This window comes from Mesoplodon densirostris, chromosome 12 (assembly GCF_025265405.1).
Source record: "Mesoplodon densirostris isolate mMesDen1 chromosome 12, mMesDen1 primary haplotype, whole genome shotgun sequence".
NCBI classification, from domain to species: Eukaryota; Metazoa; Chordata; class Mammalia; order Artiodactyla; family Ziphiidae; genus Mesoplodon; species Mesoplodon densirostris.
In genome coordinates this window covers 89,396,439-89,844,189 of record NC_082672.1, presented here as the reverse complement: position 1 = coordinate 89,844,189, position 447,751 = coordinate 89,396,439, and the positions used below count along the sequence as shown (strand labels likewise).

Genomic DNA, 447,751 nt, shown 5'->3' with positions numbered 1-447,751 from the left:
AGGTTCAGAGGCTTACATTCTCAGCTCAAGGCACCGTATAAACACTAGAAAAAATGCCTCTATTTTTGCTAAAAGAGTCTCTTCTCCCTTACTCTCTATAAGGCTGAAATAACAGAAACCCAAGGTCATACTTCATCCTGCTGGTTGCCAGATTTTAACAGGAGTTGTATTCACAGCCTCACCAGGACTCTCATGTGAAAGTGAAGAGTATTGACCAGGAAACAGGAGGATGTTGATTTGGAATGGGGATCTATGGGTAGGGGGTTTTGGAGGACTTGTGGTACCCTAAAGTAGTCTTGAGCTCTGACAGTCCTGTGTCCCAGGAAACCCCACATCCCCAGGCAAACCAGCACAGTTGGCAAGTCCTTCCTTGCTCTTCCTGCCTAAAGAGGCTGTTACTGCCTTAGGTGAAGATCCGGTAATGACCTCACTCCATCTCCTCCCAGATGACATCTCATGATCTCTGTAGGCATCATATCAGAGACCAGCATGGGGAGGAGCTGTGGTGGATACAATTAAGAGGGCAAACCCAGGAGGAGAGGACTCCCACCAAAAGAAGTCTAGACTTTGCTCATTTACATTGGCAACATCTGAGGAAAACATATGGAATTCTGAAAATGTACTGAGGATGGAAAGTGTAATTTGGGATTGGGCAGACTTGACTGTTGGGGGTGCACTTGCCACAGATCCTGCATCTAATGTGCTGCCTTGAGCAGCTGAAAATGACTCTGCTTGTTGGTTCAGTTAGTTGACTGAAATGTAGACTTGATAATGACACACATTAAATGAAATTGAGAATGCAAACGTTCCTTGAGATAATATAAAGGTATTCAAAAATTTACAAAGTTGGGAATATGGGAGTAATATTGTCATGTGCAATCTGACCATCCTAATCCTAATGATCTCCTAAGTCTCCCAAGAGGACCTATAGCTGAACCTCCTTTCACTAAGACCTTGAGAAATAGATTGGTGAAGGGATTAGTAGCATCAGTGAAAAGCATTTTTTAAATTGAGGTGTAATTAACATATAACATTATATTAGTTTCAGGTGTACAAGGTAATAATGTTTGTATATACTGTAAAATGATCACCACAGTAAATCACCATACCTAGTTACAAGTTTTTTTTCTTGTGATAAGAACTATTAAGATTTACTCTCTTAGCATCTTTCAAATATGCAATACAGTGTTATTAACTATAGTCACTATGCTGTACATTATATTCCCATGACTTATTTTATAACTGAAAATTCATACCTTTTGACCCCCTTCATCCATTTTGTCCACCCCTCCATCCCCCGCCTCTGGCAACGACCAGTATATTCTCTGTATCTATGAGCTTGTTTGTGTTTTGTTTTGTTTTGTTTTAGATTCCATATATAAGTGAAATCATATGGTATTTATCTTTCTCTATCTGACTTATTTCACTTAGCATAATGCCCCTGAGGTCCATCCATGTTGTTGGAAATGGTAAGATTTTATTCTCTTTTATAGCTTGTGTGTGTGTGTGTGTGTGTGTGTTTTCTTTATCCACTCATCTGCCAGTGGACGCTTAACGTTGTTTACATGTCTTGGGTATAGTACATATTGCTGCAGTAGGGCTGTATATATCTTTTCAAATTGGTTTTTATTTTCTTCAAATACCCAGAAGTGGGATTGCCGGATCATTTGGTGGTTCTATTTTTAATATTTTAGGAACCTCTATATTGTTTCCATAGTGGTTGCACCAGTTTGCATTCCCACTAGCAGTGCACAAAGTTCCCTTTTCTCCACATCCTCACCAACATTCGTTATTTCTTGTATTTTTGATTATAGACATTCTAACATGTGTTATCTCATGGTTTTGGTTTGCATCTCCCTGGTGATTAGTGATGTTGAGCATCTTTTCATGTACGTATTAGCCATCTGTATGTCTTCTTTGGAAAAATGTGTAATCAGATTTTTTTTTGCTAATGAATTGATGAGTTCTTTATATATTTTGGATATTAATTAGCCCCTTATCAGATATGTGATTTGAATATATTTTCTTCCATTCAATAGGTTGCCTTTTCATTTGTTGACGGTTTTCTTTGCTGTGCAGGAGCTTTTTAGTTTGATGTAGTCCCACTTTTTAATTTTTACTTTTGTTGCCTCTACTTTTGGTGTCAAACCCAAAAAATCATCACCAGAATTGATGTCAAAGAGCGTACCACCTGTTTTCTTCTAGTTTCATGGTTTCAGGTCTTTCATTCAAATCTTTAATCCATTTTAAGTTCATTTTTGTGTATGGTGTAAGATAGTGGTCTAGTTTCTTCTTGTGCATGTGACTGTCCAGTTTTCCTAACACCATTTATTGAGGAAACTGTCCTTTTGCCACTGTATATTCTTGTCTCCTTTGTCATAAATTAAACGATATATATGTGTGGATTTATTTCTGGGCTCACTTGTTCTGTTCCATTGATTTATGTGTCTGGTTTTATTCCAATACCATACTGTTTTGATTACTGTAGCTTTGTAGTATAGTTTGAAATCTGGACGTGTGATGGCTTCAGCTTTGTTCTTAAGATTGCTTTGGTTATTCAGCATCTTTTGTTGTGCTGTACAAATTTTAGGGTTGTTTGTTCTATATCTATGAAAAATGCCCTTGTAATTTTGATAGGGATTGCACTGAATCTGTAGATTGCTTTGAGTGGTATGGACATTTTAACAATGTTAATTTTTCTAATACATGAGCATATAATGTCTTTCCATTTATTTGTGTCTTCTGTTTCTTTCATCAGTGTCTTATATTGATAGTTTTCAGTGTACAGTTCTTTCACCTCTTTGGTTAAATTTATTCTTAGGTATTTTGTTCTTTTTGATACAATTGCAAATGGGATTATTTTTCTTGATTTCTCTTTCTGATAGTTCATTATTAATTAGTGTATAGAAATACAACAGAATTTGTATATTGATTTTGTACCCTGCAACTTTACTGAATTTGTTCTAACAGATTTTTTTGTGGAGTCTTTAGGGTTTTCTGTATATAATATCATGTCATCTGTAAATAGAGACAGTTTTACTTCTTACTTTCCAGTTTGGATCCTTTTTATTTCTTTTTCTTGCCTAATTGCTCTGGCTAGGACTTCCAATACTTTGTTAACAAAAATAACAAGAGTGGGCATCCTTGTTGCTGATCTTAGAGGAAAAGGTTTCAGGTTTTCCCCATTAAGTATAATGTTAGCTGTGGGCTTGTCATATATGCCTTTATTAAGTTGAGGTATGTTTCCTTGATACTCTCTTTGTTGAGAGTTTTTATTATAAATGGATATTGAATTTTGTCAAATGATTTTTCTACATCTATTGAAGTGATATGATTTTTATCCTTCATTTGGTAATATGGGTGTATCACATTGATTGATTTTCTGATGTTGAACCATCCTTGCATCCCTGGAATAAATCCCACTTGATCATGGTGTATGATCCTTTTAATGTATTATTGAATTTGGTTTGCTAATATTTTGTGGAGGACATGAAAAGCATTTTAATGACTCTTCTCTATGAGCTGGGAAATGCTGTAGTTAAAATGGGCTTCTTAATTCAATAGAGACATCAGAATCTTGGGGCTACTAGAGGCTTAAAAAGCAGCACTTTGCAGTAATTAACAACTGGAGTCAAGGTGGAAACAGTTATCATAATAGGGATCAGGTCCGGTGTAATCAGAATAGTTTGGCCTACAGAAATCTTTGGTGGGGGCCAGTAAATCACAGGGTCCCAGAGCTTGAAATGATGCTGAAAAATTGAACTAGGAACTCACAGGTCTTGATCAAGAAAAATAGATGCTGGTGTATACAACGGATACAGCTACAGCAGTGCATATCAGCTGAATGTCAGTTTGGCTTAGGACCAAAATGCAGACAACCCATGTAAGTCCTACTTGATATGTATAACAGTAACAGTGGAAAAGCCTGACCAGAGCCACCAAGACAGAGTATCAAGGCCCTCACCAAACTGCCATGCACAGATATAAATGAAAGATCCCTAAGGTGAAGAACTCTGTAATATGTTTCCCAAATCTTCCTTTGAGGCTCCACTTACTAGGGTAACAATGCATTACAGAAAGGAAACCACTAGGCATTTGGGAAATCATCTGGCAACAGTCTGAAACAAATACAAATTTCTGAAACCATTGTGATCTACTGGACAAAGTGTATGCTATAGGAATGAATCCATCCTCTAGTTATCTTCCCAGTGAAGAGTTAGAATTAATTTCTTCATTGTCTATGGCAACATCCCCACATTGGATACATGATACATAGAAAAAGAGTTATTCTGGCAAGAGGTACCAAATGATTTGCCAAGGTAAGTCCCGCCATCAAAAGCTTTAAAAGAAGCAAGGGTATGATTTTTATCACATCTGGACTTAAATGATCTTTGGCATGTGCAAGAGAAAGATAGGGCTCGAAGAGTGACAGCATTAGGTTCATTAATTTAATCAGATGCTGATTCTAACTGTAGCTGTTGTCAGACAAGTTCTCTTTCTTGGAGCAAATCAGTAGGTAGCTATTAATTTGGCCAGTGCTTTTTTTGTTTTTTCTTTATTCAAGTAAGGAGAGGGCACCTGTAGTGTCAGTTTATCAATAAGCAACATTAAAGATTGTCTTCTCAGTCTTCCCTAGTGGCGCAGTGGTTGAGAGTCCGCCTGCCGATGCAGGGGACACGGGTTCGTGCCCCGGTCCGGGAAGATCCCACATGCCGCGGAGCGGCTGGGCCCGTGAGCCATGGCTGCTGAGCCTGCGCGTCCGGAGCCTGTGCTCCGCAACGGGAGAGGCCACGACAGTGAGAGGCCCGCGTAATGCAAAAACAACAAAACAAAAACAAAAATGAAGATTGTCTTCTCTTAATGTTCCATTAACTCTGTGTGCCAGAATATAATTCTTGATACCAGACTTCGATCATCTCACCATTGTACAGGGCATCATGCTGGTCTAACACATTGATGATGATATAGGCTCATAAGACCTGGAGCTCAGGTGTCATGAGCTTCTCTGGATACCTGGTAAGATACATCGTGCTGAGGGGTAGAAGATAAATCCTGGGAAAGCACAAGATCCTGCCACCTCAGCCAACTTTGTGGTGGTCTAGTCTTTGGTGTATGTTGGAATATCCTGTCCATAGTGAAGAAAAAATTGTGTGCTCTATTCCACCTACAACTAAGGAGGAGCCTCAGTGTTTGGCGGGTCTCTTTGAATTTTATGTGCGATGCTCAAGCCTGTTTATGGGTTGATCCAAATGCTTGTAGATTTAACTGTGCTCAGAAGAAAAGTTTCTCTGGCCAATCCAGGTTGCAGTTAAAGTGGGTCTACCATGTGGACCCTGTGAGGGAGATCCAATGGGCTTAGAGTTTTGAGGCAAATCAGGATTCTGTATAAAACCAGGATTTTTGAGCAAATCATACCCTCTCCGGAAAATACCTATTCTTTCAACTTACTACTGGGCTGCTTGAGGTAAAAGCAAGTGAAAGAAAATTGTCCTGTTCAAGAGGGTTCTGTGAAGACCTCAGTAGGCTCCTTCCAAGCCTTCTCAAGTTCTCAGAAGGATGGCATGTAAGCAGACATACATAGAAACTCACAGGCAACATATTTCTGATTTCATATAGGGATGTTTTTGAAGTCCTTATGTTACGGTGCCTCAGCTCATCCAGCCCACTCTTCAATCCATTATGCGAGTATCCTCAGCCCTTAGCCTAACATAATAGACCAACAAGGAATGAAAAGCAGAGAACATATTTGAAGAAATACTGATTTAATTAAGTTAAAAAAAAAAGACATGGGGGCTTCCCTGGTGGCTCAGTGGATGAGAGTCCACCTGCCGATGCAGGGGACGCAGGTTCGTGCCCCGGTCCAGGAGGCTCCCACATGCCGCGGAGCGGCTGGGCCCCTGAGCCATGGCCGCTGAGCCTGCGCGTCCGGAGCCTGTGCTCCGCAACGGGAGAGGCCGCAACAGTGAGAGGCCCGCGTACCGCAAAAAAAAAAAAAAAAAAAAGAAAAAAAAGACACAAGCATTTATAATGAGCATCGTTTCCAAATAACCATTTAAAAATAGAATGTATACATCATCAGGGTTCTTGAATTAGAAGCAATAGAGACTGATTCTGACTTTGAAGAAAAAGAGGGGGCGGATGTTAGGTAGCTCAAAGGGGGTTTTGGCCAACCGAGCATTCCGTAGGCCAGAAAGGAGGGTGGCATTAGGGACTGAAGCAGCAAGACCTCAAAGCCATTTCTCCGGGAGGCTGCTAGAGGACAGCTCGATTCCAGTCACTTCTCCTCCCAGAGAAGGGGCATTTCACCAGAGTAAGTGCGTGCGTGCGTGCGTGCGTGCGTGTGTGTGTGTGTGTGTGTGTGTGTGTGTGTGTGTTTGGGGAAGGTAGGGGAGGTGCCTGCTCCTATCAGGCTTGGCAAACAACACCAGAAGTGTATCTACTATACATACAAGCTGAGCTTTGAATTATCATTACGTGTATATATTTTTTTCTATGAAACCTACATTTCTATTATTAGTGCTTCTGATAGGAAAAAAGCATTGGCGCATATGCTCCTATTAGACCTGTCAAAGTAGGTTCTCAGAAAGAGCTCCAGAAGCAGTAAAGCATTCATAAACCAGAATTTATTCCCTTCATTTGAGTTATGTAACTAATTTTTGTTCCATATTCTTTAAACTTCTCTTTCTGTGGCTACTTTTGCTCATTTAATCATAGAAAACCCTCTCTGAGTGGCTTAGGCACATACTAGGTGGATGGCATCTATTCCTGTGTCGGTTCAAAGGGAAAAAAGTTAACGGGGTTACATCTGTTTAGGGCCTGAAAACTTGTGAATGCTAATTACACTTCTTATGGCCTTGGGGAGATTATATGGGAAATGGAACTCCTATACTGTGTTGTTTTCAGTCCTGGTAAAGATTGAGAAATGAGGCTTTAGCACTGTCAGTCCTATTTCTTCCCTCTGTATATAGGGAAAGTGAGGCCCCAGCTTGAGTCCCAGCCACATGCAAAGCCAGGATTAAAACATGAACAGGCAAGGCAGGCCCACGACAAGAGCCTTGGTTTGAAGGTCTGATGTGCGCCGTGAAAGGAGACTCATTCTGATGAGCTAAGAAGAGCGCAGGGAAGGAGAGAGTGGACCCCGTTCCCAGGCCTCATGGTTAGGAGAGTCAGCTTAGTGCAGGGTCTGCTGTTTGTCACGTCCTGGCCCTGCCCGGACATGTGTCTGCATCCTAGGCACAGACTAAAACCAGACACCGGAAAGGACTGTTTCATCCAAGATTCTGAAGTGCCACCAGCACACGCAGGAATTCTGGCATCTAACCTCCTCATGAGATGGGGAGTGAGGCATCCCCTCCATGTCACTACATTTCAGCACCCAGCTTTGGTGTTCTGAGGGGACCAGGACATCAGTGGGGTGCTCCCCGGGAGAGGGCAGTAGAAGCTAAAGAGAGAGTGGGAAACCGGAGAAAGCTGCAGAGAGGCAACTCACGACCTTATGTCATCCCTGACTGCAGGTGACATGCCCAGAAATTCATGGAGAGGGGTAGATGCTTTTTAATAAAAAGGTTTGGCAAGGGCTACTTAAATAGGAGCTGTTATCATTAAACTCTCATTTTGAAGGAGGCAGGTGAAGCTTGTGGAGCTTGAAAGTTTCAGAAGAGATGGCAGTGACATGACCAAAATGTAGAGCCTGACTTTTGTCCTCTAGGAAGGTGATGGTACAGGGCCATCCACAGTGGTCCTCTCCCAAACTCCTTGCCCCACAGGGCGAAGCAAACTGGCACAGGGACGGAGACCCACGCGCACTACTGGTGGGGCTGCGTGGACAAGAAACCACATCTTGTTCTTTGGAGAAGAAGCCAACTGAGAACATTGGTACATGATCCTCAGTATTGTCAATCAGCCGATGTAACAACACGGCGTGGCGTCACCGCCATTGCAGTTAGGATTTGGCTTTATGAAAAGAAAAACCCCCAAACAGGGAGTTAAAGTGAGAAACGTGGTAAACACGTGCTCTCTCTTTGTTCTGATTTTAAACTTGACTTAGAAAAATGTGGGGTGTCACCTGCATGCTAGCAACACGAAAAGGAGAGATGTTATTCATATTTATGAGTTCGGAGCTGCAATGTGACTACTGCCATTAAACTGGGCTTTGGACTCCTTTTGAATCAAACTAGGTTCACTGGTTTAACTGACAGGTTTTTATTAATTTACCATTAAATAGCTTTCAGTGAACACAAGAACATAGAGGTAACATCACAATTGCACTGTTACAAAGTTAAAAGCCTTCCGTGTTTCATTTCCAGGGAAAAATGCTGGAGCTAGCTTCCCCACAGATGACGCTTAACAGCCACTGGTCCTTTTATTTTGGTCTTACTAACAGAGATACTAACTTAGCGAGATTACAAGCTTAGGTCTCTTAATAGCTTCCTAGGAGCCAGAACTTTTGCTTTCGATACCAAATAATATCTGGAAAACATGCTCACTTTTGTGTTTTTTGAGAAATTCTAAGAACTGGCCCAGATTCATGTGATAGTCATTCCTTAAGCCATAGTCACCATGGGCCTCAAGAAGTAATTCTTCAAAAGAATGGAAAAGGCGCAGGTCCTCCCCATTTCCTTCTGTTTCGATACTCTCGGCGTGCTTACAGGAAATGTGTTTCCAGTTGGGATACCTAATTGTGTGCCAGAATTCCTCACAGTGCTCTTTGAAGCCTTCCACACAGATTATCCCCGGCTTTCCCGTCATGCAAAATCCTGTCACATCTAACCTTTTCCCGACATCCAAAATCTTTTTTCGTAGGTCCTGCTGATATATATGGTGACTGTAGATCCACATTCGGAGGAATGTGTTCTTGACTGGCTTTGCTTGTGTAGATGGTTCGTACACGAGCTTCCTGTTCAGGAAGTAGGAGGCACTGTTGTCCTGCAACCACTGGATGGCTGCACACACACACAGCTCACCTGGATCAAAAGTCCCTAGGTAAGAAGTGAGACCTTTGTTGAGAAGGAGCTGCTGTTGTCTGTCAAGTTCGGATGACCGTCCGAATAGCTGCAGTGCTGCATAGGGGTAGCTGTGAGGCATGGTTACTTGCAAGTCAATTTTCACCTTAAAATGAAAATCAAATAGATTTAAGTACCGTAAAATCACATAAGCTAGTTTATCCATGGCCACTGCATGATGCTGATAAATGTCATAGCTACTGCTACTATTACGTGTCAGCTATGTGCCAGACACTGCACACTTTTATAAACACAATTTTACATACATAAATTCCTTCCATGTATGCATTCATTCATTCCCATATTCATCCAACACCTACCATGTGTCAGGTACCCTATGCTGAAATAAAGAAGTGAAGAAGCTAGACACTAGTTTTGCCCTTCATGGAAAGAAGCCGAGAGCCTAGTGAAGGAGACAGACGTTAAACAAATAATTATACACAGCAAGTATTTCATTGCAAAGGTGAGCAGCATTGCCATAGAAAAGTACAGGGATCCACTGAAAGGTGGAACCAGAGGGACTGCATCCAGTCTGGGGAGCCAGGGAATTCCTCTGAGGGAATGACGCCCAGAGGCTGACTAGGAAGTGGCTAGCACAGCGGTTCTCAAATGCCTGGTCCACTTGTTACTTGGGCTATGCTAACGTTGCTGGAGATAATGGATCAGAAGGTGAATTCATTTTCAGAATTTAGATTTTCTATCTGTATTTGCTTTCAGTGCCATGGTGTCATCAAAGAAAGAGTCATTCACTCCTTAAAAGCCAGTTTTGCTAAAGACAATATTTAGATTTGTGAAAATCGTAACATATGTACAAGATAGTCCATACTACAATAGCAAGACTGGTAAAAATGGATGAGTGAATAGAATAATAATGGCAGTAGAAGACTGCAAGATGTGTTTAATAAAAACACTAGGCATATTTATATATAAAAAAACAAACACTCGGCATATTTGTATAAAAGGTGTGCATATGTATGTAAAATTCAAGATCTTTATCGAAAACAACTTACAGGTCATCCCATATTTTGCTGGAATATTCCATATATGCATCTGGAATAGTCTCTATTTGTTTCCTGGACAGGAAGCTCAGGTTCCAAGTGTTTCCATTATAAACTGGGCACCTGGCAACAATTAAAACCACTCAGGGCACCTACCTTGGGCTCCTCCATCTGGAGTGTAATCACAAATTCGATGTTTGGTGGCAGTGCGTCTCTTGTGCCTTCCAAATATCTCTTTATATTCGTCAGGGCATTGACATCTTCAAGTTTTACTTCTCCTTGGTTAGGAAACATAGAAAACAGCATTTCCATCTCCAGCAGCTGAAGTTGAAGGCATTCGTTCATTGAAGCGGACATGCTGACTTGGAATCAACCTGTCAGGAAAACCGGGAGGGCCCAGGGACACTGGATTTGTCTACGTCGGCGGTGTCCAGAGGAATTTCCCGCAGCGCCCTTTCCGTGCAAGCAGCTTTGCAGGAGCGCTATTACGCGTCGAGAGCTAGGGGCACAAACCGGGACACTTACACTCTTCTGCTTTATCTCCTGGCCCCCAAATCTAGTATACACGACATCCTCCAAGATACGTCGTTAAAATTCAGATTCCCAGTCCCTTTATCCCCAGCCCCCGCTTCCGATCTGGATCAGGGAATCCGGCCTCTCAACAAGTGTTCCGAATTATTCCGTTGCAGGTGATTGGGCAACCACCACCAGCGACGCTCTGCAAGCCTGAATTCTGGGAAAGGCGAGGGGCCCAGCCTCCTAATCCCACCCAGGTGTCGGGCTTGGGCGGAGCTGGCTGCTGCGGCGAGGGAAGCCCGCCGGGCCGGCGGGGCGGAGCTCCGCCTCCTCCGGCTCCCGGGTCTCCGGGGCCCCGCCGAGCTCCACGCCAGTTGCCTTCCCTCAGCCCCAGCGCCACGAACCCCTCCTGGGTGGGCCTTTCCGCCTTTCTCGGGAGCCACCCTGGCCCCGGGCGGCATCCTGTGAGTCCGGGCGGTTTGGATCCACCTGGCCTCTGCCCCGAGGGGCCCAGGCTTAGTGAGGGGGTCTTACAGGTAAATAAATAAAATGACGTTTCGTGCGAGCTGGGGCGGGCGGATGGGGAAGGGGGTGGGGCACGAGAAGACTCCACAGAATCAGACGTTTGGGAGATGAACCTCGAGAATCGAGAGGGGGATGCGGGAAGCCGGGTGGCGCTCACTGGGGCCGGGACCACCTGGTTAGAGGCCTCATATCGGGGCTGGTACCCCCCATCCAGGACCACTTGGAAGCCCGGCTTCCCAGGAACGCGGGACCTGCCACCCTCTGAGACCCGAATCTGGGGTCAGGGGCTGCGTATCTGCCGGTCGCGGTGCTCTGAGGGCCCGCGACCCTCGGCCCCAACCCCTGGGCCACCGCGGGGGCCTCACCCTTCCCGGTCATTCAAAGGAAACAGCCCCAAGCACTCTCGCAACGCGGATCCGCAGTTCCGCAGGCGCGAGCCGCGCGTGACCGGCAAGGAAGCGGGGCCTGGCCCGCGGACTCTTCCCGCGCTGTGATTGGCTGAGGGGCGGGACGACGGGCCGGAAGCCACGCAGGGCCACGTTTGCGGACGCCGACCTCTCTAGTCTGGCTCCTGCCTAGTCTGGTTCCCCCCCGCCGCCGCGAGGGAGGTGGTCCGCGCTGTGGAGGTGAGGCGGGGGTTGTCGCCCGGCAGAGGTGAGCGGGGCCCCGAGGCTTGGCAGCGAGAAGGGGACCTTCCGGTCCTCAGGGGTTCGGCCGACTGCCAGGCTAGCGGGCCGGCTGGCGGACTGACTCGCGGGCTGCGCGGGACACACCTACTCGCCACTGCGGCTCGGGAGCGGGCTGGAGGCGCGGGCCCGAGGGTCTCGAGCTGGGAAAGGGGTCTCGTCCATTACCTAGGTGGGGACCTCAGGGCTGGGTGCCAGGAAACGTGGGGCGATTCGGGGGCTGGGAGGAGAGGGGAACTAACGAGGTGCTGAAGACTGAATGGAGGGAAGGGGGCCGTTCTTAGCTTTTTTAGAGTGGACGGTTTGGACTTGAAAATACTTTCAATAAAACCCCCGCACATACTCGTTGAAATTAGTTTTAGGACCTAAAACGCATGAAAGGGTGGAAACATTTTATCTTGACTCTTGCTTTTTTTAAAGACTTTTGGACGTAACAGCTGGTTTACGCCCTTAGAAATAATCACGGTACATTGACGACTGGTCACTTTTTAATAAAACGTCTTCATGCATGTGAACTAGATTTGATCGCTCTAGGCCAAGCTAAATTAGCGTCCTGAATGCCAGCTTTTTCCAACTGGACAAAAGCAAACATTTAACTCTTGTTCATTGACGCAGTGAAGGACAATAAAGAAAACAAGAGTTGGAAGCCCCAAGTTCCACTTTAAGTTGGAGTATCCCAGAGAAGGAAGTACTAGCGGGCTAAGGGCTGATGTTTGATTTTTTAAATGAAAGGTAAAAGGAAGATGTTGCTAGTTTCCGAGCTTAATTTAGAAGTGTGTCCTGGTCCTCCCGTATGAAAATACAAAAATCCACTGCAAGGTGTATCGGGAGGTCTGGGCAGACTTGGAGAGGAGGCTTTTGCCCTTTGCTTTTCCTTCGGGAATAGGTCTCTGTAGCCTGGGAGGAATCGCAGAAGAACTACACATATTTCCCAGATACTTTGTATATGCGGCCCCAGTCCACTGGAGAATGTGACCTTCGGCATCAGTCTGTCAGCAGCTTCCCATGTAAAATTTAGGTTGTTTAACTGATACCCAGAGTTAAGTTTTCCCATTTGTAAAATGATACGGTCCCTTGTAGGATTCTCTGAATCTAGGTGTAGAGTCTTCATTTTAGTTGGGAATGGACCATTTTAAGTTTGCCTTGGGTCCAGGAATGGTTGGGGACAGTCTCATTTCTGTCCTGAAGTGAACAGTACAGGTAATGCTAACCTCCGGGACTTATTCTACCATTTTTTTCCCTCTCTCAAACATAGGATTTTGGGGGGAGGTTCAGAATGAGGCAGATCTATTAGTTTGGGATGGCAGGGTTTGTTTTTTTTTGTTTGTTTGTTTGTTTTGTGGTACGCGGGCCTCTCACTGCTGTGGCCTCTCCCCTTGCGGAGCACAGGCTCCGGACGCGCAGGCTCAGTGGCCATGGCTCACGGGCCCAGCCGCTCCGCGGCATGTGGGATCCTCCCGGACCGGGGCATGAACCCATGTCCCCTGCATCGGCAGGCGGACTCTCAGCCACTGCGCCACCAGGGAAGCCCTGGGATGGCAGTTTTTGAACCAGATGGTCCTTGAAAGATTTCTTATGCCTGAAAAACATTCCTTAATTTTGTAGACATGGATTTAGATGCTGTTACAAAGCAGTCAGCATTACATGCCAAGCCTGATGGACTCACTCTTCAATATGGGACTGCTGGATTTCGAACGAAAGCAGAACATCTTGATCATGTCATGTTTCGAATGGGATTATTAGCTGTCCTGAGGTCAAAACAGACCAAATCTACTATAGGAGTCATGGTAACAGCATCACACAATCCTGAGGTAATGCATTTAGTGCTCCGATAAAGCAAATGTTTATTTGCAAGACCAAACCTTAGTTTCTGAGCACTTTGACCCAAAGTACAAATTCTAATTCTAGGAATGTGCCTTCTCATTGCTATCTGCCTTTACTTTTGAAACAACTCTTTTCTTAACAAGTGTTCATTTAGCTCATGACTCTTTAAAGGGTGTGGAGAGAGTGAAATGAGATGGTCATTGTTTGGAGTGTGTCCATATTGAGAAGTAACAGAATGTCCTGCCAAGTTAGTTGTATTGAGACGGCATCAGTAATAAAAAGTGTTGCCTCTGGTAATTTAGCAGAGATTAAAGAGATTGGAGGCAAGCTGGGGGAGGGGAGAGGGCAAACATTTGAAAAGACTTAGCACAGTTTGAAAATTTTCACACAGCTTCTCTATAGCTAGGGAATAGTTTCCCGTTCCGAGTGAACAGCCAAACGCGTGGCTCCAGGGATCCAAAGGCGAGCACTGGGCAGAATACTGATGAGGCCTGATGGGTCTAGTGTTTATGACAATTAAGTTTCTAAAGTATTCCTTTTGACACAATTTAACCGTTATATTCTGTGCTGGCCTATAACTAATACGTGGCTTAAATAATATGCTTCTGTTTGGTTGTTAGGACACGAGACTCTTGCCTTTGTAGCTAAATCAGCAGCAAGTTAAAACTCTGTGGGTTAGTGAGGGATTGTAACCTCCTCCCTTCCCACCCCAAAACAAGAGGATGTTGCTTATTCAGCTTCTAGATGTGGATCACTGTGAAGGTGTAAGTGTCTAAATGGCTAAATCACCTTAATAGCTTAATGATTTGTAGACAGAACCCCACATTTATTGTTAATTTCAGAGGCACTGCTTAAAACAATTCTGAGCTATTTCCTTCCTTTGACATTCACTCTGAACTACACTTTATTTCTTTCCAGAGGTTTGAGCAGACCAGAATTGGGCATCAGTTTTCAGCTTCTGTACCACCCACTGGTTGACACGCTGGCCAGTATGTTCTTTGAGTCCAGCCATAGCAAGAAGGATCTCCAGGGGTCCTGGGTCTGCTATAGTTGTGCCTCATCAGTTAATTGATGGTGAATGCTCAGATGACAGCCTTTTAAAACAGCTAGTGTAGTACAGTGGCTGTTGGATTTAAGAGTCAGATGGACTTGATGTTTTAATATCAGAACTGACACTAGCTGTATGAACATAAGCAGAGTACTTGCTCTGAATCTCAGTTTTCTCAAAGTAAGATTGGAGTAACCATTGGATTATTAGTTAGATAGATACCGTGTGTTGTGAGGATTTACTGAGGTGATGTATGTACAACACCTGGTCCAGTGCCTGGCCCTCAGTAGTGGTCACCGGTGAAACTGCCTGGCCAACACTGTCTTTTGTTGGGGGAAAAGCAGCTTGGGTTCACTTCCTCACCTCACCCTCGCGACTCTGCACAGATGGCTTATTATTTGTTTTTCTTTCAAGGAGGACAATGGTGTAAAATTGGTTGATCCTTTGGGTGAAATGTTGGCACCGTCCTGGGAGGGGCATGCCACCTGTTTGGCAAACGCCGAGGAACAAGATTTGCTGAGAGTGTTGGTGGACATCAGCGAGAAAGCAGCTGTGAATCTGCACCAAGATGCCTTCGTGGTGATCGGTAGAGATACCAGGTGACCCTCAGAGCTGCTGGTGAAAGCTGCTTGGGAACACCACATAGATGGTTGCATCTGTTTCAGTACCCAGGACAAATCAAAGGAGTCGAGTAAAGTGGAACTGCCCTGAGAGGCTTCTCCACGTCCTGGTCTTTTCAGTAGGATGTAGGAGCTCAGTCACTACTGCAGCTTGGGCTTTGGAGTCTGAGCCCCAACTCTCACACTTCCTGTACAGGTTGAGTAGGTCACTTAACCTTTTGGAGCTTACCTTTACTCACCTGTACCATGTTGATGATGAGCCTCCATCACGCAATCCTTCCTGAGGATTACATGAAGTAATACATGCAACACACCTGTTTCCTGGCACAAGAGAAGCCCTTAGCAAATGTCTCCCATCCCTTTACTTCTGTGGGTTTACGTTTTTCCCCCATAGAGTAAGAACATGTGATTGTAATTCATTATTTTTAGAGATTTACTTTATAACCTGTGTTATTGTTGGTTCATAGATGATTTTTCCCTTGCTGGAGTTCATTGGAAAGCATTAACCATCTATGTTATTCCTACGCATTTGTCACGTTTGGCAGCTCTTACCTTCCTTTACAAAAAGGTGTTATTGTAAAATGTTAGATTAAAAGTGTACTTTGAAACAGAAGCATTCTCTTTTGCATAAGATCTGGTTTTAGCCAGAGACTCTTTCTAAAGGAAATTTCTACTCGGTCTCCAAATGGCTTAGTCTGGTGTTTTACCCTTAGTGTGTTACCAGAGGGACTTCCAAATACCATTGTTTGTGGATTTATAGGTAACAGAATAGCCAAGTGACTTATGTTCTGAAGCAAATTATTATCTCACAGTAAAGTCTTGCACACGTGTTGGGTTGGCCAAAAGGTTCATTCGTTTTTCTCCGTAAGACGGCTGTAGTAGCTCTTAGTTGTCTTTAACTTCATTCGAAACAGTTTTTTCAGATTGTATGTGACAGCTGTCATATCAGCGTGCATTTAAAAACAGACTTATCAAAATTGGTGAATTTTTGTATAGCCATTTTAATATTGAAGATGGAAGAAAAAAAAGCAACATTTTAGGCATATTATGCTTTATTATTTCAAGAAAGGTAAAAATGCAACCGAAACGCAAAAAAGATTTGCGCAGTATGTGGAGAAGGTGCTGTGGCTGATCGAACATGTCAGAAGTGGCTTGCAAAGTTTCGTGTTGGAGATTTCTCGCCGGATGATGCTCCACAGTCGGGTAGACCAGTTGAAGCTGATAGTTATCAAATTGAGACATTAATTGAGAACAGTCCGTGTTATACCATGCGGGAGATAGCTGACATACTCAAAATATCCAAATCAAGTGTTGAAAATCATTTGCACCAGCTTGGTTATGTAAATTGCTTGGAGGTTTGGGTTCCACGTAAGTAAGCTAAGCGAAAAAAACCTTGACAGTATTTCCGCATGTGATTCTCTACATAAACGTAACGAAAACTATCAGTTTTTAAAACAAATTGTGATGGGCGATGAAAAGTGGATACTGTACAACAATGTGGAACAGAAGAGATCGTGGGCAAACGAAATGAACCACCACCAACCACACCAAAGGCCTGTCTTCATCCAAAGAAGGTGACGTTGTGTATAGGGTGGGATTGGAAGGGAGTCCTCTATTATGAGCTCCTACCAGAAAACCAAATGATTAATTCCCACAAGTACTGCTACTATTTAGGCCAACTGAAAGCGGCACTCGACGAAAAGCGTCCGGAATTAGTCAAGAGAAAATGCATAATCTTCCATCAGGATACCACAAGGCCGCGTGTTTCTTTTGATGACCAGGCAAAACCTGTTACAGTTTGGCTGGGAAGTTCTAATTCATCCGCCATATTCACCAGACATTGCACCTTGGAATTTCCATTTATTTTGGTCTTTACAAGATTCTCTTAATGGAAAAAATTTCAGTTCCTTGGAAGACCGTAAAAGGTACCTAGAACAGTTCTTTGCTCAAAAGGATAAAAAGTTTTGGAAAAGTGGAATTATGAAGTTGCCTGAAAAATAGCAGAAGGTAGTGGAACAAAAGGGTGTTTACGTTCAATAAAGTTCTTGGTGAAAATGAAAAATGTGTCTTTTATCTTTACTTAAAAACCGAAGGCACTTTTTGGCCAGCCCAATATTTGCCTCTTACCTATTACCTAGTTTAAGTGATATAGAACATCTTTTTCTACAAGGCAGTTATATATCTTATTTTCAGACAGATAGAAAAATAATTTATTCTGACTTTTTAAAATGAAAACTAGATTCTATACGCTTGGTGGTTTAATACCCAGCCCTGGGTTAAGCACGCTCTGTGGTTTCAGTATTTATTGTTACTGTTCTCAGGTAGTGTATGTGTTGTTACAGTCAAACTTGAAAAGGTATTTGGGTAGGTTAATTAGTGTATCCTTTATATCTATTTCCTCAATGCATTTAAAAGCCCAACTCTTTCCAATAAATATATTGTGAACAGCGAATGGAAAATGCTTACACTTTACCCGTATTATCTTTTCAGAGTTTTCAGGCTTGGCGGGTTTCATTTACTTCGAATACAATGGACTTGTTATTCTGAAACGGGTAGCACAGAATTTCTGCATTTGCTTTGAGAAGTAGCAGCTCAGCTGGTCTCGGGATGGGATGTAATACTTTCTTCCTTTTCTTTCCTAGGCCCAGCAGTGAGAAACTTTCACAGTCTGTAATAGACGGTGTGACTGTTTTAGGAGGTCAATTCCATGGTATGTATTTATCCTGACTTGTAAATTAATCTTTAAAAAAGTTTTTTAAAAAAACCACAAAATAAATATGTATTTAATTTAGAAAAGTTTGAAACTACAGATAAACAAAGTTAAAAAAAATGGACTCCTAGATATAAACTACTAGCTTTTTTTTTTTCACAACTTTATTGGAATATAATTGCTTCACAATGGTGTATTAGTTTCTGCTTTATAACAAACTGAATCAGTTATATATATACGTCTGTTCCCATATCCCTTCCCTCTTGCGTCTCCCTCCCTCCCACCCTCCGTATCCCACCCCTCCAGGCGGTCACAAAGCACCGAGCTAATCTCCCTGTGCTGTGCGGCTGTTTCCCACTAGCTATCTACCTTACGTTTGGTAGTGTCTATATGTCCATGCCTCTCTGTCGCTTTGTCACAGCTTACCCTTCCCCCTCCCCATATCCTCAAGTCCATTCTCAAGTAGGTCTGTGTCTCTATTCCTGTTTTACCCCTAGGTTATTCATGACATTTTTTTCTTTTTCTTAAATTCCATATATATGTGTTAGCATACGGTATTTGTCTTTCTTTTTCTGACTTACTTCACTCTGTATGACACACTCTAGGTCTATCCACCTCATTACAAATAGCTCAATTTCGTTTCTTTTTATGGCTGAGTAATATTCCATTGTATATATGTGCCACATCTTCTTTACCCATTCATCCGATGATGGACACTTAGGTTGTTTCCATCTCCGGGCTATTGTAAATAGAGCTGCAATGAACATTTTGGTACATGACTCTTTGAATTATGGTTCTCTCAGGGTATATGCCCAATAGTGGGATTGCTGGGTCATATGGTAGTTCTATTTGTAGTTTTTTAAGGAACCTCCATACCGTTCTCCATAGTGGCTGTACCAATTCACATTCCCACCAGCAGTGCAAGAGTGTTCCATTTTCTCCACACCCTCTCCAGCATTTATTGTTTCTAGATTTTTTGATGATGGCCATTCTGGCTGGTGTGAGATGATATCTCATTGTAGTTTTGATTTGCATTTCTCTAATGATTAATGACGTTGAGCATCCTTTCATGTGTTTGTTGGCAGTCTGTATATCTTCTGTGAAGAAATGTCTATTTAGGTCTTCTGCCCATTTTTGGATTGGGTTGTTTGTTTTTTTGTTATTGAGCTGCATGAGCTGCTTATAAATTTTGGAGATTAATCCTTTGTCAGTTGCTTCATTTGCAAATATTTTCTCCCATTCTGAGGGTTGTCTTTTGGTCTTGTTTATGGTTTCCTTTGCTGTGCAAAAGCTTTTAAGTTTCATTAGGTCCCATTTGTTTATTTTTGTTTTTATTTCCATTTCTCTAGGAGGTGGGTCAAAAAGGATCTTGCTGTGATTTATGTCACAGAGTGTTCTGCCTATGTTTTCCTCTAAGAGTTTGATAGTTTTTGGCCTTACATTTAGGCCTTTAATCCATTTTGAGCTTATTTTTGTGTATGGTGTTAGGGAGTGATCTAATCTCATACTTTTACATGTACCTGTCCAGTTTTCCCAACACCACTTATTGAAGAGGCTGTCCTTTCTCCACTGTACATTCCTGCCTCCTTTATCAAAGATAAGGTGACCATATGTGCGTGGGTTTATCTCTGGGCTTTCTATCCTGTTCCATTGATCTGTCTTTCTGTTTTTGTGCCAGTACCATACTGTCTTGATTACTGTAGCTTTGTAGTATAGTCTGAAGTCAGGGAGCCTGATTCCTCCAACTCCATTTTTTGTTCTCAAGATTGCTTTGGCTATTCGGGGTCTTTTGTGTTTCCATACAAATTGTGAAATTTTTTGTTCTAGTTCTGTGAAAAATGCCAGTGGTAGTTTGATAGGCATTGCATTGAATCTGTAGATTGCTTTGGGTAGAGTCATTTTCACAATATTGATTTTCCAATCCAGGAGCATGGTATATCTCTCCATCTATTTGTATCATCTTTAATTTCTTTCATCAGTGTCTTACAATTTTCTGCATACAGGTCTTTTGTCTCCTTAGGTAGGTTTATTCCTAGATATTTTATTCTTTTTGTTGCAGAGGTAAATGGGAGTGTTTTCTTGATTTCACTTTCAGAGTTTTCATCATTAGTGTACAGGAATGCCAGATATTTCTGTGCATTAATTTTGTATCCTGCTACTTTACCAAATTCATTGATTAACTCTAGTAGTTTTCTGGTAGCATCTTTAGGATTCTCTATGTATAGTATCATGTTATCTGCAAACAGTGACAGCCTTACTTCTTCTTTTCCGATTTGGATTCCTTTTATTTCCTTTTCTTCTCTGATTGCTGTGGCTAAAACTTCCAAAACTATGTTGAATAAGAGTGGTGAGAGTGGACAGCCTTGTCTTGTTCCTGATCTTAGTGGAAATGGTTTCAGTTTTTCACCATTGAGGACGATGTTGACTGTGGGTTTGTCATATATGGCCTTTATTATGTTGAGGAAAGTTCCCTCTGTGCCTACTTTCTGCAGGGTTTTTATCATAAATGGGTGTTGAATTTTGTCGAAGACTTTCTCTGCATCTATTGAGATGACCATATGGTTTTTCTCCTTCAGTTTGTTAATATGGTGTATCACGTTGATTGATTTGCGTATATTGAAGAATCCTTGCATTCCTGGAATAAACCCCACTTGATCATGGTGTATGATCCTTTTAATGTGCTGTTGGATTCTGTTTGCTAGTATTTTGCTGAGGATTTTTGCATCTATGTTCATCAGTGATATTGGCCTGTAGTTTTCTTTCTTTGTGACATCCTTGTCTGGTTTTGGTATCAAGGTGATGGTGGCCTCGTAGAATGAGTTTGGAAGTGTTCCTCCCTCTGCTATATTTTGGAAGAGTTTGAGAAGGATAGGTGTTAGCACTTCTCTAAATGTTTGGTAGAATTCACCTGTGAAGCCATCTGGTCCTGGGCTTTTGTTTGTTGGAAGATTTTTAATCACAGTTTCAATTTCAGTGCTTGTGATTGGTCTGTTGATATTTTCTATTTCTTCCTGATTCAGTCTTGGCAGGTTGTGCATTTCTAAGAATTTGTCCATTTCTTCCAGGTTGTCCATTTTATTGGCATAGAGTTGCTTTTAGTAATCTCTCATGATCTTTTGTATTTCTGCAGTGTCAGTTGTTACTTCTCCTTTTTCATTTCTAATTCTATTGATTTGAGTCTTCTGCCTTGTTTTCTTGATGAGTCTAGCTAATGGTTTATCAATTTTGTTTATCTTCTCAAAGAACCAACTTTTAGTTGTATTGATCTTTGCTATCGTTTCCATCATTTCTTTCTCATTTATTTCTGATCTGATCTTTATGATTTCTTTCCTTCTGCTCACTTTGGGTTTTTTTTTGTTCTTCTTTCTCTAATTGCTTTAGGTGCAAGGTCAGGTTGTTTACTCGAGATGTTTCCTGTTTGTTAAGGTGGGATTGTGTTGCTATAACCTTCCCTCTTAGAACTGCTTTTGCTGCATCCCATAGGTTTTGAGTCATCGTGTCTCCATTGTCATTTGTTTCTAGGTATTTTTTTATTTCCTCTTTGATTTCTTCAGTGATCACTTCGTTATTAAGTAGTGTATTGTTTAGCCTCCATGTGTTTGTATTTTTTACAGCTCTTTTCCTGTACTTGATATCTAGTCTCATAGCATTGTGGTTGGAAAAGATACTTGATACAATTTCAATTTTCTTAAATTTACCAAGGCTTGATTTGTGACCCAAGATATGATCCATCCTGGAGAATGTTCCATGAGCACTTGAGAAAAATGTGTATTCTGTTGTTTTTGGATGGAATGTCCTATAAATATCAATTAAGTCCATCTTGTTTAATGTATCATTTAAAGCTTGTGTTTCCTTATTTATTTTCATTTTGGATGATCTGTCCATTGGTGAAAGTGGGGTGTTAAAGTCCCCTACTATGATTGTGTTACTGTCGATTTCTCCTTTTATGGCTGTTAGTATTTGCCTTATGTATTGAGGTGCTCCTATGTTTGGTGCATAAATATTTACAATTGTTATATCTTCTTCTTGGATCGATCCCTTGATCATTATGTAGTGTCCTTCTTTGTCTCTTCTAGTAGTCTTTATTTTAAAGTCTATTTGTCTGATATGAGAATTGCTACTCCAGCTTTCTTTTGATTTCCAATCATTATGTAGTGTCCTTCTTTCCCTCTTCTAATAGTCTTTATTTTAAAGTCTATTTGTCTGATATGAGAATTGCTACTCCAGCTTTCTTTTGATTTCCATTTGCATGGAATATCTTTTTCCATCCCCTTACTTTCAGTCTGTATGTGTCTCTAGGTCTGAGGTGGGTCTCTTGTAGACAACATATATATGGGTCTTGTTTTTGTATCCATTCAGCCAATCTGTGTCTTTTGGTGGGAGCATTTAGTCCATTTACATTTAAGGTAATTATTGATATGTATGTTCCTATTCCCATTTTCTTAATTGTTTTGGGTTTGTTATTGTAGGTCTTTTCCTTCTGTTGTGTTTCTTGCCTAGAGAAGTTCCTTTAGCATTTGTTGTAAAGCTGGTTTGGTGGTGCTGAACTCTCTCAGCTTTTGCTTGTCTGTAAACGTTTTACTTTCTCCATCAAATCTGAATGAGATCCTTGCTGGGTAGAGTAATCTTGGTTGCAGGTTTTTCTCCTTCATCACTTTAAATATGTCCTGCCAGTCCCTTCTGGCTTGTAGAGTTTCTGCTGAAAGATCAGCTGTTAACCTTATGGCGATTCCCTTGTGTGTTATTTGTTGTTTTTCCCTTGCTGCTTTTAGTATGTTTTCTTTGTGTTTAATTTTTGACAGTTTGATTAATATGTGTCTTGGCATATTTCTCCTTGGATTTATTCTCTATGGCACTTTCTGCGCCTCCTGGACTTGATTAACTATTTCCTTTCCCATTTTAGGGAAGTTTTCAACTATAATCTCTTCAAATATTGTCTCAGTCCCTTTCTTGTTCTCTTCTTCTACTGGAACCCCTATAATTCGAATGTTGGTGCGTTTAATGTTGTCCCAGAGGTCTCTGAGACTGTCCTCTGTTCTTTTCATTCTTTTTTCTTTATTCTGCTCTGCAGCAGTTATTTCCACTATTTTATCTTCCACCTCACTTATCCGTTCTTCTGCCTCAGGTATTCTGCTGTTGATCATATCTAGAGTACTTTTAATTTCATTTATTGTGTTTCTCATCGTTGCTTGATTCATCTTTAGTTCTTCTAGGTCCTTGTTAACTGTTTCTTGCATTTTGTCTATTCTATTTCCAAGATTTTAGATCATCTTTACTATCATTCTGAATTCTTTTTCTGGCAGACTGCCTATTTCCTCTTCATTTGTTAGGTCTGGTGGGTTTTTATCTTGCTCCTTCACCTGCTGTGTGTTTTTCTGTCTTCTCATTTTGCTTATCTTACTGTATTTGGGGTCTCCTTTTTGCAGTCTGCAGGTTCGTAGTTCCCATTGTTTTTGGTGTCTGTCCCCATTGGCTAAGGTTGGTTCAGTGGGTTGTGTAGGCTTCCTGGTGGAGGGGACTGGTGCCTGTGTTCTGGTGGATGAGGCTGGATCATGTCTCTCTGGTGGAGAGGCCCATGTCTGGTGGTGTGTTTTGGAGTGTCTGTGGCCTTATTATGATTTTAGGCAGCCTCTCTGCTAATGGGTGGAGTTATGTTCCTGTCTTGCTAGTTGTTTGGCATAGGGTGTCCAGCACTGTAGTTTGCTGGTCGTTGAGTGAAGCTGGGTGCTGGTGTTGAGATGTAGATCTCTGGGAGATTTTCGCTGCTTGATATTATGTGGAGCTGGGAGGTCTCTTTTGGACCAGTGTCCTGAAGTTGGCTCTCCCACTTCAGAGGCACAGCACTGGCTCCTGGCTGCAGCACCAAGAGCCTTTCATCCACCCGGCTCAGAATAAAAGGGAGAAAAAGTAGGAAGAAAGAATTAGTAGAAGTAGAAAGAAAGAAAGAAAGAAAAAGAAAGGAAGAAAGAATGAAAGAAAGAAGAAGGGAGGGAGGGAGGAAGGAGGGAAGGTAGGGAAAAAAGAGAGAAGATAAAGTGAAATAGAAGAAAGCATGATAAAATGTAATAAAGTTATTAAAATAAAAAATAATTATTAAAAAAATTAAAGAAAAAAAAAAACAACGGACAGATAGATCCCTGGGACAAATGGTGGAAGCAAAGCTATACAGACAAAATCTCACACAGAAGCATACACATACACATTCACAAAAAGAGGAAAAGGGAAAAAAATCATAAATCTTGCTCTCAAAGTCCACCTCCTCAATTTGGAATGATTCGTTGTCTAAAGGAGGGAAGGAAGGAAAGAAAGAAAGAAATAAAGAAAGAAGATAAAGTAAAATAAAATAAAGGTAAAAGTTATTAAAAAATAATTATTAAGAAAAAAAGTTAAAAAAAAAAGGATGGATAGAACCCTGGGACAAATGGTGGAAGCAAAGCTGTACAGACAAAATCTCACACAGAAGCATACACATATACACTCACAAGAAGAGGAAAAGGGGAAAAAAATCATAAATCTTGTTCTCAAAGTCCACCTCCTCAATTTGGGATGATTTGTTGTCTATTCATGTATTCCACAGATGCAGGGTACCTCAAGTTGATTGTGGAGCTTTAATCCGCTGCTTCTGAGGCTGCTGGAAGAGATTTCCCTTTCTCTTCTTCTTACAGCTCCGGGGTCTCAGCTTTGGATTTGGCCCCGCCTCTGCATGTAGATGGGGAGGGCGTCTGTTCTTCTCTCAGACATGACGGGGTTAAAGAAGCAGCCGCTTCCGGGACTCTGGCTCACTCAGGCCGGGGGGAGGGAGGGGTACGGAGTGCGGGGCGACCCTGCGGCGGCAGAGGCCGGCCTGACGTTGCAGCAGCCCGAGGCGCGCCATGCGCTCTCCCGGTGAAGCCATCCCTGGATCCCGGGACCCTGGCAGTGGCGGGCTGCACAGGCTCCCGGAAAGGGGGCGTGGACAGTGACCTGCATTCGCACACAGGCCTCTTGGCGGCGGCAGCAGCAGCAGCCCCAGCGTCCCACGCCCGTCTCTGGGGTCCGCGCTTTTAGTCGCGGCTCGTGCCCCTCTCCAGAGCTCATTTAGGCGGTGCTCTGAATCCCCTCTCCTCGCGCACCAGGGAACAAAGAGGGAAGAAAAAGTCTCTTGCCTCTTCGGCAGCTCCAGACTTTTTCCCGGACTCCCTCCCGGCCAGCCATGGCGCACTAACCCCTTCAGGCTGTGTTCACGCTGCCAGCCCCAGTCCTCTCCCTGCGCTCCGACCGAAGCGCGAGCCTCAGCTCCCAGCCCCGCCCGCCCCGGCGGGTGAGCAGACGAGCCTCTCGGGCTGGTGAGTGCCGGTCGGCCCCGATCCTCTGTGCGGGAATCTCTCCGCTTTGCCCTCCGCACCCCTGTTGCTGCGCTCTCCTCCGCGGCCCCGAAGCTTCCCCCCTCCGCCACCCGCAGTCTCCGCCCACGAAGGGGCTCCTAGTGTGTGGAAACCTTTCCTCTTTCACGGCTCCCTCCCACTGGTGCAGGTCCCGTCCATATGCCTTTGTCTCTGTTTATTCTTTTTTCCTTTGCCCTACCCAGGTACGTGGGGAGTTTCTTGCCTTTTGGGGGGTCTGAGGTCTTCTGCCAGCGTTCAGTGGGTGTTCTGTAGGAGTTGTTCCACGTGTAGATGTATTTCTGGTGTATCTGTGGGGAGGAAGGTGATCTCCGTGTCTTACTCTTCCGCCATCTTCCTACCAGAATCCACTACAAGCTTTTTAAGTCAAAAATAGTTAAAAAATTTTTTCTGGGCTTGCGTATTACATTGTACCTGTAGGAGATAATATGTAGGCAAGGCTGATCTTAGACAACTTCCTTTATAATCCTGAATTTCCTGATATAAAAACCCCTGAGGGGACTTCCCTCGTGGTGCAGTGGTTAAGAATCTGCCTGCCAGTGCAGGGAACATGGGTTCGAGCCCTGGTCCGGAAAGAACCCACATGCCGCGGAGCCACTAAGCCCGTGTGCCACAACTACTGAGCCTGAGCTCTAGAGCCCGTGAGGCACAACTGCTGAGCCTGTGTGCCACAGCTACTGAAGCCAACGTGCCTAGAGCCCATGCTTCGCAATGAGAGAAGCCACTGCAATGAAAAGCCTGCACACTGCAACGAAGAGTAGCCTCAATGAGAGAAAGACCCCATGCAGCAATGAAGACCCAACACAGCCAAAAATAAATACATAAATAAATAAAAATTTAAAAATGTTTACCAAAAAAAAAAAAAAGCCCTGAGGTAACTTGAAGATGTTCATTCTGGGGAGTTTTTGTCAATATCGGGTACTCCCGAATAGCTGAGCACGTGTGGAGTCAGCTGTTAGCAGGTCAAATAACGATGGAAAATATCTTTGACCTGCTCGTAATCATGACTTGAAGTTCTGACAGGTGGTTTTTCCTATTGTATCAACTGAAGAAGAATTAAATGCAACAAGACAGGCTGGAATCCTCTTCTCACGTTGGTTGTGTGCCATGTGAATGCAGTGACTGCACTGTGCTTGGAGGTGAATTTTCCCGGTGTCAGATCTCTCTCGTTTGAAATACCTTCTCTTGATCCCCTCAACCTCCTGTGTGTTCCCTCATTCCCAGTTAACCTGGCCTCTTCCAGGACTCGCCTGGTTTGCTTCTCTGTTTGCTCTCCTGGTCATTACTAAGCCTACTGCCGGTGAGTCTCCGTCGTTGCCTCTGCAGGGAAATGTCTCCCCCAACACTCATCTGTTATAAAGCGGGAATTCACCTGGGGCCTGGGCTTCCCGGGGAGTGTTTGGTTAAGCTGCAGGGATCCTGTGGGCCTCTGGATACAGCGTGCTTTGTTACCTGCACATGGGCTTTTCTGGGGAGAGGAGTCATAGCTTTTGTCAGATACTCGAAGGGATCTGTGATCTAAGAATAACTCTCAGAATTTATATTGTAAAGTTTTTATTTCAGTTGATGTCTGTGAAGAGACATCACCTGAAATAACATCAACAGTCCACACTGTGACCTCTCCCTTTCTTTAACTCCTACTTCCTTGGCCACTGTTGCGTATTGGTCTTGTCCGCGGGCTCCTCCTCTGTCTCTCCTAATGTGGCATTCCTCACTTCTCACTTTCATTCTGCCTGATTTCTGAATGAGGGTCTTTACTGCCGTAGCTCCAGCTGCATATATTCTTTTATTCATTCGCTCATCAGTTCATCAGCCATTTTTGACTACCTGCTACATACAGCCCTCCAGGAGTCTGTTTCACTGCGTATCACAACCTACAGTAAGAAACCGATTTTGTATCATGATATGTGTCTAGAGTGCTTGTGTGTGTGACTGAAATGAAAGTTTCAGTGAACCGTACTTACCCATACTCAATGAGTGTGTTCATCTGTTTTGTTAAAAAAAAATGCAGAAACGATGGCTGGGTCTACTAAGTAGATCCATGACCTGTTGACAGGCTTGGCCCGAGGTTTGAAAGCGTTGGTCTGAGTGATGTCTCACCCTGTCCCAAACTGTGTTCTTCCTGTCATCCCCAGAATGGCTGAACTTTCCAGTACTGTCATTGTATCTCTAGAACCATCACTTTTCTAGGGTTTTAATCTAGAAAAATTTGAGAGTGATTTTTTTTTTCTTTTCTTTAAAACTTTTGCTCATTCCTCTCTTCAACTTAGTGTATTTCAGGAAATGAAAGATGTCAATGTGGCTGCAGCATAGAGAGGCTGGGGGAAGCTGGTAGAAGATAGGGTTAGGGAGGTAAGCAGGGGCCAAGTCATTCCAAGCCTTACAGGTCATGATGAGAATTAGGGCTTTACTCCAAATGCAGTGGGACTCTGTTGAAGGGCTTTATGCCAGAGAATAGGATCACATTTTCACTTTAAGTCCCTTTGGCTGTTGTGGGGGGACGGGGGGAGAGAGAAAGGCAGCGGGGAGAGAGAGGGAGGGGGGAAGAGAGAAGGAGGAGGGAGGGGGCAGGGGGAGCGAGGGGGGAAGAGCCAGAAGGAGGAGGGAGGGGGCAGGGGGGAGAGGGAGGGGGGAAGAGAGAGGAGGAGGAAGGGGGCACGGGGGAGAGAGGGGGGACTGTGCAGTAGTTCATGCAAGACTGATGCTAGTGAGAGAAATGGAAAAAGGTGGAATTAGTAATGAATTCAAAGGATTTTGTGATACGTGGTGAGGCTAGAGCTGTGAAGAATGGCTTCTAGGTTTCTGGGTTGTTCCGTGGAATAGATGGTGATGTTTTTTAGTGAGTAACTGTCTATAATAGTCATTTAGTAAATGTTTATTTGGTAATTTTGATATCGGTCACAAAATCCTTTTGTTTCATCCTTCAGTATGTGTCTTTGGAATATGGTTTTTCTCTCCTTACACGCTTCCATTAAGCTAGTCTAAGCTCTTCCTCACTTGTTTTGAGCTTTTCCACCTCCTCTCACCTAATCCTTATACCAGAGACAAAGCTGCCTTCACAAAATACCATTTCTGTTACATAACTGCAGGGCTCAAGAACTTAAAGTGACTTTTTGCTTCCAGTCCAAACTCTTGTGCTTGACTTTGAAGGCCATTGAGGGATTTCACCACAGAATATTTATCAGATCCTGGTCCACTTTTGCTGTTTCTCTTGCTTCTTGCTTATGGTGCCTTTCTTGTGTGTTTAGCTATTTGTGACTGTAAGCTGTTTTCTGGGAAAATTATTTGTGGGACATTTTTGAGGTTTATGATAAAGGTGTGTTTCCCTGGCTGAGTTTACTGTTCGCTTCTGCTGGGGCCTGGCCGGTGGGTGACAAGGTTCTTTGATGCCAGGGCTCTCCTGGATCCCGTGTTTACGTGAATTTGAACTGGGTGTCCGTGGGAGGCCTGTGCTTGTGGTGACAGCTCTTCGGGGTGGGCTTCCCACTCTGCTCTGCTCGGCGCCAAGACAGCCTTCTGGGGAGTAACCCACCCTTGCACTGAAGAGTAGTCTTTTTTTTTTTTAATTTAATTTTTATTTTATATTGGAGTATAGTTGATTTACAATGTTGTGTTAGTTTCAGGTACACAGCAAAGTGATTCAGTTACACGTATACATATATCCATTCTTTTTTAGATTCTTTTCCCACGTAGGTTATTACAGAATATTGAGTAGAGTTCCCTGTGCTATACAGTAGGTCCTTTTTGATTATCTGCTTTATATATAGTAGTGAATAGTATGTGTATGTTAATCCCAAACTCCTAATTTATCCCTCCCCGTCACGTTTCCCCTTTGGTAACCATAAGTTTGTTTTCTAAGTCTGTGAGTCTATTCTGTTTTGTAAATAAGTTCATTTGTTTTTTTTGTTTTAGATTCCACATGTAAGTGATATCATATGATATTTGTTTTTCTCTGTCTGACTTAATCATTTAGTATGATAATCTCCAGGTCCATCCACTTTGCTGCAAATGGCATTGTTTCATTCTTTTTTATGACCGAGTAGTATCCCTCTGTCTTTATGTACCACATCTTCTTTATTCATTCATCTGTCGATGGACATTTAGGTTGCTTCCATGTTTTGGCTATTGTAAATAGTACTGCGGTGAACATTGGGGTGCTTGTATCTTTTTGAATTATGGTTTGAAGAATAGTCCTTTGGGGCTTCAGCCTTATGAGAGCCTGTCCCCCCAGTTGCACATCTTAGACCAGCATGGACTGTTTGCGCTGAGAACCATTGCTCAACTTATTTAGAGGAATGTCCTCAGAGCAAAACTGGCTTCCCTTAGCTCACATCCTGGAGTTGTCTCTTTATGTAAATTTTGGCCTAATTCCTTTGTAATGTTGGTACTATAATTCTTTTTAAAAAGAGGTCTTTCTGTTATTCAGCATTTTTGGTTGTTTTCGGGAGGAGGGTTCATCTGAATTACATAGTTTGTTACTGGAAAATAGAACTCAGTTATTACTTTTCTACTTTGCTCTATTTTTACACTGCTACCCGTCTATACTAAATGATTGGTTTTTCCTATCAGTAGCAATTCATATCTTTTTTAGAACCAAGTATGTGTCCAATGTGTGCCTTTTCCACCACCAATTAATTCTGACACTATCTACCTGGAATTAGGGTCACATCCCACAGGTTAAAGGCTCAGTGCCACAAGCCTTGCCCCTTCCCCCTTCAGATGCCAGTCACCTGGGCTTCTTTTTAAATTAATTTATTTATTTATCACCTGGGCTTCTGACAGCCCTCTCCTTGGGGTCGATTAATTTGCTTAGATAGGCTCGTAGAACTCGGAGGAAATATTTTACTTACTAGATTACAAGTTTATTATAAAGGGTATAACCCAGGAACAGCCAGATGGTAGAGATTTATATGGGAAGGGGTATGGAGTGTCCGTGCTCTCTGGGCAGGCCACTCTCCCCAATCTCCACTTGCTCACCAAACCTGGAACCCCATCCTTCAGGGTTTTTGTGGAGGCCTCCTTACATAGGCATCATTGATGAGATCGTGGGCCATTGGTGTTTGAACTCGGTCTCTTGCTGCTCCATCCTCCCCTCCCTGGAGTTAGGGAGGAGACGGGGAGGACTGAAGGTTTCAGCTCTCTAATCCTGTGCTTGGTTCCCTGGCAGCTGGCCCTATCCTAAAGTGTCTAAGGGCTGTCCAAAAGTCACCTCATTAACATAACAAAAGAGGGTTTAGAGGCTGTGCCAGAAATGGGGACATAGACCCAATGTATATTTCTTTCTTTTTTTTTTTTTTTGCAGTACGCGGGCCTCTCACTGTTGTGGCCTCTCCCGTTGCGGAGCACAGGCTCCGGATACACAGGCTCAGCGGCCATGGCTCACGGGCCCAGCCGCTCCGCGGCATGTGGGATCTTCCCGGACCGGGGCACGAACCCGTGTCCCCTTCATCGGCAGGCAGACTGCCAACCACTGCGCCACCAGGGAAGCCCAAAATGTATATTTCTTATTATAACTCATGATATCACAGTGTGACATGTAGTTATAATGATTTCAGTGGATGTTTATGCATATTTCCGGATAGTTTTCAAAGTTAGTGTTTCTTGTATTTTCTGAGATGACTTTTTTTGAAGAGGATTTGTCACCCTGAAATTCACACAGTATGAGTCCTAAACTTTTCTTCTTTCTTAAGGAATGTGGTAAATTGCTTTTTGTATTTCTGTGACAGATTATGGCTTGTTGACGACACCCCAGCTGCACTACATGGTGTACTGTCGAAATACCAGTGGCCGGTATGGAAAGGCAACCATAGAAGGTTACTACCAGAAACTCTCTACAGCCTTCGTGGAACTTACCAAACAGGTGAAAATCTCTTGAATGGGGTTAGAGTTTAAGCAGATGACCAAAATAACATCAGTTGAACAATTTATTTTAATTAGATATTTGTTACCCCTCCTCCTCTTCCAAAAATGTGGCGTGTCTCCTTTTTCTTTTTAGGGCTCTGCAAGGTCTGGGCCTTGTATCCTGCTAACTCTTTGTTGGCATTTACTCGGCAAGGCATGTAATATGTTCTGAGCTCACTGGGGAAGAAGAGTGGTGTACTTGTGGTTATCATCGTGTTCATTCAGAGGAATTTGGTCTTAGAGTTACCGTAGGTGCTGTTGGCATCATACTTGAGGCACCTACTGTTGAGAAAGCCTTTCTTCGAGGTGAATTAGCTTCCTAAACCAGAACGAGATTTGAGGGGTGTAATTCATTTGGTTGGCAAATACCGAGTGTATGTCATTGTCAGGCATAGTTAACCAAAACCAAGCCTTTGCTCCCATAGAACTTACATTCTGGGGTGAGGATGGGTAGGAGAGGAGACTGACAGGAAAAACGCCAGACATGCCCGCTGGTGTAATATGCTCTGAAGAGAATGACGCATGTTACGACTGCTCACTCATCTGTGTACTCATGCCCATATTTGAATGCCTGCCGTGTAATACAGACTATAATATTGTAAGAGACCTTGCTTAATGGAGGCTAAATTCTAATAAATTTCATTTCCATCATTTATTCAGTCAGTGAAACAGTTCCAGTGTCTGTGTCCAAAAAAAGGTGTTTTAACATTTTACTTTGGTGTTTTATAATTTTCATCTGAATGTGTGTACCCTTTTGTTTCCTGGGTTAAAACAGACGAGTTAACTGAAATAATGGAAGATGTTTATATATACGTATATATGCCATGCTTCACTTTTACAACTTGAAATCTTTCTTGCGTATGTCTTTTCCTTTTCAGGCCTTCTGCAGTGGAGATGACCAAAGAACACTTAAGGTTGACTGTGCAAATGGCATAGGGGCCCTGAAGCTGAGAGAAATGAAACACTACTTCTCCCAGGGGCTGTCGGTTCAGCTGTTTAACGATGGGACCAAAGGGAAGCTCAATCATTTATGTGGGGCTGACTTTGTGAAAAGTCATCAGAAACCTCCTCAGGGTATGTGAAAGATGTGTTTTTAGCGCTCTCCCTGAAACCAGTCTCACAAACAGCGCTGGCCAGGTGAGCAAGAGTCATGCAGCTGGTCCTGGCCCTGCCGCTGTTACACATCCGGGCCTCTTCCCGCACTTCGGTACCACATGGAGCACAGGCTGCTCTCTGCCTGGGAGTCACAGGACTCCTCCCGGGGCGCAGGACATCTGGTGGAGAAAGCAAAATCAAGGTGGGATTCTAGAGCAGTGCTCTCAAGCTTTAGCAGGCATCAGAGTCCCCTGGAGGGCGGGTCCGCACACAGGTTCCTGGGCTCTATCCCAGGGTTTCAGTCTCCGTAGGTCTGGGGTGGGTTTGTCCATCCGCTGCTGTCATGGCAAAGGAACAGCCACATTGTCCACAATGTGACGTGACACAAATGTTGAGGTTTCAGTACCTTTACACAAGTTACACAAGTCATTGGTCTCTCACAGGTTATAATCCTGTGCTCTTGATGACCAGCGTTTCTCGTTATTGATGGTGTTAACAAATAAAAATCACTCTTTTCAGGATTCACACACATACCTCATCTACTGCCGGTTATTTTTTATATGAGAAAGGACATTGTGGTACTAGGGAAATTGCATTCAATTCAATACCTGTAGCTCTCAGAACACGATGTGGGAATCTGTATTGCCAAGCCTCTGGCTTGTAAAATGGAATTTTATTTTAGTATCATATCGGGTTTCAGCTTAGATAGATTTTGAATGTTCTTTTTTCACTCAGCTGTGAAAGAATTTGCCCTGTTTACAGTAAACCTGTATACTATTTAAAGCTTAAGACATTGGTTTTTGTTTGGAAGGGTAATTATTTTTATGTTGTTTTCTTTCCATTTAAATGAATCCTCTTCCCTTGATTTTGAAGCTATTATCTCCATTCAGGTACAAAAACAATTACATATGTTTATGTAGCGCTTCAGACAGGAGAAATGATCAGGATTCTCAATGACAAAACACTCCAATTATTTATATTTGATTGTACCCTCTGAGTGATCATGTAAGGATAGTAACGGTTCTTTATCTGCAGTTATAAAGACATTTATTCCTTTCAGCTGGGCTTCAGTTTACAAATTGGGAGAAACTTTGTTCAACTGACATTTGATTTTTGTAAATCTTGAGGACAGGCTCTATTTGCCTAGCACATGTTTAATTTTGCTTAAGCCCTGGAAGCATAATTTTAAGCACCTCTTGAAAAGTCATAGTGGACATGCTTCCATGTAACACAGAAGGTCACTTATGATCAATACTTAACCGAAAGAATTTTCCCTTGTAACTGGTGTGAGAGAAAAACCGAAAACTTTTTACACTGAGTTTTATCCCCCTTTCTTAGACTGAAGAAATTTGAATTATTCAGTTAATTTGAATTATTCATTTGGAATTATTCTGTGTGGCAGGAATCGAAATGAAGTCCAATGAAAGGTGCTGTTCCTTCGACGGAGACGCGGACAGAATAATATACTACTACCGTGACGCAGATGGTCAGTTCCATCTCGTGGACGGAGACAAGATAGCAGCGCTCATTAGCAGTTTCCTTAAGGAACCCCTGTTGGAGGTACGGTGCGGGGACCGACTGCCCTTTCAAGCAAGACTCACTGGGGAGATTGTTCCGTATCAGGCAGTCATTCAAATGTCTGAGGCATGATCGTGGGAAGTGGCCAGAAAACACACAGAGAAGTGGTCATTCCAGTCATTTCAGCACTGGGGCTCTGGTTTGGAGCCTGAAGAGAGTAGTCTTTTCTTTTTTTAAAAAAAATGATTTTATTTATTTATTTTTGACTGCATTGGGTCTTTGTTGCTGCGCGCAGGCTTTCTCTAGTTGCGGCGAGCAGGGGCTCCTCTTTGTTGCGGTGTGCGGGCTTCTCATGGTGGTGGCTTCTCGTTGCGTGCAGAGCACAGGCTCTAGGCGTGTGGGCTTCAGTAGTTGTGGCACACGGGCTCAGTAGTTGTGGCTCCTGGGCTCTAGAGCGCAGGTTCAGTAGTTGTGGTGCATGGGTTTAGTTGCTCCGAGGCATGTGGGATCTTCCCGGACCAGGGCTCGAACCCGTGTCCCCTGCACTGGCAGGCGGATTCTTAACCACTGCGCCACCAGGGAAGCCCAGTCTTTTCCTTTTTATACTGGCAAAAAGTTTCATGATTTGCAGCTTTACGAAGTTTTGGTTTCTTCATAACTGATACTTTAATGAGGGTTCCACGAACATCATTCCCCAGAGCCTCAAGTTTAAATAGAAAATCTCCTCCTCTGAGGGATTTATTTACTATGATTGTGATAAGCTTAGTAACGTGAGATTTATTTTGTTATGCTCTTTTGGAAATCTCAGGTTAGCTGTAAGTATAAAATGTAATGATAATTATCACAATCGGGAAAATGTGTACTTTAGGAATTCAGTGTATACTTTTTTAAAAACGAAAGAGAAAGAGATCAAGAAACCACAGGTTTCTTTGAAAAGGATTCCTTAGCAAACAAGATGTCCTTCATAGGCGAATAAACTGTAGTCCATCCAGACAATGGAATATTATTCAGCAGTGAAGGAATAAAGAAAAAAAAAAAAGATGTATCAAGCCATGAAAAGACGTGGAGGAAATTTGAACGCATGTTACTAAGTGAAGGAAGCCAATCTGAGAAGGCTGTGGTTTTTTTTTTGTTTTTTTTTGTGGTACGCGGGCCCCTCACTGTTGTGGCCTCTCCCGTTGCGGAGCACAGGCTCCAGACACGCAGGCTCAGCGGCCATGGCTCACGGGCCCAGCCGCTCCGCGGCATGAGGGATCTTCCTGGACCAGGGCACAAACCCGTGTCCCCTGCATCGGCAGGTGGACGCTCAACCACTGCGCCACCAGGGAAGCCCTGAGAAGGCTGTGTATTTTAGTATGAGTCTAACTATATGATATTCTGCAAAAAAATCCCACAAAGACCGTGGAGACAGTTAAAAGATCAGTGGTTGCAAGGGGCTGGGGGGAAGTGGGTGCTGAGGGATGAACAGGTGGAGCACAAGGCTTTTTAGGGCTGAAAACACTCTATGTGGTACTGTAAAGAGGGAGACGTGTCTTTATACATTTGTCCAAGCCCGCAGAATATACAACACTAAGGGCGAATCCTGATACAAACTGTGGAGTAATAGAAACGAAATCAGGTGATTTAAAAAAAAAAAAAGGACTCCTTGTACAGTTGCTTTAAATAATGCTCAAAAGTATTTTATCTTTTTTTCTGGCATACATGTAAATTTTTGGTGAGTTGTTTATTGCATAAAACTAAGGCACAGCTGAACTGGCTGATAATTTTGTCATCCTTTAGAACTCTGATTAGAGGTTTGCTTTTGTAGGGTCTTTACTTTTTTTTTTTTTTTTTTTTTTTTTTTTTTTTTTTTTTGTGGTACGCAGGCTTCTCACTGTTGTGGCCTCTCCCGTTGCGGAGCACAGGCTCCGGATGCGCAGGCTCAGCAGCCATGGCTCACAGGCCGGAGCGGCATGTGGGATCTTCCCGGACCGGGACACGAACCCGTGTCCCCTGCATCGGCAGGCGGACTCTCAACCACTGCGCCACCAGGGAAGCCCAGGGTCTTTACTTTTGACGGCAAGGTAATTGTCCTTGTTTTTGTCTAGATTGGAGACAGTTTGAGTCTTGGTGTCGTACAAACTGCATATGCCAATGGAAGTTCAACACGGTACCTGGAAGAAGTTATGAAGGTATTGAAACATTTCCATTTTCTGGTAGCTTCTTCCTCATTATCTTCTATTGTAAGATGCTTCTGTGAGGAAAATAATGCCCTCACAAAAATAAATAGGTTGAAGTGCACAAAGCTGAGCTGTTGTCTACTTAAGGATAAATAGAAATCAAAAATAAGAAAAAGTTAAATTGTCCCTAATGCAAAAAAGGAAAGAGACTTTCCTCCCTCCTTTTTCTGAGAGTATTTCTTGTAGAAAACTTACAATTTTTTTCTGTGTCCTTTTGAAATTAACATCAACCTTTTTAGGTGAAATAGGCCAGTTTTACAGTTCAGAAGTGTTTTCCGTAAGGGCCTGCAGTCACCTCTTTGAAATATAAACGTCAAGGAAGATAGCACCCATGCCTCAGCCTCCTGAGAGTTTCACCTAGTTACCACTTAGAGCCAGACACCTGTCTCCTTGACAGAGAGATATGAGGAGTTGTATTATTCCTTTGCAGAAGGGCAGTTAGCTAACACCAGTGGCCACTCCACCTATCGGGTGGATTTAGGACAAACTCCGTGTGACAAAAGGTACTGTGACGTCTTCCTAAGCAGTAGGCTTATTCAATAGATATATCGCTGTGGGGTTTTGTAGCGGAGAACAGAGACTGGGCTCAACTCCTAACACGGCAAGGAAAAGTGGGGATTTTGTAGCCAAGGAATAAGGTGTGAGGGAGGGGGTGGTGGATGGGAAAGCACGAAGAGGAACGGGGGCAGCTGGGGGGGTATTCTGGCCAAACCAACCTAACAGGAGTTCTGCTGAAGGCAGGCTTGGGTGATCAGATGGTACCGGGTAGGGACTTTGGTCAGATACTGAGGGTAGGGGATTCTGGCTAAAGTGATTTAGCAAAAGATCCTTGATAAAATTGGGCTCTTGCAGACGTGGCCAAGGACAAGACCCATTCAGGCTCAAAGGAGCCTCCCTCACGTTTGGTTGAGGAGAGATCTTGGTCACTAGTTACCTTTAGCTCTGCAAAAGGGTGGAATTTCTTTCTGTCTCGCCGTGTCTTAGCAGATTGCCTGAGATGTGCATCAGTCTGGCTTAATGCTTACTCAGTAATAAAGCCTGTCTTTTCTTCTTCTGTGGAGATGTTTTCTGGGTTGGTGGGAGGTTTTGTTTCTGATTTTTTCCCCCAGCATCCACCAGGTAGGTGGCTATCCTCTGTACCATGATACCCGCTTTAAGAGTTAGAGGCTTCAGGGCCCAAGTTGGGTCTTTTTGCCTTTATTCTTTTTTCCCCGGCTAGTGTAATATTTTCTGACATTTGTGTATCCATTTTCAAATGTCTGCATTTTAGTAGTTTTTGTGGCCATTCTATTCTTGTTAAAGCAGGAGTGACAAAGTCAGATTCCTTTAGGATCCGGATAGGGGAAGTGAACGGGGCCAGCAGGCGGGCGAGGACTAGGAAGGTGAGCCCAGGCCAGCTGCTGCCCGCTCTGGGCAAAGTCTTCAAGGAGAAGCTGAAAATGTGAATTGTGTGAATTTCCTGCCTTTTAAGTCTTGGCAGCTGATTCAGAATTTAAAAGAAATAGTGGGTAGTCCAAATAAAACACATCTGGAGGCGGCTAGTTTGTGCGCTGATTTAAATATATGGTCACAGTCAACTTACTCAAGGGACTCCATCTGGGGCCCAGTTGCCTGCCTTTCATAGGGATTCTCAGTGTTTGGGTTATTTTAGTATTTTCTTCATTTCTGTCTCAAAAATTCCTTATAGTAAAATGCCCTGCTGAAGAAACAACATCAGTAGCTATTCCTTCTCAACACATTCTCTTACGGATTGAATATCTTCAGCACTAGCCATTCCTGAGGTCCCCTAAATCCCGTGAAACGCCAGGCTCACTTGAGCGTCTCTCTTTTGCAGTTTTGCTGCCGTCTCTCCTTAGCCACGCGTGTCTCGCAGATCCATCCAAGGCTTTCGCCACCCACTGTTGCTGTCCCGACCACCATGACTTCTTACTGGGCTCAGCCCTAGAAACCACCTAACCTGAGCCAGGGCTTAGCAGACAGTGGCCTGTGGGCGACGTCCAGCTGGCCAGCTGTCTCTAGTGTTATTGAAATACAGCCGTGCTCGTTTGTTTTTGTATGGTCTGTGGCTGCTTTGCAGTACAGTGGCAGAATCGAGCAATTGTGACAGAGACCACATGGCCTGCAAAGCCTGAAATGTTAGTTATCTGGCTCTTGATAGTAAAAGCTTGCAGACCCCACTCTAAGCCATTCTCCACACTGTAGCTACACGGAGCTTTCCGAAACAATTATATCATGTCACTCCCCAACTTGGGGTCTTTCATTATCTTATAAGGGACCTCTCACTCTCTCACCCTGCTTTTCTCTCGGCTGTGTGCTTCTACAGTGCAGCCACTCCCCCCCAGTGACACTTAACCCTTAGTATTTCAATTGCTTAGCTGTCTTCCTCACTAGACTAAGCTCCAGAAGCTTTGTTCCCTGGGATGAGAGGTACACAGTGAATATTTGCTGATTGAATAACTGCTGTTGTTTCTTTAAACATGTGTGTTACAGGTACCTGTCTATTGTACTAAAACTGGTGTAAAACATCTGCATCACAAGGCTCAGGAGTTTGACATTGGAGTTTATTTTGAAGCAAACGGGCATGGCACAGTAAGTTCTCCTAAGCAGTGACATCTGGCTTTAGCTGGCACCTCTCTTCAGTGATGGAATTCTGTATCTGGGTAGTAATAGGTAATATTCCACTTTGTTGAAATGATTGGGATGGTGATAGAGTAAGATTTAGTTAATATATTATTATGTTCTGTGAAACTGTGGCTCTTTTAGGTTGTAATGATCTTCCTTTGAGTGTGAAGAGATAATACTAATTTGTTCCTATAATATAGTTTCTTCAGAAACATGCAGTTCTTAATTTTCCTACAACCAGGTGGTCTATACATCCCATGTGAAATATTTTCCTTCAACTGGTCATATGTGGCAAAAGGAAAGTTCAGTAGCTGTGGTGAATTGAAAAGTGTTGGAAAGGTTGAGAGTTAAGTTACTAGCAACTAAAAATGAGTTTAAAGTAATTAGAATTGGCATATAAAGTTTTTTATGGCTCTTAGCAAAGAAAATGTTTAAAGGTCTGAGATATAATTTGCGTATCGTAACATTCACTATTTTAATGTATATTAATAGGTCTTTAGCATATTCATAACGTTCAGAATTTTTCTTTAGTAAATCTTTTTTTATACCTAGCCTCATTTCATAAATGGATTTGAAGTGGCTAACAGAAAATGTTATCTAGGTCAAATAATTTTCATTAATTCAAAATTGGCTTCTAGAGGCCATGAATATGAGAAGAAAAATGATTTCCTAGAAAATGCCATTAAAATATAACTTCAGTGATCTAATGCAGGGGTTGGTAAATGATTTTGAAGGGCAGATAGATATAGTAAATATTTTAGTCTTCACAGGCCATAAGGGCTGTCGCATCTGCTCAGATCTCCTGGTGGAGGGTAAATGAATGGAAATGGCCGTGGTTCCACAAAACAAGTGACCAGTGTGCATCTTACTTTACCAGCACACTTCTTTGTATATCATCAAGTGGCTGAATGTAGTGTAGCTATTCCTCTTTAGTATTGGGCCTCCGAAGGCACTAAAATCATGCGTGGGCAAGGCAATTCAAAATGGCAGGAATCCTGAGCAACATGATGTTTATTATAGTAAATATCCATGGCACTGTTTGCCATAATGTAAGATGAACCTCTTTTCTACTTTTGCTTAGTTTATGTCCTTAAACATTTAGGACAAGAAACCTGTTCTAATTGCAGTGAGTTATATTCTTCAAAGTAAAATGGATACAGATAAGGCTTAAAGAGCCCTGGTCACCCAGAACTGGTTTAGCTGGCTGAGGGCAACATCATAAACTCGCCATGTACATTCTCCTTTGCCAATGTGATATTTTATTAGTAATCTTTATATTTTGATAACCCAGTTTTATAATCCATAAAGGAACTCCCCCACACCCCCCCTTGTAATATCTTCTGAGTTCTGATTTGGTCTTTTATACTAATTTCATACATTCTAAGGCTGCCATTTTTCCCTCAGTGTCTCCAGATTCATTGAGAGTTTCAAAAGCAGTTTAGTTGGGATGATCGTACATAAGACTGGGGCATAGATAGTGTTTTCTGATTTTTGTTATGCTTTGATTGTAGGTACTGTTTAGTAAAGCTGCTGAAATGAAGATAAAACAACTAGCAAAAGAATTAGAAGAAGATAAGAAAAGGAAAGCTGCTAAGATGCTTGAAAATGTGATTGACTTGTTTAACCAGGTCAGAACTGAGGGGGGGGGGTGGACTCTTGGTTATTTTTACATTATTCAGAAGGTGGACAGAATAATGTGCTGTATAAAACATCAAAGTGGAGAAGTTGTGGCAGCTTCCTTGCAACGATTTAGATTTATACTGAAATGCAGTGACAATGTTTATGTGCTTCATATTTTCAAGTAATGAGTAGCTTATAGCTGGAGTCAACAGATTCAGCTACTAAATGTATCTAAGCATATGTTTTGAAACCAGCCTTCTCAAGGGAATTCAGGAAAAGGCACATATGTGGGTCAGATTATTGGGATTGGAGTGGAGAATATGGCAATGGAAGAGCAAAGTGTAGGTCAGCGGAAAGCAACAGAACTAATATTTGAGGGTCCTGTGCATATTGGGCACTTTCCATACCTCACTGTGTAATCCTTGCAGTAACAGGGAGAGGGGTCACTATAATTCCTGTTTTATAAATGAAGAAACAAAGACTTACTTAGAGCGACTCAGTGGCAGAGTATGGCTCCAACTTTAGGTGTGTCTTACCACCAAAGCTCCTGTTTCTCCACTTTACCATGCATGAGGCCTTCCATCATCATGGCATAGTATCTCAAAAGGGATCTAGTTGTAAGTAAAATTTGGAGTCATACAGTGTTAATGCTGGAACCTTAAGAGTTAGTTACACTTTACAGATGAGCAGGAAGATTAAAGGCAGGCTTGTTTCAGTATTCTTGGTAGACCTGTTACTGCTGTTTTCCATGGATACCTTTTTCCCTCGTTGTAGTTCGTATTTACCCCCGTCAGTAATCTGCGTTGGGGGCGGGGTGGGGAGGGCTGCCAGGACATGGTGATTGGTTTTCTGAGGCAGAAGCATTCATGTTCACGCTCTGCTTCTGCATCTTGCAGGCAACTGGTGATGCTATTTCTGACATGCTGGTGATTGAGGCGATCTTGGCTCTGAAGGGCTTGACGGTACAGCAGTGGGACGCCCTCTATACAGATCTTCCAAACAGACAGCTCAAAGTTAAGGTGGGAGCGAGATTTTAAAATTACTACTTTTCTGAAAATTAACTAAAACAATTGCATTCTATAAATAGATATTGCCTAGAAAAGACTTTTCTCACATCTTTAAAAATCACAGAATTGCTCTTAACCATTCTATTGTTATTTTAGAAGTATCTATCCGGTTTCCAACTTTACTATAAATGATATTATGTATCACTTAAAAAGATTTTATTATAAAAAATTTACAGGATACATGTGTAGAGAGAACAGATTTCAACAAGTGCCCTCCATGTCCTTAATATTATTTTGAAGCGAGTCCTGGATAGCCTGTTGAGTCAACTGTAAATATCTCCTCTGCATTATTCTTGGTTTACAGAGTACTTCCAGAGGCTAGATGCTGACAGGTAGAATCTGTGGGCTGAAAGAGAATTTTTAAAGGCATTTCAGATAAATTGCTGGTTGATTTCTATACAGATTTATACCAGATAATACATTCACCAACAGAATTTTTGAAAGACAGAGATATGGAAGCCAGAGCTCACAGAAATGGCTGCTGGTTGTTCAGATCAGTTTTTTCCGGAGAGTCTTATGACCCTCTTTTTTTAAATACCTAAGATTATTTGATCAATGACTAAGTCATACGGTACTTACTGGCCATTATTTTAGTAATAACTATAATACAGTCTGTGGGAATCTCAGTGCTGTACACTTTGTGGTACAGTAAGCTGAAATGTGGGTCTGTTCCTGTTGACATGAAATGGCCATAATCTTTTGGTGGGAATTATGTTGAATGGGTTAAGCTTGTGAAAGGGAGTGTGATATGGTAACAAATGAGAAATGCTTGTGCTTAGGTTGCAGACAGGCAAGTTATTAGCACCACAGATGCTGAAAGACAAGCAGTTAAACCTCCAGGACTCCAGGAGGCCATCGACGAGCTGGTGAAGAAGTACAGGCTTTCTCGCGCTTTCGTCCGGCCCTCTGGTACAGAAGACATAGTCCGAGTCTATGCAGAAGCGGACTCGCAGGTAAGCTGGGACAATTCTAGTGAAGGAATGTGCAGGGAGAGTCTAACATAGGTGGAGGAGGGCAGGCAGCAGGACAGAAAACTATTTTAATGGTGTTGGAATCTCTAATGTGTGAGATTTATGGAGACTTTTAGGTTCTTATTTTCATCAGTAGTACACAGTTGAACAGAATTCCCCCAAATATTTTTCTTTTAATTTATTCTAGATTTCCTGAAAGTGTCATATTTCTAACTAACTGCTGCATGAATAACTAATAAATACTTAGTGTACTAAACCATACTTAGTTTGACACATATTAAGCATATGCATCCTGAAGTGGATTATACCTTTTTCCTTCATTTAAAAAACATCCTGTTGCTTTATGAAAATAGCTGGTTATTTCAAGTCCATTTCTAAATCAACTGGTACCGTCATCCGTACTGCTTGAAATTCATCTTTGTCTCTGGACTTTCAATTTGTTTTTCAAAATATTTCCTTTAAATGACAGCCTTGCTCTGTGCCTCTGTTTTCTTGATAGGGTCAAAGACTTAAAGGTGTTTGCTCAGCTGAGGCAGTTAGAGTGGGGCGACTAGGTAAATAGCTCTCAGAAGGAGATATTTACCATTAACTTATACAGTAGCTTTTTTGCAGAAGCTTAGGCCATCCCAGAATATACTGAATAAATATCCCCAGTGGATGAGGATGGGGACTGAAGAGTTACTTACTCTTTAGGCTGATTGTGGCCTTCTTGCCTTTAAGGACTAGGTTCTATTGAATTTATTCAGAACTTTAGCATGATAATCAAATCAGCTTATAAAATCGGTTAACTAGGAACTTACCTGATTTAGAAGAATGTGACTTGTTTTCCATTTATCTGAGGGTCTTGTAATTCGTTACTGAAAGATGAAAAAAAGTTCTCATTTGAATATTTGTTAGTGAAACAAAATCAGAAAGCTCCCTCCCCTAAAGTTGCAAGTAACCTGGTAGATGCTGTGACTTTCTCATCTAATATCCTTTCATGTAATTTGCAGGAAAATGCGGACAGCCTTGCATATGAAGTGAGCTTGGCGGTGTTTCAGCTGGCTGGAGGGGTTGGAGAAAGACCTCAACCAGGTTTCTGAGGACAATTTTTATATGTTTTAGAAACTAGAGTTTTAAAAACGTTTTACAGGATAATAGTACTGCCATTATTGTGACAGGTTCAAACACATTTATAATCACAAATGTTTAGTCTGCATCTTACTGGATTATTTCTAGATCTGATTATTTTTCTTAAACAAACACTACCAGAATCATTCTTTAGAAATAGGTAAGCTCTTATACTTGTTAGTTTTTTTTAAAAACTGAAATTTACCTCTAATATCAATCACACTAATGTAAAACATTGGAGCTTAAGTATATGATTCAGTCATTAACTTTATAATATACGCAAGGAAAAATTCATGAAGGCTGCTGGAAAATTAAACTTTATTTATTACCAATTCCTTGTGATGCCTTTTCCGTCGTGGTCACCTCAGTCATTTTGCCGTACTAATATTCACCGTTGTTAACACAAACCAGGGGGTTGGAGAAGACTTAATATAACCAATGTTTTCACAGCAGAGTCTCCAGAACGATTCCTAGGTGACTTACCTCTCTTCAGTTAACATCACCAGGAATTCAGAGCTGTGGCTGTGGAGGCTGTACACACCTCTACTCCGTACCGAGGTTGAGATGCTCGTGCTACACTTACAAGGATGTGTGGCCCAGGCTTCAGTTATTCATTACTCCTCTTAGTGAAGGTATGTGGGAGAAACGAGTTGTAATACATTACCAAGCCTCTGACAGAGAAGTGACGGCTTTCTGATACTAGAATGTGGGTTAATAAGGGAAAGAAAAAAAATCCCCAACCAATATAAATTAAACAAAGCCTGAAACCAATAGAAAAAAATGTGCAGTGTGTATTTGGCAGGTTTAAGACAACTCAGGACAGTAAAACAATGGACCATAATGGACTATTTATGTATATATAGATCTCTCTTAGGCACCATAATCAATATGCGCCCATAATATTTAAGCTTGATTCAGGCCACAGTCAGACATTCGTTCTTATTTACAAATATTTAAATTAAATACAACCTGAAATGTGTTTTGTTACATACAAAAAAAAAAAAAAAGAAAGAAAAGAGAAAGAAACTTTACAATTCAGAGCAATGTTTGTTTTAAATAATTACATTTAAACTAAATGGAACCACTATGTTGCTCAAGTTTTTATCACCCCTTCCAGAAAATCTTTTTCTACCATCTCTTCTATTTTTTGCCTGGCTTTGCTGGAGAATGGTTTGTGGTTTTCCAGCTTCATGTCCTTGCTCGGGAAGGTGTTTGAGTAGAGGACGGGGCTCCCTGAGTGTCCTGCACATCGGCTGGTGACTTTGCTGTTGAAGACTTGGCTGAGCACGTTGAAGAATGGCAGGAGCTGCTCAAGGCTGCGCACCGTGCAGATGGTGAGCAGCAAGTGCCCCGGCTCCCAGCCCAGCGCTCTCCCTGAGTTGTCCTCCTCCGGGTTTTTCTGCAGAAAACAAAAAGGCGATTGTTCCCAACAGACGATGCAGTATGTGAGAAAACTTAGAAGAATATAAACATCAGCAAACAGAGTTAAGAAATGAATACAAATGATGACATTAAGTCTCCATTCCAGACTTGCTAAAACGTCTGCTTCTAACTGAGGCCTTCTGGTGCCAATTATTAATTGTACATTGAGGGTCTAACACTGTAGTAATATTTTCCAACTTGAATGCACAAGTAAGCTTAGTTATTAGCTGAATTAGTTTTGCATAGGGACTGTCCAATCCAGAAGTTCATGCTGTGCTTTGCATATACTCAAAAAGCTCCCAGAGTCCTGGATCCCCACCAGTGTATCTGAGGACAAGGTCAGAATGACTGAAGAAGGGAAAGAGAGTCTTACACATGTCACTACAAGTCAGTCAGTCAGTCAGTTACCTTGTGGCCAGATGGCTTAAACTTGCCACAAGACAGCAGCAGAGTCCACAGTGAATCATTACTATCAGCACAGAGAAGGGAAAGGAACTCCCAGGAGAGACCCTGCCACGCGCTTCTGTGTTGTGCTAAACCACGTGGGAGCAAAGCTGGACATGGAGTCAGAATAACGCCAGGGTCAAGGCCCTGGCTCTGCTGCTTGCTTACTGTGGGTGTCCTGGGCAAGTACAGAACAGTTCCTCACTTGTAAGATGGGGCGATGAAGAGAATGTATGTGAAAACTCTTGTCAACTGTATAAACACAACAATTTACGTACTTCAAGTAGCTAGTCTGAGAAGACAGCTAAACTGTACACACACAGTTGTAGACATCAGTCTATCTAGAGAAAGTTCTGAGAGAACTGAAGATGTTTGAACTGGGGCAGAATCATAGATACGAAAACACACTGAGTAAAGATAATGAAAACAAACAATGAACTAGATAGAAAAAAACTATCATGTGGGACTTAGGGAGCATAATTATAGTCTGTGATATTTGTTAACAAATGGAGTTTGCCTTCTAAGATGAGATGTTGCTGAGAAACTTGCATTGTTCGCTTAATATTTTAATATCACTTGTTTCCTAGTGGAGAAAACAGATGGAAAATCCGGCTTATTTTCTTGTGTGTGGTTACAGTGTTTGCTTATTTTAAAATAAAATCCTGTTTTAAATCTGTCTTCCTTTCTCAGAAGTCTACAGGAGCAAACAAGAAAAAAAGATCACCTAGTTCTTTATCTATGGCCAAATTTAAAAAAAAAAAAAAAGGAAAAAGAAAAAACAGCTATTAGTTTATTTCTTAGTACGAAACCGCTTTCCCTTCTCTCACCTAATAACGCTGGCTTTAATGACGGTCCGGGACTGATGGCCACGCCACCTTCAGTCCCGAGTCAAAGTGCAATTCAACAGTCATGAAAGAGTCTACAGAGATGCACTTACTCTGAAGGGAAACGAGTAATACGCTTGAACCCTCTACACGGCTGATTTTCAAATGTAAGGAAACTATGATGTAACCTTTTGTTTATATTCTTACCCAGATGTACCTTTCAGAGGACTTTTACTAAGCTCTTGACCAAGAACAGTGCCCTTGTTTCAGTGTTCCTGCTTTTCTTAATCAGAACTACACCACCTCCTCAATGATAAAATTAACAAGTCAAACATGTTTCCGTATGAACTACTTCTCCTTTGACTGCAACAGTCTACACTTGAAGAAAGACTTCCTTCCTGTTTACCTCTCTTGTCCTGTTGAAATCCAGACCTGGGTTTGTGTCTCAAGATTTGGTCCAGAGGTGGCAACTTTTGCTGCCACACCACAAGCATCAGAAAGCCACCCTCACCTGATGCTTGGCCATCTCCAGGCCCTCCAAAACCACTGTCTTAAAGTCCTCCTCCTTGTCCTGTGGAAGGAAAGAGGAGAACTCACAGCCTTTGCTCCAGTGAAAAGCGGGCTTGGCCATGAAGACCTCGTTTAAGGTGTTTTAGATGGGAAAACGCTTTCCATCAAAACATTTTTTATTCTGTGGGACAAGTGTTGTGCAAAAGACTGTCATGTTTATCCCTTAGATAAGGGAGGAGTTTTATGAAAACTCCCGTTACTAATGAAATGCAGGGATGACAAAGTACACGTGCCTATAATCACATTGCTTCCGGATCTGTTGTCATGATTATTTTTTCCGACCCTGCAATATCAACATGAAAGTACCCAAGTGCTCCCCTAAACTCCGGACTCAACTTTCACCTTTCATCTCTTCTTTTACTTATTAGTCCCTAAAGAAACAACTTGATTTGAAATCAAGTTCCGCCTGTCCTTCAAGGACAGCCTCCTTTTAAATCACTGTGCTCCATTCCATCTCTGTAGTGTGTGGAATGTGGTTTAGGAGCTGCTGCCTGAAGAGGGAACCCCAGAAGAGTGGAAAATTTCTGAGCACTCAAAGCACATATTACAAACTAGGGCTCGCAAAACAACCCAGATGGTCCCCAAATTGTACAATTTATTTTTGAAATTTTCTGAATGCAAGGAAAAGATGACAAAAGGTTTGTAACAGAGGCCTACTGATGAACATAAGAAACTCACTACTGTTTTCTTGGGTAAAGATCTGTAATTAATTAGCCTGATGCACAGTGGAAGATGCACATAAAATACAATATAAGTATATTTTACAAATTTTATCTTCTTACACTTAACAAAAACAAATTTGAAAAAGAACGCAATACCTTTGCCCTTTTCCGAAGAAGCTTTGCAAGTCGTACTACATAAGGTTTAAATTCTCGTTGATGTATGCCCTGCCTTCTCACTTCCAAACCGGAATCATCTGAGGCTTCTGGAATAAAGGCCCATCGGTACCTATGTATAGAAGAATGATACCAACATCGGTAAGATGCACGCTGTGCCATCTAAGACACCCACGTAAATGCAGTAGACACATCATGACCCCACCACGTACACAGATTCACATACCAGCTGTGCCACTTGTAGCCCGGTCACCTTGGGCATGTTTCTTAACCTGAGCCTTTACCAGTGAATAAAGACAATATTAACTACTTCATAGAGTTGAAAGGAGTACATGAACATTTGTAACGAACAAATGAAATTTGGAAAGTACTCAACACCATTTTTTCCATGAGCACAACACAAGTAACTTGACAAATGTTTCCACGCTCATTCATTACTATATAGATAAAAATCTCCCAGATTTATTTTAAATTTTGTCTTTAATAAGTAAAATTAATATCTGTCTATGGAAAAAATTCAAACAGTATAAAAGGGCATACCAAAGAAAGGTAGTCTCCTTCCCACCACAGGCTCCACCAATATTGCCAGTTTCATATATATCCATTCAGAGTTTTATTATGCATAAAAGAGCACATAGTCACACAAGCAACCCCCTCCTCTTTTAATAAATAAAATGATTGCTGCTTATTTTAATTACACATCTTGGAGATAAGATCATATAAAACAGCATCCTTTTTAACAGTTACATAGTACTCCAGTGTTGAAAGGTACTGATTCAACCAGTCTCCTAGATTGTCCGATTTCTTGCTATTACAAATAGTGCCATAATGGATATGCTTATATAACTGCTGACTTTTATGCATGTCTGAGAGGACGGTGAGTGGAGAAATCCTTGGATATAGCAGAATTACTGGCCTAAAGAGAATCTGTATTTTGAATTTTGGTGAATATAAACCTCTTTGGAGAAAAATTAGACAATATCAATGTACTCTTCCAACAAGAGTAAGAATGTCTCTATTGTTAAGGGTAAAAGGAAGTACACTTTTAAATCTTTACCATTCTGATAGTTATTAGTAACTTTAAGTGGAATTTCTCATATGAGTATCACTGAGCACCGTTTCGTATGTTTTGCAAGCCATTCCTTTTCTCTGAACTATTTGTTAAATAACCCTGTCACTGGCCCATTTTTCTATTGTGTTATCCATTTTTACATATTAAGCAAGTTAGACTTGGTCATATACATTGTAAATATCTTTTCCCAATTCACTGCTGCCTTTCAATCTTTATGGTATTTCTTAGTTACACAGAGACTAAAAATTGATATGTAACTAAATTATGAAATATTTTAAACTTTTGAAAAAAAATCATGCTTAGATATTACCCTTTCAAGATTATTAAATTCTCCATGTTATCTTTTATTACCTTATAGATTTTTTGAAAAAAGACAGTAGTTAAAAGAAAGAAAACTGTAGTTGCTATTACAGCACTTGTATCTCTTTTCTGTATCTTGACAAGTAAAGAGGATAAACTCATTTGGGTTCTCATCACAGAAGCTGAAAGGTCACTACTGTGAGCATAATATTCTTCCTACAGCATGAAGACTATAGTTTCTGTCACCTCTGTGAACATAAGCATCCTAGTTAATTTTGGCCACTTTCCTACAATTCTGCTTAGTGTCCTTTTCTGAACTTCTTCAGGAGTAACATCAGTTTAACAGACACCCAACCACTGAAATTCATTAAGAAGTGGATATATACGGTTTTCAAGTGGAAAAAAAATTAAAGGAACTGGAATTAATGTAAAAAAATTTCTAGTTCTTACCATTAAATTTAATGAAAAGTAAGCTTGTGCAACAGAAATTTTTAGAGATTTAAGTATATCCAAATATAGAAAAAAGATTCTGGTATCCTACTCTTTATCCTATTAATATTCCATTCCAGAAGAATAATATAACACAATTTTATATATTATATAAATACATATTTGATCATGTGGATACATTCTCAAATTAGCTACATAGTGATAAAGCAATCTTATATAGTTTGCCTATTATTTTAAAAATTTAAATATGAAAAATCATAATTAAATATTTTTGAGCACTTATGAACAAGGCATTTAACTGACATTAATTTTCTCCCTATTCCCCTCTGCCATTTCTAGTTCAATTCACTATCATCTGAAAGAAGAGCCTCTTTGTTCCAGTCTTGCCCACCTCCCATCCTTTCTCCAAACTACACAGCCAAAGTAAAATTTCTAAAATACAAGACCGGTAACATCACTTCACTCCTTAAAATTCATGCTTCAGCGGCTTCCCACTGTCCTTAAAGTCCAAGTGCTCGAATATAGCTTGTAAGTCCTTATGTAACTCGGGCCCTTTCCAGCCTCATATCTCAACCTGCTGCTCCAGCAATACTGACCTTTCAACACTGCAGACACACCAGGGCCATTCCAACCTCTAAGTCTTCACCCCCACCTCCTCAGTGTAAAACTCCCCTCAGACCTGCTCTGACCCCTAGAGCTCGGAGGGGTCTCCGCTGTGTGGCCTCACAGCATCCTGCACAGCTGCTCTCAGAACACCCGTGGTGTGTTAACGGCGTGTCTCCTACACTGGACTTGAAGCTCTTAGGTAATGTATCCGCCTGCCTCACGTGTGCTGCCTACTCAACTTGTTGACTGAATGGTCTGTCAGTCTTAATATACCCACAACGACCATTTCCGATACCTTCCAACAACTGTTGCCCTACCATCCTCCTGCCAAAACAATTACGTTTTAATAAAAATTATGAATACTTCAAGTTACACAAAAGAACTTTATCTTAGATGTCACCAACCAAAGCAAATGCATTTCAAAAATATCCATTTAATATCCTTACTTTTACTTACATCTGAAACTGAGGAAGATTTTCGGAGGGCAATGCCAGAGCCAAATCCAAAAATTTGCAAGCAGAAAGATAGAGGTTTAACCACCGCTGGCTGTTATATGAAGTAGAAAAGCCATTACCTCCTGTGTAGGTTGTCTCCAGACCAGCCACAGAGGGGCCTGAAGTCCTATAAGCAGGAGACAGTGCTGTCAGCAGTCGGACCCACTTACTAACAGGTAATTCCTGGAACATCTCAAAGCGCCAGCTAATATTTTTCATAATCATTCTGATAAATGTACCAGTAATCGCTAAGCAAGTTCATGACTAAATTAATATTACTGCTCTCAAATCAAAAATTAATTTTTCTTCTTTAAATTTTAAGAATGTAAAAATAGTAGAGAATAACTTGTTATACTCGAGAAGTATAAAAATACAAGCTGTAAAACCAAGAGGCCTCCCTGCTACTCAGTGTCCTGGCAAGGATGGTGGGAGGGAAGCTTTCTATGATAATCAACACAGTTATTAGTATAGGGGACTCTCTTTTATAAACCTAGGATTAAAGAAGAGCAAAATATATTCAAGACACACAGTGTTAAAGGAACTTTTAAATTTATAAACTGATTTGTACAAAAATTCCTAAATAAAAATAAATTATATTTAGTCACATATTAATAAACTGCTCCCGCTAAAAAAAAAAAACCCCAAATTTTAGTACATTAAATTGAGATCATCCTGGAAGATATGGACATTTGTATACCTTAGTTACAGGTTACCTGCCATAATAGGTTTTGCTGAATGTTTCAGGAAAAAGATCTGACCTACTAAAACCAATACTGCTCACATAGCTGAAACACTATTGCTTTAAACTAAATTTGTGTCTAGAGGCCAAAGGCCACACATGTTGATAGTTTAATTCAGTCTAAAATACCTAAGGAATACATGGAACTGTATTATATCCAAATATGATCAACTGGATAATAACAGACTAAATACATAAAGTGTTCAGACAAAATAGTGTCTATACCCTCCTAGTTGTAAAGTAACGTTCGGGATGATTTTAGGATACTACACACTGACAAGGCTAAATCAAAATGAATTACATATTACCGTGAAATGTCTTCATCGGCAGTAAGTTCCTGCTCCATCAGTAAAAACACCTGTACCTGAAGACCATGGAAAAAGTGTCAAATGTTTATTTAAACCTTCTTTCAAGTTATCTTTAGGCTATATTTTCATTAATCCAAATACAGATTTTAGGCTACAACTTTAGGATCTTTAAATTATACTTAGTTTCCAAAAGTAAAACTGAAAATTCAGCACAGAGCCTTGCTACTAATTGGGCAGAGGTGAGACGAAAGCATGGTCTTATTTGGTGATTATGGAACAGAGATACAGTTATCAAAAAAGAAAAAATATTAAAGCCAGTTTCTTTGTGGGGAAGTTACAATGCTGGGTTTTTGGAGTTACAGATTCCTGTCCCTTTCCTTTCTCATCTCTTTCCCCAGCTCCCCACGTTGTTCAGATGAGGGCGACAGGGCATGGTTTGGGAGGGGAACGGACTGGTGTAGTGGGACTTAGGAAGGTTTTACTGTTTGGGGGTTTACAAACTCTTGTCAAAGGCTCTCTGAAGCAGCTTACCTGGGTAAGTGCTGCACTTCAAGAGTGATACATGCCCTACGTCAGGCCATCTAAATCTGGCTGAACCATCTCTCATCACTCTCAAGGTGCTGCAAAAGGTAGGAACCAGGCCTGGCAGCCGCGACCAAGTTAAAACTCCGGTGTGGTTGAGAATGAACTAAACCAGGTCGGACGAGGTCATGGTTTGCAAGGAGCTAATAATTGCTAATGTCGCCTACTTCAGACTTTAAGCTGTATGGAGACAGAATCTGACTTGCTTTACTGTTTTCATCGGTACAAATTTTCAGTAACAGGCTTAACTAGAGTTCGGTTCTCTTCTAAGATTAGTTTTTATCCGGTAAGCATGTTGATGCTTGTCACATTGTTTTATAATTTAAATTTATTATTTCCGAATTGAATTAAAATTAACTCACAAGTTCTGTGATCATGGTAGGCCAGAGTGAGGTAAGATGTTGTGGAGACATTCTTAAAAGTAACACTCTGAAGAACAGGAACACTTGAGAGTGAAGAGTTGGTACCTGGGGCAAACGGAGACTCTCAACCAATCTCTCTGAAAGAAATACAGTATATTTTCAATATCAAAATAGAATCCTTTTCATATAAACTTTTCTATATAAACTAGTTCAGTACTTCTCAAACTATCTATGATGATCAACTTTTAAAATAATTTCCAGTCTGTGCAGATCGATACTTTCATAAAATATAATAAAAATGAATTACCAGAAAAAATCAAATTAGAAAAAGATAAATAAAATACAATGCCATGTTCTTATTACTAGGTTCAACAGATTCTATCACATTGCTATAAAGGCTTAAAATGCTTACTCTACATTTCTGAACTTACCGTGGATGGAATAACAGACTGATACTGGTCCACGGACCACAGTTTGAGTAGCACCAATCTAGTCGACTTAAAAAAAAAAAATCCCAGGGCAAATAGTGTGCATGTTGCACACTGGACATTAGGTATAAAGCGTTAGAAAAGGAGGAGTCACTTATCTTCTGAGAGAGAGAAATAATCTCAGTAAAGAGATGACAACTGTCATCCCCAACCCCGTCCCCGCACAGCCTGCTGAGGCTGGCTGCTGCACAAGCACACTGACTCAGCGGCCAACAATACTGCCTGGGGCAAGTTCACTCCCATCACGGAGCCATTTGGTGGCACAGGGTGATGACTGCCCTGATACCCTTCAGGACACAGAGAGCCACCAAACCCATTTGATGAAGGTTATCAAAAACCTTATACAACCCCCTACTCTGGCCCCAAACTCTAGATCTCCACCTACTTTTAGCTAAAATAGAGGCTGCGCCTGTATTTCAGACCCTCCTTTAAAGGTGTATAACCTCTCATCCACAACAAAAAAACCCACTAATATGCCTGTCTGCAGTAAAACCGTCTTACACCTCACTCTCAAACATGAATTCCTAGGAAATTTGACCCAAACAATAAAATGGAGACCATGTTTAGGTAAGTCCTATAAACTCAGTGTTTGATTTCTTTTACATACTGGTGATGATAATTTTTGTCACTTCAACAGAACAAATTTCTAATTCAACAACATTCTCCATCTACCAACGCTTGGTATATTTCACCCCAACTTATAACTTATGGAAGGTAATTTCTAAGGAACCGAAAAAATAGTTTTCCACTATTTACCTTGTATATCTGGAAGATATTTCTGATACTGGTCAATTTCACTGCTAAAAATAGCAAATGCTAATCTTTTCAGAAGCATGGCTCTCTGCTCTAGCTCCACATCACGGTTTGCAAAGAGATTAAGTGAACTGCTCTGAGCCACAGCTACACGAGCTGGAAGAAAAAAAAAAAAAAAAAAAAGCAAGTGAGAGAGGCTGTGATATAGTCATCAGGTGATTTGAAAAAAGATTCTGTTTTTTGTTTTTAAGAATGTCTAGACCCTATGACTTCTGGGAGAGAGGACCTCAGGGTAGAGGACTTGGGGCTCCCCTCCGAGGCAGGACTGGGAAACAGATCTAGCATATACAAGCCGGAAGACCAAGGGGTGGGAACTGCAATGTGGAGAGAGAAGAAAACTTAGAACTGTAGGTTTCAGAAGGTAAAATCACTAACAATGCCATTTTATAAAACCCTTTATTATTTTAGGCCATCTGCCGAAATCCTTCTCATTGCTTTAAAACTTTCTGGCCTGGCCAGGCCTAGCCTACCCAGCTCTCCTTCCTCATGTCTTGTACTCACCCCCACCCGCTCCTCTGCAGGCACACTGTCTTGCTTGCTCTTCCCTGCATTCACCGAGCTTGTTCCTACCCTGAGACCTTTATTATTTTTGTCCCTTATTCCCGGAATACTCTGTCCCTAGCCCTTCTCATGGTTGGTTTCTTTAGTTTCACATCAAATATGAGCTCTTGAGCTGTTACTTAAAATCTATCGTATCACCCTATTTCCTTCACAACTTCTTACCTACTGTCTGAAATAATCTGATCTATTGTATTAAGGTGAGCATAATACCTGGCCCATTTTGGTCTTTTAATAAATAACTGTTAAATAGATGAATCTGAACCTTAAAACAAACCTGTGAAGATTAGAGAGAATACGCTGTCCCTTTTCCAGAGGGGGAAACTGCAGCTTGGGTTAAGAACTGACAAGAAATTCTACAGATTCATCCAACTTCACTGCTATTAGTTTAAAAACTTGCAAACTTTTAGAAAACCAAGAAAACCTTTTTTTTCCAGATTAGATACTAATGAGGAAGCCTAATATATAAGCCAGTAAGATAGAGAAGAAGTGGGGTGAGGAGCGATTCTGGCCTTCCTGGCCCCTCTCTTTCTTCCTTCCGAGAAGATAAACACAGCCCCAGGACTCTTTTTTGGCCAAGCCATGCAGCGTGTGGGATCTTGGTTCCCCGACCAGGGATTGAACTCGTGCTCCCTGCAGCGGAAGCTCGGAATCTTAACCACTGGACCGCCAGGGAAGTCCCCAGAGCCCCAGGATTTAGAGGGAGCTGTTTGCTAGGTTTGCTCCTATTGCCTGCCTTTCTCGGCCTCCCTACCTGTCAGCCTTTCATTCGTTCAGTGATTACTTACTGAGTGCCATGTTCTATGTTATGTGCTGAGGAAACAGTTTGGAGACAAATTTGACATGGCCAAATAGTTTTACTTATTATTTATCAACTATGTTGTCCTTTTTAAGTTTTAACATTATGTTCCTATCGGGTACTAAATATAACTTGACAAAGAGCTAATTCAACAGTTTCTAGAAAAGAGCAAAGTAAATACGAATGGATCCTGTATAGGAAAGACACTGCTTAGGTTGTCACCCCACAATACTCACTCATCAAATCTCTAAATGTCGTCTTATCATGTGTCATCAGATTGTCCATAATTGCTCTCCAACTGAAAGAGACAAGGATTATGATATGTAAATAAGATTTTGTTGTTGTTTATTATTATTAAAAAAGTGTTCTACTTTGCAGATGGTAGTTGATTTCAACAGACTTTGTGAGGTGCATTATCATGTTGAGTAGAAGTAAGATGACTTACTGATTAACACAAGAGGCATCCATCTGAAAGAAGCTGGGATCCATAAAGAGGTCAAAGGCTTCTTTTTTCCAAGCTCTCCGTGTGTACTGATACCCACTAAGGCTGCTAAGCAGCTGGACACAGGCTCGATAACTAGGGGCATTATGTGCACTAGAAGGAAGGAAAACCACTGTAATCTGTATGTTATACTTTAATCACCATATTACGTTACACCTAAGTGTTCACATTTACCTAAAGCACTGATGGGAAATAGAAGGCACTATAAGAGAAATAATTTTTTTTTTTTTTTTTTTTTTTTTTTTGCGATACACGGGCCCCTCACTGCTGTGGCCTCTCCCGCTAGGGAGCACAGGCTCCGGACGCGCAGGCTCAGCAGCCACGGCTCACGGGCCCAGCCGCTCTGCGGCATGTGGGATCTTCCCGGACCAGGGCACGAACCCGTGTCCCCTGCATTGGCAGGCGGACTCTCAATCACTGTGCCACCAGGGAAGCCCAGAAATAATTTTTTTATCACTATAATTCAAGGTAAAAATAAAGTCATTTTGTGGTAATTCCAAAAATGGCAATAAAGGAACACAATTTATTTTTAACAGAGTATGAGTTAACTAACACAGCTAGTTAAATAATAATAGTACCTGTGATTTCGGAGGTAGGGCACAACATAATGCATAATATTTACAAGTAAAGGAATAACCCGTTCTTTTTCATCACTGTAGAAAACCATATCCAAAAGATGAGCCAAAACCTAAAAAAAGGTTAAGAAATGAAATGGAACGTATAATCTGAGAGCTGAAACTGACAGCACTTAGAGGTGGTTTTCAGTCTGTAAGAAAATCTAGAATACCTTAAAATTAGAAAAACCTAAAATCAGATCTCCCTAAGCCATTTTTACATGAATGGTTTCTGCCACAATTTGCGGGTTTTTCCATTATAACTACAGGATATAAATATGGGCAAATTTTACTCTTTCTAACCAAGACAGGGAAGAAGAGAAAAAGAGAGGTTAAGAACCTCCCAATGTGACAGTGAGTAAACAGCAAATTTAAGACTAGAAACTCAGTATTCCCTTCCCCTGGCTGGGTTACGAGGTGGCCTGGGAAAAACCCAACCACATGCATTGAGCTGCAACTCTTGTCAGTTTGGTCTTAGTCACACTGTGCTCATCTCTCTGTAACCACATCTGTGGAGGGGAAACAAAAGTGCCCGGATAACAGGGTATAAAAGACAGCATGTCAGAGGATGTATATAAAAATGTTTGGTAAACTGTAAATGCTTTGTAGTGGCAAGCATCATTATACCACTTCCACCCTTCCCTACCACACTGTGATACAAAAGCACTTATCATTTTAAAAAAGTACACTTTTAAAAAACAGTGCATGGGGGGGAGCAATATCTAAAGTTATTATCACTAATATTTAACAAACTACTAACCTGAATACAAAGTCAAAACTTTATTTTATATAGTGATTTCTTAAAGTACAAAACAGTTTTTCAAATTAAAATCTTCTCTGTAAGAATTACTTGCTAATATTTAATTGTGAAACTGTTTACTTGAAAGTTCATGTGAAAAAACCCGATACTGTTCATTTACCTCAGAGAGTAATGTCAATGCATGGACACTATATACAGAAGGTGTTATGTTTGAGGTTTCCATTGTAGGTGATAACATATCTAAGTAAGAGAAAAGACAGGTAAAGATATGGTTAGGTTTTTTTCCCACTGAAAAAAGCTACCTGCTAAACACAAGAAAAGAGATGATTTTACTGTACTTACAGTGCTGACTGCAATAAATTCTTAGTGAATAGATGCCTACAAATATAAACTTAAATGTCTGAGATCAATACCTTCAACATCAGATTCCAAATTGGTTCCATCTACCATTATTTTGGGAGAAGGTTTAACTTCAAGATTTCGCCGCAGCCATGTTGTCTGTTCCAAAGAAGAACCAGCGATTGCACCGATCGCATCCACTATTTTATGAGTCACATCCTGAAGAAACAAGGATAACCCATTATATCTAAGTATGTCCACAGGCGCACACACAAAACTTCACAGGTGACCTTATCTGACTTCCCCATTTTAGACTTGAGGTACTGAGAAACACAGAGTTTGGGCAACAGCTCTCAATTCAGAATGACTTACCTGGAGGTCTCTTTGGTCTTTTTTATTTTCCAAACTAGGGTTTTTCATAATAAACTCATTCAAAACCCTAAAAGGACCAAAGAAAAAAACAAACAGGAAATATTAGTGTAAAGAAAATGATGCAATCTAATTTTTCACCGTGAGCGAGTGGTTTTGTGGCCTGAATTTCTATTTTAAATGTTTAATGAATGTATGTATATATGGATATCCTATGACTCAGGTGAAACGCATAAACATATGCATGAAAGACCTGTACAAGGATGTCTATAACAGCATTATTTGTAAAATCCAAAACAGGAAAGAACCCAAATGTCCAGCAACAGAAGAGATAAATTGTGGCATATTCATACAATGAAACACCAAACAGCAATGAAAAGGAATAAATTATAGCTACATGAAATTACGTGGATAAATTTGATAAACATATGTTGTATGAATGAAGTAGACACAAAAGAAAATATTTATATATAATTATTATTCAAAACAAGACAAAATTTATCTGTGTTGTTAGAAGTCAGAACAGCGGTTTATCTTGGGGTGAAGGGAAAGGACAGTAATTGGGAGGGGATCTGAGGGGACATGTGATGTCTTATTTCTTAATTTAGGTTTGTGGTTGAACAGTTGGTATGTTCACTTCATAATAACTTGTGGAGTTGTATGCTTATAATTTGTATGTTTTCTGTATGTGTTTTATACATCAACAAAAAAATTTTAAAAATAGCCCAAATCCCACCAATCTTAAATTGTAATATAAAAATGGTTTCTTGTGTGTGTGTATGTGTGTGTATAGATAGACAGGTATAAAAGATTAAAAATACTTCATGAATGGAAAAAAATCCATTTCCAATGTTTGCTAAAATTCCATTCAATATTTACCTTGACTTGCTTTTATTAAGATAAATTATATGTATAATTCTTTCCAGACTAATATGAAAAGTGATATTGAAGAGCAATCATATCAATTTCTATTTTATAATTAGGAATTTTTAAAGGATCAGTGGAATGGTTGGGGGAAAAAATAAGCCATCAGAAATTTAAAAAGGGAATTTTCTAGTATAACTGAAAATGACCAACTTTTAATTTAAACACTCAGAAGATAACACACATTGAGAAGGAGGTAGGATCCTTCATTATCTGAGAAACAAGAAAGAAAGAAAAAAACAGGTGAGGAAACAGTAAATCTTGTGGAGGAGAAGCTACAAGTCATAATAGATGGCCTTAATTTTTAATGAAATCAGCCAGCAGGATATTTGGTGATGATTCAAAGAACTGTCCATATATTCCCTCTTTGAGCCTTAGAACATTTCATTGGTAGGTAAGGCAGGTACTGTTATTCCTGACAGGCGGGAAAATAGTGTTGGAGAAGTTTACTGATGTACCCAGGGTGCCAGAGATGAGGGTCAGAACTAGAGATCAGAAGATAAGAACCAGAAATCTTCACGAGAACGTTGAGTTCCAGTGTTTACCGTTATCTGTCATCACTAAAAATTATCACACACACTAGTTATCTTAATATTTGATCCAGGAATTGCAGACATTGAGTCCACTGCTCTTTTCATTACACCTTCAATGTCTAAACCTCCTTCAGCTTTTTGGTTTAGAAGACAGACAGCACGAGGGTCTAGGGGTCATGGTGACCCCGATGTTCCTGACAGGATTCCTAGCTCACTGTGGCTGGGCTGGGCTCCCGGTGTTACTCTGCTTCCGCAGGCTGATCTACTCTCCTCCAGCTCTCACCACTGTCTCTCCACCCCTTCTCTGCTTCCTGGTGGAAGACTACACTCCTACATTTACCAGGACACTTGAGGCCATTTTACTAAAGAGCCCTTACATTCCCTCCCCTCCACTTCAAAATTTTCTACACCACTGCTTGCCAAACCAGAATCACCAGTTTTCTCAAGGACAACAGAGAAGCTAAGTCTGTGTATATAGATCCTGACAACTACCCATTTAAAATCACCATCAGAGGGCTTCCCTAGTGGTGCAGTGGTTAAGAATCCACCTGCCAATGCAGGGGACACGGGTTCGAGCCCTGGTCCGGGAAGATCCCACATGCCGTGGAGCAACTAAGCCCATGAGCCACAGCTACTGAGCCTGCGCTCTAGAGCCCATGCTCCACAACAAGAGAAGCCACTGCAATGAGAAGCCCACGCACCGTGAAAAAGAGTAGCCCCCGCTCACCTCAACTAGAGAAAGCCCGCGCAGCAACAAAGACCCAACGCAGCCAAAAATAAAATTACCATCAGAGCTACAGGGGTTGAACAGAAGGTCAAAGTTCTTTGCACTTGGTTGAATTTACATCCATCCAGCGTGATAACATGTGGACTGTGTGAGGTAATGTAACCCAGGTTGGGGAAGAGTGTATTCCCTTTCCTTCCCCTCTTCTGTCTTAAGCAGTCCTTTTCAAACTTTAGGGTGTACTCAAATCACTTGAGACTTGTTAAAATGCAGATTCTGATTCGGTGGTCTGGGGCGGAGACTGAGACTCTACATTTCTAACAAGCTCCCAGGTGACTCCAGTGCTGCTGGTTGAAGGATCAACCTTTGAGTAGCAAAGTCTTAGAGAAAATGCAGCAGGACTTCCCTGGTGGTGCAGTGGTTAAGACTCCGTGCTCCCAACGCAGGGGGCCCAGGTTTGATCCCTGGTCAGGGAACTAGATCCCACGTGCATGCTGCAACTAAGGAGCCCGCCTGCCGCTACTAAGACCTGGCACAGCCAAATAAATAAATTAATTAATTTAAAAAATGCAGCCTTCTTTCTCACTCTTACACCTGCCATTCCCTGGTCTCCATCCCCTCCCAGCTGCCTTTGGAATCTGGTGCTATCAAGGAGCCCCCCTCTCTACAATCTCCTGTCTAGCACTCTCCTCTTACATAACACTAATCATCGGCTAGGCACTATTCTAGGAATTTAACAAATATTAATTCATTTAATCCTAGTAACAACTTTATGAGGGCGGCACTGTTATCGTGTCCATTTTACAGATGGAGAGGTTAATAACCTGCCCAAGGCCATACAGCAAAGAAGTAAAGGAGCTGGGATTTGAATCCAGGAAGAGTCTTTGCTGTTCACTACTCAACATCCTCAGGTCATCCTTACCATCAATGATGACTTTCAAATCACATTTCCTCCTGCTACCTTGTCAGTTCTCTTTCTTCTCATGATCACACATTCAAAGAAGAATCCACACTTACTTTCTCACTCTACCCTTGCTGTGTTATCGTCTCACCAAACTCCTCTCTCCTAAATCACCAATCCTCTCCAAATCATCAGCAAATACAGCCTCTTATTATATATATCATCTTCCTTAATCTTTCTGAAGGGGTTAGCCATGCCCTCTTAAATTCTCTGCTTCTAGAACATTGAATATGCCTGTTTTCTTCTAACTTTCTGATGTTTCAATGTTTGCTTTTCTATCTCCTTTGTTGGCCCCCTTTCCTTCTTTTTTTGTCCTGTTATTTCAATCCCACCATCCACAGCCCACAAACTTGCTACCTCCCACGAGAAACCATTCCTAGTCCATCTTCTTTTCCCTCTGGTCCGTTCTACTCTTAATTTGCCAGTCACGACCCTCCTCAAGACCTGCCACCACTCCCACTCGCCCCTGCCCAAGACCAAACTTCTTAATGAAAATGCAAAATCCTTCCCCCTTCTAGCTCCCATCTCCCTTTTCATCCACCCACCATTCCACTGCTGTGCCCTACTTCATAGCCAAACGAGACAAGGTACCTTGCCCAGCGTACCCCTCCCCTTCCTGCTCCACAAAGGCTTTCTGCTCCTACCACCTCCATTCACTGAGCAAATGCTTCTTAGGGACATATTATGAACCAAGAATAATGGAGAGCCAAAGACAGACACTGCCTAGGACATCATGGTGCATGCAGTTAAGGGTGACTGGAATTTATCAAATAATCACACACATTATTAACATAGATCAGGAAACAACATGACAGAGAGAAAATGACTCTTCCAAATCTTTTTATGTTTAGGGCCCTGAACTCAAATGACCCTCCTCTAGGAAGTTCCCCTTCAGCCATCTTACTCACCCTTTTACCCCACACTTTCTCCTAAGTGACTACGGTTGCAACAGCTTTATGTTAGCACATTTACATTTTCCACGTGTATAAACACCCAATGTTCCCTCTGAATCCTCCCCCACCCCCTTTTTTTTTACTGGCCTCATATTATACATCTAGTTCTGTACCTTTGAGAATCCTATGAGAAGGTAGACGTCACACAGTCACCCAAAACATGTTATTCAGCAATCAGACAATGAACATTATTCTTTTGTTTGAAATCATATTTTTAAATGAAATTGCTTACCCAAGTATAAGAAACTGCCCTGGGGCTGGAAGGCTCAATTGTATGGAGTCTTTCAGAAGTATCAACAATGATGCCCAGCTATCCACTAAATTGGGCACTGGAATTCTGCAAGATAAACATAACTTCTATATATAGAGAAAGCCAACATCAACTTGAATTTTCCCTATATTTCCCCAGTCTTTACCATATTTTCCTATTACTTTCTCTGAAACATTTCCTGAATTTTTAGACTGTGATAGAACATTTCTAAAAGCTTTATATTTTCTAGTAATATTATATATAAAAAGAAAACCAAGCACACTGAAAATATCCAGTGTAAATTATTAGTCTAGAAATTCTGCTGTATAGAAATACCAATTTTTAATCACATGGACTCTCAAAAGTAAAATACAACTGCAATAAATCTCAGTTTAATTACTGCCATCATAGTTACCTACTCAATCCTATTCTCTCCACATCTCTCTTATATTGGCTCTTTTTCCTTCACCTATGAGTCTCTATCTCATCTAAGGGAGAGCCGTCAATCTATCCTGAATATCAATCACCTCTAGAGAAATTAAGATTATTACCTCTGTTTCCGGCTGACCTTAACCCTCTGTTTCCGGCTGACCTTAACCGTAACTCCTCTCTATGTATCTAAATTCAGCTTTTAGGCAGTCCTTGCTCTAAATCACAACCAGTTTAACCTAACTTTATAAATGTTAATCATAGATCACAAACTGTTGCCAAGCTTGATGATTAAAATGGAAACTACCCTATAAGGGAGGATTAAGATTCAGGTTCTTAAGTAAGAAGTTTATCAAAACTCAAATCAACTAACTTCTGTTCAGTTGTCAGTTAAATGCAAAACTGGAATACCACAAAAAGAAGATATTTTCATATCATCATTCCTAACATTAAAAACAGATTAGATTACCATGTGTTCGCCTATATCAAAATAATGGATTTAGTGGCAGTAGGCATGGTTTCAAGAGTAGGATGTAGCTTTTCATTCATATTTAAATGATTTTCTTACAATTCACTGTTTTAATGTCCAGTGTATCTTTAATACACTTAGGTGTTTATGTTCGTAGGATTTGCATGACTGGGTCATTAAGAGACCAATGACCTGTATTAGTATATCTGTAAACAATGTTTTTCTGTTTCTACTATTAGTTCTTTTAGTTTTAGAAGGAAAAAAATAAGCAACTTCTTGAAAGAATTCAGGTGCTTTTCTCCTATATTTCCTAACTTTTATACATTGCTAAATGAAATGAGGAGAGATCCACATCAGTCATCTTACCTTTGAATATAAGCATAGAAAAACTGAAGCATGCAGACTTCCAGAGAAAGATGTTTCTATAAACAAAAGAAATCAGTTTTATAGTGAAGAAAAATGCTGCCTTTCCTTTTCATAGTTGCAACTACTCTGTATTTTACTGCCAATTTTAAATTAAAAAATGAAAAGCAAACAAAATCAAACACTAGGTTGTCATAAAAACCACGCAGCTCTCTTCCATGTAGTAGGGAAAACACAAAACAAAAGCTATTTAAAAAGTTGAAAATGGACAGAAGAAATCAAACTACTCTCAGTCCCCCGTCCCGACCCCATATCCGAAGTTGATACCCCAGTCATTACTTTTAATGATCCATTCACTCTGTAAGCATCAACACTATTTTTATTTTAATCAGCCTATGCTTGGCTGGGGCTATCAGAATTAGGTTGAAATTTTTTATGAAATGGGAATTTAAATCTATTTTACCACACGTTTCTGTTAAATTAGTGTAGTTGTCCCAAATTTGAACTAACTCCTAACAGCCTAAAATGTAATCTTTAACTAAAGGTAGTGCTGAGTGTAACATATAATAAAAAGAACACAACTGTCCTTAAAAATCAGTAACTGGCAAGAAAATAATATTGATGTCCACTGAAATTTACCAATTCATTACTTTTTAGTATGAACTATTCCCTTGAAAACTTCCCCTTTACCATATAAAGAAAAATTCAGAATTTAGTATATTGAGAGCAGGGGGCGCAGCAGTTGAGAGGTGTAGAATTTGCTCTTATTTGTTTTTATATCCTTCACACTTAGCCCAATATCTCGGGCACAAGTAGATGCTCAAAATATTATGCTGAATTGAGCTTTCACATGCAAATTTAAAATTCTGTCACAAATGCCCCAGAGGTGATTTCAGAAGAGTAAGGAGATTGTTAAAAAGTTAATAAGAGGATTAATCACCAAAACATACAAGCAACTCATGCAGCTCAGTATCAAAAAAACAAACAACCCAATCCAAAAATGGGCAGAAGACCTAAGGAGACATTTCTCCAAAGAAGATATACAGATTGCCAACAAACACATGAAAGAATGCTCAACATCATTAATCATTAGAGAAATGCAAATCAAAACTACAATGAGATATCATCTCATACCGGTCAGAATGGCCATCATCAAAAAATCTACAAACAATAAATGCTGGAGAGGGTGTGGAGAAAAGGGAACCCTGTTGCACTGGTGGTGGGAATGTAAATTGATACAGCCACTATGGAGAACAGTATGGAGGTTCCTTAAAAAACTAAAAATAGAACTACCATACGACCCAGCAATCCCACTACTGGGCATATACCCTGAGAAAACCATAATTCAAAAAGAGTCATGTACCAAAATGTTCACTGCAGCTCTATTTACAATAGCCAGGACATGGAAGCAACCTAAGTGTCCATCAACAGATGAATGGATAAAGAAGATGTGGCACATATATACAATGGAATATTACTCAGCCATAAAAAGGAACGAAACAGAGTTATTTGTAGTGAGGTGGATGGACCTAGAGACTGTCATACAGAGTGAACTAAGTCAGAAAGAGAAAAACAAATACCATATGCTAACACACATATATGGAATCTAAAAAAAAAGAAAGAAAAAAGAAAAAAAATGATCAGAAGAACCTAGGGGCAAGACGGGAATAAAGATGCAGACCTACTAGAAAATGGACTTGAGGATATGGGGAGGGGGAAGGGTAAGCTAAGACAAAGTGAGAGTGGCATGGACATATATACACTACCAAATGTAAAATAGATAGCTAGTGGGAAGCAGCCGCATAGCACAGGGAGATCAGCTCGGTGTTTTGTGACCACCTAGAGGGGTGGGATAGGGAGGGTGGGAGGGAGGGAGATGCAAGAGGGAAGAGATATGGGGATATATGTATATGTATAACTGATTCACTTTGTTGTAAAGCAGAAATTAACACACCATTGTAAAGCAATTATACTCCAATAAAGATGTTAAAAATAAATAAAATAAAATAAAATAAAAATAAACTCACAGAAGGAAAAAAAAGTTAATAAGGACACTGGCTATTCACACACGCAAGTAGTACACTCTTCAGGCAATAGAAAAAATAATTTAATATTTTCAGATATGTGTAATAATTCTTTTAAGGAAGTGATTAGGTCTATTTTGCCTTGGCTTAAAATCTAATGTTTTCAGTTGGTAAATATTTTTTAAGAAAATAGGACCTCTTAGTGTTGCTGGAACAAAGAGCAAAAAAAGTAGAGAAGTCCATAACTTTATTAATTTGTAGACTTTTATGTCTGCCTAACTAGAGACAATGCATTGTGAATGGAGAGACTCCGTCATTCATTTTTTGGAAGCCCTTGCAAAGCACAGTTTGTACAGGGTCAAGAAATGACACTGACTAGAACTAAGGTTATGGCAAAATGTGGGGAGTTTACAGACTTGAGACATTCATTCTGAAGAGGATGCAGTAAGAAGCTGTGAAAAAGGCAACAACTGAGGTAAACAGACCTTGGGCTCTGGCTTCTGTGCTCTTCCTTTACACGACCAGAAAAATGTCACCTAAGAGTTTGGTCACACAGCCCCTAACTGCCTTAGATGTACACATGGAGAGCTACGAGCAGTGACCTGCCCTTCACTGGCCACAGGGATGGTCACAAGAGCAAGTCACTGCAGATACTGAGAATTGTTTATTAGGGCGATTCGAGGAACACATGCAGTCAGTTCTGCAATCCTTTTAAATAAGAGGATGTATTGTACAAAAAATATCTTGCCTACCAGGGTCATTTCTGAAATACAACTGTAAACAAATCAAAGTTCTTCTTACCTTGTCCTTGGCTATGGCTGGGGGCTGCTTTAAAACTTCTTTTACAGTCTGTATGACAGTTTCTGCTCTCATGACACTGATTGAACGAACCAGTTCTACTAGTAAAAGCTGTTCTTCACTGGCTGCAGGAATAACCTGGAGGACACATCATTGTATTCACTTATGTACGTGTATATTTAAGTCTTTTAAGACAAATCACAGAATCAAGAGAATATTTTATGGCCTCTTCTTTAGGTAAAATTTCTTTTTTTAATCAATATAATACCTGTACATCATTTCAAAAAATCAAATAGGACAAGAAGCCTTTTAAGACAAAATAGCAGTGCCCTCGCACTTCTCATGCCCCAAAGCAACAATGTTCAACTCTTAGCTCTTTTCTATCATTTCTGAGTAATATACACTGTTATTACTTTTCCCACTTCATAATATTTTCTTTAATTTTACACATCATCTACTGACTTCCTGCTTTAGAAGACAAAGGTTTAGCTCTCTCACACTTTTCTCCCTATGCTCCCAACATAGTTACATTATAACTTCATTTAAATCAACATCTAGGGTTCACATGACTACTTAGGGTTATGCTGTGTATTATCACTGCCTGTCTTTTCTTGTACGACGTTTTGTTTTCCCTAGAGTTAAACTGTTTTCTTTTGCCGATCTTTAAAACAGTTTTCATTATTCATTCCAATGATAAGGTTCAACGAGTCTAGATTAATAAAATAATTTGCCTCAAAGAAATATAATTGTTTTTAATTTAATTTAGTTTTTTTAAGGACTTCCACAAAGAAACACTGGATATGATGAACTATGTATGTGCTTTCATTCATTTCAGAGTTGTTTATGATATGAAGAATTATTTATGTATATTTTGTATATAAATTTCCTCTTTTCACTAAAATCATGATGAAAAAAATAAAAGATGTATGAATAATTGTATATCAACCAGCAGATGGATGAAATAAATGAATATACATCAATGGAAAGGAATACAATGCCCGTATTCATAATATTTTATATGTAAATGTGTTTAAAAATCTGATAGTATATACAAGAAAACATGGTTATCATTAAGCAGTATGACTTCAGTTGGATTTGTCTACCTTTATAAAAAAAAACTTCCTTAATTGTCACAATGTGTTTAATAGAAGTGTGTGTGCACATACACGTGCATTTGTGTCTTTGCACTATTTTTGTTTGCTTGGTTTTCTCTATCACATGTTCATCCACAAACATGCCAAAGACGGTAAATGTCCTGTAATTGTGTATTCAAAAACATCAGATAATTAATCTCTCTACCTTCTACTTGGGTTGGTACTCTCTAGGCTTGCTATACAGTATCATCTTGATATCTCTCCTGTGACCATTGGTCTTAAAGATTCCCTTTCCTTTTCTTCTGTGTCGGAACTCCTATTTCTTGGATCCCACGTTGCCTTCTTTCTTGTTTTTTTCCTCCTCTGGTGGAGATACATCTTACAATAGCTGAGAAAGGGTGAATTGATCAAATTTTTTTTGTTTTTTTGAGACATTTCATGGTCAAAACTCACTTGAGTGACAGTTTGGCTCAGTTGAATTATAGACTGAAACTAATTTTCCCATCATAATTTCTAGTGCTGCTGTTGACAAGTCTTATCATTATCCCATTGAATATGACCAGTATTTTCTCTTTAGAAGACTGTCAGATCTCCTTTTTATCTTCAGTGTTTTGAAATTACTTGCTGATCTTTGTGTAGACATATCTCTTTTTACAGTGCCTGCAGAAACTCATTTCCTTCATTTCTGCGGAATTTCCTTGTACCATTTCTTAGATACTTTTCTTCCCTCATTTTTTCTATTCCTTCTTTCTTCAAAAAGATATTGAGACTCCGGTATCATTTCCCTAATTTTTAAATCTCCTTTCTTCTATTTTCCATATCTCTAAATTTACATTCTATATTTGGTATTTATCTACTTTCACTTTCCAACCCTTATAAGTGATTTTGTTTTGCTTCTGCTATAAAAATTTTTAACATTCAAGATAATTTAAAAATTTTGCAATAGTCTTTCTTATAATCTCTTCTTATTTCATGGATGCAATATGGTTTTTACCTCTTGAAGGACATTACTATTATTTACATTTTCTTCTGTTACCTGCATTGTTTCTTTTAACTTTCTCTATTTAGTTGTTTTGGTCTTTGTCTAATTTTTTGAGACTTTCTTCATATGACTTGGCTCTCTATCAATTTTAAATGTGAGTAATAATAATATAACTATATATATATATATTTACAGAGTGCTTATTAAGTGCTGTGCATTAGTAAGTGCCATATATATTTTTTTCCTTCTTCCCTTCCTCCCTCTCTCTCACTTTCTGATTCTCACAACCCCATGAAGTAGTATTGCTACCCTGAAGAAGTCATATAGTGAGTGGAGAAGTCAATATTTGAACCCCAGAGATCTGGTTTCAAAGTCTGCAGTCTTAACAACTATGCTACTATTGCCTTTCAAAAAGAAAGTAAAACATGATGGGAACTCAAGCATTTGTGTGCAGGACTACTGGATAGGTGGGCCTTCCTGTGTGGTGATAGTAGCCTAGTTTGTTTTTGCTAGGAGACTCAAAAACTTCAGTAGCTATAGATCTTTTTTCTTGGTCAGGTCATTTTCCTAGAGAGGAATCCTCCAGACTCCTACCTGAGGGACATAATAGCTTCCTGCCATCTCACTGGGGTGAGGGTGATTCCCATTTTTCAAAATGTAGACTTTTGAATGCTGGTTTCAGCATGAAGTCTAATTTCTACTTGTGTCAACCTTATGCCCTTGGGTCAAGAGCCCCTCTTTTTAAAAAATAATTAATTAATTAATTTTTGGTTGTGTTGGGTCTTTGTTCCTACGATCAGGCTTTCTCTAGTTGTGGTGAGCGGGGGCTTCTCTTTGTTGTGGTGCATGGGCTTCTTATTGCAGTGACTTCTCTTGTTGTGGAGCACGGGCTCTAGGCGTGTGGGCATCAGCAGTTGTGGTGTGTGGGCTCAGTAGTTGTGGCTTGAGGGCTCTAGAGTACAGGCTCAATAGTTGTAGCACATGGGTTTAATTGCTCTGCAGCATGTGGGATCTTTCTGGACCAGGGCTTGAACCCATGTCCCCTGCATTGGCAGGTGGATTCTTAACCACTGCACCACCGGGTAAGCCCAAGAGCCTCTCCTGATAAACTCTTCACAAAGTAAACTTGACTCCAGTCTCCTGATGGGACAGGGTAAGAGAAGTGGGTGGTTGGTTGTTTGGGTTGGGAAAAAGGGATCTATAAACTCTCAATCAGTCTTCCAGATTTCAGCCCCATCCTAACTCTCTGCCTTTAAGAAGTACCTGATACTTCTGCTTCCAGAAACTGTCTATAGTTTTACAGTGGGAATTGATCCCCTTCTTGCAGCAACTTAGTAGAGCAGAGAAGCTGATACTGATATCTAAGTCAATTACAACTCAGACATGTGTTTTTCATCTCGCAAAATTTTGTTGACTTATTTTTTTGTGGTGACCTCTCCCAATTTTTTTGTCATTGTGGGTTTTGCCATTTAAAATTTTTTTACTCTCATTTTTGGGACGAAAACAGAGAAAAATGCATGTGTTCAATATGCCATATTAAACCATGTGTCCTTGACTGATTTTAAATAGTCTAGGATCTCAGTTCTGTCCAATGTAATAACTACTACTGAATCCTCACATGCAAAATGTCATATAAGTGGGAATGTTAATTTCTATTACTTTAGATATGTCAGCCTATATGTAATGTGAAATCAGCACAAAAATAACAGATTAGAAACCTTCAGCTGGACAAATCATATATCTTATGGGAACATAAATTATTTAATAGCCTTAGTATTCTAATGAGTTAGTATTTATATCCAATATAGAACACTTTTTTGAGCTTTTTTTCTTTTCAGATTAAAAAAAATTATCTATTAATTTCATTTATTTTTGGCTGCATCAGGTCTTAGTGGCGGCACGTGGGATCTTGTTGTTGCAGCACGCAGGCTTCTCTCTAGTTGTGGCGTGTGGGTTTCTCTCTAGTCGTGGCGCGTGGGTTTCTCTCTAGTCGTGGTGCATGGGCTCCAGAGCATGTGGACTGTGTAGTTGCGGCATATGGGCTCTCTGGTTGTGGTGTGTGGGCTTAGTTGCCCCGTGGCATGTGGGATCTTAGTTCCCCAACCAGGGATCGAACCCGCATCCCGTGCATTGGAATGTGGATTCTTAAGCACTGGACCACCAGTGAAGTCCAAGAACACTTTTTTGAGCTTTCAAACCCACAAAGCAACAAAATTTTCACATACATAATCCAAAGACAACATATGAATTACATTTAGAAATGATTTAAGTGGTCACATTGTAATGAAAAACTAGTCAAGATGAAAATTTCTCTCCATATTCTTGCTCTGTACCTTGAATGACTATCATTTAAAAAACACATTGTATTATATTACAATTTCTATGTAAAATACAGCTACAGTTTTAATATCACATTAATTACTTGTCTTCACATAAAATATCTTTTATATTTATTTAAGAAATTTAAGCAATATATCATTATCTAAACCTGTACACAAACTTGTTGCCTTTCCACCACCCACCCTATCCCAGCCCCACTGCAACTAATGGAGAATTGAAAATCAGCATTTGCTCACCATATGCTTACCAAATGAAAAGACAAATACATACCTTGGTCCTAGTGGTGGTTTTGCTCTGTCTTCTTTCATTCCATACAAAGGCGATGGCAGCCATAAAGTGAACACCATGATTCATTGAAATGGGCCCCAATAATTCTAGGATCTGCTGTCTCAAGTTCTAAAAAAATTTAAGCAAAACAGAGTGAATTAAAAATTATGAAGCATTAATAACTGGATTGCACTTTTAGTTTTTCTTCAAATAATATACAGAACTTGTATGTTTTACTAACTAAATAATGGTAGAGGAAACTTTAATAGTGTTAAGAGATGCAACCATGGTCATTTTAATTCAAAAGGAAAAAAAACCCTATAATAGTTTAATCCAAACATCAGGACTTAAACAAAATTTTCTAATGATTTCCACCCTTCCCCCGCAGTGCCCAGTGTGCTCCCATGACTCCCAGATCTAGGAAGTCAGGTCTAGGAGCAAGATTAGGCAATTGAGGGATATCCATTTGACAACCTGCCATAGCATAACATGCTTTTAAACATTCACATAATTTCCCTCTAAATATAAAGTAGAAAATTTGGAAAATACCTAAGAGTATAAGAAGAAAAACACTTTTTTAAAAAATCAACCATTAACCTCATCATATTAAGATAATCACTATTAACACGTGAATTTTCATTATTCCTTTTTCTGCAGATAAATTTTTTTTACATAATTAGAAATACAATATTTGTTTAATTATGTAACATCCCTGTTTCACTAAACTTTTAAGCACTTTCCATCCACTAAGAATTCTTCAAAACCATGACATTAGTGGCTACATAATGTAACACTGAACAGATAATTTATTTAATCATTCCCTTATTGTTTAGGATCTCTCTTTTTTCTGCCATTAAATAAGGCTATAATAAATATTTTATGTATGTATTTACATAATTTTGATTACCTTAGAATTCATTACTAAAGTAGATTACTAGGTCAAAGACTATGAAACTTATTTAAAGATCTCTGTACATATTGCTAAACTGTTTTCCAGGAGAGATTTGCATATTAAAATGTCAGCTTGAAATGCCCTAAAAAAAGGAACAAAGTTATAACATGTATGAATGAACCTCAAAAATATTATGTCACATGAAAGAAACTAGATACAAAAGACCAAATAATGTATAATTCCATTTACAGGAAATGGCCAGAAAAAGCAAATCAATGTAGAGAAAACAGATTAGTGGTTGATTGTGGTTAGGGATGGGAACCGAGGGGCTGCAGGTGGGCATGAGGCATCTTTCTGTGGTGAGGGGTATGCTCAAACATTAGGTTGTGGTGACAGTACTACAGCTCTGTAAATTTACTAAAAAACCAAACAAAAACAAACACAAACATTGAATTATATATGCTTAAAAAGGGTGAATTTTGTGTTATGTCATCTCAATAAAACAGTTAAAAAAATTACTTGATAACTAATTACACAATCCATGCAGAGTATCATAAATACTACTCAAATTATTCACAAATTCAGAACATAATCTTTGGGAGAATCCTCAAATAGCCTCTTGAGCACCAAAGATGAAGTGTGAATTATCTAACCTTTGTGGCTCCAAGATTAATAGTGGTAACAGAGGCGGATGCAGCAATGGTTATCTTTTCCGAAGAATCGGCCTGATGCAGTACGCTCCAAAGCAGTGTCACAGAGGACATGATCATGTGAAGGATCGAGAGGATTCCACTGCGGGCTTCGAACAGGTGTTTCTGGTCTACATTGACCAAAAGCTATTAAAGTTGGGGGAAGAAAATGTATCACTTCCTGAGGTTTACAAATGGGACTTATTAGGCCTCATGATCTTTCAAAAGCAGTCAAATATTTGTGCAGTCTTACTTGGTGATACTGTGTAGTAGGGTCCAACAAACAGTAGTGGATAATGGCTGTGATCCCTTCCAAAAGGGTAAGAATCATATCTGGTGGAATAATTGATGCCATCCACAGAGGCCTGAAATAAAATGTATCCATTTGAACACAAGTTCTGTGAAAGAGAAGTTTGTGTTTTATCAGTAGTAAATGTCCAGCATGTGACAGGCACACAGTAAGTGCTCAATAAATATTATATAAATAAATAAGTGAATAAATTAGGAGCTTTTATACCCTCATCTAATAAAATAAGTGAGTCACATTAAATGTCCTAAAGTTCTTTTTGGATAATAAATTCTACACAAAACAAATACAGCCAGTAAATCTCTAGCAACCATGTAATGGCAGGTATATCAATATTAAAGGATACAGGCAGTTTTCTTATATTTTATATCTAGTACCTGAGATTATACAGGAGATAAACCAGACACTAGTCTATTAAACATCTCGATAATTTTGACAGATTAATTTTGAACATGGCCTGGGGATACAGATAAAATTCGCCACCAAACTATGAAAATCCTAAACAAGAAGTAAAATCAGATGGGAAAAGAATTATTTGTAGTTTTAAATTAATTTTAGTGTGAAATTAATTTGCACTTAGAAAACATATCAGATAAAACCAGGGAAACCCTTTGCTGAGCTTTCTATTACTTTTGTCAGCTCTGTTAAGAGCATCAAAATTAATTTCAGCTCTTAGGAGAAAAAAGTCCTGTTTATATATTCCTTCTGTTTTCCACTCCTGATTCTTTTGTTGATACTCTTCCTCAATGTTCTTCTTTATGAAACTAAGATACTGTTTGTAACCTAATATTAACCACTAATTTACTTCCCCAAATGGTTAGTGGTTATTTATTTATTTATTTATTTATTTATTTATTTATTTATTTTTGCAGTACGCGGGCCTCTCACTGTTGTGGCCTCTCCCATCGCGAAGCACAGGCTCTGGATGCGCAGGCTCAGCGGCCACGGCTCACGGGCCCAGCTGCTCCGCGGCATGTGGGATCTTCCCGGACCGGGGCACGAACCCGTGTCCCCTGCAACGGCAGGCGGACTCTCAACCACTGCGTCACCAGGGAAGCCCTGGTTAGTGGTTATTTAATAATAGTGGTTATTATTTAATAATAACCACTAATTTACTTCCCCAAGTTGCAACTGACTTACTAGATGATTAAGCAGTAATATATGTAAAAAAATGTTAATAATGTCAAAATTAAAAATCAACCCTTACCTACTATCAGATAATCCTGTTTCATATTTGTACTGTTGAATTAGGTTATCTAGATTTCTGCAAAGCTGTAGCGTCACAGAAACAACCACTCTCTGTAGAACTTTTCCCATGTAAGGCAGAGTAGATGTGATTAAACCAATCCATTGTGGGTGCATCTTACAAGCACAGTGTTGATGTAAAGCTCGTATCACCGCACAGAGGAACATGCCTTGAGATGTGATTGGCTGGGCATGCAGATACTGAAGAGAGGTCATGGGCTGATGGGGATTGATGTGTTCCAGATCAGATACCACAAAATCAAAACCTGTTTCATTCTCTTCAGGGATAGTCATTACCCTGTGTTCTAGAACAATGAGTCTCTGAAGCACTTTAAGAAGCTGTGACTGGAGTGTGCTGCCACTGTCAAATTCATCTTCTGAGAAATTGATCAGGCTGTCCTCTGAGAAACCTTCTTCCACAGCAACCATGTTCTTACCTGCCATCTTTTCACTGTGCCATTTCTGTGCACTAAAGATAGATGACAGCAAACAGTGAAGAATCACTTTCTGAACTTTGCACTTAGATAACATGTCAGAGATAAAACTAGGCAAACCTTTTGCAGAGCTTTCTATGACTTTTGCCAGCTCAGTAAAGAGGAGTGTCAAAATTTCAATGCTCATCATCTGCATGTTTCGATTGCCTATTAAATCTTGTGACGTGACCTTGACATGAGTTGGGTAATGGCTACGCATATAATATAAGCAGAGGGAAATAAGGATTTCTATATACATAGAACTCCGGAAGTTATGATTCGAGTCCACAGGAATGTGACTATAAAAATCTTTGCCCATAACAGAAATCCGGTGTCTGGCCAATAGATTCTGAAGCAGAGACAACTGAGGAGTATATGCATTATTTACACTAGTGGTTGAAATGGCATTTACAAAAGCAATGGGGTTAGTTTTCAAGATGGCCTTGATGGCAGAAAAAGCGTACAGAGTCCTTGATGAATCATACAGCTGGAGATACAAAAGCACATGTTGATAGAGTGGATGGATGTTGAAATTGGGAGATCTCCGTGATCCTGGAGAACCCATGTCACTCTCGATTTCAGAAATTTCCCCCTCTCCACAGCTGTACCAGTTCTCTAAATCCAGACCATCACTAAAGAAGACACTGGTTTGTTTGAGTTTTTCATTTGAAGTTTTTTTCTTGTCATCATCCTTTTTTCGGGCAAGTTTTACTTTAGGTTTTGCTCCTGGTTGTTTACCTGACTCCTTAACAATTGTTTCTTTCTCTGAGACTTTTTCTGATAATTTTTCTTTGAAGCTGAACTGAATACTACTGTGACTTCTCTGTCTAGATCTGGTTTCTGCAGAAGCAACAGAAGAGTCATGGAACATCTGCGTGGCTCCTGAAATACAAGGTGAGGAGCTATTTCTGGAGATTCCGTTTGGCACACGCTCACAGCCTTCCTCTGCAGACACAGACAAAAACTGAGAATGTTCATTACTCGGCAAAGCAATCTGACTCTGCTGAGCGGACTGATCTTCACTTTTAATCATCTCCTCACCTGGATCTACATCATTGTCCTCTGGGGGCATACCTTCAACTTCTAACTGGGATGGCACTGATGTAGATTCTGCTTCGAGGCCACTTACGACTTTACGTATCAGGTCAAAGACTACCTGCTGAACTTCGTCATCTGGGGAGCCTGCGTTTGGCACCTGGGAAGCCTCCTGCACATTCACGTTTTCAGGGTCAACTTCGTAACTCAAGTTGTCCCCAGCAGAGGACTGAGAACATCCAGAGTCAGAACTCTGAAGTGTTTCTATCTGTTGGTCTGGAAGATCAAAATCAGATACCACCATTGGAATTGTCTCACTGCTGGTACTTAGAAGGGACAGTCTGTCACTTAATGGGTTAACAGTAAGACTGAAGTTCTCTATTTCATCCATGGTAAGCGTCTTTTCACCATTTCCTGTCGATGCAATGAGTTGTACTTGGCTTACTGGCATATGAGAAAAAGAGTAAAGGAAAAATATAAAATATATTAAAATAACTGAAATGTAGACTGAACAAAATTTTCAATTACTTTCATTACCTCCTTATATTTTCCTATTAAAATATTTATTAATATGCTAGACTTTTTAAGTTAGAAAATTATGTAGATGACCATTAACTAGAATTTAATAGACAATTCAATACTAGAAGGCCTATTATTCAACTGAATTAAACAAAACAGCACATTTAACAGATAAAATATAAAACTTTGCCCTTATCCCCAAATACATCCTTTTCAAATCATTTAGTATATAGTTAGTATATAAATACATAATCTTCTTGATTTTAATAAAATTCAACAAGCATTTATGAATTATCTAGTTTGAGTAAGGCCCTAAACCAGGACAGGAGGGTGAGGTAAGGAAAAGACATCACTGTTCTAAGAAGTTTAAAACTAGCAGGGCATCACAAACAACCATTTCGGTACTTTTGGGGGGACATTCTTTTAGAGAGGCTTAGTTCCATGCAAGCAGTGCAAAATCAGATGCTTCAAATTTAGGAAAAGCATCATGACACCACAGGTGAGGTCTGAGAATGATCTCAGAGGACAGATGAGAATTCAGCTGACAGGCAGGAACTATGGCAGGCAAAGCGCTAACACAAGAGTTCTGGCAATAAGCAGGGTAGAGCATGTTCTTAGAAGAGTCAGGGGAAGCAGTGGAAAGGTAGTTAGAGAAAGGAACCAAGGTTCTGTAGAAACACACTAAAGATGAAGTAGGAGCACGACAGTTTAGTTTTAGCTTCACCGCTTACCAGCTGTGGGACTTTGAGAAAGCCACAGCCTTCTAAGCATCAGCTTCTTGCTCGGTCAAATGACCTTTTATTACTGACCTCACAGGATTATTTGACAAGAGATACAAATGAAATATTGAGTCTTTTGTCCCTAAGGTATAATCATCTAAGGGGGCCATTATCAGTGTATTACAGAGGGTATCATTTGACAATTTGTGAAGTGTGGACTTTATTCTAGCAATAGAGAATATTTATCAAACACTTACACTAGTCTCTGCACTAAACATGTCACAAACATTACTATATCTAACATTCACAATGAAGCCTTGAGAGGTGGGTATTATCATTCCTATTTTACAGATGAGGAAAATGACACATGAAATATAAAGTGCATTATAAGCTTACTAAAGATTCCCAGTGAAGCATCTACAGAGCTTTGCAGGGCCAGGATTATAAACTCTAAAGGTTATTTGTTAATACTGAAGAATGTTTCTGACCAGAGCTGGGCCGAGTCCTCCCCTGAAAGAAGCAACTGATAACAGAGATCCAAGTGCCCTATGATGGTCACTGATAAGGTACATACTGACACAGCCCACGTGAGCACTGCTAGTGCATGCGGAGGGGAGAAAATCAGCCCATGGAGAAGTTCTCACGTTTGGTTCTCCTGACAATCACTGTTGTGTTCGGCTTTCATTTTATTTTAGTAATTTAATTCTAAATAAAGTTGTTCTACTTCCGTGTGATATTCACCATTATTGCAGGAAAAGTTTTGCATGAAATGCTTGTCACTCTCTTCTCCGGGGTAACAGGGGGCCTTATTCCAATAACGTTCTGCTTGTACCCGCTGCACTGAAACCCTCTGAGTTTTGGGATGAAGCAAGAGCAATAGCAGTGGTTCCAAAACTCGTGCAATATCATGTCTTTGCAGGACTTGGTTCAGCCAGGCTTGTCCCACAGAGCTGGTGGAACCATCGAGACTGTTAAGGCTATCTAACATGATGAACAGTGACCTACAATAAACACCAATAATTAAAACAAAGAGCAAAATACCTATTTTAATGTTAACACTCTAATTTTTCTAAAATTAACACGACTATAAGTTGTGTTTCTTGCTTTGAATTAACTATTTTAAAGTAATCATACTTCAGAATAACTTTTGACCACAGTATTTTAATAATCTTAATTCCCAGTCTCAGTAGATACAATAAGAAAGGAGAAATAGTTTTTTCTCTTTTCTTGTGTTTCTTGAAATTTCACAAGCATACATTACTTTTAAAAGATAAACACTAGAAAACAGAAAAAAAAACCCTTAGACAATTAGTCTTGTTTTAGCAACATATTACTGTTCACATCACCAAAGACTGACCCGTCTGCAAGTCAACACTGCTTTCGTGTTGGTCTGTGTCCCTCTGCTCCCATTCTCTTTACCAGTTGAAGCGATGTGCTTAGTTCAAGGAAAGACCTTCTGTGAAAGGTGTGGAGGTATAGTTTGGAATCAGACAACCCAAGATTCAGATCTGGGCCATCCACTTCACCTCGTGTGTAACGATCTCGGGCAAGTGACTTAACTTCACTGGGGCCTTCACTGCCTCACACGATGAGGACAGGCGGTCATTCAATTACAGATGATATCTGTAAAGTACCTAGGCCCAGGGCCCAGTTCATTACAGGGGTTCAACAGCAGACCGTTTTAAAATGGTGATGCTGCGTGAAAAACCACCAGCTGAAATAACATATAGTAGAGTCCACCTCTGATCCTGAGTGGGGCTTGAGCGTAGTTAGATTTGGGGCCACCTCTAAGAGACTTGCTGGTGAGACTGCTATCTATGCCAATGTATGCAAATTTACCTATAAATGGCATCTCCTTGGAAGTTACTGCAAATCTCATATTTGGGGTATGGGTCATCTACGTAGTCTAGACAAACTCTCAGGCAGTTAACTACAGATTTTTTTAATCCATGGAAGTGGATTGTCAGTATTTTTGCTGTAGATTTTAATAAGTCTGGTTCAGGCAGAAGACTGAGAATGATTACTAGAGAAACACTTATACAATCTACTGTTTATAGGAAATTTCACTGAATATGAATATATATATATAAACTCAAGAAGGCTGTATCTGTTGCTGTAACCCTGACACCTAGAATGGCTCCTGGCACATAGAAGTAACTTGATGAAGTCATCCAATGAAAGGAAGGGGCACTGGGTGCTCCAGAGCATGAAAGGTGAAAATCTGTTAGATAAATGAAAATGCCGTGCCTTTTATTACAGCTTAGATTTAAAAAAATAATTTATAAATTCTCTTTATAAAATCACAAGTTGCTCTCTCCTATCTCTGCTCTCTCTCCCCTACCAAATAGGCCAGGGGATTCAAGAAAAGAAACATTAAGATATCAGAATATAAAATGTAACCAACCTGTCAAAAGACCGTGCAAAAGATGAAGACTTATTTATATGGAGGTCCCTTGTTAGATGCCAAAGAACTGCAAATTTTGCATGTGCTTCCATCCTTATTTTCTGAGGATGAATGTGAGAGATTATTTTATTATCCTTTGAAGGCATTAAGTGATTTTAATATAAACAAAGTAGTTATTTAAGACAGTATTATGTTGTATTATGTTCAATGTTCACTCCAACACTCCAACACATGATGAAATAAGCTGTGTTTTTTATGGAAGTAGAAAAGTGGAAAATACTTAAATATATAAAGAAATATTAAACCTAAAGGATCAGCTCATGCTGCCACGTAAGTTATTATTTAGTTTAGGTAATCAGTTAACTAGATTATTTTATAACAGGGGATGGAAAAACCTAATAATGTGTATGTTATGATATTCTGAGTATAGGAAGCACTTTCCCCCTCATTTTAATATATAAATACACAGTAGTCAAAACCAATTTTATGGCACTATATACTTTGCTTTTGCTCCCAGAAATTACATGTTAATCCCAAATGAATTTATCATCACTTACAAAGTTGGTTTATTAGATTAAAAATTTTAAGGACCTAAAAAAATTATTTCTACAAGAAAAATATTACATCATTTTTGGGATTATTTGAAAAAGATTAACTGTTAAGATAACAATGGGTAGAATAATGTAAAAATAAATTATTTAGAAAGACCAGTATTTGGTATTAGATAATGAAAATGTGTTAATGGAAATCACATAGAAATTGTTCTTGGATTGAAAGAATCAATATTGTGAAAATGACTATACTACCCAAAGCAATCTACAGATTCAATGTAATCCTTACCAAATTACCAATGGCATTTTTTACAGAACTAGAACAAAAAATCTTAAATTTGCATGGAGACACAAAAGACCCCAAATAGCCAAAGCAATCTTGAGGGAAAAAAATGGAGCTGGAGGAATCAGACTCCCTGACTTCAGACTATACTACAAAGCTACAGTCATCAAGACAATATGGTACTGGCACAAAAACAGAAATATAGATCAATGGAACAGGATAGAAAGCCCAGAGATAAACTCACGCACCTATGGTCAACTAATCTATGAGAAAGGAGGCAAGGATATACAATGGAGAAAAGACAGCCTCTTCAATAAGTGGTGCTGGGAAAAATGGACAGCTACATGTAAAAGAATGAAATTAGAACACTCCCTAACACTACACACAAAAATAAACTCAAAATGGATTAAAGACCTAAATGTAAGACCAGACACTTTAAAACTCTTAGAGGAAAACACAGGAAGAACCCTCTATGACATAATTCACAGCAAGATCTTTTTTGACCCACCTCCTAGAGGAATGGAAATTAAAAAAAATAAACAAATGGGACCTAATGAAACTTAAAAGCTTTTGCACAGCAAAGAAAACTCTAAACAAGATGAAAAGACAACACTCAGAATGGGAAATAATATTTTCAAACGAACCAACAGACAAAGGATTAATCTCCAAAATATATAAACAGCTCATGCAGCTCAATATCAAAAAAACAAACAACCCCATCCAAAAATGGGCAGAAGACCTAAATGGACATCTCTCCAAAGAAGACATACAGACTTCCAAGAGGTATGTGAAAAGCTGCTCAACATCACTAATCATTAGAGAAATGCAAATCAAAACTACAATGAGGTATCACCTCACACCAGTTAGAATGGGCATCATCAGAAAATCTACAAACAACAAATGCTGGAGAGGGTGTGGAGAAAATGGAAACCTCTTGCACTGTTGGTGGGAATGTAAACTGATACAGCCACTATGGAGGACAGTATGGTGGTTCCTTAAAAAACTAAAAATAGAATTACCATATGACCCAGCAATCCCACTACTGGGCATATACCCTGAGAAAACCATAATTCAAAAAGACACATGCACCCCAGTGTTCGCTGCAGCACTATTTACAATAGCCAGGTCATGGAAGCAACCTAAATGCCCATTGACAGACTAATGGATAAAGAAGATGTGGTACATATATACAATGGAATATTACTCAGCCATGAAAAGGAACGAAATTGGGTCATTTGTAGAGATGTGGATGGACTTAGAGACTGTCATACAGAGTGAAGTCAGTCAGAAAGAGAAAAACAAATAACGTATATGAACGCATATATGTGGAATCTAGAAAAATGGTACAGATGAACCGGTTTGCAGGGCAGAAAGACAGACACAGATGTAGAGAACAAATGTATGGACACCAAGGGGGAAAGTGGCGGGGGGTGGTGGTGGTGGTGGGATGAATTGGGAGATTGGGATTGACATGTATACACTGATGTGTATAAAATGGATAACTCATAAGAACGTGCTGTATAAAAATAAATAAATAAAATTTTAAAAAAAACAGAGAAAGAGAAATTGTAATATTACTAAAAATTTTATAGTCTTCCTCCAGCATTTGTGGAATCCTTCAAGTAAAAGACCCCTGAAATCGGGATTGCAACTGTCTAAACTGTTTGTGATAGGTTAGAGGAGTGCCTGCTTTTTCTGTGGGCCTAATAAATGTTTTTCCAGTGAAGCCTGTGTTTGTACATCAACCAATCGAAACATGTAAAAAAAAGTAAGTAATAACAGATAGTTTTTTTTCATGGATATATAATATCTTTATTCAGAGCTTAGTATTTCTTTAAAATGAAATGTTATACAAGTAAACAGGTATATAATTTGTCCTAGATTTATACTTAATATAAAGCAAATTACCACACTGAAACACAAGGCGCTCTATTTAAAATTTTCTGAACAATTCTGAAAGAATGTGTTGAAGTAAAATTAGAATTTTAACAGTTTTCTTGGAATAAACTTTTCAGTCCTCTCATTTACTCCTTCATTTGCCAGGACCCCCTGCCAAATGCTGCATTTACCCTACACAATGCCTTTTTGAACAAAACCCATTCAATCTCACTAGCATTGAGAACTTTTCAAAATGAGGGCAATCCACTTCTAAAAGCTGTTCAAAAAATCTTCTTAAAATTAATATTAGAGAGCAGATACAGGAAGACCACAGACTTCATTAAGTTACCCTGAACAGGTCAATCAGAATGATCGTTCTAGCTTGTTCTCAGGCCCAGTCATGACTCAGCCATCTTTACTCTAACTGACGTATGTATCACACTTCATATACATTAGGATACAAAATCCTTATTTTGGATATTTATTATAAGGCAAATCATATAATCTCACATACTAACACTCTATAGCTTATAAATGTCATTTCACATATATCAGTTAATGTATCTACCAGTTTCATAACTGAGGCCACCGAATACATCTTTAAACGACCCAAGAACTTGGACCACCAACAACTTTAATCATCACTCCCCACAGGTGGTATCCTGAACCAAGAAATAAACCCAGCATTTGATTTTGGGTTCCTTGATTTTTCATATTACTGATGCTTATGTAAAGAACTTTCCTCTAAAAAGAACAGAACACATGTATTTTAAAGATTTGATGATCACTGAATGAATTCATATTATCTCTTATTCAGATACTAGATGAAATAATTTTCCTAGAGTTTCCTTAATTTACCTTTTAGTATAATGCAAGCAGGAGGTAGGGTGGGCACAGGATAAGAAGAGAAGAATTTACCTTATCTTTATGGGTTAACTGCTGACTTATAACATCCTCACAGATGCTAGAAGAGGGAACCAAGTTATGTAATTGATAAAACAGTTCCACACTCTTCTGGTGGTGCTGAGGTGTCCCATCTCCCATCTGGTTCCACAATGTTAAAGCTACATGCTATAAAAAAAAGATGTAAAAGTCACAGTTACAAAATTGCAAATGGAAACTTATTTAACAGACATTTCCTATTAGGTACAAACAAGCCTCTGACTGCCAGACCTAGAAGGTCTTAATACTCATTATGCCACTGGAATGAGATTTAAAAGTGTAGCTTTCCGTCTGCTCACTTTCTGGTCCAGGCTTTTAGAACCTTTTATGATGGTCCTTTAATTATATTTATCTTAAACAGCAGATATGTAATCACTTTTTAAAGGGTCCAGACGAGACCCCATTTCACTATTTTAGAGATGTTTAGTAAAGTGATGCTAGAATATGTTATCTTTAAGAGGACATAAATCCCACATTGAAGGCAATTTAACGTTTACAGTTATATGCTGCAAAGTGAAATATAATTAATTCATAGTTCAAATATGCAAACTACTTAAAACATACAAAATAGGTTGTATGTATTTCAGTGCCACATGTGTTAACACAGCACTTGATGATCTATGACAGCATTAATAAAAATGCAACAATCATCAGGGTTCACCACAACAGTGTAGAAGCCAGCTCTGACCTAGCAGGAGGAGCTATCTGGAGGGGCACAATAACTTGAAATTACATTAAAATTTAAAAAAAAATTTATATATAAATAATCTACCTGCTTAAGTCAAATATACTTGATGTTCTTTCTATGTAGAGGATATCATATGTACTGTTGTGACAGAGATCAAAGACTGCATTTTTTTTTGAATGACATCATGCATCACAAATGATCATCAGACAATTCAGAGTCAGAAAACTTTTTCTGGGTGTTTTGGAGAGCAGAGGTTGCACTCTACAGAAAGCAAGTGTCACAACCACTTTATCTGGAAATACATTTTACTGTATAAATGAACTTTTCTCTTTACTCTAATACTCCCCATATCCTTATCTTTTCTCTCCTCACAAAACTGGGGAGAAGACTGGCCAAGCAGCACTGATCAAGTGTGGTGTCTTTTCCTATATGGTATGATATTCAGAGGTGTTTAATTAAGCCTGATTATCTTCTTTAAAATCTCTGCTATGCAAATTAGCTCAAGTATCATCTTAGTCATGAATGTATTTCTTAGAGCTCACCTTGAAAAATTCAGTCTTCTCAGCTATGTATCTCAGATTGCCCGGAGTGAGAGGAGGTCTAATAACCACAGCTACTCTTCCCTGGTTTGGACTTAAGGGTTGTGCAGGCTCCACACTGCTGATGTTTTCCCCAGTGACCATGGCCACCGACTGAGTCAATCCTACCAGATCCATTACTAGTGAAATCGCAGCGCTCTGCACACTGCAATCACTTGCTTGGCTGCAAGCGGTCATCAGTGTCTGGAGCCACAGTGGAGGCTGAACGTGCTCCCAGTCTGAAACAAAAGCCGGAAGCCAACACAGTCCATCACACTGAACCTTGCATGCACACTCTATCTTCCGAGTTAATTTCAAAACACAAAGCACTTCTACCAAATAACTTTAGGCCTTGCTTCGTGAACAAAACCATGGATTCTCACTTAGAATAGAGCTTCAAGAAAATAAAGCAGCAAGAGGAATTCCATAAAATTTTTTTAGTATGTATTTTTCTTATATCAAGTCATACAACCTATTTTCTGTCCTAAAAAAAGTTTATTAATCAATTAACATTATGTAGTACTCACTGCACTATGTGTGTGTACTATATATGTGTGTGTGTGTGTGTGTGTATATATAAATAAAAATTTAAATGAAGGTAAACACATATGATGCTAGTCATAATAAAGGAAATCAGGAAATTTTCCAACATATCAATCTCCCCATAATGACAGTGTTTCATTGAAAAAAAATCTACATATTAAAAGTTTTAAAAATTAAGAGGCTAAAAAAAACCCCAGTTTTAATATCTTAGTGTTCCTTAAAATAAAGGGTGAGGGGAGGGCTTCCCAGGTGGCGCAGTGGTTGAGAGTCCGCCTGCCAATGCAGGGGACATGGGTTCGTGCCCCGGTCCGGGAAGATCCCACATGCCGTGGAGCAGCTGGGCCCGTGAGCCATGGCTGCTGAGACTGCATGTCCGGAGCCTGTGCTCCGCAACGGGAGAGGCCACAACAGTGAGAGGCCCACATACCAAAAAAAAAAAAAAAAAAAAAAGGGTGAGGGGAAAGCATGCCATAAAAAATATTTTTAAATAAATAAAACCAAGATGACCTTACCAGTCTCTGATTTTTCAGAACGTAACTCTGAGGTATGGTTCCCCTCAGCAATGTAAACTGGGAAGCTGGAGCACTCCAGGAAGAGCTGACAAGCAGCAAGGAAGGCAGAAAGGTATTCTTTCGAAGTTTTTTGTTTACTTATGTTTCTCTCTTTTACACCACCATGGGAATCCCTGTCCCAGTCTGAAGTCTCTCCTAGCTCTCGACTAAGATCCCCTTGATGTTCTGTAGCCAAAGCCTGAGAGAAAGAGTTACTCTGAATGATGTAGAGGTTGATAAGTCTGGTGAGAAACTGCTGGACATACTCCAAGCAGCACTGCATTGCAGTTTTTTGGGCTGTCTTCCCACTTTGGGGTGCTGTCCCCTGAGTGACTATGGAAGGGGGCTGGATGATAGTTTCTTCAGATCCCACAGTGGAGGCGGTTTCTGTTTCAGAGGATGTGCTACCAATTGGGATGGCAGCTGCCTCCGGTCCCTCACTCAGTTCTCTGTCGATGTCATCAGTTCGGTCTGCTTGATACTGTATGAACTCAGTGAATCCACTCTCTGAGGAGCGACTACTTGGTGGATTTTCTCCATCTTCAAACACTTCAGTAGGATTTTCAAGAGAAACTGATAATACCTGGTAGAGTGTAAAAAGAGCAGAGGCTGAGTAACTAAATGTATTATGTTAGAAATTAAAATTAAAAAGTCACATTTTGAAAGAAGTCAGCTTTAGATTTGACTTATTCACAACCTAATTCACATTTCACAACTTAATCTATATATTTGGTTGAATCTTAAAAGAGTTTCTACAATTGATTCACATATCTATGCTAATAGGAAATACTGATACGGTTCTAATTAATATATTAATATAAAGCTATTCAATAAATATTTATTATTTGCTATATGCATAACTTAAGCTTAGGTTCTTGAGGACAAAATACATATATGTAAAACTCTAGGATCTATATACTTGTTTTCAAACTAATAATAATTTATTCAATCTATTTCACGAAATCACTTTCCTAATGTCTAAACAATGCATGGAATGAGACATGTAAGGTTAAAAAAAATAACATTTTAAAAACTAGAAATAGGGGGACCTTCAAAATGGCAGAGAAGTCATGGAGATCACCTTCCTCCCCACAAATACATCAGAAATACATCTACATGTGGAACAACTCCTACAGAACACCTACTGAACGCTGGCAGAAGACCTCAGACCTCCCAAAAGGCAAGAAACTCCCCACGTACCTGGGTAGGGCAAAGGAAAAAAGAATAAACAGAGACAAAGGGATAGGGACGGGACCTGCACCAGTGGGAGGGAGCCGTGAAGGAGGAAAGGTTTCCACACACTAGGAGCCCCTTCGTGGGCAGAGACTGCGGGTGGCGGAGGGGGGAAGCTTCGGAGCCGCGGAGGAGAGCACAGCAACAGGGGTGTGGAGGGCAAAGCGGAGAGATTCCCGCACAGAGGATCGGGGCCGACCGGCACACACCAGCCCGAGAGGCTCGTCTGCTCACCCGCCGGGGTGGGCGGGGCTGGGAGCTGAGGCTCGGGCTTCGGTCGGAGCGCAGGGAGAGGACTGGGGTTGGCGGCGTGAACACAGCCTGAAGGGGTTAGTGCGCCACGACTGGCCGGGAGGGAGTCCGGGAAAAAGTCTGGACCTGCCTAAGAGGCAAGAGACTTTTTCTTCCCTCTTTGTTCCCTGGTGCACGAGGAGAGGGGATTCAGAGCAGCACCTAAACGAGCTCCAGAGATGGGTGGGAGCCGTGGCTATTAGCGTGGACCCCAGAGATGGGCATGAGACGCTAAGGCTGCTCCTGCAGCCACTAAAAGCCTGTGTGCAAGCACAGGTCACAATCCATACCTCTCCTCCCGGGAGCCTCTGCAGCCCGCCACTGCCAGGGTCCCATGATCCAGGGACAACTTCCCCGGGGGAACACACGGCGCACCTCACGCTGGTGCAACGTCTCGCCGGCCTCTGCCACCACAGGCTCACCCTGCATTCTGTACCCCTCCCTCACCCCAGCCTGAGTGAGCCAGAGCCCCCTAATCAGCTGCTCCTTTAACCCCATCCTGTCTAAGTGAAGAACAGACGCCTTCAGGCGACCTACACGCAGAGGCGGGGACAAATCCAAAGCTGAACCCCGGGAGCTGTGTGAACAAAGAAGAGAAAGGGAAATCTCTCCCAGCAGCCTCAGGAGCAGCAAATTAAACCTCCACAATCAACTTAATGTACCTGCATCTCTGGAATACCTGAATAGACAACAAATCATCCCAAATTGAGGCGGTGGACTTTGGGAGCAACTATAGACTTGGGGTTTGCTGTATACGACTGACTGGTTTCTGGTTTTATGTTTATTTAAGTGTTTAGAGCTTATTATCATTGGTAGATTTGTTTATTGATTTGGTTGCTCTCTTCCTTTTCTTTAAATATATATATATTTTTCTCTTTTTGTTAGTGTGTATGTGTATGCTTCTTTATGTGATTTTGTTTGTACAGATTTGCTTTTACCATTTGTCCTAGGGTTCTGTCTGTCCGTATTTTGTTTGTTTGTTTGTTTGTTTTAGTATAGTTCTTAGCACTTGTTATCATTGGTGGATTTGTTTTTTGGTTTGGTTGCTCTCTTCTCTTTTCCTTTTTTTCATTACTTTTGAATATTTTTATTAAAATTTTTTTATTTTAATAACTTTATTTTATTATTATTTTTTCTTTCTTTCTTTTCTTTCTCCCTTTTCTTCTGAGCAGAGTGGCTGACAGGGTCTTAGCACTCCGGCCAAGTGTCAGGCCTGAGCCTCTAAGGTGGGAGAGCTGAGTTCAGGATGCTGGTCCACCAGAGACCTCCCAGCCCCACATAATATTAAACAGCGAAAGCTCTCCCAGAGATCTCCACCTCAACACTAAGACCCAGTTCCACACAATGACCAGCAAGCTCCAGTGCTGGACACCCCATGCCAAACAACTAGCAAGACAGGAACACAACCCCACCCATTAGCAGAGAGGCTGCCTAAGATCATAATAAGGTCACAGACACCCCAAAACACACAACTGGATGTGGTCCTGCCAACCAGAAAGACAAGATCCAGCCTCATCCACCAGAACACAGGCACCAGTCCCCTCCACCAGGAAGCCTACACAACCCACAAAACCAACCCTACCCACTGGGGGTAGATACCAAAAAAAACCGGAACTATGAACCTGCAGCCTGAGAAAAGGAGACCCCAAACACAGTAAGTGAAGCAAAATAAGAAGACAGAGAAATACACAGCAGATGAAGGAGCAAGGTAAAAACCCACCAGACCGAACAAATGAAGAGGAAATAGGCAGTCTACCTGAAAAAGAATTCAGAGTAATGATAGTAAAGATGATCCTAAATCTTGGAAACAGAATGGAGAAAATACAAGAAGCATTTAACAAGGACCTAGAAGAACTAAAGAACAAACAAACAATGATGAACAACACAAAAAATGAAATTAAAAATTCTCCAGAAGGAATCAATAGCAGAATAACTGAGGCAGAACGGATAAGTGACCTGGAAGATAAAATAGTGGAAATAACTACTGCAGAGCAGAATAAAGAAAAAACAATGAAAAGAATTGAGGACAGTCTCAGAGACCCCTGGCACAACATTAAACACACCAACATTCGAATTACAGGGGTCCTTGAAGAAGAAGAGAAAAAGAAAGGGACTAAGAAAATATTTGAAGAGATTATAGGTGAAAACTTCCCTGATATGGGAAAGGAAATAGTCAACCAAGTCCAGGAAGCACAGAGTCCCATACAGGATAAATCCAAGGAGAAACACGCCAAGACACATATTAATCAAACTATCAAAAATTAAATACAAAGAAAACATATTAAAAGCAGCAAGGGAAAAGCAACAAATAACACAGAAGGGAATCTCCATAAGGTTAACAGCTGATCTTTCAGTAGAAACTCTGCAAGCCAGAAGGTTGGGACATGACATATTTAAAGTGATGGAAGGAAAAAACGTACAACCAAGATTACTCTACCCAGCAAGGATCTCATTCAGATTTGATGGAGAAATTAAAACCTTCACAGACAAGCAAAAGCGAAGAGAATTCAGCACCACCACACCAGCTTTACAACAAATGCTAAAGGAACTTCTCTAGGCAGGAAACCAAAGAATAGGAAAAGACCTACAATAACAAACCCAAAACAATTAAGAAAATGGTAATAGGAACATACATATCAATAATTACCTTAAATGTAAATGGATTAAATGCTCCAACTAAAAGAAACAGACTGGCTGAATTGATACAAAAACAAGACCCATATATATGCTGTCTACAAGAGACCCACTTCAGACCTAGGGACACATACAGACTGAAAGTGAGGGGATGGAAAAAGATATTCCATGCAAATGGAAATCAAAAGAAAGCTGGAGTAGCAATTCTCATATCAGACAAAATAGACTTTAAAACAAAGACTATTACAAGAGACAAAGAAGGACACTACATAATGATCAAGGGATCAATCCAAGAAGAAGATACAACAATTGTAAATATTTATGCAGCAACACAGGAGCACCTCAGTACATAAGGCAAATGCTAACAGCCGTTAAACGGGAAATCAACAGTAACACATTCATTGTAGGGGACTTTAACACCCCACTTTCACTAATGTACAGATCATCCAAAATGAAAATAAATAAGGAAACACAAGCTTTAAATGATGCATTAAACAAGATGGATTTAATTGATATTTATAGGACATTCCATTCAAAAACAACAGAATACAATTTCTTCTCAAGTGCTCATGGAACATTCTCCAGGACAGATCATATCTTCGGTCACGAATCAAGCCTTGGTAAATATAAGAAAGTTGAAATCATATCAAGTATCTTTTCTGATCACAACGATATGAGACTACATATCAATTACAGAAAAAAATCTGTAAAAAAAACAAACACATGGAGGCTAAACAATATGCTACTAAATAACCAAGAGATCACTGAAGAAATCAAAGAGGAAATCAAAAAATACCTAGAAACAAATGACAATGAAAACACTATGACCCAAAACTTATGGGATGCAGCAAAAGCAGTTATAAGAGGGAAGTTTACAGCAATACAATCCTACCTTAAGAAACAAGAAACATCTCAAATAAATAACCTAACCTTACACCTAAAGCAATTAGAGAAAGAAGAACAAAAAACTCCCAAAGTTAGCAGAAGGAAAGAAATCATAAAGATCATATCAAAAATAAATGAAAAAGAAATGAAGGAAACAATAGCAAAGATCAATAAAACTAAAAGTTGGTTCTTTGAGAAGATAAACAAAATTGATAAACCATTAACCAGACTCATCAAAAAAAAAAAGGGAGAAGACTCAAATCAACAGAATTAGAAATGAAAAAGGAGAAGAAGTAACAACTGACACTGCAAAAATATAAAGGATCATGAGAGATTACCACAGGCAACTATATGCCAATAAAATGGACAACTGGAAGAAATGGACAAATTCTTAGAAAAGCACAACCTTCCGAGACTGAACCAGGAAGAAATAAAAAATATAAACAGACCAATCACAAGCACTGAAATTGAGACTGTGATTAAAAAATCTTCCAGCAAACAGAAGCCCAGGACCAGATGGCTTCACAGGCAAATTCTATCAAACATTTAGAGAAGAGCTAACACCTATCCTTCTCAAACTCTTCCAAAATATAGCAGAGAGCAGAACACTCCCAAACTCATTCTACGAGGCCACCATCACCCTGATACCAAAACCAGACAAAGATGTCACAAAGAAAGAAAACTATAGGCCACTATCACTGATGAACATAGATGCAAAAATCCAACAAAATACGAGCAACCAGAATGCAACAGCATATTAAAAGGATCATACACCATGATCAAGTGGGGTTTATCCCAGGAATGCAAGGATTCTTCAATATACGCAAATCAATCAATGTGATATATCATATTAACAAAATGAAGGATAAAAACCATATGATAATCTCAATAGATGCAGAAAAAGCTTTTGAGAAAATTCAACACCCATTTATGATAAAAACCCTGCAGAAAATAGGCATAGAGGGAATTTATCTCAACACAATAAAGGCCATATATGACAAACCCACAGCCAACAGTGTTCTCAATGGTGAAAAACTGAAACCATTTCTACTAAGATTAGGAGCAAGACAAGGTTGCCCACTCTCACCACTCTTATTCAACATAGTTTTGGAAGTTTTAGCCACAGCAATCAGAGAAGAAAAAGAAATAAAAGGAATCCAAATCAGAAAAGAAGAAGTAAAACTGTCACTATTTGCAGATGACATGATAGTATACATAGAGAATCCTAAAGATGCTACCAGAAAACTACTAAAGCTAACCAATGAATTTGGTAAGGTAGCAGGATACAAAATTAATGCACAGAAATCTCTTGCATTCCTATACACTAATGATGAAAAATCTGCAAGAGAAATTACAGAAACACTCCCATTTACCACTGCAACAAAAATAATAAAATACCTAGGAACAAACCTACCTAAGGAGACAAAAGACCCATAAATAGAAAACTATAAGACACTGATGAAAGAAATTAAAGATACAAACAGATGGAGAGATATACCATGGTCTTGGATTAGAAGAATCAACATTGTGAAAATGACTATACTACCCAAAGCAATCTACAGGTTCAGTGTAATCCCTATCAAACTACCAATGGCATTTTTCACAGAAGTGGAACAAAAAATTTCACAATTTGTATGGGAACACAAAAGACCCTGAATAGCCAAAGCAATCTTGAGAAAGAAAAACGGAGCTGGAGGAATCAGGCTCCTGCACTTCAGACTATACTACGAAGCTACAGTAATCAAGACAGTATACTACTGGCACAAAATAGATCAATGGAACGGGATAGAAAGTGCAGAGGTAAACCCGTGCACATATGGTCACCTTATCTTTGATAAAGGAGGCAAGAATATACAATAGAGAAAAGATAGCCTCTTCAATAAGTGGTGCTGGGAAAAGTGGACAGCTATATGTAAAAGAATGAAATTAGAACAATCCCTAAACCATACACAAAAATAAACTCAAAATGGATTAAAGACCTTAATGTAAGGCCAGACACTATCAAACTCTTAGAGGAAAACATAGGCAGAACACTCTATGACATAAATCACAGCAAGATCCTTTTTGACCCACCTCCTAGAGAAATGGAAATAAAAACAAAAATAAACAAATGGGACCTAATGAAACTTAAAAGCTTTTGCACAGCAAAGGAAACCATAAACAAGACAAAAGACAACCCTCAGAGTGGTAGAAAATATTTGCAAAATGAATAAAAGGACAAAGGATTAATCTCTAAAATTTACAAGCAGCTCATGCAGTTCAATATCAAAAAAACAAACAGCCCAATCCAAAAATGGGCAGAAGACCTAAAGAGACATTTCTCCAAAGATGATATACAGATTGCCAACAAACACATGAAAAGATGCTCAACATCACTAATCATTAGAGAAATGCAAATCAAAACCACAATGAGGTATCACCTCACACCAGTCAGAATGGCCATCACCAAAAATTGTACAAACAATACTTGCCGGAGAGGGTGTGGAGAAAAGGGAACCCTCTTGCACTGTTGGTGGGAATGTAAATGGATACAGCCACCATGGAGAACAGTATGGAAGTTCCTTAAAAAACTACAAATAGAACTACCATATGACTCAGCAGTCCCATTACTGGGCATATACCCTGAGAAAACCATAATTCAAAAACAGTCATGTACCACAATGTTCATTGCAGCACTATTTACAATAGCTAGGACATGGATGCAACCTAAGTGTCCACTGACAGATGAATAGTTAAAGAAGATGTGGCACATATATACAATGGAATATTACTCAGCCATAAGAAGAAATGAAATTGAGTTATTTGTAGTGAGGTGGATGGACCTAGAGTCTGTCATACAGAGTGAAGTAAGTCAGAAAGAGAAAAACAAATACCGTATGCTCACACATATATATGGAATCTAAAAAAAAGGTTCTGAAGAACCTAAGGGCAGGACGGGAATAAAGACACAGATGTAGAGAATGGACTTGAGGACACGGGGAGGGGGAAGGGTAAGCTGGGATGAAGTGAGAGAGTGGCATGGACATCTATACACTACCAAATGTAAAATAGCTAGCTAGTGGGAAGCAGCCACATAGCACAGGGAGATCAGCTCCGTGCTTTGTGACCACCTAGAGGGTGGGATAGGGAGGGTGGGGGGCAGACGCAAGTGGGAGGAGAAATGGGGATACATGTATATGTATAGCTGATTCACTCTGTTATACAGCAGAAAGTAACACACCACTGTAAAACAATGATACTCCAATAAAGATGCTAAAACAAAAACAAAAATAAAAACTAGAAATAAAATCTAATAAGTCTTCTATTTGGGACCGTATGAAGTGAAATTTCTTTCTGAAATATGTAAAGTACTATTTAAGTGTTTGCTATTAAGCTTACATTCTTCCAACAAGCAGTTACTGAACCGACATTATTTCCCACATTAGGTATTTGGAACAAAAGGAACTGTTTATAATCTAGAGGAGAAGAGACAATTACAGTATAAAGAAAAAATGAAGTAGCTACTGAAGTAGAATAACTTCGTCATTAGTAATAATGATGATTAACTGTTCCCTCTCTATAAAGATAGGATGAGTACAATCATCAAGCATATTTTATGGCTTAGTTTAAGTAAACAAAAGCTATACATATCACAAACTCCTTGGATGATTGTGCCAGAGCAGAATTTGAACTTGAATAAGATCACTAAAAAGTGATCTTATGGAAGATCACTGAAGATATACACACTAAATGCTCTGATGCTACAAAGCTGGGCCTCACCTGGTGTTCTCTGCCTCAGTGAATGACACCACCCTTCATCAAAACAGGAAGGCAGGAATCTAGGGGCGATTCTTGGTACCTTCTCCACCTCTCTTCCACACTTTCCTCACATCCATTCCAGTACAGCGGTCAAGGATGCTGGCCATGAGTCAGCTAAGAGTCTGCCACTTTCCCGCTTGGCAAGTCACTGAACCTCTCCGAACCTTGGCAAGTTACTGAACCTCTTCAAACCTCCTGATCTATGTAATTGAGATGGCAAATTCCCACATTTTACAGCTGCAATGAGGATTAAGTAAGACAGTGTAGAACCTGCCACTTGGTAAACCTTCAATAAATGTTAGTGACCACTCATTACCCTACCAATCCATTACTACAGCTTATTGATTTTTCCTCAATACGTGGCTGATCCATCCATTTCTGTCTTTACTCCCCCATCTTGTAAGTACATGTTACCACCGCCTCTCATCTGCACTACTGCAGGTCTCCCCACATCCATTTCTGTTTCTCAGACCCATACTCCACACTGCAACCAGAGTAATTTTTCTTTTTTTTTTTTAACATCTTTATTGGAGTATAATTGCTTTACATTGTTGTGTTAGTTTCTGCTGTATAACAAAGTGAATCCGCTATACGTATACTTATATCCCCTCCCTTGGACTAATTTTTCAAATACACAAATGTGATTATGTCACTTGCTTTTCTCCCTTCGGTGTCTTCCCATTGCTCTGAAGATAAAGACTAAAAGCCTTAGTACAGTGAAAAGGCTCTGTAAGACTTGGCCCCTGACTGCCTCAGCAGCAGCATCTCCCCTCCTTGTCTGCACGGCGCTCCTTTTTGCCTACGAGTCTGTGCAAATGCTCCTTCCTCTGTCAAGGGCTCTCTTCTTCCTACCTTACCTGCCCGGATTCCTCTAGAGCTTCACTCAAACAATCCGTCCTCAAGAAAGCCTTTCGTGGCCCCCAATCTAGGTCTGATCACCCCTTTCCCACATTCCTACCACTCCATTCTTTCCTTCATACATTTATCACAACTATAATTAAATATGCAATTATTTGTTTAATATATGTCTCTCAAGCAGAAAGAAAGGGTCAGGAAGGGCAAAGTTCACCTAGGTGTGCCTAGTTCACTGCTGGATACATAGAGTGGGTGCTGAACAAAGAGAGGTTGTTTTCTCTATTTCAAAGGTAAGAAAACTGAGGCTCAGGGAAATTCAAAACAAAACTCGCCCAAGGTCATAGCAAATAAACTTAGTAGGTCGAAGAGCTCAGATTAGATGATTCTAAACTTCAGACTCCTTTCACCACAGCAGATGACTGTCTCTATAACAGCATGAGAACTTTTCACATTACAATGCCAAAGTTTAGAGGCAACAGAACTGAACTTGTCGATTTTTCTCCTTTGAAATTTATACATTTAAAAAAAATAAGTCTTATTTAAATGGTAAAATTGTCATTAGCTTATTATTATTTCTGTATTAATCTTTCTCATATAAGGATTATAAAACAATGGATGATATTACATTAATAGAATTCATGCTATAAATTCAGTTACACCTGCATACATTTATAACACTTAGTTGTATGGTCTATATTACGTAACTATAGTTCAAATTATTTTATAGTAAAATATCTTTCTGAAAATAGAAAGGAATTACATTTGGGTATAGATATCCAATACACTGATTTTACAAAAATGTACTAAGTACATGGAGAAAAAATTAGATTTATAATTTTTAAAAGAATCATTCCTTCAATTACAATTTCAAAAAAAGGAATACTGAAAATACTCTCAGCTTTCAAATATGATCAATATTAGACGTCTCAGTGAAGATAATACCACTGTGCTTCAGTAAAAAATAGGAAAGAACATAGCAACCCCGGGAACAGGCAGGAAGACCAAAGGCTGGGAAGCATATCTAAGGTTAATCAACCATTATATTAAAAAAGTATATTATTTAATTGTCTTTCATTTAATATGAATGGGTGTTCCCATTTACTTTACCTGTAACCACCAATAAAGTGCCTCCAGATGTTTTCTTCATAGTAAATGTTCACGTATTTGAATATGCTATTGAGAGACTGCTAAGGTCCCTCCCCTACTTTCACTAATCTCACTCAAATAAAAACCAAACCAATAATAGCTAATATCTATTTTAGTTTTATTCCTAAGAAGATCCTAGAGGCATAAATTAAGGAAAAACAGCACAACAAAATGAACTGTCCAACAACAGAATCAATATCTCTCACATATAAATAGTAAGCAGGTAGGAAGGAAAATAAGACAGACTAGTTTTAGTTTATGTGGGATAATCCTGGGATATATTTAAATTGTTTGAGGGTAATGTTCATTTCATACATGAAAAGCAATATATTTAGAAGGTCCAAGAAAAAAGTTCTAGGGTTAAGACTTGATGGAAAAGGCTGTATGAGATCATCCTGATAATGCATTTTGCCTGGCTGACAAAATTAAAAAGCAACTGAAAAAAAAGTAAGGGCAACTACACAACCACAGGATTTAGGTAATGAACTTATATGCTAGAAATTTTTAAATCTTTTTTTTGACATAGTGCCCCTGTGCCTAAATTCAACGGAATTACATGATTCCATGAATGTTTTTCATTACTATTTACTAAAAAGTACATGTAATATTATAAACCTGAAAGCTTTTAAACTGCTGATTTTTCCACACCCATTTCATAGGTGTTTAAATATGTTACTAGTGCCAGACATTAAAATTATAGTTGACCCTGAGCAATGCAGGGGTTAGAGGTACCGAACCCCTATACAGTCAAAAATCCACATGTAACCTTTGATACCACCAAAACTTAACTTCTAAAAGCTTACTGTTGTCTGGAAGCCTTACTGATAACATAAATAATATATTAAAACATATTCTGTATGTTATATGTATATCTATGTATATTTTATGCATTCATGACATACCTAACTTTTTCTTAATTTTTGTGATTTTTCTAGGCTATGTGGTTTGTCTGAGAGTTTTTTCAAATTGTCACAAATCTCCAAAAAATTTTCCAATATATTTATTGAAAAAAAATCCACATATAAGTGGACCCACTCAGTTCAGACCTGTGTTGCTCAAGGGTCAACTGTGTTACAATTCTATTCAACATCATAAAGTAAGCATTAAGAATCTGGGGGCTTCCCTGGTGGTGCAGTGGTTGAGAGTCCGCCTGCCGATGCAGGGGGTATGGGTTCGTGCCCCGGTCCGGGAGGATCCCACGTGCCACGGAGCGGCTGGGACCATAAGCCATGGCCGCTGAGCCTGCGCGTCTGGAGCCTGTGCTCCGCAACGGGAGACGCCACAACAGTGAGAGGCCCCCGTACCGCAAAGGAGAAAAAAAAAAAAAAAAAAAAGAATCTGGAAGACCGAGGAGAGCAAAAAGATTCTGGATTTCAAGAAGAACATGTCAAAAATTTAGTGTATATATATGAAAAGGACCAATAAAGTTTGTATTATAAACCTGCTGTTTAATAGGATAGTAACTAGCAACATGTGGCTATTAGGCTCTTGAAATGTGGCTGATCTGACAAAGAAACTACGTTTTTTAATGCAATTAATTTTAATTAAAATTTTAAAAGTGATCCTTAATTTAGTTCCGAGAAAACTTTTAAGTATGTTTCGAACAAGCTGGGTATGTGAATTTAAGTTTTCAAATGTAAATTTTACCAAATTAAGTATAGATCATGTACTTCTAATAAAAATTTAGTATTTGAATGTGCTGTAAGTATAAAATACACAGTGGAATTTTAAAGACAGTACAAAAAGAAAGTAAAATATCTGACTAGTATTTTTTATGTTACATCATTTTCTATTGATTACATGTTGAAATGGTAATATATTAGCTTTAATGGGCCAAGTAAAATACAATTAAAATTATTTTCACCTGTTCTATATATATATTTTTTTACTGTAGCTACCAGAAAATTTTAAATTATATATGTTGCTTGTGTTATATTTCTTTTGGCAAGTGTGGATACAGACAGTTAAATTGCACTAGAGCCAAAAAAAAAGCCTACAAGACGGTCTACTGCCACAACACTGGGAACTAGGAAAGACTGACGAATATTTAAATGAGTATGTGTTAAGTGATTTTAGTTAGCAACTGTTCTGCCTTGAAGAAATATAACTGGTCTAGTACCAAAAATAACAGCAAAATGTTACCTTTTTGTCTTCCCACTCCTTGACTGAGTTGTTCTGCCCACTTGGAAACTGCAGCACACCTCCAGTGCTGGCAGATAACAGAGGAGGTTGAACCTTGCTAAGGATCTTTGAGCAGAGCCTGAGAGAATCTGTGAGTTCAGTCAAGTGCAATGTCTGGAGGTGGCTTGTCAGGGCAGATATCATCCTGAGCAGCAACTGGGGCAAGTGTTCTGTCTGGATTTCAATGTAAGTCTCCTGAAAATAAAAGCGAAGTGACAGAAGTTTATACAGTGTATAACTCCAAAGTTACGTTATTTAATTTTTAACTTATTCATATATAAGAAAAAGAAATAATTTTACTCATTTTATATGTACCATGCTCTTAATTAACATTGTATGGTCATTTATTATTAATGACGTAAAATTTCTATTCCCAAATACTCAATTATAAGTACTTCGAAGCATGTACTATAAAAGAACCCCAGTTTTATCTGTTACATTACTGAAATTATAACATAACAAAAGTGAATACAATCAGTTAAAAACAAAACAGGCTGAATGTCATACCTGACACAGCACCCTCATACTTCTAGTAGGCTTCAAAATGAGAAAGCAAAGAATTGAGGAGAGAAAAGGGGAAAAGATTTCCAACAGTCTTCATTTAATAGAATCATTAATGAATACAAATGCAGCATTAGACTATTATATACTAAACATGTAAGAATTCAATAACATGCAATTATGAAGTATATTCCATGTATTATATAAGAATTTTATATGTATTATATATAACGTATGTCAGAGGACAAAACGCTTCAAAAATTTTATTTAAAATGCTATGCCAAAAGGGGGAAAAATCAAGTTAATTTAAAAAATGATATTTATTTGAAGATGCGGTCCATTTCCAAAATGAAATATTTGAACTATGTGATTACATTTCCTCAATATTTTTTCACCAAGGTGATCTTACCAAAGAAACTATATCCAACAAAAAATCCACCAGTAAGCAGAAATTGGTCAGCTGTAACTCAGATGAGTTGTTAATATCTCCAGGCCCAATCTGAAGTCTGGCATGCAGTGTCCTCCTAAAAGGACAAAATTCACTTTATCAAGTATCCTATCAAGTGATGACATCATTGTTTTTTAAATGAGTCATGTCAACATTGGGATGCACACGGTTAACTTCTTGTGATGAAGTATGTTCCCTTCCCCTAGGACACTACTGCATCTCTACACGGAAAATTCCCAAAGCAAGATTCCTAGGCTGAACCTCTCCCTATGACACCCATCCTGAACTTCCAAGTGTTCTGGGTGGTTCTATTTTGGACTTATTTCCTATTTCTCCCACTACAGATCTCATCTCCTAGTTAAAATGGACTATTTGCTGCTTGATTTCTAACCTCAGGGCCTTTGTTCATACCAACCTGCCCCCCTGGATAGGCACCCTCTCCCAGCCTCATTCGCTCATATCCAAATGCAGCCATCCTTCAAACGGTACCTCCTCTAAGAAGCCTCTTCTGATACAAGTAGTAGAGATTATTCCTCCAACAAATATGCGCATTAAATCACATTAATCCTATCTGCCCATACACTGCCCTACACTCTGAAGACAACAAAGTAAGAATATGCTACAGTCCCTAGCCAGCAAGAAATATAAGCCTATAGACAAATAACGTAACAATGTGATAGGGTAGGAGAAGTTGATTCTGATGGGAGATTTGAGGGAGTCATAGAAGGCTTCTGAAAGGGGGGTGACCTCTTTATAGGACCTGACCAGATGGGCTAGGGAGAAGAATATTTTAGAAAAAATAACATGAGTGAAAGCTCAGCAGCATCACTGAAGGCTCAGTTAATGTTGTTCAAGGAATAGTCCAGGTTAGCTAAAGAAGGGTATATGTGTATGTTTGTGAATGTGAAAACGAAGTGGAAACCTGGGCCAGGGCCAGGTGGTGAAAAGACACCCACAATTCCTCTACATTCCTACCACATCTTAGTCTCTCTCTTAAGGCACCCGTAACCTTTAATTTAATACAGTACTAGGAATATGCATGAGCATGTCTTACTTGTTCCTGCTGTGAGCTCTTTGAAGACAGGCACTGTCTATATGTCTAGCATAGTGCCTTTCCACTGGGTGCGCAGTAGCTGCTCAATGAGTAAGCAAGCAACTTTCTAAATCATTAAAGGGATTAATTTTATATTTTTAAGAGACTTCTAATCTCGAGATCATAAATGCTTACTTGTTGACTCTATGCTCCCAAGGCTTGAGAGGTTAATCTGCTGCTGAGAGAATTTGGTCTAGAATCCAGACAGAAATTCTACCCAGGTTCACTAGTATTACTGGGTTTTCAGAGCATTTTTTAAGCTTTATGACCTAAGGAGTGGATGATAATATGGGCTGGTTCTATGTTTTTAAAAACATAAAAGTGACCGAGGACTTCTTTGTTATTCAAAGTGAGAAGCATTTTGGGAAAGTGTGCTGAGGCACCAGCCACAAATTTGCTATTTTCTCTGCAACAAAGAAAAACTGGATTACTATAGATTGGAGAGGGAAAATCTTTCATCTATGCTGGTGACTGAATGACTCATCTCTAAACTCCTTTTCAAATCTAAGATTATACGATCAATGATTCTGTATTCTAGAGTGACATGTAGAGACAGATTATGGCCATTAAATGATAGTTGTCAGGAGTAGTAGTAAAATGTATAAAAGAACATTCTTTTCATTAAACTCAAGAACTTAAAAAAAAATAAAGACTGGCTTTGAATGCTATTAAATGAAAATGAATAAAACAGTTTAACGTACCTACAACATTCTTCAAACCAACGTGCAACATAATCCCACATATAATAAGGCTCAAAGGAATTAAAGAGAAGGTTGGCAGTTTTAATCAGTTCTGCTGTTTTCTTATTTTCCCTTAATTTACTAAAAAAAAAAGAAAAAACAAAAACTGATAAATATAACATCTACTTTTTCAAATTTAAATGTGAGTGGAATATTGTTAGGGGAGTACATATTCCTAAGTATTGGCTAGATAACTTGCTAGTGAGAATATTGCAACAAATGATTTTTTTTTTTTTTTTTTTGCTGTACGCGGGCCTCTCACTATTGTAGCCTCTCCCGTTGTGGAGCACAGGCTCCGGACGCGCAGGCTCAGCGGCCATGGCTCACGGGCCCAGCTGCTCCGTGGCATGTGGGATCTTCGCGGACCGGGGCACGAACCCGTGTCCCCTGCATTGGCAGGCGGACTCTCAACCACTGCACCACCAGGGAAGCCCAAATGATTTTTATCTACTATCACTTTATCACTTTATGTGTAGTTATTTTTCCAGATTTGAGTTTTCATAACTCAAATGTATGATCAAGATCAGAAATTAACCTTGCATAAGAAAAACAGCTGTGCTTCTAGCAGAACAGGAAGTTCTTTTTTTTTTTTTTTGCGGTATGCGGGCCTCTCACTGTTGTGGCCTCTCCCGTTGCGGAGCACAGGCTCCGGACATGCAGGCTCAGCGGCCATGGCTCACGGGCCCAGCTGCTCCGTGGCATGTGGGATCTTCCCAGACCGGGGCACGAACCCGGGTCCCCTGCATCAGCAGGCGGACTCTCAACCACTGTGCCACCAGGGAAGCCCAGGAAGTTCTTTTTGAACTATTTTGAGAGCCTGATGGTGAATTTGGCATTAAATTCCTTTGTTTCCCTTGGCACATATAAACTGAGTGGTGATTTTTTTTTAAATTAATTAATTAATTAATCTTTGGTTATGTTGGGTCTTCGCTGCTGTGTGCGGGCTTTCTCTAGTTGTGGCGAGCGGGGGCTACTCTCTGTTGTGGTGCACAGGCTTCTCATTGCGGTGGCTTCTCTTGTTGTGGAGCATGGGCTCTAGGTGCACAGGCTTCAGTAGTTGTGGCATGCAGGCTCAGTAGTTGTGGCTTGCGGGCTCTAGAGTGTAGGCTCAGTAGTTGTAGCACATGGGCTTAGTTGCTCCGTGGCATGTGGGGTCTTCCTGGACCAGGGCTCCAACTCGTGTCCCCTGCACTGGCAGGCGGATTCTTAACCACTGCGCCACCAGGGAAGGCCCGGTGATTTGATTTTGACAGCCTTGATTCTGAAAGAGTTTTGTCTGCTTTCCTGTACTATTCAGGATTTGTTTGAGAAAGGTTAAGTTTATCTTGGTGAGTTTCAATCAAATTATTATTTTTAGCTTGAAAAACAATAACAACAAAAAGAAGTAATACTGTCAATAGCCACTCTTACTGTAATTCCATCAGGGAAAAATAACTTCGTTATTTCAAGTGGGAGCCCTCTAGCCTATTAAATACCCACTTAAGTACCATCTCCTGTCACCCTTCCTAACAATTAAAACAATTATTTTTCTATATAGTGATGTACTGTCAATACAACTAGCATGTTATAGCATGAAAAGCTAATTAAATATTCTATGGACAAAATAAATTATCAGGCAGTGTACAGAATGCAACAGAGTACAAGGTTAGTCAACATTAACTGCTCAAACAAAAATCAGGGGGGATTATATTTATCAGAGATCAAAAACTGTCTTAAAAAGTCTTAATATATAAAAGTATGCTTTAGGAAAGCCCAGGTTATCTCCAAAGTGTCACCAAGGTGACACTAATAAAATGCAAAGTGAGAATTCCCTGGCAGTCCAGTAGTTAGGACTCTGCACTTTCACTGCTGAGGGCCCAGGTTCTATCCCTGGTCAGGGAACTAAGATCCCACAAGCCATGCAGTGCAGCCAAAAAAATTTAATTAATTAATTAATTAAATAAAATGCAAAGTATGTAAAAGAAATTGTTGTCTTGGATCCTTTGTCATAATGATAGATGAGACTGGAAAACAGGTAGGCTCCTTAAAGTAGAGAAGAAATGAAAAAGTAAGACTTTGTCAGCATGTATCTACCACTGACTTAGAGAAGAGGATATGCTAATGTTATATGACTTCTCCCAGGGATTAAAAAAAAATGTGTATATATATACACACACATATATATGTAGAAATAATTTGAAAGAAGAAAGAACCATCACTTGAAAAAAAGTCTTTAAAGAACACCTAGTGCCCTCTGATTCATTTAAATCTGTGTTCACGTCTTTTTCTGACCTATGCTTTGGTCTCCTGAGTGTGTCAAGGCACCAAGAGGGCACTACCCCAGGCAAACTACCAGGCCTGGTTACCAAGCAAGGTATGGCTTTCATTATTAACTGACATGCGAAAGCTAATCTCTTGTGAGTTTGATAAGTGTGAATGAATCCCTGGAATCTGTATCTTCACAGTAACTGCTAAAATTTAGTTTTCTAACCTGGTGAGGTTGAGAACCAACCCTGGAAGGTGGTGGCATTGTACACAGCACTCATGCTACACATGCCTGTTTGAAAGGTCAGTGCAGTTAATTACGAGAGTTCACATTACTAAAATATAGTGATACTTTAAATCAAACTGACTCATTCGTAACACAAATTTCATATAGCAATGTCTACTTTACAAATATTAATAAAAGAGGACCTTTGTGTCATGCTTAATTTTTTGGTAATCCACCTGCTTAACTGAGCGTGATCCTTGCTGAAGGGTGGTTCCATCTGAAGATCCAATTCTGCTTTACACTGAGAATATAATGTTCTAAATACTTCAATGAGGACATCTTCTAGAATTACAGGTCCTAAAATTAATATACATATTAAAGACAATAATTAATATTACAAATCATGATTATCTACAAATTGGCACAATTAAAGTATGCTTTAAAACAGGTATTTTGAAAAAATAATGTTTTTTCCAGAAATGAAACTAAACTTCACATCCTGAGAGGCTAACAGTAAAACAGTAAATAACTGAACAAATGTTTATTTAACTATATAGGTTGACTTAATAAATTATAAAACCAAGGAAACTGGTTTTGCCAGTTAATAGCTCTATTAGCTTGGACAAGTTATTTAACTTCTTTGAGCTTTGGTTTCTTCATGCAGAATGAGGATAATAGCAAACTTATGGGACTATCAGTGTAAGGGTCAGGAAAAATTCTGTAAGATGGGTAGCATGGTTCCCAGAATATAATGAGTACTCAATGAATGTAACTTATATTACTATTATTAATTAAAATAATACAAAAGTGCACAAGGCTAAACTTTACTGCTATAAGAGACGCCAATCTCCTCAGAAAACTTCCTGAACTTCCATCTATTACCACGTAATAGAGCCACTCGTACAACTCAAGTTATTTTTATATTTAAATTTTTTCATTTTTCTTTTAAGAGTTGGTGAGAGAACTTATGCATATTTGCTAAAACTTCTGCACATAATTTAATAAAACTACATACTTTATTATTTCACTTTATCGTTGCTAATATAGTTTCAGTTTTTCTTAATTTCTGTCCCAGGTGCTGTAACTATCTTCCCAAGAGATCTAGTATATAAGAAGTACACAGTGAAGAAAGGGAAAACACATAAAACAAAGGGGATGTGGGGAAGAAGATTGAGGGGTATGACGAAAATATTTTTGCTCAAATCCTTGAATTCTGTCAACTGTAAGATAGTCATGACAGATGATCAGTGTTTCGATTTCAGTACCTTAATCAGGATTAAGAGGGGCTTAGATAGCACCTTTAAGGTGACTCTTCTGCTACCTACATAGTACAGGGTACACATATGATAACATACCAGCTGAATGTACATCTGTATCTTCTTAATGTTCTAGAGTGAATTTTAGGTAAGGAATTGTTGAGAACCTGTATTTAAAGGCCACCTCAAAATACAGAAATTTTTCTAAGTAATGACTTTGTCTTATTTTTATCATGAAGCAATACAAAACAACCGCATATGATCTTATGCCCTAGGATAGTATATATTACCTAGCTCAGGTTTGTCCAGTAAACTGATTAAAATACGAAAAGGTTTTAGATCCTGCATTAAAGTGCTCTCTTCTCCAAATCCATTCACTTGTAAGATCCCCACCATTGCCTTCAAAGAAGAAAAAGTACATTAGTCATTTAAGTAAACAAATTCAAAGATTTTTTCTTAAGAAAAATATTTTTATATACAACCATATGTAAACAGAGATTTACATCTCCTATTGCTTTTCTGAAGTTCTTTTGCTGAAGTTGGCTTTTTTCCTCTGCTAGGGGGAAAAGAAAAGTTATATTCATTTCTCTTGACAGAAGAAGAAAGGGCTTAACTTTTCCACCTTTTTTTCTAGATAAAATGTAAAGAAAATCTAGAAAAATAAATTCATGAATTATTTGATTTCCTAAAAGATAAAAATGTTCCTCTTGACTGTCAACATGCCCCAAACTATCACTCGTTATCATGGCAGCATCTACTATTATGCAATTATTTTCTCATTAGTAACTCAAAACTGTATTCTTATAACCTCACTTATTTCAAACTGTTTCAGATACCGTGTACTCTCTCAGTTTAAGATAGCTTGAATAAATTTAATTGAAGTAAAAATAATATGAAATAAGCCTATAGATCATTTTAATATTTCCATTACAAAAGTAGTTTTAACATTTAAATTCTTGTTGTAACACAAATTTCCCTGGAATTTCAGAGTAAATAACACAGGTCCTGGCTCATTTTTAGAAGAGCTCCAACTTCCATAGGGCAGACAGGTGAGAAGCTGCAACTACGTTGTGATGAACTCATGAAAACAAAGTAAATGAAGAAAAAGATCTCAGGACTTACACAGAAGTGAGTCTAGCTTACCATTACTTACTTATGTTATTGCAGCCATTTGCTTGTTTTCAGTCATTCTTAGGAAGTTTGTGAGTCTTGTCTCCACCCCTTCAACTGTAAATTAATCCATTTAAGGCAGGACTTTGTCTTATTTGTTATTTGTTGAGTAACTACAGTGGTCACGGAGTAACCAAAAAATAAAATGAAAGCATCCATTACCTGAACCAACAATTCTTTTGAAAAGGTAGTGAAATAGTAAGTAGCGTGTTCTTCGGGATTGCTGTGTCTTGTGCTTCTGGGTCCTGTGATAGCACCGTTGTTATCAAAACCTCCATGGAAACAAATTGTAAAATAAATTAAAATGGAATTCTTAAAACTGTTGTTCACTAAATACCAAAACAGCAAATATCTCAAAAACAGCACTAAACACTTACCAATTAGTAGCCCAATCAATGCCAGCAAGAGAGATCATTTTAGATAGTTTAATAAAGGGAAACCAATTCAATACATAAGTGAGTATCATAGTAAACTTCCAGAATTATCTTGGTTTTTTTCAAACAGTGAAAGGACTGAAGATTCAGAAAATCCAAAATAAGTTATATTGTGTCTTCTCACTCTAGGCAGTGAAGAGTTGTGAAGACAGGCCAAACACTCACAAAAAGTATGGAAGAACAAAGTGTACACAATATTTTACTGCCTGAGTGGGAGACAGGTACCATTTGTGGGACAGGAGTACTAGTCCTGATTCCTTTCAAGTTCTGGATATTATGTCATTATTTTAATTATGAATTTATCCTTCTTTGTCCACATACATAGAGTATAACAGCCTCAATTTATAAGGGGAAAAAAATCTTGTCAAAGGGAACATGACCTACAGATTAAAACAGCTTCTTCAACTAAGAAGCTTTTGAGATTTCTTCATACCATACACAACTCATACTGTCTTTATTTTTATTGTCTATTTAAGTAAACTTTTAGTTTCTTAATTTAGGACATACATAAACTTGATAATACTTATGTATGGAACATTTCCCTTCATCCTTTCCTGGCTAAGACCACACATATCAAACACTTACCGAGAAGCCAGGCATAAAGTCTTCGGTTCAGGGACATATCCCTCCTTAATACTACGTGCAGGGCTGCTGACAAGATCCTTATCATGTCTGGTCGAGTGGCCTGCAACAGTTGGGAATGTGGTTGTACTTAATCACATACAAAAATATATTACTTTCTTTCCTCTTTAAAAAAACAATACCTCACAATACATTCAGAACCTGAGGGTTTATGAGGTACTTTCATACAACATCATCTCATTTGATCTTTCAAACACAGGAATTATTACTGCCATGTTACAGATTAGGAAACGGAAAAGCTGGATAACACAGCTATTTAACTGCATAGCTAAAACTATAACTGAAATAGTTTAACCTCCATTTTACATTCTTTATCCTATCCAGTATTAGCAAAATCTGTCAGAAACAAAGAAATTGGAGCCAGAAGGGGCAGACACAAGAAAATAATATGCCTTTAGCCTTTCACATTCATAGTGGTGTCAACTGACTAGAAAGAAACTCTTCAGAAGTTCACTATCTTCATCAATTCCAAGTCTTTCATTTCTTGTTCTTTTTAAAATTTTTATCCTGTAGTACTTCAAACACGGAGAAATACAGAAAACAATATAATGAACCCTTTTTGGAACCATCACCCAGCTTTAACCAATCTTAATTTCTTTTTTTCATTTTACTCCAGGTCTTTTAAAGAGAAATAATTCACTTTTTTCTTTGCCTCTTTCCTAATAGCCTTAATTAGATGTTTAAAATATGATTTACTAAAGGAGATCTGGTTTTAGCTAAAAGGGTTCAAGTTAAAAGGAAAGCAGTTAATTAAATGGCTGTCGATTTTAAGAATATTACTAGATAATCACTTTAGAATAGAATTTTGGAATTTGAGCATTAGAAGGTATGGTAGAAATCACCTAGTCTCACCACTACTTTAGAATAAAGGACCAGAGCCTCACAGGGCCTAAGTACTTAAATGCCTTGTTGGTGTCCAGCTGATAGAGAAGGCACCTCTCCTTAATCAGACTACCCAACTTTTTACTACACCATGCTTTTTGACAGACAGTATTAGAAAGGAATTCACCCAACCTGCTTATTTTAAAGGAATCTTAGAGAAATAATTGACATGTTACAGAACACAGATCATCAACAGCTGCCAAAATATGGTCACTCATCTGAACACAGATGTCTTCTATTCATCTAAGCAATTCTCAAACGGTGGTTCCCAAACTCCTGGGGATCTCTAGGAGCCTTTCAGGAGGACCACAAGGTAAAAAAAAAAAAAAAAAAAAAAAAAAAAAAAAAAAAAAAATTATAAAACAATACTAAGATGTTATTTGCCTTTTTTGATGTGTTAACATTCGCTCTGATCATGCAATACCGGGTAAAACTGCTGGCATCTTAACACAAAAAGAAGCAGTACCAGCAGTGGCATCCACTGTGCTTGTAGTCATTGTATTTTTTTTTACTGTTATGTATTTACAGTAAAAGTCAAAAACAAGAAAAAAAGTCAGTTTCACTTAAGAATGTTGATTAAACAGCAAACATTTAATTAAATACTGACTCTTGAGTACCTGTCTTTTAATATTCTGTGTAATGAAAGGAGTATACATAAAGCACTCCTACTGTAAACTGAAGCATGATGGATGTCTCGAGGAAAAGCACTTGTGTGACTATTTGAATTGTGAGGTGAACTACTAGCTTTTTGTCACAGAATACCACTTTTACCTGAAAGAATGACTGATATGATCTATGACTATTCAGGCTTGGACACCTGGCAGACATTTTCTCAAAAATAAACAAAGTGAGCCTGTCACTTCAAGGGAAAACAATTAATATTCATTGTTACAAATAATAAAATTTGAGCTTCCAAGAGAAAATTAGAATTTTGGAAAATTTGTATTTGGCTTGAAATTATATTGAACTGAACTGAACTGGCTTGAAAGCTTCCCAATACCTAACAAACTTTACTGATGAGATCAGTGGTGATACTAGTAAATGTGATTGTTGTTGTGTTAAAACTTGGGAGATATGCATAATTCAGTAAAACAACACTTTCCAAACAACCAATCATGATGTTACAAAAGCATGTATGGGTAAAAGATCTATTCAAAGTGCAAGACAGACCAGTGGATTTTTTTTTTTTTTTTTTTTTTTTTTTTTTGCGGTATGCAGGCCTCTCACTGTTGTGGTCTCTCCCGTTGCGGAGCACAGGCTCCGGACGCGCAGGCTCAGGGGCCATGGCTCACGGGCCCAGCCGCTCCACGGCATGTGGGACCTTCCCGGAACTGGGCACGAACCTGTGTCTCCTGCATCAGCAGGCGGACTCTCAACCACTGTGCCACCAGGGAAGCCCCAGACCAGTGGATTTTAATGAAACACACTATGAAAAGTTCATTGATATGGTTTTAGACTTCATATTACAACTAATTTTTAAAAAAACTATAAATGTTGAGTTTTGGTGTAGTAGCAAAGAAAAATATACTATATTAGCAAAAAAGACTATTGAAATACTCCTTCCTTTTCCAACTAGTATCTGTGTGAGATCAAATTTTATCCATATACTTCAATCAAAAGAAAAAAATCACAACAGAGTGAATGCTGAAGTAGATACGAGCATTCTGCTTTCTACTATTAGACCAGACATTAAAGAGATTTTCAAAAAATATAAAACAATGCTAATCTACTAATTTTTTTAATGTGTGGGAAAATACTCTCATAAAATATTATTTGTACTCATGTGATAACTTTGTTATTGTTATTTTAAATGATTAGTAAATATTTTAAAATTTGTAAGTTTTAATTTATAATATGATAAACATAGATAGATCTAACCTACATAAGCAAAAGAATTTTTAGGATCCTCAATATTTTTAAAGAGTGTAATGGGGTCCTGAAACCAAAGAACTGCTGATCTACCTATTTAACCTCAGATATGTAGGTCACAGATATTGTCACAAGATATGAAAAGTACTAATGTCTTCCAATCTTATTTTGAGAGAAAAACTTACTTTCCTAAGAAAGTAAGGAGTCACTTCTTGATTACTACTGACATCACTACGTATTGCTAATATGGAAAAAAATTCTATTATAATCTCAATTAAAGGTCTAACTTCTAGAGATTAGGGTCAACTTTCCATACAATTAATAAAGAGAGTCTAATAAACTTGTAAAGTGCTAACACCCCTAACAGCAATCACTCTTTTTGGGATAAGGTAATGAAGGCTCTCTTAAATTACCATTACAATCAATACTTGTTATGAGTTTATTACATGCAAGACATGGAAAGGAGGAAAGTGGGGAACAAAGATTACTCTGTCATGATCCTTTGATCCTTTTTCTCAGGTAATCTAACAATATGGTATAGTAATGGGGGGGAAGAGTATTAGAATTTGTCTGGGTGGAGTATGCACTTTAAAAAAAACATATTCAACACAGCTATTGTTTTCATAATACAAATTATAGAAGGAAGGCAGAGAAAATCTTGGTTGGTAGGGATAAAGAGGTGGTAGAGTAAGAAAGTACTGAAAGAAGTTCAGGCTGAAAAAAGGTTGAGAAGTACTGGTCTAGTGAGATTACATTGTTCTTCTCAATTTAAGTCTACCATGACTTAATTTTTTAGATCTTGCTGAATCATCTATCAGTATACTGAAGGAATAATAGCGTTGAAAGTTTGAAAGGGAAGAGAGCAATGGGAATGTTTAAGAGTAAAGGTTAATACGTTTTTTTAAATAAACATTTTAGGCTTTTGAGCCACATATATTTCTTTGCCATAATCTCCTTTGTTTTCCCTTTCTTTCTTTCTCTCTCTCTCTCTCTCTCTTTCACATCTTTATTGGAGTATAATTGCTTTAAAATGGTGTGTTAGTTTCTGCTTTATAACAAAGTGAATCAGTTATACATATACACATGTTCCCATATCTCTTCCCTCTTGCGTCTCCCTCTCTCCCACCCTCCCTATCCCACCCCTCTGGTGGTCACAAAGCACCAAGCTGATCTCCCCGTGCTATGCGGCTGCTTCCCACTAGCTATCTATCTTATGTTTGGTAGTGTATATATGTCCATGCCACTCTCTCATTTTGTCACAGCTTACCCTTCCCCCTCCCCATATCCTCAAGTCCATTCTCTAGTAGGTCTGTGTCTTTATTCCTGTCTTGCCCCTAGGTTCTTCATGACATTTTTTTTTCTTAGATTCCATATATATGTGTTAGCATACGATATTTGTTTTTCTCTTCCTGACTTAACTTCACTCTGTATGACAGACTCCAGGTCCATCCACTTCACTACAAATAACTCAATTTTGATTCTTTTTATGGCTGAGTAATATTCCATTGTATATATGTGCCACATCTTCTTTATCCATTCATCTGTTGATGGTCACTTAGGTTGCTTCCATGTCCTGGCTGTTGTAAATAGAGCTGCAATGAACATTTTGGTACATGACTCTTTTTGAATTATGGTTTTCTCAGGGATATGCCCAGTAGTGGGATTGCTGAGTCATATGGTAGTTCTATTTGTAGTTTTTTAAGGAACTTCCATACTGTTCTCCATAGTGGATGTATCCATTTACATTCCCACCAACAGTGCAAGAGGGTTCCCTTTTCTCCACACCCTCTCCAGCATTTACTGTCTGTAGATTTTTTGATGATCGCCGATTCTGACTGGTGTGAGGTGATATCTCATTGTAGTTTTGATTTGCATTTCTCTAATGATTAACGATATTAAGCATTCTTTCATGTGTTTGTTGGCAATCTGTATATCTTCTATGGAGAAATGTCTATTTAGGTCTTCTGTCCATTTTTGGATTGGGTTGTTTTTTTGATATTGAGCTGCATGAGCTGCTTGTAAATTTTGGAGATTAATCCTTTGTCAGTTGCTTCATTTGCAAATATTTTCTCCCATTCTGAGGGTTGTCTTTTGGTCTTGTTTAGGGTTTCCTTTGCTGTGCAAAAGCCCTGAAGTTTCATTAGGTCCCATTTGCTTATTTTTGTTTTTATTTTCATTTCTCTAGGAGGTGGGTCACGAAGGATCTTGCTGTGATTTATATCACAGAGTGTTCTGTCTATGTTTTCCTCTAAGAGTTTGATAGTGTCTGGCCTTACATTTAGGTCTTTAATTCATTTTGAGTTTATTTTTGTGTATAGTGTTAGGGAGTGTTCTAATTTCATACTTTTATATGTACCTGTCCAGTTTTCCCAGCATCACTTATTGAAGAGGCTGTCTTTTCTCCATTGTATATTCTTGCCTCCTTTACCAAAGATAAGGTGACCATATGTGCATGGGTTTATCTCTGGGCTTTCTATCCTGTTCCATTGATCTATATTTCTGTTTTTGTGCCAGTACCATACTGTCTTGATGACTGTAGCTTTGTAGTATAGTCTGAAGTCAGGGAGCCTGATTCCTCCAGCTCCATTTTTCGTTCTCAAGGTTGCTTTGGCTATTCGGGGTCTTTTGTGTTTCTATACAAATTGTGAAATTTTTTGTTCCAGTTCTGTGAAAAATACCAGTGGTAGTTTGATAGGGATTGCATTGAATCTGTAGATTGCTTTGGGTAGTAGAGTCATTTTCACAATGTTGATTCTTCCAATCCAAGAACATGGTATATATCTCCATCTATTTGTATCATCTTTAATTTCTTTCATCAGTGTCTTATAATTTTCCTCATACAGGTTTTTTGTCTCCTTAGGTAGGTTTATTCCTAGATATTTTATTCTTTTTGTTGCAATGGTAAATGGGAGTATTTTCACTTTCAGATTTTTCATCATTAGTGTATAGGAATCCCAGAGATTTCTGTGCATTAATTTTGTATCCTGCTACTTTACCAAATTCATTGATTTGCTCTAGTACTTTTCTGGTAGCATCTTTAGGATTCTCTATGTACAGTATCATGTCATCTGCAAACAGTGACAGCTTTACTTCTTCCTTTCCAATTTGGATTCCTTTTATTTCTTTTTCTTCTCTGATTGCTGTGGCTAAAACTTCCAAAACTGTGTTGAATAATAGTGGTGAGTGTGGGCAACCTTGTCTTATTCCTGATCTTAGTGGAAATGGTTTCAGTTTTTCACCATGGAGGATGACATTGGTTGTGGGTTTGTCATATATGGCCTTTATTATGTTGAGGAAAGTTCCCTCTATGCCTACTTTCTGGAGGGTTTTTATCACAAATGGTTGTTGAATTTTGTCAAAAGCTTTCCATCAATTGAGATGATATGGTTTTTCTCCTTCAATTTGTTAATATGGTGTATCACATTGATTGATTTGCGTATACTGAAGAATCCTTGCATTCCTGGGATAAACCCCACTTGATCATGGTGTATGATCCTTTTAATGTGCTGTTGGATTCTGTTTGCTAGTATTTTGTTGAGGATTTTGCATCTATGTTCATCAGTGATATTGGCCTGTAGTTTTCTTTCTTTGTGACATCTTTGTCTGGTTTTGGTATCAGGGTGATGGTGGCCTCGTAAAATGAGTTTGGGAGTGTTCCTCTCTCTGTTATATTTTGGAAGAGTTTGAGAAGGATAGATGTTAGCTCTTCTCTAAACGTTTGATAGAATTCGCCTGTGAAGCCATCGTAAAAAATCATTCTTACCTTGCGGGCTGCTTGCCACCTCTCTACTGGTAAGTTCAGACTACACTAATATGCCCCAGCAGCCGTTTCTGTGAAAAGCCAGAGGCAGAATAAAGGCCCTTGGCTTAAGGATGGCAAGTCTTAAAATAGAAACTGGGGGTGGTTTATGTCCCACCCCTATAAATATACTGTTCCTATTACTAGGGAACAGTATAGGCAATGAAGTGTAAGGTTCTTCAATTATTAATAACTCAATTTCAACCTCAATAAAGTAATAAAGAAAAATTTGAGCATGGCCAACCATAATGAAAATTCACTGGTTATCTACTAACCACAGCTCTTACAAAATCCCAAATAATAGTCTTTTCTGCTAATGACATTTTAGAAACAAACTTACTTTTCCGAGGTAAAAGTTTTCCATTTCTTATTACATTTGTTAGGTATGTAGTTCCACCATTCTGAATACTTACACATTGGTGCTCTAAATTGCTCATCAGAATTTAGAACTCAGAAGAATTTAGATCACTTCCTTAAAAAATGAGGATAGTGATTAAATTAAGTTCCAGCTTCATTTACGATTTAAGTGAGCTATTCTCATCTGTCATGAAGTACTGTTGACCCATGAACAAAGAGGGGGTTAAGAGTGTCGACAGTTAATGCAAAATCCAAGCATAATTTCAGTTGGCCCTCCATATCTGCAGTTCCATATCCTAGGATTCAAAAACCATGGATTCTGTAGTACTGTAGTATTTACTACTGAAAAAAAATCTGCATATAAGTGGACCTGTGCAGTTCAAACCCTTGTTCAAATTTCAACTGTACTAGAGAATGTCAGAGTAACTAAATATTTGGCTTTCAAATTACAGCCAACTCTGCTAAGACATACATCCCCCAAATCACCAAACCAAGAAAAGATGACATTAGGACAGAGATAACAGCTAGGTAGAAGGCCTGGGTCTCAGAGTCTTGGCTTACTCACAGCTAGCAATGAATAACAGTACCTCTTGCTTTTTAAAGGTTAAAACTTTTTTTTTAAAGGTATGAAATAATCTATTTCATTCTTCATATTCTTATCGAAATCAATAAATCTTATTTTCCCCAAAATTTCACAAATTCCACTCCTTAAAAAGGGAACTTGTTTTCTATGTACTTACTGGTTTATAAAATAAAAGAATCCAACTTAAATCCAATTTTAAAGATAACTACACATTAGGAATCTATGAATTGCAAAAGAATGCCTTATGTTGATATTGGTATTACTGTTTTACCTGACTCATGTGGAATGGAAAACAGAAGAGTATGAGGTCCAGTGTGCTTCTCTGTACCAGTACACTTGAATCCTGCACTGAAGTGCTTACTGCTTCTACCTAAAATAAGAGAGTTTTTAGTATCTATTGTGTATTACCCTGGGAAATAGTTACCATGAAAATGTAACAATGCTTCATTTTCCTCAAAAAATAGAAGAATGCTTCCAAGTTTCTTTTATCACTAATTACACATTTTTACATTGTTTTGAATAGGTAAATATAATAGTTTAAAATTAAGGAGCACAAAAGAGTACACAGCCAAAAGGTTCTCCCCCATCTGTTTCCAGCCACCCAGTTTTATTTGTGTAAACAATCAAGACTACCAGCGAATACTTTCTGCAAATATAAGTAAATAAAAACATGCATGCATAATCCCAAACTCTGCCTTTTTCATTTAACAACATACTCTGAAGAGCTTTCCTTCACAATACATAAAGAGCTTAATTTTTTATATCCAAAGAAATACTTCCTGTCATAGATGAATCCTAATTTATTTAACTAGGCTCCTAATGATGGACATTTATACTGCTTACAACCATTTACTATTGTAAATAATGTTGCAATATACTTACATAATATACAAGCACACCTATAGGATAAATCTTTCAAAGCAGAATTGCCAGATATTGTGATATACGCAGTTGCAATTTAAATAGTGTAATGCTTTGTCTTAAGGTTATGTATATTTATATTCTCACCAGCTCTGTGTGACCATTTGTTTTTCCGTGTTAACCTACACGTTTTTTTTTGCCAATCTGATATATGAAAATGGGTATCTTCATACAGTTTAAATTTTTATTTCTCTTCTTATAAATAACACTGAGAATTTTTTCATACCTTTGAATTATTTTTATTTCCTTACGTTAAGTTTCTGTTCAAATCAATTTTTCTACTTGACTGTTAATATTTACTTATTTATTTACGTAGCTCTTTGAATAATAAGGAGGTTAGTCCTTTGACTGTGATGTATTATAAACAGTTTTCCAATTATGGCACTTGTTTTTTAAAGAAATTTAAAAAAATGACTTCTTTAAAACTTCCATTAAGTCATTAAAAGGAAATGTAACAATACATTTGGAAAATAGTTTGGTAGTTTCTTATAACCTTAAAACATATATTAGGAGAAAATATAAAAGTAGATCTGTTTGAGCTTAGATTAGACACAATTTCTTAGATAATATCTAACACCAAAAGCACAAATGACAAAAAAGAAAACAGATAAATTGGATTTGATCAAAATTAAAATTTTTGTGCTTCAAAGGACACAATCAAGAAAGTGAGAAGACAACGGAATGGGAGAAAATATTTTTAAATCATATATATGATAAGAATTTAATATCCAAAATGTATAGAGAACTCCTACAACATAACAACAAAAAGAGAAATAAACCAATTTAAATAATGGGCAAAGAATTTGAACAGACATTTCTCCAAAGATTTAAAGATGGCCAATAACCACAAATATGTTCAACATCATTAGTCATTAGGGAAATGCAAATCAAAACCACAATGAGATAACACTTCACACCCATTAGGATGGCTATAATAAAAAAGACAGACAATAACGAGTATTGAAATGGATGAAGAGAAAAGGGAACCCTCGTATATTGCTAATTGGAATGTAAATCAGTACAGTAACTTTGGAAAACAGTTTGCCAGTTCCTCAAAAAGTTAAACACAGTTACCATATGACCCAGTAATCCCACTGTTAGGTATATACCTAGAAGATACAAAAACTTATGTCTACACAAAAACTTATACATGAACGTTCATAAAGAATTATCCCTTAATAGCTAAAAAGGAGAAGTAACCCAAACTGTAATCAACTGAATGATGGATAAATAAAATGTGTTATATCCATACAATAGAATATTAATCAGCCATTAAAAGGAATGAAGTACATGCTTCAATATGAACAAATCTTGAAAATATTATGGTAAGTGAAAGAAGCTATTCATAAAAGACTACATATTATATATTTCATTCATATGAAATGTCCAGAATAGGCAAATCTACAGAAACAGAAAATAGACAGTGGTTGCTAGGGACAGGAGTGAGGGAAAATGTGATGTGATTAATGGGTACAGATGGGGTTTCTTTCTGGGGTGACAAAATGTTCTCAAATTAGTGGTGATCATTGTACAACTTTGTGAATATACTAAAAACCACTGAACTGTTCAATTCAAAAGCATAAATTTCATGGTATGTGAATTATATCTCAATAAAGCTGTTATAAAAAAAAGTTAAACATATATTTACCTTATAAAGCAGGAATCCCATACCTAGGTATTTTCCCAAGAAATAAGAATATATGTCTGGATAAAGAAGATGTGGTACATATATACAATAGAATATTACTCAGCCATTAAAGAGAATGAAATAATGCCATTTGCAGCAACATGGATGGACCTAGAGATTATCATACTAAGTGAAGTAAGTCAGACAGACAAAGACAAGTATCATATGATATTGCTTATATAAGGAATATTTAAAAAAAGATACAAATGAACTTATTTACAAAACAGAAACAGACTCACAGACTTAAAAAACAAACTTATGGTTATCAAAGGGGGAAGATGGGGGAAGGGATAAATTAGGAGGTTGGGATTAATACATACACACTACTGTATTTAAAACAGATAACCAACAAAGACCTACTGTATAGCACAGGGAACTCTACTCAATATTCTGTAATAATCTAAATGGGAAAAGAATTTGAAAAAGAATAGATATATGTATATATATAACTGAATCATGTTGCTGTGCACTTGAGACTAACATTATAAATCAACTATATTCTAATATAAAATAAAAATTTTAAAAAAAGAGGGACTTCCCTGGTGGTCCAGTGGTTAAGAATCTGCCTTCCAACGCAGGGGACGCAGGTTCGATCCCTGGTCGGGGAACTAAGATCCCACATGCTGTGGGGTAACTAAGCCTGCAGCCTCTAGAGTCTGTGCGCCACACCTAGAGAGGCTGCGTGCCTCAACTACTGAGCCCACGTGCTCTGGAGCCCGTGCATCACAACTAGAGAGAACACACCCTGCAACTATTGAGCCCATGCGCTCTAGAGCCTGAGTGCCACAGCTGGAGAGAAGCCCGTGCGCCGCAACAAAAGACTGCGTGTGCCACAACCAAGACCCAATGCAGCCAAATAAATAAATAAATAAATATGAAAAAAAGAGAAATAGTTGTAAATGGAAAAGAAAAGAACATATGTCTATATAAATAACTGTATGAAAACGTTTATATTAGTTTTATTCATAACTGCCCCAAACTGGAAAGAACTCAAATGTTCATTAATCAGTGAATGAATAAACAAACTATGGTATATTCATACAATACTACATAGCAATATAAAAGAACAGACTATTGATACATGCAAAAACATGGATGATTCTCAAACACATTGTACAAAGTGAAAGAAACCAGACAACAGCTAACACTGCAGGATTCTATTATGTAACGTTCTGCAAAAAGCACAATCTATAGGAATAGAAAATAGATCAGTGTTTACAAGGACTTGGGAGTGTAGGGGAATGAGAGTGACTACGAAGGGACAGAAAAGAACTTTTTGGGGTGATGTAAATGTTCTCTATCTTGATTTTATAGTATGTATATGTGTATATAGTATGTATAGTATACTATAGTATGTATAGTATGTATGAATTTGACAAATGACTGTATGTATTTGTCAAATTCATACAACTGTACACATGAGTTAATTTCAGTGCATGTTAATTACACTTTAATACATATAACCAAAAATCTGTATAAAAATCTGTCATTTCATAATCATATGGGGAAAAAGTAAAGGATGATTAATCACAACCTTTTTTTTTAAACATTTCAAAATGACCCTTAAGGGATTCTGTGTTTGTCACTCCTTGCTCATGTTAAGATAGAGCACTCTACAGAGATAAAAGGTTTCCTTCTGCTCTTAATCTTGAAATTAAAAAGTATAAGCAAACAATCAATGTGAATGTTTTCAACTATCTTTCACTATCTGCTTTAGTAATACATCATTTTGCATAAAGCCCATACAGAATCTGGCTATCACTTTGTCTAAAATCTGTCTTTCCTATAAAGAAATCTATGATCCAACAGAAGGTACACTTCGGGATAATATAATGTGGCTATGTTAACAATGGTCTAATCAGTTAGCAAGATGGTAATAAAGACCATTTATTTGCTTGAATAACAGATAATAAAGATAACATATAAATAACAATTCCTTTTCCATGAAAAAAAATTTGTAGGTTTTCAAAAAAAATAATTAGCGACTATTTTGGTCTTTAAGTTTCCTTGATGAAAAAATGTAAGCTCCATGAAAACAGGAACTTCATTCGTGGCACGATTCTCAATATCTGGAATTTTGTGTCTGGCTATAAAGAAGTATGAGTTAAATGAGCAACCACATGTATACCTACCATTAGCTCAATATCACTGCCAATTATATAAAGCTGATCTTCCATGGAAAGCTTCCTGTTCAAATGGGCGAGAACATACGTGATTCCAGGTAAACGCACAGCAGGACTGGTTAGAAGACTACCCCAGAGGGCACTGTAGAATGCCGACTGGTCCACTGCAGTAGCAACCTTCTCCAATAATGTGTTTGTTCTGAGGTACAAAATAAAGTGGTCGAAAAAGGGAAATATTTAGTTTCACGATGTTAAACACAAATCTTTATCCTGTCCCAGAATGTATGAAAGCATCCCTGCCGTAGTCATATGTTCCATAGATGGGAAGAAGCATACACGTCAGAGTCAGAGAACTGAGTGTAAGTCCTGGCTCTCCCAATTACTAGCTGTGTAATCTGGGGAAATCACTTAGTCTTTCTTCAGTTCAGTTTCCTCATCCGTAAAATGAAGATAACAACAAAAACACCACCACAAGTCCCATCTGCCTCAGTGGGTTGTTAAACTCACATACATTATAGTTAATAATAATCCTATAGCAGAACATATCTTCTGTTGATTTTCTACAAAATTTTAAAGGCTATTTCTAAATATTTCCTTCTCTTTGAAATCACATTATGTAATTCACTATTTCAATGAATTATCCTATGAAAAAATCAGAGATGCATTATTGCTTTATTAAGAACTGCATTTAAAGAATAATTACCTTTCATTTGTTTTAAACATAAGATAAACAATGCAATACACAAAAATTATTACATTGCTGTTTAGCAGATTCAGAATCAAGAGAATCTGATGACGAGTTCTACTGTTAACTTACTATGTGATTTAATACTAACACTGTTATCCCTTCTAGCCTCAATTTACCTATGCATTAAAAGAACATGTTTTCATATCATTTTATAGAACTTGTGTGAAATAACTGGCAAAACGTATTGCTATGGTCTGAATGTTTATGTCTCCTGAAAATTTATACATTAAAACCCTGATCCCCCAAAGTGATGGTATTAGAATGTGGAACCTTTGGGAGGTGCTTAAGTCATGAGGGTGGAGCTCTCATGCATGAGATTAGTGTTCTTATGAAAGAAATACCACCAGAGCTCCAAAGTCCCTTCCAGTAGATGAGGATATAGGGAAAAGGCTCCAGCTATGAACCAGGCAGAAGGCTCTCATCAGAGCATGGTCATGTTGGCACCTTGATTTTGGACTCCCAGCCTCAAGAACTGTGAGAAATAAATTTCTGAACTTTTGCATTTCTGAATATTTCTAAATTTCTGAAAATAAATTTCTACCTAGTCTGTGGTATTTTGTTACAACAGCCCAAAAGACTACGGCACATAACAAGATTAAATCATAGAGATACCACAGTCATGAAGATCATTATTCAATTTCTACATTAAATTTTTAATTATAACTAGCAGATTTATAAAATGGTATTCATTGTATGCTTCCCTTAGGAGAATTAATAAAACAGTTTAAAACAAGACTGATTTATAAACTTAATAAAATAATCTCACATTGTGTTTCTAAAATTTTAAGCAAGTAAGTGAAAAAGTTAATAAAAGTAAATGATAAGTTTTGAGGACTAAAGTATTTTTTCTCAAAGTAGTTTATAAGAGTAATCCAATATTTTCAGGATTAGATTCTTACAGCATTATGGGAGCAGATGAAATACAATAAAAGAGTAGCTGGTCAATGCACTGGAATAAATTATTTAAATTTAAATCATTACGTGTACTCGTAAAGAAAGTTTGGCATTTTCTTTTCATGCCACCTTAATTCATAATTTCCTTTTTGGTAAGAATATCAGTAACAGAGATACTAAAGATACTTAACGTTACCCTGCATTGTCTACCACTATTAACTTCCAAAGAAATAATAGGCTCCAAAACTGATCAAATCATTTTCTTTGAAGAGTTAAAATATCAAGAGTATCATGTCAATATGTTGGTGCTAGGCTATTTTCCACCATTAACAATTTAAAAATTGATGGTACATGGCCCAATTTCCCATTCTTTTTATTAATTTAAATGTCCTATCTATTGTACAATTATTTTAAATTATGGGTCACAAATTTTTGAGTGATTTTTATGTGCTAGGCACTAGACTAAGTGATATTGAAATATTATAGTAACACAATGAAATAGGTTATGCTTTTTTATACATGAGAAAACTCAATAAAGTTCAGAAATGTTGAAAAAGCTTTCCTAAGCTCACACAGTATCTGTCAAACTAGGATTTGAACCCAGTCCATCTACCTTCCAAGTCTGTGCTCTTATTACTCAGCTAAATTTTCAGTGTGATACACAAACTAGACACACTACAATAATTTTTTTGCTATAAAAATCTTCAGGTGATAGACTGAGGTGTCAAGAATAATTAGCTTTTGTGATGTTAATATTACTGATTTAAGGATGCTTGCTGACAAATCCATGACTTTGATTACTTAGCTGCAGCAATAACAGTACTATCATACCTCTCATAGTACTCTGATCCTTCTTCTAAGCCAGGAAGAATACCAGTTAGCAATCCTTGTAGACCAGGCTTCAGTGTTTTACCCAAAGGCAGATAATATATCTCATACAAACTTAGCAATGTTGGTTTCACCGACATGGCAGCATTTGCAAGAAGAGGAAATAGTCCAGAACTGTTTTAAAAAATAAAAATAAAAGTGGGGGATAAAATAACTATAAAATATTAATTCATATGTACCAACATGTGTGTATAAATCTTTTAAAAATGAAATAATGTTATACTGCTCAGCTTAAAATGGTATCCTGTATAGTGGTGCCTTCTATATCCATTAAACCAACCCAGGTCTCTCACCTGAGCTTCATACTCATAAACCCAGTGTCCACCTAGCTGTTTCACAAAGCCTTCAAATTTCACGATTCGTAAACAGAGTTCCCTCTCTCCCCCTGCCCCAAATCCTGATCCTTCCCCTGTAATTTCCATTTCAAAATATGGCATCAGCATCCATCTGGTTGGAGTGATCCTTGACCCTTTTAAAAAAATCTACTTCAAATCGGAATCAATTACCAAGTTTTCTCTCCAAGCCATTCTCCTAGATATTTTTTGAATATAATAAATTCTCTCCATCTCCATCAGATAGCTCCTTAGAACAGACCACCAAGATATCTCAATCATCATCTCTCAATCATCATGTCTTACCAAGTACTGCTTCAGGACAGCCCTGAAGCAGCTGTTCTTAATAAAACCTTTCACTGGTTGCCTGCTGCCTTTAAGATATAGTCTAAATGCTTAATGTGGCTTTTAACATCTTGCTACTACATACCTCTATACAGACCATGTATGCTCACCAATATCACTCCTGCACCCTCTGCTCCAGCTACACTGAAGAATTCCTCTCAAGTTCATTTTAGAACTTTCCACACCCTTGTTAGTGAGCAGGCCTTCGCACATGCTGCTCTGAAAGATACAATTCCTGCTCCCTTACTTAAAACCTCCTTGTTGTCTGGATGATTCCTAGGACTCAGGAACTCAGCCTAAGCTGTTTCCTTGAGGAGACTGTCTCCTAATTAGACTGGGTTAGGCTCCCTATTTGATGTTCCCATAGAACCTAACACTTATTCTAATAAGTAATTCTGTTCTTACTAACAGTAAGTAATTTTATTGCTATGATAATAATAAGTAATGCTAGGGACTTTCCTGGCAGTCCAGTGGTTAAGACTCTGCACTTCCACTGCAGGGGGCAAGGGTCTGATCCCTGGTTGGGGAACTAAGATTGCACATGTCACACAGTGCAGCCAAAAAAAAAAAAAAAAAAAAAAAAGTAATGCTGTTCCTTGAAGCAGCAAAAGGAAACATCTACAAAGTAAAAAGACAACCTGCAGAATGGGAAAAAATTTGCAAACCATATATCTGATAAAGGGTTAATATCTAAAACACATAAAGAACTTGTACAAGTCAATAGCAAACAAACAAATAACCTAATTACAAAATGGGCAAAGGACCTGAATAGACTTTTCTCCAAAGAAGATACATGAATGGTCAACAGGTACTTGAAAAGATGCTCAACATCACTAGTCAACAGGGAAATGCATATTAAAACCACAGTGAGATAACATCTCATGCCTGGCAGAAGGGCCATCATCAAAAAGACGAGATATAACAAGTGCTGGTGTGGAGACAAGGGAACCCCTGTGCACTGCTGGAGGGGTTGCAAATTGGTACAGTCACTATAGAAAACAGTATGGAGATTCCTCAAAAGATTAAAAATTCCACTTCTGGGAATATATTCAAAGGTAAAAAAAAACCACTAACTCAAAAAGAATCCCCATGTTCATAGCAGCATTATTTACAATAGCCAAGACATGGAAACAACCTAGGTGTCCACTGATGGATGAATAAAGAAGTTGTGTGTATGTGTATACACACACACACAGACACACACAGACACACATACACAATGGAATATTATTCAGCCATAAAATGAGGAAATCCTACCATTTGCAACCACATGGATGGGTCTTTAAGGTATTATACTGAGATAAGTCAGACAGAAAAAGACATACCGTATGATCTCACTTAGGTGGAATCTTAAAACAAACCAAACCAAAACAAAAAAACACCCAAACTCATAGAAAAAGAGATCAAATTTGTGGTTACAAGAGGCAATGGTAGAGGGAGGGGGAATTAGAAGAAGGTGGTCAAAAGGTACCAATTTCCAGTTATAAGATAATTGAGTACTAAGAATGTAATGTAAAACATGATGACTACAGTTAACACTGCTATATGATATACAGGAAAGTTGTAACAGAGTAAATCCCAAGAGTGCTCATCATAAGGAGAAAATTTTTTTTCCTTTATTCATTTCTTCTTTCTTTTCTTTTTATTGTATCTATATGAAAAGATGATGTTAGCTGAACCTATTGCGGTAATCATTTCACAGTATATGTAAATCAAACCATCATGCTGTACACCTTAAACTTATACAGTGAGGAATGTCAATTATTTATCAATAAAACTGGGGGGGAAAAGAGTAATTCTAATAGATAATTCTGTAATATCAGAAAGCAAGAGACCATCTCTTTTTATTTCTGTATCCTAAATCCTTAACACCAAGTCCTGCACTTGCAAAGTGCTTAACAAATGAATTAAGAATCTGTCTTGTTCCTACTTTATACAGAAAACAGAGGTCATCTAGTGGGAATTCCCTCAACTCGCCACTTTCCTGACTTCAATTTTAGGTACAGTGTGACTTAAAGCTACAGTAGTAACCTCTTCAAAGCTACCTTGCCCCAGGGCCCAAGGTCTCCCTTTGCCAGGGCCCTGCTTTATCTACCATCCCTTTTCTTTCCTGTAATTTCTTTCTTCCTCCACTGACAATTGTGCTTAAATCTTTCCTATGACTCTAAAAAGAGAACAAATTACAACAACAAAATCCCCAAACTTTATCTTAACTACCTCCTGGCTTGAAGCTGCCTTCCTACTTCAACTTTTGGGGGGGAAAAAAAAGCACTTCTCCCAATTTACCACCTCCCAGCTGATCTTCAATCATGATACTTCTACCTGCTCTACTGAAGCTGTTCTCCATACTGTCACCAATGTCTACTAATTGCCAGATTTGATGGTCTATTTTCAGTCCCTACTCTTTCATTTGCCAATAGTATTTGATACTATTCACCACAACTTTCTCTTGAAATTCTTTCCCCTTTTGGCTTCAGGTGAGCTCTGTCTCCTGGTACATTTTCTATCTCTGATTCTTCTTGTTCCTTTTCAATGACTACTTTCCTCCACCTGCTCTTTAAATAATGTGACTCCTAAGTATTCACAGAATGGTCTCATTCCTTTTCCCTCCTTATTATTCACAATGTACTGGGTGATATCAATCATTCTCTGGCTTCAACTGCCACCTGAACACTAACTGCTCTAAAATCTCTCTAGCCTGAAGTCTGGGTTTGTATTATCAAAAGTTTACTTTACATATCCAGTTAATATTTTATGCTGCTCAAACTACATGTCTAGCCTTCTTAGTAACACCTCTGTGTACTGTATCATATCAAAAAAATAAGTTTGAAGACACAATATATTTTATCATATAATAGGTTATAGAACTTTAAAAGTACTTGTATTTGTGTTAAAGCATAAACCTTGAGATTAACTTACTTAATAAAAAACAAAAAGTCCAACATTAATATAAACTTTAGTTTTTAAATTAGCTATACTTCTAAAAGATACAGAATAACAATTTTACTCCATAATGTATGTATATGTAAGAATGTCTGCCATATTTAGACACGGTATTCTAGAATTAATTTATTATTCTTATATAGCATATTCCTAATAAAATTAGATATACTGCAACTTTGTAAAATAGCTGCTTCTTAAAGTAAACTTTCTGTTATTTAAGAGTTTAAAAAATAGCAGGCATGAGTTATATAAGAAAAGTCTTGCCTTAAGGAAGGAATCTATCAGTTATTACATGTAACTGAGCAATTTTCAGCTTTTTATTAAAAAGTGCTGTTCCTTGGAATATAGTGTTTATTATTAGTATTAAAAATACCTATTACTGACTTTAGGTTCTATTTTTAAAACATCCATGCAGAATTTAAAGAAAGAGAAAACACATACACAGTAAAGTAGATCAATTAAGTTAAAAGTTTGTTTTTAAAAAGCCTAACAAAATTCATAAACTCATGACAAGACTAACCAGAGTAAAAAAGGATGTCTGCACCAATGTCACGAATGATAGAGGAAAATTGGATATGCACATGCAAAAGAATGAAATTAGACTCCTATCTTACACCACTTACAAAAGTTAACTCCAAATGGATTAAAGACATATATAAGGCCTGAAACCATAAAATATACAGGAAACATAGAGGAAAACATAGAGAAAATCTCCCTGACACTGGCCTTGGCAATGATTTTTTTGGATAAGAAAACTAAAGCAAAGGCAACAAAAGCAAAAATAAACAAGTGTGACTACATCAAACTAAAATGGAAGAGAGGATAAGATATGGGGAAGCCAGAATGAAAAGTTCTAACATATGTTTAATCATAGTTCCAAAAAAGGAAGAGAGAATACATGGAGTAAAGTCAATTTAAAGAGACTCCAGAATTGATGAAAGGTATTGATTTACAGATTTTAAAATCCCAATGAATCCCGACCAGGATAAAGAAAAAGATAGCTACCTCTAAATACATCACAGTAAAACTGCAAAGTACTAATGACAAAGATGTAGAAGTAAATACGCAAGACTTCTCTGCGCTGATATTTGATCAGAGACCTGGATTAAAGCATTACAGGGTGAGGAAAACAAAGAAAATGAGGAAGAATAATCAGAGACCTATGTTGTCAGAATGGAGTAAACTGGGTAGAAAGCGGTAGGAGTTAAGAGGTCACTGACACAGACTGGGCCAAAGTATATAAAGCCTTAAAAACCATAGTAAGGGCTTTGAATTCTATTTTTAAGTGACAGGAGGAAGTCAATGGAGGTTTTTAACAGAGGAATGATACTATCTATTCAATGTATTAAAAAGTTTACTCTGATACTATGTGGAGAAAAGGGTGTAAGAGAATAAGAACAGATGTTATATGAATATTCAGAGGCCGGTAACAAAGACCAGGCTAGAGATAATGATTACTTAGTGTGGATGCTGCCAACAAGGGTAGAGAGAGGTAGATGTATTTGGAACATGGAACAATAGTTAACATGTACTGAGTACTTATTACATGCTGTATATTGTTCTAAGCACTTTACATATATTAACTCTCTTAATTCTGTTAACAATACCATGAAATTGATCATCTTATTCCCATTTATGCAGATGAGAATACATACAGAGAGAAGTGAAGAAAATGGCTGAAGATCACAGAGCCAGTTAGCTGTAAATATGAATTGTCTGACTCCACTGCCTCTGCTCTTAACTACTATGAGATAGAACTCTTAGCGACAGAATGTTCATGAGAGGAAGGAGAATATGGGCAAAGAAAACAAGACATCAAGTGTAAGTCTGAGATTTCAGGTGTAAATGGATGGACGGTGGTGCCATTTACTGAGCTTTAGCGCACTGCAGATGGCCAGGTTTATGGGAGAAGGTGAGGTTAGTTTGGAGCAGGTTGCATTTCAGTTGCCTTTAAAGATCCACACTGAGGTGGAGAGTAAGCGAGGAGTTTAAAGCAGAAGTCAGCACTAGTGATACCAAGTTGGGAGTCTGCACATAAAAGATAAATCATGGCTTGGATAAGCATGCCCAAGGAGAGAATATAAAGTGAAAACATTAGGTACAGGACTAAGCAAGCCTTAAGGAACTCCATATGTAGAGTTTAGGGAAAGGAGAAAAGGCTGGTAAAGGAGATTGAGAAAGTAACAAAACTGGAGAATGCAGTATAACAGAAGGCAAGAGAAAAAGACTATTTTAAGTAGAGAATGGTCAACTATGTTGAAAGGTGCTAAGAGATCAGGTATCTATTTTTTCTCAGGGTAGTTCTCTAGCTTAAAAACATAGAATGTACTGTAGTCTCAACAATTTTGAAAAAAAAATAAACTTTTCAAAAATGACATCTGAGAAGGAAAAATTTCTTATATTAAGAAATATTGGGGACTTCACTGGTAGCCCAGTGGGTAAGATTCCACGTTCCCAATGCAGGGGGCCCGGGTTCGATCCCTGGTCAGGGAACTAGATCCTACATGCATGCTGCAACTAGAGTCCGCCTGCCACAACTAAGAGTACGCATGCTGCAACTAAAAGATCCTGAATACCGCAGTGAAGATCCCGCATGCTGCTATTAAGGCCTGGCACAGCCAAAATAAATAAATAAATAAATCTTTAAAAAAAAGAAAGAAAGAAAGAAAGAAACACTGTAAATTTTTCTGAAGTACTTATTTATCAAAATATTTAAGACTGGCATCTGAAAACTTTCATCATTAAGGACTTTTCAATTTTTTACCTTTTACTGCAAAAAGCATAAAATAGCTAAAAATACTTTTTACTTACATGCAAATAGATAATAAAATTATTCTCACCTATATAAAAAAAGATCTTTGGCAAGTCGCTTAGGTCCAATGATTTTGAAGATAATTTCATATGTTTCAAGTGCCTTCCGATGAACTCCACCTGGTAATGCTGGATGTAGACATTGAGCTAGGCGTTTGCCTATGGTCAGCTTTTTGGGTACTACTTGGTACTTTGCATTATTTTGTAAAACCTTGAAGAAAACATTTTAATTCAGTTGAGAAAAAATATTACATTTCATTTTATTTCCATTTTCTAGCATAGTATTACCAAAAATCCTTATAGGACTTCTTTACACTCTGAAAAAATTACAGAGGATGTCAAAAAACTTTTGTTTTTGTCAGTTACATCTGTCAATACTGGATTTAAAATTAAAACTGAGGATTTAAAAATATTTATTAATTTGTTAAAAAAAAACCTCACTACGTGTTAACAGAAATAACATTTTTATGAAAAATAACAATACTTTCCAAAACAAATTTGTTCAGAAGAAAGGCACTGTTTTAGATGTCTGCAAATCTTTAATGTCAGTCAGCCTTCAACCTATTTTTGATACACTGTTTGAAATACATGAAGAAAATCGAACCTCAACGTAGATACTGTGTTGGAAGAGGAACAACCACTGCTGTACTATATCATATTATAGCAAGTAATTCTAGTGCTAACAAGAACATACATGAGATTATAATTGCCCATTTGCTTTTACTAATCTCCCAATTGGGCCAAATGCATGTTGCTGTATTTATTCAGCTACTACATTTCTTTAGAGATGATGGTCAAGGCAGAATTTATAGAAGAAGATGCTATCTCACAAATCACTCAAAGGAGATTAATTATTTAAGTGATAAAAGACTTACAAATGCAGTTCTTCACAGTATTATGGCAAAATGCTGATAGAATACTAGAAAATGAACACTCAGAATGAATACATTATAATAGCCTAGAACTGGAATTTAGATGAAACACAAAAGAAGTCCTTTATTTTAAAAAATAAAGAACTGAGGTTAAAATATATAAAATGAATGATCTGCCAAAGGCAGTACAGAAGAGAAGCACTAGATTTTCCATTTCATAAAAAAAGCGGAGGGTCTGAGGTCCACTTAGATATAACATTTTCAGTGTTCTTCCCACTACAAGCCTTCAATCCAGTTTTAAATAGGATGTAACGAATGTAAATAAAATTAGACCTACGAACGCAAAGCAAATCAAGGGCACAACACTAATAAGACGTCAACTACAAAACATTTTTATTTTTTGAAACTAGCTGCCTTCCATTTCTAGAATATTACTTTCAATTTTGGATGAAGGAGCAAAGAATCAATATTTACATATATTTTAAAGAAAAGTATAATTATTACCAGAAGTACTTCTGTAGAAGGAAACTTAATGATGTGTAACACGAAATGCCTCAATAAAGAAATTCTATTGATACCAAATATAATTGTTTTAAAAAAGCAAAACATAGCACTATTTTCTAAAAGCATTTGAGTTAGAAAACTTTTATAAATGAGGTATAATAATTTAGTATATTAATAAATAATAAAATTTTATACTAAAACATATTTAGACCATCTTCAACATATTTATATATATATATAACCCTTGCCTTGTTTCACCATGATTTTAGGTAAGTTTCACCAATGCCTTGTATATCTTATGTTATATTATCTGGATACAGTGAAATCTGTTTTCATGAATACTGATTAAGTATAAAAAACTAATTATGTACTTAATTAGGCAAATTAATTTCCACAATTTAATGAATTGCTTTTACACGTAGTTCCTAATAAATCTTCAGAAAGAGACCCTTCAGGACAAGAAAGAACCTAACTACCTTTAAACAAACTCATATTTTTGGATGCAATTTCTTGGGGATATTGTAAAAGTTTTGAGAATTTATCAAACCTCAAATGATAAATGTTAGAAGTTAACATGTCAAACAGAAGTTTGTGCATTTAATTTTTTATATTATTATTTTATTTTATTTTATTTTTTTGCGGTACGCGGGCCTCTCACTGTTGTGGCCTCTGTCGTTGTGGAGCACAGGCTCTGGACGTGCAGGCTCAGCGGCCATGGCTCACGGGCCAAGCCGCTCCGCGGCATGTGGGATCTTCCCAGACCGGGGCACGAACCCGTGTCCCCTGCATCGTCAGGCGGACTCTCAACCACTGCGCCACCAGGGAAGCCCTGTGCATCTAATTTTAAGATAAATCCTTGGCATTGGAAATGAAGGCTTTTCTTTTTAAGATATCAGGGCAATTATCTATAGTATGAGGTTGAAAACTAGTGTTCTTGGTATGTATTTTAAGACAAATTTCTTTCCTAATAATTGTATGCTAAACTGTTTGATGTTAAAATAGTTACCGGAAGAGCTCGCCCTTCCTATCTGCTCCTCTAGTCCACTTAATATTTAGTAGCATTTGTATTCAATAACAGCTATTAAAAACAAACCCCAAAAGCCCCCAAAATAAAAACTATGTGTGTGAAGTCAGAAAATTTTGATCTAAGTTAAAAAAAAAAAGGGGGTCAAAATTTAAAGCTACAAGTTGATCAGTGATGCCACCACAATAACAGTGGATAACAACCAGACACGTGAAGAAGGATCATTCAAGGCCAAGCTCCAAGGCCTAAGCAACAGCTTGTCACTTTTGTAAAAAGTACTGACTATAACTAAGAAACACCCGGACATAAAATGTTTTCTTAATGCTACATACCATTTGGAAAGGACACAGCAGTTACTGCTTTCCACATGCAATTTTTCATTTTGCTGTTAGGAACTCCAGAACTATATCTGATGCTCATTTACAGAAACTTATTAACCTTCATGGTTAGCATATTTGCTTCCTAGTCTTGTGTTTATAGGTAAGAAAGGAATAACTATATTTTTCAAGTACTGTTGTGGTTTTGGCCTCAAAAAAAAAAAGTCTGACTATATAGGCATGCAACTCATGAAGTAAAATAGTAGAGTCAAAAGTAATTCTGAGGTTTAGCTATGTTTTTAAATTCTTTACTTCGAGGTTGAGAGAAATTCAGTAAATACAGATGCAGATTTCTGATTTTTACTCCATTTTATGAAATGAGTAAGACAGACATACCTTATTAAGTTTTCCAAGTGCCGATATCAAATCTGCCCATTCACTGGAGTATTCAAAATTCTTTAGTGCTTTATCAATTGCAGCTACATAGTTTCTGTATTTGGAGTCACTCAATAACTCCAGCTCTTCTGTGTTCATCCTCCCACAGCGTCCCACTAGAGGCAAATTCCAAAGTCATGTAAAATCATCACCTACAAAAAAAGTCTGCAGGAGGAACCAAAGTTACAAAGTAAAGTATTAAAATGGGTTCAGAGTTAATGGCTAACTTTAAAATGTTTCTTGAGTTAGAAGTGATCAAAACTTCAGTCAGCTAGTATGCAGGTTCATGGAAGTATTCAAAGACAGCTTCAAAGATAACTACTCATGTGTTCCTTTCTAGGAACTGGAAAAATGGCTGTGAGGACTTAGGGATTTATAAAGGAGGAAATATTCCTGTACTTATTTCAATTTAGAAATCATGTTATTTCTTTGTCATATTTGCTGATATAACATTCTGCTACACATACTCCTCTACTTTGTTTTGATCCTAAAATGCACTGACTGGTTATATTAGAAACATCAAGGACATTAAAATAATAACAACAACAACAATAGGAAAAAGAAAAAGAAATGAATGACTTGGAGATCATCTTATTTTATTAAGCAATAATGGGCATATAGTATGAAAGAACATAAGCTGTTTGGAATTAAGAAAACTTTTAATAAAACTGACGAGTATATGAGGTAGTTTAAAATATGTCCGCAAATTCTTTGATATTACTTAAAAAAACACACTGCCTAATTCTCCAGCCCTGTGAGCTGGATTCTGGGACTCAATTCTAATGAAAATAGTAAGGCAGAAGTGACAATTTGTAATGGCCAAGAATACGTCATAAAAGCACTTCAGCTTCCTCCCTGCTCTCTCCCTTAGATCACTAGATCTGGGGGAAGTCAGCTGCCACATCACGAGGACACTTCAAGGAACCTTATGGAGAGGTTTCTGTGGTAAGGAACTGAGGCTTTCTGCCAACAGCCACGTGAATGAGCCACCTTAGAAGCAGATCCTTCATCCCTAAGAAAGCCTTGATTTGACTGCAGTACCAATTGACATCTTGACTGATTTCACGAGAGATCCTGAGCCAGAACTACATAGCTAAGTCTCTCAAATTCATGACCTAGAGAAATTTGGTTGTTTTAGGCCACTGAGTTGGGGAGTAATTTGTTACACAGCAATAGAATAGATAACTAATATGCAGTAGTAACAAGGAATTGAGGCTCAACTTAAAAATCAATGTGGGGACTGCACTGGTGGCACAGCGGTTAAGAATCTGCCTGCCAATGCAGGGGACACCGGTTTGATCCCTGGTCTGGGAAGATCCCACATGCCGCAGAGCAACTAAGCCCATGTGCCACAACTATTGAGCCTGCGTTCTAGAGCCTGAAAGCCACAACTACTGAGCCCATGTGCCACAACTACTGAAGCCTGTGTGCCTAGAGCCCGTGTTCCACAAGAGAAACCACTGCAATGAGAAGCCCGCACACCACAATGAAGAGTAGCCCCCATCGCCTCAACTAGAGAAAGCCCGTGTGCAGTGATGAAGACCTAACGCAGCCATAAATAAATAAATTAAATAAATAAATAAATAAAAATTAATGTGGCCTCTCCACCTTTTGGTGTCCTATCTGACTTTTAACTTTGCACCCTTCCCTAGAGCTGGGTTTGTGGATCTGCAGAAGGATCTAAGAACTAGCCAATACAATTAAATGAGGGTTAAAAAGTCTTTCACCAAATGGCTTTGGGATAACTGGATATTCATATGTAGAAGAATGAAGTGGACTCCTTCCTCACAACTATACAAAAATCAACTCAAAATGAATCATAGATCTAAATGTAACAGCTAGAACTCTAAAACTCTTAGAAGAAAGTACAGGAATAAATCCTCAAGGCCTAGAGCTAGGTTTTCTTAGGATTTCTCAGAAATAACACTAAAAGCAGCATAAGCAATATAAACACAAGCAAGGAGAAAATAAACCGGACTTCATCAAAATTAAAAACCTTTCTCTGCTTCAAAAGATACCATCAACAAAGTGAAAAGACAACTGACAGAATGGAAGAAAATATATCTCCCATATTTCTGATAAGGGATCTGAACTAGATATATAAAGAACTCTTACAAGTCAATAATAAAAGGACAAATAACTTTGAAATGGGCAAAGAATATGAATAGACATTTCTCTGAAGAATATACACAAATGTCCAAAAAGTCCATGAAGTGATACTCAACATCATTAAGTATCAGGGAAATGCAAATCAGAACCACAAGATACTTCATACACACTAGGATGGCTATAATAAAAAAGACAATAATAAGTATTGGTAAAGATATGGAGAAACTGGAACACTTGTACACTGCTGGTGGGAATGTAAATTGGTGCAGCTGCTTTGGAAAACAGTCAGGCAGTTCTCAAAATGTTAAACATAGAATTACCATACAACTCAGCAATTCTACTCCTGGGTATGGTACACATACTCCAGAGAAATGAAAACATGTCCACACAAAAACCTGTACACGAATGTTCAAAGAAGCATTATTCATAATGGCCAAGAAGGGGAAACAACTCAAATGTCTATCAACTGATGTGTGGATAAATAAAAAACAATGAAATATTATTCAAGCATAAAAAGGAATGAAGTACTGTTACATACTATGATATGGATGAACCTTGAAAACATTCTAAGTGAAAGAAACCATGTATTTTATAATTCCATTTATATAAAATGTCCAGAATAGACAAGTCTTCAGGGATGGAAAGTAATTAGCTTTTGGTTAGGGTGGAAAGGGGAGTGAATTGGGGAGAAACAGAAAGCAACTCCTAATGAGAACAGGGTTTCTTTTGGAAATGACAAAAATGTTAAAATTAATTATAAGACCCACACACCTACAGTCAATTCATCTGCTACAAAGGAGGCAAATATACACAATGGGGAAAAAGTCTCTTCAGCAAGTGGTGTTGGGAAAGTTGGACAGCCGCATGTAAATCAATGAAGTTAGAACACACCCTCTCAACATACACAAAAATAAATTCAAAATGGCTTAAAGACTTAAACATAAGACATGACACCATAAAACTCCTAGAAGAGATCATAGGCAAAACATTCTCTGACATAAATCGTACCAATGTTTTCTTAGGTCAGTCTCCAAGGCAATAGAAATAAAAGCAAAAATAAACAAATAGGACCTAATTAAACTAATAAGCTTTTGCAGAGCACAAAAACCATAAAAAAACCCCAAAAAGACAACCTATAGAATGGGAGAAAATATTTGCAAATGATGCGACTGACAGGGCTTTATTTCCAAAACATACAAACAGCTCATAGAACTTGACAACAAAAAAACAAACAACCCAATCAAAATATGTACAGAAGACCTAAATAGACATTTCTCCAAAGAAGGAATACAAATGGCCAATAGGCACATGAAAAGATGCTCAACATCACTAGTTATTAGAGAAATGCAAATCAAAACTACAATGAGATATCACTTCACACCGGTCAGAATGGCCATCATTAAAAACTCCACAAGTAACAAATGCTGAAGAGGATGTGGAGAAAAGGGAACCCTCTTGCACTGTTGGTGGGAATGTAAGTTGGTGCAGCCACTATGGAAAACAGTATGGAGGTTCCTCTGAAAACTAAAAACAGAATTACCATATGATCCAGCAATCACACTCTTGGGCATGTATCCAGACAAAACTCTAATCCAAAAAGTTCATATGTTCATAGCAGCACTATTCACAACAGCCAAGACATGGAAACAACCTAAATGTCCATCGACAGGAGGAATGGATAAAGAAGATGTGGTATATATACAATGGAATTCTACTCAGCCATAAAAAAGAACAAAATAATGCCATTTGCAGCAACATGGATGCAACTAGAGATTATGTGAAGTCAGAAAGAGAAAGACAAATACCATATAATATCACTTATATGTGGAATCTAAAAGATGAGACAAATGAACCTATCTATGAAACAGAAACAGACTCATAGACATAGAGAACAGACTTGTGGTTGCCAAGGGGGAGGGGATTGGGGGAGAGTTGGAGTGGGAGGCTGGGGTTAGCAGATGTAAGCTATTATATATGGAATGGATAAACAACAAGCTCTACTGTATAGAACAGAGAACTATATTCAGTAGCCTATGATAAACCATAATGGAAAAGAATATAAATAATGTATATATAACTGAATCACTTTGCTGTACAGAAGAAATTAACACAACATTGTAAATCAACTATACTTCAGTAAAACAATTGTTTATAAGGATGGTTACACAGCTCTGTGAATGTACTGAAAACCACTAAATTAAACACTTTAAATAGGTGACTTGTATAGTATGTGAATTATATCTCAGTAAAGGTATAGAGCTACATATATGTGTATATATATAAGATATATATCTATATATGTAAGATATACACACATATATAGATATATGTATACATATAAAAATGGGCTTTAGGGATTTGTGCATTACCTCAAATTACATGCAAAATTTACATCTTAGATTTTATTGGGGAATAGCCTACTTTTATAATTTTCTCAAAAATAGTTTTTAAAGTAATCCTCAAAAAGGCTAAGAATCACTACCCTAGAGAATGTACTCTATATTGATAAAAACCTGTTTGCCTGAAAAAAGCTAAAAATCTCTTAATTTATTAAATCAAAACTTCCCTGGTTAAAGTTATGCCAAAAAGAAGCAATACGCACTTCCCAATTCTCTATCTCAACTCTTTAATCCATAAAAACAAAATCAGACAAATCCTAAATCCCGTCTTTGGAGAGAATATCACCTTAAATACAGAGTCACTTGACATACGAAATTATTCACTTCACTATACCATGTGCCAAGCAGTATGTTTGGATGCTGACTAGAGAGAATATACCTGATTTACTGATGCTTTTCCCATTGGGAATGGTGGGAGTGGAGAATAAAGTAAAGTGAATCCTTTAAGACAGTTAATCCACTTTTCTCTTTAAAACTGTGATTTTTTTTTTTTTTTTTTTTTTTTTTTTTGCTGTACGTGGGCCTCTCACTGCTGTGGCCTCTCCCATTGCGGAGCACAGGCTCCAGACACGCAGGCTCAGCAGCCATGGGTCACAGGCCCAGCCTCTCCACGGCATGTGGGATCTTCCCGGACCGGGGCACGAACCCATGTCCCCTGCATCGGCAGGGGGACTCCCAACCACTGTGTCACCAGGGAAGCCCAAAACCACTGCGCCACCAGGGAAGCCCAAATATTTGACCCTTGGGGCTTAATAAGGTTTATGAGGAAAAAAACCCACTTTATAGTTATATCTTCATGGTCTGGACTCTCAAAGCAGCAAACTAAACATAAAGCGGTATTTTGAAGAACTACTCTGTGAAATCCAAGATGACTGTGAAATTTAAATAAGTGAATCAAAAATTATCTCAACTACCTTCCATTTCAAAATTGATTTTGTTTTATAGAAGAGTTGGATTTGTAATTCTTCTACTAGGGTAGAAGTCTTTGAGAGCAGGAACTATGTTTTATATATATTCGTATGCTGCACAGCACATAACTTACAATAGTGAAGCTCAAGCTGGATTCATACAAAGTGGTTTAAGTGTAAGACTGGGAATAAATTAAAAATTCTGCAAGCTGTTTTATCATTAATCTATGGTTTCTAAAAATATTTAAAACTAGATTTAACCACAACTATAAACAAACACACTGCAATATGTGCTTCAGATACAAAAGACTGACATACGAAAACATTTAAAGCTATAAAATTTGATAACTAATAAATATTAATACATAGTGAAATATGGAATGAAGGTTAGAATGAACACAGACTAAAACATTTATAAAGCATTTATAATTTTTCTTCTGAAAAACCAGAGAAGAAAGAACTGCAAAACCAATTAAACTTGGGGGAAAAAATCAACTCGATTGGATTTTCTGAAGGTGTATAAAAACAGTATAAAATAGCTATAAATTCTAATCGATAAACCTAAGAATGTACTAGTGGTAGACAGAGTAAAGCACATGTATAAATTTTACTGACAGGGACATTTTTTTCCTTAGCAGTATTTCCAGTATAAGAGTTAACACATGTATTTTGAAGATATACAATATTTGTGCATGGGGAAGATTAATCTGAAAATCAATTTACTAGTAATTTCTAACAATGAAAATATGAGTTATCTGTAATTGGGGTACTAATATAATTGTGAAGCTAAGTTACCTCAGTTTTCAGACATACTTTTTTTTATTTGGTATATATATATATATTAAAAAAAAAATCCCAACCAATAATGACCAGCTAAGTTTCTGGGGTTTACAACTCTTGTACATGTTTACAGCTAAAAAAGTTGAGTCAGGTAAGAAATTTGGATTTTCTTATTTATTTAGCTAAAAAAATTCTAAATTCTTAAATATGATTAAAAAGAGTACATACAGGGCTTCCCCGGTGGCGCAGTGGTTGAGAGTCCGCTTGCCGATGCAGGGGGACACGGGTTCGTGCCCCGGGCCGGGAAGATCCCACATGCCGCAGAGCGGCTGGGCCCGTGAGCCATGGCCGCTGAGCCTGCGCGTCCGGAGCCTGTGCTCCGCAACGGGAGAGGCCACGGCAGTGAGAGGCCCGCGTACCGCAAAAAAAAAAAAAAAAAAAAAAAAAAGTACATACAGCATGGGACACATATAATACTAGGTAGAACATCAAAAGCAAAATCTTATGCTTCCTGCAGGAACTACTCAGTATTAACCAGTTCTAAAGATATACCTGGGGACTGTCCAAGTGTTCTACCACATCCCAAGGATGTATATGAATAAATTATTTAAAGCATCATGCAATGCAGGGGAAAAACCCTACTTGTTGATTATGAAAGAAAAAGCACCTAAAAATGCTATAAAGATGGTTTTTCCAAAATTTTTTGACGAAACGAAAAATTATTAACCAGTAATAGTTACCATTTAACAAAGGAATGTGGCAATCATTGACAAATCTATTTCATTTTGATCAAAAGTTCTGAATTTCAATGTTGACACTTTAACTAAATAATCTTTAGCAAATCATTTATATAACCAATTTATGAAGCTAGTTACTCCAGAAAATTAGTAACTTCCCTGGAGGGCTAACAATACAGATAGAAGAAAACACCTACCAGGTATTTCACAAATAGGTTAAGATCACCCACTAGAACCCTGATGTTCTGTACTTCCCCCAATCTGACCCAATCTCAAACCTTCAAATGGTATATATGCTAGGAAACTCCAAACACAGATCTTCAGCTTTTCTCTGCTTAAGTATATTCTAAGGATAAGACCTTCAAAGCAGCATCTTAGCTAACCTTATATTGTGCTTAACTAAATGCCAGGCACTGTTCAAATGCTTTGCATATTTAAATTCATTTAATCCTATTCGATCTTTTGAGGTATAGGTACTTACCATTATTATTGTCAACATTAACAGATAAAGAAACTGAGGCATAGAAATATACGTGACACAGTTAAATGGCAGAGGCAGGGATTTACACTTAAGCAACCTGGCTTTAGAGTTCTAACTGAACCACTGCTCTTCACTCTCATGGAGACTTTTTTCCTTCTTATACCCAATCCTACCTCAGGGCCAGGGAGTGAAGTGTCTTTCTTACTCCCATAACACTTACCTGGAAGTTCCAATTCTGTTGAGCTCAGTTATGCCTGAACCCAAGCACCTGAACATCGCCGGAGAAAAATTATACAACTAGGCTGACCAACTGCCCTTTAAATTGAGAAACACAAACCTCAAACACTCAACACTGTTCTAATCCACCACGTTTCCTTTATAACCTTACCTGCCTGACACAACTATTTCATACCTTCTCTTCTCAAAGCTCTAATACCACCTTTTCTCCATCACTGCTAAAGACCAAGCTTCAAATTATGTAGGAAAACAGAAGAAAAAGGAACGCTCTTACATTCCCTCCAACAAATCTACAAAGCTATCTCCACCTGTACCCACATTCTCCACTTTCCCTCCTGCTCTGAGGAACAAAGGAGCCTCCTCCTTCTGCTGTGTTCTGGATTCCATCTCCTCTTGCCTTCTCAAGACTTTTCCCCAAGTGCTTTATTGGCTTTCTCTCCTCCCTCGGTACCAGTTTCTCCTCCTCTACAGGATCATGCTACATATAAGCGCCGGAATCTCTCCTGGCGAAAAACTAAAATTAACAGCCTCCCCTTCACCCCCACAGGCTCTCTGGCTACCAACCTATTTCTCTGTTCTCTATTACTACAAAACTTTTTGAAAGATTTCTCTATACTCACTACTCCACTCCCTTATCTCCTATTCACTCTTCAGCCCACTCAAAAATGCCTGACGCCGTCCCTCCAAGAAAACCACCCATGTAAAGGTCACCAGGAAAGTGACCAAAGGTCACTTCTCTAGCCCATCATCTTAATCAACTTCTCAGCAGCATTCAGTACTTTGTTCTTGGCTCTCAAGGTATGTTCTGACTTCTCTAATCAGCCTTTTTCAGTCTATGATGGCTTCTTTTCTCTATTCGAATTTTATTTTATTTTATTATTTTTTAAATGTTGAAGTACTTCAAGGCCCAATCAGGAGCTCTGCTCTCTTCTCTTCCTTGAGTTATCTCCTCTAGTTCTACAGTTTCAAATAGCATTTAACTGATATAGCCTAAATATATTACCACCTCTTCTATTATTTCCCCTTCTATTCTTCTAACTGGCTGGCGTCAACTCTAGCACGCCAATGAATCCTGCTTCTATTCTTGAGCGCTATTGTCCACAGAGAAGCCAGAGATCTTTTAAAATCACATTGTATCATTATGAGAACATCCAAACTCAAATACAGCAACATGTTTTGCATGGCAGGGCATCTTGCATTTGCTATTCTCCAAACGCGGAAACTCTTAGGTCAACTCTTTGTGAGGCAAATTCCTTCCCATCTCCAAGTAATATCAAACCCTCAGAGAAGCCTTTCTCAAGTAGCCCACACTCGGCCCACAAGCTTAACATCTACTCTAGAATATCACATGATTACCCTCCTAGCACTTATTATAGTCTGAAATTATCCTATTTATTTGCTTGTTTCCTATCCACCCTCCCTCACTGGAATGCAAATGTCATGAGATCAGGAGCCCTACAGGACTTGTTCATTCCTGTATCAGCAGTCCCATAAAAGTGACTAACACATAGTAGGCCCTCAAATGCTTTGAATAAATGAATTAGTCAATGTGAACACAGTTCACATACCATTTTCCTTTGTTTCTCTGAGAAAAGCTTCGTAGAAAACAGAATTAGTTCTATTTTTCTAACCAGCGTAGCCAACATGCACTCTTCAAACAGACTGTATTCATAATTGCTATTAAGTGCTTTAAAAAATTAAAAGATTCTCCTAAAACACCTATAAAAACTGTGCTGTATCCAATTATATTTTATATTTATAATTTACCAAATTATAAATTAGTTCAGTTTAAGCTTCAGTATTAGGCATAATTTCTTAATGTGGAAGATGTCATTCTAGCCCTTGTGAAAGGAAATCTGTTAAGTATGATACTCCCAGAGGTCTAATCTTTTAAAATTAATTAGGTGACAATCTCATGTTGAAGAAAATTCTGACAAAGAGTTTTACTATATTTAGCTATATTTTCACTTTTGCTTTCAGTAAAAACTATAAAACTTAATACCTAAGATATGAAAAATCAAGAATCTCAGCATTCCCTCAGAGTGAAAAACAACAAACTTGATTTAATTTTGCTTTTTCTTTCAATAAACATATACAAAATTATACATCTGTTAAAAATAGTCTTTGAATTCTATAAAAGTGGTAACTTAAGGTTCCTTGTAGCTTTAAATTCTGTGATTTTTGTGACACATAAGCAATATGACGAAAAGTAATTTAGAAAATAGAAAAGCGTGGGCACATATTACAACTTACAATGATCCATCAATGGGTAGCTGGGAGTCTACTGTAAGCATCAGGTAGTAAATAGCTATAATAGTGAACACGAAACATATGCTCTGAGTTAAAGATAACCATCCTGCCCCAAAGCACACCAGGCAAATAAACATTGCCCATACATTATTCAAGATGATGATAATTATAGCAACTGACTTAGGAATTAATTACTCCTTGGCAGGCACTACACTAAGCTCTTTTACACGAATTATCTCATGTAATCTTCACAACAAATCCATGAGGCAGGTATGCTCATGGGTCCACGTACATACGAATGTTTTAGTGTCTGAGGTTCCACAGAGAGAGTAAAGGGAGGAAGCTGGCAGAACTCTGGCAGGCTGACTCCTGCATCTGGTCCTAATCACTTATCTTTCTGAACTACTTTTAAATTACAGCTCTTAATTCTTCTGCCTGGCACATCCTACCTCTCCTCTGTTTTTCATTTTTCAAAAACCTGTTCAGGCTATCTAGCCTTTCTTGACTCTTTACCTCCCCAGTTTTTAGACACTGTATTTTCTTTTCCTGTTGCACTTATTTCTTAAAAAAAAAAAACTGTAATAATGTAAGTACATAATATCTCTGTTGTTCCTTCCAGACCTTGAGTTAAGCACAGGGATAAAAGCTCAACTCTGAATACCCCTACCTAGCTCACTGCTTGATATTGCAAGTGTTTAGGTTAAAGTGTGAGGCTAAATGACTATAAATTCTGATGTAAAAGGTTTTGTTTTGGTTGTTACATGTAAAACAGTGATTCTAATTTAATAAATGACTAGAGTGGAAGAGGAACCATACATAGTATTGCTACATATAATATATATAGTATATACAAGAACTATATATAGTATGTACAATCTACTTGCCTGAGAAAACAATTCTACACAAGTAAAAATATGCTCTCAAGTGGGATTAAATCCTAGAGAGGTGCTACAGGTTTGGGTTGTGTGCCCAAAAACAATTACAGGTGTGGCTTCCCCAAATTAATGATGCCCAGGGCTGATGAATCCTGTAGGATCTAGTTTATAAATTCTATTATTAAGCACCCAAGGGATGCTTTACAAGACCCAGTAAAGACAGGTTTTATTTTGTTTCTCTTTTGGGAAAGGGAGATATAATTCATGAGGGCTGTTAAGTACGAGGGGACAAAATAATAGTTCAGAAAATAAGTGTTTCAAAGAAGTTTCCCACATTTTCATGAAACCTATGGGCATCACTGATAATTCAATTACATATTCTAGTTTAGTCATATTTGTATTAAACATATATATAGAAAGAAATGGTTGTGTTGATAATTTAAAACTGAGACTCTAAAACAACTAAATTTTTGCCTTTGGGACTTATCATATGCCTTTTTTAAACATACCTTTTTAAAGTCTGGCATTTGTTAACATTAAAATCTGCTTGATTTCCCTATCGATGGGGATGGGAGGAGGGATGAAGCAGAAATGTCTTAGGCGGCAAGGGTAAGTCAGCCTAAGAGTAAATATCAGAATAATACACTTAAAGAAAATCTAAATTATCTAGATTCACCATGTTCTGGTTTGTTTTCAATTAGGAAGAAGCAAGAAAACAGTGCTTGTTTTTTTATACATAAGAACAATAATGATAAAACTGAGTAGCTAGACAGAGTGATTAAAAAGAAAAATGTGAAACAAGATAAAGGACAAATCTAACTTTTAGCTATCCTATCAAGTACTTTTCCAAGTTTATTTAAAACATCACTTTTCAGAAAGTATCTTTCTCAAAATAAATATGTTCATTTGTAGCTATTTTCTTCATTTAACAATGAAGAATAATGATTTTGCTTAAACTTTGAAAGAAATATTTTCTCAACTAAAATAAACTACTAGAAATAAAGTAAAAGAAGCAAAAATAATCTTTACAGTACAATTAAACCCACCATATTAAGTTAATCAATTGTTTCAAATAAAATTTCATTTTTTTAAAATTAGTACTTTAACAATAATGGTCTCAGCATTAAAAGATTAATGAACAATATACTATTAATTTTACTATTCAACTTTAAAATAAACACTGGTTGCTATACAAATTAACATAAACATACTATACTGTATATACTAAACAAATTTTTCTGTAATGTATTTAAGTTCAAGTATCTGTAAACAAATTTTATTACCTGTGAAAAAATATATAATTTTTTTCCCAACTGAAAAAAATCCTACACAATAAGGTTTATTTTCCTTTGTGAATTTTATTGAAACTGCTCCAAAAGTATAATCATGAGGAGTAAAACATACACACATACATGCTCATTAAGACGCAGATTCAATCAATGCCTATGCATATAAAGGATAGAAGCAAAATATTACACAAGCAGGGAGGCATCAACATTTTAGTTGAGTAATTTTACATACAGGGATTTACAAAAAAGCATTCACACTGTACACACACCATGCGTGTGGTTTGTGCACATTGGTTTGCTCAAAGCTATGAAACAATGGTGCTACATAGTAAGTAGCCTTGCAAGTGTTAAAACCCTTGATGGGTAAAGGAAAGAGACTAGAGTTAATCTGAAGGACATCAGGAAACTTCACAGAGAACAATGAGGTACTACCTACAGCAGACCTGCCTTGCTGCTTCTACGTCTCTTCCAATGTTCATTCCCTCTCACGTTTTATGGTTAAGGTAAAAATAGAACAAAAGTATTAATAACACACATATGAAAGAACAAAACCTTGCTGAGGTATTATTACTCTGCAAGAGAATTAACTCTAGATACTTTGGTAAATTCTGAAGCACCTAATAGAATCAGAACCAAAATAAGGTATTGCTTGATCTTTATTCAGAGGCCCTTTACGAAAACTAGGTACCCTCCAAAGCACTGATAAAACCATCAACTGGGGCTTCCCTGGTGGCGCAGTGGTTGAGAGTCCGCCTGCCGATGCAGTGGACACGGGTTCGTGCCCCGGTCCGGGAAGATCCCACATGCCGCGGAGCGGCTGGGCCCGTGAGCCATGGCCGCTGAGCCTGCGTGTCCGGAGCCTGTGCTCCGCAACGGGAGAGGCCACGGCAGTGAGAGGCCCGCGTACCGCAAAAAACCAAACCAAACCAAAAAAACCCATCAACTGTTATCATTATTATTAGGCTCTCCTTACTTTCTGTTTCATAGTCACTCTACTCTGTTAAATTTCTTTAGGCTATCACTCCAATACAAGAAACCTGTCAAGCACTGCTATTATTATTCTCTGAACGTCGTTGTCTTTTTTTTGTTTTTACTTCACTACTGAAGTAAAACAGCACCATCATCTTCCCAATCACACAAGCATGAGCTTTGGCTTTATTCCCTATTCTCATATTCAAATCTATCAACAAATTCAGCTTTTTTTTTTTCTTCAGCTGAAGTTGACTGTGGTAAACAGTATCATTCAGAATGGCCTTTTAACTATGGCTCCTAAATAGTTTCCACCTGGACTATTACAATAGCCATCTATCTTTCACTACCTTCAGCTTTCTAAGAGCCAATTAATTTTACACAGCAAAAAAGAGTTTGAGCATATAACTCCCTGCTGGAAGCTCAGGAAAATAAGTTCATACACCATGTAAAGCACTTCAGCCCAGTGCTTACTTAGCATGTAGGAAGTACTCTCATCATTGCTACAGCTGTGACATTCAATCACTTAGAAAGTATATACATGCAAGCTTTTAATCATATGATTAAAGTGTTTTCATAAACTAGACCCATTCTTTCAATCTTATAATGCATATTTCTGTTCTAGCTAAGCAAAACCTAGTGACAAAGATTCTTTGCTAGACCAAACTTTGGCCAGGGTTCTGAACCTTCTCCTGGGCCCATCTGTGCACTTTCTTATAAAATGTAGTTTTTTCAAGAACACTGCTATGTCAGTTTAACCAGAATCCTCCACCCTCAATATTTGATTACCCTCAATATCTGATCAGGATCCTCACCCTCCAACTACTGATCATCCTGGTCTGTCTGCAGCAAGAATCCTGTTAGGTTGGTTTTAACCAGAATCCCCTCTTACTCCTGATATTTCCTCTTAAGAGTAGTTTTCCATCCACTGACCCTCAACTACTCCTTGGCTATAAAGTCCCACGTGCCCACGCTGAGAGTTGAGGCAAATCTCTCTCTTCCACTGTAAAATCCCACTACAGTGGTCCCTACACCTATGATGATGATACTGAATAAGGCTGGCCTTACCATCTTAAGAAGTGTCACTGAATATTTTTTCTTTAACACTAGTCAACTGTTCAAAGACTTGCTCCCTTCCACCTCAGTGCTTTTACATATGCTATTTCTTCTCTGGATAGGCCCCATACTCCTTTTCACCACCTAAAATTTTTCTATCAAACTATATTTGAAATGCTATGCCTCTGCACAATACCTTCTGATTCAACCCCTCTGACCTGGCTCATTCTTTAAACAGTACCATTTGTCAATATTTGGAAACATGGCTTGCATTACAGGATAGTATTTAAAAATGCATATATGCCACATTTTGAAAAGTCTGTCATTTTTTCAATTGTGGTAAAAATGTATAAAATTTACCACACTGACAACTGTTAAGTGTATAGTTTAGTGTTATTAAGTATATTCAAATTGTGTAATTAATCTCCAGAACTTTTTCATCTTGTAAAACTGAAACTCTATACCAATTAAACAACTCCTTTTCTATCAAAGATCATTTGACCATGTATACACCAGGGTTTATTTCAGGGCTTTCTATTCTATTCTGTCTTTATGCCAGTACCACACTGTTTTGATTACTACAGCTTTGTAATATGTTATAAAGTCTTTTAAAAAAAACTCCTTCTGCCTGAAACACTGAATCACAACTTAACCTGGCTAGTACCTACTCATCCTTCAGGCCTCAGATTTTACCATCTTTGGGAAGTCTCCCCTGACCTTTACATCTCCCCAACATTCACATACATACATCTTTCTGTGGACTCCAACTATACACTCTACTTCCCCTATCATAGAACTTACTTTGCTTCACTGTAATCGAACTGTGACTCCCAGGGGTGTTAATCCCTGTGACACAGTCTTTATCTATCATTTTAGCTTTCACATCCCCAGCTCCTAGCAGTGCTTGACCTACAGTAAATAACCAATAAATATTAAAAACTGAATGACAATAGAATATACTCCAGTGGTAAAAAGAATCAAGTCTAATTGATTTAGAAAATGTTCCTAAGACATATGAGGTAAAAAATCAAGGTGCAGAATACTGTTTACAGAATGCTACCATTAATATAAAAAGGGGGGACTATATATTCATATAATCAGCATACATATGATATAGCTCTGAAAGAACACACAAGACAATAGTAAAGCTGATTACTTCCTGGAGGCCAGGTGGGAACTTGGGTGGATGGGGGCCAGGGAGACGGAGCCTTTTCACTGCATACTTTTTTTTTATACTTTTAAAATCACATGATTTATTTCTGGTATTAAATAAGTTTAAGTTTTTAAAGGTATATGAATGAATAGTATCCCTAAAGAAAATCAAATAGCAGCTGTGTAATATGTGGCATTTTTTCCCCCTCCCTCGTCTCATAAGAAGAAAATCAAAATGAATAAAACCTGTATCTTCAGTGTTACATCTGAACCCAGTCATCCCATCATTCCCAAAGAACCATGGAGACTAAGAATTTTGTTGATAAAGTACTTGCTTTGTTCAGTAATCTTCAAGTGGCATGGTAAGTTAATCTTTGAATATCCTTTCTAAAAGCATAAGCTGTGTATAAACTGCATTTTGAGTAAATATGTACTGCTTATTACTTAGTGACATGTTCAAATACTAGCTTTACAAGATGTGGTAGCTAGCTTCCAAGATGGCCTCCGATGATCCTCAAGCTCTTGTGTAGTCTCCTTCTGAAATTACTGCTGGCCTATGTGAACAATAAACAGAATACTGCCGAAGTGAAAACCAGGCCATAAAAGACATTGTGGTTTCCACCCTGATGTCTCTTGGATCTCTTATTCTGGGGCAAGCTAGCCTTTATGCCAAAAGGACATTCAAGCAGCCCTGTGGGGAGGCCCCTGTGGGAGGAACTGAGACCTCCCTTCAACAAACAGAAAGAACTTCCCAGTAGGTGAGTGAGCCACTTGGGAAGGGGGTTCTCCAATCCCAATTAAATCTCGAGATGACTGCAACCTCACAAAATCTCAAGCCAGAAGCTCAGAGACAAACGGCTCCCCAATCCCTCCTGAGATTTATATTGTTGTTTCAAGTCATTACATTTTGAGATAATGTTACGTAGCAAAAGAAAACTAAAAAGTTTATTCTCAAATAATATATTCCTTTTTAAACCACACCTTTATTATAACTTAAAAGCTGTAATTTAAAAAGTAGTTAACAGATCAAGTAAAATTGGCAGCTTCAAATTATAGAATCAGGTAGGCTTGGAGCAAAGAGTTTTGAAGACAGCCTTCCAGTAAAATGCCAGTTGCCATTAAAAAAAAAAGATAAGTAATTCTGCTGGAACCCCTCATTCAGGCTCAAGGGTGAAATCCTGATTAACTGGTGTAACACCTATGAAACTGGTGGTATACAGTATGGAAGTCATTTAAATATTTATTCTTCTTTGAACATGACAGACAACTTTAAAGCAAGTACCATATTTTCATTTTTTCCTCAGGAGAAAAACCTCTGTCAAGGAAACTTTACAATTGTTTAACCTCAACATTGTTAATGTTGTTAAATTGATCATACTACCCAAGGCAGTCTACAGATTCAATGCAATCCCTATCAAAATACCAATGGCATTTTTTTAAAGAACTAGGACAATTTTAAAATTTTTATGGAAACACAAAAGACCCCAAATAGCCAAAACAATCTTGAGAAAGAAAAACGGTGCTGGAGGAATCAGACTCCCTGACTTCAGACTATACTACAAAGCTACAGTCATCAAAACAGTATGCTATGGTAGAAAAAACAAATAGATCAATGGAACAGAATAGAGCACCCAGAAATAAACCTATGCATCTATGGTCAGTTATTTGATGAAAAAGGAGGCAAGAATGTACACTGGAGAAAAGATGGTCTCTTCAATAAGTGGTGCTGGGAAAACTGGACCGCTACATGTAAAAGAATGAAATTAGAACATTCTCTAACACCATATACAAAATAAACTCAAAATGGATTAAAGACCTAAATGTAAGGCCAGACACTATAAAACTCCTAGAGGAAAACATAGGCAGAACACTCTTTGACATAAATCGTACCAATATTTTTTTTGGATCTGTCTCTAAAGCAAAGGAAATAAAAGTAAAAATAAAAAAATGGGACCTAATCAAACTTAAAAGCTTTTGCACAGCAAAGGAAATCATCCACAAAACAAAAAGACAATCTACTGAATGGGAGAAAATATTTGCAAATGTTATGACTGATAAGAGGTTAATATCCAACGTATATAAACAGCTCATACAACTCAACATCAAAAAAAACAACAACCTGATTTAAAAATGGGCAGAAGAACTAAACACACATTTTTCCAAAGAAGAAATGCAGATGGCCAACAGGAACATGAAAAGATGCTCACCATTGCTAATCATCAGGGAAATGCAAATCAAAACCACAATGAGATATCACCTCGCACCTGTCAGAATGGCTATCACCAAAAAGAACACAAATAGGGGCTTCCCTGGTGGCGCAGTGGTTAAGAATCCACCTGCCAATGCAGGGGACACGGGTTCGAGCACTGGTCCAGGAAGATCCCACATGCTGTGGAGCAACTAAGCCCGTGTGCCACAACTACTGAGTCTTCACTCTAGAGCCCATGAGCCAAAACTACTGAAGCCCACGTGCCTAGAGCCCGTGCTCAGCAACAAGAGAAGCTACTGCAGTGAGAAGCCCGCGCACCGCAACGAAGAGCAGCCCACACTCACCAAAACTAGAGAAAGCCCACATGCAGCAACGAAGACCCAATGCAGCCAAAAAAAAAAAAAAGAACACAAATAACAAATATTGGTGAGGATGTGGAGAAAAGAGAACACTTTTACACTGGGAGTGTAAATTGGTGCAGCCACTATGAAAAACAGTATGGAGGTTTCTCAAAAAACTAAAAATAGAACCAGCAATATTATAAAAATATGATCCAGCAATTCCACTCCTGGGTATATATCTGAGGAAAAACCCCACTAACTGGAAAAGATACATGTACCCCAATGTTCAGAACAGCATTATTTATAATTGCCAAGATATGAAAGCAACCTAAGTGTTCATCAACAGATGAATGGTTAAAGAAGATGTGGTACATGTATGGAACACAATGGAATACTCAGTCATAAAAAGAGAATGAAATTTTGCAATTTGCAGCAACATGAATGGACCTGGAGGGCATTATGCTAAGTGAAATAAGTCAGAGAAAGACAAATACTGTATGATATCACTTATATGTGGCATCTAAAAAGTACAACAAACTAGTGAATATGACAAAAAAGAAGCAGACTCACAGATACAGAGAACAAACTAGAGGTTACCAGTGGGGACAGGGCAGGGGGAGGGACAACAGGGGTAGGGGATTAAGAGGTACAAACTATTATGTATGGAATAATATACAAGGATATATTGTACAACACGGGGACTACAGCCAATATCTTATAATGACTATAAGTGGAGTATAACTTAAAATTGTGAATCACTATATTGTACACCTGTAACTTATAGAATATTGTACATCAATATTCAATAAAAAAACAATTAGAAATGCAAAAAAAAATTGAGACACACTGTAAGACAGGTAAGTGCATATGAGAAGCCACTGAGCCAAGTGATGACTCTTCATCATGTTAACAACTACAGAATGGGACGGCATTTATGGTATGTAATCTAAAAAATTCCAGCTATCTGGAAAATTTGATTGATCACAATAACGCATATACTAAGGGTTTCGGGTGGCTGATACTTTACTGTATTTTGTCATAAAATAACAGCACAAGCAAAAGCAACTGGAAACGTAGGGCTATTTATATGTATAATGCAAAGGACTAAGCCTGCTATGCTTTTATAGTTTTTCGGATTACAGTCAGCTGTCACTTTTAAATGATATGAATTTATTTGCACTGCTTCTATAATGCTGCTTTATTTTATAGTACAGACACAGGAAAGAAACTACTTGCTTGGGTGAAGGTTTTTTTTTGAAATAAAAACTATTCATCCAAAGGGCTCTTGTCTTATTTCCAAACTGAGGGTGCATCCCAGAACTTTAGATTACCTAGTATTACCACTCAGGTAAAGTAGTTTTTGGAAAATGGTAGCACGGAACTAAATGGTCTATTTACCTAAACTCTTTGTTCATAAACACGAAACAATGGCAATTTAAACACTAAGTGCATAATATAGATATATACCAGTAAATAACGTCAGCAAGTTGAGATACAGAGTATATTTTATAGAACAAGAGTAGGGAATTTATTTTCTTTCCTGTTCATATAAAACTCCATTAAGAGAGGAGAATTTTTCATTACCTCAGAAGAAAAAAGCCTAGAAATGTCTTCTGCAAGATGGAAATAAAAATATGCAGCTCAAACTTGAGAATTGATGAGAGGAAGAAGTTGAGGAGATTATCAGACTCTTTTTTTTTTTTTTGCTGTACGCGGGCCTCTCACCGTTGTGGCCTCCCCCATTGCGGAGCACAGGCTCCGGACGCTCAGGCCCAGCGGCCATGGCTCACGGGCCCAGCCGCTCCGCGGCATGTGGGATCCCCCCAGACCGGGGCACGAACCCGTATCCCCTGCATCGGCAGGCGGACTCTCAACCACTGCGCCACCAGGGAAGCCCTATCAGACTCTTTTAAGTTTACTACCTCATCTACTCTTATAGGAGCTTTGCCAGATAAACATATTATTAACATTTCATCACTCCTGAATCAACAGTCATCACTTTGTCATATCAAAGGTTTTAACTGGTTTTAAATTTAGGTTTATTTCTCTACAGTCAAACGTTTATCTTAAAGCTAATGTACCATAATAACAAAAAGATGTTTTATTTGTAAAAGTAATGACTAATATTAAAAACATTTTTGAAGAAAATAGACATTTACGATTCAATAATGATCCTATTTAACTTTAAAAATGCAATACAAAGATGAAACTTAGTACACCTTTTAATTTGCAACTGAGGCTTTATTTCCAAGTTCTTTCACAGATAAAATTCTAAGGAATTCTCAGGCCCTGATTAAGCCAGTATCTCCCAAATTTTGACCACCAATCAGATGGGAGAAGATTGTATGGGGCCCAAGGACAGGGCTAAGTGTCACTGAATCAAGCGAGGAAGTTCTTCTCCCTTCATTCTCTTTCAATTCCTCTGACTACATCAGGAAATCTCGGATACCTGCTTTTTATTTATGGTGGTTACTTCAAGTTTCCTTTAAAATTATGTTAATAATTACATTGATAAATATGAAGAAAGTAAGTATACAGGAAGTATGCAGATATGGCCAAAATTCTGAAGATGATACAAGAATGACTTAGTCAAGTTTGAGAAATACTACACTTTCTATTTGGTCAACAAATATAACTGCCTACTACGAGCATGCCGTTGGTTTTGCCATCATGAAGGACAAAAAGGTGTTCAAAGAAATGTAAACAGGAAAGTCAGAAAAGAAGGTAATAACTTCAAAATGAGGTAATTAAAGGATTCACAGACAAGGTGGCATTTAAGCTAGAACTTAACAGGTATGATTTAGACATGCAGAGACAGGGAGAACATTCAAAGAGAACAAAAGCATAACAATACAGGCCTGAGTGGTGTGTGACATGTTCTAAATCTTGACTGTGGTGGTGGGTACATGGGTGTGTATATAATGTACACATAGGGGCTTCCCTGGTGGTGCAGTGGTTGAGAGTCCACCTGCCAACACAGGGTACGCGGGTTCATGCCCTGGTCCAGGAGGATCCCACATGCCGTGGAGCGGCTGGGCCCGTGAGCCATGGCTGCTGGGCCTGCGCATCTGGAGCCCGTGCTCTGCAACGGGAGAGGCCACGGCAGTGAGAGGCCCGCGTACCGCAAAAAATAAATAAATAACGTACACATAAAACGAGTGTACATTATTACATGTACATTTTTCCTTGATAAGTGTGATACCGTATCTTTGACCTATGCAAAGAAAATCATTGAGGTTTCAGGCTTGGATAGTTTGGGAAGGGGAGGTAAACACAATAAGGAGAAGGGAAATCCCAATTCAGACAGGGGGATCAAAAGTACTTATTTTCGGGGCTTCCCTGGTGGTGCAGTGGTTGTGAGTCCGCCTGCCGATGCAGGGGACACGGGTTCGTGCCCCGGTCTGGGAGGATCCCACATGCCGCGGAGCGGCTGGGCCCGTGAGCCATGGCCGCTGAGCCTGCGCGTCCGGAGCCTGTGCTCCGCAACGGGAGAGGCCACAACAGTGAGAGGCCCGCGTACCGCAAAAAAAAAAAAAAAAAAAAAAGTATTTATTTTCATATAATAAATTTTCAACAAAAGCTGTTAGCTATTACACAAAAATCGCAGCTCCATACTTCTACTTAATAGTTTCATTTCAGGGACAGAACTTACCTGAATTAAGGCTTACCTATTATAATTAAATGTACTGTTCCCCACCCCTTCAAAGGAGCACATTAACAGTACTCACCCCTAACAAAGTAACAAAGAATAAACAGAAGTAGCCACACAGGTTGTGTGCTACTGACACCTGACGGAATTTAGCAAAATGATTTGAGATTGTATTCAACACAGACCTTGTTTGTAAGCAGTTTACAAATAACTGCCTTAATATTTACATTTTAACCTATAACTCTTTTTTTTTTTTTTTTCCCGGTATGCGGGGCTCTCACTGTTGTGGCCTCTCCCGTTGCGGAGCACAGGCTCAGTGGCCATGGCTCACGGGCCCAGCCACTCCGCGGCATGTGGGATCTTCCCGGACCGGGGCACGAACCCATGTCCCCTGCATCGGCAGGTAGACTCTCAACCACTGCGCCACCAGGAAAGCCCCTAACCTTTAACTCTTTTCAATGATCTAAGCTCTTAAAATTATTTAGTTATTAAGTACATTTCAAGTGGCTTTTATCACATTCCATAGGTTAAGAATTCATGACTAGAAAGTGGAATCACTGTAAAACAACAATGCAATTATCAACAAGTCTTTACTTTTGGAACTTTATAATGGCATTCTTAATAAAATCAATAACTTGACCATAAAATCAAATTCCAAACTTGAATTAATTATAGTTATAGAAAAGCATCAAGAGACCAGAAAAAAGATGATACTCTTCCACCATAAATTAAAGCATTAAGGCTCACAGAAACCTATGTGAATCCTCAATATCCTACTAAGGCACATATAAGCCTTTTGGTCTAGTGAGTTGCCACTAGATCTTCATGGTCCACCAAGCTTAAGCTGAACACCATAGAAACATATAATGTAGGGAATTTTAGAGCTGAAAGGGGACTCAGCTCAACTACAGTAATTTTCAAATTGGTATTCTATGTAATTATACCCTAGGAGACGTTAATAGCTTGGCCATGAGAAAATGTGCTCTCTGGACAGGTAAGTTTAGGAAATGCTTGGATAACCTTCCCCGGGAAGCTTACACCCTGGAGGCGTATGTGCGTATTAGTACAGTAGTAAAGGTTTTGAGAAGTCTTGCGGTTAAAAGTAAATCAGAAGTTAAGCCTGATGTAAACCAATGTGCTCCCAAATTATTTGCCATGGAACACTGTTTTGGGGCAGTAAGAGTATTAATGGATTCAGAACAGTGTTCAGGGGAAACAGTTTGGAAAAATGTGAACCTATGAAATTCCCTTAAACCGATGACAAATCTGAGGCCTAGAGAGATCACACCTGGTCATCAGGAGAACAGAGGACTTGAATGAAATCTCTCCTTCCCAGGCAAGAGTTCTTTCCACTAGTTTCACTATTAAATAGGACTCCTTTGACTGCATATAGTCAAACATTTAATTAACAACATTTACTTTACATTTAACATTTTGGTTATGGTGTTACATTTCCAGGCTTGTGTATTAACTTAGATGTTTTTAATTCTTTGAGTCTCGGGTTCCTGATAATCAGGGTCACCTGGAGATCTATTGTTTAGTAATTCTGGGTAATAATTTAGTTCAGGGTGGCTGAAAGTAATCACTTTAAAATAAAGCATTTGTCCTACAACTGGTTTTAATTTACTCTTGTTATAACTTCTGTCAACTCAACAAAATCACTGTTGTTTATCAGGTGGAGAGTTACTTACAACATAAAGCTAACATATGTTATCCACAGTAAAATGCGAGACCTTAGCTTATGTCTACATCAAGACAGCCAACAACATCGAAATTGAAGGATTTTGTCTTTCTATAGTTCGGGGTTTATTTCTCAGGCAAAAACTTAGTTTCCTATCTTTTTTGTAATCACAAAAAAAGTTTTGATTGCTTTAACTGCAATCTCCAAATCAGATTTTTCCAATCTTTATATTTCTCAAACTCCACAGAACTCTAAGAAAGTGTAAGAATAATCAAAACACAAATTACTTAGCTTTAAAAAAAGTAGTTGTGTGCCACTCCCCTTCCCCCTCCGAGAATGGAAAGCGACTATTGTTATGTTGCAACTTTAAAAGTCTCGGGAATCAAAGGTGATGATTGTTAACAACTTCCTTATAACTGATCTGACTTCCTCTAATAAACTTCTACACTCCTTTCCAACCCCCCGCATGTAATATGAACCAGGGCGGGCATTTGTGTCTCCTCAATCCTAAACCAACCCCCCAGATGCATGAGGCCGCACGAAGCCTCGATTCCGCCAACACAGAAGTGCATCCGCGCGCTCTCATCGCACAGGTGCGACTTCCACCCCAACCTCGCGCACCGTGCGGCCCCTGCGCAGGAGGCTCGGCCCGGTCACCCGACGCCCCATCCCCGCCTCCGGCCCCGCCGGCCCCGGCCTTCCTCGCGGCGCCGCCGCCCGGCCCCTGCCCGCCGGTCCCCGCGCAGCTCCCGCCTCCACGGAAACCAGAGGGCGGCCGGCCGGCTTCGCGAGTTCAGGCGGGGCCGGGGCAGCAACATCCCCCAACCCATTAGCCGACCCGCGGGGCGTCCCGGCGGCTCGGGAACGAGCCGGGCCAAGCAGGCCGCTCGGGGTCGGCTGCCGGCCTCGCGACCGCGCTGGGGGCGGAGACGCTGTTACCTGCCGGGCTCGGCCGCTCCCTGCCGGCGCCGCTCTCCTGGCAACCGCGGCAGCGACACGGAGGCCAGGAGCCGGAGGGCCTAGTGACAGCTCCCGGCGTGCACCGCGCTCGCGCCCACGCCGGCGTCGACGTCCTCGGCCCTCGATCCCCGCCCCCGGTCCGCTCCTTGCCTCCCGGCGCTAGCTGTAGCCACAGCGCCCTCAAGCGGACTGTCGGGGAAGCGGCCCATCACCATCAATTGAGGGAGTGGACCTGGAAAGGGGTGTAGCAGGGAGTGGACGCGCCAGCCCCATCATGATGGGTGGAGAGATGGAAGGGATGCTAGGAGTTGAAAATAGCTTTTAAATATTATTTAAGTATTTGTTTAAATTGTTTAACTAATTGTTTAATTCCTCAATATTAAGGAACCCCAAGCACAGAGAGGTTAAAAGATTTGTGAAGTTAGGAGACAAATAGTTGTTACCACATTAGGAGATATTTTCATTCTAGAACCCTAGAATCATGTTGTTACAAGAATTGCACCCTTTTGCCTAAAATGTAGGGTGAAAAAAATGGTTGATTTCTTTTGCGAATGTGAAATACATGAATACATGAAATATAACAATTCTTAAAAATAATGAAACATCAATTATGAAGAGCATGCTGTGTTAAGAATGGTATGTAGGGAGTTCCCTGGTGGTCCAGTGGTTAGGACTGCACGCTTCCACTGCCGTGGCCCACAATCAATCCCTGGTCGGGGAACTAAGATCTCGCAAGACGAGTGGCCCACAAAGAAAAAAAAAAAAAGTTATATTTCAATATAATGTGTCAGTATTTAGGCACTTAATAACTTTGAGAATTAAAGGTGGAAGGCATAAGGAGTCGAAATTGTGGAGGGAAATAATCAATAAACAAATATATCATATACATTAGGAAGAAGAAAGAGTTTTATTTAAGCCAAATTGAGGACTATAGCCTGGGAGACACAGGTTGAAGAAGCACTTGAATTGTGTTCCACTGGACTACAAAATGGGGGCAGCTTATAAAGGCAAAAGGCCCCAAATTACATAAATTATTTGTCAAGAATTAGGATTGGAGCCGGCAAGAAGTACGGGTGCCTGTTACGTAAGGATTGGTTGGGGTCTGAAACGGTTGCGTAGTTACAAGGGGAGACCTTGAGACTATAAGTTTGCAGCTGGCAGCTGCTAGCAGATATTGTTCTGAGAATGGCTGGTGGCGTCCTTGAGTCGGATGCAGTTAAGAAAATTTAAGTTCTCAGTAATACAAGAATGTGTCTGAAACTATGTCCACAATGACCACCTTGGCTCCATTTGGAATGCCTGAACCACAGTTACTCCATTTTTTTTAATGCATGTCTTCTTTAATGGTTAAAGTAGATGCACGATGCTTTTTTTTTTTTTTTTTTTTTTTTGGCCATGCCAGGTGGCATATAGGATCTTAGTTCTGAGACCAGGGATTGAACCCACGTCCCCTGCAGTGGAAGCACAGAGTCTTAACCACTGGACCGCCAGGGAAGTCCTCAATGCATATTTAATAGGCCACAAATAGGCTGTTTGGGTTAGCCTAAAGTTCAAGTTAAACCTTGTATAAGCCAGAATGACTTCCCTACATCTTAATATGTGAAAATGTCTTCCATCAAAACCATCACGCTTCATCACCATTGAGATGAAACAGCAGTCAACTTAATTCTTTTAATTGTGTTACCTCCATCCATGATTTTTAATTATTCTGATGGATACAGGAATTTGTGAGGCCAAACAATAAACTTTAAAAACACCAAATATAGATTTTAGAAAAACTGTCTTAAACTAGTATCTCTAGGGACATGGCTTTATTATTTATTTGGAAAATCTTCAAATTAATACGTTTGGTGTGTGATAATTGTGACGTTGAAATGATAAAGTAGAAAATCAATAAACATACGATTTTCTACATACAAGCAGTCATTGTTTCTATTTTTTAAAGCCTCTTGTTTGAAAAGAATTTTCATTATAATAATACCATGGCCTTATATTTTAATATTTTCCCACGATAAGTACTTACATTGTATTAGATCCTTTTCTTTACTGGGTCAAACTTTCCAAAAACATCTTCTAGTAGCAATGATAGTACAACTTCCCTGAGTCAGTTTTTACTTTTGCAAAAGTGAAGAGCAGAAATGTACATATGGAGTCATTCTCATCTTCCTCTTTTCAAAAGTTATGGGAATGATTGATCCTGTGCTTCATGATACTGGATTTAACCACACTCTCTTCTGCATAGATAACAGAAAACCTCTCACATTTTTGCAACCGTTTCCATCCTGGAGCGACTGGGTCTAAATTGAGAAGCAATGCCACGTCAGTCCCGGACATTTGTTTCCTCAGACAGAGCTACCAAACGGCCGACTAGCGTTCACTAAAAAACAGAAAAAACAAAAAAACCGACCGTAGTTCATTAAAACAAAAACAAAAAAATCCAAGATACAGTGTGTTTGGGGTGGGGAATTCAGCTCTCTGGCCTCCTGGGGACAGTGCCCGGCTATACCGACCCCGCTCCAGCATCTCCTTCTCGTCCAGTCTCCTCCCTACCCACGCTACCCAAAGCACTGCACTGGGGGTCTGACTTTGAAGGTCATTTCCAGGGAGCCAGATGCATCAGGTGGCACCGAAGGAGGACACTTCGGCGCCCCCCGCCCCCCCGCCCATCTTTCTCCGCGCTCAGACCCAAAGCCGGGATTTGAAACTGCCACGCCCCCCAGATGGAGTCCTCGTGGCGGCACGCTCTTCTCCCGGCAGATGGCGCTGTGGGCTGGCGGGCAGCCGACCTCCGGGTCCCGGAGGCCCGCGCCGCCCACACCGACGCCGCTGGCTGCTCCTGCTCCGGCTTGGGCCGCACGTGCAGCCCCTTTCCGGCCCTGGTGCCCAGGGTCGCCGGAGCCCCTGGCTGGGTGCCCGCCATGGCGGCGGCTGCGGCGGAGGCGCGCGTGTTCCTGGAGGTGCGGAGACGGCTGCAGAGCGCCCTGCTGATCCTGGGGTAAGGCGGGCGGTGGAGTGCGGGCTCCCAGGCGCAGCCTAGCTCGCTTTTCGGCTGCCCGGGCAGGCTCCCGCCTCCCTCGGAAGGACGGGTTTTTGAATTTCTTTTTTCCAGTTGCTTAGAGCTTCTGGATTACTCAAAGTGGAGTTACTCGCCCCCGCGCGCGCCCCCAGTCGCCCCTCGGCTGGCAATCTCAGCATCACCTGGGAACTTTTTAGAAATGCGTTGTCTTAGCTCCACATCAGCGCTACTGAATCAGAACTTAGATTTTAACACGTTTCCCGGGATTCAGGTGCACATTAAAGTTTGAGGATACCTAATGTACCACACCGTTGACAGTGCCCTGCGTTTCCAACAAAACAGTGCAAAAAATGTTTTGATTGCCTCTTTGGAATCCTCGTTGTAAGAAATCTGTTCCAATGTGAGAGCTTCCTGTTTTGTAAATAAACTCCGGTGTTATTTTTTCCTCCCCAAACTGTTCTCTATGCAAAGGAACGGACGCACGGGTTCAGTAAACGTGTGTTCAGTAAACGACTAACCAAGGTTGCAGACTTATTGGAGCTCATTCTTTTATTCATATTGGGAGTTCCAGTGAGAAGTCTGCACGCGTTTAACTTGCTATTCATTACACAAACAAGAAACTTAGGAAAAGTGTTCTCTTTTTTTTTTGGTTTGGTAGTATATGGGACCTCGACGATTCCCTTGTGACCACTGTTTCAAACAGAGTAAATTAGACGTTAAAATCCCGAACGTTTTATTACACAGCACCACTCTGAGATAGACTGATGCGCTAAGGCCTTCTCTTTTCCTGAAACCAGCCGGATGTCTGGTGTGGCAGTTTTGGATTTGGCCTGAGAACTGGATTCAATCCTAGCTTCTTCACCAGAGTAGAATCCTTTTTTTTTTTTTTTTTTTTTACCGGTACGCGGGCCTCTCACTGCTGTGGCCTCTCCCGTTGCGGAGCACAGGCTCCGGACGCGCAGGCTCAGCGGCCATGGCTCACGGGCCCAGCCGCTCCGCGGCATGTGGGATCTTCCCGGACCGGGGCACGAACCCGTGTCCCCCTGCATCGGCAGGCGGACTCTCAACCACTGCGCCACCAGGGAAGCCCCCAGAGTAGAATCCTTTAATTTGAATGTTTTCAATTGTAAAATGGGGACGATGTTTATTACTCTTCTTTCTCTCTTTCTCCCCTGCGTCCTCCCCCGCCCTTTCTCAAATCATGAGTTCAAATAAGTGCTGCACGTCCAACTCAAATTCACCTTGTAAGGTTATTCGGAGCCCACACCTTACACAAAGCGAAACAAGACAACCTCCCTCCTTTCTCTCGTCAAAGGGGCCCTTCATGGTTCCCCTGGATAACTCTCCCTTCTTTCAGCATGTTAAGAAACCTAACTTTGCTGGACTCCTGTTTTGTCCCTGGTGGTCTTTGGCTGTTGAGCTTCATCACCAGTCAATTTCCCCAACCCTAAAAGCAGCCACTGTTCTGATTTCATTCAACAACGATTAGCTTGCCAGTTCTTGAACTATGTATAAATGGAGTCATACAATATGTACTTGTTTGTTTCTGGCTGCTTTCCTTCAACAGTGTTTGCGAGATTCATGTTTCATCTATGTCATTGCATATATCAATAGACCATTCTTCTTTTCCTGCTGAGTGGTTTTCCACTGTATGAATATACGACAATCCATTTATCCATTCATCTATTGCTGGATATTTTGTGTGTTTCTAGAGCTTGCTTGTTATGAATAAAGCTTCCATACATTTTTGTGGTTTTTGGCCACACTGTGTGGCTTGCTGGATCTTAGTTCCCCCACCGGGGATTGAGCCCGGAGCCCTCGGCAGTGAGAGCGTGGAGTCCTAACCACTGGACTGCCAGGGAATTCCCAAAGCTGCCATACATTTTTGTGTAAGTATTTTTGCTGGGTCATAGGGTAGACGGGGGCTTTACTTTATGAGAAACCATTGAACAGTTCTCCAAAGTGATTGTACCAGTTTACAGTCTAACCAGAAAAAAATGAATTCTAATGGCTTCACATTCTCGTTTGCATTTAGTGTTGTCAGTCTTCGATTTAGCTATTCTGATGGTATAAAGTAGTATCTCATTGTCATTTTAATTTGCATTTCCCTGATTAATAATGTTGAGTACCTTTTCATTTGCTTTTTGGTCATTCCTATATGTTCCTTTGTCAAGTGTCTTCTAATATCAAGTTGTTTGTCTTATCGTTGAATTTAAATAGTTTTTTATATAGTCTGGAAACAAGACCTTTTTCATTTATGCCTGTGAGTATGTGAATATTTTCTCCCAATCTGTAACTTTTCATTTTCTTAGTTGTGTCTTTTGATGAACAGAACATCTTAATTATTATGAAATCCAGTTTACTGCATTTTTTTCTTTAATGATTAGTGTTTTTTGTGTCCTTAAGAAATCTTTGCCTACCTCCAGCTTGTGAGATTTTTTTCCTATGCTTATTTTCTAGGAGTTACGTAGTTTTAGCTTTTACATTTAGGTCTGTGATTATGTCAAATTAGTTTTTGTATTTGGCATGAGGTAGGGGTCAAAGTTCATTGCTTTTCTATAAGGATGCCCAGTTGTTCCATCACCATTAGTTAAAAGGCTGTCATTTCTTCCACTGATAAAACTCAAATGTCTTTGTCGGAAATCAGCTGACTATATTGTTTGCATGGTGTGCCTTTTTCTACCCTTTTACTCTCAACTTGTGTCTTTATATGTAAAATTTTAAAAGCATGTACTGGGCGGAGTTTTTAAAAATCCATTCTGACAATCTCTGCATTTTAATTAGAATTTTTAGTCTATTTGCAGTTAATGTAAATGATATGATTTTTATTCTTTCCCTAATCTTAAAAGAACTGCTTCTAGCATTTCATCATTGGGTGTGATGATGTTGACTTTTGGCGAATCTGTTTGGTAGACTGCATAGTTCCTTTCTTTTTGTTTTAATAAATTTATTTCTTTATTTTTGGCTGCGTTGGGTCTTTGTTGCTGCGCTCAGCTTTCTCTGGTTGCAGCAAGTGGGGACTACTCTTCCCTGTGGTGTGCGGGCTTCTCACTGTGGTGGCTTCTCTTGTTGCGGAGCTCGGGCTCTAGGCGCGCGGGCTTCAGCAGTTGTGGCACGCGGGCTCAGCAGTTGTGGCTCGCGGGCTCTAGAGTGCAGGCTCAGTAGTTGTGGCGCACGGGGCCAGTTGCTCCACAGCATGTGGGATCCTCCTGGACCAGGGCTTGAACCCACGTCCCCTGCATTGGCAGGCAGACTCCTAACCACTGCGCCACCAGGGAAGTCCCATAGTTCCTTTCTATTCCTAGTTTACTAAGGGTTTTCATCATGAATAGATACTGTGTTTTCCTTAATGATTTCTACGTGTATTGTGATGGTCATATTTTTTCCTTTAGTCTTTACTTCTGTGAATTGCATTAGAAACAGTCTATTTATATTAAGCCATCTTAGCATTCCTGGGATAAACCTTGGCCATTCATTTATTAAATTCACAGACGTTTACTGAGTTCCTATTCTAGGGCCCAAAACTCAGATTCTAGTGCTGGTTATATGGCTGTGAACACTAACAACAAAGCAAAGACAAAAATGCTTGCTCTCATTGAGCTTACAGTCTAATGGTGGCAAGAGGTAGGCAGAAAATACACAAATATTTATATATGTTATAGTGAATAGAGATATGTACCTAGCAGAAAATAAAATAGAAAAGGGGGTAGGGAAAAAAAATTCCAACCCCTTATTCTGAATGAGAAAGCAACAGTGGAGCAATAAACTGAAAGGGGTGAGGTCTGGGACTGTATTATTCCCAGTGGAAGACTGTTGCCCTGTGAGAGAACAGAAAGTATGAGGTGGTGCCTAGTTCAGAGAGATGTAGGTGGGCTGGTGGAGCACCTAGTAAAGGGTCTTGCAGTGGTGTGCTGGAAAATGTTCAATGACCTGCTCTCCAGGAAAACCAGACAGACAAAAACATTCTTCCTGATTTGCAGCACTTACTGATTCCTGTGGTGGGGATACTTTCACCATAGATGACATCAAACTACCAAAGTGAGGTCAACTGGCTTGCAAAATGCCTGGAATGTTAACAATTGCCTCTAGTATATTACTGGGTCTTAGGGACCATTGAAAGGACCTTAGCTTGGACTCAGAGTTGAGATGTGAGGTTATTAGATGGTTTTGAGCAGGGTGTGCCACCTGAAAGAATACAAGAGAATAGTGACAAAAGCCTCACATATAAAAAGTGTGGGCAATGAGGGTCTCAAACACTTTGTTTTGGAATAATTTCAAACTTGAGAGTAAGTTTCTGTCACTCCTGAATACGTTACTGTGGATTTCCTACAAATAAAGACGTTCTCCTACAAAACCAGCATGCAACCCTCAAAATTGGGAAATGTGTTACGGCCATCTTATACTCAGACCTTATTCCAGTGTTTCCAGTTGTCTACTTAATATCTGTAATACAAAGGAATCCAGCTCAGAATCATGCATTGCATCCTCATGTTTCCTTCGTTTTTCAATCTGGAAGAGGTCCTCAGTTTCCTTGACTTTAATGATCCCGACACTTTCGAAGATTACAGCCCAGTTATTTTGTAGACTATTCCTCCATTTGGTTTTGTCTTATGTTTCCTCAAGATTACATTCAGGTTATACATCTTTGGCAGGAATATCACAAAATTGATTCTGTGTTCTCATTGCATCCTCTCAGGTGGCACATGGTTTTGATTTGTTCCATTACAGTTCACGTTAACTTTGAGAACTTAAATAAGGTGGTATCTGCCAGGCTTCTCCACCATAAATTGCCCTTTTTTTCTTTGTTTGTTTGTTTTTTGCGGTACACGGGCCTCTCACTGTTGTGGCCTCTCCCGTTGCGGAGCACAGGCTCCGGACGTGCAGGCCCAGCGGCCAGCTCTGCGGCATGTGGGATCTTCCCGGACTGGGGCAGGAACCCGTGTCCCCTGCATCGGCTGGCAGACTCTCAACCACTGAGCCACCAGGGAATCCTGCATTTTTTCTTCATTATAAATAAGTGTTAATTGAGACTAAGTAAATGCCCTGTTCCTCATCATACCTTCCTTTTATTCATTTATTTATTATTATTTTAAATTGAAGTATAGTCATTCATTTATTCATATCAGTATGGACCCATAGCTCTGTTTCATTCAGTGGGTTACTTTTTTCTCAAATAACAACCAGATGGGGCCAGGGGGAGTCCCTTCAAGATGCTTTCCGTGTTTTTGGTTTTTTGTTTGTTTGTTTTGACATTCTTTGATTTCTTCTTAGTTGCACAGCAAGATATGCCAGGCTCAGACTCATCTCATTCTTTTCCTGTCCCAGCCCTGGATGTAGTTATTTTTCCAAGGAACCGTGTTTTGTTCCATTTCTGTTCATTTTGTTTTTAAGTTGAAAATGACCTTTAGAAACGAAGATCTGGGCACAGAGTGTGCTCATTACTATTGGCGTGTCACTTCTCCCAGACCCACTAGTAGACAGAACTAGAGTGTGTGTGTATGACATATGTATTGCGTTTATGTATGCATGTATATGTGTGTGTTTGTAAATATATCATAATACACATACATATATATCTATATATCTATATTACTGTCTCTATTTATATGCATTGGAAACCATGACTTCACCCAGGTATTTTAGATTCTAGTCTACCACCATAGGATCCATTCTGGTTTTCTCCCTTTCCCTCTTTGTAGCTGTTCTCGCACAGTGAGAATCCTGGATTCCATTATCCTCATGACATGTATTTACTTGGTCTGTTCCACTCTATGCAGTTAATCTTCCGCTGGCATCCTTTGCCGCTCCCCTTCCCCCCACTCGGTGTCGACACTCTCCTCCCTTGCTTGGGCTCTGTTACGGACTGAATGTTTCTTTTCCCTCAAAATTCATATGTTAAAGCTCTACCCCGTGATGGTATTAGGAGATAGGGCTTTGGGAGATAATTAAGTTTCAATGAGGTCATGAGTGTGGAACCACTATGATGGGATTAGTGTCCTTATGGGAAGAGACGCTAGGGCTTCCTCTCTCTACCATGTGAGGATACAGTGAGAAGGCAGCCATCTGCAAGCCAGGAAGGGGGTCCTCCCCAAGAACTGCTAGCATCTTGATCTTGGACTTCCCAGCCTCCAGAACTAGGAGAAATAAATGTCTGTTGTTCAAGCCACCCATTGTGTGGTGTTTTGTTATAGGCACCTGAGCAGACTAAGACAGGCTCTGAAACTCCATGCTGAGCTGCCCCCCACCTGCTGCTCACATTTCCTCCTTTCTTCTCTTGGAACCTGACATCCTTGCTGGGTGGCCCTCCTCACCCTGCTGGGTTTCTCATATCTACCCCAGGCTTCAGTGGTTCTCCCACCCTTTCGAAGATACCTATCTTTCTTTGCCCTATGTAATTGGCTGCATTTTTCAGGAAGAGGAAGGGAGGAAAGGGTGGTATGGCAGAGGTGGGCAGGCAGGGGACTTAGGAACCCGGTGGTTTCCCTTGAGACACTTCCAAGTGCCAAATGCACAGTCTAGTTTGAAAATCACTGAAGTACCAAACTGAACAAATTGTGTATCTTTAGAGCAGTGGCTGGCAAACTACAGCCTAGGGGCCAGATCTAACCTACGGCCTATTTTGTTACAGTCTATGAGCTAAGAATGGATTTTATATTTTTTAAAGGGTCATTAGGAAGAAAAAAAGTAGGCTATGCCTCAGAGACCATATGTGGTCTATAAAACCTGAAATGTTTACAATCTGACCTTTTATATAAAAAGTTTTCTGACATCTACTTTAGAGGATTATTATTTCTTAAACATCATTTCTGAAGACTAGACTTTTGACTCAAGAGTTTGAGTCTGTCTTCCCTGGAAAAGACTCAGGTTTGTTTTGTTTTTTTAATAATTTCTTTTTTAAAATTTAATTTTTAATTTTGGGGGACTTCCCTGGCAGTCTGGTGGTCAGGACTTCACCTTCCAATGCAGGGGGTGTGGGTTTGATCCCTGGTCATTGGGAAACTAAGATCCCACATGCCTTGCTGCCAAAAAACCAAAACATAAAACAGAAGCAATATTATAACAAATTCAATAAAGACTTTAAAAATGGTCCATGTCAAAAAATTTTTTTAAAAAACAAAACTTTTGACCACGTTGCACACTTAGTTCCCTGACCAGGGATTGAACCCACGCCCTCAGCAGTGAAAGCGTGGAGTCCTAACCACTGGACTGCCAGGGAAGTCCCAAGACTCAGGTTCTTGATATTCTGTATTGCCAATTAAGTGCAGATCTATGCACTTCTAAAAGGAACTAGCCAGAAAGTAGTTTTAAAATTTTCTAAGGCAAAATAGGAGGCCTGACCAAGATTCACACCTGAACACACAGTATGACCTCTCTACTTGGATGACATGGAAGTGGATGGCCCACCTTCTGTACTTCAGTGACACTGAGTGGATGGCCTGCTCTTGCTGTCAGCACTTAAGAGGGGATCCAGGTGCTTTGCTCCTCTGGTGCAATGCTGAGCATATTTCAACTTCATAGGAGTATCATCTCTATATGTCTTCGTACCCTTCTGTACGTTTGGTGCCTGGTAGACAGCAACTGTGTTTTACTCTATTGCCTGCACCAAGTGATTTGTGTTTGTCGTGGACTGGATTAGTAAGTCCTTTCATGCCAGGTATTCATACATCACTAGATTGTTTTCTTCATTATTTGTTTATTCTTAAAATCGACAAAGTTTTTTCTCCTGTACCTTTTGTTTTACGTAATCCTGGCTTATCAAAATCCTGTATATCAAATACCAATGCTTTACTCTAATTTACTGTAAGTAAAGTAAAACATTGAAATGCTGGTCTCAGAAGCAAGGATATGTCACTAACTCATCCATTCGTTATTCACATAACATTTACTTAGTGCTTGGCCTAGGATAGTCGCTGCCCCCCTCCACGTGCTTCCATAGTCCCCTGTATTATGAATAAGTGCACCGTAGTGTTAATGCTCTCTTGATCATTCCTGTTTACTAGCCTGTCCCTTGCTTGGGGGTGTGGGGTGCCGAGGAAATATCTGGTTAATCATTGTATTCCCAGTACCTGGCACATGGTAGAACTCAAAAACGGTGTGTTGAGTGAGTGAATGAATGTCGAAATCATGCTAGGATCAAGGGATGCAAAGGTGAATAAGCCACCGTCTTATGCTGCCTTGTTGAATTCTCTGGCCAAAAATACTTTGATGGGGCTTCCCTGGTGGCGCAGTGGTTGAGAGTCCGCCTGCCGATGCAGGGGACACGGGTTCGTGCCCTGGTCCGTGAAGATCCCACATGCCGGCGGAGCGGCTGGGCCCGTGAGCCATGGCAGCTGAGTCTGCGTGTCCGGAGCCTGTGCTCCGCAGCGGGAGAGGCCACAGCAGTGAGAGGCCCGTGTACCGGAAAAAAAAAAAAAAAAAAAAAATATATATATATATATATATATATATATATATATATATATATATATATATATATATATATATATGCATCGTTACCATAAAAAAAAGAAGAAGAAGCAAGAATGAAGAATATGTCTCTGAACTTTCATGTTACGGGGGCAGCGAAGAGTACTCTCTGACCACATCTAAACCTAGTACAGATTTAGTTTCCTTCACGATCAGTTCACTGCTGTTTTTCCACGACAGTGTCTAAATTCAGGGCCCTTATTGAAGAGGAACAGAGAGCTCCTTGGCCATCTTTGTTTCTTTCATAATGTGGCTTTCATCAATGAGAAATAATTTCTTTTATTTTTAATTCCCAGCGATCCGAAAGAAGGAGGTCTGCCCATGGATGTTTGCATAACGCCGACCTCGCTCCAGATGAAAAGCCCCGGCGGCTGCACAGAGCTCTGGCTGCCAGCAGGGGTCAGGCTTGTCCCGTCCTCCTGCCGTGGGCTGCAGCACGTGGCCGGGGACGGGCTGCACCTGCGGCTGCAGGCGCGGGCGGAATTCTGCACAAGTGAGTAGTGCTGGCGGTCCTGTTTCTGCATTTGCTTTTCCATTATAAATCAAAGGTGATTTCTTTTTTTTCCTTTGAAAGGTTGAACTTTTCCCAGGTGAAAATCACTGCTCATCAGCTGCATAGAATGAGCTGGGGGTCCAGAAGATGTCTGTTTTTTATTTGCCAGCTCTGCCCATTATTAGCTGCATGCAATTGAACATGTTACTTAACGTTTCTGAGGCTTTGTTTCTTTGGGGTTTTTTTAAGTGTTTTGTTTTGTTTTCCTAATAGCCTGCACTTTTTTTTTTTTAGAGCAGTTTTAGGTTCACAGCAAAATTGAGCAGAAGGTACAGAGATTTCCCACATAGTCCCTGCTTTGTTTCTTTAATTGTAAAAAACCTGGCTCACAGAGTTGATAGGCAGATGAAATCAGATGGCAATCGTGCAAGACCTGGTTGATATTAAAGCATTATGTAGAAATTCATTCATTCAACAGATTTTAGCTCATTGATCTAGGTGCTGGGGTACAGAAGTGGGCAAGCTAGGAAGGTCTCTGCCCTCATGGGGCTTAAGATTCTAATCAGTGGGAACAGGTAATGAACACACAAGTTATTTGGATACAGAGGTAAGTGCTGTGGGCAAAGTAAAGCAGAATAATGGGATAGGGCGTGACTAGGGGCAGATGAGGGTCAGGGAAGGCCACTCTGAGAAAGCAGTGTTTGACCAGAGAACTGAATGATGGAAATGATCGCATCCATGTAGGACATTTTATTTATTTATTTATTTTATTTATTTACTTTTGGCTGCGTTGGGTCTTCATTGCTGCGTGCGGGCTTTCTCTAGTTGCGGCTAGTGGGGGCTACTCTTCGTTGTGGTACATGGGCTTCTCATTGTCGTGACTTCTCTTGTTGCGGAGCACGGGCTCTAGGCGTGCGGGCTCAGTAGTTGTGGCTCCCGGGCTCTAGAGCACAGGCTCAGTAGTTGTGGCTCTTGGGCTTAATTGCTCCATGGGATGTGGGATCTTCCCGGACCAGGGCTCGAACCCATGTCCCTGCATTGGCAGGCGGATAGATTCTTAACCACTGCACCACCAGGGAAGTCCGGGACGTTTCTAACTAGAGGGAACAGTACATATAAAGTTTCTGAAATTGAGTTTGATGCATCATTTGACTTTGATTGTTGCTATGCCTGTGATACTTCCAATATTTTGTTGTTGGCACATTGATTCAGAAAGGCAGTAGAAATGTTTCTCGCAATAATTTGTCGAATGACCTCGCTGATTCATTGCCTCTTTGCCGTGTGAGTGATATGCTTCGGAGGATTAAAAATGATGTAGGGCTTCCCTGGTGGTGCAGTGGTTAAGAATCCGCCTGCCAATGCAGGGACATGGGTTCGAGCCCTGGTCCGGGAAGATCCCACATGCCGCGGAGCAGCTGGGCCTGTGAGCCACAACTGCTGAGCCTGCACATCTGGAGCCTGTGCTCCGCAACAAGAGAGGCCGCGATAGTGAGAGGCCCGCGCACCGCGATGAAGAGTGGCCCCCGCCTGCCACAACTAGAGAAAGCCCTCGCGCGGAAACAAAGACCCAACACAGCAAAAGTAAATAAATTAATTGATAAGGGACATTGCAAGTTTAGTTAAAAAGAAAAATGATGTAAAAAAGGGAAACGGAGGCTGTGACAGCTGGATGTGATACTCGTTCTCAGGGAAGGATTATAGTTCTTATAGATGCACTTGAGGTTTCCCTGTTGCCTCATGGATGCGAAGCCTTTCATCTGCATTTCTCCATGCAGCCCCAAGGGCGGTCGACGGGATTGTACTGAAGAGCTGTTTAGGAGTTGTCAGGTGTTCCCTGGCATTTCTATCCCGGCTTTTGAAAGGAAAGAGAAGTAGAGGGGGCTCCGTTCCTTTTTTGTTGGAGAATGATTTTGCTCAAGTGCTGGATTAGTGAATAACTAGTCTGGGTTGAGCAGGGTTGGTATGAGGAAAGAAATGTCCTGGGGCTGAAGTGGCATAGGATAAAGCTAAGAATGACTGTTGGAATAACCGTGGAAAGAAGAATGGGGCCGTCAAGATGGGAGATAGATGCTCTGAGGGTACCTCATGATGGGCAGGGGAGGTGTTGTTTCAGGGAAGAAGCTTTGGGAGTCTGGCTCCTGTGATGTCATCACCTGTCTTTAGCGATGATGAACAGTAGCCACAGCAGGAATCCTGGGTCACATCAGTAAACTGGAGAAAGGCAGGCGTGAAAGCCACACTGGAGTGTTTTCAGATCTTCTGCTAGTTTTCTGGGACCATGGTTTTAGGTCCTATAATGAGGAGGTACGGAGACCTTCCAGAGACAGAATTGGTATGTGGCCTACCCATGTTCTATAACAGTTAAATAGCAAAACTTGAACCATTTTTAAAAATTTAAATCAGCAAACATTACCGTCTAGTTTTAACTGTTGGACAAAATAAATTGACTGCTGTGTGTTGGTTTGCATCTGTTGTTGGCATTCATGGGTCTCCGATTTCTTTACATTTTTAACACATATTTTACTCAACAGTCTGAAAAGGAGAAACATTCAAAGCCCTGTTCTGCAGTGCATGAAGGGGTTTGCAAAATAGATCCCTCAGCGTTTAATTGCTTTCGTGCTTTCCGCATAATAGGTGGTGAATAAATATTTGCCGAATGAATAAATATCAAATAGGTGCATACTGATGTAAACTTGAATCAAAATCTGTGGTAGGAAGCGAGTCTTAACATTTATAGCATTCAATCTATGTTTCAGGGTTTTTACACAGTTGACTTTTCAACTATAAGAACGCTCTTTTAAGGACTACAGTAGACATATTGTTACACTGTTCTGAATGCATAGGTCAGACGTGACCTTTGACCCAGAACTGGCTGCAGTGAAGTCTGTGTAGCACCAGCATTAGATTCATCCCCAGGTGGCGGTGCTTCCCAGGATGCCCCTGTGTCAGAAGGTTCTGACTTGAACCTGAGCCTGCATCATGCTGGGTGAGCAGCAGAGGGCAGTGTGTCACTGAAAATTTGTTTATTGGTTCTGAAAAGAAAATCTTGGATGTCTTACCCAGGTCTACTTATTACCTGCTCAGAGCTAAAGGATACTGTTTGTTTCACTTTAGTGCTACAGGGCAGTCCTAAAAATTAAACAGAAGGATTTTTAACTCTTAAGGCTTAAACTTTCTCACATCAATTTTTTTAATCTTAAAATATAAAGTAACATAAACCAAATTCAAATTACTTGATTCTAATGGATATAACCTCACTTCTTCAGACTTTTTTTAATAGACAAATATTTTTGTGGGTTTTTTTTGTTTAGTTTTTTGGGCTTTTTTGGAAATGAAAGTTTCCTTCGTGAATGAAATAACGGAAACTAAGGAAACATACTGTCTTATACTATGGGAAATATATGTTTTCCCACAGCTTTAATCAGAAATTGAGTCTCACTCTTGGAAGATGGAACTCTTCTTAGGAGCCGTTTCATTCCCCGGGACCTGCCCAATAAAGACCAATTTCAAGATTGATTTTGTTTGTACGTACTGGTAAGATGCCAGAGCGGACATCAACCTTGTTTAAATCGAATTAAATTTTAGAAGTCTGTTTACCAGCAGTCACAGTGATGAAAAACTGTCCCTAGGCATAGCAGAGGAAAGCTGAGGATGGGGAAGCTCTGTGTAGTTAGCTCGATGTGAAAGAAATAGCTCCTTTTTTCTCGTCCTTAACGTTGGTGCTTCCAGAATGAGAGAAATAACGAGTCATCTATGTTACACAGATAATTTAGGGCAATACCTAACTCTGAACCATGTAGCAAAATCTGTTTTTGAAAACACTTCCCAATATTTGCTTCTGCTTGAGTCATCAGATAATACTAACTAAATGGGTACTTCTGGGTAGATCATAAGCAGTGCTTATTGGTGGTAATTTATTGCGGCTCTTAAACTCTAAGTATGTTAATGGATTTGTCCCAGACCTCTAAGATTTGCTGTTTCCTTGATTTCCTCTAGAACTGATCTCAGTGTTTAATCAAAGCTCCCAAGCCCAAGAATGTTGCACGTTTTATTGCCAGTCCTGCGGTGAAATCATCATGAGGAACAGGTAAGGAACACAGTCAACACTGGTTCATCCTGTGCCTGGCAATGGTTTTTCTCTTCTTCTGTCAGAATTTTTGAAGGAACTGCCAAGGGAGCAGTCTGTGGCCTTCAAATGAGAGCCACAGACTCCGTGTCACTTTGAACCAGACCAGCCCCCAAACTCTCCGGCAATCACGGAGCAGCTAGATTTGCAGCTAGATTTTCTCCAGCTGACAAAGGGGAACAATAGGACGCTGGCTTTGAGGGAGGACGGCTTATCTTGGTGGAATAGCCGATAGAGATAGGCCCCTCTCCTCTGAAAACAGACACGGCATCTGTCACATGTTTTAGCCATCATCCTGGTGAATGAACTTTTTCCACATTAAGTGAATTTTCTAAATAACAGAAGCTTTTGCGGCCCAATTTTGTACTTGAACTATTTCTATTAGTACCTTTCTAAAATCCATTTCCTGTTTCCCTGCTTATTAAAACACCATATAAAGCACAAATCAACCTTTTCTTGATGCTTAGGTTAACGCTGTAACCTGCCTTCGAGGTGTGCTGTGATTACCCCATTGAGATGGGAAGGGCCCTTTGCTGTATTCTTTGTATTCTCATGTTGTCTCTTTTAATTATTTTTCCATCCTCTCCTCCCGTCAGCCTCTTTGTTTCCTGGGCACAAACTCTGCTCTCTGAATTTTCTAATCACTCACAGGCTGGAAAGACAGAGCAAACCCTTATTATCGTTAACAATATTTTTGGGGTTACTCTTTGTTGCAGTGCGTGGGCTTCTCATTGCGGTGGCTTCTCTTGTTGCGGACCACGGGCTCTAGGCATGCGGGCTTCAGTAGTTGTGGCTCACAGGCTCTAGAGCACAGGCTCAGTAGTTGTGGTGCGTGGGCTCAGTAGTTGTGGCATGGCATATGGGCTTAGTTGCTCCGTGGTATGTGGGGTCTTCCCAGACCAGGGCTTGAAGCCGTGTCCTCTGCATTGGCAGGAGGATTCTTAACCAGTGCGCCACCAGGGAAGTCCCAGTGGACAATATTTAAAGGAAGAATTTCGAGCTCTTTGTTGGATGGGTTTCCTTGGAGACTTACATGAGACCCCTCCTCCTCCAGGTCTCCATGCAGGGATTCAGCAGATCTCTGCTGGGAGCCTTTCCTGAATGCCGGGCTGGTTTATGTGTTCCCCGGAGGTTTATTCGCCTGTCTTCCCACTTCAGCTGTAGGCTTTGGGTGCGGGATGGTCCTACGCATGTTACTTCTCACTCATATTTAGAGCACGGTGTTGGGTAGCGGCTGGTAGTACAGACCCGGAAGCCGGACTGTCTGTGCTTGTGTCCACCAGTTACTAGCTGTGACCCTGGGGAAGTTACTTAACCACTCTGTGCCTTCATTTTTTTAAATTATTATTACAAAAATATAAATAACAATAAGAACTACCCCCATAGGGTTTGGGGGAGGAGCGAATGCGTGTAACTGGTAAGCATTCAGTATGTGATAGCTCCTGCTGTAATTCTTGCTCTTATCACCATCTTCATCATCACCGCCCCCAGCATCAGGCTCGCTGCCCGAGGAGGAGTGCATTCTCTATAAATTCTTGCCAGGTTGACTTGAGTAAACGTTAGGGTGCTTCTTCTGGTCCTCCATCCGCCTCTCTCTTTTTTTTTTTTTTTTTTTGCTGTACGCGGGCCTCTCACTGTTGTGGCCTCTCCCCTTGCGGAGCACAGGCTCTGGACGCGCAGGCTCAGCGGCCATGGCTCACGGGCCCAGCCGCTCCGCGGCATGTGGGATCTTCCCGGACCGGGGCACGAACCCGTGTCCCCTGAATCGGCAGGCGGACTCTCAACCACTGCACCATCAGGGAAGCCCCATCAGCCTCTCTTGCTTGCTCTCTGGTTCCTGGCAGCATCCCGGGTAGATGAGATCGTGGAAAGTTATGCTGGTGTAATTGGGGGGCTTGTGAGCAGTGCACCCTCTCAGTGACTATCTTGGGGAAGCCACGGGGTGACTCTGAATCTGCAGGGGAGGGAGAACGTCCTCACTCAGGTTCCCTAAGGCTGAGGTGGCCGCACTGTCAGGGATAGGCCCGCTTGAGCCTGGAAGGTCCAGAGCATCCCGGGTTACCCTGGAGTTTAACCAGGACAGTTTTCCTTCTCTCAGTCTATTTCTGGCTTTGGTTTAACTCTCAGACGCAGTTTCTGAAACATGTGTGCCTCTACAACAGCGAGAGGCCTGCAAGTCACAGAGGAGCGAGTTTACTAGAGTAACGGACTTCCCTGGTGTGCTTGGCCTGAAGGATGTGCTCGTTCATCACTGGCTGATACTGCATCTTCTGTTTGGTGTCATTCCTCTTTACGACCCTGGACTTGAGAGCTCGGAGGGCTTAGAGGCTGACACTGGAAGGCTGTATGTGCTCTCCCGAACCCTGACCTTCAGGAGGCCGTGGGGTGAGACCAGAGCGGGAGAACGGGACCTGGGTTTGAACTCCAGCTTTACCATCACAGGCTGGGGAACCTGTCCACATCACCTCAGCTGCTTCTTATGTAGTTGTTAAGACGGCCTAGTTTCCTAACTTGTGAAGAGAATAAACGCTTTTACGTTTAAGGCTGTAACATATATAATAGTAAATACTCGACAAGCTCTTTTTAGTTGGCTTTACAGCCTCCTTCCACCCCCTTTTCCATAATTGGCCTTATTGGCAAGCTAGCAGATTATCTAGTACGGTGTTTCAGGCCTTTTTGATTCAGGACTCCGTATTTTTTAGGTGTGCCAGGGAAATGACCCCCTCTCTCCCTTTTTCTTTGCGAGAAGGTCCACAGTGGACGTGACTTAGGCCTTGCTCACTTCACAAGGCTTCCCTGGACGCCTTTGCCTATCACACATGTGTGCCTGGCACCTGGGGGCCTCTTGAGCAATGCGGAGACATCCTTAGTAGGCGACGGAAGGCTTTGCTTCCATTTCACTCTTAGGCAGCAGGCCCCGTGGCTCTCTGGTTGATGGAAAGCCACGCTTCCTCCTGTGTCTGCACAAGGATGTCATGTTGACTGTTTGCATCAAGCCCAGCGGTCTTCTCATTTCTCCCTCAGTTACCTGTGCCACGCAGGTGGTAAGGACATCTGTGTTTGTTGAGTAGAAAGTAAAACCAAAGGTATTTCAAAGGAGGCTTGTATGTGCTGTAATCAACTCACTGTCGGCATCCTTTTCAGGAAGGCATCTTGGAATATGGTGGTCTGTCTTAGCAGGAGCTCTTGTATTGGGAGCAATCGAGCTGAGTTAAGATCTGCTTACCGGCCAGCCTTTCTATCTGGGAACAAGTCACTTTGATTCTCAGTTTCCTCATCTGCAAAATTCGGAGGTTCAATTAGATAGACCTATAAGAGTCCTGCCAGCATGAAAATTCTGTGCTTAGTCAACCTCAAAAAGTTGCACCTTGAGTTCTGTGAATCATGATTATTTGGATAGTGCAAGAATAATGCTTGTTACTTTTTTTTTTTTTGTGGTACGCGCGCCTCTCACTGCTGTGGCCTCTCCCATTGCGGAGCACAGGCTCCGGATGTGCAGGCTCAGCGGCCATGGCTCACGGGCCCAGCCACTCCACGGCATGTGGGATCTTCCCGGACTGGGGCACGAACCCATGTTCCCTGCATCGGCAGGCGGACTCTCAACCACTGCGCCACCAGGGAACCCCACTTTTTTTTTTTTTAAATGAAAAAGATTCTTGTCAAGCAAATTATAGGTGCAGAAGACTGTTTAACCTATTAAGACTCATTAATGGCTTTTAATACTTACTAGCACCGGCGTGCATGAAATCTGCTAATTACAGCAGTCTTTTTTCTGCATTCAAAATCACACGTTCCTAGCCATTTGTTTGGTTGTTTGAAAATAACACCTTATTTCTTTACAATAAAATTCTCCAATTTGCATTCTTACCAGTTCAGCAGAGTTTTTCTGTAAAAATTGTCCAAACATATACAATTTTTGATCATTCTCTTGTTAACAGTCCCTAATATCAAGCAACAATAATAATAAAATTTAGTTCGTCGTGATCAGTCTCAGAAACAGCTAAATGGTCATTGTGTTTGGAATTTGTTACGTCTTTTAGAAATAAATTCATGTCAGACTTGAATTATATCGGTTGGCCAAACAGACTTTGAAACATCAGCCTGATTTTCAGTCATTTGAGAGGTCTCCCAAGGTCTCTGGAAAGGCCCTCTCGGTTCCACCTGCACCAGCAGAGCTGGGTGTCAGCCCAGCAACTATGAGGGCATTGAAACTCTAGCAGGTAACAAGCAGAGTGGACTTAACAGAAACATAAGAGATGTCAGAATATCCAACTAGTTGATTGGTCCATTTGACAGACCAGCTATTATTGTAGTCTGAAAACAACTACTCCTATGAATAGTCACTTTTCTGTGAAAGAGAACAAAGAGGTGAAAAGAGAGGACAGGCACACACTGAATTATTGGTAACATTGTACAAACTTTTGGAAAAAATAATAATGCCAGCTTATCTATACTCTAGTGGCTATATTTTGAGCTTTAGATATTTGACATTTTTCTTAAAATTCTTATTGCCCACTTGGTTCTAATCCAATGTGAAATCTCTGTATTACCGTTGTTAATATCACTGATGAATGGTTGATTTTAAAGTTAAGGCATTTCATTTTCTTGTCTATGTTTAAGTTTTAAATAAACACCATCAATCAATAACATTTATTAAACTTGTGCATTTTAAAATGTAGTAAAATGGATACTCTTCAATGTTAGTGGTGGATCTTTAAATTGATCATTTTTTTTCTGAAGGCAATTTGGCAATATGAACTAAAAGACTAAAAATTGTTTATACTCATTGACCAAGTTTAAAAAAAATAAATAAAATAAAATTGTGCATTTTAAATTTTTTCCCCCAAAGCTTATGCTTAAGATACGTTAAAAATAACTAAAACATTTTAATTAATTAAAAGCATGTGTTGCTGTTCATCATAGAATCTTAAGCTGAGAGAATGTTCAAGAAATCATTTCACTCTTTTTCTGAGCTTCAGCAGGTTTTTACGTAAAAACTACCTTGAAAAAAATGTGGTATCTATTTTCTTTTGAAAGTTCTCTTGGGAAGTAGATCATATCAAAGTTTTAGGGTTTTCGATAGATACACTTTCAGGAGAGCTGTGATTAAAATACATCTTTTGTTCTTAAAGGTTTTATGTTTTTTCCAAACATCAGAAAATTTCTTTCGGCTGTAAAAACACTTTTATCTTTGCAATGACTTGTGAATTAGGCTCTTTCTTGCTCGATGTCTTACCTAGATAGCTATGGGGTATAGTATAGCTTTTATTCACCGTGATAGAGGGTCAAGTTAAGTCTGAAATATCCCATTGTGTGCGAATGTGCATCAACGCTTCCAGATCTCTCTAAGTCTCAGTGCAGTTTCATTTCTGATCATGTATGAGGTTTTGACATTGCTGCCTTTGACACTGTATTGAGCATCTGTTTATTGGCACCATGTGCAAAATGTCAAGGAACAGAGAATCTTAGTGATGGAGAAGATCTAGGAGCCTGTTTAGGCCCAACTCTTACTGTAAACAGGCACCTTTGTTTGTCTTCCTCCTCATCTTTGTAAAAATTCAAATCCGACCTATCACTCCCGCACCTTAAATTCTGTGATGCTCCCCAACTATCTGTAGAACCAGGTTCCAGCCCCTTAGGTTGACGTGTCAAACCCCATGTAGTCTGTACCCTCCCACCTTCCCTGTCCCCTTTACTGATGTTCTGTGTTACCAGGAGAGAGAATATATTCCAAGGGAGAGAGTTAGTTTGGATTCTGGAAGACCTGGGTTATGATCCTGCCTTCCTTCATCAGTTCTGACTCTGTGAACTTGTAGAGATTATTTAACATTTCTGAGCCTCCCTTTCCTTCTCTGTAACAGGGGAATGGAAATTCTCATCTCACAAAGTTGTCGTAAGCATTACATGGAGTAAGGTGTGGGTGGTGCCCATCTGAGGTTTACTTAAGTTCAACTAAATGTGTGGACTCACGACACTACCACAGGCCACATTTCTCGCCTTCGGGGCAGTGGCAGGAGTTCCCCTCAGCAGAGGACCTGCAGCAGTTCAAGCAAATGGCAGGTCACATACCCCTCTGGGGACTCTTGTCTCCTCATGTGACACGGTTCCAGGTACAAAGTGCAAGATTCATATCTGGCAGGTGCAGGAGCTCCCCTGAGAAGAAGCCTCATGCCCTAAACAGCCAATAGCTCTTGTGATAATTCTTTGGCATAGTTTCTAGGGTTCCCCACAAAGACCTACATTCAGGGAAGTTTAAAGCATGGCATCCTCATCTAATATTTACAGCTCATTCAAACTTCTTCCTAGGGCTTCCCTGGTGGCGCAGTGGTTGAGAGTCCGCCTGCCGATGCAGGGGACACGGGTTCGTGCCCCGGTCCGGGAAGATCCCAAATGTCGCGGAGCGGCTGGGCCCGTGAGCCATGGCCGCTGAGCCTGCGCGTCCGGAGCCTGTGCTCCGCAACGGGAGAGGCCACAGCAGTGAGAGGCCCGCGTACCGCAAAACAAACAAACAAACAAACAAAAACGTCTTCCTAGTCCAGATGCAACATACCAATCAAGGATCATTTTTACCATAGTCAGTGTTGCCTAGCAATATAATCAATGCCTACCATCTACCTGGCTTCCAGGGTAACAGGTCTAGGTGGTTAAACCAAAGGTCAGATTCTCAAGCAAAGGAAAATATTTGTTAACCCTTTCATCCGAGTATGCTGCAGACCCAACCAGGGGCCTCACATGTTATAGTTATCAACGCTCCTTGATTTAAGAGCTTACACTATGAGTCAGGCACTGGGCCTGACACGGTGGCTCCAGTGGCAAGTTAAACATATATGGTGCCTGTCTTCGTATTGTTTCCTACACCTGTGATGCCCTTAGTTCCTTTCAATGCCTGGAGAACTCCTGTTCATCCTTCAGTGGTCAGCTCAGACGTTACCTCTTCTCTGAAGTCCAGCGGCACTCTACTTCCCTAGCACTTTGTACATATTGCCCCGAATTCATGGATTGGTTTTGCGAGTCCATGAATCCCCTAAAGTAATGTGCAGATTTTGTGTGCAGGTGGGAATGTATGTTTGAAGACAGGGGCTAACACTTTCATCGGATTTTCAAAGGGGTCTGAGCCATCCCCTCCCTTTCCCCGCTCAACTCCCAAGCATTTAGAACTGCTGCTCCGTTATGAGCATTTATTATGTTCTGGTTTTGTTATTTGTTCATAGATGTATGTTTCCCCCTAGAATGTGAATACCTTGACAAAGGGACTGTATGTACTAATATTTTGTGTCAGCAGAACGCCTGACTCCTAGTAGTAGACTTTTAGAAAGTATATGTCGAAAGAATCGATTCTTAAGCTCTTAGTAGACGCAGCAATTTGAATGATGCTACTGGTGCAGCATTTCCTAATTTAAAAGGGAATGTTCTTGCTTCTATTAAACTAAAATCAGCCTTTCTTGTTCCTACTTCTGTCCTCTGGAGTTAAAACTAAATGTCTACCCTCTTCCATGTTGTAATTGCCCTTTTATGAGACTCAGAGTTGATTGGGGAAATCAAAGAAAAAGGGTTCATGTGAGGGAATCATTTAAAAATGATACATTTGCATCTTAAACATTTTCATTTAAAACATGCAAATGTACATTAACTTACGAGTATTTTAGTATGGAACTAGTATCTTTTTGTTGAATATGAGTCTGCTGCTGTGGACTCTTTTAGCTTTTTTCACTTGTGCCATCCTAAATTCGTTATCCAGAGTTTCCAGTTTAGGTTTCTTTAAAGTGGAATGAGAAGTTAGACACTGAAGCAGTCTGATTGCAGAATTCTTCTAGATTTTTATTCTTTTTCCCTCGCCTCAGTTTTTTTATAGTTGTATCTCCCACATTCCACCAGTGATTTTGTTTTTTAATAACTCACTTTCCTCTACTCTGAAATGTTTAGTTTTCAGAGGAATAGCAACTCATTTCCTTGGTTTACATGTTTGATTAAATTATGTAACTAAAATAACATGTAACAAAATAGCATGTTTGATTAAATTATGTAACTAAAAAAAACATGCATAAGTGGCATAAACAGGTCTGTGATCAAATACAGTTGATCCTTAGCAGGCAAATGGTCCAGTCGATTGGAGCAGAAGTGAGCAAGTACTCAGGGTGCTTTAAGCTTTCACGATATTCAAAGGCACTAGGAAGACCAGAAGCATGTTTGTATTCTGGGTTGTTTTTTTTGGGGAGGGATAAATTATTTTGAAATATCCTCATCATCCTGCCCACATTTCTTCTCCCCTTAGACCAATTTAGATTAAAATAGAGGTAAATTTAGATTAAATCTTCCCAATTTAGATTAAAATAGAGGTAAACCATGGAAAAGTCTCAGGTGTCTCTATTTCTACAGGAAAAAAAAATGAAACCATTAAAACAAACACTGGGAGCAAATATAAGGGGCTACTTAATTGTAAGGATGTTCTAAGCATAAATAATAATGACAGAGTGGAGCTTAATTTCTCTTCCCTTGAGTGTGGCCTGGATTTAATGACTCACTTCCAAACAATAGAGTGTGCAAAGGCAGAAATAGGAGCTCTGCTAGTGGAGAAACCTTGCAGATGCCACCTTAACCGAGTGATCAAGGTTGACATCCCCAGGGATAAGTCATATTGATACAGTGTCTTCTCTGGGTTTGGTGTGATGAGAAGTCACCTCAGTGGTAGACATCCCCCAAACCCATAGTCTCAGTCTAATCTTGAGAAAATACCAGACAAACTCAAGTGAGGGATATTCTGTAAAATACCTGACCAGTGCTCTTCAAAAATCTCAAGGTCCTGAAAAACAAGGAAAGACTGCCACAGAGCAGAGCAGATGAGGGAAACATGATGACTAAATGCAGTGTGTTGTGAATTGGATCCTGGAACAGAAAAAGAGGACTTTAGTGGAAAAACTAGGGGAATCCAGATAAAGCCAGTAGTTCTGACAAATCCTCCCTGGTTATGTAAGATGTTAACATTAGGGGAAGCTGAGTGAAGTATATATGAGAACTATTTGTACTATCTCTGTAACTTTTCTGTAAACGTAAAATTACGCCAAAATAAAAAGTTTATAGAAAATAGTAATGAGAGAAATCACAGAAGAAAGCGTTGGATGATTTGAAATTTAAGACATGTTAATCAAATTAGAGGCAATAACACTGGAAAAATATTTGTCACAGATTTTAGACAAAGGACTGATATTCTTAATATAGAATATACTTGTACAGTTTAATAAGAACATACTAACATCTCACTGGAAAATGGCCATTGATCATAATTCACAGAAGAAACACAGTGGCGAATAAATATGAAAGCCAGTTCAATCTTAGCAGTAATTAAGGAATTGCCAGTTACAGCAGTATTGAGAACATTTTCACCAATTACACGGAAAAATGATAGTATTCAATTCTGAAAAAAGTAAGTGGAAGAATTATGGATTGGTATAGCCTTTCTGGAAAGCAGTTTGTCAATATAGGAATAGAGTTTTAAAAAGATGCACGTTGGGACTTCCCTGGTGGTGCAGTGGTTAAGAATCTGCCTGCCAATGTAGGGGACACGGGTTTGAGCCCTGGTCCGGGAGGATCCCACATGCCGTGGAGCAGCTAAGCCCATGTGCCACAACTACTGAGCCTGCGCTCTAGAGCCCGCGTGCCACAACTACTGAGCCCGCGTGCCACAGCTACTGAAGCCCGCACGCCTAGAGCCCGTCCTCTGCAACAAGAGAAGCCACCGCAGTGAGAAGTCCACACACCACAACGAAGAGTAGCCCCTGCTCAGCGCAACTAGAGAAAGCCCGCGCATAGCAACAAAGAACCAATGAAGAACCAACGCAGCCAAAAATAAACAAATAAATTAATTTTTAAAAATGCGCATCATTTGTGCTTGTAATGTCACACTTACAAGATTTCTTTCCCAAGGAAATAATCAGATCTGTATACACATTTTCTAGGACTGTTCATCACAGGGTTGTTCATAATGAAATACTCAAAACCCAAATATCTAACAGTGAGGGAATGACCTAAAAAGTTTTGGCATACCTATGGAATAGAATGGAGTCATTAAGTATCATGATATAGCTACATAAAACAATGAAAGCAAGATACAGTTTGTGTATTTCCTCTCATCCCAGACTGTGTGCCTGTGTACAGCTGTCTCTCTTGAAAGGCTGGCAAAGAAATACGGTCATGTAAAAAAATAGCTACCTGTCCTTGGGTGGTAAAGAAAGGATTTAAAAAAAAATTTTATTGGAGTATAGTTGATTTTCAATGTTGTGTTAGTTTCAGGTGTACAGCAAGGCGAATCAGTCATACATAGACATATATCCACTCTTTTTTTAGAATCTTTTCCCATATAGGCCATTACAGAGTATTGAGTGGAGTTCCCTGTGCTATACAGTAGGTCCTTATTCGTTATCTGTTTTATGTATAGTAGTGTGTGTATGTCAATCCCAGTCTCCCAATTTATCCCTCCCCCCCTTATGATAACCATAAGCTTGTTTTCTACATCTACTTCTGTTTTGTAAATAAGTTCATTTGTGCCCTTGTTTTTAGATTCCACATTTAAGTGATATCATACGATATTTGTCTTAGGAATAAGTGAAGTAAGTCTGACTTACTTCACTCAGTACGACAATCTCTAGGTCCATCCAAGGATGGTTTTTATTTGCTTTATACCTCCCTGCGTTTTCAAAATTGTCTATAGTGAGTATATGTTACTGGTGCCATCAGGGGAAAAAGTAACACTGCAAGTAATGTGGTTAATGAGTTTCTTTCATCCTTGATGCTGATTTAATTAAGAGCACGTCACAGTTCCATTTTGTCCTGTAAAACATTGTTTTCCTTTTTCCACTAGGAAGCTCCTGAGGGTGCTCCCCCTGCCACAGGAAAACTGGGGTGCTCTGGTTGACGAGTGGTGTTGCCATCCCAACCCCTTTGCTAATAAGCCACTTCATCCACAAGAGAATGACTGTTTCACTGGAGACTGTTTCTTCTTGGTGAATCTAAGACATGATTTACAGCAGCCGAGACCTGAAGTAGCCCCAGTTGAGACGTGCTGTCTTTCTTCTGAGAACCATTTAAAAATGGTAATATATCTTTCAAACTAAATGCTCATTTAGAGGTTGGTTTAGAAACTGCTTTCTCCAATCTTTTCTTCATTCAGGGCATGTGACAGACAGTTCTAAAGACCAAAATCCATGATTTTCAGTTGCCTTAATCATCCAGCTCTGCTCTTTGGTTATGGAAAAAGCATGTGGCGGCCTTAAACCAAAACAGCCACGGGGGCCGGGAGGAGGAAGCGGAAGAGGACTTCTTCCCTGTAGACTTGGGAGTGTTACCGTTTGACAAACCAAAATGCCCTCCTTCCTTGCTTTTAGGACAATATTCCATAATCCATGTACATTTTATCCCCACAGTCTGATTTAAATTAAATGTGTGCTTTGCCTTCAGGATACGTACTGTCCTGATAGGTCCAGGTATTTTCCTGTGTCTGCCCATAGTCTAGACTTCTGCTGGTGTCATACAATCAGCTGCCATCAAGGCAAAAGGGGGAGTGGAAATAAAGCCCGGGCTGCAGGCTCCAAGTTGATGCTTAAGGAGCGAGGTCAGGCAGCTCCTGCGCTCAGAGTTGCTGGAGGAGGAAGGCCCTTTCCGCTCACTGCGGAGAACAGGTGGTTTACCTTATCTTAAAAGAAAATCAGTGCCATTGACTCGGCCCTTGTGAGAAATCATTCCCTGGATGGCAAGTCAATACTGATGTGATTTAAAAAGTTAAGAAAATCATTGCCAGAGGACCTTCATGTTAACATCTGATTATTGGTAGGAACAAAAGCATTGTGTGTTAAATTTCATTTAGAACTCATTTAATTGTTGTAATGAGAACTGAGCCACTCTAGGACACACGCAGCAGTCCGCAGCTCTTAGGTTGTCAGCTAGTTTATAGAACTATTTTCTAATTTGCGGGAGATTAAGGAGGTTTGTCAAATATCGAGGTTAAGCTGTTCAAATTATGTAAGTATCTCATCTTTCACCATAAACACAAATCCCTTTACCTTTAGGTTTATTTAAGATCATAGTACTTTACTGTCTCTCGCTGTCCTCCTCTCCCCCAGCTCTTTCTCTGTATGTATCTTTACCTGTAGTAAAATCATAACCATTCATATTTCCTTTGATCTCCACTGCTTTTCAGTGTGTATATGTGTGTGTATTAGATAATATATATTAGATAAAATGTATGTATATATTCTAATGTGTATATATGAATATGTATAAGAATACCTCCCCCCAAATTCTAGTGCTATAGCCTTCTATATTTTTAAAAGATAAATGGTAAGCACATAATATAAATCTATGGTATAAGTATATTTAATATGGTTAAAGTAAAATTATATTTTAATCTAAATTTCTATACTAGTACTTTATGTTTTATGTATTTTGACTTTCAATTTTATGATTAAGCTATAAATTTTTTAAATGTTTGGAAGATACGAGAAGAGGAGTGGGAAAGATAAAATAAGAAAAACCATGAGTTTCCTTCTTTCAGATGAACTCTGCATTCTGTATTGAAGTAGATTCCTCACATTTATGCCACTTATAAGAATTCCTCTTAATTGTGGACGGCCATCCCACGTGTTAAAGGAAGACCCTTCATATTGAGACATTACAGTTTTTTAAGTATCAGGGAGACTGTGGGAAATTACCATCATGACAAGCTGCTGTTAACAAGATTGTTTTCAAGGTAGCCTAGATGAAAGTTTCACTTTAATTACATATCGCTGCAGTTGAAAGAATATGCCTGTGACCAAAATAGTAACATAAATTTGGAAGGACTCCTTAAGCAGTACTCTCAAGGGTCTTGTGGGAACAAGGCTTCTCTGTGCTATTGAAAACCTGTTTCTCATATCACCCGGTCTAGCCATCTAGCAGGGTTTTGAAATGTCACATGGTGACACAGCATCCTAATGGTATCTCTTGGGAAACATTTTTTTGGCGAGACAATATCAAGGGTCCTTAGAAATGGAAGCAACACAAAGGAAAATAAAAACGAGGACAGGAGGCTGATTCACCTCTCCGAGCAGCGGTGCCATGTCGCAGATATATTGATTTAATTAGTCCACAACAATGTCTGTCTTTCATGTTTGCTCTGTAGAGTTCCTACACTGCTAGGCTGCTGCTCTGCACAACTCACCTTATTATTTCCTTTAAGCATGGGTCAGGAAAAATGCACTGCAAAGCAGAGTTTCTCTTTAACAGAATTAAAAGCACTGTAATATGTTAATTTAAAAGATCAAGACTGTTTAGCTCATCAGACATTAATGGTGCACTCTGTGTGTATTCTGAGTGTTTGGTAGGAGTAATTTCTGCCTCTGCTTGTGAGAGATTATAAAAATCTATTTTAATTGTGGAAAAGAATTTTAAGAGATAACTCACCTCACCATGAGAAATGTATATTTAATTCTGCTTAAGGAGTATTTGACAATGAATTACTCCAAAGCATATATCTTGAACTAAAATATTCATAAATGACAAAAAAATAGCATGGACAAAGTCCAACACTTATTCCTTTCCCTGAATAACCCCGTATGTGTACAGTGTGTTACTTGTGCCTCTGTGAACGTGACGATATATATCTTTGCTTTTCAAAAGACATCTATTGAATATTTGTTATTTCACAATATTTTTCACTTCACCATAATAAAAATTTTGCGTCTTACAACAGGTTGATAAAGGTGGCACCTCAGTCTTTTATAAGATTCATATTATTATTCTAGACGAAAGTATAGCCACACTGATGACTTCAACCTGTATTTTAAAGAACAAATGAAATTGAACATTGGTGTTTTAGCTGGCGAGTATGACTAACAGTTTTACCTTTTTTTTGGTTATTTGTTTGTCTTGTTAAATCCATGAGGGTCTCTCTCTTTTTTTTTTTTCCTTAGAATAACGTGTTGAACTTTGTAAACATTCCCAAACGTAAAAAATAAAATTATGAACTTCCATATACCAGTCATCTTGATTCATAAAGTTTGCTTCATCTGCCCATTTTATTTTTAGTTTTTTGCTGAAGTGCTTTAAAGCAAATCCCAGACATTATGTCATTTCACCCCATATGGATTGTTCTTTTTCACATGAACACAGTGTCATTTTCACACCAGACAAAATGAACACTCGATGGTACAATACCAGGCCATATACACATTTTACAAATTTTATTAGAAGTATCTTCTGATGTCAGTAAAATGTGTTTGAATCAAAATTCACACATTTGGTTGTTTGAGGTAATTTGTTTTTTTATTGATCAGATTTTAAAATCCTGATTACCCATGTGTTGAAAAGGTAGAATTTTATTTTAAAAACCAACGAACAAAACCCACTTTTTCTGCTTCATTGAAAGACAAAGCAAAATGTGCTATAAGAGCAATGATAAATGAAATACATAACAGCACCTGTCAAAAAATTTTTTTGCTTCGAATAGAAAAATCCCTTCTTCTTAAGCATTACTACTCCAATAATCTGTATTAGTTTTTAGTAAAGCCCTTAGTATTTGGTAAGATTTAATGAGGATGGTCTGATTTAACTTGTACGAAATAGGATCCTTTAAAAAGTGTCTTTAATACCAATTTGGAACCATACAGATAGATTTTATTGTAAGAAAGCATGAAACTGCCAAAATGTGAAACTTTACAGTTTAGCATGCTTGGTTTCTAAGCTGTTGTCTTCCTGTAACCTTGCCTGGACCTAAACAAATTGGCACCTGCCTTGGTTTCTATGTCTGTGGCTTTTGACTTTTTTTTTTGACCTCTAACTAAAGTAAGAACTGTATAATAATTTTTTTACATTAAGATCTGATAATGCACACACACAGACACAGATCACCTCAGGTAGATGTTTCTTAAAGAACTACTTACACTATGTTTGAAGCACGGTGATATTTTCTGTTCCATTCTATTTCATATTTCTTTAAAAATTCAGGGTGTCACCCACTGAATTGATTCTATGAATTAGTTTGGAAAACACTTGGCATAGTGCTTAGGAAGCATAAGCTCTAGCATCAAAGGGACCTGGATTTAAATATCAGCTCTATTAGTTACTAGCAGCACATCCAGACAAAAAAGTCTATACCTTTGTGGGTATAGAAAAATCTATACCTGCCCATGTTTTGAATGATGTGTGCCAAAAGTGTATTTTATTTTCGTAACATCTGCCTAGCAGTTACCCATGTGCCAGGGACAGTGTTTTACAGCACTCGGTTTTAGATCCTAATAAACAGCTCTGTGAGTTAACACTACTGTCGATTTCATCTTACAGATGAAGAAACCAAAACAGGTTAATTAACTTGCCCATGGTCACATGTCTAGTAAGTGACGGAGCTGGGATTTGAATTTAGGACATCTGGCCCCAGACTCCAGGCTCTTAACCACCATGATATTAATTATAATATCATCTCTTATAACAAACTATAAGTCAGTAAGATTTTTTTTATTAAGGTATAATTGACATTTTACTACTTTTAGGTATACAACATAGCAATTCAGTATTTGTATGTACTTCAAAATGATCATGGGGGCTTCCCTGGTGGCGCAGTGGTTGAGAGTCTGCCTGCCGATGCAGGGGACACGGGTTTGTGCCCCGGTCCGGGAAGATCCCACGTGCTGTGGAGCGGCTGGGCCCATGAGCCATGGCCGCTGAGCCTGCACGTCCAGAGCCTGTGCTCCGCAACAGGAGAGACCACAACAGTGAGAGGCCGGCGAACCGCAAAAAAAAAAAAAAAGAAAAATGATCATGACAATAAGTGTAGTTAACATCCATCACCATACTTAGTTACAGAACTTTTTTTTCTTGTGATGAGAACTTGTAAGATTTACTAAGGCAACTTTCAAGTATGCAATAGAGTATTGTTAACTATAGTTGCCATACTGTATGTTACATCCCCATGACTTATTTTATAATTAGTTTGTACCTTTCGACCACCTTCACTCATTTTTGCACACCCCTGCCAACCTCTGTTCTGTATGTCTAAAAGATTAGTCTTTTGTTTTCTTAATAATTAGGTGACTGCTGTCTGTTTTAAAGTTGGATTTTCAAAGTTTAACAGTGTTTCAGGAATTTGTTCCAGAATGCTATCTTTCCAGGTACAATGCATATCGTAAATGGAAAAATAGAATTATATGAATGGGTTAGGTATTTTTAACTTCCAGTTGTGATTATGAATCATAGATTACTTTTACATAAGTTGCACTGGACTAGGGGTCAAAATAATATAGGTTCAAGTTCTAATTCTTCTGTTTTCTAGACACATGAGTTGGGGCAAGTCACCTACCCTCTCTACCTTTGTTGCCCACCATCTGCCTCTTCTAAATGATGTTTGGAGGTGCTTTTTAGAAATGTAAGATGCTTCTTGTTCAAATTACTTGGCAACGTGTAGATTATCAGGAGCTGACTAGTTTGGAAAAATCATTCTGTTTATTTTGTCTTTAGACTTGAAAAAAGTGATCTCTGTGCATGTGAATTATGCATACAAGCTAAATGTATTCCCAGTATTTAGTAGATGGCAAAATAAAATGTAAAGTTCAATGTATACTCTAGAGACCATGTTAAAATTATATATTCCTTTTAAGAAAAGCTGAATGACATTTAAATGACATTTTTCTGTTCTACAGAAACCAAAGGCAAATACCAAAGTAATTTGTAAGCGTTGCAAGGTAATGTTGGGAGAGACTGTGTCATCAGGTAAGAATTTCATAATAAAAAAGACAAAATGATTGCCTTCTTGTTAAAAAAAAAAAAACAGTAGAAGGAGATTTTATAGGAAATATATATGAAAGACAACTAATACATGTTGTAGAATTGATGCTTTTAAAAATAGAAATCAACTAATGTATCATCCAATATGCCAAGAAGTTTGTGTATTTTGACCTTTGTAAATACATAGTACTGAGTTTTAAGCATTAAGAAGTTGGGTCATTTTCAATATTTCATATCTTCTTTGTACTTACAAAGCAATAGTATAAAGCTTGTACTTGGGTCTATCTTAAAGAAGATTGGAGCTTTTTCCTTAATACAGCTCCTCAGAAGAATTGGTTGCCAGAGATGATGGAGGAGATGCTTTTCCTGGCTGTTGTGTGCCTCAGGGCTGTGTTTTGATGCTTGGAGGTTGGGGGTGCAGAGAACCTGTTGAAACATTCTGAGTTTTATACTCTCTTCCTTGTTCTTTTTTCCAATAGTGTTAATTATATTTTACATAAAGCCTATGTTATACGACTTTCCAATATAATAATGAAATCCTGATAATTAAAATGCATCACTCTTTAAAGATATGGTTTAAAAATGTCTAGAGAGCTACAGCATGCTGTGTTAGCTTTGTGGGTGAAGAATAATTGTTTTTAATAGAATTAATTAGAAGATGTGAGTTAAGTGAAACTCTTGTACTCAAGGGAAGGCAGATGGTGGCATTTTTTTGTTTGTTTTTTAAGATCATCAGAGTCTCATAACTTCCTCTGAGAGAACAGAAAAGGAAGAATGAGTAGTAGTAAAGGATGCCACCCTCAATGTCATTTTTGGAGAATGAAAACAAGTCCCTTAAGCAATGACTTAGAAAATCTTAAGGCTTCCAGTTTAAATAAGGTAAACTGATTTTTTCCATGATTTTTTTCATATCATTTTTTTCTTTTTTTTCTCTCCTCCCTGAAGCCCAGTTAAAATGTCAGTTAAAGAATAAAAAAAAAAAAGGACATCCACAGAGACAAAGAGAAATGGGGAGGAGGCAACAGTGATGTGAACTAGACGTGTAAGCAAACTTCTTTTGGAAGCTGTAGAGCTGAGACGGGTAGGAACACATTTGGCAGTGTGGAGGAAGCTGCAACCTTGGTGTCTGCAGAAGACCATTTAGATGAGGAGTGAGCCAGGTCTCACTGTAGATCCCCAGAACTGGCCAGAGTTTAGAGGTAGCAGGTAAGAGGGACAAGGGACTGAAAGCAGGATGATTAATGCAAAGTTTGTATGTGGAGCCATAAGATTCCTAAGACTCTTTCCCCGCTTGCAACTTGCTTATGCTCTCAAGGTAGGAGATTGGAGCAGCCTTTCTTGCAATAAGGGAATGGAAGTGTACTAACCAGAGAAAAGATCTGCAGACACTGTTTCTCAGGGGTCACGTAACAACAAAAAAATGAGCTTATATTCAGCCATCCTACTCTCAACAAGCCTTATATCTACACACAAGAGCTCCCTCTCAGCATTTTACTACCTTACACTTAAATCTGAATAGATTGCTGAGAATCAGTAAATATTAAAAAGAGTCCAAAGCAAATAAATAATCAAGTAAACAGAGTAGACGCATTGAGAAGAAACAAATTATGTATAAAACAGAAGAAAATCTTTTAAAAAACTATAATAAATGTCCTTGGAGAAATGAAATAATATTATCTCTATAATTCGGAGAATGTCGAATTAAAGATGTAATAGCTTGAAAAAACTAACCAAAGGACTGGAAAATGAAATTAAGGAACTATTTCAGAAATCAGGGCCCAAAGACAGAGGTTGAAAATTGGAAAGGAAATTTCATAAAATTTCATAAAAAAGATCATGTAAGTTTCCTGAGGATAGGAATATTGTCTATCTCATTTATCATGACAACCACAGCACTTAGATCAATATCTGGCACATAGTGGGTACCCAGTAAATATTTGTTGAATGACTGAATGAATTGAGCCTTTTAGGGCATCCAGCGTCTATCTAGGAGAAATTCTAGAAAGAGGATAGAGACAACAGGGTGGGGGAGATTATCAAAGAACAAAAATACCAAAAACACATTAAAAAGGTATTTCCCAGCGCTAGGGCTTAAGTTTCTCAACTGAAAGAGCCCACTAAGTGTCTCATATAATTAATGAAGGGGTGACAGGGAAGCTACTTAAAGCCACGTAATTGAGTGATTTCCACACGCCAAGGGTGAAGTTTCTAGAGAGAAAAAAGCAGGTAATGTACAAAGGATTAGGAATTAGAATGGCACTGAACTTCTTAATAGCAGTGTTGAAAGCTAGAAGACAATGAAGAATGCCCTCATAATTTAGAAGGAAAAAGATTTTCAACCCAGAATAGTTCAATAGACAGTCAAACGGTCAGTCAAGTATGAAGATTATAAATATGTATTTGGAAATACAGGGTCTCAAAACATGGACCTCAAAGTTACATTTTCCTTAGGAATCTACCATAGGGTATGTATCACCAAAACTAGGAATTTAACCTCAAAAGAGAAAGTGTGGGATTTGGGGAACAGATTGTCCAACACAGGAGAATGAGATAAGGAAGTCCCAGGGTGAGGGATGTACAGCAGGCATTACAGCCTGGATTGAAGCAAGGGGAGAGAAATTGTAATAAAGACTTTTTCAGTTATACACTGAAACTGGTAACTTTGTTGAATTGTTTGACTACATGTAACAAATAACCTTGAGACAAGCCATTTCATCATATGGGAAGAATTAACTAAAGGTGTTTGGAAAAACTAAACACATGGAAAAGAAAGCAGTTATGCGCTGCAGGAAAACAGAAGATTGAACAAAAAAGGAAGCACTCCCATGGTATCATTATGGTCACAATAATGTGAACACTGAATATCAATTTAACCAAAACTCTTTATGATGTAATATATATTAGGAGGTCATTGTATGAGAATATGTGTGTGGGGTGATGTAAGAGAGCTATATCCACATCTACTCTAAAAGTAAATTAGTAGGACTGTAATTCCAAACATGGTGGCATAAAGAGAATGGATAGTTCTACTCTGTAGGAAACAAGTACTGAACTGTACAAGTTCAGAAGAACAGCTACTAGAAAATAGCCAAAATGAAGCAATGATTTGAGAGGTGTAGTTATCAAAAACTGCTACTGCCTTGGGTTAGAATGGCAAATTTGTGACCTTTTTTTGCTTGGGATCATTGACATACTTCACACGCCCCCGAAACTTGAGCAGGAAAAAACCCACAGCTTTATTATCTATAGGTGGTAGGTTTGGTTCAGGGTAGGCAAAGGAGAAAGTGGAAATTTAAGAGGGATATTTTGGAAGCAAGAGGGCCGTGGAGGGGCTGAGCTGATAACTTCTTAACCCGGCTCTGGCTGATTGCAAAACTATACATGCATACAGTAGATGCCAGGGAGTCCAATAAGAATTGAAAGCTTGGGGAGACCGGAAAATTTGCTGTGCCTTTGATTGCATTCCTCAATTCACACACAACTTGGGCAGCAGAAGATGGAAGCCTTAATGGCTTGAGGCATTTGAGCAGAACCTCTCCCCAAATCTGTGGACAACCAAACTGTGCAGAGATAGTGAATACTCTCTAGGGAGTCAGGCTAAACAAAATAGAACTGAGCAGAGACATTAGTGACTACACACTGCGGGAAGTCATATTTCCCGGTTTAAGTCCAAGCTTGGTAATTGACCTATAAACCAATTACCCCTAAAAGGACAAAGCAAGGGACTTCCCTGGTGGCCCAGTGGTTAAGAATCTGCCTGCCAGTGAAGGGGATATGGGTTCGGACACAGTTTCGAGCCCTGGTCCAGGATGATCCCACTTGCCACGGAGCAACTAAGCCCATGCACCATAACTACTGAGCCTGCACTCTAGAGCCCACAAGCCACAGCTACTGAGCCCGTGTGCCACAGCTTTTGAAGCCCACGCACCGTAGAGCCTGTGCTCTGCAACAAGAGAAGCCACCACAATGAGAAGCCCGCGCGCCGCAACGAACAGTAGCCCCCACTTGCCACAGCTAGAGAAAGCCTGTGCGCAGCAACAAAGACCCAACACAGCCAAAAATAAATAAATAAAAATAAATTTTAAAAAGGACAAAACAAAATCCAGAATTGGTACAATGTATTACATGCAATGTCCTACTTTCTTACAGAAATTATTAGCCATGCAGAGAAAGAGAAAGGAGTGACTCATACTCAAGGAAAAAGCACGACTCAATAAATAGGTGCTGAGTAAGCACAAATATTAAATTAGGAGACAAAGATGTTGAAGTAGCTAATTATAAATATGGCAAAGAATTAAAAAAAACAAAAAACCTCTTGAGTGAACTAATAGCAAATCTCAATAGATTGGAAACTTCAGAGAAAGAACCAGTTGGTAATTACAGAGCTGAAAAGTACAGTAACGAAAGAAAAATTCACTTGATTACTAAAACCTCATATTTGAGGTGACAGAAGAAAAAAAAATGTTGAAGATAGATGAATAGAAATTAACCAATCCAAGGAACAGAGGAAAAAACTCTCAAAATGAAGAGAATGTCAGAGGTTTGTGGAAAAATATTAACTGTTTCAATAAATGTGTAAGTGAAGCTTTAAAAGGTGAGGAGAAAAAGAACGGGTCAGGGAAAAAGTGTAGGAAAAAAATGGCTGAAATCTTGTCAAATTTGGTGAAACATTTTAACTTTTGGGTCCAAGATCTGCAGTGAATCTCAAGTAGGATAAACACAAAGAGCACCTCACCCAGGCACGTTGTGGTCAAACTGATAAAAGCCAGAGGTAAAGAGAGAATCTTGAAAGTAGCAAGAGAAAACAAAGCATCACATATAGGGATTTCATTAAGCATTAAGGCCGACTTCTTATAGAAGTAATGAAGGCCAAAATACACTAAAATGAGATATTCAAAATGCTGGGGGAGGGGCTTCCCTGGTAGCGCAGTGGTTAAGAATCCGCCTGCCAATGCAGGGACATGGGTTCGAGCCCTGGTCCGGGAAGATCCCACATGCCGTGGAGCAATGAAGCCCATGTGCCACAACTACTGAGCTTGCGCTCTAGAGCCCATGAGCCACAACTACTGAGCCCACGTGCTACAACTACTGAAGCCTGCATGCCTGGAGCCCGTGCTCCACGACAAAAGAAGCCACGACAATGAGAGGCCCACCCACCTCAACAAAGAGAAGCCCCCGCTTGCTGCAACTAGAGAAAGCCCATGCGCAGCAACGAAGACCCCACACTGCCAAAAATAAATAAATAAAATAAATAAATTTATTTTAAAAAATGCTGGGGGGGAAACAAACAAAAACACCTTTCATCTAATCTATATCCAGCAAAGCTCTCCTTCAAAAATGAAGGCAAAATAAAGACATTTTTCTATAAACAGATGGAAATAATGAATTACTAGCAGACAATGCTAAGGAAAGTTCTTCAGGCTGACAACGCTAAGGAAAGATATGGTAATTGGAATCCATAGGAAGGAATGAAGAGCAAGATAAATGGAAAATATGTGGGTTAATTAGCACAAAAGCAAACTCAAAAGAGGTTAGCATAAAATTGAAAAACACCTTTTCCCTGCCATTTTCCAGTTCTTTAAAAGTAGAACTTTTGATTGCTTTGAGAAGTAAGGACAGAAGTCAAAGACTACACAAAGTAAGAACCTAGTAAGTGACTGTACAAAAATGTGAGACCCTGAATGGCTATACCATTCACCTTCACACAGTAAAGGTGAGTCAGAAGTGAAACAAGTCTGTGGAATTACAGACAGGTATCAGTTCTTTGGGACATTAGGAATTTCAAATCTTTAACTTAGTCTGCGTCGGACTAGACATAATGCCATGGGCCTGGGAAAATCAAATGCAAATCACCTCTGAAGGAAAATACCTTCATTATAAAACTCATATTATTCCCACAAATAATTTGTCAAGTACAGTGTTTACCATACAACCAAACATAAATAAACACACAAGTAACCAACATCCATCCACAAGAACTAACAAAAATAGCAAACAATAGAAACAGACTTATGTTATTGGAATTAACAGATGTCAACTGTAAAACAACCATGCTTACTATTTTTAACAATACAAAAGACAGGTTTGAAGATATCAAAAGGAAAAGGAAACTATAACAGTAAGCATATTTAGAAAAGAATTTCTAAAAAATTCTAAAAATTTTCTGAAAAATATAATTGAAATTTAAAACACAGTGGGTAGTTCAACAGCAGGTTAGGTACAACATGGAGAACGAGTTAATGAACAGAAGATAGATGAGAAGAAAAATCTGTAATCCAGCACAGAGACACAAGAAGGTAAAAAATGTAGAAGAGAGGGTAAGAGATGTAAAACACAGAGGAGATCTAATGTATGTTTAATCAGACTTCTAGAAGGAAAAGAGAAATAGAATAGAGCATAGGCAATATTTGAAGAGATAATTGCTGAGAATTTTGAAAAAATGATGAAGAACAACAGTTTGAAGTCCAATGAATTCTACTTAGATGAGGCCCAAGTAAGAGAAATAAAAAGAAGTCTATAGCTAGACACATCAGTGATACGGCAGAAAAATAAAAAAAAAGAAAAGAAAATCTTAAAAGTAACCAAGGAAAAATGACATCACCTTCAAAGGAATAGCAGAAATGGAGGTTTGAAGACAGTGGAATGAAGTGGAATGATAGTGTGCCCAAAGGTTAAAAACTGCTAACCTAGGATTTTATATCAGGAGAAAATGTTCTGATATGAAAGAATCAAGACAAAGATAAATATATTCTCTGTCAAACAAAAGCTAGGATAATTCAATTCTAATGGTTTGGTTTCTTATGAAAAGAAATTTTACCTGTATATTAAATAAAAGAAAATGATCCCAGATAGAAAGTCTAAGTTCAAGAAGGATTGGTAAAGAAAGTGGTAAATATGTGGGTGACACTACATGAATGTTAACTGTGTAAATCAATAATACCTTGTGGGATTAAAATTATGGAATTAAATTATAGTTTAACAACAGCTGGGACAAAAGGGATCACTTTATAATGTTAAAAGTTTCAATTCTGCATCTAATAACATGACTTCAAAATAGTAAAGTGAAAAATTGGAATTCAAGGGGAAATGTATAAATTCATCATCATGACTCTAGATATATAATAATCTGTTAAACTTTTAAATTTGTTTTTTTGCCTTTTTCTGTGTGTTATACTGAGCAGTTGTAAACATTTATAGAAAATCTACAAGGAGCAACTTGCCATCTTATTAAAACAATTAAAAAATTGTTAGCACACCATTTTTTTTTCTTTTTTTTTTTTTTTTGTGGTACACGGGCCTCTCACTGTTGGGGCCTCTCCCGTTGCGGAGCACAGGCTCCGGACGCGCAGGGTCATCGGCCATGGCTCACGGGTCTAGCCACTCCGCGGCATGTGGGATCCTCCCGGACCGGGGCACGAACCCGTGTCCCCTGCATCGGCAGGCGGACTCTTAACCACTGTGCCACCAGGGAATCCCATTAGCACACCATTTTTAATGACTGTATATAATTCTCTTGCCTAAATGTATAGTTGTTTATTTAATCCAACCATCCTCAATTTTTAGAAATTTCAGTATTTTTCTATTAATATTATAAGCCCCTTAATAGATAAATGTTACAGATATCTGTGAGTATTTCTTTGAGATTAATTTTTAGGCATTTAATTATGGTGTCAAAATATATAAACATTTTTAAGGCCTTCACCAAATGGCTTTCCAGAAATTTATTATTTGCACTCCTGACAGCAGAATGTAAGTGTATCCAATTCTCCATATCTTCATTGCTGCTGCACTTTATCATTCAGAAATATTTTATTTATTTGATGCTGAAAAGTATTTTAATTTCCATTTCATTACTAGTGAGTGAACATTTTTCATGGATTTTTTTAAAAATCCAAAATGGTTATGTTTATATTCAGTTCTATTAAATATTTAGTTTACTGTTTAAATTTTTCTGTAGATGAAGAACTCAGGTAACCAGATTTGGTAACAATTGTACATTAATCGACTCAGTGAGATTCTGGGTAAATATCAATGTGAGGTTCACAGCTTCTGTTCATGGGCTTTAGAATACTGTGATTAAAAAGCCTTTTTCAGTGACTCCTACTTTTGTGGCTACTCTGTAGAAATGAGGAAACCAAATGACTAATTTTTAGGTGAGTGGGCTATGGCTGTGATGTGACTAGTTATTATAACCTTGCATACGTGTGAGCAGAGTCTTGCTGCACCAGGCTCACCTGGCCACGTGCTCTTCTAAAACAACACCGAGTTACCTGAAGTCTCCGACTGTCTCCTTGTAGCCATCATTGCTTTGTCTTCTGACACTAAGTCATTTTTGGAAAAGTTTTACTAAATGGTAATTGTACCAGTATAACGAATATTTGGTTTGGAATGTCTTAATTTGAAACCAGCATGTCCACAATAGAAATATTAATGTATTGGGGAGATCTTTTAATATTCTTATTTTTTGTTTCTAGAAACCACTAAGTTTTATATGACAGAGATAATTATTCAGCCATCTGAAAGAAATTTTCCCATCATACCAAGGTACAAATAGCTAATTAAGTGTGTTCTGTAATTTCACATGTAAGGAAAGATAGGTATTTGGGAATTATTAATTATAATTATTTATTGTAAGTGATTATTTGGGAATTCATTTTTATTTATACCCCTCTTTGTTTGGAAAGGAAAAATAAAAGTCTTTGGAAAGGTTTTTAGGTAGTGGAACCAAACCACAGATATGAAAGATTTGAGGATTTATTTATGGTTTGCTTCCATAATGGTATAGACAAATGTGCTCTTATAAATCTTCTAGTTCTGAAAGTTTTTTGTGTTTCTTTTTATGTGCTAGATACCCAAGGTTTTATAATATAAACATCAATAGGTTTTTGAGTAATTATTTCTGGTTTTAATTTAACTTACTTGAAACATGGGTTAGTTTTCAAATGACTTGTGTGTTTTTAAAAAGAATGTTACTTAGCCACTCAATCCATTAGTGTTTCTTTTCTTACAATCTTTTTAGTCTTGTAAATGAAAGTTAACCGTAGTATGTCTTTATTTCAGCTAATTTATTGATGTCTAAAAATTATGGCTCTCTGAACATAACCTTGAACTTTATCCTCCTATAAATACTTTGATTCTACCTCAGATCTGACACTCTGAGGGGATACAAATGGAAAACATTGGAGATAAATACTGTCTAATGTTTGGGAGGAAATTTCTTACCTTCTTTTTTAACTTAGTTATTCACTGTTGAATGTGCCGCAGCCCAAATGGATTATTGACTTGTCTAACAGTATTTTTTTATTTAGTGGGGGAAATAGTTAGGTTTGGGGTGGAAAATGTATTAAGGATCAAAGAATGGGTTATAGAAAGACTGGTGCAAGCACAAATACATTACAGTAGATTAAAATGAGAACAGGTTGTGAGGGGATGGGCAGCATATAGAAAAGTCCAGCGTGCACCCACCTCTGCCTTCTAGGTGCCCTGTGGGTATTTTTGGCTCATCCCTGCCAGTTAGACTTATTACAAGAGGCACATTGTGAAAACTGGTTTGTGTTCAAACAGGTCTCAGTTTGTACAGAGCGTTATTGCCCAGTGCCTGGTGGAACTCTCCTCTGCTAGAAGTACTTTTAGATTCACTCTTCAAGGACATGACGGCAAAGCGTACATCTTGGTAAGAAATGATTTCACCCAGCTTTCTGTAGCCTAGTAATCCAGGGTCTCAGAAATTCTTTGGTTTTTGTCATTCTTTTTTCTTAATTCTCGGGTCTAGAAAATAAATGATGAAATATTGAGTTTTTAATCTCAGTTTAATTCACAAATCAAATCCCCTTAATTGAAACAAGTGATTTAAGTGCCTCTGCGTGCTAGGTACTAGGGATTTAGAGACAACTGCAACCTGATTCCTCGGTAGAATCTCATGCCACAAGGTGAAGTTTTTCTATTCTTAGTTTTTAATGGCTTTCTTGGTCAGTGTAACACAATTCTGTCTTTCTCACTTTTTTTCCCCATTTGATACTCTTATGGTTAAAATACGTTCTGTTGCTCCTGTTTTTGTTTTTATTGTTTTGTGTGTGTGTGGTAAGAACACCTAACGTGATCTACCCTCTTTACAGATTTTTCAGTCCACGATACAGCATTGTTAGTTATAGGCACAGTGTTGTAGAACCGGTCTCTAGAACTTACTCAGCTTGCCCAACTAAAACTTTATACCCTTTGATTAACAAGTCCCCATTCTTCCCTCCCCCCCAGCGCCTGGCAACCAGCATTCTACTTTCTGCTTCTATGAGTTAGACTATTTTAGATTCCTCATGTAAGTGGAATCATGTAGTATTATCCTGTCTAACTTGTCTTATTTATCATAATGTCCTTGAGGTTCATCTGTACTGTTGCATATTACAAGATTTCTTTCTGTTTAGAGGCTAAATAATATTCCATAGGGTGTATGTACCACATTTTCTTCATCCATTCATCACTGGTGGACAGTTAGATTGTTTCTGCATCTTGGCTATTGTAAACAGTGCTGCAGCGAACATGGGAGTGCAGAGATCTCTTTGAGATCCTGATTTCAGCACTTGGATGTTTGAGAAGTAGTAGCAAGTTTTGGAGAAAAGGCTCTGCAGTTAGCAGAATCATCCCCTACACGTACCACAAGCATTTAATATTAAACTGCTCCTGTCAAAAATAACGTTCTGCAGAAAACAATTGGGGACATAATGTGAAAATCCAAGATCGAGGGCCCCCGTCTCTTCTCTGCCTCCACGCCTGCTTTATTCAACCAGTAAACATATATTGAGTACTTCTTATTTGAAAGACACTGTCCTGGGTGCTCAAGATAGAACCAAAATGCCTTTGAGGACCTCGCAAGCTAATAAGGGAGCATGGTAGCTAAAAGGAGAGAGGCTTTGAGGTGATTATTAGGTGTTGCTTTATGGCTGTCCATCCATCACAGGGACCCCATGCTTCTCTAATTCCAGATAATTTCTATTCAAAGCTAAAATATTTTCTAACTCAGGTTGATACTAAGTATACCTCATAGTCCTAGTCTGAAATCAGTCTTTTTTTTTTTTTTTTCACCTTTTTTTTCGGCCGTACCGCACACCTTGCGGGGTCTTAGTTCCCTGACCAGGGATCAAACCCCTGCCCTCTGCACACGGAAGGGCGGAGTCCTAGCCACTGGGCCACCAGGGAATTCCCTTAATTTCCTTTTATTGCAAAGTTTTCAAGTTGAAAATCAGGAGGAGGAACTTTTTAAACTTACTACTAATGTATATTTAAATTTAAAAAAAAATTTTAAATAAAAGTAATACAGTCTTGAAACACATTCTGACAACGTGAAGAACATAAAAGAAGTGGTAGTTCCCCTGTCCTCTCCCCCCTTCCGCCCCGCTGTGTCGTTCCATCCGGAGGTAATCATTAGCAGTCTGACACGCGTACTTCATCATTCTTTTCCCTGTTTACAGTTCTATGCACATATGCCCACAGGTATTTGTAAAAATAACATAATGATGTGATTAGCATTGTTCTTCAACATGCATTCTTCACACAACCAGGTATCATGAGGCTTGTTTCTTGTTAGTGTAAATATGGATTGGACTCTTCCTAATGAGTAGAATTCCCCTGTATGGCCGGTAAAGACAGTACTGCAGGGAAAATCCTCTTTGCACATGTATTTTAGTACTTCAGAAACAGATCTTTCTCATCTTATGCAGTATTGGAATTTGTGTATTTTAAACTCTGATAATTATCACCTCTAAAAAGTTGGACTAATTTATCCCTTGTGAATATCCTTTATCCCTTATAGACATTCTTGGTGCCCCCCCCCAGGTCCCCTCTCCTCGGCTGGTCCCCGCCTTTCCCATTGCTGAGAGTGTTGCCTGCTCACGGCTCACGGCCGCCCTCTTCTCCAGAGGCTTGTCCCATCCTGACGGATGCTGCCTGGCCCGGGAGTTTCCTGTCCTCCACCGTCCCCCACCGCTGCCCTACTCAGCCCACTCACTGCCCGTGACCCGACCCTGGGCTACAAAACCTGCCATCTCCTGTCTCAAGATGGGACAGACTCTGTAGGTGGAATTCAGGCTTCAGAGCTCTGTGTGAGATCAGGCTGAGTCCACATTGTTGGCTACCCTGCCTTATCTTCTTGCCCTCCCTCCCTTTCTCCTGAGAGCATTTCCTCAGTGAATCACCTGTGTCCAAATCCCAAAACAGTCTTCCATGAGCAACGTGTGGGAATACCTGCTCCAAACCCCTCTTCTGAGCTGACTGTTATCAGTCTTTTTGTATTTGCCAGTCTGATAAGTGAAAAGTGGTGGCACAAAATTTTGCATTTCCTTATTACTAGTTATGTTAGCATTTTTATATATTTATCATTTATTTCTTCTGTTTATATTCTGTTCATATTATTCACCTGTATTTCTCTTGGGCTGTTTTTTTTTCCCCCTTATTGATTGCTAGGAGCTCTATATATTATGGATCATAACTTTGTATGTATTCAATATTTTCTCCTAATCAGTTGTCTTTTCTTTAAAAACTTTATGTTGTCAGGGGCTCTACCAAAGGTTATACTTTGAAAGTCTTAAAAGTTATATATGTGATATTTTTTCTGGTGTTTTATAGTTTTGTCTTTTCTTTATGGTTTTGTTTTTGTTTTTTTGAGTGGTGGTATGAGGTATGAATAGGGTTGTGATATTATTGTACTTGGACTTTTCTCTCTGTGTCTTTAGCTATGGCTTTTAAACTCAGACAGTTTGGTGATTGAAGCTTTGGAAAGTCCCACAAGTATCAAAAAATTCCCTCTGTTGGAAGATGTATTGAAGGCCGATTCCAGTTCTGCCTGGAATGCTGTCAAGGTCCTCTACCAGCCATGCATCAAAAGCAGGAATGCAGAGTAAGTCATGCTTTTGTTTTCTCCCTCCACATTTGTTTTCATTTCTGTTGCCACATTGGTGTTAAGAAATTAAGGAATTAAATGGGACTGTACCACTTCCCTACTTGATGCTTCTGGCAATCATACTGCTACTCATTGTGCTTTAAAAATGGGTTGAATCATTACAGGTTGTTCATGCTAATGTGCAGAAAGCTTGCTTTTACTGAAAATAATTGGTCTTTTTTTTTTTTTGTAATCTCAGCTGTCTGTACATATGGCTGCAGGACTAAATCAGGCTTCAACAGCTATGATTATTTACTGATAAACACTTTCCAGGCATTTGGGATACAGTTGTGAACAAAACTCAGCCCCTGCCTCCTGGGGTTGTCATCCTCATAGGGAGAAAGAAGGCAGGCCATAAACAAAACAGACAAAACATCAAAGACTGATGTGGCTCTTCCTGTAAGTCAGGTGCTCATCTGAGGGCTTCTTGCTCCTTTAAGCCCAACAACAACCCTGTGGGGTAGGTACACTTATCACCCCATTTTAAAGACAAGGACACTGAGACACAGGTGTGAAATGTAAAGCAAGTTAGTAGGGTGTAGGAGGTTGGCATTTTGTACTGAAAAGTCAAAGAAGGTTCCTCAGATAAAATGATATTTAAGTGGAAAACTTGAAGGCAGTGAGGGAGTGAGCCATATCTGAGGAAGAGCATTCTTGGCAGAGGGAACAGAAAATGTTCTTATTTAAACAGATTGGAAGTTTATACTTGTCCTGTACTCTCTGATGGGTTTGATCAAATTTGTACTAAGAACAGAAAGATCCCAGTCTTCTTCTGGGAAGTAAATAAGAAATTTTTAAAAATTATTGCTTGTCTTTTCTTTTCTTTGAATTATGCAAGCAGTTCAAGTCATAAAATATTCAAACAGTAGAGACTTACGTAAAGTAAACTGTGAAAGTTCTCCATCATGTCTCTCTCCAGAAGAAAAAAGTATGTTGTGAATTTTTCCACTTTTTTTCTATTTTGCATCTTAACATAATTTGCCTGATGCATGTGTATTTTTTTACACTTAAAAAAACAAAAAAACAAAACAACAACACACTGTGTCTTGGAGATTCTTTCCATGTCAGTGCTTGACATTTTATGAAATGGATGTACTGTAAGTAATTTAACCATTTTTCTGTTGATGGATATTTGGGTTATTACTTTTTTGCTGCTATAATTAGTATTCCACTGTATGTTGTATATTTGTTTTGCAATTATGTGTACTTTTTTATGAGGTATTTCTAAAAGTAGAATTACTAAGTCAAAGGGTGTAACATTTAAAATTTAATAGGTAATATCAAATTATTTTGCAAAAAGGCATTGCAAATTTATACTCCCACATAAAGTTTCTATAAATGCCCATTTCCCTACACCCTCACCCAAGCTGCTACGTAGATTTTTGCCCATCTGATGCCAGTCTAAATGAAACAGATTCAGTTGACTCTCCTTGTGTTTTATTGAAGCATGGTCGAAGAATATGGCTTATGTATTTGATGCTTTGGGGACTTTGTTGAAGGGTGTGTGCGTGTGGTGTGTACCTTTATGTATTTAGATTTATATAGTCAAATTTATTAAAACTTTTTATTCCTCTTTTTTATTTATTTGAAACGTGGATATTTTGAGAAGGATATGGTAAATCTCATGCTGTGGTAATGGAAAAGTCATTTTCTTCTGGTTTTGATGCCTGTTTTAGCAGTATATATTTTGAAGCTATGTAATTAGGTACATGAAAGGTTTGTGCCATAACGACTTGACTAATTGTGTATTTCATCAATAAGATTTTTCTCTCCTTTCATTTTATGTTATTTTTCTTTAATTCTAATTTGTCTGATGTTATTATTGCTATATTTACTTTCCTTTTTAAAAAATTATTGATCTTTTTCCAATTGTGTTTTTTCAGTTGTGTGTTATTTTATCTTGGGTGTATATCTTATTAACATTAACCTTGTAAACAACGTGTAGCTGGATATTTTAAAACTCCAATGTGACAGTCTGTTTATTTTAATAGTAAACTTAATTAATTTACATTTATTGTGATTACTGATGTAGTTGAACTTAGTCTGCTAACTTTTACATTGGTTGGCTTCTCTGTGTCATTTCTTTCCTGTAATGATTTGAAAGTAAAAAAAAAAATCTATCTCAAAATGATTTTTAATGGTTAACCTTAAATTTTTAATACATATCCTTATACTTTTTTTCCAAAGCTGTCAATATCTAGATTTATATAGTATCCATTGTCTTCACCAAAACAAGAAACGACTCTTAACAGGGTTTCGCATTCACTCTCTTGCTCCCTCCCGAATGCACTCTCTCCCTTTCTGATTCTGATGATCGTGGTTGTTTCTTCTTAGAGAAGTATCAAGCCAAAGCTCTACTCCTTTTGCTTACTTCTTACTTATACTCGTGCATTATGACCATAAATGTTTTTATGTTTTTATTATGTAGGTCTGTTTCCATAAAAACATACAGGATTGCTTGATGGTTTTAAAAATATTTACAAATAGTATTATATTGTATGTATATTTTTACAATTTTTTAAACTCATGATTCTTTGTTCCAATTGTTTGATTTGATAAAGTCCAATAGCTCTTTTAAACTTGGACTGTAGTCAATCCTTGAATATCTGAAAATGTCTTGTACCTATTTTGTCTCTCTGAAAACCTTTAGGATTTTCTCTTTATCCTTGATTTCTAAGATTTCTTTCAGAGGTGTCTAAATGTAAGTGTTTACTCAAGATTTTCTCTAATGTCATAATCTGTCCTCAGTCTCTGTGAGAATCATAATTATACTTAAAAGTCTTCTGTTTTTTCTATTAACTCTTGTTCCTTGGATATTAACTCTTCTCTTTTGGAAAAAAAGAAAAAAAAACATTGTGTTTGGTACTGCCTTTCATGGTGTTGCTTTTCCCAAATGTTTGATGATTTTATTGGAATTCCTGCACTGGGCTGTAAACTCCAGGTGAGCCAGGACCTTGATGGTCTTGCTCATTACTCCATCTAGATGAGTGCTCGTAGGAGTGCTCAAAACATGCAATTTATGTTTACGTCTATGAAACATTTGTGAAGTGAATCACACATAGTTTTCTGCTTGTCCTTGTATTTGATAATTAATGTTCATCTATTGGTGACTGTTTGTTCTTGTTACCATAGCTTGCCTTTACAGACTGGTGAATGAGAACTCAAAGGAGATACTAGTCTGGATGTGCCCGTTTTTTGACAACTTTTGGGTGTCATGAAAAAGGAAGTGATTGTAGCTTTAGTTATGGTGGTGAACCTTGTATTCATTATTGTGAAGGATCTTTGCACTGCCTTTCTTCAGGAGTGTTAACAAGGACGCAGTGCACCTGTCCCATCATTTCATGTATTTTTAACAAATCCCTGTGACACTGGGATGTAATGGACTATAAATATATAGTCCATTGTATTCTGCTGTGTTTATTAGTGGACTTTTTTTAACTCCATGTGTCTTGGGGATGAGTTGACATCCAGTAAATGAATTTATTACTTCAGTTTGCCTGTTCTATAAATCTACTTCTGTTGTGCTTTTCCTCCTCCTACTGTTTGCCTCTGGGTCCTCCAAAGGTGGGGAGGAAATTTTGCAGGTTGAGTAAGCATTGTGTGAGTTATTTACTTTTGTCTTTTAAGGACATTAGTTTCTTTCTTTTGGGGCATGACAGAGCAAACCGTAGACTCCCTGGCATATTTTTGGCACATGGGGTGGTATATTAACTATTTTAGTCCAATCGGCTAGAATTTTTTTCCTAGTGGAAGTGTGGATTGCCAGATGGCAGTCTAAAAGAGGAAAATAGCAAATGTAACTATGGTTTTATTTCCTTGAGCACATACAAAAACGTGGCATGTAATATTCTTAGAATGTTCTTTCTAGCAATAGACACATGTCTCAACATTTTGAAGTCTATTGTCTTTTATTTAATCCCCCTCACCCTACCCACCCCCAGCCAGAGTTATCTTACAGCTCACATTCTTTAGTTTGCATATCAAAGTTTAGATCCTAAATATTAACTTTTTAGCTTTGGACTCTTTTAAGTTCACTTGTGCAGTTTAATTCTGCTAATTCAGTAATTCACCTGTTGCCTCATAGTCTCTAGATTGGGGGTAATTTTGCCCCTCAAGGGACATTTGGTAATGTCTGGAGATATTTTTGGTTGTCACAACTTGAGGGACCACTGGCATCTAATAGGAGGTGGAGCTGGGGATACTCTTAAACATCCTGCAATGCACTGGAGCACTTACAACAAAGAATCATCCAGCCCCAATTGCCAGTAGTGCCAAAGTTGAGATACCCTGTTCTAGATTATCTCCTGAAATCAAGCTGTGTCTACCTTTTCCCTTTGGGGGTCACAACCCACACTTTTCTTGAAATGGTATTTAGGCCAGCAAATAAGGGAAATTTTACTGTGGCATGAGTTAAAATATCTATAATCCCACATCTTAACTTTGGTTAGAATAAAACAGGATAAGTGGTAAAATATAGTGTAACTATTGCTACACTTCTTTCTTTTTTGGGGGGGCAAACATGAAGAATAGATGTATTTTTGTTAAACAATGACAAAGGATTTCATAGATATCAAGTCCTTTGTTCTCATATTTTTAAGAGAAGAGATCTTAGGGGAATGCATTCATTAAGTGCAAATAAGTGGGTGTTTTTTTTTTTTTAAGCCAAACTGAATTCTCTTGTATAAGTTATGTAAGTCCTAATATTGGTAGTGGTTCTTTCCACCTTTTTCAAAAGATACAATATCTGATTTAGGAATCTGGAAAATTTGAACTGATAAGAACTGTTCCATATTCTACTGTTAACAGCAACATTTTCTTGCAAAAGGTATTGAGGGAAATGCTGATGATGTGTTATATTCACCCCTAATTTTAGTAGAATTTAGCAATTAAATTTTATAAACTAAGTAGGTTTCTCTGTGTTGGCTAAATATTGGTTCTAAAACAGAAGTAATGTTTTTGCCTTAAGGTGGTCACCATTATTGCTTTTCCTAATGAAATAAAAACACGTATAAACTGCACACGTATACATTTTCTATGCATAAAATAGTATTACTAGTTGTTTCTATTTGTGAAGTAGTATTTTTTAATCTCTTTTTCCTCTTTATTTCAGAAGGGAATTTGAAATTCTGCTTAATTTTTCTTTATTGTGGTAAAAATCACATAACATAAAATTTAGCATCTCAGTCATTTTTCAGTGTACAATTCAGAAATGTTAAATGCAGTTGCCCTTTGAACAAAACCAACTGTGCAGTCAAAAATCCACTTGGAATTTATAATCAGCCCTCTGTGTTTGAGATTCCTCTGTATCCACATTCACGGATTCAACCAACCACGGATCGCATAGTACTGTAGTACTTACTACTGAAAAAAATCTGCATGTAAGTGGACCCACACAGTTCAAACTCATGTTGTTCAGGGGTCAACTTTATATTCACACTGTTGTGAAACAGATCTCCAGAACTTTTTCGTCTTGCAAATCTGAAACTGTACCCGTTTTCCCCTTCCCCCAGCCTGTGGTAAGCACCATTCTGTTTTCTGTTTTTATGGGTTTGACTGCATTCATCTGCTAGGGCTGCCATAACAAAATGCCACAGACTGTGTGGTTTAAACAACAGAAATGTATTTTCTTATAGTTCTGGAGGCTAGAAGTCCAAGGTCAAAGTGCCGTCAGGATTGGTGTCTCTTCCTGGCTTGTAAATGGTTACCATCTTGCTGTGTCCTCACGTGACCTGTTCCCTTTGCACATGCACAGAGAGAGAGAAAAATCTCCCTGTCTCTTCTTCTGATAAGGACTGATAAGGCCCCATTCTTACGACCTCATTTAACTTAAGGACTTCCTTAAAGGCCCTATCTCCAAATACAGTCATATTGGTGGTTAGAGCCCTAACTGTATTCATATTCAGCACATGAATTTTGGGGGAGCCACAATTCAGTTCATCACATTGACTACGTTAGATACTTCATGTAAGTGGAATCATATAGTATTTGTCTTTCTGTAACTGACTTATTTCACTTAGCATAATGTCCTCAAGGTTCACCCATGTTGTAGCATGTAACAAGATTGCCTTCCTTTTTAAGGCTGAATACTATTCCATTGTATGTATATACCACTTTTTGTTTATCCATTCATTCCTCTACGGGCGTTTGGGTTGCTTCCACCTCTTGGGTATTATGAGTAGTTCTGCTGTGAACTTGGATGTGCAAATAGCTGAGATCCTGCTTTCAATTCTTTTGGATGTTTTGTTATTTTCTGGTTTTTTTTTATAGTAGCCATTCTAATGGATATGAGGTGGTATCTTATTGTGGTTTTGATTTGCATTTCTCTGATGATTAGTGATATTGAGCATCTTTTTTGGCCATTTGTATATCTTCTTTGGAGAAATGTCTGTTCAAGTTCTTTGCCCATTTTTTAATGTAGTTATTTGATTTTTTTGTTGTTGAATTGTAGGATTTCTTTATGTATTTTGATATTAACCCCTCATCAGATATGATCTGCAAATATTTTTTCTTATGCCATAGGTTGCCTTTTTATTCCACTGACTCTGTTTTTTTGTGTTTTTTTTTTTGTTTTTTTTTTTTTGTGGTACACGGGCCTCTCACTGTTGTGGCCTCTCCCGTTGCGGAGCACAGGCTCCGGACGCACAGGCCCAGTGGCCATGACTCACGGGTCCAGCTGCTCCGCGGCACGTGGGATCCTCCCGGACCGGGGCACAAACCCATGTCCCCCTTATCGGCAGGCGGACTGTCAGCCACTGCGCCACCAGGGAAGCCCTGACTGTGTTTTTTGATACACAAAAGTTTTAAGTTTAATACAGTTCCATCTGTCTATTTTCACTTCCGTTGCCTGTGGTTTTGGTGTCATAGCTAAGAAATCATTGCCAAACTCTGCTTAGTTTTGAAGCTCTATACCTGATGCGCCAGAGACTATCATTGCCTGCAATACTTTGGAGATAAAAATAAGCGATTTTGAGATTTAGAGGAATTTGTCCTTTTGATTGATAAAAACATAAATCAAATGTTAATTTATGCTAATTTTATATCCAACAAAACATCCAAGACCTGTTATTTACTAATTGCATAACCTGCTGAAACACTTCTTATGAGCTTATGTGGATAGTGTGTGAATATGATGCTAGAATGAATATATGAATGAACAAGTGAATGAATGAATTGATATGTGTCACCAGACCCTCAAGAGTACTTTATTAAACCATCTCAAGTGAGCGTCTTCTGCTTCCCCACATAGGAGTCACATGGTGACATTGTCCATCCCTGCAATTAGGGACACTGACTTTACAGAGTAGGAGAAACTTACACTTCAGAAATGAATGTACATGTGTTATATTTTATAAGAGAGGAAACTGAGGAGCAGTAAGAGAAGTGACTACAGTTAGTCAGTTTGTTAGTCGGATATAAAGCCACAATTAGAGCCACGTTGTTATGATTCCAAATTCAGTGCTTTGTCATTATATCCTGTAGTCCCTTTTAGGGGACCTGAAAATGTTGCTATAAATGTGTACTCTTTCTCAAGAACTGTCGCTGTGGTAGTTTAGAATGTGTCAGCATTTTGATTATGCCTCAAAATATACTGCTTACTCTGTTATACTCAGTGAATATTTATACATATTAATACGTAACTTTGGTAGCAGAAACTTCTGATTTATATTGTGTTCATATCTGATCTTACAGGTCAGAATTTAAGGATACAAATGTGATTTTTTTCAGAATTCCCTCACCTTAGCTTCTTAGAACAGGAATCCATTGAAAGAAAGTTAATCTAAAAATACAGGAAAATAATCAGGTACCTCTAGGAAAATATAAATGCTTCTTTGGAAAGGACTTTTCACACATTTTATCAGCTAATACCATATTATCACCAAGACTTACCCATCGAGAGACCAGTCTCCATGATGAAGCAAGTTGAGCACACACTTCTTTGATCTGTAATTGGAAAAATTCCTCTTCTGAGTGGACTGTGTTAAGTACAGTGGCCTAAATTCAACCCTATTTTATTTGGAATTCCTGTATTATCCATGAATTCATTTATAATCATTAAAGAAGATACAGGAAATAAGACCATGACTTATAATAAGAGTGAGCGTTTTTCCCTAGAGATTCCAATCAAGCAGGTTTCCTATGAGAAGTAGTTCATCTCTTGGGATTGCTTTCTTGGGGGACAATCCGGTTTCTTTCTTCTGAAAGAACGTGAGATAAGTATTGTCCTGACCTGTGGTAGTAAAGGGGGAGGTGGGGTGACAGAGATTGGATAAAGGAAAGGAGGGGAATGTGTATGTGAAATTGTTTCTTCGCTTTTCTATGTTTTCTAATCATGTGTTGGGTATCTTTATAAGTCAGATCTGAGGTAGTTATCTTAAACTTTCATGTCTGAACAGTTTGGGGTTTTTCTTTTTCCTTTTATTACCTCCTACTGTGCTTGGTATTTAATGTGATTCCACAGTAAGAACACAAAGATTTCTGCCATAAAGGAACTTGCAGTAAAGTTAAGGCAACGTGGTAAATGTACCCCCCCAAAAAAAATTCTTTCAAAAAACCAAAATCTACATATATACTGAGGAACAGCTGTTCATAGAAAACAGTATCACTAGCTGAATTGAGGAAAAAGGGGGAAAAGTTAGGAAGTGCTCTCCGCCAGTCCACCCCACCCCAGTAAGATCTGAAAAGGGCTGAGCTGCGAATGTGGTGGGTTCTTGGGAGCTCAGTGGCTGCTGTTGATGCGGTGTTGCTCACAGAGGTGCTGCGGTGGGACAGGCAGTCATCTGCCCACAGAGACGCTCCCATTTACTTGCTTAGCCTATCAGGGTCACCTCAAAAGCTTCTGTCTGAAGAAAAGCTTCCAGAGCTGGTACGAAAATGTTTGAGAACAACTGTTCCCTGTGCTGTGCGTTTCCCCAGACTGGGCTTCTTTGGCTGCTGGCAAAGGCACTCCTTAGAAAGATCGCACCGAAATGGTTCTGAGAGTTAGAATGGTCTTTCTTTTATTGGGCTGAAATCTGCTTCCCAGAAACTCTCATCCAGAACTACCAGAAATTAATCTGTTGACTCTTGAACATGGCAGCTCTTCAAATATTTCAGATAATCTAACACTCATTCCTAGATTTTGTCATCTCCAAGCTAGACATCCTCAGATGGAATGGTTTCAAGCTTTCCTTTTCTTGTGCAGTCTCTTTTTTAACTTAGTCCCCTTTCCTGTGACGATCCTTTTTTTTTTTTCTTATAACATCTTTATTGGAGTATCATTGCTTTACAATGGTGTGTTAGTTGCTGCTGTATAACGAAGTGAATCAGCTATACGTATACATATATCCCCATATCTCCTCCCTCTTGCGTCTCCCTCCCACCCTCCCTATCCCACCCTTCTAGGTGGTCACAAAGCACCAAGCTGATCTCCCTATGCTATGCGGCTACTTCCCACTAGCTATCGGTTTTTACATTTGGTACTGTATATATGTCCATGCCACTCTCTCACTTCATCCCAGCTTACCCTTCCCACTCCCTGCGTCCTCAAGTCCATTACCTACGTCTGCGTTTTTATTCCTGTCCTGCCCCTAGGTTCTTCAGAACCATTTTTTTTTTTTTAGATTCCATATATATGTGTTAGCATACGGTATTTGTTTTTCTCTTTCTGACTTACTTCACTGTGTGCGACAGACTCTAGGTCCATCCACCTCACTACAAATAACTCAATTACATTTCTTTTTATGGCTGAGTAATATTCCATTGTATATATGTGCCACATCTTCTTTATCCATTCATCTGTTGATGGACACTTAGGTTGCTTCTATATACTGGCTATTGTAAATAGAGCTGCAGTGAACATTGTGATACATGAGTCTGTCTGAACTATGGTTTCTCAGGGGATATGCCCAGTAGCGGGATTGCTGGGTCCTATGGTAGTTTCATTTTTAGTTTTTTAAGGAACCTCCATACTGTTCTCCATAGTGGCTGTATCCATTTACAATCCCACCAACAGTGCAAGAGGGTTCCCTTTTCTCCACACCATCTCCAGCATTTATTGTTTGTAGATTTTTTGATGATGGCCATTCTGACTGGTGTGAGGTGATACCTCATTGTAGTTTTGATTTGCATTTCTCTAATGATTAGTGATGTTCAGCATCCTTTCATGTGTTTGTTGGCAATCTGTATATCATCTCTGGAGAACTGTCTATTTAGGTCTTCTGCCCATTTTTGGATTGGGTTGTTTGTTTTTCTGATATTGAGCTGCATGAGCTGCTTGTAAATTTTGGAGATTAGTCCTTTGTCGGTTGCTTCATTTGCAAATATTTTCTCCCATTCTGAGGGTTGTCTTTTCATCTTGTTTATGGTTTCCTTTGCTGTGCAAAAGCTTTGAAGCTTCATTAGGTCCCATTTGTTTATTTTTGTTTTAATTTCCAATCCTCTAGGAGATGGGTCAGAAAGGATCTTGCTGTGATTTATATCATAGAGTGTTCTGCCTATGTTTTCCTCTAAGACTTTTATAGTGTCTAGCCTTACATTTAGGTCTTTAATGCATTTTGAGTTTATTTTTGTGTATGGTGTTAGGGAGTGTTCTAATATCATTCTTTTACATGTAACTGTCCAGTTTTCCCAGCACCACTTATTGAAGAGGCTGTCTTCTCTCCATTGTATATTCTTGCCTCCTTTATCAAAGGTAAGGTGACCATATGTGCGTGAGTTTATCTCTGGACTTTATATCCTGTTCCATTGATCTATATTTCTGTTTTTGTGCCAATACCATACTGTCTTGATTACTGTAGCTTTGTAGTATAGTCTGAAATCCAGGAGCCTGATTCCTCCAGCTCCATTTTTCTTTCTCAAGATTGCTTTGGCTATTCGGGGTCTTTTGTGTTTCCGTACAAATTGTGGGATTTTTTTCTAGTTCTGTGAAAAATGCCATTGGTAGTTTGATAGGGATTGCATTGAATCTGTAGATTGCTTTGGGTAGTAGAGTCATTTTCACAGTGTTGATTCGTCTAAACCAAGAACATGGTATATCTCTCCATTTGTTTGTATTGTCTTTAATTTCTTTCATCAGTGTCTTATAGTTTTCTGCATACAGGTCTTTTGTCTCCTTAGGTAGGTTTATCCCTAGATATTTTATTCTTTTTGTTGCAATGGTAAATGGGAGTGTTTCCGTAATTTCTCTTTCAGATTTTTCATCATTAATGTATAGGAATGCAAGAGATTTCTGTGCATTGATTTTGTATCCTGCTACTTTACCAAATTCATTGATTAGCTCTAGTAGTTTTCTGGTACCATCTTTAGGATTCTCTATGTGTAGTATCATGTCATCTGCAAACAGTGACAGCTTTACTTCTTCGTTTCCAATTTGTATTCCTTTTATTTCTTTTTCTTCTCTGATTTCTGTGGCTAAGACTTCCAAAACTATGTTGAATAATAGTGGTGAGAGTGGGCAACCTTGTCTTTTTCCTGATCTAAGAGGAAATGGTTTCAGTTTTTCCCCATTGAGAAAGATGTTAGGGTTTGTCATATATGGTCTTTATTATGTTGAGGTAAGTTCCCTCTATGCCTGTTTTCTGGAGGGTTTTTTTCATAAATCAGTGTTGAATTTTATCAAAAGCTTTCTCTGCATTGATTGAGATGATCATATGGGTTTTCTCCTTCAATTTGTTAATATGGTGTATCACATTGATTGATTTGCATATATTGAAGAATCCTTGCATTCCTGGGATAAACCCCACTTGATCATGGTGTATGATTCTCTTAATGTACTGTTGGATTCTTTTTGCTAGTATTTTGTTGAGGATTTTTGCATCTATGTTCATTAGTGATATTGCCCCGTAGTTTTCTTTCTTTGTGACATCTTTGTCTGGTTTTGGTATCAGGGTGATGGTGGCCTCATAGAATGAGTTTTTAAGTGTTGCTTCCTCTGCTATATTTTGGAAGAGCTTGAGAAGGATAGGCATTGTCCCTTCTGTGAACGTTTGATAGAATTCATCTGTGAAGCCAACTGGTCCTGGACTTTTGTTTGTTGGAAGATGTTTAATAACAGTCTCAATTTCAGCGCTTGTGATTGGTCTGTTTATATTTTTTATTTCTTCCTGGCTCAGTCTCAGAAGGTTGTGCTTTTCTAAACATTTGTCCGTTTCTTCCAGGTTGTCCATTTTATTGGCATATAGTTGCTTGTAGTAATCTCTCATGATCCTTTGTATTTCTTCAGTTTCAGTTGTTACTTCTCCTTTTTCGTTTCTAATTCTATTGATTTGAGTCTTCTCCCTTTTTTTCTTGATGAGTCTGGCTAATGGTTTATCAATTTTGTTTATCTTCTCAAAGAACCAGCTTTTAGTTTTATTGATCTTTGCTCTTGTTTCCTTCATTTCTTTTTCATTTATTTCTGATCTGATCTTTATGATTTCTTTCCTTCTGCTAACTTTGGGGTTTTCTTGTTCTTTCTCTAATTGCTTTAGGTGTAAGGTTAGGTTGTTTATTTGAGATGTTTCTTGTTTCTTGAGGTAGGATTGTATTGCTATAAACTTCCCTCTTAGAACTTCTTTTGCTGCATCCCATAGGTTTTGGGTCATTGTGTTTTCATTGTCATTTGTTTCTAGGTATTTTTTGATTTCCTCTTCGATTTCTTCAGTGATCTCTTGGTTATTAAGTAGTGTATTGTTTAGCCTCCATGTGTTTGTATTTTTTACAGATTTCTTTCCTGTAATTGATATCTAGTCTCATAGCGTTGTGGTCAGAAAAGATACTTGATATGATTTCAGTTTTCTTAAATATACCAAGGTTAGATATGTGACCCAAGATATGATCTATCCTGGAGAATGTTCCATGAGGACTTGAGAAGAAAGTGTATTCTGTTGATTTTGGAAGGAATATCCTATAAATATCAATTAAGTCCATCTTGTTTAATGTATCATTTAAAGCTTGTGTTTCCTTATTTATTTTCATTTTGGATGATCTGTCCATTGGTGAAAGTGGGGTGTTAAAGTCCCCTACTATGATTGTGTTACTGTCAATGTCCCCTTTTATGGCTGTTAGCATTTGCCTTATGTTTTGAGGTGCTCCTATGATAGGTGCATAAATATTTACAATTGTTATATCTTCTTCTTGGATTGATCCCTTGATCATTATGTAGTGTCCTTCTTTGTCTCTTGTAATAGTCTTTAGTTTAAAGTCTATTTTGTCTGATATGAGAATTGCTACTCCAGCTTTCTTTTGATTTCCATTTGCATGGAATATCTTTTTCCATCCCCTTACTTCCAGTCTGTATGTGTCCCTAGGTCTGAAGTGGGCCTCTTGTAGACAGCATATATATGGGTCTTGTTTTTGTATCCATTCAGCCAGTCTATGTCTTTTGGTTGGAGCATTTAATCCATTTACATTTAAGGTAATTATCGATATGTATGTTCCTATTACCATTTTCTTAATTGTTTTGGGTTTGTTATTGTAGGTCATTTCCTATTCTTTGGTTTCCTGCCTAGAGAAGTTCCTTTAGCATTTGTTGTAAAGCTGGTTTGGTGGAGCTGAATTCTCTTCGCTTTTGCTTGTCTGTAAAGGTTTTAATTTCTCCTTAGAATATGAATGAGATCCTTGCTGGGTAGAGTAATCTTGGTTGTAGGTTTTTCCCTTTCATCACTTTAAATATGTCCTGCCACTCCCTTCTGGCTTGCAGTGTTTCTGCTGAAAGATCTGCTGTTAACCTTATGGGGATTCCATTGTATGTTATTTGTTGTTTTTCCCTTGCTGCTTTTAATATTTTTTCTTTGCATTTAATTTTTGATAGTTTGATTAATGTGTCTTGGCATGTTTCTCCTTGGATTTATCCTGTGTGGGACTCTCTGCGCTTCCTGGACTTGCAACTATTTCCTTTCCCATAGTAGGGAAGTTTTCAATTATAATCTCTTCAAATATTTTCTCAGTTCCTTTCTTTTTCTCTTCTTCTTCACGGACCCCTATAATTCAAATGTTGGTGTGTTTAATGTTGTGCCAGGGGTCTCTGAGACTGTCCTCAATTCTTTTCATTCTTTTTTCTTTATTCTGCTCTGTGGTAGTTATTTCCACTATTTTATCTTCCAGGTCACTTATCCATTCTTCTGCTTAAGTTTTTCTGCTATTGATTCCTTCTAGAGAATTTTTATTTCCTGTATTATGTTGTTCATAATTGTTTGTTTGCTCTTTAGTTCTTCTAGGTCCTTGTTAAATGTTTCTTGTATTTTCTCCATTCTATTTCCGAGATTTTGGATCATCTTTACTATCATTACTCTGAATTCTTTTTCAGGTAGACTGCCTATTTCCTCTTCATTTGTTTGGTCTGTTGTGGTTTTGCCTTGCTCCTTCATCCGCTGTGTGTTTTTCTGTCTTCTCATTTTGCTTATCTTACTGTGTTTGGGGTCTCCTTTTGTCACGCTGCAGGTTCGTAGTTCCCGTTGTTTTTGGTGTCTGCCCACAGTGGCTAAGGTTGGTTCAGTGGGTTGTGTAGGCTTCCTGGTGGAGGGGACTAGTGCCTGTGTTCTGGTGGATGAGGCTGGATCTTGTCTTTTTGCTGGGCAGGACCACGTCCAGTGGTGTGTTTTGGGGTGTCTGTGACCTTGTTATGATTTTAGGCAGCCTCTCTGCTAATGGGTGGGGTTCGGTTCCTGTCTTGCTAGTTGTTTGGCATAGGGTGTCCAGCACTGTAGCTTGCTGGTCGTTGAGTGGAGCTGGGTCTTAGCATTGAGATGGAGATCTCTGGGAGAGCTTTTGCTGTTTGATATTACATCGAGCTGGAGGTCTCTGGTGGACCAATGTCCTGAACTCGGCTCTCCCACCTCAGAGGCACAGGCCTGACACCTTGTCAGCCACACAGTCAGAAGAAAAGGTAGAAAAAAAGAAAGAAAGAAAAAAATAAAATAAAATAAAGTTATTAAAATAAAAAATAATTATTAAAAATAAAAAAAATTAAGAAGTAATTAAAAAAAGAAGGGAAAGAAAGAAGAGAGCAACCAAACCAGAAAACAAATCCACCAATGATAATAAGCACTAAAACCTATACTAAAAAAAACAAAAAGAAAAATGAACAGACAGAATCCTAGGAAAAATGGTGAAAGGAAAGCTATACAGACAAAATCTCACACAGAAGCATACACATACACACTCACAAAAAGAGAAAAAGGGAAAAAAATACATATATCTTTGCTCCCAAAGGCCACCTCCTCAATTTTGGGATGTTTTCTTTTCAGTTATTCCACAGATGCAGGGTATATCAAGTTGACTGTGGAGATTTAACCTACTGCTCCTGAGGCTGCTGGGAGAGATTTCCCTTTCTCTTCTTTGTTCGCACAGTTCCCGGGGTTCAGCTTTGGATTTGGCCCCGCCTCTGTGTGTAGGTTGCCGGAGGGCGTCTGTTCTTCGCTCAGACAGGACGGCGTTAAAGGAGCAGCTGATTCGGTGGCTCTGGCTCACTCAGGCCAGAGAAGGAATTGACTAGACAGGAGAAAGAAGTGATGCCTGATTAGCTAAGATTCTGACAATATAGCACTGGTACCTCCGGCTCAGATGTAGCAGCCTGCCTTAGGAACACAGATGGTTCCCTTTCTGTGACAGGACAGAAGGAGATTAGAATTGAAGAGGATGGGACAGGTTTGCATAATAGGTTTTGGAAAGATGAGAGACTCATCTTCCGATGGCCTCTCTTTTATCTGTAACATAGATGTGATTAGGGAAGGGGCACAAGGGAAAGAGGTGGAGGTCACGGACAGTTGGAGGTTGGAAGAGAATAAAGAAGATTAAAAATGATCATTTGGAGAGCAGATGGGGGATCAGTAGGCATTGTTCGTTGCCCGTTTGAGGTTTGCCATCCTGAATTTATGGTGATATGGATCTTTCCCTCGGTGTGACTTTCTCCAGCTTATCATCTACTTGAGTGTAAACTCAGAAAGCAGAGTTGGGTTCATCAGGGTTAAAACTGTGTTGTCTGAATGCAAAGAGTGTTGAGTTCTTCTTGTGTCATTAAGACGATGGACCACAGAATCTATGTGGCCTGTTTTAATGAAGATCAAGGATTGGAAAGTGGCCATAGCTTCTAATCATTTACTGAGAGTTAGTTGTGATAGAGAAGAAATTGACTTTTAATTGCAGATTTAAAGCTTCTAAAGTGTTATTTTAAAGCACACCAGATTGATGGGAACTGAGCTCTTTAAAATATGTTAAGGAAAACTGTATACTTTAAAATGGAGCTTTGGGGCTTCTCTGGTGGTGCATTGGTTGAGGGTCCGCCTGCCGATGCAGGGGATGTGGGTTCGTGCCCCAGTCTGGGAAGATCCCACATGCCACGGAGCGGCTGGGCCCGTGAGCCATGGCCACTGAGCCTGCGCGTCCAGAGCCTGTGCTCCGCAACAGGAGAGGCCACAACACTGAGAGGCCTGCGTACCGCAAAAAAATAAAATAAAATAAAAATAATGGAGCTTTGGCACTTATTTAAATGTATGCTCTGAGGAGTTAAATTTTCCATAGGATTTTTGTAATCCCACTTTGTAAGGAAATCTATTGGCCTAACATGGGAGGACAAGTATAAAGGAAAAGATGCATAGTTTCTCAAGTCTGCCAGAATTTTAGTTTGACATTTGTCATGTAAAGCTACTGCAATGGTCTTGGTTGGTTCTGCTTTTGTTCTAGGCATGGCGAGTGAAAAATGAATCTTCGATTTTAAGGTCATCTGGAGTAGAGGGAAGAAGTCAGTTTCTTTCAGTATCACTTGGGGGCCTTTTTTTTTTTTTTAATCCATATGGCTATAGGAGCCCTCCGGGTGCTTGCACCTCTGTTGAAAACCAAGATAAATTGAACATTCCATTGTTGGCCTCTCCACTGTTAAGGCTGGCTGCTTCTGTGACATCCACCTGACAGCAGGTGCTTGTCTCGGGAACCCAGGCAGGGCTTCAGGCCAAGGGCCTCCATGGGATGCCTTCACGCCACTGCACCAGGTCAACTGCCAGAACCCTCCTCTAGCCATTTTCTATCCTGTGTTAGAGGAAAATGGTCTTCCCACCTTATAAATCATTACTAATTCCCCAGGTAAGTGATGAAGCTATCATCCTTGTGAAATAATTTCAGCATCATAGGGTAAAGCTCACATCTCCTTGGCCACCATCTCCAAGTCCAGCACCTCCCCCCGCATAAGTCACCACTGTAACCAAGTTGCTGTGTATCTTGCCAGACTTCATCTAAACATAGACATATATGTCTGTATTCCCCAGAAATATACGTAGAAATACTTCGTGTTCTCTTTTCCTTTTTCTTGTCATATCGTATCCTTCTGCAGCTTATTTTTTCTCTCGACATTATATGTTCTCAGTGCATGTGGATATATCTCATTTTTTAAACTGCAGTCTAATATTCCATCATGTAGGTATTTTATGATTTCTTAAGCCATTCTATTATGATTATTTAAAATCTTTCCCTGATACTAACAATTCTTCAGTGAAGACCATGTTATTTATGCACCTCTGCAAGGACTTCTTTCAAGTGAATAGAAAGAAGTGGAGTTGTTGCTCCTGGAATATATTTATTTTACATTTTTTTAAATAAACTTTTTTATTGGAGTAGTTTTAGATTTATATAAAAGTTGCAAAGATAGTACAGATCATTCTTGTGTACATACCTTTCATCCATTTTCAGTTTCCCCTGATGTTATCTTACGTTTCCATGGCACCTCTGTCAAAACTAAGAAACCAACATTGGTACATTGCTGTTAACTAAACTCTAGGCTTTATTTGGATTTCACTAGGTCTCCCAAACGTCCTCTTTCTATTCTAGGATCCAATCCATGATACCACATTGCATTGATTTGGTTCATCTCCTTTGTCTCTTCTGGTCTATAGCAGTTCCGCATACTTTCCCTATTTTTCATGACCTTGCCTGTTTTGAGGAGTACTGGTTAAGCATTTTGTAGAATGTCCCTTAGTTTGGGTTTGTCTGATTTTTTTCTCTTGATTAGATTGAGGTTATAGGTTTTGAAAAGAATACTATCACATCACATCATATCAGGGGGTACATGGAATCCACAGCCATCACTGGCAATGTTCAACTTGGTCACCTGGCTAAAGTAATGCTGGCCAGGCTTCCTCACTGTGAAGTGACTGTTTTTCCCTTTCCATATTCTTTTCTTTGGAATCGAGTCACCAATTCCAGCCCACAGTCAAAGAAGAGGGGGGAAGATAAGCTCCACCTCCTAGAAGGGCTTAGTATCTACATATATTGTTTGAAATTTTACTGAAGGAAGATTTGTTTCTTTTCCTCTGTTTATTTATTTATTCAGTTATTTTTCTCTGATGTACTCATGTATTTTTATTTCATACCTTGTTTATTTATTTTTTTAATATTCATAGCAGATTTATTTTTAATAACCCCAAACTGGAAATAACTCACATGTCCATCAGCAGATGAATGGACAAACATATTGTAATAGCCATGTAGTGGAATACCACTGAGCAATGAAAAAAGAATGAATTACTGATCTGTGCAACAACGTGAATGATTTCATTTTCTTTGTGAATTTCTTTTTTGGCTGTGTGTGCCATGTGGCATGTGGGATCTTAGTTCCCCGGTCAAGGATCGAACCTGTGCCCCCTGCAGTAGAAGTGCAGAGTCTTTACCACTGGACTGCCAGGGAAGCCCCTGTGAGTCATTTGTTTTTAATTGAATTAAAGTTGATTTACAATATTCTGTTAGTTTCAGGTGTACAACATAGTGATTCAGTGTTTTTATATATTATACTCCATTTAAAGTTATTATAAAATTGGCCATATTCCCTGTGCTATACAATATGTTATTTATTTTATTTACTTATTTGCTACTTATTCTGTTGCTCAAATTGTTTCATCTTTGGACATTGGGAGCCCTTTTTGGCTGGCTCCCTGTGTCCTTTGACATGCCCTCATACTTTTAATTTTTGATCATCTTCCTACTTTCTGATCCTACAGAATGCTCCAGAGTCATCTTATACTTTCCCTACCCCAGCCCTGGAATCAGCCATAAAAGAAGCCCTGGTTCTTTTTGTTGGAGAATGGAAGTGATCCTTACTGCTAGTATTTTAAATATTAATACTTAGATAATGCCCAGTTTTTCTCCTAGGGGCTATTCTAACTGGCACTTTTACTTCTCATACCTGTTCTAGTACTTGATTATATTAGGTTTATTAATTTTGGCCAATCTGACAGAATTATATCTTTTTTAAGTGAGTGTTTCACTGATTGTGTGGTTGAACCTCTTTGTTTATGTTTACTAGCCATTCGAGCTTCTTCCATGAATAGCCTGTTTGTATTCATTTGCCTGCTTAAGCTGGTGTCTGTGAGTCTGTGTGTTTGTGTGTGTGTCTTTGGTGTTTGGAATTCTTATAGATTGTGTGTGATATATATATATATTTATCATGCCTTGTGATACACAGAAGTTTACATTTTCATCCTATCAAAATTAAAATTAGAATTGGAAGGCTTTTGCTTCTGTATTACACTTAAGGAGATCTTCTTTCTAACATGGCCATTCATGCTTTTACTCCAGTCATCTACTGAAACTGCTGATCCAAAGATCTCAGGTGGTCACCTGCCAAGCAAAATCATTTGCTTTTTCTCAATTTTTAGCAGTCAGCATTATTCACCATTTCTTCTTGGAAGTGTTTGCCTTGGCATTCTCCTGGTTTTGTTCTGACCTCTTTGACCTCTTCCCTTTCCTCTTTCTTTCGACCTCTGCTCACCCTCTCCTGCCACATCTCCTGTGTCTTACACCTGCTAACACTGCTCTCCCCGACTCCTTCTTCCCCTTTGCGAAGCTCATCTGCTCTCATGGTAGAAACTCTAATTTCTGTTGAGTAAAACCTTTCAAGTCTTCGTTCCCGGTCCTCCCTTTCACTTATATTCTGTGCTTATGTCTCCATCTTGTCTAGGTTGTCTCTGCCATAGATCTCATTGATCCCATAGCCCACATTCAGTACGGCCAAGGTAGAAGAAACTCATGAACATTCCTGGTGAACATACGCTTCCTTTTGTTTGTGTCTCTATCAATGGCATTATGATCCTGCTAGCCAGCCAGGCTCAAACCCTAAAGCTGGCCTTCGATTGTTTCCTGCTCCCCGCACACCCGTCCAGTTGTAAAGTCATGTCCATTCTACCTTCAGAGTCTCCTTCAGGGCTTCCCTGGTGGCGCAGTGGTTGAGAGGCCGCCTGCCAATGCAGGGGACACGGGTTCGGGCCCCAGTCCGGGAAGATCCCACATGCCGCGGAGCGGCCGGGCCCGTGAGCCATGGCCACTGAGCTTGCGCGTCCGGAGCCTGTGCTCCACAACAGGAGAGGCCACAACAGTGAGAGGCCCATGTACCGCAAAAAAAACAAAAAACCACAAAAAAGTCTCCTTCATATCTATTCTTTCTTTTGTCTTTATAATTACTGTTAACCTACTTCAAGACTTTGTCACTCTTCATGTGATGTTTATAAGTGTTTCTTCAACCTGTTTGAACTCTGTAGTTCAGCCTGTATTCTGCAGCCAGCCCGGTCATCCCAATCATATCACTCCCCCGCTTTCTTTTATGTACCCAAAGTCTTTATCTCCTTGGATTAGTATATGGGGTCTTCCACAGCCTGCTCCAATTTCACCACCCTGGCCCTGCCTTCTGTGCCTGTCACATGTTCTATCATGTCCAATCAGAATGGAATTCTGCAACTTCTCAAATATTTATTCACCTGTGCAGGTCATATATAGTTAAGTGGGTTTGTTCAGAGTATATAATTACCCATAGGACTCTAAGCTTTCCATTTCAACCAATATACGTGTGATTTTTGTAATATTTCCATAAGAAAGGGATTGATACGGAAAATGATGTCTTTGTTTGTAAGTAGTCCTGCATGGGTAAGGTCTTCAGTAAGAAACCTATAAAAAATTTTTTCTTCTGTTATCCATGGCTCATAAACTCTCCTTTACATCTTAGGGAATTACATAAAAATAAATATATAGAAGCTTATTCTAGGTCCTGTGGATTCTTGGATTTTTAAGAAAGTCCTTAACATCTCTTATTTCCATCATTTTTCTCCTTTTAGCAACATAAAATGATAATACCTTTACCAGTGAAGTGGCTTAACCTTACTAATTTTATCACAGAGTTTGTCTCTAAATCAATAAGGTCAAAACGGAGAGATTGGGAGGCCTATCTGACATTTTATATGCTAGGTTGTTCCAGTTCACGCTGAAAAGTTTTTCAGGCATAGTTGAGTTTTCTGAATAGAATTGTCTCTAAGTTCAAGTAAGATTTATATAGACACTGTGGACTACCATTCCCACTTTTCCTTGGGGTTAATATTTTTGTGTTTTCTGTGCATTATGTACTCTTTTTTTTTTGTAAGCTTGATATAAATTCCCTCCTCTTTAAAGTGTTTAAGGATAGATATTATGGTTTTAGTGATCTAACAGTAATAATTATAAGTCACTGAGCTTTTATTATGCATCAGGCTTGTGCTAAGCTTTTTAATACATTATATCATTGAATCTTCATATCATCTCTGTGTGGAAATGCTGTGCTTACCACTGTTTATAGAAACTAAGGTTACTTGCCCAGTGAGGCACAGCTAAGATGTATTAGACTTAGGAATTAGACTTAGGATTCAAAAACACGTCTGTCTTCAAAACCCTGGGCTATGTCTGCCACGTGTCCTTGTATTAGTATTAAAGGACTAGCATCTAAAGCCACTGCCAGTGAAGCAAAAATAGTGGTAGAAGTGGATTTATTTACTTAGCACTCTAGATTTATACCATCAAACCTCATTTAAACCCCCAAGTAAGAGTAACTAATCCATTCTTTTTATCTACCTAATAAAGCCTAAACTTGTCTACTTACTGCCTTTAAACCTAATTTCCATACCTACTCTTTTTTTCCCGCCTGGCTGCAAATAGCAGCCTTAATTGGCTGCCCCCTGAGCCCCTCTTACTTTATTTCCCCATTACCATGCACTCACTAATGGCTTCAAACCATCTTGGTGCTTTTGGGGCTGACCCCCTTCCCTTTCTTTTCCATATTTGACGCACAGGCAGGGCTCCTTTGCAAATACTTAATTTTTCCAATATTCTCCATAGTGAGCTCTCATTTAGGTCTCCTGCTTCATTTCTTTTCCCTGGTCTTTGGACCTAATTCCAATAGCTATTTGTATATTATTCACCTCACCCTTTCCCCATTGGGGTAACTGACTTAGTCACTGTAAAACCTCCAGATCCACCTTGGCTCACCAGCTACTTTTTACCTCTTTGAGGAAACCATTTGGTCTGTGTTTATAAACACCTGCAACAAAAGCAGAACTTTAGGATAGGAGATTGTTTAGAAATGCTTTGTTCTTCGCAAAATTCTTACCTAAATAGTTCTTTAGATGCTTATAGATATATGCAAATTATTAATTAAATTTACATATAACTAAGCAAATGTGTTCTAGAAGAGTAGTATGAACCTAGAACGAGATTAAGGTAACGATACTATGTTCTAATTGGAAAAGTTGCATGGGCTTTGTGATGCAGTTGTAGGCATGCATTTCTTAAATTTAATAATCTTATCTACTGTGGGACTTCAGCACTCTGAAGTGGGACAGCCACAGGAGTGATTCCCCCATCTATAGCTGGGGTGATTGTTAGGATGTTTGATATTGAGATGACCTGAAGCATTTGGGGCGCTTAGAAGTTGTAGGAGGGCATTTGACATTTTACAATGGGAAGAGTATGAAATTGGAGTCAGATGTGGAATCTAGTCCCAGATTTTCCATTGACTAGCTACATTGGCAGGACAAGTGACATGTCCTCTCTGGGCCTTAATTTTCTCATCTTTTGGGATGGGTATACTTTAACATTCTGCAATACCACGACTTTGGGACACACATAAGCATTTTAAAGAGTGTGACCTCAAGCTCTTTATTGTGTTTAGTTTTTCTTATAAACTGAAGGCTTAATTTTCCCTTGCTACAAGTATTTAGTGAATGTAGTGCCTAGTCTCAGATTCATTTCAACAGGCATTCACTTAGGCTTCCTGTGTGTAAAACTTTCTGCTTAGAGATATAAAAAATAAAAATATAAAGAAGACAGAATTTTAGCTTCCAGAGTCTCAGTGTTTAATCTTGGAAACTGGCAAATTACATAAAAGCTTTAGAAGGTACACAGCTATGTCCTATGATAGACAAACAAGGGGCTTTCTGATCATTTCTAATTAAGGAAAATTTCATGGAGAAGGTAGCATTTGATCTGAGAATGAAGAAATGGAAAGATAATGGGGGCAAATGGTTGAAGAGGAGAGAGTCTGAGCAAAGGTGGAAAATTACAGGATGTATTTCCCAAAATATATTTCAGAAGATATTAATAGATATTTGGGGGGGGCGGAGAAAATGATGCCAAAATAATACTGTGTGAGATTTTTACTGTGCAATTATTGTTGCCTATTATTACACCCATTTCGTTATTAAACAAATTTGTGAATCAGTGGCTCAGTGAAACTGTATATGTAGATATTTTTAACTGCTATACTGCTCAGCACCTTAATATTCTAAAGGTAAATATGACTTGCTAAGAGGAACAGATAGCACTTACCATTTATGAGTCTTACATGATCATGGAACCCTTTTTCATGGGAACACTAGGTCCAAAGAATATATTTTTGAGAAATTGCAGAAGAAGATCCTACGTATCAGGAACAGAGTGAATACAGAAAGAGAGATTTCCTGATATTAATTGAACCAAAGTTGGCAAGGAAGAGTTTAAGGAGGAAAGAGATTGAAGAATGTGTATGTTCACACAGAAGCCATTTTTTTATCAGCCGGTAGGTGTCAGTGTGTGCCATGTATGGCTTGGTTACATCCAGCAAGGGGAATAGATTAAAGGAGGGCAGTTACATGGCGGTCATTTCCAACAATGCCTGTTTACCGAAGGAAAACAGTTCATAAAAGAATTTATATCTGTTTACACTTTTAAAGTTAATATGTTTTAAACCACTTAAATAATGAATTTTATTTTGCTCACACACACTCCCAAGAACCCTGCCTTACTGTACACACAGATAAGATGGAAGGTTTATTTATTTATTTGTTTGTTCATTAATTCATCTAATAGATGGTGTGTCAGGTGATAGGTATACATTAGTAAGTAAAAGCTACAAGACTCTTGGTCTTGTAGAACATACAGTCTAAGAACGGGACTCATCTATATCTAGTATTATGTATTTTGAAGAGTATCACCACTTACCTGGTGACTGCATGGAAGAAACCCAAAAGGCAAAGCCAGTTCTTAGTAAAGGACTCAAGTAGAAGTTATAATACAAAATACGTCCAACAGTACCTCTGTGCCCACTAGCCTATCTTATTGGACCCTGTCCAGTGTGCTGGGTTCGCAGGATTGTAGCTACAGGTAAACTACCCTGTGAGGAGTTAAAACTACTGGGTCTGTTATGCAAGTATACACACAGGGCCGGTGTACTCACCCTACTGCCCATGGCCTGTAGGGTGGACAGGTAACTAGCAGTCCCAAAGCTGTCATCCTGCCTCCAACTCACACTTCTGTTGGAAAACCCAGTTTCTCCTACTTTATCCTCCTTTCCCTAAAGAATGCAAGATGTTTTTACAGAGACAAACTACAGATACCATTTCTTTACTGTGGAGACATGACCTATACATTTTGGAGGGCTTATTTGACATATTAGCATATTTATATAAACTCTGTGTGTGTTTGCACTGAAATCTATGGAAACAAAAGAAAATTTAATTAAAAAACTTTAACTTACAACTGTTTTTTTTCACATGAAGATCTTAATTTTTTTATTGATACACTTGGAACTTTTTGTTTTTTTTTTTTTTTTGCAGTACACGGGCCTCTCACTGTTGTGGCCTCTCTCGTTGCAGAGCACAGGCTCTGGACGTGCAGGCTCCGCGGCCATGGCTCACGGGCCTAGCTGCTCTGCGGCATGTGGGATCTTCCCAGACCGGGGCACGAACCCATGTCCCCTGCCTCGGCAGGTGGACTCTCAATCACTGCGCCACCGGGGAAGCCCTGAAACTTTTGCAGGTGATGCTAATTAATGCTAATGTGACTTATACATCTAATTCTCTGAAACCATATTGATTCTGCCAGGCAGTTCTACCTCCTAAGGCTGTGTCCTTGGCAGAATTATGGATAATCAGACGCTTGGTGAAAAACCTTAAGGGAAAATTCCAAAAGTTGGGAATTCAGTAAATACTCAGGGGAAGATAATTTTGTTCAGCCAGTTTAGACGGTAAATGTTAATTGGTTAGGGATTGCTATGCTTGTGTTCTCTTTTTTAAATCTTCAAAATGATAAATCTTTTTTATCAATAGAAGTTATCCATTTAACCTTCTTACATAAGATCTTCCTTAGCAAAAATTGGCGGGGGTGGTGGGGAGGCAGATTTAACTTGTAAGCCCTGGGAGCATCTCAGGAGTCATTATTCATTCTTCACTGTATAGTTTAATTCATTTGTGAAAGCCAAACAACTAAAGGTTCTATTTAGATACTTGTAAAAATGGTTTGCTACCCAATTCACAAGATTGTTAATGAAAAACTACCTGATCCCTACCTAACTCAGTATATTAATGTATTCATTTAGTAAGCATGGTGCTAGGAAAAATGAGTTATTCCTGGCAGATTAAATATAATCCCACCTTCTTGGTATCATTTGGGTTACCTGATGGTGTGTGATGATTTTAAAGTATGTCCACCAATTCTTTATTCCTCCTTTTAAGAGGTGGAGCTTAATTCTCTTGTCCCTTTGTGTGAGCTGAACTTACTGACTGACTTCTCAGGAGTAGAACCAAGTGGATGTGCCCGAGTGTGGATTCTGAGAGTAGGTTATAAAAGGCACAGCGGATTCCTCCTTGCTTTGGGTCTCCAATCATTCGCTCTGGGGGAATCCACCTGCCAGCCTGAGGACACTGGGGCCCTAGCCCAACCTTCAGATGATGCCCTGCTGGCATCTTGGCTACCAGCTTGTGAGAGATCCTGAACCAGAGCCAGCCAGCTCAGTCGTTCCCAGATTCCTGTCCCACAGAAACCGTGAGATGTTTGTTGTTTTAGCTGCCAAGTTTTGGAGTGGTCATTACGCAGTAGCAGATGACTAACCGCAGGGATAAGACAGAAACCTGGAGGCCTGGGACCTACTACCTGCACCTCCAGCAAATTTCAGGGTGTCAGTGAGCCCCATGAAATTGGATAGAAAAGTATGTGTGTATTATGCATGTGCATTTCTCTTGGCAAGTATTCAAAGCTTTCATCAGTTTCTAAAAGGAGTCCTTAATCTCTGAAAGACTCTAAATCTGTTTTTATTCAGAGGAAATAGAGCAGCAGGGCCCAGAGAAATAGAGAGAAAGGTTTCATTGTGGGAAACATCTCTTATATATAAGTAATTGATGTGTATTTGCTGATGAAACCTGGAATGAATTGGGCTTTAAACAGTGAAAAGAACTTACACAGTCACATGGGAAGGTTCTCTTTCAAAATGTGTTTGGTTGTTTTAGATCAGGGCTGGGCAGACTATAGCCAGCAGGACAAGTTCAAGATCCCCCCACTCCCTTGCTTTTGTAAATAAAATTTTATTGAAGCATAGCTACATGCATTTGTATAAACAATGTCTAAGGCTGCTTTTGCCGTATAAGAGCAGAGTCAAGTTGTTGTGACAGATGTCCCACAAGACTAAAACATTTATTATCTCACCATTTATGAAAAAGTTTTCTGATCTTTACTTTTGAATGCTGAGATGAGGCTGACATTCTTGTGGGGTAAGAGTAGTAGCTAAGACGCATCTTTCCAACTGATGAGTGATCACACCACATGCCATGTAGCAGACTCTGTTACAGGTAGGTAATCCATTAACAGCTACTCTCCGGGCCCCATAGCAGTGATTATCATCCTGGTCTAAGGAAGAAGTGGCTATCTGTACAGGCTCCTGGAGAAATGAGGTTTGTAGAACAGAGGGCACGGGTTAATGATGCAGGATCAGAGGTGAACACCCCAGGGTGTTGGATTGCTCAAAGTGGCTCTTTAGCTATAAGGGGTATAAGTAGGAGAGCTTGCTGTAATTTGTTACTGTAAAGCTTTTGCTTCCCCTGTATTTATCTTGATGACTTGACATCTTTCTTTTTTCCCCAAAAAATTTCATAAATGATCTATAAATGATGCATACTTTATTTTGAAATAAGAGGCTTGAGGGCTAGATTCTAGTCTATTTCCATTCTGTTTTGTATAGTATCGTGAACTCTCTTGTCCCTAAGAGTTGCTGATTGATTCTTCCAGATAAAAGTGATATTCCCTTTAGTACTGGGCTTCATTCTGGAACTTCCGGTTAGATTCTGTTTCCTTGAAGTTAACTTCCTGGAAACAGCCGGTTTTGCTTTGTACTTTTGGTTTCCATTGTGCCAAATGTTTATTCTTTAATGTCTAAGACATTTCTCAAGCTTTAATAATATCCAGTTTAGAAAAAATCTCAAAAGGAAATGGCACATAGTAGTTTGTGTCAGTGTTTTGTACAGTCTTTTTGTCTTATTTCTGCTGACTGTGACTGCCCAGGTGCTCTCCCTCCAGCTTGATACCTGCCATACCATTGTATGTACTAACATTGACCTCATGCGAACACTGGCTAATGTCCTTAGCAGGGAAGGGCGGTTACCAGCTTCATGCATCTGTATTCAGAGCCAGTTGTTGAAGAGTTCTGTCTATATGGCTGGTTATGCCGGTGAAATTTTCTTACATCTTAAACTTTGGTGAGGGAGCCAGTCTCTCAGAGTACTTTAGCTAATTTCCTAGGAGTTCTTACCAAACTTATAATCTAATAAATTACCTTTTGTTACGAACTGTTTTGAATTTATAGAAAAGTTAAAGATGGGACTTCCCTGGTGGTCCAGTGGTTAATACTCTGTGCTCCCGATGCAGGGGGCACAGATTGGATCCCTGGTTGGGGAACTAAGATCCCGCAAGCTGCACAGCATGGCTGAAAAAAAAAAAAAAGAAAAGTTAGAGAATAATGTAATGAACTTCCTTTTTCTTATTCCCAGTTTTTAATAAACTTTACCATTGCCATATTTGTTATAGATAGATAGATAGATAGGTAATTTTTGAAAATAAGATATTAATACAGTTGAAGCTTCCTCTGAATCCACCTTCTTTCATTTTCCCCAGAGAAAATGTGAGTTCTGAAATTTGGTATTTACCATTATCATGCATACTTTTATAAATAAGAAGCTTATATGCTGTTGATCACCATTTATATTTTTACAAAATATGTGTACTTTTTTACTTTTACTAAATATAAATATTAAGACTAATACTATTCATTTGTGTGTTTTTAAATGCCATGTAAATGGTATCAGGGTGTATGTATTCTTTTGCAACTTGCTTCTTTCACTTAACATTGTGTTTTTAAGGCTTTTCCATGTTGAAACTTATATTCATTTATTTTAACTATGGTAAAATATTCCTTTGTTAGAATATAGCACAACTTATTTATCTGTTATCCTTTCAGTGGACATTTAAGTTGTTTTCAGTTTTTTTTCATTACAAATAATGCAGCTTTGAGCATTCTCTTTTTTTTTGATTTTTTTGAGCATTCTTATTCATATGTCTTATTAATATACATGAGCTTTTCTCTTCTTTACACTAAGAAATGGAATGATTGGGTCTTAGAGTACGTTTTCAGTACTATTAGCTAATTTCAGGTAGCTATCCAAAGTAGCTACTCAAATTTACACTCACAACAGCATCATAAGCATTCCTGTTGTTTCACATCATGGTCAACACTTTTGAATTTTGTCCATTTTGATATTTCATTATTATAGCTAGTACTTTCCTAATTACTAGTGTGATTGAGCACTGACTTTATTTTAAAACTTTTACTCTTTAACATTGTGTTGGTGATATTAGCTAATGCAATTAAACAAGAGAAAGCAATTACAGTCATAAGAATTAGAAAGGAAGAAATAAAACTCTTAGAGGGTGATATGATTCTATATCAAGGAAATCCAAAAGTATCCAGAAAAAAAACAACTGCAGACAATAAAACAATTTATTAAGTTAGCAAGTTATGTAGAGGTTATTGTTTTTTAGTATACAATCAAAAATCACTTAGAATGTATTATGAAAGGGAATACCCCACTTATAATAAATAGCAAGAGAGAGAGGGGATACATAAACTTAACAAGAAATGTCCAAAACTTGTATGAGGAAAATTGTAAAAGAAAGAGACCACAAAAGTTGCCATAAACAAAAAGTTTTCTTATCTTTTGGATAAGAAAGCTAAAAATCATAAAACTTCCAGTTATCCCTAAATTAATGTATAAACCCAATAAAATAAAATAATAAAAATACCATCAGACTTTGTTTTGTTTTCAGCCAGACAAGTTGATTTACAAAATTCACTTGGAAACAAATGAAATTAGTCAGGGGAACCCTGAAAAATAAAAGAAATCAGGGGAGAGACTAGAACTATTAGCTATTAAAGTGTATTAAGCTACTGTAATTAAAATAGTATGGGATTACATGCTGCGGAGTGGCTAGGCCTGTGAGCCACGGCCACTGAGCCTGCGCATCCGGAGCCTGTGCTCTGCAACGGGAGAGGCCACAACAGTGAGAGGCCTGTGTACCGCAAAAAAAAAAAAAAAAAAAAAAAAAAAAAAAAAAAAAAAAAAAAATAGTATGGGACTGACCCATGAATGGACAGACCATTGGAATTCAGTAGAAATAGACCTGATCTCATATGGAAATAGAATATATAATAAAAGCCTCTCAAATCAGGAAATACAGAATTTATAATAATTTGTGTTGGGATAATGGGAGAGATACAAGGGAAAAGATAAAATTTTAATCTTCACATCCTGCACTATATACATTCCAACCAGATCAGAGGTTTTAAAAAAAATATGGATGAATTCTTCCATCACCTTGGAGTGTGGCAAATTTTTCTATGACTCAAAATCTAGAAGCAATAAGGAGAAAGAATGATGAATTTGATTACATTAACAAAAATAACTTTTGAACAACAAAAGAGCATCATAAGGTAAAGAATAACTATGAAAACTCTTTGTAAATTAAACCACAAAGGCTAACAACCTTAATGTATGAAAATCTACAGAGAAGAAGGCTAACAACCCTATAGAAAAATGGACTAAAGATATTCACACATATTTCATAGGGACAGAAATGCAAAGAACTCTTAAACATATAAAAAGATGTTCAGTCTCCTGATAAAATAAATGCAAAATAAAACTCTGAGTTTTATTAGATTGGCAAAAATCCAAAAGTTTGGCAACGTATTTTCCTGATGAAACTGGGGAAATGAGAAATCTCATACAATGCTGGAATGCAAAATGGTACAATCCTGATGCAGGAGAATGTGAGAAAATTACAAGTGCATTTCCTTTTTGTTGGAGCAATCCCACTTCTAGAAATTTATTCCAGTGACACATTGGCCAAAAATGAAAGGACATATATACACAAGACTATTCAATGTAGTACTATTTGTACTGTTAGTAACATGAATGAATGAATGAAAGAAATAAAGAAACAACCTAAATGCCCATCCATATGTGATGCATTCTTTTTAAAAATTTTTATTTATTTAATTAATTTATTTTTGGTTGCGTTGGGTCTTCGTTGCTGCACATGGGCTTTCTCTAGTTGTGGTGAGCGGGGGCTACTCTTCGGTGCACGGGCTTCTCACTGCAGTGGCTTCTCTTGCTGCGGAGCATGGGCTCTAGGCACACAGGCTTCCGTAGTTGTGCACAGGCTCAGTAGTTGTGGCCTGCAGGCTCTAGAGAGCAGGCTCAGTAGTCGTGGTGCACGGGCTTAGTTGCTCCACGGCATGTGGGATCTTCCCAGACCAGGGCTCAAACCTGTGTCCCCTGCATTGGCAGGTGGACTCCTAACCACTGTGCCACCAGGAAAGTCCCTGCATTCTTGCAATTAATAACCATACGGCTGTAAAGTGTGAGGAAACTTTTTGGTGAAGAAAAGTATGTACAGTATGCTCTGGTGAAGAAAATTGTATATAGTGTTCTATCATTTATTGAAGAATGGTTAGAATATGAATATATTTGCTTATATTTTAAAAAGTCAAAGGATAAAACATAAAAACCTTAAATAACGTATAAAAGGAGGAAGAGAAGAGGGTGAGTAGAGTAAGGGTAGAAGTTAGACTTTTAAAAATCTTCCAGATTTTATAGATTTTGTGCACATATTTTACATAATTATAAGTAATTTTAAAAAGCCATCCCTAAAAATCCATGGGCTGGGGGGCACCTAAGTGCACATATACTGTTGGTAGCATAAACACATGAAGAGGAAACGCTCCAGTGACTTTAAAATACAGTAAGTGGACTGTACGTCTCTCTTGGGATATATCCTCATGACAAAAGAAACTACAAAAACATCTTAAAGGCTTTTCACTGGTCACATTGTTGGTGATCATGTGGCTGATATACTGAGGCTGTTGTTATATGCATTTTAGGATAAGTCAAATCAGTAATTATGTTGGTATCATGAGAACTGGGATTTTTGGCAAGGGAGAAAGAAGATATACATGCAGGACTGAAGAGGTTAAAAACCTCTGTAGTCCTGCATTTGAAATAGTATATTAAAATGAATACATGATTTATTTATTTATTTATTTAAAAATTTATTTTATTGAAGTATAGTTGATTTACAATGTTGTGTTAATTTCTGCTGTACAGCAAAGTGATTCAGTTATATATATTTTTTCATATTTTTTTTCCATTGTGGTTTGTTATAGGATATTGAGTATAGTTCCCTGTGCTCTACAGTAGGACCTTGGTGTTTATCCATTCTATAGATAATAGTTTGCATCTGCTAATCCCAAACTCCCAATCCATCCCTCCCCCACCTCCCCCTTCCCTTGGCAACTACAAGTCTGTTCTCTATGTCTGTGAGTCTGTTTCTATTTCATGGATAAGTTTATTTGTGTCATATTTTAGATTGCACATGTAAGTGGTATCCATGATTTAATTTAATCTCAAAAAAAATAACACTTTTAACTTTTTTCACTGAAAAGTCTTAAAAATATTGACTAACCTGTGGCAATGCATCCATCAAACCCAGAGTATTTGATCTCTAAGTACTATTTTGCAATAAAAGCAACCAGGACTCCAGCCAGAAGTGATTATTCCAGGTATGTACAGGCAGTGAATGAGAAGAACTTGTAATATCTTGTTCTAACAGAAAAGAAGTTATCAAGTATTATCAGGGCCATGTCAAAAGGACTCAGGAGACAACTTAATTAGGCTTCACTAGCTAAATATTGGTCAATCTGAGTCAATAAAGATAATAGCTTAATAATAATAAAACAATAAATATGTTTAGGTCCATGAGTTCATAATGATACTAAAAAGAAATCAAAAAGAAATTTCATTGGTCATTGCCTTTGGAAGATGCTAGTGAACCACCTCATTGCTTTGAAAAGCGGGGAAAAAATCTAGCATTCATCCTGCCTTTTCTCTCTGAACTGCACCTCAATGGAACCAAATAGATCATGAGGCAAAGTTTCTTTTTATAGAAGGATTCCAGCCAATAAATGAAAAAGAAATCATAGAATTGGGATATCACCATTTCCTGACCCATCATGAAATAATGGGACTTGGAAATGGTCATCTATGGATACTAACATCACCAGAAGAAAGGTAGAAAAGGGGAGTTGATTATATGCCTCCTGATAGAAGTATATAACCCTACCTATGAAGTGATCTTCCCCAAAGCATCAAACCTGGTCAGTCAAGTCTCTAGATCCAACACTCAGCTTACAGGAAAGTCAGGAGACAGAAACATGTTAAATTATACCATCAGGCTGTAATCAGAAGAATCCCAACTGGGAAACTCTACAAGGCAAACAACCTGGTTTCTTTAACAAAAAACTAGCAAAGGAAAAAAAAAATAGAGAGGAGAACCTGTTGATTAAAAGGAACATATGACTTATCAAACAGTTGTAATATATGGACAGTATGTGGATCTCAATTTAAACAAACTGAAAAAAGAATCTTAAAATAGTTGAGGAGGGTCTTCCCTGGAGGTCCAGTGGTTAAGACTTCACCTTCCAGCGCAGGTTCAATCCCTGGTTGGGGAGCTAAGATCCCACATGCCTTGGGGCCAAAAAACCAAAAACATAAAACAGAAGCAAATTCAATAAAGACTTTAAAAATGGTCCACATCAAAAAACCTTTAAAAAAATAGTTGAGGAGATGTGAACATTTGATGAGATGGAAAAATTATTGTTAGGTTTTTTCAGGTATGATAATATTATGGTTATGCTAGTGTAAAATGAGTTCCTAACTTTTAACGTACATATTGAAGTATTTACAGATGATGTGATAGCATTTGTAAAATTTGCTTTAAAAAAAATCCAGGGGTTGAAGGTATTTGGTGGGGAATATAGCTGAAATAAAATTAGCCATGAATTGGTAATGTTAAAGCTGGCTGATGGGGATATGGGTGTTTATTACACTCTTCTCTCTACTTTTGTATATCTTTTGAATTTTTGGCAAAAAAAATCTTTTTTTAAATTTAGGTGAAATGATTTTCATTGAGAAACAGAGGTAGTTTACCATAGGTTTCTGCCTATTCATTTATCAATCCATCCTTCTAGAAAACAATCATTAATGAAGGAGGTCTTGTTCTTAATGTGGTGTTTCCACAGCAGCACTGGGTAACCTGTACTTGAATTGAGAATCAGCTTGCCATTCTGCAACTAGATCTAGAGTATACACTACTACTTTATTCCCCTTGAAAAATGAGAATAAAATAATGTTTTAAAATATTCTATCATGCCTTAGAAAACCATTAATGGGCCTTACAAAAGAAAGTTAAAAAAGTCTCTTCTCACTTATAAATAGGTATATTCCAAAAGCTTCTTTCTAAGGCAGTTCCTTAGAACTAGAATTATGTTTCTCATAGAATTAATGCCATAAAAATCAAATAGGTTTCCAGTCCAGTCCACAAAAATCTATTAATCCATAATATAGTATAATCTGCAAAACTGACAGAATACTAAGTGTTCAGTACAGGGAAAAATTACATCATTTTTCTAGGAAAACACTTTTTTTTTGTATGAAGTATGTTCATTTACAATATATGTTACTTTCAGGTGTACAGCACAGTGATTCAGTATTTTTGTAGACTGTATTCTGTTATAAGTTATTACAAGATAATGGCTATAATTCCCTGTGCTATACAGTATATCCTTGTTGCTTATCTATTTTATACATAGGAGTTTGCACCTGTTAATCCCATCCCCTAATTTGCCCCTCCCTCTTCCTTTTCCCCTTTGGTAACCACAAGTTTGTTTTCTATATCTGTGAGTCTGTTTCTATTTTGCATATACATTCACCTGTATTATTTTTTACATTGCATATATAAATGATATCATACAGTATTTGTGTTTCTCTGTCTCACTTACTTCACTAAGCATAATATTTTCTGGGTCCATCCACATTGCTGCAAATGGCAGAATTTCATTCTTTTTTATGGTTGAATAATATTCCATTACACACACACACACACACACACACACACACACACACACACTCCCCACATCATCTTTATGCATTTAGCTGTAGATGGGCACTTGGGTTGCTTCCATGTCCTGGCTATTGTGAATAGTGCTGCTATGAACATTGGGGTGCATGTGTCTTTTCGAATTAGTGTTTTTGTTTTTTTCTGGATACATACCCAGGAGCAGAATTGCTGGATCATACGGTAATTCTATTTTTAGTTTTTTTTGAAACCTCCGTACTGTTCTCCATAGTGGCTGCACCAAGTTACATTCTCACCAGCAGTGTAGGAGGGCTCCCTTTTCTCCACATCACCTCCCAACATTTGTTATTTGTAGAGTTTTTGCTGATGGCCATTCTGACAGGTGTGAGGTGATATCTCATTTTTCTTTTAACATCTTTACTGGAGTACAGTTGCTTTACAATGGTGTGTTAGTTTCTGCTTTATAACAAAGTGAATCAGTTAATACATATACATATGTTCCCATATCTCTTCCCTCTTGCGTCTCCCTTCATTGTTGTATTGATTTGCATTTCTCTAATAATTAGCGATCTTGAGATATTTTCATCTGTATGTCTTTTTTGGAGAAATGTCTATTCAAGTCTTCTGCCCATTTTTTGATTGGGTAGTTTGTATTCTTGATATTTAATTGTTAGGAAAATACTTTCTTAATTGAATTCAGAACTCCAAAAGATGAGTGACTTTCCTACATCTTTATAGGACTGGGTCTCATAATACTCCTGGATCATTTAGTTGCCATATGCTTTGAATTTTGGAAACAAGGAACAATAACACTCACATCACTTGTGACTTGGACTTCTCCCATTCTTAAATTAAATACTTGAAACAGCAGAATTTATCTACATATGAATGACCTTAGTGATAAAAACCTGCCATTTATGCTTTTTTTCATATATTATCTCATTTGATATTCACAAGAAACCTTTGAGGTTAAAAGGGCAAATATTATTATCCCCATTTTATAGCTGAAAAGACTGAGGCTCAAAAGAGTAATGGAAAACACTTGGGAGTTGGAGGAACTGGAGTTGAGTCCTGCTTCTTCTGTGAGATCATGTGCATGTCATTTAAACTCTTGAACTTCAGCCTGCTTGTCCGTAAAATGAGTGTAATGAAACCCCATTTTCAATGTTATTATGGAGATTAAATGAACTAATATATTGAAAGTGTCTGATAACATAAGAGTTACTATGCAAACTTTCATTCTGCACTGAAGATGAAGATCGTGGTAGGGCTGTTTTAATAAATGGTCACCAAGTTGAAAAACTAGAATGGTAATGAGATTCATCTGTATGATACGAGGAAATGGAGAATGTTTAGCTTAGAGAAAAGTTAGGAGAAAGAGTTAGATGTCAGATGTTTTCTGAAGGGCTCCAGTTGTGAATAGATTTCACTTAAAGCACTTCTTTGCAGTGAGTCTCCCTGTTACTGGAGATATTCAAGCCAAGACCGTACAGTCACATGTTAGGAATATTGCAGGGAGGTTTAATTCCTCTCAGGTTTCTACTCTTGGGTATCTATTGTTGAAATGTAACAAACTTTTAGAATCGGGTTAAGATTCCTGATCACTGATTCCAAGGTCTGAGAAGTACTGAGGATGATAGTCCTGTAATGGAATAAAAATGGCAGAAAATGATTTTTAAAAATTCATTTAGCAAATATTTATTGAACACTTACATGTTGCAAGGTGATGTGCTAGGTACGGAGGCTTTTTTTTTTTTTTTTTTTTTTTTTTTTTTTGTGGTACGCGGGCTTCTCACTTTTGTGGCCTCTCCCGTTGTGGAGCACAGGCAGGCCCAGCCGCTCCGCGGCATGTGGGATCTTCCCGGACCGGGGCACGAACCCGTGTCCCCTGCATCGGCAGGGAGACTCTCAACCACTGCGCCATCAGGGAAGCCCAACGGAGGCATTTTTAAGGAGCCATTTCTGGTGTTTCATTGTTTGAACCTATGAGATTCTGTTCTGTTTCCAACCACTCTCTCACCTTTTAAATGTATCCCGTGTCAGTCTGGATCATTCCAGGTCTGGTAAGAGAGATGATAAAATGTTAACATTGCCCACTACTTATGTTCTTCTTATTCCAACTGATTTAGTTTCCAATTTTGTTGGAAGTTTCCTGCCTAGACTTTAATTCTCCAGGGTAGAGTCAGAATGTGTTGAAATGACCTCCTAAAGAAAAGAAAGGGAAAACAGATCACCTCATACAAAATATGTTTTTGCATCGTAGGCTCTGAGGATAAAGTATGTGGCTAGATGAGTACCGTACCAGAACCTTAATGCTATTTAAACATACGGATGAGTGCGTTGTGTGTATTTTGTGTATTTTAAAATTGAGATTTTTGTTTGAACAGTGTCTTTCATTTGGTGTATTTCATGGTGACTTATCATAATAGACTGCTTTAAATCGTCTGAAATAGCAAGACATGAATTTCAACAATGACTTCCCCAAGGCTAGAGAAGTCAGCGGGAGCGCAAACTGCTAGGTAGACAGTTTTTTGGGTTTTTTTTTTTTTAACTCATATGCAAGTGTAAAACTTTTATGAGGCTGCTTTAATGAGGCCCTTCGGGATTTAGGGTTATTTATCTAAGCTCTTATTAAAAATGAAAACTTTTCTATGTTTAGCCCTGGAAAGCAAAACTGATCCTAATAATACCGTAAGCTGGGAGAATGAATCCTGTTCTGCAGAGTGACTCAGAAATAAAGTGCAGGAACTTTGGGGCTAGTGTCTTCAGCACTGATGTGATGGGAATGGGATAGTGAACAGCGGAGCCAGTATTTCAAAGTCTCCTTTAACTGAAAAAGTTCAGCTCTACTATGCTGGTAATTTAGGGTGTGGCATGACTTATTGAAATGGCTTCCAGCCCAAGAGTCCTGTTTCCCAGAGCACTCCAGTGTCTCCATCGGAGTCGAGTTGCCCCAGGACAGTGTCACCTGGTACAAGGTCTGTGAGCCCTTTTCATTTATGGCGTCTGCACTTGTTGAAGGCTTTGACTTCTGCCCTCCCATGCTGAGAAGTGGGACACAGGAGAGAGGTTGTTTCCAAGGCTAATGTGCCCAAATCACTCGTACGTAATCCAGCAGAAGAGCCGAAGCTGCCGCAGGAAAAATTTTGCAATTTTGAAACTTGCTCAGCTTCTTCGTAGGTATCTTCTGGTTTGATGAGTCTGGGTACTGCAGTGAATCTGTTCTCAGACAGACCCTGGGAGTTAAGATTTTAAAATATCTGTGATGCAGTACAATTATGGGGAATGAGGACATTGTGAGGGGAGAAAGCAAATGTTACAAAATCAGGGGCAAGATCTTTTGCAGACTTTAAGAGCTTATCAGCGTCGATTTAGCTTGGGTGTGTCCAGTCCAGTTGGCAGAAATTTTAAGATGAGAAAGTAGATGGATAAATGGCTGAATCCATGGATAGAAAGGTAGGGTAGGGAGATGAATAGACAGATAAAACTTATTGTTGATAATATGATTGTTGGTGGATAGGTTTCTATGCTAAAGAATGAGTCAAAAGAATTGGACAAACAGACACATCTGAGGGAGAGCATGGTGACCAATGCAGAATTTTGAAGACATGTATGAAGTGACCACAAATGAAAACCTGTAGCCACTGAGCAATTTTGGATTATCTTTAAGGATCTTTCTTCAACAATGAACCTTGATAGTACTAATGTAAGTCACTGGAAGTCGTATATCACTTAGTGGAATCTGAGCACTTCTGAGTTTCCACCTCTGATTCTGAGACAATAGAGAGAAGATGATATTTCTAAGGAGGGAAGCACAGAACCACCAGCTGGCAATTATGGTGCAGAGTACGGAGGTGACAGAAGGCAAACACCAAGAGAGAGGCTGATGGCAGAAATGTTGGCTGAAGCCCAGAGGTAGAAGCAGCACAAGCATGGCACTTTAAACAGGTCGGGGAGATGTCAAGATGCACTTCAGTTTGGGAACTTCTATTCTGGAAGAATCTCAAAGCAGTTGCAGATGGGAGGAAGACTGTATGTACACTTGGTTTTAACTCTTCAACTTGAGCAGCTGTGTTAACCGTTGAGTCGCTAGGCACGGTCAGGAATAGAATATTTTAAGTTTGGAGAAACCCAACTGTGAAAACAGCTGTTTGGTCTGATTAGACTTAAGCTGGCTCTGCTTAGGTGACACAGCCTAATGGGATCATAGCATCAGGCAGATTGGCTGTTATTATGATTTTATTGGACATAACAAAAAGGTGAACGGATGCTAGGTTGATTGCGAGGTCGGACACTGATTTTCCGAAGAAACCACACTCTCTTGTTTATTTTGGCAAAGTGCAAAAGCAACTATCATGGGCTTTTACCTTGTTCCAAGTTCATGGAAATTACCTGAAATAATTTTGCCTATGTTCCTTGGATGCAAGCTTTTTGTTCCTGGCACTTTAAAAAAAAAAGTCTCCCTAGTTTTTTCTTTTCTTTCTTTTTTTTTTTTTTTTTTTTTTTTGGCGGTACGCGGGCCTCTCACCGCTGTGGCCTCTCCCGTTGCAGAGCACAGGCTCCAGACGCACAGGCTCAGCAGCCATGGCTCACAGGCCCAGCCGCTCCGCGGCATGTGGGATCCTCCTGGACCGGGGCACGAACCCGTGTCCCCTGCATCGGCAGACGGACTCTCAACCACTGCACCACCAGGGAAGCCCTGTCTCCCCAGTTTTATTCACATCTCCTAATAATACGTAATATACCTGCTCAAGTCACCTCGAGCAGTCAGTCATTTGTATATTTATTTTGTATTCTTTGTTTTCTAAGCAAAAAATGCTGTTAATAGCAACCACCGAGTTTGTCAATTTGCAGGCAACAGATTTTTAATGTCTAGAGCAACTTGAGTGACATCGCGGACAGTGATGAAAATCTTGGATTCCAAATTTACCATCTCAAGTACTTTTTTTCATGGAAAAAACGGCTGATTAAGTTAGTTTCAGTAAATTTTTAAGTTAAAGGTTTAAAGTACTTATAAGATGATTTGGTTGATTTCTTGCATAAAAACTAATTTTACTTTATGTAATGTTAATATATATTTTAAACATTCAAAGATAGGTTTCATTTCATATATTTTCAAAATGAAAATAGCTTGACTTTTTATATGATCACCAAAATAGTCATATTCATTGTAAACATTTGAAACAATACCGGAAAATATAGTATAAGAGAGCAAGCAGAATTCTTATAATTTCAGTCCCCGTAGGAAACTGCTGTTAACATTTTGGCACTCTTCCTTGTATATACCTCTTTATGTACATTACACAAAAAGATATGGCTAGAAGATTTAGTTTTATATTAATTAATTTTAGCTTTATGTATTGTTCTTTATTCTTCTTTTGCTTTGTTTTTAACTTGTCAAAATAGCGTGACTGTCTTTCCATGTCAGTGTAGATCTGCAGTCATCATTTAGGTCTTCATTTTGGGGGGTTTCATATTTTGAAGTAGTGACTTATTTTTGCTAGTTTCTAAAACTCAATGTTGTAAGTAATTAGAAAGCAGAATCGAAGATGATGCTTGGGATGTTAATAAGAGATGAACTTAGGTATCAAAAGTATACTTTCACTGAAAATGTATGTTTCTTTCACTAACTGAAGCAAGTTTACAGGTTTTGAAAGTTTGTATCAATAAGTTAACAAAAAACCCTAAAATAAACAAATGGGACCTAATTAAACTTAAAGGCTTTTGCACAGCAAAGGAAACCATAAACAAAACAAAAACACAACCCACAGAATGGGAGAAAATATTTGCAAACAAAGTGACCGACAAGGGATTAATCTCCAAAATACACAAACAGCTCATGCAGCTCAATATCAAACAAACAACTCAATCAAACAATGGGCAGAAGATCTAAATAGACATTTCTCCAGAGAAGACATATAGGTGGCCAAGAGGCATATGAAAAGATGCTCAACATCACTAATTATTAGAGAAATGCAAATCAAAACTACAGTGAGGTATCACTTCACACCGGTCAGAATGGCCATCATCAAAAAATCTACAAACAATAAATGCCAGAGACTGTGTGGAGAAAAGGGAACCCTCCTGCACTGTTGGTGGGAATATAAATTGGTGCAGCCACTATGGAGAACAGTATGGAGGTTCCTTAAAAAACTAAAAATAGAGTTACCATATGACCCAGCAATCCCACTCCTGGGCATATATCTGGAGAAAACCATAATTCGAAAAGATACATGCACCCCAATGTTCATTGCAGCACTATTTACAATAGCCAGGACATGGAAGCAACCTAAATGTCCATTGACAGAGGAGTGGATAAAGAAAATGTGGTGCATATATACAATAGAATATTACTCAGCCATTAAAAAGAATGAAATAATGCCATTTGCAGCAACATGGATGGACTTAGAGATTATTATACTAAGTGAAGTAAGTCAGAGAAGAGACAAATGTCATATGATATCACTTATATGTGGAATCTAAAAAGATGATACAAATGAACTTATTTACAAAACAGAAACAGACTCACAGAAAACATGTAGACAACAAACTTATGGTAACCAAAGCAGAAAGGTTGGGGGGAGGGATAAATAGGAGTTCGGCTTTAACATATACACACTACTATATACAAAATAGACAATCAACAACTGTAGAGCACAGGGAACCCTACTCAGTATTCTGTAATAACCTAAATGGGAAAAGAATCTTAAAAAGAATGAATATATGTATATGCATAACTGAGCCACTTTGTTGTACGCCTGAAACTAATACAACATTGTAAATCAGCTTTACCCCAATATAAAATAAAAAGTAATAATAATTTAACAAAAAAACTTTGGTTATAAATGAAATATTTTTGTTATTTTAAAGTAAGGTATTAAAAGCTTTTCTGGTTGGACCATCAAGAAGCATTGTGTTGCTATCTTCCTATTTCTTAGGCTAAAAAATGCAAGCTTTCCTCATTTTAACATTCACAAATAATTTCTAATTATATTATAAATTTGTTCGGAGGATGGCAACATTTTTCTATTCACATTGTGTTGTATTGCTGTTAAAAAACAAAAAAAAAGACAAGTTAGCTTTTGTAGCTCCCCTAATGTCAGTAAATTCAGGTGCTTAACTGCCTTTCATTAGTTCCTGAGAATAACTTGAAAACCTTTCTAGAATACTGATTTCTTGAGTATCCCACATTTAATACCCCATTCCCACCCCCACTTACACACACATTTATACAGGGATGATTACCCACATTTTCAGTGTCTTTTTCATACTTTGGTCCCAAATATTGAGAATAGCCTCTCCAAAATGAACAGAATGTAGAATAGTGAAAGCCAGTTATCAGAGATAGCTCATTTCAAGGGTATGGTGGCAAAGAAAGGGAAACTATATATTTAATAATTTAAAAAAAATTGTGGCCTTTGGGGGTTTCAGTGAAATTGCTCTCAGGTTCCAAAAGCTTTCATTTAACAAGATCTCTTTCTGCCTTGGAAAAATTTTGCCTTGGAAAAATTTAGTCAAACATTTCCCTCTTTGACTCAAGGTGCTCACCTGGGGGCTACTTCTTAATCCATAAAACCTTTGAATAGAACTTTGGAGTATACTTGCCAGTCTCCATGATCACATCTCTTTAGGGTCTGCTAATGGGTAAATGATAGATATAAAATTTAGGAGACTCTATGGCCTGACCTGGTAGACCTTATGGTTTATATTCATTTTATTAAGGTACAGAAGAGTCAAATTGTTACAGGGGAATTGAATTTAAGTTGGTAGAAGTGAATTTTCTCTATGCAAGATAACTTGGAAATTGATTCTCTGACCTTACCTGAAATGGGTGTGGCCATCTGGGCTTTCACGTTACCAGAGTTACTTTGACATGTGTAAGTTAGTGATCTTGACATTTGGATTCTCATCTCTCCTCATAGAGGGACAGAAGTTTTAGTCATCAGGATGTATCTTCTGATGAAGCAGAGAGAGCCACTTGTGATGTAGGGTCATGCAGTCCAGTTGCTAATAGCTGGGATACCAAGATTGGCCAGGCCTGATTCATCTAAATGAATTACACCATTGCCAACTGCCCTCTCGTGAAGGAAGAGTGTCTGGATTTTCAAGAGAAGGCCATCTGAGAGTGGACTTAGGAAGAGTTATAAAGAGTAGCCAGGGATGCTGAAGATGATGGTATTCAGTAAAGGCAGGAGAGAGGAGGGGTGGATGGTGCAAGCCACCAGGAAACACCCCTTCTGAAGCCACGGGCTGATACAGCCCCAATATATCATCTCTCTCTTCTCTGCTGAGACCAAATGTGTTTTCACTGGACATCTCAACACAGTCACTGCCAACCGATTTGAACTGAGAAATGAAGATAACCTGTTTGTTATACCAGGCCTAGGAAATAATAAAAGAAGAAGTCTTAATCCATTGCTTTGTACTTCATGCATCATAAGCACTTTTCCATCCACATTAGCAAAGGACTTAAACTGTGGGACAGAGTAGGTAGTGTTGATCAATGGACGTGTTGGCTGCGGTGGCACCTGATGGGACAGGGAAGCTAGGGAGCCCCAGTGTGATGTTTATTTATGAGAATGTCATCAGAGTGGACCTAATTCATTACATCCCAACCTCATACATGGACTTCAGTTACTCAGGAAAGTGTTTAAAGGATTGGAAATGCATTTCTCGTCTACTTTTCAACTAACTTCCTCTGGTAATGGGATTGAGATAAAAATGTGAGCCAGGAGACTTTCTCTTTAAAATGCTTCAAAAATTTTTTCTAACTGGTTATACTTACTAAAATATGCTAACACAAATACTACGATGTATAATTAGTTGGAACTTTTAAAATATGTTATCAAATATGGTAAATTAGAAATCAGATTTTGACCTAAAAATAAGTGGTTCTTATGCTGAGGTCCATGAATCTTAAAAACATTATGCTAAGTGAGCGAAGCCAGGAAAAATAAGTTCATATATTGTATGATTCCATGTATATATGAAAGGAGGGCATGAATGGCCTTGAGGAATTGGGTGGTCTAAGAAACAATATAAATTCTGTGCAAAATTTTCTTTGTATAAATAAACACTATTGAGGGCTTCCTTGGTGGCGCGGTGGTTGAGAGTCTGCCTGCCGATGCAGGGGACACGGGTTCGTGCCCCGGTCTGGGAAGATCCCACATGCCGCGGAGCGGCTGGGCCTGTGAGCCATGGCTGCTGAACCTGCGCATCCGGAGCCTGTGCTCCGCAACGGGAGAGGCCACAACAGTGAGAGGCCCACGTACCGCAAAAAATAAAAATAAAAAAATAAATAAATAAATAAACAAACAAACATCGTTGTAGGGAGAGACTTCATAGTTTTAATCATATTATCACAGAAACCCGTGACGTTCAAATGGTTTGGAAATCACTACTTGAAAACCTTTTAAAAAATGAATTTTTATCCTTTGTCCTTCTTTTATAAATATGTAGTAGTTCTTTCCATCACAATGGTTTCTGCCCTCTGCCTGTGATTTTTAAAGATTTTTTGTTTATTAACAATACCATTTAAAAAATAAATAAAGCCCTTATGGCTTATGAGTTTGTTGTAGTTTCTTAGATTTTTCTGGTAAGATTCTTTTTTATAGATTTGTTTTTTACATTTAGGCCATTAACACATCTTGACTTTAATTTTGAATATGGTATAAGTTTTTTAATTTATTTTCTTCCAAATATCCTTTTGTATACTTGACATTTTCTACACCAAAACGTTTTAAAAACTCTGAAGGACTAACTGGCCTCTTTAGATGTACTTCTTTAAATTATGATATCTCTAATGATAATACTTCTAATTATGAAGTTTCTGGCAGGCATGTTCATAGGGTCAGTTCTCTTCTTTAGTGATAAAGATTATGCCAGTCTGATGTTCTCAACAAGTGGTATCTTGCAATATTACAGTCATTTACAAAAAGCAAAATCTCTTATTATTTTTTGGCATGAATTAATACACTTAATTTTGAGATTGCCTTGTTGGTGTCTTATTTAAGCAGAACCATTTTCCCCGTGCTTTCTGATACATGGGAGAGAGAAAGAAGTTTATATCTCTCTCTTGATAAGCTTATAGGTCTTAGGAGCAAAGTTTGAAAGCCATAGCTTTCAGGAATTGTGTACCAAAATCTCTTCTCTCAAGAGCCCTTTAATTCAAAGAGAGTGGAAGAACTGTTTTGACATTTATGATTTAAAAAGCTCATTTTTTTCCTGTGATTTTCAAAGAAAACACTGTAATTTCAAAGAAATACTGTTCATCACTTATTTTGGACCTTATTTTGAAATTTATAAGCAGTAGTTGGTATGTGCAGTTTTCACGTTCTATTTTTATGAATTAGTACTTTTTAAATATTTAAAATGATGGAGTTAATACAGCTTATCATAACAGATATGCCAGTACATTTAGTTGTTGCAGAATTTTGTGTTCTTGACAATATAAGAATTTAAAAATTTTTGACTCTTTGTCCAAATTATGTGTTAAATAGTTGTATGTTTTTAATGATTCTAGCACTAAGTTTTGGTCATTTGCCTGATTTGGTATTTTGACAGCTTAAATTAATGAGATTATCATTGTTAAAGCTTTGAAATTGAATTTTAAGAATCTACAGGTAGAAACAATATTATATTTCAACATCATTAATAAAGGCTGTTTGCTTTTTTAGGTCTTTCTAGGACTGAAGTGTCCAAATCAACTACTAATATATGAGAAACATGAGATTTAAGTTAAATATTTTCAAGTTGAGCCCTTTTGTACCGTATTACAGTGTGTTGGACTCTTTTGATATAATTGTAATTTTTGGCAGAGGTGTTATATGATCTCTATTTGTCATTTTTGCCTTTGTTACATTAAATGACCTCTATGTTTCCTAGAAGACTGTATCACCTTTGTATTTTCTCAGGTTCTTTTCTTAGTATTGATTGGTGTTTGATTCATTCTCAGTTTCACTATTTTTGTTAGAAGTGATGGAAAATGACTTTTTTTCTCCTTCTCATTGCCTCTTTAAAAATAGATAGGCCATAGCTGCTTCTCTAGGGAATTTTGTCAAGGCAGAAGTTTAGAAATAAAGATGGTGTGTCCTCTGCTCACATTTGGTCTCTTAGACTAAGGTCACCTGGCTGACAGCTCTGGTCTCCTAGGAAGGCTTTTCCTCTCCCAGTGCTTTAAAAATCACGGAAATAGGTTTCAATTGAAACCTATTCATTATTCTGTTTGAAGTATCTTGTTGACTTTATAGGTCTAATGTGATTTAGGTCTATGATGTCTTTGTAGGAAATACCAGAAATAATCCAGATTCTGGATTATTAGACTCCTGTTTATTAAAATGTTATATCATTAACAGAAATTTGTATTGATATTTGAGCCATGGGTGGATCGTCTCAAGTATCAGCTCTGGCTTAAACAACACATGCCCTAAATAATACATAATGAGTTTGGTACTTATATTAAGATAAACTGAATTTTCTCCCTCTTTCCTTCCTGTTCTCATTTCTTTCTTCCTAAATTAAAAAAATAAAATAAAAACATTAACTGAAGTTTGGGGGAAAACCTAACCATAGCTCTAACTTTCCAAAACAGCTATTTTCATTTTTCATGTATTACTTTCTCTCTTTCTCCACAGATGTGGATGTTTCATGTGATTAAAGTAATGTTTTATGCAATTAAAATTGTAAAGAAAATTTATAAATCTTAACACTAAAAAAATAAGTCCTCGGCAAATGAAATGTGTACTGAGGGGAAAAAAAAAAGGATAGGATGAATATTAGGATTTGAGAGCCATATTAGGTCCAGCTGGATTATCTGATGTCAAAAATAAGGCTGTTCAAAGTATTAAAAAATGACATGTTCTGAGATATCTAAAATTTATCCCAAAGAGGACTCAGGAAATAGGATTTAGATCAGAGTAAGTAAAATTTTCTTCTCTCATTGCAAAACTTGATAAATATCAGATATATCTGCTTTCAAACTCTAATAATAAAATTTATATAAAGCAAAATAAATAAAAAATAAATAAAATTTATCCCATTATTTGCCCTTGGACCTCTCTATTTATTTTGGATAAAATTTATTAAAAAATATCTACTATGCTTTTGCTCTGTTTATGATATAGCAAAAAAAGAATGAGATTTAGATGGAGAGGAACATACTTGAGTTTCTTCTCCATCACTTACTGACTATGTGATCAGGACAACATTCTTCACCTTTCTGAGCTTCAATAGAGATAAAAATTGTTAAATCACAGAATACTTTAAGATTGGATTAAAAATGCTAGTTTTGGGACTTCCCTGGTGGCGCAGTGGTTAAGAATCTGCCTGCCAATGCAGGGGACACGGGTTCAAACCCTGGTCCGGTAAGATCCCACATGCTGTGGAGCAACTAAGCCCGTGTGCCACAACTACTGAGCCTGTGTGCTGCAACTACTGAAGCCCCCGCGCTGCAACTACTGAAGCCCACACGCCTAGAGCCTGTACTCTGCAATAAGAGAAGCCACCGCAGTGAGAAGCCCGCGCACCGCAATGAAGAGTAGCCCCCGCTCGCCGCAACTAGAGAAAGCCCGCACGCAGCAACGAAGACCCAATGCAGCCAAAAAAATAAATCGATAAAATAAATAAATTAAAAAAATAAATAATAAAGAAATAAATTTATTTTTAAAAATGCTAGTTTTGGATTTACATGCCATACACATACTTATAATTACAGAGAAACATGACTAATTAACATGTATAGCTGTATTTTTTCTTTGTGACTATGGTTATCATTTGTGGAATGAATGTCCTTTTTATGTAAATTTTGGTGGTTTGGTACATTGGTTAGGTTATGTATAAACTCCAAGATCTTATGAGGAAACTTGGCTTATCCAAGATCACTTGCTGGTGAGTGACAAGGCAGTGCTAATGTATTTTATTTTCTATTTGAGTGTCCTTTTTGATAGGTCACACCCTAGCCACTTAGCAGCATGTTGATACCTTTAAACAGCATTTAAACATTCCTTTGTCTGCACCACAGATCACATCAACATCATAGCATTAACTTGTTTCTGATTATAAAAAAATAACACTTGGAAAATAAGAAAGAATAAAGAAGAAAGTGTAAGAAACAGGTTATTATATTCCTCTCATGGAAATAACCACTTATATTTGTGTTGCCTCCTAATTTTTTTTCTCACTGTAGAACTATTTTCGCTTACTGTGACATAGGTGTATTTTCCCATGTCCATCTTACCACCTTTCTTATTCAAGTTTTAGAATATATATGTAATAAAGTAGCAGCTTATAAAGGATAAAATATTTTCCTACAGAAAAATGAAGATACTCTTAACTCTATCTTTTACTAGCTAAAGAGTTAAAATGCAGAAGAAACAGGCGTTGGCAGATTCCTTTACTAAGGTCCTCCTTGTGCTTTGTTTGGAGAGGATAATGCTACTTACGATGTCTTCAGAGATCAGTGTGGTACGATGGGGAGAGAGCAAGGCTTTGAATTCGGGCTTGCTTGAGCGAATCCTGGCCCCATCACCCACCAGCTGCATGATGCTGGACCATCACTTAAACTCTCTGACCTCTGGTTTCCTCAACTTCAAAATGGGATGAACATGCCTGCCTTTCAGGGCTGCTGTAGGATTAGACACAACAACCATCAATAGAGTGCCTGGCCCGCCCGTCTGGATGGGTAGGCACAGGTGAGATGATAATCAGAAGCAACCTAAGGCCTGAGACTTGTCACATTTAAGCATTCAATATGGAGAGCATGTTATAGCCATAAGCCAAGATAACTCTGTTCTGAAACGATTTATTTGTATAATTCACCATTTCCTCTTTCTCTTGCACATATGATTACTGCCAAAAGAGGAGAAGAAAATGATGAAAAGTGAAAGTGGCTTCAGTTGATCTCTGACTGGCAGGACCCTTCACTATGAGCTGCAGCAGCCCCGGGCCAGGTTGCGGTGTTCCCTTCGTCTTGGGGGACACCCTTGCTGACGGTCTGTGGCATGATGAGCCAGGGTTAGGTTTGGGGGTTTCACAGATGAGTCCCCAAGGGACATTCACGCTCCAGGCCTCCTCTTGTTGAGGCAAGAGATCCAATTCAGAACAAGCAAATACCTTTTCAAGACACTGAAAAAAATTTCAGAATGAAAAGAGCTTTAGTCAGCCCTATTGTGGGTGACAGGGCAGGCGGTATCAATTCTGAAAACTTAAGTTGTTGATTGCACATACAATAAAAGTGAAAAATCACTATCGCTTTTAGCCACTAAAAAAGTCAACACCTGGGTGTATCTGAGGAACAACAACACTAATCTTATCTTTATTTCCACACTAGCTGTAGAGTTAGAGGAATCCACAGGCCATGGTTGCTCATGTCTGATCTAGGATGAGTCAGAGATGTAGACACAGCCCAGATAAGAATGCAAGGAAGGGGCCTCCCTGGTGGCGCAAGTTGTTGAGAGTCCGCCTGCCGATGCAGGGGATGCGGGTTCGTGCCCCGGTCTGGGAGGATCCCATGTGCCGCGGAGCGGCTGGGCTCGTGAGCCATGGCCGCTGAGCCTGCGCGTCCGGAGCCTGTGCTCCGCAACGGGGGAGGCCACAACAGTGAGAGGCCCGCATACCGCAAAAAAAAAAAAAAAAAAAAAAAAAGAATGCAAGGAGGGTGGTGGTTAAGGATTGTAATAGCTACAAGTTACCGTATTAAGCAAGTAGTTAATTCCCATAAGGGAAACAGGAGGATGTTTCTAAGAAGTGTTACCTACGTGGTTCTTGCAGGATGAACATAAGTTCACCAGTAAGGATAACAGCCTTCTAGGCTCAGAAGACTGTATGAGCAAGACACAGCATGTGTAGTATATTGCAGTTCAGGGAATAGAAAGTAACCATGTGGTTGTGGGTCCTAAGGAAGGGGGAGGGGAGGATGAGCTTGAAGCCACCGCACTAGTACGACACTTGACTTTTACCAAAGACAGCAAGATTTTTACTTCCATGCCAGTGAAATGTGGGGAATGTTATATACTTGGTAAAAGCAGAAAGAATAACTTAGCCAATCAATAGAAAAGAGTAATTTTTAAAACATAGAAAAAGCACTCAACTGTGCACTTGCTGAAATAGACCATTTTTTAGGAAAGTGGACAGTGTCCTATCGCAGTCCAGATAGTAGGCAAATGCTGCAGAGTTAACTCCCCACCACGCATCAGAGATGTATCAGCCTAAGTAACCTGGTGGACCACACAGCTAAAGCATCTGCTATGGCTCGTCATAGACAGTGTTAAATCCCTTATGCCCTCAACCACTGATGCTCTCAACTTCCAGAAGTCACCACTGATTCGGTTAAAGGTACCTTTACAGAGAGAGGTTTAAGGAAAGGCAAAGATGTATTTTTAAGAGAAAAAATATATTTAAAGTACACACATATTACTCTTTCAAAATTAGGACAGTGATAAGAGGCACTTTGGTAGGGGCACAGGCAGGAAATACTCAAGTAAATAGAAGAGTTGATAGCATAAGACTCATGCTTTTCTTAGTACGTTGTATTCTCTTAATGCTTTCCTGATTTTCCCTTTACTTTAAGCACTAGATGGGAAGTCAGGAAACCAGGATTCAGAGCCAGACACAGCGTTTTCTAAACATCTGCCTCATCTCAGACAGGTCTCTTTACTTTTCTAGCCCTCTGTTCCCTCATGTCCCTGGTGAGAGGATTTTCGAGTAAGTCGCACAGGAAGTAACAGAGCTGCTTCACGGGCCTCTCTGGAAGATGACGGGATCTTCCGCCAGCCCTTCCCTTCCAAGAGAGCAGCTTCACTCTTGTCTGTATTATGAACAGGGGCTTTTATAAGAATTATTGATAAAAGGATTCTATCACTTTTTAAAAGTCTGGAAAAAAAAAAAACAGAACCAGATATTTCATGGGGCATATCCAGGTCAGAAAGAATTTCCACATCTGGAGAATGGGATAACAGTAGTTCCATTTCATAGCTATCTGGGGTTGAACAAGCTTACTACATGCGGAACAGGGCGTAGAACAAAGGAAGCGTTTGATGTGTTAGCTATTGACCCCCCACCCCAATAGGTCCCTCACAAATGAGACTGAATTTCATACAACTCTTAAACTTTGAGTATGAGCTGTTGACCTGAAAAAAAAATTGCCTAATCCCTCTGTTTTCTATCAAAAACACTATAAAAATGTCTTGTACATGTCCTCTGTGAATTTTTAGTATAACCATTTTATTTCTATTTCTTGTATATCGCTCTTTCTCTCCCACAACCAAAAGTTTTCTCCTTACATCAGATTTTTGAAATACGTCTGACCGGATGCAATGATGAAGTTGCACATATTGGTGTGTTTCAGGCTCGCCAGCTCGTGGGAAAGTGACATCAGTGTCCACTGCCTAACCCTGCCCACTGCAACCTGCTTGGAGCTGCTGTTGATATTGTCAAGGAGTAATGCCACGTTGCCTCCCTCCCTCCGCTGCATGAATTCTTTCCAGGTAAGGCATGGCTCCTTTACCACGGTGTGATTTCTCAGTTTGACTTGTTATCGTTTTTTAAGGATCCTGTCTTTAACAGGCGCTAGCCTATGGAAACCCACATTTTCACAGGATAGTAAGAACAAGCACAACGCATGTATTGCCTTGTTCTGTCTCTTTCTAAATGGAGCCTCAGGACTGATTTAGATAATTGTCTGTTAGTGGCCGAACCCACGTCTCTCTAACCCGGGGTTTGTTCTCGTCATCTCCATCTTTCCTGCCTCTGAGAGAAGAGGCGAGAACATTCTGCAAAGACACTTGTGAATGCCACTTCCCTTTTCCCAGCTTTGCCCTAGAACAAGGATTTTTGGCCGTCATTAGTATCTTTGCTGCTTTTAGCTTGCAGTCAGATTGCCGAATGGAGGTTGAACGGTGGCTGCATCCTCCCCGCCCCGCTCTCGGCACCTTTCCCCTCTCTCCCCACTCCCTCCCTTCTCTGGGTATTTATCTGTGCTCCTGGTCAGAGCAGTACAGAACAACAACACATGTGGACTGACCAGCAGGAAGACGCCTTCCCTGGTAGTTGTCACCAAGGTGGCATATGAGAATTCATATGTTGGCTGGTCACTTCACTTGTGACCATATAGCTACTGAATGTTATTGAATTCATCTGTGACTCTCAGCATTGGAAACATATTCCCAAGCCCTCTGAGCCTGTTGAGCAGGCCACGTGCATTGCTGAGAAAGGACTGAATGTGGGTGGCTTGTTTCTACTTCTGAAGGGTTGATGATGTGTCCTAAGATAACTTCAGAATTGGTGGATATTGCTTGGTGCATCTCTGTGGTAAAACAAGACGTGGATTTTCCTATGAAATATAGCTCAGGAATTTGGTAAAAAGAATAATAATAGTAACTGCTCCATAATCATTTGCATCGTATTCTCCTGGTACTCTGTTACATTGATTGTCTCTGTGATTTTCTTCCTGATACACACATTTTGGACTTTGGCTGTGTCATACCTGTTTGAATTTATCATTACTCGATGATCAGCTTGAAGCTCCTAGATTCAAGGACCAGAGAGAACACCTTCCCGTTTTGTAGGAGAGGAAACTGAGACCCAGAGAGATGGAGTCAGTTGGCCAGGGAGTAGCCAGCATGTTAGAGACAGAGCTGGACTCACCAGGCTTATGCTGGGTCACAGCTTCTGCTACCCAAATTCAGTGCTCGCCGAAGCCCCAGGAGGTGGACGGGGTGTGAGTGGTCATATCTGCCTTGGAATGTCCACAACACCCCCTTATTATGTGATTATTGTAATTATTTGTCTACTGCCCTGAACTGGAACTGATTTAAAATTCTGTGTATCAATCCATATTTCTTCTAAGTTTTGCTGTTTGGATTGAACATTGAATAACACAAAAGTTCACCCACAAACTTTTATGGGAGATGCGAGAAACTTAACAGTGGTTGTCTTTGGGGAGCGAGGCTGGAAGACAATTATTTTTTATTTCACTCCCTTCTACACTGTTGGAAGTTTTTATATGACGGGTGAGTGAAGAGCAAAAGAGATGACTTGGACTTGGAGGATTTTACAGCCTATGGGGGGAGATAGAACTGTCATCCATGGGTGATATAAATCTAGAATCATTTTATTACAAGGTAGCCTCCGCGCAAGTCTTAAAGAGATTAAAGGTAAAAGAGTAATCTAGGTCGGGCGTGGGGGATTTGAGAGGAGGCCCAATCTGTATTTCTTCTCCAGGAGAAGAGGAAACCCAGCTCCTTCAAGGCGCGCACCTGGAGCACACGTACACACACAGGCACGAAAGCCTGGCCTGCCCTGCGTGCCATCCGTGTTCGCTCCCGGCGCCTCTCGTCACAGGAGCTCTCACCGTCAGGATGTTAATTGCCGACTGTCCTTCTCTATTACTGACTGTGCTTCTGCTTTCAGTGCATTTGCTGAATATGATTGTCAGGGGCACACACACTTTTCCCAGTTTCCAAGGTACAGAGAAGCTGGGCGCGGTTTCACAAACAGCGTCTGCTAAAGAGATCTTGTGCTTGCCCTTACCCCTGGAAAGGTTCATTCTTATCAAGGACACACCAGGAACTGACTTCCCCACGCAGGTCTTCACTCTAAGATAAAGGATCAGTGAACAGGGGAGGATGTCTGTCAGGATTAGAAAGAGATGCTCTGCTTTTTCATCTTTGGAACACCTACCTCATCAGTTATTACAGTGGCAAGGAACCGGGCTGCTGATGTTGCCCGTGTTGGGGATTGATTTCTTCAAGTGGAAACTCACTTTAGTGCGGGGTTTTTTTTTTTTTTTTTTTTTTTTTTTAAAGAGCCGTGTTGGCAAGAGCTGTAAAATAGTAGAAGGACTATTGTTATTGTTATTGTTAAAGATACATCTTTACATTTCCAGTTCTCTAACTTTGCAGGGCGAGTCAGTTACTCTGAGCAATGCTGCTTTTTCTGTAAAAATGTTATTTTAGGTTTCTGAGGATTCAGACAGCACTACTGCCTGAGCTCTTATCACTGCCAAATCCCAGAAGGAAGGGTTTATCTTATTAGTTAGAGCCATTAATGTATATGAAATTCTAACTTCTTAAATTATAGTGCAACATTTCCCCCAGGCTAACAGGGCTATCGTCGGGTGGTTTTGTTATACTTTTCACTTCCGCTCTGGTCCAGTACCTTCATATCCCTGGTATGATTCTGAGCAAAGAGAATGTAGAATTTGGTTGAGAATCACTGGTGTATTGCTACTCACATACCAGAGTTGTTGCAGCCCCAAGAAGGATGGACTTAACCACGTCACTCCCCGCTTACGGTTCTTCTGTGACTTCCTATTGCAGTGAGAACAAAATCCAGACTCCTTATCCGGACCTACAAAGCCCAGCAGTATCTGTCCCTACCTCCCTCTCTGGCCTCATCTCCTGCTCGCTCCGTCTCACTCACTCTGTTCCAGTCACACTGGCCTTATTTCCTGCTCCCTCTCACGAGCTGGTCCTGGCCGCAGGGTCTGTGCGCTGCCTGTTCTCTGTGCTTCCAGGAGAATACTCTGGACCAGAGCTTTGCATGGCTGGGTCCTCTTGTCTTTCAGGTCTCGGCTCAGGTGTCCCTTCCCCTAAGAAACCTAACCTCACCCCCACCCCCTGTCCCTTACTAAATTCCCCACTCCCTGTCACCATTATTCTATAATCTCACCTTGTTTTATTTTCTTCATGGCTCTTTTCACTATTTAGAGTGCTTTTTCATTTTTTTTTTGTTTGTCTTTTTTCCTGTACAAAAATGGGTGTTGAATGAGAACAGGGAGAATGTCTATTTTTGCTCAGTGTTGCATCAACAGAACTTAGGACAGTGCTCGGCTGTAGGAAGCATTTAATAAATATTGGCTGGCTGGCTGGCTGGCTGGAGATGGGTGGATGGATGCACAAGTAAAATGCAAACTGGCATGGCCACTTGACATTCTAGAGAATTCCAAAGGACTGAGCTAGGGAGAAGCAGTACCCCCTCAGGGGCAGAAGCAGCAGCCGTTTCCCTGCCGGGACAGGGTGGACTCCAAGGGTAAGGTCCAGATTTGAGATATGTCAACAAGACTGAGCATAGATGGGTGTCTGAAATGACAGCCTGGAGCTCTGTTCAAATGAGAAAGACTCGAAGAAGGGGTCGACCTTGGAAGGAGCTGGCAAGATCCAAGATAAGCAGAATGACCGGTAGACAGGTCCAGGCTCCCTCCGAGCCCTGGAGACCTCAGGAGGGGAAACCAGAGTGATGCTTTGGTGCCAGAAACTGGGGACTGGGGGTGTCGACGGCTCCTTTGGAGGGGGCAGGTGGAAGCTGCCGCCGCTGTAACTGCTGCCAGTTTGATTCCCCTCTGAGAGCTTCAGAGCTCTGAGGGTAGTGGCAGAAGGCAGTTTCCACATCCGTCTTGGTGAGCAGCATCCGGCTTTTTAACCCGAAGTCCTGCAATAGCAACTTTAAATCTGAACAAGGTCTCTGGAAGGTAGGACCTTAGAGCATCCAGGTTGGATCCAGGACTGGGTCAGGGCCGCTGGGTTTAATGGTTCTATGCCTCTTTCTTAGAATCTTGGACTATTGTAGCTGGAAGGATTAACTAGTCTAGTGACCTTACTTTTATCAATAAGAAGCAGACTCAGGAAGGGTAAGTTGTTATTGGAGCCTGAAACTCTGATTCCTACGTTAGGCTTTTTGTGCTACACCTGATTTTCCCTGTTCCGTGGGACACAAGTTGCTTAGCATGTAAGTAGGTGTCACTCATAAAAAACCATGAGATATTTAATCATCAGATAATAATAATGCAAATGAAAATAGCTAATATTTATTCAGTCCTTTCTGTATTCCAGGCCCTGTTCTCAACGATTTGTACTTATTCATTCATTTCATTTTTATGAGAAGCACCATGAGGAAGGTATATATTATCAATATTATTCCCATTCCACAGGTACAGAAACTGAGCCAGGGAGATTAGCTTGCCCACGCTCACACAGCTAGTGAGTGGAGGAACGGAAGGTTCGAAGCCTGGCTCTAGACCGCACCTCCACCCCCCATTCTTAACCACCAGATATTGTTGCCTATTAAAAGAAGTTCGGTTAAACAAAGTTAGATCTTTTTTTTTAGCTGCAAGACTTTTCAGGGCCTTTCAAGTATATACAGGGGCAGTGTGACCCTCCTAGTTGAAGAATGTAGTAAATGCTTTTAAAACTTGCTATCAGGAAGACTTTTTCTCGGGGCGTTTTATGGGATTCATGCTCTCAGAGCACAGATGGGGAGACAGTGTCCTGTCCGATCTTGAAAGATTTGGATGACCGTGACCGAGGCAGAGAGCTCACATTCTCAGTCTTTGTGTCAGCCTTGTTTATCTCCCAGAGAAGTAGTGCTGCGGGCTTAGTGGATTGTCAGAAGGATAGCATCTCGCCCTTTGGTGACTAGGTGGTTCTCCTCCTCGTCTGGGCCACCTTGGTCCGAAGGTACAGCAGGAACAAGATGCGCCTGCGGCCCCTTGTGGTACACACTGACCCTGCCCGGAGGCCCGGCAGGCCCTTGGCTGAGCGTGGCTTTCCCGGTCTGCATGTGCTGCCCTTTCTGTTTCGCTCGGGCCTCATCCAGTCTAAACACAGCGTCGCTAGGTAGTCATGTGGCAAGGGCTCCCATTAATAGATGGGGCCGTCTGGCTCAACTCCGCCTCTCTCCTAACCGATGGCTGGACTCCCACCGAGAGCTCCCGAGGGGAGCTCACACTCAACTGAGAGATTAGGAATGTTCTACGGCCTTGAGCTCCGAGTTCAGGAAGCCCCTTTTGTTCATTCGCATCCTTACCTCTCACTCCAAGCTCTGCCCACTGCGCCCAGCCATCCAAACTGTGTGGATGGGATTTTCCAGGCCATAGAGCCCCAGAACTGAGGCTTCTTTTTCTTACCCAGGTAAGTTGCTACAACCTACAGTCCTTTAAATGTTTTCACAGACATTATCCTTTTTAAAATCCTCACAACAACCCTCATTTTAAAGGGGCATGGAATTCCGTTGTGGTCCAGTTGTTAAGACTCCATGCTTCCAATGCAGGGGCACAGGTTCAATCCCTGGTTGGGGAACTAAGATCCCGCATGCTGCGTAGCGTGGCCAAAAAAAAAAAAAAAAAAGATTGTTTTATGAAAATAATAATAAAGGGGTAGAACGTAAGTAATGTAGGCAAGATCACGTCACTACCAAAACGCAAGGCTGTGTTTCAAACCTGGGTCTTCTGGTTCTGAGTCTATTACGTATTCCATCTCCTGGCAGTTACATCAAAGAAAGTACCAAATAGTCCTCTCTAATTGCCCTGGGTCTTGCACATCTTAGTTTTACCATATGGCAGCAACGGTATCTCTTTTATTTATTTACTTATTTACTTATTTATTTATCTGTTTATCTATTTATTTATTTTTGCGGTACGCGGGCCTCTCACTGCCGTGGCCTCTCCCGTTGCGGAGCACAGGCTCCGGACGCGCAGGCTCAGTGGCCGTGGCTCACGGGCCCAGCTGCTCCGCGGCACGTGGGATCCTCCCGGACCGGGGCACGAACCCGTGTCCCCTGCATTGGCAGGCGGACTCTCAAGCACTGAGCCACCAGGGAAGCCCAGTATCTCTTTTATTAATATCATCCTTTAGAGAACCACAGCCTTCAGCCAAGGGAGCAATATGAGCAGTATGGATCCTGGCAAGTAAGTTGAACTTCATCAGACTATAGTTTTATATATATGCTGTGTGGTTGCATAATGCAGTGAAAATATGCAGAAGAGAAGAAACAAAAGAGCTTTATAGAGCTTATCTATTACCACCTGACAGGCTTAGTCAGGGAAGCTTCCTCAGCTCTTGATGGATTTGAAGTCATAGACTGTTCCACAGGGGAAGGTGAAGCTGATGAAGCGCCTTGACTAAGGGTCGCGTATACTTTTCCAGAGCAGGAAATTCTCAGTTATGTTACTTGTGTGTACTTTGATTTTTTTAAATAGATCTTTATTGGAGTATAATTGCTTCACAATACTGTTGCACAACAGAGCGAATCAGCCATATGCACACACATGTCCCCATATCCCCTCCCTCTTGAGCCTCCCTCCCACCCTCCCTGTCCCACCCCTCTAGGTGGTCACAAAGCCCAGAGCTGATCTCCCTGTGCTATGCGGCTGCTTCCCACCAGCCAACTATTTTACATTCGGTCGTGTATAGATGTCGATGCTACTCTCACTCCGCCCCAGCTTCACCCTCCCACCCCATGTCCTCAAGTCCATTTTCTATGTCTGTCTCTTTCTTCCTGCCCTGCAACTAGGTTCATCAGTACCATTTTTTTTTTTTTTTAGATTCCATATATATGTGTTAGCATACGGTATTTGTTTTTCTTTCTGACTTACTTCACTCTGTATGACAGACTCTAGGTCCTATTGTAAATAGTGCTGCAGTGAACATTGTGGTACATGTCTTTTTTTTGAATTATGGTTTTCTCAGGGTATATGCCCAGTAGTGGGATTGCTGGGTCATATGGTAGTTCTATTTGTAGTTTTTTAAGGAACCTCCATACTGTTCTCCATAGTGTCTATATCAATTTACATTCCCACCAACAGTGCAGGAGGGCTCCCTTTTCTCCACACCCTCCCCAGCATTTATTGTTTGTAGATTTTTTGATGAAGGCCATTCTGACTGGTGTGAGGTGATATCCAATTGTAGTTTTGATTTGCATTTCTCTAATAATTAGTGATGTTGAGCATCTTTTCATGTGCCTCTTGGCCATCTGTATGTCTTCCTTGGTGAAATGTCGAGTTAGGTCTTCCGCCCATTTATTTTTTTATTTTTTTATTTTTTGCGGTACGCGGGCCTCTCACTGCTGTGGCCTCTCCCGTTGCGGAGCACAGGCTCCGGACGCGCAGGCTCAGCAGCCATGGCTCACGGGCCCAGCCGCTCTGCGGCATGTGGGATCTTCCCGGACCAGGGCACGAACCCGTGTCACCTGCATCGGCAGGCGGACTCTCAACCACTGTGCCACCAGGGAAGCCCTTCCGCCCATTTTTTAACTGGATTGTTCGTCTTTTTGATATTGAGCTCCATGAGCTGTTTGTATATTTTGGAGATTAATCCTTTGTCTGTTGTTTCATTTGCAAATATTTTCTCCCATCCTGAGGGCTGTCTTTTTGTCTTGTTTATGGTTTCCTTTGCTGTGCAAAAACTTTTAAGTTTAATTAAGTCCCATTTGTTTATTTTTGTTTTTATTTCTGTTACTCTAGGAGGTGGATCAAAAAAGGGCTTACTGTAGTTTATGTCAGAGTGTTTTTCCTGTGTTTTCCTCTAAGAGTTTTAAGGTGTCTGATCTTACATTTAAGTCTTTAATCCATTTTGAGTTTATTTTTGTGTATGGTGTTAAGGAGTGTTCTAATTTCATTCTTTTACAGGTAACTGTCCAGTTTTTCCAGCACCACTTATTGAAGAGGCTGTCTTTTCTCCATTGTATGTTCTTGCCTCCTTTGTTGTAAATTAGGTGCCCATATGTGCATGAGTTTATCTCTGGGCTTTCTATCCTGTGCCATTGGTCTATATTTCTGTTTTTGTGCAAAATACTCGCAAACAGAATCCAAAAGCACATTAAAAGGATCATACACCATGATCAAGTGGGATTTATCCCAGGGATGCAAGGATTCTTCAATATACGCAAATCAATGTGATACACCATATTAACAAATTGAAGAATAAAAACATATGATCATCTCAATAGATGCAGAAAAAGCTGTTGACAAAATTCAACACCAATTTATGATAAAAACTCTCCAGAAAATGGGCATAGAGGGAACTTACCTCAACATAATTAAGGCCATATATGACAAACCCACAGCAAACATCATTCTCAATGGTGAAAAACTGAAAGCATTTCCACTAAGATCAGGAACAAGACAAGGATGTCCACTCTGGCCACTCTTATTCAACATAGTTTTGGAAGTCCTAACTACAGCAATCAGAGAAGAAAAAGCAATAAAAGGAATACAAATTGGAAAAGAATAGGTAAAAATGTCATTGCCGATGACATGATACTATACATAGAAAATCCTAAAGATGCCACCAGAAAACTACTAGAACTAATCAGTGAATTTGGTAAGGTTGCAGGATACAAAATTAATGCACAGAAATCTCTGGCATTCCTATACACTGACAGCGAAAATTCAGAAAGAGAAATTAAGGAAATACTCCCATTTACCATTGCAACAAAAAGAATAAAATACCTAGGAGTAAACCTACCTAAGAAGGTGAAAGACTTGTACTCAGAGAACTATAAAACACTGATGAAAGAAATCAAAGATGATATAAACAGATGGAGAAATATACCATGTTCTTGGATTGGAAGAATCAATGCTGTGAAAGTGACAATACTACCCAAAGCAATCTACAGATTCAACGCAACCCCTGTCAAACTACCAATGGCGTTCTTCACAGAATTAGAACAAAAAATTTTACAATTCGTATGCAGTTTGATTTTAACTATAAGAAACGCACTGATATCCAGTGTCCACATTTGCATGACGTGAAAACCATATACGGTGACCCTTGAATAATATGGGTTCGAATTGCACAATTCCACTTATACATGGTATTTTTCGATGGTGAATATCACTGTACTGCATGGTCTGTGGTGGTTTGAATGTGCCAATGGAAAGGAACCGCGGATGCAGAGGGCCAGCTATGAGTTACACACAGATTAATCTCCACGTTGTTCAAGGGTCAGCTGTATTCAACTTCTCAATTGTTCAGAAACTAATAATTTTACGGATAATTCTCCCATCCAGCTACTTTTTCACTACCTGTTTTAATATCTGTATCCAAAGAGAAGAAGAAAACAACACATACAAATTTGGCCATTAGTTGGCATATCAGGTGAAAGGCTTTGATTGTATGGAAGTTTGATGTTGTGGTTCCAACTTAAGAAGTTTTTTATATGTATATGCAGTCTATATAGGGGCTCCAAGAAATGGGTAGGCAGGGGCCCAGGAACTTTGCAGATGAGGAGCAACAAAGGGGCTACAGAAAGGGAAAGTGAGGATTCTATCTGTACACCATTTTTTTACTGTCTACTTTCAGACGTTACACTACGTAAACAGTCTTGTTTATCATATGCCATGCTCATGTCTAGGTAAATTATAGCCTTTATTATCTTCTAAGGTAACGTTTTATTAAATGATTATAAAAAGATAATCACCTTGATGATAAAAAATTGGGAAACACAGAAAAATGTAAAGGGAGTGAAAATCACTGGGAGTCACCAGGATTGACATTTTAGAGTATTTCTTATTAGTGTCTCTCGTTCTATATATGTATATATATACACACTCACAGAAATATATTTTGGTATAAAGTTGGCCTCGTTGGAGATGCTGGGACTCAATTACTGGCTGTATTCTGCCTTTTCCTCTGTTTCGTCACTGGCATGAAGACTGTCAAAGGAGGGCTTTATAAACCGGGGTCCTGTTATGAGGTGGGAATAGAGGAGAGGGAGGCTGCGAGCCACTCCAGATGTCCAAGGGTTGCTGCAGGTGGAATTAGGAGGCAGGCAGACCCACATCAAGATGGGCAGGCGCTTGCTAGATAGAAATTGTCCTGATCCGCACGCACCATCCAGAGATTCGAGAGCGTGCAGCGTTGGTGCCCTCAGGTCCCAAGGCACGTAGGCCTTCTTTCTTCCCTTCTATAACGCCTTCGACCTCAGTGGGCAGAGATAATCCGGGCTTGAGTGCCACTCGTTATATTTAGGGAATCCAGTCTCGAAGGTAGTGATTACTGCTCTGGCTATTTCCAGTCTCTCTCCTTAAAACAGATTTCTGAGAAATGCCTCAACAATTTGGGTGTGAAAAGGATGTTGCCCTAAGCTTCCTTTCTGCCCCGTGGGGCGTTCTGCGGTTTGGGGAAATAAGCAGGTATCCTTGGATTCATACAGGTCTCTAGCCTGAATTCTCCATCCTCTGTCTCCTCTCGTGTTGGACTCTGCTGTTTGGCCACATTCTAGAGAATACACGGAGAGGCCAGGAAAGAGCCTGGAGGTTTCCCAGAGGGTCAGCGAGCCCAGGAGTCTTCTCGCTGCTACACTGCTTCTTTCAGGAGGCTGCTCCCCTGTCCCAGATTCCCCGCCACATGCGCTGCTCCTCAGAAATGTCTATCCCTTCCAAGGAGTTGGGCTTGTAGGCAAAGCGGGACAGTTCCCAGGCCTTCCATGGCCTTTACTCTGAGGGGCTACCACTTGGTGGGGAGCCTGGTAGGGCTGGGGCACCCTGGCTTCGGCCTTATTAAGAGAAGTAGGAACGAGGCATAGCCCAGAAAGTCAATCATTCTGGCTCTTGTTTTGTTTGCTTGTTTTTAATAAGGTAACTTTTTTCCCCTGACCTTGAAGGGAAAATACATCCTCATGACAGAAAAATCTGGTATGTTTTTCATTAGCAAAGCAATACTTATTTGCACTTTGAGCCTAAAAGTATAGAGTCTTCAAATCAAACAGGTTCAGTCCTTCACAGCCTGGCAGCGAGAGCAGGCCTGGCAGGGCCTGGGGAGCCTCTGTGTTTGGAGGGCACTCACTGTCTCTGTGCCTCAGACGCAGTAACTCTGAAGTGGGTGAGGGGAGGCCTGGAGGACAGATGGGTTTGGCTGATTCTGCAATGCCAGGATTATGGATGGTTCTGGTTCTTGCATGTCAGCGTCCATAAGAAACTTGTTCAAAATTCAGATTTCTGAGTGAGAGCCCGAGAGATTCTGCTTCAGTAACTCCGGAGGAGAGGCCAGGGATCTGCATTATAACAAACACCCCTAAAAAAGTAAATTAATTTTTGGAAAGCAAAAAAAACACACACACAAAGCATTTCTGAAAAAGGTTTTTGAGAACCAAGGTAAGAAACACTTCAATGAAAATGGAATAAATTCCCACCGAAGTGAGAAATGTAAAGGAAGAAAATCTTTCAGTTATGATGAACACCTAGTCATTAGCTCAAGTAGCTTATTTTCCTCTTTTCTTCACATTTTCTTATTCATCTGCACATTACACTGTCCCTAATAAATGAAGTAAACTGAATTGTTGTCATGCAGTTTGTTTTTTGGGGTTTTTTTTCTGTTTTTTTTTTTTTTGCCGTACGCAGGCCTCTCGCTGTTGTGGCCTCTCCCGTTGCGGAGCACAGGCTCCAGACGCGTAGGCTCAGCGGCCATGGCTCACAGGCCCAGCCGCTCCGCGGCATGCGGGATCTTCCCGGACCAGGGCACGAACCCGCGTCCCCTGCATCGGCAGGCGGACTCCCAACCACTGCGCCACCAGGGAAGCCCGCAGTTTGTATTTTTTCTTTTGCTGTTTTTTTGTTTTTTTCTTTTCTTCTACCACGATTTTTCCCTTTCGCACTCAGATGCTTGGTAGAATCCGGGGGTCATTTATCTCTGTAACTCACCTTTGTGCCATTCAGCATGAACTTAGCATCCTCTCTCCCTCAGGGCCGTGCAGCCCTTGTAACCTCTCCTTCTCTTAGCAAGGCTGGTGTCCTAGGACAGTCACTCACCCTGATGTAGGACACTCAAGCTCTAGTCTCAGATCTGCCACCACCTGGGTTTTGTGACCCCGCCTAGCCAGATAACCTCTGTGGGTCCCAGTTTCTTTGTGCAATGAGGGGGTTGGGTTAAAATCTAAAGTTCCTTTGAAAGTAGATGCACACAGAGTCATTTTGTTTGTTCCCTGCTGTTCCGAATGTATTCACCCAGACTGAATAATAGAACACTATTCCTTAAGGGGACTATTTCTTTTGAACACCTTGAAAGTGTTGAACTGAAGGGAAGCATAGATAAAGCCACATAATGTAGGGTTTTCGTTTTTGTTTTTGTTTTGCTCTCCAAGAGAATGGGGTCTCTGTCACAGGATCTTCCTACCAGCCACAAAGAAATGTCAGGAATGATGGGGTTAGGGTGCTGTCTGGCCCTCGGCACTTCCCGCCTGAGAGACCTGGCTCACTGTTTCCTGTGGAGGCAGGTGAGGGGAAAACACTGTCAGGTAGGCTGTGTGCCAGAGAAAAGCAAGAGGAGAAACCTGGAATGTTCTCTGCACAGCCTTTGATTTCTCTGCCTCTCTCTTCTCTACCCTCCCTCAGGCTTCTTCTGCTTTTGGTTTCAACTTCTGTTTCTGACTCTGATCCTGGTCCACATTGAAACATTTGTGGCTTAGGAATTTTCCAGTGGTTTTGCATTTGCATGTATTTTACTTGGAAGTATGGTTACTCCAAGAATGGTTTCTAAAATGTGAGACTCTCCCCTTGCCCAGAGCTATTAACAAAGGGACTTGATTCTTTCCCACACTGAGCATGGCTGTGTTTAGCCAAGTGGCTTCCTGGTCTTGCTTCCTTGAAGAGGCAACTAAAGCTACATGTCTGCTTTTAGAAACAAAGTTGCATCAAGATTGAAATGACTGCACTGGCTTCTTCCGGTGTGTTTGAAGGAGATTTTCTGGCTCGAAGGGGAAAGGGCAGCCTGGGAGGGATGCCAGCCTTCAAGGGAATGGCGGATTGGAAGGGACACCGTCCTGAGCCTCTGCTGAGAACATCTCGTGAGCCCACCCAGGAACCACGGATTGCTCAGAAGAGAGAAGATTTAGAACAGAGGTGTGGAGGACCAGGCCAGGGCATCTGTGAGGAACAAGAATGGAGTTACTTTATTATCCTTTCGGTCCTCGCTCTCGTAGACCTGACATACGACGTAGTGTGGAAAAGCCCTGGCGTGGAGGTGGGAGACGGATCTGGGTTCTGGTCTTGGCTGCTGTACCTGCAGCAGGTACATCTGGGCGCAAGTCACTTGCCTGCCTAGACCCCAGGTTTCTCATCCCTCCGGCTCAGGAATCCACTGATGCTAGTGTCAGGAGTTGAAGGATTCACAGAAGTGTGAGAGCTTGTGGATTAAGTTAGTCTAAAGAGGAAAGGCTAGCATGCAGCCTAAGGCTGGCATTCCCCTTAGAGATCAGCACGTTGCTTCCTTCTAGGTTACACGTTGGGAATGAAGGTCCCAGAGTAGCGATGGCGTTGAGACAGCAGGGAGAGTGTTCCTGTAGCTCAGCCTAGGCCTCAGGCAGCGAGCATCAGCAGTTAGCTTGCAGTAACTGAAGGTGGTTTGATAAATCTGTAGCATACAAGAGGATGTCTGGTATGTTTTCGAAGCTGAAATAACAGAACAGACTAAAATGAAGTCAACAGTTAGCCAAGTAATGTTTAAGGACTGGTGCCTTTTCTTGTCTCTTTAGAGCTGATTGATGTTCTTTATAAACAACTACATTTTGTCCCTAATCCCAATGTTTCTGAGTCTGTTTCTGTTGGTCTTATTGTTTCCTTCTCATTTACCTTCAGCTTGAAACCCATTTGTAAAGGCCATAAACATTTCATATATTGTCCATTTGAACCATCAGCTGCTTTTCAGCACTAAGTCCCCCAAATACACTAATAATTTTAACAGAAATCAGAGCACTGCAAACAGAAGACGTGGCTCTTGGTAGTTTTATTTTAAATAGGGGAGTTAAATCTACTTACTTTATTGTGATTAATAATACAGTTGGGTGTACGCGTGTGTTTTTTTCATTGTCACACTTGATCTTTTATTCTTTTTTCCTTATTTCTTATTCCTTGTTGTCTTGATAGGTTTTTCATCCCTTTCTAAAAAATTTCCTCTGCTGGCTTGGAATAGCTTGCAAGTTTCTTGCAATAGCTTGCAGGTTTCTTCTTTCAGTGGTTGCTCTTAGAATGTTTAAATATGTAAAGAGTTGTAGTAAAAACAAAATTGTTCAATATCTTTACCTTTTTCAAACAGGCAAGTACCTTACCGTATTTTAACTACCTGTTAAGCACATTCCTTCCCTGTACCCCACATCGGCCACATTGTTATGGTCTACTGTCTTTGTTTCACTTAAAAACAAATAAATTAGTGATTGATTTTAAATATTTTAATATTCATTGCATATATACATATCAGCGTCACACTTTTTGTTTTCTTTCCCGACATTCCGTATCCTTTAGTATTCCTTTCACAGACTTTCTGTCTGAAGTGTCTTCATTTTGTTCTTGAATGATGGCTCAGCTAGGTATAGGATTCTGTACCCCTCTTCAGTTTGAAGATCTATCACTCATTGCCTTCTGCCCTCTCGTTCTGTTGATAAGACAGCTATTATAACATTATTTGCTGCTGCTCTGCAGATGGAATCCATCTCTTTTCTCCTACTGGTCTGTAAGATTCTCTCTTTATGCTTGATGTACTCTAGCTTTACAGTGATGTCTAAGTGTGGATTTTTAAAAATGTGTTCTACTTAGTATTCTGAGACTGCTCCACCTGAGGACTCCTGTCTTTAATTTAGTTCTGGAAAATCACTAGCTATTATATATGAAATCCCCCTTATCTCCCCTGCCCCTATTTCCTCTGTTGACCTCCTATTAGACTTATATTGGAGTCTTTCAGTCTATTCTGCTTATCTCTTAAATGTTCTTTTGTGTGTGTGTATGCGTGCGTGTGCACATTCAGGATAAATTCCTCACTACTAGATTGTCCAGTTCACTCATTCTGGTGTTTATCCCAACTGTTGAGTTTTAGTTCAGTGGATATTTTTTTCATTTCCAAGGCATCAAGTTTTTTAAATTGAGCTATAATTGAATATAATGTTATGTTAGTTTCAGATGTACAGTGTAGTGATTCAATATTTGTATACATTGAGAAATGATCACCACAATAAGTCTAGTTAACATCTATCACCAGACACAGTTACAAATTTTTTTTCTCGTGACAAAGACTTTTAAGATCCACTCTCTTAGCAATTTTCAAGTATATAATACAGTATTATGAACTGTAGTGACCATGCTGTCCCTTACATCCTCAGGACATTTTTTTTTTTTTTTTTTTGCGGTACGCGGGCCTCTCACTGTTGTGGCCTCTCCCGTTGTGGAGCACAGGCTCCAGACGCGCAGGCCCACCAGCCATGGCTCACGGGCCCAGCCGCTCCACAGCATGTGGGATCCTCCCAGACTGGGGCACGAACCCGTGTCCCCTGCATCGGCAGGCAGACTCTCAACCACTGCGCCACCAGGGAAGCCCATTAACTGGCCACTTTTTAAATTGAATATCTTGTCACCCTCTCCTTCTCCATTCTCTGATCACCTGAGGTTAAAAATGCTCCCTGCACGTTTCTACATAGCAGAAAACAATGGCAGCCACGTAGTAATCAGTCGCCCAAAGTGAAAACAACATTAAACAACTTCCCAACTGTGAAAATCCTACACAGAACCACACCTTTAGCGTTATTCTGGAGACAGAGAGTGTCAGAACTGCAAAGTGACTGTGAGTAAATAGAAAAAAAAATCAACAGGTTCCAGAACTCAATTCCGTATACTTCTACCCCATCTCCCCTCTGCCACAAGGCTTTTGGTGAGCAAAAGCAGACTTTAAAAAAACTGCAGGGAAGGCAGGAGAGGCTAGCAAAGGTACCTAAGAGCTATTTGAAATGGGCACTAGAAAGATTAAATCCAGCCTAAAGTTTAAAATGCTAGAAAAATGTCCAAGCAGATCAGAGCACGGAGATTAGGGAAAGGATTTTTTAAGTGCATGTGATTTAAAGGGCCAGATGCAATACAGGACCAGGTGCACCATTTAAAGACATACGCGCTTTAAAGGGGCAAGCATGGTTTTAAAAGGTAGGCATCACTTAATAGAGCAGTCTTCCAGAAGTATAACTTCTGGAAGAGAAAAAAAGAAAAAAAAAAGTACTTTTTAGAAATTAGAGGATGAAGGAGAAAAGGGAAATTTAGGGTTCTCTAAGATAAAAGGGAATCACACAGAGGATTGATACCTCTTTCCCACCACTGAAACACTGACAGAAAATCCCACTAAAGCTTTGGGACTTTGCTAGGCTGACAGAAAAGGGCACCTGTTAGAATGGGAATTTATAAAGCTTTTCAGTATCATAAAAATGAACAAAAGGAAAGTAAAGTCAGTAGAGAAGCTTTACAGAAAATCAGAAAATGGGGACCTCCCTGGTAGTGCAGTGGTTAAGAATCCACCTGCCAATTCAGGGGACACAAGTTCGAGCCCTGGTCCGGGAAGATCCCACGTGCTGCGGAGCAACTAAGCACTTGCACCACAACTACTGAGCCTGCACTCTAGAGCCCACGAGCCACAACTACTGAGCCTGTGCTCTATGCCACAGCTGCCGAAGCCTGCGCACCTAGAGCCTGTGCTCTGCAACAAGAGAAGCCACTGCAATGAGAAGCCTGCTCACAGCAATGAAGAGTAGCCCTTGCTCGCCGCAACTAGAGAAAGCCCACGCACAGCAACAAAGACCCAACACAGCCCAAAATTAATTAATTAATTAATTAATTAAAAAGGAAAAAGAAAATCAGAAAATGAAAAATCACAAACATCAATTCAGGAAAATTCTCCCCATAATGCAAAAGAAAATTGTAAGTTCACACTCCAAATAGAATTAAGAATTCTCAAACAAGCATCTGAGGATATGAAAAGTCACCCTAAGTCAGAAATGCAAAGTGGACAAAATCCAGGATAAATAAAGGATTTAATTGAACTCAGAAAAGAAATGGAAGAAAAAGAAAATTATTTCAGAAATGAAGAATTAATTAAAAAGTGCCCCAATGAAAATACTCTAATGAAAATTTAATAAGGGGTTTGAAGAAAGATAGGAAAATAACCAAGAAAATGAAAAATGACATAAAGAAGGAAGTTAAAAAGTATCTGAAGGGAGGCAGGTTTTTACCTCTACCCTCTTAGGGTTTTTCGGCCGTCCCTGAGGTTTAAAGTAGCATAAAACAGATTATCAGGAGAAAAGCATACAAATTTATATGAATTTTACATGGCACAAGAGCCATCATAAGGAATGAAGACCCAAAGAAATGGCAAACCTACGTGTTTTGATAGTAGGTTGAGCAGAGAGAAGCAATTGTGGAAAAGTAACTGAACTATGTAGAAAAGCTAAAGAAAGATAATTATTTTAACAAGGTCTGACGGTATAGAATTCTTTCAGTCTCGATGATAAGAACATTCCTTGATGATAAAAATGTTACTTTTCTTCTGGTTCAGTGAAGACATCTTTCACATGGGAATTTCATCTCCTGCTTTTAAGAAAAAGAAGGAAAGTCAGAGTGTTTTTTCTTGCATTTGCTCTTTTTCAAATGCCTTCACCTCAAAATAATCTTTGTGCCAAAGTGGTACATTCTGCCATCCTTCAGGTCCAAGAGAAAGTGTTGGGAATGAAAGAGGCAGACAGAGTCATTAAAAAATTTTATGGGGGCTTCTCTGGTGGCGCAGTGGTTGAGAATCTGCCTGCCAACACAGGAGAAACGGGTTCGAGCCCTGGTCTGGGAAGATCCCACATGCTGCAGAGCAACTAGGCCTGTGAGCCACAACTACTGAGCCTGCACGTCTGGAGCCTGTGCTCCACAACAAGAGAGGCCGCGATAGTGAGAGGCCCGTGTACTGCGGTGAAGAGTGGCCCCCGCTTGCCGCAACTAGAGAAAGCCCTCACACAGAAACAAAGACCCAACACGGCCAAAAATAAATAAATAAATTAATTAATTTTAAAAAATTATGGTAAAGAGCTAATATATAAAACTATAATTAAAAATTTTTTTCCAGAAATAGAAAAACCTGAATCCACACACCTGTGGAAACTTCCCACAAATAGAAAAAGACCTGAATCTACACACTGAGAGCGTTCACTGGGCACCTGGGCAAGTTAACCTAGAGCGATCAACTTTGGTACACATCACACTAAAACAGATTTTAGAAAGATTTTCTAAAACCTTGACCCAAATGTCAAATAACTTACAAAGGCAAAAGAATTAGACTAGCATCAGACTTAAAAATCTACAAATCAAAAAAAAAAAAAAAAAAAACCCACCACCACCACCAAAAACTACAGGGACTTCCTCAGCGGTCCAGTGGTTAAGACTCAGTACTCCCAATGCAGGGGGTGTGGGTTTGATCTCTGTTCAGGAAACTAGGATCCTACAAGTTGCAGCCAAAAAAAATGAAAACAAAACAAAACAACAACAACAAAACCACTACAAATCAAAGGAACAGTGGAGCAGCATTTAAAAACTAAAACCAAAGAAACACCTCAGTAAAGTGTGAATAAAGCATTTTATATACAACCAAGCTGTCCTTCAGATGTTAAGGCAATGCTCAAACAGTTTTGACTATACAAAGTTAATCCTGCACTTAACCCCTCTTGAAGAATGTACTAGAGAAAGGTTAGCAAACCATGGACTGCCACCTGTTTTTGTAAATAAAGTTCTGTTGGAACACAGCCACGGATATTTGTTTACATATTATCTGTGGCTGCTTTTGTGCTATATTGGCAGTGTTGGAGTACACTGGGGACCATATGGCCTACAAAGCCTCAAGTCTCTACTATTTGGTCTTTTACGGAAAAAGTATGTTGACCCCTATTCTAGAGGATTCCTTGGTAATGGCTGAGAAAAATTCAGCATAGGACTGGCCCTGATCATGACCTTTAAAAATATAAAGATGCAGGTATTAGACTAGAACAATGACAGGAATGATGGTAGAAGACTAATGCACAAATGTTACATACTGTGCAAAGTAGAAATAATGTAACTAAAAGGCGGGAGGAGAGGGAGAGGGAAAAATGAAAACAGAAAAAGCTCGTTGTATAGGCAGTAAGTGGGTGATAAAGAATACTCCTACCAAAAGCAAAACCTGATAATCCAGATGGTGACTAGTTAGATAAAGGATGTTTAAAAAGAATAATTACAGGGCTTCCCTGGTGATGCAGTGGTTAAGAATCCGCCTGCCAATGCAGGGGACACAGGTTTGAGCCCTGGTCCGGGAAGATCCCACATGCTGTGGAGCAACTAAGCCCTTGTGCCACAAATACTGAGCCTGTGCTCTAGAGCCTGCAAGCTGCAACTACTGAGCCTGCAAGCCACAACTACTGAAGCCCGTGCACCTGGAGCCTGTGCTCCACAACAAAAGAAGCCACTGCAATGAGAAGCCTGCACACCGTAACAAAGAGTAGCCCCTGCTCGCCGCAACTAGAGAAAGCCTGTGCACAGCAACAAAGACCCAATGCAGCCAAAAATAAATAAATTAAATACATAAAAATTTAAAAAATGAATAATTACAAAGGTAGACACTAGAACAAAAATAAGAAGCTTTCCTAAATGTCAGTATACACTTCTTGTGGGGAAAGAAACACAGGGAAATTTTTTTAAATTTATGGTTATAAAATATTATGATAGATTTATGACTAAACACACCAGGTATAACAATAAATGTGAATAGGCTTAATTTACCTATTAGAAGAAAAAGATTTACAATTTGGTTCACAATATAAAACCCAAATATATGTTCTATATCAGAGACCTAGCTAAAATAGATATTCTAAAAATGAAGGATGGACAAAAGTGTACTGTATAAATGGAAAGAAAAAGAAGTGGTAGTGATCCTGATATCAGACAACATAGAATGTAAGCCCCAGAGCATTAACTATGAAAAAGGACACTCTTGAATGCTAAAAGTCACAGTTTTCTAACAAAAACAAAAAAGAGGAAGGCCCTTATACCTGGATAGTCATAAATTCTTTTATTAAACAACTCCTGAAAGAGACATATATATTGAAATTACAGAATTTTTTTAATGATGGCATCATGGTCTTTGTGACTGGCCTCTTTCACTTAACATAATGTTTTGAAGCTTCATTCATGTTGTAGCATGTATCAGTGCTTCCTTCCTTTTTATTGCTGAGTAATACTCCATTGTATGGATATATCACATTTTAATTCATCCATTCATCAGTTCATGGATGTTTTGGTTGCTTCTATTTTTTGGCTATTATGAATAATGCTGTTGTGAACAACGGGGTTGCTATTTGGAAAAAGGTAAATTTGATCCATATCTCACACCACACTTAAGAATAAACTCCAAATGGATTAGGGATCTAAATGCAACAAATGAAAACTGATGAAGTTGAATAAGGTCTGTAGTTTACTTAGTAAATATTGTACACATATTAATTTCCTGGTTTGGGTAGTTGTCCTGTGGTTATGGAAGATGTTAATATTAGGGGAAGCTGGTTAGGGGCATATGGGAACACCCTGTACTTTTTTTTGCAACTTTTCTCTGAGTCTAAAATTATTTGAAGATAAAAAAAGTTTGAAAATAATGAGTGGCATACCAAAAAATGAAAAAAAGGTATTCTATGCAAAGTGGAAGGCTAGTCTAAGGCTTATCTTTTGAGCCCTAAGAAAGGGAACATCCTGGTACCATGTAGGGAAGAGAGGTGTTAGAGGGAAGCCAGACTGCATCTGAGGGTTTGGGCCAGGAGGTAGCAGGGATAAAATTTAAGAAGTCCTCACATACCTACAAGGGCTTAGTTTGCAAAATACACAAACAGCTCATACAACTCAATAACAAAAAAACAAGCAACCCAGTCAAAAAATGGGCAGAAGATCTAAATAGACATGTCTCCAAAGAAGACATACGGCCAATAAGCATATGAAAAGATGCTCAACGTCGCTAATGATTAGAGAAATGCAAACCAAAACTACTATGAGGTATCACCTCATACCGGTCAGAATGACCATCATTAAGTAGTCTACAAATAACAAATGCTGGAGAGGGTGTGGAGAAAAGCAAACCCTCATACACTGTTGGTGGGAATGTAAATTGGTGTAGCCACTATGGAGAACAATATGGAGATTCCTTAAAAGACTAAAAGTGGAACCACTGTATGATCCAGCAACCCCACTCCAGGTGATATATCTGGACAAAACCATAATTCGAAAATATACATGCACCCCAATGTTCATAGCAGCACTATTTACAATAGCCAAGATATGGAAGCAACCTAAATGTCCATCGACAGATGAATGGATAATGAATATGTGGTACATATATACAATGGAATATCACTGAGCCATTAAAAAGAATGAAATAATGCCATTTGCAGCAACATGAATGGACCTAGAGATTATCATACTAAGTGAAGTAAGGCAGAGAAAGACAAATATCATATGATATCACTTATATGTGGAATCTAAAATATGATACAAATGAACTTATTTACAAAACAGAAACAGACTCACAGACATAGAAAACAAATTTATGGTTACCAAAGGGGAAAGGGGAGAAGGAGGGATAAATTAGGAGTTTGGAATTAGCAGATACAAACTATTATATATAAAATAGATAAACAACAAGGTCCTACTGTATAGCACAGGGAACTATATTCAATATCATGTAATAAACTATAATGGAAAAGAATATGAAAAAATATATATATATACATATATGTATGTAAAGCTGAATCACTTTGCTGTGCACCAGAAACTAACTCAACATTGTGAATTAACTGTACTTCCATAAAAAATAAAATATAAAAGAAATTATCACACTGATTATCGGTTACTTTATTACTATAATATGTAACATAACATATAAGACTTCAGGTTGAGGTGGAAAGTTTTGATATATACACAATAATTAATTGGTTTTTGAGTGTGGGCATCATTTATTTAAAAGCTTTTAAGCTTGTTGATGGTATAAATGCACACTTTGAGGGTTGGAAGGATGGATAGAAAATACTGAAGAAGTAAATGTTGGTTATCTTCATCTTAAAGACATCCATGACTTAACATTAAGGTTCAAAGTATAGATGGTGGTGTTGAGGAACTGGACTCTTAAGAAAACCAGCAATCTTCTGTTTTTTATTTATAGAAAGCCCTTATCTAGTCCTTTAATTATAAAAGAAGCTTAGCAAAAATGACATTTTCTCTAAAAGCATTGAAGTGACCCTTTCCCCCTAAAAATCTTAGTTTCATGATGCAACAGACAATTCTAGTAGGTCAGTGTTTATTACATTGGATAGAATTAGGGCCCAGGGTATGCAGGACAAACATGGCTATTGAAAAGCCATGCCTAAGAAGTAAGAAGGTTGTTAAGAAAGCGTTGATTGGCTTGTGGGCTAAATGGATATCTTACCTTTACCCAAAGAAAGATTTATTTCTTTAACCTCTGATTTTTATCATGAACTCAATCAGGAATCATACTTGGCATGGTCTTATTATTTTGGTTGCCATATTGGTTTTTTAGAATCATGTTTGAAATATTACAGAAGAGTTGATTAAATACAGTGTTTGTAGTCATATATTTAAAGTTGGAATAGATTTAGTTACTCAAGCCTTTGTTATAATAGTGTTTCCACAAGAAAATCAAATTCATATTACATCACCTAACTTACAGCTTTTTCCCCCCAAGAAGATAATTTACCATATGTACAAAGACTGCTGCTATTTGGATTCCTTTGGATATCTTTATCCAGTATTCTGTCAGAGGGGAAATTGCTTTATGCATGATCTGAAATAATTGAAATAATTGGAAGTATAATGAGAGCCAACATTTAGAAGCTCCCTTGTGCTTCTTTCTGCTCTGCAAAATAAAATTATCACTGAATACGTTCATGTTTTAAAATTCAAGCAGACTTGGTCAATGAATCTTGTTTTCTAAATGTGCGGAGATGATTGTATAAGGTGGTTGGTGTCCCTAAAACAGGTGTTAAAAGATCTTTTTAAGCTTCCCCATACATTTGCAAATTTACTGTGGTGAAGTGGTAATTTGCAGTATAGAGCTGATTACAGAAATCAGGATGTAGTTGAACTGTATTTTTTAAAATTCAGATTATTTCCTGTTCCTCTGCTTTTTATGATCCATGTAACCTCATTAATAATGTTTTCAGACGTTCATGAGAGATTTGAAGACTTGTTTTGGTTTTTTGTGGTCGATAGCAATTGTGTGGCTCCCAGGATCCAGTTTAGCATCTGACCAAATGTTGCATTCTTTTTCACTTCTTACATGATCCCACTCCATTTCTACATTTAGGTTTACAAGTCACAGTGAAATGGACTGAAAATTCTGAGAAAGGGCTTGGATAAAGCAAGCTGGGATTTCCTCCTTTAAGCTTCTTAGGAGTCTGGAGGAACAAGTTTTCTGGCTTCTGACCTAGGGAAATAGGGCCAATAAGGAAAGAAATTCCTCAGACATTTCAAGGGTGTTCGAAAGATGCTGGGCAGGCAGAAAATATGATAGCACTCCAGGGACATTTTTGTTACAGTAGATTGATTCATAAAGACAAAAATATATTCAAATTTAAAGAAAGGTGACTTCGGTGTATTATTCCTTCTTCAAATCATATATTTTATTTTCTAAAGAAGTAGGCTTTGTTTTCAGACATATCTGTGTCACTTAACCTTATTCAAATTTTTGTCCCTATATAATATATGGGACATCTTGACTTTGGTAGGCTGTGAGCACAAAACGTAAGCAAATCAACCTAGATGGGGGAAAAACTCATTTTCCTTATCCCCAGCCTTGTGCTGACTTTTATCATGAGTGTCATCACTAGCTGACCCATTTCTCTACATGGAAATATGGAAATTACTTTTCTCCTCCATGACGTGGGCGCCTGCCAATTTTTCCTTTCTGATATATTCTCCTCTAGACATCATTCTGGTATTTTTGATATGTTTTCCTCCAGTCATCCTTCTCTTATCTTACCTACTAACCTGAAAGTTATGTCCCTAAATTGGATCTCTGTGGGGAAAAAAAAAAAATCAGCACGCTAGCACTGAGGCAGAGTACCGTGGCCCAGCGAGAAGAAACGGGAGTCCTTTAAAAAAAAAAAAAAAAATTTCTCTCTAATTTTAAAAGAAATATATAGTGCTTGTTGGAAATTTTTAAATGAAATAGTCTAAAAAGGAAAAAAAAAGTTTCTGAATCATATCCTTCAGCGTTAGCATTTAAGTGTCTCGCCTTCCGGAGTTTTCTCTGCATACATGCAGGGGAGAACTGCGGTTGGGGGGGGGGCGGTGATGAAAAGAGAAGGCAGTTGGTTTTACAAAACTAGAATCATACTGTACATAATGTTAAATCCTGCTTTCTTCATTTATGTCATTAATAGTTTCTTATATCATTTAATAAGAATAGCTTATATTTATTGAGTATTTACAATGTGGTATCACTCTTGTAAGCACTTTATACATATTAACTCACTGAATCTTTTCAAGAGTCTCTAATATGAGTACTGTCATTGTCTACCTTTGTCACATGAGCAAACTGAATCACAGAGAGATTTTAAAAGTTCACAAAGCTCGTAAGTGATAGAGACGGGATTCAAACTCAGATCTCACTCCAGAGTCTGTGACTTTTAACAATTATATGCTGTTGTCTTCCATCACTTTGAAACATGATTTGTGATGCCTGTATGATATTCAAGCATGAATAGTGTTGATTTTGCTTTTTTCCCTTAATGTTTTATTTTTGGGAACAGTTTCCCTGGCCATTAATGTGATTTGCAAACATAATATTTAATGACTGCATAATATTCATTTGTATGACTATCTGTATGAAGTCTGAGGCTGTTTCCAGTTTTTAAGATGATAAACAGAGTCCCTATCTGGGCCTGGGCATAAAGCATCTTTGGGACTAGGGTCTCCCTACCACAGCCATAGCAAAGGGCCTTGTTTTAGGAATCTGTGCCAAAGGAAAAGAAGTTGCTTCACAGTTTACATGGACAGGAGATAATCGTGATAAACTGATTTCTGAAATATCGAGAGAAATTTGATCATTCTGAACCACCTCTGAAGGCAGGCAAAACACAAACCTTTTATGGCCTGCGTCCTGACTTCTCCACCATCCTGTTATCCTGGGTAAAAAGGCAGACAGAACAAATGACCAGGAAAGCCAGAATGAAGGCAAAAAAATCCAGCGTTGCTACTCCAGCAGAGTGCAGGCAGCTTCACAACAGAGAGATCTCATCTGTGGAGGACTATCCATGGGGTTGCCCAGCAGTGGGAAGGGCATATCTTGGTCTATACGAATGTGCGGAGCTGAAGCAGAAAGACAAAACTCTTGTCTTTGCTTAGCTACGTGGAAGTGGGGAATCGCAGGCCTGGTAGAGAGGAGTCCTATTTGCTTCTGGGCAGAACTTGGCCTCCTATTTGTTGGAGACACCAGCCTATGAGATGATACCTACCATATTTGCAGAAATAATGGAGAAGAATCTTAAAGTTCTAAGAGTAAAAGCTCAGGTCTAGATCACATCTACGTCTTGGACTGAAGACCCAGAAATTGGATCTTTTTAAAGTGTGGCCAAATGATGTAATGAACATCTGGTCTTCTTGCAGATTCACTACAGGGGCAGCCTCAATGCAAGTAAAGTGCCACTCGTATTTTTGGGAAGGGGATGTCCTTTGGCCCTGGTGGTAATCTTATCAAGGTGTCTGCAAACATCAACGTCCTGAGGGCTGACATGGGAGGAGCTGCCCTGTGTTCAGCCATTGTGACTGCCACAAGCTCAGCTTGCCACTTAATGTAATAGGTCTGGCCCTCTTTGTGAATGTAACCTCAAGCCTAAGCCTTCAAGCCAGGAGATGTCATCAGAGCCAAGAATGGGGAGACCATACAAGTCAATAACATTAATGCTAAGCCAAGGATATTAGCTGACTTTCTCTGTTATGTGTACATCTTCAATCCAAAGTTCATCAGAAATGTTTCGACTGACCTTAACAGGTGCCACAGACATAGCTTGGGGGTCGGGGGGAGGGACAGGTATCACTAGAATTTTTACCAGTTCATACTGGTGGCAGACCAGACTACTTGAGGCCAGCATTGAAATGGAGGACCGTGTCTGGGGGCTGTCTCTATTTGAACGTTGTAGGAGGCAGATTACAGATTGTCAGCTCATTAATAACAGTGGGCAATATAGGTCTGCAGGGTCATGTCCAGCCACAGCATACCTGAATGGGACACATTCTCCATGGGCTCATTTAGACATAGCAGGTGATGACCAGTAAAGACGAGATTCCACGTCTTAGGAAAAGCATGACCAAGAGGCCAACAAGGACTCCAGCAGAGTTCTTAGGTTCAGTCAAGACAAGGGTAAGGTTTAATATAAATACGAGGAAATTTCTACATTCTACCTTAAATTGAACAGCTGAACTTCAAAACATTTTTAAATGGATGAAAAATTTTTAAAGGAAACAAGTGATGGCATTTTTTAAAACACAGAATAAAATGAAATATGTGTGCCTTTTTAAAAGTTTATGCAAAGATTCAGCAATTTTAAAAATAAAGCTAGTATCCTGCTGGGCAAGGATTTTTTTTAACATATTCTATAAATGGTAATAAATTGTTTACAAGTTGCCTGATCACTTTTTAGATCATATAATTGTATTGAGAGGCAAAATACATGTTCAAAATATGTTTTGAATCTGTGATACTAGAGACTGTAAACAAACTAAAGTTACTCGGCAGTTTTCAGAAACAATAAATTCAGCTTTTTGTACAAAAAATTAATTATACTATAGAAACAGTTCTTGCCCATACGCCTTGGCCGAATCTCTAATCATTTCTGAAGTCAAAGGGTTATGAATATTTTTAATATTTTTTGTTTTGAGACGTTTTGCCAAATCACTCTCCAGAAAGTTCAAATCAATTTACTTTTCCACCAAAATGTACTGTTTTATCAATTAGTAGTCATAAGCTATGCAAGAAAAAGGCTGTACCTTTTTTTGCTTTTATTACTGTACATCTTGTCAAGTACAGTGTCTCACTGTACAGTTAGAGGCTCAGTAACTGTTTTGAATAAAGAGAGAAATGTGTTTAATGATGGCTGTTTGGGGACTTTTTTTTTTTTTTTTACGTCTTTATTGGAGTATAACTGCCTTACAATGGTGTGTTAGTTTCTTTTAAGTATGTTTTTTCCCCCCTTCTGGCTTTTCTTTATATGCTGTTTTTGCATATGCATGTTTCTACTTAAGAAAGAAATTAGCCTCTTTTCACTGCTTTACCTACTGTGAATTACCAGGTATGCAGGGAAGGTGTAATTAGCCTACAAAGAACATTACAAAGCTTAATTTCTGTTTTTACATTTGAGTCCAGGCTTTGGCTGCCCACAATTTTTTTCTGCATCTCCTCTGTTAATATGGTGAATTACCTGAAATTTTCAAACGTTAAACTTACTCTTGAGTTACTCTCAGTTTGGTCATGATCTGTAGTTTCCTCATCTTTTGTTTAGGATCTGCATTTATATTCAGAGTTGAGACAAGCTTGTACTTTTCTTCGTTTATACTGTCTTTGCCGGGGTTTTTGTGTCAAGGTTTTGATAGGCCCTTAAAACGACTTGGAGAGAGAGTTTCTTCTTTTTCTGTTTCTGGAAGACTTTATAATAAGATTGAAATTACCTGTTTGGTAAAACTCATTTGTAAAACTGGACCTGGTGTTTTCCAAGTCAGAAAAAATGTTTAACTGCTGACTCAGCAGAAGTAAAGGTTTAGGATGATTCAGGCTTTCTATTTCTTCTTTAATCACTTTCAGTAATTTACATTCTCGAGATTTGTCTGTTTCATCTACATTTTCAGAATTTTGGTGAAAGTTGTTCAGAATATACCTTTTATGCCTGCTACAACTATTATTTAGTTGTTTTTTAAAATTAATTAATTTATTTTGGCTGCATTGGTCTTCGTTGCTGCACGTGGGCTTTCTCTAGTTGCGGTGAGCGGGGGCCACTCTTCGTTGCGGTGCATGGGCTTCTCATTGCGGTGGCTTCTCTTGTTGTGGAGCACGGGCTCTAGGCACGTGGACTCAGTAGTTGTGGCTCACGGGCTCTAGAGCACAGGCTCAGTAGTTGTGGTGCACAGGCTTAGTTGCCTCGCAGCATGTGTGATCTTCCCAGACCAGGGCTCGAACCCATGTGCCCGTATTGGCAGGTGGATTCTTAACCACTGTGCCACCAGGGAGGCCCTATTATTTAGTCTTAATCACTAATCTTTCTTCAGCGATGTCCCATCTCATGTTTTGCCTTATCTGTTAAATTTCTGGTGTCAATTTTTATCTTTTGCATTTCCAGAAATGCTGTTTGTTTCTTTTTCAGATCTTCCCGAAGTTTTGAAAGTCTCATGTTCCCTAGGCACACTTTTGGTACTTCTTTTATTTCTTTAAACATACTTATTATTTGTTCTTCCGTACTTAAAATCCCTACAGCCTTGTGGGTCTGGCTCTGTACCTTGTTTCTGCTCAGCTGCTCGCGTACTGGGTAACTGTACGGGCAAGCTCGCGCTCTCCTTGGAACTTTATCTGTGGGAGTTCTTTGAGGCCTGGGTGGAAAGTATGCTCCTGCAGAGAGGATTATTTGGGAGGCCCCGTAAACAGGGTGAATTCTAATCCCAAACAGGGCGAATTCTAACGCTCTAGCGTGGACCTGTGACCAGGATTTCTCAGGGCTGCCTTTCCCCCACCCCCCATGCCAGACTCTGAGTCAAGGCCGAGGCAGGCAAGTAGCCTCACCCACAGTCTGCCTCTAGAACGTGGATATTTTTCCCCAGTTTGTTCACTGTGGGGTGGGGCAGGAATCTCCGGGGTCTCTGATCCAACCTTCTATTTTTCAGGGCCCCAGGCTTGTCCTCGGACCCCCAAAATTCCAAGGTTAAAGCTCACACTCTCGTCGAGACCTTCAAGGATAGGCAGAGGCCTCTGGGAAACTCTTTCTTCCACCCTGGCTTACCAAGAGGTGCAGGATTCTTTTCCCACCGGAGGGTTCAATTATCCTCCTGACAATTTAGCTGTGGGCTTTAAAGATTTTAAAAATATTTATTCAGCATTTTTAGTCTTTTGTATTGAGAGGGCTTCTTCTGACATCAAGTCTACCATATTGGAAGAAATGGGAGTTAGATCTTTTGTTTTCCTAAAAGACAAATAAATCTTTTAAAGTTTTAAATCCTATGTAGTAACTTCTTGAGAAGTTACACTCATAGGTCAACCTAATTTTCTAGATCACAGCCAAAAGCAGGGAAATATGTTAAAAGTAGCAGTAGCTACCATTTTGAGTCTTTTAAGAATGCAAAGGACTCCGTGCTAAGTGCTTTACAGGGTTGACCTCATTTAATCCACCATCACCGTTCTGTGAGGGAAGTACTGTCATTCACATGGTAAAGAGGACACCTATGCTTAGAGGTTCCCGTGACTTGCCTGAGACCACAGAACTAATAGGTAATTCATAATATTGACTTTGGATCATCAGGAAAAGGTTAAATTGTGCCTGATGAAATCTTTTTAGGCTTGGTGCATTGCTGTTTTTAAGGGCAGCAAAATGTGTAATATATCTTAAATTTTCATTTAAATTGTGTTGTTGCAGATCAGCATGCTGTTACCATACTAAAAAGAGCATATCAAAGGATTACTGAAGGCAATTTACCTTGCCTTCTTTTTTTTTTTTTTAAGAAGATGTTGGGGGTAGGAGTTTATTAATTTATTTATTTATTTTTGCTGTGTTGGGTCTTCGTTTCTGTGCGAGGGCTTTCTCTAGTTGTGGCAAGCGGGGGCCACTCTTCATCGCGGTGCGCGGGCCTCTCACTCTCGCGGCCTCTCTTGTTGCGGAGCACAGGCTCCAGACGCGCAGGCTCAGTAGTTGTGGCTCACGGGCCTAGTTGCTCCGGGGCACGTAGGATCCTCCCGGACCAGGGCTCGAACCCATGTCCCCTGCATTAGCAGGCAGATTCTCAGCCACTGCACCACCAGGGAAGCCCCTACCTTGCCTTCTTTACTACTTTGCCTCCTCTGAGAAAAATTACTTTTAGAATTCCTCCTAAGGATTTTCTGGATATCAAATCCCAAAATGCATCTGTCAGCCTGGATGAGAAGGGAAACTTTGGCGAAAGACTTCAGAGATTAATTGCTAGACTCGGACCCCCTTTGTTCCATAATTCATCCCAAAACACTTCTCTCCCATGACTCCAGCCAACTGTGTGGTATTTGGTTCTAGTGTTAATGTATAGTAGTTCTTTCTGTGAATATGTCTTTTCAAAATTTATATACTTTTTTTTAGCAGTTGAGCCCTAATGTTAGGAATCAGACTTGGAAAATGAGACTTTTCTTAGTAATTTCATATGGTGATGTTTGAAGTACTGTTTTCTCAGATAGTGAATGTTTATAGTGAACTTTTGTGTGTGAGACGTTGCTTCCTGTTTGCCATTTTGGGGATAGACGTTGAAACTACAATGTCCGCTTGTTTTTCTCAGGCAAGTTTTCTCTCTCCTAAAGTCATCAGTCGATTGATTCTCTTACAAGTAACCAGTCTTTATCAGTCCAAGAAAATCAAGGAAAAAGATTCCTGGCAAGACACTCTGCCCAAATCCAGAAGAATGGTTTCCCTGGGGTTTTGACTCCCCCTGTGCCAGGCTAGTCACTGAGACCCATTCTGCTGCCTCTGGGACCTCCGCTAAGGACCTTGACCTTAGAATCATCTGCCCTCCTGGATCCTGACACTTGTACAGCCAGGAACTATATGAAGAGCAGGAGTCGCCACCACTTTGGAACTTAACCCACCCCTCCCCTGACTTGCATCTTAAGAATTCTACTTTCTGCTTGTGGGGCTGCCCACTCCCCTGGCCTCTGGAAGCGCTAGCCTCAAGGGGGAGTAAGGAAGGTCCAGAGTCATGCTCACTAGGGTCTTTCTGCTCTTGCTATGCATGAGGGAAGTCGAGGAGAGTGAAAACTCTCTTATAATTCTTTCATGAATGAATCTATAGCAGCAAAGAAGACAGTGCACTGGTTTATATCTCGTTATACCCAACCTTGTGCTTACGTGGAACTTCAGCTGAGCTAAACTAGGAACCTGTTCTGGAAAATGCTTTGGTCTTCTTTTGAACTTTTTCATCAAATAAACTCAGGTGCGTTTCTTAATACCTGATACCATCATTTTCTCATTTGTAAAGTGACTTTTAAAAACCTTGTAACCATAGCAGTTCAGTCATGCATATAAACAGCAGAAAAAGTTTGGATTTGTGAAGGGTTTGTTGTTACCTTAAGGATGCTACAGTAAAAGCCTTTAAGGTATATTAATGTGAGGACTAGAAAATCATTACATACTTAGTTATCAGTAAAATTTCTGCAGAAATGTCTGAATATGAGCTTTGCTATATTTCATAATTAAAGAAGATATCAAATACTATGTATTTAAGACACAGAATCTCGGAAATGATAGGACTTAGGGAGTCGAGATGCATTTTTAAGCATGGGCTTAGAAATCAGACAGGCGTGGTGTGAAAGTTCAACCCCTCCACATGCTGACTATAGGACCCCTCTTAGCCTCTGTCTCTTCATCTATATATTAATAGTATTACTTGATAGATATTGTAACTATAAAGTCAATGAGTATATGAGAAGTACTTGGAAACAAATAAATGGTTGTTACTTTTATCCCTGTGACTATTCCCTCTGTTTCTAATTCTACACATCGACTTCTGTTACTCTTGGAGACGCGGCCCCTTATCTCCCAGCCCAGTGTTCTGTTGTCTGTACCCCTCTGGTTCAACAAGCCGTGTTATAAACCTGATATGAGGTACTGTAAAAGATCCCAAAGAAGACAATAAGATTCACTCCTGCGTTTTCATCACTTCCTGCTCTGGCTGCTATCACTTAGTATGACAGCTGCTTAAAGGTACTTCCAAGGTTTCCAGTGAGATGATAAATTCCTTGAAAACAGGAACATCATCTTATACTTGTATAATATAATTCACAATGCCCGGAACAGTGCTGGGTGTCTGCGCAGCTATTCAATGAGAGAATAGCTTTAAAAATTCTAATTCTAAGGGAGGGGCCACATGGAGTAGTAGACATGGTTAGACTTGGGGAGAATGGGAGAGAGAGAGTGAACCAGCTGATTGCTAACTACCCTTCCAACCCCAGGCTCCGCCAACCTTCATCAACACATGACGTCAGGGGGTAAAACCAGAAGAAGAGAAACATCAAACCTCAAATATAAAAACGTCTTCTGAGTGGTCAATTTTCAGTATGATACTTATTTTTGAAGTCATATGTTTGTACTCGAATATCGTAGAAACTCACACAGGCCCAGACCGTGATCCTGATGTTTATAACTGAATCTTTAAGAGTGATTGCTTGCCAAAATATTCCTGCTAGCTGCTGCTAATGTTATAACTATTTCTTTGTGATCTCCTGTAATCTGCTTTTGCCGTATTATAGCTTAAGATTAATGCAACACAAACAACATTATTTAGACTTGTGTCTTAGGGGCATGAAGTTCTAATTTGGGGTGAAAATGACCAAATATATTGCTTTCTAAACATTATTGCTTTTTACTAGTTCTCATTTTTCCCCATCCATAATTCAAGTTAATGAACATTCTATAAAACTTAAAACTTCTTGTTTGTAAATATATGCCCTCAACTCTTTATTGTCTGAGAAAAATGGAGGGGAGAGCATTTCTCTGGTGATAAAAAAAGAAAAAGGTGGACAGTCCCTCAGGGATTCTGATACATCTAAAGCAGCACCTAGGCCTTTGGGACGAAGATCAGCCTGTGAGATGCCAGGGAAACAGAAAAAGTAATTTCCATTATCCTCTCAGAATGAGAAAGGGTGGACTCAGGCTCTTTTTTTCTAGCCACTTCCAATGCCTGGCCCTTATTTTCTTGCCACCAGCAGGAACTCATGAAGATGTTGAGAAGGCAAGAGGTAGCTATCATCTTGATGGTTAAACACGAGAGTAAAAGAACAGCAACAGAGACAGTCAGGAGAAGGGGCGCTCTTGGCAGAATGCTGTAAATTATTATGGACAGGAACTCACACCTTCGCTGAGATTTTATAGGCGTGCTGTAACAGTGGTTTTCAGTCTCCCTACTCCCAGCAGCAGAAGACTTTCTTTCAGCAAACTGAGCAGAACATAAATTTCAAAAGAAGGTAGGAGGTAAAGCCACACTGCTTGACGCCAAGGTGGACGGCGGAGTCTGCTCTGACAGCCAGCTTCTCCCTACCCCGCCCGCAGCCCCCAGGTCTGCCCTGGAAGCACCCTACCTGCAGAGCGTGGAAACACTGGGCTCACCACTCTCTTCTGTGCCCAGTCCACTCGCTTAACTTTGTTTTGCTCGCTGGCGCCTTTGAGAGCGTGTTAAAGCTTCTTACCCTATTCCTAGAAAAATGTCCATCCACTTCTAATTCTGCCTGCAATTTCAGAGCATTCACGGGCCACTCCACCACCATCACTGGGCACTTAAAGTAAATCCCAGCAGTCCAGACTTATCAAGTCAGACTGCATCTTTTTCATGCTAAATGGAGACAATAGCAACAAACAAACAAGAGACAAAATATGATAACCTCAGCCGCCTAAACATACTATACCCAGGGCTTCCCTGGTGGCGCAGTGGTTGGGAGTCCGCCTGCCAATGCAGGGGACACGGGTTCGTGCCCCGGTTCGGGAGGATCCCACATGCCGCGGAGCGGCTGGGCCCGTGAGCCATGGCCGCTGAGCCTGTGCATCCGGAGCCTGTGCTCCGCAACGGGAGAGGCCACAACGGTGAGAGGCCCGCATGCCGCAAAAAAAAAAAAAAAAATACTACACCCAAATCATTTGACATTCTTCTGTTTGGAATGAAACTGTAAGAAACCTAGTCTAGTTGTAGGTCTGCAGCAATGAGCTGGGTTGCCTTCAGCACATCATATAAGACTTCTTTGGGCCTCAGTTTCTTTAGATCTAAAAGGATGGGGTTTGACTGAATGATTTTTGAGATCTCTTCCAGCTCTAGTGTTCTATAATTCTGTGACCCAAATTGAGGCGAACACATGAAATCGATAGGCCTCTCCGCAAGCAAGCATCAGTTTCTGTTGTTAAGTTAGGATCATTAAGTCCCCCCCCTTTTTTTTTTAGTCCAGTTATCTCTGTGTCCTTCTTTTCCTCTTCCGTCATCTCCATCCGCAAACAAAAAGAAAATTGATTTATTTTCTTCCCTTTCTTTCTTTCTTTTTTTTTTTTTTTTTTTTTTTTTTTTGCGGTACACGGGCCTCTCACTGCTGTGGCCTCTCCCGTTGCGGAGCACAGGCTCCGGACGCGCAGGCTCAGCGGCCATGGCTCACGGGCCCAGCCGCTCCGCGGCATGTGGGATCCTCCCGGACCGGGGCACGAACCCGTGTGCCCTGCATCGGCAGGCGGACTCTCAACCACTGCGCCACCAGGGAAGTCCCCTCTTCCCTTTCTTTGACTCATTTAAAGTGGTCAGCTACTTCCCTGAGTTAAGCTATCTCTCCATAAGTTTGGGCGAGATAGAGGAAAAGATCATGGTGAAAGGGAGGGGTCAGTGACTGGGGTGCTGATGCAGAAGGGCATTCGTGGAGATAAGGAGTAATTGGGGTATGTAGGTGCCCAACTCAGAGAAGTGGGGCGGGGCTCGGACGAGGGAGACCCTAATTTTCAACCTGTCTCCTCTGCCTCCTTGAACTTAGCCCTGTCATTCTCCTTCTGAGAAAAAAATAATGCCTTGATTTAGGGCTGTCGTGTCTACCAGGCTGTAAACTCCAGTCGTGATAATGATGCTGCTAAAACTGTAATGTATGGAGCATCGACTTTGCGACAGGCACAGTAATAGAAGCCTTGTGGATTTTATCTCAGTCAATCCTAAGAACCACTCTTTGGAAACTGGTGCAGCTGGTCCTGTTTTTCACAGGAGGAAACTGAGGCTCAGAGAGGCTAAGTCAAAGCTAGACGAGCAACAAACCACAGAGCAAGAATCCAAGGCCTGGTTGTTTTTCTCCCACTGTGGTCCAAGCCCACTGGGCTGCCAGTTATTAACTAGTGAAACAGTCATGGCTTTTACAGAGTGCTGTAAAACCACATCTGCCTTAGTGAACCTGCCTGCAGGCAGGTTTATTATTACTATACCACCTCATTTTCTGCAAGAAAATACAATTTATGAGATAATTTTTGAAGTGAGCAGCTTGCCTAGAATAGGGGATAACCATCGACATGCTTTTCAGGATAAAAAAGATTTCTCTGGGTTTTTTTTGCTTTTTTTTAATTCATCACTCTGCCTGGCACATTGGAGGAGCCCAGTGAACGTGGGGAGCAGAGACGACATGGATGTGTGCATGAATGAAAAGCAGGTCATTCTCCAAAGTTTAAATGAACTGATGTTGCATTGGTGAATCCAGAAAGCAAAACTTTGGCATTCCACAGTGGCATGGCTTTATTGTCTATATTGCAGGAACAAAATATCATATAACTTTGCACATAACCCTCTAAAGCTCTTGATAGTTTTTTTTTTTTATATATATATTCCATTTCCTAAATCCCTTTGTGCAGTTACAAGTAAAGTATTGCCTCACTTTCACTGGAAAAAGGACTAATTTCACATTGTAATGATTGCACCTGCTCTGTGACAAAACCTTGATTTTTTTAAAAAAGCCATTTTCTAACTTAATAGCGCAAGGAAGGAGACTGTCCCTAGGGGAACTGTGACACAACTTTACAATTTACTCATTGTACAGTTGTCCTTCAGCTCTGAAATGGGGGCAAAATAAGGATGAAGGTGGAAGGAAAAAACGTAGAATAACTGAAGGTTATTAATAGCTCGAAGGTCATTAATGACACTGAGGGGGTAAAAATGATAAAGTGAACACAGAAAATCATATTCTGTGAAAAATGAAATAGGATTGCTCTGAGCAAGAAGAAAGTAAGGGGGAGAAAAAGGACAGAGGAAAGCTTTTTAGTGCGTTTTGTGGGGAAGGGAGGAAGGACTGTACGAAATGAGTAACTCTGAATTGGAGCCAAAGAATGGGTTCTAGCCCTTACCAGAACTTCAGAGAACATCCCTTTAAAAACAGGTAAAAAATACAACAAAATGGTGAATATAACAAAAATGAGGCAGACTCACAGTTATAGAGAACAAACTAGTGGTTACCAGTGGGGGCAGGGGTGACATAGGGGGAGGGGATTAACAGGTACAAACTATTCTGTATAAAATAAGGTACAAGGATATATTTACAACACAGGGAATATAGCCAATATTTTATAATAACTATAAATGGGATATAGCGTTTAAAAATTGTGAGTCACTCTATTGTACACCTGCAACTTACATAATATTGTACATCATCTATACTTCGATTAAAAAAAAAAAAAAAGGTAGGTCGATAAGACCACAGAGTTGGCAGAGAAGCCTGGTGTCCTAGAGACAATGTGTCCGTGCCCCAGGAAGAAAGTCCACCATCAGTAGTCTGAACACAAGTGCCTGATGGTCAGGAGACACAGCATTAGCCAGGGAGAAGCTGCTGGTACAGGAAGCAGGTTGAGCCTTTCTGAGGGATGACAGGACAAAGCTTTAGGTGAGGTGCGTTTCAGCCCCTCTGATGAGGCCTCCTGAGATCACACAGTACTCGCGAATGTCATGGTTCCCCTTCCTGCTACTGTCTACCTCTTTTTTCTACCTTCTTCATCCTCATTGGGAAAGGCATTCATTATTTAGAAGGCAGTAGCACTAGTGAAACGCACATAACTCACGTTGTGTTTGGAAAGTCTGAATGGTTGAGTTTAAATAAAAGTCTCCACAGAAATAAAATGTCCCACATGGGGGCCGTATGCAGAATTTAAAAGGTTTCTGTGTGAAATGCTATAACCTTTAACCTCTGTGCTTCTGTACTGCCTAGCTCAGACTCCAGATCGGTGTGCTGGTTTATGATGATCGGTTTTATTTTCATATCATTGGAAACAGAACCACAAAACCCAGTGGCTGCCTGAAATGCTTGAGCTCTGGTTATTCAACGTAGCAGCAGTATTCTGGTAGTGGGGCTTTTTGCTGTGTCCCCAAATACTGCACTTCCAAGCCTCATTCTGGTCCTGTTACCATGAAGGGAGATGATTAGCGAGTACAGTGAACCAACGATTAAGTCTTGCCTTGAGATGAAAAATGAAAAGATTGTGTCACAGAACCCATTCAGTGTCCACTCTGGTTCCTTTGCCAAAGGCTCTTGCTATGACCTGCTTCTGCAGGTAAGAAAAATGATGTCACCATCCTTCTGTGACATGGCTATGGTGAACTGTTCCCAAGTGCCTTGGTGTAGGTGGCCTCGTGAGGATAAGCATTCATTATTTTAAGACCGCTGATGCATCACCTCTGGGGTCTATATTTGTCTTCTAAGAGTGCATCATCACTAATGATAGGTGATCTTGTGGGATGAGATCTTTTGAGTTAGACGAGGGTGACACAAAATGTGCGTGGAAAGCAAACCCATGTAAACCTGGTGAGCCACGATCATTGTTTTTTTGTTTGTCTTAATTTTATTGGAGGATAGTTGATTTACAAGGTTGTATTAGTTTCTTCTGTACAGCAAAGCGAGTCAGTTATACATATACATATATCCACTCTTTTTTAGATTCTTTTCCCATATAGGTCATTACAGAGTACGGAGAAGGGTTCCCTGTGCTCTACAGTAGGTCCTCATGGTCATTGTTAAGACCCAGACGATGCGTCAGTGTTCAGAATCGCACTTGGAACACCTTCACCTTGTCGCTGTCACTGCCCGCCTAAATTTCTACATTTTAAATCACTTGATGATTGAGGTTGTCTTTAAGTTTGTGTTTTCATCATGAAAATGGTTATCACCCCATTCTAATTCTTGGATTCTTACAACGTTACCCCAAAAAGCAACTTTTGTAGGAAACAAAATCACCACGGAATCCCCAGGCCCCTACCTTCTGATAGTTACCTCTTCACAGAGCTGGGAAGGGCAATGAAGGTCTCTGCCCCTCGGTCTCAACCTTGAGGCCTGTGAAGCAGTGCTGGGCAAAGCTGTAAGCAATGCTTTCTAAGCCAAGTCCCATTTTGGCCAGGGTGAGGCTTTGCCCAGTAGCATGGAAGTGTTAGAGTTGAAAATATCGAAATTCCCAGTCTGTTTTTAGCTCCATCCTATTAAACTTTTTTTTTTTGACACCTCCATAGAAAAGAACTTAGCCTGGATTCTAGTTACGTAACTCATTAATTCAATCATTTATTCATTTCAGCCAACAAATATTTATTGAAAGCCTCCTGCGTGCAAGACCCCATGGAGGTATAGACAGAAATTTAGATAAGACATTACTATCCCACATTGCAGGTTTGCCTTTTGTGCGGTGGAGGGTGGGTGGATAAAAATGGTTTTTACTGGGAAAACGAAAACACCAAGTGTCAGCAAGAAGAGGCATGTGGTCCCCCCGTCTCCCTCCCCGCCCCCCCACCAGTGTCCATGTGCATGGGCAAGGGCTGTTGAACATTCCATGGAGCTGTTGCATGCAAGGTTTGGGAATTAAAAATCACTGGGGCTTTGTCTCTTTTGTGAATCCCACCCTACGAAGTAGCTCCCTGGAATCAACAGTTCAAGTATTGAATGGATGATGGTAAAGCTGGAGTATTTGAATATGTCAGAGATGGTGGCCAAAGTGTAAAGGTGCCTTTCTTGTCCACCGTCTACCACATCTAAAACTCTCTTTAGATGTGCGTCTAAAACACATCCAATTTCACTCCCCTTCTGGGCAGCAGATGTGCCCACAGGAACCAGGGCGCAGTGTGAGGTTGTCAGGTTTCCAAAAGAATTTAGCTAATGGGCTTCATTGCTCAGAGAGCTCGCCTCCTGGAGAATCAACGCGAAGGTTAGAGACAAGCACAGAACTTCAGGCTTCTGAGAGTGAGTGAGGGATACAGTTTTTGAGGGCAGTTTTTCCAACTTGGGAGTTCTCGTTCGCCCGGCCAGAAGTTGAAGCAGCTACTTCCTCCTGCATAAAGGGAGGGGAAGCCGACGTGCATGCTTGTGTTGAAAGTCAGTTAATTCAAACTTGAGGCAAAAGTTCTTGGTCTGGGAGAAGGCCAGAATGTTGAAGGAGCTCTGCAGCATCTCCACCAGAGGCATTTCTGAGTAATCTGTCTCTTGACTGGCTTAGGCGTACAGGTAACGGCACAGCCGACTCAGGGCTGCCTCCAGGCTTTAGTGTAAAATGTATTCCGGGTGCCCCTGTAAGCAGTAGGGAATGAAACTCACTGGCACGAAGGCTAATTGTATACAGTTCAGACTCCCCCCGCGGGAAAAAATGTTTTGGAAACTCAACTTTAGTAACCTGAGTCATGAGCTACTTGTTTTCTGCAAACATCAGAGGTAAACAGCACCTGTACCATAAACTAGTTTACGGCGTAGCATTTCCGGATCCATTTCTTTTTCCACTTAAGAACAACTTTTTACTTTGTACCGGAACTTTCCTGAGATTCAGGGAGAACCGTGGAAACCAGCTGCCAGCCTGTTACTGTGACCTGTGCGAGAGCGGGAAGCCCTCACCCAGCTCCACGCCCGCCTCGCCCTGCGGCTGCCTCCCGTGATGTTCCTGAGCTCAGAGCCATGGGCGGGAGGAGCGTGGAGGCTGAGTTGGGTGATTAGATGCTGAGGCTGAAGGGCCAGGCGGGCTCCCTGCCCCCCACTGTTTTTTATCACCCAGGGCTGTCTGTGCACAACCATATCAACTTCCCTGAGGCCCAAATGTAACTCCTTCAGGCAGTTTTAAGTGGAGTAGCCCACGGTGTGAGTTTTACCAGTGGGAGAGGGGAGATAGGAAGGGTGTGTTTGAAGGAAGAGTTGTGCAGAGGACTGCCCATACCCCGTCCATCTTTCCCCCAGTATAATTTTTTTGGACATTTTTATATCAAGTTTTAATTTTTTTTCTCCCCCCTTCGGTGGTATGGGATGGCCACATTGGGCTGGAGTTGGTCATTTCCCTTTCCCCAGGTCAGTTAGGCTCTAATAACACCCAGCAGGGTTAGATTCTGGTTAACTAGTCGTCCCCCCCGCCCCCCGAGGGCAGACCTTGTTAAGAACAGAGGGCTCTGGCATATTTCAAAATGGTTCCTTTTCCCCTCCCCTCTCTGGAAGCTCAAGGGCATTTTTCTCCCATATTTATTGTGAGAACCTGGGTCGAGCCTCTGGAGGTAAATCTCACACAACTGTGGGACCCATTATGACTGGATCCCCTTGCAGTTTTTCACTCTCAGACGGGTGCACACTGAGCCTCCTGCGGTTTGTCAATTACAGCCCAGGTTTCCTACCTTGGCTCTGGCTCCCTCTAGTAAACCTCTCCTCCAGTAAGCCTTGAATCCCCGCCTTGTCCTGTCTCTCCAGTCTCGGTTTGCCCTGTGGCCTCCTCTCCCTTATGGATCCAAGAGCTGTTGATTTTTCAGTCTGTTCAGCTTTTTTTTTTTTTTTTTTTTTTGCGGTACGCGGGCCTCTCACTGTTGTGGCCTCTCCCGTTGCGGAGCACAGGCTCCGGACGCGCAGGCTCAGCAGCCACGGCTCACGGGCCCAGCCGCTCCGCGGCATGTGGGATCCTCCCGGACCGGGGCACAAACCTGTGTCTCCTGCATCGGCAGGCGGACTCCCAACCACTGCGCCACCAGGAAGTCCCAGCTTTTTACTTGTTAGGATGGAATGGCAACTTCCAAGCTCCTTACATGCAGAACTGGAAGTTTGCCCAAGATTTTAAAATTTCAATCAACATTAACTGAGCATGATTTGGATATTGAAATTGTTTTTTGAGCAGTTGAACTCACAGAATTGAAACGTGAATTTTTTTTTCCCCCAATCTTGTCCTTCACCTATATTTTGGGGTGAGGAGAGAGGTTACTGAGTTCTTTTTTCTTTCTTTCTTTTGGTAATAATTATCATTCAATAGGATGTTCAGATTTTAGTTGTCCAGTTTGGTGAGTTTTGACAACTGTATGTACACTAGGTTTCTCAGCCTTGGCACAGTTGATATTTTGGAATAGGGAATTCTTTCTTGTAGGAAGCTGTCTGTTAATCCGTGACCTCTAGTCACTAAATGCCAGTAGCATCCCCTCCTGGGGGGTGACAATCAAAAGTGTCTCCAGGCATTGCCACATGTTCCCTGGGTAGCAAAACCACCCATGGTGGAGAACTACTGCTGTACATACACCCATGTAACTACCATCCAGAAAGAAGGTATGGATCATATCCATTTCTCCAGAAAGTTCCCTTCAGGCCTTTTTATTAATCCTCCCTCCCCTGAAACCACTGTCTCTCATTTCTATCAACATAGATTCATTTTGCCTATATTTGGACTTCGTATAAATTAAATCGTATAGTGTATACTCTTTTTTCTTGGGTCTAGTCTCTTTTACTTAACATGATGTGTTTGCAGTTTATCCACATTATTGCATTTATCAGTGGTTCACTCTCTTTTTATTGCACAATAGTCATCCATTGTATGAAAAAACCACAATTTGTTAATACATTCTCCTCTTGATGGATACCTGGGTTGTTTCTGATTGAGGGCTGTTTTGATAAGGTTGCTGTGAACAGTCTGATAAAGGCTCTTTGTGGACATGTTTTCATTTCTCTCAGTCAATATCTAGGAATGGAATTGCTGGGTGGTAGGGTAAACGTGTGTTTAACTTTTAATAAACTGCCAGACGCTTCTGCAAAGTGGTTCTGCCATCTTACCCTCCCAGCAACTGGGTATGAGCATTGCTGTTGTTCCGTATCATCATTTGGTGTTGTGAGTAGTTTTTATTTTAGCTATTCTGGTGGGCATCTCATTATGATTTTTTTTTTCTTTGTGGTACGCGGGTCTCTCACTGTTGTGGCTTCTCCCGTTGTGGAGCACAGGCTCCGGACACGCAGACTCAGCGGCCATGGCTCACGGGCCCAGCTGCTCCGCGGCATGTGGGATCTTCCCGGACCAGGGCACGAACCCATGTCCCCTGCATCGGCAGGCGGACTCTCAACCACTGTGCCACCAGGGAAGCCTGGGCCCACTCTCCTTTTCCATTCATTTCTCATACTTTAGAAAGATGACCTCAAAGAAAATTAGGGAGAATTTTTTAAAATATATTTTTTCTTTTCAAAGAAAAATTTTTTTACCCCTAAACCAGTAGAAAATAGAGAACATTGTTCAAGTGTTTATAGGCCTTGTCTTTAAAAATACCAAATGGAATAGTTCTGAGAACACAGCAGACTGTGGAATACTTGTTTATGCTCACCACCTGTTAGCAATTTAGGTGAGTTAAAGACACCTGAAACAACATAGGAGTTTCAAAATTTTCTCCACTTCCCGTCAAAATGTAGTACATTATTTTCTCATGGCTTTCCAGTCCTTCCTCTCCTCAGATCAAAATTGTTTCTGTGTCTCATCTCAGAACTTCTCTAATCCTGAAAAAATTATTTCACACTTTGTTGTAAAAGACCCGTAGATATTTGATGTTAATTTTGCAGCTCAGTGAGTCATGATGTTCAGACCCCATTTAGGTAGGTGGAGGGAGGCTTTTGGCTGAATAAGCTTTCTTCATCATCCGTGTGGGGAAGAGAGGACCTCCTTGGGGCCAGTCACAGACATCACAGTATCTCATACAATCCTTGACCCACCAGAGGAAGAGGGAAGCCCCGTCTTACAGATGAAGAAACTCAGGCATGGAGGTTGGGTAACCTGACTGTGTTGCCTCTGGAAATTACATGCAGTCTTTCAGCTATAAATTGTGCCAGCTGTTACTTGATTGAAATATGCTGAAGTATGCAAGTTCTTCAGTCAATCTGTGATGCCATCTCATAGAACGTGCATTTCTGTGGAAAGCTGGCATGGTGAACTCATAGTGAACTCTGAAGGCCAGCATTTGAAGGCAGTTAGCTGATTTTAAAGGTTACTGGTATTTCCCAACAAAATATAGTTGAGCATTCGTCATCTCCAAGTATTCAATGCCCCAGAAGCCAGAAAAGTCCAGTCCACACTGTAATACTAATGATGAGTGGTTATAAGTCGTGTTTAGGTCCATCCATTCATTCCCACTGCTGTACAGAGTGCCTTGATGAATAATCAGTCAGACTCTTCTCTCTAGTTAATAAGTTGGATATACTGGGGAGAAGCCTAATTATTGGTAAATTCAGCCAGATGGTTTCATGTATTAAAGACCCATGGCTTAGTCAATAATCCTGGGTTCAGAACTGAAATTCTATGGAATGAATTATGTCTCTAACCAAGGATGTGCTGGTTTGAACCCCTTGGAGTGCTTTCCGTTACACACACCCTCTCTACACAATACTATCGGTGGCCTCTGGGCTCGGAGTTATTTTTCTAGTAGCTGGTGATATTTGACAGTAAGCCATCTACATTCTTCCGTGTGCAAACATTATAGGTTTGCAGTTTTTTCTTCAGACGTAATGCGTGCAGTGTCAGTCCCTGTCCCTGGTAGATACTATGGTTATAAGATAGTATAAGCGAGAGAAAGCCTTATGTAAGCCTTGGAGGTTTTTTATACACAATCAGCCAATTGTGCTTCTTCCTTTAAAAATAATTAAAGAAGCATGAATTTATTCATGAACAGCAGAGAATTTATTCATGAACAGCATCTGTAGCAATATTTTAAATACATAAAACATTAATGTATAGTTATAATAATAATAATCGTCTCTTTCAGTTTTTGAGGGTCTTGTCCATTCCAGGGCCTGCCAGGCCATTGATGTCCTTTGTCACTAGTCCCCACGGCCACCGGTGGGCAGAACTGGAGGGAGAGGAGGTTCTCAGCTTGGAGGAGTCAGGGAAGGGATTCAGTCTCATCTTTCCCTTGGTCTGAATCTTTGCTCTCTGTACAGAGTACCACCTTCTCACACCAATCTGTCTTTACTTCTCGGCTTCATATACTCTGTCTCCAGCTTTCCAGTCTTTCCACATCAGTTAGACTTCACCAGTCTGCACTTTCCTCATGTCCACCTGATTTCCTCTGGCTTCTCGTGGAGCTTAGAATGGCAGGTATAAAACTTACCACTGTGAACCCTGGGAGCCCTTGATGAACATGTGCCCTTTTCTGTTCCCATACACTGAGCTGTTCTTGACTTGGAGACGCTCCAACAGTTCTATATACAAGAGCCCCTCTTTACTTTCCACGTGGCTTAAAGCAAAAAGAAAAAAAAAAAAATCACAAAGCATTGTCCTCTTCAGTGTGCTCCCTTCCGCACACATTTACTATTGTTTCATTTTGTAGTTATAACATCCTCATGCTCCTCCTTTAAAATAAATAAATTACAGTTTTATGAGCCCTGTTTATTTCCAGCAACTCCAAATAACAGGCTTAAGAAATAAATGGTATTTATTTAAAAATGGATATATTAGCATGCTTTCCTTTTTAAAGATTCATGTATCTTTAATATTATATTTTCAAAGTAATATCTAAGGAGTAAGTGGCTAAAGAAAATAAACATCTGGTTCCAAGTTGATCCATTTCTCATTAGGCCTTAACTGTTGTTTGATTATTCCAAGTCATAATCTTTACTACTGAACTGACTAAACTATGCCAATGTAACTTATCCTGCTTGCTAAACTTACAGACAAAAATTCCTTTCTGAGGTTTCAGGCTGATTTCTCATTTATCCTCACAGGCTCTCCTCACTTGCCGGAAGCTTTCTCTTCTAATCAAGGAATTATTTTCCCTTTACAAGAAGGGCTTTAATTTGCTCTTCTTTTTCTTTCTCCTCCTTACATCTAACGGTAAAGAAGTAATCTGCTTTCTGCTTAACAAATAAGAGCGACTGCATCATTTCAAGTGCTACTAAATCTGTTTTAAAATTGGAATATTATGGATTCTTTCTTCAACTAAAGTTACTTGCAATTATCTCTCACCATAATTAGACGGAAGGGAGCTTTGATGATGGAATGAATACTAGGCTCAGAAACAAAGACCCGATTGCACACCCAGCCTTGTTACTAGCTTATAGCAGTGAGCAGAAGTTACTCGCTTCTCTGAACCTCAGTTCCTCAGTCCAGAGACAATTAAATTAGATATTTAATTCAAGTGGATTTTATAAAGATTTAATGAGATGCTGCCTGGCACTTAATTTCTTCACTGCATAGAAAACATATTAACTTTACTAAAGGGCTTATACAAACTATTAAAAAAATTAAGCCCCCTATTGGTAGGTTAAAAAAAAGGATGTGAATTCACGATTAACCAAATTACAAGAAACAGACATTTGGGAGAATGTTTATTAAACAAACGTTTGGGAGAATGTTATTAAACAAACGTTTGGGAGAATGTTTAAACTCATAGCAATTAAATAAATTCAAAAAGCATGAGATGTCATTTCCTTTTATTAAATTAGTACTAATTTTTTTTAAAAAGATAGGATGCTGGTGGCATTACCAGTTGGTACAGCTCATTGGAAAAAATATGTATCAAATTAGGTTAATACTCATACATTTCAATCTAATAATTCCATCTCTGGGACTCTATCCTAAGGGAATATTCTAAAAATTGAAAAAAATTATAAACACGATAGTAACTACTTCATTATTACTTTTGATATTAACAAACCTGGGAACAACTTAACTTTGTAATAGATTGTTATGATGGACTGTTTTGCAGCTATTAAAATAAGAATAAAGACTTACTGAGCAGCACCTAAAAATGTTTATGCTATGAAAAATATGCACATGTGATAATCAATATAAGAAAAATGCATCTTAAAACCATATGGAAATAGACCCACATAATAATAATATTAGAGTCTTTGGGGAAACAGGAAAAAATAATGCACTTAACTTCTTCACTGCATAAAAAACATATTAACATTTACTAAAGGGCTTAAACAAACTATTAAAAAAATTAAGTCCCCATTGGTAGGTTAAAAAAAAAGGATGTGAATTCACAGTTAACCAAATTACATGAAACAAACAAATGCTCTAACTCTGTTTTCCTCTTTCTCCAAATCTTTTGTAAGATACTGTTAATTTTAAGATTAAAATTAAAGTTTTAATCTAATGTATTCAGTCTGAAAAAATATTTGTCCAGTGCCTCTTATATGTCTGGGAAATTTGTTATAACAATTCTGGGTTTTAAAAATGCCAGAATTTTTTCTCATTATTTACTCCAGGGCAATAAAAAAACAAAAAATTGTGCTAAGTGGACTATTTAGAATAAGTACTTCATATACAACCTAAGATATCAGGTGCTGTTATGTGTAACCTAAGCATTTAATGCCAGGCTGTCAGCCCAACCTGTGTTAAATATAACGGTGTTGTGTCTCACTGTAGCCGTCTGCTTCGGGACTCATTCCAAAATTAGCTTACCAGCTTACTCAGGTCATTCCACTGAGGAAAATGGGATCACAGTGATATATTAACCATAACATCAGTGTGAACAAGACTTTGAATAATGCATCTCAGAGCGACACTCTAGGTAACTGGATTGGAGTAAGCTAGACAAGGTCATTTGCAAAGTATTGTGGCATTATTTTAGTCGAAATTTTTAGTGAAAGAATTATAGAGTCACTCGTAGCTGTAAGAAAGAGTTTGAAAGATCACTTGCACACGTTGCCCAGTTTCCCCCAGTGGTAACATTTTACAGAACTATGGTACTGGGGTGTTGACACGGTACAGTCCTCCCATCTTACTCAGATTTCCCTGGTTGTATTTGTACTCCTTTGCATATGTGTGTGCAAGTGTATGACGTTCTGTGTAATTGTATACCTGGGTCTGTTGGTGCATCCACCACAGTCAAGACACTGAACAGTTCCGTTGGCACCAGGATCCCTCCTATTGCCCTTTTATAATCACACCCTCCCTCCTCTCACCATCCCCAACCCCTGGTAACCACTACCTTGTCCTCTGTTTGTGAAATTTTGCCATTTCAAAAATGTATAAATGGAACTTTACAGTATGTAACCTTTTGAGCCTAGCGTAAATCCCTGGTGAATCTTCCAAGTTGTGGCATGTATCAACAATTTGCTGCTTGTTAGTGTTGAGTAGGTATCCACAGTGTGGATGTACCACCCTTAAGCATTCATCTGGGCTGATTCCAGGTTTTGGCTCTTAAAATGATGCTGCCAGGAACATTCATGTACAGCTGTTTGTGTGAACATAAAGTTTTCATTTCTCTGGGATAAAGGTCCAAGACTGCAGTTGCTGGATCATACAGTAATTATGTACATGTTTAGTTTTTAAAGACTGCCACACTGTTTTCTAGAATGTCTATCCTGTTTTATAGGCATACTCCAAGCAATGGATGGCAGATTTCTTCTTTACCAGCTTATTCTGAAGTCAAATTTGTGACAATTTTCTTTACCTGAACCAAATAAGTTTGCTAAAGATGCCCATGTTAAGTAGATTTAGAAAAGAAAACTATATCAGGGCATATCAGAAGCTCTTCTCTCCCACCTCCACCCCCTCAAAAAAAAAATCATTCTCTCAACTCTTACTAGACTAGCTTTACACAGTGGGTCAGTTTGAGAGATTTGACCCCTTCAGTCTCTACATAGCTAACAAAAAGGACTCAGCCCTCCTTTTGTAGATGTTGGGCCCGACAAGATACTGGTCTAGACATAATTTGTTTCTTTCTCCCTTGTTTTGACAATCTTGTTGTCTTCTAGAAAAAAAAAAAATGTTTTTTTAAAGGACTTTTGGATACCCTAGACCAGCCTCTTCATTTTGCAGTGGCCAGAAATGAAGGCACTGGATTAGGAGTTAGAAGAACTGTGTTTGAATGGTTCCTCTAATTAGCTGTGCCACTGTAAATAAATCAGTTACCTTCTCTAAGTTTGCTCAGCTGGGTGAAATGCTCTCCAACTCTAGCGCTTATCAGAATCACCTTGAGGACCTACAAGATACCAGTTGCTGGGCCCCGCCCCTGGAGTTTCTGGTTGAGCAGGTCTAGAATGGAGCGTGAGGATTTGAGTGACTTAGGAGCTCCCAGGGGATGCCATTAAGTCTGGTCCAATGGAATAGAGCTTACTTTATTTTGTATTTGCCCTAGTGTCTGGCTCTCAACGTATGTTTGAACTAACAAAGGAATTATAATGCATGGCATATTTGCCCATTTACAAGATGATTTATGTCAGGTAATAATAAATGCTGTTTAAATGAATGAATGGAAGTGAAAAAAGAGAGAATCTTCATTCTTAACAGCCTTTGACAAAGACCTCGGGGACAATATTATTAGTAAACACTGGGTAGTAGTTCAATTGTTTGCATGTGTACCTGGTTGTCTCTATAATATCTTCATCATTAGGTTAAAAATTTAAGTTTCTTGAAAGAAACAAATGACTCTGGTTATTTGGTTACATTTATTGCTTTTTATAGTTTCTCAGAATTCCTAGTATTAAGGACTGTTGAATACATATTATTGACTGCCTGAATTGACTAAATTAATGTTAGATTTGCCTGTATTAAAAAAAAAAAAAAAAAAAAAGTCTGGTCCAGAGATGACACCTTGAGGACCCAGGCCAGATTATGCTAAAGTCCTCTAGGCCCAGCAGTTAGTAACGTCCCCTCACCTATCCACCCCCCACATCCCCCAAGAACCCCTCAAGTTTGCTTTCTGATTGAATAAGTTATGCATTTATCCTTTTTATTAAAGTGACCTAGATATATAGCAGAATATAATACAGTCATTAAAAATGTCAGAGAAGGATATTCACTGTCATGGGAAGATTACCACAATAGATCATTAAGTTAAAAAGAAGCTACATATTACAAAACAGCATATGCAGAAATGTCCAGTTATACATAGAAAGTAAATCTAAAAAGATACATCCAAAACGCTTAATAGTAGTTACTCCGAATCATGAAGTTGCAAAAATTTTATTGTCCTCTTTCTGTGTGTTTCTGTGTTTTCTAATTTCGTCTGTACCTGATATATTTATAGATCAGTTATGAAAACAAAAAATTACAATGAGCAATACAAGTCTTGATATCTCTAAGTTTTAATCATTACAGTTAAGAACTTGTTAAATACCAACCAACACAAATAAGACTCTTCAGGTATGAGATAAAATTGTCCAGGAGGGTTTACACAGGCAGCCACGACCTTCCTTAGCCCTTTCCCTAGAAAGTGTGGGAGCTCACTTTGTGCCGTTCTCCTTACTTGACAGAATTCTGCACTCATGGGCCTGAATAGTCCCGGCCCCAGGGACACTCGTTACAGCATCTCATCGCTGCCTGCGTAGTGTTTCCACAGAGCTTTTCCACTGTTAAATAGTGGGATCCACAGCCACAGCCTCCCAAGCTAGTCCCCCTCCCTCCTTGACAGCGGGTTGGAAAGTGTTTTACATGGATGAGGCTAGTCTCTCCTTTGGTTGCGTCTCTGTTAGAAAAATTAATATTTACAGCTAAAATAGGAATTTTAAAATATCACTGAGATAAGCCTATTTAGATGCCAGAAACCAGCTATCTGCTATGGAAAGCTCTTTTGACCCCCACGTGGGTTCGTGTCCCCTCCTGGAATTTCTAACTGTACTGCTGTCCCAAGTACAGCGTCTTCTTCAACACGCATGCTTCTCAACATGACGATAGATCAGAATGAGCATGGCTGCCTTGAAATATTATTTGTTGAAATGGTTTTGCTACTACAAATGTCAATGAATTGATACTATAGGAAAACACCCCATGTCTGGGCTCTAGTGACTCCGTTTCTGAATAAACTTGTTTGATCAGAGGCATGTTGCCGATAGGGCAGTGCAGTGGTGATTTTCATAACACCACTCCTGTCCAGAGCTGCAGCGGTACCACTGCCTTTCTGCCAAGTTCCCTCGTGTACGTTCCCATAGGAATGAGAAATTAAAAGGACTTTCTGATTTATGAGGGACAGTGTATTTATTGTGGTGGTACTGTTTAACGTTATACATTTTAACACCCACCCATATTGGCATCATAGAATTTCCTCTAACAAATATGTTTTGTGCTTGAGAAAATATATTTTTATGTAACACCTAAAGACTGTTGCCATATAACGTTTGCCCCATGGGCTTGCTATCATTAGCGAGGTTGCTGGGTTTGCCTTCTATAACCAGGAGCTTCGGCAACTGCATCAGAAGGGCTTGTTCACCACAGTGCTGTTGTAATAGCACTATCCAACACCAGCAATGCTTCCACAACCCCCTTACTCCGAAAGAGGTGCTGAGAAGCTTACATCCAGAACTTTCTTGCTTTGTTGAAGAACAGGCTCAGGACCCAGGAATTGCTGCTTTTGTCCATGTGTCCAGCCCCATCTGGAGAGGAAGAGGCATGAGTCATCTTTACCCCACTCCCATCTATGTCTTATGGTACTTCACACGCTGCCCTCTGCTACAAAACACAGCTGTGCTTTGCTTCACTGGTTCCCGGTAGATGAAAATCACAAGCTTTTGACTGACCTGTAAATTATCCTAGTGCATCCATGGCCTAAATAAAATACAAGGTAAGGGTTTAAATCCCTTTAAAGACACTGATCCTATTTGCTTTTTTCCCACTTTCTAAAGGCTTTTACAGAATTTGAGCTGGAAGGCCACGCTGATGTTTCCTTGGTCTAGTATTTCTGTCCACATATAAGTGTGTGGAGAGGGTCCACACACTCGTTGTCATTTTAGTGGGATAAGATCTTCTTCCTCACTGTATTGCTTCTCACCTCTTTGGTCCTTTGTTCCATCCTTCCTGTCTGCTAGTAGTTCATTTAGCAAAGCCAGCATCTTTTAGTGGGAACAAAGTATATCCCACTCAGTGCCATGCCAGGTTTTATCGTCTCTCCTTGCCAACACACTATTCGTAATTAGAGTAATAACTGCCTTGTTCAGGCTACTGCTTCAGAAATCGCACTTCCTTTCATAACGCAAGAATGATCCTTGGGCTTCCCTGGTGGCGCAGTGGTTGAGAGTCCGCCTGCCGATGCAGGGGACACGGGTTCGTGCCCCGGTCCGGGAAGATCCCACATGCCGCGGAGCGGCTGGGCCCGTGAGCCATGGCCGCTGAGCCTGTGCGTCCGGAGCCTGTGCTCCGCAACGGGAGAGGCCACAGCAGTGAGAGGCCCGCGTATCGCAAAAAAAAAAAAAAAAAAAAAAAAAAGAATGAGCCTTTTTCTGCCAGCAGGCATTAGGCGTCCGTCTTAGACTTATTCCAACCTATTAGAATCATCTCATGACTTGACTTTCTCCCCCACTCGCATGTTAGTGCCACGAGGGAATGTGTTCTCACTGTGGTCTGTGACTGGACAGTCACAGACACATAGATGGTACTTAATCATCGAATGAATCGGATGAATGAAGACAGCCTGCCAGCCCAGAGAGAGGACAATCTTATACTATTCATTCAGCACAAAGAGTGGAGTCCAGGTGTCATGAGCACGGGCCTGATTGATGCTGAATTAGTGAGTTAGTAAATGGTTTGTACCCCGTTGTGATTCAAGACTCGAAATAAATAATATGCCTGAAAAGGTCATTTTCTTTTATTATTTTTATATTTACATTTATATTGTATATTTTATTTTGTAAATGAAGTTTGAGCCTAGAAACTGGACTTTGTAATATAAAGTATAAACTTTTTTTCCATGCCATAACATTTATTCCAGACATAACTTTGAACAGGAGCCGTACCTAGACAAAAATATATTTTTAAGGAACAGTTTTAAATATTTATTTTTTTAAGTCTACAGCACCCTTTAAAAGGAACATTTGTGTATGGCTTTGCTACTTATTCTAAAGAGACTTTTCTAAAGCTCACAATTATTATGAAACTCACAGTTTCCAGTATTTTATAGTTTTATCTGTCTTGTTTAGTGCACCTCAAAGCATTTATGTAGGATTTTTTTTAATGTTAATTTTATCTTGTGCAGTCTGCCTTGACAGCATGTCTTTTTATTGATTGAAATTCCAGCTCTATGTTGAGAAATAGAATTTCATAGTATAATTTTGTTAACTAAGATAACAAGAACATTCAAAAGTGTTTAACATATTTACGCAATTGTACAGAAGCATTATAAACTGAACATTTGGTCAGCTATTACAGCAGCCTGGCCCTGTTTATGGTAGTTTAAGAAGATTGTTTTTAGATGGTGACTCAAAGCAGTGACATTATTTTTAGACATTTTCACTCTCTCTCCCCTTTTCCCTTCCCAAGTGTCCAAATTCAGGAGGAGAGAGAGAACAGGGAGAGTTAAATGTTACAGCCAACTCCAAAGAGTCCTGTCTTCCCTAGTTTCTAATAATTATTTATACTTTTGTAACTATATATTCCAGGAATGTAACAACAGAGCCTGAAGCTGTAGCTGTACTCATAGACTCTGCAAAGCTTTAAAACTTTTTACTTTGGGGAATAAAACTAAAAAGATGAAATACAGAGATTTTTCTCAGTGTAGTAGAACAAAATAAATTTATCCTGTCTTAAAATAAATGGCAGTTAGGGAAAGCAATTTTTCCTGTCATGGATAATAGCTAGGGAACACAAAATCAACATTTGAAATATATTAACTCACAGTGTTTTAAATAAAAAGAAACTAAAATGCATTGTACAGTACCTGTTCCCAAGGATGATTGCAGTTTCTTGTTATTAAGTCCTGCAAAACACATAGTGTCCTTGGCAGGCGGCACTATAAAAAAGAACAATGAAAAGAAAAAAGACATATTAGGTCAAATTAAATTTTTTTTCTTTTTTGATGGGGACTCCATTTTGCATTATTTGTTTTAATGAGCTCGGCCTCGTGTAGTTTTCTCCATCTTGTGTCCATATTCACAGGCATGCAAAAGAAAATAAATCTTTCATATTTGAGACAATAATGAGGGTTAAAAGTCCCCCAACCTGTGCAGTTTTATCTCGAACATCTATCTGTAAACATACCAGGGGAAAAAGCATGGATTAGAAATCAAAATTTCTTCCTAAACCCATCATTGCCACTTACTAGCTTTGTATCCTGAGCCAAGTCACTTAGTTTGTCTGAGCTTCTGTTTCTTCATTTGTAAAACAAAGTTTCAAATGCCTGCTTTACCTAAATCACCAGACTGTGCTGAGGATGAAAAGAGTTAAAATAGGAAAGTGTTTTACAGGATTCAGGTAGGTCCTGTTATAATTCCCATTTTGCAGACAAGGAAAGGCTGGGAGACGTTAACAAGCTTGTCGAAGGTCACAGAGAGATCTAATTCTAAATGTCAGCATTTTTCAGCACTGGCAGTGTTAACACTTTGAGGCCGATAGTTCTTTCTTATGGGGAGCTGTCCTGCACATAATTGGATGTTTAGCAGCATCCCTACCTCTCTACCCACTAGATGCCATTAGCATCCCCCCAAGCTGTGCCAACCAAAAATATCTCCAGGGACTCCCCTGGCGGTCCAGTGGTTGGGACTCCGTGCTTCCACTTCAGGGGGCTTGGGTTCGATCCCTGGTCTGGGAACTAAGATCCCACATGCTGTGACAAAAAAAAAAAAAAAAAAAAAAAAAAAAATCTCCAGACACGACCAAATGACCCCTGGTGGGCGAAACTGTCCCAAGTAGAGACCCACTGGTCTGGATGGTTCCAGAGCCAAAGTTCTTAACCATGTTTATGAGGACATTTATCATCATCAGTTATTCTAGGTAGTTCCTGGTTGGAATACTCCATGACACAGCAGTTTTCAGAATTAAAAAAGAGATAACTGGGTTTTATCCATCGTCTCTGTGTCTCTGAGTATCAGCCGTGGTATTGGCATCTTGGGAATCTCCCTGTAAACTGTTCGTGAAGAAGCAGAATGTCCCCACAGGGATACTAACCGCCGTGAACCAGAAGTCAGACTCAGTGACCCCCTAAGTCCCTTCCCTGGGATTCTATGATCATTCCCTAAAGGGCCCAGCTGGCCTGTCTTCAACAGCCCCTTCTCATCAGAATATTCATGGGCTCCTAACGTCTATCATCTGAGAGGCCAGGGAGGGAAACCCAAGTATTTTCCTAAGCATTATCTCATTGACTCTTCACAGTAAGCCCTTGAGGTTTGCATCAATTGTCCATAGGAAGCGGTGAGCTCACATCCTTCTGCTCTCCCATCTTGTCCCCTCCGCATTCCATGTTTATATTTGTTTAGGAATCTTAACCTCTCTTCCTTGCCTGCTCCTTCAACTCTGTTCTCACTGCAGAACTTGATGTAAAAACTCAGCGGGAAGTTGATACGGAAACTCAGCAGGGGCCTTTCTCACCAGCACCGTATGAAGGGTAACATCCTTCTGAATTACTCAACATAAAGCAGATGGCTTTTGCCCTGCACGACTCTTCACTTTTCCTATCCCCTTAACAGGGATCATTAAATACGTACCTCCTTCAACTGCGTTTGGGGACTTAAGTACCAAATGTCCAAGAGTAGAATGTTTTGCTTCTGTTGCTCCCTCTTTCCCCCCAAAAAAGGCCTGGGACGAGCCTTCTAACTGCCCCGTGTTTCTCCATCTTTATCTCTAACCTCCATTCCACTCTCTTCCTGATGCTGGTACCTTCCCAATTTATTATCACCCCTGATCCCTGAGCTCGAATTTTCTAAGTGTTTATGATTGACTTTATTATGTTTGTTTCTCCTTTAGCTAAAACCCTTGAGAAATTCGATGCATTTGATCTGGACCTTATTAAATAGTCTGAAAATATTTTGTACCTAAGCCTGTATGAATTAAAATGTTTTAAAACAACCGAGTTTTAAGATAAATTGCTGCTGGCAAGCCCAATAAATATGATACAATTAAAAGCATTGGCATGACCCGAAGAGAGACTGGTATAATTACCAATGGTAATGAGAAACTGGAATTGCCCAGGAGTCTTCGGGATTTGGAATAATGCTCATGGAAGATCCAAAGCAGCCGTTTGAACCAATGGGAAAGAGAACTGGATTACTTCACGGCAATACAATTTTAGTGTCAATTTAAACTTTTTTTTTCCTTTAAAATGCATGTGAATTATTTTCACTACTGTATGGTTCATTAAAAAAGGACTAATTTGCTCCTGCTGTGAAATGGCAATGTCTGGCCCGACTAAGAGTCATTTTTCTTTGCAGACCTGTGAGCATCCTTACCAAGCAGACTTACCTGATTCAGGTTTGATGTGTACTCAGCCATTTCATCACATAATATAAGGAAAGCACTGTGGGTTTTTCTTCCTTTTCCAGGTGGCCTTTTTGAAGATGTAACTGCGGGAGCCGACACATTCCTCTCCACAGCACGGGGTGCACCGGCAGCCAGCCGTCAGCCCAGTGGGCAACAATTACAGAGACAGGAACCCAGCTACAGAATGAGAACAGGGCATTGCAGTTTTGAGTTTACTTGCCTGCATATAGTCTCTAAGAGAAGAGTTAACTTGAAATCATTGAAAAACCAAGGCTGTGAAGAAAGTCATAGTAGCAGGTTGAGAGATAAGTATAGAACTTATGTCTCTATTTCCCACCGAGAAGAGTATTCAAATATGTGCTGTGTCAGCACCACCTGGAGAGAGAGAGCTGGTGGAGACCCATCTGTGCTGTGCGGAATGCAGCAAGGGGCTTCATTGGTGGAAGTGAATGTTAGCTGCTGCAAATCTTAGGACATAAACTTTCAGAGAACTTCGCAGGCTCGTATAAAAACACTTTTTTAAAAGAAAATATGGAATTTTGTATACCTTATTCAGAGGAGATGCTCAGTAAATAAATGTTTGTTGAATGCATGATTATCAAATTAAAGGGTTTCCCATTTATGCAAACGTGTATGTGCTCCTTTTGTTCTTTATTTCCTTTACCAAATACTGCTTCAGATCAATAGATATACCTCACTGGCATCCTGTTACAGAGTAGTCTGAGCCCTTGGGTGCCAGAGCAGGTGGCGTGGAAACCGCTGAATGAGAATGACAGAGCCGGAGGGGGTCCTTCAAGGCATAGGCCCCGCTCCTCATTTTACAGAGAAGGTTTCAGACTTGTTGGTAATCACACAGTAGGAGCAGCTCTGGGGCTGGAGCCAAACAGATCCTCCCTGCCCACTCCTCAAGGGAGGACAGTCTCTGGATTTGCAGCTATATCTGCTTCTCATCAAGCCTGTTTGTTACCAAACTCAGGTTCGGCTGCTCGCCGCTTGAAAGCCAGTACTCCAGAGACGAGTGTTGGTTGGAACGGAAAGGCTGCTTTATTCAGGAGGCCAGCAACCTGGGGAGATGGCGGACTTGTGGCCAAAAACAAACTCCAAAGATTCTGCTCAACCACGAAAGTTTTTAAAGGGAGAATCATTTGGGGAGGGGGTCAGAGTCTTCATTTTCTTCTAGAGTGTGCAGACTTTCTTCCGATTGGCTGTTGGTGCGGTAACAGGGCGGTGCTCCAAGAATCTTGTGCTCAACCTGAAGTTACCATCCTCCACTTGGAAGGGGGGGGTCTTAGTTCCTGCAGAAGATATTGTTATGTATATCCCTTGAGAAGGAACCAGGACCCTGATTTAATCACTGCACTATTTTTTTTATTTTTTATTTATTTATTTATTTATTTTTGTGGTACGTGGGCCTCTCACTGCTGTGGCCTCTCCCGTTGCGGAGCACAGGCTCCGGACGCACAGGCTCAGCGGCCATGGCTCACGGGCCCAGCCGCTCCGCGGCATGTGGGATCTTCCCGGACCGGGGCACGAACCCGTGTCCCCTGCATCGGCAGGCGGACTCTCAACCACTGCGCCACCAGGGAAGCCCCTGCACTATTGTTTCTTGACTCATCCTTAGTTTCTGCATTCCATCTCTTCTTGGATTAGCAACTGTTTGAATCTGCCCTTTGGAACTCAGGGAAGGTCTAGGAGGCTGAATGAAGCCTATTTCCTACAAACAAGAAATGGGGGACATGGAAAGGAATTGTACCCAGGAGAGTGCTCCTTTGTTTCATATTGGCATTAATCCTACCCTACAGACCACCCAATACCTCTTTACTCAAAAAGTTTTCTGTCCCCTAATTTCCTAACACCCTTAACATAGGGGTCACTGGCGTTGTGATTTAGTGAACCTTTCATGATTTCTTCTTCCGTGTAGTTTTAACTGAAACACAGGTCCTCCCAGCAGAGCAGTGGTGTAATTCTGTGAAGCTCCTAATTCTGTGGCTGGTGAACGGACATAGGAAGAAAACCCCTCTGTCTGATCCTACAGGGTCATTTTATTAAGCACAGTTTGAAACATTATAGTTCTGAGTAGTATGTCCAAGACTCACAGCCATAAAGGAGAGTTGGTTTGACATCACTGAAGCTACTAAATTCCCAAACACCTTGCTGACTTTTGGTGCTTTAGATTTCTGTCTGTCAGTATAGAACAGGGTTTTCAACCTCGGCACTATTTACATTTGGGGCTGACAAGGCTTTGTTTTGGAGACTGTCCTGTGCTGTGGGGAGGAAAAACCTTTCTTCCTAAACCCTCCTAGGTTCAGTGGCTGGGGCTTGCAAATCAAGCTGACAAAAGACAGATTAATGACAGAAAAATAAAACCAGCTTAATTACATACATCTGCAGAGAAGTTTCACAAAGACATGAGACTTTAGGAAGTGGCCAGATGATCGAAATTTATATACCATCTTAGAATAAACAAAGAAAATGGAGTTTGCAGCTTCTGGGCAGGGGGAGGCAGGTTCTAGGAAGGTGAGGGGAGGAAATATGTGGTAAATAAGGGTTGTCTTGTTTTGTTGGTAATAGTTTCTCCGATAATAAGAGTTGTCTCCAGGTGTAGATCTTTTCCTGATACAGAGACATTTTTACAGATGGGCATTTCCTTTACAAATGTAAATTTCCTTTACAAATGGGGAAATTTAGACTTCATTTTTAGGCAGTTAAGGGGAGGTTAAAAAGCTTTTCTTGCCTCTGCTCGTTCTCAGTGGTCTTCAGCTCAAAATAATCCTTATGCCAAAGTGGCATATTTTGGGGTGACATATTCTGGTACCCTTCAGTATGTTGAAGAATGTTGAGCAGCATCCCTGGCCTCTATCCACCAGATGCCAGTTGCTCGCTCCCCAAGTTGTGACAACCAAAAATGTCTGCAGACATTACCCTGGTGGCTGAAACGGACCGCAGTTGAGAACCACTGCTATTAAGGACGTGTCCTGAGAACAACAGTTGGTGGTTGCCTAGAGTGGTGTATCGACAATGACACAGTCATTAACAAAATCTGAGTCTTTTTCTGGCACGTGGCCTGGCTTTAGTATAATCTTGTTTTCGCAAATGGACACTGCTGATGAATACCATTGTGTGACTATTTCTTAAGGGTTCAGTTTGTTTTGATCTAATTGTTGGAGATGGGAATAAATTAGATGAAGCAGAGTTCAACCTGTACCTAAAAGAGAATTTCCTTCTGAGATAGTTTTTCTCCCTCTGGAAGAGAAACCCGTACCATACTAATGTTTGTTTAGTTTAGGTGGTAAAGGCGCTCATGATTCAAAAGATAACTCTACCACTCAACAAAACCCAGCTAGAGAGGTATTCTGATTTATTAACCTTGTCTAAGTAAAATCAGGTCAAGTCAACTATAGTGACACCCCTTCACCTCTGTCTGGGGTCTGAATGGGAACCAAGCCAATGAGAGGTGAGCCCACCCCCCTCCTTTCTGTTGGCAGAGGGGGGCAGTGCAAGGTGAAGTAGTTGTGAGGGACTCTGAAGGAGGGGTGGGAGCCAAAGGAGGGGACACACACACACACACACACACACACACACACAAACGCACGGCAGATTTCTGTCCACACACTTTAGTTACCATGGGTGAAGCTGCATCCGTCATGCCACCTGAAATCTTGTCATGGTGAAGTTCTCAAGCTCAGTCGGTCTCCACTGGTTCTCCCAGGGCTAGGAGGGGAGGGCCAGAACAGCTCAGCTAGTGCCCAGAGTGAGCTGAATGTGAACATCAAGTCACTGGGTAGGTCTGAGAATAACATGTCTAAACCTGGGAGAGTTTATTTCTTTGGGGCCACAGGGGGTGGGAAAAGAAGGGAAATGGGAGGCTTTCTATGCGACTTCCTCTTTGGACAGAGAACATTGCTTCTGTATGTGTGTGTGTGTGTGTGTGTGTGTGAATTTAGTAAACCACGTTAGGAGGGCTAGAGAGAATGGAAACAGGCTGTACAACCTTAATGTTGTCCTTGAAAATCATTCCATGCTAGCCTCCTGTGTCTTGTCAATACAATTCCAGAATCTATTCCATAGCATTCCTAGATAACAGTACTGAGAATTTTGAACAGTAAGAGGTTCCCAAGGGCCAGAAGCATAGTAAAATATCAATTTCCAGTCCATTTTTTTTATATCTAAAAACTTAAATCACTTAAGGAAGTTGTGAACAAATAAGATCAATAAGCATTTCTCACCCCTCATCCTGCTAGGTTTACGTGATAACACACTGCAGTGACTGACCAGCAGTGCGCCCTGAGAGGAATTCGGGATGGAAAACCAGAGGAGGCACTCTGTGCTCAAACAAGCAGGCTCCTTAGATAGTTAGATGCATATCTTAGGAGGAATTTTATGAACCCAGAGTGTTGCATCTTTCCATACATAAGAAGGCACTAAAATCATGAACTTGACCCATCTGTTCTTTGCAATTAACAGTAATCTTTTACCGAGGTGTGTGCTAGACTGCATGTATGACCTCACCAAAAGTCATATGTAAATGGACCACTCCCCTACTCCCTTGGAGCAGTTTTCTCAGAGCTAATTGATTGGCTGTCTCCTGGGCTATAGTCCTCAATAAGACCCTGAGTAAAACTTAAACTCACAACCCTTATGTTGTGTGCTTTTTCTTTAAGTTGACAAAGCAGTTATCTGTTAAATCACAATCACTTAACTAAGTGGTTTTGTGAACCTATTATCACCTAGTATAATTACAGTACGTGGATCCTGTCAAACATTTCTACTGGCCACGCATTTTGGCAAACCAATCTCTGAGGCTTCTTCATTTAACATGTATTTATCGAATGCCTTCTACATGCCAGGCACAGTTATGGGTACAACAGGTAGAATCAATAAAACAAAGTCCCTACCCTCACAGAGCTTGCATTTTCATGGGGGAGCTGACCAAAAAAGTACTATATGTTATTGTAAATGCTGTATTATACAATAGTATAATTTCTAAAAATAATAAATACAATAAGAAAAAACTGGGTAAAGGGAGAGTGAAGGGAGGTCCAACTTGAGCCTGAAGTGTACAAAATATTTCAACTCCATGAAAAGTGACTGTAGAGACACATTATGAAATGCCAACAGATGGAGTAGAAACCACAAACTTACATCATTTTGCCGAAAGTACCTTGACTAAACAAGATACACCAGTGTTAGCAAAGCTTGTTTGATTTCATTGATTACAGGAAAGCTGACCAGAACTCAGATGTAATTGGCTTTGTAGTAACCACTTTGGTAATTAAACCCATAATTAGCCCGTGTAGTAAAAAGTGCTGACAAGGTTAAATGGTTTTGCATAGAAAAAGCCAGCCTAGTTGTTGACCTGTAACATTTGTTTTTGTTCTTAGCATATAACAAAGATTAATTGGGACTCATGTTTCATTGTAATTCAGGATGTGGGGATGACAGGTACATCTTATTCTGTAGTTAGAAAAGCATTAACATTTATCTTACACATCAGAGGGGTGCTTCCCACTAACTGCTTAGCTAAGCGTTCTACACATTCTTAAATAATCTTTATATTCAGTGGCATTCAGTGTGACTTAATAATAAAGATTTCTCTTTGTTTGCCTCTTGAGATGTTTCCAGCTTTTATCTATTGAATCGAGCTCATCATTCCTTAATCTGGGAGAAAAAGTTGGGGGGACTTACATGGAAATAAATTCTTTTAAGAGGTAAATTCTCTAGTTTTAAGAAAAATGACAAGGGAAACATTTGGTCAAAACATTTTAAAACCCAACATAGGAGCACCTCAATACATAAGGCAAATACTAACAGCCATAAAAGGGGAAATTGACAGTAACACACTCATAGTAGGGGACTTTAACACCCCACTTTCACCAATGGACAGATCATCCAAAATGAAAATAAATAAGGAAACACAAGCTTTAAATGATACATTAAACAAGATGGATTTAATTGATATTTATAGGACATTCCATCCAAAAACAACAGAATACACATTTTTCTCAAGTGCCCATGGAACATTCTCCAGGATAGATCATATCTTGGGTCACAAATCAAGCCTTGGTAAATTTAAGAAAATGGAAATTGTATCAAGTATCTTTTCCGACCACAATGCTATGAGACTAGACATCAATTACAGGAAAAGATCTGTAAAAAATACAAACACATGGAGGCTAAACAATACACTACTCAATAACGAAGTGATCACTGGAGAAATCAAAGAGGAAATAAAAAAATACCTAGAAACAAATGACAATGGAGACACGACGACCCAAAACCTATGTGATGCAGCAAAAGCAGTTCTAAGGGGGAAGTTTATAGCAATACAATCCCACCTTAAGAAACAGGAAACCTCTCGAGTAAACAACCTGACCCTGCACCTAAAGCAATTAGAGAAAGAAGAACAAAAAACCCCCAAAGTTAGCAGAAGGAAAGAAATCATAAAGATCAGATCAGAAATAAATGAAAAAGAAATGAAGGAAACGATAGCAAAGATCAATAAAAGTAAAAGCTGGTTCTTTGAGAAGATAAACAAAATTGACAAACCATTAGCCAGACTCATCCAGAAAAAAAGGGAGAAGACTCAAATCAATAGAATTAGAAATGAAAAAGGAGAAGTAACAACTGACACTGCAGAAATATGAAAGATCATGAGAGATTACTACAAGCAACTCTATGCCAATAAAATGGACAACCTGGAAGAAATGAACAAATTCTTAGAAATGCACAACCTGCCAAGACTGAATCAGGAAGAAATAGAAAATATGAATAGACCAATCACAAGCACTGAAATTGAAACTGTGGTTAAAAATCTTCCAACAAACAAAAGCCCAGGACCAGATGGCTTCACAGGTGAATTCTATCAAACATTTAGAGAAGAGCTAACACCTATCCTTCTCAAACTCTTCCAAACAATTTCAGAGGGAGGAACACTCCCAAACTCATTCTACGAGGCCACCATCACCTTGATACCAAAACCAGGCAAGGATGTCACAAAGAAAGAAAACTACAGGCCAATATCACTGATGAACATAGATGCAAAAATCCTCAACAAAATACTAGCAAACAGAATCCAACAGCACATTAAAAGGATCATACACCATGATCAAGTGGAGTTTATTCCAGGAATGCAAGGATTCTTCAATATATGCAAATCAATCAATGTGATACACCATATTAACAAATTGAAGGAGAAAAACCATATGATCATCTCAATAGATGCAGAGAAAGCTTTCAACAAAATTCAACACCCATTTATGATAAAAACCCTGCAGAAAGTAGGCATAGAGGGAACTTTCCTCAACATAATAAAGGCCATATATGACAAACCCACAGCCAACATTGTCCTCAATGGTGAAAAACTGAAACCATTTCCACTAAGATCAGGAACAAGACAAGGCTGCCCACTCTCACCACTCTTATTCAACCTAGTTTTGGAAGTTTTAGCCACAGAAATCAGAGAAGAAAAGGAAATAAAAGGAATCCAAATTGGAAAAGAAGAAGTAAGGATGTCACTGTTTGCAGATGACATGATACTATACATAGAGAATCCTAAAGATGCTACCAGCAAACTACAGAGCTAATCAATGAATTTGGTAAAGTAGCAGGATACAAAATTAATGCACAGAAATCTCTGGCATTCCTGTACACTAATGATGAAAAATCTGAAAATGAAATCAAGAAAACACTCCCATTTACCATTGCAACAAAAGGAATAAAATATCTAGGAATAAACCTACCTAAGGAGACAAAAGACCTGTATGCAGAAAATTATAAGACACTGATGAAAGAAATTAAAGATGATACAAACAGATGGAGAGATATACCATGCTCCTGGATTGGAAGAATCAATATTGTCAAAATGACTCTACTACCCAACGCAATCTACAGATTCAATGCAATCCCTATCAAACTACCAATGGCATTTTTCACAGAACTAGAACAAAAAATTTCAAAATTTGTTTGGAAAAACAAAAGACCCCGAATAGCCAAAGCAATCTTGAGAACGAAAAACGGAGCTGGAGGAATCAGGCTCCCTGACTTCAGACTATACTACAAAGCTACAGTAATCAAGACAGTGTGGTACTGGCACAAAAACAGAAAGATAGATCAATGGAATAGGATAGAAAGCCCAGAGATAAACCCACGCACATATGGTCAACTTATCTTTGATAAAGGAGGCAGGAATGTACAGTGGAGAAAGGACAGCCTCTTCAATAAGTGGTGCTGGGAAAACTGGACAGGGACATGTAAAAGTATGAGATTAGATCATTCCCTAACACCATACACAAAAATAAGCTCAAAATGGATTTAAGACCTAAATGTAAGGCTAGAAACTATCAAACTCTTAGAGGAAAACATAGGCAGAACACTCTATGACATAAATCACAGCAAGATCCTTTTGGACCCACCTCCTAGAGAAATGGAAATAAAAACAAAGATAAACAAATGGGACCTAATGAAACTTCAAAGCTTTTGCACAGCAAAGGAAACCATAAACAAGACCAAAAGACAACCCTCAGAATGGGAGAAAGTATTTGCAAATGAAGCAACTGACAAAGGATTAATCTCCAAAATTTATAAACAGCTCATGCAGCTCAATAGCAAAAAAACAAACAACCCAATCCAAAAATGGGCAGAAGACTTAAATAGGCATTTCTCCAAAGAAGATATACAGACTGCCAACAAACACATGAAAGAATGCTCAACATCATTAATCATTAGAGAAATGCAAATCAAAACTACAATGAGATATCATCTCACACCAGTCAGAATGACCATCATCAAGAAATCTAGAAACAATAAATGCTGGAGAGGGTGTGGAGAAAAGGGAACACTCTTGCACTGCTGGTGGGAATGTGAATTGGTACAGCCACTATGGAGAACAGTATGGCGGTTCCTTAAAAAACTACAAATAGAACTACCATATGACCCAGCAATCCCACTACTAGGCATATACCCTGAGAAAACCATAATTCAAAAAGAGACATGTACCAAAATGTTCATTGCAGCTCTATTCACAATAGCCCGGAGCTGGAAACAACCTAAGTGTCCATCATCGGATGAATGGATAAAGAAGATGTGGCACATATATATAATGGAATATTACTCAGCCATAAAAAGAAACGAAACTGAGCTATTTGTAATGAGGTGGATAGACCTAGAGTCTGTCATACAGAGTGAAGTAAGTCAGAAAGAGAAAGACAAATACCGTATGCTAACACATATATATGGAATATAAGAAAAAAAATGTCATGAAGAACCTAGGGGTAAAACGGGAATAAAGACACAGACCTACTTGAGAATGGACTTGAGGATATGGGGAGGGGGAAGGGTAGCTGTGACAAAGCGAAAGAGAGGCATGGACATATATACACTACCAAACGTAAGGTAGATAGATAGTGGGAAGCAGCCGCAGAGCACAGGGAGATCAGCTCGGTGCTTTGTGACTGCCTGGAGGGGTGGGATGGGGAGGGTGGGAGGGAGGGAGATGCATGAGGGAAGGGATGTGGGAACAGATGTATATGTATGACTGATTCACTTTGTTATAAAGCAGAAACTAATAAAAAAATGCTTCAAAAATAAAAAAAAAAACATTTTAAAAAGCATCCAACCTATCCTAATATTCTTTTAAAAACATGAGTCCATTTTCATTGAGGAATAGACAAAACTAATTCATTCTCAATCCTGTTATAGATAAATTAAGAAACCCATTTTCAGGGGCCCACAATTATTCTAGGGTCCTTGGGCTACAAGGTACAATTAGCAGAGTGCAGGATTTGTGTCCCCTTTCTGCCTTGTAGTAGACCTATCTGTGACCTTCCACAGCCTTTCTTTAATATTTTTATTTGATCTCTTAACATTTCATGGATTAAAACTTTTTCCTCCTATTTTATTATTTGTTTTGAGGTAAAAAAAATGAGAAGAATCTTTATGGCCAAAATTTGTTTATACACACTCCATCAGTATGTTGGTTGCAAATTTCGGTACATCTACCAAAAGACCTAAATCGGGAACAAGTAGGTAACCTAATTCAAAACGATTGCAGCAGTAAATTGCCTGTTTGGAGTTTCTGGCTGAACCTTTCCTAAACTCAAGAAAAATGGGACTTGTTACCCTTTGCCCAGAACCCTTCCAGGCTTGAGGAGGCCATTGGCAGGCTTTCTGCAGACTTAAGCTGGGAAAGGAGTTATAGAAGCAAAGCATTTTGTAAGTGCCCATAAAATAATGGAATCTCTGTTTCTTTATTGAGTCTTAGGAAACCAGTGCTTGGAAACAGGAAACAGATCTCTGACCTGTATCTCCCTTTACATTTCCCACCCCCTTCCCCATCCGTCTTTAAGCAACACCATTTCTAGGAAAATGAACCAGAAGCACCTGCCTTGGTTACTCCTATACTCCCTTCCAGAATCAAGACTTAAGGGTCAGCTTGGTGCTCTGTGATGACCTAGATGGGCGGGATGGGGGGGGGGGGGATGGGAGGAAGGGAGGTCCAAGAGGGAGGGGATATATGTGTACATATGGCTGCTTCACTTTGTTGTACAGCAGACGCTAACATCACATTGTAAAGCAATGATACTCCAGTTTAAGAAAAAAAAGGCTTAAGGATTGGAAACTGGTGTGGCCTCTTCTCTTGAAACTTTGTCTTCATAGAATGGTGACAGTGTCAAAATTAGTCATCGTTCCCTAATAGTACATATTGGACTCAGAGAGTATACCACCCCCCACAAATATTCTGAATAATAAACTCGACAAAGGGCACTATAGATTCTCTCAATTGTTCATATGATTACAAAGTTTAGTGCAAATGTCAAGAAAGAATTCTTGAAATAAGGTACCTAAAGTAACAAAGGGATTGAACTAAAATTCTGCATTTTAATTCAATTAAACCTGAGAAGGGATGTCAAGAAGAAAAGAAAAAGTGGCCAAGGTTCTTTCTCATCTAGCACAGCAGAAGATGCTGTTTTATGGTTGAAATTAAGAGAAAAATTAGTTGAAATATATTTTTAAATTTTTTTAAAGAAATCATGAGCAAATTGGAAATATATGTGTTAGAAACCACTAGAGGAAACAAAGAGACTCGATCAATAAAACACATTTCCTATGTTTCTATCCAACCCTTTGATAATTGTTCAAGGCAATTTTAGAAAAGCCTGTTTCGATACTTGTATTTATTTGTGCCTCTGCTTTATTTCATCACAAATGAGTGATGAGAGCAAACCACTAGTGTGGACCGCAACGACTGTAGGAGTTCAGAGAGGTCCCTCCCAAAGAATATGGCTGAAGAAGATGTCCTTGTTTGGATGAGGCAGGACTTGATCTGGGCCTTAAATGATCATTAAATTTGTAAAGACAGGAAGATGGAGACACTGAGGAAGAAGAGCATTTCAGGATATTAAGAACATTTAGCTAGTTTGGAGGAGTTGAGATGGAAGAGTGAATAAGATAGAAAAAGTGTTCGGGCTTCCCTGGTGGCGCAGTGGTTGAGAGTCCGCCTGCCGATGCAGGGGACACGGGTTCGTGCCCCGGTCTGGGAAGATCCCACATGCCGCGGAGTGGCTGGGCCCGTGAGCCATGGCTGCTGAGCCTGCGTGTCCAGAGCCTGTGCTCTGCAACGGGAGAGGCCACAACAGTGAGAGGCCTGCATACCGCAAAAAAAAAAAAAAAAAAAAAGATAGAAAAAGAGTTCTTTTTAGATGGTGGAAGTCACTGAATGCCATCATGAAACCATAGACTCTTCCTTCTGACTTCTCTGAATTGAGCACAACATGAATAAGAGACACATTTTTCTTTTGTGCCCCTGGGGGCCTTTTGAGCTCTGGGATTTAGCTGCAGTGGTTAAGAATGAAAGGCGCTAGAGTCATACTGCTTGGGTTGAAATGTCACCTCTATAATCTTGAGCAAGTTACTAACCTCATCTTTATTTTTTATTTTGTTTTGTTTTAAATTTTTATTAGACTATAGTTGATTTACAATGTTGTGTTACTTTTCTGCTGTACAGCAAAGTGAATCAGTTATACATATACATATATCCACTCTTTTTTAGATTCTTTTCCCATATAGGTCATTACAGAGTATTGAGTGGAGTTCCCTGTGCTATACAGTAGGTCCTTATTAGTTATCTGTTTTAGGTATAGTAGTGTGTGTATGTCAATCCCAATCTCCCAATTTATCCCTCCCTTCCCTTTCCCCCCTGGTAACCATGAGATTGTTTTCTGCATCTGTGTCTCTATTTCTGTTTTGTAAATAAGTTCATTTGTACTATTTTTTTAGATTCCACATATAAGCAGTATCACATGATATTTATCCTTCTCTGTCTGACTTACTTCACTCAGTATGACAATCTCTAGGTCCATCTATATTGCTGCAGATAGCATTATTTTGTTCTTTTTTATGGCTGAGTAATATTCCGTTGTATATATGTACCACACCTTCTTCTTTTTTTTTTTTATAAATTTATTTATTTTTGGCTGCATTGGGTCTTCATTGCTGCTCTCAGGGCTTTCTCTAGTTGCGGCGAGTGGGGGCTACTCTTCCTTGTGGTGCACGGGCTTCTCATTGTACCACATCTTCTTTATCCATTCCTCTGTCAATGGACACTTAGGTTGTTTCCATGTCTTGGCTATTGTAAATAGTGCTGCAATGAACATTGGGATGCATGTATCTTTTCAAATTATGGTTTTCTCTGGGTATATGCCCAGGAGTGGGATTGCTGGATCATATGGTAGCTCTACTTTTAGGTTTTTAAGGAACCTCCATACTGTTCTCCATAGTGGCTCTACCAATTTACGTTCCCCCCAACAGTGTAGGAGGGGTCCCTTTTCTTCACACCCTCTCCAAAATTTATTGTTTGTAGACTTTTTGTTGATGGCCATTCTGACTGGTGTGAGGTGATACCTCATTGTAGTTTTGATTTGCATTTCTCTAATAATTAGTGATGTTGAGCATCTTTTCATGTGCCTTTTGGCCATCTGTAACCTCATCTTTAAATTGGGGTTAAAAAAATTAGCATCTATGTCATAGGGATTTTTGAGTGTTACATGGGTGGTTAACATACTCATAGTGTTTAGAAGAGTGCCTGGCACACCGTGCACCATACATTTTAGCTATAGCTATTATTCTGTTAGCTATCTTTGCCACTCCTCCTTCCCATTGCCTATGAAGTTTAGTTTCTGAGAGTTTACGCAGGAGAAGGACATGATGAAGGTGGTACATTAGGAAACTTAATCTGGTAACAGAGCACCTAGTAGATTGAGAAGAAAAGGAAGCTCTATTTTTACAAACCAAGAAGAGGCTTTCCAATGCCAAAAAAACTGTCACAGAGAGTCTGGACGGAAGAACGTCCTCAGTGCTTTTCCTGTTCAGTGCTGACTTATGTTTGAAGGCCATTAAAAGTACAGTAGGACACATACTTTTCCATCTGCAGTCAGCTCTGACCTACCACGGTGCAGGATAACCCATTCTCAGCACTTTCACATAGACCTTTTACAATGAGTTCTTTTTCAGTATTCTTTTGTGAGCAGAAAAGCTTTTGCAAAACTCTTTAAGAGAGGAAAGGAAGCCAGCCCAGAAGTTTCTGACCAGTTCAATTAACCTTTTATATAATTTCCAAAAGTAACAAGAGTTCTTTTTCGTTGTTCAGTACCACTGGTTCTCAGGAGAACAAGGTGGAGTCTTCATGGTGAACAAGCCTTATTCCCTTATATTCTTAATTTTCTTGTGTATTTTTCTCCCTCCCTTATGTTCAAGCATCAGGCTCTGGGGTCACAGCAGTGTAAAATATGAGTACTCAACCAGAAATACCACAGATGGGAAAGAAGTTGTTGAATATGTTACTAAATTTCAGATAAGTGATCACTTTTCTTCTTAGAGAATAATTCAGCATATTCTTGAAATGAATTAGGACCTAATATTTGAGTAACGTATGTTTATGTAGACTACTGTAGTCAACTTCAGCATAGGGAAGTAGACAGATGGGGTCAGACGAGCAAGAATAAACTGTAGTTCTCTGGTTCTTATCTTCACCTGCTATTGAAAGTCCTGCAGCTCCCTGCAAAATTTTCTATATCTAGGTGGTGATGATATAAATCATCTATCAGCCATCACCTACCCCATGGCATCTGCCATTTTCTTCTTCTTTTATCCAGCATCATTTGGTGCTGGTGATCTCCACTGCTAAGGTGTCCATGGTGGGGCTGTTGTCTGTGAGCATGGTGTCTCTTATTCCTGGATGGCCCCATTGGAGCAAAAGTGTGCAGTTGTCTCTGAAGGTTGGTTAAGCCAATGGCCCTCTGTGTAGGGTGCAGAAGTAGGAGAATGTTGAGTGACTTCATCTTGTGTTACACTTTGTGACAGAAATCCCAAAACAGTGTTTCCCTGCACCCCAGTGTCTATAGTTTTTTTTAGTAAAAATTGCTTATCAATTTTTAAAATTCGAAGTCCCCATCCCATAGCTGGACTTAAAGACAAATTTTGAGTACGACACACTAAAATGCCACTTTTGAACCTAGCCCATGTGCAGAATTCTCTCTTCTTTTGAAATGATTTTCTCCCAGGAAGTTTCTTGGACCCAGATATCATCACTGTTTGGATGAAGATGGGACTCCAATACATTTATATATTTTTGACTATTCTACCTTTACAGAAGTGTTATAACTTAAGCATTAACCAATTTTTTTCTTGTGTTTTAATTTTCAAGCAGTTGTGTAGAATTACTAAATTTGTGGCTATGGTTATGGTGAAAATTTATGGAATCCAGCTGATTTTTGCAATTACATTCTGTCCTAGAAAAGCTGTCTTCAAGAAAGACAAGCACTGTAAGATATCACTTATATGTGGAATATAAAAAAGTTAAACCTGTAAAAAACAGAGTAAAATGATGGTCACTAGGGGCTGAGAACTGGGATAATAAGATTGATGGTGTTTTAGAGTACAAACTTACAATGAGTAATAAATAAGCCATAGAGATCTAATGCACAGTATAATGAATATAGACAATAATATTGTACTATAATTGTGTAAGGTGATAAATATCACTACATTGGCAATATGAGAATATAAATGTATCGAAGTAACACATTGCACACCCTAACCATATATAATGTTACACGCATTTATTCATTAAAAATTTTTTAAAATTAAAAGAGTATGAAAAGAAAAAGAAAAGCTATCTTCTTTGTACCTTAGGTCATTCAATTTTATTTTCAGAGAAAATTGCTATGACGCAAAACTTTCATGTAGAGCTTCCAACTGAACTTCAGAATCAATTTATAATGATTCTTGTGTTTTATTTTGTGTAATAAAGCTAAACAAATGTTAGAACTTTTTGAAGGCTAAAAGCTCCTTGAGGGCAGGCCCAGTGTTTATTGGTCTCCCTAACCCTGTGTTCAGCATGCTACCCGGTACAGAGAAGGCATTCAATAAGTTGTTGCCTTCATTAATTACTCTACTGGGGACAATAATATTGGAAAACTAGAAAAGTTAGATCAATAGGGCAGGACCCTATGATTTGAGTCTATCCATTCTTACAAAATGTTTGTGCATCTCTGTTAAAAACTTCTATATCCTTCAAGGTTTATTTTCAATATCACTTTCTCTTAGAAACATTTGCCTTATCAGCTCAAAAATATTTCTATTTTGGAAATATATTTTTCGAAAGTAAAATGATTAAGTCTTTGATTCTATTGAAAATGCATTGAAGACATTAACCCATGGCTATGAAATGCAGATGAAAATTCAATCTTGATTGAATTATATCTTCTTACATGAATATAAGGACCAGGTTTGCAAATCCACTCTATGTCCTGACTCTTTCCTGACCTGGTTTGGAAACTTTGTGTAAAGTGGCACTTTATCTCTTATTAATTCCAAAGATGACAGACACAGGATTTCATTGTCTAGTTAGTGGAAGCTGTGTTCTCTGAGTAGCTGCCTTGCCCTTTTGAAGCTTTGATTTATTGGGGCAGAGCAAGCTCTGGCTTTGGTATGTGCTGAAAGGAATCTAGGGTAGGGAATAATTTATAGTTCTCTCTTTGCAGCTGGAAAAAAATAAAGGTTATTTTCATTATATTGCTATAGGAACTGTTTGAAAACAAAAGAAAGATACTGTGATAAGTAGAAACCCAAAGAATGACATTGAGCTACTGTTTCAGTTAACTTAAAAAAATTGTTAAAATCATATTTTGAAGCAGATTGGCCCTTCTAAACTCTTATCTTAATTTTACAGAAAACAATGTCTCTTCCAATTTGGCATGAGAGCTGTGCAGAGCAGCATTTCTGCAGCTCCCAGGCAGGTTACATTTGCCAAAACAAAGCGTGGGTGGAAGGTAACAGGAAAGAACTGACTGGTAGCACTTTCTATCTGGGAAAATGCTGCCAAAGAGGAATCCAAAACAGAAGTGCCAAGGAAAAAGTACTCAGCTATTCACAAAGATAAAAGGATAGCAAACATTAGACAGCACCAAATTTGTTTGGGCTTCCCAAGATTTCATTTTTCTCCTTTTTATACTCGATAAAGGCTGGGTTTGGCGAGATGCTTGCTATATGATCCTTCTATTAAAACATATTAGGGGACTTCCCTGGTGGTCCAGTGGTAAAGCATCCACCTTCCAATGCAGGGAACGTGGGTTTGATCCCTGATCGGGAAACTAAGATCCCACATGCCGCGGGGCAATTAAGCCAAAGCACCACAACCACTGAGCTCACGCGCCTCAACTAGAGAGCCCACGTGCTGCAAACTACAGAGTTCACGAGCTCTGGAGCCCACACACCACTAGAGAGAGAAAACCCACATGCCACAACTAGAGAGGAGCCCATGCACCACAACGAAAGATCCCTCACGCCTCAACGAAGATCCCTCGTGCCACAACTAAAATAAATAAATATTTTTTTTTTCTAAATAAAACGTATTAGGAAAATCTCACAGAATAAGAGTATTTTCTGTCATAGAATAAAGTCTGCATTTCCCCTTCTGAGCCAGCCAAGACTTTGTTTAATCATCACAGTGAGTGTGCAAACTCTTCCAATCTTGTTAATTCCAAATTCCAACCCCAGCTCTTAGAGTCAAGGATGAATAAAATTTCAAGATCTTGAGTAGGGAGCAAGGTGAACAGGAGGAATGATATCTCTTAGTGGATGGGTTGGGCTCAGGTAGGAGGACATTGTAAGCAGAGAACAGCAGCAGGGGCAGATGATCAGAGGTAGGAAAGTTGGGGTGTGTTTGTGGAATGGTGAGTCATCTGGCTTAATAACAGGTGACATTTTTAGACATTTACAATATGCCAGGTACTAATTCATTGGTTTGTCAAAACCACATTATGGAGTTCTCTGATGGCGCAGTGGTTAGGAATCCGCTTGCCAGTGCAGGGGATGGGGGTTCGAGCCCTGGTCCAGGAGGATCCCACATGCCATGGAGCAACTGGGCCCATGTGCTGCAGCTACTGAGCCTGCGCTCTGGAGCCTGCGAGCCACAACTACTGAAGCCCGTGTGCCTAGAGCCCATGCTCTGCAACAAAGAGAGGCCACTGCAATGAGAGGCCCGTGCACTGCGACGAAGAGTGGCCCCCGCTCGCTGCAACTAGAGAAAGCCCGCGCACAGCAACGGAGACCCAATGCAACCAAAAAATAAAATAAATGAATAAATTAAAAAACCCCACATTATACAGAATATACTTTTGTGAGCGCCATTTTATAGATGAAGAAACCAAGGCTTAGAGAAATCAGATGACACACCCAAGGTCATACAGCTAGAGAGTGGCAGAGTCAGTATTGGACTCTCACTCGGTCAGATCCAGAGCATGAGTTCTTATCCACAGTGCTGTGTAACCTTTCAGTCACGACAGAGGAGAGGTCCTTTCTTGGAGGAAGAGAGAGGGTAGAGAAGTGACAGATAATCTGGAAACTGTAGAGCACGCAGCCTTTCTTTCTAATTGCTTGCTGGACATCTCCACAGGAATATAGTGTCTGCCCTTCAAGTCCAACTAGTCTGAAAGCCAAGCTCATTATCTCCTCCATCTTCCTGGGCAGCCCTCCCCTGGCTGTCGGTATCCAGGCTGCAGCATCATCACCTACACTTGGGTACCCAGGCTGGAGCCCTCCCTCACCATCCTTCTCTGTAAGTCTCCCTTTGCCCTCTTCTTCCAACCCAGCTGCTGCTGCTCTGCGTCCCACCCTCACCTGGGAGTCTCACCTGGGAGTCTCACCTGGACTGCTGCAACCACCTACCGACAGACGTGTCTTTCTCTGTACCTCCTCCAAGCCCCCAGTGCATCCTGCAGAGGTCAGCCAGAATATTTTCAGAAACCAGGGCTCTGATCATATCACTCTCCTCAAAGCTTTGTGGCTTGCCGCAGAATTGCCTCAGAATCCTGTCGGGTCTCCTCAGTCTGGCTTTCAAGGTCTTCCACGATCGGGTCCCAACCTACCTTTCCAGCCTTACCTTGTCCTTATGTCCTCACTGATGTGAAATTTCTGAGATCACAGACCAGACTTTCCCATGGCCTGCCTTACACTTTCTAACTTCCACTTGGTCCCTTGTTAATGGAGTGCTTCCTACCTGAAACACCTCCTCCCACTTCTCAAAACCTTTCATCTTCTCCCCATATGAGCTCTCCCATAGCATTTTGCTTATCCCTCACCCTTCAGATTCTTCCGTCTGCTGCATGATGTCATAGCCTTTTGGGTTTAAAATTTCTCACCAGTTAGATGACAAACCCTTTGTGATGAAGGACACTGGTCATCAGTCATCCATGTGATTCTACTATTTAGTAGTAAGTTCACTAAAATGAATTATGCTGAAATGAAGACACACTCACTTGATCCTCAGCAGAGGCTACCTTTAAGAATGGACTTGATGCATTTCTTTCTTCTTCTCTGAACCAGAGGATCATCCTTAGTTACAGGAGCAGGTTGTTGTAGTGCTACATGAGGCAGGGTGGCTTAGAAACATTCCCAAAGTGTTTCGTCACGTACAGTCCAAACCAGGCGAATTAATGGAACGAAGGAGGGAAGATTTCAGAGAACTCTTTAACTTGGCATATTCTCTTTTTTTTAAATTTTCTTTTATTTATTTTTTATACAGCAGGTTCTTATTAGTTATCCATTTTATACATATCAGTGTATACATGTCAATCCCAATCTCCCAATTCATCCCACCACCACCCCCCCACACACACTTTCCCCCCCTTGGTGTCCATATGTTTGTTCTCTACATCTGTGTCTCAACTTCTGCCCTGCAAACCGGTTCATCTGTACCATTTTTCTAGGTTCCACATATATGCATTAATATATGATATTTGTTTTTCTCTTTCTGACTTACTTCACTCTGTATGACAGTCTGTAGATCTGTCCATGTCTCAACAAATGACCCAATTTCATTCCTTTTTATGGCTGAGTAATATTCCATTGTATATATGTACCACATCTTCTTTATCCATTCGTCTACCTATACATTTACATTGATTCCATGTCCTGGCTATTGTAAATAGTGCTGCAATGAACATTGGGGTGCATGTGTCTTTTTGAATTATGGTTTTCTGTGGGTATATGCCCAGTAGTGGGATTGCTGGGTCATATATACTTCTATTTTTAGTTCTTTAAGGAACCTCCATACTGTTCTCCATAGTGACTGTATCAATTTACATTCCCACCAACAGTGCAAGAGGGCTCCCTTTTCTCCACACCCTCAACAGCACTTGTTGTTTGTAGATTTTCTAATGATATGCCCATTCTAACTGGTGTGAGGTGATGCCTCGTTGTAGTTTTGATTTGCATTTCTCTAATAATTAGTGATTGAGCAGCTTTTCATGTGCTTCTTGGCCATCTGTATGTCTTCTTTGGAGAAATGTCTATTTAGGTCTTCTGCCCATTTTTGGATTGGGTTGTTTGGTTTTTTTAATATTGAGCTGCATGAGCTGTTTATATATTTTGGAGATTAATCCTTTGTCCATTGATTTGTTTGCAAATATTTTCTCCCATTCTGAGGGTTGTCTTTTCGTCTTCTTTGTAGTTTCCTTTGCTTTGCCAAAGCTTTTAAGTTTCATTAGGACCCATTTGCTTATTTTTGTTTTTATTTCTGTTACTCTAGGAGGTGGATCAAAAAAATCTTGCTGTGATTTATGTCAAAGGGTGTTCTTCCTATGTTTTCCTCTAAGAGTGTTATAGTGTCTGGTCTTACATTTAGGTCTCTAATCCATTTTGAGTTTATTTTTCTTTATGGTGTTAGGGAGTGTTGTAATTTCATTCTTTTACATGTAGCTGTCCAGTTTTCTCAGCACCACTTATTGAAGAGACTGTCTTTTCTCCATTGTATATCCTTGCCTCCTTTTTTATAGATTAGTTGACCATAGGTATGTGGGTTTATCTCTGGGCTTTCTATCCTGTTCCATTGATCTGTATTTCTGTTTTCTGCCAGTACCATATTGTCTTGCTTATTGTAGCATTTTAGTATAGTCTGAAGTCAGGGAGTCTGATTCCTCCAGCTCCGTTTTTTTTCCCTCAATACTTCTTTGGATAGTTGTGGTCTCTGGTGTCTCCATACAAATTTTAAGATTTTTTGTTCTAGTTCTGTAAAACATTCCATTGGTGATTTGATAGGGATTGCATTGAATCTGTAGATTGCTTTGGGTTGTAGAGTCATTTTCACAATGTTGATTCTTCCAATCCAAGAACATGGTATATCTCTCCATCTGTTGGTATCATCTTTAATTTCTTTCATCAGTGTCTTATAGTTTTCTGCATACAGGTCTTTTGTCTCCCTAGGTAGGTTTATTCCTAGGTATTTTATTCTTTTTGTTGCAGTGGTAAATGGGAGTGTTTCCTTAATTTCTATTTCAGATATTTCATCATTAGTGTATAGGAATGCCAGAGATTTCTGTGCATTAATTTTGTATCCTGCAACTTTACCAAATTCATTGATTAGCTCTGGTAGTTTTCTGGTGGCATCTTTAGGATTCTCTATGTATAGTATCATGTCATCTGCAAACAGTGACAGTTTTACTTCTTCTTTTCCACTTTGTATTCCTTTTATTTCTTTTTCTTCTCTAATTGCCATGGCTAGGACTTCCAAAACTATGTTGAATAATAGTGGTGAGAGTGGACATCCTTGTCTTGTTTCTGATCTTAGAGGAAATGCTTTCAGTTTTTCACCATTGAGGATGATGTTTGCTGTGGGTCTGTTGTATATGGCCTTTATTATGCTGAGGTAGGTTCCCTCTATGCCCATTTTCTGGAGAGTTTTTATCATAAATGGGTGCTGAATTTTGTCAAAAGCTTTTTCTGCATCTATTGAGATGATCATATGGTTTTTCTTCAATTTGGTAATATGGTGTATCACATTGATTGATTTGCATATATTGAGGAATCTTTGCATCTCTGGGGTAAATCTCGCTTGATCATGGTGCATGATCCTTTTAATGTGTTGTTGGATTCTGTTTGCTAGTATTTTGTTGAGGATTTTTACATCTATATTCATCAGTGATATTGGTCTGTAATTTTCTTTTTTTGTAGTATCTTTGTCTGCTTTTGGTATCAGGGTGACGGTGGCCTCACAGAATGAGTTTGGGAGTGTTCCTTCCTCTGCAATTCTTTGGAAGAGTTTGAGAAGGATGGGTGTTAGCTCTTTTTTAAATGTTTGATAGAATTCACCTGTGAAGCCTTCTGGTCCTGGACTTTTGTTTGTTGGAAGATTTTTAATCACAGTTTCAATTTCATTACTTGTGATTGGTCTGTTCATATTTTCTCTTTCTTCCTGGTTCAGTCTTGGAAGGTTATACCTTTCTAAGAATTTGTCCATTTCTTCCAGGTTGTCCATTTTATTGGCGTAGAGTTGCTTGTAGTAGTCTTTTTAGGATGCTTTGTATTTCTGCAGTGTCTGTTGTAGCTTCTCCGTTTTCATTTCTAATTTTATTAATTTGAGTTCTCTCCCTCTTTTTCTTGATGAGTCTGGCTAATGGTTTATCAATTTTGTTTATCTTCTCAAAGAACCAGCTTTTAGTTTTATTGATCTTTGCTATTGTCTTCTTTGTTTCTATTTCATTTATTTCTGCTCTGATTGTTATGGTTTCTTTCCTTCTGCTAACTTTGGGTTTTGTTTGTTCTTCTTTCTCTAGTTCCTTTAGGTGTAAGGTTAGGTTGTTTATTTGAGATGTTTGTTGTTTCTTGAGATAGGATTGTATTGCTATAAACTTCCCTCTTAGAACTGCTTTTGCTGCATCCCATAGGTTTTGGATCGTCGTGTTATCATTGTCATTTGTCTCTAGGTATTTTTTGATTTCCTCTTTGATTTCTTCAGTGCTCTCTTGATTATTTAGTAATGTATTGTTTAGCCTCCATGTGTTTGTGTTTTTTATGTTTTTTTCCCCTGTAATTGATGTCTAATCTCATAGTGTTGTGGTCAGAAAAGATGCTTGATATGATTTCAATTTTCTTAAGCTTACTGAGGCTTGATTTCTGACCCAAGATGTGATCTATCCTGGAGAATGTTCTGTTTGCAGTTAGAAGAAAGTGTAATCTGCTGTTTTGGGATTGAATGTCCTATAAATATCAATTAAATCTACCTGATCTATTATGTGACTTAAAGCTTGTGTTTCCTTATTAATTTTCTGTTTGGATGGTCTGTCCATTGGTGTAAGTGAGGTGTTAAAATCCCCCACTATTATTTTGTTACTGTCGATTTCCTCTTTTACAGCTGTTAGCAGTTGCCTTATGTATTGAGGTGCTTCTATGTTGGGCGCATATATATTTATAATTGTTATATCTTCTTCTTGGATTGATCCCTTGATCATTATGTAGTTTCCTTCCTTGTCTCTTGTAACATTCTTTATTTTAAAGTCTATTTTATCTGATATGAGTATTGCTACTCCAGCTTTCTTTTGATTTCCATTTGCATGGAATACCTTTTTGCATCCCCTCACTTTCAGACTGTATGTGTCCCTAGGTCTGAAGTGCGTCTCTTGTAGACAGCATATATGTGGGTCTTGTTTTTGTATCCATTCAGCAAGCCTGTGTCTTTTGGTTGGAACATTAATCCATTCACGTTTAAGGTAATTATCGATATGTATGTTCCTATGACCATTTTCTTAATTGTTTTGGGTTTGTTTTTGTAGGTCCTTTTCTTCTCTTGTGTTTCCCACTTAGAGAAGTTCCTTTAGCATTTGTTGTAGAGTTGGTTTGGTGGTGCTGAATTCTCTTAGCTTTTGCTTGTCTGTAAAGCTTTTGATTTCTCCACTGAGTGTGAATGAGATCCTTGCTGGGTAGAGTAATCTTGGTTATAGGTTCTTCCCTTTCATCACTTTAAGTATATCATGCCACTCCCTTCTGGCTTGTAGAGTTTCTGCTGAGAAATCAGCTGTTAACCTTATGGGAGTTCCCTTGTATGTTATTTGTCATTTTTCCCTTGCTGCTTTCAATAATTTTTCTTTGTCTTTAATTTTTATCCATTTGATTACTATGTGTCTCAGTGTGTTTCTCCTTGGGTTTATCCTGTATGGGACTCTCTGCACTTCCTGGACTTTGGTGACTATTTCCTTTCCCATGTTAGGGATGTTTTCAACTGTAATCTCTTCAAGTATTTTCTCAGGTCCTCTCTCTCTCTTTCTCCTCCTTCTGGGACCCCTATAATGTGAATGTTGTTGCATTTAATGTTGTCTCAGAAGTCTCTTAGGGTGTTTTCATTTCTTTTCATTCTTTTTTCTTTATTCTGTTCTGCAGCAGTGAATTCCACCATTCTGTCTTCCAGGTCACTTATCCGTTCTTCTGCCTCAGTTATTCTGCTATTGATTCCTTCTAGTGTTGTTTTTATTTCAGTTATTGTATTGTTCATCTCTCTTTGTTTGTTCTTTAATTCTTCTAGGTCTTTGTTAAACACTTCTTGCATCTTCTCACCTCCATTCTTTTTCTGAGGTTGTGGATCATATTCACTAACATTATTCTGAATTATTTTTCTGCAAGGTCGCCTATCTCCACTTCATTTAGTTGTTTTTCTGGGGTTTTATCTTGTTCCTTCATCTGGTACATAGCCCTCTGCCTTTTCATCTTGGCTATCTTTCTGTGAATGTGGTTTTTGTTCCACAGGCTGCAGGATTGTAGTTCTTCTTGCTTCTGCTGTCTGCCCTCTGGTGGATGAGGCTATCTTGGAGGCTTGTTCAAGTTTCCTGGTGGGAGGGACTGGTGGTGGGTAGAGCTGGCTGTTGCTCTGGTGGGCACAGCTCAGTAAAACGTTAATCTGCTTGTCGGCTGATGAGTGGGGCTAGGCTCCCTCCCTGTTGGTTGTTTGGCCTGAGGCAACCCAACACTGGAGCCTACCCGGGCTCTTTGGTGGGGCTAATGGCTGACTCTGGGAGGGCTCTCTCCAAGGAGTACTTCCCAGAACTTCTGCTGTCAGTGTCCTTGTCCTCATGGTGAGACACAGCGATGCCTCGCCTCTGCAGTAGACCCTCCAGCACTAGCAGGTAGTTCTGGTTCAGTCTCCCCTGGGGTCACTGCTCCTTCCGCTGGGTCCCGATGTGCACACTACTTTGTGTGTGCCCTCCAAGAGTGGAGTCTCTGTTTCTCCAAGTCCTGTTGAAGTCCTGCAATCCAATCCTGCTAGCCTTCAAAGTCTGATTCTCTAGGAAATCCTCCTCCTGTTGCTGGACCCCCAGGTTGGGAAGCCTGATGTGGGGCTCAGAACCTTCACTCCAGTGGGTGGACTTCTGTGGTATAAGTGTTCTCCAGTTTGTGAGCCACCCACCCAGCAGTTATGGGATTTGATGTTATTGTGATTGCCCCCCTCCTACTCTCTCACTGTGGCTTCTCCTGTGTCTTTGGATGTGGGGTATCTTTTTTGGTGAGTTCCAGTGTCTTCCTGTCAATGATTGTTCAGCAGTTAGTTGTGATTCCAGTGCTCTCACAAGAGGGAGTGAGCGCACGTCCTTCTACTTCACCATCTTGAACCAATCCCCACCTTGGCATATTCTTAATGTGTAATATCTTTTAATAAAAAGGGAGATCCCAATCATTCCCCATTTGTGTGTGTGTGTGTGTTTACAAATGGCCTAGGGAAAATTTGACAGGCAGACCAGGGTACCACACAGAAATGAAATCCATAGATGTGATAACCTACATACATACCTAATTTTAAGTAATTATAGTGCACTAACTTCAGTACAGAGAAGACATGAAAGAAGTGATTTATAATTATAATAACCTACATTTCAGTAGGCAAATGCTCAGTGTAGGACCACACTGAGGACCTGATGAAGCCATCTGTGCTTGCACCATGGGTGTGAGGGGCACACATGCAGACTCATGCAGGTGGGTGGGTGGTCTGAAAGACTCAAACCCATGAGTGGAATTGCTGGGAAAGTGCCAGATAAGACAATGTGCAGTCTTCTCTCAATTACATAGCAGTTGTAAATCTGGAAAATTCCACAGGCATTAAAATCATGCAAAACATATGTTGTGTTTATGTATAAAATAGATTCTAGGCTCCGATAGTTATAAACAAATGTTTCACCTAAATGAATGTCTGATAAAACATCCAAAAATTGTGTAGGATGTGGAACAGTTCTTTGCTGGGCAGCTCTGTGCCGTGCCTTGTGGAACATTTAAAATCCCTGACTCCTCCTGAATGCCAGTCGTTCTCCCAAATGTTATGACAACCAAAAGTCGCCCCCTCCATTTTCAAAATGGCCTCTCATAGGCAAAATCACCCCCAATGAGAACCCCTGACCTATGTCACTAGGTTTACAAGGAAGTAGGCTCAAGAAAATACATGAATCACTAAAGTTGGCTTTTCCAGAAAGTAGTAAAATCAGTTATGCAAGTATCACCCACATGTCTTGAGTCCTAATCTAGTGCTTTATTGTTAATCAGGTATAGTCATACAGACATAACTATATATACCTATGTTACATTTATATATATTTATATATTCACGCACATATGATGATATTTGTTTTGTTGAAAACCCAAGTGGTCAGTATTTGACTAAGTCTGATTCATAAAAGCCTGTTCCAACATTTTGATTAAAATTAATTCAGTCATATTGCTTAACTCAAGTAAACAGTTTTGTATGAAAACATGGACTAAAGGCAGGAAAATACATTTCCTCATTATTATAGACTCTTTCATTTCCAATCATTATGGGTAGGTAATGAGACTACCCTTCCACTGAAAGCAACAACTTTCTGCTGAATACAACTGCAGAATTCGGGAAGTCCCCAAGACCACCCTTACTTCAGACACCAGTTGAAAATTTGGGGCTCCTAAGACACCCACAGGTTTGATAATTTGCCAGAGGAGCTCACAGAACTCACTGAAAGCTGTTTTATTCATGGTTATGGTTTATTACAGCAAAAATATACAGATTAAAATCCACCAAGAACAGAGATATAGGGGCAGAGTTCAGGGAAGTTCCACGTGTGAAGCTTCCCTTGCACTCCCAGTTGAGTCATGTGTAGGGCTAACTTTTCCCGCGACAATGTGTGCCAATATGCATAGGGTATTGCCAACCAGGGAAGCTCACCCGAGCCTTGGTGTCCAGAGTTTTTCCAAGGACTTAGTCACTTAGACATGGCTGAAGCCTGTGTAGCTGATACCCAGTGACTCACATCCTCCACAGTGGGCTCTTGGTGTGCCCCAAGGCCCTTAGGTAACAAAGACACACTCGTATCTGGCAGGAGGTTCCAAGAGCTTAGAGATCACCTCCCAGGGGCCAAGAGCAAAGGCCAGACCCCTCGTTGAGTGAGGTTAATTCTTTCCTATAAAACAACCTTAAATACTACAAAATATTTAACACCACTCTTTTAAGAGCATCAAAGACCTGATAAGATAACAGAATTATTAGGCCAAGATTAAGTGAGGGTGGGACCCACAGAGGTAGGCAAATCCCTGAAGCCATCCCTGCTTGAAGGACAATTGCTAGTCCTGATGGGCTTGTCCAGCTGGCCTCAGAGGTGTGGGGAATCAGACCAAGCCCGAGATGGGAAATATAATAGTAGACTCTTCTGTCATCATTCTGGGGCCTCAAAGGGAAAGGGGAAACAACCAATATTCACTTAACATCCTCCTCCAAGAGAACACCAGGATATTTACCTTGGCACCAAGCAATGATAGAAAGAGGGAAACGTGAGATGTAATGACAAGTTGATCCTGACACGGATTTGCAGCCCAAACTTCCCAGATTTGCGGTCCAATAAAACGCAGCCTGTGAATTTTGTTTAAATTGGCTTTAAACCGGTGGTCCCTCCAAGCACTTGGCAGAAGTAAATTCCAATCCTCTTCGGAGGAATGCACCTTCATCCTAGGCCTCAAAGAATTCTCACAAAGAATTTTCTGAAGGAAATGAGCATCATATAGTAAAAGATACCTAAGCACATAAGGACATCAGACATGAGAGGAAGAACCAACAATAAGAAACAGACCCACAAATACTTCAGATATTGGAAGTGTGAGAGAGGTGGCAAAACAACTATGTTTCCTATGGTTAAAGAAATTAAAACCCTAATTACTACCAAAGATATTAGGAGAGCTTAGAAAAGTGAATCAACATCTTAGACTATTCCAAGATTTGAGCCTCTTCACATAATACATACCCATAGACAATAAATAAAAATCGTCGATCTTCTGGAAATGTTTTCAGAGTTGTGGATGAGCTAAGTTGGCTCTAGTCAAAAGTACATTCTCTTTAACCTTTGATCCTCCAAACAAAAACGTGGAAACTTTATGATTTATATCGCTCAGTGCTATTTACGAAAGAAATGTAAATACAGCTATTCCTTAATCTGCCTCACCTTAAAAGTAAAACAAATTGGGTCTACCATGTACTAGTTCTTGGGCCTTGGGCAAGTTATTTACTATCTTTAAGTCTAAGTTTTCTCTGAAATGAGGACAATAATAGCAAGGACTCAGTTTTTAGTAAAATGAGGATGAGAATAAAATGGATTCTTAGGAGTATCGTGCGGGTGAATGAGAAAATGCATGTAAGGTGCTCGGCACACCTGGCATAGAATAATGGATCAAGACATGTGAGCTTCTTTTGAAAAAGGAAGATGCAGTGTTTAAAAGAAGATAGATTATGAGGCAACTATTCACTTGACAAGTGTACATATAGCATCCTTTTTTTTTATTGAAGTATAGTTAACATACAATGTCGTGTTAGTTTCAAGTGTACAGCACAGTGATTCAGTTATACATATGCATGTATATCTATTATCTTTGACTCTTTTCCCTTCTAGGTTGTTACAAAATATTGAGTATAGTTCCCTGTGGTGGCGTTCCTTTAAACAGTGGTATACATGAGACACATTGATGGAAATATTCCTTTAGTCCTGAATAGACATGTCTGCCACAGAAACAGGGAGGAGAGTGCTGGGACCATGTTTACAAGTTTTTACCTTGTCGGGCCATTCTGTTCCTCTAGTTCCATTTCCTTCCCACGCCTCACTTTCCCCTTCCCTTTGTTTCCTGTGTCTCTCTACTCAGTGAACATGGAAAACAGTTGGACACATCCTCAGCAAAACTAACACTTCAAACATGTGTCATAAAATAGTTTTCACATGTTTGAAGTGTTATTTTTGCTGAGGATGTGTCCGACTGTTTTCCATGTTCACTGAGTAGAGAGACACAGGAAACAAAGGGAAGGGGAAAGTGAGGCGTGGGAAGGAAACGGAACAGTGATATTTGCTTGGCCTGGAACAGTCCTCTGTCTGGAACAGTCTCCTCCCTACAGCTGACTGCTTCTTCTCATTTATATTCCAGCTCGTGTCACCTCCTCAGAGAAGCTTCCGTAACCACTCCACCTAAATAATCCCTCTTCTGTCACACCAACCTATTCTTTTTCATATCCCTCTGCTCTTTTCCTTCAAAGCACATATCATAACTAGAAAATTAAAGTTTTATTTGTTTGCTTCCTTGTTTAAGGGCTCTTTCCCTCTTGTCTCTGAGCTGCATGAGTGAGGAACAATGTCTGTTTTGCCCACTGCTGTATCCCCAGACCCTGGCAGATAGTAGGTGCTCAATAATTAATTGCTGAATAAATGTATAAATAAATGGCAAACTTGCTTATATACTGACCTTTATTTTGCAATTTGGATTTTCTCTTTCAATGTATATCTTGCTCAGATAATGTTTGCTGTATTTTCTCTCCTTTGCTCCAAATTACCAAGGTCATGCTGTATTTAATTTTTTTTTTTTTCTCCTTTGGGATAATTTCCCTCTTAGCTTGATGCCACCTGCAAACTTAATGATTGCTATCTGGTTATTCATGTGCTTTGGAGCTGAATGAAGAAGACAAGTTGTACTAATGACTCTGGGTCATTTCAGGAATAGGAACACTGAGTCTTCACAGAGAAAGTATCAACTCATTCCTGAGTGAGATGCTGGAAATAGTATATTCAAATATTAATGAATACCTTGTCAATTGCATAATGTTTGTTTCTGGAATATGTGTATTTTGATGCCAATATGCATTTTGATTTCTAGAAAAGCCTTCCCATTAAGCCAAAATTGATTATACTTATAAAGCATTCTCTAATTATAAAAATTTTCCTTTAAAAACTGTCGGCAGTAAATGCCTCTTCAGAGTAAAATGAGGTGTAGCAGAATGAAAATCCTTGTGCAGTGTACCAATTATGGCTCTGGTTAAACTGTGTTTCCGTTTTGCAGTGATGGCTTTACTAAAATGAAAGCTTTGCTATTGCCAGTTCCACTGCATACCTCTCCTTACCAGCCACTGCATAGGCCAGCCTCAGGGTAAAATCCAACAGCTCCTTAACAATCCAAGAACATGAACCAGGCTGGGGAGAGAACTTAGAGCCACGGGGTACAGCCAGTAGTTCTCAGAGTGTGGCCTGTGGTTCTCAGACTAGCGGCCTCAGCATCACTGAGAACTTGTTACAGATGCAAATGTATGGGCCCCACCTAACGAATCAGGAACTGGGTGGGGACAGAGGTCAGCAATATGTGTTTTAACAAGCCCTCCAGGAGACTCTGAAGCAGGTCAACTACTGAGGAAGGCGGGAAAAAATTACCCCCAGGTAAACCCAGGGTACACCAAGGTGGTGTTTAGGTAGGAAGCTTATGGGGTTTTTTGTTTGTTAGTTTTTAATATTTATTTATTTGGCTGTGCTGGGTCTTAGTTGCAGCATGCAGGATCTTCATTGCCGCGTGTGGGATCTTTAGTTGCGGCATGCGTGTGGGATCTGGTTCCCTGTCCAGGGATTGAAGCCGGGCCCCCTGCATTGGGAGCACAGAGTTTTAACCGCTGAACCACCAGGGAAGTCCCGAAGCTTGTGTTTTAACTCACTTGGGTAAAGTGCAGAGCTTCCCAAGCTGTACACTAAGGAGTGAGGCTTTCCAGTTGGATCCATCCCAGTGCTTCTGGGATGAGTCTCAAAAAGTCAATGAGCTGCTGCTTTGTTCTGGAGAGGCCGTCTGCAGACAGGTTTGACAGTCACTTCTCCTGACCCAGACGTGAGTGATAACCTGGTAAATGGTAAATGAGTGAGACCTTTCTGCTCTGCAGTCGGCATTACACACTTACTTACCAGATCTGTGACCACCCCTGGCTCTTTTTTCCATTAAAATTGACCTCGGGTTCCTCTCATTAGCTTCCTCTACCTTGATTTCTTTAGTTACACAGGGCTGAAATGGAAGAGAGATTTTGAAATTAGGAACAGAATCACCTGGAGGCTCATAAAAATAATGATTGCTGACCTCCCCTGCCCACCAACCCCCATCACCATCCTCTTTCTGATTCAGTAAGCCTGGGGTGGGGCGCATCATTTGCATTTGTAACAAGTTCCCAGGTGATGCGGATACTGCTGGCCTGGGGACCACTGTTTTAGAACCACTGGTCTGGAAGAACAAAAAATCAGTTTAATTCATCAAACAGTACGTGAGTATTTAAAATAGATGTGTTTCCTAGTTAGTCATCCAAACAGGGAGGATTTTTTTTAATGTTTTTTTTTTTCAACTTACACTAGTCAATATGGGTGGTGTGCTGAAGCACTCCTGCACCAGATACAGAAAGTGAGCTGTACGCATCTCTTTCCGACTCTGTGTTCAGTGACATCATCTCAGTGGCTTGAAATTATCCATGGTGGCAGGATTTATGCCATGGAAATCAGACAAACACTACAAATCAGGGCTTCTCTCCCAACTTCCATTCTCAGAGTTGACTGTCAGATATTTACCAGTACACCCCTGAGAAGAATCATAAATAACGAGCATACGTAATAAGATCTGACATTTTTTTTTGCAGGGGCATAGATTTGAATTGGAGGGGAGTTGGGGACTGAAATTAGTAAATATTTGTATCTTGCAAGGAAATGTGAAAGAAAATGGTGAGGTTAAAAAGTTATTCAGCAGCTTTTGGGACTTCCCTGCCGGTCCAATGGTTAAGACTCCACACTTGCACTTCCGGGGGTACAGGTTTGATCCCTGGTTGGGGCGCTAAGAGCCTGCATGCTGCGCAGTGTAGCCCCCCCCGCCAAAAAAAAACCAAAATTATTCAGGAGCTTTTTAGGAAAGTCGAAAAGGTAGGGAGATTATAGTATTGTAAACTATTTGCATGGGGGGCTTTGGAAACAGATACACCTGGGACGGAATCTGGCTCTCTCACTTATGGGATGTGTGATCTTGGGAAGGGCACATTTAACCTCCCCAAATTTTAATTTCCCCATTGGTTAAGTAGAAATAATGTGTTGCTATGAAGTTCACATGAGAGAAGTAATTTAAAACCTAGCACAATGCCAAACACAGAGTAAATTGTTACTTTCCCTCTGGAAATGTTCATTATTATTTCTATTAAGCCCAGAGGTAGCCAAAATTCTGTAAATAAATATTTACTAAAAGTAGCGCCTTTTAGTGCACGCAGCACTTTGCCAGACACCACTGATAAGTTGTTGTAAACTCAACATCGTTATGGTGCCGTCACATTTTCTAATCAGACTGCAAGAAGGGAGGACTGAAAGGTATTTATTTAGGTACGTATACTAATACTTGGAGTATAAATATTTACAAAAAAGAAAGTAGACCAAAAAGAATAGAATTACAAACTAAAAAAGAACTTAAGTTATAAAATATAATGTGAAATAATTGCTCTTTCTGATCCTGCTTTGGAATAGCTGAAATAATTTCTCGGGCCTAGAATACTTTGCAAAGAATACATAGAGAATAAAAAATCTCTTGTTTAAACAAGAGATAATGTTAGCATATTATTTTAAATGATTAAAGGCAAGAACCTCTTGTCCCTTTTCGGGATAGTAGAAGAAAGGTGTTATGTAACACGGTATGAAATAGAGTATTAATTGGCACGCCAAATTAAAACACTCTTTAAGATATAATTCTGGGGCTTCCCTGGTGGCGCAGTGATTGAGAGTCCGCCTGCCGATGCAGGGGACACGGGTTTGTGCCCCGGTCTGGGAAGATCCCACATGCTGCGGAGCGGCTGGGCCCGTGAGCCATGGCCGCTGAGCCTGCGCGTCCGGAGCCTGTGCTCCGCAATGGGAGAAGCCACAACAGTGAGAGGCCTGCGTACCGCAAAAAAAAAAAAAAAAAAAAAAAAAAAATATATATATATATATATATATATATATATATACATATAATTCTGTAAGAAGTGAACTATTCACCTGCTTTTCCATTTTTGCTACCTGAGTATTGACTGAAATACTTATGTATCTATTGTTGATGACAGTTAGAGGGGTTCTTGAACATATAATGTTATGAAGATGTAAAAATAATTCATTTAAATGTCTTGAGTCCACGCTTTGTAAAGAGTGACATATATTTATATAATTTTTAATTGAAGTATAATTAACTTATGATATTAGTTTTAGGTGTACAACATAGTGATTCAATATTTCTATACATTACAAAGTGATCACTATGATATCTAGTTATCATCTATCACCATATAATATTACTGACTGTATTCCCTATTCTGTACATTACATCCCTGTGACTTATTTATTTTTAAACTTGAAGTTTGTACACCTTAATCCTCTTCACCAATTTTGCCTATTCCCCATCTCCTTCCCCTTTGCCAACCACCTGTCTATTCTCTGTATCTTAGTCTGTTTCTGTTTTATTATGTTTGTTAATTCATTGTTTTACTTTTTAGACTCCACTTGAGTGAAATCATACAGTATTTATCTTTATCCATCTGACTTATTTCACTTTGCATAACACCCTCTAGGTCCATCCATGTTGTCACAAATGGCAAGATTTTGTTCTTTTTTATAGCTGAGTAATATTCCACTAATTATATATACCATGTCTTCTTTATCTGTTCATCTGTCAATAAGCACTTAGGTTGCTTCCATATCTTGGCTCTTGTAAATAATGCTGCAGTGAACATAGAGGTGCATCTGTCTTTTCAAATTAGTGTTTTTGTTTTCTTTGGATAAATACCCGGAAGTAGAATTGCTGGTTCCTATAGTAGTTCTGTTTTAAATTTTATGAGGACCCTCCATACTGTTCTCCATATTGGCTGCACCAATTTACATTCCCACCAACAGTTCATGAGAGTTCCCTTTTCTCCACCTCATTGCCAACATTTGTTACTTGTGGTCATTTTGATGATAGCCATTCCACCAGATGTGGGTTGATATCTCATTGTGATTTTGGTTTGCATTTCCCTAACAATTGTGATGTTGAACATCTTTTCACATGTGTGTTGGCCATCAGTATGTCATCTTTAGAAAATGTCTATTCAGATCCCCTGCCTACTTTTTGATCGGTTTGTTTTTTAATGTTGAGTTGTATGAGTTCCTTGTATATTTTGGACGTTAACTCCTCACCATATGTATCATTTGCAAATATTTTCTCCCATTCTGTAGGTTGCCTTTTCATTTCGTTGATGGTTTCCTTTGCTGTGCAAAAGCTTTTAATTAGGTCCCATTTCTTTTTGCTTTTATTTCTTTAACCTTAGGAGACAGAGCCAAAAAAAATATTGCTATGATTTATGTCAAAGAGTGTTCTATCTATGTTCTCTTCTTAGAGTTTTATTGTTTCAGGTCTTATTTTTATCATAAATGGACATTGGATTTTGTTGAAAGCTTTTTTTGCATCTATGAAGAACATATGATTTTTATTCTTCAATTTGTTAAGCAGTGTATATTATTGATTTGCAGCTATTAAACCATCCTTATATCCCTGGGATAAATCCCACTGGAACATAGTGTTTGATCCCTTTAATGTATTGTTGAATTTGAGTTTGCTAATATTTTGTTGAGAATTTTTGCATTTACGTTCATCAGTGATATTGGCCTATAATTTTGTGTGTGTGTGATATCTTTGTCTGGTTTTAGTGTCAGGGTGATGCTGGCCTTGTAGATTGAGTTTGGAAGCATTCCTTCCTCTTCAATGTTTTGAAATAGTTTGAGAAGGACAGGTGTTAACTATTCTTTAAATGTTTGGTCAGATTCACCTGTGAAGCCATCTGGTCCTGGACTTTTGTTTGTTGGGAGATTTTAAAATTATTGATGCAATTTCATTACTGGTAGTAGGTCTGTTCATATTTTCTATTTCTTCCTGATTTATTCTTGGGAGATTGTATGTTTCTGGGAATTTATTCATTTATGCTAGGTTGTCCATTTTATTGGCATATAATTATTCATCGTAATCTCTTATGATCCTTTGTATTTCTGTGGTGTTGGTTGAAACTTCTTTTTCATTTCTGTTTTATTTATTTGGGCCCTCTCTCTCTTGCTCTTTTTTTTGTTTGTTTGTTTTTGTTTTTTTGGATGAGTCTAGCTAAAGGTTTATCAATTTTATTTATCTTTTCAATGAACCAGCTCTTAGTTTCATTGATCTTTTCTATTGTTTTTATTAGTTTCCATGTTATTTATTTCTGCTCTGATCTTTATTATTTCCTTCCTTCTACTAACTTTGAGTTTTGTTTGTTCTTCCTTTTCTAGTTCCTTTAGGTGTAAGACTAGGTTGTTTATTTGAGATTTTTCTTATTTCCTTAGGTAGGCTTGTATCACTATAAACTTACCTCTTAGAACTACTTTTGCTGTGTCCCATAGATTTTGGATCATTGAGTTTTCATTTCATTTGTCTCCAGGTATTTTTTGATTTTCTCTTTGATTCCTTCAGTGACCCATTGCTTGGTTAGTATCATATTATTTAATCTCCATATGTTTGTGGGTTTTTTGCAGTTTTTTTCTTAGTGTTGATTTCTAGTCTCATGCCTTTGTGGTCAAAAAGTTGCTTGATATTATTTCAGTCTTCTTAAATTTATTGAGACTTGTTTTGTGGCTTGACATGTGATCTATACTGGGGAATGTTCCATGTGCATTTGAAAAAAAATGTTTATTCTGCTGCTTTTGGATGGATGTCCTTTATATATCTATTAACTTAATCTGGTCTAATGTATCACTTAAGGCCAGTGTTTCCTTACTGATTTTCAGTCTGGATGATCTGTGCATTAATGTAAGTGGTGTGTTAGAGTCCCCTACTATTATGTGTTATTATCAATTTCTCCCTTTATGTTTGTTAATATTTGCTTTATGTATTTAAATTCTCCTATGTTCGGTGTATACATATTCACAATTGTTATATAATCTTGTTAGATTTATCCCTTAATCATTATGTAATGTCTTTCTTTATCTCATTACAGTCTTTGTTCTAAAGTCTATTTGTCTGATATGTGTTGCTACCCCAGCTTTCTTTTCATTTCCATTTACATGGAATACCTTTTTCCATCTGCTCACTTTCTATGTGTGTCTTTAGATTTGAATTGTGTCTCTTATAGGTGGCATATATATGGGTCTTGCTTTGTACCCATTCAGCCACTCTATGCCTTTTGATTGGAGCTTTTAGTCCATTTACATTTAAAGTAATTATTGATAGGTATGTACATAGTGCCATTTTGTTCATCATTTTGGAGTTGTTTTTGAGGTTCTCTTTCATTCCTTTCTTCTTCTTTTGCTCTCTTCCTTTGTGATGACTATTTCTAGTGTTATGTTTGTATCCCTTTCTATTTTTTTGTTTGTATCTAGCATAGATTTTTGGTTTGTGATTACCATGAGGTTCTTAATATAACAAGTTACATATATGTAATCATATGCATGTGATTATTATAAGTTGATGATCTCTTAAGTTTGAATGCATTCTAACAACCCTGCATTACCCCCCCCCACATACAATATTTTCCCATTATATTTTACATCTTTTTGTTTTGTGTATCCCTTAACTATTTATTGTGGATATAGATAATTTTACTATTGTTGTCTTTTAACCTTTCTATTATTTTATAAGTGGTTTATCTGCTTCCTTTACCAATGAGATTTTTCCTTTCATAATTTTTATATTTCTAGTTGTGGTCTTTTCTTTTCCACTTAGAGAAATCCCTTTAACATTTCTTTAAAGCTGGTTCAGTGTTGCTGAACTCTTTTGGCTTTTGCTTATCTGTAAAACTCTTGATCTCTCATCCAAATCTGAATAATAGCCTTGCTGGATAGAATATTCTTGGTTTTAGATTTTTTCCTTTCATCCCTTTAAATATATCATGCCTTTCCCTTCTGGCCTGCAAAGTTATTGCTGAAAAGTAGCTAACAGTGTTATGAGAGTTCTCTTGTATGTAACTAGTTGTTTTTCTCTCATTTTAGGATTCTCTCTGTATCTTTAATTTTTGCCATTTTAGTTATAATGTTTCTTGAACTTTTGGGGTTCATCTTATTTGGGACTCCACCTCCTGGACCTGGATGTCTGTTTTCTTTCCCTAAAAACTTAGGAAAGTTTTTAGCTATTATGTTTTCAACTATATTCTCTGCCCCTTTCTCTCTCTCTCTTCTCCTCTGGGACCCCTATAATGAAAATTGTAGTACATTTGATATTGTCTCAGAGTTCTCTTAACCTATCCTCATTTTTTAAAATTCTCTTTCTTTTTTCTGTTCAGCTTGGGTTATTTCCACTACTTTGTCTTCCAGTTTGCTGATCTGTATTTCTGTGTTATCTAATCCGCTGTTGACTCCTTCTAGTGTATTTTTTATGTCAGTTATTGTATTCTTCAGCTGTTTGGTTATTCATTATATTTTCTCCTTGTTAAATTCCTCACTGTGTTAGTCCATTCCTCTCTTGAGTTCATTGAGCATCTTTATGATTACACCTTGAACTCTTTATTGGGTAGTTACTTATCTCTACTTTGTTTAGCTCTTCTTCTGAGGTTTTGTCTTGTTCCTTTGTTTGGAACATATTCCTCTCTCTCCTCATTTTGCCTAGTTCTCTGTGTTTATTTCTATGTATTAGGTAGGTTTGCTACATTTTCTTGTCTTAGAGAAGTGGCCTTGTGTCACAGACATCCTATGGGGCTCAGCAGCACACTCTCCTCTGATCACAAGATCTATAAACTCTAGGGGTGCCCACTACGTGGGCTGTGTGGGCCCTTCTATTGAGGCACGCTGGTAGGTGAGGCTGGTCCCCTGCTCAGTTGGCTGCTAGCCCTGCCTTCTTTGTCCAGGGCCAGGTCCTGGTGTGTTTAGCTGTGTGGCCCAGAGCTTCATGGGACTGGTGCCAGTCCATGGTGGGCAGGGCCAAGTTCTGGTGTTGCTGGCTCACAGCCCAGCAGACCCAGGATTCATTCTGCCCAGTGGTGGGTACATCTGGGTCCCCATTGGCTGCTTGGCTGGGGGGTTTCCTGGACTAGTGACTGCCCACCATTGATGGGTTGATGGGTTAGCCCCTGGTGCTAATAGGCTAGAGGTAGGAATCCAAAATGGCATTGACAGTACCAGTGTCCTTGTGGTAGAATGAGCTCCCTCAAATGGCTGCCACTAGTATCTAAATCCCGAGGGGGAGTCCCAGTTGTCTCCTACCTCTCTGGGAGGCTTTCCAAGATCAGTAACTGGGACTGATCAGACTTCTTTCAAATTACTACCTTTCTCTGGGACTCGGAGTTTGTGAAATTTTGTGTGTGCCCTTTAAGAGTGGAGTCTCTGTCTCCTACAGCCCTCCAGCTCTTCCATATGCAAGCTCTTCTGGCCTTCAATGTCAGATGTTCTGAGGGCTCATCTTTCCAGTGCAGGACACCAAGGGTGGGGACCCTGATGTGGGGCTTGGGACCCTCACTCCTTGGGGAGAACCTCTGCACTGGTGATTATCCTCCGATTTGTGGGTCATCTTCCCAGTGGTCTTGACTAGCCCATATCTCTGTCCCTTCTCCCCATTTTGCTGTCTTTCCTTCTTTATATCTTTAGTTGTGAAAAAATATTTTCTGCTAGTTTTCTTTTTTTTTTTAACATTATTTTCTGTTGAATTCATTTTGCCAAACACTTTTCTGCTAGTCTTCTGGTTGTTCTCATTAATAGTTGCTCTGTAAATAGTGGTAATTTTGGTATGCCCATGGGAGGAGGTGAGCCCATGGTTTTCCTACTCTGCTGTCTGGACCCTACTATACATTTTTAAATCTTAAATATATACATTAGCTTTACATACTATTGAGTGGGGTTCTGATGTCAATATCATGTTTTTTTAAAATTAAATATTAGATAATCATCCTTATCCAAATGTCCAAGAAGGATTTCTGTTTTGGATTGCTCCTCTCCTTGTGTTATCCAAATCACCTTATGTCTTCTGACTACTTTGTGTTAAAACCACCTGGATTCTGTCTCATATATACTGTGTGATTTTTGACAATTCACTTAACCTCTCTGATCCTTAGTTTCCTCTTCTGTGAGATTGTCAAAGTAATAGTTCAATCTCATATGGTTGGTGTCAAAATTAATTAAGGTAACGCATGTAAAATACTTTGCATTCTGCCCAACACATTAGGTAAACACTCAAAAACTAGCAGTGGGGTTTGGTTTTTCTCTCTCCTTTCAGGGTTCTTATTATTAGTTGCAAATTGCCTCCAGTCAATGAATATGAACTGTTCACTTTAAGTGCTGTCTTTATAGAGGTTTTTCCTTCACTGTGCTCTGCAAAATGCTGGCCTTACTGGAAAACTGTCACTTGAAAAATTGCCTCTTGCTGTTATTAGACCCTGTTGTAGCTCTTTCTCACCTGAGTATTTTTCAGCTGGGTACTGTGGCCAGTGCTGTGTCCTCCATTTTGATAGTAGGGGCCTTTTCTTGCTAAGGGATTTTTCCTTTGTGGGGCTTTAGATAAAAATGTATGTCCACTACATAGGTTCTAAGACTTCCTGGATCACAGCATTAAATATCTCCGCTGTGTTCCAGAAGCACTTGAGGGAAGAAATAAAGCTGAAGCCTTTGAAAAATTAAAATGTATATTCCCAGCTATAGAAACACTTATGAAGATGGTGGGTGGGGTGGATGGAGGTGATGAAATTTAAGTCAAAATAGTAAAAATTAAAATAGAAGTGAGAAGTTTGGTTAGAGTCCAGGGGAGGAGAAGAAAGAGAAGTTCAGGCAACAATAAAGACTCCATCCCCAGAGTGTATAAGGGGCAGAGAAAAGAAGGCAGAGATTTAACAAGAGAAAGAGGGAAAATGAAGATGGTGCCAGGAATGATTTCAGGAGAAAGAAGTACGGAGGATATTGCTCAAGCCATTAGGAGGGTCTGAGAGAAATAAAGCAATGAGCTGTAGTTGTCAGGCAGCTTAACTGAGTTGCAGATAGGATGGGTGCTTGTGAAGGGGATAATTTTAAAGACTATATATATATGTGTAAGTTCTCTTTCACATCTCCACCCTCCCCCCGACCTCATACTATTCTGGAGAGCATTCTTTGTCTTGGGGAGGTTGAAGATTGTTATAGCAGGCATACAAAAGAGGGTGGGGGTGTGTTGAGGTAGGGGTGAAGGGGGAGGGCCGTGGAAGGGTGGGGCTAGATGGGGGAGAGCAAGATAAAAAGAAAAGCAAGAAAGTTTTAAATTAGCTCCAGAAATCTGAAATCGTGTTTTGCAAGAAGACACACCTTTAAAAGCCAGACGCTTTAAGACAAAGGAATTGTCTGATTCTTAATATATCAACGTTTAGTGGACTTGACCACAGAGGTGCTTCTGATAGAAGTCCCTGTAGACAGGAAGAAGGGTCTGAGTTGAGCTCCTTTGAGAAATCCTGGGTCCTTGTGTGACCTGTCAGGGATAGAAAAATTCCTGCCTGCTCCCGAGAAGAGGGAGAGGGGTACGGGATATAGCCACTGGGGTGGAAAGAACGAACCCTGTGCCGGACGCTTTTGGGGGAATGGTCTGGGCCAGGGATTGGATGGGCACTATAAATAGAACCCTGAGGTTATACGGGCTGGCGAGGGCCAGGCTGGAGCTGGCTTGGCAGCAGAGCCCCTGCCCTTGGTGGCTTTCTAAGTGGCATGTAGAATAACAGTGAAATGGCCAAGACAGCAGAGCAAAATTCTTTGCTGTGATATTTTTTTATTTATTTTTTATTTTTATTTTTTTGCGGTACGCGGGCTTCTCACTGCCGTGGCCTCTCCCGTTGCAGAGCACAGGCTCCGGACGCGCAGGCTCAGCGGCCATGGCTCACGGGCCCAGCCGCTCCGCGGCATGTGGGATCTTCCCAGACCGGGGCACGAACCCATGTCCCCTGCATCAGCAGGTGGACTCTCAACCACTGCGCCACCAGGGAAGCCCAACTGTGATATTTTTTTAAAGACCAGAGGTGATGTTGGAACTGATAGGTATTGGTTTTACTAAGTCAGTTTTCCAGATTTTTATGGAAATTGTGCTTCAAAGATAAATATCTGAAAATACAGAGGACAGGATACGTGGGATTCAGCCAGTGCAGTGGGAAAAAGGAGTTAACTTAAGAGGAGGTTCAGGATACATCCTAAGAGGGAGGCACACAGTTTATTTATAACATGCAGATCAAGAAAAGGCATTGACTATTCAAAAGGATATAGATCTTTCTCTTTATAACCAGGCAGATTTGTGATCTGCCAGATCAGGTGTATGAGTGCCATTAATCCCTGTCCTGCCCTCACCTCCACCAAACAGTATCCCTGGGATGAGGTCGTTGCTGGGGAAAAAGGTAAGTGATGCGGAGAGAGCTGCTGAGCAAGGCCACTCATGAAACATTTACTATGGACTCTCCTGTAAAATCGTTAACACTGAATCTGGAGGTGGCTAGAGGGAGAAAAGGGGAAAGCGATTTGAAGATGGAATAAGTCATAGCTTATGCAGACGTCCTCCCTGGTAAAAGCCAGGGAAGTGTTGACTTCACAACCATCCCACTCAATCAACAGAGTTTTATTTGCCAGTGAAAAATGAGCATCGGTGAAGGAGAGATTTATTCACACATTGGGTCTAATAGGACTCTCCTTTCAGGGGCACAAGGCGTCTGGGGCTTGGATGAATCCATCTGCTAGAACTGCCGAAAAAGGGAAAAAAGGAGAAAAAGCACAAAAACTGCAGGACTACAGCAGCCTCATCCGTGAATCACTTGACCCCCCTGGGCAGGGATGGGCACCTTGCTGCTTCCGGTCACTGCAGGGCTGTCTGCGTTCAATAATCATTAGCTGTTTCCTGTTCACTGGACTGGATACAAAATAGATTCAGGAAAGGGTTAGCTGCCCACCCAGTCTAAGACTCTTGGGAGTTAACAGTCATCTGGGCAGTAACTTTCCATGAGGGCAGCTGGAGGGTTTTTTTTTTTTTTTTGGTGGGGGGGCTGAATAAATTATGTGGCTCATGTTTGTGGGGGGGATGGGATTTGGTTGGATACCCAAGTGTGACAGGTGTTTATTTTGTGTTAAGCTAGGATAATTTGTTATATGAAGTGGCTCTGGAATATAAAAATGGCCTCGATTCAACTTTTAAACCAAATATTTGCAATTTGAAGTAATTAGCAGTTAGGACAATAACATCTGGCACATTAGCAGGCATATTTCAAGGAAATTTATAGTCATGGGCTCAACGACATTTATTGAACTCTGTTAGCCCAGTCGCAAATAGTAGCCTAATATCACTCTGCTGATAGAAAAACAAAGGCAGAAAGAGGGTAAATTACCTGCTCTGGATGAGTGGCTTACTGGCAGCGAGGATTAGAACACAGAGAAGCTGATCTTGTCCCAGGGAGCTGACCTTTGAGGCATAGCAGAGGCTACATTGCAAATGCCAGCCCCTGTTGGCCATGACTGATACCTGGAGAAATCTGTGACTTTAAAGACATGATGCTGCTTCCATAAATAATATTTACCAGGTTATTTATTCATGGGTTGTGGATTATTCACAGGTCATAATTGTGAATGAAGCCATTGCAGCTGATCCTACTGTGGTGATTAATATTACATTAATGCATGGGATGATAGAATAAATACACACACATTTTGTCAGCTGAAGATGCCCAAACTGAACGGATGGCGCGTGCAGCTTCTAGAAAGCAGAAGATTTTCCAGTCTTCTACTCTAGGCCTTGTGGTAAGTATGTTAGGGAAGCCTAAGGACACAGATAGGGAAAGGCATAAAATAGAGCTGCCTGTCAAGAGAACTGAGCTCTCATTTGCAACAGGAACAAGTGAATCTATTATGAGCTGGAGGACTTGAGAAAGAAGCTTACATGTAGATACTCTTCATACTCCAGTGCTTCGCTGTGCACATATCCCATGGAGGGCCTTTTTACTTTTTTTCTCTTATCCACCTATAGAGAAAACCTGCATGCATTAGCAACTCACTGGTAGTTTCATCTTACTGCAACACATAAAGATATTTATTGGTAAAACACCTCACAGGGGTGTTTTGTTAGAAAAATGAAGGCCATCTGTGCTGGCATCTCTGGGTAGTACTTCTTTCTTCTCTTTTATTCTGCAGAATTGCACTGCTTTGTACTCTCTCACTTTCAGCAGCAAAGCAATTTTGTAAATGGTGCACTCAGATGCTCTGATGAAGTTATAACTGATACAGGCACTGAGATGAAGATGCTGCAGTGAAAAATGGGACATGTCAAAGAAAACTGATTCATAATCATAAAATGCAGACAAGGTGGTAGGAAGCGGTGAGTGTACTGCACGCTGTCAGTTGCCCACTTCCAGGTTTGTCCACAGCCCGAGGGAACCATATCTTGTCAGAAATGCTTGTGGATGCTAATCTATCAACACTTGTTCAATCTCAAATTGTATTAGAGGGTTCAATCTCCTTTTGGACTTCAGCAGTCACCTCCTAGCTCTATTAGATCTCCTTTGGTCAAATGAACTTCCATTTAAAAGCTGCAAGGCTTTTCTCTTCTGTCTCTTTCCCCATGGAACTGGAAATGTGGGCATGTACTGTTTACTTCTTTTAACAGTGACCTGATAGCTCTTTGATATAAAATTCCAGTCACCTCCCAGAAAAACACACAATCCCCCACACACCATCCCTTCTGTGCCCCTTTGTCTAACAGTCTTTCCTGCCTGGGTCAATGATTTTCCTTTCAGTCATGGAATCCAGCTGCTTTATCTTTTCCTGTTGTGGATTTTTCTTATATGTGCTGCTCTCCTGCCTGGGGTCTTTTTACTCCTTGCCTCCATGCATGTCTCACTCTCTCTCTTTCTCAGCAAATTAAATCCTTCTCTAAGATGCATCATCTCACAGACCTTTCAGTTTCTCACTACCTGAGACTTCCTTTTCAGACAATATTTCATATGAAATAACCTGCAAATCCTCCCCTGACAAAATACCTAGAAACTCTGAATGAACAATTTTTTAAACCTCCCCTATAAATGCCTAGATGAGTTCACAAAACATAATCTCTAGGGGACAAATGAATAAAAAGCCATATCTGACACTCTAATTGCTGTGTGTGTGTGTGTGTGTGTGTGTGTGTGTGTGTGTAAGAGAGGGATGGTTTCCAGTAATCATGATAAGATGGGGATTTAGATGATATCACCACGGGGGGACCAGTGACAAGGCTTGGGGCCTATATGAAGTAGGGATTGGAACTGAGACCTTTATGGTGAGACTCTTGAAGGGCAACACCCTCCATAAAAGAGAGACTAGAAAATAAATCTGCTCACCCTCACAAGGATTCTTTTAAAACTAAGCATGTTTGCTGTAGGTCAGTCTTCCATGAAGAATTTCATAATCATTGGCTTGTTAATCTCGTGGATTTGTGGTTCAAATGTAGACTGCTCTGTATGATTTGTGAACCCACGAGTTAAAAATCAACATGAGAAGTGGTCACAGGTCAGTGAAACCCATGAGTACCTGGAAAGAGCAAACACTCAGCCCAAGCCACAGAGGTTTCCCACAGAAATAGACACTCTGAAGATGAGCTCACAATCTAAAATCACAAAATATTTAAGGAAATAATTCACCCTGAACTAGAATCAGCAAAGGCAGTAAACAAACATCAGGATCATAACCTGAAGAAATTCAGATGTTACATTTAAAAATCTCAAACTGTATCAGAGGGTTCAGTCTCAGACTTTAAAAGTTGAATTAAAATGATTAAAAGAAGAAATATAAAAGAACAAGAAATGGCTAGTATCAAAGAGAACCTCTAGAAATTTACATGTAATCGTTTAAATAAAAACTCAGAGAGTATATTAAACAGAATATTAGAGTCAGCTGAAAAGTGAATTAATGAACTGAAAAATATATCTGAAGAAAACTATAATGTAACTCAATTAAAATTATGGATGATATGAACTACAAATAGACATAAAGAATAGACTGAGTTGCTCTAACATATATGTCTAATACAACTTCCACATGGAAGAAACAGAGGGTAGAATTCCCCTTAAGAGAAAAGATCACATACATTTATTCTCTCCTATTACTATACATCCATCCATTCATCCATCCACCTAATCATTAATCCTTCCCTCCCATATACTCACTCACTAAACATTTATTCAAGTATATAGTCTGCCTTTATATTGTGTTATGTGCTTTGTGCACAGAAATAAAAATCTAATCCCATACTTACACTTCCAAAAAATTGCTTAATGTTATATAATCATCCTTAGAATGGTCAGAAACTCTCAAAGGGAAGAATCTAAAGTTTAATTAGGATCTCAGTTAGGTTACCATCTCAAATGCTGCAATATAGTACAAGTACAAAGTAGTAAAATTAACTATCCTGAGGAAAAAGAAAAAAAAGGGAAGGGCATTTATGTAGGTATATTAATGTGTACATAACACAGCAAGAAGAAATTATGCAGCTGGCATGAGCCATGGTTGATGTTGCCTTCAGCCGGCACCTCCGATTGTTGGGTTTCTTACTGAAACCTTCATTCCTGAGCATCTGGGCTCTTGATGTCCAATCTGTCTTGAACAGCAGGACTCTTCCATTAATCTTTACCTCTTGACTTAATAGAGGCACCTTAGGATCAGTTGGGTTCCAGCCATACTCCTTCATGCCCCTGTTTTGCAGCAGTCACTCTATTTCCCCAAGGGAGCCAGGACCTAGCATCACTTTTTTGCTGCTTTATCTAGCGTCCCCAGGAGGAGTAAATGAACAGATGGTAGTTGCCACTTCTAATTTAGGGGGATTATTGTTAAATCCTTTGATAGAATCATTTCTCCTTTGGATATTGAAAACTCTAAGTCAGAAGAGTAAAAAGTCATGGAGATTGGGAGCAAATATTTTGTGAATGAGTCATTGGGTGTAACTAAAAGATGTGCCCATCTCATCCCCCTCTGGTGCTGGGACTCATGTCTTCTAGCCAGTCCTCTTCAGAGCGTTTACCATATCCTGTAGGACAGCATTTCAAGCTTGAAAAATGTTATGTACCGGTTGACATGATAACTGGGTATTTAGTAAGCAATTCCAGCTACCTCTGGGGGATGGGGAAACAGATGTGATCAGTGAATTTTTATTGCATTGACTTATTTCTTTTTACAATAAAAGGAATTTTTTTGGCCAGAAGCAATGTTGTGTGACATTCCATTAGGATGAAAAACCCATCTAGTAAGTCCATGGTATTGAAAAGACTGTCCAACATGAAAGGCATATCCAAACTCAGAATAAGTGTTTGTTCCAGGGGATGTAGCAGGATTCAGCATAATTAATCTGCCACAAGATGGCTTCGTGGTTCAATTAAGTGTTCTACCATATTGGAGGGTATGGGCTGTAGTTGGCAGATTTGCTGACTGACTGGGACAATAGCCAGACAGTCATAGTGAGAATAGGTCCTTCTTGATGAGTCTGTGTATTACCTCTGTCCCTGCCAATACAGATGACTGTGCAGAAGCCCAGTGAGCAGGATTGGCAGGCTGGAGAAAGAGGCTAACTGGTACCACAGGCTAGTTGAGCGCCACCTAATTACCAAGCAGCTTCTCTGCAGTAAAGGCATTATAATCAGCATCAATATGAGATACAGATATTCTCCTTGTCGTCAGTCCTCTGATCCTGTCTCTTCTAAGAACTTGACAACCCATCCAGTCAAACCAATCAGGACCTTCTTTTTGGCAATGTGGACAGAAAAAGTACTTGAAGCTCTGCCCACTGGGACTATTTCTTTCCTTCATTTCTCTTCAGGTCCACCCCAGGGTGGGCTCTAATATCATGGTGGTCTACCTTTGCCCATTGTCAGCCACAGATTTCTCTTTCATATCAGCTAGTCATAGGAAACTTCCCATGAAGCAGTGTGAGCCCACGAAGTGAGCTGAGGGAGAGACAGCAGCTTGGGAGATGTAGCCCTGATAGAAAAGTGGACAATGTTCTTTTTCAGTTTTTTCCTTGAGGATCTTCCTAAGGCTGGTCTCTAATACACCAATTTCTCCTTGATTGTGGAGTATATTACTTACAGCCAGTTTTAGAACTAGGTAGATCTGAAAACTCCAAGTTTATGATGGTCAACTTGTAATAGGAAAGAACCTTTGTATTTTATTACAAGTTAATCACTAAAGGGATGTTTCCTATAAGCTTAAATTATATGTAATGGCCCATCTCTGGGAACCTTGCCTCCCAGGTAATGAACATTAAGCTAAAGTACCTTTGTTTAGCTCACAGGAAACATCCTGACCAGGACCATCTGTAAAGGACTGCAGGAAGGAAGAAATTAACACATCCTCTCTGGAGGCTGACCAGAACCAGGAAATGTTTGACTTTACTCCCTCCCCTTTTAGTATAAAAGAAGCCTGAATTCTAACTCAGGCAAGATGGTTCTTTGGGACATGAGTCCACCGTCTTCTCAGTCTGCTGGCTTTTCTATTAAAGTTGCTATCCCTTGCCCCAGCAACTCACCTCTCGATTTATTGCCCTGTTGTGCAGTGAGCAGTATGCATTTGGACTTAGTAACAAACTGAGGTTCCTGATCACCAGATGTTCTATGGTTAGCAGGACTCAGTGACAAGCAAACAGTTGTTTTCCAAAAAAAAGTAGTTATGCACCAAAGGGGACATGGCTTTCTTCAAAATTCTTGGGAGCCTTCACTGTGACTCTTCTGCTGGGATTTTGCCACAAGCTTAGTACATTATCTTAATCTGCCCAAGGCATTTAAACTGCCACACCCCATTGAATTGGCTGAGTCATGGAGATCAAAGGACAAAGCTTTTGCAGTATAGCTTGGACAAGATTAAAACTCTTCTCTTGCTCTAAGCCTTATTCAAATTAAGTAGAGTGTCAGATCACCATATAAACCTTGTAAATATAGTATATATAGCTTCCAAAATGCAAGGTTCCCACCAAGTCTTGTATGTATGTGAAACTACAACTTATTTTTAGTTTTGAAGGGGATATCCTGCCTTGTACCAGGTTGCCCATCTGCCAAAAACTTCACTGAACTATCAAATCCCTCTAACTTTGTGACACCTACCTCCTGTCTTCTGATGAGCCTGTGTCTAACTTGAGCCTCCAGGCAACTTGCTAATTCCTGCTCTTCAGGTTATATTATTGTTATCATCAATATGGTAGACCAGTGAGATATGTTGTAGACTGGGAAACAGTCAGGATCCTTGGGAACTAAATTGTGGCACAGGGCTGGGGAGTTGATGTTTCCTGAGGCAGGATAACAAAGATGTACTACTCTCTATTTCAGGGGAATCTAATGGTTTCTGGTGTTTTTTTCTGCTTGTGGAGATTTGAAAAGAAAATCACTGGATCAGTAGTTGCTTACCAGGTGTCACTGGCTATACTAATTTAGTCCATTAAAAAGAGTACATCTGGGGCTTCCCTGGTGGCACAGTGGTTAAGAATCCACCTGCGAATGCAGGAGACACGGGTTCGAGCCCCAGTCTGGGAAGATCCCACATGCCACGGAGCAACTAAGCCCATGCGCCACAACTACTGAGCCTGCGGTCTAGAGCCCATGAGCCACAACTACTGAGCCCATGTGCGTAGAGCCTGTGCTCTGCAACAAGAGAAGCCACCACAATGAGAAGCCCGTGCACCACAAGGGAGAGCAGCCCCAGCTCGCCACAACTAGAAAAAAGCCTGCGTGCAGCAACAAAGACCCAATGCAGCCAAAAATAAAATTAAATTAAAAAAAGAAAAAGAGTATATCTGGAATAGCAACATTGACATCATCAACTAGCTCAAGTTATGAAAATTCACTATTACTTTCTCAGAATCAATGATATTTTGCATTAACTAAACTAGAGAATTAAACTGGGAATGTTAGAATTACCACCCTGCATTTTCTAGCCTTCAATGGCAGCAATAATCTCTATGCTCCTAGGGGTGTAGTATTGCTCTTGATTTACTATTGTGTACAAAAAGAGAGATACACAGGCTCCGGGTGGACCTATTTTCTTACTATATGAGTTGGAAATCTACTGTGATTTACTTACTCTATGAGTTAGAAATCTACTGTGATTATTTTTCAGCTACTGAAATGTATTCAAACATTATGTTCAGGACCTGGGGAAATAACCATGTAATGAGTTGTTGGTCACACAATTGTGAGGGAGTCTTGGGTGAAAATTCTTTTCATAACTTATAGTTCTGGGAGTATAACATATTGAATATTTATATCTGTGTGTATTGTGGAGGGGGTGTTCTCATTGGGGAAAAAGCCTAGATACTTCATGAGACATAATTTTTGGTATTTGGGGGCTTGAAGGAGTTCAGGGTAATCTCAAAAGATCTAGGGTTAAGAAAAAGAAAAAAGAAAAATCAAAAGAAAATCTGTGAGGAGTCAGCAAACAACAAACACACAGGGGAAAGTAGGGATTTCTCCAAAGTCAGGAACCGAATTGTCACTGCTTCCAAGAAACTGTGCCTTGGCCTGGTGACAAGGTAGGGGTGGGAAGTTGCTAAATCTGAGTGTCCAGGATAAGCCTAGGAAACTTGAAGGTGGCCTGAGTGGTCACAGGTTGGTAGCCTATCCTAGCTCAAGGCTGAAGGAAACCAAATCCTTGCTAAATATCTTCATTTTAGGCTTTTAGGTTTCCACTCATTAAAATCAACCAAATATAAGCCTACCATCAAAGATTACTAAACATGCAAAGGAACTAAACTACATGAGTGAGAGTTAGTCTAGGTAACCTATGACATATTAGATCCTCAAGACTCTGAACATGGGAATCATAAAATAGACTTCCATAAGATGTAGAACATCAAATGATATTTTATAAAATTAAGAAAAAAATAGAAGATGGAATAACCAAAACGTGCAAACTACAAGGCACTATTTAAAATGTCTGGGCATATATAAAACAGTATGAAATACAATTTTTAGAAGTGAAAAATGTAGTCATTGAAAAATGAACAGATTGGTTAAAGAGCAAATTAGATATAAGAGAAATAAGTTAACTGAGAGACAGACCTGAAGAAATTAACTGGGATACAACACAGAGAAATAAGGAGGTATAAAATAGGAAAGAAATGTTACAAGATGTGGAGGATAGAAAGAGGAGGTCTAACATCATGTTACTTGAAGTATAATACATGGAACAGTAGCAAGAGCCCCGCTTAGGAGATTGTTAGAAATTCAGACTCAGACTCACTGATGACCTCTTGAATCCGAATCTGCATTGGTCAATAAACTCCCCCATGTGGTTCATATATACCCAAAGGTTTGAGAAACTGGGGGAACAATTTTATAATTTGAATCCCAGAGAGAGAATATAAAGAGAATGGAGAAGAAGCAATATTCAAAGAGATAATGAATTAATGGATGACATGAATTCACTTATTCATACCAAGAAGAATAAATCAGAAGAAATTTACACCTAGAAAGATTATAATCAAACTAGAACACCAAAACCCAAAAATAAATCCTAGAGAGAAAAGACAATTAGACATTTGACATCTACAATGATTTCAATAGCAACAATAGAAGCAGAAGAAAGTGGAATAATATCTTCAAAGTGCTGGGGAAAAAAAAAAAACCCTCTCTGTATCCACCAAAACTACCTTTTAAGAAGAAAGGCAAAATAAAGACATTTCATAACCAAAAATGGAGAGAATTTATCAACAGATCTATACTTGAGAACCTCTGAAGGAAGCATTTAAGGAAGAAGAAAGATTATTCTAAAAGACATGCAAGGAGTGGCGAACAAAGAAACTGATAAACCTGTAAATAAGTCTAAACAAACATGATCTGCATAAAATTGTATCTAATTTGTGAGAATTAAACAAAGGGCAGAATTAAAATACTTGACAACTAATATTTTGTAAATTGAGAGGGGTGGTTAAAATTAAAGTGGTTTTAAATCTTTGTATCATCTGGGTTAAGGTCAATATGTTAACCATGGGCTGCACTGTGCTAGGTACTCACCATAAAATTTCCAGGAAAACCCCTAGAAGAATAGAAATAAACAGTATAAATTTTCAGAAGAAAGTACAGTTATCAGAAAAAGTGCATAACTTCCAGTTTGATTTTAAAATAAAATTGTTTACATTAGTTTTAAATGTATCTAGTATGGAATCAAAGTACGATAGCATTTGAGATATACCATCACCTATTTAAAAGCTACAAGAACAAGATTGTCATTAATAAGCAGAAAATTTGCATTGCTCTAGTTTTCAATTTAGGCTAGATTTCCATTTCCCTCTTCCTGATACATTTTTTAAAATTTTATTGAAGTACAGTTAATTTGCAATGTTGTGTTAATTTCTTCTGTACAGTAAAGTGACTCATTTATACATATATATATATATTATTTTTCATATTCTTTTCCATATGGCTTTTCACAGGATATTGAATATAGTTCCCTGTGCTACACAGTAGGACCTTGTTTATCCATCCCGTATGCAATAGTTTGTCTCTGCTAACCCCGAACTCCCAAGCCTTCCCTCCCCCACACCCCTCCTCGTTGGCAATGATAAGTCTGTTCTCTGTATCTGTGCATTTCCCTCTTCCTTCAAAAGTTATAATAATATATAGTTGGCCCTCTGTATCCGCAGTTTCTGCATCCTCAGATTCAACCAACCGTGGATCAAAAGTGGTTTTAGTCCGTGGATGGAAAACCCACAGATATGGAGGGTCAGCTCTTTTCTTTGTACTACCAAGGGACTTGAGCACCTGAGGATTTTGGTATCCATGAAGGCACCTGGAACCAATCACCCTCAGATACTGAGGGACAACTATACTTCCTGGTAGAAGGTTTTTAACTGATCTATGACAACTCTTTCCATAATTATGGGTATGGATTAATATTAATTTTTATTTCCTATGATATGTCTTTTTTTTTTTTTTTTTTTTTTTTGCGGTACGCGGGCCTCTCACTGTTGTGGCCTCTCCTGCTGTGGAGCACAGGCTCCAGACGCACAGGCTCAGTGGCCATGGCTCATGGGCCCAGCTGCTCCATGGCATGTAGGATCTTCCCGGACCGGGGGACGAACCCGTGTCCCCTGCATCAGCAGGCAGACTCTCAACCACTGTGCCACCAGGGAAGCCCCTGATATGTCTATTTTATTAAAATTTAAAATTTAGTTGCTATTACACTTAGTGCACAATTGGTCAAAACAACACATGTATTCCACATTTTGACCAATATAACTAAACATACAAAGTAAAATTTTATTGCAAATGCATCACTTATTGGGACAGTACTGCTTGGTTTCAATGAATTTATGTATCCAAGAGTTGGTAGAAAGACACAAGATTTAGCAGTAATTGTATTCCTATTTTGTGTTATATAAGACGTAAATCCTGAGAAAATTTTTCACACAAATAAGTAGATGAGAATAGAAGGAGTTTTATTATAGAAAGTCACCCACAGTGAAATTCCTTTAACACAACTGAATGATGATTTCTGAAGAAGGGAAGCTGATGTAATCCCTTTTTTAAAAAAAAATGGCAGCAAAATATACATAACATAAAATTTAACCTTTTAATTACTTTTAACTGTATTCATTGGCATTAAGTACATTCATATTGTTGCACAACCATTACCACCAACCATCTCCAGACCTTCATCTCCCAAAACTGAAACTCTGAACTCATTAAACACCAACTCCCCATTCCTCCCTTCCCAGCCCCTGGACAACACCATTCTACTTTCTGTCTCTGTGAATTTGACTACCCTAGATATCTTATATAAGTGGAATCATACAATATTTGTCCTCTTGTGACTGGCTTATTTCACTTAGCATGATGTCTTTGAGCATAATGTCATCTGTGTTTTAGCATATCAGACTTTATTTCCTTTTTAAAGCTGAGTGATATTGTACTGTATACAGCACATTTTGTTTATCCATTCATCTGCTGATGGACATTTGTGTTGTTTCCACTTTTGATTGTTGAGAAAAATTGAATCCCTCTTTAATAAGATAAGTAATGGACAGTTATAATATCCAGTTGCAACCTTCTGCTTCTTATTTGGTACACATCCAAATGAGTTTTCCTTTAGTCTCTAGTGGGCAAATTACAAAGTAGTAAGCAAGCACAATTCCTCTGAACAAAGAAGCCAGTTATAAAAATTTTCCTGCTTCCATTTCCTTCCCTTGTTGAATGTTTGCAAATTATCTGTGGAGAATAAAATTAAATGGTCATGCTTTTGAGGTGCCAGACTATAGGAACACCAGTGACAGTTCCAAGTCCAAGACTTTCCAAATGAAGGAAGGATTTCACATGGCTGAGAAATCGCCTGGCCAGCAGTGCTTGCTTTTCCAAGTGTCTCCAATGTATTCCAAGCATAATGCATTACTTACTATACCCCACTCTTTTTTTTTTTTTTTTTGCTGTAAAAAGCTTTATGGTTTCCATTTGGTCCAAGGCTTGGGAGAGAGCTCCAGGGCAGTTAAAAAGCTGCCTAGTGGCTGCAGGGAGGGGCTTCAGGCAGAAACCCTGACGCCAGAGGGGATCCTCAAAGGTCGCTGGGCTCCAGAGGCACCTAGTCATGCTGGAGGGTGAGCCTTTCGAAGAGAGACCCACCCAGCCCAGCCTGGGGACCAGCCGGCCTGCGGAGGTTGGTCAGGTGGTCACCCATCTTCTTGATGAGTTTAACCTGCTCATCTAAGACAAGGCTCTCCAGGAAGTCACAGAGGCGGGGGTCTGCGTGGGCAGAACCCAGGGCATGCAGGTCCACAAGGGCCTGGTTCACGTTCTCCTCCACAAGCACGGCAGCTTCCATAGTATCCTGGGTTTTATCCCACTCATCTGGAGATGGCTTCTGCACATTCTAGAAGAAGGCGCGGCTGCCACGCTGGTTTTGTGTTTTCAAGAGATGCTTGGCTCCCTCGCACTTCTCCTTGGCCAATTCACAGAAAAAGTGGCCCATGCCCTCCAGGGCCACGTTGTCGCAGTAGAAATAGAAGCTCAGAGAGAGGGAGGTGTAGGAGGCCCTCAGCTGTGTGTCAGCCAGGGGGTTGACAGGGGCCTCCACCTCAGTGTGATAATTCTGACGAATCTGGAAACTCGTGGTTGATCGGTAGAAAGCAGTTAAGCTCAAAAAGTGGTGTTGGTTGGTCCCGGTGACCAAGGGGAGCTGAGTGGCTGATTCTGAAGGTTGTGACTGGAAAAAAGGTTGGAGGGTGACCAGAGGCTGGAGCAGGGGATGTCCATGTGGGTCTGTTCCACCCAAACACTACTGAAGCAAGAGACAGATCCAAAGCACTGCCTAGCACACTGCCTACACCCTAACCTCCTCTGCTGCAGTGAATGAATCTTATCAGTCCTTTTCTTAATTTTCTATTGCTGCATAACAAATGACTGCAAATTTCAAAGCTTAAGGCAGTACACACTCGTGAGCACACAGTTCTATGGGTCAGAAGTCTAGGTGGGTTCAACTACATCCTATGTATAAGATCTCACAAGGCTGAAGCCAGGGTGTTGGCTGGGCTGGGCTGGGCTCTTATATGGAGGGTCTGGGAGATAATCTGCTTCCAAACTCATTCCCATTGTTGGCAGAATCTGGTTCCTTGAGGCTGTAGATCAGAGGTTCACTGTTTCCTTGCTGGCTGTCAGCAAGGGGTTGCTCTCTGCTTCTAAATGCTGCTTGCATTCCTTCTTATGAGGCCATTTCCATCTTTGATCCAGCAATGGCACACTGAGTTCTTCCCATGTTTTAAATTTCTCTGACTTCCTCTTGTGCTTTTGGCTGGAGAAAGCTCCGTGATTTTAAGGGCTTGTGATGAGTTCAGGCCTTTATTATCTTCCTTTCTTAAGATTATGCCAAAGAACATAACATAATCACAGGAATGAAACATCATCATATTAATATGTTCTGGAGATTAGAGCAGAAAAGTCCTGCCTCCCATAGTCTGCCTTCTTACCTCCTCTCCAAATTCACACTCTTCCCAAGTGTAAAATACATCCATCTATGAAAGGCCGTCTATAAAAATCCCACAGCAAACATTATACTAAATGGTGAAAGTCTGGAGACTTCCTCCCTAAAATCAGGAACAAAATAGGCATGTCTGTGCTTACCACTTCTACTCAACATTGTACTGGGGGTCTAGAGAGGACACTTAGGCAAGAAAAAAAATAAAAGGTATTCCTTGGAAAGGAAGAAGTAAAGCTATCTTTATTTGAAGATAACATGATTTTTTGTATGTAGACCTTTTTCCTAAAGAATCCTAAAGCTGTTAGAAATAATAAATGAGTTCAGGAAGGTTTCAGGATACAAGATCAATATAGAAAATTTAATTGTATTTCTGTACTCTAGCAATGAAACAATCCAAAAATGAAATTAAGAAAATTCCATTTATAATAGCATCAAAAAGAATAAAATAGGGCTTCCCTGGTGGCGCAGTGGTTGAGAGTCCGCCTGCCGATGCAGGGGACACGGGTTTGTGCCCCGATCCCGGAAGATCCCACATGCCGCGGAGCGGCTGGGCCCGTGAGCCATGGCCGCGGAGCCTGTGTGTCCGGAGCCTGTGCTCCGCAACGGGAGAGGCCACAGCAGTGAGAGGCCCGCGTACAGCAAAAAAAAAAAAAAAAAAAAAAAAAAAAAAAAAGAATAAAATACTTAGGAATAAATTTAACATAAGAAGTATAAAACTTGTACTCTGAAAATTATAAAACATTATTGGAGGAAATTAAAGAAACCTAACAAATGGAAAGACAGTCCATGTTCATGAATTGGAAAACGCAATGTTAAGATGGCAATACTCTTAAAACTGACCTGCATATTCAATGCAATCTGTCAAAGTCCTAGCCATTTTTTTTTTTTGCCGAAATTGACAAGCTGGGAATTCCCTGGTGATCCAGTGGTTAGGACTCTGTGCTCTCACTGCTGAGGGCCCAAGTTCAATCCCTGGCCAGGGAACTAAGATCCTGCAAGCCTCCCATCATGGCCAAAAAAGAAAAAAAGAAAAAGGAAATTGACAAGCTGATCCTAAAATTCATATGGAAAGGCAAAGGACCCAGAATAGCCAAAGTAATCCTGAAAAAGAAGAACAAAATTGAAGAACTCACTCATACTTCCTCATTCCAAAACTTACCACACAACTGCAGTAATCAAGACTGCGTGGTACTGGCATAAAGACAAACAGGTCAATGGAATACAGTTGAAAGTCCAGAGATAAACCTTTACCTTTACTGTCAACAGATTTTCAACAAAGGTACCAAGACAACTCAAAATGGGGAAAGAATAGTATTTTCAACAAATGGCGCTGGGACAGCTGGCTATCTACATGCAAAAGAATGAAGCTAGAGTGTTAACTTCTTACACAAAAATTAACTCAAAACAGATCATAGACCCAAATGTAAGAGGTAAAGCTATAAAACTCTAAGAAGAAAACATAGGAGTAAGTCTTCATGACCTTAGGTAGTCAGTGGTTTCTTAGATATGACACCAAAAGCATAAGCCACTAAAGAAAAATCAGATACATTGGAGTGCATCAAAATGAAAACCCTTTGTGTTTCAAAGGACAGCACCAAGAACTTGAAAACACAACCCAGGGAATGGGAGAAAATATTTGTGAAACATTTATCTGATAAGAGACTTGTATCCTGAATACGTAATGAACTCCTACAACTCAACAATAAAAAGTCAAATAACCCAGTTTCAAAAAATTGAATAGACATTTCTCTAAAGACTACATACAAGGAATATATACAAGTGGTCAATAAAACACATGAAATTAGGCATTAGGGAAATATTAATCAAAACTATAACACTCCATACCTATAGAATGGCTGTAATTAAAAAGATGGGTAATAAGTGTTGGTGAGGATGTGAGAGTAGGCAAGTGTATAGAGATAGAAAGCAGATTAGGAGTTGTCTGTGGCTGTACTGGGGGAAAATAGGAGTGAGTGCTAATAGGTATGGGGTTTGGCGGGAGGGGCTGATGAAAACATTTTGTAATTAGATAATGGTGATAGTTGCATAAGTCTGTGAATATACTAAAAACCATTGAGAAATACACTTTAACAGTATGAGCTTTAAGAAATGTGAATTATATCTCAACAAAGTTGTTATTAAGGTAAAAAGAAAATTTAACCTGGCATCGAGGTATGAGTGATTGGGGTGGATGAGGGAAGTAGAATAACAGGTTAATAGACTATTGATTTCAGTGTTAGTGATGGCAATGGGGAAAAAAATGCAAGAACCATAACCAAAGGGAGACTTAAAGAATGTAGCAATTCCCACGGCAAAAGGAGTGAGAAAGGAAATAATCAATGGGCTTTGTTCCCGTGTAACTCAGAGAATGGCTAGGCCACGGAGAAACGAGTGACAAGGGATGCGGGCAAAATTATGTTGGGTTTGGAGACCTGAGTGGAACGTGAAAGAGTAAAAGGGAGACGGTAAAAGCCACTGAGTGCCTTTAAATTAACAGCTAACATTTACATAGAACTAGCTACGTGCCAGATACCATTCTAAGCACTTAACACGCATTAATTCAATGGATTCCTTGCAGCAGCTAGAGATAGGGACTACAAATATCTCCATTTTACAGATGAAGAAACTGAGGCACTGAAAAGTTAAATAATTGCTCAGGGTAGAATATGAATGTATGTTCTGAACTTCTGTGCCTCTATATAGCCTTTCTAGAGTTTAACAAACAGATAGTAGACATTTTATAAGTAATATTCATCTCTTCAATTCACAATTATTCTTCACTGACTGATTGTTTACAAACAGCAAACAAATCATCATAGAGTAATTTAGTCTTAATTTATGTAACTTGGCTTTGGAATCTATCTGGAAATAAAACCAGCCACGTTGATGGCAAATAAACTTGCTGTCACTGGAGTCTGGCACTTCACGCAGATGTGAAGGGCAAGTTTAGAGGGATTCCTTTATCAACCAAGGGTAAGATGGATGTCTACTCATATCCCCTCTGACACACTGCCATCCTCTGTGAAAGAAATTCTGCTCTGTTGTTCTCCCTCTGGCTTCTGTAACATATGTAGAGGATTGTCTTTCTGAAGAGCTCGAGATTTTACTTCTACTAGGCATTATTAGTTTTGCAGCTATCTTTCTGGCATGATTCCTAAAATTTACTTTGCAGAGATAATTGTTTCTCTAAAAATAATGGCTCACGGTATTCCCCTGATGTTTAAAATGGCTTACCTCTATCACTCATTGTGAGATACTTATATTTCGTTTATTTCATTTTTCACAAGGAAGTTACACCGTCTGGGGTATATTGCTATGAATGAGGGGTTTGGGGAAGGGCACTCACGCGCGGCCTGCTGACCTCGCAGGGATGCATAAGAGCGTGCCTCGGGCCTGGAACGCTTCCTTACCTGGAGCCCTCACCACCTGTGCTGAGCATACTGCCTTATGTGTGAATCTCTTTTCCTGTTCTGGGTTTGATGTGTACTTCTTTGTTCTGCTTCAAGTGTGTGCACATGGCACCTGGACAGCCCCACTGCTGTGTTTGTTCCTGGTGGGGAGAGAAGGGGGTCCTTTGCCTGTATCACAGAAAGGGTGTGTGCAGACCTGTGTCAGCTGCGGGTCAAGATGCGCTGGCCATGGGGCACCCACACTCGCTATCAAGGCTGGTCTTGCTCTGTCTGTTCTCTGTGTGAGTGTTGCTCCATCCAGTGTCTGTGGGAGTCATGTTTTTCTCAGCAACCCATGCAACCATGCAACCTGAAAACCATGCAACCCATACAACCATGCAACCTGCAAACCATGCAGTGGGTTGACATTCTGGGACTCCTTCCCTGGAGGTAGTAACAGGTATCACTTGCTTAACAAGTGCCAAAACTGTATCTGAAGAATCAAGAGACCAAATGTTAAACCTATTAGCCTAATGTCAAGCCTTCAAGAGCTAAAAATCAAAATCCAATAATATTATTTTTAAAATACAGATAACCAAAAAGAAAGCCATTTGTCATTCCATAACTAAAGCACAGTCAATGATAAAGTTTCAGGGCTTATCTTTGCAGTTTTTTTCTTCCTTCTTAAATATACATTTTAAAAAGTATTAGGTTTACAGATGAGTTTCCAGGAGAGTACAGTATAGAGTTTTCTATATACCCTGTACCCAGTTTCTCTATTATTAACATCTTGTATTAGTATGGTGTCTTTGTTAAAATTAATAAACCAATATTTATATATTGTTGTTAATTAAGTAATATACTTTATTCAGATTTCCTTAGTTTTTACCCAGTATCCTTTCTCTGTTTCAGGATCCCATCCATGAGACCACATTACATTTAGTCATCCTGTCTCCTTAGGTCTTTCTTGGCCATGACATTTTCTCACAGTTTCCTTGTTTTTGATGACTTTGACAGTTTTGAGGAGTACTGATCAGGCATTTTATAGAATATCCCTTAACTAGGAATTTGTATGATGTTTTCTCATGATTAGACTGGGATTATGGGTTGTCGAAAGGAAGACCATGGAGGTAAAATGCATTCTGATCCCATCGTATCAAGGATGCAAACTATACACATGACTTATCACTGTTGATGTTGACCTTGACCTCCTGGATGAAGTAGTAGTTGTCAGGTTTCTCCACTGTAAAGTGACTCTTTTCTCTCCCTCTCACCATCCTGTCCTCTTTGGAAGGAAGTCACTATGCATAGCCCAGACGTATGGAGGGGGAAGTTATGCTCCACATCCTTGAGAATGGAGAGTCTATATGGATTATTTGGGATTCTTCTGCATGAGAGACTTGTTTCCTCTTCATCCATCTATCTATCTAGCTAGCTTTATTTTTATTTATTTATTTATCATTGTGAACATGTGAATACACTTTGAGTATATGAATATATATATGAATATACTTTTTTGTCCTTTGGATTATAATCCAATACTGCTATTTATTTTCTTGCACAAATTTTTCCAGCTTTCACTATTGGGAGCTCTTTCAGTTGGCTCTGTGTCCTTGCCTTTTGACATTACCCCCTAATTGTAAGTGGTGTTGTTTGTTTGAGTACTTCCTTACTTTCTGGTACTGCAAGGTGGTGTAGGGTTATCTTCATGGTCTTGGTCCTAGTCAGCCATTTCTCCAAGGAATCCTGGTCCTTTTATTAGAGAATGGTACTAGGAAGCAAGATCTGGGTGTTAGGTGTGCTCATTGTTACTGGGGTGTCATTGCTTTTAGGCCCTTTCAGCTGACAGAGCAAGGGAATAATGGTTCAGTTCTAACATACATGTAGAGCAGAATTAGAATTGTTAAGTGGTATTCATATGGGAACCAACTTTATTAACTAGACCACAGTATTTATGTGCAGTTTCTTTTGCCTGTAGTCTTATGGTTTTCACTCATTTCTAAAGTTACTTACTCAACACCTCTCCCCCTACTCCTTTCACTGTAGTTGTTTCACACATTTGTAATACAATTGGATTCTTTTGTCACATTCTGCATTCCATGCTAGGATCTGCAGGATCTCCTAAGTGATTTTTTAAAAAATTTGCATCAGTTGAGGTTCATTCTTTGTGCTGTAAAGTTCAATGGGTTTTGACAAGGGTATTATATATCCACCATTATAATTTTATATAGAATAGTTTCACTGCCCTAAAAGTCCTCCCTATTTCACCTATCAACCCTCTTACCCAAGCCTCCCATCCCAAACCTCTGCCAACAACTGCTCTTTTTAGAATTGTTTTGTCTTTTTCAGAATGTTATAATTGATATCGTATAGTATGTAGCCTTTTCAGACTGACTTTTTCACTTAACAAAATGCATTTAAGGTACATTCACGTATATTTTATTATGGCTTGATAGCTCATTTCGTTTCCTCACTGAAGAATATTTCACATTTTTGTCACTGGATAATCATACCAAAATTTGTTTATCCATTTATCTATTGAAGGACAAGTTGATTACTTCTGATTTTCACTTTAAAGCTGCTGTAAATATTCACATGCAGGTTTTTGTGTGGATATACGTTTTCAAATCTTGTGATTATGCACCTAGGAATGCAAATGTTAGGCTTGTAAGAAACTGCCTAGCTCTTCCGAATGGCTGTACCATTTTGCATTCTCACCAGGGATTAATGAGCGTTCTTGCTGTTCCACATCCTCAACAGTAATTGGGATGGTTAGTTTTTCTGGGTTTTAGCCATTGTAACAGCTGTGTAGGGGTATCTCATTGTTTTCATTTGCATCGCCTTCAGGACAACTGATGTTGAACATCATTACATGTGCTTATTTGCCATTTGTATACCTTCTTTGGTGAGGTGTCTGTTCAGATTTTTTGCTCATTTTTTTATTTGGTTGTTTGTTTTCTTACTATTGAGTTTTAGGAGATCTTTGCATAGTTTGGATGTAAGTCCTTTATCAGACATGTGAAAATATTTTGCAAATATTTTCTTCCTCTCTGTGGCTTGTCTTTTGGTTTTCTTAACAGTGCCTTTGGCAGAGCGGATTTTAAAATTTTTAATAAGGTCAGACTGTTTTCTTTCATGGATCATGATTTTGGTATTGTATCTAAAAAGTCATCACCAAATCCAAGGCCACATAGATTTTTCTCTTTAGTTTTCTTTTATTATATCAACATGAGATTATAGTCTATACTGTACTGTAATAGCTTTTTATACTTATCCATATATATGTAAATTTTCATGTTGTTAAATATTCTTCTAAGTCATTTACCATTGACTGCCCAGTATTATCTTATATAGATGTACCAGTAAGGATTAAATCAACCCTCTAATGTTGAATAATATATTCTTAGATTTACTGAGTCATTTTAATATACACATTTCTGAAAAGTTGTTCTAGGTTTAAACTTGTTGGACTAAATAAGGGGATCTTAGTCTCTAGATTGAAGAAAAATCTGTATCCTTTCTTCTCTCCTTTTTTTTCTTCCTTCTACAAATATTTAGTGAATCTATACTATGTGTGAGTTTCATTAGTGGTTCATCCTATTAGACTCTGGGCATGCCTCAATAAACTGGAGTCCCTGCCCTTAAGGAGGCTATATTCTAGTGGAAGAGTCATAGATGAGTAAATAACTAGTGTGATTCTGACTTTAATTATTATAATGAAGAATAATATAAAGGAGGGTAAAGGGGTAATGATAGACCATGGGTGCTGGGACCCAAGACAGCATTAAAAACTGATAGTTTGGAAGAAGATGATGTTAGAGGGATAAAAATCTTGCTGAGCTTTCTGAACTGCTGATAGTGGGATTAAAGGAAGGGGGGCTAGGAGGTTAGAGAGAGTATAGAGTATGAATTCAAAAGAGGAGCAATTCTGAGACATGATGATGTCCTCAGTGTGATGTGAGAAGGAGTAGATGGAATGACAGAGGCTCCCATCAATGGAACTCTGAGGAACCAAGAGTCTAGGGCCCTGGATGGTCACCCATGTGAAGTCACACAGGCTGGTGGCTATACTTGGAGAGTTGAGGAAGAATCAGAGCCATAAACTGTGCAGAAGAGGGTGGAGTGAATGGAGATCAGAACTGACAGAGACGAGGAAGGGCCAAAGTGGTGTAGCCAAATGGCAGCATCCTAAACTAAGCAGGGATTATTATTAAATAGGAAAAAATAATGGTCTGGAAGTGGCATAAGTGATTTAAGAAAATGCTAACCCCATTTCCCAACCTCCAGGTGTAAAGTGAGTAAGAAATGAGCTAGAATGATCTCCTGAAGCCTGATAATCTTTGAGAGCAACAGTCTTAGGGGAGAAAGCTTTTAAGCCAGGAAAAAGAGATGGAAGATGCTTTCTGTGAATAGTTAAAGGATGGAGGAGAGCTTGTTTCAGTGGAAAACTTTGGGAAGGAGGGAAGCAGTGGGGAGGGGATAGGAAGCACAGAGAAGCACTGGGACACGAGTGGAGAACAAAGAAGGTAAGAGTTGCTTCTGTTTGGGGCCATGGCCAAGGAAGACAACAGGCCTCAAGGTTTTAACAGAACTCAGTGATAAAGTGCCTTGGTGCCAGAGCAGTTGGAGGCTCAAGGTGAAGCTCATGGTTGACACCTTGTTGTGGTAGAGCCCATGTCAGGGAGAGTGGAGGCCACTGCTGGGAGAAGCTGTAAAGAAAGTTTTACTCTGAAAATAAATGGTATAAACAAAACTGTAGGCAGTTGCTGAATTTTCGAGGAGAACAAAACAGTTTAAGCACCCTTACACACTTCAGAAATACCCATTTATCCTTAAATAATTGATTCATTAACTATAAGTCACTCAGATTTTATTGAAAGCAATTCCCTTAAGAAACTTTATGTAATTATAGTTCCTTGCCCTACTTCCTGGTAGTGTGTACCTGAAATAATGACACTATATTTCTTTAAATATACTTGTTATGGACTGAATGTTTGCATTCCCCAAAAATTCATATGTTGAAATCCTACCCCACAATGTGTCAGTATTAGGAAGTGGGGGGGCCTTTGGGAGGTGATTAGGTTATGAGGTGATTAGGTGATTAGGTTAATCTCATGAATGAGATTAGTGCCCTTATTTTTTTTTCTTAACTTTTTATTTTATATTGGAGTATAGTTGATTAACAATGTTGTGTTAGTTTCAGGAGTACAACAAAGCGATTCAGTTATACATATACATATATCTATTCTTTTTCAAATTCTTTTCCCAATTAGGTTATTACAGAGTATTGAGCAGAGTTCCCTGTGCTATACAGTAGGTCCTTGTTGGTTATCTACTTTAAATATAGCAGTGTGTACATGTCAATCCCAAACTCCCTAGCTATCCCTCCCTCCCACACTTCCCCTCTGGTAACCATAAGTTCATTCTCTAAGTCTGTGAGTCTGTTTCTGTTTTGTAAATAAGTTCATTTGTATCATGTTTTGTTAGATTCCGCATATAAGCAATATCACACAATGTTTGTCTTTCTCTGTGTGACTTACTTCACTCAGTATGACAATCTCTAGGTCCATCCATGTTGCGGCAAATGGCATTATTTCATTCTTTTTAATGGCCGAGTAATATTCCATTGTATATGCATCTTCTTTATCCATTCTTCTGTCGAAGGACATTTAAGTTGCTTCCATTTCTTGGCTATTGTAAACAGCTCTTCAGTGAACACTGGGGTGCATGTATCCTTTCAGACCATGTTTTTCTCCAGGTGTATGCACAGGAGTGGGATTGCAGGATGATGTGGTAGCTCTATTTTTAGTTTTTGTAATTGGCTGAACCAGTTTGCAGGTGATTAGGTGATTAGGTTAATCTCATGAATGAGATTAGTGCCCTTATAAAAGAGACTCCACAGAGTTCCCTCATCTCTTACATCATGTAAGGACACAATGAGAAGGTGGCTGTCCATGAACCAAAAAAGTGGGCTCTTACTGAACACCAAATCTGCTGATGACTTGCCAGCCATTTCTCTGGTGAGAAATAAATGTTGTTGTTTAAACCATCCAGTCTATGATGTTTTTGTTATAGCAGCCTGAATAGACTAAGATAATGCTTAATAATTTCAAAATCACCCTGACTACCTTCTCCTAATATCATGTACCTGCTGTTCCCCTCCCCCAATGGCTATTTTTCTTGGCCTTGGCTCAAAAAAGAAGCAACTCTTATCTTGTGTGTTCTCTACTCATGTCCCAGTATTTCTCTGTGCTTCCTCTCCCCTTCTCCAATGTGTCTGGCAATTTAGGCTGGAGGAGGACTTTGGGGCCTGAAGAAAAGCAGAGATGGCTAAGCTCACTTCCACAGGGAGAAGCAGTATCAGTGCCTAAGGGAAGAGTATGTCATCCTTTCCCCATAACTAGAAATAGTGGTGGTGTGGGGTTGTTGGCTTTTTTTAACCTCTAGAAGTTTTTTACCTATTGAGGTCCTCTTCATCACATAGGAATGGCAGTTATTAAGCCATTTCCCAGTGCCTAGAACATTATTCTTTGGGCTCACTAAATGCTACTCCAGTGTTAGGGAAGTAATAACTTCCAATAGATTTGCCCAATTATGAGGAAATCGTTTTGAACGTGAAAGAAATTGAATCTAAATGTATAGTTGTTAAGGGACTTCTCTGGTGGCGCAGTGATTAGGAGTCCCCCTGCCAATGCAGGGTACACGTGTTTGAGCCCTGGTCCAGGAAGATCCCACATGCTGCGGAGCAACTAAGCCTGTGTGCCGCAACTACTGAGCCTGCACTCTAGAGTCCGTGTTCCACAGCTACTGAAGCCCACATGCCTAGAGCCCGTGCTCCGCAATGAGAGAAGCCACCACAATGAGAAGCCCACACAGTACAATGAAGAGTAGCCCCCACTCACCACAACTAGAGAAAGCCTGCATGCAGCAACGAAGACCCCGTGCAGCCAAAAAGATAAATAAAATTTTTAAAAAATGGAAAACACAAATGTAGAGTTAAAATAAATAAATAAATAAATAAATAAATAAATGTATAGTTGTTGCTAATAAGGTTGTTATGTGAGGAAATTTACATCAAAGATTTATGTTTTGTGAAGCTCTTTGTCTTAAAAAAGAGTGTAGCACTAAATATAGTTTGAATATGTATAAAAATAGATAAAATAATTATAGATAATTTAAAAATATAAATAAAATATATGTTTAAAACAATAAGTAATTATTATTAAATGTGCAAATAAAATATAATTAAAATCATTAACAAATCCCTGTTATATTTAGTCACAATAATATTTTGAAAAAAATTTTAGGAACAACATATTACAGCCAAAATATTAAGATATCATCTAGTAATGATTTGCAGTTTTTTTAAAGTCAATCAATTATATTTAAATTATTTTTCAAGAGTTTGGTCTAAGTGTTGTAAATTCATTATTGCTTCCAGTTAGAATTTTCAGCTGCAAGGCTGGTGGTCTTTTCAGTAACAGAAACCTTGAGAGATTCTGACCATTGCCTCAGATAAGGGGAGGAAGCCCCTAAACAAAGACAGTAACTTCACATGTGAATGAGAACTTGGGATCTGGGATGAAAAGTTCAGGCTCAGGTGGTCAGGAGAGAAAATCTTCAGGTTGCAAGAGGGTAGAAAAAAATTAGTGTTGTGTGGGAAAAGGTGATTTGTTAAGGTGGACTCCCTGTGCAAACAGGAGAAAGGGAGTAGCAAAATTGAAATGCGAATGTGCTAAAGCTTATGGGGGCCAATCAGCTTCACTAATATTGTCTTTTGACCTGAAAGTTAAAACTACTTCTGTGTGGGGACTTTCCTGGCAGTGCAGTGGTTAAGACTTTGCCTTCCAATGCAAGTGGTATGGGTTCGATCCCTGGCCGGGGAGCTGAGATCCCACATGCCTCATGGCCGAAAAACCAAAACAGAAGCAATGTTTTAACGAATTCAATAAAGACTTAAAAAATGGTCCACATCAAGAAAAAAATCTTAAAAAAAAAAAGAGTACTTCTGTGTGGGTGTGAATACCCCAGGGGGGAAAAAACCCAGTAAACTTGTGGTTGTGTGATGTGATGTTCAGCATGACTGGAGAGCATTCTACAAAGTGACTCAGACTCTTGACTCTATTGGCCAAGGATGTAGTCAGCCTATCTTGGCATCTCCATATAACAATTTTGTTAAGAATAACTAAACCCATACACAGAAATGAAACTCACATACATATAAAGAGTCATAAATGGTCTGGAACTGAGACTGGACTGAATGTAATGTGTGAAATGTGTAATTCCCTCAAGTAATTGTTTGCACCCAGTGACGTACATAGGGACCAAAGAATCTGGAAAACCACAGTATTAACAACCTGTCTTGAGCTGTGACTTCCAAGGAAGTTCAGAGGTTTACAGACATGTCTTGTGGATAATGGGTGTGGAAGACAATGGAATTCAGGTTTTGTGAAACAATGTTTGATATGCTCAGGGTCTGAGGAAGTTGTGATTGCACATATAACACAGAGGCTGTTACACACACTTGAATCTGTCCCTCTCCAGCCAGTAAGAGTGCTCCTTGGAAGAAACATTTGTGTTCTTACTTCAGAAGAGTCTACTGAACTCTCAAGACACCAGGAGATGATAGAGCTTTAAGGATCTGTACTTAGCATAGCAGAAGCCCATGTAGCATACTGGACAGGAAGCATGACAGTTCTGAACAACTGAAGCCAGCAGAGATGAAGATTGCAATCAGCTGAGGTCACTGGCTCTCAAATGCTAATCACATACGATATGATTGATTGCCTGGTAACCCCAGGAATGGCTTTGTGACGCATGCGGTAGATGTCTGTATCTCTAATCCTCATGCTCTCCAACTATGCTCTTCCTGTTGGATTAGCATTCTACATACTATGGTGTTGAGGCTGGGGGTTAGGGGTGGTAAGAGAGGGTGTGAATCTCTCTTGGTTGGAACCACTTGCAAATTGCAGTGGAAGTTGGAAATGGATCCACCCCTTGTGTAGCCTGATGATACTTCCTATGTGACACCAACAACTCCCTACTTGCAGTGCCGCAGGAATAGTTTAGGAGCATTTCTGTTTTACCATTTCATGCCTGATATCATGTGGGCTACACTTGCTCCAAGTTGTGTCTCTTCCAACTAGTATGTCTTTGGTCACACAGAGTCTGAATTCCCTAGGGACCTGAGACAGTTTTGAGGATTGTCTCTACCCTGCTGACTATTCTGTGGTACTTATACAGATTTAATCTTTTAGTACATCCAGAGAATTATTAGTTCCCAAGGATGTTATACGGTGCTCCCTATAATTTTGTAAGTCACTTGGTTAAACGTTAAGCAGGTTCCTTTCCCGCAAGACTTTTCAGGGTCTTAATATGCTAATGTCATTTGGAACAAGGAGATGATATGGTATTCAGCATTTCACAAAGTTATTTGAAAATTTCTCATAGAATACTCATTAACATCCCTCTCTCACATAATTCTTATTAATAGCTTACAGGACAATCCTGTTTCAAGGGGTACAGTTTGAGAAATATTGTTTTACAGTAATTAAGAAAAACCTTAGCCTGACCTTTTGAATTAAAGAAAATCGTATCAGTCCCTGGCAGAGCTGAGCTATTATTTCTGGGTGAAATTCCAGTGTCATTAACACGATTATATTATCCAAATAACCTCTCTGAGCCAGTAGGGACAATCTGTTACCTCCTGTTTTAAATTTCCAAATGATTCCCTTGGGAATTAACATCTAGTCCACTGAAAGAAAAACAAATTCTTCTCCATGGAAGAACTCTAAATGCTTTGTTATATAGTCATGGTTACATATTTTTCCTATTTTTATTAATTTTGTTTAAAAAATCACTAAAAAAATTGTAAAAGAACATTGTTTAGATCTTACTGTTGAGTTTTAGAAATGAATTTTATTATAATTTGGTATAGTAAGATAGTCATTTCCCAGGAGGATAATCGTCTGAATCGGATCTTTCTTCTAGTCAAATATAGGAGCAAGTGGCTAAGACCAATGTTCCCCCCTGCTTGTGATGGTGTGATTTACCCACACAGGGCCTTTGAATGCCATGTTCTCAGATGGGGGTTAGAAACATGAACTTTCTGGTGCTTTAAAGTTCACTAGGACTGAGACATAGCTGGGGTCGTGGATCTCTAAGTGACAGAAAATCTTATGACCTCCAGGTATTTGTGATTGGGGGACAATTGTTTCCAAAAATGTGGATAACGTAACTTGTGATATAAAGAAGGGCAAAAAATGAGCATGTGTTCTTTGACTGGCAGGTTAAGAGAAAAGCCCTGCTTGAATGTATACTTTTGAGGTGATGTTTGTGACCCCAAACTATGGGTATTAAAACCTTGTTACCTTTAGCTCTCCAGCAAATGATGACTTCATAGACCAAAGCAATATAGCACAAGTTTTTACAGAATCTCTTTTAAAATGCCAGACTAAATATATGGTATTCAATCTAAACTTTCCAAAGTACTTATTAGAACAATAAACTTTGTGCTTTTTATGAAATGATTCTAGGTAATTGGATAGTGTATTAGTTAGTATGGGCTAGGTTTGCTGTGTTAACAAACAACTCCAAAATCTAAATGGCCTACAACCCAAAGATTTATTTTTAATCCACACTACATTAACAGTATTTACAGGTCCATCATGAATAAGCTACAACTCTGCTCCCCATCATCTTTGGGATCAGGCTGATGCAGTAGCCTCTATCTGGAGTACTGCCAGTTTTGTAACAGAGGGAAAAGAGACAGCAAATCACGTACTGGCTCTTAAAGCTTTTGTCCAGAAGTGACGTGTCACTTAGACATTTTTTAACAGCTAAGAACAAATCACAAGACCAAGCCTACCATCAATGGGGTAGGAAAGTATAGTCGTTCCCCGGAGAGGAGTAGTGAATACTTTTGAACAAGAATGCAGTCCACCCCGGCGCTCCTGAGGCTGTTTTAGAGGGATGTGGTTTTTAGAGCAGGAGAGACTCAGGAGCTCATTGTTATCTTGGAAGCCTTCTGAGTGCCAACTCCCAGTCTAGATCGTCTTGAGTTGGGCAGTTCAGGTCTTCAGTTCTCCAACACGTACCACTCCTGTCAATGCCCCAGAGTGCCCTAACTCCCCAAGGTAAGCTCAGAAGTATTCTGGTTAGGCCCAGACAGACACTACAACATGATCTTTTAGAGGTTTTCTGGACCACCAGGACAAGGTGTAGCCTGGGGGGGAATTGAAGGCTAGCCCTGAAGGGTCAGCAACATCCAGGTGTCAGTGCCACCTTCTTGTCAGCATGGTGCCAACCTTTTGCCATGGACACTCCCCAACCCATATTTATGCTCACGAAATCCTGAGTGTGTGTAGTGATAAAGACCTAAAATCTACACAGCTCTTTCTAGAAAGCCAAAGGAGCCCTTGTAGGAAGAGGCCTCACAAACTTTGTGGACATCCCAGAATTCCTGAGCTCATGAGGGAAGGAAAAGGTAGGCTGAGTGAACATGACTTTATTTCATCCAGAACCATTATTTTATCCAGAGTGACTCTGTTTTTACCAGTTGACATAATCGAGGACCTTCACAAGATTGAAAGAGTTTGAAACCACAGCTTACAGAGGATGAAGACGGGTGCCCGAATCAGTTAAGGAGGGGAATAAAATTTAAGGAATTTTCTATTTATAGAGGCCTTTATAGACTATTTCATTAAAAGAAGATTATGTACATTTCCACCCTTATATTTAATTTTTCAGTTTAAACCCATTTCCTTTCAGCCTGTCATTGGCAATGATCTGGAACAGCAAAGCAGCACTTTGTGTGTGTCCGAAACCTTTGTGTTCTTCTCTCAACTGTGCAAACGATTCTTTTGGGGACTTTTAAGCCCATATACATATGGGTATATATATACATACATATATATATATATATATAATTTTAAAATATATATTTATTTTGAAACAATCACAAACTTACAGAACATTTACAGGTCAATTTCAAAGAATGTTTTTTCTTGAACCATTTGAGAGTACTTGAGTTACTGTTACTTGAGTTAATTTTTTTACAAACAAGGACATTTTCCTACATAACCACAATATAACCACGGTATTAGTTTGCTGGAGCTGCCATGACAAAATACCCCAGACTGGCTGGCTTACACAACAGCAGTTTATTTTGCTCCCTGTTCTGGAGGCTGAAAGTCCAAGATCAAGGTGTTGGCAGGCTTGGTTTCCTCTGAGGTCTCTCTCCTTGGCAGGCAGACAGCCTCCTCTCTGTGCACGCACATCCCTGGTGTTTCTCCATGTGTCCTAATCTCCTCTTCTTATAAGGAGTCCAGTCAGATTGGAATAGATCCCCCCTACCCCCCGCCAACAACCTCATTTTAACTTAATCATCTCTTTAAAGGCCCTATTTCCAATTGCGGTCACTCTCGGAGGTACTGGGAGTTAGGACTTCAACATACGAACTTGAGAAGGGTCATAATTCAGCCCATAACAACCATCAAAGCCTGGAAATTAACGTGGATAAAGTACTGCTATCTAGTCTTCAGACCCCATTTGCCAAATGTCCCAATAATGTCTTTTACAGCCAAAGAATCCAGCTCAGAATCATGGGTTGTATTTAGTTACCAGGTCTCTTTAGTCTCATTCCGTCTGGACCACTTTCTCGGATTTTCCTTGATTCTCGTGGCCTTGATACTTTTGAAGTTACAGGTCAGTATTTTGGTAGAATGTCCCTAAGGTGGTGTTGTCTGATATCTCTTCATGATTTGATTCAGATTAGCATCTTAGCAGGAACATCACAGAAGTGATGCTGGCTTCTTCTCACTGCATGCTGTTAAGGGGTACCAATCCTGATTTGTCCCATCACTGATGAGGTTCACTTTCTCTTGATTAAGGTGATGTCTGCCAGGGTTTCCCAGAGGCTTATTCTTTTTCCTTCTGTAATTACCAAATCTTTTGTGGGGATGTGCCATGAGACTATGTAAATGCCAGTTCCTCACCAGACTTTCACTTTGTTTATTTATAACTGTCTTGTCCCAGGTTTTCTTAGTTCAGTGGGTTATAATCTATTACTACTATTATGTATTTTGATGATCTACTTGGCTCCAGTTTAGCCAGTGGGAGCCCTTCAAGATGATTTCTTTGTCCTTTAAAAATATCTCATTCAGGGCTTCCCTGGTGGCGCAGTGGTTGAGAGTCCGCCTGCTGATGCAGGGGACACGGGTTCGTGCCCCGGTCTGGGAAGATCCCACATGCCGCGGAGTGGCTGGGCCCGTGAGCCGTGGCCATTGAGCCTGCGCGTCCGGAGCCTGTGCTCCACAACGGGAGAGGCCACAACAGTGAGAGGCCCACATACTGCAATATATATATATATATATATATATATATATATATATATATATATATATATATATATATAATTCATTCTGTGAGCATTTTCTGGCACAAGTTGTTCTAGGCTCAAGTTTTGCCTGTTCCAGCCATGGAATTAACCATTTTACCAAGGACCCCTGGTTCCTTTCAGTGAGGAGTTGTATTTAGATATATTTTGACAACAGTTTGTCTAAATCCATCAGTTTTAATAGTATCCTATCGTAACAATATAAATACGATTACCTATTCATGCTTGGCTTCTATAGAAATGTGTGATCTGAACAGATGACCACTAATCTTTTCGGTGTGGTTGTTCATTTTAGTATTTTTTTATAAGGGAATATACAGATGTAGTAATGTGTATAAAGGCCGGAACACAACCAGATATCTGTATATAAATTAGCATAGATGAGTCCTAGTTCTAAAATTTACTTCTAGGGAAGAAATGAATCTCATTTATTTCTTTTTTTTTTTTATTTTACAAATTTAATCAGTTATACATATACATATGTTCCCATATCCCCTCCCTTTTGCGTCTCCCTCCCACCCTCCCTATCCCACCCCTCCAGGCGGTCACAAAGAACCGAGCTGATCTCCCTGTGCTATGCGGCTGCTTCCCACTAGCTATCTACCTTACGTTTGGTAGTGTATATATGTCCATGCCGCTCTTTCACTTTGTCACAGCTTACCCTTCCCCCTCCCCATATCCTCAAGTCCATGCTCTAGTAGGTCTGTGTCTTTATTCCTGTCTTACCCCTATGTTCTTGATGACATTTTTTTCTTAAATTCCATATATATGTGTCAGCATACAGTATTTGTCTTTCTCTTTCTGACTTACTTCACTCTGTATGACAGACTCTAGGTCCATCCACCTCATTACAAATAGCTCAGTTTCATTTCTTTTTATGGCTGAGTAATATTCCATTGTATATATGTGCCACATCTTCTTTATCCATTCATCCGATGATGGACACTTAGGTTGTTTCCATCTCCGGGCTATTGTAAATAGGGCTGCTATGAACATTTTGGTACATGTCTCTTTTTGAATTATGGTTTTCTCAGGGTATATGCCCAGTAGTGGGATTGCTGGGTCATATGGTAGTTCTATTTGTAGTTTTTTAAGGAACCTCCATACCGTTCTCCATAGTGGCTGTACCAATTCACATTCCCACCAGCAGTGTAAGAGTGTTCCCTTTTTTCCACACCCTCTCCAGCATTTATTGTTTCTAGAATTTTTGATGATGGCCATTCTGACTGGTGTGAGATGATATCTCATTGTAGTTTTGATTTGCATTTCTCTAATGAGTAAAGATGTTGAGCATCCTTTCATGTGTTTGTTGGCTGTCTGTATATCTTCTGTGGAGAAATGTCTATTTAGGTCTTCTGCCCATTTTTGGATTGGGTTGTTTGTTTTTTTGCTATTGAGCTGCATGAGCTGCTTATAAATTTTGGAGATTAATCCTTTGTCAGTTGCTTCATTTGCAAATATTTTCTCCCATTCTGAGGGTTGTCTTTTCGTCTTGTTTATGGTTTCCTTTGCTGTGCAAAAGCTTTGAAGTTTCATTAGGTCCCATGTGTTTATTTTTGTCTTTATTTCCATTTCTCTAGGAGGTGGGTCAAAAAGGATCTTGCTGTGATTTATGTCATAGAGTGTTCTGCCTATGTTTTCCTCTAGGAGTTTGATAGTGTCTGGCCTTACATTTAGGTCTTTAATCCATTTTGAGCTAATTTTTGTGTATGGTGTTAGGGAGTGATCTAATCTCATACTTTTACATGTCCCTGTCCAGTTTTCCCAGCACCACTTATTGAAGAGACTGTCCTTTCTCCACTGTACATTCCTGCCTCCTTTATCAAAGATAAGGTGACCATATGTCCGTGGGTTTATCTCTGGGCTTTCTATCCTGTTCCATTGATCTATCTTTCTGTTTTTGTGCCAGTACCATACTGTCTTGATTACTGTAGCTTTGTAGTATAGTCTGAAGTCAGGGAGCCTGATTCCTCCAGCTCCGTTTTTTGTTCTCAAGATTGCTTTGGCTATTCGGGGTCTTTTGTGTTTCCATACAAATTGTGAAATTTTTTGTTCTACTTCTGTGAAAAATGCCAGTGGTAGTTTGATAGGGATTGCATTGAATCTGTAGATTGCTTTGGGTAGTAGAGTCATTTTCACAATGTTGATTCTTCCAATCCAAGAACATGGTACATCTCTCCATCTGATTGTATCATCTTTAATTTCTTTCATCAGTGTCTTATAATTTTCTGCATACAGGTCTTTTGTCTCCTTAGGTAGGTTTGTTCCTAGATATTTTATTCTTTTTGTTGCAATGGTAAATGGGAGTGTTTCCTTGATTCCACTTTCAGATTTTTCATCATTAGTATATAGGAATGCCAGAGATTTCTGTGCATTAATTTTGTATCCTGCAACTTTACCAAATTCATTGATTAGCTCTAGTAGTTTTCTGGTAGCATCTTTAGGATTCTCTATGTATAGTATCATGTCATCTGCAAACAGTGACAGCTTTACTTCTTCTTTTCCCATTTGGATTCCTTTTATTTCCTTTTCTTCTCTGATTGCTGTGGCTAAAACTTCCAAAACTATGTTGAATAAGAGTGGTGAGAGTGGGCAACCTTGTCTTGTTCCTGATCTTAGTGGAAATGGTTTCAGTTTTTCACCATTGAGGACGATGCTGGCTGTGGGTTTGTCATATATGGCCTTTATTATGTTGAGGAAAGTTCCCTCTATGCCTACTTTCTGCAGGGTTTTTATCATAAATGGGTGTTGAATTTTGTCGAAAGCTTTCTCTGCATCTATTGAGATGATCATATGGTTTTTCTCCTTCAATTTGTTAATGTGGTGTATCACGTTGATTGATTTGCGTATATTGAAGAATCCTTGCATTCCTGGAATAAACCCCACTTGATCATGGTGTATGATCCTTTTAATGTGCTGTTGGATTCTGTTTGCTAGTATTTTGTTGAGGATTTTTGCATCTATGTTCATCAGTGATATTGGCCTGTAGTTTTCTTTCTTTGTGACATCCTTGTCTGGTTTTGGTATCAAGGTGATGGTGGCCTCGTAGAATGAGTTTGGGAGTGTTCCTCCCTCTGCTATATTTTGGAAGAGTTTGAGAAGGATAGGTGTTAGCTCTTCTCTAAATGCTTGATAGAATTCCCCTGTGAAGCCATCTGGTCCTGGGCTTTTGTTTGTTGGAAGATTTTTAATCACAGTTTCAATTTCAGTGCTTGTGATTGGTCTGTTCATATTTTCTATTTCTTCCTGAGTCAGTCTTGGCAGGTTGTGCATTTCTAAGAATTTGTCCATTTCTTCCAGGTTGTCCATTTTATTGGCATAGAGTTGCTTATAGTAATCTCTCATGATCTTTTGTATTTCTGCAGTGTCAGTTGTTACTTCTCCTTTTTCATTTCTAATTCTATTGATTTGAGTCTTCTCCCTTTTTTTCTTGATGAGTCTGGCTAATGGTTTATCAATTTTGTTTATCTTCTCAAAGAACCAGCTTTTAGTTTTATTGATCTTTGCTATCGTTTCCTTCATTTCTTTTTCATTTATTTCTGATCTGATTTTTATGATTTATTTCCTTCTGCTAACTTTGGGATGTTTTTGTTCTTCTTTCTCTAATTGCTTTAGGTGCAAGGTTAGGTTGTTTATTCGAGATATTTCCTGTTTCTTAAGGTGGGATTGTATTGCCATAAACTTCCCTCTTAGAACTGCTTTTGCTGCATCCCATAGGTTTTGGGTCGTCGTGTCTCCATTGTCATTTGTTTCTAGGTATTTTTTAATTTCCTCTTTGATTTCTTCAGTGATCACTTCGTTATTAAGTAGTGTATTGTTTAGCCTCCATGTGTTTGTATGTTTTACAGCTCTTTTCCTGTAATTGATATCTAGTCTCATAGCATTGTGGTCGGAAAAGATACTTGATACAATTTCAATTTTCTTAAATTTACCAAGGCTTGATTTGTGACCCAAGATATGATCTATCCTGGAGAATGTTCCATGAGCACTTGAGAAAAATGTGTATTCTGTTGTTTTTGGATGGAATGCTCTATAAATATCAGTTAAGTCCATCTTGTTTAATGTATCATTTAAAGCTTGTTTTTCCTTATTTATGTTCATTTTGGATGATCTGTCCATTGGTGAAAAGGGGGTGTTAAAGTCCCCTACTATGAATGTGTTACTGTCAATTTCCCCTTTTATGGCTGTTAGTATTTGCCTTATGTATTGAGGTGCTCCTATGTTGGGTGCATAAATATTTACAATTGTTATATCTTCTTCTTGGATCGATCCCTTGATCATTATGTAGTGTCCTTCTTTGTCTCTTCTAGTAGTCTTTATTTTAAAGTCTATTTTGTCTGATATGAGAATTGCTACTCCAGCTTTCTTTTGGTTTCCATTTGCATGGAATATCTTTTTCCATCCCCTTACTTTCAGTCTGTATGTGTCTCTAGGTCTGAAGTGGGTCTCTTGTAGATAGCATATATATGGGTCTTGTTTTTGTATCCATTCAGCCAATCTGTGTCTTTTGGTGGGAGCATTTAGTCCATTTACATTTAAGGTAATTATCGACATGTATGTTCTTATTTCCATTTTCTTAATTGTTTTGGGTTCATTATTGTAGGTCTTTTCCTTCTGTTGTGTTTCTTGCCTAGAGAAGTTCCTTTAGCATTTGTTGTAAAGCTGGTTTGGTGGTGCTGAACTCTCTCAGCTTTTGCTTTTCTGTAAACGTTTTAATTTCTCCATCAAATCTGAATGAGATCCTTGCTGTGTAGAGTAATCTTGGTTGCAGGTTTTTCTCCTTCATCACTTTAAGTATGTCCTGCCACTCCCTTCTGGCTTGTAGAGTTTCTGCTGAGAGATCAGCTGTTATCCTGATGGGGATTCCCTTGTGTGTTATTTGTTGTTTTTGCCTTGCTGCTTTTAATATGATTTCTTTGTGTTTAATTTTTGACAGTTTGATTAATATGTGTCTTGGTGTATTTCTCCTTGGATTTATTCTTTATGGGACTCTCTGTGCCTCCTGGACTTGATTAACTATTTCCTTTCCCATATTAGGGAAGTTTTCAACTATAATCTCTTCAAATATTTTCTCAGTCCCTTTCTTTTTCTCTTCTTCTTCTGGAACCCCTATAATTCGAATGTTGGTGCGTTTAATGTTGTCCCAGAGGTCTCTGAGACTGTCCTCTGTTCTTTTCATTCTTTTTTCTTTATTTTGCTCTGCAGCAGTTATTTCCACTATTTTATCTTCCACCTCACTTATCCGTTCTTCTGCCTCAGTTATTCTGCTATTGATCCCATCTAGAGTATTTTTTATTTCATTTATTGTGTTTTTAATCGATGCTTGATTCGTCTTTAGTTCTTCTAGGTCCTTGTTAACTGTTTCTTGCATTTTGTCTATTCTATTTCCAAGATTTTGGATCATCTTTACCATCATTATTCTGAATTCTTTTTCAGATAGACTGCCTATTACCTCTTCATTTGTTAGGTCTGGTGGGTTTTTATCTTGCTCCTTCCCCTGCTGTGTGTTTTTCTGTCTTCTCATTTTGCTTATGTTACTGTGTTTGGGGTCTCCTTTTTGCAGGCTGCAGGTTCGTAGTTCCCGTTGTTTTTGGTGTCTGTCCCCAGTGGCTAAGGTTGGTTAAGTGGGTTGTGTAGGCTTCTTGGTGGAGGGGACTACTGCCTGTGTTCTGGTGGATGAGGCTGGATCTTGTCTTTCTGGTGGGCAGGTCCACGCCTGGTGGTGTGTTTTGGGGTGTTTGCGGACTTTTTATGAATTGAGGCAGCCTCTCTGCTAATGGGTGGCGTTGTGTTCCTGTCTTGCTAGTTGTTTGGCATAGGGTGTCCAGCACTGTAGCTTGCTGGTCGTTGAGTGAAGCTGGGTGCTGGTGTTGAGATGGAGATCTCTGGAAGATTTTCGCCGTTTGATATTATGTGGAGCTGGGAGGTCTCTTGTGGACCAGTGTCCTGAAGTTGTCTCTCCCACCTCAGAGGCACAGCACTGACTCCTGGCTACTCAATTTGGGATGATTTGTTGTCTATTCATGTATTCCACAGATGCAGGGTACATGGAGTTGATTGTGGAGCTTTAATCCGCTGCTTCTGAGTCTGCTGGGAGAGGTTTCCCTTTCTCTTCTTTGTTCTCACAGCTCCTGGGTCTCAGCTTTGGATTTGGCCCCGCCTCTGCGTGTAGGTCGCTGGAGGGCGTCTGTTCTTCGCTCAGACAGGACAGGGTTAAAGGAGCAGCCTCTTTGGGGACTCTGGCTCACTCAGGTCGGGCGGGAGGGAGGGGCACGGAGTGCGGGGCGAGCCTGCAGCGGCAGAGGTCGGCGTGACGTTGCACCAGCCCGAGGCGCGCCGTGCGTTCTCCCAGGGAAGCCGCCCCTGGATCCCGGGACCCCGGCAGTGGCAGGCTGCACAGGCTCCCGGAAGGGCGGTGTGGACAGTGACCTGCGCTCGCACACAGGCTTCTTGGCGGCGGCAGCAGCAGCCCCAGCGTCCCACGCCCGTCTCTGGAGCTCCTTTACGCGGAGCTCTTAATCCCCTCTCCTCGCGCACCAGGAAACCAAGAGGGAAGAAAAAGTCTCCTGCCTCTTCGGCAGCTCCAGAGTTTTCCCGGACTCCCTACCGGCTAGCTGTGGCACATTAGCCCCCTTCAGGCAGAGTTCTCGCCGCCAGCCCCAGTCCTCTCCCTGCACTCTGACCGAAGCCCGAGCCTCAGTTCCAGCGCCGTCCGCCCCGGCGGGGGAGCAGACAAGCCTCTCGGTCTGGTGAGTGCCGCTCGGCACCGCTCCTCTGTGCGGGAATCTCTCTGCTTTGCCCTACCCAGGTATGTGGTGAGTTTCTTGCCTTTTGGGAGGTCTGGGGTCTTCTGCCAGCGTTCAGTAGGTGTTCTGTAGGAGTTGTTCCACGTGTAGCTGTATTTCTGGTGTATCTGTGGGGAGGAAGGTGATCTCCGCGTCTTACTCTTCCGCCATCTTCTACCTCATTTATTTCTAACAGGGCAAATTAGCTAAGAAATCCAATTAGTTTCCCAAATCCTGCTTTCATTCCTTAAATCAGTTCATTAGAGATGTCACCTTGTTACTTTTAGAGTCCACGGCTTGGATTTGATAAGAGTCCAAATGTATGGCCACTCCTAAAACTAAAATATGAAAGGTAATCTATTTAGAATGTGATTTTAAAACACTGGCCTTGGGTGCCTCTTCCCACGCGAGGACAATCGCATATAAGTTAAAAACACTTGACCTGAAGGGGCGCCTCCTTTTGTTTATTTATCACATCTTACTGAGGAAATAGTTCTGATTTTCTTGAATTCTCTTTGTAGTTGAGCCAGTTGGAAAAATAACGTGATGATTTCTATTCTTGGTTTTCAAACTGTTCTTTTTCTCTTTCTCTTTCCCTTATTATGCTTCTCACTTCCTTTTGTCCTGCTCCTTCCTTGCCTGGCTCTGCTTTGCTGGTTCACATCCTCTCTGGATACAGTCAGAGTCATCAGCGGTGGAAAAATGTGACTGCCAGGAAGCCTACTTTCTTTTTTAAAACTGAATGTGTTGACAGCCTTTAAATTTACACCCTTGTCAGAGATGGCATGGAATGTTTAAGCTTTGTTCCTGATTTCTGACATTTAAGTCTGTCAAACAGTATGGAAGATGAAATCCAGACCTTCGTATTGGTAAAAGACATATTAATTTCTTTACAATATGTGTCTTTTAAAGTTCTTCTTTCAGAATAAATTACGTGGCCATAAAAATTATATATTAATATTAAATAGATCATGATTTTCTAAAAAATTTTCTACATTTTTTCAAAAAATTCTTGTTTCTTAAACTTGCAAATAAATGATGATTACTCCAAGAAATATCATAAATAATTTGCAAAAGAACATTTTATAAAATATAAGATGTATTAAAATGCGTATTGAATATAATGTATCTTTTCCTGATGATTTAGGTTTATTGTAATCAATAAATAATTTTGTTAAAAAGGAAAGCAGGGCCTCCCTGGTGGCGCAGTGGTTAAGAGTCCGCCTGCCGATGCAGGGGATACGGGTTCGTGCCCCGGTCTGGGAGGATCCCATATGCCGCGGAGCGGCTGGGCCCGTGAGCCATGGCCGCTGGGCCTGCGCATCCGGAGCCTGTGCTCCGCAACGGGAGAGGCCACAACAGTGAGAGGCCCATATACCGCAAAAAGAAAAAGAAAAAAAAAAAAAAAAAAAGGAAAGCAAATATTGAGGGCAAATATTGAGGTATATAAACCTTTTTTATTCCATTAAAAAGATAATAGGCTTCTAAATAAAGAAGTTCTTCTTTCAGGAACTGTGACCATAACCTTCTAGAAATGAAATTTTTTGAGAACTCTAAAAATGTATGTCTGGTCCATGCGAAAAAACAACCTACTTCTAGACAATTGGCCAGATAGAGAAAACCTAGCAGGTATAATATATACAAATGTGACCTTCAAATTCTGATATTTGTGAACAGGTCTCTCACACTTTATGATGAATGATGTTATAGGAGCTAATTAAAAAATGAGCAAATTTTAAAATAACTTTCTACTTTTGCAATTCTTTGGCTTCCGTGACTCAGGAGTCATATTTCTCTCATATGGTGTTTGATAAATTTCAGTGTGTATACTGTAGTTCATATCCAGCCTTAACATGGTTCTTTTAAATTGCCTAGGGACTTGTCTAAAAGAATGCTCAGAATATACTCTGTGACACATAAACAGTTTAATTTAAAGGTCAATGGAAATTTAAAAATCCAAATATACAATAGAAAGTATAATCAAATAGCAAGTCAGAATTCATTTCCTCTTATTTTTCATCCTCATTTCTTTTGAAATATAAACCAGCTCTTTGGGCTAACAAGCCTTTACAAGCTAATGTATATTTAATGTTAGCAGTTATACAAATATATTATCATGCATTTAGATCCTTTTAAAATTTTTACAAAGAAAGCTTTTTTGTCTTCATCTGTTTGGGCTGCTATAACAGAATCACATAGACTGGCTCATAAACAACAGAAATTTATTTCTCACAGTTCTGGAGGCTGGGAAGTCCAAGATCAAGGCATTGGCAGATTTGGTGTCTGGTAAGGGCACGCTTCCTGGTTCACAGGTGGCCATCTTCTCACTGTGTCCTCAGATAGTAGAAAGGGTGAGGGAATTCTCTGGAGTCTCATTTATTTATGAGGGCACTAACCCCATTCACGAAGGCTTCACTCTCATGACCTAATCACCTCTCTAAGGCCCATCCTGCAAATACTACCATCACATTGAGGAATGGATTTTTACATATGCATTATGGGGGGACACAGACATTCAGTCTATAGCACTTTTTATTTAGAAATTGTATTCTTTTTGACAAAGAACATTTAATACAGTCACCTCTTCACAGAAGGCTGAATAATAACAACTGTAGCTCAATTATGGCTCCTATTTATTGAGCATTTACTACATACTTGGCTTTTTCATATATCTTTCACTTAATCCTCATGGCAACTCTACAAGGTACATAATATTATGTCTCTTTTACAGATGAGGAAACTGAGGCTCACTGAGCCTTAAGTAATTTTCCCATGATCCCACAAATAGAAAATGATAGGATGATGGAGAAACCCAAGTCTTGCTAATTAAAAAATTCATAAAAATGCTTTCCATTACAACGACAGTGCCTGAACAAACCTTCCAATGCAATTTGACATATTTTCTTTCTTAGAACTGCTCTCTCTATCCATGTACTGAAACGTGAACCCTGATTCTGAGCCTCATGCTTTCAGTTTTCTGTGCACTCACTAAAAATTATGTAGAATTATTTTCATTGGACATAATAGGCACCAATAAATATTTATTGAGTGCAGAATTGATTCCAGAACAATACCATTTTCATGTTTTTAAAGGACAATAACACCTTAATAAACGTGACCTGTGGCGTGGTGTGTGTTGGTGAGATCTTTGGACAGCGCTGGCTCCCAGATCTCCACTGCAGAGTATTAAAAAGTAAGACATTCATTCCTGAAATAGCAACTTCTCCCAGCAAAGGAGCTCTTAAGCCACATTGGCATTTTACAAATACAGTCTCATTCAGCCAGTCATTTCCTGGGGTGTGTAGGTATCTGAAGGCTGATCGTGTTTGTGCAAACCTCACTGTATTTTTATGCCTGAAAAGGGAACTCAGTGACAGTCGCTACAATTGTCTCAGCTTCCCTTTGAAAGTCATCTCACCAAGGTCAAGTATTAAGAAATGAACTTTTTGTTCCTTTGGTCACTATCATGAGAACTTGAAGATAAATAAGATTTATACTGTGCAAAGATTCAAAGCCGCAGCTAGATACATGTTCTAATGCATCGTCTATGATATGCTGTGAAAATTATATTTCTGATAAAATGCCAATGTAACTACTTTTTAACTAGAATTGCCCCATCACACAAATTGTACTGAGACATCGAATAATACATTTTTACTTCACACTGGAATGTCTTTCACTATTTTTCATAAAGTTTTCTCATTTTCTCCCCAATAGATGTGCTTCTTGAACAAAGTAATTCTTTAGCATTGTGAGACCTGTGCTTCAATTGGTGATTCAAAGTAAGATGTACATTATTAAAACATAACCTCTTTTATCTTCAGTACCCATCAGAAGATCTTTTCTTTCCTGAAAGACCACAAGTGGTTGAGGAGAAAGTGTGCTCTCTTGACACCTCAGAACCCAGAAAATTGCTCTCTCCCTCCCAGTGTGTATTTCTGTCCTCCGCACAAGGTGCTCCCAAAGGCTGGCAGGGCAAGTTTGAAACAGGACTAACACTCTCCGTTTCAAGTAGTGACCGAGGATCTCTGAGTATAAAAGCAGACTTCAAGAGCCCATTTTATCTTGTAACAAGACGCTGCAGCTCATCCTGCTGAAATCTGGGTTGCCTTCGGTAACTCAGCTCATTACCTAGAGAAGTGAAAAGTCTTGACTGACCTGTCCTGCTTCTACAGCTGATAGAACTGTCAGCTCTCCTGTCACTTGGCCGTCACCATCCTCAGATATAATGAAGGCCTTGAAGGTAATACAGGAAGTGAAGCATCCCAAAGGCATAAGCTTCTCAAAAAGGAGGCTGCTTGTTGAACTAAATACTCTCCTTCAAGTGTCCAGATTCACAGCAAAGGGGAGTGAACATGCTTCAGGGTTGGTATTTTTCATCAGTGTAATTTTCTTTTCCATCTCAACGTGTTCATATCACTTCAATCTGTGAATGTCCCCAGTGTAGCAATGTAAGGCAAGGACAGAAAAGGTAACTCAGCAAAGGCATGCTTTGTGTGTGTGTGTTGAAGGGTATGCGTGGATAACAATGGTTAGTTGTAAGGGGTGCTTTGTGTGTCTAAAGGAAAACTAAAACCCAGATTTCAGTCAATAATTATTCAATTCTATTTATTAAACCAGTAGTCAGCATATACTGAGCTCTGGATCTTGACTAGCATTGTTCTCTCTGCTGAAGTTAGAGACAGAAGATGCTTTGAGAGAGATTGTTTATGCTCACAAGACATCCATGTTCTCCTTTACATTTCCCAGACTCCCTCGCTATTATGTTTGGACCATGTGACTAAGTTCTGGCCAATGAAATCTCTGCAGAGATGATATAAACTACTTCCAGACTTGACTCCTGAGAACATATCACATGACTCTCCAGATCTCTCTTCTTTGCCATGTGACCTTGGAGGCCACATGTTCCAGATGGCATCACTACAAGGAAGAAGTAACTTGTACTCCTGGGTTTCTGCTTAGAAGAGCTATCCATCACAGTTGGACTAAAGAAGACATGTATCACATCTTCTTTACCCAGTCATCTGTTGATGGACACTTAGGTCGTTTTCATATCTTGGGTGTTGTAAATAATGCTGTATGAACACTGGGGTGCATGTATCTTTTAGAATTAGTGCTGTCATATTCTTCAGATAAATACCCAGAAGTAGAATAGCTTGATCATGAATGGAGATTCCTCAAAAAATTAAGAATGCAGCATCAGCATCACCTGGGAACTTATTAGAAAGGCACATCCTTCCTTGAGTTCATTTCAGGTCTACTAAATAAGAAGCTCTAAGGATGGGACAAAAAAAACCCTGTTTTAACCAGTCCTCCAGGTTATTCTGATGTATACTAAAGTTTGAGAAGCATAGGTCTAAACTATTTTGTCAATACAGAAATAATCCTTGATCTCAAGGATTTGCGTCTAATAGACAGATGCCCTTATATCATAGCCTCTTCATAGTTTTCCCAAGACCCTCTTGCCTTAATAGAAACCAGGCTTTTCCCCAAGGATGGGGCATTCCTTGTGGCCATCTCAAAGTGGTGGCTTTTATTCTTCTACCACTCACATTCCATACCTTGTGTTTAGAGATGGAATTGATGTTCTCTTTGCTTCTTCTAACTTAGTACTCCCTTACCTGCTTATAAGAAAAGTTGTTTTCTTTAAAGCTGGTGCCATTCAGCTCTGTCACCCCACCCCCTCCTGGTTCCTGTCATCTGGAAGCTTCTGGGTCGCTTTCATTTGTTGACAGTTTGGGCACCTGGATCACAGTCTTCACCTCCACCACGAGTATGGATCATATCTATGCACGGTTATACTTGTTTAAGTCTCTCCCAGGTAAAATAAATTTTTAAACTTCACATATCCCTAGAAGCTTCTGTCTTATTTCCCCTCTCCCCATTCACAACCAGATTTCTTGAAGAGTTGTCTATAATCATTGCTCATTCTTTACTACTCTCAGAACATTACCATCTAACTATGCTCTCATCAGTCCACCAGAATACCTTTTGTGAAGGCCATGATGTCTTTCTTCCATGTAGCCGAATTCAACTGATAATCTTGACACTCAATGACTGATGACCACAGCCTCCTTTTAAAATGATTTCTTCCCTTAGTTCTCTTGATATCCTCTAATATCCTTCTGTTTCCCTCTTATATTTTCTGGACAGCTCTTCTGTGTTCTTTACACATACTCCTCTTCCTCGAAGCACTGTCCTGGGCTTGTTCTCCACCCTCCGTTTTGTCCTCATGCGCTAGTCCTTCCCGAAGCAATCTCAGATAGAACTCTGGTTCAATTACTGTGGATGTCTAGATGACTGGAAATTTCTATTTTCATTCAAGATCTCGCTTCTAATTCCAGTCCCATATGTCCAACTGCCCACTGACTTCTCTTGGATACCCTCAAAAGTACCTTAAACTCCACATGTCCAGCCCTGAACTTAGAGGCTTGCCATTTCCCCAAACATGATGTTCTTTCAGTATTTCTTATCTCGATGAATGATAATCTCATCAGACCATTTGCACAAGCCAGAAACCCATGAGTTTTTCTTGATGCTGACTTTTCCTTCACTGTCTACATCCAACATACCACCAACATATCACTGTATTTGATCATAGAGAATATCTCTCAAAATGTTCCTGTTCTCACCCTTTCCACCAGCCTCACTCTTGTCTAAGCTACCATGCACTCATGTCTGACCTATCATAATTGCTTCTCATGTGGCCTATCCACATCTATTCTATGTCAGCCCATCCTTTCTTCTTAAAATCTTCCATTAGCTTTACATTGTTTTTAGAATAAAGAAAAAGATCATTATGGTCCTATATGCCACCTTTCACAGATTCTTACAACTCCCTTCACACTCCTGCTCTTGCTCTCTTCCCTGTATCTACAGAGCCTTCTTTCAGGTTCCCAATGCTGCCATCTTGCCTCCAACCACAAGACCTTTGCACAAGTAAGTCTCTCTTATTTTTATTTTTATTTGAAGTGTGATTGATTTACATAGCCACTGGTTTGTTTGTTTATTGATTGATTGATTGATTGATTGATTGCGCCATGCACCATGCAGGATCCTAGTTCCCCAACCAGGGATCAAACCCCGGCCCCCTGCATTAGGAGCATGGAGTCTCAACCACTGGACCACCAGGGAAGAACCAAGCCTCTCTTTATAGAATGCTCTCTCTTGAACCTCATCCTCTTTATGTAGTGTCAGTACTATATCATACCTAGATCTCAGCTAAAGGGTCCCTTCCTCAGGGAAGGCTTCCCTGAATTTAAAGCCTTCATTCATTATAGGCCCTCATAGATTCTTATTCTTTTTCCATAGAGCCTCTTTCTTAGTTTTTGTTTCTTTGTTTGTTTATTCATATTGTATTATTTTTGTTAAATGTCTTTCTTGCCCACTGGATGTTCTATGAAAGCAAAGATCCTTTTATTTGCCTACAGTTGTATCCCCAGTGCATAAGAACAGCTCCTGATGTGAAGAAGCTACTCAATAAATATTTGTTAAATGAATGGAGGCCAAGACAAAAATTACATTTTTGTTAGTCATGTTTTCTTCTCTGTCGTTTCTCTAACACAGTCATAGCTAAATTGCTTGCTTTAACTTCTGGGCAGAAAGCTCAACACCAAGGTAAGACTGTACAAATGTTAGGATAAATAATTTTATGTATAGAGGGAGAGCCTTATTTGGATTCCACAAAGGAGCATTGAGGAAGCTAAATTAAAATTATGTCAGCTTCCCTAGTAGCCTAGGTTTTACCTGCAAATCCTCTTCAGAAATTGGCAGAATATAAATAGTTTTTTAAGGGTGGGTCTGCATAGCGTTTACAAGCATGGAACTTGAAATAAGACAGACTTGTATTTGTTTCCTACCTCTTCTGTTTTTTGGCTATGTGACCTCTACAAATTATTTACTTCATTGATTGATTTTCAGTTTCTTTATTGGTAAAATGGTGATGTTAACATCAGTTTCATTTGGTTTGTAGAGATTTGCTCAGTGTCTGGAACACATCATACCAAAAAGGGTAGCAGGGTTTCTAATGATTATTAGAGAATTTCAGCAAGTCTAATTCTGCCTGAATTTTATTCTTGTTCAAATAGATTGTTCAGTACAAAACACAAAACACTGTGCTACAAGTCACCTACCATCATTGTTTTTGTGAGGCCCATTTGTGGTAAGTGATGTAATTCCTGAGGCTCTGGATATATCCTTCAGATATGTAATTCCTTCCAGCCCTCAAAATGCTACTCAGGACAAGTAAGACACATTCTTAAGGTTCTTTATTATAAATCCTCCTTGGTCAGTTAGCTGACAGAGTTGGAGATTTTTAATTAACTGATTGATTTTTCCTTCCATTTTTATTGAGAGGTAATTGACATATAGCACTGCATAAGTTTCAGGTATACAGCATGATGATCTGACTTACATATGTCATGAAATGATTATCCAATAAGTTTAGCAGACATCCATCATCATATAAAGATACGAAATTAAAGAAATAGAAAAAATCTTTCCTCTTGTGATGAGAACTCAGGATTTCCTCTCTTAACACCTTTCATATATAACCTACAGCAGTGGTAATTATATTTATCATGTCGTACATTGCATCCCTAGTACTTATTTATCTTATAACTGGAAGTTTGTACCTTTTGAATGACTATCCAATTCCCCTCCCCCACCCCCATCTCTGGTAACCACAAATCTGATCTTTTTTTCTGTGGGTTTGTTTGTTTGTTTTTTAAGTATAATTGACCTACAATGCTGTGTTAGTTCCTGGTACACAACATAGTAATTCTATATTTCTATACATTTCAAAATAATTGCTATGATAAATCTAGTTAAAATATGCCACCTGATAAAATATTACATGTTATTGACTATATTCCTGACACTATACATTTCATCCCCTTGACTCATTTATTTTGTAACTGGAAGTTTGTACCTCTTAATCTCCCTCACTTATTTCTTTCCTCTCCCTACACCCCTCCTCTCTGGCAACTACCTGTTTGTTCTCTGTATCTATAAATCTATTTCTGTTTTGTTATGTTTGTTCATTTGTTTTGTTTTGTAGATTCCACATAGAAGTTAAATCATGCAGTATTTGTCTTTCTCTGTCTGACTTACTTCACTTAGCATGATATCCTCTAGGTCTACCCATGTTGCTTCAAATGTCATTATTTTATTCTTTTTTATGGCTGAGTAATATTCCTGTGTGTGTGTGTCTCCATTTCACATTGTGCTATATAGTCTCAAATCTAAATTAGTACATCTACTTAATATGAGCTCTTATCCAAGCCCTGTACACAATGGTCAAAGATGATCCCTAGTGAATGCAAAATTTGCTTGCTCTCAGCTACTTCTCAAGTATTTTTATATTTGGGGGAAAATTATTTGCATGAGTTATCACACCTGGATACCTGACCCCAAGGAAACATGAAAGTCTTATGTTGGTGCTCATATCTCACAGCCAGTGGTTTTGTACACAAAAGATACTCAGTAAATCTTTCCTGAATAAGTAAATTAATAGAGTAACAAATATAGACTTCTTTACAAACTTTAATCCTTCTAGAATGATTGGCATGTGCTGCTATTACGATTCTTGAGTTATTGTAGTAAAACTTTGAGGGATTTTAACTTGTTCAATGAATGAGGCAGATAATCCCCTTGGACACTTGGACAACTTGGTTCCTCACAGCTACAATCATAAGTAGATTTTATTTTAAAAGGTAGATTTTATTAAAATTATGAGTGAAATAATAAAATTATAGGGAAGTAATATTTTACTACTCATAAATTGAAACAGAAATCTATATCTAATATTTATTAAACTGTCTCAACCCACCTCTGGTTATGGATGGGGACCACTTGCTATGACCCTGACTTCTCTTCTGCCTAATTCTTTTTTTTTTTGCCTAATTCTTATTAAAACCCAAGTTCATAATGTGGCTTTTCTTTCTGAGTGAGATTTAATGGCTTTTTTGACCATGAGGAAGTTCTGAGTCAAATTTTCAACTCACTTCTTATAATTGTTCATGCTTCACTTTTTCTAAAATGTTATTTCATTCTGTTTATTCCTCTTTCCTCTCTATGGTACTTGTATGGTACAGTAAGGTAAAGTATTAATAGTTCAGATTTCTCCTAGAGGCAACTTTTGGTGTGGCTGGGTCACAGCTTTAATTAGACTGATTTTATCTGTGATTAACATAGCCCCCCCAAATGGATTTAAATTTATAATTTCGATATGGCTATTTGTGTATTAGAATTTTATTGAGAGGTATTTAATGACTGTTTCTATAACCTTGAAAATCAAATAGTTCCAAAAATTCTTCTGATCACGGCCATCAGTCAGAACAGGAGCATTAACCACGTTGTAAACATACTGCATATCCACTATGCTGAGGGCCCTGACATGGTGCAATTTTTTGTTTGATCATATTTTTAAAATGCATTTGTTATATTGTAGGTTTTGGTAAAATGCCTCAAATCCTCTTTTAAAATGATAAAGTATAACGAAATAAACATTTTCAGAACATACTCTTGTTGCAGGCACTGTGTTAGGTACTACAGACCTGAGTCAAAACTTGATTTGTGGGCTTCCCTGGTGGCTCAGTGGTTGAGAGTCTGCCTGCCGATACAGGGGACACAGGTTCATGCCCCGGTCCGGGAAGATCCCACATGCCGTGAAGTGGCTAGGTCCGTGAGCCATGGCCGCTGAGCCTGCGCATCCAGAGCCTGTGTTCCGCAACGGGAGAGTCCACGACAGTGAGAGGCCCGTGTACTGCAAAAGAAAAAAAAAAAAAAAAAAAACACTTGATGTGTAAATTATAGGAAAGAACGTTGAAGCCTAATGAAAACTGGTAAAAATGTCCCCACCCACTAAATATATGTCAGTTCAAAGAGATAATGGCAGATTTGTGCAACCATAAATTCTTTCATAGATTTAGGAGTTGGAAAGGAATAAAGGGAGTATTTAATACAGCTTTTTCCAAATGTGTTCCATGGAACACCATTGCAGAAAATAGTAGTATTTTCAAGAAATAAATGAACACTTTCTGTGGTCAAATAATGATGGTGCAAAATCAAATGGTGGGGGCTTCCCTGGTGGCGCAGTGGTTGAGAGTCCGCCTGCCGATGCAGGGGACACGGGTTCGTGCCCCGGTCCCGGAAGATCCCACATGCCGCGGAGCGGCTGGGCCCGCGAGCCATGGCCGCGGAGCCTGTGTGTCCGGAGCCTGTGCTCCGCAATGGGAGAGGCCACAGCAGTGAGAGGCCCGCGTACAGCAAAAAAAAAAAAAAAAAAAAAAAAAAAAAAATCAAATGGTGGGTAAAACTGCTGGTGCCTTAGCACAAATCAAGGGAGTGGGTCCAAACTGTACTAGTTGTCATTGTATTCTTCACTGTCACACACTTGCAGTAAAACAACAATAAACAAGCAAAAAGCCAATTTTACTTTGTAATGTTCTCAATGGGGCAGTAAAAATTATTATTATTAAATCTTGACTGTTGAGCACACATATTTTTAATAATCTATGTGGGTAAATGGAAACTATGCACAAACACTTCTCCTGCATGTGAAGTAGGATGGCTATTTTGAAGAAAATCACTTGTGGAGTTGAGTTGTAGCTGAACTAGGCATGTTTTTCCTGGAACACCAGGAAATGTTTCCTTTTCACTTGATAAAATGACTACAGATAACTGGTATTGAGACATGAATATTTAGCTGACATTTAAAAAGAAATGAATGAATTGGTCCTGTCACTTCAAGGAAAACAACTGACATCATTTGTTGCCAATGGTAAAATTTTATCTTATGTTATTGAAGCATAGTTGATTGACAATGTTGTGTTATTTTCTGCTGTACAGCAAAGGGATTCAGTTATACATATATATATATATACAATCTATTTCATATTCTTTTCCATTATGGTTTGTCACAGGGTATTGAATATAGTTCCCTGTGCTATACAGTAGGACCTTGTTGTTTATTCATCCTATATATACTAGTTTGCATCTGCTAATCCCCAAACTCCCACTCCTTCCCTCCTCCACCCCCCTCCCCCTTGGCAACCACAAGTCTGTTGTCTATGTCTGTGAGTCTGTTTCTGTTTTGTAGATATGTTCATTTGTGCCATATTTTAAATTCCACCATATAAGTGTTATCATATAGTATTTGTCTTTCTCCTTCTGACTTATCAAGTGAAAATTTGAATTTTGGAAAAGTTATCTGCCACCATGAGCTTAATCCAATATGTAAAAACTTTCCTGATGAGATTGGTGGTGATATTAATTGATGTTTTTGATGTTGTATAATGAAATGCATCAACAGTTGGAAGATTGCCATAACTCAGTGAATCAGTATGCTCCAAATGTTGCCAAATCATGCACGGGTAAGAGATCCATTCAAAGAGCAAGCTAGACCAACAGATTTTAATGTAACACAGAATGAAAGTTTATTGACAAGGTTTCTGATTCCATGTTGCAGTTAACCTTTCAGAAGTGACCACTTGTTGAGTTTTAGTGTAGTATATCAAAGAAAGAGATCCACAATTATCTGAATGCTAAAATATTCTCTCCTTTCCAGATCCTAGATCTTGAGATGCTAGATTTTCTTTATATGTTTTAATAAATATAACATAGCAAAATTAATTGAATGCTGAAGCAGATATGAATGTCCAGTAATACAGACTCAAAAGGGATTTTTTTTTTTTTTTGCGGTACACGGGCCTCTCACTTTTGTGGCCTCTCCTGTTGTGGAGCACAGGCTCTGGACGTGCAGGCTCAGCAGCCATGGCTCACAGACCTAGCCGCTCCACGGCATGTGGGATCTTCCCGGACCGGGGCACAAACCTGTGTCCCCTGCATCGGCAGGCAGACTCTCAACCACTGTGCCACTAGGGAAGCCCAAAAGGGATTTTCTTTTAATATAGAAAAAAAATTGATACTCTGCTAAATATTTTTTATTTGGGAAATAAACTTTTAAAAAATATATTATTTATGTGATATGTAATGGATGTACTATTGTTATTTTTAAATGAATTAATAAGGATATAAACATATCATTTTTAGTTTCTAAAAGAGTAAATATCAATAGAAATAATCAACATAAACAAAAGCAATTTTTATCCTCAATAATTTTTAAGGATGGAAAGGGGTCCTGCGACAAAACATTTGGGAACCACTGGACTAGAAGAAACCTCCTGAGGTCACATTTAAGTCCTTTCATTTATGCATCTTCCATGAAAATTAAAACCAGCATTCACATTTCTATGACATTAAAAAATAGCCATAAGGGCCTTCCCTGGCAGTCCAGTGGTTAAGACTTTGCCTTCCAACGCAGGGGGTGATGGTTCCATACCTGGTCAGGGAGCTAAGATCCCACATGCCTTGTGGCCAGAAAACCAAAACATAAAAACAGAAGCAATATTGTAACAAATTCAATAAAGACTTTTAAAAAATGGTCCACATAAAAAAAATCTTAAAAAAAAATAGCCATAAAATCTTTAATACTGTCATAAATGTGAGAAGTATGTCTTTTCTGGTTATTTCTAGGAACAAACTTTATGGAGAATGAAAATCCTGAAATGTTATACTTGTTTTATTTTACCAAAAATACCTTCTTTTTGTGTATCAAATAAGTATTCTCCAAAAACCTTAATGATATTAATATTAAAATAATGTTACAATACAGATAAAACTTGAGACTGTAAAAATATAACAGCATAAATAGAAATTCGATAGTGAGGAATACATTCATTATACTTTCCCAAAGGCTTTTTTTTTTTTCATTGAATTATGACACCTGACAAATTGCTGCAGGGAAAATGCCACATGACTTCCCCTGTTGTTTACAGCTTGTCACAGGTGGGTGCAATACAAAAAAAGATGAATGCATCTTTCCCATTACAGAGTGTCTCTACTCATAAAAGGAAGCTGTTCTCTCCCCATCCTAAGAGTGGTTGACTTAGAGCACTACAACAGATAAATGATGTTGTAGGTGCTTGATAAATTTAGGGAAACAGAACGAAAAAGATGGAGTCCCACTCATGGATTTCCTTGCAAAGTCACCCCGCACTAGCCAAGAACTGTTTATGTTTTCTACAGGAGCCACTTTTCTTGTATCCAAGTTACCCTTGTGGTTACATATTGGTATCTATGAGAGCCTTGCTGCTCCAAGAGTGAGTCACAAACCAGCAACCTTCATATCTCCTAAATCTTTTTATAAATGTAGGCTCTTGGGCCCCATCTTAGACATCCTGAATCAAAATCTGCATTTTAAGAAGATCCCCAGGTGAGGTGTACATTTATTCATGTTGGAGAAGCCCTGATGTACATCAGTTGATCTCAACTATGACTGCCCTTTGAAAGCATCTGGGGAGTTTCAAAAAACCCTGATGTTTGGGCTACATTGCAGAGCAACTAGATCAAAATCTCTGAGGGTAGGACACTCCATTCAAGAATAGGCCTTCTTCGATACACATTCATAGATGCACCTTTGGATTTATTATGGAAGTCAGTGGGAAAACATACTTCTTTCATTGGCAACCTTTTTAAAAAAACACCTTTATTGAGGTGTAATTGATATTTAAAAACACTGAATGTACCTAATTTGATGAGTTTGGACATAGGGATACACCCATGGAACCATCACCACAATCAAGGAAATAGACATATACATCACCTCCAAAAGTTTTCTTGTGTCTTGTGTGTGTTTGTGTGTAGGAACATGAGATCAACCCTCTTAACAAATTTTAAGTGTACAACACAGTATCATTGACTATGGGCACTGTATCACAGGAGTTTATGTTGCATAACTGAAACTTCCTGCCATTGAACAACAGCTCCCCAGTTCCCCCTACCCCAGCCCCTGGCAACCAGCCTGTCCTCTGCTTCTATTATTTTGACTATTTTAAATACCTCATATAAGTGGAATCATGCAGTATTTTTCTTTCTGCAATTGGCTTACTTCACTTATCATAATGTTGTCAAAAACTCCAGAAATAGCAAAATTAAAACCACCATATCAATAAAAAGTATTTAGTAGGAGTTCGTTATCCATATAAGAACAGTTCAGAGACTGGGAGCTTTCAAATTCCAACACTGATATGAAGTTCAGGGGCATGACATTACAGGATGGCTTATAAAGTGAAAATGAGGAAGTTGTTTAACCTTTACAATGAGGAGTTAGTACAATGGGGGTTTCCAGACAGCAGGGGATTGGTTAAAAGTTGAGATCCTAATTTCAGTTCTCTTGGATATATACCCAGAAGTGGGATTGCTGGATCGTATGGTAGTTCTCTTTTTAAATTTTTTAGGAACCTCCATACTATTTTCCATAGCAGCTGCACTATTTTCCATTCCCACCAATAGTGCACAAGGGTTCCAATTTCTCTGCATTCTTACCTACAGGATGTTGTTATCACTTATCTCTTTTGTGATATCCATCCTAACTGGTGTGAGGTGATACTTCATTGTGATTTTCACTTAACATTTTCTGATGATAAGAGATGTTGAACACCTTTTGGCCATTTGTGTATCCTCTTTGAAGAAATGTCTATTCAGATCCTCTACCCATTTTTTAATTGAGTTTTTTGTTTGTTTGCTGTTGACTTGCAGGAGTTTCTTGTAAATTTTGGATATTAACCTCTTGTCAGATATGTGGTTTGCAAATATTTTCTCCCATTCTTTAAGTTGACTTTTCACTCTGTTGTTTCTTTTTTCCATGCAGAAGCTTTTTAGTTCGATATAGTTTCACTTGTCTGTTTTTGTTTTTGTTGTCTGTGTTTTTGGTGTCAAACCCAAGAAATCATTGCCAAGACCAATGTCAAGATGTTTATCTCTAGGAGTCTTACACTTTCAGGTCTTATGTTTAAGTCTTATCCATTTTGAGTTGGCTTTGTGTATGGTGTAAGATAAGGATCCAATTTCATTCTTTTGCATGTAGATATCCAGTTTTCCCAAAACCATTTGTTGAAGAGACTAGTCTTTTCCCCCCTTGAGTGTTTCTGGCACTCTTATCAAATTCAGTTGACTGTTTATGCATGAGTTTATTTCTAGGCTCTCTATTCTGCTCCATTGGTCTATATGGTCTGCTTCTATGCTATACTGTCTTAAGTACTGTAGCTTTGTCATGTATTTTAAAATCAGGAAGTGTGATGCCTATGTGATGCTTCCAGCTTTGTTCTTCTTTCTCAAGATCCCTTTAGCTACTCTGAGACTTTTGTGGTTCTAAATGAGTTTTAGAATTTTTAAAACTTTCTGTAAAAGTGACTTTGACAGTTTAATGGGGATAGCATTGAAGCTGTAGATTGCTTTGGGTAGAATGGGCATTTTAACATTATCATTTCTTCCAACCTATGAAGGCAGATGTCTTTCCATTGATTTATATCTCCTTCAATTCCTTTCATCAGTGTTTTTCAGTTTTCAGTGTACAAGTCTTTCACATCCTTGGTTAAGTTCATTTCTAAGTATTTTATTCTTTTTTATGTGATTGTAAATAGGATTTTTTCTTAATTTTCCTTTCAGATAGTCTGTTGTTAGTGTATAGCAAAACAGCTGATTTTTGTATGTTGATTTTGTGTCTTGCAACTTTACTGAATTCATTTATTAGTTCTAAGAACACTTTGTTTTTTTTTGTTTTTTTTTTTTTTGTTTTTTTTTTGTTTTTTTCGGTATGCGGGCCTCTCACTGTTGTGGCCTCCCCCGTTGCGGAGCACAGGCTCCGGACGCGCAGGCTCCGGACGCGCAGGCTCAGCGGCCATGGCTCACGGGCCCAGCCGCTCCGCGGCATATGGGATCCTCCCAGACCGGGGCACGAACCCGTATCCCCTGCATCGGCAGGCGGACTCTCAACCACTTGCGCCACCAGGGAGGCTCTAAGAACACTTTGGATGTGGAAACTTTACTGTTTTCTATGTATAAAATCATATCATCTGCGAACAGAGATAATTTTACTTCTTCCTTTCCATTTTAAATATCTTTTATTTCTTTTTCTTGTCTAAATGTTCTGGCTAAGACTATGTTGAATGGAAGTGGCAAGTGTGGGCATCCTTGTCTTGTTCCTGATCTTAGATAAACAGCCTTCAGGTTTTTACTGTTGATTATGATGTTAGCTGTGGGCTAGGTCATATATGGCCTTTATTATGTTGAGGTATATTCTTTCTATACCTAATTTGTTGAGAGTTTTGATCATGAATGGATATTGAATTTTGTCAGATGCTCTTTCTGCATACATTGAGATGATCATAGGATTTTTATCCTTCATTCTGTTAATGTGGTGTATCAGATTGATTGATTTGCAGTTGTTGAGCCATCCTTGCATCCCAGGCAAAAGTCCCACTTGGTCATGGTGTAAAATCCTTTTAATATGCTGCTGAACTTGGTTTACTAGTATTTTGTTGAGAATTTTGCATGTATGTTCATTAGGGATATTGGCCTGTAATTTTCTTTTCTTCTGGTGTCCTTGTCTGGCTTTGGTGTCTGCATAATGCTGGCCTCATAAAATGAGTTTGGAAGTGTTCTCTCCTCTTCAACTTTCTGGAAGAGTTTGAGAAGGATTGGTGTGAATTCTTCCTTAAATTTTTGGTAGAATTCACCCATGAAATCATTTGGTCTTGGGCTTTTCTTTTTAGGGAGGGTTTGGTTATTGATTCAATCTCCTTACTAGTAATTAGTCTATTCAGATTTTCTACTTCTTCATAATTCAGTCTTGGTAGGTTGTAGGTTTCTTGGAATTTATCCATTTTTTTCTAGGTTATCCAGTTTGTTCATACTAGTTTTTTTTAGGATCCTTTGTATATCTCTGGCATCAGTTATTTTCTCCTTATTCACTTCTGATTTTATTTATTTGTGTCTTCTTTTCTTCTTAGTCTAGTTAAGGGGTTGTCAACTTTGTGTTTTTAAACTAACGCTTAGTTTTATTGATTTTTTTCTATTGTTTTTCTAGTCTGTATTGTGTTTATTTCTCCTGTAATCTTTCCTATTTCCTTCCTTCTGCTAACTTTGGGCTTAGTTTATTCTTCTTTTTCTAGTTTCTTAAGGTGTAAAATTAAGTTGTTTATTTGAAATATTTCTTCTTTTTTAATGTAGATGTTTATTGCTGTAAACCTCCCTCTTAGGACTGCTTTTGCTGCATCCCATATATCTTGGAATGTTGTGTGTTTGTTTTCATTTGTCTCAAGACACTTTCTGACTTCTATTTTGACTTCTCCTTTGATCCATTGTTTTGTCAGGAGTGTGTTGTTTAGTTTCCACACATTTGTGAATTTTCCAGTGATCCTCCTGTTATTGATTTCTAATTTAATACCACTGTGGTCAGAAAAGATAGTTGGTATGATTTCAGTGTTCTTAAATTTGTTGGTGTCCTGACATGTGATCTATCCTGAATAATGTTCTGTGTGTGCTTGAGAAAACTGTGTATTCTGCTGCTGTTGGGTGGAATGTTCTGTGTCTTTTAGCTTCATTTGATCTATAGTATTGTTCAAGACTGCCGTTTCCTATTGATTTTCTGTCTAAATGTTCTGTCCATTGTTGATAGTGGGGTATTGGAGTTTCCTACAATCATTGTATCACTATTTCCCCTTCAGTTCTGTCACTGTTTGTTTTATATATTTAGGTGCTCTGATGTTGGGTGTATGTATGATTGCTATATCTTCCTGATAAATTAATATTTTTATCATTATATTATGTCATTCTTTGTCTCTTGTGAATGTTTCTAACTTAAAATCTATTTTGTCTGATATAAGTATAACCACTCCTGCTCTCTTTTGTTTAGTATTTGCATGGAATGTCTTTTTCCATTCCTTTATTTTTAGCCTGTGTGTGTCCTTAATTCTAAAGTGAGTCTATTGTAGAAGGCAATAGTTGAGTGTTGTATTTTATCATTCAGCCACTCTATGTCTTTTGATCAGGGAGTTTAATCCATTTAGTTTAAAGTATTGTAAATATTGATAGGGAAGGACTTCTATTGCCATTTTCTGTCTGTCTGGTAGTTCCTTTGTTCGCTTTTCTTCTCTTGCTATCTTCTTTTGTGTTTCATTGATGTTTTGTCCTGATATCCTTTTATTACTTTTTATTTATATTTTATGTATATTCTGTAGGGATTTTCTTGTGTGGTTTCCATGAGGAGTCCATAAAACATCTTTTAATTTTAACAGTCTGTTTTAAGTGGATAAAAACGTAACCTCAATCACATACAAAAACTCTACACTTTTACTCCCCCCTACAGACAGACAGACAGACACACACACACACACACACAACCTTTATGTTATTGGTGTCACAATTTACATGTTTTTGTATTGTGCCTCCATTAACAGGAAAAAAAGTGAAAATTTTCATAGTTAAGAACTTGGGTTTGGTGTGAGAAAGATTTAGTTGTCTTGGATAGAACTCTTTGGCTGCAAATAACAGATGCCAACTCAAGCTAGCAGATATCTGTAAAAACTAATTATGGGCAAGTTACTTAACCATGCGGACCTCCAGTTTCCTTATCTGTACAATGGGAACATTAAAGAGTACCTACCCTCTAGAGTTACTGGGCGGCTCAAATGAGATAATACATGCCAAGTGCTTAGGGTAGTGCCTGGTTTATAATCTGAGCTCAATAAATGTTAGCTATTATTATTGATAATGAAACCTGTGCAGGCAACTTGACAATACTAGTTACGATACTAAGAGTTGGAAAGAAGGCTGAGTTGCCAGCTCCTCTCCAGGTCTACCCCTTAGCCTGGAAGCATGGTAACACCAGGGTGTCCTGCTATTAAATTAGGACTCATCTCTTTTTATCTAGTATCTTGGCTGGGATTTGGGAGTGGAGAATGAAGAAAGAGCTGCAGGCGCTTATGAAAAAACAAAGATAAAAAGAGCTACATGATTAAAAGTCCACAAAATAATGGGATTCAAAGAGTTATGGTTTCTTACAAGGAAATATTTTCCTTTGGGATTCATTGTTTCCATGAGTCCCATGACCACTCTTGGAGTGCAAAATGCAATAAGAATTACATGGGCCAAAGAAGGAGAATGCTGGTGGACATTCTCTACAGGAGAGTACATTTTTAATTTAAAACATTAGCATATGCTTGTTCTCTGTGAAAGCCCATTGCAGAGAGTCCAGGTTAACACTAATTGATTTAAACCTCAGATCTCAGTAGGAACCCACAGATGTTAACTGCTCACTGATGCACTAAAGCTTCCTAAGTTTCTCACAAAGCTTCAGAGTAATTGTAAAATATTTTCTCTAGGTCCATGGATTAGTGAAGTCATTATTTGGGGGAGGTGCTGTGAGGCCTGAGCTAATGCTGTAATAAAAAGTCTCTTTGGGAAGAAAACTTCTTGGTGGGTTTGTGAGTTGTAGGGTGAATGTTCAGCTGAAAAATACATGTAATGTTCATGTAGACCCAGCAGAAGAAAGGATTCCAAATTTGTAGAATCTGAAGCTTAAAAAATTGGGGGAGGTCCTCTTTAGGAGATTGATCTTAATGAATTACAGTTAGAATAATGGTACTTTTGCAGATTTTACAAAATTATATCACCATGTGAGATCATATGAGGGGGTCACCCAGGGCTCTGGAAGTGATGCATGCACATCTAGGGTCCTGAAGTTTAAGCTTCACTGAATTAGGGGTAAATCCACCTCTGTCTGGCAGTGAAGTTAAATAATCAAATTTTTTATCTAGACAACATGATCTGGAATTAGGGTCCTGCAACCTGTTTTCATTTACACTTTTGGCTCAGAGTGGTCTCAGCAATTCACTTGCTCACCTGCAACCTCAGTGTCTTGGTTTGTTCTGGAAAACATGAATATATATGTTTTTCTTCCGTCAGTGTTGCTGCAGCAATGACTATTTTTAAGATATTTAATATCTTTCCTTGGGAAGAAAGTTGTAGCAGTACACCATATTACTACATTTTTCATCCTAAATTAATCTTTTGGGTGATCTCAGACTCAGTGGAATGGAGGCCCACATTGGAAATCCTCTTTTCGTGTCTTTACGTATCCATCAATATAACAATGGAAGAGGGATAAGCCTTTGTTCTGAAAACCTGCAAGTTGCCCACAAAACTTGTTTGATAAAAATTGTATATTGTTACAGAGACAAAAGTGTTACCAAATGCCAGGTTAATAAAAACAAAAGATAAAAACTGAAGTTTTCCAGCAGGTATTTGTAGGGTTACTCCAACACAAATTAAATGAAATATTATTGCAGAATTGTCTTGGTTAAAGCAAAACTGAAACATAGTGAACCAAATAGAGACACTGAGCTTACTCAGACTAAATATTAGTTCTGAAGACACCTACAGAATTGTTAACACTTTGCCTTCTTACAGCAAGTATCCCAAATGCTACTTTTGGCTTTGAGGAAATTTGGTTGCTTTTTTAGTTTTACCTCAAAATTGGTCACTAAATTAGTTGTGAGCCTGATTGATATGTGTTCTTCAATTCTTAATAACACCCTAGTATTTTTTTATTGAAGTATAGTTGATTTATAATGTGTTAATTTCTGCTGTACAGCAAAGTGATTTAGTTATACATATATACACATTCTTTTTTATATTCTTTTCCATTATGGTTTATCTCAGGATTTTGAACATAGTTCTCTGTGCTGTACAGTAGGACCTTGTTGTTTATCCATTATATACGTAATAGTTTGCATCTACTAACCCCACTGCCAGTCCATCCCTCACCCCCCCACCATCCTCCCCCTTGGCAACCACAAGTCTGTTCTCTATGTCTATGAGTCTGTTTCTGTTTTGTAGATAGGTTCTTTTGTGTCATATTTTAGATTCCACATATAAGTGATATCATATGGTCTTTCTTTCTCTTTCTGACTTAATTCACTTAGTATGATAATGTCTAGGTCCATCCATGTTGCTGCAATGGGCATTATTTTGTTCTTTTTTAAGGCTGAGTAGTATTCCATTGTATGTATGAACCACATCTTCTTTATCCATTCATCTGTTGATGGACAGTTCAGTTGTTTCCATGTCTTGGCTACTGTGGATTAGTGCTGCTATGAACATAGGGGTGCATGTATCTTTTTGAATTATAGTTTTGTCCAGATATATGCCCAGGAATGGGATTGCTGGGTCACACAGTAGCTCTATTTTTAGTTTTCTGAGGAACCTCCTTACTGTTCTCCATAGTGGCTGTATCAATTTACATTCCCACCAACAGTGTAGGAGGGTTCCCTTTTCTCCACACCCTCTCCAGCATTCAAATAATACCCTAGTATTAATTGAGATAAAGATTCTGAAAACTTGGCACTTGTTAAGAACTGTATGAACACCTCTCACACTGTTTGAGACAGAGCTATTGACTTCTTCATCTGTGTTCCCCAATACATTTCTCTTTAAAAAATACAAAACCAAACTGGCTTGATTTTTCCTTTCTGCCATAACTGTGGGACCTTGGGTGTTGGGGTGGACTCTGCCAGAAATTACATCCTGAGACAAGAATTTGAGTATAAGGGAGGGTAAGTATGGCAGGGAGTGGGGAAGTGGGTCAGGGAAGCCAACACAAGGGATGTCAGCAGGTTACCTGTTTCTGGGAGATGGTGTAAAGCACACCTCAGGGTTGTGTCATCTGAGGGCAAGGAGCTGGTTAACCTAACTACCTGTGTCATTGGCTGAGAGTTTGTCTGGAGGCATTAACTCCCCAGCACCTGCCTCTTACCTATGCATAAACTCAGTTGGCTCCTGTGGCCAGAGGAAGTCAGGCAGGTAGAGACACAGGTGCTCACTGTAGGATGCTGTGGGCCTGTGTGGGTACCCTGGTGGTGAAGGGTGCCAACAGCTTCCACCATACAACGCAAATCACAATTTCAGTGCTGGAAGGAAACTTTGAGTTCACCCTACAGGATCCATTTTCTTTCGTTGCAAAAATGAGAGTTGTCCACTAAATTCTAGACATTTTCTTCTCTAACTTTTTAATTCTTTCATTGACTGTAGATCTTTCCTGTAGGTGCAGTTCTGGACAAGGTAAGAATTCTGTACAAAATCCTGTTCTGAATAAGCCTGGTAGAATGTATTTGCTAGAAGCATGGTAGGAGTACCAAGAGACTTACAAATACTTTGGAAATGCACAAATTCAACTCTTTTCATTCTATAGAAGCATTAACATGGGGGCTTTTTTGTTTGGGTGTTAAAATGTGTGGTGTGAAATAAGGGTGCATGAATCAAAATGATTCCTTTTTTGAGGTGTTGGAAAAGGAAATCTAGAGTGAATAAAATCAAATAGGGAACTTACTATTTAACTTGAACCTGGTTTTAAAAGTAGTCTCAACTCAGGCAATTATTGAAGTTAAGCAAAGTTAAAGGTTAGATATTTGAAAATAGCAAGGGAATGATTTTCTCTATTTATCTCTGAGGTCTTCTTTCTTAAAAAGGAAGCAGGGAATCAGTGGACAGTGGGCTTTCCCTCAGTGGCCGTGTTTGAACTTGAAGCTTTCCTGGTTCATGTTATGTTGTGTCTGCTATTGATTGATGGGGGCAGGAGGAAGGATAGGTGCTTGGCTTTGAGCAGCTCTGGGCAGAGACGCAGGCAAAAATCCCTCCGTGACTCACTTTGGGAGCTACCCTCCCGGAGCCAGGAATATCCGTCAGTAAATAGCAAGGCAGGCGGCCCGGCACTGGGAAGGAACTACATGAGCTTCTGCCTGTCCCATGAAGGCCGAGACCTGGCTGCCAGAGGCCCTCTGAGGGTCGAAAATCTATGCCCCATCTGTAAATAGGCCTCGAATCACCACGTGACAGACATCCAACCATCCGGCCTCCGTGCACCTGGTGTACTCAGGGAACAGGATTATTCTGGGCCCACCAGGCTGATGGTGAGGCCTCATGTCAACCTTCGGAAAATTTCCAGTGATCTGAACTTTGCATCACCCTGGTGCCACTGCACAGATGTGACTAGTTTTGCTGATATATTTTAGATGCCTTTAAGAACTAGATGGGAAAAGCCCTTTCCCATGAATCCATTACCCGAGAATGGAAAGGATCCTTACACTTCAATTCCTTTATGAATTGTCTGGTAAACTGTTAAAATGCAGATTCAAGCCCTTAATATTTCCTGGGTGGGGCCCCTGAATCTGCATTTTAATGTTTCCTTGGTCGATCTTGAGGCAGGTGGTTGATGGGCTGCACCTTGAGAAACACCTTGTCTTGTGGATCCATTTGGTTTTAATGAAGGGGGTGGGGTAGGGAGGTAAAAGAGGGCCAATACCTATCTCATCTTGCAGTACAGAGCAACAGCTAAAAATAAACCAATTCTTGGATGTATTTTGGCTGGTTTGGGGGAAAACACAGCATCCCCCGATTTCACATTGGGCTGTACCTAGTTAAAAAACAGAAGCCTAATGCTTGGGAGGATTCTGGATTTGAAACCACCATGATATTTGATAGAGAGAGGAGGACACCTTGATCGCAGAGGGTGATTCAACTCAGAGAACTAGGCGTGTATATATTCCATTCTGATCTTCACTCTTCGCCCTGCTGCTGCCCAGTTCTCAGGTTGACCAGATGCTCCTCTTGCAAGGAAACAGCTCTTTTGAGCACAGATGGCTGGTTGTTAACTCCCATCATGGATGTGTCAATGTCACAGTTCCTACATTAGTCAAACACCTCACCCTAAAGTGATTATTCTGGAAAGTTTGTCACTGCTTGCATGGCATGTACAGTTGACCCTTGAACAACATGGGTTTAGGCTGCGTGGGTCCACTTATAGGCAGATTTTGTTCAGTAGTCAATACTATGGTACTACACCCTCTGTGGCTGGTCGGATCTGCAGATGCCAAACTGAGGATACAGATGAACCAGGGGTAGAAGGGCTGACTATAAGTTATAGGCAGATTTTTGACTTTGTGGAGCATTGGCACCCCTATCCCCCCCACCCCGAATTGTTCAAAGGTCAACTGTATTCATGTCTGTGCAGAACTGTATTGTTTTAGTCTGTTATTTTCTCTGGGCTTGTTCTGATTTCAGCGATTGTCACCAATATCATGTACTATGTAAATGTAATCCACAGATTCCCAAACCCTTTGGAGGGGAACACAATATTTAACTCTTTGAACTTACATCACCCAGGCCCTTTCAAATGTAACAAGAAAATCTTGGGAGACCTTCTGAAGTATCTGTGACTGGCTTAGGCTTTTGGAAATCCAAGGTTAAGATTTCATGGTTTAAATAAAAGTATGGTTCCAGGGCTTCCCTGGTGGCGCAGTGGCTGAGAGTCCACCTACCGATGCAGGGGACACAGGTTCGTGCCCCAGTTCGGGAAGATCCCATGTGCCACGGAGCAGCTGGGCCCGTGAGCCATGGCCACTGGGCCTGCGCGTCTGGAGCCTGTGCTCCGCAACAGGAGAGGCCACAACAGTGAGAGGCCTGTGTACTGCAAAAAAAAAAAAAAAAAAAGTATGATTCCATGCAAGCCATACCCTTAAACTGGGAGACCATGGATAACGTTACCTACTGGTTGGTTTTACTGAAGCACAAATGGAATACTGTGGCTGTTAGAAGCTAGAGTATTTGTTGCCTGACATTAAGGACTGTGTTTAGTTATCTTTATACATTTAATGTCTAATAGTGCCGGCTCATACTCAATTGTAATGAACTAACTCAAACTCAAGATCAGTTCATTGGTGGAATGAATGAAATAAACTTTGCAAGACCTGATGATTACATTGAGGATATTGGAATAGTAATTTACCAGACGAGAGCGTAGGGCAAATGCAGCAAATATCTAGCATGCATGTTGCCACTTTCTATTCTTGATTTCTTAGCAAGACGTTGCTAATACATTACAGCACCTTTTATTATTGGGCCAGGATGCGATCTCTTGATCACTTTAAACACAACGCCTCAGGAGAGTCACTACCAGTCAATCAGGATGGAAGTGAGGGTGGGGCAGATTAAGGAAAAAAAAAAAGAAAGCTTTTCTTTGGACAGTTCAGTACTAAGGCTTAAAATAAACGAATACTTTCTATTGCCAAGAGAATAAAAATTCCCCAGAGATTGCAAGTGAATTTCGTCTCCCATGCCTGCTCGTATTAACTGGTGGTGGCTGTCTCTAGCCCTGTTTTAGGATTTGGGGGTTTTAGACAAGAGTCTTAAAAATTGATTAATGATTTTTGTTCTGGCCAAGTGAAAGAAGAGTGGTAGCACTCTGCTGGCTATTTTCCAGCCCTAATCAGCAATACGTTTAGCCCATGGGCTACTCTGAGCACAGGCAGGGGGATGGAAATAGTGGGGTGTGGGAAGAAAAGACATCACAGAGTAGAACCAGAGGAAGGGACAGGGGAGAAGTTGTGCAGGAAAGAAAGAAAAGAGGGCTGTGCAAGGGCAGCATGAGAGTGTGTCACCAACAGGGACCTCAGGTGCCACTGGGTCATTTTAGTGCTCCAGGCTGCCTGTTCCGGCATTGAACTGTCATGGGTCTAAATTTCCATTCTGCACAGCACTGTCACGTTCAAAAGAGTTATATTGTGAACGTAGGAGTCACAATAGCAATAGAATTGAAAGGGAAAGGAGAGCTAGGGCTTTGGGATTGATAGGAGCTCAGGAGAAATAGTCTAAAGTGCTTCAACCCTCGGCCCCTCTCTGCCTGGCCACCCCTATCCCAATAGTGCCATGGGGATTAGGCGGAAGAGAGAGAGAACTGCAGACCTCCAGCTACAAGTTGTCATTATTTATTGACCTATAATGTGGGAGGCACCGTGAAAGTCATTGGGACTTATTCAGAGATGAATAAGACATGTTCTCTGCCTTCGGGGGTTCCCAATCTGGCAGTAATAAAAGATCCGTCAACAACAGCACCCATTAGAAAGGTGAGAAGCATCATGATGTATATCTGAGCAAAGAACTATTAATTCTGCCTGAGGGGGTTGGAGAATTTCAGCTGTGAAAAATATTTAATAATACTCTACCTTAGGAGATATTTATTTTGATAGATTGTTAGGAAGATAAATAACTTGCTATTGAAAGAGGGATTCTAACCTCATATAGAATTGCAAAGTAGATACAGCCTGTAACACTTGGGTGTCTCTTCTCTTAAAAAATGTACAAAACATGTGCCCTGAATTTAATGAAGCAAGCCAAAGGACATGGATAAGTGTGCTGGTCAGTAAAAGATAAATTACTTTTTTCTACAAAAGGCGATCTGAAAGTTTGCTGATTTGAATTGAATTTCTTTAAAAAAAAAAAAAAAGAAAAAAAGAAAAAAAAGCCCTGTAACTCGAGTTGACCCTAGAATGCTTGTGTTTAAGATCAGTACTCTAGTGATTTCTAAAGGCAAGAACTCCATAATAATCTAATCTTATATATGTGAAGCTATCTAATCAGTTTAGTGCTGATGGGTATTAGTTTTTTGCTGGTCTAATTGCTCACTGGACCATCCTCTGGAATCAGAAGCACAGATAAAGGGAATCCATTCTTCTGTAAGAATGTGCTTATATTGCAGACCTATTACCCATTGTGGATTTTCATTAACTGGACTTTGCAGTGGGCGGTTCTACTTTATGTGCCCAGCGGTTGCTCTGTTGATCTTCTGGGGTGGGGGGTGGGTTGGCAGGCATTTCATGGCTTAGGGTTGCCTGAAACATTTGGAAGGAATGTTTAATTTTAGCACTGTTGCCTAGATCCATTCTATTACCTGCTATGAAGTCAGACCATCAGGCCCTAATGAGCTTACACTAATTAAAGGGCAAGGTTCAAGAGAACATGCTTCTTGTTTTACCAAAAACCTTTTATATGAAATAATGGCCCAGGGTATATAGGTAAACAGTCCAATAAATACTGTGTAATTTCAATTTATATGGTGAGAAATTGAAGTAGCCTTGTGGGAAGATAAACTTTAAAATGAGGTGATTGTGTAGACACCGTTTGCACTAGGTTCCATAAACGTGTCACTAAAAAGCTGTTGAAATAGGAGGGCTCAGTTTGGTCAAAACCCATTACAGATTTAATTGAGAGTGAGACATATATAAGAAATTGTGTGGGTTGGCAATATAAACATTACGGGAAGGTCAGAAAGCCTTCAAATCTGAGAAATTTGGATCGTTCAAGGACTGAAAAAAGAGATTTGAATCTATAGAGTAATTTGGGAGTCAACACCAGGTGATTTTTTTCATAACCCTTCCAATAAGAAAAGAAGAATTTTCTTCTGGGATTATGCTGTCAGATGGGATTAGTTTCTTTTTTTCTCTTTTTATATGATTACTTACTATTTATCAACTTTTATGCTTTTAAACTCTTCTCCACATGTGAGCAAATGTAACATATGTTCCTCTTGAGAAATAGAGTAAAATAAACCCCTATTCTCTTTCTTTTTTCTCTTCCTTGAATTTCTTTTCTTACCTGTAAAAAATTGAAATATAATTGACTTACAATATTATATTAGATTTAGGTGTTCAACATAGTGATTTGATATTTTATACATTATACAATGATCACCATGACAAGTCTAATTATCATGTTACCCTACAAAGTTATTACAATATTATTGACTATATTCCCTATGCTGTACATTATATACCCATGACTTATTTAATTTATTACTATAAATTTGTACCTTTTAATCTCTCTAAGCTATTTCAGTCATTCCCCCATCCCCTCAACCACCCCACTGGCAAACACCAGTTTCTTCTCTATATCTGTGAGTCTGTTTCTGTTTTGTTATGTTTGTTTATTTGGTATGTTTTGTAGATTCCACATGCAAGTGAAATTACATGGTATCTGTCTTTCTATGTCTGACTTATTTCACTTAGAATAATACCCTCTAGGTCCATCCATATTGTCACAAATGGCAAGATTTCATTATCTTTTATGGCTAAGTAATATTCATGTATGTACATATGTGATATGTGTCACATCTTCTTTATACATTATCTATCAATGGACACATAGGTTGCTTCCATATCTTGGCTATTGTAAATAATGCTGCAGTGAACATGGGGTGTATATATCTTTTAAAATTAGTATTTTTGTTTTCTTTGGTTAAGTACCCAGAAGTAGAACTGCTAGTTCCTGTAGTAGTTCTATTTTCATGAGGAGGCTCCATATTGTTTCCATAGTGGCTGCACCAATTCACGTCCCCACCAACAGTGCATGAGGGCTCCCTTTTCTCCACATCCTCACCAACATTTGTTATTTGTGTTCTTTTTGATGATAGCCATTCTGCAGGTGTGAGGTGATACCTCCTTGTGGTTTTGATTTGCATTTCCCTAATTATTTGTGATGTTGAACATCTTTTCATATGTATGTCATATGTATATCTTCTTTGGAAAAATGTCTATTCAGGTATTCTGCCCATTTTTTGGTCAGGTTGTTTGTTTTTCTGATGTTGTGTTGCATGAGTTCTTTGTATAGTTTGGATAGTAACCCTTTATTATATATATCATTTGCAAATATCTTCTCCCATTCAGTAGGGTGTCTTTTTGTTTTGTTGATAGTTTCCTTTGCAGTGCAAAAACATTTTAGTTTGATGTAGTCCCATTTGTTTATTTTTGCTTTTGTTTCCCTTGCTTATGGAGACAGATCCAAAAAAATATTTGTAAGATCAATGTCAAAGAGCATACTGCCTCTGTTTTCTTCTAGGAATTTTGTGGTTTCAGTTCTTAAACATAAGTCTTTATCCATTTTGAGTTTTGTTTTTGTTTTTGTTTTTTTTTTTTTTTTTGGTACGCGGGCCTCTCACTGCTGTGGCCTCTCCTGTTGTGGAGCACAGGCTCCGGACACGCAGGCTCAGTGGCCATGGCTCATGGGCCCAGCCGCTCCACGGCATGTGGGATCTTCCCAGACTGGGGCACGAACCTGTGTACCCTGCATCGGCAGGCGGACTCTCAACCACTGTGCCACCAGAGAAGCCCTGAAGTATATTTTTTGCACATGGTATGGAAAAAGAGTTCACTTTGATGCTTTTGCTCTCCAGTTTTCCAAACATCATTTATTGAAGAGGCTGTCTTTTCCTCATTGTATATTCTTGCCTGCTTTGTCATAAATTAATTGACCATAAAGTGTGGGTTTATCTCTGGGCTCTCTATTCTGTTCCTTTGATATATGTGTCTGTTTTGGTGCCAGTACCATACTGTTTTGATTACTTTAACTTAGTAGTATAGTTTGAAATCAGGAAAAATGATACCTCCAGCTTTGTTCTTTTTTCTCAAGATTGTTTTGGTTATTTGGTGTCTTTTCTGTTTTCACACAACTTTTAGAATCATTTGTTCTAGTTCTGTAGAATATGCCATTAGTACTTTGATAAGGCTTGCATTAAATCTATATATTGCCTTGGGCAGCATGGTCATTTTAAAAATATTAATTCTTCCAATCCATGAAAATAGTATATCTTTTCATTTGTTTGTGTCATCTCCAATTTCTTTCTTCAGTGTTTCTTAGTTTTATGAGTACAGCTCTTTTACCTCCTTGTTTAGATTGGTTCCTTAATATCTTATTCTTTTTGATGCAATTGTAAATAAGATTGTTTTCTTAAATTCTCTTTCTAATAGTTTATCAGTGCATAGAAATGCAACAGATTTCTGCATATTAATTTTGTATCCTGCAACTTTACTGAATTCATTTATTATTTATAATAGTTTTTTTGGTGGTGTCTTTAGGATTTTCTATTTTTAGTATCATTTCATCTGCAGACAATGATAGTTTTGCTTCTTCCTTTCCAGTTTGGATTCCTTTTATTTCTTTATCTTGTCTGATTGCTGTGGCTAGGACTTCCAATACTATGCTGAATAGAAGTGACAAGAGTGGGCATCTTTGTCTTGTTCTTGATCTTAGAGGAAATACTTTCTGCTTTTCACCATTGAGTAGGATGTTGACTGTAGGTTTGTAATAAAGCTTTATTATGTTGAAGTATCGTTCCCTCTATACCCACTTTGTGGAGAATGTTTATTAAAAATGTATCTTAAATTTTTTCAAAAGCATTTTCTGAATCTATTGAGATGATCATATTATCTTTATTCTTTAATTTGTTGATGTGGTGTAGCACATTGATTGATTTGCTGATATTGAACCATCCTTGCATCCCTGGGATAAATCCCAAGCATATTCAGTTTGTTAATATTTTGTTGAGGAATTTTTGCATCTAAGTTTGTGAGTGATATTGGCCTGTAATATTCTCTTCTTTTTTGGTGTCTTTGTCCTTGTTTTGGTATCAGGGTGATTCTGGCATTATAGACTGAGTTCAGAGGCATTCTTTCCCCTTCAATTTTTTGGAATAGTTTGAGAAGGATAGGTGTTAACTCTTCTTTAAACGTTTGGTAGACTTTATGTCTGAAGCTCTGTGTTCCTGGACTTTTGTGTGTTGGGAGCTTTTTTTTTTTTTTTTTTTTTTTAGCTGATTATTCAGTTTCATTACTGGTAATCAGTCTATTAATATTTTCTATTTTTCCGTGATTCAAACTTGTGAGACTGTATGTTTCTAGGAATTTATCCACATTTTTAAGGTTGTCTATTTTATTGGCATATAATTGTTTGTAATAATCACTTATGATCCTTTGTATTTCTATGTGTCAGTTGAAACTTCTCTCTCATTTCTGACTTCATTTATTTTGGGGCCTCTCTCTTTTTTCTTGATAAGTCTGTCTAAACATGTTTCAATTTTGTTTATATTTCAAAGAACCAGTTCTTACCTTCATTGACCTTTTCTATTGTTTTTTATTGTCTCTATTTTATTTATTTCTGCTCTGATATTTATTATTTCTATTTTTCTACCAACTTGGGCTTTTGTTTGTTCTTCTTTTTCTAGTTTCTTTATGTGTAGGTGAGATTTTTTACTTGAGATTTTTCTTGTTTCCTGAGGTAGGCTTGTATCACTATAAACTTCCCTCTTAGAACCATTTTTGCTGTGTGCCATTGATTTTGGAATGTTGTATTTCCAGTTTCATTTATCTCCAGGTGTTTTTTGGCTTCCTCCTTGATTTTTTCAGTGACACATTGGTTGTTGAGTAGCATATTGTTAGCCTCCACATGTTTGTGTTTTATGCAGTTTTTTAGAGTTGATTTCTTGTCTCATATTGTTGCTGGAAAAGACGTTTGCCATGATTTCAATCTTAAGTTTACCAAGACTTGTTTTGTGGCCTAGCATGTGATCTATCCTGGAGAACGTTTCTCTGCACTTGAATGTGTATTCTGCTTCAGTAGTTGTGGCACATGGGCTCAGTAGTTGTGGCTCGCAGGCTCTAGAACGCAGGCTTAGTAGCTGTGACGCATGGGCTTAGTTGCTCCATGGCATGTGAGATCTTCACAGACCAGGGCAGATTCTTAACCACTGTGCCACCAGGGAAGTCCAGGAGGTCTTTTTAATTTAGCAATCTTAGCCATTTGGGATATGTGTGAATTTTTTTTTTTATCATTTTTTCCTTTGTATTTTGGCTTTGCTATGTGGAATTTGTGTTTTGTATATTTTAAATCATCAGTCTTTTCTTTTATGACTTTTGGATTTTGTGTTAAACTTAGAAAATTATAAGTCATATAAAAATACTTCCCCCAGGTTTTTTTTTTTTTTTTTTGCGGTACACGGGCCTCTCACTGTTGTGGCCTCTCCCGTTGCAGAGCACAGGCTCCAGACACAAAGGCTCAGCGGCCATGGCTCACAGGCCTAGCCACTCCGCAGCATGTGGGATCTTCCCAGACCAGGACACGAACCTGTGTCCCGTGCATCGGCAGGTGGACTCTAAACCACTGCGCCACTAGGGAAGCCTGCACCAAGTATTTTTATGTTTAATTTTTTACTTTTAACATTTTTATCCATCTAGAAATGATCCTGGTTCAAGATGTGGATATGTTTTCCATATGGCTACCCATTTTCCCCAGCACCATTTCCCTTTCTCACATATTTAAATATCGCCTTTGTAACATCCTAAATCACCTAATGAATTTGGGTCTATATCTCAACTAATTGTTTTATCTGTTCATATGCCAGAGCACTGTTTTTAATAATTGAGACTTTATAATTTTATAAAAATCTAGTGATACTAGTTCCTACTTCATTTTCAGAGTTTTTTGCATATTCTTTTTTTTTTTTAAATACAGACTTTAGAATCCACTTGCTTATTTAAGGTATCAACTGGTATTCTTATTGGGATATTATTAAATATTTGATTAACTCAGGGAGTATCAACTTCCTTGTAATGTTGAGTCATCCTAAGACCATTTCCATTTATTCATATCTTCTTTTGTATTATTCAGTAGCATTTTAAACTTTTCTTCATAATGTTCTTGTACATTTCTTATTAATTTTATTCCTTGGTGATACAATATATAAAGTCATTTCTTCTATTATACCTTCTATCTGTTATATTTAACAATATAAGTTATTGATTACTACTGTGTTTATTTTTTTCACCTTGCTCCCTTACTGAATTATCTTACCGTTTGCAGTTAATTGGCTTGAATGTTCCAAATATACAGTCATATCATCTGCAAAAAAAAAAAAATTCACTTCCTCCTTTCCGATATTTTATACCTCTGACTCTTTATTCTTTGCATTTCTGTTGGCTAGTAACATTAGTGAAATGTTAAATAACAGAAATGATGACAGGCATCACTTCTTGTTCCTGCCTTTTGTGAAAATGCCTCCAGTGTTTCCCTATTAAGCATGTGGTTGGCTTTGGGGCCATGTTAAGATGGTATCTGTCTTTTTCTATTTTACTGAGTGTTATTCTTTCAAGAATGGTTATTAAATTCTTTTCATATAATTTCCATAATAAATCTCATGAGGTTATGTTATATTATTCTTGTAACATGCTGCCAGATTTTATTTGCAAATATTTTATTTATGATTTTTTGCACTAATATTTATAAATGGGATTTGTCTCCAGTATTCGTTTTTTATGCTCTTTTGTCAGTATAGCTATGAATGTTAAGCTTGCTTCACAAAAATAGTTTAAATACGTCTGTCAATACCTATAATTTGAGCTGCTTAAAATCACTGAGATTTGTTAGAATTATCCTGTGAATAAACTGGGCTTAGTTCTGTTGTTGTTGTTTGAAGCTCTTTATCACTTTAGATTTTTATTTCTTTTGTGGTCAGCTTTTACAAATGGCCTTTCCTAGAAAGTTATCTATCTAGATATCTAGTGGGAAGCAGCTGCATAGCACAGGGAGATCAGCTCGGTGCTTTGTGACCACCTGGAGGGGTGGGATAGGGAGGGTGGGAGGGAGACGTAAAAGGGAGGGGATATGGGAACATATGTATATGTATAACTGATTAAATTTGTTATAAAGCAAAAAATTAAAAAAAAATGGGCAGAAGACCTAAATAGACATTTCTCCAAAGAAAACATACAGATGGCCAAAAGGCACATGAAAAGATGCTCAACATCACTAATTATTACAGAAATGCAAATCAAAACTACAATGAGGTGTCACACCAGTCAGAATAGCCATCATCAAAAAATCTACAAACAATAAATGCTGGAGAGAGTGTGGAGAAAAGGGAACCCTCTTGTACTGTTGGTGGGAATGTAATTGATAGAGCCACTAAGGAGAACAGGTTGGAGGTTCCTTAAAAAACTAAAAATAGAATTACCATATGACCCAGCAATCCCATTACTGGGCACATACCCTGAGAAAACCATAATTTCAAAAGGACACATGTACCCCAACGTTCATTGCAGCACTATTTTCAATAGCCAGGACATGGAAACTACCTAAATGTCCATCAACAGGTGAATGCATAAAGAAGATGTGGTACATATATACAATGGAATATTACTCAGCCTTAAAAAGGAACAAAATTGGGTTATTTGTAGAGACATGGATGGACCTAGAGTCTGTCATACAGAGTGAAATAAGTCAGAAAGAGAATAAATATCATATATAAACATGTCTATGTGGAATCTAGGAAAATGGTATAGATGAACCTACTTCCAGGACAGGAATAGAGACACAGATGTAGAGAACGGACATGTAGACATGGTGGGGCGGGGAGAAGGGGAGGGTGGGATAACTTGGGAGGTTAGGATTGACATATATACACTACCATGTGTAACATAGATAGCTAGTGGGACCTGCTATAAAGCACAGGAAGCGCAGCTCTGTGCTCTGTGATGACCTAGATGGGTGGGAATGAGGGGTGGGGTGGGAGGGAGGTACAAGAGAGAGGGTATATATGTATACATATAGCTGATTCGCTTCATTGTATAGCAGAAACTAACACAACATTGTAAAGCAATTATACTCCAATAAAATAAATATTTCAAATAGTCATTTAAAAAACAGAACAAAACAAAACAAAACAAATGGCCTTTCCTAGAAAGTTATCTATTTCATACAGGTTTTAAAATTTATTTTCATAGAATTCACCAAATTCTATGCAAATTAGTCTCTTGTGATTCTTTAATTTCTTATGTTTACATTTCCACTTAATCATCTTTTTTAAGGTTGGATGCTTGTGTCATTTGTCTTTATTCTTTATTATTCAAATAGACATTTAAGGTATGAATTTTTCTCTTAGCACTGTGTTGACTATATCTCATTTATCTTGATATGGTGCATTATTATAACCACTGTTTTCTAGAAATTTGGAAATTTTGCTTTTTAGTTCCTATTTTACTCAAGCATTGTTTAACGGAAAGTTTTACTATCTCTAGAGAGAATTTTCATTTTAATGGCATTGTGATTTCTACTTTTTGGATTTACAAGTTTATTTTGGGAGTCCAATATGTTGTTAATCTTTGTGAATGTTTATGTTTATATGAAATGAAGGTATTGCCTCAATTTTCAGGGTGCAGAATTTTATATTTACCAGTCAGATCTCTGTTGTTAATTTTTATTTTATTGTTCTATGACTTTACATATTTTTCCTCTATACTATTTGTCAATGGACTGAGAAAAGTAACTTCAGATCTCTTACTTTAATGTGTTTCTAGGTATCTCTCATCTCCTATAATTTCTGCTCTAGTTATAATGCTGCTATGCTATTTGGTGCAGAAATATTTTAGCAGTTGTATCTTCAGTGTAAATTTTACATTTTGTCATCATAAATAGGTTTCTTTGTCTTGTTTAATGCTTTTTTGCTTTGGATTCCATGCTGCCTGCTGTGAAACCTTTAAGCCTCACTTTCTTTTTGTTTTTGCCTTTTATAATGCTGCCTATCCCTTTATTTTCACTTTATAAATCACCTTACTTTAGTTTTCATATATATATGTAGAATTGGGTTTTTATGTGTGATTCAATTTTTGTCTTTTAATTGGTGTGGGCCATTTAGATATATTGATATGACAGCTGTGCTTGATCTTGATTCTGCTGTATTCATGCAACATTTTCGATTTTAAAGAGTCCTTCACTTTGTGGTCTTTTTTCATTGTTTGCCTATGTGTAATTTTTCTGATATTAAGAAGATTGCATTTTTGTTCTAATTACATTTTCATTATGTTTTTATGTAACACCTTTAATTCCTCCATGTTTTTAGACTATACTTATTAGTTTCCTAGTATATGCAACACTGAAATTAACATGTTCTCTGTTCCTTCTCCTGCTCCTCTTTTACTTTATCAATTTATTTCAATCAATAAGATTAGCTTTCTTAGTGTTTCCCTTTGTACTTGTAAGTATGTTGAAACTTATATTACTTGACTTTGTTGCCTTTGAGATCCTTTCATTTCCAGGTATTCAGTATTAAAGGTGAGGTAATCAAAAAACTTTCTTATCGCCTTCCTTCACAATTCTCTCCAAATTTTTGTTAGTGGTACCATGTTGAAATATTTTTTCTTTGGTTTACAGTGAAATACATTCAATGTTCACCATCATTTCTCTTGCTATACTTTCCCAGCTGTAATTTGGTTGGATGGAACTTGTCATCCAGCAGTTTCTCAGAGAGGGATCATGGCAATATTCCCTGAATTTTCTCATATTTTTAAGTGGTTTGACTGAAGCTTTTATAAAACTCCGAGGATAGCTTGATTGAATATAAATTCCTAAGCTCACAATTCTTTCTTTGAAAATCTTAGGAAATGATTTACTTGTTTTTGGCATTAGATTCTATAGAGAAATCTGAGATCAGCCTTGTTTTTTCCTCTCTTCATATATTCCTGGGGGTTTTTTGCCTGGCTGCCCCCCAAATTTTTTGCTTGTTTTTGAACTTTAATAACTTTTGTAGTATATGTCTCAATTTTTTAAAGAGTTTTTTGATGTGGACCATTTTTTAAAGTTTTTATTGAATTTGTTACAATATTGCTTGTGTTTTTTGGCACAAGGCATGTGGGATCTTAGCTCCCCCAACCTGGGACTGAACCTGTACCCCCTGCACTGGAAGGCAAAGTCTTAACTACTGGACTGCCAGGGAAGTCCCTGGATATGTCTCAATTTTCATCATTTTGGGTTAATTATTCCTGGGTCAGTGTGTGCCCTTTACTCTAAAAGAAAAACTCATGAGATTAGATGTGTCATATTTGCTATAAAACATATTATTTAAAATGTAAGTAGCATTATACCAATGTATAAAAAATGCTTACATTTTCCACTAGCACTAAAATATTCATTCACAGTTATCTTGCACTTGTTAGTCTATTCAAATAATGGATAAATGTTCATAGGTCTAGTCTATCCAATTCAACAAAAATTTGAATACCATCTATGATAATAACAGGCGATATGACTCATTTGAGATCCTTCTCTGCTTTATTTTATCTCATCCTCAAAACAACCCTATGTGTAAATTCTGCTATTATCCCTGTTTTGTAGAGGAGGAAACTGACACTTAGAAAGACAGGTAACCTGCCTACATTAGAAAAAGCTGGGGCCAGGATTTAAACCTAAGCCATCTGACTTTACAGTCAGAGCTCATTTTATCACTAGATCACCCAATTATCTAGCTATTTAGATGCTTCACTTGATGCTGAGCTATTATTTGATCTATCATTGTATCCCACTTATGCAAACTATGAGCTTGAAGGTTTTTGAGCTTTAGATCCTTCAATTAGTCAGTTCTTAACTGGAGGTGATTTTACTTTCCAGGGGACATATGGTAACGTCTGAAAGGTTTTTGGTTTTTTAAGTGGGGTGAGAGGTAATGCTATTGTCTGGGTAAAGACCAGGGATGCTGTTGAACATTCTACAATGCACAGAACAGCCCTTACAACAAAGAATTATCCAGCCCAAAATGTCAACAGTGCTGCTGTTGAGAAAATCTTAAGCTTTTAAAAAATTGCTTCTTTTTCTTTCCCTGATATAATTTTATAGCAATAAATATTTCAGTAATAGTTGTCTCATCATTGAATTAAAGGGAGACTGCAAAAGAAAAAAAAAAAAGGAGGCTGCTCATTAAGGAACTTCATCCCCATTACTGATGAAGAGCTCTAAATTAATTATTTCCTGATTGCATGGTACAGTATTTTTGAAAATTAGTAAAACTTGTTCATTTTTCTTTGGAGGTGGAGAAAAGGGCCATTGGAATAATGAAGTTGGGCAGAACTGACAGACTTCTATTTAAAAGACCATTTTATTAATTAGTCTTTCTCTTCAGGGGATGAGATCAACACTGATTGAAATTTGCTCAAGATCATTTCCTTAGGAAAAGCATACCTTTCAATTTCATCTTAAACGTCAGAGCAAATAGAACAATGTACCCCACAGTTATAATAAAGCCTGGCCCCCTCAAAGACAAAACCTGGCTGCCAAAATGAAAATTTAAGGATTGCTGACTGGATCCTTTTCTTTCTTCCTTTTTTTGTTCCTGTAATTCACATGTATCCAAAGCAAGAACTTCTATTAAGTGCCTGTGGAGAAGGGTGTGGAGGTGTGTCACAGTACTCTAAGCCCAATATCTTTTTCTTTTTTTCATATTCTTTTCCATTATGGTTTATTACAGAACATTGAATATAGTTCCCTGTGCTCTACAGTAGGACTTTGTTTATCCATCCTATAGATAATAGTTTGCATCTGCTCACCCCAAACTCCCAATCCATCCCTCTCCCCAACCTTGGCAACCACAAGTCTGTTCTCTATGTCTGTGAGTCTGTTTCCATTTCATAACTAAGTTCATTTGTGTCATATTGTAGATTCCACTTGTAAGTGACATCATATGGTATTTGTCTTTTTCTGGCTTACTTCACTTAGTATGATAATTTCTAGGTCCATCCATGTTGCTGCCAAAGGCATTATTTCATTTTTTTTTAATGGCTAAGTCGTATTCCACTGTACATATATACCACATCTTTATCTGTTCCTCTGTTGATGGTGATTTAGTTTGTTTCCATGTCTTGGCTATTGTAAATAGTGCTGCCATGAACATAGGGTTGCATGTATCTTTTCAAATTATAGTTTTTTTTTCCAGATATATGCCCAGGAGTAGGATTGCTCAATCATATGGCAGCTCTGTTTTTAGTTTTTTGAGGAACTTCCATATTGTTTTTCCATAGTGGCTGCACCAATCTACATTCCCACCAACAGTGTGGGAGGTTTCCCTTTTCTCCACACCCACTCCAGCATTTGTTATTTGTAGACTTTTTAATGATGGCCATTCTGACTGGTGTGAGGTGATATTTCATTGTAGTTTTTATTTGCATTTCTCTAATAATTAGCGATACTGAGCATCTTTGCATGTGCCTATTGGTCATCTGTATGTCTTCTTTGGAGAAATGTCTATTTAGGTCTTCTTCCCATTTTTTGATTGGGCTGTTTGTTTTATTGTTATTAAGTTGTATGACCTATTTGTATATTTTGTAAATTAAGCCCTTGTCACTTCGTTTGTAAATATTTTCTCCCAGTCTGTAGGTTGGCTTTTCTTTTTGTTTATGCTTTCTTTGCTGTTCAAAAGCTTATAAGTTTGAGCTTCCCTGGTGGCACAGTGGTTGAGAGTCTGCCTGCCGATGCAGGGGACACAGGTTGTGCCCCAGTCCGGGAAGATCCCACATGCCACGGAGCGGCTGGGCCCATGAGCCATGGCCGCTGAGCCTGCACGTCCGGAGCCTGTGCTCCGCAATGGGAGAGGCCACAACAGCGAGAGGCCCGCGTACTGCAAAAAAAAAAAAAAAAAAAAAAAAAAAAGCTTATAAGTTTGATTAGATCCCATTTGTTTACTTTTGCTTTTATTTCTATTGGGAGACTGACCTAAGAAAACATTGGTACAGGTTATGTCAGAGAATGTTTTGCCTATGTTCTCTTCTAGGAGTTTTATTATGCCATGTTTTATATTTAAGTCTTCCATTTTGAGTTTATTTTTGTGTATGGTGTGAGGGTGTGTTCTAACTTCATTGATTTACATGCAAGCCCAGTATTTTTTAAAAAGTGAATTATAGGTATAACCAACTGGGAAGTTCATTTTATTTGGCACCAGTTTTCAAAACTTTCTGTTTGCAATTCCCCTATCATACAATACCAGCAGCTACCAGTCAAATATTTGGGAAGTTTTAAAAACATTTCTGGGAAATGATTCCTGTTGTAGGCTTTCATGAGCTTACAGAATAATTTTTTTTTAATTGGTGATATATCTTTCTTATCTTAATGAGCGCTCTTAGTATTGGGAGGAAACTGATTTAGGAAGGATAAATTATGCATTTTAGAACAAAAATAAGTAGCATAACTATGGTATTTATCTGTATGAATTCCTCCTAGAGTGGGTAAATGCTTTTCATAAGAAGTTCTCCAGCTAAAGGTTCCCATTAGTAGCGGTTTGGTTGTTGTCTTTCTTTAAAAAGTAGTCCCGGAAAGGTTTCATGGCACCAGCATTCTTTCTGCGTTTCTCCTCCACCCACATTCAAAGGCATCCTTAGAACATCTGGAGGACAGTATGACAGATAGCACAGTCCTTCTGGTACCTGCTGTTCCATGTGTCTCTCGATGTCTTCTTAATTAAGATGCAAAGTAAAAGTGACAGAGCTGTTGCTGGTGAACAGGCAGCAGCTGGCACCTCCATGAGACGGGACAGGCTTAGCTCTGGGGGTAGAGGATCATAATTCATCTGTCCTTACAGACAGGAACACTTTAAAAATGGAATGTTGGGAGGCTCTTTGCCAGTCAGATGTAGCTTCCTTGCTGCATTTCACCGTTTTGTTTAATGAGAATAAATGGGGCGATTGGGGTTCTACCAGGTCTCTAACTTCTGAAGCACTCAGAGTGGAGTTCAGGGGAGCTGAGTTTCCTTAGGAGACAGTGGAGAAAATTGAGATATTTCTTTGGGAAAGATAGCCTGAATATAGTGGAATAAAATCTCTTCAGGTCAGTGTAGAAGTTCTCGGTGATGGAGTTGATTGCACATTTTAACTAATTAGAATTTTTAAACATGTGAAGGGCAGAAAAATAGACAAGATACTTGAGTTATGGCCCCAGAAGTCTGTTAGTAAATTACAGAATAAGATCATACAAGTCTATAGGCTGGAAACTTACATCTTCCCTCTTATTTGTGAGAAAGCTGCAATAGACAAAGAAAATGGGATATTTGTGCTATATTCATGAAACTCGAATACATCCAACCAAACTGTGAAAAATCAATGTTGTCAATTGGTAAAAACTCATCAAATTGTATACTTTTCTGTATATAAATTTAATAAAACCTTTGAAAAATTCACTTAACTGTTTCATTCTCAGAATACCAAGTGAACAGAGTGACTTTTGCTTCCTTTTAATTCACCAAAATTTTTTATAAAAATGACTTATTTACCATCAAAGTGTGCTATTTTGATACTGGATAGAACACAGCTTTGATGTCCCACTATTTTACCACTTATTAGCCATATATGAGTTTGGGCAAGATCTATAATCTTTCTAAAGTCGACTTTCTCCATCTGTAAAATGAGGCTAATAACATTTGCCTTGTAGGATTGTCTGAGGATTAGAGATCTCCAGCTCTCAGCATTGCATGTGGCACATGGTAAACCCACCATAATTGGTAGCTAGTAAAATGATTATAATGATGATTGATGGTGATGATAATGTAGCCTGTAGTCCTGCAGGAAATAGAAACAAAACAAGTTTAGTACAGCAGAAAAACACATTCGTGTAGTTGCTCAGAAGATATATATTGAATACTTATCTCTTGTAAATCATTGTAGTAGCAATTTGGGGAAATAGTAAAGATAATCAGAACTAGCTTATTCTGGCTGGGTGGGGTCACAGATTAATTGTATTGTCCGGGACCTGGTATCTGATGTTCTCAGGCTGTATTCTAGACATTGGTGGTCTGCTCATTATGGGATGGCCAAGACCATTCTGCGTGGACCCAAGCTCCTTACGCTGTCCAATACTGAGAGCGATGGTACTCTGTCTTGAGCTTGTGACTAAGCCTTTGTCAATGTCTTTCACAGGCCTGGGGTCGCAGGGCCAGGGAGAGAGCCCTGGAATCACGGCTCTGCTGACCCCCAGATTTCAGACACTCCCTGCTGCCTGGGCTCTGCTGTTGATCCCCACACCCCAGTTGATGGGACCACGTTCCATATCAGGACTGCAAAAGGGTACCCATCCCTCAGGCTCCTTTATACACGTCCATTAGGTGGTGGGTTATTTCCCTTTGGGCCCAGTTCTAGTCTGGTCAATTACTCCAGCCTCCATTTCTGCCCCAATTAAAATACTCCATCTTTCCTATGTGTCCTTGAGCCTCTCAGAAATTTGGTACTCACCTTTCAAGACCCAGAACAAACATTATCTCCTGATGAGATTCTGTCTGGCCATTCCAGGCCAAGTTTGATTTTTTTTTTTTTTTTAATGCCCAGAATACTTAGTTCATACTTCTGTAGCCTTCATCACATGGTATGATTTACTGGTGCCTATGTAAAGATGGTTAGTTTCTGGAAGGCAGGAAATGTCTACTTTATCTCCATAAATGTCTACTTTATCTCTTGACCAGAGATTAGCACATGTTGACGGATTTATAAAAGCTTATTAAACGGCATCAGTTTAAGGACCTTATCATTTGGCTTTTAAGACTTACATATAATTATTACATTCAATATTAGGAAAATAGAATAAAAGTTGCCTACATTTGGTTTTGGAACCTATGGGGCCAAAGGGAGGACAGGAGGACCCGGGGGTGCTTGTAACTGATGTGGATGTGGACAGTGTCCCGGGAGTTTATCAGTGAAGCTGTATAGCAGTAGGTTCTCTCTGCTCAACTCCCAGATGGAACTTCTGCTTCTCTCTAAAACTGTTGCTTTCCCTTTGCATCAATGGAGGAGGCAATTCAGTGTTTCAAAACCAAATCCTGTTTCAAAGTTCTGTCTTTGTGCTGTGTCAGGTTTAGGACAAGGGGGGAGATGCTTCCTTTACTGACTATCCATCATCCTACGAGGACACGACAAATTTCTTGGCCACCTTCTATACCAGACCTGTGCATCTGTTGGGCTCAGCCTCTGTTTACACCCTGATTTCCTTTACCCTCTTCTATTTAAAGTCATTCCAATGGTACTCTCATGATATCCATATTTTCATAGCTCCACCTCAGGCGTTTTACCATAAGGGGACTGAACCCCCATCCATGTAAGGAAACAGGCTATGGGGAGAGAGTGGATTGGGAGTTGATAGAAATCTACTCCTACTTCTCTTTTTTTTTTTTTTTTTTTTTGCGGTACACGGGCCTCTCACTGCTGTGGCCTCTCCCGTTGCGGAGCACAGGCTCCGGACGCGCAGGCTCAGCGGCCATGGCTCACGGTCCCAGCCGCTCCACGGCATGTGGGATCTTCCCGGACTGGGACACGAAGCCGTGTCCCCCTCATCAACAGGCGGACTCTCAACCACTGCACCACCAGGGAAGCCCTACTCCTACTTCTTTAATGTGTAACCTTAAGTAAGTCTCTTAATCTCTTGGAGCCTCAGTTTTCCATTTATAGTAGAAACAACCAAATATATTTCATAGTGTCTAAAGAGAAAACAGGTAAAATGGCTGGGACAACAGCTAGAACACAGGAGCTATTCAGTAAGTAGTAGAAGTTGTAATCACCAGTGTTGTCATTATAATTATTGTGCTTCTGGTTCTTTGCTCCACCACTATGCACATAGTTTCAAGCCAGTTATTTTCTTTTCTAAATTTTATTGGACCTCTCACTCTCTCTCCATTTCCATAGCTCTAGTTGCCCACAAAAGATGGATGTTCCAGTTATCCTAAAACCTAACATGCAAATGATTCATTATCTGCCCCCCCCAAAAACAGTCACTTCAGCCCAGTTTCCTCATTGCTGTCAAGAGCACCAACATTCTTCTCGTCCCCACTTCAGAGGACATAGAGACATCTCTCCTGTTTTTCTACCTACATGCAGCTCTGCACATCTTTTTTCTTACAGATTTGTCCCTTTATACTACTACCATCAAGTCCTAGCAGTTACTGTCTTAGATTTTACATGGTTTCAACAGCCTGAAATACCAGGCTTTCCATCTCAGTCTTCTCTTCTAATGCATCCTGTGCAGTGCTGCTCACATCTTTCTCATTGAAGACTGATTTCATCACGTCACTGGATAACTCAAGAATCTTGAAAACTCTTCACTCTGTAATGCAAAGATCTTGACTTTTTGGCCTTATCTTCATTTCTAAGTAGTAACAAAAATCATTTACTTGCAATTTATCACACACAAGTTAGTATTTTCAAAGAAGACCATTATTCAACTCTAAGAGGGTAGGGGGAAGAAGCTTTTCTTTTTTTTTTTTTTTCAATTTTAGAAAAATCATTATCTTACCTATTGATACAACTTGTAGGATCTGAGCCTTGAATTTCTTTCCTTCACTTCATCCCTGAAGTGGGCATGGCCTCCAGGCTGGTAGAATTCTCTATCCCTCTCAGAACCTATGTGTTTTTCTCCCTTGACATGGTCCTAGGGTCATCATCTCCTCAGATACAGAGCTGGGCTTCAGTGCCGCTCTGGCCAGTGGCTTCCTCTCTTGGACCCGGTCAGTCAGGCGGTGTTGACCTCCTGTATGAAGACTGTACCGACCAGGACAGCCCACGTGTCACCAACTGTGATGGGCTGGCACGGTGAGCCCAGCCTGTCAGAACTTGTCCCCTCCACTTTCCTATTCCACCAAGGCCATGCTTTGTAAGGGCCACCCCACTCTTTCTTGCTTCTAGTCTGAGTGCTGTCTCTGGTTAGACAATTTGCTAAACAGAGGTGATAGACAAACCCTGGTCCCTGTAAATAATCATTCTCTTCTAGGCTCTGTTCCAGTGCCATCGCCTGAAATCTCTAATGGGCCGTCCCTGAGAAATTGATCTTAAATCATTCTGGCTCTTATAAGCTATGCCAATAACCCCGAGGAGCGCCTTTCCTCTCAGTTTCAAAAAGCGATGACATCGCTGTTCAATTCTTACTTGACCCTAGTTCAGCTGGCAATTTACTTCTTAGCAACAGGTTAAGGATGAGCTTTACCCCGCCCAGCGTGATTCCTCTTTGCTTTCGCGGCTTGAGCCGGAGCCCTCATTCCTATAACCCGCTGAGCCTTGTCCTGCTCCGGTTCCTGCAGCCACTGTGGGTCTCAGCTGCAGGTCTTCAGCGACAATTACTGAGAAAGACAAATACATTTCTCCAAAAAGAAAACAGTTCGCCAAAATCTGCCCTGACACGGTCACCAGGGTAGTAGATTCCCACAGCGCTGCTGCTGCTGAGTGTCTCCATTCAGAATGGCTCAGGTGTCCAGGGATCGATCGGGCAGGGCTCCCACATGGAGCTGCCATTCATTTTGTTTTCAATACTTAAAAGAAGCAATTGCTCTCGTCCGCACAGCCACCCCTCCAGAGAACAAGTCTGAACCATGCTGACGTCTCCCTTCGGTTGAAATTAACAGTGATCATTTAATCCCGTTTTAATGTTATTTTCTCCTTTCAAGGATGTGCCATTTGTAACATGAATCAGGGCCTCCAGTGTCTCAGCTTCCAGAATTCAGGTTAAGGCTCCGCTGAGCGATGCTGAGTCACAAGCTGTGCCTTCCCCCCTACACACTTTGCCCTTTCTCTCTGACACCTGCTTTCCCTCTTTGGCCTGTTTTCATTATTCCTACAGGAGCTCAGCAAATCTGTTTTTCATTTCCTGCACTCTCCAGTTTTCTCATTTCTTCTTCCTGCTATAGTAGATTTTGTTTCTTCTCTAATTCCCTCGGCCAAGTATTGAATATATAGACCTCACTTCCTTCAAACGTGGCTTGAAGCTGATCTCTCCCAGGAGGAGAATAGCCACAGCTAAGAGTCCTGCGGTGACGGATGTGCAGTTCACAAAGCACTTTCATGATGTTATCACATGAACCTCATCTAGCTCATTTCAGTCTTCTCCCTGGTGATTCCCCAGAATCTAAACCCTCAGCCCTGCTGTTACTTGAATGTAGAGGTATTATTTTATGGGTTCTCTGCTATTCATTTCTGTGTGTAACCTCAGTCTCCCACAGAAATAGTAAGCTTCTGGAGAACAGTATTTATTTAATTTATTTTGGAAATGCTAACATTTTCCACTCAATTAGTATCTTTATTTCATGGGTGCAGTGAAGGGAGGTCTAAACAGGCAATGAAGAGGCAGTGACTGCAGGAGGAAGGTGTGTGACACAGGGTCTGTGCATCAGTCAGGAGAAAGGCGTGGAACTGGCCTCAGCGATGGTAGCCCTGAGCCTCCACCCCTACCTCCACCGCTGGCTGAAGCCTCATCTTGTGGAGCCATATTGCAGCCTGAGGAGAAAGGGAAGATCAGTCACACTTATCCTGTCTTTATTGAAAATCTTGGTATTTTGTTCATCGTAGATTTTTTGCATAAATTATGATTTTTAAAACACTACATTGAAGTATTATCTATCTTGATTACTGTGTGTTTTGGCACCTTACCTGCGTCACCCTAGTCCCAGTCTTATGCCGAAGCCCCATTATCAAACTCAGGAGACTTTTGCTTGTGAGTTTCTGTGTCTGCTAAAAGGATAGGGATGCACGGACTTAGAGTAGCAGCTGTGAAACTTTAGGAAGCATCACACTCACCTGGAGGGAAAACACAGATTGCTGGACCCTGCCCCCTGAGTTAGCAGGTCTGGGTGGACCTGAGAATTTGCATTTCTAACAAGTCCCAGGGGAAGCTGCTGGGGGGAACCACACCTTAGGAATCACTGATGTGAGATTCCTCTGTTTGAGATTGCTCATCCCGGGGGGGTTGGACATTCAAGGTGGGTTCCCTTTATTTAATCTTTGAATATCTTTTTTTCCTTTTCTTTTCTTTTTTCTTTTTTTCCCCCTTTCCTTCCCTTCTCTTCTTTACTATTCTCTTCCCCTCCCTCCCCTCCCCTTCCCTTTCCTTCCCATGTGTGTATGTGTGAAAAAGAAGCAGTAATAACATTGGGTAATGAACCCAATTACATCTAATCCTATTTAAGTAAGACAGTTCCCAACTTTTAGTTTTTTTACAAAGACTGTTTTGCTTTTTTCAGGAAAAAAATTGTGTTAACTCTCTGAAAGAACTCTATTTTTCAAGTGTACGAGCTGATATGTTTTTACAGATTAACAGACTATTTTTAGAGCAGTTTTAGGTTTACAGAAAAATTGAGCAGAAAGTACAGAATTTCCATATATTACTCTCCACCCCCCCAAATACATAATTTCTCCTAATAACATCTTGCTTTAGTTTGGTACATTTGTTACAATTGATGATTTAATATTAATATTGATACATTATTATTGACTAAAGTCCATAGTTTACATTAGGTGTCCCTCTTTGTACATTCAGTGGGTTTGTTGCAGGAAGGAGGACCCCTTTCAGGGCCCTTGTCTAACACTCAGAAATGAACTGTCCGAGGAGACACACGTGCTGACAAAGCAAAGGGCTTTATTGGGAAGGGGCGCCCGGGCAGAGAGCAGGGGGGTGAGGGGACCCAGGAGGACTGCTCTGCCACGTGGCTCGCAGTCTTAGGTTTTATGGTAATGGGGTGAGTTTCCAGGTTGTCTCTGGCCATTCATCTTGCTTGGCCCACATTTGGTCCGACTCAGCGTCCTTCCTGGTGGCGCACGCATCTCTCAGCCAACATGGATTCTAGTGTGAGGGTTTCTGGGAGGTGGGCAGACATTATGGGCTGGCGTCTCCTCCCTCCTCTTGGCCCCTCCTGATTTCTCCCGGTTAGTTTTCAACAACAGCACCATGTTCCTTACCGGGACCTCCTCTGACAACTCAGGCAAGTGCTTATCACCGTGCCTGGCCAAGGTGGGGAGTTTTGATCAATGGCTCCCTAACAGGTTTTGACAAATGTATAATCCCATGCATCCCCCATTACAGACAGTATCATAACAGAATACCGTCGACCCTCGAACAACCCTGGGATTAGGGGCACGATCCCCTGTGCAGTTGAATATCTGCAGATAACTTATGTCAGCCCTCCATATATGCGCTTCCTCTGCATCTGTACTTCCGCATCTCAAGAATCAACCAAACTCTGATCATGCAGTGCCGTAGTATTTATTATGGAAAGAAATCTGCATATAAGTGGACCTGTGTAGTTCAAACTTGTGTTGTTCAAGGGTCAACTGTAGCTTAACGTCTCACAAATCCCTTGTGCGCTACCTGTTCACCCTTCCCTCCCTCTCTCCTCACGAACCTTTGGCAGCCACTGATCTTTTTTACTCTGTCCATAGTTTTGCCTTTTCCAGAACGTCATGTAGTTGGAATCACACTACATGTGCCCTTATGTACCCTTTTCAGATCGGCTTCTTTCACTTAGCAATATGTATTTCAGGTTCCTGCATGTCTTTTTGTGGCTTGATAGTTCTTTATTTTAATTGCTGAAAAATATTTTATTGCATAGATATACCACAGTTTGTTTATCCATTCACCTATTGAAGAGCATCTTGGCTGTTTCCAAGTTTTGGCAATTATGAATAGAGCTGCTTTAAACATCCATGCACAGGTTTTTGTGTCAACCTAGGTTTTCAGTTCATTTGGGTAAATACCAAGGAGCTGCAATGACTTTTAAAACCTTCCATCACTGTGTTTCCCATAGGGAAATGGTGGCATGGGATACAGTCTTCAAACTGAGCACTACTGTTGCAGGGACTGCTGCCCACTACTTTTTTTTTTTTGCCATACGCAGGCCTCTCACTGTTGTGGCCTCTCCTTTTGCGGAGCACAGGCTCCGGACGCGCAGGCTCAGCGGCCATGGCTCATGGGCCCAGCCGCTCTGCAGCATGTGGGATCTTCCCGGACTGGGGGCACGAACCCGTGTCCCCTGCATCGGCAGGCGGACTCTCAACCACTGCGCCACCAGGGAAGCCCATGCCCACTACTTTTTATAGAGTGAGTTTATTCATAGGAAGCACTTAGAAAAGTTCCTGGCAAATAGTAAGCACTCAGTAAAGGTTGTTGTCATCCTCATCATCCTTATCACCACTACTGTGTTCCAGTAATTATCAATACTGGGTCCCTGTGTAAGGGGCTTTGTATATTTTGTCTCTTCTTCTCAAAGAACTTGGCAAGTTAGGACATATTTTTCCTGCTTTATGTGTGGATATCTGAAGCTTAGGGAGGTTAAATAACATGTCCAATGTTACACAACTAGAGTGGCAGAACCAAGATGTAAACCCAGGCCTTTCTGAAGCTTTAAAGACACTTCCATGGGAAGAGGAAGAAGTTGTACTACAAATGTTAGACAGGAAGAAAGGAAAATACTAATAATTAAACATTGGGATTTTTTTAAAAGGCATTATGAAAAAAAAAACCCAAAAGATTAATTTTATTAATGCTTGTTAAAAAACAATTATGCTATGATTATGTGGTACAATCATGGGTCTAAATATTGTAAATAGTTCATTATGCATATTTGTACAAATTACAAAATGAGTTGTAATTATTCCCGTGATGTAAATAAGTGTTAAGTGACTAAATGCTGCTTGAGAAACGTAATGGAATGATTTTTCAAGTCCATTATTCTTATTGAAGCAAAGGAATTTCATGTTACTTCTTATTCTACTTGGGTAGAATAAACTTCTCCCAAACCCAAAGATTAGCATTCCAGACATTTCTAAAAGGCGTTGCCTGTCTCTACCACTTCATGAGATTAATATATTTCTTTACTATTTTTTCTCAGAGTCCAGAAAACTCCACCTTTTGTATAATGCAGTAACTCAATATGGGTTCTAAAGATAGAAGGGTGTGGTTTCAAATCCTGTGTCTACCCTTTATTAGCTGTTTCTTGAAATGGGACATGTTACCTCTAGGCCTTGATTCTTCACGTGTGCAGTGATGATAAATGGTAACTGACTAATGGATTGTCGTGAAGATATAATAACACAATGTGTACATAAACACACACACTTAGCACGTGGTCTGGAACATAAAAAGGAATCAGTGTTGCTACTGTAATCAGGGCTAGATTCTCATAGGTGCTCTTCAAATACTGAGTCAAAGATTCAGTACTTTGAGGAAGTAGATGTGTATGGAAACAAGAAATATTTCATATCATACATGCAGGGTAAACTGTCCCCTAGGTAATCTTATTTTTTTTAAATTCATTACACACTATTTTTTTTTTTTGGCCATGCTACACAGCTTGCAGGCTCTTAGTTCCCCAATCGGGGATTGAACCCAGGCCCACAGCAGTGAAAGCCTGGAGTCCTAACCACTGGACTGCCAGGGAATTCCCTCCTTAAACACGTCTTAATCAAAAATTTATTTCCAGAAAATTTGTACTGTACTGGGGAGACCAACAACAGTAAGACAGGTCCCCTGCCCTCATGGAACTCACATTCTAGAGGGGAAGAGAAACATGTAAACATAGAAACTAATACATGATACCTTGGGGGCCATAAAAAGGTACAAACACTGGCGTGTGGTATATTTTTGGTCTCCAGTGACAGGGAGCTATGTAAGAGCAATTAAACCTGCTCAGGGGGCTTCCCTGGTGGCGCAGTGGTTGAGGGTCCGCCTGCCAATGCAGGGCACACGGGTTTGTGCCCCGGTCCGGGAAGATCCCACATGCCGCGGAGCGGCTAGGCCCATGAGCCATGGCCGCTGAGCCTGCGCGTCCGGAGCCTGTGCTCCACAACGGGAGAGGCCACAACAGTGAGAGGCCCGTGTACCGCAAAAAAAAAAAAAAAAAAATTAAACCTGCTCAGAGCCACCTAATAGAGATCTATCTGCAGCTGCATTCAAATCAGGGCAAACCGAAGCCCTCAAGGAGGTAAAGCCAAGATTCCACCTACGCAGAGTTGGTACATGGAACCTGCAAATCCAGCTGGGAATGAGAAGGCAAAAACTGTACCACTGGTAACACAGATGGGGTTCCATCCAGGTCCTGGGCACCGCACAACTCTAATTTCAGTTGTTGATATCGCTCACCAGAAAAGAGCACAGAATCAAACTGTGCTTCATGCGTACAAGTCCACATTTCAAATCTCCATTAACCAAAAGAACTGCAGGACTCCTGGCTACCTTGAAAAATAACCTAATAACTTGATACAGAAATGAGAAGAAGAGAGCCACAGGCTACTAGAAGAAGAGAGCAACATTGCAGGGCTCTCAAGAGGGGGTGCTATCCTTGTATAGATGTTGAGATTCCCCTGTGAATTTCCTGCGAGCTGCTTTCCTGTCTTGCTCATCGTTGTGACCCTCAGGTTCTAACAAAGGTCCAGTCACAAAGACTCTTGTCAAAAGTCTGTTGAATCTAAGTGAATGGAATGATTAGAATTTAAAGACTTGCCAAATACTGACTTGGCCCACAAAAAATTTATCTTAATTGAAGCATGAAGTCTATGATACAGAAATAAGTATCAATGCCCGAGTAATTCAATACTCTTTTTTTTTTTTAGAAGATGTTGGGGGTAGGAGTTTATTTATTTATTTATTTTTGGCTGTGTTGGGTCTTCGTTTCTGTGCGAGGGCTTTCTCTAGTTGTGGCAAGCGGGGGCCACTCTTCATCGCGGTGCATGGGCCTCTCACTATCGCGGCCTCTCTTGTTGCGGAGCACAGGCTCCAGACGCGCAGGCTCAGTAGTTGTGACTCACGGGCCTAGTTGCTCCACGGCATGTGGGATCTTCCCAGACCAGGGCTCGAACCCATGTCCCCTGCATCAACAGGCAGATTCTCAACCACTGCGCCACCAGGGAAGCCCAATTCAATACTCTTAAAGGACTCTAAATTAATGCTCCAGAAAGCCCTGTTGGCTAAATAATAGCATTCTTCCTTTTGGTAGGAGAATAATGCTAACAACTTTCTATCCATGGAAAGAATGTTTTAATTTTTTCCTCCAGAAGTGATGAATAGCATATTGCTCAGTTGTCCACTTCCTTGACTGAGTTCTGCTTATTTTAACCAGGAATTTGTGTTATTTTTAATGTTTAAATTATAAAATAAGGAAGTACAAAATGAAACTCTTTCCCCTCCTCCACCTACTGCTCCCTATCCTGACCTCTTGGTGTACATCTTCCTGGTCTTCTTTCTACCTACATCCATAATTCATACTTTTATATTTATATAATGTTTTAACACACACTGATCATATTACGTATTTACTTTCTGCCACTGCGAGGCCTTTGCTTAGAACTCAGTCTTTGTACAGAAGTCCTAACGTAACTATACATTTCTTTCCAAGTTTATCTTCCCCACCAGACTGTCAGTCCCATAAGAACTGTTATTCTCCAGTGTACACCCAGTACAGTTCTGGGCCCATAGGAGTCCCTTGATTAATTTTGAGTAAATGAATGGAAAACATTTTCACCAACATCACACTGTGGACGTCCTTTTCTGAGGGACTTCAGTCCCCCTTCTGTCCTTCCAGCATCTGCCAGGATTCCATTGTGTGGACACATTACCACCTATTGGAGGAGATGCTACCAATTCCCTGTGGTGAAGGCCCATCTTCATTTTATTTTCTCATTTTAAGCTAGTCTTTTATAGACGTTAAATTTGTATGTAGGCATATGTCTTAGTCCGTTCAGGATGCTATAACAAAATACCACAGACTGGGTAGTTTATAAACAACAGAAATTTATTTCTTACAGTTCTGGAAGCTGGAAGTCCAAGACCAGGGTGTGGTTATGGTCTGGTGAGGGCCCTTTCTGGGTTGCAGACTTCTCACTGTGTCCTCACATGGCCAAAGGGGCTAGGGAGCTCTGTGGGGTCTCTTTTGTAAAAGCACTAATCCCATTCATAAGGGCTCCACTCTCATGACCTGTTGACCTCCCAAAGTCCCCACCTACTAATACCATCACCTTTAAGGGTTATGATTTCAACATAGGAATTGGGGGTGGGGTGCAACACAGACATTCAGACCATAGCAGCATAGTAAAAATACTCAAACCATAAGGAAAACATATATAAAATGAAAAATAATACTTGCCATCTGTCCCTACCACTAATTCCCTTTCTCAAAGGGAGTACTAGTACTACTTTTAACTGCTTTTGTTTATATCTTTTCTTGCTTTCCTTTATAATTTAAATAAAATATTTATGATTCATAGTTCATAATTCACAATTTAGATGGCAACTTTGAATTCTCAACTATGGAAGATGAGGAACTTAGTATATATGTACCACAATCCCTTCAATTTCCTGCTTTTAAAAAAAGTTTTATTCTTATTTTTTATGGTCAAAGTTTATGACATTTACAATATGATCTTTAACTAGAACTCAGCATTCTCTGATTTATCTGTGGATTGATTTTTAAAATTTAACCCCAAATAAAAATAACAATTACAGTATTAAAATATTCTTCATTGCCAAGTTTTCTTTTTGCTCTTAAAAAAACTGTCATACTGTGTGTCTGAACTGTAACTACTGGGAAAAGAATATCCCAATTGCCAAAGAACAATGAATTTGCATCTTCAGTTTTCTTTTCACCTTTTAGGTAATATTCAGTTACCATGGTTTTTTGGATCTCATGTCATTTTCTTTCTTGCATTTCTTTTTCTTTTGCTGAAGTTTTCACATGAAATGCCTGAATATAAACTTTCTGAATTCATATATAGCTGAAAACTTTTTATTTTATTCTCACCATATTTGACAACTCACATAGGTATAAAATTCTAGGTTGAAAATTGTTTTTCCTTGACCTTTGAAGATGTTACAACTTGGTATTCTAGTACCTAGTGTTGCCAGTTTTATTTCTCATTTCTTTGTAGGTAGGTGTGAGTCTTTAAAAATTTATTTTTTATTAAAGTAATTCATGATTCCCTCCAAATTGTTGCTGTTGATTAAGAGCCAAGTAGCTCTAAAAAACTTATTAAATAACATGTTTTGCTGCCAATTCTTCTTGTTTTTTGTTTGTTTTTATTTTGGGGAACTACCTATTGATCTTTTGTTATGGAAATTGAAGATTTATCATTCTTTTATTAATTCTGCAAGCAGTCTTCCATTCCTCCTGTCTTTCTGATGAACTTATACATAATTTTGCTTAGATCAGTATTATATTTTTTATGATTATGACCATGGTAACTTTATTTAAAACTATTGCCATCTTTTTGCTCTCGCTGCAGTTGTTCCTTTTTCATTTTAGTTTTTAAAATACATTTATCTTTAATTTATACCCAAACTTTCTGAAAATTGTTTAAATATCCTTTATACATATATTTGAGTGCATGTGGGAAAATATATTTGAGTGCGTGTGGGACACCATCAATTTTGTCTCTTTTGAGAATTCTCTTCTGGAAATTTCTGAACTTCTCTCATTTGGACCTACCTCTTCCCAGGCTTGTTGCCTAGCTAGGGTCTCCTTTCACCATCACTTTGGGAATTTCCTCACCTCACTTGAGTTGAGTTTCCTGTTCCAGAATCTCATTGACTTGTTTCATGTACTCATTCTGCAGGAACATCTCCTCCAGAAGCTTCCTGAGAAATAGTGCATGGGATACACGTTTTGACACCTTACATTTCTGAAAACATCTTTATTCTACCCTCATACTTAATTGATGATTAGCTGGATTTGAAATTAATTCTGTGTTGGAATCCATTTCCTGCAGAATTTTTGAAGGCATTGCTCCATTCTCTTCAAGTTTCCACTTTTGCCTTCAAGAAGGCTGATGCAGTTTTGATTTATTTTTTATTTTTTATTTTTTTGCTCACAGCTGTTTTTACCCTCTGAAAGTTTTTAGAATTTCTCTTTGTTCCCATCATTCTAATATTTATCCATTATATATCTAATTCTAAGAGCTCTTTTTGCTCTGAATACTCCTTATTAAAAGCATCCTAATCTTATTTTATGGGTATATTTTCTTTTATTTCTGGAAGAATATTAATGACAGTATTTTTTAAAGTTTTCTTTAAAACAGACTGTTTCCTCCAACTTCATTCATTCTGGATGTGGCTTTGATCTTTCCTTTCCTCGGATATATATTGATTTCTGGTTCTAAGCTCATTTAATTAAGGGGCTTTTTAGTGCCATTGATCAGGCAGTTTAATTTCTTGGTCTGTTCTTTGGGGCTGTTCTAATTTCCCAGAGAAACTCCTAGTGTGTTGTCTGGAGGGTGAAACATTCCTGAAAACATTCTGGGATCCTGCTGGGAACAGGGCAGTGGGTCTCAAGATTTGTATGTACCTAGACTTTCACTCACTCCTCTGTTTTTCATACGGTAACCCGTCCCTCAGCTGAATCTTGTTTCTCCCAGTCTGGAGACTCTGTTTTAGTCTCAGGTATGCTAAGTCAGTAACCATTTTTAGTTTTCAAGATCTATACTTGATTCACTTTATGGATGTCATACTCACTTTTATGTCTTTGAGGATATTATTTAACCCATCTTAAAGGTTTATTCTGTTTGCTCTATTTCCTCAGGATGCAACTGCTTCCATTTGTTATATTTGGTGCTGTTCTACATCAAAGTATTGGTGACTCCTGGTTTTGCATTCTTCTTTGCGTTCCAGCTTCCCTGTCAGCCTGTCTGTGGAGCCTGCTTTTGGGAGAGGGTCACATGTGCTGTCTGATGACTTGTATTCTCTGGTGACTGGAGGAGGGGCAGATGTGCCTATATTTATATGGGCACATCTGCCCCTCCTCCAGTTTTCTGGGTTAGCAGATACCCATTTCTCCTCTTTTTGTTACCGGAAGGGTGACCCCTTCCAGGGTCCAAGAGCGGGCTCTTGTCTAACACTCAGAAAGGAATTGTCCGAGGAGACACACGTGCTAACAAAGCAAGAGGCTTTATTGGGAAAGGGCGCTCCCTAGCGGAGAGCAGGGGGGTAAGGGAACCCAGGAGAACTGCTCGGCCACGTGGCTCGCAGTCTCTCGGTTTATGCTGACGGGGTTAGCCTTCTGGGTTGTCCCTGGCCAATCATCTTGCCTGTGTCCATATTTGGTCTGACTCAGGGTCCTTCCTGGTGGCACATGCATCTCTTAGCCAAGATGGATTCCAGCACAAAGGATTCTGGGAGCTTGGGAGGACATTTGGGCTGGCGTCTCCTCCCTCCTTTTGGCCCCTCCCGAATTCTCCTGGTTAGTTTTCGGCGATAGCACCGTGTTCCTTATGGGGCCCTCCTGTTGTGAGACAGCTCATGAAAATGGTTATCATCATGCCTGGCCAAGGCCGCGGTTTCAGTCAACGGTTCCCTAACACTTTCACCCAGGGTTTCGCTCTGTGTCCATGACCCAAGTGCCCACAGACATAATTCCCATCGGGGTCACCATTTCTGTTGCTCACCAGCATTGCCCAAGGGCAGGGTGGTGCACTTGTCTCTTAGCTGCCCTAAGACCCATTCATCTCTCCAGTAGCTGCTGAATATGGGCTTCAAGCACTCTTGGCCTCCTTTTTGTTTGTTTGTTTGTTTGTTTGTTTTTTCCCAGTAGTCCTTTTTTGCATCTGCTTTGGTTTGTGGTTTTCTTCTTTAATCTGATCCCGTTTGACTTGCGTCTTTCAGGTGTCCTCAGAGTTCCTGGTCCTATGGATGTGTTGTTTGTTTTTCACTGAAGAAATGAATACTAAAAATTTTGTTGCTGTTATTTCTTGGGATGCTCTGTCTGCCATGCTGAATCTGAAGCCCCCCAGTTTCATAAAGGAACAGTTTTTAGATGGCCTTCTATGGCAGTATAGTATGACATGGCTATTAGAAAGATGTTTTCTGCAAACTGTTCCTGCATCTGAGTTCCTGTTTGATCATTTACTAGCCATGTGACTGTAAATATGGAGCTTAAACTCTCTGTGCCTCAGTTTCTTTATTTAACTAATAAGGTTAAAAATAATACCTACTTCAAGTAATTATTATGAAGAATCAGTGAGCAACTGGCCTTTTGTAAGTCCTCAGTAAATGTTAGCCATTATAATTCTGGAAATTGCAAGGGGCCAGCTGGCTCAGCTGTTCTGCCTTCAGCTTTGTATTAATTACCTTGATGAGTGCCCCAGGTCTCATTCCTGCCTTTTGTATTAGTGCTGCAGAGCAAAGTTCATGTGCCTGATGCACAGTGAGGCCAAATAAACTGAAACTTTGGAGTTTGGAGCAGAGAAAGGTTTATTGCAGGGCCAAGCAGGGAGAATGGGTGACTTATGCTCAAAAACCCCGAACTTCCCGATGGTTCTGGGAAAGAAGTTTTTATAGGCAAAATTTGGGATGAGGGCTGCAGGGTGTGTTAGTTTCTTCTGATTGGTTGGTGGTAACAGGGCGGTGCTCCAGGAATCTTGTGCTCACCCTTAAGTTGCCAACCTCCACCTGTGCTGGGGGCCTTAGTTCTGCAGCAGAACTCAAAGGTAGTGTTATGTATATTCCTTGGGGAGGAACCGGGATCCTGCTTTAATCCCTGCCCTGTAGTTTCCTGACTGCTCTCCGCTTTGTTTCTGCATCCCCTCCCTTCCCTGATTAGCAACTATTTGAATCTTTGGAACTCAGGGAAGGTCAAGGAGGCTGAATGAAGCCTATTTCCTACAAACAGGAAATGGCGGGGTGGTGGTGGGGGACTGAAGTATTTGTATCCGGTTGCTACACAGGGTCCCTGCTTGGTTTCATTAGTTAACCTAAATCTTGAAGTTTTATTGAGCACTGTAGTTTTGAAGTGCTGTTTTCACTACCTCGTTTTCTTTGTTCATTTGACCATATTTGCTTTCTCTCTTCCTGTTTCCTTCAGACTTTCTGTTCTTCTGCTTGATTCCTTTCTTGCCAGCACAGTTATAGGTTCATTTAAAAAACAAATAACTGGGCTTCCCTGGTGGCGCAGTGGTTGAGTCCACCTGCCGATGCAGGGGACACGGGTTCGTGCTCTGGTCCAGAGGGTCCCACATGTCGTGGAGCGGCTAAGCCCGTGAGCCATGGCCGCTGAGCCTGCGTGTCTGGAGCCTGTGCTCCACAATGGGAGAGGCCACAGCAGTGAGAGGCCCGCGTACCGCAAAAAACAAAACAAAACAAACAAACAAACAAAAAAAACGAATAACTTTTCTCCCATTTCAGTAGGACACAAGAGGAGGTAAGGTAGGCTGATGCATGTGCTTGGTCTTCCATCTTGAATCTGAGTCCGGTGCTGTGAATTCCTAAACTTTCCAGCAGGCATTGGAGTGTGATTTGTGGCCACTGGCAACGACACAGCATTTCATTCCTGCATACGGCACTGAATCACAGTTTTGTTTTCTTCTGGGTTTTCATTTATCTGTTCGTTTTAATTTGCTTGCATTTCCGTGACTCATAGTTTCTCCTTTCTTTGGCTAATCACACAACAGTATGGATATTTATGAAACTCAGCCACCCGTTGAGACCAGAATATTGGCACTTGCAAATCTTTAGCCATAAAGCTGAGCAGAAGGTTCTGTTTCCAAGTTGCCCGCTCGGTGTCTCACAGCCCCACACACACTGTTTCTCTCCAGTTCACAACTAGGAAAACGTGATGCTTCCAGGAAATTTTTCTTGCATCTCTCCAAGAGCAAACACAAAGTCTGGGACTAAATAAATCTCTTTAGTTTAAGCATAAGATGGGAAAGGGCAAAAAAAAAAAAAAAAAGAGCAGAGTGTAAAAAATCCAGACTGATCTAATTTATTAGATTAGAGCCACCCACTGATTTGAAAAGGCCCATTTTCCAAGAAAGTGAAGCAAGCTCTATTAATGGATAACAGGCTATGTAGAAAATACTGCAGCTTGTGTATCATTAACACTTGGTTTTTATAGGTAGGGTTTGCATGGAAGTGAATTTATGACTGAAAAATAGTAATATGTATTATTTAAAAGAAGAGCTTTAAGTTGCAGAGAGCTGTGTAGTCACTTTTACTTGATAGTTAAAAGGGTTTGTGTGTTATGCGTGGCCCTGGGGAAAATGTTCGGGGCTACAGAGGATTCGTGCAGATATCCTCTGTCTGCTTCCAACCAAGTAAAGAGGGTCTTTCTCCTTCCTGAAATGAAGTAATCTTAGATTAAACAGCATGGAGCACATTTCCGTAAATAAAGTCTAAAGTTACTGCCAATAGTCAATGTGAAGAGAAACACAAATAGCTACTGGAAAGCTATTATCCAGATTCTTACAACTATACTTTTAGCCCAAACTCCCTTACAAAAGACATTGCTTTCACAACTGTAATTACGAAGATGTATAAATAGCCCCCAAATTAAAGCATGATACTTTCTTTATTCCTTCTGCTTGGGAGATTGAAGCATACTTTACACCGGGGAAAGGCCTCGTCTATAATATACTCTTATGTCACTGTGCCTACTTTGCTCAATTTAGACCCAAATGGATTGTATCTGTCTTTATAGTCTTCTGGAGGATGTCTGCCACTAGGTGCTAACCATTAGATGAATTTAAACCTGCAGAGTATTGAATCTGGCAGTTTCTCTCTCTCTGTTTTTTTAATTGAAGTATAGTTGATTTATAATGTTGTGTTAATTTCTGCTGTATAGTAAAGTGATTCAGGTATACATATATATGCATTCTTTTTCATATTCCTTTTCCATTATAGTTTATCACAGGATATTGAATATAGTTCCCTGTGCTCTACAGTAGGGCCTTGTTTTTTATCCATTCTCTGTATAATAGTTTGCATCTGCTAATCCCAAACTCCCAGTCCATCCCTCCCCGACCCCTCTCCCCCTTGGCAACCACAAGTCTGTTCTCTGTCTGTGAGTCTGTTTCTGTTTCATAGATAAGTTCATTTGTGCTGTAGTTTAGATTCCACGTATAAGTGATATCACATGGTATTTGTCTTTCTCTTTCTGGCTTACTTCACTTAGTATGATAATCTCTAGGTCCATCCATGTTGCTGCAAATGTCATTATTTCATTCCTTTTTATGGCTGAGTAGTATTCCATTGTGTATATATACCACTTCTTCTTTATCCATTCATCTGTCGATGGACATTTAGGTTGCTTCCATGTTGTGGCTATTGTGAACAGTGCTGCTATGAACATAGTAGTGCATGTATCTTTTCAAATTATAGTTTTTTCCAGATATATGCCCAGGAGTGGGATTGCTGGATCATATGGAAACTCTATTTTTAGTGTTTTAAGGAACCTCCATTCTGTTTTCCATAGTGGCTGCACCAACTTACATTCCCATCCAGTTTTGCTGTCTTGTGCCCAAATCAGAAATACCCTATTTTACCTTCATTTATTTCACTCATCACCAAACCAATACTAAGGATGGGCTAACAAGTCAGGTTGAAATAAATCCCAGTTTAAGCCTTTGTTAATTAACTGACCCAAGATAGTTTTAAAGATCACAAGAATTTGAAATGAAATAAGGGGGCAGATCTCTATTTGGCTGTGACTTCTCAATAGATGGTGACCCCATTGGTATTTAATGACCCGATTTTCCCATGATTACATATATTTTCATCTGACTGATGAAAGACCAGGATCACGGTCATGATTGCTGTAGCAGAATATTCCTGGCAGCTCTCCTACCCTAGAATGAGTCGGCTTATTTGTCCCTTTAGAACAGAAGTTTTCAAACCATCCTAGGGATCTCTGGGAGTCATCTGGGAGGTTTGGGGGAATGTAGAGGAGGTTGGTCATTGGAGAGAAGACAAGCTGGCTGGAGACCAGACCCTACCCCGTTCCAAACTCACAAGCCTCCACCATCGTGTACACACAGATTTTACTGATTTTATAGATATCGTGCTTCAAAATAAAATTTCAGTTTAATAAAGGTTGTCTTCCTCAAAACAAAATAAAATAAATAAAACTCCCTCATGTTTGGAAACTGGTGCTTTCAAAGAAAATGTGTGATTCTTTACTTTCTGAGAATGAAGTTATGTCTAAGAATTTTGAGATCTTCTGAAGGAAAGTTCACTCAGATGAACTGAAAAACCCCTATTCTGTGAATGCGACTCCAGGGATTCAGGGTGGGGTGAGGGCAGGGAGGGGACTGGAAGCCACCTGTATTTGCTGTCAAGAACTGGACACATCTGGCTTCAGATTCAATTCAGATTCAAATTCAACCACCATTTACTGAACTCTCGCTGTCTGTTCAGCTGTGAGTTTTTATGCATGTGGTTTTATCCATTCTTCATAGCATTTTGCAGGTATGTATTATTATCCTTATATCATAACTGAGTAAATAAAGGCCCGTAGAGGATAAATGTTTTGTGCAAAAGTGCATAGCTCATAAGTAGTAAAGCCAAGATTTAAACCTATCTCCTCCTAGCTTCCTACTGTGAAATGATTTAACTCTTAGACTCTAAAGCTCTGAGAATTTATACATCGCATCCTACTTCCATATTATTTGCACTGTTTGTGATTAAATGTATATTATTATCCTTCAGTAGGCGAATGGATAAATGTGGCATATCCAGACAATGGAATATTATTTGGTGCTAAAAGAGATGAGCTACTGACTCATGAAGATACATGGAAGAAACTTAAATGCATATGACCAAGTGAAAGAAGCCATTCTGAAAAGGCTACATACTGCATGATTCCAACTATATGATGTTCTGGAAAGGGCAAAACCATGGAGAGAGTGAAAAGATCAGTGGTTGCCAGGGGTTGAGGTGGGGAGCGGGAGGGAGAAGGATCGATAGGCAAAACACAGAGGATTTTTAGGGCAGTGGAAATACTCTGTATGATACTGTGATGGTGGATACCTATCATTATATGCTTGTCCAAACCCAGAGAACGTGCAACACCTAGAGTGAACTGTGGTGCCAACTATGGACTTAGGGTGATTGTGATGTGTCACTGTAGGTTCATCGATTGTAACAGATGCACCATTCTGGTGGGGATGTCAGTAATGGGGGAGGTTGTGCGTGTGGGGGGCAGAAGGTAGATGGGAAAATCTCTGTACTTTCTGCTCAGTTTTGCTGTGAATCTAAAACTGCTCTGAAAAAACTAAAGTCTTAATTTTAAAAAAAGGTATATTTAATACTAGATACTAGAAGTATATTGATTATAGGAAGTAAAATTCTATGTACTTTGAGTGAAATGACTCATTTATACAGTGATTCCAAGGAGATGCCTTTGGATTTCCCAGACCTTCCTCTCCTTATAAGGTGCTAAGACCTGGGCAACTCTAGGAAGTCAGAGTATAAGAATACCCAGGTTCAAGAGTTCATGGGGCAATTCCAGAGGATCCAGGAAACTATTTGCAACTCCCCTCCCCCACCTTCTTCATTTTGGGGTTCTCAAATGAGTCCAGTATTAATAATGCATTTTAAAGGGCTCCCGATTTTAACCTGAAAGCAGTTGTCCATCTAGTTTGCAAGCAGGTTGT

General features: G+C 39.3%; 4 protein-coding genes and 2 pseudogenes across 14 annotated transcripts; 3 read left to right on the top strand and 3 right to left on the bottom strand.

The window, feature by feature from the left end:
* Positions 1-8,186: 8,186 nt before the first annotated feature.
* On the bottom strand, positions 8,187-11,474 carry RWDD2A (RWD domain containing 2A). 3 transcript variants are annotated; one of them, XM_060115086.1, is made up of 3 exons: positions 11,407-11,474; positions 10,157-10,499; positions 8,187-9,108 (listed from the first exon to the last, which is right to left on the bottom strand). In XM_060115086.1, exons 2-3 carry the CDS (start codon positions 10,355-10,357, stop codon positions 8,431-8,433), a joined length of 879 nt encoding a protein of 292 aa, XP_059971069.1. In that variant the 5' UTR covers positions 10,358-10,499; positions 11,407-11,474; the 3' UTR covers positions 8,187-8,430. The 3 variants fall into 3 exon arrangements, with proteins under 3 accessions (XP_059971069.1, XP_059971071.1, XP_059971068.1); XM_060115088.1 differs by having other exon boundaries at positions 10,157-10,374; positions 11,407-11,455; XM_060115085.1 differs by lacking the exon at positions 11,407-11,474 and adding an exon at positions 10,526-10,611 and having other exon boundaries at positions 10,157-10,374.
* PGM3 (phosphoglucomutase 3) lies at positions 10,835-44,393 on the top strand. 5 transcript variants are annotated; one of them, XM_060115081.1, is made up of 13 exons: positions 10,835-11,052; positions 13,333-13,538; positions 15,014-15,198; positions 17,862-17,929; positions 31,038-31,171; positions 32,091-32,286; positions 33,710-33,867; positions 35,691-35,888; positions 38,535-38,633; positions 40,178-40,294; positions 41,183-41,305; positions 42,133-42,306; positions 43,317-44,393. In XM_060115081.1, exons 2-13 carry the CDS (start codon positions 13,335-13,337, stop codon positions 43,404-43,406), a joined length of 1,746 nt encoding a protein of 581 aa, XP_059971064.1. In that variant the 5' UTR covers positions 10,835-11,052; positions 13,333-13,334; the 3' UTR covers positions 43,407-44,393. The 5 variants fall into 5 exon arrangements, with proteins under 5 accessions (XP_059971064.1, XP_059971066.1, XP_059971067.1 ...); XM_060115083.1 differs by lacking the exon at positions 10,835-11,052 and adding an exon at positions 11,558-11,667 and having other exon boundaries at positions 43,317-44,392; XM_060115084.1 differs by lacking the exons at positions 10,835-11,052; positions 35,691-35,888 and adding exons at positions 11,558-11,667; positions 35,913-35,996 and having other exon boundaries at positions 43,317-44,387.
* Positions 44,201-155,353, bottom strand: DOP1A (DOP1 leucine zipper like protein A). 3 transcript variants are annotated; one of them, XM_060115076.1, is made up of 38 exons: positions 155,266-155,353; positions 131,166-131,369; positions 128,082-128,263; positions 121,565-121,735; positions 119,101-119,290; positions 114,632-114,730; positions 106,814-106,913; positions 105,957-106,066; positions 104,915-105,023; positions 103,605-103,725; positions 100,860-100,979; positions 99,027-99,141; positions 98,078-98,311; positions 85,055-85,676; positions 83,964-84,238; positions 82,710-82,862; positions 79,080-79,180; positions 77,417-77,676; positions 73,892-75,881; positions 72,631-72,742; positions 72,342-72,524; positions 70,800-70,925; positions 66,117-66,251; positions 63,295-63,350; positions 62,013-62,117; positions 57,689-57,755; positions 57,391-57,535; positions 57,138-57,217; positions 56,182-56,291; positions 55,547-55,696; positions 55,338-55,399; positions 53,688-53,840; positions 52,444-52,580; positions 51,500-51,555; positions 50,415-50,579; positions 47,513-47,642; positions 46,636-46,695; positions 44,201-44,833 (listed from the first exon to the last, which is right to left on the bottom strand). In XM_060115076.1, the coding sequence occupies exons 2-38, from the start codon at positions 131,301-131,303 to the stop codon at positions 44,528-44,530; spliced, it is 7,428 nt and encodes a 2,475-aa protein (XP_059971059.1). In that variant the 5' UTR covers positions 131,304-131,369; positions 155,266-155,353; the 3' UTR covers positions 44,201-44,527. The 3 variants fall into 3 exon arrangements, with proteins under 3 accessions (XP_059971059.1, XP_059971061.1, XP_059971062.1); XM_060115078.1 differs by lacking the exon at positions 46,636-46,695; XM_060115079.1 differs by lacking the exons at positions 44,201-44,833; positions 46,636-46,695 and having other exon boundaries at positions 50,533-50,579.
* Positions 155,354-158,107: 2,754 nt separating this feature from the next.
* Positions 158,108-390,165, top strand: UBE3D (ubiquitin protein ligase E3D). 3 transcript variants are annotated; one of them, XM_060114864.1, is made up of 10 exons: positions 158,108-158,281; positions 167,065-167,261; positions 171,258-171,348; positions 182,243-182,474; positions 188,049-188,118; positions 196,608-196,677; positions 197,698-197,806; positions 200,856-201,019; positions 251,913-252,051; positions 259,968-261,714. In XM_060114864.1, the coding sequence occupies exons 1-10, from the start codon at positions 158,205-158,207 to the stop codon at positions 260,046-260,048; spliced, it is 1,230 nt and encodes a 409-aa protein (XP_059970847.1). In that variant the 5' UTR covers positions 158,108-158,204; the 3' UTR covers positions 260,049-261,714. The 3 variants fall into 3 exon arrangements, with proteins under 3 accessions (XP_059970847.1, XP_059970844.1, XP_059970846.1); XM_060114861.1 differs by lacking the exon at positions 259,968-261,714 and adding an exon at positions 390,042-390,165 and having other exon boundaries at positions 158,116-158,281; XM_060114863.1 differs by lacking the exon at positions 259,968-261,714 and adding an exon at positions 307,291-307,831 and having other exon boundaries at positions 158,116-158,281.
* Positions 277,323-291,819, top strand: LOC132500405 (cytosol aminopeptidase-like; annotated as a pseudogene).
* On the bottom strand, positions 360,331-361,756 carry LOC132500404 (ferritin light chain-like; annotated as a pseudogene).
* Positions 390,166-447,751: the final 57,586 nt, after the last annotated feature.

Excerpts from the sequence above, each read along its gene's own strand:
- RWDD2A (XM_060115086.1), bottom strand. The coding sequence starts at position 10,357 with ATGTCCGCTTCAATGAACGAATGCCTTCAACTTCAGCTGCTGGAGATG. Across the intron at positions 9,109-10,156 it reads TCCAGATGGAGGAGCCCAAG|GTGAAAATTGACTTGCAAGT; the intron begins GTAGGTGCCCTG and ends TTTCATTTTAAG.
- DOP1A (XM_060115076.1), bottom strand. The coding sequence starts at position 131,303 with ATGAACACAGAAGAGCTGGAGTTATTGAGTGACTCCAAATACAGAAAC. Across the intron at positions 98,312-99,026 it reads TGTTGGATATAGTTTCTTTG|GAGACTTACATTGAAATCCA; the intron begins GTAAGATCACCT and ends TTTTATTTTCAG. Across the intron at positions 72,525-72,630 it reads CTACTACACAGTATCACCAA|CTTTTGGTCAATGTAGACCA; the intron begins GTAAGACTGCAC and ends CAACTTTAATAG.
- PGM3 (XM_060115081.1), top strand. The coding sequence starts at position 13,335 with ATGGATTTAGATGCTGTTACAAAGCAGTCAGCATTACATGCCAAGCCT. Across the intron at positions 32,287-33,709 it reads TCATCAGAAACCTCCTCAGG|GAATCGAAATGAAGTCCAAT; the intron begins GTATGTGAAAGA and ends TCTGTGTGGCAG. Across the intron at positions 38,634-40,177 it reads AAGCAAACGGGCATGGCACA|GTACTGTTTAGTAAAGCTGC; the intron begins GTAAGTTCTCCT and ends CTTTGATTGTAG.
- UBE3D (XM_060114864.1), top strand. The coding sequence starts at position 158,205 with ATGGCGGCGGCTGCGGCGGAGGCGCGCGTGTTCCTGGAGGTGCGGAGA. Across the intron at positions 158,282-167,064 it reads AGCGCCCTGCTGATCCTGGG|CGATCCGAAAGAAGGAGGTC; the intron begins GTAAGGCGGGCG and ends TTTAATTCCCAG. Across the intron at positions 171,349-182,242 it reads GAAATCATCATGAGGAACAG|GAAGCTCCTGAGGGTGCTCC; the intron begins GTAAGGAACACA and ends TTTTTCCACTAG.